At 51.3% G+C, this 573,903-nt stretch overlaps 2 protein-coding genes across 3 annotated transcripts; both read right to left on the bottom strand.

Moving 5' to 3' along the window:
* Positions 1-2,347: 2,347 nt before the first annotated feature.
* On the bottom strand, positions 2,348-382,893 carry cop1 (COP1 E3 ubiquitin ligase). 2 transcript variants are annotated; one of them, XM_072511804.1, is made up of 20 exons: positions 382,645-382,893; positions 247,415-247,474; positions 247,004-247,101; positions 209,680-209,744; positions 191,817-191,936; positions 165,798-165,866; positions 164,761-164,820; positions 135,315-135,427; positions 122,448-122,502; positions 114,854-114,968; positions 100,102-100,237; positions 91,761-91,904; positions 84,932-85,040; positions 74,374-74,455; positions 66,183-66,299; positions 43,180-43,297; positions 40,912-41,036; positions 37,595-37,755; positions 32,763-32,807; positions 2,348-3,006 (listed from the first exon to the last, which is right to left on the bottom strand). In XM_072511804.1, exons 1-20 carry the CDS (start codon positions 382,869-382,871, stop codon positions 2,989-2,991), a joined length of 2,037 nt encoding a protein of 678 aa, XP_072367905.1. In that variant the 5' UTR covers positions 382,872-382,893; the 3' UTR covers positions 2,348-2,988. The 2 variants fall into 2 exon arrangements, with proteins under 2 accessions (XP_072367905.1, XP_072367904.1); XM_072511803.1 differs by having other exon boundaries at positions 122,448-122,505.
* A 34,867-nt stretch (positions 382,894-417,760) lies between these two features.
* LOC140426714 (vesicle-trafficking protein SEC22b) lies at positions 417,761-531,306 on the bottom strand. Its single transcript, XM_072511806.1, has 5 exons — positions 530,341-531,306; positions 490,964-491,073; positions 466,718-466,878; positions 427,712-427,858; positions 417,761-418,442 (listed from the first exon to the last, which is right to left on the bottom strand). The coding sequence occupies exons 1-5, from the start codon at positions 530,413-530,415 to the stop codon at positions 418,288-418,290; spliced, it is 648 nt and encodes a 215-aa protein (XP_072367907.1). The 5' UTR covers positions 530,416-531,306; the 3' UTR covers positions 417,761-418,287.
* Between the last annotated feature and the right edge of the window lie 42,597 nt (positions 531,307-573,903).

The raw sequence follows: 573,903 nt of genomic DNA on the forward strand, positions 1-573,903 counted from the left end.
CCCCAAATTAGAGCCAGACCATTTAGCAGTAAAGGCAGGAAGCAGCGCTGCAGTTGGGGAAATTTGGAACTCTCACCCAGAATATTGAAAAATTCAAAGTAGACTTTTGCTCAGTAAAGACATTCAGGGATGATGAAGCAAGGCAGATACAGATCAGCCATCAGCTAACTATAGTGAGCATGGATTGACCCATGCTGTGCTGTTAACTAATTGGATGATACCGAATGTCAAGGCCATTGGGTGGTGAGGGAATATCAAGGCTTCCAGTTTCTGATGAGAAAGTTTTCCATCAACGATGTTCCAATTAACATTGCTGCCAACTGCGCTGAGGACCCGGGTTCGATCTGGCTCTGGATCACTGTCAGTGTGGATTTTGCACATTCTCTCCGTGAGTTTCACCCCCACAACCCAAAGGGTAGGTGGATTGGCCATGATAAATTGCCCCTTAATTTGAAAAAAATAATTAGGTACTCTAAATTAAAAAAAAAACAATGTTCTCATGACTTTGACTGTTGAATACTTGTCAATTTCGCTGCCAAGGTCATTTGGGGAAGGTGAGTGGAGATGGTGGAATGAGTCAAGTTATTGTACAAGTGGAAGAGGGGTTTTGTGCGGATGAAGCAGAGACGTTGAAGAGATAGCTCGAGTCTGCCAGCAGCAGCTTCACGAATGTACAACAAGTGAGCACTTGCTTAACTATGGTGTTAGTTTAAAAGCAGGAGATGATTATACGGATATTAGGAAAACCAATCACTAAACAAATAACTTGAAAAAACTTTTAATGATAGTCAGATGATTAGAAACAAAGTACGAGAGTGGAAAATGTACAAAAATGTGATTGAAATGTAGTGTTTGAATCGATAAATTAAGCTTCATCTTCAACACCACTAATCGAGAGAACTAAAATGAAACATTGGACTGTGTAAAGATTTAACCACAGGAAGCAGGTCCAACAAAGCTTGGTGACTGTGTTAAAAGGTCAGTATTTTACCCTGAACATCAGGATGCTGCTCCTGCCTCAGCCACGCTCCATCTAACCAAAAAACTGAGGGCAGATAAACAAAAAAGCAGTGCACTCTCGCAGCCAGGCCCTGCTCCTAACCCTGCAGCCAGGTTGGTGCTTGCCCCCACAGCCAGGGCGGTGTCCCACACCCATCCTCGCAGCCAAGACAGTGCCCTGCTCCCACCACCAACACCAAACTCTTGCCCCCGCCACCAGGCTGGTGCCCCACCCTCCACAACCAGACCCTCGCTGCCATCGCAGCAGCCAGGCTGGAGCCTGGCCCCATTGCCAGGCTGGTGCCCCTCCCACACCACCATAGCCAGGGCAGTGCCACATCCCCACCCAGCCAAACTCTTGCCAGGCTGGTGACCCCACCCCATGCTGCCACACTCTCGTCCCATCCCTGCAGCCAGTTTCATGTCACACTATCCCCCTCCAGTCATACCCATGGTCCGCCTCTCGCGTGCCCCCCTCCCCCCAAACCGTCACCGCCAGGCTGATGCCCGGCCCCCGTCCTCAGTCAGACCATGGCCCCCCCCCCCGCCCTCACAGTCAGATCCTATCCCCCGTCCTCACAGTCAGACCCTGCACACCCCCCCGTCCTCACAGTCAGACCCTGCCCCCCCACCCCATCCACAGTCAGATCCTCGCCCCCGCCCACAGTCAGACCCTGCCCCCCTCCCCCATCCTCAGTCAGACCCTCGCTCCCGTCCTCAGTCAGACCCTGCTCTCCCCCCCCCCCCGTCCACACAGTCAGACTCTCGCTCCCGTCCTGTCAGACCCTGCCTACCCCCGTCCTCTGTCAGACCCTCTCCCGACCTCACAGTCAGACCCTGCCCCCCCTCCCCAGTCAGACCCTCGCTCCTGTCCTCAGTCAGACCCTGCTCTCCCCCCCCCCATCCACACAGTCAGACCCTGCCCCCCCTCCCCGTCCTCACAGTCAGACTCTCGCTCCTGTCCTGTCAGACCCTGCCTCCCCCCGTCCTCAGTCAGACCCTCGCTCCCGACCTCAGTCAGACCCTGCCCCCCCTCTCCCCGTCAGACCCTCGCACCCCCCCCCCTCACAGTCAGACCCTGCCCCCCCCCCCCCCTCACAGTCAGACCCTCGCCCCCGTCCTCACAGTCAGACCCTTGCCCCTGCCCTCACAGTCAGACTGTGTCAATGGCACACCATATCTAGCCTTGTGTCACTGCAGGAATTGCGTTTCCCCTGTGACTGTGCAAACTGTTTCCCACCACAGCCTCTAGTGATCTATACAATGTTCTGTCATTTTATATTTACATCCATAGCTGTTACAGATCGAGATGATTAAAGCTCAGGGATTTCACAGACCCCAGTGTCACCACAGTTTGAAACACCTTTATTCTATCTGATTGCACAGAAGTTAGTGTCAATGAAGGACACATTCATCCAACACATGGTAGTTGAGGTATCTTGTTAAAAAATATACCCCTTCATGACAGTTCACCCTCAGTTACAAATCCAAACATAACTCAGGTTAAAAATAATGACTTCAAACCCAGTCACCATAAGACAGAGGCTCCGAAACTGAACTAGAGTCAGGTTACCTGGACAAGACTTTATGACCTGTCACAGAAAGGAATGGCCTGCGATCTTCTCTCTAGTCCAGCCCCTTGGTAATCCAATTGTACTGTTTATTGCAATCATCTCTGTGAAGTACAAGACAGACTTTATATCATTGCAATTACACCTGGCCCATGAGTCTATGGAAAATGCAAGTTTCTTATTCTTCAGAGAATTCAGTCTGTGAAAAGATTGTTCATGATTCAATCAACCTCATCATGTGTTGCTGACTCCACAAGGGGCTTTACCGGTTAGGACATCCTGGCACACGCCCCTACTGTAGCTGCTGAAGATCATGATGAACAGGAGGTTGGGAAATCTGCTATATGTTTTAATCAACTCCAATGAAGCAGTCTCCATAGCAACATGATGTGGGAGATATTAAGAGTGCTGGCTCCCCTCAGACTAGCTCCAGAACCTGAAAACAAAGGCAAAACATCGATGAGAAACTGCACTCTATCAGCCTGGCAATAAAATCATAGACAGGCCAAACACACCCCAGACCCAACAAATCAATCATACATCTCAGCAATAAACACTGCACATTCCAATTGTGTATTCACATTGTGAACGCTGTTTAATAACTGCGTATTGACACTGAACATAGAACATACAATGCAGAAGGAGGCCATTCGGCCCATTGAGTCTGCACCGACCCACTTAAGGCCTCACTTCCACCCTATCCCAGTAACCCAATAACCCCTCCTGACCTTTTTGGTCACTAAGGACAATTTATCATGGCCAATCCACCTAACCTGCACGTCTTTGGACTGTGGGAGGAAACCGGAGCACCCGGAGGAAACCCAGGCAGACACGGAGATTAACGTTCAGACTCCACACAGACAGTGACCTAGCGGGGAATCGAACCTGGGACCCTGGTGCTGTGAAGCCACAGTGCTATCCACTTGCTACTGTGCTGCCCACTGTGCGTATTCACATTGTGATCATGGTTTAATGCCTGTGTATTCAAACTGTGACCCTGGTGTGTTAATAACTGTGTATTCACACTGTGATCCCGGTGTGTAATGCCTATGTATTCAAACCGTGATCAGTTTAATAACTGCGCACTCACACTGGGATCCCATTGCGTAATAACAGTGTATTCACACTGTGATCCTGGTGTGTTAATAACGGTGTATTCACACTGTGATCCCAGTGTGTAATACCTATGTATTCAAACCGTGATCAGTTTAATAACTGTGTACTCACACTGTGATCCCAGTGTGTAATACCTATGTATTCAAACCGTGATCAGTTTAATAACTGTGTACTCACACTGTGGTCCAATTGTGTAATAACTATATTTACACTGATCCTGGTGTGTAATAACTCTGTATTCACACTTGGCTCCCTATGTGTTAGGTGGATTGGTCATGATAAATTGCCCTTCGTGTCCAAAATTGCCCTTGGTGTTGGGTGGGGTTATTGGGTTATGGGGATAGGGTGGAGGTGTTGACCTTCGGTAGGGTGCTTGTAGCCACATAAAATGGCTGATTCCCGATTAGAATGGCCAAACCCCGATTTAAAATGGCAAACGGAAGAGGCTGATGGGAAAATCAGCCAACAGGACTCAAACGGACAGCTGCAGGTAAAACAGTGTATTCACCTCTGGGGAAGTCAGTCCAGACCGATACCTGCAGCCATCAACATCACAACAACCCAGTCATCTGCATTTTAATCAGCCATCCCCGGGAACAATTGCTACAAATTAGCAACATAAAGCCGACCCAGATCTTTCGGCGCCAGCAGGGGCTGACACAAAGAAAGGTAAACGACCACCCCCCATTATTGGAGCATATCGAACCAAGTGATTGGGACCAAGTCCAATCACGTGGAACCAGGTACGAGGTCCGCCCCGAGAGGCGGGAGGCCCTTGGGGACTATAAGAATAGGGGCCAAGTTCAACTCGACCCTTCTTTTCCGGCTCTCATCCTTCAAGACCCTTCTACAAGAAAACTGTAAGTCTTACTCCAGCGATCGCTACCAGATAGGCGCTCCTGACTATCGACTTGTACCAGCTTTTGAATCCGCAGGCTCAGAACCAATTCGAAACACCATTCGTTTCCCTGACCTGGTGGGCCATTTCCAAAGTTAAGTATTGGCCTTTAGTGGTAGGTAGTAGTCTAGAAGTAGGATTATTGTGTAAGTATTAATTGCTGCATATAATAAATGAGCGTTGATTTAACTCTTACTAAGCGGTGTGTTGCATCATTAATCATTACTTGGACTTGAACCACGTGGCGGTATCAGAAAGATACCTGCCGACTCATGAGCAAAGGTGACAGAATAAGAATAAGTAAACCAAGGCTAAAACGAGCAACATGCTCTTTCCATGAGCCGGTGCAGACTCGATGGGCCGAATGGCCTCCTTCTGCACTGTAAATTCTATGATAATATATGTCAAATAACTCTGTATTCACATTGTGATCACTACTTAATAACTGTATTCAAACTGTGATCATTTTAAAAATTGCATTCACACTGTAATTCCGGTGTGTAATAACTCTGCATTCACATCGTGAATCCTGTGTATAATATACTATGTATTCACACTTTGAATCCTGTGTAATAACTGTGTATTCGCACTGTGATCCCGGTGTGTAATAACTGTGCATTCATACTGTGATCCCGGAGTGTAATATCTATGTATTCACACTGTGATCCCGATGTGCAATAATTATGTATTCACAATGTGATCCCGGTGTGTAATAACTGTGTATTCACACTGTGATCCCGGTGTGCAGTAATTGTGTATTCACACTGTGATCCCAGTGTGTAATAACAGTGTATTCACACTGATCCCGGTGTGTAATAACTGTGTATTCACACTGTGATCCCGGTGTGCAATAACTGTGTATTCACACTGTGATCCCAGTGTGTAATAACTGTGTATTCACACTGTGATCCCAGTGTGTAATAACTGTGTATTCACACTGTGATCCCGGTGTGCAATAACTGTGTATTCACACTGATCCCGGTGTGTAATAACTGTGTATTCACACTGATCCCAGTGTGTAATAACGGTGTAATCACACTGATCACGGTGTGTAATAACTGTCTATTCACACTGTGATCCCGGTGTGCATTAACTCTGCATTCACACTGTGATCCCGGTGTGCAATAACGGTGTATTCACATTGATCACGGTGTGTAATAACTGTGTATTCACAGTGATCCCGGTGTGCAATAACTGTGTATTCACACTGTGATCCCAGTGTGTATTAACTGTGTATTGACACTGATCCCGGTGTGTAATAACTGTGTTCACACTGATCCCGGTGTGTAATAACTGTGTATTCACACTGATCCCAGTGTGTAATAACTGTGTATTCACACTGTGATCCCAGTGTGTAATAACTGTGTATTCACACTGTGATCCCGGTATGTAATAACTGTCTATTCACACTGTGATCCCGGTGTGTAATAACTGTGTATTCGCACTGTGATCCCGGTGTGTAATAACTGTGCATTCATACTGTGATCCCGGAGTGTAATATCTATGTATTCACACTGTGATCCCGATGTGCAATAATTATGTATTCACAATGTGATCCCGGTGTGTAATAACTGTGTATTCACACTGTGATCCCGGTGTGCAATAACTGTGTATTCACACTGTGATCCCAGTGTGTAATAACTGTGTATTCACACTGTGATCCCAGTGTGTAATAACTGTGTATTCACACTGTGATCCCGGTGTGCAATAACTGTGTATTCACACTGATCCCGGTGTGTAATAACTGTGTATTCACACTGATCCCAGTGTGTAATAACGGTGTAATCACACTGATCACGGTGTGTAATAACTGTCTATTCACACTGTGATCCCGGTGTGCATTAACTCTGCATTCACACTGTGATCCCGGTGTGCAATAACGGTGTATTCACATTGATCACGGTGTGTAATAACTGTGTATTCACAGTGATCCCGGTGTGCAATAACTGTGTATTCACACTGTGATCCCAGTGTGTATTAACTGTGTATTGACACTGATCCCGGTGTGTAATAACTGTGTTCACACTGATCCCGGTGTGTAATAACTGTGTATTCACACTGATCCCAGTGTGTAATAACTGTGTATTCACACTGTGATCCCAGTGTGTAATAACTGTGTATTCACACTGTGATCCCGGTATGTAATAACTGTCTATTCACACTGTGATCCCGGTGTGTAATAACTGTGTATTCACACTGTGATCCCAGTGTGTAATAACTGTGTATTCACACTGTGATCCCGGTGTGCAATAACTGTGTATTCACACTGATCCCGGTGTGTAATAACTGTGTATTCACACTGATCCCAGTGTGTAATAACGGTGTAATCACACTGATCACGGTGTGTAATAACTGTCTATTCACACTGTGATCCCGGTGTGCATTAACTCTGCATTCACACTGTGATCCCGGTGTGCAATAACGGTGTATTCACATTGATCACGGTGTGTAATAACTGTGTATTCACAGTGATCCCGGTGTGCAATAACTGTGTATTCACACTGTGATCCCAGTGTGTATTAACTGTGTATTGACACTGATCCCGGTGTGTAATAACTGTGTTCACACTGATCCCGGTGTGTAATAACTGTGTATTCACACTGATCCCAGTGTGTAATAACTGTCTATTCACACTGTGATCCCGGTGTGTAATAACTGTGTATTCACACTGTGATCCCGGTGTGTAATAACTGTGTATTCACACTGTGATCCCAGTGTGTAATAACTGTGTATTCACACTGATCCTGGTGTGTAATAACTGTGTATTCACACTGATCCCAGTGTGTAATAACTGTGTATTCACACTGTGATTCCCGTGTGCATTAACTCTGCATTCACACTGTGATCCCGGAGTGTAATAACTGTGTATTCACACTGATCCCGGTGTGTAATAACTGTGTATTCACACTGTGATCCCGGTGTGCAATAACTGTATATTCACACTGTGATCCCAGTGTGTAATAACTGTGTATTCACACTGATCACGGTGTGTAATAACTGTGTATTCACACTGTGATCCCGGTGTGTAATAACTGTGTATTCACACTGTGATCCCAGTGTGTAATAACTGTGTATTCACACTGATCCCGGTGTGTAATAACTGTGTATTCACACTGATCCCGGTGTGTAATAACTGTGTATTCACACTGTGATCCCAGTGTGTAATAACTGTGTATTCACACTGTGATCCCAGTGTGTAATAACTGTGTATTCACACTGTGATCCCGGTGTGCAATAACTGTGTATTCACACTGATCCCGGTGTGTAATAACTGTGTATTCACACTGATCCCAGTGTGTAATAACGGTGTATTCACACTGATCACGGTGTGTAATAACTGTCTATTCACACTGTGATCCCGGTGTGCATTAACTCTGCATTCACACTGTGATCCCGGTGTGCAATAACGGTGTATTCACGCTGATCACGGTGTGTAATAACTGTGTATTCACAGTGATCCCGGTGTGCAATAACTGTGTATTCACACTGTGATCCCAGTGTGTATTAACTGTGTATTCACACTGATCCCGGTGTGTAATAACTGTGTTCACACTGATCCCGGTGTGTAATAACTGTGTATTCACACTGTGATCCCAGTGTGTAATAACTGTGTATTCACACTGTGATCCCGGTGTGTAATAACTGTCTATTCACACTGTGACCCCGGTGTGTAATAACTGTGTATTCACACTGTGATCCCAGTGTGTAATAACTGTGTATTCACACTGTGATCCCGGTGTGTAATAACTGTCTATTCACACTGTGATCCCGGTGTGTAATAACTGTGTATTCACACTGTGATCCCGGTGTGTAATAACTGTGTATTCACACTGTGATCCCAGTGTGTAATAACTGTGTATTCACACTGATCCCGGTGTGTAATAACTGTGTATTCACACTGATCCCAGTGTGTAATAACTGTGTATTCACATTGTGATTCCCGTGTGCATTAACTCTGCATTCACACTGTGATCCCGGTGTGTAATAACTGTGTATTCACACTGATCCCGGTGCGTAATAACTGTGTATTCACACTGTGATTCCAGTGTGTAATAACTGTGTATTCACACTGATCCCGGTGTGTAATAACTGTATTCACACTGTGATTCCCGTGTGCATTAACTCTGCATTCAAACATTGATCCCGGTGTGTAATAACTGTGTATTCACTCTGATCCCGGTGTGTAATAACTGTATTCACACTGATCCCGGTGTGTAATAACTGTGTATTCACACTGTGATTCCCGTGTGTAATAACTGCGTATTCACACTGATCCCGGTGTGTAATAACTGTGTATTCACACTGTGATCCCAGTGTGTAATAACTGTGTATTCACACTGTGATCCCGGTGTGTAATAACTGTGTATTCACACTGTGATCCCAGTGTGTAATAACTGTGTATTCACACTGATCCCGGTGTGTAATAACTGTGTATTCACACTGTGATCCCAGTGTGTAATAACTGTGTATTCACACTGATCCCGGTGCGTAATAACTGTGTATTCACACTGTGATTCCAGTGTGTAATAACTGTGTATTCACACTGATCCCGGTGTGTAATAACTGTGAATTCACACTGTGATCCCAGTGTGTAATAACTGTGTATTCACACTGTGATCCCGGTGTGCAATAACTGTGTATTCACACTAATCCCGGTGTGTAACAACTGTGTATTCACACTGATCCCAGTGTGTAATAACTGTGTATTCACACACTGATCCCGGTGTGTAATAACTGTGTATTCACACTGTGATCCCGGTGTGTGATGACTGTGTAGTCACACTGTGATCCCGGTGTGTAATAACTGTGTATTCACACTGATCCCTGTGTGTAATAACTGTGTATTCACACTGTGATTCCCGTGTGTAATAACTGTGTATTCACACTGATCCGTGTGTGTAATAACTGTATTCACACTGTGATCCCGGTGTGTAATAACTGTGTATTCACAATGTGATCCCGGTGTGTAATAACTGTGTATTCACACTGTGATCCCGGTGTGTAATAACTGTGTATTCACAGTGATCCCAGTGTGTAATAACTGTGTATTCACACTGATCACGGTGTGCAATAACTGTGTATTCACACTGTGATCCCGGTGTGTAATAACTGTGTATTCACACTGTGATCCCAGTGTGTAATAACTGTGTATTCACACTGATCCCGGTGTGTAATAACTGTGTATTCACACTGTGATCCCGGTGTGTAATAACTGTGTATTCACACTGTGATCCCGGTGTGTAATAACGGTGTATTCAAACTGATCCCGGTGTGCAATAACTGTGTATTCACACTGTGATCCCGGTGTGTAATAACTGTGTATTCACACTGATCCCGGTGTGTAATAACTGTGTATTCACACTGTGATCCCGGTGTGTAATAACTGTGTATTCATACTGTGATCCCGGTGTGCAATAACTGTGTATTCACACTGATCACGGTGTGTAATAACTGTGTATTCACACTGATCCCGGTGTGCAATAACTGTGTATTCACACTGTGATCCCGGTGTGCAATAACTGTGTATTCACACTGTGATCCCGGTGTGCAATAACTGTGTATTCACACTGTGATCCCGGTGTGCAATAACTGTGTATTCACACTGTGATCCCGGTGTGTAATAACTGTGTATTCACACTGATCCCGGTGTGTAATAACTGTGTATTCACACTGATCCCGGTGTGTAATAACTGTGTATTCACACTGATCCCGGTGTGTAATAACGGTGTATTCACACTGATCCCGGTGTGTAATAACTGTGTATTCACACTGTGATCCCGGTGTGTAATAACTGTGTATTCACACTGTGATCCCGGTGTGTAATAACTGTGTATTCACACTGATCCTGGTGTGCAATAACTGTGTATTCACACTGTGATCCCGGTGTGTAATAACTGTGTATTCACACTGTGATCCCAGTTGTTTAATAACTGTGTATTCACACTGATCCCGGTGAGTAATAACTGTGTATTCACACTGATCCCGGTGTGTAATAACTGTGTATTCACACTGTGATCCCGGTGTGTAATAACTGTGTATTCACACTGTTCCCGGTGTGCAATAACTGTGTACTCACACTGTGATCCCGGTGTGTAATAACTGTGTATTCACACTGATCCCGGTGTGTAATAACTGTGTATTCACACTGTGATCCCGGTGTGTAATAACTGTGTATTCACACTGTGATCCCAGTGTGTAATAACTGTGTATTCACACTGTTCCCGGTGTGCAGTAACTGTGTATTCACACTGTGATCCCGGTGTGCAATAACTGTGTATTCACACTGTGATCCCGGTGTGCAATAACTGTATTCACACTGTGATCCCGGTGTGCAATAACTGTGTATTCACACTGATTCTGGTGTGTAATAACTGTGTATTCACACTGATCCCGGTGTGTAATAACTTTGTATTCACACTGTGATTCCCGTGTGCATTAACTCTGCATTCACACTGTGATCCCGGTGTGCAATAACTGTGTATTCACACTGATCCCGGTGTGTAATAACTTTGTATTCACACTGTGATTCCCGTGTGCATTAACTCTGCATTCACACTGATCCCGGTGTGCAATAACTGTGTATTCGCACTGTGATCCCGGTGTGTAATAACTGTGTATTCACACTGATCCCGGTGTGCAATAACTGTGTATTCACACTGTGATCCCAGTGTGTAATAACTGTGTATTCACACTGATCCCGGTGTGTAATAACTGTGTATTCACACTGATCCCGGTGTGTAATAACTGTGTATTCGCACTGTGATCCCGGTGTGTAATAACTGTGTATTCACACTGATCCCGGTATGTAATAACTGTGTATTCACACTGATCCCGGTGTGTAATAACTGGGTATTCACACTGATCCCAGTGTGTAATAACTGTGTATTCACACTGTGATCCCGGTGTGCAATAACTGTGTATTCACAATGTGATCCCGGTGTGCAATAACTGTGTATTCACACTGTGATCCCGGTGTGCAATAACTGTGCATTCACACTGATCACGGTGTGTAATAACTGTGTATTCACACTGATCCCGGTGTATAATAACTGTGTATTCACACTGTGATCCCGGTGTGTAATAACTGTGTATTCACACTGATCACGGTGTGTAATAACTGTGTATTGACACTGTGATCCCGGTGTGCAATAACTGTGTATTCACACTGATCACGGTGTGTAATAACTGTGTATTCACACTGTGATTCCTGTGTGCATTAACTCTGCATTCACACTGTGATCCCGGTGTGCAATAACTGTGTATTCACACTGTGATCCCGGTGTGCAATAACTGTATTCACACTGTGATCCCGGTGTGCAATAACTGTGTATTCACACTGATTCTGGTGTGTAATAACGGTGTATACACACTGATCACGGTGTGTAATAACTCTGTATTCACACTGTGATCCCGGTGTGCAATAACTTTGTATTCACACTGTGATCCCAGTGTGTAATAACTGTGTATTCACACTGATCCCGGTGTGCAATAACTGTGTATTCACACTGATCCCGGTGTGCAATAACTGTGTATTCACACTGTGATTCCCGTGTGCATTAACTCTGCATTCACACTGTGATCCCGGTGTGCAATAACTGTGTATTCACACTGATCCCGGTGTGTAATAACTGTGTATTCACACTGTCATTCCCGTGTGCATTAACTCTGCATTCACACTGTGATCCCGGTGTGTAATAACTGTGTATTCACACTGATCCCGGTGTGCAATAAATGTGTATTCACACTGTGATCCCGGTGTGTAATAACTGTGTATTCACACTGTGATCCCAGTGTGTAATAACTGTGTATTCACACTGTGATCCCGGTGTGCAATAACTGTGTATTCACACTGTGATCCCAGTGTGTAATAACTGTGTATTCACACTGATCCCGGTGTGCAATAACTGTGTATTCACACTGATCCCGGTGTGCAATAACTGTGTATTCACACTGTGATTCCCGTGTGCATTAACTCTGCATTCACACTGTGATCCCGGTGTGCAATAACTGTGTATTCACACTGATTACGGTGTGTAATAACTGTGTATTCACACTGTGATCCCGGTGTGCAATAACTGTGTATTCACACTGATCATGGTGTGTAATAACTGTGTATTCACACTGATTCCCGTGTGCATTAACTCTGCATTCACACTGTGATCCCGGTGTGCAATAACTGTGCATTCACACTGTGATCCCGGTGTGTAATAACTCTGTATTCACACTGATCCCGGTGTGTAATAACTGTGTATTCACACTGTGATCCCGGTGTGCAATAACTGTGTATTCACACTGATCCCGGTGTGTAATAACTGTCTATTCACACTGTGATCCCGGTGTGCATTAACTCTGCATTCACACTGTGATCCCGGTGTGCAATAACTGTGTATTCACACTGATCACGGTATGTAATAACTGTGTATTCACAGTGATCCCGGTGTGCAATAACTGTGTATACACACTGTGATCCCAGTGTGTATTAACTGTGTATTCACACTGATCCCGGTGTGTAATAACTGTGTATTCACACTGATCACGGTGTGTAATAACTGTCTATTCACACTGTGATCCCGGTGTGCATTAACTCTGCATTCACACTGTGAACCCGGTGTGCAATAACTGTGTATTCACACTGATCACGGTGTCTAATAACTGTGTATTCACAGTGATCCCGGTGTGCAATAACTGTGTATTCACACTGTGATCCCAGTGTGTATTAACTGTGTATTCACACTGATCCCGGTGTGTAATAACTGTGTTCACACTGATCACGGTGTGAAATAACTGTGTATTCACACTGATCCCAGTGTGTAGTAACTGTGTATTCACACTGTGATTCCCGTGTGCATTAACTCTGCATTCACACTGTGATCCCGGTGTGCAATAACTGTGTATTCACACTGATCCCGGTGTGTAATAACTTTGTATTCACACTGTGATTCCCGTGTGCATTAACTCTGCATTCACACTGTGATCCCGGTGTGTAATAACTGTGTATTCACACTGATCCCGGTGTGCAATAACTGTGTATTCGCACTGTGATCCCGGTGTGTAATAACTGTGTATTCACACTGATCCCGGTGTGCAATAACTGTGTATTCACACTGTGATCCCGGTGTGTAATAACTGTGTATTCACACTGTGATCCCAGTGTGTAATACTGTGTATTCACACTGTTCCCGGTGTGAAATAACTGTGTATTCACACTGTGATCCCGGTGTGTAATAACTGTGTATTGACACTGTGATCCCGGTGTGCAATAACTGTGTATTCACACTGATCACGGTGTGTAATAACTGTGTATTCACACTGTGATTCCTGTGTGCATTAACTCTGCATTCACACTGTGATCCCGGTGTGCAATAACTGTGTATTCACACTGTGATCCCGGTGTGCAATAACTGTATTCACACTGTGATCCCGGTGTGCAATAACTGTGTATTCACACTGATTCTGGTGTGTAATAACGGTGTATACACACTGATCACGGTGTGTAATAACTCTGTATTCACACTGTGATCCCGGTGTGCAATAACTGTGTATTCACACTGTGATCCCAGTGTGTAATAACTGTGTATTCACACTGATCCCGGTGCGCAATAACTGTGTATTCACACTGATCCCGGTGTGCAATAACTGTGTATTCACACTGTGATTCCCGTGTGCATTAACTCTGCATTCACACTGTGATCCCGGTGTGCAATAACTGTGTATTCACACTGATCCCGGTGTGTAATAACTGTGTATTCACACTGTCATTCCCGTGTGCATTAACTCTGCATTCACACTGTGATCCCGGTGTGTAATAACTGTGTATTCACACTGATCCCGGTGTGAAATAAATGTGTATTCACACTGTGATCCCGGTGTGTAATAACTGTGTATTCACACTGTGATCCCAGTGTGTAATAACTGTGTATTCACACTGTGATCCCGGTGTGCAATAACTGTGTATTCACACTGTGATCCCAGTGTGTAATAACTGTGTATTCACACTGATCCCGGTGTGCAATAACTGTGTATTCACACTGATCCCGGTGTGCAATAACTGTGTATTCACACTGTGATTCCCGTGTGCATTAACTCTGCATTCACACTGTGATCCCGGTGTGCAATAACTGTGTATTCACACTGTGATCCCGGTGTGTTATAACTGTGTATTCACACTGATCCCGGTGTGTAATAACTGTGTATTCACACTGATCCCGATGTGTAATAACTGTGTATTCACACTGTGATCCCGGTGTGCAATAACTGTGTATTCACTCTGATCCCGGTGTGTAATAACTGTATTCACACTGATCCCGGTGTGTAATAACTGTGTATTCACACTGTGATTCCCGTGTGTAATAACTGCGTATTCACACTGATCCCGGTGTGTAATAACTGTGTATTCACACTGTGATCCCAGTGTGTAATAACTGTGTATTCACACTGTGATCCCGGTGTGTAATAACTGTGTATTCACACTGTGATCCCGGTGTGTAATAACTGTGTATTCACACTGTGATCCCAGTGTGTAATAACTGTGTATTCACACTGATCCCGGTGTGTAATAACTGTGTATTCACACTGTGATCCCAGTGTGTAATAACTGTGTATTCACACTGATCCCGGTGTGTAATAACTGTGAATTCACACTGTGATCCCAGTGTGTAATAACTGTGTATTCACACTGTGATCCCGGTGTGCAATAACTGTGTATTCACACTAATCCCGGTGTGTAACAACTGTGTATTCACACTGATCCCAGTGTGTAATAACTGTGTATTCACACACTGATCCCGGTGTGTAATAACTGTGTATTCACACTGTGATCCCGGTGTGTGATGACTGTGTAGTCACACTGTGATCCCGGTGTGTAATAACTGTGTATTCACACTGATCCCTGTGTGTAATAACTGTGTATTCACACTGTGATTCCCGTGTGTAATAACTGTGTATTCACACTGATCCGTGTGTGTAATAACTGTATTCACACTGTGATCCCGGTGTGTAATAACTGTGTATTCACAATGTGATCCCGGTGTGTAATAACTGTGTATTCACACTGTGATCCCGGTGTGTAATAACTGTGTATTCACACAGTGATCCCAGTGTGTAATAACTGTGTATTCACACTGATCACGGTGTGCAATAACTGTGTATTCACACTGTGATCCCGGTGTGTAATAACTGTGTATTCACACTGTGATCCCAGTGTGTAATAACTGTGTATTCACACTGATCCCGGTGTGTAATAACTGTGTATTCACACTGTGATCCCGGTGTGTAATAACTGTGTATTCACACTGTGATCCCGGTGTGTAATAACGGTGTATTCAAACTGATCCCGGTGTGCAATAACTGTGTATTCACACTGTGATCCCGGTGTGTAATAACTGTGTATTCACACTGATCCCGGTGTGTAATAACTGTGTATTCACACTGTGATCCCGGTGTGTAATAACTGTGTATTCATACTGTGATCCCGGTGTGCAATAACTGTGTATTCACACTGATCACGGTGTGTAATAACTGTGTATTCACACTGATCCCGGTGTGCAATAACTGTGTATTCACACTGTGATCCCGGTGTCCAATAACTGTGTATTCACACTGTGATCCCGGTGTGTAATAACTGTGTATTCACACTGATCCCGGTGTGTAATAACTGTGTATTCACACTGATCCCGGTGTGTAATAACTGTGTATTCACACTGTGATCCCGGTGTGTAATAACTGTGTATTCACACTGTGATCCCGGTGTGTAATAACTGTGTATTCACACTGATCCTGGTGTGCAATAACTGTGTATTCACACTGTGATCCCGGTGTGTAATAACTGTGTATTCACACTGTGATCCCAGTTGTTTAATAACTGTGTATTCACACTGATCCCGGTGAGTAATAACTGTGTATTCACACTGATCCCGGTGTGTAATAACTGTGTATTCACACTGTGATCCCGGTGTGTAATAACTGTGTATTCACACTGTTCCCGGTGTGCAATAACTGTGTACTCACACTGTGATCCCGGTGTGTAATAACTGTGTAATCACACTGATCCCGGTGTGTAATAACTGTGTATTCACACTGTGATCCCGGTGTGTAATAACTGTGTATTCACACTGTGATCCCAGTGTGTAATAACTGTGTATTCACACTGTTCCCGGTGTGCAGTAACTGTGTATTCACACTGTGATCCCGGTGTGCAATAACTGTGTATTCACACTGTGATCCCGGTGTGCAATAACTGTATTCACACTGTGATCCCGGTGTGCAATAACTGTGTATTCACACTGATTCTGGTGTGTAATAACTGTGTATTCACACTGATCACGGTGTGTAATAACTGTGTATTCACACTGTGATTCCCGTGTGCATTAACTCTGCATTCACATTGTGATCCCGGTGTGCAATAACTGTGTATTCACACTGATCCCGGTGTGTAATAACTTTGTATTCACACTGTGATTCCCGTGTGCATTAACTCTGCATTCACACTGTGATCCCGGTGTGTAATAACTGTGTATTCACACTGATCCCGTTGTGCAATAACTGTGTATTCGCACTGTGATCCCGGTGTGTAATAACTGTGTATTCACACTGATCCCGGTGTGCAATAACTGTGTATTCACAGTGATCCCGGTGTGCAATAACTGTGTATTCACACTGTGATCCCAGTGTGTGTTAACTGTGTATTCACACTGATCCCGGTGTGTAATAACTGTGTTCACACTGATCACGGTGTGTAATAACTGTGTATTCACACTGATCCCAGTGTGTAATAACTGTGTATTCACACTGTGATTCCCGTGTGCATTAACTCTGCATTCACACTGTGATCCCGGTGTGCAATAACTGTGTATTCACACTGATCCCGGTGTGTAATAACTTTGTATTCACACTGTGATTCCCGTGTGCATTAACTCTGCATTCACACTGTGATCCCGGTGTGTAATAACTGTGTATTCACACTGATCCCGGTGTGCAATAACTGTGTATTCACACTGTGATCCCAGTTGTTTAATAACTGTGTATTCACACTGATCCCGGTGAGTAATAACTGTGTATTCACACTGATCCCGGTGTGTAATAACTGTGTATTCACACTGTGATCCCGGTGTGTAATAACTGTGTATTCACACTGTTCCCGGTGTGCAATAACTGTGTACTCACACTGTGATCCCGGTGTGTAATAACTGTGTATTCACACTGATCCCGGTGTGTAATAACTGTGTATTCACACTGTGATCCCGGTGTGTAATAACTGTGTATTCACACTGTGATCCCAGTGTGTAATAACTGTGTATTCACACTGTTCCCGGTGTGCAGTAACTGTGTATTCACACTGTGATCCCGGTGTGCAATAACTGTGTATTCACACTGTGATCCCGGTGTGCAATAACTGTATTCACACTGTGATCCCGGTGTGCAATAACTGTGTATTCACACTGATTCTGGTGTGTAATAACTGTGTATTCACACTGATCCCGGTGTGTAATAACTTTGTATTCACACTGTGATTCCCGTGTGCATTAACTCTGCATTCACACTGTGATCCCGGTGTGCAATAACTGTGTATTCACACTGATCCCGGTGTGTAATAACTTTGTATTCACACTGTGATTCCCGTGTGCATTAACTCTGCATTCACACTGATCCCGGTGTGCAATAACTGTGTATTCGCACTGTGATCCCGGTGTGTAATAACTGTGTATTCACACTGATCCCGGTGTGCAATAACTGTGTATTCACACTGTGATCCCAGTGTGTAATAACTGTGTATTCACACTGATCCCGGTGTGTAATAACTGTGTATTCACACTGATCCCGGTGTGTAATAACTGTGTATTCGCACTGTGATCCCGGTGTGTAATAACTGTGTATTCACACTGATCCCGGTATGTAATAACTGTGTATTCACACTGATCCCGGTGTGTAATAACTGGGTATTCACACTGATCCCAGTGTGTAATAACTGTGTATTCACACTGTGATCCCGGTGTGCAATAACTGTGTATTCACAATGTGATCCCGGTGTGCAATAACTGTGTATTCACACTGTGATCCCGGTGTGCAATAACTGTGCATTCACACTGATCACGGTGTGTAATAACTGTGTATTCACACTGATCCCGGTGTATAATAACTGTGTATTCACACTGTGATCCCGGTGTGTAATAACTGTGTATTCACACTGATCACGGTGTGTAATAACTGTGTATTGACACTGTGATCCCGGTGTGCAATAACTGTGTATTCACACTGATCACGGTGTGTAATAACTGTGTATTCACACTGTGATTCCTGTGTGCATTAACTCTGCATTCACACTGTGATCCCGGTGTGCAATAACTGTGTATTCACACTGTGATCCCGGTGTGCAATAACTGTATTCACACTGTGATCCCGGTGTGCAATAACTGTGTATTCACACTGATTCTGGTGTGTAATAACGGTGTATACACACTGATCACGGTGTGTAATAACTCTGTATTCACACTGTGATCCCGGTGTGCAATAACTTTGTATTCACACTGTGATCCCAGTGTGTAATAACTGTGTATTCACACTGATCCCGGTGTGCAATAACTGTGTATTCACACTGATCCCGGTGTGCAATAACTGTGTATTCACACTGTGATTCCCGTGTGCATTAACTCTGCATTCACACTGTGATCCCGGTGTGCAATAACTGTGTATTCACACTGATCCCGGTGTGTAATAACTGTGTATTCACACTGTCATTCCCGTGTGCATTAACTCTGCATTCACACTGTGATCCCGGTGTGTAATAACTGTGTATTCACACTGATCCCGGTGTGCAATAAATGTGTATTCACACTGTGATCCCGGTGTGTAATAACTGTGTATTCTCACTGTGATCCCAGTGTGTAATAACTGTGTATTCACACTGTGATCCCGGTGTGCAATAACTGTGTATTCACACTGTGATCCCAGTGTGTAATAACTGTGTATTCACACTGATCCCGGTGTGCAATAACTGTGTATTCACACTGATCCCGGTGTGCAATAACTGTGTATTCACACTGTGATTCCCGTGTGCATTAACTCTGCATTCACACTGTGATCCCGGTGTGCAATAACTGTGTATTCACACTGATTACGGTGTGTAATAACTGTGTATTCACACTGTGATCCCGGTGTGCAATAACTGTGTATTCACACTGATCATGGTGTGTAATAACTGTGTATTCACACTGATTCCCGTGTGCATTAACTCTGCATTCACACTGTGATCCCGGTGTGCAATAACTGTGCATTCACACTGTGATCCCGGTGTGTAATAACTCTGTATTCACACTGATCCCGGTGTGTAATAACTGTGTATTCACACTGTGATCCCGGTGTGCAATAACTGTGTATTCACACTGATCCCGGTGTGTAATAACTGTCTATTCACACTGTGATCCCGGTGTGCATTAACTCTGCATTCACACTGTGATCCCGGTGTGCAATAACTGTGTATTCACACTGATCACGGTATGTAATAACTGTGTATTCACAGTGATCCCGGTGTGCAATAACTGTGTATACACACTGTGATCCCAGTGTGTATTAACTGTGTATTCACACTGATCCCGGTGTGTAATAACTGTGTATTCACACTGATCACGGTGTGTAATAACTGTCTATTCACACTGTGATCCCGGTGTGCATTAACTCTGCATTCACACTGTGAACCCGGTGTGCAATAACTGTGTATTCACACTGATCACGGTGTCTAATAACTGTGTATTCACAGTGATCCCGGTGTGCAATAACTGTGTATTCACACTGTGATCCCAGTGTGTATTAACTGTGTATTCACACTGATCCCGGTGTGTAATAACTGTGTTCACACTGATCACGGTGTGAAATAACTGTGTATTCACACTGATCCCAGTGTGTAGTAACTGTGTATTCACACTGTGATTCCCGTGTGCATTAACTCTGCATTCACACTGTGATCCCGGTGTGCAATAACTGTGTATTCACACTGATCCCGGTGTGTAATAACTTTGTATTCACACTGTGATTCCCGTGTGCATTAACTCTGCATTCACACTGTGATCCCGGTGTGTAATAACTGTGTATTCACACTGATCCCGGTGTGCAATAACTGTGTATTCGCACTGTGATCCCGGTGTGTAATAACTGTGTATTCACACTGATCCCGGTGTGCAATAACTGTGTATTCACACTGTGATCCCGGTGTGTAATAACTGTGTATTCACACTGTGATCCCAGTGTGTAATACTGTGTATTCACACTGTTCCCGGTGTGAAATAACTGTGTATTCACACTGTGATCCCGGTGTGTAATAACTGTGTATTGACACTGTGATCCCGGTGTGCAATAACTGTGTATTCACACTGATCACGGTGTGTAATAACTGTGTATTCACACTGTGATTCCTGTGTGCATTAACTCTGCATTCACACTGTGATCCCGGTGTGCAATAACTGTGTATTCACACTGTGATCCCGGTGTGCAATAACTGTATTCACACTGTGATCCCGGTGTGCAATAACTGTGTATTCACACTGATTCTGGTGTGTAATAACGGTGTATACACACTGATCACGGTGTGTAATAACTCTGTATTCACACTGTGATCCCGGTGTGCAATAACTGTGTATTCACACTGTGATCCCAGTGTGTAATAACTGTGTATTCACACTGATCCCGGTGCGCAATAACTGTGTATTCACACTGATCCCGGTGTGCAATAACTGTGTATTCACACTGTGATTCCCGTGTGCATTAACTCTGCATTCACACTGTGATCCCGGTGTGCAATAACTGTGTATTCACACTGATCCCGGTGTGTAATAACTGTGTATTCACACTGTCATTCCCGTGTGCATTAACTCTGCATTCACACTGTGATCCCGGTGTGTAATAACTGTGTATTCACACTGATCCCGGTGTGAAATAAATGTGTATTCACACTGTGATCCCGGTGTGTAATAACTGTGTATTCACACTGTGATCCCAGTGTGTAATAACTGTGTATTCACACTGTGATCCCGGTGTGCAATAACTGTGTATTCACACTGTGATCCCAGTGTGTAATAACTGTGTATTCACACTGATCCCGGTGTGCAATAACTGTGTATTCACACTGATCCCGGTGTGCAATAACTGTGTATTCACACTGTGATTCCCGTGTGCATTAACTCTGCATTCACACTGTGATCCCGGTGTGCAATAACTGTGTATTCACACTGTGATCCCGGTGTGTTATAACTGTGTATTCACACTGATCCCGGTGTGTAATAACTGTGTATTCACACTGATCCCGATGTGTAATAACTGTGTATTCACACTGTGATCCCGGTGTGCAATAACTGTGTATTCACTCTGATCCCGGTGTGTAATAACTGTATTCACACTGATCCCGGTGTGTAATAACTGTGTATTCACACTGTGATTCCCGTGTGTAATAACTGCGTATTCACACTGATCCCGGTGTGTAATAACTGTGTATTCACACTGTGATCCCAGTGTGTAATAACTGTGTATTCACACTGTGATCCCGGTGTGTAATAACTGTGTATTCACACTGTGATCCCGGTGTGTAATAACTGTGTATTCACACTGTGATCCCAGTGTGTAATAACTGTGTATTCACACTGATCCCGGTGTGTAATAACTGTGTATTCACACTGTGATCCCAGTGTGTAATAACTGTGTATTCACACTGATCCCGGTGTGTAATAACTGTGAATTCACACTGTGATCCCAGTGTGTAATAACTGTGTATTCACACTGTGATCCCGGTGTGCAATAACTGTGTATTCACACTAATCCCGGTGTGTAACAACTGTGTATTCACACTGATCCCAGTGTGTAATAACTGTGTATTCACACACTGATCCCGGTGTGTAATAACTGTGTATTCACACTGTGATCCCGGTGTGTGATGACTGTGTAGTCACACTGTGATCCCGGTGTGTAATAACTGTGTATTCACACTGATCCCTGTGTGTAATAACTGTGTATTCACACTGTGATTCCCGTGTGTAATAACTGTGTATTCACACTGATCCGTGTGTGTAATAACTGTATTCACACTGTGATCCCGGTGTGTAATAACTGTGTATTCACAATGTGATCCCGGTGTGTAATAACTGTGTATTCACACTGTGATCCCGGTGTGTAATAACTGTGTATTCACACAGTGATCCCAGTGTGTAATAACTGTGTATTCACACTGATCACGGTGTGCAATAACTGTGTATTCACACTGTGATCCCGGTGTGTAATAACTGTGTATTCACACTGTGATCCCAGTGTGTAATAACTGTGTATTCACACTGATCCCGGTGTGTAATAACTGTGTATTCACACTGTGATCCCGGTGTGTAATAACTGTGTATTCACACTGTGATCCCGGTGTGTAATAACGGTGTATTCAAACTGATCCCGGTGTGCAATAACTGTGTATTCACACTGTGATCCCGGTGTGTAATAACTGTGTATTCACACTGATCCCGGTGTGTAATAACTGTGTATTCACACTGTGATCCCGGTGTGTAATAACTGTGTATTCATACTGTGATCCCGGTGTGCAATAACTGTGTATTCACACTGATCACGGTGTGTAATAACTGTGTATTCACACTGATCCCGGTGTGCAATAACTGTGTATTCACACTGTGATCCCGGTGTCCAATAACTGTGTATTCACACTGTGATCCCGGTGTGTAATAACTGTGTATTCACACTGATCCCGGTGTGTAATAACTGTGTATTCACACTGATCCCGGTGTGTAATAACTGTGTATTCACACTGTGATCCCGGTGTGTAATAACTGTGTATTCACACTGTGATCCCGGTGTGTAATAACTGTGTATTCACACTGATCCTGGTGTGCAATAACTGTGTATTCACACTGTGATCCCGGTGTGTAATAACTGTGTATTCACACTGTGATCCCAGTTGTTTAATAACTGTGTATTCACACTGATCCCGGTGAGTAATAACTGTGTATTCACACTGATCCCGGTGTGTAATAACTGTGTATTCACACTGTGATCCCGGTGTGTAATAACTGTGTATTCACACTGTTCCCGGTGTGCAATAACTGTGTACTCACACTGTGATCCCGGTGTGTAATAACTGTGTAATCACACTGATCCCGGTGTGTAATAACTGTGTATTCACACTGTGATCCCGGTGTGTAATAACTGTGTATTCACACTGTGATCCCAGTGTGTAATAACTGTGTATTCACACTGTTCCCGGTGTGCAGTAACTGTGTATTCACACTGTGATCCCGGTGTGCAATAACTGTGTATTCACACTGTGATCCCGGTGTGCAATAACTGTATTCACACTGTGATCCCGGTGTGCAATAACTGTGTATTCACACTGATTCTGGTGTGTAATAACTGTGTATTCACACTGATCACGGTGTGTAATAACTGTGTATTCACACTGTGATTCCCGTGTGCATTAACTCTGCATTCACATTGTGATCCCGGTGTGCAATAACTGTGTATTCACACTGATCCCGGTGTGTAATAACTTTGTATTCACACTGTGATTCCCGTGTGCATTAACTCTGCATTCACACTGTGATCCCGGTGTGTAATAACTGTGTATTCACACTGATCCCGTTGTGCAATAACTGTGTATTCGCACTGTGATCCCGGTGTGTAATAACTGTGTATTCACACTGATCCCGGTGTGCAATAACTGTGTATTCACAGTGATCCCGGTGTGCAATAACTGTGTATTCACACTGTGATCCCAGTGTGTGTTAACTGTGTATTCACACTGATCCCGGTGTGTAATAACTGTGTTCACACTGATCACGGTGTGTAATAACTGTGTATTCACACTGATCCCAGTGTGTAATAACTGTGTATTCACACTGTGATTCCCGTGTGCATTAACTCTGCATTCACACTGTGATCCCGGTGTGCAATAACTGTGTATTCACACTGATCCCGGTGTGTAATAACTTTGTATTCACACTGTGATTCCCGTGTGCATTAACTCTGCATTCACACTGTGATCCCGGTGTGTAATAACTGTGTATTCACACTGATCCCGGTGTGCAATAACTGTGTATTCGCACTGTGATCTCGGTGTGTAATAACTGTGTATTCACACTGATCCCGGTGTGCAATAACTGTGTATTCACACTGTGATCCCGGTGTGTAATAACTGTGTATTCACACTGTGATCCCAGTGTGTAATACTGTGTATTCACACTGTTCCCGGTGTGAAATAACTGTGTATTCACACTGATCCCGGTGTGTAATAACTGTGTATTCACACTGATCCCGGTGTGTAATAACTGTGTATTCGCACTGATCCCGGTGTGTAATAACTGTCTATTCACACTGTGATCCCGGTGTGCATTAACTCTGCATTCACACTGTGATCCCGGTGTGCAATAACTGTGTATTCACACTGATCCCGGTGTGTAATAACTGTGTATTCACAGTGATCTCGGTGTGCAATAACTGTGTATACACACTGTGATCCCAGTGTGTATTAACTGTGTATTCACACTGATCCCGGTGTGCAATAACTGTGTATTCACACTGATCCCGGAGTGTAATAACTGTGTATTCACACTGATCCCGGTGTGTAATAACTGGGTATTCACACTGATCCCAGTGTGTAATAACTGTGTATTCACACTGTGATCCCGGTGTGCAATAACTGTGTATTCACAATGTGATCCCGGTGTGCAATAACTGTGTATTCACACTGTGATCCCGGTGTGCAATAACTGTGCATTCACACTGATCACGGTGTGTAATAACTGTGTATTCACACTGATCCCGGTGTATAATAACTGTGTATTGACACTGTGATCCCGGTGTGCAATAACTGTGTATTCACACTGATCACGGTGTGTAATAACTGTGTATTCACACTGTGATTCCTGTGTGCATTAACTCTGCATTCACACTGTGATCCCGGTGTGCAATAACTGTGTATTCACACTGTGATCCCGGTGTGCAATAACTGTATTCACACTGTGATCCCGGTGTGCAATAACTGTGTATTCACACTGATTCTGGTGTGTAATAACGGTGTATACACACTGATCACGGTGTGTAATAACTCTGTATTCACACTGTGATCCCGGTGTGCAATAACTGTGTATTCACACTGTGATCCCAGTGTGTAATAACTGTGTATTCACACTGATCCCGGTGTGCAATAACTGTGTATTCACACTGTGATTCCCGTGTGCATTAACTCTGCATTCACACTGTGATCCCGGTGTGCAATAACTGTGTATTCACACTGATCCCGGTGTGTAATAACTGTGTATTCACACTGTCATTCCCGTGTGCATTAACTCTGCATTCACACTGTGATCCCGGTGTGTAATAACTGTGTATTCACACTGATCCCGGTGTGCAATAAATGTGTATTCACACTGTGATCCCGGTGTGTAATAACTGTGTATTCACACTGTGATCCCAGTGTGTAATAACTGTGTATTCACACTGTGATCCCGGTGTGCAATAACTGTGTATTCACACTGTGATCCCAGTGTGTAATAACTGTGTATTCACACTGATCCCGGTGTGCAATAACTGTGTATTCACACTGATCCCGGTGTGCAATAACTGTGTATTCACACTGTGATTCCCGTGTGCATTAACTCTGCATTCACACTGTGATCCCGGTGTGCAATAACTGTGTATTCACACTGTGATCCCGGTGTGTTATAACTGTGTATTCACACTGATCCCGGTGTGTAATAACTGTGTATTCACACTGATCCCGATGCGTAATAACTGTGTATTCACACTGTGATCCCGGTGTGCAATAACTGTGTATTCACACTGATCCCGGTGTGTAATAACTGTCTATTCACACTGTGATCCCGGTGTGCATTAACTCTGCATTCACACTGTGATCCCGGTGTGCAATAACTGTATTCACACTGATCACGGTATGTAATAACTGTGTATTCACAGTGATCCCGGTGTGCAATAACTGTGTATACACACTGTGATCCCAGTGTGTATTAACTGTATATTCACACTGATCCCGGTGTGTAATAACTGTGTATTCACACTGATCACGGTGTGTAATAACTGTCTATTCACACTGTGATCCCGGTGTGCATTAACTCTGCATTCACACTGTGAAACCGGTGTGCAATAACTGTGTATTCACACTGATCACGGTGTGTAATAACTGTGTATTCACAGTGATCCCGGTGTGCAATAACTGTGTATTCACACTGTGATCCCAGTGTGTGTTAACTGTGTATTCACACTGATCCCGGTGTGTAATAACTGTGTTCACACTGATCACGGTGTGTAATAACTGTGTATTCACACTGATCCCAGTGTGTAATAACTGTGTATTCACACTGTGATTCCCGTGTGCATTAACTCTGCATTCACACTGTGATCCCGGTGTGCAATAACTGTGTATTCACACTGATCCCGGTGTGTAATAACTTTGTATTCACACTGTGATTCCCGTGTGCATTAACTCTGCATTCACACTGTGATCCCGGTGTGTAATAACTGTGTATTCACACTGATCCCGGTGTGCAATAACTGTGTATTCGCACTGTGATCTCGGTGTGTAATAACTGTGTATTCACACTGATCCCGGTGTGCAATAACTGTGTATTCACACTGTGATCCCGGTGTGTAATAACTGTGTATTCACACTGTGATCCCAGTGTGTAATACTGTGTATTCACACTGTTCCCGGTGTGAAATAACTGTGTATTCACACTGATCCCGGTGTGTAATAACTGTGTATTCACACTGATCCCGGTGTGTAATAACTGTGTATTCGCACTGATCCCGGTGTGTAATAACTGTCTATTCACACTGTGATCCCGGTGTGCATTAACTCTGCATTCACACTGTGATCCCGGTGTGCAATAACTGTGTATTCACACTGATCCCGGTGTGTAATAACTGTGTATTCACAGTGATCTCGGTGTGCAATAACTGTGTATACACACTGTGATCCCAGTGTGTATTAACTGTGTATTCACACTGATCCCGGTGTGCAATAACTGTGTATTCACACTGATCCCGGACTGTAATAACTGTGTATTCACACTGTCATTCCCGTGTGCATTAACTCTGCATTCACACTGTGATCCCGGTGTGTAATAACTGTGTATTCACACTGATCCCGGTGTGCAATAAATGTGGATTCACACTGTGATCCCGGTGTGTAATAACTGTGTATTCACACTGTGATCCCAGTGTGTAATAACTGTGTATTCACACTGTGATCCCGGTGTGTAATAACTGTGTATTCACACTGTGATCCCGGTGTGCAATAACTGTGTATTCACACTGATTACGGTGTGTAATAACTGTGTATTCACAATGTGATCGCGGTGTGCAATAACTGTGTATTCACACTGTGATCCCGGTGTGCAATAACTGTGTATTCACACTGATCATGGTGTGTAAAAACTGTGTATTCACACTGTGATTCCCGTGTGCATTAACTCTGCATTCACACTGTGATCCCGGTGTGCAATAACTGTGTATTCACACTGTGATCCCGGTGTGTAATAACTGTGTATTCACACTGATCCCGGTGTGTAATAACTGTGTATTCACACTGATCCCGGTGTGTAATAACTGTGTATTCACACTGTGATCCCGGTGTGCAATAACTGTGTATTCACACTGATCCCGGTGTGTAATAACTGTCTATTCACACTGTGATCCCGGTGTGCATTAACTCTGCATTCACACTGTGATCCCGGTGTGCAATAACTGTGTATTCACACTGATCACGGTATGTAATAACTGTGTATTCACAGTGATCCCGGTGTGCAATAACTGTGTATACACACTGTGATCCCAGTGTGTATTAACTGTGTATTCACACTGATCCTGGTGTGTAATAACTGTGTTCACACTGATCACGGTGTGTAATAACTGTGTATTCACACTGATCCCAGTGTGTAATAACTGTGTATTCACACTGTGATTCCCGTGTGCATTAACTCTGCATTCACACTGTGATCCCGGTGTGTAATAACTGTGTATTCACACTGATCCCGGTGTGCAATAACTGTGTATTCGCACTGTGATCCCGGTGTGTAATAACTGTGTATTCACACTGATCCCGGTGTGCAATAACTGTGTATTCACACTGTGATCCCGGTGTGTAATAACTGTGTATTCACACTGTGATCCCAGTGTGTAATACTGTGTATTCACACTGTTCCCGGTGTGAAATAACTGTGTATTCACACTGTGATCCCGGTGTGTAATAACTGTGTATTCACACTGTGATCCCAGTGTGTAATAACTGTGTATTCACACTGATCCCGGTGTGTAATAACTGTGTATTCACACTGATCCCGGTGTGTAATAACTGTGTATTCGCACTGTGATCCCGGTGTGTAATAACTGTGTATTCACACTGATCACGGTATGTAATAACTGTGTATTCACACTGATCCCGGTGTGTAATAACTTTGTATTCACACTGTGATTCCCGTGTGCATTAACTCTGCATTCACACTGTGATCCCGGTGTGTAATAACTGTGTATTCACACTGATCCCGGTGTGCAATAACTGTGTATTCGCACTGTGATCCCGGTGTGTAATAACTGTGTATTCACACTGATCCCGGTGTGCAATAACTGTGTATTCACACTGTGATCCCGGTGTGTAATAACTGTGTATTCACACTGTGATCCCAGTGTGTAATACTGTGTATTCACACTGTTCCCGGTGTGAAATAACTGTGTATTCACACTGTGATCCCGGTGTGCAATAACTATGTATTCACACTGATCCCGGTGTGTAATAACTTTGTATTCACACTGTGATTCCCGTGTGCATTAACTCTGCATTCACACTGTGATCCCGGTGTGTAATAACTGTGTATTCACACTGATCCCGGTGTGCAATAACTGTGTATTCGCACTGTGATCCCGGTGTGTAATAACTGTGTATTCACACTGATCCCGGTGTGCAATAACTGTGTATTCACACTGTGATCCCGGTGTGTAATAACTGTGTATTCACACTGTGATCCCAGTGTGTAATAACTGTGTATTCACACTGATCCCGGTGTGTAATAACTGTGTATTCACACTGATCCCGGTGTGTAATAACTGTGTATTCGCACTGTGATCCCGGTGTGTAATAACTGTGTATTCACACTGATCCCGGTATGTAATAACTGTGTATTCACACTGATCCCGGTGTGTAATAACTGGGTATTCACACTGATCCCAGTGTGTAATAACTGTGTATTCACACTGTGATCCCGGTGTGCAATAACTGTGTATTTACACTGTGATCCCGGTGTGCAATAACTGTGTATTCACACTGTGATCCCGGTGTGCAATAACTGTGTATTCACACTGTGATCCCGGTGTGCAATAACTGTGTATTCACACTGTGATCCCGGTGTGCAATAACTGTGTATTCACACTGATCACGGTGTGTAATAACTGTGTATTCACACTGATCCCGGTGTATAATAACTGTGTATTCACACTGTGATCCCGGTGTGCAATAACGGTGTATTCACACTGATCACGGTGTGTAATAACTGTGTATTCACACTGATCACGGTGTGTAATAACTGTGTATTCACACTGTGATCCCGGTGTGCAATAACTGTGTATTCACACTGATCCCGGTGTGTAATAACTGTGTATTCACACTGTGATTCCCGTGTGCATTACCTCTGCATTCACACTGTGATCCCGGTGTGTAATAACTGTGTATTCACACTGATCCCGGTGTGTAATAACTGTATTCACACTGATCCCGGTGTGTAATAACTGTGTATTCACACTGTGATTCCCGTGTGTAATAACTGTGTATTCACACTGATCCCGGTGTGTAATTACTGTATTCACACTGTGATCCCGGTGTGTAATAACTGTGTATTCACACTGTGATCCTGGTGTGTAATAACTGTGTATTCACACTGTGATCCCGGTGTGCAATAACTGTGTATTCACACTGTGATCCCGGTGTGTATTAACTGTGTATTCAGACTGTGATCCCAGTGTGTAATAACTGTGTATTCACACTGATCCCAGTGTGCAATAACTGTGTATTCACACTGTGATCCCGGCGTGCAATAACTGTGTATTCACACTGATCCCGGTGTGCAATAACTGTGTATTCACACTGTGATCCCGGTGTGTAATAACTGTGTATTCACACTGTGATCCCGGTGTGTAATAACTGTGTATTCACACTGTGATCCCAGTGTGTAATAACTGTGTGTTCACACTGTGATCCCGGTGTGCAATAAGTGTGTATTCACACTGTGATCCCGGTGTGTAATAACTGTGTATTCACACTGATCCCGGTGTCTAATAACTGTGTATTCACACTGTGATCCCGGTGTGTAATAACTGTGTATTCACACTGTGATCCCAGTGTGTAATAACTGTGTATTCACACTGTTCCCGGTGTGCAATAACTGTGTATTCACACTGCGATCCCGGTGTGTAATAACTGTGTATTCACACTGTGATCCCGGTGTGCAATAACTGTGTATTCACACTGTGATCCCGGTGTGCAATAACTGTGTATTCACACTGTGATCCCGGTGTGCAATAACTGTGTATTCACACTGATCACGGTGTGTAATAACTGTGTATTCACACTGATCCCGGTGTGTAATAACTGTGTATTCACACTGTGATCCCGGTGTGTAATAACTGTGTATTCACACTGATCACGGTGTGTAATAACTGTGTATTCACACTGATCACGGTGTGTAATAACTGTGTATTCACACTGTGATTCCCGTGTGCATTAACTCTGCATTCACACTGTGATCCCGGTGTGCAATAACTGTGTATTCACACTGATTCTGGTGTGTAATAACTGTGTATTCACACTGATCACGGTGTGTAATAACTCTGTATTCACACTGTGATCGCGGTGTGCAATAACTGTGTATTCACACTGTGATCCCGGTGTGCAATAACTGTGTATTCACACTGATCACGGTGTGTAACAACTGTGTATTCACACTGTGATTCCCGTGTGCATTAACTCTGCATTCACACTGTGAGCCCGGTGTGCAATAACTGTGTATTCACACTGTGATCCCGGTGTGTAATAACTGTGTATTCACACTGATCCCGGTGTGTAATAACGGTGTATTCACACTGTGATTCCCGTGTGTAATAACTGTGTATTCACACTGATCCCGGTGTGTAATAACTGTGTATTCACACTGTGATCCCGGTGTGTAATAACTGTGTATTCACACTGTGATCCCGGTGTGTAATAACTGTGTATTCACAGTTTGATCCCGGTGTGTAATAACTGTGTATTCACACTGTGATCCCAGTGCGTAATAACTGTGTATTCACACTGTGATCCCGGTGTGTAATAACTGTGTATTCACACTGTGATCCCGGTGTGCAATAACCGTGTATTCACACTGATCCCGGTGTGTAATAACTGTGTATTCACACTGATCACGGTGTGTAATAACTCTGCATTCACACTGTGATCCCGGTTTGCAATAACTGTGTATTCACACTGTGATCCCAGTGTGTAATAACTGTGTATTCACACTGATCCCGGTGTGCAATAACTGTGTATTCACACTGATCCCGGTGTGCAATAACTGTGTATTCACACTGTGATTCCCGTGTGCATTAACTCTGCATTCACACTGTGATCCCGGTGTGCAATAACTGTGTATTCTCACTGATCCCGGTGTGTAATAACTGTGTATTCACACTGTGATTCCCGTGTGCATTAACTCTGCATTCACACTGTGATCCCGGTGTGTAATAACTGTGCATTCACACTGATCCCGGTGTGCATTAACTCTGCATTCACACTGTGATCCCGGTGTGTAATAACTGTGTATTCACACTGATCCCGGTGTGCAATAACTGTGTATTCACACTGATCACGGTGTGTAATAACTGTGTATTCACACTGTGATCCCGGTGTGCAATAACTGTGCATTCACACTGTGATCCCGGTGTGTAATGACTGTGTATTCACACTGTGATCCCGGTGTGTAAGAACTGTGTATTCACACTGTGATCCCGGTGTGCAATAACTGTGTATTCACACTGATCACGCTGTGTAATAACTGTGTATTCACACTGTGATTCCCGTGTGCATGAACTCTGCATTCACACTAGCCCTTGTGTAATACATTCCTGTGAGGCCTATTTCTGGTGAATTGATGGTGTTTGCTCACCTTTATTGTGCCTTGGCTGTTCGCGGCGATTAGGACATTTGATTCCTGAGGAGGAAAGATAAAGTTTCAACCCAACAGCCACATCATACATATAAAAAAGTGATAACAGAAACAAGTATAGATACAAAAGAGAACAATCAAATGAAAAAATGCAACTTTGGCTTTTACTGAGTTCAGTTCACAGATCACACATTTAGGTGACCCTGTGATTGCCTTCATCCACCCTATCCTGAGGTAACTGGATTGAACAGCACAATGCATGCCAACATTGCACAAGCTGCCATGTAAGTAGCATCTGCTTCCCATGATTGGATGGAGTGTCCTACCATGTTATCATACAAATCAAATAGAATCCCCACAGTGCAGGAGGAGGCCCTTCGGCCCATCGAGTCTGCACCGGCCCTAGGAAAGAGCACACTACCTGAGCCCACGCCTCACCCTATCCCAGCAACCCTACCTAACCTTTTGGGCACTAAGGGGTAGCCTAGCATGGCCAATCCACCTAACCTGCACATCTTTGGATTGTGGGAAGAAGCTGGAGCACCCGGAGGAAACCCACGCTGACACAGGGAGAAAGTGCAAACTCCACAGTCTCCCAAGGCTGGAATTGAACCCTTGTCCCTGGAGCTGTGAGACAGCAGTGCTAATCACTATGACACCGTGCCGCCCCATCTGATGAACATCTGGGGCGGGATTTTCCGGTATCGGCGCAATGTCCGCCGACCGGCGCCAAAAACGGCGCGAATCAGTCCGGCATCGCGCCGCCCCAAAGGTGCGGAAGTCTCCGCATCTTGAGCGGCCGAGCCCTCACCTTGAAGGGCTAGGCCCGAGCCGGACAGATTTCCGCCTAGCCAGCTGGCGCGAAACTGACTTTGCCGGGCGGCGCATGCGCGGGAGCGTCAGCGGCTGCTCACGGCATCCCCGCGTATGCGCAGTGGAGGGTCTCTTCCGCCTCCGCCATGGTGGAAAGAGTGCCCCCGCGGCACAGGCCCGCCCGCGGATTGGTGGGCCCCGATCGCGGGCCAGGCCACCGTGGGGGCACCCCCCCGGAGCCAGATCGCCCTGCGCCCTGACCCAGGACCCCAGAGCCCGCCCGCGCCGCCGTGTCCCGCCGTCCCAAAGGTGGTTGGCGTGGGTTGACAGCGGCGGGACTTCGGCCCATCGCGGGCCGGAGAATCGCCGGGGGGTGGGGCCCGGCGTGGGGTCGGAGAATCCCGCCCCTGATATGTGGTCTCAACCATTGTGCTGTTTAAAACCTGCAAATCTTTGCTGGACAGAACCACTTGCTGATCGATGCAAGAGATGAAACGCTAACCATTTAGATAACCATCTGGGAGATACACCGACTCCACTCAAACACATTTGCCTCTTTTCCCTCAGTTAAAACCACTTGTCTCACTGATGTAATATTGGCTGTCATGCCACATGTATCACCGAGGGGGGACGCGACGCAGGACATGAGGGAGGGTGTGGCAGCGTGCGCCGTGGGGGAGAGGAGGCAGTGGCAGTCGTGGGGAGAGGTGAGGGAGGGGGGTGGAGGGGGAGAAGAGTGATGACGAGCAGGCTTGGCAGCACCGCGGGAGAGGTGGCGGGCTGCAGGGCGAGGCGGCAGGCTGTGGGCGAGGCTGTGGCACCGCGGGGGAGGAGGCCGGCGATGGGGGAGGAGGCGAGCTGTGGGGGCGGAGGCGGGCGGTGGCGGCACCGCGGTGGAGGCGGCGGGCTGCGGGGGAGGAGGCGAGCTGTGGGGGAGGAGGCGGGCGATGGGGAGGTGGCGGCACCGCGATGGAGGCGACGGGCTGCGGGGGAGGTGGGCTGTGGGGGAGGCGGCCGGCGGTGGGGGACGCAGCGGCGGGTGGGGGAGGTGGCGGCACCGCAGCGGAGGAGGCGGGCTGCGAGGGGCAGCGGGCTGAGGGGGAGGAGGCGGTCTGCGGGGCAGGTGGCGGGCTGCGGGGCGAAGCGGCGGGGCGAGGTGCCGGGCGGCAGACGTGGTGCCGGGAGGCGGCGGGCTGCGGGGGAGACGGCGGGCTGCGGGGGAGACGGCGGGCTGCGGGGGAGACGGCGGGCTGCGGGGGAGACGGCGGGCTGCGGGGGAGACGGCGGGCTGCGGGGGAGACGGCGGGCTGCGGGGGAGACGGCGGGCTGCGGGGGAGACGGCGGGCTGCGGGGGAGACGGCGGGCTGCGGGGGAGACGGCGGGCTGCGGGGGAGACGGCGGGCTGCGGGGGAGACGGCGGGCTGCGGGGGAGACGGCGGGCTGCGGGGGAGACGGCGGGCTGCGGGGGAGACGGCGGGCTGCGGGGGAGACGGCGGGCTGCGGGGGAGACGGCGGGCTGCGGGGGAGACGGCGGGCTGCGGGGGAGACGGCGGGCTGCGGGGGAGGAGGCGGGCTGCGGGGAGAGGTGGCGGGCTGCGGGGAGAGGTGGCGGGGTGCGGGGAGAGGTGGCGGGGTGCGGGGAGAGGTGGCGGGGTGCGGGGGAGGTGGCGGGCTGTGGGGGAGGTGGCGGGCTGTGGGGGAGGTGGCGGGGCTGTGGGGGAGGTGGCGGGGCTGTGAGGGAGGTGGCGGGGCTGTGGGGGAGGTGGCGGGGCTGTGGAGGAGGTGGCGGGGCTGTGGGGGAGGTGGCGGGGCTGTGGGGGAGGTGGCGGGCTGTGGCGGAGGTGGCGGGGCTGTGAGGGAGGCGGCGGGGCTGTGGGGGAGGTGGCGGGGCTGTGGGGGAGGTGGCGGGGCTGTGGGGGAGGCGGCGGGCTGTGGGGGAGGAGGCGAGGCTGTGGGGGAGGAGGCGGGGCTGTGGGGGAGGCGGCGGGGCTGTGGGGGAGGCGGCGGGCTGAGGGGGAGGCGGCGGGCTGCGGGGGAGGCGGCGGGCTGCGGGGGAGGCGGCGGGCTGCGGGGGAGGTGGCGGGCTGCGGGGGAGGTGGCGGGCTGCGGGGGAGGTGGCGGGCTGCGGGGGAGGTGGCGGGCTGCGGGGGAGGTGGCGGGCTGCGGGGGAGGTGGCGGGCTGCGGGGGAGGTGGCGGGCTGCGGGGGAGGTGGCGGGCTGCGGGGGAGGTGGCGGGCTGCGGGGGAGGTGGCGGGCTGCGGGGGAGGTGGCGGGCTGCGGGGGAGGTGGCGGGCTGCGGGGGAGGTGGCGGGCTGCGGGGGAGGTGGCGGGCTGCGGGGGAGGTGGCGGGCTGCGGGGGAGGTGGCGGGCTGCGGGGGAGGTGGCGGGCTGCGGGGGAGGTGGCGGGCTGCGGGGGAGGTGGCGGGCTGCGGGGGAGGTGGCGGGCTGCGGGGGAGGTGGCGGGCTGCGGGGGAGGTGGCGGGCTGCGGGGGAGGTGGCGGGCTGCGGGGGAGGTGGCGGGCTGCGGGGGAGGTGGCGGGCTGCGGGGGAGGTGGCGGGCTGCGGGGGAGGTGGCGGGCTGCGGGGGAGGTGGCGGGCTGCGGGGGAGGTGGCGGGCTGCGGGGGAGGTGGCGGGCTGCGGGGGAGGTGGCGGGCTGTGGGGGAGGTGGCGGGCTGTGGGGGAGGTGGCGGGCTGTGGGGGAGGTGGCGGGCTGTGGGGGAGGTGGCGGGCTGTGGGGGAGGTGGCGGGCTGTGGGGGAGGTGGCGGGCTGTGGGGGAGGTGGCGGGCTGTGGGGGAGGTGGCGGGCTGTGGGGGAGGTGGCGGGCTGTGGGGGAGGTGGCAGGCTGTGGGGCCAGTTTGAAGAGCTGTGGGGGAGGAGCTCACCATAAACAGAGTGGGACAAACAAAGAGTGATGTCATCGGAAAGGGGCTGGCAAGTGCCTGCTGATTTACATTACCTATTCTAATTTATTTTCAGTTTGAGGTAAAAAGAAGAAATATTTTGCAGGTTCGAAAGACTAAAAACCAACAGGAAAAAATAAAAAAAACTAATTAAAAAAAATAGAGATGCAGGGCCTGGCGCCAAGTTATATCTACATGATGTGATCACTGGTGGACCCATTGTTGTTCCGAGCCAACACATCTGTAGCAAGTGTTGGTTTTACAACTGAATAAGGGTAACTACAAAGATATGAAGGAGGAGCTGGCCAGAGTTGATTAGAAGTGGAGCCTAGCAGGGAAGACAGTGGAAAAGCAATGGCAGGAATCTTTGGGGTGTTATTCGGGAGGAACAGAAATTCATCCCAAGGAGCAGGAAACATGCTAAGGGGAGGACAAGGCAACCATGCTGATGAGGGAAGTCAAGGATGTGAGCAAGTAGTTGCAGACGTGGGGACATGCATTTTGATAGGAAGAATCGAAAAGCAGAATAATTTTAAATGATGAATTTTTTATGTTGTGCTCAGAAAGATTTGGGTGTCACTGTAAAAAGGACACAAAGTGAGCAAGCAGATACAACAAGCAATTCGGAAGACAAATGGCATGTTGATCTTCAAGGCAATGGAGACTGAAGTACAAGAATAAGGGAATTTAGATGCAACTGAACAAGGCTTTGATGAGAAGTAAACTTGCCTTGGAGCTGGTACAACAAAGGTTTACTGGGTTGGTCGTAGGATGAAAGGTTCAGTGAATTGGGTCTATATCCAATGAACTTTAGAAGAATAAGAGGAGATGACATGAAAATGTACAAGACTCTGAAAGGGGCTGGGCAGGGTGAACACAGAAATTGTTTCTGCTGGCTGGAGGGTCTAGACTCTGGGGTCACAATCTCAGGGGCCAACGGTTTTAAACTGTGACAGGGAGAAATTACTTAACTCAGAAGTTTGTGACTCTTTGGAATTCTCCACCCCAGAGAGAGGTGGAAGCTCAGTTGTTGAATATATTCAAGTTTGACTTGGGGCTCCTGCTGTTAGAATTGTTTCAGATTGTGATATCTGCTTAATGCACTCACAACACTTACCCCATCTGGTAATGCTCTCCAACACACAGCACTGACAAATTCATTGGTGTCATCCTCCTTCTTGTCCTTGTCCAAGACGCTTTTCACTGTGTCAAACTTAAAGGTAAGCAGCGTTTTTGAGAGCCCCTTGTAGTAGAGGTAGAGAGAATTGTTTTCGCTTCCTGGAACCAATAAAGCATCTGACATCAACAGCCAGACTTTGTCAATTCATTATTAGACAAAATGGCACCCGATATTAGAAATACGCTCCTGGATTGAACAGAGCGATGTAAATTCATGGCTGATCAACAGAAGGAAAAGCATCAGCATCATGGGAGTCTGAGGAACCTAGGAATCCCAGCTGACATTTTTTTGGTCTCTTTAAATGCTCCTTAAAAGCACCACTTTGACCAATATTTTGGTGATGCTAGGATGACTATTCTTGGCTGAGTTTTCAACATTTGTTCTCACTGCAGTCCTGTGAAGCTTTTGGGGATGTTACCCCACCTTAAAATGCAAGTGCTGTTTAGAATCCAAAAACATACTGCACAGAAGCCCATTCAGCCCATCAGCACTTATAGAACATAAGAACTAGGAGCAGAAGTAGGCCACCTGGCCCCTCGAGCCTGCTCCGCCATTCAATGGCTGATCTTTTGTGGACTCAGCTCCACTTTCTGACCCGAAAACCATAACCCTTAATCCCTTTATTCTTCATACTAAGTCCCACTCCTTCATTTGCCCAAGGCTTTGCAACTCATTTCTTCAAGTACTCAGGCATTCGCCATTTGGAAGCTCTGAGTGTTGGTGATCCAGACAGAGCATTCCCCATTACAACAATTAGATGCTGTTGTTTAAGGTCCCATAGAAGTGGTTTTTTTTTTCAAAACAGTTCAATTATTTTGACATGTCATGGTTGACAAAGATATGTAGGTACATAAGTCTGTATTACATACATGCAAAAATAAATAATATGAATTTATTAATCTGAGATAAGGATAGTTTCAATTCTGAACAAAAACAAGGGGCGTAGCAAATGGCTGCTGCTCAGCTATTGTTTAAATCCCAGTCGTAGGTCAATATTGCTGAGGCAATGTGGAGGGGTTGGAGCCTCAAAGGAAATTCAATCCCTCACCAACAGTTAATCCAGGCTCCTCTGTAAACCGGGACAAAAATCACAGATACACAGGACATGCAATGTAGCCACAGTTACTCACCACAGACAACGTAATCAGAGTTACTCACCACAGACAACATAACCACAGTTACTCACCACAGACAATGTAACCACAGTTACTCACCACAGACAACGTAATCAGAGTTACTCACTACAGACAATGTAACCACAGTTACTCGCCAGACAACATAATCAGAGTTACTCACCACAGACACCATAACCACAGTTACGCACCCCAGACAACACAACCACAGTTACTCACCACAGACAACGTAATCACAGTTACTCACCACAGACAACATAATCACAGTTACGCACCACAGACAACGCAACCACAGTTACTCACCACAGACAACGTAATCAGAGTTACTCACCACAGACAACATAACTACAGTTACTCACCACAGACAACGTAACTACAGTTACTCACCACAGACAATGTAATCAGAGTTACTCACCACAGACAACGTAACCACAGTTACTCACCAGACAACGTAATCACAGTTACTCACCACGGACAACGTAACTACAGTTACTCACCACAGACAACATAATCACAGTTACTCACCACAGACAACGTAACTAGTTACTCACCACAGACAACATAATCAGTTACTCACCAGACAACGCAATCACAGTTACTCACCACAGACAACATAATCAGTTACTCACCACAGACAACGTAATCACAGTTACTCACCACAGACAACATAATCAGTTACTCACCACAGACAACGTAATCAGTTACTCACCACAGACAACATAATCAGTTACTCACCACAGACAACGTAACTAGTTACTCACCAGAAAAAAAATCAATGACTCACCACAGACTTTGTAAGACAAAGTAATAGTGTCTCACCAGTCAATGCAATCACAGTGACATACCACAGACATCGTAATCAGTGTCTCACCACAAACAACGTAATCACAGTTACTCACCACAGACAACGTAACTACAGTTACTCACCACAGACAACATAATCACAGTTACTCACCACAGACAATGTAATCAGAGTTACTCACCACAGACAACGTAACCAGTTACCCACCAGACAACGTAATCACAGTTACTCACCACAGACAACGTAACTACAGTTACTCACCACAGACAACATAATCACAGTTACTCACCACAGACAACGTAACGAGTTACTCACCACAGACAACATAATCACAGTTACTCACCACAGACAACATAATCACAGTTACTCACCACAGACAACATAATCAGTTACTCACCAGACAACGCAATCACAGTTACTCACCACAGACAACATAATCAGTTACTCACCACAGACAACGTAATCACAGTTACTCACCACAGACAACATAATCAGTTACTCACCACAGACAACGTAACTAGTTACTCACCAGAAAAAAATCAATGACTCACCACAGACTTTGTAAGACAAAGTAATAGTGTCTCACCAGTCAATGCAATCACAGTGACACACCACAGACATCGTAATCAGTGTCTCACCACAGACATCGTAATCAGTTACTCACCACAGACAACATAATCAGTTACTCACCACAGACAACGTAATCACAGTTACTCACCACAGACAACATAATCAGTTACTCACCACAGACAACGTAACTAGTTACTCACCAGAAAAAAATCAATGACTCACCACAGACTTTGTAAGACAAAGTAATAGTGTCTCACCAGTCAATGCAATCACAGTGACACACACAGACATCGTAATCAGTGTCTCACCACAGACATCGTAATCACATTTACTCACCACAGACAACGTAACTACAGTTACTCACCACAGACAATGTAATCAGAGTTACTCACCACAAACAACATAATCACAGTTACTCACCACAGACAACGTAACTAGTTACTCACCACAGACAACATAATCACAGTTACTCACCACAGACAACATAATCACAGTTACTCACCACAGACAACGTAATCACAGTTACTCACCACAGACAACATAATCACAGTTACTCACCACAGACAACGTAACTAGTTACTCACCAGAGAAAAATCAATGACTCACCACAGACTTTGTAAGACAAAGTAATAGCGTCTCACCAGTCAATGCAATCACAGTGACACACCACAGACATCGTAATCAGTGTCTCACCACAAACAATGTAATCACAGTTACTCACCATAGACAATGTAATAACAGTTACTCACCACAGGCAATATAATCCCCATTCGATGCCAATCCCACAAAGTTTTTTTCATTGATGTGACCTTTAAACGATCGTAAGCAGTGTGGCCTGTTCACACTCCATAGCTTCAACTGGCTGTCTGTAGACCTACAAACAAACTCAGTGTCAATTGATGCAGTGGTGTGATGCCTTTCATCTCATTCTAAGGTCAAAGTCTATCAGCCCACTGCATACAAATCAAATGCAGAGTGGGTGGAGCTTTGGGGTAACTACCCTGATCAATATAGTGGTGGGCGTGTGGGACTGAAAAGCAGGGCATCGTGGGAAGGGCGGGTGAGTGTCTTGTGGGGCTGCATGGTGGAGGGATTGCTAAAGGTGGCAAAGGCGATCAGTAAAGGTTGGGGTTATGGGGGTATGGAATGAGGTGAGAGGGGATGGGTAGCAGTCGGAGAACAAATCCCAACAGCCAGATTGAGTTGGGAAGTGCACAGGGAGAACGCAGGGCGCAGGGCGAGCGCAGGGAGAACACAGGGCGAGCGCAGGGAGAACACAGGGCGAGCGCAGGGAGAACACAGGGCGAGCGCAGGGAGAACACAGGGCGAGCGCAGGGAGAACACAGGGCGAGCGCAGGGAGAACACAGGGCGAGCGCAGGGAGAACACAGGGCGAGCGCAGGGAGAACACAGGGCGAGCGCAGGGAGAACACAGGGCGAGCGCAGGGAGAACACAGGGCGAGCGCAGGGAGAACACAGGGCGAGCGCAGGGAGAACACAGGGCGAGCGCAGGGAGAACACAGGGCGAGCGCAGGGAGAACACAGGGCGAGCGCAGGGAGAACACAGGGCGAGCGCAGGGAGAACACAGGGCGAGCGCAGGGAGAACACAGGGCGAGCGCAGGGAGAACACAGGGCGAGCGCAGGGAGAACACAGGGCGAGCGCAGGGAGAACACAGGGCGAGCGCAGGGAGAACACAGGGCGAGCGCAGGGAGAACACAGGGCGAGCGCAGGGAGAACACAGGGCGAGCGCAGGGAGAACACAGGGCGAGCGCAGGGAGAACACAGGGCGAGCGCAGGGAGAACACAGGGCGCAGGGAGAACACAGGGCGCAGGGAGAACACAGGGCGCAGGGAGAACACAGGGCGCAGGGAGAACACAGGGCGCAGGGAGAACACAGGGCGCAGGGAGAACACAGGGCGCAGGGAGAACACAGGGCGCAGGGAGAACACTGGGCGCAGGGAGAACACAGGGCGCAGGGAGAACACAGGGCGCAGGGAGAACACAGGGCGCAGGGAGAACACAGGGCGCCGGGAGAACACAGGGCGCCGGGAGAACACAGGGCGCCGGGAGAACACAGGGCGTCGGGAGAACACAGGGCGCAGGGAGAACACAGGGCGCAGGGAGAACACAGGGCGCAGGGAGTGATACGTTTCAGGAATATCAAAGGGTTATCGTCCAGGCATCAATTGATGAGATCCTGTGCTGGATCAAGCTAGTGTCCAGTTGATCGTAGTAGTAAGGAGGGCCCTCTGCTACATCCATGGTCTCACTATGACTTCCTGCTGCCTGTGGATGTGCAGGCCCCACAATGGCTTTGTGGAAACATGGAAAATAGGAGTAGGCCATTTGGCTCTTCGAACCTGCTGTGCCATTCATATCATGGCTCATCCTCCTCTCTCAACATGATACTTCCGCACTCTCCCCACATCCTCTGACCACTGTAGCTTCCAGCAGACCCACATGGCTTTTTGTGGATTTGCGATGTGTCAAACCCAGAACTCACATGAATCATAAACCCCAGAGGTGAAACTTCTCTGTTCACTTCTCAGAACAGGTTATAATGGCTGCATCAGGAGCAGCTAAACTGGAATTCTTCATCCTTTATGGGATGTGCGCGTCACTGGCAAGGATGGCATCTGTTGCCCGTCCCAGATTGCCCTTGAACTGTGCGGCTTGCCAAACCATTTCAGAGTGCAGTTAAGAATCAACCACATTGATATGGTGTTAAAACACATACAGGTCAGCCCAGGTAACAACAGCAAACCAAATTGCTTTTTTACAGCAATGGACAAGGGCTTCTTGGCACCATTATTGAGACTAACTTGTCAATTTGAGATATTGTTGATTTAATTGAAATTTCTCCAGCTGCCGTGGTGGGATTTGAACCCATGTCCCCAGAGCATTAGCCTGGGCCTCCGGACTACGAGTGCAATGGCACTACCAGTACACCACCATCGCATCTCTCAGCACAACAAAGTATGATGCAAAAAGTATATGAATGTCAAAGCAAACTCACGCTGAAACTATTTCTTCTCCACATACAAACTTGGCGTATGACACAGCTTTGCGATGTCCTTTAAACACCATGATCGGTTGTTTAGTGTTCCGCAGGTCATAGTAGTGAACACAGTGATCTGAAAAAAGAACAAACATTTCACAGATTGAAAAATGAAATACGCTATGCAAATGACAATCAACAGACTCATTATAGCATCTAAAGGGAGCCATCAGAACAATCAGAATGGAAATATAGCAGAAACCATCTAGTCAGTGTGTAAAATTACAGATGACCATTTGCAGTCAGTGTGTAAAGATATGGAACTGTTTCCAGTGTGTGTATAGATATGGAGAACCGTTTGCAGTGTGTTAAGATACAGAGAACCGTTTCCAATCAGTGTGCAAAATTACAGCTAACCTTTTCCAGTCAGTGCATAAAGATACAGAGAACCGTTTAGTCAGTGTGTAAAGATACAGGGAAACGTTTACAGTCAGTGTGTAAAGATACAGAGAACCGTTTACAGTCAGTGTGTAAAGATACAGAGAACCGCTTACTGTCAGTGTGTAAAGATACAGAGAAACGTTTACAGTCAGTGTGTAAAGATACAGGGAAACGTTTACAGTCAGTGTGTAAAGATAGAGAACTGTTTACAGTCAGTGTGCAAAGATACAGAGAACCGTTTAGTGTGCAAAGGTACACAGAAACATTTAGTCAATGTGCAAAGATACAGAGAAACATTTACAGTCAGCGTGTAAAGATACAGAGAACCGCTTACAGTCAGTGTGTAAAGATACAGAGAACCGTTTAGTCAGTGTGTAAAGATACAGGGAACCGTTTACAGTCAGTGTGTAAAGATACATGGAGCCACTTACAGTCAGTCTGTAAAGATACAGAGAACTGTTTACAGTCAGTGTGTAAAGATAGAGAACCATTTCAGTATTCACTCAGGAAAAAGAGAATGTTGTGGAGGAGAATGCTGAGACCCAGGCTATTAGAATAGATGGCATTGAGGTACGTAGGGAAGAGGTGTTGGCAATTCTGGACAGGCTGAAAATAGATAAGTCCCTGGGGCCTGATGGAATTTATCCTAGGATTCTCTGGGAAGCCAGGGAAGAGTTTGCTGAGCCTTTGGCTTTGATTTTTATGTCATCATTGGCTACAGGAATAGTGCCAGAGGACTGGAGGATAGCAAACGTGGTCCCTTTGTTCAAGAAGGGGAGCAGAGACAACCCCGGCAACGAGAGACCGGTGAGCCTCACGTCTGTTGTGGGTAAAGTCTTGGAGGGGATTATAAGAGACAAGATTTATAATCATCTAGATGGGAATAATATGATCAGGGATAGTCAGCATGGCTTTGTGAAGGGTAGGTCATGCCTCACAAACCTTATCGAGTTCTTTGAGAAGGTGACTGAACAGGTAGATGAGGGTAGAGCAGTTGATGTGGTGTATATGGATTTCAGTAAAGCGTTTGATAAGGTTCCCCACGGTAGGCTATTGCAGAAAATACGGAGGCTGGGGATTGAGGGTGATTTAGAGATGTGGATCAGAAATTGGCTAGCTGAAAGAAGACAGAGGGTGGTGGTTGATGGGAAATGTTCAGAATGGAGTTCAGTTACAAGTGGCGAACCACAAGGATCTGTTCTGGGGCCGTTGCTGTTTGTCATTTTCATAAATGACCTAGAGGAGGGCGCAGAAGGGTGGGTGAGTAAATTTGCAGACGACACTAAAGTCGGTGGTGTTGTCGACAGTGCGGAAGGATGTTGCAGGTTACAGAGGGACATAGATAAGCTGCAGAGCTGGGCTGAGAGGTGGCAAATGGAGTTTAATGTAGAGAAGTGTGAGGTGATTCACTTTGGAAGGAATAACAGAAATGCGGAATATTTGGCTAATGGTAAAATTCTTGGAAGTGTAGATGAGCAGAGGGATCTCGGTGTCCATGTACATAGATCCCTGAAAGTAGCCCCCGAGGTTGATAGGGTTTTGAAGAAGGCCTATGGAGTGTTGGCCTTTATTGGTAGAGGGATTGAGTTCCGGAGTCATGAGGTCATGTTGCAGCTGCACAAAACTCTGGTACGGCCGCATTTGGAGTATTGCGTACAGTTCTGGTCACCTCATTATAGGAAGGACGTGGAAGCTTTGAAACGGGTGCAGAGGAGATTTACCAGGATGTTGCCTGTTATGGAGGGAAGATCTTATGAGGAAAGGCTGATGGACTTGAGGTTGGTTTCGTTAGAGAGAAGGTGGTTAAGAGGAGACTTAATAGAGGCATACAAAATGATTAGGGGGTTAGATAGGGTGGACAGTGAGAGCCTTCTCCTGCGGATGGAAATGACTAGCACGAGGGGACATAGCCTTAAACTGAGGGGTAATAGATATAGGACAGAGGTAGGTTTCTTTACGCAAAGAGTGGTGAGGCCGTGGAATGCCCTACCTGCAACAGCAGTGAACTCGCCAACATTGAGGGCATTTAAAAGTTTATTGGATAAGCATATGGATGATAATGGCATAGTGTAGGTTAGATGGCTTTTGTTTTTTGACTTCCCATGTCAGTGCAACGTCGTGGGCCGAAGGGCCTGTACTGCGCTGTATCGTTCTATGTTCTATTTACAGTTAGTGTGCAAGATAGAGAGAAACGTTTACAGTCTGTGTAAAGATACATGGAGCAATTTACAGTCAGTGTGTAAAGAAACAGAGAACCGTTTACAGTCAGTGTGTAAAGATACAGAGAACCGTTTACAGTCAGTGTGCAAAGATAGAGAACAGTTTACAGTCAGTGTGTAAAGATACAGAGAACCGCTTAAAGTCAGTGTGTAAAGATAGAGAAACGTTTACAGTCAGTGAGTAAAGATACAGAGAACCGCTTACAGTCAGTGTGTAAAGATACAGAGAACCGTTTCGTCAATGTGTAAAGATACAGAGAAACGTTTACAGTCAGCGTGTAAAGATAGAGAACCGTTTACAGTCAGTGTGTAAAGATAGAGAACCGTTTACAGTCAGTGTGTAAAGATACAGAGAACCGCCTACAGTCAGTGTGTAAAGATACAGAGAACCGTTTACAGTCAGTGTGTAAAAATACAGAGAACCGCTTACTGTCAGTGTGTAAAGATACAGAGAACCGCTTACCATCAGTGTGTAAAGATACAGAGAACCACTTACAGTCAATCTGTAAAGATACAGAGAACCGCTTACAGTCAGTGTGTAAAGATACAGGGAACCGTTTACAGTCAGTGTGTAAAGATAGAGAACCGTTTACAGTCAGTGTGTAAAGATACAGAGAACCGCTTACAGTCAGTGTGTAAAGATACAGAGAACCATTTACAGTCAGTGTGTAAAGATACAGAGAACCGCTTACTGTCAGTGTGTAAAGATACAGAGAACCGCTTACTGTCAGTGTGTAAAGATACAGAGAACCATTTACAGTCAGTGTGTAAAGATACAGAGAACCGCTTACTGTCAGTGTGTAAAGATACAGAGAACCGCTTACTGTCAGTGTGTAAAGATACAGACAACCGCTTAGTCAGTGTGTAAAGATACAGAGAACCGTTTAGTCAGTGTGTAAAGATACAGAGAACCGCTTACAGTCAGTGTGTAAAGATACAGAGAAACGTTTACAGTCAGTGTGTAAAGATACAGAGAACCGTTTAGTCAGTGTGTAAAGATACGAGAACTGCTTACAGTCAGTGTGTAAAGATACAGAGTACCGTTTACAGTCAGTGTGTAAAGATACAGAGAACCGTTTAGTCAGTGTGTAAATATACAGAGAAACGTTTACAGTCAGTGTGTAAAGATACAGAGAACCGCTTACAGTCAGTGTGTAAAGATACAGAGAACCGCTTGCAGTCAGTGTGTAAAGATACAGAGAACCACTTACAGTCAGTGTGTAAAGATACAGAGAAACATTTACTGTCAGTGTGTAAAGATACAGAGAACTGCTTACTGTCAGTGTGTAAAGATACAGAGAACCGCTTACTGTCAGTGTGTAAAGATACAGAGAACCGCTTACCATCAGTGTGTAAAGATACAGAGAACCACTTAAAGTCAGTCTGTAAAGATACAGAGAACCGCTAACAGTCAGTGTGTAAAGATACAGGGAACCGTTTACAGTCATTGTGTAAAGATAGAGAACCGTTTACAGTCAGTGTGTAAAGATACAGAGAACCGTTTGCAGTCAGTGTGTAAAGATAGAGAACCGTTTACAGTCAGTGTGTAAAGATACAGAGAACCGCTTACAGTCAGTGTGTAAAGATACAGAGAACCATTTACAGTCAGTGTGTAAAGTACAGAGAACCGTTTAGTCAGTGTGTAAAGATACAGAGAACCGTTTACAGTCAGTGTGTAAAGATACAGAGAACCGTTTACAGTCAGTGTGTAAAGATACAGAGGACCGTTTAGTCAGTGTGTAAAGATGCAGAGAAACGTTTACTGTCAGTGTGTAAAGATACAGAGAACCGCTTACTGTCAGTGTGTAAAGATACAGAGGACCGTTTAGTCAGTGTGTAAAGATACAGAGAAACGTTTACTGTCAGTGTGTAAAGATACAGAGAACCGCTTACAGTCAGTGTGTAAAGATACAGAGAACCACTTACAGTCAGTGTGTAAAGATACAGAGAAACATTTACTGTCAGTGTGTAAAGATACAGAGAACTGCTTACTGTCAGTGTGTAAAGATACAGAGAACCGCTTACTGTCAGTGTGTAAAGATACAGAGAACCGTTTACAGTCAGTGTGTAAAGATACAGAGGACCGTTTAGTCAGTGTGTAAAGATGCAGAGAAACGTTTACTGTCAGTGTGTAAAGATACAGAGAACCGCTTACTGTCAGTGTGTAAAGATACAGAGGACCGTTTAGTCAGTGTGTAAAGATACAGAGAAACGTTTACTGTCAGTGTGTAAAGATACAGAGAACCGCTTACAGTCAGTGTGTAAAGATACAGAGAACCACTTACAGTCAGTGTGTAAAGATACAGAGAAACATTTACTGTCAGTGTGTAAAGATACAGAGAACTGCTTACTGTCAGTGTGTAAAGATACAGAGAACCGCTTACTGTCAGTGTGTAAAGATACAGAGAACCGCTTACCATCAGTGTGTAAAGATACAGAGAACCACTTACAGTCAGTCTGTAAAGATACAGAGAACCGCTTACAGTCAGTGTGTAAAGATACAGGGAACCGTTTACAGTCAGTGTGTAAAGATAGAGAACCGTTTACAGTCAGTGTGTAAAGATACAGAGGACCGTTTAGTCAGTGTGTAAAGATGCAGAGAAACGTTTACTGTCAGTGTGTAAAGATACAGAGAACCGCTTACTGTCAGTGTGTAAAGATACAGAGAACCGCTTACAGTCAGTGTGTAAAGATACAGGGAACCGTTTACAATCAGTGTGTAAAGATAGAGAACCGTTTACAGTCAGTGTGTAAAGATACAGAGAAACATTTACTGTCAGTGTGTAAAGATACAGAGAACTGCTTACTGTCAGTGTGTAAAGATACAGAGAACTGCTTACAGTCAGTGTGTAAAGATACAGGGAAGCGTTTACAGTCAGTGTGTAAAGATGCAGAGAACCGCTTACTATCAGTGTGTAAAGATACAGAGAACCACTTACAGTCAGTCTGTAAAGATACAGAGAAACGTTTACAGTCAGTGTTTAAAGATACAGAGAACCGCTAATAGTCAGTGTGTAAAGATACAGGGAACCGTGAACAGTCAGTGTGTAAAGATAGAGAACCGTTTACAGTCAGTGTGTAAAGATACAGAGAACCGCTTACAGTCAGTGTGTAAAGATACAGAGAACCGTTTACAGTCAGTGTGTAAAGATACAGAGAACAGCTTACTGTCAGTGTGTAAAGATACAGAGAACCGCTTACTGTCAGTGTGTAAAGATACAGAGAACCACTTAGTCAGTCTGTAAAGATACAGAGAACCGTTTACAGTCAGTGTGTAAAGATACAGAGAACCGCTTACAGTCAGTGTGTAAAGATACAGAGAACCGTTGAGTCACTGTATAAAGACACAGAGAACCGCTTACAGTCAGTGTGTAAAGATACAGAGAACCACTTACAGTCAGTGTGTAAAGATACAGGGAACCGTTTACAGTCAGTGTGTAAAGATACAGAGAAGCGCTTATTCAGTGTGTAAAGATACAAAGAACCGTTTACAGTCAGTGTGTAAAGATACAGAGAACCGCTTACTGTCAGTGTGTAAAGATACAGAGAACCGCTTACAGTCAGTGTGTAAAGATACAGAGAACCGTTTACAGTCAGTGTGTAAAAATACAGGGAACCGTTTACAGTCAGTGTAAAGATAGAGAACCGTTTACAGTCATTGTGTAAAGATACAGAGAACCGCTTACAGTCAGTGTGTAAAGATACAGAGAACCGTTTACAGTCAGGGTGTAAAGATACAGAGAACCGCTTACAGTCAGTGTGTAAAGATACAGGGAACCGTTTACAGTCAGTGTGTAAAGATACAGAGAACCGTTTAGTCAGTGTGTAAAGATACAGGGAAACGTTTACAGTCAGGGTGTAAAGATACAGAGAACCGCTTACAGTCAGGGTGTAAAGATACAGAGAACCGCTTACTGTCAGTGTATAAAGATACAGAGAACTGCTTACAGTGAGTGTGCAAAGATACAGAGAAACGTTTACAGTCAGTGTGTAAAGATACAGAGAACCGCTTACAGTCAGTGTGTAAAGATACAGAGAAACGTTTACAGTCAGTTTGTAAAGATACAGAGAACCGTTGAGTCAGTGTATAAAGATACAGAGAACCGCTTACAGTCAGTGTGTAAAGATACAGAGAACCGTTTAGTCAGTGTGTAAAGATACAGAGAACCGTTTACAGTCAGTGTATAAAGATACAGAGAAACGTTTAGTCAGTGTATACAGATACAGAGAAACGTTTACAGTCAGTGTGTAAAGATACAGAGAACTGCATACAGTCAGTGTGTAAAGATACAGAGAAACATTTACTGTCAGTGTGTAAAGATACAGAAAACCGCTTACAGTCAGTGTGTAAAGATACAGGGAAACGTTTACAATCAGTGTGTAAAGATACAGAGAACCGCTTACAGTCAGTGTGTAAAGATACAGAGAACCGTTTAGTCAGTGTGTAAAGATACAGGGAAACGTTTACAGTCAGTGCGTAAAGATACAGAGAACCGCTTACTGTCAGTGTGTAAAGATACAGAGAAACGTTTACAGTCAGTGTGTAAAGATAGAGAATCGCTTACTGTCAGTGTGTAAAGATACAGAGAACCGCTTACAGTCAGTGTGTAAAGATACAGAGAACCGCTTTACAGTCAGTGTGTAAAGATACAGAGAACTGCTTACAGTCAGTGTGTAAAGATACAGGGAACCGTTTACAGTCAGTGTGTAAAGATACAGAGAACCGTTTAGTCAGTGTGTAAAGATACAGGGAAACCTTTACAGTCAGTGTGTAAAGATACAGAGGACCGTTTAGTCAGTGTGTAAAGATACAGGGAAATGTTTACAGTCAGTGTGTAAAGATACAGAGAACCGTTTTGTCAGTGTGTAAAGATACAGGGAACCGTTTACAGTCAGTGTGTAAAGATACAGAGAACCGTTTAGTCAGTGTGTAAAGATACAGGGAAACGTTTACAGTCAGTGTGTAAAGATACAGAGAACCGCTTACAGTCAGTGTGTAAAGATACAGGGAAACGTTTACAGTCAGTGTGTAAAGATACAGAGAACCGTTTTCTGTCAGTGTGTAAAGATACAGGGAACCGTTTACAGTCAGTGTGCAAAGATACAGAGAACCGTTTAGTCAGTGTGTAAAGAAACAGAGAACCGCTTACAGTCAGTGTGTAAAGATACAGAGAACCGCTTACAGTCAGTGTGTAATGATACAGAGAAACGTTTACAGTCAGTGTGTAAAAACACAGAGAACTGCTTACAGTCAGTGTGTAAAGATACAGAGAACCGTTTAGTCAGTGTGTAAAGATACAGAGAACCGTTTACAGTCAGTGTGTAAAGATGCAGAGAACCGTTTACAGTAAATGTGTAAAGATACAGAGAACCGTTTAGTCAGTGTGTAAAGATACAGAGAACCGCTTACAGTCAGTGTGTAAAGATACAGAGAACCGTTTAGTCAGTGTGTAAAGATACAGAGAACCGTTTAGTCAGTGTGTAAAGATACAGGGAAACGTTTACAGTCAGTGTGTAAAGATACAGAGAAACGTTTACAGTCAGTGTGTAAAGATACAGAGAACCGCTTACTGTCAGTGTGTAAAGATACAGAGAACCGCTTACTGTCAGTGTGGAAAGATACAGAGAAACGTTTAAAGTCAGTGTGTAAAGATAGAGAACCGCTTACTGTCAGTGTGTAAAGATACAGAGAACCGCTTACTGTCAGTGTGTAAAGATACAGAGAACCGCTTTACAGTCAGTGTGTAAAGATACAGAGAACTGCTTACAGTCATTGTGTAAAGATACAGAGAACCGCTTACAGTCAGTGTGTAAAGATACAGAGAAACGTTTACAGTCAGTGTGTAAAGATACGGGGAACCGCTTACAGTCAGTGTGTAAAGATTCAGATAACCGCTTACTGTCAGTGTGTAAAGATAGAGAAACATTTACAGTCAGTGTGTAAAGATACAGAGAACCGCTTACTGTCAGTGTGTAAAGATACAGAGAAACTTTTACAGTCAGTGTGCAAAGATACAGAAAGCCGCTTACAGTCAGTGTGTAAAGATACAGGGAACCGTTTACAGTTAGTGTGTAAAGATACAGAGAACCGCTTACTGTCAGTGTGTAAAGATACAGAGAACCGTTTAGTCAGTGTGTAAAGATACAAGGAACCGTTTACAGTCAGTGTGTAAAGATACAGAGAACCGCTTACAGTCAGTGTGTAAACATACAGAGAACCGTTTAGTCAGTGTGTAAAGATACAGAAAACCGCTTACAGTCAGTGTGTAAAGATACAGAGAACCGCTTACAGTCAGTGTGTAAAGATACAGAGAACCGCTTACAGTCAGTGTGTAAAGATACAGAGAACCGTTTAGTCAGTGTGTAAAGATACAGGGAACCGTTTACAGACAGTGTGTAAAGATGCAGAGAACCGTTTAGTCAGTGTGTAAAGATACAGGGAAACGTTTACAGTCAGTGTGTAAAGATACAGAGAACCGCTTACAGTCAGTGTGTAAAGATACAGAGAACCGTTTAGTCAGTGTGTAAAGATACAGGGAACCGTTTACAGACAGTGTGTAAAGATGCAGAGAACCGTTTAGTCAGTGTGTAAAGATACAGGGAAACGTTTACAGTCAGTGTGTAAAGATACAGAGAACCGCTTACAGTCAGTGTGTAAAGATACAGGGAACCGCTTACTGTCAGTGTGTAAAGATACAGAGAAACTTTTACAGTCAGTGTGCAAAGATACAGAAAGCCGCTTACAGTCAGTGTGTAAAGATACAGGGAACCGTTTACAGTTAGTGTGTAAAGATACAGAGAACCGCTTACTGTCAGTGTGTAAAGATACAGAGAACCGTTTAGTCAGTGTGGAAAGATACAAGGAACCGTTTACAGTCAGTGTGTAAAGATACAGAGAACGGCTTACTGTCAGTGTGTAAAGATAGAGAAAACCGCTTACAGTCAGTGTGTAAAGGTACTGGGAACCGTTTACAGTCAGTGTGTAAAGATACAGGGAACCGTTTACAGTCAGTGTGTAAAGATACAGAGAACTGCTTACAGTCAGTGTGTAAAGATACAGGGAACCGCTTACTGTCAGTGTGTAAAGATACAGAGAAACGTTTACAGTCAGTGTGTAAAGATAGAGAATCGCTTACTGTCAGTGTGTAAAGATACAGAGAACCGCTTACAGTCAGTGTGTAAAGATACAGATAACCGCTTTACAGTCAGTGTGTAAAGATACAGAGAACTGCTTACAGTCAGTGTGTAAAGATACAGGGAACCGTTTACAGTCAGTGTGGAAAGATACAGAGAACCGTTTAGTCAGTGTGTAAAGATACAGGGAACCGTTTACAGTCAGTGTGTAAAGATACAGAGAACCGTTTAGTCAGTGTGTAACGATACAGGGAACCGTTTACAGTCAGTGTGTAAAGATACAGAGAACCGTTTAGTCAGTGTGTAAAGATACAGGGAAACGTTTACAGTCAGTGTGTAAAGCTCCAGAGAACCGCTTACAGTCAGTGTGTAAAGATACAGGGAAACGTTTACAGTCAGTGTGTAAAGATACAGAGAACCATTTACAGTCAGTGTGTAAAGATACAGGGAACCGTTTACAGTCAGTGTGCAAAGATACAGAGAACCGTTTAGTCAGTGTGTAAAGAAACAGAGAACCGCTTACAGTCAGTGTGTAAAGATACAGAGAACCGCTTACAGTCAGTGTGTAAAGATACAGAGAAACGTTTACAGTCAGTGTGTAAAGACACAGAGAACTGCTTACAGTCAGTGTGTAAAGATACAGAGAACCGTTTAGTCAGTGTGTAAGGACACAGAGAACCGTTTACAGTCAGTGTGTAAAGATGCAGAGAACCGTTTACAGTAAGTGTGTAAAGATACAGAGAACCGTTTAGTCAGTGTGTAAAGATACAGAGAACCGCTTACAGTCAGTGTGTAAAGATACAGAGAACTGTTTAGTCAGTGTGTAAAGATACAGAGAACCGTTTAGTCAGTGTGTAAAGATACAGGGAAACGTTTACAGTCAGTGTGTAAAGATACAGAGAAACGTTTACAGTCAGTGTGTAAAGATAGAGAATCGCTTACTGTCAGTGTGTAAAGATACAGAGAACCGCTTACAGTCAGTGTGTAAAGATACAGAGAACCGTTTAGTCAGTGTGTAAAGATACAGAGAACCGCTTACAGTCAGTGTGTAAAGATACAGGGAACCGCTTACTGTCAGTGTGTAAAGATACAGAGAAACATTTACAGTCAGTGTGTAAAGATACAGAGAACCGCTTACTGTCAGTGTGTAAAGATATAGAGAAACTTTTACAGTCAGTGTGCAAAGATACAGAGAACCGCTTAGTCAGTGTGTAAAGATACAGGGAACCGTTTACAGTCATTGTGTAAAGATACAGAGAACTGTTTAGTCAGTTTGTAAAGATACAGGGAACCGTTTACAGTCAGTGGGTAAAGATACAGAGAACCGTTTAGTCAGTGTGTAAAGATACAGAGAACCGCTTACAGTCAGTGTGTAAAGGTACAGGGAACCGTTTACAGTCAGTGTGTAAAGATACAGCGGCATGTTTACAGTCAGTGTGTAAAGATACAGAGAAACATTTACAGTCAGTGTGTAAAGATACAGAGAAACGTTTACAGTCAGTGTGTAAAGATACAGAGAACCGCTTACAGTCAGTGTGTAAAGGTACAGAGAACCGCTTACAGTCAGTGTGTAAAGATAGAGAAACATTTACAGTCTGTGTGTAAAGATACAGAGAACCGCTTACTGTCAGTGTGTAAAGATACAGAGAAATGTTTACAGTCAGTGTGTAAAGATACAGAGAACCGTTTAGTCAGTGTGTAAAGATACAGAGAACCGCTTACAGTCAGTGTGTAAAGATACAGGGAACCGTTTACAGTCAGTGTGTAAAGATACAGAGAACCGTTTAGTCAGTGTAAAGATTCAGGGAAACGTTTACAGTCAGTGTGTAAAGATACAGAGAACCGTTTACAGTCAGTGTGTAAAGATACAGAGAACCGTTTAGTCAGTGTGTAAAGATACAGGGAACTGTTTACAGTCAGTGTGTAAAGATACAGAGAACCGTTTAGTCAGTGTGTAAAATACAGGGAAACGTTTACAGTCAGTGTGTAAAGATACAGAGAACCGCTTACAGTCAGTGTGTAAAGATACAGAGAACCGTTTAGTCAGTGTGTAAAGATACAGGGAACCGTTTACAGTCATTGTGTAAAGATACAGAGAACCGTTTAGTCAGTGTGTAAAGATACAGGGAAACGTTTACAGTCAGTGTGTAAAGATACAGAGAACCGTTTAGTCAGTGTGTAAAGATACAGGGAACCGTTTACAGTCAGTGTGTAAAGATACAGAGAACCGTTTACTCAGTTTGTAAAGATACAGGGAACCGTTTACAGTCAGTGTGTAAAGATACAGAGAACCGTTTAGTCAGTGTGTAAAGATACAGGGAAATGTTTACAGTCAGTGTGTAAAGATACAGAGAACCGTTTACAGTCAGTGTATAAAGATACAGAGAACCGTTTACTCAGTTTGTAAAGATACAGGGAACCGTTTACAGTCAGTGTGTAAAGATACAGAGAACCGTTTAGTCAGTGTGTAAAGATACAGAGAACCGTTTAGTCATTGTGTAAAGAAACAGAGAACCGCTTACAGTCAGTGTGTAAAGATACAGAGAACCGTTTAGTCAGTGTGTAAAGCTCCAGAGAACCGCTTACAGTCAGTGTGTAAAGATACAGGGAAACGTTTACAGTCAGTGTGTAAAGATACAGAGAACCGTTTAGTCAGTGTGTAAAGATACAGGGAAACGTTTACAGTCAGTGTGTAAAGATACAGAGAACCGCTTACAGTCAGTGTGTAAAGATACAGAGAACCGCTTCCAGTCAGTGTGTAAAGCTCCAGAGAACCGCTTACAGTCAGTGTGTAAAGATACAGGGAACCGTTTACAGTCAGTGTGTAAAGATACAGAGAACCGTTTACTCAGTGTGTAAAGACACAGGGAACCGTTTACAGTCAGTGTGTAAAGATACAGAGAACCGTTTAGTCAGTGTGTAAAGCTCCAGAGAACCGCTTACAGTCAGTGTGTAAAGATACAGAGAACCGCTTACAGTCAGTGTGAAGATACAGGGAACCGTTTACAGTCAGTGTGCAAAGATACAGAGAACCGCTTACAGTCAGTGTGTAAAGATACAGAGAACCGTTTAGTCAGTGTGTAAAGAAACAGAGAACCGCTTACAGTCAGTGTGTAAAGATACAGAGAACCGCTTACAGTCAGTGTGTAAAGATACAGAGAACCGTTTAGTCAGTGTGTAAAGAAACAGAGAACCGCTTACAGTCAGTGTGTAAAGATACAGAGAACCGCTTACAGTCAGTGTGTAAAATACAGGGAAACGTTTACAGTCAGTGTGTAAAGATACAGAGAACCGCTTAGTCAGTGTGTAAAGATACAGAGAACCGTTTAGTCAGTGTGCAAAGATACAGGGAACCGTTTACAGTCATTGTGTAAAGATTCAGAGAACTGTTTAGTCAGTGTGTAAAGATACAGAGAACCGCTTACAGTCAGTGTGTAAAGATACAGAGAACCGCTTACAGTCAGTGTGTAAAGATACAGGGAACCGTTTACAGTCAGTGGGTAAAGATACAGAGAACCGTTTAGTCAGTGTGTAAAGATACAGAGAACCGCTTACAGTCAGTGTGTAAAGGTACAGGGAACCGTTTACAGTCAGTGTGTAAAGATACAGAGGCATGTTTACAGTCAGTGTGTAAAGATACAGAGAAACGTTTAGAGTCAGTGTGTAAAGATACAGAGAAACGTTTACAGTCAGTGTGTAAAGATACAGAGAACCGCTTACAGTCAGTGTGTAAAGGTACAGAGAACCGCTTACAGTCAGTGTGTAAAGATAGAGAAACATTTACAGTCTGTGTGTAAAGATACAGAGAACCGCTTACTGTCAGTGTGTAAAGATACAGAGAAATGTTTACAGTCAGTGTGCAAAGATACAGAGAACCGCTTACAGTCAGTGTGTAAAGATACAGGGAACGGTTTACAGTCAGTGTGTAAAGATACAGAGAACCGCTTACTGTCAGTGTGTAAAGATACAGAGAACCGTTTAGTCAGTGTGTAAAGATACAGGGAACCGTTTACAGTCAGTGTGTAAAGATACAGAGAACCGCTTACAGTCAGTGTGTAAACATATAGAGAACCGTTTAGTCAGTGTGTAAAGATACAGGGAACCGTTTACAGTCAGTGTGTAAAGATACAGAGAACCGTTTAGTCAGTGTGTAAAGATACAGAGAACCGCTTACAGTCAGTGTGTAAAGATACAGGGAACCGTTTACAGTCAGTGTGCAAAGATACAGAGAACCGTTTAGTCAGTGTGTAAAGATACAGGGAAACGTTTACAGTCAGTGTGTAAAGATACAGAGAACCGTTTACAGTCAGTGTGTAAAGATACAGAGAACCGTTTAGTCAGTGTGTAAAGATACAGGGAACTGTTTACAGTCAGTGTGTAAAGATACAGAGAACCGTTTAGTCAGTGTGTAAAATACAGGGAAACGTTTACAGTCAGTGTGTAAAGATACAGAGAACCGCTTACAGTCAGTGTGTAAAGATACAGAGAACCGTTTAGTCAGTGTGTAAAGATACAGGGAAACGTTTACAGTCAGTGTGTAAAGATACAGAGAACCGCTTACAGTCAGTGTGTAAAGATACAGAGAACCGCTTCCAGTCAGTGTGTAAAGATACAGAGAACCGTTTAGTCAGTGTGTAAAGCTCCAGAGAACCGCTTACAGTCAGTGTGTAAAGATACAGGGAACCGTTTACAGTCAGTGTGTAAAGATACAGAGAACCGTTTAGTCAGTGTGTAAAGATACAGGGAAACGTTTACAGTCAGTGTGTAAAGATACAGAGAACCGCTTACAGTCAGTGTGTAAAGATACAGAGAACCGCTTACAGACAGTGTGTAAAGATACAGAGAACCGTTTACTCAGTGTGTAAAGACACAGGGAACCGTTTACAGTCAGTGTGTAAAGATACAGAGAACCGTTTAGTCAGTGTGTAAAGCTCCAGAGAACCGCTTACAGTCAGTGTGTAAAGATACAGAGAACCGCTTACAGTCAGTGTGTAAAGATACAGGGAACCGTTTACAGTCAGTGTGCAAAGATACAGAGAACCGCTTACAGTCAGTGTGTAAAGATACAGAGAACCGTTTAGTCAGTGTGTAAAGAAACAGAGAACCGCTTACAGTCAGTGTGTAAAGATACAGAGAACCGCTTACAGTCAGTGTGTAAAGATACAGAGAACCGTTTAGTCAGTGTGTAAAGAAACAGAGAACCGCTTACAGTCAGTGTGTAAAGATACAGAGAACCGCTTACAGTCAGTGTGTAAAATACAGGGAAACGTTTACAGTCAGTGTGTAAAGATACAGAGAACCGCTTAGTCAGTGTGTAAAGATACAGAGAACCGTTTAGTCAGTGTGTAAAGATACAGGGAACCGTTTACAGTCATTGTGTAAAGATTCAGAGAACTGTTTAGTCAGTGTGTAAAGATACAGAGAACCGCTTACAGTCAGTGTGTAAAGATACAGAGAACCGCTTACAGTCAGTGTGTAAAGGTACAGGGAACCGTTTACAGTCAGTGTGTAAAGATACAGAGGCATGTTTACAGTCAGTGTGTAAAGATACAGAGAAACGTTTACAGTCAGTGTGTAAAGATACAGAGAAACGTTTACAGTCAGTGTGTAAAGATACAGAGAACCGCTTACAGTCAGTGTGTAAAGGTACAGAGAACCGCTTACAGTCAGTGTGTAAAGATAGAGAAACATTTACAGTCTGTGTGTAAAGATACAGAGAACCGCTTACTGTCAGTGTGTAAAGATACAGAGAAATGTTTACAGTCAGTGTGTAAAGATACAGAGAACCGCTTACTGTCAGTGTGTAAAGATACAGAGAACCGTTTAGTCAGTGTGTAAAGATACAGGGAACCGTTTACAGTCAGTGTGTAAAGATACAGAGAACCGCTTACAGTCAGTGTGTAAACATATAGAGTACCGTTTAGTCAGTGTGTAAAGATACAGGGAACCGTTTACAGTCAGTGTGTAAAGATACAGAGAACCGTTTAGTCAGTGTGTAAAGATACAGAGAACCGCTTACAGTCAGTGTGTAAAGATACAGGGAACCGTTTACAGTCAGTGTGTAAAGATAGAGAGAACCGTTTAGTCAGTGTGTAAAGATACAGGGAAACGTTTACAGTCAGTGTGTAAAGATACAGAGAACCGTTTACAGTCAGTGTGTAAAGATACAGAGAACCGTTTAGTCAGTGTGTAAAGATACAGGGAACTGTTTACAGTCAGTGTGTAAAGATACAGAGAACCGTTTAGTCAGTGTGTAAAATACAGGGAAACGTTTACAGTCAGTGTGTAAAGACACAGAGAACCGTTTACAGTCAGTGTGTAAAGATACAGAGAACCGTTTAGTCAGTGTGTAAAGATACAGGGAACCGTTTACAGTCATTGTGTAAAGATACAGAGAACCGTTTAGTCAGTGTGTAAAGATACAGGTAAACGTTTACAGTCAGTGTGTAAAGATACAGAGAACCGCTTACAGTCAGTGTGTAAAAATACAGAGAACCGTTTAGTCAGTGTGTAAAGATACAGGGAACCGTTTACAGTCAGTGTGTAAAGATACAGAGAACCGTTTAGTCAGTGTGTAAAGATACAGGGAAATGTTTACAGTCAGTGTGTAAAGATACAGAGAACCGTTTACAGTCAGTGTATAAAGATACAGAGAACCGTTTACTCAGTTTGTAAAGATACAGGGAACCGTTTACAGTCAGTGTGTAAAGATACAGAGAACCGTTTAGTCAGTGTGTAAAGATACAGGGAAACGTTTACAGTCAGTGTGTAAAGCTCCAGAGAACCGCTTACAGTCAGTGTGTAAAGATACAGGGAAACGTTTACAGTCAGTGTGTAAAGATACAGAGAACCGTTTACAGTCAGTGTGTAAAGACACAGAGAACCGCTTACAGTCAGTGTGTAAAGATACAGGGAACCGTTTACAGTCAGTGTGCAAAGATACAGAGAACCGTTTAGTCAGTGTGTAAAGAAACAGAGAACCGCTTACAGTCAGTGTGTAAAGATACAGAGAACCGCTTACAGTCAGTGTGTAAAGATACAGAGAAACGTTTACAGTCAGTGTGTAAAGATACAGAGAACCGCTTACAGTCAGTGTGTAAAGATACAGAGAACCGTTTAGTCAGTGTGTAAAGATACAGGGAACCGTTTACAGTCAGTGTGTAAAGATACAGACAACCGCTTGCAGTCAGTGTGTAAACATACAGAGAACCGTTTAGTCAGTGTGTAAAGATACAGGGAACCGTTTACAGTTAGTGTGTAAAGATACAGAGAACCGCTTACAGTCAGTGTGTAAAGATACAGAGAACCGTTTACAGTCAGTGTGTAAAGATACAGAGAACCACTTACAGTCAGTGTGTAAAGATACAGAGAACCGTTTAGTCAGTGTGTAAAGATACAGAGAACCGTTTACAGTCAGTGTGTAAAGATACAGAGAACCACTTACAGTCAGTGTGTAAAGATAGAGAGAACCGTTTAGTCAGTGTGTAAAGATACAGAGAACTGATTACAGTCATTGTGTAAAGATACAGAGAACCGCTTACTGTCAGTGTGTAAAGATACAGAGAACCGCTTACAGTCAGTGTGTAAAGATACAGAGAAACGTTTACAGTCAGTGTGTAAAGATACAGAGAACCGCTTACAGTCAGTGTGTAAAGATACAGGGAAACGTTTACAGTCAGTGTGTAAAGATACAGAGAACCGCTTACAGTCAGTGTGTAAAGATACAGGGAACCGTTTACAGTCAGTGTGTAAAGATACAGAGAACCGCTTACTGTCAGTGTGTAAAGATACAGAGAACCGCTTACAGTCAGTGTGTAAAGATACAGAGAACCGCTTACAGTCAGTGTGTAAAGATACAGGGAACCGTTTACAGTCAGTGTGTAAAGATACAGAGAACCGTTTAGTCAGCGTGTAAAGATACAGGGAAACGTTTATAGTCAGTGTGTAAAGCTCCAGAGAACCGCTTACAGTGTGTAAAGATACAGGGAAACGTTTACAGTCAGTGTGTAAAGATACAGAGAACCGTTTACAGTCAGTGTGTAAAGATACAGAGAACCGCTTACAGTCAGTGTGTAAAGATACAAAGAACCGTTTAGTCAGTGTGTAAAGAAACAGAGAACCGCTTACAGTCAGTGTGTAAAGATACAGAGAACCGCTTACAGTCAGTGTGTAAAGATACAGAGAAACGTTTACAGACAGTGTGTAAAGACACAGAGAACCGCTTACAGTCAGTGTGTAAAGATACAGAGAACCGTTTAGTCAGTGTGTAAAGATACAGGGAAACGTTTACAGTCAGTGTGTAAAGATACAGAGAAACGTTTACAGTCAGTGTGTAAAGATACAGAGAACCGCTTACTGTCAGTGTGTAAAGATAGAGAACCGCTTTGCAGTCAGTGTGTAAAGATACAGAGAACTGCTTACAGTCATTGTGTAAAGATACAGAGAACCGCTTACAGTCAGTGTGTAAAGATACAGAGAAACGTTTACAGTCAGTGTGCAAAGATACGGGGAACCGCTTACAGTCAGTGTGTAAAGATACAGAGAACCGCTTACTGTCAGTGTGTAAAGATAGAGAAACATTTACAGTCAGTGTGTAAAGATACAGAGAACCGCTTACTGTCAGTGTGTAAAGATACAGAGAAACTTTTACAGTCAGTGTGCAAAGATACAGAGAACCGCTTACAGTCAGTGTGTAAAGATAGAGAGAACCGTTTAGTCAGTGTGTAAAGATACAGAGAACTGATTACAGTCATTGTGTAAAGATACAGAGAACCGCTTACTGTCAGTGTGCAAAGATACAGAGAACCGCTTACAGTCAGTGTGTAAAGATACAGAGAAACGTTTACAGTCAGTGTGTAAAGATACAGAGAACCGCTTACAGTCAGTGTGTAAAGATACAGGGAAACGTTTACAGTCAGTGTGTAAAGATACAGAGAACCGCTTACAGTCAGTGTGTAAAGATACAGGGAACCGTTTACAGTCAGTGTGTAAAGATACAGAGAACCGCTTACTGTCAGTGTGTAAAGATACAGAGAACCGCTTACAGTCAGTGTGTAAAGATACAGAGAACCGCTTACAGTCAGTGTGTAAAGATACAGGGAACCGTTTACAGTCAGTGTGTAAAGATACAGAGAACCGTTTAGTCAGCGTGTAAAGATACAGGGAAACGTTTACAGTCAGTGTGTAAAGATACAGAGAACCGTTTACAGTCAGTGTGTAAAGATACAGAGAACCGCTTACAGTCAGTGTGTAAAGATACAAAGAACCGTTTAGTCAGTGTGTAAAGAAACAGAGAACCGCTTACAGTCAGTGTGTAAAGATACAGAGAACCGCTTACAGTCAGTGTGTAAAGATACAGAGAAACGTTTACAGACAGTGTGTAAAGACACAGAGAACCGCTTACAGTCAGTGTGTAAAGATACAGAGAACCGTTTAGTCAGTGTGTAAAGATACAGGGAAACGTTTACAGTCAGTGTGTAAAGATACAGAGAAACGTTTACAGTCAGTGTGTAAAGATACAGAGAACCGCTTACTGTCAGTGTGTAAAGATAGAGAACCGCTTTACAGTCAGTGTGTAAAGATACAGAGAACTGCTTACAGTCATTGTGTAAAGATACAGAGAACCGCTTACAGTCAGTGTGTAAAGATACAGAGAAACGTTTACAGTCAGTGTGTAAAGATACGGGGAACCGCTTACAGTCAGTGTGTAAAGATACAGAGAACCGCTTACTGTCAGTGTGTAAAGATACAGTGAACCGTTTAGTCAGTGTGTAAAGATACAGAGAACCGCTTACAGTCAGTGTGTAAAGATACAGAGAACCGCTTACAGTCAGTGTGTAAAGATACAGGGAACCGTTTACAGTCAGTGTGTAAAGATACAGAGAACCGTTTAGTCAGCGTGTAAAGATACAGGGAAACGTTTACAGTCAGTGTGTAAAGCTCCAGAGAACCGCTTACAGTGTGTAAAGATACAGGGAAACGTTTACAGTCAGTGTGTAAAGATACAGAGAACCGTTTACAGTCAGTGTGTAAAGATACAGAGAACCGCTTACAGTCAGTGTGTAAAGATACAAAGAACCGTTTAGTCAGTGTGTAAAGAAACAGAGAACCGCTTACAGTCAGTGTGTAAAGATACAGAGAACCGCTTACAGTCAGTGTGTAAAGATACAGAGAAACGTTTACAGACAGTGTGTAAAGACACAGAGAACCGCTTACAGTCAGTGTGTAAAGATACAGAGAACCGTTTAGTCAGTGTGTAAAGATACAGGGAAACGTTTACAGTCAGTGTGTAAAGATACAGAGAAACGTTTACAGTCAGTGTGTAAAGATACAGAGAACCGCTTACTGTCAGTGTGTAAAGATAGAGAACCGCTTTACAGTCAGTGTGTAAAGATACAGAGAACTGCTTACAGTCATTGTGTAAAGATACAGAGAACCGCTTACAGTCAGTGTGTAAAGATACAGAGAAACGTTTACAGTCAGTGTGTAAAGATACGGGGAACCGCTTACAGTCAGTGTGTAAAGATACAGAGAACCGCTTACTGTCAGTGTGTAAAGATAGAGAAACATTTACAGTCAGTGTGTAAAGATACAGAGAACCGCTTACTGTCAGTGTGTAAAGATACAGAGAAACTTTTACAGTCAGTGTGCAAAGATACAGAGAACCGCTTACAGTCAGTGTGTAAAGATACAGGGAACCGTTTACAGTCAGTGTGTAAAGATACAGAGAACCGCTTACTGTCAGTGTGTAAAGATACAGTGAACCGTTTAGTCAGTGTGTAAAGATACAGGGAACCGTTTACAGTCAGTGTGTAAAGATACAGAGAACCGCTTACAGTCAGTGTGTAAACATACAGAGAACCGTTTAGTCAGTGTGTAAAGATACAGGGAACCGTTTACAGTCAGTGTGTAAAGATACAGAGAACCGCTTACTGTCAGTGTGTAAAGATACAGAGAACCGCTTACAGTCAGTGTGCAAAGATACAGAGAACTGATTACAGTCATTGTGTAAAGATACAGAGAACCGCTTACTGTCAGTGTGTAAAGATACAGAGAAACGTTTACATTCAGTGTGTAAAGATACAGAGAAACGTTTACAGTCAGTATGTAAAGATACAGAGAACCGCTTACAGTCAGTGTGTAAAGGTACAGAGAACCGCTTACAGTCAGTGTGTAAAGATACAGGGAACCGTTTACAGTCAGTGTGTAAAGATACAGAGAACCGCTTACTGTCAGTGTGTAAAGATACAGAGAACCGTTTAGTCAGTGTGTAAAGATACAGGGAACCGTTTACAGTCAGTGTGTAAAGATACAGACAACCGCTTGCAGTCAGTGTGTAAACATACAGAGAACCGTTTAGTCAGTGTGTAAAGATACAGGGAACCGTTTACAGTTAGTGTGTAAAGATACAGAGAACCGTTTAGTCAGTGTGTAAAGATACAGAGAACCGCTTACAGTCAGTGTGTAAAGATACAGGGAACCGTTTACAATCAGTGTGTAAAGATACAGAGAACCGTTTAGTCAGTGTGTAAAGATACAGGGAAACGTTTACAGTCAGTGTGTAAAGATACAGAGAACCGTTTACAGTCAGTGTGTAAAGATACAGAGAACCGTTTAGTCAGTGTGTAAAGATACAGGGAACCGTTTACAGTCAGTGTGTAAAGATACAGAGTACCGTTTAGTCAGTGTGTAAAATACAGGGAAACGTTTACAGTCAGTGTGTAAAGATACAGAGAACCGCTTACTGTCAGTGTGTAAAGATACAGAGAACCGCTTACAGTCAGTGTGTAAAGATACAGAGAAACGTTTACAGTCAGTGTGTAAAGATACAGAGAACCGCTTACAGTCAGTGTGTAAAGATACAGGGAACCGTTTACAGTCAGTGTGTAAAGATACAGAGAACCGCTTACAGTCAGTGTGCAAAGATACAGAGAAACGTTTACAGTCAGTGTGTAAAGATACAGAGAACCGCTTACAGTCAGTGTGTAAAGATACAGGGAACCGTTTACAGTCAGTGTGTAAAGATACAGAAAACCGCTTACAGTCAGCGTGTAAACATACAGAGAACCGCTTACAGTCAGTGTGTAAAGATACAGAGAACCGCTTACTGTCAGTGTGTAAAGATACAGAGAACCGCTTACAGTCAGTGTGTAAAGATACAGAGAAACGTTTACGGTCAGTGTGTAAAGATAGCTGTAGTCGTTTACAGTCAGTGTGCAAAGATATAGAGAAACATTTACAGTTAGTGTGTAAAGAGAAACAGAGTCTATGATACAGGGAACCGTTTACAGTCAGTGTGTAAAGATACAGGAAACGTTTACAGTCAGTGTCTGAAGACACACAGAACATTTACAATCTGTGATACAGGGAACTGTTTACAGTCGGTGTGTGAAGATAGCGAGAACCGTTTACAGACTCGGAATATATCATTGTTTTTTCGCTGCCGCTGGGTCAGAATTCAGATACTGCCTCCCCAACAGCATTGTGGGTGCACCTGCATCTCAATGACTGCGATGGTTCAAGTATGCAGCTCACCACCACCATCTCAAGGGCAATGAGGAATGGGCTGTAAATGTGGCGTAGCCAATGCCACCCATATCCCGCCAAGAAATAAAAAAATCCCTATTTTCCATTAAAGATGAGGTTAGTCTGCGATTGCCTGTAAATTGAATAGGTCAGTTCTGGACACTGCCACACCCTGAAAGATCAGAGGTAGACAACAACAGTATTAGCTGCTTCGCCCAGCTGCCACCCCGCGGTTGAAGCATCAGAAGATGGACTAGAGATCATCAAATGGACTGCAAACAGCTGAATCTCTCATCTGTATCTCTTTCCCCCTTCTCTCTATTGAGAGATGGATCAAGTTGTAATATCAGATGCAGTCGTCACAGTGCACCCATCTTCATCCCATTGCATTCTGGGCATTGGAGGAGGTCATGATTGTGTAACATGCAGAGGACTTGCCCCCTGGGGATTATTTATCTGATATCTTGAGTCTGACAGAAATCCGCAGCCACAATATGAGGAGGGAATCAGTTGGCGGAAGCAGAATGAGGTCCATTCTCGGATTCTAATCCTGAATTGAAGTGACCAGCTGCTGTGAATCTAGCTGCACATTTAAAACAAATGGTACTTTGCAGAACAATTCCAAATCCAAACATCCATCTCCACACCAAGAGAACACTACTGCCCAAGTGACATGCTCAGACGCACTTTAGAAAAGGTTACCTGCACAGCCAAAAGCCAGATGGTACCTGGAGGTGGGGCTGAATTTAACACAGCAAACGTTGGCTTTTGCTTCAATGCTTGCCACAGAGTTATCCAGGTTTGTCGACCACAACTTCACTGAAATTAAACAAAAAGGATTAATAAAAACCAACAAAAAAAGCCAAGTGAACACTAATGGGATAATTTCCCAGCTCTGGGATCAGGGATGATGTTAATGGAGACATTTCCCAGCAAACCCAGGAAGCCGACTTAATCCAGTGACTGTCGTATTCGACAGGCCTCAGCCGGCATTCGACAGGCTGCGGTAGTGTAAGTAAAGTGAATTCATTTTCCTTTGACACAAGCAGAGAGATTTCATACTTGCTTCCCTTCTGCTTGCCAGTGTTGAGGGTCTTTGGGTATCCAAACGTCTTCATACAAGTTTGGACTTTCCTCTTCCCTACCAGAAGATTTCTTTGTGGAAATGTCAAGGTATCTAGCTCCCTGATCAGAAATGAACATGTGGCACTTATTCCAATAGGTTTTAGGTTAAGGTACGCTGGAGCCATCCTTTCGAGCAGACCACACTAGGTGATCAGGAGCAGTAACCCAGTCTAGTTTCACCCAACCATCCTTCAACCAGAGAGGTGCTGATCCCAATTGGACCGGAGACTAATAATCATAATCTTTATTGTCACAAGTATGCTTACATTAACACTGCAATTAAGTTACTGTGAAAAGCCCCTAGTTGCCACACTCCGGTGTCTGTTCGGGTACACAGGAGAATTCAGAATGTCCAATTCACCTAACAAACACGTCTTTCGGTGGGAGGAAACTGGAGCACCCGGAGTAAGCCCACGCAAACACGGGGAGAACGTGCAGACTCCACACAGACAGTGACCCAAGCGGGAATCGAACCTGGGACCATGGCGCTGTAAAACAAAAGTGCTACCCACCGTGCAACTGTGTAGTTACTCAGAATCTCACAGGGAGAAATCCTGTGGGTGTGACGAACAGAACACACAAAATACTGGCTTTGCCAATCTGGCAAAAAAAAACAACTGACTTTACTTCATCACAATCTTCTTTAAATTTACTGCTTTTGATTTCTTCGAGGCTTAGTGCAGGGCTAATCGAGCCCTGTCTCGGAGTGCAGGTGAGATCAGCAAAATGAAGTAAGTGGCCGAAATCTGGTTGTGTAACTGCGAAATAGAAGAGTGATAGCGATTTACAAAATTATGAGTGACATGGACAGAGATGCTTTTCCAGGGTGGAAAAGTCTATTACTAGGGGACATAGGTTTAAGGTGCAAGGGGGGAAATTTAGAAGAGATGTGCAAGACAAGTATTTTTACACAGAGGGTGGTGAGTGCGTGAAACGTGCTGCCAGGGGAGGCGGTGGAAGCAGATACAATGAGAGGCATCTTCATGAATATATGAATAGTATGGGAATAAAGGGATATGGACCCCCGGAAGTGCAAAAATTTATCTTTTTAAAGATATTTTATTCCAAACACATTCAACAAAATAACACATCCAAAGTTTGTATATTTTTCCCCTTTTAAACCCCCCGTGACACACACCTCCTCAAATATAGCCACTAACAGCCTCCACCGTACCTCAAAGTCCTCCTCTGACCCCCTTAACGCAAATTTGATTTTCTCCAACCTGAGACATTTGTACAGATACCCCAGCCATGCCACGACCCCCAAGTGGCGAAGCCAACCTCCAATTCAAAAGTATCCGTCGCCAGGCAATCAGAGAGGCGAGGGCCATGACATCGGCCCCTTCCCTTCCGAAACCCCAAAGATCGCCACTTTAGGGCCTGGCTTCACCTCAATCCTTACAATCCTCGATAGGGTCCCGAACACCACCTCCCAAAGGTCCTCCAACTCCTCACATCCCCAGAACATATGAGCATGATTCGCCGGCCCCCTCCCATACTTCTCACACCTATCTGCTACCCCCAATAAAAACCCATTCATCCGAGCCTCAAGTATTGTGCACAACCTTAAATTATATCAAACGCACTGTTGCACAAGAGGAGGTCGAGTTTACTCGCCACATTACCTCACACCAAACTCCCCATCCTATCTCCCTAAACGAGTTTGTTTCGATGTCACTAGCTTTCGGAGCACTGCTCCTTCCTCAGGTGAATGAAGAGGTCTGTTCCAGAAACACATATATAGACAAATTCAAAGATGCCAAACAATGCTAGGAATGCGAGCATTAGCAGGTGATTAAATCTTTACAGATCCAGAGATGGGGTAACCCCAGGTTAAAGAGGTGTGAATTGTCTCAAGCCAGGACAGTTGGTAGGATTTCGCAGGCCAGATGGTGGGGGATGAATGTAACGTGACATGAATCCCAGGTCCCGGTTGAGGCTGCACTCATGTGTGCGGAACTTGGCTATAAGTTTCTGCTCGGCGATTCTGCGTTGTCGCGGGTCCTGAAGGCCGCCTTGGAGAACGCTTACCCGGAGATCAGAGGCTGAATGCCCTTGACTGCTGAAGTGTTCCCCGACTGGAAGGGAACATTCCTGCCTGGTGATTGTTGCGCGATGTCCGTTCATTCGTTGTCGCAGCGTCTGCATGGTCTCGCCAATGTACCACGCTTCGGGACATCCTTTCCTGCAGCGTATGAAGTAGACAACGTTGGCCGAGTCGCACGAGTATGTACCGCGTACCTGGTGGGTGGTGTTCTCACGTGTAATAGTGGTATCCATGTCGATGATCTGGCACGTCTTGCAGAGATTGCCATGACAGGGTTGTGTGGTGTCGTGGTCACTGTTCTGAAGACTGGGTAGTTTGCTGCAAACAATGGTTCGTTTGAGGTTGCGCGGTTGTTTGAAGGCAAGTAGTGGGGGGGTGGGGATGACCTTGGCAAGATGTTCATCGTCATCAATGACGTGTTGAAGGCTGTGAAGAAGATGACGTAGTTTCTCCGCTCCGGGGAAGTACTGGACGACGAAGGGTATTCTGTCGGTTGTGTCCCATGTTTGTCTTCTGAGGAGGTCGGTCCGGTTTTTCGCTGTGGCGCGTTGGAACTGTCGATCGATGAGTCGAGTGCCATATCCCATTCGTACGAGGGCATCTTTCAACGTCTGTAGATGTCTGTTACGCTCCTCCTCGTCTGAGCAGATCCTGTGTATACGGAGCGCTTGTCCATAGGGGATGGCTTCTTTAATGTGTTTAGGGTGGAAGCTGGAGAAGTGGAGCATCATGAGGTTATCCGTGGGTTTGCGATAAAGCGAAGTGCTGAGGTGACCGTCCTTGATGGAGACGAGTGTGTCCAAGAATGCAACTGATTTTGGAGAGTAGTCCATGGTGAGTCTGATGGTTGGATGGAACTTATTAATGTCATTGTGTAGTCGTTTCAGTGATCCTTCGCCGTGGGTCCAAAGGAAAAAAATGTCATCGATGTATCTGGTGTATAACATCGGTTGAAGTTCCTGTGCGGTGAGTAGGTCCTGTTCAAACTTGTGCATGAAGATGTTGGCGTATTGGGGTGCGAATTTGGTCCCCATGGCTGTTCCGTGCGTCTGAATGAAGAACTTGTTGTCGAAGGTGAAGACGTTGTGATCCAGAATGAAGCGGATGAGTTGCAGAATTGCGTCTGGAGATTGGCAGTTGTCGGTGTTGAGTACTGAGGCTGTTGCAGCAATGCCGTCGTCATGGGGGATGGTTAGAGTAGACAGTCAGAGACTTTTTCCCCGGGTGGAACAAACCATTACAAGGGGACATAAGTTTAAGGTGAATGGTGGAAGATATAGTGGGGATGTCAGAGGTAGGTTCTTTACCCAGAGAGTAGTGGGGGCATGGAATGCACTGCCTGTGGAAGTAGTTGAGTCGGAAACATTAGGGACCTTCAAGCAGCTATTGGATAGGTACATGGATTACGGTAAAATGATATAGTGTAGATTTATTTGTTCTTAAGGGCAGCACGGTAGCATTGTGGGTAGCATAATTGCTTCACAGCTCCAGGGTCCCAGGTTCAATTCCGGCTTGGGTCACTGTCTGTGCGGAGTCTGCACATCCTCCCCGTGTCTGCGTGGGTTTCCTCCGGGTGCTCCGGTTTCCTCCCACGGTCCAAAGATGTGCAGGTTAGGTGGATTGGCCATGATAAATTGCCCTTAGTGTCCAAAATTGCCCTTAGTGTTGGGTGGAGGTGTTGACTTTGGGTAGGGTGCTCTTTCCAAGAGCCGGTGCAGACTCAATGGGCCGAATGGCCTCCTTCTGCACTGTAAATTCAATGATAATCTATGATTAATCTAGGACAAAGGTTAACATCGTGGGCCGAAGGGCCTGTTCTGTGCTGTATTTTTCTATGCTCTATGTTCTATGTTTTGGGAGGCACTGAAGGCCGAAATCAGAAGAGAGATCATAGCCTACAAGGCAAGTAGAGATAGGGAAGAAGGGGTGGCCAGGCAACAGCTAGTGGACTCCATTCTGGAAGTTGATAGAAAATACTCCGAGGCCCCGACTGTAGAGCTGCTGGCGGAGAGGAAAAAGCTGCAAATGCTATCCACTAGGAAAGCAGTGTACCAACTCCGCCAGACACGGGGGACCTTTTACGAACACGGAGACAAGGCTGGGCGTCTATTGGCTCACCAGCTGAGAAAGCAGGCAGCCACAAGCAAATAGCGCAGGTAAAGGATAGCAGAGGCAGACTGGTAGCAGAGCCAAAGGAGGTCAATCGGGCATTTGAGACCTTCTACCGGGGACTGAACGCCTTGAGCCCCCAAACGGGAATGTGGGAATGAAACAGTTCCTAGATAGACTGGAACTACCAGTGGTGGGGGAAGACAGACGGGGGGGAGCTGGAAGCACCAATAGACCTGGGAGAAATCATGGAGAGCATCAGCGACATGCAGGCGGGGAAGGCACCGGGACTCATTGGGTTCCCAGCGGACTTTTACAAATAATTATCACCAGTCCTGGCCCCACACCTAAGGGACATGTTCGCGGACTCACTGGCAGGGGGCGCCCTAACCCCTACGCTAGTGCAGGCCACAATCTCACTGATACCCAAAAAAGATAAAGACCTAACGGAATGTGGATCATACAGACCCATTTCGCTGCTGAATGTTGATGCGTAAATACTCGCAAAGGTCCTGGCCAAAAGGCTGGAGGGCTGTGTACCAGAGGTGGTCGCAGAGGACCAAATGGGCGTTCGTCAAGGGTAGGCAGCTCACAGCGAACATCAGGCGGCTGCTGAATGTAATAATGACCCCCCTCGGGGAGGGAACACCAGAAGTGATGTCTCCCTGGACGCAGAAAAGGCCTTCGACAGAGTCGAATGGAACTACCTCAAAGAACAAAGAAATGGACAGCACAGGAACAAGCCCTTCGACCTTCCACGAGGTACTGGAATGATTTGGGCTAGGAGCGGGATTTACCGCCTGAGTGAGGCTCCTGTACAAGGCTCCCAAAGCGAGTGTCAGAACTAACACCACCAGCTCGGAATACTTCCAGCTACAGCGAGGAAGACAAGGCTGCCCCTTGTCCACACTCTTGTTCGCGCTAGCGTTCAAACCCCTGGCGCTAGCCCTGCGGGACTCAAAAAGCTGGAAGGGAATCCAGAGGAGACCGAGAGCACAGAGTCTCACTCTATGCAGATGACCTGCTCCTCTATGTCGAAGCCACAGGAGGGAGTGAAGGAAATACTGCAAATACTGAAAGTTTGGAACCTTCTCGGGCTACAAACTTAACCTGGGCAAAAGCGAGGCATTCCCAGTGAACCCAAAAGGGGGAGGGGCTCCAATTTAAAACGGCCCAGAACAGGCTCCGTTACCTGGGGATCTAAATAGCCAGAGACTTGACACAGTGGAACCTGACCAGCCTGGTGGAGGAAGTAAGAAAAGATCTTCAATGGTGGGGCTCTCTCCCACTCTCCCTGGTGGGGAGAGTGCAGACGATCAGGATGAACGTACTGCCAAGGTTCCTCTTCCTGTTTAGATCCATCCCGATCTTCGTCCCCAAGGCCTTTTCCCAAAATGTAGACAGTCTGATCATGGCGTTTGTGTGGCAATCTGCGGCAATCACAGATTCCCCCCCAGCCATGCTAGACACCACCTTCTAAAGATGGAGGCGGGACGGGGGCACACCGTCGCTCGGGGACTTCTACGTGGGGTGCAGACTGGCGACACTGGATGAACTGACGAGGAAGTGGAAACTAGCAAAAGGACAGGAATTGAGACACCTCCAAATAAAACACTTACTCTGCAAAGAGACAGTAGGGTACCCCGGGGCCCCAGAAAGCACACTACTAGAGGACCTGATAGGCACAAGCAGCGAGAAGGGAGGGCGATGAGGGAAAATATACGGACAGCTACTGGACAGAGCTCGAACACCACTGGACAAGACAAGACAAAAATGGGGGGACGAACTGGAGACCGAGGTATGGTGGGGGTTCTGGAGCGAAGCACTGAGCAGGGTGAACTCCACCTCCTCCTGCGCAAGGCTAAGCCTAATGCAGCTGAAGACCTGACCAGAACCCGAATGAGCAGGTTCTTCCTGGAGATGGAGGACAAATGTGAGCAGTGCCAGACGGGCCCAGCCAACCACACCCACATGTTTTGGGCTTGCCCCAAGCTTCTGGACAGCCTTCTCCGAGGCAATCTCCAAGGTTGTGGGGGAGAGGGTGAAGCCATGCCCAATAGTGGCAATCTTTGGGGTATCGGAGCAGCCAGAGTTACACATGGGGAAGGGGGCCAACGTCCTTGCTTTCGCTTCCCTAATCGCACGCCGGAGAATCCTGCTTGGCTGACGATCGGCAGCACCACCCAAAGCTGCAGACTGGCTCGCTGACCTCTCATAATTTCTCTGCCTGGAGAAGATTTAGTATGCCATCCGAGGGTCAGAGGAAGGCTTCCTGGATACTTGAGGGCAGTTCGTCGGCCTGTTCCAAACCCTGTTTGGACTGCGCAAACGGCAGGGGGACACGAAATGTACATAGTGTTAGTTGAATGAAGGACAAAATAAACCTCTCTGTAAAATGAAGTAAATTAGTGCGTGCAAGAAAAATGTAATGGGTATACACAACTGCTTATAAATATGAGAAAAGCCAATAATATTTAAAAAAAAAAATAATTGTCATTTCTGCCCTGGGAAAAAGCCTCCAACTGTTCACCCTATCTATACCCCTCATAATTTTATAAACTTCTATCAGGTCACCTCTCAGCCTCCGTTGTTCTAGGGAGAACAATCCCAGTTTATTCAATCTTCCTCATAGCTAATACCCTCCATACCAGGCAACATCCTGGTAAATCCTTTCTGTATTCTCTCCAAAGCCTCCACATCCTTCTGCATACGCTTACTTCACCACCATTTCCACCTACGCTGCCACTTTTAAGGATCCGTGGACCTGCACGCCCAGATCTCTGTGTCTCTATGCTCCTGATAGTTCTGCCATTTATTTTATAGCTCCCACCTGAATTGGATCTACCAAAATGCATCACCTCGCATTTGTCCGGGTTAAATTCCATCTGCCATTTCTCCACCCAATTTTGCAGTCGATCTATATCCTGCTGTATTCTCTAACAATCTTCATCACTATCCACAACTCCAGTGATCTTAGTATCATCCGCAAACTTTCTAATTAGATCAGTTACGTTTCCTTTCAAGGAATTTGTATATAATTATAAACCGCAGAGGTCCCAGTACTTATCCATGCGGAACACCACTAGTTACACACCTCCATTCGGGAAAACGCCCTTCCACTGTCTTCTATGGCCAAGCCAGTTCTGAATCCATTCAGCTAGTTCACTCCTGACCCTGTGTGATTTAATCTTTTGCACCAGCCTGCCATGAGGGACCTTGGTCAAGGGTTTTCCTGAAGCAAGAATGATCAACCCTGTAATCGTGATTACATTGTGAAGACTCCTCCCTGTTTAATCAATGCACTGCATGCTTGCTGTACAACACAGTTCCTGATTTACAATTGACAGGCTTCATGTTTTCGCTGTGAAGAGTCATATAGACTCAAAACGTTAACTCTGTCTCTATCGCTGCAGGTGCTGCCAGACCTGCCGAGTTTTTCCAGCATTTGCTGTTTTTATTTCATGTTTTGGTAACTGGATCATAAAGATTTATTGGGATTGCACGTTTGATGCAGCAAACTTGTATAGTAGCTTTAAGCAAAGTTTTGCGCAGTGCAGGAGACACTGTAGTTTAGAGTTTTCATCAAATCAAATCATCGGTCATGTTACATACCTTTAGCATCATCAGAACCGGAAGCTAGCAGTTTCGGATCCATCAGATTAAAATCCACACTCCAACATCGCTTTTCGTGCTCCTGTAGTGAAAATATACAACAGCTGATTAAAATTGAACTCTCAACAAGCAATGCTGCTCTTTCAGAGGAAATAGTGAGCAGGGAGGAAAACTGATTAAAATCACCTGACACTATGTCACCCCTCGGGGGAACTCCCAGAATCTGGCACAAAGGTTCTTTTGTTTATCTGCCTCTGTAGATAGTTCAGGCAGTGCCCGATTGGGCCCCCCCTTCACCAACACTCCGACTCCCCCCCTCCCGCGCCCCCCCCCCCCCCATCCATCCTTTCCCCTCTGTTGATACAGAGGGAGGGTATTTGGTTTCTCCAGCGCAAAGTTTAGTGCTTGTACCACTTGTTTTTTGTAGAAACGTGTTGTGAACTGTTTTATTAATCAGAGTATCCACCCCCCTCCCCGTACATTGGTACAAAGAGGAGGATATCCTGTTTCTCCAACACAAAATGAGTGTTTGTACCGTTTGGCCTTGTATATACTTCTTACTGTTTTAATAAAAAGAGATGGTCACCAGCCACATGCACAACAAATCAGTTCACCGAATGATCTGTGGGGTTGTTAACTGCTAGAGTTTAGGTGCAGGAAAAGAACTGAATGATGTGCAATAAATACACTGTAGCAGGAGTTGGATGAAGGCACAGAACTGAGGCACAGAGCAGAACCATACATCAGAATGCATACAGAGTTCTTTATAAAGCTGAGAATTTGATTGAGTAACAGAATTTGACAGTCAGAAGGAGTTGTTTTGAACACTTCTAGTGGCTTGTGTTATCTTCAGACTGGAAATTCAAAACTAGATCCCTAATACGTGATTGGATAAGCAGGTTAAATCAGTTAAAAACAAACCAAGTGAATTAATTACATAAAAATTAAATTTCACTAAACATGAACCCAGGCAACAGCATCCACAGAAAGTTGCAGCAACTCACAGAAGTTTAGACTCAAGAGTTGGAGTCAGATGTGCAGTCAGTGCAGTGCAATGCAATACTGAGCGACTTACCAGAGTTACATTTTGACCCAGAAGGTAGTTACACACCTTACATTAGGTAGTGTGTAGATTTAGTTTGTGGTCAGGGACAGGAGGGTGTGACTGTAACTCGAGGTGGTAAGGGGCCAACAGATGCAGCGGTCAAGGAACTTCAGCCTTTGCGCATGGTCAACAACTGATGCGGATGCAAATAAAAGGAGGAGGAAAAGTAAAAATAGGAGGAGGAAAGACAGCAAGTCGGCACCACCATTTAATAAGAGCATGGCTGATCACCTATATATTAGACAGTCTTTGGAAGACAGCCCACAAAACCAGAATATGGAATCAGCATTAGTGGGATGATACAGTAACAAGGGATGGAAAATACTGGTCGGAGTAGTTTGAGGCAGCAGTTATTGAGTTGGACAGGGTATAAATCAGATTTTAAAAAAAATTTTATTCTCCATTTTCACATTTTCTCCCACATTTACATCCATCAACAATAAACAATAATCAGCAAGATATGTCAGTCCCCATAATAACAACAACGATCCCATCTACCCACCAACCCCCAAACCTCAACCCGCATGTTTACATAAACAAATGACAAAAATAAATTACACAGCTCCCACCCCCCCCCACCCCAGGTCTCCAGCTCCTCCCGTCCACTGCCTCTTGTAAAACTCCTCCCCCTACCCTTGGTTCCTCCCCCCCCAACTTTCCACCCCGGCTAGACCACTCGGACCCTGTTCTGCCAGGCTCCGATGGCCGCAGCCCCTCCCCCCACCTCACTCCCGTTCACTGGCCGGCACAAACCGGCAAGCGTGGAGGCCCCCACCCGGGTCCCTTTCCCACTTGCCCGGCCCCAGGAAAGCCCAAAGATCCCCCTTTAGCACCCAAACCCCGCCTATCCACCTACACCCCAAAGAACTCTCATTTTGCGTGAAAGTCCCGTCCCTTCCCTTGTCCAAATATATACCACCTTGGCTCCTTTAATCTCTACACCCGCGCGCAGTGATACAAAAAAGAAGAAAATACAGTCATGAGGTTACATCGGCACATGGTCATTCCTCAATTTGTCAGTTCTGCCACAGTCCTTCTGCTTTCGCAAACTCCTCCGCAGCTTCCGCCGTTCCAAAATAAAAGTCCCTGAGCTTGTAAGTCACCCTCAGCTTCGCTGGATATACAATGCCGCACCGCACCTTGCTAATGTACAGTGCCCTCTTCACCCGGTTGAAGGCAGCCCGCCTCCTTGCCAGCTCCACCATAAAGTCCTGGTATACACGTATACCAGCTCCAGCCCACTGCACCACCCGCTTCTGCTTGGCCCAGCTCAGGACCTTCTCCTTCACCCTGTACCTGCGGAAGCACAGAGTCACTGCCCTTGGCGGCTCACTCGCCTTTGGTACAGGCCTCCACGACCGATGAGCCCGATCCAGTTCATATCGGGAGGGGTCCTCCCCCTCCCCCAGTAGTTTTGCCAGCATCGCGGCAAAATACTCAGTCGGCTTCGGACCTTCAACTCCTTCGGGCAGCCCCACAATCCTCAAGTTCTGTCGCCTGGATCTATTTTCCAGGTCTTCCATTTTTCCTCGCAGATCCTTGTTAGTATCCATCACCTTCCACATCTCTTTCCCCATCGAGGCAAGTTGATCACCGTGCTGCAATAACATCTCCTTCACTTCCTTCAGCGCCTCCCCTTGCTCTCGCACCTCCGCCACTGCGCTCACCACCTCCGTCCTCACCGGGGAAACCGCCTCCTCCACCAGCACACTCAAAATCTCCCTCATCTCCTTCCTCACCGTCTCCATGCATTTTGCAATCTGCGCCAACTGCTTTTCAAATTCCGCAGCCATCACCTTGGTTATTTCTTCAGCCGTAAGCAGTGCAGCCTTCCCTGGTGCTCCAGCCTCCATTTTTCCTGGTGACCCCACGTTGACCTTTCCACTCCCCGACGGACCTCCAGCTGGTCTTTTTTCGGCCGTTTTTTTGCTCACCCTCGACATTTTTCTTTGGGGTTTTTTTTCCCTCCTGTGTCTTCTCAGTGCCTCCTCCGTGCCTTCTCCCTTCTTCTGCCGCCTCCGCGGACCCTGGGACCGGGCTTAAAGCCCCGAAATTGCCGTTCCCGAGCGGGGGCTCTCCATTGTGCGGCCGCCTCCCGCCCGCCGTCACCGGAAGTCTCTAAATCAGAAAATTAGAGAAGCATGAAACCAGTGATGCAACATCACAGAAGTAGTTTGGGGAAGAGCTCATGGAAAGCAAACTAAATATCAATGAACCAACAGGTTTGGTAATGAAACAGGGTTCATAATTAATCTCAAAGTAAAGGGTTCCCTGGGGAAGAGCAATTTCTTCATTTTAAGTTTGAGCGTGATGTGGTTAAACAATAATATGAACATATTTACTGTGCAGGAGGCCATTCAACCCATCAAGTCTGCACCAACCTCCGAAAGACCACTCTACCTGGGCCCACTCCCCCACCCTATAAACACCTCACATTGATCATGGCCAATCCACCTAACCTGAAAATCTTTGGATACTAAGTGACAATTTAGCATGGCCAATCCACCCAACATGCACATTATTCCTGGGCATTATAACGGGCATTATAACGGGCAGCACGGTAGCATTGTGGATAGCACAATTGCTTCACAGCTCCAGGGTCCCAGGTTCGATTCTGGCTTGGGTCACTGTCTGTGCGGAGTCTGCACATCCTCCTCGTGTGTGCGTGGGTTTCCTCCGGGTGCTCCGGTTTCCTCCCACAGTCCAAAGATGTGCAGGTTAGGTGGATTGGCCATGATAAAATTGCCCTTAGTGTTGGGTGGAGTTACTGGGTTATGGGGATAGGGTGGAGGTGTTGACCTTGGGTAGGGTGCTCTTTCCAAGAGCCGGTGCAGACTCGATGGGCTGAATGGCCTCCTTCTACACTGTAAATTCTATGATTATTGGATTGTGGGAGGGAGGAAACCAGAGCACCCAGACAAAACCAATGCAAATACAGGGAGAACTTCGAAACTCCACACAGACCCATGGACGGAATCAAACACAGGTCCTTGGCACTGTGAGACAGCAGTGCTGACCACCATGTCATCAAGAAACTACTTAAATTAAAGAAAGTCAACTCCAAAGGTATGATAGTGAGTTGATTGAGGTAGATTATGAAATTCGATCAAAAGATATACTGGTAAATGGCGAATACATAAATAATTCAAAATTGTCAACAAATATGAATTCAAAACTCCACTGGAACAATGGTGTGCAACATTGGTCAATGAGACAAGTTAAAGGTACAAACAGATTAAACAAAGAGGCTTAATGTTCTCCATAAATATTGAAGGTTTTAATAATTAGTAAAGGATCGGCAAGCAGCTGATAAAGATGAGAAAATTGAGTAAACTCGCGAAAAACAGGCTTTTAAGAGCTGAATAAAGTAGATAAGGAAGAGATTAGTGCAAGCAAATACCGCCAACTTAGAGACAAGAAACAGCAGAAATCATAAAAAAGGAAATGGCAGAGACACGAGATAAATACTTCGTCTGTCTTCACAGTTGAAGATACAAAGAACGTACCAATTGTGGGGAAGGGTTGAATGAGTGTGAAGATCTGAAAATAATTAGTTATATTGCTGAAAAGAAATGCATGTCACAGAAGTTTTTCATCTCACACTCCTCCGGACAAACACAGGAACGTCAAATTTCAAACAATCACAACAATGTATACTACAGTAGAGGGTGCTTGCTGATTGGCAGAGGCTTTGCCATGGAGAAATGAATGGATAACGATTAACTCCCCAAGCACCCGGGTAATTCAAAAAGGCTCAAACATATTCCTTTTCCTTCCACAGGATGGGTCCCTGTGTCTGAATGTGTCAGTTTTAACGAGTGTAAATCAGTCATGTTGCAGTCAAAGTGTCTCCTTCGCCCGGACCCCATCGGATCCTGCCCGTGCCCGACCCCTTCGCCTGGACCTACCTATAATACCATAAGACAAAGGAGCAGAATTAAGCCATTTGGCCCTTCAAGTCTGTTCCGCCATTCGATCATGCCCGATATGTTTCTCATCCCCATTCTCGTGCCTTCGCTCCATAACCCCTGGTCCCCTTATTAATAAAGAACCTGGGTGGGATTCTCCCATTCGGCGGCAGAGTGTCCACGCCGTCGGAAACGCCGTCGCGTTTCACGACGGTGTGAACGGGCCACTGGGAGTACCGATTCTGGCCCCTACAGGGGGCCAGCATGGCGCTGGAGCAGTTCACGCCGCTCCAGCCTCCCATCCCGGCGCAAATTGTGCGCTGCGCCAACCCGCGCAACTCCCTCAACGTGCCATCCCCGACTCAACATGGGCGGGAGTTCAGGGACAGGCGCGCAAGAAAATAGGACCAGGGAGCAAGAGGCCGGCCAGCCGATTGGTGGGCCCCGATCGCCGGCCATGCCCCATCGGAGCCCCCCTCCCCCCCCGCCCCGGGTCCGGAGCACCCCCCCCCCCCCCGGACCCTGTGCGCAGAGTTCCCGCTGGCTGCGACCAGGTGTAGGCGCCGCCAGCGGGACTCTGCGTTTTTAGAGCGGCCGCTCGGCCCATTCGGGCTGGAGAATTGGTGGCTTGGCCGCGTAGACCGGCCCGCGACCGGCACCGCGCCAAATGTGCCTCCGCAGAGAATCGCGTGCCAGCGTAGCGCGGTTGCGGGGATTCTCCGGCCCGGCGTGGAGCTGGTAGAATCCCGCCCCCTATCTCTGTCTTAAAGACACTCAGTGATTTGGCCTCCACAGCCTTCTGTGGCAAAGAGTTCCACAGATTCACCACCCTCTGGCTGAAGAAATTCCTCCTCATCTCAGTTTTAAATGTCCCTTCAGTCTGAGGCTGTGCCCTTGGGTTCTAGTCTCTCCTGCTTGTGGAAACATCCTCTCCACGTCCACTCTATCTACGCCTCTCAGTTTTCTGTAAGTTTCAATATGAACCCCCTCAGCCTTCTAAACTCCATCGAGTGCAGACCCAGGGTCCTCAACCACTCCTCATGTGACAAGACCTTAATTTCGGGAATCATTCTTGTGAACCTCCTCTTGGCCCCCTCCAGCACATCCTTCCTTAGATATGGGGCCCAAAACTACTCATTATTCCAAATGGAGTCTGACCAGAGCAGTATACAGCCTCAGTAGTACATCACTGCTCTTGTATTCTAGCCCTCTCGAAATGAATGGCAACATTGCATTTGCCTTCCCAACTGCCAACTGAATCTGCATGTTAACCTTAAGCAAATCCTGAACTAGGACTCCCCAAGTCCCTTTGTGCTTCAGATTTCTGAAGCCTTTCCCCACTATAAAATAGTCTATGCCTCAATTCTTCTTACCAAAGTGCATAACCTCACACTTTGCCACACTGTATTCCATCTGCCACTTCTTTGTCCACTCTCCTAGCCTGTCATGGTCCATCTGCAGCCCCCCTTCCTCAACACTACCTATCCCTCTATATATCTGTGGCATCTGAAATCCGAGCAACAATCCCCTCAGTTTCTTCCTTCAGATCATTAATATATATTGTAAAAGTTGTGTCCCAACACTAACCCCTGTGGAATACCACTAGCCACCGGCTGCCATCTTGAAAAAGACCCCTTTATCCCCACTCTCTGCCCTCTGCCATTCAGTTAATCCTCTATCCATGCCAGTACCTTTCCTCTAACACCATGGGCTATTATCTTACTTTTGCAGCCACCAGTTTGGCACCTTGTCAAAGGCCTTATGGAAATCCAAACCGATCACATAGAGACATAGAAGACAGGAGCAGGAGAAAGCCTTTTGGCCCTTCGAGCTTGCTCTGCTATTTATCACGAACATGACTGATCATCCCACTCAATAGCCTGATCCTGCTTTCTCCCCTTAGCCTTTGATCCCATTCTCCCCAAATGCTACATCTAGCCGTCTCTTGAATAGATTCAATGTCTTAGCATCAACTATTTTTTGTGGTAATGAATTCCACAAGCTCAAATGTCTTCTCATCTCTGTCTGAAATGGTTTACCCTGAATCCTCAGGCTGTGACCCCTGGTTCTGGACACACCCATCATTGGTAACATATTCCCTGCATCTACCCTGTCTAGTCCTGTTAGAATTTTATAAGTCTCTATGAGATTCCCCCCCTTATTCTTCTGAACTCCAGCGAGAACAATCCCAATCTAGTCAATCTCTCCTCACATCCACTGGTTCTTCTTTGTCTAACTTCCTTGTTCCCTCCTCAAAGAATTATTACAGATTTGTCAGACATGATCACCCCTTGGTGAAGCCGTGTTGACTCTGGCCCTATTTTGCCAAGGACATCCAAGTAGTTTGTAATCTCATTCTTAATAACGGATTCTAAAATCTTACCAACAACTGAAGAGGTCAGGCTAACCGGTCTATAATTTCCCGTCTTCTGCCCCCTCCCTTTTCTAAACTATTTTCCAGTTCTCTGGGACCCTCCCTGGCTCCAGTGAAGCCTGAAAGATCACCACCAATGGGCAACACGGTAGCACAGTGGTTAGCACAGTTGCTTCACAGCACCAGGGTCCCAGGTTCGAGTCCCGGCTTGGGTCACTGTCTGTGCGGAGTCTGCACGTTCTGCCTGTGTCCAGGTGCTCCGGTTTCCTCCCACAAGTCACGAAAGATGTGTGTTAGGTAATTTGGACATTCTGAATTCTCTCTCTGTGACCTGAACAGGCGCCGGAATGTGGAGACTAAGGGCATTTCACAGTAACTTCATTGCAGTGTTAATGTAAACCTACTTGTGATAATAAAGATTATTATTATAATACCACATTCTCCTCAGCATTCTCCTTCAGAATCCAATCCAGGTGATTTATCGACCTTCAGCTTTGCCAAAATCTGCCCCTTCGTCTAGATCTGGCCCGGCCCTTCCCCCAGACCCGGCCCGGCCCCTTCGCCCAGACCCAGCCCGGCCCAGCCCCTTCGCCCAGACCCAGCCCAGCCCGGCCCCTTCGCCCAGATCTGGCCCAGCCCGGCCCTTTCGCCCAGACACGGCCTGGCCCAGCTCGGTCCCTTCGCCCAGACCCGGCCCGGCCCAGCTCGGCCCCTTTGCCCAGAACCGGCCCAGCCCAGCCCGGCCCCTTCGCCCAGACCCGGCCCTGCCCAGCCCGGCTCCTTCACCCAGATCCGGCCTGGCCCAGCCCCTTCGCACAGACCCAGCCCCTTCGCCCAGACCCGTCCCTGCCCAGCTCGGCCCTTCGCTCAGATCCAGTCTGGCCCTTTCACCCAGCCCGGCCCCTTCGCCCAGACCCGGCCCAGCCAACTCCTTCACTCAGACCCGCAATGCCTGGCCCCTTCGCCCAGACGCGGTCCGGCCCGACCCCTTCGCTCAGACCCGGCCCAGCCCAGCCCCTACGCCCAGGCCCAGCCCGTCCCCTTCTCTGCTCCTTCCTGGGAATGTGGCTGGACAGTGTTCTCCGTGTATCTGTGTGGACTTCCTCCGGGTGCTCCGGTTTCCTTCCACAAGTCCCGAAAGACGTGGGGCTGTTTCTCCCTTCTGGGGACTAAGTCCCCACGCCTGCCGGAAAACGGGCGGGAATCACTCCGCACTTTATCCAAGAGAGTCCAGAGTGATTCTCCGTCTTCAAGGGGGCTAGCAGGGCCACGGCGTGCGTCCCGCAGCTCCGGCTGCCGGCAGGGCCCTGCAGTTGCGCCAGCGCATGGCTGGCCGCGGGTCTGCGCATGCGTGCGCCGGCCGTCTTCGCGCCGGACCCCATGCAACATGGCGGCGCCCTACAGGGGCCTGGCGCATAGGAACATAGGCCCCCCCCGGAATGAACGCGCCTGCCGATTGGTAGCACCCGATCGCCAGCCTGGCCACCATGGAGGCCCCCCCGGAGTCGCATGCCCCCGCACCAGGACACCCCCGCAGCCAGAACAACAAGGTCCCGCCGGGTGTGAACCATGCCAGTGGGACTCAGCGGGCACTCGGTCTGTCGAGCACAGAGAATCGCCACGGGGGCCGCTTTCAACGGCCCCCAGTCAATCACGCACGCGACTGGCAGCGATTCTCCTGTCGCCGGAGAATCGCGTGCCGGCGTGGGAGCCTACTTTGGGTAACTCTCCGCGCCCATGCCGAGCGCGATTTCGGCACGGAGGGCCGGAGAATCCCGCCCGTGCTGTTAGGTGAATTGGACATTCTAAATTCTCCCTCTTGTGACCCGAATAGGCGCCGGAATGTGGCGACAAGGGCTTTTCACAGTAACTTCATTGCAGTGTTAATGTAAGCCTACTTGTGACAACAAAGATTATTATTATACCACATTCCCTTCCGTATTCTCCTTCAGAATCCAGTCCAGGTGATTTATCGACCTTCAGACCTTTCAGGTTTCCCAAGACCTTCATCTGGCCCGCCCCCTTTGGATGCATCCGGACCGTCCCCTTCACCCAGGCTGTTTAGCACAGGGCTAAATCGCTGGCTTTGAAAGCAGACCAAGGCAGGCCAGCAGCACGGTTCGATTCCTGTAACAGCCTCCCCGAACAGGCGGCGGAATGTGGCGACTAGGGTCTTTTCACAGTAACTTCATTTGAAGCCTACTTGAAGCCCAATAAGCGATTTTCATTCATTTCATTTCATTCATCCCCATCACCCAGGCTCGACCCGTCCCCTTCTCTCCTCCTTCCTGCGAGTGTGGTTTGATGTACAATGGACCTTTTCTGCAGTTTAGTAATATCAGGATCGGTCTCATTTGATTATGTTTACTTCGTCAAATATCAAATGTGCAACTCTTTCTGTTGAAATAATTTGATGTTTCAATTCAGTGAATGTCTCATGTTCTAAGAGGGTGATATTGTCCTCAAATGGAATTGATGACTAACCCAGTCAAAGCTCCATAGCCAGTCTCTCCATTGTATCAACCATGCTGAGTTAACATTGATGTGAAAGGTTTGTTAGTGCGCTGCCGTGTTAACATGCTCAGACACTTGTGTGGGGGTGACACAATGGTTAGCACAGCTGCCTCACAGCGCCAGGGACCCAGGTTTGATACCAACCTTGGATGACTGACTGTGTGGAGTTTGCACATTCCCACTGTGTCTGTGTGGGTTTGCTCCGATTTCCTCCCACAGTCCAAAGTTGCGCCTGTTAGGTGGATTGGCCATGCTAAATTGCCCCTTATGTTCCAGACGTTAGGTGGGGTTGCAGTGGAGCGGGTGCAGACTTGATGTACCAAATGGCCTCCTTCAGCACTGTAGGGATTCTTTGATTCAAATGATGTGGAGATGCCGGCGTTGGACTGGGGTGAACACAGTACGAAGTCTTACAACACCAGGTTAAAGTCCAACAGGTCTGTTTCGATGTCACTTGTTTTCGGAGCACTGCTCCTTCCTCAGGTGAATCTGAGCGCTGCTCCTTCACCTGAGGAAGGAGCAGCGCTCCGAAAGCTAGTGACATCGAAACAAACCTGTTGGACTTTAACCTGGTGTTGTAAGACTTCGTACTTGATTCAAATGGGAAGAGAACGGCCCTAGAATATTCTCATTAATATCTTGTAGAAATTACTGTACCTGGTAGACTTTTGATCTCTGTCCTGTGAATCCATCCCACAGAATGACTGTCCCTTCATAGTCACTACTTGCCAGCAGGTTCTTGTGGTAACTGCTCCAACTGATACAGCTGCAATCAAATCGTCAAGACACACCATTTACTGCTTCTCGCTCACAATATGTTTCAATGCTGCTATCTGACACATCCTAGGAACAGAAGGCCATTCAAGCCTTTGAAACTGTCCAATCCATTAGTTAAATCATGACTGACCTTCAGCTTAATTTTCCTGCCTTTGCTCCAGGACCCCGCGATAACTTTGCCCTACAAAAATCTACCAGTCTCGGTCTTGAAAATGCCAATTAACCCCCAGCATTGATAGGATTTGAGGGCAGAGAGTTCAGATTTCTCATACCCTTTTGTGAGGAAGCACCTGCTGCTATCACCACTGAATAGCCTAGTTAATTTTAAGGTCATGACCGTTTCTCTTGACTCTTCTTGGAAGGATGTAGCAGGTTACAGAGGGATATAGATAAGCTGCAGAGCTGGGCTGAGAGGTGGCAAATGGAGTTTAATGTAGAGAAGTGTGAGGTGATTCACTTTGGAAGGAATAACAGGAATGCGGAATATTTGGCTAATGGTAAAGTTCTTGAAAGTGTGGATGAGCAGAGGGATCTAGGTGTCCATGTACATAGATCCCTGAAAGTTGCCACCCAGGTTGATAGGGTTGTGAAGAAGGCCTATGGAGTGTTGGCCTTTATTGGTAGAGGGATTGAGTTCCGGAGTCGGGAGGTCATGTTGCAGCTGTACAGAACTCTGGTACGGCCGCATTTGGAGTATTGCGTACAGTTCTGGTCACCGCATTATAGGAAGGACGTGGAGGCTTTGGAGCGGGTGCAGAGGAGATTTACCAGGATGTTGCCTGGTATGGAGGGAAAATCTTATGAGGAAAGGCTGATGGACTTGAGGTTGTTTTCGTTGGAGAGAAGGTGGTTAAGAGGAGACTTAATAGAGGCATACAAAATGATCAGGGGGTTGGATAGGGTGGACAGTGAGAGCCTTCTCCCGCGGATGGATATGGCTGGCACGAGGGGACATAACTTTAAACTGAGGGGTAATAGATATAGGACAGAGGTCAGAGGTAGGTTCTTTATGCAAAGAGTAGTGAGGCCGTGGAATGCCCTACCTGCTACAGTAGTGAACTCGCCAACATTGAGGGCATTTAAAAGTTTATTGGATAAACATATGGATGATAATGGCATAGTGTAGGTTAGATGGCTTTTGTTTCGGTGCAACATCGTGGGCCGAAGGGCCTGTACTGCGCTGTATTGTTCTATGTTCTAAAATAGTTTTGCCCTATCTAGTTAGCCCACACCTGGAGTATGGTATGGTAATTTAAGACTCATATACTGTTAAAAACATTCCCACTCCTTGAGAAAACTTAATGCAAGGCAGCTAATTTTGTCCACAAACAATGACTCATTAGATATTAGTCCCTGCCAGATAATCATGTTACTAGACGGGAACAGTGTGCAGAACTGAAGAAAGGCCCACAGGTTGACATCCATCTTTAAAATGTTGAATAAGCAATTAATTTTTCTGAGCAGTACATCAAGTCCAGAGGCGACTGAGCTCAGAGCTCACAACCAACAACTCCAAATGCACACATCCTTTGTTCGAAGTGAGTCCTTTGCAAGCTCCCCCTCCCCTCCCATAAAGCTGAATGCTGGAACAATCTTCCACAAAACCTAACCCCAAAAGATTCATTTACGGGAAAATTGCTTTTTAATTGGCATATGCACCTCCTATGAAAATTCCTGAGTGGGGTGGCAAACCTTATCAAGAACCAATCAACCTCTTCACCTCAGTTACATCACCCTTTAATCTTCAAAGAATACAAATAACCTGCCCTCAGATTGTTATCGTTTACCCCATGTAACTTTCTGCTGAATTGGCACAGCCCCCTGTCCAATGAGAACCAGAATTTGCTGCATTGTAACATAACCTGCACCCTTTGTAGTTCAGCCCAGGACACAAAGAAAAAATTAAAATATTTACTTGAATTTCTTTTCCTGTTTTCTGTCTTTCGTGGTTACTCAAGGACTTTCCAAACCCGCAGATAAGGGGTTGGAATGACGAAACACAGGATGTGGTTGGTTTGCCTTTGAAAAAAGTTGCCAATTGACCCCTTTCCACATAAACCTGGAATTATGCTTCTTAAAAATATAGAAGCCCAGCCTCCCTCCAGTGAAAGTTGGATGGTGGATGACTTTCTGCTTTGTGGCACTGATGACCAGGGGTAAGCCATGGGGTATGGGCCTCTGGCACGGAGTCTGTCCCTGTTGCTCAGAAGGGAAGGGGGGAGAGGAGCAGAGCATTAGTAATTGGGGACTCGATAGTCAGGGGCACAGATAGGAGATTTTGTGGGAGCGTGAGAGACTCACGTTTGGTATGTTGCCTCCCAGGTGCAAGGGTACGTGATGTCTCGGATCGTGTTTTCCGGGTCCTTAGGGGGGAGGGGGAGCAGCCCCAAGTCGTGGTCCACATTGGCACTAACGACATAGGTAGGAAAGGGGACAAGGATGTCAGGCAGGCTTTCAGGGAGCTAGGATGGAAGCTCAGAACTAGAACAAACAGAGTTGTTATCTCTGGGTTGTTGCCCGTGCCACGTGATAGTGAGATGAGGAATAGGGAGAGAGAGCAATTAAACACGTGGCTACAGGGATGGTGCAGGCGGGAGGGATTCAGATTTCTGGATAACTGGGGCTCTTGCTGGGGAAGGTGGGACCTCTACAGACAGGATGGTCTACATCTGAACCTGAGGGGCACAAATATCCTGGGGGGGAGATTTGTTAGTGCTCCAAACTAATGCAGCAGGGGCATGGGAACCTGGATTGTAGTTTTAGGGTACGGGAGAATGAGAGTATAGAGGTCAGGAGCACAGATTTGACGTCGCAGGAGGGGGCCAGTGTTCAGGTAGGTGGTTTGAAGTGTGTCTACTTCAATGCCAGGAGTATACGAAATAAGGTAGGGGAACTGGCAGCATGGGTTGGCACCTGGGACTTCGATGTTGTGGCCATTTCGGAGACATGGATAGAGCAGGGACAGGAATGGATGTTGCAGGTTCCGGGGTTTAGGTGTTTTAGTAAGCTCAGAGAAGGAGGCAAAAGAGGGGGAGGTGTGGCGCTGCGAGTCAAGAGCAGTATTACAGTGGCGGAGAGGATGCTAGATGGGGACTCATCTTCCGAGGTAGTATGGGCTGAGGTTAGAAACAGGAAAGGAGAGGTCACACTGTTGGGAGTCTTCTATAGGCCTCCAAATAGTTCTAGGGATGTAGAGGAAAGGATGGCGAGGATGATCCTGGATAAGAGCGAAAGTAACAGGGTAGTTATTATGGGAGACTTTAACTTTCCAAATATTGACTGGAAAATATATAGTTCGAGTACATTAGATGGGTCGTTTTTTGTCCAGTGTGTGCAGGAGAGTTTCCTGACACAATATGTTGACAGGCCAACAAGAGGCGAGGCCATGTTGGATTTGGTTTTGGGTAATGAACCAGGCCAGGTGTTGGATTTGGAGGTAGGAGAGCACTTTGGGGACAGTGACCACAATTCAGTGACGTTTACGTTAATGATGGAAAGGGATAAGCATACACCGCAGGGCAAGTGTTATAGCTGGGGGAAGGGCAATTATGATGCCATTAGACGTGACTTGGGGGGGGATAAGGTGGAGAAGTAGGCTGCAAGTGTTGGGCACACTGGATAAGTGGAGCTTGTTCAAGGATCAGCTACTGCGTGTTCTTGATAAGGACGTACCGGTCAGGCAGGGAGGAAGGCGTAGAGCGAGGGAACCGTGGTTTACCAAAGAAGTGGAATCTCTTGTTAAGAGGAAGAAGGAGGCCTATGTGAAGATGAGGTGTGAAGTTTCAGTTGGGGCGATGGATAGTTACAGGGTAGCGAGGAAGGATCTAAAGAGAGAGCTAAGACGAGCAAGGAGGGGACATGAGAAGTATTTGGCAGGTAGGATCAAGGAAAACCCAAAAGCTTTCTATAGGTATGTCAGGAATAAGCGAATGACTAGGGAAAGAGTAGGACCAGTCAAGGACAGGGATGGGAAGTTGTATGTGGAGTCTGAAGAGATAGATGAGATACTAAATGAATATTTTTCGTCAGTATTCACTCAGGAAAAAGATAATGTTGTGGAGGAGAGTGCTGAGACCCAGGCTAATAGAATAGATGGCATTGAGGTACGTAGGGAAGAGGTGTTGGCAATTCTGGACAGGCTGAAAATAGATAAGTCCCCGGGGCCTGATGGGATTTATCCTAGGATTCTCTGGGAGGCCAGGGAAGAGATTGCTGGACCTTTGGCTTTGATTTTTATGTCATCATTGGCTACAGGAATAGTGCCAGAGGACTGGAGGATAGCAAATGTGGTCCCTTTGTTCAAAAAGGGGAGCAGAGACAACCCCGGCAACTATAGGCCGGTGAGCCTCACGTCTGTAGTGGGTAAAGTCTTGGAGGGGATTATAAGAGACAAGATTTATAATCATCTAGATAGGAATAATATGATCAGGGATAGTCAGCATGGCTTTGTGAAGGGTAGGTCATGCCTCACAAACCTTATCGAGTTCTTCGAGAAGGTGACTGAACAGGTAGACGAGGGTAGAGCAGTTGATGTGGTGTATATGGATTTCAGTAAAGCGTTTGATAAGGTTCCCCACGGCAGGCTATTGCAGAAAATACGGAGGCTGGGGATTGAGGGTGATTTAGAGATGTGGATCAGAAATTGGCTAGCTGAAAGAAGACAGAGGGTGTGGTTGATGGGAAATGTTCAGAATGGAGTTCAGTTACAAGTGTAGTACCACAAGGATCTGTTCTGGGGCCGTTGCTGTTTGTCATTTTTATCAATGACCTAGAGGAAGGCGCAGAAGGGTGGGTGAGTAAATTTGCAGACGATACTAAAGTCGGTGGTGTTGTCGATAGTGTGGAAGGATGTAGCAGGTTACAGAGGGATATAGATAAGCTGCAGAGCTGGGCTGAGAGGTGGCAAATGGAGTTTAATGTAGAGAAGTGTGAGGTGATTCACTTTGGAAGGAATAACAGGAATGCGGAATATTTGGCTAATGGTAAAGTTCTTGGAAGTGTGGATGAGCAGAAGGATCTAGGTGTCCATGTACATAGATCCCTGAAAGTTGCCACCCAGGTTGATAGGGTTGTGAAGAAGGCCTATGGAGCGTTGGCCTTTATTGGTAGAGGGATTGAGTTCCGGAGTCAGGAGGTCATGTTGCAGCTGTACAGAACTCTGGTACGGCCGCATTTGGAGTATTGCGTACAGTTCTGGTCACCGCATTATAGGAAGGACGTGGAGGCTTTGGAGCGGGTGCAGAGGAGATTTACCAGGATGTTGCCTGGTATGGAGGGAAAATCTTATGAGGAAAGGCTGATGGACTTGAGGTTGTTTTCGTTGGAGAGAAGAAGGTTAAGAGGAGACTTAATAGAGGCATACAAAATGATCAGGGGGTTGGATAGGGTGGACAGTGAGAACCTTCTCCCGCGGATGGAAATGGCTGGCACGAGGGGACATAGCTTTAAACTGAGGGGTAATAGATATAGGACAGAGGTAGGTTCTTTACGCAAAGAGTAGTGAGGCCGTGGAATGCTCTACCTGCTACAGTAGTGAACTCGGCAACATTGAGGGCATTTAAAAGTTTATTGGATAAACATATGGATGATAATGGCATAGTGTAGGTTAGATGGCTTTTGTTTCGGTGCAACATCGTGGGCCGAAGGGCCTGTACTGCGCTGTATCGTTCTATGACAGGACAGACAGCAATGGTACAGTTAATGGGCTAATGTCCTGAAGTACTCAGTGGGCAATGGGATCACGGAGCATTAGTAGAGTCTACAGGTTTCTGAAGAGTGTAGTGTAGAGGGAACAGTGTAGAGGGAACTTTACTCTGTATCTAACCCCATGCTGTACCTGTCCTAGGAGTGTTTGATGGGACAGTGTAGAGGGAGCTTTACTCTGTATCTAACCCCATGCTGTACCTGCCCTAGGAGTGTTTGATGGGACAGTGTTGAGGGAGCTTTATTCTGATCTTTCAGCCCTTGGCCTCTTACAGTGATCTAATGAAACACAATAATACCAGCTCAGGGAACAGTAGATTATTTTCCAATTGGACTCATCACGAAGTTCAAAAATCTTCGATCTTAAACACTGATCTTAATTTTCTGTTGTGCTTTGCTGGTTTTTTTTTCTAATATTTCTCTCAAATCCTTTACTCGGCAGCAATTAACCTGCCATTCACACCTCCTCCAGACACACCTTTCTTTATGTGACCTATTCCCACTCACTTTGGCTTTTCATCATGAAACCTTTAGTCATTTAATCTCTGCTGTCCTCCACTCCATCACTGATCTTCCCTTTTGCTCTTCTTCCCAGCCACCCCACACCCTCCTATTTAATTTATTCAAAACTGACTATATTTTTAAAAATATATTTCGAGTATCCAATTCATTTTTTCCAATTAAGGGGCAATTTAGCGTGGCCAATCCACCTACCTTGCATATCTTTGGGCTGTGGGGGCGAAACCCACACAAACACGGGGAGAATGTGCAAATTCCACACGGACAGTGACCCAGAACCGGATCGAACCTGGGACCTCAGTGCCATGAGGCAGCAGAGCTAACCACTGCACCACCTACTGCCCCAAAATTGATTACATTTTTAACCTCGAAAGGACACAGGCCTGACATGTTAAATCTGCTTATCCACAAATGCTGCTCAAACAATGCATTTCTGGAATTTATTTCAGGTGTTCAACAGCTGCAGTATTTTGCTGGATGCACTGACCTGATTTTGGAGTTGCAGGTCATTTCATTGACCGGATAGTGAATGTCCACAGCATCCTGGATCACGGTCCCGTACTCAAACACCTTGATCCGCTTCGTCACACCAGCAATGGCAAAGAAATCACAATCTCTGTCAAATTCAATGCTGCAAGGGAAAAGGCACCGTTTCATGAAGAACTTCTAGTGCATGAAGTGAAACAATCAGCAGTGATCAGGAAGGGTCAACATTGTATTTATAGATCAGCTTTTCTAATGTCTGAGGCTCAGAAGAATTGCACACAGAATTAGAAATGGAGAGAATGGGGCAGCTGGTTGGAGGGAGATTTTAACGAGGGCTTTCAACGAGGAAAATAAGTTGAGAGGTTCAGGGAGGGAATTTCAGAACATAGGGCCATGCCAACTGAAGGCATGCCCAGCATACAGAAATAAATTAAAACAGGAATGCTTACGAAGGAGATGGTAGTGTACTGGTTAATGCTCTGGGGACATGGGTTCAAATCCCACCACCAAACTGGTGGAATTCAATTAATAAATCTGGTCTCAGTAATGGCGACCAAGAAACTATTAGCAGTGATTTAAAAACCCATCTGCTTCATTAATGTATTTTGGGGAAGAAACTCCACTGTCCTTACCTGATCTGGCCTCCATGTGACTCCAGACACAGCAATGTGGCTGACTCAGTTCAAGGATAATAATAATAATAATAATAATAATAATAATAATAATAGCTTGTCACAAGTAGGCTTCAATGAAGTTACTGTGAAAAGCCCCTAGTCGCCACATTCCGGCGCCTGTTCGGGGAGGCCGGTACGGGAATTGAACCCGCGCTGCTGGCATTGTTCTTCATTACAAGCCAGCTGTTTAGCCCACTGTGCTAAGGGATGGGCAACAAATGCTGACCTTACCAACGATCACTCGCATTCCATGAAAGAACAATAAAATAAAGGCCCAAGAGAGAAGCACAGTGAGTGATAGTGCTGGGGAAGATCACAGCCACAACATAGGGTGAGACCCTGGAATGATATGAAAGGATGGAAATTTTCAACTTAAGGTAATGCTCAACCAGCAAGTCAGTGAGTACAGGAATGATGGACAAACAGGACTTGGTGCGAGTTGAGACATGGACACCAGAGTTTCAATGACAGCACGTTAACACGCATTAGAATAGGAGAAGCTGGCTGGGATTGCATTGGAACGGTCAAGTCTAGAGATAACAAAGGCATGAATGAAGGATTTCAACAGATGAGCTGAGCTGAGGCAGGGGCAGAGTTGGGTGATGTTGGACTTGAAAGCAAGTGGTCTTAGTGATGGACTGGGCATGTGGTCAGAAGCTGACAGAATTGTTATGGCGAAGGATGCAGCCATTTGGCCCATCATATCTGCACCGACTCTCGAAGCGAGCATCAAGACTAGTGCTATTCCCCTGCCTTTTCCCCATACCTCTGCACATCATTTCTATATCTCTGCACATCGTTTCTATTCAACTAATCATCCAATGTCCTCTTGAATGCCTCGATTGAACCTGCCTCCACCACACTTCCAGGCAGGGCATTCAAGGCCCCAACCACTCGCTGTCTGAAATTTTTTTTTCCTCACATCATATATTTTCTTCTTTTGAAAATCACTTTAAATTTTTGCCCTCTTGTTCTTTTTACAAAGGTGAACAGTTTCTCCCTATCTCCTCTGCCCAGCCCCCTCATGCTTTTGAACATCTCTATCAAATCTCCTCTTAACATTCTTCTCTTCAAGGAGAACAGTCCCAATCTCTCCAATCAATCCTCATAACTGAAGTTTCTCATCCATAGAACCATTCTTATGAACCTCTTCTACACTCTCTCCAATCTGTTCACATCCTTCTTATGGCGTGGCACCCACAACTGTACACAATAATCCAGCTGAAGTTGAACTAGTGTCTTGTGGAAGTTCAGCATAATCTCCTTGTGCCATGTCCCCTGGAGGATCCTGATTGATGTTTTGCAAAGAGTAGAGGTAAATCGCAGAGAATTCTTGTTTGACCGTGGCGATCGGAATGGGCAGAGGCGGGCTTGTGTGGCGTTGTTGCGAGTGAGCAGGCTTTCAAACAAAGAACAAAGAAATGTACAGCACAGGAACAGACCCTTCGGCCCTCCAAGCCCGTGCCGACCATGCTGCCCGACTAAACTACAATCTTCTACACTTCCTGGGTCCGTATCCCTCTATTCCCATCCTATTCATGTATTTGTCAAGATGCCCCTTAAATGTCACTATCGTCCCTGCTTCCACCACCTTCTCCAGTAGCGAGTTCCAGGCACCCACTACCCTCTGTGTAAAAGAATTGCCTCGTACATCGACTCTAAACCTTGCCCCTCTCACCTTAAACCTATGCCCCCTAGTAATTGACCCCTCTACCCTGGGTAAAAGCCTCTGACTATCCACTGTGTTTATGCCCCTTCATAATTTTGTAGACCTCTCTCAGGTCGCCCCTCAACCTCTGTCATTCCAGTGAGAACAAACCGAGTTTATTCAACCGCTTCGCATAGCTAATGCCCTCCATACCAGGCAACATTCTGGTAAATCTCTTTTGCACCCTCTCTAAAGCCTCCACATCCTTCTGGTAGTGTGGCGACCAGAATTGAACACTATACTCCAAGTGTGGCCTAACTGAGGTTCTATACAGCTGCAACATGACTTGACAATTCTTATACTCAATGCCCCGGCCAATGAAGGCAAGCATGCCGTATGCCTTCTTGACTACCTTTCACCTCGGCGGTGCAGTATGCATCGGGATGATGGCTGCCATTGAGGATACTGTTCTGGATGAGGATTTTGGCTCCGTGGTGCAGGTCTTTAGAGCTCACTTTGAGGATCTGTGAGGTATCCTTTGGAGAATGGTGGGGATGCAGGAGAGAATCCTTGTATTCAATAGAGCACTTCCCCTGGTAAGGGCCAGCCTTCGATTCGTTGAGATTCTGCTCCATGGTGAGTCATCTACCCCGACGGGTTTGTGGGGTAGGGACCGGATAAGGACTGTCCATGATCCTGATCTCTGGCGAGAAGTGGGGAGCGAATTCCCGACCGAGTTTGAAAATTGGCTGCCATACTTTAGTGATATATTATCCTGTTTTGATTGTATCGAGCCAGTTATAATGTTGTTCTCATGTTCCCCAGTGTATTCATGTACATTGAACCGTTTTTTCTTCCTTACAGTGATGTATTTACTTTTTGTAATTATGTTGCTCATTTACGAAATGTAAATCCTTAATAAACATACTTTTAAAAAGAACAAAATCCATGTTGGCTCTTCCGAATCGACCCATGTTTTTCTGTGTGACTACTAACACTACCCTGAATAATAGTTTCTGGAAGCAAGCCCACTTCTAATGTTACACTGACTGGCCTGTATTGCTGGGTTTATCCTTACAACTTTTTTTGAACAAGGAAGTAATGTTTACAATTCTCTAGTCTTCCAACACCTCTGGAGTCCAAAGAAGACTGGAAGATTAAGGCCAAGGCCCCTGAAATTTCCATTCTCACTTCCTTCAAGATCCTTGGATGCATCTTATCCGTTCCCTTGTCAACTTTCGGCACCAACAGTCTATGCAATATTTACTCCTGATCAATTTTGACCCCTTCTACAGACAGAGTTTCCTCATCTGTCACCATGTCCTGGGTAGCATCTAGCTCCTTTGTAAAGACAGATGCAATGTTTTATTATTTATATGCCATCGGAGGTAAAATATGACACCAAGTTAGTGAAGAATCTGCTTCAGGCTGGGGCAGTTGCCAGGGCGAGGAAAAGAATCTGGGGCGAGAGAATAGAACTCACAGAAGGGACTGAAAAGAATGAGTTTTACCATATTATTGTAAGAAATTTCTGCTGATGGAGCACTGGAATGTCAGAGAAGCAGTCTGATGAATACGTGGCTCGAGAGATGGTGCAAGAGGGAGGGATTCAAATTCTGGGACATTGGAACCGGTTCTGGGGGAGGTGGGACCAGTACAAACCGGACGGTCTGCACCTGGGCAGGACTGGAACCGATGTCCTGGGTGGGGGGGGGGGGGGGTTTGCTAGAGCTGTTGGGGAATGTTTAAACTAATGTGGCAGGGGGATGGGAACCGATGCAGGAAGTTGGAAGGTAGTAAAACAGGGACAGAAATAAAAGGCAGTAAGGGGAAAAGTGTAAGGCAGAGAAGCCATAGTCAAAAATCAAAAAGGGCGACAGTACAAGGTACAGTGACTGAGGGGAGCTCAGTGAATAGGACCAGGAATACTAAAAGAAATAAAACGGGAAGTGAAAACATTAATGGTAAGCGGCGCGGCAGGTTGTTACAGGAAGATATGGGTTCGACGACAAGGAAAATTAGGAGAAAGGTTAAGAGGAAATATAACTTAGGAGAGGTTACTGATCGAGGTGTTAAGATTCAGAACAGAGGTAAAAAAGCCAACATAAGTGTACTTTACCTGAATGCTCGTAGTATTCGGAATAAGGTAAATGAGTAGATGGCGCAAATCATCGTGAATGACTATGATTTAGTGGCCATTACTGAAACATGGTTAAAGGATGGTCACGACTGGGAGTTAAATATCCGAGGGTATCAAACCTTTCGGAAGGACAGAGTGGATGGTAAGGGAGGTGGTGTAGCTCTTGTTATTAAAGGATGACATCCGGGCAACAGTAAGGGATGACATCGGTGCTATGGAGGATAAGGTTGAATCCATTTGGGTGGAAATCAGGAATAGTAAGGCGAAAGAGTCACTGATGGGAGTAATCTATAGGCCACCAAATAGTAACATTATGGTGGGGCAGGCAATAAACAAAGAAATAACAGATGCATGTAGAAATGGTACAGCAGTTATCATGGGGTATTTTAATCTACATGTTGATTGGTTTAACCAGGTCGGTCAAGGCAGCCTTGAGGAGGAGTTTATAGAATGTATCCGCGATAGTTTCCTCGAACAGTATGTAATGGAACCTACGAGGGAACAAGCGGTCCTAGATCTGGTCCTGTGTAATGGGACAGGATTGATTCAGGATCTCATAGTTAGGGATCCTCTCGGAAGGAGCGATCACAATATGGTGGAATTTAAAATACAGATGGAGGGTGAGAAGGTAAAATCAAGCACTAGTGTTTTGTGCTTAAACAAAGGAGATTACAATGGGATGAGAGAAGAACTAGCTAAGGTAGACTGGGAGCAAAGACTTTATGGTGAAACAGTTGAGGAACAGTGGAGAACCTTCCAAGTGATTTTTCACAGTGCCCAGCAAAGGTTTATAGCAACAAAAAGGAAGGACGGTAAAAAGAGGGAAAATCGACCGTGGATATCTAAGGAAATCATAGAATTTACAATGCAGAAGGAGGCCATTTGGCCCATCGAGTCTGCACCGGCTCTTGGAAAGAGCACCCTACCCAAGGTCAACACCTCCACCCTATCCCCATAACCCAGTAACCCCACCCTACACTAAGGGCAATTTTGGACACTGAGGGCAATTTATCATGGCCAATCCACCTAACCTGCACATCTTTGGACTGTGGGAGGAAACCGGAGCACCCGGAGGAAACCCACGCACACACGGGGAGGATGTGCAGACTCCGCACAGACAGTGACCCAAGCCAGAATCGAACCTGGGACCCTGGGGCTGTGAAGCAATTGTGCTATCCACAATGCTACCGTGCTGCACTGAGCCCCATAAGGGAGTGTATCAAATTGAAATATTGAGTATAGTGAATAGTGAAAAATTGAGTATCAAAGAGAAATAAGGGAGAGTATCAAATTGAAGGAAAAAACATACAAAGTAGCAAAGATCAGTGGGAGAGTAGAGGACTGGGAAATCTTTAGGGGGCAACAGAAAGCTACTAAAAAAGCTATAAAGAAGAGTAAGATAGATTATGAGAGTAAACTTGCTCAGAATATAAAAACAGATAGTAAAAGTTTCTACAAATACATAAAACAAAAAAAGAGTGGCTAAGGTAAATATTGGTCCTTTAGAGGATGAGAAGGGAGATTTAATAATGGGAGATGAGGAAATGGCTGAGGAACTGAACAGGTTTTTTGGGTCGGTCTTCACAGTGGAAGACACAAATAACATGCCAGTGACTGATGGAAATGAGGCTTTGACAGGTGAGGACCTTGTAAGGATTGATATCACCAAGGAGGTAGTGATGGGCAAGCTAATTGGGCTAAAGGTAGACAAGTCTCCTGGCCCTGATGGAATGCATCCCAGAGTGCTAAAAGAGATGGCTAGGGAAATTGCAAATGCACTAGTGATAATTTACCAAAATTCACTAGACTCTGGGGTGGTCCCGGTGGATTGGAAATTAGCAAACGTGACACCACTGTTTAAAAAAGGAGGTAGGCAGAAAGCGGGTAATTATAGGCCAGTGAGCTTAACTTCGGTAGTAGGGAAGATGCTGGAATCTATCATCAAGGAAGAAATAGCGAGGCATCTGGATGGAAATTGTCCCATTGGACAGATGCAGCATGGGTTCATAAAGGGCAGGTCCTGCCTAACTAATTTAGTGGAATTTTTTGAGGACATTAACAGTGTGGTAGATAACGGGGAGCCAATGGATGTGGTATATCTGGATTTCCAGAAAGCCTTTGACAAGGTGCCACACAAAAGGTTGTTGCATAAGATAAAGATGCATGGCATTAAGGGGAAAGTAGTAGCATGGATAGAGGATTGGTTAATTAATAGAAAGCAAAGAGTGGGGATTAATGGGTGTTTCTCTGGTTGGCAATCAGTAGCTAGTGGTGTCCCTCAGGGGTCAGTGTTGGGCCCACAACTGTTCACAATTTACATAGATGATTTGGAGTTGGGGACCAAGGGCAATGTGTCCAAGTTTGCGGACGACACTTAAGATAAATGGTAAAGCAAAAAGTGCAGAGGATACTGGAAGTCTGCAGAGGGATTTGGATAGGCTAAGTGAATGGGCTAGGGTCTGGCAGATGGAATACAATGTTGACAAATGTGAGGTTATCCATTTTGGTAGGAATAACAGCAAAAGGGACTATTATTTAAATGATAAAATATTAAAACATGCTGCTGTGCAGAGAGACCTGGGTGTGCTAGTGCATGAGTCGCAGAAAGTTGGTTTTCAGGTGCAACAGGTGATTAAGGCGGCAAATGGAATTTTGTCCTTCATTGCTAGAGGGATGGAGTTTAAGACTAGGGAGGTTATGCTGCAATTGTATAAGGTGTTACTGAGGCCACACCTGGAATATTGTGTTCAGTTTTGGTCTCCTTACTTGAGAAAGGCGTACTGGCACTGGAGGGTGTGCAGAGAAGATTCACTAAATTAATCCCAGAGCTGAAGGGGTTGGATTACGAGGAGAGGTTGAGTAGACTGGGACTGTACTCGTTGGAATTTAGAAGGATGAGGGGGGATCTTATAGAAACATATAAGATTATGAAGGGAATAGATAGGATAGATGCGGGCAGGTTGTTTCCACTGGCGGGTGAAAGCAGAACTAGGGGGCATAGCCTCAAAATAAGGGGAAGTAGAATTAGGACTGAGTTTAGGAGGAACTTCTTCACGCAAAGGGTTGTGAATCTATGGAATTCCTTGCCCAGTGAAGCAGTAGAGGCTCCTTCATTAAATGTTTTTAAGATAAAGATAGATAGTTTTTTGAAGAATAAAGGGATTACGGGTTATGGTGTTCGGGCCGGAAAGTGGAGCTGAGTCCACAAAAGATCAGCCATGATCTCATTGAATGGTGGAGCAGGCTCGAGGGGCCAGATGGCCTACTCCTGCTCCTAGTTCTTATGTTCTTATGATTATTTAGAGATAGGAGAAAAATCAAGAGAGGTGACGGTGAGATGGAGCTCGGTTTCCTTAATGCACACATGAAAACGAATGCTGGACTTTCAGATAATGTTGCCCAGGAGCAATATGTAGATAAGGAATAGGAGGGGTCCATGGATTGATCCTTGAAACACACCAAAAGGGAACCATGCAGGAATAATATAATAACAACAATAATAATAATCGGTTATTGTCACAAGTAGGCTTCAATGAAGTTACTGTGAAAAGTCCCTAGGCAGAGAAGAGAAGCAATTGCAGCTGATGACTGGATAGATAATAAGGAACAAAGTAAAAGCAGTTCCATTCGTCAGGCTGAAAGTAGAGGAGGATGGTGGGCTTAAACTGTGAACACAACTGTTAACCATGTGGATCAATAAGCACGCAGGATCTGTATTGAACAGGAATCAGGCAGTGACCAAAACCTGCCATGTGTACACACTGAGAATGATAACTTTAGCGACGATGTCGACTCAGGATTCATCCAATCCCACATACAACAATGGCCATAGGGACAAATTCCCACTTCAAAAAAATCCCAAAGCTTTGCAATCTCTGACCTCGATACGATACTTGAACCGTTGTACAAGTCATTGGCGTAGGAGAGGGTGGCCAGGGGTCTCACAGAGCTGTATCTTGTAAACTTTGAAAGGCACTCCTGAAATTCTTCCAGCTGATTGACAGATCTTGTTTCATCTGCAAGGAGTAATCAAATGAGTCAGTCCGAACTCTTACATGGTGTGATGTAGTTATAAACCTACTCGGAAGAGAGACAATCGGGAGATTGAGAAAAGCGAAAATAGTGACACCACAGCAATAAACAATTTGATTTGCTGGAGAAGATGCTAGCTGTTTGTTTTTATGCAAGGGGAGAGGAGCCCAAGAGACAAAAGAGCGCAAATCAGAGAGAGCAGTGAGACGTCATAACGAGGCACGAGAGGGTGAGGAAGAGATGATTGTTGAGTGACAGCTGTATAACACTTCATAAACTTTAAGGTGTGTCAGTGCAGCTCGGTTATGTGGAATGTGCATCCTCTGGGGTGTGTTAGGTTGTGCAGGCACAAAGTGCCCTCCTGACTAGATCTGCAGAAGTTTGAGCCCTACCACTGTGGTATGGTTTTCAGAGAACCCAGGAAGGAACAGTAGGAGCTTGGGTGGGGTTGCGGAATTTTAACAGCGGCTGGAGTCACTATGGTGCATCTGCAAGGCTGAGAATAACATGGATTACATGTTTAGAGACATGGGGCGGGATTCTCCCCTACCCGGCGGGGCGGGAGGCTCCGGCATGAGGGAATGGCGGGAACCACTCCGGCGTCGGGCCGCCCCAAAGGTGCGGAAGTCTCTGCACCTTTATGGGCCAAGCCCTCACCTTGAGGGGCTAGGCCCGCGCCGGAGTGGTTTGCGCTCCACCGGCTGGCGGGAAAGGCCTTTGGCGCCACGCCAGCCGGGGCCGAAAGGTCTACGCTGGGCGACGCGGGTCGGCACATGCGCGGGAGCGTCAGCGGCTGCTGACGTCATCCCTGCGCATGCGCAGGGGAGGGGGTCTCTTCTGCCTCTGCCATAGTGAAGACCATGGCGAAGGCGGAAGAAAAAGAGTGCCCCCACGGCACAGGCCCGCCCGCGGATCGGTGTGGGGTCGGAAAATCCCGCCCCTGGTCTGTAAATGAAAATGGGAAAGAATGTAGTTTGGAACAAAATACACAGAATAAAAGAAACATATAGAAAATAGGTAAAGTAACATACAAGTGGGAATGTCAAGACACTTTTAAAAGCTTGAAACGAGAAAGCACAGAAGAGGTCAAAAGTTTGAGAAAAACAACAGGCATGAGAAAGGATCATTAAGAAAACTATGAGCGTTTGATTTAGACAGGATATCTATCGCTTTATTTTGGGAAGAGCAACGACTTTTGAAAAAAATAGCAGCGTTGAGAAAAAAGGAACCAATAGTTAAGGAGACATGGCAAGTTTGAGCAAGGTGCTACAAAATTTGGAAGCTAGCATGTACAGGAACAGATGTGTTAGAAAACTGCTAGTATTTTAAGTAGACAGGATATAGCTGTAGATTAGTTTACGAAGTGTAACAGTCGTAAAATTCTCTGAGAAAAGGGAACAAATGGGGTTTTGCAAATGTGGCAATCTTGAATATATTTTGGGAAAGAGGAGGCAGGTGCTTTTAAAATGTTCATCAGCCTTCAGCTAGGTGCAGGACAGCGAGGATTTTTGAAATGTGACATATCTTTAAGGGAATTTATGAGACAATGCTTTGTGGTTGAAATGTGCTCGAGAGACAAATTTAAGATTGTAAAAGTCTCGAATCGCCAGCAGAAAAACACTGAACTCAGAGAACTGACAACCTTAGAGCATTCGGTTCGAATTCCACTCAGCTTATCGGTCCATGGGAAACAGAAGAAACTGGAAGACCAAAGAATAAGAACAGCCACAAGCTATCAAGACAACAGAAGAATCGTTAAAGAGAGCTCTTGAAGTCTGATCAACTAAAAGAGATCCTTAAATACAAAGTCATTTGTTAGGATTTTGTAAAGGCAAATAAAAACAAGTTTTATTTGAACTCTAAACCTGAAATAGTGGTTTATTTCAAATCTGAACCCGAAACAGTGGTTTATTTTAAATTGGAACCTGAAATAGCGGTTCACCCAAAAGACTCACCTATACATTTTCAACAGATCCAGAACCTTAAGGGACATTGAGTGGTAAGTGAGTTAAAATTCTTCCTTGTAGATTTGGGATCCTATAATAACTTGAAATATAGTTTGAAACAGATTAGTTCCCATCTGGTATCAGCAAGGGAGTCTAAGGGGTAGAAGACCTTAGAGTAGCCAACAAGTTAAGAAGTTATAGGATATAGTAATTCAGAAAGAATTAATATCTTTAATCTTAACGAACGTTGAGCACAAGAATACAGGTCACACCATGGCTAAGAGGTACATAGGCAGCGAGGGAATAGTTGACCACCAGAGCAACTAAGAGAAACAGGCAGGTGGTGCAGGAATCCACCAAGGCTATCTCGATCTCTGACCGCTTTTCCAACTTGGATACTGGTGAGCGAGGTGGTTCCTCAGAGGACTGTAGCAAGAGCACATTCATGGCACCCCGGGTGGCTCAGCGGAAAGGGAGGGCAGGAGGAAGAGTGGAAGTGATACTGGTAGGGGATTCCATAGTTAGAGGAGCAAACAGGCATTTCAGCAGCTGGAGATGTGACTCCAGGTTGGTATGTTGCCTCCCTGGTACCGGAGTGAAGGATGTCAGGACATGGAGGAGGCAAACAGCAGAGGTCGTGGTCCATATTGGGACCAATAACCTAGGCATGAAAAGGGATGAGGTTCTGAAATCAGATTTTAATGAGTTAGGAAGGTGTCATGTGAGAGTACCTTTAAGACATGGATGTTTAAACAATGTACCTTGAAGAAAAAAGTGATGTCAGAGAGTGGGTGGAGCTGAGGTCAGGTCAGCCATTTTGCAATTTAGTTTTGCAGTTTGGAGGAAAAGAGCTGGGTGTGTGTCTGTGTTTTGCAGTGAGCTGGATATCTGCCATGAAAGACTATCTCTGGATCATTTGGGTGATTTAAACTTATAATAGTGAAGCCTTCAACCTGATGTGATTTTGTTTAAAGGTGTTAAGTCTCTTGGAAGTTTGAAGGAACATTTTAAGGAATTATTTACTGTTGCAATATTTTCTGAGTTATCTTTGAAGTAAAGGGTGTTAAGAGATCCAATGTTTATTTAAGATGTTAAGTTGAGTTCATGGCATAAACAGTGTTTTGTCTTTAAATACCCACGTGTCCATAATTGTAATCCCACACCTAGGGAAAAAGCCATGGGCTTGAAAAGCAACAAATCCATTAAAGGGAGAGGTTGATTGAACTCCATGATACATTTTGGGGTTCTGAAAACGCCTCGCCCATAACAATTTGGGGCTCGAGGGGGACAAAAGTCTATCTATTGGATTGGCTTTTGTGAACTTAAAGACAGTGAAGGATTGTTGCTTATCCAGTGTGGTATTTTAGTTTATGTGGGGAGAGTGTTGGGAACAATGGCTCTTTCAGAGGATCAGAAGTTTTTGGGGGTGGAGAATGTCACACGTAGTACCTTATGGACAGAAATGAAAAGCAGACTGTTAGATTTGGCAAGAACATTGCAGTAAACATTACCTGACAAAATGCGAAAAGGTGAGGTAATTATGGCGATGGTTAAGCATTTAAAGTTGCCTGAGATAGAGTTTGACTCATTGGAAATGGCAAAAATTCAGTTGCAAATTAAACAAATGGAAAATGAGAAAGAATTAAAGCGGCTTGAATACTCGAGTGAGAGAGAGGGAAAAGAAAGAGAAAGAGAGAGAGAAAAAGGAAAGAGAGAGAGAGGAAAGAGAAAGTGAGAGAGAGGAAAAACAAAAGGAGAGAGAAGAAAGGAGCAAAGAAAGAATAACTCGAGCAGAACAAAAAGAAAAAGGGAGATACAGGTCAGGGAAAAAGATAAAGCGAGGGAGTTTGAACTTCAGAAAATGGCCATGTAACATGACAATCAGTTAAAATTGGCAGACGTAAAGGGAAACGTACAGTTGGATGATAGTCATGAGAATAGTGAGAAAGAGCGTCATAGTTGAAGACTTGGTGGGAATCTATTTAAATATGTCCAAGCATTGTCAAGGTTTGACAAGAAGGAAGTGGAAGCCTTTTTCATTTCATTTGAGAAGGTAGCTGAACAAATGAAATGGCCACAGGACATGTGGGTGTTCCTGATTCAAACAAAGTTGGTAGGTAGAGCTAGTGAAGTGTTTGCATCACTACCGGAGGAGGTATCTGGAACGTATGAGGAGGTGAAGAAATCAATCTTAAGTGCATATGAGCTACTGCCTGAAGCTTAAAGACAAAGGTCTAGAAATTTAAGGAAAGAACTTGGTCAAAAACATGGAGTTTGAAAGACTCAAACAGAGTAATTTTGATAGGTGGAGCTTTGAAAATAGACCAAATCTATGAAGCTCTCAGAGAAATTATACTTTTGGAGGAGTTTGAAAATTCAATTCCTGATGTAGTGAGAACTCATGTGGAAGAACAGAGGGTTAAAACTGCGAGATTAGCAGCGGAAATGGCAGATGATTATGAATTAGTTCATAAATCAAAGATTGGTTTCCGACATCAGTTTCAGCCGGTGAGGGATAGAAACTGGGGACATGAGAAATACTCAAGTGGTAAAGGTAAAGGTAGAGGCGATCTGATGGGAGACAATAAAGAGTGTGTACCTCAGATTAAAAAAAGAAATCCAGGAGGCTGGAAAAGAAATGAAAAGTTTCAGATGTTTTCACTGTAATAAACTAGGCCATGTAAAGTCACAGTGTTGGTGGTTGAAGAAAAGCACTGTGAAGGCTGATATGGTAAAGCAGGATAGGACAGTGGGGTTTGTTAGCGTGGTAAAGGAAAGCCCAAGGGAAGTGAAGGAGGTGCAAACGATTGTACAGCTTGTTCAAGAAGTAATTGTTAAGAAGGTGCCAGATGTCTTTAAAGAATGTACTTGTGTGGGTAAAGTTTACTCATGTGTATCAGGAGGAGCAGGTAAAGTCGTCACAATTTTAAGAGATACAGGGGCTAGTCAATCTTTAATGGTAAGAGATGAGGAATTATGTAGTTTGGGAAGAATGTTGCCGGAAAAGGTGGTGATATATGGAATTCAGGGTGAGAGGAGTAGCGTTTCATTATATAAGGTAAGATTGGAAAGACCAGTGAAGAGGTAGTAAGATAAACTATCTTGTCCAGGAATACAGTTTATCTTGGGTAATGATATAGCTGGATCGCAGGTGGGAGTGATGCCTACTGTGGTTGATAAGCCAGTGGAAAATCAGTTAACTGAAGTGTTGAAGGACGAATATCCTGGGATTTTTCTGGTTTGTGTAGTAACAAGATCGCAAGGTCACAGGTTAAGACAAGAGGAGAAATCAAAGAGTGAAGATGAAATTGAAGTGCAATTATCAGAAACGATTTTTGATCAGATGGTTTAAAACGAACAAGAACAGGTGGAGGATGAGGCAGATATTTTTAGTTCAGGAAAACTGGCGGAGTTACAACAGAAATATGTAGAACTAAAACGGATGTATCAGAAAGCATACACTGAAGAGGAATCTGCGTGTATACCAGAGTGTTATTACCGTAAAAATTATGCCTTGATAAGAAAATGGAGACCTTTACATATGCAGGTGGATGAAAAGTGGGCAGAAGTTCATCAAGTAGTATTGCCGGTAGGGTATAGAAAGGAGGTGTTGCGAGTTGCACATGAGGTACCAGTGGGAGGTCATTTGGGAATAAGAAAAACTCAAGCTAAAATCCAGAAACATTTTTATTGGCCTGGACTACATAAAGATGTACTTAAATTTTGTCAATCATGTCACACATGTCAAGTGATAGGGAAACATCAAGCAGTGATAAAACCAGCGCCCTTAATACCCATTCCAGCATTTGAGGAACCTTTTACAAGGGTCCTAATCGATTGTGTCGGACCGCTTCCTAAAACAAAATGTGGGAATCAATATCTTTTGACTGTAATGGATGTGTCTACTAGGTTTCCAGAGGCCATTCCAGTACGTAATATTACAGCTGAAAGGATTGTGGAGGAGTTACTTCAATTCTTTACTAGATATGGACTACCCACAGGAATTCAATCGGATCAAGGAACGAATTTTACTTCAAAGTTATTCAAAGAAGTTATGGAGATCTTGGGAATAAAACAATTAAAATCAACTGCGTACCATCCAGAATCGCAGGGAGCGTTAGAAAGGTGGCATCAGACATTAAAGACAATGTTCAGGGCGTATTGTCAAGATTATCCAGAGGATTGGGATAAAGGAATCCCATTCGTATTGTTTGCAATTAGGGATGCACCTAATGAGTCTCCCAAATTTGGTCCTTTTGAACTAATTTTTGGTCATGAGGTAAGAGGACCACTTAAATTGATTAAGGAAAAATTGGTGGGTGAGAAATCGGAAATTACACTATTGGATTACATGTCAAATTTTAGGGAACAATTAAATAGAGCAGGTGAATTGGCTAGACAACATTTGAAAGTTGCACAAAATGTGATGAAACAGGTAGCGGACAAGAAATCCAAAGTTTGTAGTTTTGCCAGTGGAGATAAAGTTTTCGTGTTGCTCCCAGTGGTAGGTGAGCCTTTAAAAGCTAGGTTTTGTGGACTGTATCAGATTGAAAAGAAATTAAGTGAGTTGAATTATGTGATAAAAACACCAGATAGAAGGAAGACTCACCGAGTGTGTCATGTGAATATGCTTAAAAGGTACTTTGAAAGGGAAGGAGAGAAAAAGGAGGTTTTAATGATTCTAACTCACAGTGACGAACCAAATCCAGATGACTGTGAATTTGACATACCTCAAATTAAATTGGAAAATGAGGATGTTCTTCAAAATTGGGATGAATTGTTAAGTTACCTTCCAGAGGAAAAACAAACTGACCTGAAAGAGTTATTGATATCACATGGGCAAGTTTGTAGAGATAAATTGGGAAGTACAAAAATGTATATATATGATGTAGATGTGGGCAATGCTGTTCCTATCAAACAACATCTATATAGACTTAATCCTTTAAAATTGGCACAGGTTAACAAAGAGATTGAGAGTATGCTTAAAAATGGTGTAAGTGAAGTGGGTTGCAGCCAATGGAGCTCACCCATAGTGATGGTACCTAAACCAGACGGTACCCAACGGTTGTGTGTGGACTAGAAAGGTGAATGCGGTTACAAGAACGGACTCTTATCCTGTCCCACCATTGAAGGATTGCATTGAGAAAGTGGGCCAATCTGCTTTTATTTCCAACTTCCAGACATTGAAAGAACATTTAAAATATCGTATGGAGTTCTTCGGACGACTTCAGGAGGCAGGTTCGGTGATGAATTTGGAGAAGCTCGAATCACTTTCCTTGAGGAGTTTCCGATACCCTCAAGACGAAGGGAAATAATGCGATTTCTTAGCATGAGTGGATTTGATCGAACATTTGTGCAAAGGTTTGTGGCATGATTACTCCACTGATGGACTTGCGAAAGAAACCTAAAAAAATGTCAATGGACAGCGGACTTTCAACAGACATTTGACTGCCTGAAAGCTGTGATCACCAATGCTCCTGTATTGGAGAATTGCAAGGGACTCTGTGGTCAGATTGAACTAAAGTATCTGATTCTAAAGAGAAATGCCGAGGAGTAGAGGAATGGATGGATCGTGCAGAGACTTTGTTCAAAGACACCGTCAATCAAGAAGGATTTCGGTTGGAGGAAGAAGAACAAAGAAAAATGGACTATATTATTATACCTGTTTGCATGTGTTGTTTTTTTAAAAAACGAAAAGGTATATTTACTGTGTACATTTCTTAGTGGATGGTGCAAAAGTGAAAAATGAAACCATCTTGAAGATGATGGTTTATTTTTTTGGGGGGGGAGGGGGGGGGGTGTCATGTGAGAGTACCTTTAAGACATGGATGTTTAAGCAATGCACCTTTAAGAAAGCAGTGATGTCAGAGAGTGGGTGGAGCTGAGGTCAGGTCAGCCATTTTGCAGTTTAGTTTTGCAGTTTGGAGGAAAAGAGCTGGGTGTGTGTCTGTGTTTTGCAGTGAGCTTGATCTCTGCCATGAAAGACTATCTCTGGATCATTTGGGTGATTTAAACTTATAATAGCGACGCCTTTAACCTGATGTGATTTTGTCTAAAGGTTCTCTTGGAAGTTTGAAGGAACATTTTAAGGAATTATTTACTGTTGCAATATTTTCTTAATTATCTTTGAAGTAAAGGGTGTTAAGAGATCCAATGTTTATTTAAGATGTTAAGTTGAGTTCTGGAATAAACAGTGTTTTGTGTTTAAAAACCCACGTGTCCATAATTGTAATTTCACACCTCGGGATAACGCCGTGGGCTAGGGAAAGCAACAAATCCATTCAAGGGTTGGTTGAACTCCATGATACATTTTGGGGTTCTGACGCCTCGCCCATAACAAAGGAAATTGAAAATCTCTAGATTACTCCCAGTGCCACGTGCTGATGAGCATAGGAATAGGAAAATTGAGCATTCAATACATGACACAAGAAAGGGAGTAAGGGGAAGGATTTTAGATTTCTGAGGGATTGGGATCACTTCTGGGGCAGGTAGGACATGCACAAGGACTGGTTGCACCTCAAGAGGACTGGGACTAAAGTCCTCACAGCGTCATTTAGTAGTGCAGTTGGGGAAGGTTTCAACTAAATTGGCAGGAGATGGAAAGCTGAAGGGAAGTTCAGAGAGGAGAGGAAAATGACTGGCAGTGAGAAGTATTAACGGATAAGGCGGGTATAGCAGAGAGAAGCAGGAACGTAAATGGAGTATTTGAAGAGTATGACAGAACATTAGAAAGGGTCAGAGTAAGGTGGCAAGTTAAAAAGCCCAAATCAGGATTAATGTGCATGTATGTGAATGTATGGAGTGTGTTTAATAAGACTGGTGAACTACAGGCCCAGGTTGACAAATGGAATTCTGATATTATTGCTGTAACAGAGACTCTGCTCAAAGAAGGCCAGGTTAAATATTCCTGGGTACAAGGAATTTGAGAGAGAAGGAAGAAAAGGGATGGGGAGGCGGGGGTATTGATTGAAGATAGCTTTACAATACTGGTGAGAGAGGATGTTCCAAATGGGTTAAGGATAGAATCTCACTGGCTGAAGGTAAGGAATTAGAAAGGTCCCATGTGTCGGCTGCCCTTGTCCTTCGAGGTGGAAAGGTTTACATGTTTGAAAGGTGCTGTTGAAGGAGCCTTGGCAGGTAGATGATACTCGCGGCTCCCACTGTGCGTCAATGGTGGAAGGAATGAATGTTTGCGGTGGTGAAAGGGGGGGCCAATCAAGCGGGACTGCTTTAGAACATAGAACGATACAGCGCAGTACAGGCCCTTCGGCCCACGATGTTGCACCAAAACAAAAGCCATCTAACCTACACTATGCCATTATCATCCATATGTTTATCCAATAAACTTTTAAATGCCCTCAATGTTGGCGAATTCACTACTGTTGCAGGTAGGGCATTCCACGGCCTCACTACTCTTTGCGTAAAGAACCTACCTCTGACCTCTGTCCTATATCTATTACCCCTCAGCTTAAAGCTATGTCCCCTCGTGCCAGCCATTTCCATCCGCGGGAGAAGGCTCTCACTGTCCACCCTATCTAACCTCCTGATCATTTTGTATGCCTCTATTAAGTCTCCTCTTAACCTTCTTCTCTCCAACGAAAACAACCTCAAGTCCATCAGCCTTTCCTCATAAGATTTTCCCTCCATACCAGGCAACATCCTGGTAAATCTCCTCTGCACCCGCTCCTAAGCCTCCACGTCCTTCCTATAATGTGGTGACCAGAACTGTACGCAATACTCCAAATGCGGCCGAACCAGAGTTTTGTGCAGCTGCAACATGACCTCCTGACTCCGGAACTCAATCCCTCTACCAATAAAGGCCAACACTCCATAGGCCTTCTTCACAACCCTATCAACCTGGGTGGCAACTTTCATGGATCTATGTACATGGACACCTAGATCCCTCTGTTCATCCACACTTCCAAGAACTTTACCATTAGCGAAATATTCCGCATTCCTGTTATTCCTTCCAAAGTGATTCACCTCACACTTCTCTATATTGAACTCCATTTGCCACCTCTCAGCCCAGCTCTGCAGCTTATCTATATCCCTCTGTAACCTGCTACATCCTTCCACACTATCGACAACACCACCGACTTTAGTGTCGTCTGCAAATTTACTCACCCACCCTTCTGCGCCTTCCTCTAGGTCATTGATAAAAATGACAAACAGCAACGGCCCCAGAACAGATCCTTGCGGTACGCCACTTGTAACTGAACTCCATTCTGAACATTTCCCATCAACCACCACCCTCTGTCTTCTTTCAGCTAGCCAATTTCTGATCCACATCTCTAAATCACCCTCAATCCCCAGCCTCCGTATGTTCTGCAATAGACTACCGTGGGGAACCTTATAAAACGCTTTACTGAAATCCATATACACATCAACTGCTCTACCCTCGTCTACCTGTTCAGTCACCTTCTCAAAGAACTCGATAAGGTTTGTGAGGCATGACCTACCCTTCACAAAGCCATGCTGACTATCCCTGATCATATTATTCCTATCTAGATGATTATAAATCGTGTCTCTTATAATCCCCTCCAAGACTTTACCCACTACAGACGTGAGGCTCACCGGTCTATAGTTGCCGGGGTTGTCTCTGCTCCCCTTTTTGAACAAAGGGTCCACATTTGCTGTCCTCCAGTCCTCTGGCACTATTCCTGTAGCCAATGATGACATAAAAATCAAAGCCAAAAGTCCAGCAATCTCTTCCCTGGCCTCCCAGAGACTCCTAGGATAAATCCCATCAGGCCCTGGGGACTTATCTATTTTCAGCCTGTCCAGAATTGCCAACACCTCTTCCCTACGTACCTCAATGCCATCTATTCTAATGATGTGGAGATGCCGGCGTTGGACTGGGGTGAGCACAGTACGAAGTCTTACAACACCAGGTTAAAGTCCAACAGGTTTGTTTCGATGTCACTAGCTTTCGGAGCGCTGCTCCTTCCTCAAGTGAATGAAGAGGTCTGTTCCAGAAACACATATATAGACAAATTCAAAGATGCCAAACAATGCTAGGAATGCGAGCATTAGCAGGTGATTAAATCTTTACAGATCCAGAGATGGGGTAACCCCAGGTTAAAGAGGTGTGAATTGTCTCAAGCCAGGACAGTTGGTAGGATTTCGCAGGCCAGATGGTGGGGGATGAATGTAATGTGACATGAATCCCAGGTCCCGGTTGAGGCCGCACTCATGTGTGCGGAACTTGGCTATAAGTTTCTGCTCGGCGATTCTGCGTTGTCGCGGGTTCTCCAAGGCGGCCTTCAGGACCCGCGACAACGCAGAATCGCCGAGCAGAAACTTATAGCCAAGTTCCGCACACGAGTGCGGCCTCAACCGGGACCTGGGATTCATGTCACATTACATTCATCCCCCACCATCTGGCCTGCGAAATCCTACCAACTGTCCTGGCTTGAGACAATTCACACCTCTTTAACCTGGGGTTACCCCATCTCTGGATCTGTAAAGATTTAATCACCTGCTAATGCTCGCATTCCTAGCATTGTTTGGCATCTTTGAATTTGTCTATATATGTGTTTCTGGAACAGACCTCTTCATTCACTTGAGGAAGGAGCAGCGCTCCGAAAGCTAGTGACATCGAAACAAACCTGTTGGACTTTAACCTGGTGTTGTAAGACTTCGTACTGTAATCTATTCTAATAGCCTGGGTCTCAGCATTCTCCTCCACAACATCATCTTTTTCCTGAGTGAATATTGACGAAAACTATTAATTTAGTATCTCGCCTATCTCTTCAGACTCCACACACAACTTCCCATCCCTGTCCTTGACTGGTCCTACTCTTTCCCTAGTCATTTGCTTATTCCTGACATACCTATAGAAAGCTTTTGGGTTTTCCTTGATCCTTCCTGCCAAATACTTCTCATGTCCCCTCCTTGCTCGTCTTAGCTCTCTCTTTAGATCCTTCCTCGCTACCTTGTAACTATCCATCGCCCCAACTGAAACTTCACACCTCATCTTCACATAGGCCTCCTTCTTCCTCTTAACAAGAGATTCCACTTCTTTGGTAAACCACGGTTCCCTCGCTCGACACCTTCCTCCCTGCCTGACCGGTACATACTTATCAAGAACACGCAGTAGCTGATCCTTGAACAAGCTCCACTTATCCAGTGTGCCCAACACTAGCAGCCTACTTCTCCACCCTATACCCCCAAGTCACGTCTAATGGCATCATAATTGCCCTTCCCCCAGCTATAACTCTTGCCCTGCGGTGTATACTTATCCCTTTCAATCATTAACGTAAACGTCACCGAATTGTGGTCACTGTCCCCAAAGTGCTCTCCTACCTCCAAATCCAACACCTGGCCTGGTTCATTACCCAAAACCAAATCCAACGTAGCCTCGCCTATTGTTGGCCTGTCAACATATTGTGTCAGGAAACCCTCCTGCACACACTGTACAAAAAACGACCCATCTAATGTACTCGAACTATATCTTTTCCAGTCAATATTTGGAAAGTCAAAGTCTCCCATAATAACTACCCTGTTACTTTCGCTCTTATCCAGGATCATCCTCGCCATCCTTTCCTCTACATCCCTAGAACTATTTGGAGGCCTATAGAAAACTCCCAACAGGGTGACCTCTCCTTTCCTGTTTCTAACCTCAGCCCATACTACCTCGGAAGATGAGTCTCCATCTAGCATCCTCTCCGTCACCGTAATACTGCTCTTGACTAGCAGCGCCACACCTCCCCCTCTTTTGCCTCCTTCTCTGAGCTTACTAAAACACCTAAACCCCGGAACCTGCAACATCCATTCCTGTCCCTGCTCTATCCATGTCTCCGAAGTGGCCACAACATCAAAGTCCCAGGTACCAACCCATGCTGCCAGTTCCCCTACCTTAATTCGTATACTCCTGGCATTGAAGTAGACACACTTCAAACCACCTACCTGAACACTGGCCCCCTCCTGCAACGTCAAATCTGTGCTCCTGACATCTATACTCTCATTCTCCCTTACCCTAAAACTACAATCCAGGTTCCCATGCCCCTGCTGCATTAGTTTAAACCCCCCAAAAGAGCACTAACAAATCTCCCCCCCAGGATATTTGTGCCCCTCAGGTTCAGATGTAGACCATCCTGTCTGTAGAGGTCCCACCTTCCCCAGAAAGAGCCCCAGTTATCCAGAAATCTGAATCACTCCCGCCTGCACCATCTCTGTAGCCACGTGTTTAATTGCTCTCTTTCCCTATTCCTCATCTCACTATCACGTGGCACGGGCAACAACCCAGAGATAACAACTCTGTTTGTTCTAGTTCTGAGCTTCCATCCTAGCTCCCTGAAAGCCTGCCTGACATCCTTGTCCCCTTTCCTACCTATGTCGTTAGTGCCAATGTGGACCACGACTTGGGGCTGCTCCCCCTCCCCCTTAAGGACCCGGAAAACACGGTCCTGGACAGTGTCGAGCATCTCAAGTGTTGCTGGAGCTGCACTCATCCAGGCAAGTGGAGAACTTTCCATCACACTTGTGCCTTGTAGACAGGCTTTGTGAAGGCAGGAGATAAGTTACTCACTGCAGGATTCCCAGCTCTGACCCGCACTTGTGTTTATGTGGCTAGTCGGTTCAGTGCCTGGTCAATGGTAATCTTCAGGATGTGGAGATGCCGGTGTTGGACTGGGGTGAGCACAGTAAGAAGTCTTACAACACCAGGTTAAAGTCCAACAGGTTTGTTTCAAACACTAGCTTTCGGAGCACTGCTCCTTCCTCAGGTGAATGAAGAGGTATGTTCCAGAAACATATATATAGACAAATTCAAAGATGCAAGACAATGCTTAGAATGCGAGCATTTGCAGGTAATTAAGTCTTTACAGATCCAGAGATAGGGGTAACCCCAGGTTAAAGAGGTGTGAATTGTCTCAAGCCAGGACAGCTGGTAGGATTTCGCAAGCCCAGGCCAGATGGTGGGGGATGAATGTAATGCTATATGAATCCCAGGGCCCTGTTGAGGCCGCACTCGTGTGCGGAACTTGGCTATAAGTTTCTGCTCGGCAATTCTGCGTTGTCGCGCGGGGAACACTTCAGCAGTCAAGGGCATTCAGCCTCTGATCTCCTGGTAAGCGTTCTCCAAGGCGGCCTTCAGGACGCGCGACAAGGCAGAATCACAGAGCAGAAACTTACAGCCAAGTTCTGCACACGAGTACGGCCTCAACCGGGACCTGGGATTCATGTCGCATTACATTCATCCTCCACCATCTGGCCTGGGCTTGCGAAATCCTACCAACTGTCCTGGCCTGAGACAATTCACACCCCTTTAACCTGGGATTACCCCTATCTCTGGATCTGTAAAGACTTAATTACCTGCAAATGCTCGCATTCTAAGCATTGTCTTGCATCTTTGAATTTGTCTACATATATGTTTCTGGAACATACCTCTTCATTCACCTGAGGAAGGAGCAGTGCTCCGAAAGCTAGTGTTTGAAATAAACCTGTTGGACTTTAACCTGGTGATGTAAGACTTCTTACAATCCTCAGGATGTTGATAGTGGGGGATTCAGCGATGGTAATGACATTGAATGTTAAGGCGAGATGGTTAAATTCTCTTTTATTGGAGATGGTCACTGCCGGATGCAGCATTTCAACTTTATGATACACAGTTATGTGAAACTTATATTGTCAAAGAGAAGAAACAACCTTTACCTGACAAACGGGATAACCTGGTCGAGAAATAGCACTGCTCGAGATCCTCAAAGTGAGCAGTTAATCGCTTGCGTCGGGAGGCCAGTGTGTTATTGTACCATGTTTGTCTCTTTCCCTGCGCACACACACACACAAAGTAACTGTCAAACACTAGACATTTGGACAATAAAATGGCCCATCCAGCCACTGAGTTCTGTTTAGTCTGCATTTTCACCAACCTTCCTACTGGAGGCTGGTTTAGCACAGTGGGCTAAACAGCTGGCCTGCAATGCAGAAGAATGCCAGCAGTGCAGGTTCAATTCCCGTACCAGCCTTCCCGAACAGGCGCCGGAATGTGGTGACTAGGGGCTTTTCACAGTAACTTCATTGAAGCCTACTTGTGACAATAAGCAATTACTATATTATTATTGGAGTGAAGTAGGAAGTAATAACAACGATGTCCCAGTGCTTCACAGAAACATTGCCAAACAAAATTTGACACCAAATCACAAAAGATTAGGTCAGGTGACCAAACACTTGGTTCAAGTTTTGAAGTTTTAGGGTGAGACGGGCAAGAAACAAGGAGGCCATTTGGCTCAGTGTGTCCCTGGCAATCCTCTGAAAGAGCAACTCAGCTGGTCTCATTTCCCCACAGCCTTGCAAATTGTCTTACATAGGATTACATTGTGTTTCTCGCACAGAACCAGGCCATTCAGTCCAACCAGTCCATGCTGGTGTTTTTTCTCCACTTGAGCATCTGTTCTGATCTAAATTTACCATTGTAGCCCTCTATTCCCTTGTTGAGCTTTTACTTGAATGTGTTTATACTATTCACTTCAACTACTCTGTGTGGGAGCAACTTTCACATTCTCACCACCCTCTAGGTAAAGAAGATTTTCTCTTGTTCTGACACCCTGGGCTCGTAGTGCATGGTCAATTCTGGCCCCACAGCTCCCTAGTCCGAACATAAGTGAATTAACCAATAATTTGTACATATTTTGAGATCTTTGACCCTTAACTGTTTCAATGACAGACACCAAATTTGTAAGTAAACCTGAATAACTTTATTCATATCAAGAGAAGAGATAAAAATGTAATGGTGATAATTGAACGTCTGCTAATCCGTGTATACACACACACACACACACACACACACACACACACACACACAACACACAAACACACAAACACACAAAGACACAAAGACAGACACACAGTGGGAAGGGGAAGGGTCAAAATTGTGGGGATTAAAAGGGCGTGAGGTGAATATCTGTGCTACTGAAGTGATCTTTGTAGTCAGCTATCTCCTTGGGATGTGGAGTGTTGAAACCATCACCTATAACCTCCAGGCCGATTCTCAGGCTCTGGGATCCCCTCTTGTGTGCCACTTTAACTTGTGTTGATCTGAGCCTTACCATGGAAGATGCACTTCAGGACTGCTCAGTTGCTTACCTGTTTTCAGCTTCAGCAGGCTGGCCAACAGGCTGTCTCAATTAAACAGAGTATCAGAGGAGCAGCTTCCACAAGGCCTTAGATTGATCTGGTCACCTTCGAGGGAGAGGAATCTGGAAAGCTCACCCCCAGCTCTGTCTGCAGGCTTTAAAAACTCACTAGCTGGAGTGCTCTGTTTACCTGGAGTGCAGCACGGTAGCACAGTGGTTAGCACAATGGCTTCACAGCACCAGGGTCCCAGGTTAGATTCCCGACTTGGGTCACTGTCTGTGCGGAGTCTGCACATTCTCCCCGTGTCTGCGTGCGTTTCCTCCGGTTTCCTCCCACAGTCGAAAGATGTGCAGGGGTAGGTGGATTGTCTGTGCTAAATTGTCCTTAGTGTCCACAAAAGGTAAGGTAAGGTTACGGGGATAGGGTGGAGGTGTGGGCTTAGGTGGGGTGCTCTTTCCAAGGGCCGGTGCAGACATGACGGGCTGAATGGCCCCCTTCTGCACTGTAAATTTGTGACTCTGTGAGCCGCAGCCGAGATATCAGAGAGAGTGTTCCACCCTTTCTGGGAGAGATATTTAACAGAGTTCTCCCCAACTCCTGAGCTCAGATCAAACTGGAACCCAAACAGACAGAGTCACACAGCAAGAAGCCTTCCAGAACAATCTGCATCGAGAATCTACCAAGTCCCAGGATTTCAATGGAGCCGATTGGCTGCTGGCCAAGACCAAAAAAAACATTATCAGTGGACCAGGCTAAATAACCCATTGTTTAGGGGCTGTTCTTCGAACAGTCCAAATAGCACCTTATAATGAGGTTTGTTCTTGTTTAAAAATAAAGGTTGGGATACAAGAAAAAAGCGATACAGCAAAACAGAGAATAAAGGAATTACACAAGGAAAGCAAGATTTAAACAGGGAAAGCAAGGTTTAAACATGAGGATCCTTGCACACTGAATTCCCAATTTTATTTCTTGGGCACTATCTTATATTGATGTCCTCTAGCTCTGCTCTCCCCATACGAGGAAACCGCCCCTCTGTGTCCACTCTATCAAAATCAGAATTTTAAGGAGCTCATGAATGACGCGACACATTCAGGATATGATGAGAAGGAAAGAGAGCAAATCAACATTAGTGGAGAACAGAAAGTGAAAGATGGAGTTTAAGAAAACAATTAGGAGAGCAAAGAGGGAATATGATAAAGCTCTTGCTGGTATAAGTAGGGAAAATCCCAAGGTATTCTATAAGTATATCAATGGGAAGAGGATAACCAGGGAAAGAGCAAGGTCCATTCGGGACCGACAGGGAAATCTGAGTGTGGAGCCAGAGGACATTGGCAGGGTGTTGAACGGATACTTCATATCTGTCTTCATCTAAGAGAATGAGGAGGCAGATGCAGAACTCAGGGACAGAGACTGTGAGGTTCTTGCGAATTTGTCATCGGGAGTGACAAGGTATTGGGGGGTGTTGGCAAGCTTAAAGTGGACAAATCTCCATGTCCAGATGAATTGTGTCCCAGGATGATGTGGGAAGTGAGGGAGGAGATTGCAAGGGCTCTGACCTAAATTTTTAATTCATCTCTGACCTCGGGGGAGATGCCAAAGGACTGGAGAACAGCTAATGTGGTTCCACTATTTAAGAAATGTTGTAGAGATAAGCCAGAGAACTACGAAGCAGTGAGTCTCACATCAGTGGTAGGGAAACTAGGAGAGAATCTATCCCCACTTGGAGACGCAGGATTTGATCAGGAATAGCCAGCATGTCTTTGTCAGAGAGAGGTCATGCCTAACAAATTTGAGCATGTGACCAGGTGTGTAGATGAGGACAGTGCAATTGATGCAGTTTACATGGATTTCAGAAAAGCCTTTGACAAGGTCCCACATGGGAGACTTAAAAAAAGGCAAATGCACAGAGAATACAGGGTAACTTGATATGGTGGATTCAAAATTGTGTCATGAGAATGTTGCTTTAAGGAATGTTTGGCTGCTCATGTTACTGCAGTGATGTCAGAGTGTGGGTGGAGCTGAGCTCTGGTTCTGCTTTTTAGTTTCACTTTGAGAAAAGTGTGGGTGTGCCTGTCTTTTTGGTTTCGTTTTTCAGTGTGCTGCAGCTGAAGTCAGACAAAGCAGCTGTATTGTTGATCTGCCATCAAAAGACTATCATTTAATAATTTGGTGAATTCAGAATTATAAATGTTTTCAGTAGTGAATGTAAACCCTGATGTGCTTCTGTTTAAAGGTTTGTTAAGTCTTCTGAGTGCGAAAAGGACAGCATACAGGTTACTTAGTGTTGTATTCTTTGGGGGGTGTATTTGATTTACTGGTTGCTAAGATATTCACTGTATGTTTTAGAAAGGTTAACTTGAGTTCATAGAATAAACATTGTTTCGCTTCAAAAAATACTTTTCGATTTCTGCTGTACCACACCAGTAGAGTGGGCCGTGTGCTCCCCATACCACAATCTATTAAAAGTTGTGGGTCAGGTGAACTCCATGATACACTTTGGGGTTCTCTAAACCCTGGCCCATAACAATTGGCTTAGCTGCAGGAGACTGAGTGTGATAGAGGCGGTTCCCTCACATCCTTTAAAAAGTACCTGGATGAGCACTTGGCTCGTCATAATATTCATGGCTATAGGCTGAATGCTGGCAAATGGGATTCGGTAGGAAGGCCAGGTGCCTTTCATGCGTCGGTGCAGATTCGATGGGCCAAAGGATCTCTTCTGTGCTGTATTATTTTGTGATTCTATAACATCACCCTTTTAGTTGCCTTTATTCAAGAGAAGAGTCTCAGCTCGTTAATCCTTTCACCTTAGTTATTTAAGCAATTCCCTTTTGAAAGTTCAAATGTGTTCACTTCCAACAATTCTCAGGCAGTGCAATCGTGATCCTAGTCACATCCTTCATAAAAAATATTATCCGCATGTCACCTTTGTGGGGGGAGGGAGGAAGATTTGCATTTAAATTGTACCACTTTACACTTCTTCACATTAAATTTCATCTGTCCAAGTGTTCATTTATTCTACCAGCCTGTCTATGTCATAGAAGTTCTAGAATCCCTACAGTGCAGAGTAGGCCATTGGGCCCATCGCATCTGTGCCAATTCTCCTGAAAGTGCCTATCGCCCCTGCCTGACCCTGAAACCCCATCTAACCTGCACATCTTTGCACACGAAGGGGCAATTGATCAGTGGTGACTCCACCTAAACTGCACATCTTGCGGCTGTGTGAGGAAACACATGCAAATACAGGGAGAACGTGCAAACTTCACACAGACAGTCACCCAAGGCCGGAATCGAACCCAGGTACCTGGTGCTGTGAGGCAGCAGTGTTAACCACTGTGCCACCATGCCACCCTCTTGAAGTCTATCGCTATCCTCCTCACAGTTCACTATACTTCTGCACACCCAAGTCTATGTCAATACAGATCAAGAAAAGCTGTCGAACTGATACCGACCCCTGGAAAAACCCACGCTGTATCTCCCATCAATCTGAAAAAAATAAGCGTTCACTATTCCTGTTTCATGTCCCTCCACCAACTTTGTATACATGGTGCTACTGTCCCTGTTGTGCCATGGGCTTCCACTTTACTTACAAGCTTGTTATGCAGGACCTTATCAGACCACTTTTTCGGTCATCACAACTCATTTAGAGAGGGATTTCCAGAGTTTAAGACTTTGTCATCTGAAGGCACTGCCACCAAAGGCAATGTGATTAAAATTGAGAATGTACATGAGACCAGAACTGCAGGAGAGCAGATAATTCAAAGTGCTGCTAGGGCTGGGGAAGGTTCCCAAGATAGGGAAAGGCAAGGACATGAAGGGATTGAAAACCAGGATGAGAATGTTAAAGGATCCCAAAAGGGATAAACAGTATTTTAAAGGTGTCAACTGTGGTTCAAGTGTACTCACAACTGTGGGTTTGAGGCCAACCACAGAGATTTATGATAATCTCGGCCAACGTTCCAGAGCACTAAGCGAGGAAGAGCTACACTATCAGAGGCGTGTCTTTCGGATGAGGTCATAAACCAAGGTTCTATCTGTTTCAATGGAAAGTAAAGGTTTCCATGGCCCATAGATAACAAAATCAATTAAATATAACAAGCAGTCTATAATTCAGCCACATTGCTGCAACATCCCAAAAACTCAAAGTCTCAGTTCATTGGCCAACGTCCCAGAGATCACAGTGAAGTAACAAACCCAATGGTTCCAAACTCTGGCCCAGAGCAACAAGCCCAACAGATCCGAACCCTGGCCCAGAGCAACAAGCCCAAGGGATCCAAACCCTGGCCCAGAGCAACAAGCCCAACAGATCCAAACCCTGGCCCAGACCAACAAGCCCAATGGATCCAAACCCTGGTCCAGAGCAACAAGCACAACAGATCCAAACCCTGGCCCAGAGCAACAAGCCCATGGGGTCCAAACCCAGGCCCAGAGCAACAAGCCCAATGGATCCAAACCCTGGGCCAGAGCAACAAGCCCAACGGATCCAAACCCGGGCCCAGAGCAACAAGCCCAACGGATCCAAACCCTGGCCCTGGCCCAGAGCAACAAGCCCAACGGATCCAAACCCTGGCCCAGAGCAACAAGCCCAACAGATCCAAACCCAGGCCCAGAGCAACAAGCCCAACGGATCCAAACCCTGGCCCAGAGCAACAAGCCCAACGGATCCAAACCCTGGCCCAGAGCAACAAGCCCAACGGATCCAAACCCCGGCCCAGAGCAACAAGCCCAACGGATTCAAACCCTGGCCCAGAGCAACAAGCCCAACGGATCCAAACCCTGGCCCAGAGCAACAAGCCCAATGGATCCAAACCCTGGCCCAGAGCAACAAGCCCAACAGATCCAAACCCCGGGCCTAGAGCAACAAGCCCAAAGGATCCAAACCCTGGCCCAGAGCAACAAGCCCTACAGATCCAAACCCGGGCCCAGAGCAACAAGCCCAACGGATCCAAACCCTGGCCCAGAGCAACAAGCCCAATGGATCCAAACCCTGGCCAGAGCAACAAGCCCAATGGATCCAAACCCTGGCCCAGAGCAACAAGCCCAACGGATCCAAACCCTGGCCCAGAGCAACAAGCCCAACAGATCCAAACCCTGGCCCAGAGCAACAAGCCCAAGGGATCCAAACCCTGGCCCAGAGCAACAAGCCCAACGGATCCAAACCCGGGTCCAGAGCAACAAGCCCAAGGGATCCAAACCCTGGGCCAGAGCAACAAGCCCAACGGATCCAAACCCTGGCCCAGAGCAACAAGCCCAATGGATCCAAACCCTGGCCCAGAGCATCAAGCCCAACGGATCCAATCCCTGGCCCAGAGCAACAAGCCCAAGGGATCCAAACCCAGGCCCAGAGCAACAAGCCCAACGGATCCAAACCCTGGCCCAGAGCAACAAGCCCAATGGATCTAAACCCTGGCCCAGAGTAACAAGCCCAACAGATCCAGACCCTGGCCCACAGCAACAAGCCCAATGGATCCAAACCCTGGCCCAGAGCAACAAGCCCAAGGGATCCAAACCCAGGCCCAGAACAACAAGCCCAACGGATCCAAACCCTGGCCCAGGGCAACAAGCCCAACGGATCCAAACCCTGGCCCAGAGCAACAAGCCCAACGGTTCCAAACCCTGGCCAAGAGCAACAAGCCCAACGGATTCAAACCCGGATCCAGAGCAACAAGCCCAAGGGATCCAAACCCTGGCCCAGAGTAACAAGCCCAAGGGATCCAAACCCGGGTCCAGAGCAACAAGCCCAAGGGATCCAAACCCTGGCCCAGAGTAACAAGCCCAACGGATCTAAACCCTGCCCCAGAGCAACAAGCCCAACAGATCCAAACCCTGGCCCAGAGCAACAAGCCCAATGGATCCAAATCCTGGCCCAGAGCAACAAGCCCAAGGGATCCAAACCCAGGCCCAGAGCAACAAGCCCAATGGATCTAAACCCTGGCCCGAGCAACAAGCTCAACAGATCCAGACCCTGGCCCACAGCAACAAGCTCAATGGATCTAAACCCTGGCCCAGAGCAACAAGCCCAATGGATCTAAACCCTGGCCCACAGCACGCCTAGTGGATTCAACGAGGAAAAACATATCTTGCATCATTGACCAAATGTATTTTTAATTAATAGAAAGAAAGAAACTGTTGGGCACTCACAGTATGCAAACATATTATAACTTCACCAGTTTACCTGTGAGCTTCCACCAAAGCCAGGAGGCTGGGAATATTCTGTGGAGTCTATAATACTGCTGAAATAGACAGAACATGAACAATATTGTTAGGAGTAGGAACAATGACATGATATTTATATAATAGTGGACAGAAACAGAAAAGTGTGTTTCATCCTAAACACAGGCTATCAGAAAGCTCAGTAAAAAGAACGCCACAACCAAAAAACTAATTTTGCTGCTGGATCCTAAAAACGTCCTAGCCCTATGGTCTACCACCGTCCCTTGCTACTTTGTATACTCTGCTTTTCAATTGAACTTTGTACTTGATCTCCTTTGTTAATCATGGATTTTGCGTCTTTGTCATGGATTCCCTCTTTTTGATTGGGATAAACTCCTGCTGAGCATTATGGATCAGCTGTTTGAATATCTGCCATTGCTCATCTACTGACCTGTATCTTAGCTTGATAACCAGTTCATCTTAAGCGACTTCTCCCTCATACCATTATAATTACCCTTTTCAGTTGAAAACACATGGCATTCACCCGGAAACTTTATCTGGAATTCTATCATATTGTGGTCACTACCCTCTAGGGGATCCTTAACCACAAGATTCCTTACTAATCCTTCACTGCGCAAAACCAAATCTAAAATAGCCTGTTCCCCACGTAGGTTCCACAACATACTGTTCTAAAAAGCAATCCCTATTACACTCCACAAATTATTTTTCTACGCTTCCCGAAGATTATTTGGTAAGGATAGTTATAGAACAGGAATAGGTTTGAATGAATGTTGTGGTTCAAAGGATAAGATATGCAAATAGGGGAAAGAAAGGTGTCATATGTAAAAGGTGGATAAAGGGAGTTTATTTCTTTAAGTAAAGAGAGGAAGCTAATCAATTCTGGGAGAGAGCAGTTCTAAAGAAATGTGTGATTAAAAGGGAAGAACATCTGTAAGGAGATTCTGAAAACCTACGAATGTAGATGTTTTAAGAATAGCTGGTCAACTCCCAGTAAACAGTGTGAACAAAGCAAGATCTGAAAACCCAACTGCTGTGAAACCTCAGATGTCCCCCGAAGACAGAGTTACTGGAATTTAATAGACCTTCAAATATAGACAGTGTTGCTGAACAGACTGGGGAAGGTTAGCTCTGAAAGTAGTTAAAGCTCTGACGGTGGTTAAATTAAGATTGTTTGCAGCTAGTTAAAATATTGGTACCGTGTAAAGCCACTGTCTTATTTAAGTATACTTCTATTTTAGTTTACGTTGCTATAAGATAATCACACAAATAGTCGGAGACATCATTTCTGGATTTCAAAACTTCTCCTCATACCATACAAACTGCAAACTCTAACGTGAGGGCAGCTGCTTCAAATTTTCCTTCTGGGATTTGAACAGTTCAACATTTACAGCCATGCCCTCTGCAGTGGGATATCAATGGGTGTGGGGAGAGGGTGGGGCGGGGGGGGGGGGGGGGGGGGAGAGAGAGGGGGAAGAGTGGGATCAGACTGGATGGCACATTGAATAGTATGGGGAATGAGGAAAGTAGGATTAGACTGGGTGAGATAATAAAGGGGTTAAGCAGTAGTGTGGAGGTTGGGATTAGACTGGGTGGTTTATTGAATTGCATTGGGAATGAGGAGAGTGGGATTAGATTGGGGAGATATTAAAGGGGGTGGGCAGTACGAAAAGTGGGAACACGGTGGGATATCAAAGGGTGTGGGGAGAGTGGCATTAGACTGGGCAGGATATTAAAGGGGTGCGCAGTGCGGGGAGTGGAATTATACTGGGTGGGCTATTGAATTGTATGGGGAATAAAATGAGTAGGATTAGACTGGGTGGGATAATAAAGGATGCAGGGAGTGAGGCGAGTGGGATTAGACTGGGCAGGACATCAACAGGTGTAGCGAGTGAGGAGAGTGGGATTAGACTGGCTGGGGTATTAAAGGGGTGGAGAATGAGAGGGAGAGTGGGATTAGACTGGGGGAGATATTATAAAGTGTGGGGAGTGAGGAGAGTGAACATAGAACATAGAACAGTACAGCCTAGTACAGGCCCTTCGGCCCACGATGTTGTGCCAAACTAGTCTGAAACTAAGATCAAATCAACCTACTCCCAATCATTCTAGTGCACTCCATATGCCTCTCCAATAAACGCTTGAAAGTTGCTAAATGGTCCGACTCCACTAGCTGGGAGTGCATTCCACACCCCACGGAGGCGTGGGATTCAGGGTGATTTAGCAGTTTCGATCAGAAATTGGCTAGCTGGAAGAAGATAAAGGGTGGTGGTTGATGGGAAATGTTCAGCCTGGAGTCCAGTTACTAGTGGTGTACCACAAGGATTTGTTTTGGGGCCACTGCAGTTTGTCATTTTTATAAATGACCTGGACGAGGGTGTAGAAGGATGGGTGAGTAAATTTGCAGATGACACTAAAGTCGGTGGAGTTGTGGACAGTGCGGACGGATGTTACAGAGGGACATAGATAAGGTGCAGCGCTGGGCTGAGAGGTGGCAAATGGCGTTTAATGCAGAAAAGTGTGAGGTGATTCATTTTGGAAGGAATAACAGGAATGCGGAATATTTGGCTAATGGTAAGATTCTTGGCAGTGTGGATGAGCAGAGAGATCTCGGTGTCCACGTACATAGATCCCTGAAAGTTGCCACCAAGGTTGAGAGGGTTGTTAAGAAGGCGTACGGTGTGTTAGCTTTTATTGGTAGAGGGATTGAGTTTTTGAGCCATGAGGTCATGTTGCAGCTGTACAAAACTCTGGTGCGGCCGCATTTGGAGTAATGCGTGCAATTCTGGTCGCCGCATTACTGGATGGATGTGAAAGCATTGGAAAGGGTGCAGAGGAGATTTACCAGAATGTTGCCTGGTATGGAGGGAAGATCTTCTGAGGAAAGGCTGAGGGACTTGAGGCTGTTTTCGTTGGAGAGAAGAAGGTTAAGAGGTGACTTAATTGAGGCATACAAGATGATCAGAGGATTGGATAGGGTGGACAGTGAGAGCCTTCTTCCTCGGATGGTGATGTCTAGCACGAGGGGACATAGCTTTAAATTGAGGGGAGATAGATATAAGACAGATGTCAGAGGTAGGTTCTTTACTCAGAGAGTAGTAAGGGCATGGAATGCCCTGCCTGCAACAGTAGTGGACTCGCCAACACTAAGGGCATTCAAATGGTCATTGGATAGACATATGGACAATAAGGGAATAGTGTAGATGGGCTTTAGAGTGGTTTCACAGGTCGGCGTAACATCGAGGGCCGAAGGGCCTGTACTGCGCTGTTATGTTCTATGTCCTATGTTCAACCACTCTCTGAGTAAAGAATCCACCTCTGACATCCCTCCTATATCTTCCACCATGAACCTTATAGTTATGCCCCTTTGTAACATCTACATCCACCCGAGGAAAAAGTCGCTGAACGTCCACTCTATCTATCCCTCTCATCATCTTATACACCTCAATTAAGTCACCTCTCATCCTCCTTCGCTCCAATGAGAAAAGCCCTAGCTCCTTCAACCTTTCCTCATAAGACCCACCCTCCAATCCAGGCAGCATCCTGGTAAATCTCCTTTGCACCCTTTCCAATGCTTCCACATCCATCCTATAATGAGGTGACCAGAACTGCACACAATGCTCCAAATGTGGTCTAACTAAGGTCTTGTACAGTTGCAGCATAACCTCACGGCTCTTAAACTCAATCCCCCTGTTATGTGGGAGATGACTTGGTGGGGTACTAAAAGGTGTGAGGAGTGAGGAGAGTGGGATTAGATTGGGTGGGATATTAAAGAGTTCAGGGAATGAAGAGAGTGGGATTAGACTGCATGGGATATTAGTGCGGATGAGGAGTGAGTTGGAGTTTGAGAGACGACTGGGTGCGATATTAAAGAGTGTGGGGAGTGGGGAGGGGGAAGAGAGTGGGATTAGACTGGATGAGATATTAAAGATTTTGGGGCTTTGTTGAAAGAAGAATGTCAAATACCAGCACGCAACATATGAAACAAACATGGTTTATGTTTTCCTTTTTGCATTTGATAGATAATGAATTACAGTCTGTGTAAATTGCCTTGACTGTGCCTTCGCTGTCTGGAACAAAGTATGTCAATACAGCAATTGATAGATGCCTTATCTCATCCAGTATTTCAATCTACCTTCAGAGATATTGAATATGCGCAAACGACAGGAGCTGTGTATACCTTTGTATATGGCATGCGTGCAATTGGGCAGTATTCCCCATACAAGATGGGGTGAATCAATGGGATGTACCCAATAGGACAGAAACCACAGATCCAAAACAAAGAAAAGTAATGTTTTGAATGGAAATGATGGCTCATTGTGGGAACTGCAGACAGAGTAAGTCATTGGCACCACGGGTGGCTCATCTGTACAGGAGTGCGCAAAGAACACTGGAAGAGCGACAGTGATAGGAGAGTCAATATTTAGGGGAATAAACCGGTGTTTCTGCACCCACAGATGTGGCTCCAGGATGGTGCGTTGCCTCCTTGGTGCCGAGATCAATGTTGTCACGGTGTGAAGCAGCCAGCACACATGCTCCGTATTGGTACCGATAACATAAGCAGAAAGGAGAATGTAGTCCTGCAGTTAGAACTTTGGGAGCTAGGTCGGAAATGAGCCAGCAGAACCTCCAAATGAGCAATTTCTGGATTACTCAAGGTACCACATGCAAGTGAGTATAGAGATAGAAGGTTAAAGCAGACAAATTCATGGATGGAAAGATGGTGCAGGAGAGAGGGATTTAACTTAATGACATATTGGAACAAGTTCGAGGTGAGATGGGCACGCACCGGCCAGCGCCAAGACAACGCACAATGCCAGGATTCATGATGACGGTTACAGAAATGTCCATGTGTGTCGCTAACTATTGAATCTCCTGAAATGACTGCATTTCCACCTCTTGATGCTCCCCCCGTCGACTTCCTTATCCATTGGGGTCATGGTCTGGGCTGCACTGCACCAAACTGTTGTCACCTCCAATTGCTCAGTATGAAAGAGACCCCTGAACTTTCTTTCCCTACTCTTCTGCATGGTCACCTGTCTACTATCCTGAACTCTTACTACCATCCAGAAGGACAAGAGCAGCAGATACCTGGGAACACCACCACCTGGAGGTTCTCCTCCAAGTCACTCACCATCCTGACTTGGAAATATATCGCCGTTCCTTCACTGTTGCTGGGTCAAAATCCTGGAACTCCCTCCCTAACTGCACTGTGGGTGTACCTACATGGACTGCAGTGAACATATGAATTAGGAAGCCACTCAACTCCTTGAGTCTGTTCTGCCATTCAATAAAATCATGGCTGGTTCAAGGGATTCAAGGTGGCAGTTCACCACGAGCTTCTCAAGGGCAATTAGGGATGGGCAATGAATGCTATCCTAGCCAGTGACACCCACATCCTTGAATGAATTTTTTAAATGAATCATTATGTGCGAGCATGACTCACGTTGCAACAATATGATCCACAATTGCAAGGTTTGAATATAACAATTATAAGGTCCAAATATAACAATTGCATGCTTCTTGTAAGGTGGACTATTGAGGATCCCAGTGAGATGAAGGCACTTGCAAACCAAGAAATATTTCCTAACAAATGCACCCATGAACAGAATACGGTTTTTACAGAATTCAATCAAGGGCTAAGTTTAAACAACTGACTTATAATGGTTCCCACAGCATCAAATCAAAGATACTTGACCCTGAACAGAAAATCTGCCATTAATTGGAGAGAAAGCAAGACTGTTCTCTCTTCAAATGGCTTTCTTCTGCGCTGTAACAATTCTGTGAATTCCGAAAACCTGCTACAGATCTTCTCTTTCCAGAGAAAAGCAGCAAAAGAAAAGTTCAAACCCCAGGCTCTCTGAACTGAAATCAGATATCAAGCTGTTCATCAAATCTAACACATTGAATGAGGCACTTCTACTTAGTTATACCATCTATTCCCAATGAAATGAATCCAGCATTAATCCAGGATGTGGTGGAAGATCCCATTATTTCAAACTAGTCTGCTTTATGACAAGAACAATTTTGTTCATTTTAAGAAGTCTTACAATACCAGGGTTAAAACCCAACAGGTTTGTTTGGAGTCACTAGCTTTCGGAGCGCAGCTCCTTCATCAGGTGATGAAGGACTCACCTGAGGAAGGAGATGTGCTCCCAAAGCTAGTGACTCCAAACAAACCTGTTGGATTTTAACCTGGTGTTGTAAGACTTCTTACTGTGCCCACCCCAGCATCTTCACATCTTTGTTCATTTTGGTATTGACTGGTGGATCTAATTTACATCTCAGAAAGTTTTGTATTTCTAGCATCGGTCTCACTGTGACTCAAATTTGAGTTCATATCAGAATATAAATTAACTCAAAACTCTCACCAACAGGAACAAGTAGTTCTTTTAGAGAGTGAGGCTCAAATATTGATCAGCCTCCTTCTGTGCTGTCCAGTTGCATGGGCATATTTTCAAGATACAACAAAGCCAATTAATTGCAGAGGCATGCTCTCAGCAACAACATGTTTCAAAGGACCATCTTGCCTGGCCAATTGCTCGACTAAGAATGAGCTGCTCAAGTGAATGTCAGAAAGTAATGTAATGTACCTGAATTTGCAAGTAAATCATCAAGAAAGCTCAACATTACATCACACGGACAGCGCGGTGGTGCAGTGATTAGCACTGCTGACTCACAGCACGAGGACCCGGGTTCGATCCCGGTCCTAGGTCACTGTCTGTGTTGAGTTTGCACATTCTCCCTGTCTGTGTGCCCACACAATCCAAAAGATCTGCAGGTTAGAATAATTGGCCACGCTAAATTGCCCCTTAACTGGGGAAAAAACGAATTGGGTCCTTTAAATTTATATATTTTTAAAATTACATCACACAAGCTGAAAGCTCAAGTACAAACTGAAGCTCCTTTCCTAACAGCATTGTGTAGCTACACCAGATGGACTGCAGCAGCTCAGAAAGACTCAAGGGCAATTAGGGACGGACAATAAATGTCACCTTAGCCAGTGAGGCTTTCGCCCAATGCAACAATAAAAACATGGAAATGGTTGAAAGTAGTGTCAGTCAGGAAGGTGGCATTAGGTTTGGTAGTATGAGGGTTTATTTCTATTTATTTAAATAATCTGGGTTAAGAGGACAATGCAAATGATTAAATCATAAGCCTGGACTGGGGAAGCAGGGTGAGGCCGGGGAAACAAAGTGTGCACATCAGACCAATGACACAGTCAAATGAATTATTCAATTCAATAGGAAACATTTGCAAGGTCAGAATCATGCTAAATTAACACTCAATACAGATACATGCAATGGTTGGGGAATTAGGATTGTTGGGAGTGATAAGATTCTACATGGACCACATTGACTTATTGCATTGCAGCAATTATCTCAAGAAACCCTTGAGCAGATTATTTGCCAAAGAAGCACCATGTTTAGCTCACATTGAACTGGTCAAGCTTCCAGCAGTTTATCTGTATCTACTCTGTTCAGCCTCATTATTTTGAGCATCTCTATCAAATCCCCTCTTGGTCTTCGTCTCTCCAAAGAGAACAGTCTCAACCTCTTCAATCTATTCTTGTAACTGAAGTTGCCCATCCCTGGAACCATTCTTGTGAACCTCTTCTGCACTCTCTCCAATGCATTCCCATCCTTTCCTATAATGTGGCACCCAAAACTTGCACAACACTCCAGCTGAGGTCTAACTAGTGTCTTGTATAAGTTCAGCATAACCTTCTTGCTCTATGTCCCTATTAATAAAGCCCAGAATACTATTTTCTTTAATAACTGCTTTTTCCACCTGTCCTGTCACCTTCAATGATATCTGCACATATACACCCAGGTCGCTCTGCTCCTGTACCCCCTTTAGAATTGTTACCTTTATTTTATATTGCTTCTCCATGTTCTTCCAACCAAAATGCATCACCTCACACTTCTTAGCATTGAACTTCATCTGCCATCATTCTGCCTACTCCATCAACCTATCTATGCCCTTTAGAAGTTCTACACTGTCCTTTTCACAGTTTGCAATACTTCCAAGTTTTCTATCATCCACAAATTTTGGAATGTTCCCCGTGCCACCCTAAGACCATTGATATTTATATCAGGAAAAGCAAGGGTGCCAATACTGACTCCTTGGGAACACCACTATAAGCCCTCCTGCAACCTGAAAAATTATCATTGACCATTACTCTCTATTCCCTATTATTCAGCCAATTTTGTACCATGTTGCCAAGGTCCTTTTGATTCCATTCTATAACTTTTCTCACGTCTGTGTGGCACTGTATCAAATGTCTTCTGAAAGTCCATGTACACTACATCAACAGCATTATCCTCATCAACCCTTTCTGATATCTCCTCAAATAACTCCTGTAAGTTAATTTTACCTTTAGAAATCCATGCTGGCTCTTCCTAACCATTTTTCCATGCGAGTACTTATGTTATTTTCCTTGGAACATAGAAGTCTGATGGGTGACTTAATTGAGGTGTATAAAATTATGAGGGAAGAGGGAGCGTGGACAGGATAAAATTGTTTCCCTTGGTGGAGAATTCTAGAACCAGGGGACATAGATTCAAGGTAAGTGGCAGAAGGTGCAGAGGGGACATGAGGAAGAACTTTCTTACTCAGAGGGAAGTGAGAGTCTGGAATTTGCTGCCTGAGTTGATGGTGGAGGCAGAGATCCTAAACTCTTTTGAAAAGTACCTGGATCTGCACCTTAAGTGCTCCAAGCTACAGGGCAATAGACCAGGTGCAGGAAGGCAGGGTTAGAAAGGGGACTTGGGTATCCTTGAGCTGGCATGGACAAGATGGGCTAAATGGCCTCCTTCTATGCTGTAACTTTTCTATGATTCTATTCTATGATTCTAATTGTTTCTAGAAGCTTGCCCACTACCAAGATTACACTGGCCTGAATTTGCTAGGTTTATCCTTACAACCCTTCTGAACAAGGGCATAACATTTGCAATTCTCCAGTCCTGACACTAGTCTAGAAGACTGGAAGATTATGAGCAACGTCCCCGCAATTGCCATTCTTCACTTCCTTCAATGTCCTTCGATACATCTCATCTGGTCCCAAAACCATGTCGACTTTCAGTACCGTAAGAAGTCTTACAACACCAGGTTAAAGTCCAACAGGTTTGTTTCAAACACTAGCTTTTAGAGCGCTGCTCCTTCCTCAGGTGAATGAAGAGGTATGTTCCAGAAACATATATATAGAAAAATTCAAAGATGCAAGCCAATGCTTAGAATGCGAGCATTTGCAGTTAATTACGTGTTTACAGAACCCGAGATAGGGGTAATCCCAGGTTAAATAGGTGTGAATTGTCTCAAGCCAGGACAGTTGGTAGGATTTTGCAAGCCCAGGCCAGATGGTGGGGGGGTGAATGTAATGCGACATGAATCCCAGGTCCCAGTTGAGGGGTACTTTCAGTACCGACAGTCTATTCAACAACTTCTCATCAACTTTGACCCACTTCTCCAGGAAGAGTTTCCTCATCTGTCACCATGTCCTGTGTAGCTTCTACCTTCTTGGCAAAGACAGATGTAAAGTATGAATTTAATACCTCTGCCATTCCCCATGTCTCCATGTGTAAATCCCCTTGTAGGTCCCTAATATCCCCGACTCCTCCTTTTACCATTATTTTACTATTTATATTCCTATGGAAGACTCGAGATTTGACAGTCTTTTCTCATAATCGCTCCATTTTCTAATGTGCTTTTTCACCTTCCCTCTGAACCTTCTGTATTCCTCTTGGTTCTATCTAACACCTGTCATAAGTACACATGGGGCTGGTTTAGCACAGTGGGCTAAACAGCTGTGTTGCAATGCAGAACAAGGCCAGCAGCGTGGGTTCAATTCCCGTACCAGCCTCCCCGAACAGGCGCCGGAATGTGGCAACTAGGGGCTTTTCACGGTAACTTCATTGAAGCCTACTTGTGACAATAAGTGATTATTATTACTTTCGCTTCCTTATCTTAATTTTAATCTCCTTTTTCATCGAAGGAGCTCTGGATTTGTTTGCCCTACTTTCCTTTTTCAGATAACATACCTTGCCTGTGTCAGAACCATTTCTATTTTGAAGGAAGCCCATTGTTCAGCTACAGTTTTACCCACCAACCGCTTTGTTATAATGATTTTGACAAGGGCTCCAAATTTGCAGATGATACAGAGATGGGTGTGTTAGAGGTGAGGTTATCCACTTTGATAGCAAAAATAGGAAGGCAGATTATTTGAATGGGTGTAAATTGAGAGGTGGATACTCAGCGAGACCTTGGTATCCTCATGCATCAGTCACTGAAAGTAAGCGCACAGGTACAGCTGGCAGTAAAGCAGGCAAATGGTATGTTGGCCTTCATGGCAAGAGGATTTGAGTATAGGAATAGAGATGTTTTACTGCAATTGTATAGGGCATTGGTGATGCCACAGCTGGAATACTGTGTGCAGTTTTGGTGTCCTTCTCTGGACACCAAGTTACTTTACTATATAGTCCCTTATTTCCCATATTTCCCTTTTTTTATATTCATTCATGGGATATGGGCGTCACTGGCTGAACCAGCATTTATTGCCCATTGCCGAGGGCAACTAAGAGTCAACCAAATTGCTGTGGATCTGGAGTCACATGTAGGCTAGACCAAGTAAGGACATCAATGAACCAGATGTGTTTTTACAACAATCGGCAATAGCTTAATTCCAGATTTTTATTGAAATCAAATTTCACCTTCTGCTGTGGTGGGATTTGAACCCGGGTCCTCAATCATTACCCTGCGTCTCTGGGTTACTAATCCAGTGACAATGCCATTATGCCATTGAGTCCCCAGTGTCTCGTAATGTCTTGTATTCCCCTCATTTCTCTTACTTCTCGCATTACACTTCACGTTGTCTTACATAGTTAGCCATACAGCCATTTAGTCATCTCCTGTTCTCCATCACATCCCGCTACAGATGATTCATTAGTATTTGCTTACACAAATGTAGTAATGTATTTTCCTCATCTCTTCTCCATTGGCTCTGCGCGTTCCAATACACCGTTCATCTGCAACATTTTTCACTAGATTTGTTTACTGGAAATGTTCATGACGGTTTCCTGTAGACCTACAGTGTTTGTAGCATTTTCTGCTTTAGACCATTTCCTCTGCACCGAAAACATGATTCATATGGGACAGTGTTCCCAAAACAGGACATACATCAAATCCCCCCAGATCCAATTCAATGGGACAATGCCCAATCACACCAGGTTGGGTGGGTGCCAGGTTGAGGCTGGCCCATGCGACGCTGGGTGCCAGGATTTGGGGGGATGGGGGTGCCCATGCGACGTTGGATGCTAGGATTTTGTTTGGGGGTGTAGCCATTTAAAATGGCCACCTGCAAAGGACTATGGGAATTGTGGTCAATTTGGGACAGGTACACAGCCTCTGTGCATTGTGTAAAGAAACCAGACCTGGTAAGAAACTCCCAGCTCACTAAAGATCGATCACCATTTTCCCCAAGACAATAGCATTCGCATTAAGGACCATCAACAATAGCAGACTAACTGGCACCACCCCCCTTATTTGGAAAGGCCTACGTGCCTGGGACAATGATAGCGAGGATGCGCCCAGCCATTGAGGTATCCGCCCCCTAATTGGCTAAGATCGATGAGGGTGATCAAAACCCTATCGATCCATTGGACCTGAAGTAAGGACCGCCCAAAAGGGCGCGAAAGAGACTAAGGATAAAAAGCCCTGCGCACTAGGGATCGGCCCCTTTTGGGACTGGCCTGTGCGCGACCAACTGTAGCAGAACAACCAAGTTCAAGGACTCGCGACCATTTCCTGAAGGACGAGCCCAGCTGAGACGAATCCAACAACTTCCAACCGACCACGTGGACCCGGATAAAGGTGTTATTCCGCACAGTGCCGGTCACTTGAAGTTAAGTAAAGGTCATCTTAGTTATCAGGTGTAGCTTAGTATGGAGCCGCATGTATTATTGCATAGAGATACAAATCCTGTGTTATTAATAAACTGTGTTTTTGAGCTAACATACTGGTTGTGTGGTCATTTGGTCAATATAAGAAACAGCTTGTGGTTCACCTAAAGGGTAAAAAGGCAACGGGGGGGGGGAAAAGAGGCCTTTCGCGACGCTGGGTGCCGGAATTTGGGAGGGGGGCTCACGTGACACTGGGTGCCAGGTTTTGGGGGGGGGGGGGTGGCACACGTGATGCTGGGAGCCAGTTTGGGGGACTCGCACAATGCTGGGTGCCAGGTTGAGACGGGTATAAGACGCTGGGTGTCAGGACTGAATGGATGCAAGCATAGCTGTGTGCAAGTTTGAGAGGGGCACACGCGACACTGTGTGGCAGTTTGGGCGTGCACATGACGCTGTGCGGCAGGTTGGAGGAAACGCACAGTGGGGGGGGGTGCACGTAGCAGTGTGCGCCAGATGTGGGGGCACGCACTCGACGCTCGGTGCCAGACTGCAAGTGGAGGCGCACACGATACTGGATGCCAGGTTTGGGGAGGCGCACACGGCACTGTGTCAGGTTGGCGGGCCAATCTTTGGTATGAGGTTGTTGCAGATTCCGCTGGATGCGAGATTGATTGCATTTCATAGAATTTACAGTCCAGAAGGAGGCCATTTGCCCCATCAAGTCTGCACCGGCTCTTGGAAAGAGCACCCTACCTGAGCCCACACCTCCACCCTATCCAGACAGTGACCCAAGCCGGGAATCGAACCTGGGACCCTGGAGCTGTGAAGCAATTGTGCTAAACACCAAGCTACCGTGCAGCCCATTTATTGGCAAACATCTAAAAAAAAAAAGCAGTCTTCATATCTTTTTCAAGTCTAACTATCTTAAGCATCGGTTACAAACTGACATGTAAACTACGAAACTCTCAGAGTCCTACCTGTGTGAAGGGGACGGTGCTTCAAACTGCGGCACTGTGCTGTCCAGGTTCGGCACGTGAGTCGATTCACTGACAGGAGAATACATACCAGTCGTCTCGTTAAATATCAGCCCCTGTAAGACAATCTTGTATTAGTGCTCAACTCGACTGCTTTTTCCCATTTTGAATGACTGAATAATGATGTCATTTCACACAAACTAAATCCCCCGTTCAATATCGCAACTCACACAAGTGTTCCTTCAAACGCTAAAACTGCACAGGTGATCATGCAAAAAGATGAAGTGGTTCAGGTGTGAAAACAGTGCCTACACCATTACTTGTGGATTGTCAAACAATCTATCCTTGGCCTTCTGCCTACTTCTCATCTGTTCTGTCCCTAGGTGATACCATCCAAAAACATGGTGCAGAGCAGGTATGCATACAGACAATGCAACAAAGTCATACAAAAAGATTGATGTGGAGGCGATCCAAGACCGGTCAGTTCAGAAGGGATCGGGCCCAGCTGTGTGGAAAGAAGGCTTGGCAGGTAAAACATTCAATGAACAAGGAGACGGTTCTGGTAAAGTCAATAGGTTCCAGTGAGGGAAAAGGAAAGCCATCTGAAGCTGGAAATTAAATGCTAACAGAAAACAAAATGAGGCTTATGATAAATATCAGGTTCATGATAAACTGGAGAAACAAGTTGAATGTGGAAAGTAGAGGGGGGAACTGGAGAAAGGAAAAACAAGGGAGAGTGTGTCCGAGAATGGAGCAGCGGGCAAATGTAAAAGGGAACAAATTCTCTTAAATTGTAAAAGGATTGTCAGAGAATGGATGGGACCAAATGGAGACTAAAAATATATTTTTGGAGACATATGAACAAGGAACATGAGTAGGCCCTTAAGCCTTGCCGCCATTTAATATGGTCATAGCTGATCTGATGGTAACCTCAAATCTGCATCCTGCCTAACCCCCGATAATCTTTTGCCCTCTTGTTTACCAATAATGTATCCACATCTGCCTTAAAAATATTCACGGACTCTGTTTCTACTGCCTTTTCAGAGAATTCCAAAGACTCAATTCTCTGAAAGAATTACTCCTCATCTCCATTTTAAATGGGCGACCTCTTATTTTTAAAGAGTGATCCCTAGTTCTAGATTCTCCCACAAGAGGAAACATCCTCTCCACATCCACCCTGTCAAGACCCTTCATGATCTTATATGTTTTAATCAAGTCACCTCTTACTTTCTCTGAACTGTTCCTAATGTATTTACATCCTTTCTTAAATGATATCAATATCATTGTCGTGCGCGCCTCCCCCAACCTGACATCCAGTGTCGTGTGCGTCATCAACAAATTTGCAGCCATTCCTTCAGTCCCTCCATCTAAGTTTATATAAATTGTAAACAATTGAGGTCTCAGCACTGATCCCTATGTCACATCACGCGTTACATCCTGCCAACCTGAAGACCACCCATTTATGCTTCCTGTAATCCAGCCAATCCAAGCCAATATGTTACCCCCAATACAATGAGCTTTCATCTTCCACAATACCCTTTGATGTGGCACTTTATCAAATACCTTCTGGAAATCTAAGTACAATACACCCACTGGTTTTCTTATATCCGCTGCACAGGCTACTTCCTCAAAGAATTCCAGTAAGTTGGTTAAACAGGATTTGCCTTTCACAAAACCATGCTGATTCTGGCTGATTACTTTGAACTTATCCAAGTGTCCTGTTATAACATGATTATGGTTGTTGAGGTTCAGTCATCTCAATGCCAGGACATCACTGCAGGAGATCCTCTGGGTAGTGCCCTAGGCCCAACCATCTTCAGCTGCTTTATCAATGACCTTCATAGAACATACAGTGCAGAAGGAGGCCATTCGGCCCATCGAGTCTGCACCGACGCACTTAAGCCCTCACTCCCACCCTATCCTCGTAACCCAATAACCCCTCCTAACATCATAAGGTCAGAAGTGGGGATGTTCTCTTATGACTGCACAATGTTCGGCATCATTCGTGGCCCTCAGATAATGAGGCAGTCCATGTCCAAATGCAGCTAGATCTGGACAATATTCAGGCCTGGGCTGATAATTGGCAAGTAAAATTGGTGCCACACAAGTCCCAGGCAATGACCATCTCCAACAAGAGAGAATCTAACCATCACCCCATGACATTTAATGACATTACCACTGCTTAATCCCCCACTACCAACATCCTGCGGATTACCATTGATCAGAAATTGAACTGGGCTACCAATATAAATACAGTGGCTATGGGATCAGGTCAGGGGCTGGAAATCCTGCAGCAAGTATCTATCCACTTGACTCTCCAAAGCCTGTCCACCATCGACAAGGCAGAGGTCAGGGGTGTACTGGAATACTCTGCACTTACCTGGATGAGTGCAGCTTCAACAACTCTAAAGAAGCTCGACACCATCCAGGACAAAGCAACTTACTTGACTGACATCCCATCCACCACCTTAAACGTTCACGATCTCCACCACGGATGCACAGTAGGATTGTGCGTACATTTACAAGATACACTGCAGGAACTGACCAAGGCTGCTTCTGCGGCACCTTCAAAACTGATGATCGATACAACCTAGAAGGTTGGAGCACCATCACCTGGAAGTTCCCCTCCAAGTCATTCCCCATCTAGATTTGGAAATATATCAGCCTCTCCTTCACTGTCACTGGGTCAAAATCCTGCAATTCCCTCCCTAACAGCACTGTGAATGTTTTACTCCACGTGGACTGCAATGGTTCAAGTAGGCTGCTCACCCACCACCTTCCCGAGGGCAATTAGGAATGAACAATGTAAAGTGGTCTAGCCAGTGACATCCACATGCTGTAAAAGCATAAATAACAGAAAATTCATGTTGCTGTATTTTTATCCAAGCCGCGAATGGTCCTGAACAATGTGCAATCATAAGAGAACATTCCACTTCTGACCTTATGATGGAAGTAAGGTCATTGATGAAGCAATTAAAGATGGTTGGGCCTCAGACACTATCCTGAGAAACTCCTGCAGTGACGTCCTGGAGCGGAGATCTTTATTTCTTTTTGTATAAATTAAGAGTACCCAATTCATTTTTTCCAAATAAAGGGCAATTTAGCATGGTCAATCCACCTACCCTGCACATCTTTGGGTTGGGGGGGGGGGGGCGAAGCCAACACAAACATGGGGAGAATGTGCAAATACCACACGGACAGTGACCGAGAGCCGGGGTCGAACCTGCGACCTCGGCGCCGTGAGGCTAACCACTGCGCCACCGTACTGCCCTGTCCTGGAGCGGAGATGACTAAACATCAACAATCATAATCACCTTCTTTGTGCTAGGTATGACTCCTAGTGGAGAGTTTTCTCCCTGATTTCTACTGACTTCAGTTTAGCTAGGGCTTCTTGATGCCACTCGGTCAAATGCTGCCTTGATATCAAGGGCAGTCACTCTCACCTCTGCAGATCAGCATGTCCATGTTTGGAGCAAGGCTGTAATAAGCTCAAGGCTGTGGGTGCCTGGCAGAACCTAAACTGAGCATCAGCGAGCAGGTTATTGCTGAGTAAATGTTGTTTGATAGGGCTGCTGATGACCCCTTTCACCATTTTGCTAATGATTGAGTGTAGACTGATGGGGCAGGAATTGGATTTTTCTTAAAAGGCTTGCAGTCCTCAAAGTAGTCAAGTTAATTCAATCTGGATAGGGTGCATCCTAGGTGAATGAGGGAAGGATGGAAACTGTAGCGTCTGTGGTCAAACGCTTCCAATCGTCCTTAGATATTTGGACTGGCGACAGAGGACGGCAGGATTGCAAATGTTACATAAGAACATAAGAACTAGGGACAGGAGTAGGCCATCTGGCCCCTCGAGCTCCGCCATTTAATGAGATCATGGCTGATCTTTGTGGACTCAGCTCCACTCTCCGGCCCGTACACCATATCCCCGAATCCCTTTATTCTTTAGAAAGGCATCTATCTTTTTCTTAAAAACGTTTAAAGAAGGAGCCTCAACTGCTTCACTGGGCAAGGAATTCCAGAGATTCACAAACCTTAGGGTGAAGAAGCTCCTCCTACACTCTGTCCTAAATCTACCTCCCCTTATTTTGAGGCTATGCCCCCTAGTTCTGCTTTCCCCGACCAGTGGAAACAACCTGCCCGCATCTATCCTATCTATTCCCTTCATAATTTCATATGTCTCGATAAGATCCCCCCGCATCCTTCTAAACTCCAATGAATACAGTCACAGTCTACTCAACCTCTCGTCATAATCTAATCCCCTCAACTCTGGGATCAACCTAGTGAATCTCCTCTGCACTCCCTCCAGTGCCAATATGTCCTTTTTCAGGTAAGGAGACCAAAACTGAACACAATACTCCAGATGCGGCCACACCAACACCCTATACAATTGCAGCATAACCTCACTAGTCTTGAACTCCATCCCTCTAGCAATGAAAGACAAAACTCGATTAGCCTTCTTAATCACCTGTTGCACCTGCACACCAACGTTTTGCGACTCGTGCACCAGCACACCCAGGTCCCTCTGCACAGCAGCATGTTTTAACATCTTACCGTTTAAATAATAATCCATTCTGCTGTTATTCCTCCCAAAATGGATAGCCTCACACTTGGCAACATTGAATTCCATCTGCCAGACCCTAGCCCATTCACCTAACCTATCCAAATCCTTCTGCAGACTTCCGGTATCCTCTGCACTTTTTGCTTTACCACTCATCTTAGTGTCGTCTGCAAACTTTGACACATTGCACTTGGTCCCCAACTCCAAATCGTCTATGTAAATTGTGAACAACTGCGGGCCCAACACTGATCCTTGAGGGACCCCACTAGTTACAGGGTGCCAACCAGAGAAACACCCATTTATCCCCACTCTCTGCTTTCTGTTAGTTAACCAATCCTCTACCCATGCTACCACTTTACCCTCAATGCCATGCATCTTTAGTATATGCAGCAACCTTTTGTGTGGCACCTTGTCAAAAGCTTTCTGGAAATCCAGATATACCACATCCATTGGCTCTCCGTTATCTACTGCACTGGTAACAGCCTCAAAAAATTCTACCAAATTAGTCAGGCACGGCCTACCCTTTGTGAACCCATGCTGCGTCTGCCCAATGGGACAATTTCCCTCCAGGTGCCCCGCTATTTCCTCCTTAATGATAGATTCCAGCATTTTCCCTACGACCGAAGTTAAGCTTACCGGCCTATAATTACCCGCTTTCTGCCGACCTCCTTTTTTCAACAGTAGTGTCACGTTTGCTACTTTCCAATCCTCTGGGACCACCCCAGAGTCTAGTGAATTTTGATAAATTATCACTAGTGCGTTTACAATTTCCCTAGCCATCTCTTTTAACACTCTGGGATGCATCCCATCAGGGCCAGGAGACTTGTCTACCTTTAGCCCCATTAGCTTGCCCAATACTGCCTCCTTAGTGATTACAATAATCTCAAGGTCCTCACCTATCATATCCTTATTTTCATCAGTCACTGGCATGTTGTTTGTGTCCTCCACTGTGAAGACTGACCCAAAAAACCTGTTCAGCTCCTCAGCCATTTCCCAGTCTCCTATTATTAAATCTCCCTTCTCATCTTCCAAAGGACCAATATTTACCTTAGCCACTCTTTTTTGTCTTATATATTTGTAGAAGCTTTTACTATCTGCTTTTATGTTCTGAGCCAGTTTACTTTCATAGTCTACCTTACTCTTCTTTATGGCTTTTTTAGTAGCTTTCTGTTGTCCCCTAAAGATTTCCCAGTCCTCTAGTCTCCCACTAATTTTTGCCACTTTGTATGTTTTTTCCTTCAATTTGATACTCTCCCTCACCTCCTTAGATATCCACGGTCGATTTTTCCCCTTTCTACCGTCTTTCTTTTTTGTCGGTATGAACCTTTTCTGAACACTGTGAAAGATCGCTCGGAAGGTTCTCCACTGTTCCTCAACTGCTTCACCATGAAGTCTTTGCTCCCAGTCTACCGTAGCTAGTTCTTCTCTCATCCCATTGTAATCGCCTTTGTTTAAGCACAAAACACTAGTGTTTGATTTTACCTTGTCATCCTCCAACTGTATTTTAAATTCCACCATATTGTGGTCGCTCCTTCCAAGAGGATCCCGAACTATGAGATCATTAATCAATCCTGCCTCATTACACAGGACCAGATCTAGGACCGCTTGTTCCCTTGTAGGTTCCATTACATACTGTTCCAGGAAATTATCCCGGGCACATTCTATAAACTCCTCCTCAAGGCTGCCTTTACCAACCTGGTTAAACCAATCGATATGCAGATTAAAATCTCCCATGATAACCGCTGTACCATTTCTACATGCATCCGTTATTTCTTTGCTTATTGCCTGCCCTACCATCCTGTTACTATTTGGTGGCCTATAGACTACTCCTATCAGTGACCTTTTCGCCTTACTATTCCTGATTTCCACCCAAATTGATTCAACCTTGTCCTCCATAACACCAATATCATCCCTTACTATTGCCCGGATGCCATCCTTAAACAACAAAGCTACACCACAGCCCTTACCGTCCATTCTATCCTTTCGTATAGTCTGATACCCTTGGATATTTAACTCCCAGTCGTGACCATCTTTTAACCATGCTTCAGTAATGGCCACTAAATCATAGTCATTCACGATGATTTGCGCCATCAACTCATTTACCTTATTTCGTATACTACGAGCATTCAGGTAAAGTACACTTATGCTGTTTTTTATGTCTTTGTTATGAATCCTAACACCTTGATCAGTAACTTTTCGCAATTTATTTTTCCTCTTACCCTTTCTCCTAATTTTCCTAGTCTTTGAACCCATATCTCTACATAATAACCTGTCACGTAACCTGCTACCTTGATCTCCATTAACCATTATACTGTCCATAGCTTTACACTTCCCTTCCCCCCAACTTGCTAGTTTAAAGTCCTTGTGACCAACCTATTTATCCTATTCGCTAGAACACTGGTCCCAGAATGGTTCAGGTTCAGGTGAAGGGTTACACCACTGTTAACAAAAGGAGAGGGGGATGAAGCTAGTCATTACATGCCAGTCAGTCTAACGTTGGTTATGGAGAAAAATTATAAAAGCCAATAATCAGGTTCAAGTTAGTAGGTATTTTGTAGCAAGATTTTGGAGACAATATAGACACAGTGCACAGTGATTAGCACTGCTGCTTCACAGCGCCAGTCACCTGGGTTTGATACCGACCTTGGGTGACTGTGTGGAGTCTGCACATTCTCCTGGCGTTTGCGAGGGTTTCTGCCAGGTGCCTGGTTTCCTCTCTCAGTCCAGAGATGATGTGGAGATGCCGGCGTTGGACTGGGGTGAGCACATTAAGAAGTCTTACAACACCAGGTTAAAGTCCAACAGGTTTGTTTCGACGTCACTAGCTTTCGGAGCGCTGCTCCTTCCTCAGGTGAATGAAGAGGTATGTTCCAGAAACATATATACATAGACAGATTCAAAGATGCCAGACAATGCTTGGAATGCGCAGGCAGGCAGGAATGTTCCCTTCCAGTCGGGGAACACTTCAGCAGTCAAGGGCATTCAACCTCTGATCTCCGGGTAAGCGTTCTCCAAGGACGCTTCAGGACGCGCAACAACGCAGAATCGCCGAGCAGAAGCTTATAGCCAAGTTCCGCACACGAGTGCGGCCTCAACCGGGACCTGGGATTCATGTCGCATTACATTCATCCCCCACCATCTGGCCTGCAAAATCCTAACAACTGTCCTGGCTTGACCCAATTCACACCTCTTTAACCTGGGGTTACCCCCATCTCTGGATCTGTAAAGATTTAATCACCTGCTAATGCTCGCATTCCAAGCATTGTCTGGCATCTTTGAATCTGTCTATATATATATATATATATATATATATATGTTTCTGGAACATACCTCTTCATTCGCCTGAGGAAGGAGCAGTGCTCCGAAAGCTAGTGACATCGAAACAAACCTGTTGGACTTCAACATGGTGTTGTAAGACTTCTTACAGTCCAGAGATGTGCAAGTTAGGTGGATTGACCATGCAAAATTGCCTGGTGTCCAACGGTTAGGTGGGGATGGGCGGGGTAATGAACCTGGGTAGGATACTTTCACAGGGTCGGTGCAGACTTGATGAGCTTAATGGCTTCCTTCTGCACTATAGGTATTCTATATGGTACAATTTTGACGGAGCTGCAGAAATCGGGTTGCACGTATGCAAATCTTTGAAGTGACAGGGCAACTGAAGGCAAGTGTTAAAAAAGCAAATGGGATTCTTGCTTTTGTGTAGAGGAAGACAACAAAACAAGAAAGTTATGCTGAAGCTTCAGAAAACTCTCCGCAAACCTGTTACAATTATGAAGTTTATAACATGATATTTTGGGACAGTATCTTTAAATTTAGGACAGCAAGAAGTTTTACAACACCAGGTTAAAGTCCAACAGGTTTGTTTCAAATCACTAGCTTTCGGAGCACTGCTCCTTCCTCAGATTCGTCTGAGGAAGGAACAGTGCTCCGAAAGCTAGTGATTTGAAACAAACCTGTTGGACTTGAACCTGGTGTTGTAAGACTTCTTACTGTGCTCACCCGAGTCCAACACCGGCATCTCTACATCATGGCTACCGTTGACACCGCAAACATTAAATTTAGGGTAAATGAAGGAGGACATGTGAAGTCTGCCTGACAATAAGCATGGGTAGTTTTGTTATAGGCCAGGGTTTGGTGAACCCCAAAGTGTATCATGGAGTTCACCTGACCCACAACTTTTCATAGATTGTGGTATGGTGAACCCATGGTCCACTCTACAGGTGTTGTACAGCAGAAATCGAAAAGTATTTTTTAAAGCAAAACAATGTTTATTCTATTAACTCAAGTTAACCTTTCTAAAACAAACAGTGAACATCTTAGCAATCATTAATTCAAATACAACCCCCAAAGAATACAACACTAAGTAATCCGTAAGCTGTCCTTTTAACATCCAGAAGACTTAAAACAAACCTTTAAACAGAAGCACATCAGGTTAAAGTCACTACTGAGAGCAGTTATTAGTTTTAAATCACCAAAGGATCGATTTACAGTTTTTAGATTACAGCGAGAAATACTAATACCCCTTCTGGCTGTGACTGCAGCTATCCAGCTCTGAAAACGAAACTAAAAAACGCCCTGCAGCAAACAGCCTAAAACGAAAGTAAAAAGCTGACAGACAGCCCAGCTCCACCCACACTCTAACATCACTGATAAACACCCATTTCTTAAAGGTACATTTCTTAAACACCCATTTCTTAAAGGTACTCTCACATGACACCTCCCCCCAAGAAAAAAGAAAATCCATCAACTTCAAGATGGTTTCATTTTTCACCTTTTCACTATCCTTTAAGAAATACACACAGTAAATATACTTTTTTATTTAAAAAAAAAAAAGAACACACGCAAACAGGTATAATAATATAGTCCATTTTTTGATTTTCCTCCAACTGGAATCTTGTCGGCTGACAGTCTCTTTGAGTAAGAAGTTCTCTGCACGATCCATCCATTTCTCTACGCCTCGGCATTTCTCTTTAAAATCAGATACTTTAGTTCAATCTGATAAAGAGAGAGCTAAGACGAGCAAGGAGGGGACATGAGAAGTATTTGGCAGGAAGGATCAAGGAAAACCCAAAAGCTTTCTATAGGTATGTCAGGAATAAGCGAATGACTAGGGAAAGAGTAGGACCAGTCAAGGACAGGGATGGGAAATTGTGTGTGGAGTCTGAAGAGATAGGCGAGATACTAAATGAATATTTTTCGTCAGTATTCACTCAGGAAAAAGATAATGTTGTGGAGGAGAATGCTGAGCCCCAGGCTAATAGAATAGATGGCATTGAGGTACGTAGGGAAGAGGTGTTGGCAATTCTGGACAGGCTGAAAATAGATAAGTCCCCGGGACCTGATGGGATTTATCCTAGGATTCTCTGGGAGGCCAGGGAAGAGATTGCTGGACCTTTGGCTTTGATTTTTATGTCATCATTAGCTACAGGAATAGTGCCAGAGGACTGGAGGACAGCAAATGTGGTCCCTTTGTTCAAAAAGGGGAGCAGAGACAACCCCGGCAACTATAGACCGGTGAGCCTCACGTCTGTAGTGGGTAAAGTCTTGGAGGGGATTATAAGGGACAAGATTTATAATCATCTAGATAGGAATAATATGATCAGGGATAGTCAGCATGGCTTTGTGAAGGGTAGGTCATGCCTCACAAACCTTATTGAGTTCTTTGAGAAGGTGACTGAACAGGTAGACGAGGGTAGAGCAGTTGATGTGGTGTATATGGATTTCAGCAAAGCGTTTGATAAGGTTCCCCACGGTAGGCTATTGCAAAAAATACGGAGGCTGGGGATTGAGGGTGATTTAGAGATGTGGATCAGAAATTGGCTAGCTGAAAGAAGACAGAGGGTGGTGGTTGATGGGAAATGTTCAGAATGGAGTACAGTCACAAGTGGAGTACCAGAAGGATCTGTTCTGGGGCCGTTGCTGTTTGTCATTTTTATCAATGACCTAGAGGAAGGCGCAGAAGGGTGGGTGAGTAAATTTGCAGACGATACTAAAGTCGGTGGTGTTGTCGATAGTGTGGAAGGATGTAGCAGGTTACAGAGGGATATAGATAAGCTGCAGAGCTGGGCTGAGAGGTGGCAAATGGAGTTTAATGTAGAGAAGTGTGAGGTGATTCACTTTGGAAGGAATAACAGGAATGCGGAATATTTGGCTAATGGTAAAGTTCTTGAAAGTGTGGATGAGCAGAGGGATCTAGGTGTCCATGTACATAGATCCCTGAAAGTTGCCACCCAGGTTGATAGGGTTGTGAAGAAGGCCTATGGAGTGTTGGCCTTTATTGGTAGAGGGATTGAGTTCCGGAGTCGGGAGGTCATGTTGCAGCTGTACAGAACTCTGGTCCGGCCGCATTTGGAGTATTGCGTACAGTTCTGGTCACCGCATTATAGGAAGGACGTGGAGGCTTTGGAGCGGGTGCAGAGGAGATTTACCAGGATGTTGCCTGGTATGGAGGGAAAATCTTATGAGGAAAGGCTGACGGACTTGAGGTTGTTTTCGTTGGAGAGAAGAAGGTTAAGAGGAGACTTAATAGAGGCATACAAAATGATCAGGGGGTTGGATAGGGTGGACAGTGAGAGCCTTCTCCCGCGGATGGAAATGGCTGGCACGAGGGGACATAACTTTAAACTGAGGGGTAATAGATATAGGACAGAGGTCAGAGGTAGGTTCTTTACGCAAAGAGTAGTGAGGCCGTGGAATGCCCTACCTGCTACAGTAGTGAACTCGCCAACATTGAGGGCATTTAAAAGTTTATTGGATAAACATATGGATGATAATGGCATAGTGTAGGTTAGATGGCTTTTGTTTCGGTGCAACATCGTGGGCCGAAGGGCCTGTACTGCGCTGTATTGTTCTATGTTCTATGATCACAGAGTCCCTTGTAATTCTCCAACACAGGAGCATTGGTTATCACAGCTTTCAGGCAGTCAAGTGCCTGTTGAAAGCCCGTTGTCCACTGAAATTTTTGACGTTTCTTCAGCAAGTCCATCAGTGGAGCAATCACGCGACAGGTTTTTCCACAAATGTTCGATCAAATCCACTCATGCCAAGAAATCGCATTATTTCCCTTCGTTTTGAGGGTATCGGAAACTCCTCAAGGAATGTGACTTGGGCTTTTCCAAATTCATTTTTGGCTAGGTTTATCACCAAACCCGCCTCCTGAAGTCGATCGAATAACTCCATCAGATGTTTTAAATGTTCCTTCCGTGTCTGGCTGAAAATTACCAGATCGTCGATGTATACCGCACAATAGGGTAATTCCAAAACAACTTTGTTAGTTAACCGTTGAAATGTGGCTGGGGTGTTTTTCATGCCAAATGGCATAACTTTGAATTGGTATGTACCATCTGGAGTCACAAAGCGGAAATCTCCTTCACCCTTTCGGATAAAGGTACCTTTAAGTAAATCCAGTTTGGAAATAAAAGCGGATTGTCCCACTTTCTCAATGCAATCCTCCAAACGTGGGATAGAATAAGAGTCCGTTCTTGAAACTGCATTCACCTTTCTATAGTCCATACACAACCGTTGGGTACCATCTGGTTTAGGTACCATCATTATGGGTGAGCTCCATTGGCTGCAACCCACTTCAATTATGCCATTTTTAAGCATACTCTCAATCTCTTTGTTAACCTGTGCCAATTTTAAAGGGTTGTTTGATTGGAACAGCATTTCCCACATCTACATCATGTATAGCCATTTTAGTACTTCCCAATTTATCTCTACAAACTTGCCCATGTGATATCAATAACTCTTTCAGGTCAGTTTGTTTTCCCTCTGGAAGGTAACTCAACAATTTATCCCAATTTTTAAGAACATCCTCGTTTTCCAATTTAATTTGAGGTATGTCAAATTCACAGTCATCTGGATTTGGCTCGTCACTTTGAGTTAGAATTATTAAAACCTCCTCCTTTTTCTCTCCTTCCCTTTCAAAGTACCTTTTAACCATATTCACATGACGCACTCGGTGAGTCTTCCTTCTATCTGGTGTTTTTACCACATAATTCACCTCACTTAATTTCCTTTCAATCTGATAAGGTCCACAAAACCTAGTTTTTAAAGGTTCACCTGCCACTGGTAACAACATGAAAACTTTATCTCCACTGACAAAACTACGAACTTTGGATTTCTTGGCTGCGACCCGTTTCATCACATTTTGTGCAACTTTCAAATGTTGTCTTGCCAATTCACCTGCTCTATTTAATCGTTCCCTAAAATTTGACATAAAATCCAATAATGTAAATTCCGACAGCTCACTCACCAATCTTTCCTTAATCAATTTGAGTGGTCCTTTTACCTCATGATGAAAAATTAGTTCAAAAGGACTCAATTTTGTTGACTTGCAAACAGCACGAATGGAATTCCTTTATCCCAATCCTCTGGATAATCGTGACAATAAGCCCTCAACATTGTCTTTCATGTCTTATGCCACCTTTCTAATGCTCCCTGCGATTCTGGATGGTACGCAGTTGATTTAAATTGTTTTATTCTTAAGCTATCCATAACGTCTTTGAATAACCTTGAGGTAACATCTGATCCTTGATCCAATTGTATTTCTGTGGGTAGTCCATATCTAGTAATGAATTTAAGTAACTACTCCACAATCTTTTTAGCTGTAATATTACGTACTGGAATGGCCTCTGGAAATCTAGTAGACACATTCATTAAAGTCAAAAGATATTGATTCCCACTTTTTGTTTTAGGAAGCAGTCCTACGCAATCAATTAGGACCCTTGTAAAAGATTCCTCAAATGCTGGAATGGGTATTAAGGGTGCCAGTTTTATCACTGCTTGAGGTTCACATGTGTGACATGATTGACAAAATTTAACTACATCTTTATGTAGTCCAGGCCAATAAAAATGTTTTTGCATTTTAGCTTGAGTTTTCCTTATTCCCAATTGACCTCCCACTGGTACCTCATGTGCAACTTGCAACACCTCCTTTCTATACCACACCGGCATTACTACTTGATGAACTTCTGCCCACTTTTCATCCACCTGCATATGTAAAGGTCTCCATTTTCTCATCAAGACATCACTTTTACGGTAAGAACACTCTGGTATACACGCAGATTCCTCTTCAGTGTATGCTTTCTGATACATCCGTTTTAGTTCTACATATTTCTGTTGTAACTCCACCAATTATCCTGAACTAAAAATATCCGCCTCATCCTCCACCTGTTCTTGTTCTTTTTCAACCATCTGATCAAAAATCGTTTCTGATAAATGGACTTCAACTTCATCTTCACTCTTTGATTTCGCCTCTTGTCTTAACCTGTGACTTTGCAACCTTGTTCCTACACAATCTGGAAAAATCCCAGGATATTCGTCCTTCAACACTTTAGTTGTCTGATTTTCCACTGGCGTATCAACCACAGTAGGCATCACTCCCACCTGTGATCCAGCTGTATCATTACCCAAGATAAACTGTATTCCTGGACAAGATAGTTTCTCTATTACTCCTACTACCACTTCACCACTCTTCACTGGACTTTCCAACCTTACCTTATATAATGGAACATTACTCCTCTCACCCTGAATTCCACATATTACCACCTTTTCTGGCAACATTCTTCCCAAACTACATAATTCCTCATCTCTTACCATTAAAGATTGACTAGCCCCTGTATCTCTTAAAATTGTGACTTCTTTACCTGTTCCTTCTGATACACGAGTAAACTTTACCCACACAAGTAAATTCTTTAAAGACATCTGGCACCTTCCTAACAATTCCTTCTCGAACAGGCTGTACAATCGTTTGCACCTCCTTCGCTTCCCTTGGGCTTTCCTTGACCACTCTAACAAACCCCACTGTCTTATCCTGTTTTACCACATCAGCTTTCCCAGTGCTTTTCTTCAACCACCAACACTGTGACTTTACATGGCCTTGTTTATTACAGTGAAAACATTTGAAACTTTTCATTTCTTTTCCACCGTCCTGGATTTCTTTTTTAGTCTGAGGTACCCTCTCCTTATTATCTTCCATCAGATCACCTTTACCTTTACCACTTGAGTACTTCTCATGTCCCCAGTTTGTATCCCTCACAGGCTGAAACTGATATCGGAATCCAAACTTTGATTTATGAACTAATTCATCATCATCTGCCACTTCTGCTGCCAATCTCGCAGTTTTAACCCTCTGCTCTTCCACATGAGTTCTCACTACATCAGGAATTAAATTTTTAAACTCCTCCAAAAGTATAATTTCTCGGAGAGCTTCATACTTTTGGTCTATTTTCAAAGCCCTTATCTGTCTATCAAAATTACTCTGGTGGCTCCTTTCAAACTCCATGTATGTTTGACCAGTCTTTCCTTAAATTTCTAAACCTTTGTCTATAGGGTTCAGGCACTAGTTCATATGCACCTAAGATGGATTTCTTCACCTCCTCATACGTCCTAGATACCTCCTCTGCTAGTGATGCAAACACTTCACTAGCCCTACCTATCAGCTTTGTTTGAATCAGTAACAGTCACATGTCCTGTGGCCATTTCATCTGTTTAGCTACCTTCTCAAATGAAATGAAAAAGGCTTCTACCTCCTTCTCATCAAACCTTGGCAATGCTTGGACATATTTAAATAGATCCCCACCAAGCCTTCGACTATGACACTCTTTATCACTATCCTCATCACTATCATCCAACTGTACGTTTCCCTTTACGCCTGCCAAATTTTAACTGACTGTCATATTTCATGGCCATTATCTGAAGTTCAAACTCTCTCTCTTTATCTTTTTCCCTGATCTGTATCTTCATTTCTCTTTCTTTTTCCTCTCTATCTCTTTCGTATTCAAGCTGCTTTAATTCTCTCTCATGTTCCATTTGTTTAATTTGTAACTGAATTTTTGCCATTTCCAATGAGTCAAACTGTATCTCAGGCAATTTTAAATGCTTAACCACCGCCATAATTACCTCATCTTTTCGCATTTTGTCAGGTAATGTTAACTGCAATGTTTTGCTTTTAGTCTCTGTCCGGAAGGTACTGCGTGTGACCGTCTCCACCCCCAAAAACTTCTGAGCCTCTGAAAGAGCCATTGTCCACAACACACTCCCTACTTAAACTAGAATACGACGCCTGAAAAGCAACCACAATATGCTCACCCCTCAGGTGATCAAAAGATAGCTCAGATTGTTTTACTAAGAAGGTGGTGCGAGGTGTTTATACTCGGACAATGGCAGCAGTCTCTGAGTTTGCAACACCCAGAACTCCTAACTCCCAGAAAGGTGTTGAAGGTACTGGGTTGGAAACATTACAACATTTACAACACATGAAAATACTGACATTCCTACCCACATACAAGGTTAATATGTTTCACGTTGCCATGTGAAAGAGGGGAGAGGAAAATACTTTTTGAGATCAGGTTACAATCGGCTGCTTGACATTGCAAGCTGACACAATCAAATACTGGAGAAAGACAGTCCAAGTCAAAGGGCCAAATGGCCTCTCGTGCTCCTATTTTCTATGTTTCTGTGTTTTTATGAATAGGTTGAAGAGGTTGTTCAGGATTCAAAGAAAGAGATACAGAAGAAGAGGTGCACAAAATGAATTTGCTGTTCAACTCAAAGCTAGAATCAAGGAATTAAGGTAATTGAGTCAGGGGAAAAGCAGTTCTAGAGAATTTAGAACAGAAAAGGGAAAGATCAAAGAGAAAAAAAAAGTATTTAAGGAGATACTTAAATCTATATAGAGAGCTTATTAAGATTCAGCCAACAGCAGGAATAGCTGTTAAACTCTTAGCAATATGCGTCTGTGAAAGCCTGTTTTGACAAGCAAGCTGCTGGTCTATCTCAGAAGCAACACCAAGAGACAACTGCATTGTGTGGTAACGGTTACTGGATTTTACAGATTATATAATCTATAAAGTGTTAAGACCCCATAAGAAATAGGAGTAGGCATTCCACCCCTTATGCCTGCTCCCCCATTCAATAGGATCATGGCTGGCTCGACAGTCCTCACGTCCACATTCCTGCCCTTTCCCGGTAACCCTTGAATCCCTTACCGATTAGGAATCTATCTCAGCCTCCTGTGATTCTGTGAACTGCCCCCACAGTTCAGAGAATCAGAGAATAATACAGTGCAGAAGAGGTCCTTCGGCCCATCGGGTCTGCACCGACACATGAAAACCACCTGACCCGAATACCTAATCCCATTTGCCAGGATATGAGGCAACCCGCCTCCACTACCCTCCCAAGAAGTGCATTCCAGACCGTCACCTCCCTCTGGGTAAAAAAGTTTTCCACAAATCATCCTTAAACCACCATCCCCTTCAACTAGGGGAACAGCTGCTCCCGATCCACCCTGTCCAGGCCCCTAATAATCTTGTACACCTCAATCAGGTCGCCCCTCAGTCTTCTCTGCTTAAGCGCTCCAGCGATAACAACCCAAGCTTATCCAACCTCTTTTTAAATTCATTTACGGGATGTGGGTGTCGCTGGTTGGCCAGCATTTATTGCCTATTCTTAGCTGCCCTTCAGAAGGTGGTGATGAGTTGCCTTCTTGAACCACTGCAGTCCTCGAGGTGTAGATACACCCACTGTTTTGTTAAGGAGGGAGTTCTAAAATTTTGCCCCAGCGACAGTGAAGGAACGGGGATATAATCCAAGTCTGGATGGTGAGTGACTTGGAGGGGAACCTCCAGGTGGTGGGGTTCCCAGGTATCTGCGCTCTTGTCCTTCTAGGTGGTAGTGGTTGTAGGTTTGGAAGGTGCTGTCCAAGGAACCTTGGTGAGTTGCTGCAGTGTATCACACAGCTGCCACTGTTCGTCGGTGGTGGAGGGCTTGAATGTTTTTGTGGAAGGGGGAGCAATCAAGTGGGCTGCTTTGTCCTGGATGGTGTCAAGAGTGTTGTTGGAGCTGCACTCCTCCAGGCAAGTGGAGAATATTCCATTGCACTCCTGACTTGTGCCTTGTAAATGGTGGACAGGCTTTGGGGGGTCATAAGGTGAGTTGCTCACAGTAGGATTCCTAGCCTTTGACCTGCCCTGGTAGCCACAGTATTAATGTGGCTAGTCCAGTTCAGTTTCTGATCAATGGTAATCTCCAGGATACTGATTGTGGGGGATTCAGCGATGGTAACAATAGTCTTCATTGTCACAAGTAGGCTTACATTAACACTGCAATGAAGTTACTGTGAAAAACCCTTATTCGCCACATTCCACCGCCTGTTTAGGTTCACAGAGGGAGAATTCAGAATGTCCAAATTACCTAACAGCACATCTTTCGGGACTTGTGGGAGGAAACCAAAGCACCCAGAGCAAACCCACGCAGACAAGGGGAGAACGTGGCCTAAGCCGGGAATCGAACCTGGGACCCTGGCGCTGTGAAACAAAAGTGCTAACCACTGTGTTACCATGGTCGATGGTTAGATCCCCTCTTGTTGGAGATGTTCATTGTCTGGCACTTGCATGACACAAATGTAACTTGTCACCCCAAGCCTGGATATTGTCCAGGTCTTGCTGCATTTGGACGTGGACTGCTTCATTATCTGAGTCACGAACGGTCCTGAACATTGTGCAGTCATCCCCACTTCTGATCTTATGATGAAGCCATTGATGAAGCAGCTGAAGATGGTTGGGCCGAGGACACTATCCTGAGGAACTCCGGCAGTGATGTTCTGAAGCTAAGATGATTGACCTCCAACCACCACAATCATTTTCCTTTGTGCCAGGTATGACTCCAACCAGCGGAGAGCTTTCCTCCTGATTCCCATTGACTCCAGTTTAGCCAAGGCACCTTCATGCCATACTCGGTCAAATGCTGCCTTAATGCCAAGGGCAGTCACTCCCACCTCGCTTGTGGCATTCAGCTCTTTTGTCCATGTTTGAACTAAGGCTGTAGTGAAGCTGAGTGACCCTGGCAGAACTTAAATGTTCCATCCCAGGCTGCATCCTGGTCAATTAGCTCTGCACCCCTCCAGTGCAATCACATCCTTCCTATAATGTGGCAACCAGAATTGCACACAGTACTCCAGCTGTTGCCTGACCAAAGTTCTATACAGCTCCATCGTGACCTCCCTGCTTTTGTAATCTATGCCCCGATTGATAAAGGCAAATGTCCCATATGTCTTTTTCACCACCCTATTAACCTGTCCTTTTGCTTTCAGAGATCTATGGACAAACACTCCAGGGTCCCTTTGTTCCTCAGAACCTCCCAGTATCAGGCATTCATTGAATACTTCCCCGTCACATAACTCCTTCCAAAGTGTATCACCTCACACTTTTCAGGGTTAAATTCCATCTGCACTTTTCAGCCTGTCTATATCTTCCTGTTAGTCGTAGAAGTAGCTTAGACGTAGAATTTGTGCATGAGTAGTGATTACTGTGCATAATAAATGTGCTTTGATTTAAATCTTACTAATCGGTGTATCGAGTTATTGGTCATTACTCGAACTTGAACCTCGTGGCGGTATCATAAAGATACTTGGCGACTCGAAAGCAAAGGTTATAAAACAGAGCCAAGTGAACCAACCAAAAGTTAGCAACATATTACTGGCGACATTCTGACGGGACCCGAACTAGAAGTGGCTTAACCACTCCGGGAGAACCCAAAAATTTGAATTAGAGATCCAATTGGGAACAGAAAATCAAACGGGTTCAAGCAGTTCTGACCAATCCTCATAATTCAGAAATGTGTGTATGCATGCGTAACTAACAGGGCTATAAGGTACACTGATGGATTTTTTGTTGCGACAGAACTGTCAGGAGTTTGTATTTCGGAAATTAGCGAAAGCCGTACCCGTATTTACAACACCGCCTTAGTTCCAAATTTAAAGGAAGCATTCAGACAAGAAAGATGGCAATGCAGCGCCACATGAACCCAGAGGATTTTGCGGTCGCAGCGACCAGCAGCAGTAGAGTAGGACAGTGTCCCATTATGGGAGGAAGAAATTAGGAAGTATCTCAAAGGGAAAGGATGGCCCCTTTGGAGCGAATTCTGTAACATCGAGGCAACAGGTCCCGGGAGTATGGGACATACTTGGTGGGAGAACCTGAGCGAGATTCACAAGAGCTTAGGGAAAGCTTGCAAGCCGATGGCAATCGTGTCCTGCTTGGCACAGTTGCGAGGCACAGAGGAGGTCATTAGGACGCTCCGGAAAGAGGTAGAAGGCATACATCGAATGAGTAAGGTCGATGTTAGTGAGGTAGAAAGAGAGAATGTAGAGTTAAGGAGGAAGTTGGCAGCAAAAGACGGAGAGGTGGATGATGCCAAGCGGGCACACCAGTCTTGTCTGGCGCACCTAAGCAGCTTCCAGTCCCAGTATGAAAAGGCCTATCAGGACACGCAATGTGCAGTCCTGGTACGTGGAGAAACAGAAAAGCAGGTAGAAGCATTGCAGAGGCAGTGTAGTGACCTGAAGGCAGCGTTAAGAGCACTCCATGCTGCCACCACGGAGCAAAGACAAAGCGCTTTAGACCACGCAAAGTGCCCGAAGCAGATTGCAGAGCTGCAATCTCTGCTTTCAGTCCAAAAAGGATTCCAGGAAACCTTTGGAGCAAAATTAGATGAGGAAGACGGCCCTGATTGGGAAGAGTTAAATGAGACAGCGCAGAGATATGTTCAGGGAACATGTGCGCAGGGAAAGCGCCAAAAGAGAAAAGCGCCCCAACCCCCCACAGAGCAGATAGTTCAGGCTCCAATGAACCCTGTAACCACAGGGCACAGCCACATCGGACAACACGGAATTTTTGTATACCACCCCCTTAACAGTGACCCAATTACGGGACGCGTGGGAGAAAATCACACTGTTCCCCCCCACCTCAGACCCCCACCATTTATTTGCCAGAGTAAAGCAGCAGGCGACCATGTACGGCCTGCATGAGCGAGAGCATATAAAGCTCACAGTTTTAAGTTTAGACCCTTCAGTCGGAGCAGCCCTTCCCGACCCACAGAATGTAGGATGAGGCACCCTTGCAGAAATGCATACCGCGGTCCTAGATGCGATCGGGTATAACCAGGGTGACCCCGTAGATGGCCTCAATAAATGCAGGCAAAAGAAAACCGAGCACCCCACAGCGTTTGCTGGACGCCTGTGGATCCACTTTGCAGCAGTTTTTGGAGACTTAGACCGCGCCCATTTGTCCCCAGACAACATGGCCAAATGGACCCGCACCCTTATCTCCCATGCCACAGAAACAGGGCAAAAACCTTGTGCGAATTATGACCCCTCAGAGGAAGCCCACAATGAGAAATGGGTAGTAAAAAGATTGTCCCGCACCTGGGAGCAGTCTGTACAAAACAAACCCGCAGTTACGAAACCCGATGAAGAGCAGGCAGACATGCATCGAGTTAAAACGCACCAGAACCCCGCATGGGTAAACGAAGGAACAGCCTCCCACAGAAACCACCGGAATGTTACCATTGCGGACAATTAGGACATTACGCATGAAAATGTCAAGCCCCCCTGAAACAGCAACGGAATCAGCCCACAAATGCCCCCCGAACCAGCAAAGACACCAACAGCCCCGACCCCCCACCCAGGGAACAATGCACCAGAGAACCTGCTCCACCTTATGTGCCCCAGGGATCATGTTCCAACTGTGGCCAGTCAGGACACTTCGCCCGAGATTGCAGGAGACCCCCACCAGCTAGACTAGCCCCCAAATATGAAAGAGAACACTATCCACAGCAGCTACAAGGTCCCAGCTGCCCCATGCAAACTGTGAGTGCTGACCCACCACTTCTCAAGGCAGCGTTACCTCAGCAAGGCCACTTCATTTTTGTTTCGCTCCTCCTTCCTCTCTTCTTCCGTCACGCTGCACTCCCTCCATATGCTAGTTACACCCCAGTCCAAATGTGATTTCCGATGTTCTGTATTCTGATGGAACCTGCAGCATGTTTTATGTTGTTTGCAGTATATTGTTAAATGTTGTATCTTAGACCGGAAAAAAAAAATTTCCACGGCCCCACGCCACCACCCCTCTGACGCCCACTGGAACTAGTTTGTCCACAGAGACTTGTTAAGGTCCCAGACGCCAGTTCAGAGGAACTCGTCTGTCGACAGAAACACAGACCCTCGTTTATAACTGCCCTTCTGGTTCGAGGAAGGAACCAATACGGCAGCCCCCCACGATGACTACATTTCTTGCCCGTTCTTGTCGGTTGCTCAGGCAGTGGAGAAACGGTTAGGGGCCCGCCCTGCCTGCTCTAGTCAGCTACGCTCGGGTAGGGCACACACGGCATTGGTCGCCATCCTACCCGGGGACTACATCCAAATCGTACCCGTCGCAGCCCATATGCACCTCATTTTGGAAAATTTGGTTCAAAAGGTTTTGTTTTGTTTCAGGTAAACCTTAGGTTGCCAACCCTCTGCTATTTACATCCTGAAACATTGGGATGGTAAACTGCACAGTCTGCGAGACGGCTCGCACTGGTTCATCATCTGTATGTGTCTTGTCCTGAAATTCGGTTTCTCAACATAAAAAAAAAAAAGAGGGAGTCACACATAATATCACCAATTATAAAGGGAGTAATTGGCACTAAAGGACAGACAGACTATCGTACGAGATGTTAACACAAGGTAGTAACAGACACTATGCTTGATCACACAGAACTCCAGAAGCTTCAGGACCGGAGAAGAGAAGAGAAAGAAGAAGAACCATGAGGACATCCTCTGCGTGGCTCATCGTTATAATGGACATTTGGTTGCACGTGAATGCGAACCCCCTGACCTCACCTCCCCCAGCCATTAATGATTCACTTCCCCGCAGTACCCAGAGCCCAGTCACAAGAGACACCACACCAGCTTGGTGTGACAGGTTTATAACCCCGGTATATAGAATAAGATCCCCTATTTTCGGATACGAACAGGCCCCCGACCCCCGCGATCTATAATAAAGAGCATTCATTTGCGTTTTGTTGTAAATAAAGGAATGTCATGAGCAATTGGAAAATGTGTATAAAACTGCTATGATTTGTTTGTATGGTTTAGGAAGTTAGTGTGATGAAATGTTTGAGTGAGTGTAGTTTATTAAGGATAGTTAGAGGTTCCCATTTTCTTGTTTTGTAATGCATGTCCCTGTTTGAGATCGCTCCCCTCAGAATTGTTAGTTAAAAATTTTTGCGTAGTTATGGTCAGTGTAGAGGCCATCGAAGAGTGCTCGCCGGGTCAGGGAATGGAAAGCAACGCAGTTATGTGATCCTTCACGCTTCGCGTTAGGATCACAAGGAGAATGTGTAGCCACCTGAGTTGGCCAAGTCCGGATTTTAAAATGGCGAATGGCAAAGGCTGAGGGGAATTCTGCCAACACAGGCAGAAACCAGCAGGTGCAGGTTTGCTGTGTATTTAACTCTGCAAAAGCCCAGACAGCATTGATACAAGCAGCCATCTGCATAATAATGTAGCAGCCATCTACATACTAATGAGCAATCCCCGGGAACAAGAGCAACATTTGGGACAAACAAAACTAAGCCAGACTCCCCGGCGCCAGCAGGAGCCAACACAAAAGAGGTTAACGGACACCTCAAGACCGCCCATCGATCAGGGAACCGCTCCAGTATTGGAGAAATCTAACAAAGCGATTGGAACGAAGTCCAATCACCTAGAACCAGGTACAGGGTCCGCCCCGAAAGGCGGGAAGCCCCTGGGGACTCTTAAGTTAAGCCCCCAAGTTCAAATCGCCCCTCTTCTTCCTGACCGGGTCACCCAGCAACGCGAACCAACATTGACCCTGACCGGTCCAGTGGCCGCCAAGAGATCATAGGTCTCAAGTCAACGCTCGCTATGAGATAGGCGCTCCTAGCTATCAATCCGGACCAACTTCGAATCCCGCAGAATCAGAACCTGAACGAAAGGCCATTTTTTCCCCTGACCTGGTGGGCCAGTCTGCATCTAAGTACAGGCCTGTTAGTCGTAGAAGTAGCTCAGACGTAGAATTTGTGCATGAGTAGCGATTACTGTGTATAATAAATGTGCTTTGATTTAAATCTTACTAATCGGTGTATTGAGTTATTGGTCATCACTCGAACTTGAACCTCGTGGCGGTATCATAAAGATACCTGGCGACTCGAGAGCAAAGGTTATAAAACAGAGCCAAGTGAACCAACCAAAAGTTAGCAACACTTCCAGTCACTAAAGCAGCCATCTGTCATCACCCTCTGTCTCCTGCAGCTAAGACAATTTTGAATCCACCTTATCATGTTACCCTGTATCCGCTGTGCATTTGCCTTCTTTATAAGTCTCCTATGTGGGACCTTGTCAAAGGCTTTTTCAGAGGGTTGTGAGTCTTTGGAACTCCTTGCCACAGAGAGCTGTTGTTTACATGGATTTCAGCAAAGCCTTTGACATGTAAACAACAGCTCTCTGTGGCAAGGAGTTCCAAAGACTCACAACCCTCTGAAAGAAGAAATTCCTCCTGATCTCTGTCTTGAATGGAGATCCTTTATTCTGAGACACTGCCCTCTGGTCCTAGACTCTCCCATGAGGGGATACATCCACTCAGTATTTACCCTGTCAGGCTCTTTAAGAATTCTATATGTTTCAATGAGATCACCCTCATTCTTCTGAATTCTAATGAGTAGAGTTCCAGCCCGTTTAACCTTTGCTCATAAAATAATCCCTCTATACTGGGGATCATCCCAGTAAACCTTCTCTGAACTCCCTCCAATGAAATAATATCTTCTCTGAAATAAGGGGACAAAAACTGCTCTCAGTACTGCAGATGTGGTCTCACCAGTACCTTGTACAGTTTCAGCAAGACTTCCCTGCTCGTATACTCCAACCCCCTTGAAATAAGGGCCAACATTTCATTAGCCTTCCTGATTACCTGCTGCACCCGTGTGCTTGCTTTGTGTGTTTCGTGCACAAGTACCTCCAAGTCTCTTTGTTTTGCAGCTTTCTGCAGTTTTTCTCCATTTAAATAATACTGTTCTTTAGTTCTCGCTTCCATAATGAACAATTCACATTTTCCCACATTATACTCCATTTGCCAACTTTATTCTTACTTACTTAACCTATCGATATCTCTTTGCAAACTGTTTTTATTCCTTTCTCAACTTGCCTTTCTACCTACTTTTGTGTCGCCTGCAAATGAGGCTACAGTACATTTGCTTCCTTTCTCCAGGTCGTTAATTGTTTTACAATATTTTTTATTGGTGTTTTCCAGTTTTTACAGAGCAACAGCTCATGTGTATCTGGTATTTACAAACAAGTTTGTGTCTTATTTGCACTGCGTTTTACATGAGGTCCCGCCCTCCACCTCCCCCCACCCCACCCTTCCACCTTCCTCCTCTCCCCTTCCCATGTGGGTAGTTTAGTTCCCTTCTTAGTGTTGCTGTCTGCCCTTATGCTCCATTTCTTCCTTCTGGGGCGTTTAGTTCTTATTATTGGCGGGAGGGGGGGGGGGGGGGGGCTGCGTAGCCCTGCCCCTTCTCCCCTTGCTTCCCTTCCCTCCTCCCCGTCCCTTTCTCTTGTGGGTGTCTTTCCTCGTCTTCCTCCAACTCTTCCCCTTCCCCCTCTTCCTCGTTGCTGTTGGCCTCGAACAGTTCTTGGAACAGGCTAATAAATAGCCCCCACAGTTTGTGGAAGCCCTCATGCAACCCTTAGATGGTGTATTTGATCTTCTCCAGGTGGAGAAATTCTGTCAGGTCTGCCAGCCAGTCTGCAGCTGTGGGTGATGCTGCTGATCGCCAGCCGACCAAGATTCTCCGGCTTGCGATTAATGAAGCAAAAGTCAGGGCTTCAGCCCACTTCCCCAAATGAAGATCTGGCTGGTCCGATACCCCGAAGACAGTCAATCTCGGGCACGGTTCCATCCTCACCCCCACAACCTTGTATATCGCCTCGAAGAAGACTGTCCAGAACCAGACAAGTCTGGGGCAGGCCCAGAACATGTGGCCGTGATTGGCCGGGATCCCTGGCACCGTTCACATTTGTCCTCCACAAAAACCTGCTCATTCGGGTTCTAGTCAGGTGGGCTCTGTGCACCACTTTAAACTGCATAAGGCTTAGCCTAGCGCAGGAGGTGGTGAAGTTGGCCCTGCTCAGTGCTTCGCTCCAGAGTCCTCAACTCATCTTCCCATTTCCATCTAGCTTCATCCAGTGGTAGTCTTGCCCTGACCAGCAACTGTCCGTTAATGTTCCCAGAGTTCCCCCTCCCTCCTTATTGTCTGTGTTGATTAGTTCCTTTCGTAAAGTCTCTTGGGGCTCTAGGGAATTTTGCAGTCTCCTTGCAGAGAAAGTGTTTAATTTGAAGGTGCCTGAGCTCCTGTCCCATCGGCCGGTCCAGGTCCTCCGTGCGCTCGTCCAACCCTGCGAGTCTGTCCCCTATGTAAAGGTCCCAAATGGCTAGCATCCTCCCACCCTATCTCCAACTTTTAAAGGTAGCATGAAGCATGGCTGGCAGGAATTTGTGGTTACCGCAGATGAGGGCCATGGAGGGCATCTCGGTTAGACCAAAATGCTGCCTCACTTGGTTCCACATCTTCAGTGTGGCTACCACCACTGGGCTGGATGTGTACTTTAATGTGGGAAGGGATGGGAGCGCTGCCGTGCCAAGGGCTCGGAGCGTCATTCCACTGCAGCCTTTCCCCCCACCGCCACATACAAATGGCAATAGTCATTTTGTCCACTTTGTGGAAAAAGGCCTTGGGTAAGAAGATCGGTATGGATCTCAACAGGAAGAACCTCGGCAGTACGTTCATCTTGATCGTCTTCCTCGTGGGCGGCACGGTAGCACAGTTGCTTCACAGCTCCAGGGTCGATGGGCCTCCTTCAGCACTGTAAATTCTATGCTTTCACCTGTGGATCTGTGTCCAGTCATAGGCTATCTGGATACCCAGGTAGTGAAATTGGTTTAGGGCTGGTTTGAATGGTAGTCCCTCCAGCTCTGTCCCTCCCCCGTTCGGGTTCACCGTGAATGCCTCGTTCTTGCCCTGGTTGAGTTTCTAGCGCAAGAAGGTACCAAACTCTCTCAGAAGTTGCATGATTGCTTTCAGGCCATTGTGCAGGTCCGAGATTTAGAGGAACAGGTCATCTGCATAGAGTGACATTCTGTGCTCTCTGTCTCCTCTTTGGATAACCTTCCAGCATTTCACGTCTTGCAGAGCGATCGCCAGTGGTTCGATTGCCAGGGCGAACAAGAGCGGGGACAGTGGGCATCCCTGCCTTGTGCCTCGGTGCAGCTGGAAGTATTCAGAGCTGGTGGTGTTAGTCTGAACGCTCGCCTTGAGGGCGTTGTACAAGACCCGTTGTGGGCGGCACGGTAGCACAGTGGCTTCACCGCTCCAGGGTCCCAGGTTTGATTCCCAGATTGGGTCACAGTCTGTGCGGAGTCTGCACATTCTCCCCGTGCCTCGTGGGTTTCCTCTGGGTGCTCCGGTTTCATCCCCAAGTCCCGAAAGACATGCTGTTAGGTGAATTGAACATTCTGAATTATCCCCGTGTCCCCAAACAGGCGCCGGAATGTGGCGACTAGGGGCTTTTCACAATAACTTCATTGCAGTGTTCATGTAAGCCTACTTGTGACAATAAAGATTATATTTTAAAAAAGTTTCACCCACAAGGTGAAAGCGTGGCCAATCCACCTACCCTGCACATTCTTGGGTTGTGGGGGTGAAACCCATGCAGGCACGGGGAGAATGTGCAAACTCCACACAGACAGTGACCCAGGGCCGAGATCGAATCAGGGTCCTCGGCGCCGTGAAGCAGCAGTGCTAACCACTACACCACCGTGCTGCCTCTTCTTCGTGTCTACATTAACCAGCAAAATGGGTATGATCATCATTCCGTCGGATCCTTGACTTTTTTGGGTATCAGTGATATTGTGGCCTGTGTTACCATAGGAGACAGGGTGCCCCTCGCTCGTGAGTCTCAAACATGTTCCATAGGTGTGGGGCCAGGGCTGGTGTGAATTTCTTATAGAAGTCCACCGGGAACCCGTCAGATCCCGGCACCTTCCCCGCCTGCATGGAGCTGATGCTCTCCATGATCTCTCCCAGTCCTATTGGTGCTTCCAGCTCTCGCTGCCTATCGTCCCCCACAACTGGCATGCCCAGTCCATAGAGGAACTGTTTCATTTTGTCTTTCCCTTCAAGGGGTTCGGAGGTTTACAGCCCTCAGTAGAAGGTCTCAAACACTTAGTTGACCTCTTTTTGCGCGATTACCAGTTTGCCTCTGCTATCCTTCACCTGGGCTATCTCCCTCGTGGCTGCCTGCTTTCTCAGCTGGTGAGCCAGTAAGCGGCCAGCCTTTTCCCCATTTCTTAGAAGGTCCCCTGTGTCTGGCAGAGTTGGTGCACTGCTTTCCTGGTGGATAACAGGTTAAAGTCCATTTGCAGCTTTTTCTCTGCGCCAGCAGTGAGACTTCCCTGTTTCGGTTATTTGTAACATACTCGTCTATGGCTTGCGCTATTTTTTGGCCGAAGACCTTGTCAGCCAGGAGGTCCGTGTCTAACCTCCACTTGGTATGCTGGGCACAGCCCATCTCTAATCTTACATCCACATAATGTGGAGCGTGGTCGGAAATAACTATCGCGGAATATTCAGCTCTTACTATTCCTCACTGCAAAGACGTCTATCCTTGAGTATGCTTTGTGGACCGGTGGAAAGAACAAGAATTCCCTCTCACCGGGGTGTAGAAACCGCCACAGGTCCACCGCCCCCGTCTGCTCCATGAATGTTCCCAGTTCTCTTGCCACGCCCATCCTTTTTTCCGATTTGGGGTTTAATCAATCTGTCAGTGGGTCCTGTACACAGTTGAAGTGGCCCCGCCATGATTATTCGGTGCAAGTCAATGTCGGGGATTTCCGCCATGGTCTTTTTTATGAAGCCTGTGTCGTTCCAGTTGGGCACGTACACATTTACCAGGAGTACCAGTGGTCCGTCCCGGACACCGCTGACCATGACGTACCGTCCCCTTGGTCTGTAACTGTCCTGGTCTCCGTAAACCTCGTCCTCTTACTAATCGATATGCCTACTCTCCTAGCCTTCGTCCCGTAGCATGAATGGCATATCTGCCCCACCCAGCCCTTTCTTACCTGCAGTCGGTCCTTCTCTCTCAAGTGTGATCCTGCAGGAAGACTATGGTGGCTTTCAGGCTTCTTGGGTGGGCGAAGACACTGGATCTTTTCACCGGGCCATTATGGGCCCCTGACATTCCAGATGACCTCACGCTCATCTTAGCCAAAAGGCCGAGACGGTTTTACCATACCACACACATCCAATCATAAATTACCTCTAAGTACTCAGGAGACTGAATATGCAAATGAAACACTCGGGTGAGGTAGAATTTTTGGACCAGTTACTGCATTGTAAACAATGAAACCTGCTTTGTTTGAACTCATTGCTTTTCAATAAAGATGGGAGGCTCCTTGATAAATCAGACGATCATGTGAACGTACCAATTAGGAGCAGGAGGCCATTCAGCCCCTTGAGCCTGCTGCACCAGTCAATGAGATCATGGCCGATCTGATCGTGGCCTCAATTCCATATTCCAGATCGCCCAATAACATTTGGCTCCCCTGATATTCAACAATCTATCTCGCCTTAAAAATATTCATTGACATTGCCTCCACCACTCTCTGGGAAAAGAACATTCCAAAGATTCACAACCCTCAGAAAAGACTTCTTCTCATCTCCATCTTAAATGGGCAACCCCTTATTTCTGCATTGTGTCTCCTGGTTCTAATCTCCCAAAAGGGGAAACATCCTTTCAGCATCCACCCTGCATCCAACCCCTCAGAGTTGCGTTTCAATAGATCACCTCTCATTCTTCTGAACTCCAATGACGCAGACCCTGTCTGTTCAACCTTTCCTCATAAGATAACCCTCTTGTTGCAGGATTCAGCCAAGTGAATCTTCTCTGAACTGTTTCCGACACATTAAATCATTTCTTGAATAAGGAGACCAAAACTGTACACTGTATTCCCGATGTGGTCTCACCACTGAACCAATTCTACAAACCTCCACTCGTTTAATGTCCTCCTCAAGAACTTTCAGCTCCTTCTGTAACTGGTCCAATTGCTGAGAAAAGAAGTCAGAGGCAGTCAACTGGGCAATAACCTCAATGGATTTAAATTCCCATCAACAATGCTGCTTCTAGTACAGCCCTGCTCCGCGCCTCCTGATACAGCCCCCCTTCCAGTACTGCCACACAATCCCCCAGAGAGACAAACACAGAAAACCCAGCATCAGTACAGTGTTTTCCATCACCTCGTGACATCCAAAAGCACTTTGTAGCCAATGAAGTATTTCTGAAGTGCAGTCACTGTTGGAATGTAGCGAATGGTCACTTTGCACACTGCACGATCCCACAAACAGCACTGTGAATGATGAGGTTATTTTTAAATTGTTTTAATTGAGCAGTACAGTTTTGGTTTCCTGGCTGTGGGAACCTTTAAGCCCACCTGATGGGGTAGATACGGCCTCAGTTTAATCTCTCATCGAAAAGACTGTGCCTCTGGCATCAACAAATATTTTGTGCTCAAGTTTCTGGAGTGGGACTTGAACCATAGAATCATGGAATTTACAGTGTAGAAGGAGGCTATTTGGCCCATCCAGTCTGCCCCTGCCCTTGGAAAGAGCACCCCACGTAAGCCCACTCCTCCACCCCATCCCTGTAATCCAGTAACCCACCTAACCTTTTGGACACTAAGGGGCAATTTATCATGGCCAATCCACCTAACCTGCACATCTTTGGACTGTGGGAGGAAACCGGAGCACCCGGAGGAAACCCATGCAGACACGGAGAGAATGTGCAAACTCCACACAGTCACCCGAGGCCAGAATTGAACCCGGGTCCCTGGAACTGTGAGCAGCAGTGCTAACCACTGTGCCACCAAACCAGCAGCCTTTTCATTCAGAGGACAGAGTGCGAGCCGCTGAACCATGCTGACATGCGAGAGCTATCACCGTTTGCAGACTTTATCTCAACCTAACTCCAAACACGCAAGCTCGCAGGAAATAAAAAGTATAACATATAAAATATATATCAAACCAACCTCCTTCTTATTCCTTTTTGCCTCCTGAAGAAATTCCATTAGGATTTGCAGCTGGGCTGCCTGTGATTCCTAAATAATGAATATACAGATGTTACAAATGGCAACAACAGTTTACATGTCACTTTCCAATGCCTACTTGTCCAGTCGTAGTAGCTTATGGGGATCACATTCAGATTGAGGACATTGAAAGGCAGCACTCTGGAGGATCAATGCAGCACTGAGCAAACAGACAAGTTGGTCATAGAATTCTAACAATGCATGAGGCCATTCGGCACATCAATTCCTCACCGACCCTCTGAAAGAGCATCCTGCGTAGGACCACTCCCCCACCCCATTGCCGTAACCCCACCTAACCTGCACATCTTTGGACACTAAGGGGTAATTAATCATGGCCAATCCACCTAACCTGCACATTTTATTTTGGACTGTGGGAGTAGATCCATGCAGACACAAGGAGAAAGTGCAAACTCCACACAGTCACCCAAGGCCAGAATTATAACCTGGGTCCCTGGTACTGTGAGTCAGCAGTGCTAACCACTGTGTCACCGTGCTGTCATTGGGAACAGGAAGTCTCTCAAACCTATTCTGCCATCCCATTAGATCATGTATGATCAGTCATTCCATTTATAGTACTTCACAAAGTTAAATTCTACTGAAGCAGTAAATCAAATAAGATTAGGAAATGCATTCAGGTCAGAATCAACGGAGAGTTAACTTATCAGCTCGAAGACCTTTCATCAGACCTGAAACGTGAACTCTGCCTCTCCACAGACCTACTGACTATTTCCAGAATTTCTTTTACATTTCATCAACCTGCCTTTGCATCCCTTCACAACCAAAATCTATCCATGTCAGTTTTGAACATGTCAATTGGCCTTAATGAGATTTTGGTTAAAAAGTACTTCTTCCTTTCCCTCAGCAGCCTAATTCTAATTTTAAAGTTATAAACCTGTTTCTGGATTTCTCCAGCAGAGAAGAGTGTCTACCTTTATCAATCCTATCAAAAACTTTCATCATTTCAAACACCTTGATCACAGAACCCCTTTTCCGGTCTTGGAATGTTCCAGATTTGGAACATCATCAGAATTGTTCGTCAGAACTATGAGTTACAGTTTTTAACAACACAACAACTTGCACAAATATAACAACTTTAACGTACTAAAATAATCCAAAATGTTTCACACCAAGGTTATCAAACAATATATTAAACTGAACTTCAGAAGGAGAATAGGGCAGATGATCAAATACTTGGTTAGCGAGTAAGGGTTTAAGTGAGTGACTTTAGGTTTGAAGTGACTTCTTGAAGGAAGGTAGAGAAGTGGACTGGGTTATTGAGGGAGTTCCAATCTCTTGAAAGGCAATTGATGAGTGATGAGAATCCGGGATGTACAAGGTTCTTGAATTAGGGAAGCATATATATCTGAGGCACAGGAGGAGGTTAAAGGTGAGGAAGAGGATGCTAGCAAAATATGGGCAGAAGCGAGACAGTAGAAGTAATGGATAGAGTGAAAATTGAGGAGGAGATGGGATTGGAACGATTTGTGAAGTGGATAAGTTACCTTGTTCAGATGGTTTGCATCCCAGGTTGCCAAAATCTTCCCTAGATACAGGGAAGGAGTTAGAGGATTGGAGAGTAGTAAATGTTTGCATACTTATTTGAAAAAGGGGCAAGGGGAAAATAAATAGCAATAGGCACTTGGAGAGGTTTGAACTTAAGATCTCTCCAGCACCGGTTTGCAAAATATTACCAAAGCTTTTGGTGTCTCATTCATTGGGACAAATGCAAGAATGCCAAATTCCAAATAATCATAATTTATACAAAAGGAGAAAAGAATGCTGAGTGCTTGGGAAGTCGACTCTGATTGGCCATGTAGAAAGCAGGGAACTTTGAAAAAGGCAGATCGTGTTTGGCGAATCCAAGTGAATTGTTTAATACGGTAACAGAGAAAGGTGATGAAGGGAATGTGGTTCTGTAGCACAATCAATCACTCACGAGACGAGATGAGAAGGAGTCAAACGATGGCTTTATTATGCAGACTTGTTCCCCAGCAGCACACTTACAGAATGCGGCTGCTGGGAGAACCCGGGCTCTTATACTCCGCCTTACTGGGTGGAGCCAGTAGGCGGCTGATCCAATCGGGACCCAGCGTCTATCCACCAATAGCCTCTCGGCATCACAGGGTACCGTAGTGTAGCCACCTGGGTTGGCCACTTCCCGGCTTAAAATGGAGATCCGCAAAGAATGCAGGGAAATTCAGTCAAGCCAGGAAAAACTAGCAGGTGCAAAGTTTCCTGTGTATTAGAACTTGCAGAAACCCAGACAGCACTGAAACCAACAGCCATCTGCATATTAATGAGCGATCCCCGGGAACAATTGAAACATTTAAGGTGAATAAGGCCAAGCCAGACTCCTCAGCGCAAGCAGGAGCCGAGACAAAGGAAGGCCAACGGACACGAAGGGACCGCCCAGCGATCAGGGAACGGCTCCAGTATTGGAGAAATCAATCCCAAGTGATCGGAACCTAGTCCAATCACTTGGAACCAGACACGGGGTCCGCCCCCGAACGGCGCGAAGCTCCTGGGGACTATAAAGTAGAGTCCCCAAGTTCAATTCGTCCTTCTTGGCAGGGTCACTCAGCAGCTCAAAACAACCCTTGACAGTGACCTGCCTAGCTGCCGCATCAACCAAGTAAGTCTCCAGTCAACGCATGCTACGAGATAGGCGCTCCTAGCTACCAGTCTATACCAGCTTTGAATCCTGCAGACTCAGAATCGAACGAAAGGCCATTTGTTCCCCTGACCTGGTGGGCAAGTTCCGAAGCTAAGCATAGGCCTTTTAGTGATAGAGATAGTCTAGTAAGTAGAGTTTATGCATGAGTAGTGATTGACTGTGTATAATAAATGTGTTTTGATTTGAAACTTACTAACTGGTGTATTGAGTTATTGATCAGATCAGCACTTGAACTTGAACCTCGTGGCGGTATCATAAAGATACCTGGCGACTCTTGAGCAAAGGTTATAGAAACAGAGCAAATTAAGTAAAGACACAACGAGCAACGAATTAAGAGCCAACCAAAGTTAGCAACAGTACTACCCCTAATACATACCACCACATTCACCCCTTGTTAAAAAAGAACCCGGTGGGGTTAGTGGGCCGCATGGTGGTAGGGGCTTACAGAGTCGGTACTTAGGATGCCGCTAACATGGTGGCTATGCTCCGATATCAACTACTAGTACTATTTACAATGCCACTTTTTCTGGGCAGCTGAATTATTTACAGAGCCATTTCTTGCTTTGTTATACGGATTCGCTGAGTCGAATGGGTGCCCTGGTCGTCCCTGCCGATCGTCTCAGCACCGGTGGTGATGCAGGCGCTGGTTCGGGCACCGTCGTCTCTGGGAGCATAACGATGCCTCTTCCTGCTCCACTACCCCTAGGCGAGGCCGGGGGAAGGATCGATCCACCAGGGAAGGGGGCGGCTGTTAGGTGCGCCGGTGGGAGGGAGGGGGTGATTGGTGTTGGGGGATGTGTGGAGCTCTGGCGGGCGCCAGGTCCCGCAGGGAGACCGTGTCCTGTCGGCCGTCGGGGTACGCCACGTAGGCGTATTGAGGGTTCGCGTGGAGATGAACCCTCTCGACCAACGGGTCCGATTTGTGCGTCCGCACATGCTTTCGGAGCAGGATGGGTTCCGGGGCTGCCAGCCAGGTCGGAAGTGACGTTCCGGAGGAGGACTTCCTAGGGAAGACAAGGAGGCGTTCGTGAGGTGTTTGATTCGTTCTTGTACAGAGCAGCGACTGGATGGAGTGGAGTGTGTCCAGGAGGACTTCCTGCCAGCGGGAAACTGGGAGACTTCTGGACCGTAGGGCCAGCAGGACGGTCTTCCAGACCGTTCCGTTCTCCCTCTCTACCTGACCGTTCTCCCGGGGGTTGTAACTGGTCGCCCTGCTCGAGGCAATGCCTTTGCTGAGCATGAATTGACGCAGTTCGTCGCTCATTAAATGGAGGACCCCCTTTCGCGATGCAAGTAGGCAGGGAAACCGAACAGTGTAAAGATAGTGCCGAAGGCTCTAATGACCGTGACCGCGGTCATGTCGGGGCAGGGGATTGCGAAAGGGAACCAGGAGTATTCGTCAATCACGTTCAGGAAGTACGTGTTGTGGTCGGTGGAGGGGAGGGAGCCTTTGAAGTCCAGACTGAGGCGCTCAAAGGGACGGGAAGCCTTTATCAGTGCGCTTTTTCTGGTCTGTAGAAATGCTGCTTGCACTCTGCGCAGATTTGGCAGTTCCTGGTGGCTGTCCTGACCTCCTCGATGGAGTAGGGCAGGTTGCGGGTCTTTACGAAGTGATAGAACCGAGTGACCCCCGGATGGCAGAGGTTCTCGTGGAGGGTACTGTTGCTAACTTTGCCTTAGTTTAATTGCTGTTTTATTACCTTTTCTCTTGAGTCGCCAGGGACATTTATGATACCGCCACGTGGTTCAAGTCCAAGTAATGATCAATAATCCAATACACCGATTAGTAAGATTTAAATCAAAGCACATTTATTATACACTACTCATGCACAAATTCTACGTTTAAGCTACTTCTACAACTAACAGGCCTATCAGGCAGGGAGGAAGGCGTCGAGTGAGGGAACCGTGGTTTACCAAAGAAGTGGAATCTCTTGTTAAGAGGAAGAAGGAGGCCTATGTGAAGATGAGGTGTGAAGTTTCAGTTGGGGCGATGGATAGTTACAAGGCAGCGAGGAAGGCTCTAAAGAGAGAGCTAAGACGAGCAAGGAGGGGACATTAGAAGTATTTGGCAGGTAGGATCAAGGAAAACCCAAAAGCTTTCTATAGGTATGTCAGGAATAAAAGAATGACTAGGGTAAGAGTAGGGCCAGTCAAGGACAGGGATGGGAAGTTGTGTGTGGAGTCTGAAGAGATAGGCGTGATACTAAATGAATATTTTTCATCAGTATTCACTCAGGAAAAAGAGAATGTTGGGGAGGAGAATGCTGAGACCCAGGCTATTAGAATAGATGGCATTGAGGTACGTAGGGAAGAGGTGTTGGCAATTCTGGACAGGCTGAAAATAGATAAGTCCCCGGGGCCTGATGGGATTTATCCTAGGATTCTCTGGGAAGCCAGGGAAGAGATTGCTGGGCCTTTGGCTTTGATTTTTATGTCATCATAGTGAATAGGAATAGTGCCAGAGGACTGGAGGATAGCAAATGTGGTCCCTTTGTTCAAGAAGGGGAGTAGAGACAACCCCGGCAACTATAGACCGGTGAGCCTCACGTCTGTTGTGGGTAAAGTCTTGGAGGGGATTATAAGAGACAAGATTTATAATCATCTAGATAGGAATAATATGATCAGGGATAGTCAGCATGGCTTTGTGAAGGGTAGGTCATGCCTCACAAACCTTAGAGTTCTTTGAGAAGGTGACTGAACAGGTAGGTGAGGGTAGAGCAGTTGATGTGGTGTATATGGATTTCAGTAAAGCGTTTGATAAGGTTCCCCACGGTAGGCTATTGCAGAAAATACGAAGGCTGGGGATTGAGGGTGATTTAGAGATGTGGATCAGAAATTGGCTAGCTGAAAGACAGAGGGTGGTGGTTGATGGGAAATGTTCAGACTGGAGTTCAGTTACAAGTGGCGTACCACAAGGATCTGTTCTGGGGCCGTTGCTGTTTGTCATTTTTATCAATGACCTAGAGGAGGGCGCAGAAGGGTGGGTGAGTAAATCTGCAGACGACACTAAAGTCGGTGGTGTTGTCGACAGTGCGGAAGAATGTAGCAGGTTACAGAGGGACATAGATAAGCTGCAGAGCTGGGCTGAGAGGTGGCAAATGGAGTTTAATGTAGAGAAGTGTGAGGTGATTCACTTTGGAAGGAATAACAGGAATGCGGAATATTTCGCTAATGGTAAAGTTCTTGGAAGTGTGGATGAGCAGAGGGATCTAGGTGTCCATGTAAATAGATCCCTGAAAGTTGCCACCCAGGTTGATAGGGTTGTGAAGAAGACCTATGGAGTGTTGGCATTTATTGGTAGAGGGATTGAGTTCCGGAGTCATGAGGTCATGTTGCAGCTGTACAAAACTCTGGTACGGCCGCATTTGGAGTATTACGTACAGTTCTGGTCACCTCATTATAGGAAGGACGTGGAAGCTTTGGAGCGGGTGCAGAGGAGATTTACCAGGATGTTGCCTGGTATGGAGGGAAAATCTTACGAGGAAAGGCTGATGGACTTGAGGTTGTTTTTGTTAGAGAGAAGGTTAAGAGGAGACTTTAGAGGCATACAAAATGATCAGGGGGTTAGATAGGGTGGACAGTGAGAGCCTTCTCCCGCGGATGGAAATGGCTGGCACGAGGGGACATAGCTTTAAACTGAGGGATAATAGATATAGGACAGAGGTCAGAGGTAGGTTTGTTACGCAAAGAGTGGTGAGGCCGTGGAATGCCCTACCTGCAACAGTAGTGAACTCGCCAACATTGAGGGCATTTAAAAATTTATTGGATAAGCATATGGATGATAATGGCATAGTGTAGGTTAGATGGCTTTTGTTTCGGTGCAACATCGTGGGCCGAAGGGCCTGTACTGCGCTGTATCGTTCTATGTTCTATGCTCTATACTTAACTTGGAACTGGCCCATCAGGTCAGGGAAACAAATGGCCTTTCGTTCGGGTTCTGAGCCTGCGGGATTCCAAGTTGGTACAGATTGATAGCTAGGAGCGCCTATCTCGTAGCGAGCGTTGAATTAAGACTTACAGTTTCGACCAGCTGCTGAAGAGTGAAGAGCTGGAGAAGCGGTGGAGAAGAGAGCGACTTGAACTTGGGGCTCAATTCTGATAGTCCCCAGGGGCTTCCCGCCTTTTGGGGCGGACCCTGTACCCGGTCCCAAGTGATTGGACTTTGTCCCAATCGCTTGGTTCGATTTTCTCCAATGCTGGAGCGGTCCCCTGATTGATGGGCGGTCTTGAGGTGGTCGTTCACCTCCTTTTGTGTAGGCTTCTGCTGGCGCCGAAGAGTCTGGTTTTGCTTTGTGTGTCTAAATGTTGCTTATTGTTCCCGGGGATTGTTCATTAGTATGCAGATGGCTGGTGTTTTATGCTGATGGTTGCTGGTATCGATCTTGTCTGGCCTTTCCAGAGGTAAATACACAGCCAACCTGCAGCTGCTCGTTTGTGTCTTGTTGGCTGACTTTCCCATCAGCCTTTGCCGTTAGCCATTTTGAATCGGGAGTTGGCCATTTTAAGTGGCTATAGTACGGAGACAGTTTACTTGTGCGTTGGCACATGTGCCGCGGGATAGGGCATCGGAAGGCTCGTTCAGCTTTCCGGGACGATACAAGGTCTCATAGTTATAGGTGGAGAGTTCGATCCTCCACCGCAAGGTCTTGTCGTTCTTGATCTTTCCCCGCTGTGCATTATTGAACATGAAGGCAATCGACCGTTGGTCAGTGAGGAGAGTGAATCACCTACCGGCCAGGTAATGCCTCCAATGTCGCACAGCTTCCACTATGGCCTGGGTCTCCTTTTCCACTGAGGAGTGGCAGATTTCTGAAGCGTGGAGGGTGTGTGAAAAAAAGGCCACGGGTCTGCCCGCTTGGTTGAGGGTGGCCCCCAGAGCTACGTCGGACGCGTCGCTCTCGATTTGGAAGGGGAGGGACTCGTCAATCGCTTGCATCGTGGCTTTTGCGATATCCGCTTTGATGCGGTCGACAGGGGAAAGACCGTGGACAGAATTAGCGGACGGGCCTTGTCCGCGTAGTTGGGGACCCACTGGGCATAAGAGAAAAAGCCCAGGCAGTGTTTCAGGGCCTTGGAGCAGTGAGGGAGGGGGAACTCCATGAGGGGGCACATGCGTTCAGGGTCTGGGCCTAGAACTCCATTTCGCACTACGTAGCAGAGGATGGCTAGACGGTCGGTGCTAAACACGCATTTCTCCCTGTTGTATGTGAGATTCAGGGCGTTTGCGGTCTGGAGGAATTTGCGGAGGTTGGCGTCGTGGTCCTGCTGGTCGTGGCCGCAGATGGTGACGTTATCGAGGTATGGATACGTGGCCCGCAAACCGTACCGGTCAACCATTCGGTCCATCTCTCGTTGGAAGACAGAGACCCCGTTAATGACGCCGAATGGAACCCTTAAAAAGTGATAGAGCCACCCATCTGCTTCAAAAGCAGTGTATTTGCGGTCGCTCGGACAGGCGATAGGCGGACTTAAGGTCCACCGTGGAAAAGACCTTGTACTGTGCAATCCGATTGACCATGTCGGATATGCGGGGGAGAGGGTACGCATCCAGCTGCGTGTACCTATTGATGGTTTGACCATCCTCTGCTTCTCCCCGGTCTTTACAACTACCACCTGAGCTCTCCAGGGACTATTGCTGGCATGGATTATGCCGACCCTCAGCAGCCGCTGGACTTCTGACCGGATAAAGGTTCGGTCCTGGGTACTGTACCATCTACTCCTAGTGGCGACTGGTTTGCAATCTGGGCTGAGGTTCGCAAACAGGGAAGGCGGGTCGATCTTGAGGGTCGCAAGGCTGCAGATAGTGAGTGGGGGTATAGGACCGCCGAATTTAAACGTTAAACTCTGGAGGTTGCACTGAAAATCCAACCCCAGGAGTGTGGCAGCGTAGAGGTGGGGGAGGACGTAAAGCCGGTAGTTCTTGAACTCCCTCCCCTGCACTGTGAGGTTCGCGATGCAGAACCCATTGATCTCTACAGAATGGGACCCTGTCGCCAGAAATTATTTTTGATTACTCGGGTGGATCGGAAGGGAACAGCGTCTTACCGTATCGGGATGTATAAAATTCTCCATGCTCCCAGAGTCGATCAGGCAGGCGTCTCGTACCCGTTTATGAATACAGTCGTTGTTGCCGTTTGGACCATTCGGGGCCGCGACTGGTCCAGGGTCACCGAAGCCAGTCGCAGTTGCTGCACCGGGGCGTTTTCTTCAGGCCCCGTGGGGCCGTCCATCCCGGGGTCCTTAGCCGTCAGCCAAGATGGCGGCGTCCACGGGTCGCACACGGTCGGGGGTGGACAAGATGGCGCCGCCCATTGATCGCACGTGGCCGGAGCAGCACAAAATGGCGGCGCCCATCCCTCCCACATGGAGTCCGGGACCCAAGATGGCGGCGCCCGGTGGCCGCACATGGATCATTGGGGGGGGGGGTCGAGGTTGGGGTCCTGATTCTCCCCCGGAGATTGCGGCGACCCCCCGGGCCTGGCACACTGCTACCAAGTGCCCCTTTTTACCACACCCTTTACAGAGGGCTGAGCGGGCCGGGCAGCGCAGTCGGGGGTGTTTCGCTTGCCCACAAAAGTAGCAGTGGGGCCCACCCGGGTGATCTGGCACTCTGGCAGCACAGGCGAGCGGGGGGTGCCGGGGGTTCAGTCGCGGCGGGGGTCCAATGTGCCCAAGGGGCTGCCGCGCGGTCAGGGGCGTAGGCACGGGAGTTCTGCGATGCCACATCGAACGAGGCCGCGAGGGCCCGTGCCTCCTTGAGGCCTAGTGAGTCTCTTTCCGGCAATCGCTGGCGAATTTGGGACGAAAGCATACCTGCCACGGAAGCATCTCGAACCAGTAGCTCAGTGTGTTCGTTAGTCGAAACCGATGGGCAGATGCAGTTTCTCCCCAGTATTAACAGCGCACTGTAGAATTCGTCCAGCGATTCCCTGGGGATTTGCCGTCTCATCGTGAGCTGGTGGCGTGCGTAGACCTGGTTGACAGGCCGAACGTAGATTCATATCAGCATGGCGAGTGCCGCCTGGAAATCGTCCGCATCCTCTATGAGAGTGAAGATTTCCGGGCTCACCCTGGAATGCAGGACCTGCATTTTCTGGTCTTCTGTAGATACGCCGGGGACCGTTTGGAGGTATCCATGAAAACATGCTAACCAGTGTTTAAAAGTGGCCGCTGAGTTTGCCGTGTGGGGCTGATTCGCAGACACTCCGGAATGATTCGGAGCTCCATGTCCTTTAAAGTCTGCGTAATAAATTGTAGCACAATCAATCACTCAAGAGACGAGATGAGGAGGAGTCAAACGATGGCTTTATTACGCAGGCTTGTTCCCCAGCAGCACAGTTACAGAATGCGGCTGCTGGGAGAACCCGGGCTCTTATACTCCGCCTTACTGGGTGGAGCCAGTAGGCGGCTGATCCAATCGGGACCCAACATCTATCCACCAATAGCCTCTCGGCATCACAGGGTACCGTAATACCCCTAATACATACCACCATAGGTTTATAACGAGGCGGCACGGTAGAACAGTGTTTAGCACTGTTGCTTCACAGCGCCAGGGACCCAGGTTCGATTCCCAGCTTGGATCACTGTCTGTGCGGAGTCTGCACGTTCTCCGTGTCTACGTGAGCTTCCTCCGGGCGCTCTAGTTTCCTCCCACAAGTCCCGAAAGACATATTGCGAGGTGAATTGGACATTCTGAATTCTCTCTGTGTTCCCAAACAGGCGCCGGAATGTGGCGACCAGGGGATTTTCACAGTAACTTCATTGCAGTGTATGTAAGCCTACTTGTAACACTAATAAAGATTATTATAAGGGATTTAACAAAGTCTTTGACAAAAGAACCACATATCATAAAATATGTCATTCAGGCATTCTGGAGGCCATTCAGCCTATCGAGTCTGCACCGACACTGCGAAAGTGTGCACTACCTCGGTCCACGCCCCCACCCTATCCCCGTAACCAAACCTAATCTTTTGGACATGAAGAGGCAATTTGGCACGACCAATCCACCTAACCTGCACATCTTTGGACTGTGAGTGGAAACTGGAGCACCCGGAGGAAACCCACGCAGACGCGGGGTGTACCTACGAACTCCACACAGTCACCCAATGCCTGAACTGAACCCGGGTCCCTAGCGTTGTGAGGCAGCAGTGCTAACCGCTGTGCCAACGTTCCGCCCGTTAAAGGCTTAGTGAATAAAATTAAGGCTCCAGAGTAGCTTTGATAAATTACTAGCTTAAGGACAATAATGCAGAAAATTGTACGAAATGGCTTTTCCACTGGAGGATGGTGGAGTGGTGTTTATTGTTGTTTATCTGCTATATAAATACATGAATGTAAGAATATCGTGAAAATTTCAAACTTTGCCATGATGCCAAGCTTGGTAGAATAGCAAATAATGAGGTGATAAAAATCAACTGCAAAAGAACGTAGATAGTCGAACAGAGAGAACTGAAGTGGTTGTTTAATTGTACTAACATTTCCTTGTTCTCTTTTCCAAATTGTCTCAATTCAGACTGCAAGGGACGTTTGTTTGCCTTAGATCATAACACCACAAGACTTAGGAGCAAAATTATGCCACTCTGCCCATGGAGTCTGCTCCGCCATTCAATCATGATGCTTTTCTCATCCCCATTCTCCTGCCTTCTCCCCATAACCCCTGATTCCATTTTTAATCAGGAACATTTCTATCTCTGTCTTAGTGAATTGGCCTCCACAGCCTTCTGTGGCAAAGAGTGCCACAGATTCACCACTCTCTGGCTGAAAAAAATCCTCCTCATCTCTGTTTTAAAGGATTGTGCCTTTAGTCTGAGATTGTGTCCTCTGGTTCTAGTTTTTCCGACAAGTGGAAACATTCTCTCCACGTCCACTCTATCCAGGCCTCGCAGTATCTTGTACGTTTCAATAAGATCCCTCCTCCTCTAACCTCCAACGAATACAGACCCAAAGTCCTCAACCGTTCCTCATACGACAAGCTCTTCATTCCAAGGATCATTCTTGTGGACCTCCTCTGGACCCTTTCCAAGGCCAGCACATCCTTCCTTAGATACGGGGCCCAAAGCTGCTCACAATACTCCAAATGGGGTCTGACCAGAGCTTTAAAAAGTCTCAGAAATACATCCCTGGTCTTGTATTCTAGCCCTCTCGACATGAATGCTAACATTGCATTTGCCTTCCTAACTGCCGACTGAACAGAGGGTGGTGAATCTGTGGAACTCTTTGCCGCAGAAGGCTGTGGAGGCCAAATCACTGAGTATCTTTAAGACAGAGATAGATATGTTCCTGATAGACCAGAACACCAGTCTCTCTCTCCCTACCTGGACTCCCACAACCCAAAGATGTGCAGGGTAGGTAGATTGGCCAAGCTAAATTGCCCTTAATTGGAAAAATAGTAATTGGGTCCTCTTAATTTATAAAAAAAAGACAACATCCGTCTTGTCCTTCCCTATCAGCCCGGCACAGTCCTCAATTCGCGATGCTAGCTCCATCGCTAACAACTTTGCATCAACGTTCAGCAGCAATATCAGGCAGTACGACCCACACTCCTCCGGGTCCTTATCTTTCTTTAAGATCAGGGAGATGGACGCCTATGACAATGTAGGGTGGAGCTCCTCCCCTATCCCTCGCCTCATTTTACGTCCTCACCAACAGCGGCCCCAGCTCCTCACCAAACATTTTACAAAACATCACTGGGAACCCATCGGGCCCCGGGCCTTTGAGTCGATTTCGGTGGCGTGAGAGCAGCTGGTTAGTCAGTTTCAGCGGGAGCATTGCTGAAGGAGGGTGCTGGGAGGTAAGTCAACCTTTAAAAGCACTTCTCTTTGCAGGGGCAGGCCAGTCGATTTCGGTGGCGTGAGAGCAGCTGGTTAGTCAGTTTCAGCGGGAGCATTGCGGAAGGAGGGTGCTGGGAGGTAAGTCAACCTTTAAAAGCACTTCTCTTTGCAGGGGCAGGCCAGTCGATTTCGGTGGCGTGAGAGCAGCTGGTTAGTCAGTTTCAGCGGGAGCATTGCGGAAGGAGGGTGCTGGGAGGTAAGTCAACCTTTAAAAGCACTTCTCTTTGCAGGGGCAGGCCAGTCGATTTCGGTGGCGTGAGAGCAGCTGGTTAGTCAGTTTCAGCAGGAGCATTGCGGAAGGAGGGTGCTGGGAGGTAAGTCAACCTTTAAAAGCACTTCTCTTTGCAGGGGCAGGCCAGTCGATTTCGGTGGCGTGAGAGCAGCTGGTTAGTCAGTTTCAGCGGGAGCATTGCGGAAGGAGGGTGCTGGGAGGTAAGTCAACCTTTAAAAGCACTTCTCTTTGCAGGGGCAGGCCAGTCGATTTCGGTGGCGTGAGAGCAGCTGGTTAGTCAGTTTCAGCGGGAGCATTGCTGAAGGAGGGTGCTGGGAGGTAAGTCAACCTTTAAAAGCACTTCTCTTTGCAGGGGCAGGCCAGTCGATTTCGGTGGCGTGAGAGCAGCTGGTTAGTCAGTTTCAGCGGGAGCATTGCGGAAGGAGGGTGCTGGGAGGTAAGTCAACCTTTAAAAGCACTTCTCTTTGCAGGGGCAGGCCAGTCGATTTCAGTGGCGTGAGAGCAGCTGGTTAGTCAGTTTCAGCGGGAGCATTGCGGAAGGAGGGTGCTGGGAGGTAAGTCAACCTTTAAAAGCACTTCTCTTTGCAGGGGCAGGCCATTCGATTTCAGTGGCGTGAGAGCAGCTGGTTAGTCAGTTTCAGCGGGAGCATTGCGGAAGGAGGGTGCTGGGAGGTAAGTCAACCTTTAAAAGCACTTCTCTTTGCAGGGGCAGGCCAGTCGATTTCGGTGGCGTGAGAGCAGCTGGTTAGTCAGTTTCAGCGGGAGCATTGCTGAAGGAGGGTGCTGGGAGGTAAGTCAACCTTTAAAAGCACTTCTCTTTGCAGGGGCAGGCCAGTCGATTTCGGTGGCGTGAGAGCAGCTGGTTAGTCAGTTTCAGCGGGAGCATTGCGGAAGGAGGGTGCTGGGAGGTAAGTCAACCTTTAAAAGCACTTCTCTTTGCAGGGGCAGGCCAGTCGATTTCGGTGGCGTGAGAGCAGCTGGTTAGTCAGTTTCAGCGGGAGCATTGCGGAAGGAGGGTGCTGGGAGGTAAGTCAACCTTTAAAAGCACTTCTCTTTGCAGGGGCAGGCCAGTCGATTTCGGTGGCGTGAGAGCAGCTGGTTAGTCAGTTTCAGCGGGAGCATTGCGGAAGGAGGGTGCTGGGAGGTAAGTCAACCTTTAAAAGCACTTCTCTTTGCAGGGGCAGGCCAGTCGATTTCGGTGGCGTGAGAGCAGCTGGTTAGTCAGTTTCAGCGGGAGCATTGCGGAAGGAGGGTGCTGGGAGGTAAGTCAACCTTTAAAAGCACTTCTCTTTGCAGGGGCAGGCCAGTCGATTTCGGTGGCGTGAGAGCAGCTGGTTAGTCAGTTTCAGCGGGAGCATTGCGGAAGGAGGGTGCTGGGAGGTAAGTCAACCTTTAAAAGCACTTCTCTTTGCAGGGGCAGGCCAGTCGATTTCGGTGGCGTGAGAGCAGCTGGTTAGTCAGTTTCAGCGGGAGCATTGCTGAAGGAGGGTGCTGGGAGGTAAGTCAACCTTTAAAAGCACTTCTCTTTGCAGGGGCAGGCCAGTCGATTTCGGTGGCGTGAGAGCAGCTGGTTAGTCAGTTTCAGCGGGAGCATTGCGGAAGGAGGGTGCTGGGAGGTAAGTCAACCTTTAAAAGCACTTCTCTTTGCAGGGGCAGGCCAGTCGATTTCGGTGGCGTGAGAGCAGCTGGTTAGTCAGTTTCAGCGGGAGCATTGCGGAAGGAGGTTGCTGGGAGGTAAGTCAACCTTTAAAAGCACTTCTCTTTGCAGGGGCAGGCCAGTCGATTTCGGTGGCGTGTGAGCAGCTGGTTAGTCAGTTTCAGCGGGAGCATTGCGGAAGGAGGGTGCTGGGAGGTAAGTCAACCTTTAAAAGCACTTCTCTTTGCAGGGGCAGGCCAGTCGATTTCGGCGGCGTGAGAGCAGCTGGTGAGAGGTGAGTCAGTTTCAGCAGGAGCTGAGACTTTTTCTCTTTTCTTTAAATTAGTTTTTTAGGCGGGATCAGGAAGTCAACCCGCGGACGTCTGGGAAGACCCTCACCACCCGCCCTCCTCCTCTAACCTAATAATAAAACCCATTGGTCTGAGGTAAGTACCATATTTTTATTATATTATTATTATTTTTTATAAAAATTTAATTTAGTTGTTAGCTAGATCTTGGTAGAAAGTTAGAGGAATGGCAGGGAAGGGAGTACAATGTTCCTCCTGCAGGATGTTTGAGGTGAGGGATGCAGTTAGTGTCCCTGCTGATTTTACCTGCAGGAAGTGCTGCCATCTCCAGCTCCTCCAAGACCGAGTTAGGGAACTGGAGCTGGAGTTGGAAGAACTTCGGATCATTCGGGAGGCAGAAGGGGTCATAGATAGCAGCTTCAGGGAATTAGTTACATCAAAGATTGGAGATAGGTGGGTAACTGTAAGAGGGACTGGGAAAAAACAGTCAGTGCAGGGATCCCCTGCGGTCGTTCCCCTGAGAAACAAGTATACCGCTTTGGATACTTGTGGGGGGGGGGACTTACCAGGGGTAAGCCATGGGGTACGGGCCTCTGGCACGGAGTCTGTCCCTGTTGCTCAGAAGGGAAGGGGGGAGAGGAGCAGAGCATTAGTAATTGGGGACTCTATAGTCAGGGGCACAGATAGGAGATTTTGTGGGAGCGTGAGAGACTCACGTTTGGTATGTTGCCTCCCAGGTGCAAGGGTACGTGATGTCTCGGATCGTGTTTTCCGGGTCCTTAGGGGGGAGGGGGAGCAGCCCCAAGTCGTGGTCCACATTGGCACCAACGACATAGGTAGGAAAGGGGACAAGGATGTCAGGCAGGCTTTCAGGGAGCTAGGATGGAAGCTCAGAACTAGAACAAACAGAGTTGTTATCTCTGGGTTGTTGCCCGTGCCACGTGATAGTGAGATGAGGAATAGGGAGAGAGAGCATTTAAACACGTGGCTACAGGGATGGTGCAGGCGGGAGGGTTTCAGATTTTTGGATAACTGGGGCTCTTTCTGGGGAAGGTGGGACCTCTACAGACAGGATGGTCTACATCTGAACCTGAGGGGCACAAATATCCTGGGGGGGAGATTTGTTAGTGCTCTTTGGGGGGGTTTAAACTAATGCAGCAGGGGCATGGGAACCTGGATTGTAGTTTTAGGGTAAGGGAGAATGAGAGTATAGAGGTCAGGAGCACAGATTTGACGTCGCAGGAGGGGGCCAGCGTTCAGGTAGGTGGTTTGAAGTGTGTCTACTTCAATGCCAGGAGTATACGAAACAAGGTAGGGGAACTGGCAGCGTGGGTTGGTACCTGGGACTTCGATGTTGTGGCCATTTCGGAGACATGGATAGAGCAGGGACAGGAATGGATGTTGCAGGTTCCGGGGTTTAGGTGTTTTAGTAAGCTCAGAGAAGGAGGCAAAAGAGGGGGAGGTGTGGCGCTGCTAGTCAAGAGCAGTATTACGGTGGCGGAGAGGATGCTAGATGGGGACTCTTCTTCCGAGGTAGTATTGGCTGAAGTTAGAAACAGGAAAGGAGAGGTCACCCTGTTGGGAGTTTTTTATAGGCCTCCTAATAGTTCTAGGGATGTAGAGGAAAGGATGGCGAAGATGATTCTGGATATGAGCGAAAGTAACAGGGTAGTTATTATGGGAGACTTTAACTTTCCAAATATTGACTGGAAAAGATATAGTTCGAGTACAATAGATGGGTCGTTTTTTGTACAGTGTGTGCAGGAGGGTTTCCTGAAACAATATGTTGACAGGCCAACAAGAGGCGAGGCCACGTTGGATTTGGTTTTGGGTAATGAACCAGGCCAGGTGTTGGATTTGGAGGTAGGAGAGCACTTTGGGGACAGTGACCACAATTCGGTGACGTTTACGTTAATGATGGAAAGGGATAAGTATACACCGCAGGGCAAGAGTTATAGCTGGGGGAAGGGCAATTATGATGCCATTAGACGTGACTTGGGGGGGATAAGGTGGAGAAGTAGGCTGCAAGTGTTGGGCACACTGGATAAGTGGGGCTTGTTCAAGGATCAGCTACTGCGTGTTCTTGATAAGTATGTACCGGTCAGACAGGGAGGAAGGCGTCGAGTGAGGGAACCGTGGTTTACCAGGGAAGTGGAATCTCTTGTTAAGAGGAAGAAGGAGGCCTATGTGAAGATGAAGTGTGAAGTTTCGGTTGGGGCGATGGATAGTTACAAGGTAGCGAGGAAGGATCTAAAGAGAGAGCTAAGACGAGCAAGGAGGGGACATGAGAAGTATTTGGCAGGAAGGATCAAGGAAAACCCAAAAGCTTTCTATAGGTATGTCAGGAATAAGCGAATGACTAGGGAAAGAGTAGGACCAGTCAAGGACAGGGATGGGAAATTGTGTGTGGAGTCTGAAGAGATAGGCGAGATACTAAATGAATATTTTTCGTCAGTATTCACTCAGGAAAAAGATAATGTTGTGGAGGAGAATGCTGAGCCCCAGGCTAATAGAATAGATGGCATTGAGGTACGTAGGGAAGAGGTGTTGGCAATTCTGGACAGGCTGAAAATAGATAAGTCCCCGGGACCTGATGGGATTTATCCTAGGATTCTATGGGAGGCCAGGGAAGAGATTGCTGGACCTTTGGCTTTGATTTTTATGTCATCATTGGCTACAGGAATAGTGCCAGAGGACTGGAGGACAGCAAATGTGGTCCCTTTGTTCAAAAAGGGGAGCAGAGACAACCTCGGCAACTATAGACCGGTGAGCCTCACGTCTGTAGTGGGTAAAGTCTTGGAGGGGATTATAAGGGACAAGATTTATAATCATCTAGATAGGAATGATATGATCAGGGATAGTCAGCATGGCTTTGTGAAGGGTAGGTCATGCCTCACAAACCTTATTGAGTTCTTTGAGAAGGTGACTGAACAGGTAGACGAGGGTAGAGCAGTTGATGTGGTGTATATGGATTTCAGCAAAGCGTTTGATAAGGTTCCCCACGGTAGGCTATTGCAAAAAATACGGAGGCTGGGGATTAAGGGTGATTTAGAGATGTGGATCAGAAATTGGCTAGCTGAAAGAAGACAGAGGGTGGTGGTTGATGGGAAATGTTCAGAATGGAGTACAGTCACAAGTGGAGTACCACAAGGATCTGTTCTGGGGCCGTTGCTGTTTGTCATTTTTATCAATGACCTAGAGGAAGGCGCAGAAGGGTGGGTGAGTAAATTTGCAGACGATACTAAAGTCGGTGGTGTTGTCGATAGTGTGGAAGGATGTAGCAGGTTACAGAGGGATATAGATAAGCTGCAGAGCTGGGCTGAGAGGTGGCAAATGGAGTTTAATGTAGAGAAGTGTGAGGTGATTCACTTTGGAAGGAATAACAGGAATGCGGAATATTTGGCTAATGGTAAAGTTCTTGAAAGTGTGGCTGAGCAGAGGGATCTAGGTGTCCATGTACATAGATCCCTGAAAGTTGCCACCCAGGTTGATAGGGTTGTGAAGAAGGCCTATGGAGTGTTGGCCTTTATTGGTAGAGGGATTGAGTTCCGGAGTCGGGAGGTCATGTTGCAGCTGTACAGAACTCTGGTCCGGCCGCATTTGGAGTATTGCGTACAGTTCTGGTCACCGCATTATAGGAAGGACGTGGAGGCTTTGGAGCGGGTGCAGAGGAGATTTACCAGGATGTTGCCTGGTATGGAGGGAAAATCTTATGAGGAAAGGCTGACGGACTTGAGGTTGTTTTCGTTGGAGAGAAGAAGGTTAAGAGGAGACTTAATAGAGGCATACAAAATGATCAGGGGGTTGGATAGGGTGGACAGTGAGAGCCTTCTCCCGCGGATGGATATGGCTGGCACGAGGGGACATAACTTTAAACTGAGGGGTAATAGATATAGGACAGAGGTCAGAGGTAGGTTCTTTACGCAAAGAGTAGTGAGGCCGTGGAATGCCCTACCTGCTACAGTAGTGAACTCGCCAACATTGAGGGCATTTAAAAGTTTATTGGATAAACATATGGATGATAATGGCATAGTGTAGGTTAGATGGCTTTTGTTTCGGTGCAACATCGTGGGCCGAAGGGCCTGTACTGCGCTGTATTGTTCTATGTTCTATGTTCTATGTTCCCTGCCTCATTGCACCCATGTCATCCATCACCTCCCTTAACCCAATCGGGGCCCCCAGCCCCTGTACCCTCTCCCGATTCCACCTTCGGGAACGCAATCCAGGAACCTTCACATCCCCTCCTCCTCGATCGGGGGCTCCGACTCATACAGCCTCCTATAAAAGGCCTCAAATGCCCCCTTCACTCCCTCTGGACCCATCTCCCTGCCACTCTAGTTTAAACCATGCCGAACAGCACTAGCAAATACCCCTGCGAGGATATTGGTCGCAGTACTGGATGAGCTGAAGTTTTGTGGGTACAAGATGGGAGGACTGCCAAGATGGAGCATATAGCAGAGGCCACTCAGACCATCATGCCTGTGCTGGTTCTTTATTAAAGCTATTAGATTTCTCCCATTCACCTGCACTTGCTGTTAAGTACTTATCCATTTCCCTTTTGAATATTGCTGTCGAATTTGCTTTCACAAGCCTTTCAGGAAGTGCATTCCAGATCACTATAGAAAAGTTACAGCACAGAAGGAGGCCATTCGACCCATCTTGTCCATGCCAGCCCAAGGGCACCCTGGTGCCCTTTCTAATCCCATCTCCCTGCACATGGCCCATTGGCCTGCAGCTTAAAGCATTTGAGCAGATCCAGATGCTTTTTAGAAGGTTTTCGGGTCTCTGCCTCCACTACCAACTCAAGCAGTGAATCCCAGACACCCACTGCCCTCCGCATAAAAGATTTCTTCCTCATGTCCCCTCTAATCCTTCTGCCATTTACCTTGACTCTATGTCCCCAGGTTCTAGAATTTTCCACCAAGGGAAACAATTTTATTCGGACCACTCTATCTCTTCCCCTCATAATTTTGTACACCTCAATCAAGTCACCCCTCAACCTTCTTTTTCCAAGGAAAATAACCCCAACCTAACCAATTATGGTCCTTACTCTGTAAAAACATTTTCCTCAGTTTCTTTTGCCAATAATTTTAGATTTGGGCTGTCTGGAAGACAAGGAAAATATGATTTAGGCCATTCTGCTGTTGGAAAAGGCTTCTCCATCCCAAGTCTATCAAAACTCTTTATTATTCTGAACAGCTTGATTAACTCTCCTCTTAATCGATCAGCTGTCCTGCATTTGGTAGCACTCTTCCGGAAACTCAAGGTACACTCCAAAGACTTGACCTCAAAAAGCACTTTCAGAATGCTGCTTTTTCAGATGAAACATTAAAGACAATCCTCGTCTACTCACAAAATTTCCCATGACACTATTTTGAAGAAGGGGAACAACCCCAGAGTCCTGGCCAATATTTATGAACAATCAACATAGCTGAAAACAATAGATTTTATTGCTGTTTGTAGGACTTTCAGACAGATGTGGCAAGTACCATTCGTGCCACACAAGCGCCAGGCAATGATTAATGATTAATCATTACCATCTTCATGATTAATAGGGGATCAGGGGTTATGGGGAGAAGACAGGAGAATGGGAATGAAAATTATATCAGCCATGATTGAATGGCGGAGCAGACTGGATGGGCCGAATGGCCCAATTCTGCTCCGTGTCTTATGGTCTTATCTCCAATGAGAGGATCGAATCATCTCCCCATCACATGCAACGGTATCACCATCTACAGGGTTACCACTTGTGAGCTCAATCCTGGATATTGTCCCGGTCTTGCTGCATTTAGACATTAACTGCTTCAATACCCGAGAGTCGCTATCGGTGCTCAACACTGTACAATTGTAGCCATCAAAAATGGCCTCCCGCAAAGAGTGATGGGAAATGTGGTCAAACTTGGGACACAGACAAGCTGCAGTTTGTATGTTTGCAAACTGCAGCCCAGACTTTATGCAGAAACTCACACCTGCAAATGGGCCATTAAAAGGCAATTAAAGGAACAATGGGACAATCAGATCCATCACATCATTACCCAAACGAAGCTGCACCAGCCCTTGCTCGGAGCCCTCCCAGGATTGGCCAGTGTGTGTGCCCACCCCAAAAGTGATATGGCAGCCCCTGATTGGGTGTGACCGATCAGAGGGTGGACCCTGAGCAATTGATTTGACAGTGACCCAGAAACCGCCCACAAAAGGGGCAGGGGGAAACTCAAGCCGGTTAAAAGGCTGCGCAGCCATCATTTCTTTCTCTTTTGGACCGGCTCTTGCACCTGACATCCGAATGCAGCACCAGCCAAGATCAAGGGCCCGCGACATCCATTGAGGGACAACAATCAAGAACGGTGTTAGTTTATAGTCTTGGTGTGCATGAACGCATTTACTTAAGTAAATAACCTTGTGTCTAATAAATAAATTCTGATTGAACTAAAATACTTGTGTGATTATTTGTCCACCTTACGGGTTAAAACACACACTGTGGTTATAAAAGAGCAACAAGTCATCAGCAAACATCACCACCTCTGACATTATGTTGGAAGCCATGATGTCAAGATGCCGGCGTTGAACTGGGGTGAGCACAGTAAGAATTCTTACAACACCAGGTTAAAGTCCAAAGGTTTGTTTCAAATCACTAGCTTTCAGAGCACTGCTCCTTCACCTGAGGAAGGAGCAGTGCTCCGAAAGCTAGTGATTTGAAACAAACCTGTTGGACTTTAACCTGTTGTAAGACTTATGTTGGAAGGAAGATGAAGCAGCTGAAGATGGTTGGGACTAGGACACTACCCTGAGGAACTCATGCAGTGATGTCCTGGAGTTGAGATGATTTAACTGGGCTAGCCATATAAATACTGTGGCGACAAGAGAAGGTCAGAGGCTAGGAATCTTGCAGCAAGTAACTCACCTTCTGGCACCCCAAAGCCTGTCCACAAGGCATTTGGGGCAGCATGGTGGCACAGTGGTTAGCACTGCTGCATCACAGTGTCAGGGATCCGGGTTCAATTCCGGCCTCGAGTGACTGTGTGGAATTTGCGTTTCCTCCGGGTGCTCCGGTTTCCTCCTACAGACCAAAGATGTGTGGGTCAGGTGGACTGACCATGCTAAATGGCCCCTGTGTGTCCAGGGATGTGTAGGTTAGGTAAAGGGGTTGGTGGATAGGGCAGGGAAGTGGGCTTGGGTGGAGTATTCTTTCGGAGGATCGGCGCAGACTCCATGGGCTGAATAGCCTCCTGCTGCACCGTAGAGATTCCACGGTTCTAAGTCAGGAGTGTGATGGAAACTCTCCACTTGCCTGGATGAGTGCTGCTCCAACAACACTCAAGAAGCTCAATGTAATCCAGGACAAAAGAGCCCATTTGATTGGGACCACATCCACCACCTTCAACATTCACTCCCTCCACCACCGACATACAGTGGCAGCTGTGCAACAGCCGTGTGTACGACTACCATCCAGTGACCTTGACATCTATCATTATGAAGTGCTTTGAGAGGTAGGTCATGAGACACATCAACTCTAAACTCCCAGAATGCCTTGATCTACTGCAATTTACATACCACCACAATCGGTCCACGGAGGACGCTATCTCACTGGCTCTACACTCAATCCTGGAGCATCTCGACAACAAGAACTCATACGTCAGACTCCTATTAATTGACTACAGCTCCACTTCAACACCATAATCCCAGCCAAGCTCATATCCAAACTCCAAAATTTAGGATTTGGCTCCTCCCTCTGGAACTGGATCCTCGATTTTCTGACTCATAGACCATAATCAGTAAGAATAATCAATAACAGCTCCTCCATGATCGTCCTCAATACCGGGGCCCCACAAGGCTCCTTACTTGGCCCCCTACTATACTCCGTTTACACACACGACTGTGGGGCAAAATTTGGCTGCAACTCCAACTACAAGTTTGCTGATGACTCGACCATAGTGGGTCAGATCTCAAACAACAATGAGTCAGAGTACAGGAGGGAGACAGAGGACAGAGTGGTGTGGTGTAACAACAACAATCTCTCCCTCAACATCAGCAAAACTAAAGAGGTGGTCATTGACTTCAGGAAGCAAAGTATCGTACACACCCCTGTCTGCATCAATGGTGCTGAGATGGAGATGGTTGACAGCTTCAAATTCCTAGGTGTGCACATGACCAACAATCTGTCCTGGTCCACCCACGTTGACACCAGCACCAAGAAAGCACACCAGCGCCGAAACTTCCTCAGGAATCTACGGAAATTCAGCATGTCCACACTAACTCTTACCAGTTTTTACTGATGTACCAAGAAACAGTTATCTGGCTGCATCACAGGCTGGTATCGCACCTGCTCAGCCCAAGATTGTAAGAAACTAGAGAGAGCTGGGAACACAGCCCTGTCCATCACGTGAACCCGCCTCCCATCCTGAGTGATCCATTATTTCCATTACATGTTAATCTCTTCTGTTATAATAAACAGTTTTAACATTTTTTTACTTTCAAATCTGGTCATTGCAGCAGTCGAGGGCGAAAGATCTCAGGAAAATATACAAATTATTGGTTAATTCACTCATGTTGGACTCTGGAGTCTTTGGGGCTGGAATTGATTGTGCACTCGCCCAAGGTGTCATAAGATCTGGCTATAAATAAACAGTGATTGTGTTTAAAATTACAAATGTATACAGTAACAGAGAGCAAGGAAAATACGGGCGAAAGACAGGACGAACGGCCGAAGCGGAGGTGAACGCACGACGACAACGGCAGCGAAAAACACCCAGGAGAAGCAAGTAACACCAACACCAGATCCATTCCCATATCGTCCTCTCTGTATTGGACATAACTAATGTGATTGTTTCTCCGGCACCCAAATGTACAAGTACCTCCCCAGTTTCACCCCCTCCCCCACAAACAGGTGCCTACCTATTTGTTAAAAATAATATTGCTAACTGTACAGAGTTGTGTTGTTGAGCTAGTGAATATCACACCAGTGTTTTTTTCTCTTCTCTTCTTATATATTATTCTGTGTACATAACGGTAAATATATTTTGTTCAAAAACCCAATAAAAAACATTTCAAAAACACAAAAATTACAAATGTGTTGGCGGCACGCTAGTGCAGTAGTTAGCACTGCTGCCTCACGGCGCTGAAGACCCGGGTTCAATCCGGCCTGGGTCAATGTCCGTGTGGAGTTTGCACTTTCTCCCGGTGTCTGCGTGGGTCTCACCCCCATGACCCAAAGATTTGCGGCGTGGGTGGATTGGCCACGCTAAATTGGCCCTTAATTCAAAAAAAAATAAAAGAAAATAACAAATGTGAGACTATAATTATTGGGCAGCCAGGGACCAAAAAAGGTCCAAATACCAAAAACATTGGGTATTTTTCTAACAATTATTGGTTAATTCACTTGTGTTGCGACTGAGTCAAATGGAGTTGGAATTGACCATGCACTAGCCCAGAGTGTCGTAACAAGGTAGACTGTCCCGATAGTACCTAATAAAGATTATTATGGTACTTTCCCGACTTCCCTTTGTACTGGTGCCAGTGCCCCATGAACTGGAACCCAATTCTATCAGCCCAGTCTTTGTGCCATGCATTAATTTCTTTAGTTTTATTGTCCCATCCTAATTCGTACGTGTTTTAGGTAATCCAGAGGTTATTAGAAGCAGAACCGTTAAGGTTCATAAATTTGATGCCCTGCTCCCCATACTGACGATACAAAAACTATTTTCCCTCTCATGTTTAAGTCACTGTCTATGTGCACAACAATGACAGGATCCTCCTCCTCCCAAAGTTTGTCTCCAGCCCTGAGCAGATGTCCTGAAGCCAGGCACTGGGCCGACAACACAGTTGTCTGGACAAACCATGACCTCAGCCACCTAGAAGGACCAGCACAGCAGACACCACCACCTGCAAGTTCTCCTCCAAGCCACATGCCATCCAGACTTGGAACGGTATCACCATTCCTTCACTGTCACTTGGTCATGGTGCTGGAATTCCCTCCCCTACAGCACTTTGGATGTACCTAAACCACATGGACTGCAACAATTAAAAAAGGCAGCTCACCACCACCTTTTGGGCATCATAGTGGCACAGTGCTTAGCACTGCTGCCTCACAGCGCCAGGGACCAGGGTTCAATTCCAGCCTCGGGTGACTGTCTGTGCAGAGTCTGCACTTTCTCCGTGTCTGCGTGGGTTTCCTCCGGGTACTCCTTTTCTTCCCACAGTCCAAAGATGTACACGTTAGGTGGTTTGGCCATCTTTATGACCGATAAAAGAAAAACTTTAAGGTTGGTTAAACTAAAGGAAGACAAACGAGAGAGCCCAAAGGATATCTCCTTTGATTCCAAGGACAGAAACTGAAAAACTATCCTTGGAGATGCTGTTAAGTGGGGCAGCACAGTGGTTAGCACTGCTGCCTCACAGCGCCAGGGACTCAAGTTCAATTCCGGCCTCAGGACACTGTACGAAGTTTGCACTTGCTCCCTATGCCTGCATGGGTTTCTTCCACGTGCTCTGGTTTCCTCCCACAGTCCAAAGATGTGCATGGCCAATCCACCCCTTAGTGTCCAAAAGGTTAGATGGGGTTATGGGGTATAATAATAATCTTTATTGTCACACGTAGGCTTACATTAACATTGCAATGAATTTACTGTGAAATAGTGTGGGGAAGCCTAGGTAGGGTGCTCGTTCGGAGGGTGAGTGCAGACTTGATGGGCCAAATGCCTTTCTTCTGCACTGTAGGGATTCTATGATGTATTTTTTTTTTTAAATTTAGAGTACCCAATTCATTTCTTCCAATTAAGGGGCAATTTAGCTTGGCCAATCCACCTAACCTGCACATCTTTGGGTTATGGGGCGAAACCACACAAACACGGGAGAATGTGCAAACTCCACACGGATAGTGACCCAGAGTCGGGATCGAACCTGGGACCTCAGCGCCGTGAGGCAGCAGTGCTAACCACTGTGCCATCGTGCTGCCCCAGGATTCTATGATAATAATAATCTTTATTAGTGTCACAAGTAGGCTTAAATTAACATTGCAACAAAGTCACTGTGAAAATCGCCTAGGCATCACTGCCGGGTACACTGCGGGAGAATTCAGAATGTACAATTCACCTAACAAGCACATTTTTCGGGACTTGTGGGAGGAAACCGGAACACCCAGAGGAAAGCCATGCAGACACGTAGAGAACGTGCAGACTCTAAACTTTGCCACAAAACAGTTCATGCCCTCCCCCTCCTTGCTATTCCCTTCTGGCCTGCTTTTTCTCATACCACCTGTTGTCCTCAGGTAGAAACAGAGTACTCACTGCTTCCAGTTGTTGCTTCTTCTGTATAATAAGTTCCAGCATGAGGTTTACATTCGGAAGATCGAGACTATCCTGGTCCGTGATTAACACATCCTGTATCGCCTGCCATCGGTGTCCATTCTAGAACGGAAAGCAGATCAACTTAAAATTCAACAACATTCAAGTCTGCACACAGCATCCCCCACATTGCAGAATCCTCAAAATACTCCTTTCATCTGGTGAGTCAGAACACAATTAGGAACGGGTCATTAAAACCCTTGAGCCTGCTCTACCATTCATTCCATAAGTTTGCAGCCAATCTGACAACAGCCTCAACTCCATTTTCCTGCCTGTCCTCCTGTAATCCTCAACTCCCTTGTCGATCGAAAATCTGTCTAACTCGACTTCCGGTTGCGGCGATGGCCAGCTAAGCCGCACGTTTCGGCGGCTCCAGCTCGAACGGACCTTCGGGCTCTTTTAAGAGCCCCAACGGGGAATTTTTTCGGGACGAAACCCGGTGTGGGGTGAGACAACAGGGAGTCCCCCCCCAACGAAAAAGAAAAATATCGGCGGCGGCGGCCAGATCGCAAAGAATCCTCGAGGACAGGGGCAGAAGGAAAAAGGAGCAAGATGGCGGCGGAGGGAGCCCAGGCGACATGGGGGCCGGACCAAGACGAATTTTGAGACGGTGTGTGGAGCTGCTTAAGAAGGAGGTGCTGGCCCCGATGCTACAAGCAATTCAGGGGCTTAAGGAGACACAAAAGACCCAGGAGATGGAGCTCCGCGTGGTCGAGCAGAAGGTAACTGACAACGAGGACGAGATCCTGGGCCTGGCGGTAAAAATGCAGATGCACGAGGCGCTCCACAAAAAGTGCATTGAAAGGATTGAAGTCCCAGAAAACAGATCACGGAGAAAGAACCTTCGGATCCTGGGTCTCCCCGAGGGAGTGGAAGGAGCGGACGGCGGGGCTTACGTGAGCACGATGCTAAGTTCGCTGATGGGAGCTGAGGCCCCCTCGGGCCCCTTGGAAGTGGAAGGGGCCCATCGGGTCCCTGCAAGGAGACCAAAGGCGGGAGAACCACCTAGGGCGACGATCGTGCGATTTCATCGCTTCAATGACAGAGAGGTGGTTCTGAGATGGGCCAAAAAGGTACGAAGTAGTAGATGGGAGAATGCGGTGGTATGGGTGTACCAGGATTGGAGTACGGAGGTGGCGAGAAGGAGGGCGAGTTTTAATCGATCCAAGGAGGTGCCACACAAGAAGAAGGTGAAGTTCGGGATGTTGCAGCCGGCGCGACTGTGGGTCACGCACCAGGAGAGGCATCACTACTTCGAAACGGCGGAAGAAGCATGGACCTTTATTAAAAATGAGAAACTGGATCAGAACTGAGGGACTGATGTTGGAGGGGAAACGACAATGCTGATGTATATAGAGATGTAAATTGGGGAGGGGGGGACATTGAGAAATGTGGGCGCCGGTGGGGGGGAAAGAAGAGACATAGGCGGGGGATGGGGAATGGGAGTGGGGCGGCAGAGGGAGATGCGCCACGAGGGGCGGGACGGCTCTGGAGGACACGGGGCTTATTGTTCTTGTCCCCGCGCCAGAAAGATGATGGCGGGAAGATAGGCGCAAGGTAGATGGGAGTTCCCCACACGGGTGGGTCAAGGAGAGAGCGGGAGAAGCCGGGGTCAGTTGAAGTCAGCTGACTTTCGGAAGCAATATGGGGGGAGTAATCATGCTAGATGGGGATCTAGGGGGGAGGGGGGGATAACTGGGTTGCTGCTGCAGAGATCGAAGAGGAACTGGTAAAAGAAAAGGTGGTCGGGGCGGGAATGCGCCGCCTGGGGAACGGGTGGGTGCGCGGAACCGGGACGTGGGACTGGCCCAGAGAGGGTGATGGCTAGTCGACAGGGGAGGGGGGCAGGCAGCCCCCCAGTTCGGCTGATCACATGGAACGTGAGAGGCCTAAATGGGCTGATTAAGAGGGCCCGAGTGTTCGTGCACTTGAAAGGACTGAGGGCAGACGTGGCCATGCTTCAGGAGACGCACCTGAAGGTGGCGGACCAAGTTAGGTTAAGGAAAGGATGGGTGGGACAGGTGTTCCACTCAGGGCTGGATGCAAAGAACAGAGGGGTGGCCATACTGGTGGGGAAACGGGTGTCATTCGAGGCTAGGAACATTGTAGCAGACAGCGGAGGCAGATATGTGATGGTGAGTGGCAGACTAGAGGGAATGGAGGTCGTGTTGGTTAACGTATATGCCCCGAATTGGGATGACGCGGGATTTATGAAGCGGATGCTGGGACGTATGCCGGACCTGGAGGTAGGAAACCTGATAATGGGGGCGGGGGGGGACTTCAACACCGTGTTGGACCCAGGGTTAGATAGATCTAGATCTAGGACCGGAAGAAGGCCGGCAGCGGCCAAGGTGCTTAGGGGGTTTATGGACCAAATGGGGGGAGTGGATCCGTGGCGATTTGTTAGGCCGGTGGCCAGAGTTCTCCTTCTTCTCCCATGTTCACAAGGTGTACTCCCGGGTAGATTTCTTTGTTTTGGGAAGGTCACTGATCTCGAGGGTGGAAGGAACTGAGTACTCAGCTATAGCTGTTTCAGATCATGCCCCACACTGGGTGGACCTGGAATTAGGAGAGGAGAGGGAGCAGCGTCCACTCTGGCAACTGGATGTGGGATTATTGGTGGATGAGGGAGTCTGCGGAAGAGTGCGGGGATGTATCGAAAGGTACCTGGAGGCCAATGACGACGGGGAGGTCCGAGTGGGAGTAGTATGGGAAGCACTAAAGGCAGTGGTCAGAGGAGAGCTGATCTCCATCAGGGCCCACAAGGGGAAAATAGAGGCCAAGGAAAGGGAAAGACTACTGGGGGAGATTTTGAGGGTAGATAAAAAATATGCGGAGGCCCCGGATGAAGGACTATACAGGGAGAGGCGACAACTCCAGACGGAGTTCGACCTGTTGACCACAGGGAGGGCAGAGGCACAGTGGAGGAAGGCACAGGGGATGAGATATGAATATGGGGAAAAGGCGAGTCGCCTGTTGGCCCATCAGCTGCGAAAGAGGACAGCAGCGAGGGAGATAGGGGGAATTAGGGATGAAGTGGAAGGCCTGGGGGTGCCGATTGGGGTGGGCGAGGTTACCAAGGGGCTGGGGAACATGCAGGCAGGGAAGGCCCCGGGACCACATAGGTTCCCAGTGGAATTCTATATAAAATATGTGGACTTGTTGGCCCCGCTGCTGGTAAGGACCTTTAACGAGGCCAGAGAAGGGGGGACCCTACCCCCGACAATGTGGATGCCAAGTTGCTGGCAAAGGTGCTGGCAACGAGGATAGAGGATTGTGTCCCGGGGGTGGTGCACGAAGACCAGACAGGGTTCGTAAAGGGGAGACAATTAAATGTCAACGTGCGACGGCTATTAGGGGTGATAATGATGCCCCCAGCAGAGGGGGAGGCAGAGATAGTGGCGGCAATGGATGCAGAGAAGGCATTTGGTAGGGTGGAGTGGGAGTATCTATGGGAGGTGCTGAGGAGGTTCGGGTTCGGGGATGGGTTTGTCAGCTGGGTTAAACTCCTCTATGGGGGCCCAATGGCAAGTGTAGTCACAAATCGGCAGGTTGGCAAAGGTCGGAGTATTTTAACAGGGGAACAAGACAGGGATGCCCGTTGTCCCCATTACTGTTCGCGTTGGCAATTGAACCACTGGCCATAGCGCTGAGAGACTCCAGAAAATGGAGCGGGGTGATTAGAGGGGGGGAGGAACACCGAGTGTCACTCTACGCGGATGACCTACTGCTGTATGTGACGGACCCAGTGGGGGGATGACAGAGGTCATGCAGATATTGAGGGAGTTTGGAGATTTCTCGGGATATAGGCTTAACATGGGAAAGAGTGAGCTTTTCGTGATACACCCTGGGGACCAGAGTAGAGGGATAGATGGCCTACCGCTAAGGAGAGTGGAAAGAAACTTCCGATACCTGGGGATTCAGATAGCCAGGAGCTGGGGAACTTTACACAGACTCAATTTGACACGGCTGGTGGAACAAATGGATGAGGATTTCAAAAGGTGGGACATGCAGCCGCTGTCACTGGCGGGCAGAGTGCAGGCAATTAAGATGATGGTCCTCCCGAGGTTCCTATTTGTGTTCCAATGTCTCCCTATACTGATCACTAAGGCCTTCTTTAAAAAAATAGATAGGAGCATCATGAGCTTCGTGTGGGCAGGGAAGGCCCCGAGGGTAAGGAGGGGGTTCCTACAACGTAGCAGAGACAGAGGGGGACTGGCGTTGCTGAATTTGGGCGACTACTACTGGGCCGCCAACGTGGCGATGATTTGTAAATGGAAGAGAGAGGGAGCGGCGTGGAAAAGGTTGGAGATGAAGTCCTGCAAAGGGACGAGTTTAAAAGCGCTGGTGACGGCGCCACTACCGCTCTCCCCCAAAAAATTTACCACGAACCCAGTGGTGGCAGCAACATTAAGTATCTGGGGGCAATGGAGGCGACAGAGGGGTGTGTTAGGAGCCTTGGTGTGGTCCCCGATCAAGAACAACCATAGGTGTGCCCCAGGGAGGCTGGACGGAGGATTCCAGAGCTGGCACCGGGTAGGAATCAGGAGAGTGGGACATTTATTTATAGACGGGACGTTTGCGAGCTTGGGAGCGCTTGAGGAAAAGTATGAGCTGCCCCGGCGAAATTTCTTTAGATATATGCAGGTGAGAGAATTTCCACTGCTCCCGACACAAGGGATCCAGGACAGGGTGCTTTCGGGGATGTGGGTCGGGGAGGGCAAAGTGTTAAGAGATATACCGGGAGATGAGAGAAGAGGGGGAGGAGCTGGTGGGCGAACTGAAGGGAAAATGGGAAGAAGAGCTCGGGGAGGAGATTGAGGAGGGTTTGTGGGCTGATGCCCTAAGCAGGGTAAATTCCTCTTCCTCGTGTGCCAGGCTTAGCCTGATCCAATTTAAGGTGCTGCATAGAGCACACATAACGGGAGCAAGGTTGAGCAGGTTCTTCGGAGTGGAGGACAAGTGTGGGAGGTGCGGGGGAAGCCCGGCAAACCACACACATATGTTTTGGTTGTGTCCGGCACTGGAGGGGTATTGGAGGGGAGTGACGGGAGTGATCTCGAAGGTGGTGAAGGTCCGGGTCAAGCCAGGCTGGGGGTTAGCTATATTTGGAGCAGCGGATGAGCCGGGAGTGCAGGAGGCGAAAGAGTCCGATGTTGTGGCCTTTGCGTCCCTAGTAGCCTAGCGTAGGATTTTACTCATGTGGAAGGAAGCGAAACCCCCCGGACTGGAGGCCGGGATAAACGATATGGCGGAGTTCATAAAACTAGAGCGGATGAAGTTTGCGCTGAGAGGATCGGCTCAAGGGTTCACCAGACGGTGGCAACCGTTCTTCGACTATCTAGCGGAACGTTAGGGGGAAGATAGATGGCCAGCAGCAGCAACCCGGGGGGGGGGGGGGGGGAGGGGGGGGGGGGGGGGAGTAAATTGTTTGTGTTTTTGGAGAGGGAGAGGGGGTGGGGAGTATTACTTTGTGTTATTTGGTTAGTGTACTATGTTAGTTAAACAATGTTATATAGCAGTTATCATGTTACCATTTTTTTTTTTGATTTGTAAGGGAAAAAATTGTGTTTGAAAACTTTAATAAAATATATTTAAAAAAAGAAAATCTGTCTAACTCAGCCTTGAACATAATTAGTGACCCAGCCTGCACTGCTCCCCAGGAGAGAGAATTCCTCAGACTGGAATGGCACTGCTGTTTCACAGCACCAAGGACCCAGGTTCGTTTCTGGCCTTGGGTGACTGTGCGGAGTCTGCAGGTTCTCCCAGTGTCTGCGTGGGTTTCCTCCGGGTCCTGCGGTTTCCTCACACAATCCAAAGATGTACAGGTTAGGTGGAAAGGCCCTCTATAACACTTCCCTATTTCCATACTCTATCCCTTTTCAATGAACCCACCCAACATTTGTTTTGCCTTCCTAACCACTTGCTTTGCCTGCTTGCCAACATTTTATGATTCATTTACAAGAAACGCAGACTCTTCATGTTGCAGCATTCCACAGGCTCTCTCCATTGGAATAAAATGTTACCTTTCTATTCTTCCCAGCAAAGTGGACTTAAATAGGGACAACTCGTCTCATTTCCAACTGACTCTCACAACTGGCACTGCAACCTAACTCCCAAACCTTCATCATCATGCGTCGCTCCTGCTGGTCATTTGCACGCTGTCCCCTCGCTCATCCTACGGAGGAGCCACCATCATTCTGTCACCACCCCCAGCTCCACCATCTCCTCGCTGTGACCCGCAGTATTGCAGTCTCCCCACTGAGATCCACAGGGAGCCAGCACCACCACACCACGATCTCCAATACGACAAACACCCCATCATCAGCACCTAGTCATGACCCTCAACACTGCCACTGCCACCTCCACCCTATCCCCCAGCACTGGTGCCTCCACACTGCCACCCCAACGCTGTGACCGCTGTTACCCGCAGTGCTGACAATTCCAACGCCGTGACCCCCAGCACTGACACATCCAACAGAGTGAGCCCCAGTGTTAACCCTAGTGCTGAAAGCCTGCACACAGTGACCCCCATACCATGACCCCACGCCATGACCCCCCCCCCCCCCCCAGCTCTGCCACCTCCACGCCGTGACCTCCATGCTATGATCCCCAGGAGCCACCTTTATTGTGCTGCAACTCCCAGGCGAGCTGACACATCCTACAGCGGCCTCTCTCATCTAGAGAACCTTCACTGTCCCACTATCAATGCAAGTGCATCTTTCCTTAAATATGGATACCAAAATTTCTCACAGTTCAGGTTTGGTTTTACCAAAACCCTTTACAGAATCACAGAATTGTTATCGCACAGAGAGAGGCCATTCAGCCCATTGTGTCTGTGCTGGCTCTTTGACGGTACACTTACCTCGAGCCATTCCCCCACCTTCTCCCGATTCTTCCCTTTTAGATCAAAATCACGGATGGTACGAAAATTGGTGGGGTGCTAAATAGTGAAGAGGATAGCCTTAGATTACAGGAGGGTGTAGACGGGCAAGTCAGATGGGCTGATCAGTGGCAAATGGAATTCAATCCATTTCTTGAAAATGAATCATAAAATGTGGTCAAGTAGGCAAAGCAAGTGGTTAGGAAGGCAAAGCAAATGTTGGGTGGGTCCATTGCAAAGGGATAGAGTATGGAAATAGGGACGTGTTCTTTGGATTGTGTGAGGAAACCCACGCAGACACGGAGAGAACGTGCAGACTCCGCACAGTCACCCAAGGCCAGAAACGAACCTGGGTCCCTGGTGCTGTGAAACAGCAGTGCCATTCCAGTCTGAGGAATTCTCTCTCCTGGGAGCAGTGCTGGCTGGGTCACTAATTATGTTCACGGCTGAGCTAGACAGATTTTTGATCGACAAGGGATTTGAGGATTACAGGTGGTGACGACTTTGGGCAGGACAAACAAGGCAAGGGCATACATGATGAACAGAAGGACCATGGGAAGCAATGCCAATGCAAACAAGACTATAGGCCAAGTGCTGGAAAATGGGATTAAAATAGTTAGGTGGTTATTTTTGACCGGCGCAGATGCGATAGGCCGAAGGGCCTTTTCTTGTAGACCTCCATGACTCTCTAACTCTATAATCTAATTCCGTCATGAATGTCTCGATTGAACCTACCTCTACCGCACTCTCAAACAGTACATTCCAGATTCTAACCCTCGCTGTGTGAACCTGCCTCCACACTCTCTCAGACAGAACATACACACATGGAAGTTAGGAGCAGTAGGAGGCCTTTTGGCCCTTCGAGCCTGCTCCGCCATTCATCACGATCATGGCTGAGCATCCAACTCAATTGCCCTTAGTGTTGGGTGGGGTTACTGGGTTATGGGGATAGGGTGGAGGTGTTGACCTTGGGTAGGGTGCTCTTTCCAAGAGCCGGTGCAGACTTGATGGGCCAAATGGCTTCCTTCTGCACTGTAAATTCTATGATATAGCTTAATCGTGCTTTCTCCCCATAGCCTTTGATCCCATTCTCCTCAAGTGCTATATCTAGCTGCCTCTTGAATATATTCAAAGTTTTAGCATCAACTACTTCCTGTGGTAATGAATTCCACAGGCTCACCACTCTTTGTGTGAAGAAACGTCTCTTGATATCTGTCTGAAATGGTTTACCCTTAATCCTCAAACTGTGACCCCTGGTTCTGGACTCACCCATCATTGGTAACATCTTCCCCGCATCGACCCTGTCTAGTCCCGTTAAAATTTTATAAGCCTCTATGAGATCCCCCCTCATTCTTCTGAACTCCAGCGGGAACAATCCTAACCTAGTCAATCTCTCCTCATATGACAGTCCCGCCATCCCTGGAATCAGTTTGGTAAACCTTCGCTGCACTCCCTCGAGAGTAAGAACATCCTTGCTTCTATACACGAAACCTCTCGCAATGAACATAGAACATAGAACATAGAAAATACAGCACAGAACAGGCCCTTCGGCCCACGATGATGTGCCGAACCTTTGTCCTAGATTAATCATAGATTATCATTGAATTTACAGTGCAGAAGGAGGCCATTCGGCCCCCTGAGTCTGCACCGGCTCCTGGAAAGAGCACCCCACCCAAACCCAACACCTCCACCCAACACCAAGGGCAATTTTGGACATTAAGGGCAATTTACCATTGGCCAATTCACCTAACCTGCACATCTTTGGACTGTGGGAGGAAACCGGAGCACCCGGAGGAAACCCACGCAGACACGGGGAGGACGTGCAGACTCCGCACAGCAGTGACCCAAGCCGGAATCGAACCTGGGACCCTGGAGCTGTGAAGCATTGTGCTATCCACAATGCTACCGTGCTGCCCTTAAGAACAAATAAATCTACACTATATCATTTAACCGTAATCCATGTACCTATCCAATAGCTGCTTGAACGTCCCTAATGTTTCCGACTCAACTACTTCCACAGGCAGTGCATTCCATGCCCCCACTACTCTCTGGGTAAAGAACCTACCTCTGATATCCCTCCTATATCTTCCACCTTTCACCTTAAATTTATGTCCCCTTGTAATGGTTTGTTCCACCCGGGGAAAAAGTCTCTGACTGTCTACTCTATCTATTCCCCTGATCATCTTATAAACCTCTATCAAGTCGCCCCTCATCCTTCTCCGTTCTAATGAGAAAAGGCCGAGCACCCTCAACCTTTCCTCGTAAGACCTACTCTCCATTCCAGGCAACATCCTGGTAAATCTTCTTTGTACCTTTTCCAAAGCTTCCACATCCTTCCTAAAATGAGGCGACCAGAACTGTACACAGTACTCCAAATGTGGCCTTACCAAAGTTTTGTACAGCTGCATCATCACCTCACGGCTCTTAAATTCAATCCCTCTGTTAATGAACGCGAGCACACCATAGGCCTTCTTCACAGCTCTATCCACTTGAGTGGCAACTTTCAAAGATGTATGAACATAGACCCCAAGATCTCTCTGCTCCTCCACATTGCCAAGAACTGTACCGTTAACCCTGTATTCCGCATTCATATTTGTCCTTCCAAAATGGACAACCTCACACTTTTCAGGGTTAAACTCCATCTGCCACTTCTCAGCCCAGCTCTGCATCCTATCTATGTCTCTTTGCAGCCGACAACAGCCCTCCTCACTATCCACAACTCCACCAATCTTCGTATCGTCTGCAAATTTACTGACCCACCCTTCAACTCCCTCATCCAAGTCATTAATGAAAATCACAAACAGCAGAGGACCCAGAACTGATCCCTGCGGTACGCCACTGGTAACTGGGATCCAGGCTGAATATTTACCATCCACCACCACTCTCTGACTTTTATCGGTTAGCCAGTTCGTTATCCAACTGGCCAAATTTCCCACTATCCCATGCCTCCTTACTTTCTGCATAAGCCTACCATGGGGAACCTTATCAAATGCCTTACTAAAATGAAGGCCAACATACCATTAACCTTCTTTACCGCCCACTGCACCTGTATGCTAACCTTCAGCAACTGGTGCACAAGAACACCCAGGTCCCGCTGTACACTCCCCTCTCCCAATTTACAACCATTCAGGTGGGAATCTGCCTTCCTGTTTTTGCTTCCAAAGTGAATATCCTCACACTTATCCAAATTATACTGCATCTGTCATTGATTTGCCCACTCGCCCAGATCATGCTGTAGGATCCCTGCATCCTCGTCACAATTCACCCTCCCACCTAACTTGGTATCATCTCAAACTTTGAGATGGTACATTTTGTTCCCTCATCCAAATCATTAATATATATTGTGAATAGCTGGGTCCCAGCACCGATCCCCGTGGTACCCCACTAGTTACTGCCTGCCAATTTGAAAAAGACCCATTAATCCCGACTCTTTGTTTCCTCTCTGCTAACCAGTTTTCTATCCACCTCAATACATTTCCCCCAATCCCATGTGCTTTAACTTTGCACAATAATCTCTTATGCAGGACTTTGTCAAACACCTTCTGAAAGTCCAAATATACCACATCGACTGGCTCCCCCTTGTCAACTGTACTGGTTACCTCTTCAAAGAATTCCAACAGATTTGTCAAGCATGATTTTCCCTTCATAAATCCATGCTGACTGATTGATCCTGCCACTGCTGTCTTTTAAAAAATATATATTTTATTAAAGTTTTCAAACACAATTTTTCCCCCTTACAAATCAACAAAAACGATAACATGATAACTGATAGATAATATGGTTTAAATAAAACAGTGAACTAACAACATAACACAAAATAGTGCCCCTTCACCCCCTCTAGAACAAAAACAATTTACCCACCCCCCCTCTGGGCTGCTGCTGCTGGCTATCTATTTTCCCCCTAACGTTCCGCTAGATAGTCGAGGAACAGTTGCCACCGCCTGGAGAACCCCTGAGCCGATCCTCTCAGCGCAAACTTCATCCGCTCCAGTTTTATGAACCCTGCCATGTCGTTTATCCAGGCCTTCCACATGAGTAATATCCTTCGCCGGGCTACTAGGGACGCAAAGGCCACAATATCGGCCTCTTTCGCCTTCTGCACTCCCGGCTCATCCGCTACCCCAAATATAGCTAACCCCCAACTTGGCTTGACCCGGACCTTCACCACCTTCGCGATCACACCCGTCACTCCCCTCCAATACCCCTCCAGTGCCAGACACAACCAAAACGTGTGTGGTTCGCCGGGCTTCCCCCGCACCTCCCGCACTTGTCCTCCACTCCGAAGAACCTGCTCAACCTTGCTCCCGTTATGTGTGCTCTATGTAGCACCTTAAATTGGACCAGGCCAAGCCTGGCACACGAGGAAGAGGAATTTACCCTACTTAGGGCATCAGCCCACAAACCCTCCTCAATCTCCTCCCCGAGCTCTTCTTCCCATTTTCCCTTCAGTTCGCCCACCAGCTCCTCCCCCTCTTCTCTCATCTCCCGGTATATTTCGGACACTTTGCCCTCCCCGACCCACACCCCCGAAAGCACTCTATCCTGGATCCCCTGTGTCGGGAGCAGCGGAGATTCCCTCACCTGTTGTCTCGTGAACGCCCTCACCTGCATATACCTAAAGATATTCCCCGGAGGCAGCTCATACTTTTCCTCTAGCGCTACCAAGCTCGCAAACGTCCCATCTATAAATAAGTCTCCCACTCTCCTAATTCCTGCCCGGTGCCAGCTCTGGAACCCTCCGTCCAACCTCCCTGGGGCAAACCTATGGTTGTTCCTGATCGCGGACCACACCGAGGCTCCCAGCACACCTCTCTGTCGCCTCCATTGCCCCCAGATACTTAATGTTGCCGCCACTGGGTTTGTGGTAAACCTTTTCTGGGAGAGCGGTAGTGGCGCCGTCACCAGCGCTTTTAAGCTCGTTCCTTTACAGGACGCCATCTCAAGCCTTTTCCACGCCGCCCCCTCTCCCTCTATCATCCACTTACGGATCATCGCCACATTGGCAGCCCAGTAATAGTCGCCCAAATTCGGCAACGCCAGCCCCCCTCTGTCCCGCCTACGTTGCAGGAACTCCCTCCTTACCCTCGGGGCCTTCCTTGCCCACATGAAGCTCTTGAAAAAGGCCTTAGTGATCAATATAGGGAGACATTGAAACACAAATAGGAACCTCGGGAGGACCATCATCTTAATCGCCTGCACTCTGCCCGCCAGTGACAGCGGCTGCATATCCCACGTTTTGAAATCCTCTTCCATTTGCTCCACCAGCTGAGTCAGATTGAGTCTGTGTAAGGTTCCCCAGCTCCTGGCTATTTGAATCCCCAGGTATCGGAAGTTTCTTTCCACTCTCCTTAGCGGCAGGCCATCTATCCCTCTACTCTGGTCCCCAGGGTGTATCACGAAAAGCTCACTCTTTCCCATGTAAAGCCTATATCCCGCGAAATCTCCAAACTCCCTCAATATCTGCATGACCTCTGTTATCCCCCCCCCACTGGATCCGCCACATACAGCAGTAGGTCATCTGCGTAGAGTGACAATCGGTGTTCCTCTCCCCCTCTAACCACCCCTCTCCATTTCCTGGAGTCTCTCAGCGCTATGGCCAGTGGTTCAATTGCCAGCGCGAACAGTAATGGGGACAGAGGGCATCCCGGTCTTGTTCCCCTATGTAGTCAAAAATACTCCGATCTTTGCCGATTTGTGACTACACTTGCCATTGGGGCCCCATAGAGGAGTTTAACCCAGTTGACAAACCCCTCCCCGAACCCGAACCTCCTCAGCACCTCCCATAGATACTCCCACTCGACCCTATCAAATGCCTTCTCTTCATCCATCGCCACCACTATCTCTGCCTCCCCCTCTGATGGGGGCATCATTATCACCCCCAATAGCCGTCGCACGTTGACATTCAATTGTCTCCCCTTTACGAACCCTGTCTGATCTTCGTGCACCACCCCCGGGACACAATCCTCGATCCTCATTGCCAGCACTTTTGCCAACAACTTGGCGTCCACATTCAGAAGCGAGATAGGCCTATAAGACCCGCATTGCAGCGGGTCTTTATCTCGCTTCAGGATTAGTGATATCGTCGCCTCCGACATTGTCGGGGGTAGAGTCCCCCCTTCTCTGGCCTCGTTAAAGGTTCTTACCAGCAGCGGGGCCAACAAGTCCACGTATTTCCTGTAAAACTCCACCGGGAACCCGTCAGGTCCCGGGGCCTTCCCTGCCTGCATGTTCCCCAGCCCTTTGGTCACCTCGCCCACCCCAATTGGCGCCCCCAGGCCTGCCACCTCCTGCTCCTCCACCCTCGGGAACCTTAGTTGGTCCAGAAACTGCTACATCCCCTCTTTTCCCTCCGGGCGTTGGGACCTATATAACCTCTCATAAAAGGTCTTAAACACCTCACTCACCTTCCCTGCTCTCCGCACCGTAGTTCCCGTTTCATCCCCAACTCCCCCTATTTCCCTCGCCGCTGTCCTCTTACGAAGCTGGTGGGCCAACAGATGACTCGCCTTTTCCCCATATTCATATCTCATCCCCTGTGCCTTCCTCCACTGTGACTCTGCCTTCCCTGTGGTCAGCAGGTCAAACTCCGTCTGGAGTCTTCGCCTCTCCCTATGTAGTCCTTCGTCCGGGGCCTCCGCATATCTTTTATCCACACTCAAGATCTCCCCCAGTAATCTTTCCCTCTCTTTGGCCTCTGTTTTCCCCTTGTGAGCACTGATGGATATCAACCATCCCCTGACCACCGCCTTCAGTGCTTCCCATACTACCCCCACTCGGACCTCCCCATCATCATTGGCCTCCAGGTACCTTTCGATACATCCCCGCACCCTTCCGCAGACTCCCTCATCCGCCAATAATCCCACATCCAGTCACCAGTGTGGGCGCTGTTCCCTCTCCTCTCCTAGTTCCAGATCCACCCAATGTGGAGCATGGTCTGAAACAGCTATGGCCGAGTACTCCGTTCCTTCCACCCTCGAAATCTGTGACCTTCCCAGAACGAAAAAATCTATCCGGGAGTATACCTTATGGACATGGGAGAAAAAGGAGAACTCTTTGGCCAGTGGCCTGGCAAATCTCCACGGTTCCTGGGGCCTGTACTGCGCTGTATCGTTCTATGTTCTATGTTCTATCCCGCCCCCATGGCGCAGCTCCCCCTACAGCCCCGTTCCCATTCCCCATCCCCCGCCTGTGTCTCTTTCCCCCCCCCCCCCCCCGCCCCCACCGGCGCCCACATTTCTCAGTGTCACCCCCTCCCCAATTTACACCTCTATACATCAGCATTGTCGTTTCCCCTCCAACATTAGTCCCTCAGTTCTGGTCCAGTTTCTCTTTTTGAATGAAGGTCCATGCTTCTTCCGACGTTTCAAAATAGTAATGTCTATCCTGGTGCGTGACCCATAATCGCGCCGGCTGCAACATCCCAAACTTTACTTTCTTCTTATGCAGTACCTCCTTGGCTCGATTGAATCTCGCCCTCCTTCTCACCACCTCCGCACTCCAATCCTGATACACTCGTATCACCGCATTCTCCCATCTGCTACTTCGTACCTTCTTGGCCCATCTCAGAACCACCTCTCGGTCATTGAAGCGGTGAAATCACACGAGCATCGCCCTAGGTGGTTCTCCAGCCTTTGGTCTCCTCGCAGGGACCCGGTGGGCCCCTTCCACTTCCAAGGGGCCCAAGGGGGCCTCAGCTCCCATTAGCGAACGTAGCATCGTGCTCGCATAAGCCCCGCCGTCAGCTCCTTCCACTCCCTCGGGGAGACTCAGGATCCGGAGGTTCTTTCTCCTTGATCTATTTTCCAGGGCTTCAATTCTTTCGATGCACTTCTTATGAAGCGCCTCGTGCGTCTGCATTTTGACCGCTAGGCCCAGGATCTCGTCCTCGTTGTCAGTTACCTTCTGCTCCACCACACGGAGCTCTATCTCCTGGGCCTTTTGTGTCTCTTTAAGCCCCTCGATTGCCTGTAGCATCGGGGCCAGCACCTCCTTTTTTAGCAGCTCCACACACCGTCTTAAAAATTCATCCTGGTCCAGTCCCCATGTCGCCTGGGCTCCCTCCGATGCCATCTTGTTCCTTTCTTTCCTCTGCCGCTGCCCTCGAGGATCCTCCGTGATCTGGCCGCCGCCGCCGATCTTTTTCTTTCACACTGGGGGGGGACGGGGGGAGGGGGGGGACGGGACTCCCTGTTGCTTCACCCCACACCGGGTTTCGTCGCAAAACATTTCCCATTGGGGCTCTTCAAAGAGCCCGAAGGTCCGTCAAAGCTGAAGCCGCCGAAACGTGCGGCTTAGCTGGTCATCGCCGCAACCGGAAGTCCCTGCCACTGCTTTCTAAATGTTCCGCTATAAAGTGCTTGATAATGGATTCAAGCATTTTCCCCATTACCGATGTTAGGCTTACTGGTCTATAATTCCCTGCTTTCTCTCTACCTCCCTTTTTGAATATCGGAGTGATGTGAGCTACCTGCCAATCTGCAGGGACAGTTCCAGAGTCCACAGAATCCCGGAAGATGACCACCAATGCATCCACTATTTCCAGAGCCACCTCCTTAAGCACTCTGGGATGCAGATTCTCAGGCCCTGGGGATTTATCCACCTTCAATCCCATCAGTTTTCCCAGCACCATTTCTCTACTCAGTTGATCTTCCTCAGTTCTTCCCTCTCACTAAACCTTTCATTCTCCAACATTACTGGGAACTGATTCGTGCCTCATTTGTGAAGACAGAACCAAAGTATGTATTCAATTGCTCAGCCATTTCTCTGTCCCTTTTTTTGCATTCTCCTGTTTCTGTCTGTAGTGGGCCTACATTTCTCCTTACCAATCTCTTTCTCTTCACATATCTATAGAAATTCTTAGTGTCAGTCTTTATGTTCCCTGCAAGCTTCCTTTCATACTGTACTTTCCCCTTCTTAATCAATCCCTTCGTCCTTCTTTGCTGAATTCTAAACTGCTCCCAATCCTCAGACCTATTATTTTTCTTGCCCAATCTGTATGCTTCTTCCTTGTATCGGATACTATTTCTAATTTCCTTTGTAAGCCATGGATTGGCCCTCTTAGCCCCTTTGCTTTTGTGCCAGACAGGAATGAACAGTTGCTGTAGTTCCTCCATGCGTTCCTTGAATGTTTGCCACCGTCATCCCTTTAAGTAACTCTCCCCAATCTATCAAGGCCAACATTCCAGATCCTAACCACTCACTGTGTGAATCTGCCTCTGCACACTCTCAGACAGAACATTCCAGATCCTAACCACTCGCTGCGTGAATCTGCCTCTGCACACTCTCAGACAGAACATTCCAGATCCTAACCACTCACTGTGTGAATCTGCCTCCACACACTGACAGAACATTCCAGATCCTAACCACTCACTGTGTGTAAAGTTTCTCCTCACGCCTCCATTGCTTCTTTTGCCAATTACCTTAAATCAATCCCTCTACCAACAGAATAGTTTCTCCTGATCGATTCGATCCAGATTGCTCATGATTTTGAACATCTCGGTCAAGTCTCCTCTCAACCGGTTCTACCCAAATGTAAAGTCCTGTCTCTCCAATCTATCCATGAAACTGAAATTTCTCATACCTGGAACCATCCTCATAGAATTTAGTGCAGGAGACCATTCGGCCCATCGAGTCTGCACCGGCACCCTTGGAAAGAGCACCCTACTTCAAATTCCTCGGAGTGCACATCACCAAAAATCTGTCCTGGTCCACCCACGTCGACGCTACCACCAAGAAAGCACAACAGCGCCTATACTTCCTCAGGAAACTTTGCATGTCCACACTGACCCTTACCAACTTTTACAGATGCACCATAGAAAGCATCCTAACTGGCTGCATCACAGCCCGGTATGACAACTGCTCGGCCCAAGACCGCAAGAAACTTCAGAGAGTTGTGAACACAGCCCAGTCCATCACACAAACTTGCCCTCCCATCCACTGACTCCGTCTACAGCTCTCGCTGTCTGGAGAAGGCGGGCAGCATAATCAAAGACCCCCCCCCCCCGGCTTACTCACTCTTCCAACTTCTTCCATCAGGCAGGATACACAAAAGTCTGAGAACACGCACTAACAGATTCAAAAACAGCTTCTTCCCCCGCTGTCACCAGACTTCTAAACGACCCTCTTATGGACTGACCTGATTAATACTACACTCCTGTGTGCTCCACCCGATGCCTGTGTCTATGTATTTGCATTGTGGACCTCGTGTTACCCTTTCATGTATTTTCTTTTTCTTTTCATATACTGAATGATCTGTTTGAGCTGTTCGCAGAAAAATACTTTTCACTGCACCTTGGTACACGTGACAATAAACAAACCCAATCCAATTCAACTTAAGCCCACACCTCCACCCCGTAACCCCACCTACTTTTTTTGGACACTAGAGGCAATTTAGCATGACCTAACCGGCACATCTTCGGACTGTGGGAGGAAACCTGCGCACCTGGAGGAAACCCTCGCAGACATGGGGAGGAAGTGCAAACTCCACACACCCACCCTAGACCAGAATTAAACCTGGGACCTTGAAGTTGTGAGGCAGCAGTGCTAACCACTTTGCCACCGTGCCACCTCAGTACGACCATAACATACCAGTAACATTCACGCACCACAGGCTTCTTCATGTCTTCTTGTATTTTGGTGCACTCTTCTCTATTAACAATATCCCTAAAATTAATATCTGTAAATTTAAACACCATGCCCAAGCCCAAATAACTTTTGTATCTGGTGAAGAACAGCACTACTCTCCAATTCCTGACAATGTCAGCAACTTCACTTAACCCCTGCCCATGGGTTTCTGCTTTGTAGCTATCTTTCAATCCATTCTATGAAGTTAACACCGCACAACATGAGCCACTTTTTTGTCACCAGTGGGGTACATTAAGCACAAGTCAGTCACTTTGTCTAATATTGCCCATCAGTACTTACTGGGTGTTCAAGTTTAAGTCGTTTTTCTTCAGATCTTTGCTTTTGTTTCAGGATGAGCTCATTAACTACAAAAGAACAGGAAATAATTACCCAGGTTGCAACCAAACAACGAAACAAACTTGTTGTAAGTTTATCTTAAATTAATGATAATGGGCTTTTCCTTTTCTCATGGCACCAACTGAAAAGTGCACCAAAGATATTCAGACTGAAGACATTGAAGCAAGAGGTGGGGTCTAATAATAATAAATAATAATCTTTAATGTATCGCAAATAGTCTTACATTAACACTGCAATGAAGTTACGGTGAATATCCCCTAGTCGCCACATTCTGGCGTATGTTCGGGTACACAGAGGGAAAATTCAAAACGTCCAATTCACCTAACAAGCATAGAGAAAACCTCTATCTACTGTCATGTGAGAGTACCTTTAAGAAATGGGTGTTTGAGAAGTGTACCTTTAAGAAATGGGTGTTTATCAGTGATGTCAGAGTGTGGGTAGAGCTGGGCTGTCTGTCGACATTTATCATAGAATCATAGAAGTTTACAGCATGGAAACAGGCCCTTCGGCCCAACCAGTCCATGCCGCCCAGTTTTTACCATTAAGCTAGTCCCAGTTGCCCGCACTTGGCCCATAACCCTCTATACCCATCTTACCCATGTAACTATCTAAATGCTTTTTAAAAGACACAATTGTACCCGCCTCTACTACTACCTCTGGCAGCCCATTCCAGACACTCACTACCCTCTGAGTGAAGAAATTGCCCCTCTGGGCCCTTCTGAAACTCTCCCCTCTCACCTTAAACTTATGCCCTCTAGTTTTAGACTCCCCTACCTTTGGGAAAAGATGTTGACTGTCTACCTTATCTATGCCGCTCATTATTTTATAGACCTCTATAAGATCACCCCTAAGCCTCCTACGCTCCAGGGAAAAAAGTCCCAGTCTATCCAGCCTCTCCTTATAACTCAAACCATCAAGTCCCGGCAACATCCTAGTAAATCTTTTCTGCACTCTTTCTAGTTTAATGAGATCCTTTCTATAATAGGGTGACCAGAACTGCACACAGTATTCCAAGTGTGGCCGTACCAATGTCTTGTACAACTTCAACAAGACGTCCCAACTCCTGTATTCAATGTTCTGACCAATGAAACCAAGCATACCGAATGCCTTCTTCACCACCCTGTCCACCTGCAACGCCACCTTCAAGGAGCTATGAACCTGTACTCCTAGATCTCTTTGTTCTATGACTCTCCCCAACGCCATACCATTAACTGAGTAGGTCCTGGCCTGATTCGATCTGCCAAAATGCATCACCTCACATTTATCTAAATTAAACTCCATCTGCCATTCGTCGGCCCACTGGCCTAATTGATCAAGATCCCGTTGCAATCCTAGATAACCTTCTTCACTATCCACTGTGCCACCAATCTTGGTGTCATCTGCAAACTTACTAACCATGCCTCCTAAATTCTCATCCAAATCATTAATATAAATCACAAATAACAGTGGACCCAGCACCGATCCCTGAGGCACACCACTGGTCACAGGCCTCCAGTTTGAAAAACAACCCTCTACAACCATCCTCTGTCTTCTGTCGTCCAGCCAATTTTGAATCCAATTGGCAACCTCACCCTGGATCCCGTGAGCTTTAACCTTCTGCAACAAACTACCATGCGGTACCTTGTCAAAGGCTTTGCTAAAGTCCATGTAGACAACGTCTACTGCACTGCCCTCATCTACCTTCTTGGTCACCCCCTCAAAAAACTCAATCAAATTTGTGAGACATGATTTTCCACGCACAAAGCCATGCTGACTGCCCCGAATCAGTCCTCGTCTCTCTAAATGCTTGTAGATCCCGTCTCTCAGAATACCTTCTAGCAACTTACCTACTACAGACGTTAGGCTCACCGGTCTGTAGTTCCCAGGCTTTTCCCTGCTGCCCTTCTTAAACAAGGGCACAACATTCGCCACTCTCCAATCTTCAGGCACCTCACCTGTGGCTGCCGATGATTCAAATATCTCTGTTAGGGGACCCGCAATTTCCTCCCTAGCCTCCCACAACATCCTGGGATACATTTCATCAGGTCCCGGGGATTTATCTACCTTGATGCGCTTTAAGACTTCCAGCACCTCCTCCTCTGTAATATGCACACTTCTCAAGACATCACTATTTATTTCCCTTAGTTTCCTAACATCCATGCCTTTCTCCACCGTGAATACCGATGAGAAATATTCATTCAGGATCTCACCCAACTCTTGTGGCTCTGCACATAGATGTCCTTGTTGATCCTTAAGAGGCCCTACTCTGTCCCTAGTTACTCTTTTCCCCTTTATGTATCTGTAGAATCTCTTTGGATTCTCCTTTGCATTATTTGTCAAAGCAATTTCATGTCCCCTTTTTGCCCTCCTGATTTCCCTCTTAACTCTATTTCGACAATCTCTATACTCTTGAGGAGCAAATCTATATGTACGTCATATGCCTCCTTCTTCTTTTTGACCAGAGTCTCAATATCTCGAGTCATCCAGGGTTCCCTACTTCTACCAGCCTTGCCCTTCACTCTAAAGGGAAGGTGCTTACCCTGCACCCTGGTTAACACATTTTTAAAAGCCTCCCATTTACCAGCCGTCCCTTTGCCTGCCAACAGTCTCCCCCAATCTACCTCTGCAAGTTCCTGTCTGATACCATCAAAATTGGCCTTGCCCCAATTAAGAATGTTAACTCTTGGGCCAGACCTATCATTCTCCATAGCTATCTTAAAACTAATGGAGTTATGGTCACTTGTCCCAAAGTGATCCCTCACTAGCACTTCTGTCACTTGCCCTTCCTTATTTCCCAAGACGAGGTCAAGTTTTGCCCCCTCTCTAGTCGGTCCATCCACATACTGAATGAGAAATTCCTCCTGAATACACTCAACAAATTTCCCTCCATCCAAGCCCCTAATGCTATGGCTGTCCCAGTCAATGTTGGGAAAGTTAAAGTCCTCTACTATTACCACCCTATTTTTCTTGCAGCTATCTGTAATCTCCTTACATATTTGCTCCTCAATTTCCCGCTGACTATTTGGGGGCCTGTAGTACAGTCCTATCAAGGTGATCTCTCCCTTCTTATTTTTCAGTTCCACCCATATAGACTCAGTGGGCGAACCCTCGGATATATCCCCTCTAAGTACTGCCGTGATGTTCTCCCTAATCAAAAACGCCACTCCCCCTCCTCTCTTACCTCCTGTTCAAGCCTTTCTATAGCATCTGTACCCTGGAACATTGAGCTGCCAGTCCTGCCCCTCCCTTAGCCATGTTTCAGTCATAGCTATAATATCCCAGTCCCATGTGCCCATCCATGCCCTGAGTTCATCCGCTTTGCCCGTCAGGCCCCTTGCATTGAAATAAATGCAGTTTAATGTAGACTTTCCTTGCTCTCTGCCCTGCTTTCTCTGGTCATGCTTTACACACTCTCCCTTCCTGCCTTTTGTTTCCGTCCCCACTGACTTCCTACATCGGTTCCCATCCCCCTGCCACATTAGTTTAAACCCTCCCCAATTTGACTTTCGTTTTAGGCTGTTTGCTGCAGGGAGTGTTTTAGTTTTGTTTTCAGTGTTGGAGCTGAAGCCAGACAGAACAGGTGTACTGTTGATCTCTCTGCCATCAAAAGACTATCTCTTGATCATTTGGTGAATTCCGGATTATAAATGTTCCGAGTAGTGAATGTAAACCTGTTGAAAGGTGTTTCTTTTGTCTTCTGGATGTTATTTCGGAAGTTATTAAGCATTACTTAGTGTTGTATTCTTTGGGGGTTTTATTTGAATTAATGGTTGCCAAGATGTTCACTGTATATTTTTAAAAGGTTGATGGGTTGAATGGTCTCCTTCGGCCCTGGAGTGATTCTATGGAATATTACTGAAAGACAGACATAATAAAAGCCCTGATAGTAAAAGACAAGAGGAGATTGCTAAAAAAAAATGCAGTTTGTTGAAGCTTTTTGTCTTGCACTCATCAGGACAATCACAAGACTATCAACGTCATGGGACACAGCGAAACAGCTGAGGAGGTACTTTAAGTTGGAGGGAATATCGATGTTGACACCACTGTGCAGGAATCATACGTTTAACCTGGTGGAGATGAATGGGATGCATGAGAAGTGAAAGAGGTGGGACTGGAGTGGGTGAGGGACCTGTATCTGGAAGGGCAGTATGTGGGTCTGGATTACTTGCGGGAAAGGTTTGAGTTGCCCGGCGGGGGGGTGAATTCAGATATATGCAGGTTCCATAGAATCACTCCAGGGCCGAAGGAGACCATTCAACCGATCAAGTCTACACCAACCCTCTGAATGGGCACTCAACCTAGGCCCACTCCACTGCCCGATCCCCATAACTCTACCTAACCTGCAAATTTCTGGACACTAGGGGACATATGCAGGTGCAGAACTTTGCAAGAAAGGGCTGGAGGGTGTTGCCAAGGCATACCCTGTTGGAGCAGCTGCTACTCGTGTGGGAGCGAGGGGCGCTAGTGGTGAGGATTAAGAGCAAGCAGGAGAGGTTGGGGTGGGGGAATTGACTGGGGTCTTGGTGAGAGGCAGTGCATGGGATGAACTCAACCTCTTCTTGCGCAACAATGAGCTTGGTTCAGTTTAAGGTAGTGCATAGGGTACATATGACTCAGGCGAGGATCAGTGGATTCTTTGAAGGGGTGGCCAACGAGTTGCAAGAAATGTGAGCGAGGGCCGGCGAATCATCTGCACATGTACTGGGATTGTGAGAAGCTGACGAGGTACTGGGAAGCGGTTTTTGCAGCATTGTCGAAAATTGTGGGAGTTTAGGCCGGACGCGATGGCGGCGATCTTTGGAGTTTCGGAAATGCCAGAACTGGTGGAAGGGAAGGGGGCCATTGTTGTGGCCTTCGCCTCTCTAATTGCCCAGCGTAGGATCTTGCTGAATCAGAGGTCGGATACGCCGCCGGGGGTGGTGGCCTGGCTGGGCGTCCTGGCTGACTTTCTCTGGTTGGAAAAGATCAAATTTGAGTTCAGGGGATCGGAGGGCTTAGAGACACTGTGGGGGTTGTTTTTGACAATGTTTGAGGAACTATTCGTTGCAGGGGATGGGGAGGAGGTGGGGGAGGGGAGAGGGTAAGGTGTTAAAAAAGGGGGAAAATTGGACTTCCGGTTGCGGCGATGGGGAGCTAAGCCGCACGATTCGGCAGCTCCCGCGATTACGGACTTTCGGGCTCTCCAGAAGAGCCCCAACGGGAATTTTTTGAAGACGTCCCGTGTGGGAAGGTGAGAGCAAGGTCCCCCTTCACTGTTTATGGAACGGACAAGAAGTGAAACGGCTAAAAAAGCGGCGTTGGAGCAGCGAGGGAAGAAAAACAAGATGGCGGCGGCCAGAGATAAAGTGGAAGGTGGGCCGGAGCTGCAAGAGTTTATCAAGCGCTGTTTTGAGGAGCTGCGGAAAGAGATGCTGGCGCCTATGCTGTTGGCGATTGAAGGATTAGGGATGACCCAGAAGGCCCACGAGGTAAAGATCCAGGAGGTGCAGAAAAAAGTCAATGAGAACGAGGATGAGATCTTGGGCCTGGCGGTGAAGTTGGAGAGGCACGAGACGCTGCACAAAAGGTGGGCGGAAAGATTCGAAGACCTGGAGAACAGGTCGAGGAGAAAGAATCTTCGGATCCTGGGTCTCGCTGAAGGAGTGGAGGGGTCCGATGCCGGGGCATATGCGAGCACGATGCTCGAGTCGCTGTTGGGTGCGGAGGCCCCTCCGAGGCCTCTGGAGCTGGATGGGGCACATCGGGTGCTGGCGAGGAGGCCCAAGGCTAACGAGCCGCCAAGTGCGATTGTGGTGAGGTTTCACCGATTCACGGACAGAGAGAGGGTCTTGAAATGGGCCAAGAAAGAGCGGAGCAGCAGCTGGGAGAATGCGGAGATCCAAATCTACCCGGACTGGAGCACGGAGGTGGCAAAGAAGAGAGCGGGTTTCAACCGGGCCAAGGCGGTGCTGCATCGGAAGGGAGTGAGATTCGGAATGCTGCAGCCAGCGCGATTGTGGGTCACATTCAAGGATCGAGATCACTATTTTGAAACGCCTGAGGAGGCTTGGACCTTTATCCAAACTGAAAAGTTGGGCTCAAACTGAGGGTTTGGGAGGGTGTGGTTGGGGGGGGGGGGGGGGGGGGTGTGGTGATGATGATGATGGTGGGAATGTTCGATGTTTGTTGTACACAGGGTTTTAATCACGCGCAGGAAATGTTCCACGGGTTGGGTGATGGATGGGGATGGGGAAAGGGATCGGGTGAGAAGACTGTGGGAGAAGGTGGGCGCCGGTGCTGGAGGGAGGGGAGGCTTGGGGATGGGGGAAATGAGCTGCGCCAGAGGGGGCGGGGCAGGCTTAGGAAAGCGCGGGCTTTTTTGCACGCTAGGGAAGGACGGGGGAATGGAGGAGCGCACACTGATTGTTGGGAAGGGGAGATTTCCACACGGGGGGGGGGGGGGGGGGGTCAATGGGACGGCGGGGGAAGCCGGGGTCAGCTGACTTACGGGAGTGTTATGGGGGAGCAAAAGAGCTAGACATGGGTCTAGCGGGGGGGGGGGGTTGCTGCTGCACTGGCCGAGGGGGAATTGGACACAGAAGAGGTGGTCGGGGGTCCCCCGTCTGGGGGACTGGAGGGTGAGGGCGGCGCGGGCACAGGACTGGCCTAGAAAAGGTGATGGCTGGTCGGCAGGGTGGGGGGGAAAGAGGCCCCCCAATCCGGCTGATAAAGTGGAATGCGAGGGGCCTGAATGGGCCAGTAAAGGGGGCCCGAGTGTTCGCGCACTTTAAAGGGACTGAAGGCAGACGTGGTCATGCTCCAGGAGACATATTTGAAGGTGGCAGACCAGGTCAGGTTAAGAAAGGGATGGGTAGGACAGGTATTTCACTCGGGTCTGGATGCGAAGAACAGAGGGGTGGCAATATTGGTGGGGAAGCGGGTGTCATTTGAGGCCCAAGAATATTGTAGTGGACAATGGAGGTCGATACGTGATGGTGAGCGGTAAGTTGCAGGGGACGTGGGTGGTATTGGTAAATGTATACGCCCCGAACTGGGATGATGCTGGATTCATGAAGCGTATGTTGGGGCGCATTCCAGACCTGGAGGTAGGAAGCTTGATAATGGGTGGGGATTTAAACACGGTGTTGGACCCAGCACTGGATCGCTCCAGATCTAGGACCGGAAAGAGGCCGGCTGCGGCCAAGGTGCTTCGGGGGTTTATGGACCAGATGGGGGGAGTGGATCCGTGGAGGTTTGCCAGGCCGCAGGCCAGGGAATTTTCTTTCTTCTCCCACGTGCACAAAGCCTACTCCCGGATAGATTTTTTTGTTCTTGGCAGGGCATTGATCCCGAAAGTGGAGGGAACGGAGTATTCGGCCATAGCCATTTCAGATCACGCCCCGCATTGGGTGGAACTGGATTTGGGAGAGGAGAGGGACCAACGCCCGTTGTGGCGGTTGGATGTGGGACTGCTGGCAGATGAGGCAGTGTGCGGGAGGACGAGGGGGTGCATTGAAAGGTACTTGGAGGCCAACGACAACGGAGAGGTGCAGGTGGGGGTAGTATGGGAGGCGTTGAAGGCGGTGGTCAGGGGAGAGTTAATCTCCATCAGGGCTCATAGGGAGAAGATAGAGGGCAGGGAAAGGGAGAGGTTAGTGGGGGAGATTTTAAGAGTGGACAGGAGATACGCAGAGGCCCCTGAAGAGGGACTACTTAGGGAAAGGCGAAATCTCCAGATGGAGTTCGACCTGTTAACCACAGGGAAGGCAGAGGCACAGTGGAGGAAAGCGCAGGGGGCGACGTATGAGCATGGGGAGAAGGCGAACCGGATGCTGGCACACCAGCTCCGTAAGAGGATGGCAGCGAGGGAGATAGGTGGAGTCAAGGATCGAAGGGGAGCTACGGTGCGGAGTGCAATGAAAGTGAATGACGCATTCTATGAGGAGCTGTACAGATCTCAGCCCCCAGTGGGGGAAGAGGGGATGCGATGATTCTTGGACCAACTGAGGTTCCCGAGGGTGGAGGAGCAGGATGTGGCTGGTTTAGGGGCACCAACTGGGTTGGAGGAGCTGATCAAAGGTCTGGGGAGTATGCAGGCAGGGAAGGCCCCGGGACCGGATGGGTTCCCGGTTGAGTTCTATAGGAAATACGTAGACCTGTTAGCCCCGTTGCTAGTGAGGACTTTTAATGAGGCAAGGGAGGGAGGGACCCTGCCCCCGACAATGTCGGAGGCGACGATCTCTTTGATCCTGAAGCGGGACAAGGACCCACTGCAATTTTGGTCGTACAGGCCGATCTGGCTCCTCAACGTGGATGCTAAGTTGCTGGCAAAAGTGCTGGCTACGAGGATCGATGACGGTGTCCCAGGTGTGATTCACGAGGACCAGACGGGATTTGTAAAGGGCAGGCAGCTAAACACCAATGTGCGGCGGATCCTAAACGTGATAATGATGCCATCGGTGGAGGGAGAGGCGGAGATAGTGGCGGCTATCGACGCGGAGAAGGCCTTTGACCGAGTAGAGTGGGAGTACCTCTGGGAAGTGCTGCGGAAGTTTGGGTTCGGGGGAGGGTTTATTAGCTGGGTTAAGTTCCTATACAGAGCCCCGGTGGCGAGTGTGGTTACGAATCGGCGGAGGTCGGAGTATTTTCGGCTGTATCGTGGGACGAGGCAGGGGTGCCCCCTGTCCCCCCCTGTTGTTTGCATTAACAATTGAACCCTTGGCCATGTCATTAAGGGAGTCTAGGAAATGGAGGGGGGTGGTCGGGGGGGGGGGGGGGGGGGGGGGAGCATAGAGTGTCGCTTTATGCAGACGACCTGTTGTTGTATGTGGTGGATCCAGTGGAGGGGATGGTGGAGGTCATGCAGATTCTAAGGGAGTTTGGGGATTTTTCGGGCTATAAGCTTAATGTAGGGAAGAGTGTCCAATTCACCAAACCTGCAAGTCTTTCGGGATTTGTGGGAGGAAACCGGAGCATCCGGAGGAAACCCACGCAGACACGGGGTGAACGTGTAGACTCCACACAGACAGTGACCCAAGCTGGGAATTGAACAGGGACCCTGGCGCTTTGAGGCAACAGTGCTAATCACTGTGCTACCGTGCTGCCCTGTACCCTGCAGTGGGGTACTGTAGGGTTCAGTGCTGGGACTGATACTATTCACAATATGTATTAATGATTTAGGTGAGGGAACTAAATATAATATCTCCAAATTAGCAGATGACGCAAAGCTGGGTGAGAGGATGAGCTGTGAAAAGGATTCAGAGATTCTTCAATGCGATTTGGACAAGTTGAGTGAGTGGGCAAATGAATGGCAGGTGCAGTATTTGCATGAATCTGAGGTTATCCATTTGGTAGCAAAAACGGGAAAGCAGATTATCTGAATGGCCATGAATTAGAGAGGGGAATGTGCAACGAGATTTGGATGTCCTCGCACACCAGTTGCTGAAGCTAAGCATGCAGGTGCAGCAGGCAGCAAAGAAGGCAAATGGTATGTTCGCCTTCATAGCAAGTGGATTAGAGTACAGAGGAGAAATTTCTTCAACCAGAGAGTAGTAAGCCTGTTACCACCGAAAGTAGTTGAGGCCAAAACATTATGTTTTCAAAAAGCAATTAGATGTAGCACTTGGGGCGAAGGGGATCGAAGGATTGAGGGAGGTGAGGCAGAGAGGTCAGGAGCAGGCTTGAGTTGGATGATCAACCACAATAAAAATGAATGGCAGTGCAGGCTCGAAGGGCCGAATGACCTCCTGCTGCTCCTATTTTCTATGTTACCACCACAAAGCTACCACCAAGAAAGCACAACTTCCTCAGGAAACTAAGGAAATTCGGCATGTCCACATTAACCCGTACCAACTTTTACAGATGCACCATAGAAAGCATCCTATCGGGCTGCATCACAGCCTGGTATGGCAACTGCTCGGCCCAGGACCGCAAGAAACTTCAGAGAGTCGTCAACACTGCCCAGTCCATCACACGAACATGCCTCCCATCCATTGACTATATCGACATCTCCCACTGCCTGGGGAAAGCGGGCAGCATAATCAAAGATCCCTCCCATCGGGCAGGAGATACAGAAGTCTGAGAACACGCACGAACAGACTCAAAAACAGCTTCTTCCCCACTGTCACCAGACTCCTAAATGACCCTCTTATGGACTGACCTCATTAACACGACACCCCTGTATGCTTCATCCGATGCCAGTGCCTATGTAGTTACATTGTATATGTTGTGTTGCCCTATTATATATTTTCCTTTATTCCCTTTTCTTCCCATGTATTTAATGATCTGTTGAGCTGCTCGCAGAAAAATACTCGGTACACGTGACAATAAACAAATCCAATCCAATCCAATCCAATGTTCCTAATCCTCAGCGTGCTAAAAATGACGCTGACAGCCAATTTATGGTTGCCAATCGGGCTCATGTTTGACACATTTTCAAAATTTACAAAATTCTAAAAGGTCTAAACGGGTAGATTCAGAAAGAAGTGTTAGTCGTTGTGACTCAGGGAGAAGAGATAAATACAGATAATTTCTGAATTGACATTTCCCAAATTAAATTGGACAATGAGGAAGCATTCAAAAATTGGGATAAAATATTGAGTAACCTTCCGGAGGAAAATCAAAAAGACCTGACAGGTTTATTATAGTCATGGAGCAGTATGTGAGAATAACCTGGGGCATACGAAAGCAATTACACATGATATAGGAAATGCTGTTCGATTAAACAATACCCATAGAAGCTCAATCCACGAAAGACAGGTACAAAAGGAGATCGGCAACATGCTCAGAGGTGACATAGGGGACAACAGAAAGCTACTAAAAAAGCCATAAAGAAGAGTAAGGTAGACTATGAAAGTAAACTGGCTCAGGACATAAAAGCAGATAGTAAAAGCTTTTACAAATATATAAGACCATGTACATAGATCCCTGAAAGTTGCCACCCAGGTTGATAGGGTTGTGAAGAAGGCCTATGGAGTGTTGGCCTTTATTGGTAGAGGGATTGAGTTCCGGAGTCGAGAGGTCATGTTGCAGCTGTACAGAACTCTGGTCCGGCCGCATTTGGAGTATTGCGTACAGTTCTGGTCACCGCATTATAGGAAGGACGTGGAGGCTTTGGAGCGGGTGCAGAGGAGATTTACCAGGATGTTGCCTGGTATGGAGGGAAAATCTTATGAGGAAAGGCTGACGGACTTGAGGTTGTTTTCGTTGGAGAGAAGAAGGTTAAGAGGAGACTTAATAGAGGCATACAAAATGATCAGGGGGTTGGATAGGGTGGACAGTGAGAGCCTTCTCCCGCGGATGGATATGGCTGGCACGAGGGGACATAACTTTAAACTGAGGGGTAATAGATATAGGACAGAGGTCAGAGGTAGGTTCTTTACGCAAAGAGTAGTGAGGCCGTGGAATGCCCTACCTGCTACAGTAGTGAACTCGCCAACATTGAGGGCATTTAAAAGTTTATTGGATAAACATATGGATGATAATGGCATAGTGTAGGTTAGATGGCTTTTGTTTCGGTGCAACATCGTGGGCCGAAGGGCCTGTACTGCGCTGTATTGTTCTATGTTCTATGTTCTATGTTCTAAGACAAAAAAAGAGTGGCTAAGGTAAATATTGGTCCTTTGGAAGATGAGAAGGGAGATTTAATAATAGGAGACGGGAAAATGGCTGAGGAGCTGAACAGGTTTTTTGGGTCAGTCTTCACAGTGGAGGACAATAATAACATGCCAGTGGCTGATGGAAATAAGGATATGATAGGTGAGGACCTTGAGTTGAATGTAATTACTAAGGAGGCAGTATTGGGCAAGCTAATGGGGCTAAAGGTAGACAAGTCTCCTGGCCCTGATGGGATGCATCCCAGAATGTTAAAAGAGATGGCTAGGGAAATTGTAAACGCACTAGTGATAATTTATCAAAATTCACGAGACTCTGGGGTGGTCCCAGAGGATTGGAAAGTAGCAAATGTGACACCACTGTTTAAAAAAGGAGGTCGGCTGAAAGCGGGTAATTATAGGCTGGTAAGCTTAACTTCGGTTGTAGGGAAAATGCTGGAATCTATCATTCAGGAGGAAATAGCGGGGCACCTGGAGGGAAATTGTCCCATTGGGCAGACGCAGCATGGGTTTACAAAGGGTAGGTTGTGTCTGACTAATTTGGTAGAATTTTTTGAGGACGTTACCAGTGCAGTAGATAACGGGGAGCGAATGGATGTGGTATATCTGGATTTCCAGAAAGCTTTTGACAAGGTGCCACACAAAAGGTTGCTGCATAAACGAAAGATGCATGGCATTGAGGGTAAAGTGGTAGCATGGGTAGGGGATTGGTTAACTAACAGAAAGCAGAGAGTGGGGATAAATGGGTGTTTCTCTGGTTGGCAACCTGTAACTAGTGGGGTCCCTCAAGGATCAGTGTTGGGCCCGCAGTTGTTCACAATTTACATCGACGATTTGGAGTTGGGGACCAAGTGCAATGTGTCAAAGTTTGCAGACGACACTAAGATGAGTGGTAAAGCAAAAAGGGCAGAGGATACCGGAAGTCTGCAGAAGGATTTGATAGGTTAGGTGAATGGGCTAGGGTCTGGCAGATGGAATTCAATGTTGCCAAGTGTGAGGCTATCCATTTTGGGAGGAATAACAGCAGAATGGATTATTATTTAAACGGTAAGATGTTAAAACATGCTGCTGTGCAGAGGGACCTGGGTGTGCTGGTGCACGAGTCGCAAAAAGTTGGTGTGCAGGTGCAACAGGTGGTTAAGAAGGCTAATCGAGTTTTGTCTTTCATTGCTAGAGGGATGGAGTTCAAGACTAGTGAGGTTATGCTGCAATTGTATAGGGTGTTGGTGAGGCAGCATCTGGAGTAGTGTGTTCAGTTTTGGTCTCCTTACCTGAGAAAGGACATATTGGCACTGGAGGGAGTGCAGAGGAGATTCACTAGGTTGATCCCAGAGTTGAGGGGATTAGATTATGACGAGAGGTTGAGTAGACTGTGACTGTACTCATTGGAGTTTAGAAGGATGCGGGGGGGATCTTATTGAGACATATGAAATTATGAAGGGAATAGATAGGATAGATGCGGGCAGGTTGTTTCCACTGGTTGGGGAAAGCAGAACTAGGGGGCATAGCCTCAAAATAAGGGGAGGTAGATTTAGGACGGAGTGTAGGAGGAACTTCTTCACCCAAAGGGTTGTGAATCTCTGGAATTCCTTGCCCAGTGAAGCAGCTAAGGCTCCTTCTTTAAACGTTTTTAAGAAAAAGATAGATGCCTTTCGAAAGAATAAAGGGATTAAGGATATGGTGTACGGGCCGGAGAGTGGAGCTGAGTCCACAAAGATCAGCCATGATCTCATTGAATGGCGGAGCAGGTTCGAGGGGCCAGGTGGCCTACTCCTGTTCCTAGTTCTTATGTTCTTAAGTCCAAAGTGAATTGCAGCGATTGGAGTCCATCGATTGTCATGGTGCCAACATCGGATGAGACACAATTGTGTGGACTATAGAGAGATCAACACCATTACAAAGTCAAATTCGTACCCTATTCCGCACCTGGAGGACTGTGTTGAACAGGTGGGACAAGCATATTTTATTATAAAATTGGACTCACTGAAGGGAAAAAAATGAAAATTGCTTATTGTCACAAGTAGGCTTCAAATTAAGTTACTGTGAAAAGCCCCTAGTTGCCACATTCCGGCGCCTGTTCGGGGAGGCCAGTACGAGAATTGAACCGTGCTGCTGGCCTGCCTTGGTCTGCTTTAAAAGCCAGCGATTTAGCCCAGTGTGCTAAACCAGCACCTAAAATGAAAATCGCTTATTGTCACAAGTAGGCTTTAAATGAAGTTACTGTGAAAAGCCTCTAGTCGCCACATTCCGCCGCCTGTTCGGGGAGGCTGGTACGGGAATTGAACCATGCTGCTGGCCTGCCTTGGTCTGCTTTCAAAGCCAGCCATTTAGCCCTGTGCTAAACCAGGATATTGGCAAGTAACTGACCAGAAGGAAATTTGGGCTTTTGTGACAGCAAATGGTCTATATCAATTGAAGGTCATGTCGTTTGGAATAAAGAATGTGTCAACAACATTCCAAAGATTAACCAATACGGTGTTCTGCAGATAAAATAATTCGTGGAAGGAGCATCTGAAGCATTCGAGAAATTTGTTCAGTCGACTGGAGGGAGTTGGAATGGTGGTAAATCTGGCTAAGAGTGAGCTTTCAAAAGCTCAAGTCACTTTCTTAGGTCAGAACATTGGACAAGCCATGTGTAATGACGCAGACTTGGTTAGGGAACGTAAGGTTGAGGAGCCCTTAGGGCGCAGTGACCACAATATGTTAGAATTTACCCTGCAGTTTGAGGGAGAGCTGCAATCAGATGTAACGGTATTACAATTAAATAAGGGTAACTACAAAGACTAGAGCGGAGCTGCTGATTGGCTGTTGCGGGGAAAATTGCATACGTCCGTGTGCTCACCCTAACTTCAAGGTGGTTTGTGGAGGAGCTGTTGTCAAGTGACACTTATACCCAAAACACTTCTTCAGTGTTTCCCTCCCTACCCCTTCCTCTAACCAAAAAAATACAACCGCTGTAAAGATCAAGAGGAAGGCACGAGGGCAGGTAGAAGTAGAAAGAAGTTGAACCGTGACGTCACAGCCTGGAGGTAAGGGTGGTGACTGGTAAGTAGTTTTTCTTTTATTTTCCCTCAGGTGCTTTCGTGCGGGGCGCAGAGGTTGCTGAGTGCTTGCTGAGAAGGGGAGTGAACAACAGGTAAGCTCTTTCTTTTTCTTTTTTTATCTAGAAGGGATCGCAGGGAAGGTTCCTCCTGCAGAATGTTAGAGGTGAGGGACGCCGTCAGTGTCCCTGCTGATTTCATCTGTGGGAAGTGCACCCATCTCCAGCTCCTCAGAAACCGTGTTAGGGAACTGGAGCTGGAGCTGGATGAACTTCGGATCATTCGGGAGGCAGAGCTGGTCATAGATAGAAGCTTCAGGGACGTAGTTACTCCGAAGAATAAAGATAGATGGGTGATGGTGAGAGGGGCTGGGAGGAAACAGTCAGTACAGGGATCCCCTGTGGTCGTTCCCCTTAGTAACAAGTATACCGCTTTGGATATTGTTGGGAGAGACGACTTGCCAGGGGTAAGCCATGGGGGACAGGTCTCTGGCACAGAGTCTGTCCCTGTTGCTCAGAAGGGAAGGGGGGAGAGGAGTAGAGCATTAGTCATTGGAGACTCCATAGTTAGGGGGATAGATAGGAGATTCTGTGGGAACGAGAGAGACTTGCGGTTGGTGTGTTGCCTCCCAGGGTGCGTGATGTCTCGGATCGTGTTTTCGGGATACTTAAGGGGGAGGGGGAGCAGCCCCAAGTCGTGGTCCACATAGGTACCAACGACATAGGTAGAAGACGGTATAGGGATGTAAGGCAGGAATTCAGGGAGCTAGGGTGGAAACTTAGATCTAGTTATTATCTCTGGGTTGTTACCCGTGCCACATGATAGCGAGACGAGGAATAGGGAGAGCGAGAGGAGTTGAACACGTGGCTACAGGGATGGTGCAGGAGGGAGGGTTTCAGATTTCTGGATAATTGGGGCTCATTCTGGGGTCGGTGGGACCTCTACAAACGGGATGGTCTACACCTGGACCAGAGGGGTACCAATATCCTGGGGGGGGAAATTTGCTGATGGTCTTCGGGAGGGTTTAAACTAGTTCAGCAGGGGCTTGGGAACCTGAATTGTAGCTCCAGCATACAGGAGGTTGAGAGTAGTGAGGTCATGAGTAAGGTTTCAAAGTTGCAGAAATGCACCGGCAGGCAGGAAGGTGGTTTAAAGTGTGTCTTCTTCAATGCCAGGAGCATCCGGAATAAGGTGGGTGAACTTGCGGCATGGGTTGGTACCTGGGCCTTCGATGTTGTGGCCATTAATTACGGAGACATGGATAGAGCAGGGACAGGAATGGTTGTTGTAGATGCCGGGGTTTAGATATTTCAGTAAACTCAGGGAAGGTGGTAAAAGAGTGGGAGGGGTGGCATTGTTAGTCAGGAACAGTATTACCGTGGCAGAAAGGACGTTTGATGAGGACTCGCCTACTGAGGTAGTATGGGCTGAGGTTAGAAACAGGAAAGGAGAGGTCACCCTGTTAGGGGTTTTCTATAGGCCTCCGAAAAGTTCCAGAGATGTAGAGGAAAGGATTGCAAAGATGATTCTGGATAGGAGCGAAAGCAACATGGTAATTGTTATGGGGGACTTTAACTATCCTATGACTGGATACGCTATAGTTTGAGTACTTTAGATGGGTCCGTTTTTGTCCAATGTGTGCAGGAGGGTTTCCTGACACAGTATGTAGATAGGCCAACGAGAGGCGAGGCCATATTGGTTTTGGTACTGGGTAATGAACCAGGACAGGTGTTAGATTTGGAGGTAGGTGAGCACTTTGGTGATAGTGACCATATTTCGATTAAGTTTACTTTCGTGATGGAAAGGGATAGGTATATATCGCAGGGCAAGAGTTATATCTGGGGGAAAGGTAATTATGATGCGATGAGGCATGACTTAGGAAGCATCGGATGGAGAGGAAAACTGCAGGGGATGGGCACAATGGAAATGTGGAGCTTGTTCAAGGAACAGCTACTGCGTGTCCTTGATAAGTATGTACATGTCAGGCAGGGACGAAGTGGTCGAGCAAGGGAACCGTGGTTTACTAAAGCAGTCAAAACACTTGTCAAGAGGAAGAAGGAGGCTTATGTAAAGATGAGACATGATGGTTCAGTTAGGGCGCTCGAGAGTTACACGTTAGCTAGGAAGGACCTAAAGAGAGAGCTAAGAAGAGCCAGGAGGGGACATGAGAAGTCTTTGGCAGGTAGGATCAAGGATAACCCAAACGCTTTCTATACATATGTCAGGAATAAACAAATGACTAGGGTAAGAGTAGGGCCAGTCAAGGACAGTAGTGGGAAGTTGTGCTTGGAGTCCGAGGAGATAGGAGAGGTGCTAAATTAATATTTTTCATCAGTATTCACACAGGAAAAAGACAATGTTGTCGAGGGGAATACTGAGATTCAGGCTACTAGACTAGAAGGTCTTGAGGTTCATAAGGAGGAGGTGTTCGCAATTCTGGAAAGTGTGAAAATAGATAAGTCCCCTGGGCCGGATGGGATTTATCCTAGGATTCTCTGGGAAGCTAGGGAGGAGATTGCTAAGCCTTTGGCTTTGATCTTTAAGTCATCTCGCATACAAAATGATCAGGGGGTTGGATAGGGTGGACAGTGAGAGCCTTCTCCCGCGGATGGAAATGGCTGGCACGAGGGGACATAGCTTTAAACTGAGGGGTAATAGATATAGGACAGACGTCAGAGGTAGGTTCTTTACGCAAAGAGTAGTGAGGCCGTGGAATGCCCTACCTGCTACAGTAGTGAACTCGCCAACATTGAGGGCATTTAAAAGTTTATTGGATAAACATATGGATGATAATGGCATAGTGTAGGTTAGATGGCTTTTGTTTCGGTGCAACATCGTGGGCCGAAGGGCCTGTACTGCGCTGTATCGTTCTATGTTCTATCTTTGTCTACAGGAATAGTGCCAGAAGACTGGAGGATAGCAAATGTTGTCCCCTTGTTCAAGAAGAGGAGTAGATACAACCCCGGTAACTATAGACCAGTGAGCCTTACTTCTGTTGTGGGCAAAATATTGGAAAGGTTTATAAGAGATAGGATGTATAATCATCCGGAAAGGAATAATTTGATAAGAGATAGTCAACGCGGTTTTGTGAAGGGTCGGTCGTGCCTCACAAACCTTATTGTGTTTTTTGAGAAGGTGACCAAACAGGTGGATGAGGGTAAAACAGTTGATGTGGTGTATATGGGTTTCAGTAAAGCGTTTGATAAGGTTCCCCATGGTAGGCTACTGCAGAAAATACGGAGGCATGGGATTCAGGGTGATTTAGCAGTTTGGATCAGAAATTGGCTAGCTGGAAGAAGACAAAGGGTGGTGGTTGATGGGAAATGTTCAGACTGGAGTCCAGTTACTAGTGGTGTACCACAAGGATCTGTTTTGGGGCCACTGCTGTTTGTCATTTTTATAAATGACCTGGAGGAGGGTGTAGAAGGAAGGGCGAGTAAATTTGCAGATGAGACTAAAGTCGGTGGAGTTCTGGACAGTGCGGAAGGATGTTACAAGTTGCAGAGGGACATAGATAAGCTGCAGGGCTGGGTTGAGAGGTGGCAAATAGAGTTTAATGCAGAAAAGTGAGATTCATTTTGGAAGAAATAACAGGAAGACAGAGTACTGGGCTAATGGTAACATTCTTGGCAGTGTAGATGAGCAGAGAGATCTCGGTGTCCATGTACATAGATCCCTGAAAGTTGCCACCCAGGTTGAGAGGGTTGTTAAGAAGGCGTACGGTGTTAGCTTTTATTGGTAGATGGATTGAGTTTCGGAGCCATGAGGTTATGTTGCAGCTGTACAAAACTCTGGTGCGCATTTGGAGTATTGCGTGCAATTCTGGTCGCTGCATTATAGGAAGGATGTGGAAGCATTGGAAAGGGTGCAGAGGAGATTTACCAGAATGTTGCCTGGTTTGGAGGGAAGATCTTATGAGGAAAGGCTGAGGGACTTGAGGCTGTTTTCGTTAGTGAGAAGAAGGTTAAGAGATGACTTAATTGAGGCATACAAGATGATCAGAAGATTGAATAGGGTGGACAGTGAGAGCCTTTTTCCTCGGATGGTGATGTATAGCACGAGGGGACATAGCTTTAAATTGAGGGGAGATAGATATAAGACAGATGTCAGAGGTAGGTTCTTTACTCAGAGAGTAGGAAGGGCGTGGAATGCCCTGCCTGCAACAGTCGTGGACTCGCCAACACTAAGGGCATTCAAATGGTCATTGGATAGACATATGGACGATAAGGGAATAGTGTAGATGGGCTTGAGAGTGGTTTCACAGGTCGGCGCAACATCGAGGGCCGAAGGGCCTGTACTGCGCTGTAATGTTCTATGTTCTATGAGGGAGGAGCTGGCCAGAGTTGATTGGAAAAGGAGCCTTGCCGGGAAGATAGTGGAACAGCAATGGCAGGGGTTTTGGGGGGTTATTAGGGAGGCACAACAGAAATTCATCCCAAGGAGGAGGAAACATGCTAAGGAGAGGACAAGGCATCCATGGCTGACGAGGGAAGTCAAGGACAGCATAAAGGCTAAAGAAAAAGCATACAAAGTGGTGAGGATTAGTGGGAAACTGGAGGATTGGGAAGCCTTTAAAAGCTAGCAGAGGACAACTAAAAAAAGCAATAAGGGGGGAGAAGATGAAGTATGAGTGCAAGCTAGCTAGTAATATAAAGGAAGATAGGAAGAGGTTTTTTCGATATATAAAAGGTACGAGAGAGGCAAAAATAGACATTGGACCACTAGAAAATGTGACTGGAGAAGTAATAATAGGAAACAAAGAAATGGCAGACGAACTGAATAGTTACTTTGCATCAGTCTTCACGGTGGAAGACACCAGTGGGATGACAGAGCTCCAGGAGAACCAGGGGGCAGAGGTGAGTGCAGTGGCCATCACTAAGGAGAAGGTTCTGGGGAAAGTGAAAGGTCTGAAGGTGGATAAATCACCTGGACCGGATGGACTACACCCCAGGGTCCTAAAAGAGATAGCTGAGGAAATTGTGGAAGCATTAGTGATAATCTTTCCGGAATCATTGGAGGCAGGAAGGGTCCCAGAGGACTGGAAGGTGGCTAATGTAACACGACTGCTTAAGAAGGGAGGCAGAAGATGGGAAATGATAGGCCGGTTAGCCTCACTTCGGTCATTGGTAAGATTTTAGAGTCTACTATTAAAGATGAGATTGCGAAGCACTTGGAAGTGCATTGTAAAATAGGACTGAGTCAGCACGGCTTTGTCAAAGGGAGGTCGTGTCTGTCAAATCTGTTAGAGCTCTTTGAGGAGGTAACAAGCAAGTTAGACAAAGGAGAACCAGTGGACGTGATTTGTTTAGATTTCCAGAAGGCCTTTGACAAGGTGCTGCATAGGAGACTGTTCAATAAGTTAAGAGCTCATAGTGTTCAGGGTAAGATTCTGGCATGGATAGAAGAGGCTGACTGGCATAAGGCAGAGAGTGGGGATAAAGGGATCTTTTTCAGGATGGCAGCCGGTGACTAGTGGCGTGCCTCAGGGGTCTGTGTTGGGACCACAACCTTTCACAATATACATTATTGATCTGGAAGAAGATACTGAAGGCACTGTTGCTAAGTTTGCAGATGATACAAAGATCTGTAGAGGGACAGGTAGTATTGAGGAAGCAAGGAGGCTGCAGAAGGACTTGGACAAGCTAGGAGAGTGGACAATGAAGTGGCAAATAAAATACAATGTGGCAAAGTGTGAGGTTATGCACTTTGGAAGGAAGAATTTAGGCTGAGACTATTTTCTAAATGGGGAAATGCTTCGGAAAGCAGAAACACAAAGGGTCTGTCTGTAGTTTGCTCACAATTCTCTTAAGGTTAATGTGCAGGTTCAGTCGGCAGTTAAGAAGGCAAATGCAATGTTAGCATTCATGTCAAGAGGGCTAGAATACAAGACCAGGGATGTACTTCTGAGGCTGTATAAGGCTCTGGTCAGACCCCATTTGGAGTATTGTGAGCAGTTTTGGCCCCAGAAGGATGAGAGGGGATCTTATTGAAACTGACCAGATACTGCGAGGCCTGGATAAAGTGGACATGGAGATGATGTTTCCACTTGTAGGAAAAACGAGAACCAGAGGACACCATCTCAGACTAAAGGTCCTTTAAAACAGAGATGAGGAGGAATTTCTTCAGCCAGAGGGTGGTGAATCTGTGGAACACTTTGCCGTAGAAAGCTGTGGAGGCCAATTCACTGAGTGTCTTTAAGACAGAGATAGATAGGTTCTTGATTAATAAGGGGATCAGGTGTTATGGGGAGAATGCAGGAGAATGGGGATGAGAAAATATCAGCCATGATTGAATGGCGAAGCAGACTCGATGGGCCAAGTGGCCTAATTCTGCTCCTATGTCTTATGGTCATGGTCAGATGGCTCCCTAAGATGTAAGTTCGAAGGCTATCAGAGAATTTCCCATACCAGCCACGAGGAGAGAAGTACTGAGATTTCTGGGCATGAGTGGATTCTACAGGAAATCTGTGCCAAATTTCAGCAGCATGGTAGCTGCACTGACGGAACCTCTGAAAAAACATTTAAAATTCAGTGGACATTGGAGTGTCACGAGGCATTAAAGAATTTGAAGACTGCACTAACCATCACACCAGTGTTGATGACTCCTAATTATTTCAAGCTATTTAAGATGGTAATTGATGCAAGTAATATGGGGGTCAGTACGGTACTGCTACAGGAAGGCAATGAGGGAATTGAACGACCAATCGGGTATTTCTCCCGGAGACTCAACATTCACCAGAATACTCAACCATTAAAAGGAAACCTTAGGGGTCGGTTTAGCACAGGGCTAAATCGCTGGCTTTGAAAGCAGACCAAGGCAGGCCAGCAGCATGGTTCAATTCCCTTATCAGCCTCCCTGAACAGGCCCCGGAATGTGGTGACTGGGAGCTTTTCACAGTAACTTCATTTGAAGCTTACTTGTGACAATAAGCGATTTTCACTCATTTAGGTTTGGTATCAGCATTGCAACATTTTGACATTTATGCGAACAACAAAGTATCTCACACATATACGGACCATTCCTGTACAAATTAAAAACACAAAACGCGAGACTATTCAGATGGAGTTAATTATTACAACTGCTCAATTTATGAATTCCACATGTGCCCGCAAGAGAGAATGTGATTGCTGATGCACCATTAAGACTGTGATATGGGAAAAGAACAAAGAACAAAGAAATGTACAGCACAGGAACAGGCCCTTCAGCCCACCATGCTGCCCGACTAAACTACAATCTTCTACACTTCCTGGGTCCGTATCCCTCTATTCCCATCCTATTCATGTATTTGTCAAGATGCCCCTTAAATGTCACTATCGTCCCTGCTTCCACCACCTCCTCCGGTAGCGAGTTCCAGGCACCCACTACCCTCTGCGTAAAAAACTTGCCTCGTACATCGACTCTAAACCTTGCCCCTCTCACCTTAAACCTATGCCCCCTAGTAATTGACCCCTCTACCCTGGGGAAAAGCCTCTGACTATCCACTCTGTCTATGCCCCTCATAATTTTGTATACCTCTATCAGGTCTCCCCTCAACCTCCTTCGTTCCAGTGAGAACAAACCGAGTTTATTCAACCGCTCCTCATAGCTAATGCCCTCCATACCAGGCAACATTCTGGTAAATCTCTTCTGCACCCTCTCTAAAGCCTCCACATCCTTCTGGTAGTGTGGCGACCAGAATTGAACACTATACTCCAAGTGTGGCCTAACTGAGGTTCTATACAGCTGCAACATGACTTGCCAATTCTTCTCCTCAATGCCCCGGCCAATGAAGGCAAGCATGCCGTATGCCTTCTTGACTACCTTCTCCACCTGTGTTGCCCCTTTCAATGACCTGTGGACCTGTACTCCTAGATCTCTTTGACTTTCAATACTCTTGAGGGTTCTACCATTCACTGTATATTCCCTACCTGCATTAGACCTTCCAAAATGCATTACCTCACATTTGTCCGGATTAAACTCCATCTGCCATCTCTCCGCCCAAGTCTCCAAACAATCTAAATCCTGCTGTATCCTCCGACAGTCCTCATCGCTATCCACAATTCCACCAACCTTTGTGTCGTCTGCAAACTTACTAATCAGACCAGTTACATTTTCCTCCAAATCATTCATATATACTACAAAGAGCAAAGGTCCCAGCACTGATCCCTGTGGAACACCACTGGTCACAGCCCTCCAATTAGAAAAGCATCCTTCCATTGCTACTCTCTGCCTTCTATGGCCTAGCCAGTTCTGTATCCACCTTGCCAGCTCACCCCTGATCCCGTGTGACTTCACGTTTTGTACTAGTCTACCATGAGGGACCTTGTCAAAGGCCTTACTGAAATCCATATGGACAACATCCACTGCCCTACCTGCATCAATCATCTTAGTGACCTCCTCGAAAAACTCTATCAAGTTAGTGAGACACGACCTTCCCTTCACAAAACCGTGCTGCCTCTCACTAATACGTCCATTTGCTTCGAAATGGGAGTAGATCCTGTCTCGAAGAATTCTCTCCAGTAATTTCCCTACCACTGAAGTAAGGCTCACTGGCCTGTAGTTCCCGGGATTATCCTTGCTACCCTTCTTAAACAGAGGAACAACATTGGCTATTCTCCAGTCCTCCGGGACATACCCTGAAGACAGCGAGGATCCAAAGATTTCTGTCAAGGCCTCAGCAATTTACTCTCCAACCTCCTTCAGTATTCTGGGGTAGATCCCATCAGGCCCTGGGGACTTATCTACCTTAATATTTTTTAAGACACCCAACACCTCATCTTTTTGGATCTCAATGTGACCCAGGCTATCTACACACCCTTCTCCAGACTCAACATCTACCAATTTCTTCTCTTTGGTGAATACTGATGCAAAATATTCATTTAGTACCTCGCCCATTTCCTCTGGCTCCACACATAGATTCCCTTGCCTATCCTTCAGTGGGCCAACCCTTTCCCTGGCTACCCTCTTGCTTTTTATGTACGTGTAAAAAGCCTTGGGATTTTCCTTAACCCCATTTGCCAATGACTTTTCGTGACCCCTTCTAGCCCTCCTGACTCCTTGCTTAAGTTCCTTCCTACTTTCCTTATATTCCACGCAGGCTTCGTCTGTTCCCAGCCTTTTAGCCCTGACAAATGCCTCCTTTTTCTTTTTGACGATGCCTACAATATCTCTCGTCATCCAAGGTTCCCGAAAATTGCCGTATTTATCCTTCTTCCTCACAGGAACATGCCGGTCCTGAATTCCTTTCAACTGCCACTTGAAAGCCTCCCACGTCAGATGTTGATTTGCCCTCAAACATCCGCCCCCAATCTATGTTCTTCAGTTCCCGCCTAATATTGTTATAATTAGCCCTCCCCCAATTTAGCACATTCATCCTAGGACCACTCTTATTCTTGTCCACCAGTACTTTAAAACTTACTGAATTGTGGTCACTGTTACCGAAATGCTCCTCTACTGAAACATCTACCACCTGGCCAGGCTCATTCCCCAATACCAGGTCCAGTACCGCCCCTTCCCTCGTTGGACTGTCTACATATTGTTTTAAGAAGCCCTCCTGGATGCTCCTTACAAACTCCGCCCCGTCTAAGCCCCTGGCACTAAGTGAGTCCCAGTCAATATTGGGGAAGTTGAAGTCTCCCATCACCACAACCCTGTTGTTTTTACTCTTTCCAAAATCTGTCTACCTATCTGCTCCTCTATCGCCCGCTGGCTGTTGGGAGGCCTGTAGTAAACCCCCAACATTGTGACTGCACCCTTCTTATTCCTGATCTCTACCCATATCGCCTCACTGCCCTCTGAGGTGTCCTCCCGCAGTACAGCTGTGATATTCTCCCGAACCAGTAGCGCAACTCCGCCACCCCTTTTACATCCCCCTCTATCCCGCCTGAAACATCTAAATCCTGGAACGTTTAGCTGCCAATCCTGCCCTTCCCTCAACCAGGTCTCTGTAATGGCAACACCATCATAGTTCCAAGTACTAATCCAAGCTCTAAGTTCATCTGCCTTACCCGTAATACTTCTTGCATTAAAACATATGCACTTCAGGCCACCAGACCCGCTGTGTTCAGCAACTTCTCCCTGTCTGCTCTGCCTCAGAGCCACACTGTCCCTATTCACTAGTTCTCCCTCAATGCTCTCACCTTCTGACCTATTGCTCCCGTGCCCACCCCCCTGCCATACTAGTTTAAACCCTCCCGTGTGACACTAGCAAACCTCGCGGCCAGGATATTTATGCCTCTCCGGTTTAGATGCAACCCGTCCTTCTTATACAGGTCACACCTGCCCCGGAAGAGCTCCCAGTGGTCCAGATAACACAAACCCTCCCTCCTACACCAGCTGTTTAGCCACGTGTTTAGCTGCTCTATCTTCCTATTTCTAGCCTCACTGGCACGTGGCACAGGGAGTAATCCCGAGATTACAACCCTCGAGGTCCTGTCTTTTAACTTTCTGCCTAGCTCCCTGAACTCCTGCTGCAGGACCTCATGCCCCTTCCTGCCTATGTCGTTAGTACCAATATCTATATTCATATGATATTTGCTTATTTAGTGGGGGCAGGTTTCGCTCACTTGGCTATACAGCTGGCTCGTGATGCAGAGCCAGGCTAGCAAAGTGGAAAGCAGCCTATGGTCATCTGGGGCTGTGGTGACCTTACTTGCTTGTTTAAAAAGTAAAGAATAACAATGATATGCACCATATAGAATGTAAACTGTATGTAATCTCAATAAATGTTTGAATTTAGAAAAGGGTTCAGAAAATGAAGCCATCTGCGTTTCAATAACGGAGGTGTCATGATGGGGAAATATTAGGAACTTGAGGCAAGAACTGGGGTCCAATGTATAGCAGGCAATTTAGGGGTTAAACAGATTGAGGGAAAAAACTGCTCGCAGCAGTCATAGGGATACTCCAATAGCCTGAGTTACCTTGTCCCATTCAGACTTATCTTCGTTAGTGGGAATGCACAGGATGCTCCTGTTCAGCCAGAATGATCCACTCGAGATCCATTGTCATTCGGGACTTTGTTTGACCATTTGGTCATCACGAATCTGATGATCTATTTGCCCGTCAATGGAAGGTTAATTGCATATAAATAGCATAGCTCTATTCTTTTGCATAAACGGGAGTGGGCAATCGGCCAAGTTACGATAATAGGTTCAAGTCTGGAAACCCAAGAGAACCTTTGTTTGAGGGGCTGGGCAGAGCTTAGAGAGAGAGCGCGCGTGCAAGAGAGCGAGAGAGAGCAAGTATTGTCTTGGCCTGAGTGTGTAAGCGGCAGGAGAGCGACACGGTTATTTAAAGTGATGGTTAATGGGACTAGTATGTCAAGGTTAGGAAACCACACGTAAGCTGTTAGCTGAAGTAAAAGGTTAAATATTATTTTCCTTTCTTTTAATAAAGTTTATTTAAAAAATAATCAAGCCTAATTTCTTATATTATCACTCCTGGAACGAATCGATCCTTCCGCATTGCATTAAAACTTAACAAAGTTCTGGCATCTGGTCCAGTCTCTTAGCCACTGTTGAGAGCTGACCAGACATCTGTAACGTAAGAGTGAGGTAATCATTCATTCCAACCACTGACTTGGTTACAGATAAAGGGCAACTGGAATAGTGTGTTTTCGATGGTTCTCTATATATAAAATTTGAGGGATGCATTTAGTCCCAGCTAAGCAGGTCATGGGACATCTTGTTGGGCTACAGATGATGTACTTATTCGGAGGAGCCAGGTCTGTCTGTAGTTTGCAGTTAGGTTGAGCAGCAGGGTCTGACAAGACAGGAGTGTACTGGATCTTCTCTCTAAAGGGCCTCTCTCCAAAGGTCTCTACAGACTGCACGTAAACAGTTTTTGTTAACTTTATTTATAAGTGGCATTTGAACTGTATTGGGATTGCTTGGTTAGAATATTTTTAGGAAGGTTTAGGGCATAAGTTAAAGTGTTTCCTTTTATTTTAAGAACTGTTTAATTGTGAATTATAGAACTATTGCAGTGATATTAATGTGGTTAATACTGCGTTAAAAATAAAGTTTGATTTAACCCAAAAGATCCCTATTTGTCAGTGGAATCACTCCTGGGGTGAAGTATCCTTTCCTCAGTTTCACAAATTGCAAATTGTTCAGGTTGCTCATCCGGTATCCCAACGTCAATTGGGGGCTTGTCCGGTTTCTTAACAACTGCAATACCTTGGAGTTCCATGGAATTATAGTTGTGGACAGAAACACTGTCAAGTGAACACATCTACACATGATGTCTCCACCTCAACTTTCTCCAGTTCAAAATACACTGTGGTGCGAGTTGATGAGACTCTGAAACATCAGGGAGGGGCAGCGGTATCTGGAATGTTTTCTCCAGATTTCAGTCATACCTTGTAGAGAGATTGAACTTCAGAACTGGGTTGGTGTAACTGTTCATGACTGTCACAAAATAAGGGAACCCATATGAGACAGAGATTGAGGTTGTACAGAAATTTATTCTATCCAACAGCTACAATGTACTATCTATTTGGGAGGAGAGAGAGATGGAGACTGTCAAAAAACAGGTTAAATATGGATCATGGCCCCTTGGAACAGGAGGCTTACCAGATGGGGGTTGGGGAGAGCTGGCAGGGAAGAGGAAGGAGGTGGTAGAAGAGGGGTTGCATGGTTAGCACTGCAACCTCTCAGCTCCAGGGACGCAGGTTCGATTCTGGCCTTGGGTGATTGTGTGTGCGGAGTTTGCACATTCTCCCAGTGTCTGCGTTGGTTTCGTCCGGGTGCTCCAGTTTCCCCTCTCAGTTCAAAGATGTGGTTTCGTGGATTGGCCATGATCAATGCACAGGTTTATGGGGATAGGGCAGGTGAGTGGGCCTAGGTAAAGTGCTATTTTGGAGGGTCTGTGCAGACTTGATAAGCCAAATGGCCGACTACTGCACTTTAGGGATTCTATGGAAGAGGGGCTATATAGATATTTTCAATTCATCCACAGTATTTAATGCACATCCCTAGTTGCCCTTGAGACGATGATGGCAAGCTGCCTTCTTGAACTGCTGCAGTCCATGTGGTGCAGGTACATCCCCAGTGCTGTTAGGGAGGGAGTTCCAGGTCTTTGGCCCAACAACAGTGAAGCGACGACGATTTGTTTTTCATCTGCTGGCTGGACCAGCATGTTACCCATTCCTAATTGCCATTGAGTCAAACACATACCGGCTCCCGTACCAGCCTCCCCGAACAGGTGCCGGAATGTGGCGACTCGGGGCTTTTCACAGTAACTTCATTGAAGCCTACTTGTGACAATAAACAATTATTATTACATTATTGAAAGTCTTGAGTCACATGTAGGCCAGACCAGATAAGGAAGGCAGATTTCCTTCTTTAAAAAGGCATTAGTGAGCTAGATGGGGTTTTACAACAATCGGCAATGGTTTCATGGTCATTGTTAAGACTTTTAATTCCAGATTTTTATTGAACTCAAATTTCTGCCGGGGCATTACCTTGAGTTTCTGGATTACGAGTCCAGTGACATTCCAATACACAATTGCATCCCCTTAAAGCTTTTTGACTGTTGTTGGAACTGCACTCATCCAAATAAGTGGAGAGTATTCCAGCACACGCCTGACTTGTGCATTGCAGGTGGTGAATGGGCTTTGGGGAGTCAGGTGGTGAGTTACTCGCCTTAGGATTCCCAGTCTTTGACGTGCTCTTGCAGCCACAATATTTATATGGCTAGTCCAGTTCAGTTTCTGGTCAATGGTAACCTCCAGGATGTTGATAGTAGGGGATTCAGAAATGATAATGTCAATGAATGTCAAGGGGTGATGATCAGATTCTCTCTTATTGGAGGCAGTCATTAAGGGGTGCCCTGAAAGAGTTCTACAAGATTATGAGGGGCATGGATAGAGTGGATAGGCAAGCATTCTTTCCCAGGGTGGAGATGTCAGTCACTAGGGGGCATAAGTTTAAGGTCCTTGGGGCAAAGTTTAGAGGAGATGTGCGAGGCAGGTTTTTTTTTTTTTTTTTTTTTACACAAGAAGGTGGCGAGTACTTGGAACGCGCTGCCAGGGAAGGTTATGGAAGCAGATACATTAACGGTGTTCAAAAGGCATCTCGACAAATACATGGATAGGATAGGATAGAGGGATACAGCACGAGGGCGTGCTGAGGTTTTTGGCCAAGGGTGGTATCAGGACCGGTACAGGCTTGGAGTGCCGAAGGGCCTGTTCCTTCGCTGTATTGTTCTTTGTTCTAAGCGCCAATTTATTAGGAATTGTGGTATAGTCACAGCAACTCTTAACTGCCCTTTGAAATGGCCGAGCAAGCCGAATTCAAGGGCAATTAGGGATGGCCAGGAATTGCTGGCCCAGCAACATCCACATCCCATGAATGATTAAAAATAAATTGATGATCTATTTCGGCCTCCTCCTAGTCTGCAGTAGAACAGGAGTCAGTCTGTGATATCAAGAAGTGGCTGAAGGCACCGGATTCTGCAAAGGCTATGGGCCGGACAATAAACCAGCAATCGGAGTTCAGAATTAACAGCCGCCCTAGCCAAACTGTTCCAGTACAGCTGCAACACTGGTATCGACCTGGCACTATATAAACTTGTCTAGGTATTGTGCGATTCTGGATTCAAAATTGGCTTAGCTGGAGGAAACAGAGGGTGATGTCAGACTGCTTTAGTGACTGGAAGTCAGTATTCAGTGGTGTACCACAGGAATCTGTGCTGGGTCCCCTATTATTTGTCATTTATATAAACAACGTGGATGACACAAAGATTGACCGGATGGTTAACAGTGAGGTTGAATGTCTTGGGTTACAGGAACGTATAGACGGGATGGTCAAATGGGCAGAAAAGTGGCAGATGGAATTTAACCCTGAGAAGTGTGAGGTGATACACTTTGGAAGGAGTTATGTGACAAGGAATTATTCAATGAATGCCTGACACTGGGAAGTTCTGAGGAACAAAAGGACCCTGGAGTGTTTGTCCATAGATCTCTGAAAGCAGAAGGGCAGGTTAATAGGGTGGTGAAAAAAACATATGGGACACTTGCCTATTACCAATCGAGGCATAGATTACAAAAAGAGGGAGGTAATGTTGGTGTTGTATAGATATTTGGTGAGGCCATAGCTGGAGTAGTGTGCAATTCTGGTCGCCACATTATAAGGAGGATGTAATTGTACTGGAGGTGTGCAGAGGCGATTCACAGGTTATTGTCTGGGATGGAACATTTTAGTTATGAAGAGAGGTTGGATAGGTTTGGGTTGTTTTCGCCAGAGCAGAGAAGACTTGGGGTGACCTGATCGAGTTATACAAGATTTTACAGGGTATGGACAGGGTGGATAGGGAGCTGTTGTTCCCCTTGGTTGAAGGGTCAGTTACGAGGTGACACAAAGTTCAAGGATAGGGTCAGGAGGATGAACATAGAACTTACAGTGAAAGGAGGCCATTCGGCCCATCGACCCATGCAGACACAGGGAGAACGACACAGACAGTGACCCAAGCCGGGAATTGAACCTGGGACCCTGGAGCTGTGAAGCCACAGTGCTAACCACTGTGCTACCTTTAAAGGGATTTGAGGGGAAACCTTTTTATCCAGAGGGTGATGGCCGCCTGGAATGCACTGCCTGTGGTTGCCTCACATCCTTTAAAAAGTATCTGGATGAGCACTTGGCACGTCATAATTCAACGCTATGGGCAAAGTGCTGGCAGATGGGGTTAGGTAGACAGGCCAGGTTTGTTTCACGTGTCGGTGCAGACTCGATGAGCTGAAGTGCCTCTTCTGCACTATATTATTCTGTGATTCTGTGAGGTATGTCCTGCCTTCATTGCGAAGGTGGGTCTCGCACGCCGCTTCCTTCCATCTCGGCTGCATGGAGTCTTCGCTGCCGTGAGGTCCAGAGTGGGCTGCACGGTAACATAGTGGGTAGCACTGTTGCTTCACAGCTCCAGGGTCCGAGGTACCATTCCCGGCTTGGGTCACTGTCTGTCTGGAGTCTGCACGTTCTCTCTGTGCCTGCGTGGGTTTCATCCGGGTGCTCCGGTTTCCTCCCACAGTCACGAAAGACATGCTTTTCGGTGATTGGATATTCTGAATTCTCCCTCCGTGTACCCCGAACAGGTGCCGGAATGTGGCGACTCGGGGCTTTTCACAGTAACTTCATTGCAGTGTAAATGTAAGCCTGCTTGTGACAATAAAGATTCTAATAAAAAACCTTGGTTCAAACATGGACAAAAGGAGCTGAACTGCAGAGATGAGGTGTGAATGACTGTCCTCGACATCAAAGCAGCATTTGACTGAGCATGGCATCAAGAAGCCGAGCAAAATCAAGTCAATGGGAATTGGAAAAAAGTCTCCACTGGTTAGCACAAAGGAAGGCAGTTATGTTTGTTGGAAGCCAATCTTCTCAGTCGCTGGACATCATGACAGACAGGCAGAGGCATAATGATATTGTCACTGGACTAGTGAGCCAGAGAACCAGGATAATCATCTGCGTACCCAGATTCGAATCCCACCATGGCAGATGGTGAAATTAAAAGTCTAAGGATGACCATTGTCAATTGTGTAAAAACCCATCTGGTTCATGACTGTCCTTTCGGGAAGGAAATCTGCCATCCTTATCTGATCTGGCCTACATGTGACTCCAGATCCAACTTGAATGCCCTCTGAAATGGCCTAGCAAGCCACTCAGCTCATTTAGGGATGGGGCAATAAATGTCAGCAATGCCCACATCCCATTAGTTCCTCAGGATAGTGTCCTCAGCCCAATCATCTTCTTCTGCTTCATGACCTTCCCTGCATATGATCAGATGGTTCATTAACACCGATACTGCAGCCGTGTAAGCCAATAGGCAGCAAGGCTCATTCACGGCAAACAATGGCTAACAATGACAGAGCACGTCCCCATGGCATCACCATCACTGAAACCCCCACTCTCAATATCCTGGAGGGTTACCATTGACCAAAGCCTACCGGGACTAGCCATAAATAATAATAATAATCTTTTTATTGTCACAAGTAAGCTTACATTTACACTGCAATTAAGTTACTGTGAAAAGCCCCCAGTCACCACATTTCTGCACCTGTTCGGGTACACAGAAGGAGAATTCAGAATTCTCAGCTGGTACAGGAATTGAACCCGCGCTGCTGACTTTGTTCTGCATCATAAACCAGCTGTGTAGCCCACTGAGCTAAACCAGTCCTGATACTGTGGCTACAAGAGACTGGGAACTCTGAGGCAAGTAACTCATCTCCTGACTCCCCAAAGCCTGTCGACCATCTACAAGGCACAAGTCAGATTGCGAGTTGTGCTCCTGTGGGAATATGAAATGGCCTGGATTTTAGACCTGATAAAATTGGACACTTTAAATTAAAAATTGGACATTTTAAAATCGAGTCACCCCTACCAAACAGCCTGATGGGAATTCAAACTTGTCCAAGTTCGAATACACAAACTCAGCAAGCTGCCAGGACATGGCCCATCAACCACCAATCCAGAGACAATTGACACTATTCATGGATCGATTGTTTTGAGTAAACAAGGTTACATACAAACAATGCACCAGGAAATGTCCTGCTTGGTAGCCATTAGTAACTCCATTGGATGGTGCCACACCCACCCTGTGACCTCATCAGCTGGGGGTCAGAGAGCATTCAGAAAAAGCATGGGGAGAGATATAATAATAATAATAATATTTATTACTGTCACAAGCAGGATTACATTCACACTGCAATGAAGTTACTGTGAAAATCCCCTAGTTGGCACATTCCAGCACCTGTTCAGGTACATGAGGGAGAATTCAGAATGTTCAAATTACCTAACAGCACGTCTTTTGAAACTTGTGTGAGGAAACCAGAGCACCCGGAGGAAACCAACGCAGACACAGGGAGAACGTGTAGACTCCGCAGTGACCCAAGCAGGGAATTGAACCTGGGACCCTGATGCTGTGAAGCAACAGTACTAATCACTGTGCTACCGCGCTGCCCTCTCTGGGCCTCCCAGCAGCGAAGATTCCATGTAGCAGAGATGGAAGGAAGCGGCGTTCTTCGCAATGAAGAAAGATCCTTGCGTGCAGCCAGAGGAAATGGGTGAGATACTAAATGATTACTTTGATTCCATATTCACCAAAACGAAGGACTTGATGGATGATGAGTCCAGGGAAGGGTGTACAGATATTCTGGATCATGTAGATCTCAAAACGGAGGTAGAGTCGGGCGTCTTAAAAAGTATTAAGATGGATAAGTCCCCAGAGCCTGATGGGATCTCCCCCAGAGTACTGAGGGAGGCAAGGGAGTAAATTGCTGGGGCCTTGACAGTAATCTTTGTATCTTCATTGGCTACAGGTGAGGTCCCAAAGGACAGGAGAACAGCTAATGTTGTTTCATTGTTTAAGGGTAGAAGGAATAATCCAGGAAATCATAGGCCTTACGTCAGTGGTAGGAAAAGACTGTCAGGGACAGGATTTACTCACATTTGGAAACAAATGGACTTATTAGCGAGATGCAGCATGGTTTTGTGAAGGGGGGTCAGTATCTCACTAACTTGATCAAGTTTTTTGAGGAAGTGACAAAGATGATTGATGAAGGTCGGGCAGAGGATGTTATATATATGTACTTCAGTACAACCTTTGACAAGGTCCCTCATGGCAGACCAGTACAGAAAGTGCAGTCACAGGGTATCAGAGGTGAGCTGCTAAGATGGATAAAGAACTGTCTCAGTCATAGAAGAGAGGGTAGCAGTGGAAGGGTGCTTTTGGAGGGTTGTGACTAGTAGTGTTCCGCAGGAATCAGTGCTGGAACCTTTGTTGTTCATAGTATATATAAATAATTTGGAGGAAAACGTAGCTGGTCTGATTAGTAAGTTTGCGGACGACGCAAAGATTGGTGGAGTTGCGGACGGTGAAGAGGATTGTCACAGGAGACAACAGGATTTAGATCGGTTGGAGACTTGGGCGGAGAAATGGCAGATGCAGTTTAATCTGGACAAATGAGAAGTAATGCATTTTGGAAGGTCTAATACAGGTGGGAATTACACAGAACTCTTCGGAGTTTTACAGGCAGAGAGATCTGGGGTACAGGTCCACAGATGACAAGGTGGCAGGTGGAGAAGGTAGTCAATAAGGCAAACGGCATGCTTGCCTTCATCTGTCTGGGCATTGAGTATAAAAATTGGCAAGTCATGTTGCAGCTGTACAGAGCCTTGGTTGAGCCACATTTGGGATAGCGTGTACAATTTTGGTCACCACACTACTACAAGGACGTGGAGGCTTTGGAGAGAGTACAGAAGTTTACCAGGATGTTGCCTGGTATGGAGGGAATTAGCTATGAGGAGAGGCTGAATCAACTCTTTTGTTCTCACTGGAACGACGGAGGTTGAGGGGGGAACCTAATAAAAGTCTCCAAAATTATGAGTGGCAATAACAAGAGTGAATAGTCAGAAGATTTTTTCCAAAGTGGAAAAGTCAATAACAAGGGAACATATTAAGGTGCGAGGGGGCCTCTCTCCGGGCCCTCGCCTCGGCGGCGCTCCCAACCCTGCCCAAGAAACACACTAGCAGCCCAGTAGTGATAGCCACCCTCCAGACGTGAAACCAACTACGGCAGCAATTCGGACTGACCAAAATGTCCAACAAAGTCGGCAATATCCACAGGTTCACACAAGCACTCACCGACACCAGCTTCAAAATGTGGAGACAGGACAGGGGGACATTGACAGTCAGGGTCCTGACGGTAGGGTCACAACACTGGAAGAACTGACACAGAGATTCCAACTAGGTAAAGGCAACAAACTCAGATACCTGCAGCTTAAAAACCTCCTACGGAAGGAGACAAGGACATACCCACGACCACCACTACAGACACATAAGAGCTACTGGACGCAGACATCCTAGGCAGAGGGAACTGTAGTGACGTGTATGAACGATTGCTAGAGAGGGCCGACACAGAACTGTCGGGCAGTATGGTCGGCACGGGCTTGGAGGGCCGAAGGGCCTGTTCCTGTGCTGTACATTTCTTTGTTCTTTGTTTGACACAAGGAGGAAATGGGAGGAAGACCTGGGGTTCGAAATAGGGTGGGGATTCTGGAGCGAAGCACTGCACAGGGTCAATTCTATCTCCACATGCGCTAGGCTCAACCTAACGCAGCTGGAAGTGGTACATAGAGCCCACTTGACCAGAACCCGAATGAGCAGGTTCTTCCCGGAAGTGGAGGATAGATGTGAACAGTGCCAACCACGCCCACATGTTCTGGTTTTGCCCCAGACTTGTTGGGTGCTGGACAGCCTTCTTCGAGGCAATCTCCTGAGGTGGGATGAGGGTGGAGTCATGCCCGTAAGTGGCGGTCTTCAGGGTATCAGACCAGCCAGATCTCTTCATGGGGATGGTGGACGCCCTTGCCCATGCCTCCCTGATCGCCCGCTGTAGAATCCTGCTCGGTTGGCGATCAGCAGCACCACCTAAATCTGCAGACTGGCTGTCCGACCCATCAGAATTTCTCCAAATGGAGAAAATCAAATTCACCATCCGTGGGTCGGAAGAGGGATTCCACAAAACATGGGAGCCATTCACCCGACTGTTCCAAGACCTATTTGTGGCCAACACATGAATAAATAAATAGCCAGTAACCAGGGAGAAGTAGCCAGGACAAGATAAAAAGAGGAAGCAAGGGGGGACTGGGGAGGGAGGGGGGTTCAGGTAGATGGGAGCTGGGGGTAGGGAGGATTGTACGCTGAGCCAGACGGCGACAGACTGTAAATAGAGAAACCTAAGAAGAAACCTTTGTGACTGTACAATAAATGAAAATGAACGGCAATTTATATAATTTTGAAAATGCCGATAAAAAGATTTTTTTAAAAAGAAAGTGAAAGCCCATGGATAACAGGGCAATGTGGCAAACTGGATAAAGAGTTGGCTTAGTAACAGGGAAAAAAAGGATAATGGTCAATAGCTGCCCTTGCAATTGGAAAGTTGTTTCAAGTGGTGTCCCACAGGCTCCGTGTTGGGACCCTTACTGTTAGTGTTGTATATTAATGATTTGGACATGAACGTGGGGAACATGTTTGGAAATTTGCATGCAACACAAAGATTGACCGAGTGGTGGACAGTGTAGAGGATAGCTATAATCTCAAAAATAATAAAGATGGATTGGTGGAGGGGCTGGTAAATTGGCAGATGTAATTGAACACAGAGAAGTGTAAGGTCATGCATTTAGGGAGGTCAAACAGTTGAAGGGAGAATAAGTGGGAATATACTATACTATGGGAATATAATATACTATGAAGTGAGAGATCCTGCCGTACAGGTACACAGGTCCCTAAAGGCAGCAGTTCAGGTTGGCAAGGTTGTTGAAAGCAAATGAAATGCTCTCCTTCATTGGCAGAGATATAGAATATAAAAGTAAGGATATAATGTTGGAATTGTATAAAACACTGGTGAGGCTATAACTGGAGTAGTGTGTGCAGCTCTGGTCGCCACATTACAGGAAGGGTGTAATTACTCTGGAGAGAGTACAGAGGGTGTTTACAAGAATGTTGCCAGGACTAAAAAAGTGTGGCTACGAGGAGAGATTGGATAGGTTGGGTTTATTTTCCTTGGAACAAAGAAGGCTGTGGAGTGGCTTAAATTATGTACAAAATTAGGAGGAGAAGGGATAGGGTGGGCAGGATAAAATTGTTTCCCTTGATGGAGAATTCTAGAACCAGGGGACATAGATTCAAGACAAGTGGTAGAAGATGTAGAGGGGACATGAGGAAGATTTTTTTTTAATGAAGAGGGTAGTGAGTGGAAGTCTGGAGTTCGCTGCCCGAGTTAGTGGTAGAGGCAGAGACCCGAAACCCTTTTAACAGCTACCTGGATCTGCACATTAAGTGCTCTAAGCTAAAGGGCTATGGACCAGGTGCAGGAAGGTGGGATTAGAAAGGGCACCCGAGTGTCCTCGGGTTGTCATAGACAAGATGGGCCAAATGACCTCCTTCTGTGCCGTAACTTTTCTCTGATTCTATGATCAGCATGACACTCTGCTTCATATAAAGCCGAAGCCTTGATGTTGTAATTCCATTTTACTAACTACACAAACCATCTTCACTTGGAGCATGGAAGATTATTGTTCTGCACAGACTCTGGGGGCGAGATTATCCGACCCCGCGCCAGGTCGGAGAATCGGCGGTGGGCTGCGCGAATCACGCCACGCCGCCCCGACGCGATTCTCCGCAGAATCGGCGCCATTGGGGCCGGCGTGGCCGTTTGGGGGCTGCTCTATGCGGGCCTCCTGTGACTCTGTGGCCCGGATGGGCCGTAAAAAAAAAAAAAAAGAGTCCCGCCGGCACCGTTCGAACCTGCTCTGAGCTGGTGGGACCTCAGCGTTGAGGGGTCCGGGGGTGGCCTGTGGGGGGTGGGGGGGGGGGCTCTGATGTAGCCTGGCCCAGGATAGGGACCCACCGATTGGTGGGCTGGCCTCTCTGTCTCCCGGGGAGACACCGCACATGCGCGGAAATCACGCTGCTGGGACTGGGACGCATGCGCGCATCCCCCGGCACCCATTCCACGGCCGGATCAGCAGCTGGAGCGGCGTGAACTCCAGCGCCCTGCTGGCCCCCTCTAGAAGACCGAATTGCTGATCCTGGGGCCGTGTTAATGCCGTCGGGAAAGCTTACTTTACTGCTTTCTTTGTCCAGAATGTCTTATTACTGCCACTCTCACAACCAGAGACTTACCAAGAAAGTTTGGGTACAGTTGATCAACATTATCAATCACATAGTTGCACTTGGGGCACCGATTACTGACCTCCAGGCTCTGTCGAATACATTTATAGCTGGAGAAAAAACAGGCAATAAGTTAGAGGATTCAATCCCGTAACCATTAAACAAACACTGAACCCGGTGTTGCATCCCCCACATTCACTTTTATATGCTTGAATAAACAATCGTAACTTGCTGAGTCTCTACGTCAGCAATAACAGAATCACCAGCTATAACATTATTGATTAACTTTAATTAACTCAGCCATTATGGCGGCAATTTCTTACAATAACTTCCTCCCTTTTTAAGGCAAACAAAATCTGACAGTACTTCAGTTCTTAAATTACTGACAACCGACCGTATGATGAAGCAACAAGTGGCACATACCAAAAACTGTGACCACATTTTGTCATATGTGCCTCCTCAATCATCTCAAAACAGATAGGGCTGTGAAAAACAAGAGGAAAATGAGTCAGAGTCATTGCCCTGAATCAGAGCCTTGAAGAGACAATCACCCCCTAACTCTCTGCCCCCACCCTGGGACTCTGCCTCCCTCATAGAATCATAGAATTTACAGTGCACAAGGAAGCCATTCGGCCCATCGAGTCTGCACCGGCCCTTGGAAAAAAACACCCCACTTAAGTCCACACCTCCACCCCATCCCCATAACCCAGTAACCCCACCCAACCTTTTTGGACACCAAGGGCAATTTATCACAGCCAATCCACCTAACCTGCACATCTTTGGACTGTGGGAGAAAACTGCAGCACCCGGAGGAAACCCACGCACACACGGGGAGAACGTGCAGACTCCGCACAGACAGTGACCCAAGCCGGGAATCGAACCTGGGATCCTGGAGCTGTGCAGCAACAGTGCTAACCATCATGCTACCGTGCAGCACCGGATGTCTCACTCTTGCCAGCTCCCCTTCTCCAGCCTTTCACGTCCACCTGCGTCAACATCTTCACACCCGCCTGCCCAACCTCTCCCCCTTTGTCACCAGCCCGCCCTCGCAGCGCATCCAGTCTCACTCAACCCCCTCCAGCATCCCCCAGACCACTCCCAAACGACCCACAGCACGATCTCAGTATCTGTCCCCTGCCCAGTCCTTTCCCACATCCCAGGCGCCCTCCCCAGGTCCTCGGCCTACCGGACCCCCACCACACACCCAGCTTCTCTGTTGTGCTCACGTGCTCTGCTGGTGAATGTCTCTCCATTACAACCCAACGTGCCTCCCTACGCTGCGCCTCACTCCATCGCTGTCTCCCCAGTGGGCAAAAACATATCCATCTCCCAGGCAACTCCACATCCCCGGCGCACCCCACCCAACGTATCCCCCTGCACCTCCGCCCCCCCCCCCCCCCCCACCACCTCCCACCCCCCCACCACCTCCCACCCCCGGCACAGCCGCCCTCCACTCGCCCTGCTGTTTAACACCCACCCCTCGCCCTGGGGTTGGTCTCTCCCTTCCCGGTGCCTCGCACTCGTTTCTCCCCACTGCCTCTCTCTCGTTCGCCGGTGTCTCTCTCTCTCCCTCCCAGGTCTTTGCGTCTCTCCCTCCCTCCCCGCTGTGTGTCTCGCTCTCTCTCGCACTCTCCCTCCCCGGTGTGTGTGTGTGTGCGTCTCTCTCTCTCTCCCTCCCTCGTGTGTGTGTGTGCGCACGCGTGTCTCTCTCTCTCTCTCCCCAGTGTGTGTCTCTCTCTCTCTCCCTCCGCGGTGTGCGTTTCTCTCTCTCTCTCTCTCTCTCTCTCCCTCCCTCCCTCCCCGGTGTGTGTCTCTCTCTCTCTCCCCCTCCCCGGTGTGTGTGTGTGTGTGTGTGTGTGTGTGTGTGTGTGTCTCTCTCTCCCTCCCTGGTGTGCGCCTCGCTCTCTCTCTCTCTCCCTCCCTCCCCAGTGTGTCTCTCTCTCTCTCTCCCTCCCCAGTGTGTGTCACTCTCTCCCTCCCTCCCCGGTGTGTGTCTCTCTCTCTCTTTCCCTCCCTCCCCGGTGTGTGTGTGTGTCTCTCTCTCCCTCCCTGGTGTGTGCCTCGCTCTCGCTCTCTCTCTCCCTCCTTCCCTGGTGTGTGTGTCTCCCTCTCTCCCCGGTGTGTGTGTGTCTCTCCCTCCCCGGTGTGTGTCTGTCTGACTCTCTCTCCCACCCCGGTGTGTGTGTCTCTCTCTCTCCCTCCCCGGTGTCTCTCTCTCCCCCTCCCTCCCCGGTGTGTCTCTCTCTCTCTCTCCCACCCCGGTGTGTCTCTCTCTCCCTCCCTCCCCGATGTGTGTGTGCCTCTCTCTCCCTCCCTCCCCGGTGTGTCTCTCTCTCTCTCTCTCTCCCTCCCTCCCCGGTGTGTCTCTCTCTCTCTCCCTCCCTCCCCAGTGTGTCTCTCTCTCTCTCTCTCCCTCCCCAGTGTGTCTCTCTCTCTCTCTCTCCCTCCCTCCCCAGTGTGTCTCTCTCTCTCTCTCTCCCTCCCTCCCCAGTGTGTCTCTCTCTCTCTCCCCCTCCCTCCCCAGTGTGTCTCTCTCTCTCCCTCCCACCCCGGTGTGTGTGTGTCTCTCTCTCCCTCCCCGGTGTGTCTCTCTCTCCCTCCCTCCCCGGTGTGTGTGTGCGCCTCTCTCTCCCTCCCTCCCCAGTGTGTGTCTCTCTCTCTCTCCCTCCCTCCCCAGTGTGTGTCTCTCTCTCTCCCTCCCTCCCCAGTGTGTCTCTCTCTCTCTCCCTCCCTCCCCAGTGTGTCTCTCTCTCTCCCTCCCACCCCCGTGTGTGTGTCTCTCTCTCTCTCTCTCTCCCTCCCCGGTGTGTCTCTCTCTCTCTCTCTCCCTCCCCGGTGTGTGTCTCTCTCTCTCTCTCCCTCCCTCCCCAGTGTGTCTCTCTCTCTCTCCCTCCCTCCCCGGTGTGTCTCTCTCTCTCTCTCTCTCCCTCCCCGGTGTGTCTCTCTCTCTCTCCCTCCCTCCCCGGTGTGTGTGTCTCTCTCTCTCTCCCTCCCCGGTGTGTCTCTCTCTCTCTCTCTCCCTCCCCGGTGTGTCTCACTCTCCCCCTCCCTCCCCGGTGTGTCTCCCTCTCTCTCTCCCTCCCTCCCTCCCCGGTGTCTCCCTCTCTCTCTCCCTCCCTCCCCGGTGTCTCCCTCTCTCTCTCCCATCCCGGTGTCTCTCTCTCCCTCCCTCCCCAGTGTGTCTCTCTCTCTCTCCCTCCCTCCCCAGTGTCTCTCTCTCCCTCCCTCCCCAGTGTGTCTCTCTCTCTCTCCCTCCCTCCCCAGTGTCTCTCTCTCCCTCCCTCCCCAGTGTCTCTCTCTCCCTCCCTCCCCAGTGTCTCTCTCTCTCTCTCCCTCCCTCCCCGGTGTCTCTCTCTCCCTCCCTCCCCGGTGTCTCTCTCTCCCTCCCTCCCCAGTGTGTCTCTCTCTCTCTCCCTCCCACCCCGGTGTGTGTGTCTCTCTCTCTCTCCCTCCCCGGTGTGTCTCTCTCTCTCTCTCCCCCTCCCTCCCCAGTGTGTCTCTCTCTCTCTCCCTCCCTCCCCAGTGTGTGTCTCTCTCTCCCTCCCACCCCGGTGTGTGTGTGCCTCTCTCTCCCTCCCCGGTGTGTCTCTCTCTCTCCCTCCCTCCCCAGTGTGTCTCTCTCTCCCTCCCACCCCGGTGTGTGTGTCTCTCTCTCTCTCTCTCCCTCCCCGGTGTGTGTCTCTCTCTCTCTCCCTCCCTCCCCAGTGTGTCTCTCTCTCTCTCCCTCCCTCCCCGGTGTGTCTCTCTCTCTCCCTCCCATCCCGGTGTGTCTCACTCTCCCCCTCCCTCCCTGGTGTGTCTCTCTCTCTCTCTCTCTCCCTCCCTCCCCGGTGTCTCCCTCTCTCTCTCCCTCCCTCCCCGGTGTCTCCCTCTCTCTCTCCCTCCCTCCCCGGTGTCTCTCTCTCTCTCTCTCCCTCCCCGGTGTGTCTCTCTCTCCCTCCCTCCCCGGTGTCTCTCTCTCCCTCCCTCCCCGGTGTCTCTCTCTCCCCCTCCCTCCCCGGTGTGTCTCTCTCTCTCTCCCTCCCTCCCCAGTGTGTGCCTCCCTCCCTCGCAAGTGTGTCTCTCTCTCCCTCCCTCCCCGGTGTCTCTCTCTCTCTCTCCCCCTCCCTCCTCGGTGTCTCTCTCTCTCTCCCTCCCCGGTGTGTCTCTCTCTCTCTCTCTCTCCCTCCCCGGTGTGTCTCTCTCTCTCTCTCTCCCTCTCCCTCCCTCCCCAGTGTGTGTCTCTCTCTCTCTCCCTCCCTCCCCAGTGTGTCTCTCTCTCTCCCTCCCACCCCGGTGTGTGTGTGTCTCTCTCTCCCTCCCTCCCCGGTGTCTCTCTCTCTCCCTCCCATCCCGGTGTGTGTGTCTCTCTCTCTCCCTCCCTCCCCGGTGTGTCTCTCTCTCCCTCCCTCCCCGGTGTGTCTCTCTCCCCCTCTACCTCCCTCCCCAGTGTGTGTGTCTCTCTCTCTGTCTCCCTCCCTCGCAAGTGTCTCTCTCTCTCTCTCCCTCCCACCCCGGTGTGTGTGTCTCTCTCTCTCCCTCCCTCCCCGGTGTCTCTCTCTCCCCCTCCCTCCCCGGTGTGTCTCTCTCTCTCCCTCCCTCCCGGGTGTGTCTCTCTCTCTCCCTCCCCGGTGTGTCTCTCTCTCTCCCTCCCCGGTGTGTCTCTCTCTCTCCCTCCCCGGTGTCTCTCTCTCTCCCTCCCCGGTGTGTCTCTCTCTCTCTCTCCCTCCCCGGTGTGTCTCTCTCTCTCTCCCTCCCCGGTGTGTCTCTCTCTCTCTCCCTCACCGGTGTGTCTCTCTCTCTCTCTCCCCGGTGTGTGTGTCTCTCTCTCTCCCTCCCCGGTGTGTCTCGCACTCTCCCTCTCCCCCTCCCCGCTGTGTGTCTCTCTCTCCCTCACGATGTGTGTGTGTCTCTCTCTCTCCCTCCCTCCCCGGTGTGTCTCTCTCTCTCTCTCCCTCCCCGGTGTGTGTGTGTCTCTCTCTCTCTCTCCCTCCCTCCCCGCTGTCTCTCTCTCTCTCTCTCCCTCTCCCTCCCCGGTGTTTCTCGCACTCTCCCTCTCCCCCTCCCCGCTGTGTCTCTCTCTCTCCCTCCCCGGTGTGTGTGTGTCTCTCTCTCCCTCTACCTCCCCGGTGTGTCTTGCACTCTCCCTCTCCCCCTCCCCACTGTGTGTCTCTCTCTCCCTCACGATGTGTGTGTCTCCCTCTCTCCCTCCCCGGTGTGTCTCACTCTCGCTCTCTCCCTCCCCGATGTGTGTGTGTGTGTGTTTGTCTCTCTCTCTCTCTCCCTCCCCCGTGTGTGTCTCCCTCTCCCTCCCTCCCTGGTGCGCGTGTCTCCCTCTCTCTCCCCATTGTGTGTCTCTCTCCCTCTCTCTCGCCCTCCCCGGTGTGTGTGTGTGTGTGTGTGTGTGTGTGTGTGTGTGTCTCTCTCTCTCCCTCCCCCGTGTGTGTTTAGGGAGTTAGGCTGGAAGTTGAAAGCCAGGACAGACAGAGTTGTCATCTCTGGATTGTTGCCGGTGCCACGTGATAGCGAGGCTAGGAATAGGGAGAGAGTGCAGTTGAACATGTGGCTGCAGGAATGGTGTAGGAGGGAGGGCTTCAGGTATTTGGATAATTGGAGCGCATTCTGGGGAAGGTGGGACCTGTACAAGCAGGACGGGTTGCATCTGAACCAGAGGGGCACCAATATCCTGGGAGGGAGGTTTGCTAGTACTCTTCGGGAGGGTTTAAACTAATTTGGCAGGGGAATGGGAACCGGATTTGTAGTCCAGCAACTAAGGTAGCCGATATCCAGGACGCCAAAGCATGTAATGAGGCAGTGGGGAAGGGAACACTGACAAAGGAGAGTATTTGCAGGCACGGAGATGGGTTGAAGTGTGTATACTTCAACGCAAGAAGCATCAGGAATAAGGTGGGTGAACTTAAGGCATGGATCGGTACTTGGGACTACGATGTGGTGGCCATCACGGAAACTTGGATAGAAGAGGGGCAGAAATGGTTGTTGGAGGTCCCTGGTTATAGATGTTTCAATAAGATTAGGGAGGGTGGTAAAAGAGGTGGGGGGGTGGCATTATTAATTAGAGATAGTATAACAGCTGCAGAAAGGCAGTTCGAGGAGTATCACCCTATTGAGGTAGTATGGGTTGAAGTCAGAAACAGGAAAGGAGCAGTCACCTTGTTAGGAGTTTTCTATAGGCCCCCCAATAGTAGCAGAGATGTGGAGGAACAGATTGGGAAACAGATTTTGGAAAGGTGCAGAAGTCATAGGGTAGTAGTCATGGGCGACTTTAACTTCCCAAATATTGAGTGGAAACTCTTTAGATCAAATAGTTTGGATGGGGGTGGTGTTTGTGCAGTGTGTCCAGGAAGCTTTTCTAACACAGTATGTAGATTGTCCAACCAGAGGAGGGGCAATATTGGATTTAGTACTGGGTAATGAACCAGGGCAAGTGATAGATTTGTTAGTGAGGGAGCATTTTGGAGATAGTGACCACAATTCTGTGACTTTCACTTTAGTAATGGAGAGGGATAGGTACGTGCAACAGGGCAAGGTTTACAATTGGGGGAAGGGTAAATACGATGTTGTCAGACAAGAATTGAAGTGCATAAGTTGGGAACATAGGCTGGCAGGGAAGGACACAAGTGAAATGTGGAACTTGTTCAAGGAACAGGTGCTACGTGTCCTTGATATGTATGTCCCTGTCAGGCAGGGAAGAGATGGTCGAGTGAGGGAACCATGGTTGACAAGAGAGGTTGAATGTGTTGTTAAGAGGAAAAAGGTGACTTACGTAAGGCTGAGGAAACAAGGTTCAGACAGGGCATTGGAGGGATACAAGATAGCCAGGAGGGAACTGAAGAAAGGGATTAGGAGAGCTAAGAGAGGGCATGAACAATCTTTGGCGGGTAGGATCAAGGAAAACCCCAAGGCCTTTTACACATATGTGAGAAATATGAGAATGACTAGAGCGAGGGTAGGTCCAATCAAGGACAGTAGCGGGAGATTGTGTATTGAGTCTGAAGAGATAGGAGAGGTCTTGAATGAGTACTTTTCTTCTGTATTTACAAATGAGAGGGGCGATATTGTTGGAGAGGACAGTGTGAAACAGATTGGTAAGCTCGAGGAAATACTTGTTAGGAAGGAAGATGTGTTGGGCATTTTGAAAAACTTGAGGATAGACAAGTCCCCCGGGCCTGACGGGATATATCCAAGGATTCTATGGGAAGCAAGAGATGAAATTGCAGAGCCGTTGGCAATTATCTTTTCGTCCTCACTGTCAACAGGGGTGGTACCAGGGGATTGGAGAGTGGCGAATGTCGTGCCCCTGTTCAAAAAAGGAACTAGGGATAACCCTGGGAATTACAGGCCAGTTAGTCTTACTTCGGTGGTAGGCAAAGTAATGGAAAGGGTACTGAAGGATAGGATTTCTGAGCATCTGGAAAGACACTGCTTGATTAGGGATAGTCAGCACGGATTTGTGAGGGGTAGGTCTTGCCTTACAAATCTTATTGAATTCTTTGAGGTGACCACCAAGCATGTGGATGAAGGTAAAGCAGTGGATGTAGTGTACATGGATTTTAGTAAGGCATTTGATAAAGTTCCCCATGGTAGGCTTCTGCACAAAGTAAGGAGGCATGGGATAGTGGGAAATTTGGCCAGTTGGATAACGAACTGGCTAACCGATAGAAGTCAGAGAGTGGTGGTGGATGGCAAATATTCAGCCTGGATCCCAGTTACCAGTGGTGTACCGCAGGGATCAGTTCTGGGTCCTCTGCTGTTTGTGATTTTCATTAATGACTTGGATGAGGGAGTTGAAGGGTGGGTCAGTAAATTTGCAGACGATACGAAGATTGGTGGAGTTGTGGATAGTAAGGAGGGCTGCTGTCGGCTGCAAAGAGACATAGATAGGATGCAGAGCTGGGCTGAGAAGTGGCAGATGGAGTTTAACCCTGAAAAGTGTGAGGTTGTCCATTTTGGAAGGACAAATATGAATGCGGAATACAGGGTTAACGGTAGAGTTCTTGGCATTGTGGAGGAGCAGAGAGACCTTGGGGTCTATGTCCATACATCTTTGAAAGTTGCCACTCAAGTGGATAGAGCTGTGAAGAAGGCCTATGGTGTGCTCGCGTTCATGAACAGAGGGATTGAATTTAAGAGCCGTGAGGTAATGATGCAGCTGTACAAAACCTTGGTAAGGCCACATTTGGAGTACCGTGTACAGTTCTGGTCGCCTCATTTTAGGAAGGATGTGGAAGCTCTGGAAAAGGTGCAAAGAAGATTTACCAGGATGTTGCCTGGAATGGAGAGTAGGTCTTACGAGGAAAGGTTGAGGGTGCTAGGCCTTTTCTCATTAGAGCGGAGAAGGATGAGGGGCGACTTGATAGAGGTTTATAAGATGATCAGGGGAATAGATAGAGTAGACAGTCAGAGACTTTTTCCCCAGGTGGAACACACCATTACAAGGGGACATAAATTTAAGGTGAAAGGTGGAAGATATAGGAGGGATATCAGAGGTAGGTTCTTTACCCCGAGAGTAGTGGGGGCATGGAATGCACTGCCTGTGGAAGTAGTTGAGTCGGAAACATTAGGGACCTTCAAGCAGCTGTTGGATAGGTACATGGATTACGGGAAAATGATATAGTGTAGATTTATTTGTTCTTAAGGGCAGCACGGTAGCATTGTGGATAGCACAATTGCTTCACAGATCCATGGTCCCAGGTTCGATTCCAGCTTGGGTCATTGTCTGTGCGGAGTCTGCACGTCCTCCCCGTGTCTGCGTGGGTTTCCTCCGGGTGCTCCGGTTTCCTCCCACAGTCCAAAGATGTGCGTTAGGTGAATTGGCCAATGATAAATTGCCCTTAATGTCCAAATTGCCCTTGGTGTTGGGTGGAGGTGTTGAGTTTGGGTAGGGTGCTCTTTCCAAGAGCTGGTGCAGACTCAAAGGGCCGAATGGCCTCCTTCTGCACTGTAAATTCAATGATAATCTATGACAAAGGTTCGGCACAACATCGTGGGCCGAAGGGCCTGCTCTGTGCTGTATTTTCTATGTTCTATGTTCTATGTCCCTCTCCCTCCCTGGTGCGTGTGTCTCCCTCTCTCTCCCCATTGTGTGTGTCTCTCTCTCCCTCTCTCTCTCTCCCTCCCCGGTGTGTGTGTGTGTGTCTCTCTTTCTCTCTCTCCATCCCCGGTGTGTGTGTGTCTGACTCTCTCTCTCACCGGTGTGTGTGTCTCTCTCTCACCTTCCGCGGTGTGTCTCTCTCTCTCCCTCCCCGGTGTGTGTCTCTCTCGCTCTCCCTCCCCGGTGTGTCTCTCTCTCTCTCTCCCTCCCTCACCGGTGTGTCTCTCTCTCCATCCCCGGTGTGTGTGTCTCTCTCTCTCTCTCCCTCACCGGTGTGTCTCTCTCTCCATCCTCGGTGTGTGTGTGTCTCTCTCTCCCTCCCACCCTGGTGTGTCTCTCTCTCTCTCTCTCCCTCACCGGTATGTCTCTCTCTCCCTCACATCCCGGTGTGTCTCTCTCTCTCTCTCCCTCCCTCCCCGGTGTGTGTCTCTCTCTCTCCCTCCCCGGTGTGTCTCTCTCTCTCTCCCTTCCCGGTGTGTGTGTCTCTCTCTCTCCCTCACCGGTGTGTCTCTCTCTCCCTCCCATCCCGGTGTGTGTGTGTCTCCCTCACCGGTGTGTCTCTCTCTCCATCCCCGGTGTGTGTGTGTCTCTCTCTCTCCCTCCCCGGTGTCTCTCTCTCTCTCTCCGTCCCCCTCCCCAGTGTGTGTGTGTGTCTCTCTCTCTCTCCCTCCCACCCCGGTGTCTGTGTGTGTCTCTCTCTCTCCCTCCCCGGTGTGTGTGTCTCTCTCCCCCTCCCCGGTGTGTCTCTCTCTCTCTCTCCCTCACCGGTATGTCTCTCTCTCCCTCCCATCCCGGTGTGTGCGTGTCTCTCTCTCCCTCCCTCCCCGGTGTGTGTCTCTCTCTCTCTCCCTCCCTCCCCGGTGTGTCTCTCTCTCTCTCCCTCCCCGGTGTGTCTCTCTCTCCCTCCCTCCCCGGTGTGTCTCTCTCTCTCTCCCTCCCCGGTGTGTCTCTCTCTCTCTCTCTCCCTCCCCGGTGTGTCTCTCTCTCTCTCCCTTCCCGGTGTGTGTGTCTCTCTCTCTCCCTCACCGGTGTGTCTCTCTCTCCCTCCCATCCCGGTGTGTGTGTGTCTCCCTCACCGGTGTGTCTCTCTCTCCATCCCCGGTGTGTGTGTGTCTCTCTCTCTCTCTCTCCCTCCCCGGTGTCTCTCTCTCTCTCTCCGTCCCCCTCCCCGGTGTGTGTGTGTGTCTCTCTCTCTCTCCCTCCCCCTCCCCGATGTGTGTCTCTCTTTCTCTCCCTCCCCGGTGTGTCTCTCTCCCTCCCTCCTCCTCCCCGGTGTGTGTCTCTCTCTCTCTCACCGGTGTCTCTCTCTCTCCCTCACCGGTGTGTCTCTCTCTCCCTCCCCGGTGTGTGTGTGTCTCTCTCTCTCTCTCTCACCCTCTCCCTCCCCCTCCCCGGTGTGTCTCGCACTCTCCCCCTCCCCGGTGTGTGTCTCTCTCTCCCTCACGATGTGTGTCTCTCTCTCTCTCCCTCCCCGGTGTGTCTCTCTCTCTCCCTCCCCGGTGTGTGTGTCTCTCTCTCTCTCTCACCCTCTCCCTCCCCGGTGAGTCTCGCACTCTCCCCCTCCCCGGTGTGTGTCTCTCTCGCCATCACGATGTGTGTGTCACTCTCTCTCCCTCCCCGATGTGTGTGTGTCATTCTCTTTCTCTCTCCCTCCCACCCCGGTGTGTCTCTCTCCCTCCCCGGTGTGTGTGTCTCTCTCTCCCTCCCCGGTGTGTGACTCTCTCTCTCTCTCCCTCCCGGTGTCTCTCTCTCCCTCCCGGTGTGTCTGTCTCTCTCTCTCTCCCTCCCGGTGTGTCTCTCACTCCCTCCCCTCCCCGGTGTGTCTCTCTCTCTCCCTCCCCGGTGTGTGTGTGTGTCTCTCGCTCTCTCTCCCTCCCCCTCCCCAGTGTGTCTCTCTCTCTCCCTCCCCGGTGTGTGTCTCTCTCTCTCCCTCCCTCCCCGGTGTGCGTGTCTCTCTCTCTCTCTCTCTCTCCCTCCCTCCCCGGTGCGTCTCTCTCTCCCTCCCACTCCCCCTCCCCGGTGTGTCTCTCTCTCTCGCCCCGGTGCGTGTGTCTCACTCTCTCTCTCTCCCTCCCCGGGGCATGTCTCTCTCGCTCCCTCCCCGGTGTGTGTTTCTCTCTCTCTCCCTCCCCGGTGGAAATCTCTCCCCCGTGTCTCTCGCTCTCGCCCGTGCCTCTCGCTCTCGCCCGTGTCTCTCGCTCTCGCCCCCCCCGGCGTCTCGCGCCCTCGCCCCCCCCCCCCCCCCCCCGGCGTCTCGCGCCATCGCCCCCGCCCCCCCCCCCCCCCCCCCCCCGGCGTCTCTCGCCCTCTCTCTCCCCGGCGTCTCTCGCCCTCTCTCTCCCCGGCGTCTCTCGCTCTCTCTCTGCCCGGCGTCTCTCGCTCTCTCTCTCCCCGGCGTCTCTCGCTCTCTCTCTCCCCGGCGTCTCTCGCCCTCTCTCTCCCCGGCGTCTCTCGCCCTCTCTCTCCCCGGCGTCTCTCGCCCTCTCTCTCCCCGGCGTCTCTCGCTCTCTCTCTCCCTCCCTCCCTCTCCCCGGCGTCTCGCTCTCGCTCTCCCCGGCGTCTCTCTGCCCGGTGTCTCTCGCTCTCCCCGGCGTGTCTCGCCCTCTCTCTCCCCGGCGTCTCTCGCCCTCTCTCTCCCCGGCGTCTCTCGCCCTCTCTCTCCCCGGCGTCTCTCGCCCTCTCTCTCCCCGGCGTCTCTCGCCCTCTCTCTCCCCGGCGTCTCTCGCTCTCTCTCTCCCCGGCGTCTCTCGCTCTCTCTCTCCCCGGCGTCTCTCGCTCTCTCTCCCCGTTGTCGCTCGCTCTCTCTTCCCGGTGTCATTCGCTCGCTCTCTCTCCCCGGTGTCTCTCGTTCTCTCTCTCTCTCCCCGGTGTCACTCGCTCTCTCTCTCTCTCTCTCTCCCTGGTGTCACTCGCACTCTCTCTCTCTCCCTGGTGTCACTCTCTCTCTCTCTCTCTCTCTCTCTCTCCCCGGCGTCTCTCGCTCTCTCTCTCTCCCCGGCGTCTCTCGCTCTCCCCGGCGTCTCTCGCTCTCTCTCTCCCCGGTGCCTCTCGCACTCTCTCTTCCCGGTGTCTCTCGCACTCTCTTCCCGGTGTCTCTCGCTCTCTCTCTCCTCGGTGTCTCTCGCTCTCTCTCTCCCCGGTGTCTCTCGCTCACCGGTGTCTCTCGCTCTCTCTCTCTCACCGGTGTCTCTCGCTCTCTCTCTCCCTGGTGTCTCTCGCTCTCTCCCTCCCCGGCGTCTCTCGCTCTCTCTCTCTCCCCGGCGTCTCTCGCTCTCTCTCTCCCCGGTGTCTCTCGCTCTCTCTCTCACCGGTGTCTCTCGCTCTCTCTCTCACCGGTGTCTCTCGCTCTCTCTCTCACCGGTGTCTCTCGCTCTCTCTCTCCCCGGTGTCTCTCGCTCTCTCCCTCCCCGGTGTCTCTCGCTCGCTCTCTCCCCGGTGTCTCTCGCTCTTCCTCCCCGGTGTGTGTTTCTCTCCTTATCCCTTCACAGTATGTCTCTCACTCTCTCTCTTCCGGGTGTCTCTCGCTCTCTCTGTCCCCGGTGTCTCTCGCTCTCTCTCTCCCCGGTGTATCTCGCTCTCTCTCTCCCCGGTGTCTCTCACTCTCTCTCTCCCCGGTGTCTCTCACTCTCTCTCTCCCCGTTGTCGCTCGCTCTCTCTTCTCGGTGTCATTCGCTCGCTCTCTCTCCCCGGTGTCTCTCGTTCTCTCTCTCTCCCCGGTGTGACTCGCTCTCTCTCTCTCTCTCCCTGGTGTCACTCACTCTCTCTCTCTCCCCGGCGCCACTCGCTCTCTCTCTCTCCCCGGCGTCACTCGCTCTCTCTCTGTCCCCGGCGTCTCTCGCTCTCTCTCTGTCCCCGGCGTCTCTCGCTCTCTCTCTCTCCTCGGTGTCTCTCGCTCTCTCTCTCCCCGGTGTCTCTCGCTCTCTCTCTCCCTGGTGTCACTCGCTCTCTCTCTCTCTCCCTGGTGTCACTCGCTCTCTCTCTCTCTCCCCGGCGTCTCTCGCTCTCTCTGTCTCCCCGGCGTCTCTCGCTTTCTCTCTCCCCCCGGTGTCTCTCGCACTCTCTCTTCCCGGTGTCTCTCGCTCTCTCTCTCCTCGGTGTCTCTCGCTCTCTCTCTCCCCGGTGTCTCTCGCTCTCTCTCTCACCGGTGTCTCTCGCTCTCTCTCTCACCGGTGTCTCTCGCTCTCTTTCTCACCGGTGTCTCTCGCCCTCTCTCTCACCGGTGTCTCTCGCTCTCTCCCTCCCCGGTGTCTCTCGCTCGCTCTCTCCCCGGTGTCTCTCTCTCTTCCTCCCCGGTGTGTGTTTCTCTCCCTATCCCTTCCCAGTATGTCTCTCGCTCTCTCTCTTCCCGGTGTCTCTCGCTCTCTCTGTCCCCGGTGTCTCTCGCTCTCTCTCTCCCCGGTGTATCTCGCTCTCTCTCTCCCCGGTGTCTCTCTCTCTCCCCGGAGTCTCTCACTCTCTCTCTCTCCCCGGTGTCTCTCACTCTCTCTCTCCCCGGTGTCTCTCACTCTCTCTCTCCCCGTTGTCGCTCGCTCTCTCTTCTCGGTGTCATTCGCTCGCTCTCTCTCCCCGGTGTCTCTCGTTCTCTCACTCTCCCCGGTGTCACTCGCTCTCTCTCTCTCTCCCTGGTGTCACTCACTCTCTCTCTCTCCCCGGCGTCACTCGCTCTCTCTCTCTCCCCGGCGTCACTCGCTCTCTCTCTCTCCCCGGCGTCTCTCGCTCTCTCTCTGTCCCCGGCGTCTCTCGCTCTCTCTCTCTCCCCGGCGTCTCTCGCTCTCTCTCTCCTCGGTGTCTCTCGCTCTCTCTCTCCCCGGTGTCTCTCGCTCGCTCTCTCCCCGGTGTCTCTCGCTCGCTCTCTCACCGGTGTCTCTCGCTCGCTCTCTCACCGGTGTCTCTCGCTCTCTCTCTCCCCGGTGTCTCTCGCTCTCTCCCTCCCCGGTGTCTCTCGCTCGCTCTCTCCCCGGTGTCTCTCTCTCTTCCTCCCCGGTGTGTGTTTCTCTCCCTATCCCTTCCCAGTTTGTCTCTCGCTCTCTCTCTTCCGGGTGTCTCTCGCTCTCTCTGTCCCCGGTGTCTCTCGCTCTCTCTCTCCCCGGTGTATCTCGCTCTCTCTCTCCCCGGTGTCTCTCACTCTCTCTCTCTCCCCGGTGTCTCTCACTCTCTCTCTCTCTCCCCGGTGTCTCTCACTCTCTCCCCGGTGTCTCTCACTCTCTCTCTCTCCCCGGTGTCTCTCACTCTCTCCCCGGTGTCTCTCACTCTCTCTCTCCCCGGTGTCTCTCACTCTCTCTCTCCCCGTTGTCGCTCGCTCTCTCTTCCCGGTGTCATTCGCTCGCTCTCTCTCCCCGGTGTCTCTCGTTCTCTCTCTCTCCCCGGTGTGACTCGCTCTCTCTCTCTCTCCCTGGTGTCACTCACTCTCTCTCTCTCCCCGGCGTCACTCGCTCTCTCTCTCTCCCCGGCGTCACTCGCTCTCTCTCTCTCGCCGGCGTCTCTCGCTCTCTCTCTCTCCTCGGTGTCTCTCGCTCTCTCTCTCCCTGGTGTCACTCGCGCTCTCTCTCTCCCTGGTGTCACTCGCTCTCTCTCTCTCTCTCTCTCCCCGGCGTCTCTCGCTCTCTCTGTCTCCCCGGCGTCTCTCGCTCTCTCTGTCCCCGGTGTCTCTCGCACTCTCTCTTCCCGGTGTCTCTCGCACTCTCTCTTCCCGGTGTCTCTCGCTCTCTCTCTCCTCGGTGTCTCTCGCTCTCTCTCTCCCCGGTGTCTCTCGCTCTCTCTCTCACCGGTGTCTCTCGCTCTCTCTCTCACCGGTGTCTCTCGCTCTCTTTCTCACCGGTGTCTCTCGCCCTCTCTCTCACCGGTGTCTCTCGCTCTCTCCCTCCCCGGTGTCTCTCGCTCGCTCTCTCCCCGGTGTCTCTCTCTCTTCCTCCCCGGTGTGTGTTTCTCTCCCTATCCCTTCCCAGTATGTCTCTCGCTCTCTCTCTTCCCGGTGTCTCTCGCTCTCTCTGTCCCCTGTGTCTCTCGCTCTCTCTCTCCCCGGTGTATCTCGCTCTCTCTCTCCCCGGTGTCTCTCTCTCTCCCCGGAGTCTCTCACTCTCTCTCTCTCTCCCCGGTGTCTCTCACTCTCTCTCTCCCCGGTGTCTCTCACTCTCTCTCTCCCCGTTGTCGCTCGCTCTCTCTTCTCGGTGTCATTCGCTCGCTCTCTCTCCCCGGTGTCTCTCGTTCTTTCACTCTCCCCGGTGTCACTCGCTCTCTCTCTCTCTCCCTGGTGTCACTCACTCTCTCTCTCTCCCCGGCGTCACTCGCTCTCTCTCTCTCCCCGGCGTCTCTCGCTCTCTCTCTCTCCCCGGCGTCTCTCGCTCTCTCTCTGTCCCCGGCGTCTCTCGCTCTCTCTCTCTCCCCGGCGTCTCTCGCTCTCTCTCTCCTCGGTGTCTCTCGCTCTCTCTCTCCCCGGTGTCTCTCGCTCTCTCTCTCCCCGGTGTCTCTCGCTCGCTCTCTCACCGGTGTCTCTCGCTCTCTCCCTCCCCGGTGTCTCTCGCTCGCTCTCTCCCCGGTGTCTCTCTCTCTTCCTCCCCGGTGTGTGTTTCTCTCCCTATCCCTTCCCAGTTTGTCTCTCGCTCTCTCTCTTCCGGGTGTCTCTCGCTCTCTCTGTCCCCGGTGTCTCTCGCTCTCTCTCTCCCCGGTGTCTCTCACTCTCTCTCTCTCCCCGGTGTCTCTCACTCTCTCTCTCTCCCCGGTGTCTCTCACTCTCTCTCTCTCCCCGGTGTCTCTCACTCTCTCTCTCTCCCCGGTGTCTCTCACTCTCTCTCTCTCCCCGGTGTCTCTCACTCTCTCCCCGGTGTCTCTCACTCTCTCCCCGGTGTCTCTCACTCTCTCCCCGGTGTCTCTCACTCTCTCCCCGGTGTCTCTCACTCTCTCCCCGGTGTCTCTCACTCTCTCCCCGGTGTCTCTCACTCTCTCCCCGGTGTCTCTCACTCTCTCCCCGGTGTCTCTCACTCTCTCTCTCTCCCCGGTGTCTCTCACTCTCTCCCCGGTGTCTCTCACTCTCTCTCTCCCCGGTGTCTCTCACTCTCTCTCTCCCCGTTGTCGCTCGCTCTCTCTTCCCGGTGTCATTCGCTCGCTCTCTCTCCCCGGTGTCTCTCGTTCTCTCTCTCTCCCCGGTGTGACTCGCTCTCTCTCTCTCTCCCTGGTGTCACTCACTCTCTCTCTCTCCCCGGCGTCACTCGCTCTCTCTCTCTCCCCGGCGTCACTCGCTCTCTCTCTCTCCCCGGCGTCTCTCGCTCTCTCTCTCTCCCCGGCGTCTCTCGCTCTCTCTCTCTCCTCGGTGTCTCTCGCTCTCTCTCTCCCTGGTGTCACTCGCGCTCTCTCTCTCCCTGGTGTCACTCGCTCTCTCTCTCTCTCTCTCTCTCTCTCCCCGGCGTCTCTCGCTCTCTCTGTCTCCCCGGCGTCTCTCGCTCTCTCTGTCCCCGGTGTCTCTCGCGCTCTCTCTTCCCGGTGTCTCTCGCACTCTCTCTTCCCGGTGTCTCTCGCTCTCTCTCTCCTCGGTGTCTCTCGCGCTCTCTCTCCCCGGTGTCTCTCGCTCTCTCTCTCACCGGTGTCTCTCGCTCTCTCTCTCTCACCGGTGTCTCTCGCTCTCTCTCTCACCGGTGTCTCTCGCTCTCTCTCTCACCGGTGTCTCTCGCTCTCTCCCTCCCCGGTGTCTCTCGCTCGCTCTCTCCCCGGTGTCTCTCTCTCTTCCTCCCCGGTGTGCGTTTCTCTCCCTATCCCTTCCCAGTATGTCTCTCGCTCTCTCTCTTCCGGGTGTCTCTCACTCTCTCTGTCCCCGGTGTCTCTCGCTCTCTCTCTCCCCGGTGTATCTCGCTCTCTCTCTCCCCGGTGTCTCTCACTCTCTCTCTCTCCCCGGTGTCTCTCACTCTCTCTCTCTCCCCGGTGTCTCTCACTCTCTCTCTCCCCGGTGTGTCTCACTCTCTCTCTCCCCGGTGTCTCTCACTCTCTCTCTCCCCGTTGTCGCTCGCTCTCTCTTCTCGGTGTCATTCGCTCGCTCTCTCTCCCCGGTGTCTCTCGTTCTCTCTCTCTCCCCGGTGTCACTCGCTCTCTCTCTCTCTCCCTGGTGTCACTCACTCTCTCTCTCTCCCCGGCGTCTCTCGCTCTCTCTCTGTCCCCGGCGTCTCTCACTCTCTCTCTCTCCCCGGCGTCTCTCGCACTCGCTCTCTCCCCGGGGTCTCTCGCTCTCTCTCTCCTCGGTGTCTCTCGCTCTCTCTCTCCCCGGTGTCTCTCGCTCTCTCTCTCACCGGTGTCTCTCGCTCTCTCTCTCACCGGTGTCTCTCGCTCTCTCTCTCACCGGTGTCTCTCGCTCTCTCTCACCGGTGTCTCTCGCTCTCTCTCACCGGTGTCTCTCGCTCTCTCTCTCCCCGGTGTCTCTCGCTATCTCCCTCCCCGGTGTCTCTCGCTCGCTCTCTCCCCGGTGTCTCTCTCTCTTCCTCCCCGGTGTGTGTTTCTCTCCCTATCCCTTCACAGTATGTCTCTCGCTCTCTCTCTTCCGGGTGTCTCTCGCTCTCTCTGTCCCCGGTGTCTCTCGCTCTCTCTCTCCCCGGTGTATCTCGCTCTCTCTCTCCCCCCGGTGTGTCTCACTCTCTCTCCCTCCCCGGTGTCTCTCACTCTCTCTCTCTCCCCGGTGTCTCTCACTCTCTCTCTCCCCGGTGTCTCTCTCTCTCTCTCTCCACGGTGTCTCTCACTCTCTCTCTCTCCCCGGTGTCTCTCACTCTCTCTCTCTCCCCGGTGTCTCTCACTCTCTCTCTCTCCCCGGTGTCTCTCACTCTCTCTCTCTCCCCGGTGTCTCTCACTCTCTCTCTCTCCCCGGTGTCTCTCACTCTCTCCCCGGTGTCTCTCACTCCCTCCCCGGTGTCTCTCACTCCCTCCCCGGTGTCTCTCACTCTCTCCCCGGTGTCTCTCACTCTCTCCCCGGTGTCTCTCACTCTCTCCCCGGTGTCTCTCACTCTCTCCCCGGTGTCTCTCACTCTCTCCCCGGTGTCTCTCACTCTCTCTCTCCCCGGTGTCTCTCACTCTCTCTCCCCCCGTTGTCGCTCGCTCTCTCTTCTCGGTGTCATTCGCTCGCTCTCTCTCCCCGGTGTCTCTCGTTCTCTCTCTCTCTCCCCGGTGTGACTCGCTCTCTCTCTCTCTCCCTGGTGTCACTCACTCTCTCTCTCTCCCCGGCGCCACTCGCTCTCTCTCTCTCCCCGGCGTCACTCGCTCTCTCTCTCTCCCCGGCGTCTCTCGCTCTCTCTCTCTCCCCGGCGTCTCTCGCTCTCTCTCTCTCCTCGGTGTCTCTCGCTCTCTCTCTCCCCGGTGTCTCTCGCTCTCTCTCTCCCTGGTGTCACTCGCTCTCTCTCTCTCTCCCTGGTGTCACTCGATCTCTCTCTCTCTCTCTCCCCGGCGTCTCTCGCTCTCTCTGTCTCCCCGGCGTCTCTCGCTCTCTCTCTCCCCCCCGGTGTCTCTCGCACTCTCTCTTCCCGGTGTCTCTCGCACTCTCTCTTCCCGGTGTCTCTCGCTCTCTCTCTCCTCGGTGTCTCTCGCTCTCTCTCTCCCCGGTGTGTCTCGCTCTCTCTCTCACCGGTGTCTCTCGCTCTCTCTCTCACCGGTGTCTCTCGCCCTCTCTCTCACCGGTGTCTCTCGCTCTCTCCCTCCCCGGTGTCTCTCGCTCGCTCTCTCCCCGGTGTCTCTCTCTCTTCCTCCCCGGTGTGTGTTTCTCTCCCTATCCCTTCCCAGTATGTCTCTCGCTCTCTCTCTTCCCGGTGTCTCTCGCTCTCTCTGTCCCCGGTGTCTCTCGCTCTCTCTCTCCCCGGTGTATCTCGCTCTCTCTCTCCCCGGTGTATCTCGCTCTCTCTCTCCCCGGTGTCTCTCTCTCTCTCCCCGGAGTCTCTCACTCTCTCTCTCTCCCCAGTGTCTCTCACTCTCTCTCTCCCCAGTGTCTCTCACTCTCTCTCTCCCCAGTGTCTCTCACTCTCTCTCTCCCCGGTGTCTCTCACTCTCTCTCTCCCCGTTGTCGCTCGCTCTCTCTTCTCGGTGTCATTCGCTCGCTCTCTCTCCCCGGTGTCACTCGCTCTCTCTCTCTCTCTCCCCGGCGTCACTCGCTCTCTCTCTCTCCCCGGCGTCTCTCGCTCTCTCTCTGTCCCCGGCGTCGCTCGCTCTCTCTCTCTCTCCCCGGCGTCTCTCGCTCTCTCTCTCCTCGGTGTCTCTCGCTCTCTCCCTCCCCGGTGTCTCTCGCTCTCTCTCTCCCCGGAGTCTCTCGCTCTCTCCCTCCCCGGTGTCTCTCGCTCGCTCTCTCCCCGGTGTCTCTCTTCCTCCCCGGTGTGTGTTTCTCTCCCTATCCCTTCCCAGTTTGTCTCTCGCTCTCTCTCTTCCGGGTGTCTCTCGCTCTCTCTGTCCCCGGTGTCTCTCGCTCTCTCTCTCCCCGGTGTCTCTCGCTCTCCCTCTCCCCGGTGTCTCTCACTCTCTCTCTCTCCCCGGTGTCTCTCACTCTCTCTCTCTCCCCGGTGTCTCTCACTCTCTCTCTCTCCCCGGTGTCTCTCACTCTCTCTCTCTCCCCGGTGTCTCTCACTCTCTCCCCGTTGTCTCTCACTCTCTCTCTCCCCGGTGTCTCTCACTCTCTCTCTCCCCGGTGTCTCTCGTTCTCTCTCTCCCCGGTGTGACTTGCTCTCTCTCTCTCTCCCTGGTGTCACTCACTCTCTCTCTCTCCCCGGCGTCACTCACTCTCTCTCTCTCTCCCTCTCTCTCTCTCTCTCTCCCCGGCGTCTCTCGCTCTCTCTTGTCTCCCCGGCGTCTCTCGCTCTCTCTCTCCCCGGTGTCTCTCACTCTCTCTCTCTCCCCGGTGTCTCTCACTCTCTCCCCGGTGTCTCTCACTCTCTCCCCGGTGTCTCTCACTCTCTCCCCGGTGTCTCTCACTCTCTCCCCGGTGTCTCTCACTCTCTCCTCGGTGTCTCTCACTCTCTCCCCGGTGTCTCTCACTCTCTCCCCGGTGTCTCTCACTCTCTCCCCGGTGTCTCTCACTCTCTCCCCGGTGTCTCTCACTCTCTCTCTCCCCGGTGTCTCTCACTCTCTCTCCCCCGTTGTCGCTCGCTCTCTCTTCTCGGTGTCATTCGCTCGCTCTCTCTCCCCGGTGTCTCTCGTTCTCTCTCTCTCCCCGGTGTGACTCGCTCTCTCTCTCTCTCCCTGGTGTCACTCACTCTCTCTCTCTCCCCGGCGCCACTCGCTCTCTCTCTCTCCCCGGCGTCACTCGCTCTCCCCGGCGTCTCTCGCTCTCTCTCTCTCCTCGGTGTCTCGCGCTCTCTCTCTCCCCGGTGTCTCTCGCTCTCTCTCTCCCTGGTGTCACTCGCTCTCTCTCTCTCTCCCTGGTGTCACTCACTCTCTCTCTCTCTCTCTCCCCGGCGTCTCTCGCTCTCTCTGTCTCCCCGGCGTCTCTCGCTCTCTCTCTCCCCCCGGTGTCTCTCGCACTCTCTCTTCCCGGTGTCTCTCGCACTCTCTCTTCCCGGTGTCTCTCGCTCTCTCTCTCCTCGGTGTCTCTCGCTCTCTCTCTCCCCGGTGTCTCTCGCTCTCTCTCTCCCCGGTGTCTCTCGCTCTCTCTCTCACCGGTGTCTCTCGCCCTCTCTCTCACCGGTGTCTCTCGCTCTCTCCCTCCCCGGTGTCTCTCGCTCGCTCTCTCCCCGGTGTCTCTCTCTCTTCCTCCCCGGTGTGTGTTTCTCTCCCTATCCCTTCCCAGTTTGTCTCTCGCTCTCTCTCTTCCGGGTGTCTCTCGCTCTCTCTGTCCCCGGTGTCTCTCGCTCTCTCTCTCCCCGGTGTATCTCGCTCTCTCTCTCCCCGGTGTCTCTCACTCTCTCTCTCTCCCCGGTGTCTCTCACTCTCTCTCTCTCCCCGGTGTGTCTCACTCTCTCCCCGGTGTCTCTCACTCTCTCTCTCTCCCCGGTGTCTCTCACTCTCTCCCCGGTGTCTCTCACTCTCTCTCTCCCCGGTGTCTCTCACTCTCTCTCTCCCCGTTGTCGCTCGCTCTCTCTTCCCGGTGTCATTCGCTCGCTCTCTCTCCCCGGTGTCTCTCGTTCTCTCTCTCTCCCCGGTGTGACTCGCTCTCTCTCTCTCTCCCTGGTGTCACTCACTCTCTCTCTCCCCCCGGCGTCACTCGCTCTCTCTCTCTCCCCGGCGTCACTCACTCTCTCCCCGGTGTCTCTCACTCTCTCTCTCCCCGGTGTCTCTCACTCTCTCTCTCCCCGGTGTCTCTCACTCTCTCTCTCCCCGGTGTCTCTCGCTCTCTCTCTCCCCGGTGTCTCTCGCTCTCTCTCTCCCCGGTGTATCTCGCTCTCTCTCTCCCCGGTGTCTCTCTCTCTCTCCCCGGAGTCTCTCACTCTCTCTCTCTCCCCGGTGTCTCTCACTCTCTCTCTCCCCGGTGTCTCTCACTCTCTCTCTCCCCGTTGTCGCTCGCTCTCTCTTCTCGGTGTCATTCGCTCGCTCTCTCTCCCCGGTGTCTCTCGTTCTCTCTCTCTCCCCGGTGTCACTCGCTCTCTCTCTCTCTCTCCCTGGTGTCACTCACTCTCTCTCTCCCCGGCGTCACTCGCTCTCTCTCTCTCCCCGGCGTCTCTCGCTCTCTCTCTCTCCCCGGCGTCTCTCGCTCTCACTCTGTCCCCGGCGTCTCTCGCTCTCTCTCTCTCTCTCCCCGGCGTCTCTCGCTCTCTCTCTCTCCTCGGTGTCTCTCGCTCTCTCCCCGTGTCTCTCGCTCTCTCTCTCACCGGTGTCTCTCGCTCTCTCTCTCACCGGTGTCTCTCGCTCTCTCTCTCCCCGGAGTCTCTCGCTCTCTCCCTCCCCGGTGTCTCTCGCTCTCTCCCTCCCCGGAGTCTCTCGCTCTCTCCCTCCCCGGTGTCTCTCGCTCTCTCTCTCCCCGGAGTCTCTCGCTCTCTCCCTCCCCGGTGTCTCTCGCTCGCTCTCTCCCCGGTGTCTCTCTCTCTTCCTCCCCGGTGTGTGTTTCTCTCCCTATCCCTTCCCAGTTTGTCTCTCGCTCTCTCTCTTCCGGGTGTCTCTCGCTCTCTCTGTCCCCGGTGTCTCTCGCTCTCTCTCTCCCCGGTGTCTCTCGCTCTCTCTCTCCCCGGTGTCTCTCACTCTCTCTCTCTCCCCGGTGTCTCTCACTCTCTCTCTCTCCCCGGTGTCTCTCACTCTCTCTCGCTCCCCGGTGTCTCTCACTCTCTCTCTCTCCCCGGTGTCTCTCACTCTCTCCCCGGTGTCTCTCACTCTCTCTCTCCCCGGTGTCTCTCACTCTCTCTCTCCCCGTTGTCGCTCGCTCTCTCTTCCCGGTGTCATTCGCTCGCTCTCTCTCCCCGGTGTCTCTCGTTCTCTCTCTCTCTCCTCGGTGTGACTCGCTCTCTCTCGCTCTCCCTGGTGTCACTCACTCTCTCTCTCTCCCCGGCGTCACTCGCTCTCTCTCTCTCCCCGGCGTCACTCGCTCTCTCTCTCTCCCCGGCGTCTCTCGCTCTCTCTCTCTCCCCGGCGTCTCTCGCTCTCTCTCTGTCCGCGGCGTCTCTCGCTCTCTCTCTCTCCTCGGTGTCTCTCGCTCTCTCTCTCCCTGGTGTCACTCGCTCTCTCTCTCTCTCCCCGGCGTCACTCGCTCTCTCTCTCTCCGCGGCGTCTCTCGCTCTCTCTCTCTCCTCGGTCTCTCTCTCTCTCTCTCTCCCCGGCGTCTCTCGCTCTCTCTTGTCTCCCCGGCGTCTCTCGCTCTCTCTCTTCCCGGTGTCTCTCGCACTCTCTCTTCCCGGTGTCTCTCGCTCTCTCTCTCCTCGGTGTCTCTCGCGCTCTCTCTCCCCGGTGTCTCTCGCTCTCTCTCTCACCGGTGTCTCTCGCTCTCTCTCTCTCACCGGTGTCTCTCGCTCTCTCTCTCACCGGGCTCTCTCTCTCACCGGTGTCTCTCGCTCTCTCCCTCCCCGGTGTCTCTCGCTCGCTCTCTCCCCGGTGCCTCTCTCTCTTCCTCCCCGGTGTGTGTTTCTCTCCCTATCCCTTCCCAGTATGTCTCTCGCTCTCTCTCTTCCGGGTGTCTCTCACTCTCTCTGTCCCCGGTGTCTCTCGCTCTCTCTCTCCCCGGTGTCACTCGCTCTCTCTCTCTCTCCCTGGTGTCACTCACTCTCTCTCCCTCCCCGGCGTCACTCGCTCTCTCTCTCTCCCCGGCATCACTCGCTCTCTCTCTCTCCCCGGCGTCTCTCGCTCTCTCTCTCTCCCCGGCGTCTCTCGCTCTCTCGCTCTCCCCGGTGTCACTCGCTCTCTCTCTCTCTCCCTGGTGTCACTCACTCTCTCTCCCTCCCCGGCGTCACTCGCGCTCTCTCTCTCTCCCCGGCATCACTCGCTCTCTCTCTCTCCCCGGCGTCTCTCGCGCTCTCTCTCTCCCCGGCGTCTCTCGCTCTCTCTCTGTCCCCGGCGTCTCTCGCTCTCTCTCTCCTCGGCGTCTCTCGCTCTCTCTCTCTCTCCCCGGCGTCTCTCGCTCTCTCTCTCACCGGTGTCTCTCGCTCTCTCTCTCACCGGTGTCTCTCGCTCTCTCTCTCCCCGGAGTCTCTCGCTCTCTCCCTCCCCGGTGTCTCTCTCTCTCCCCGGAGTCTCTCACTCTCTCTCTCTCCCCGGTGTCTCTCACTCTCTCTCTCCCCGGTGTCTCTCACTCTCTCTCTCCCCGTTGTCGCTCGCTCTCTCTTCTCGGTGTCATTCGCTCGCTCTCTCTCCCCGGTGTCTCTCGTTCTTTCACTCTCCCCGGTGTCACTCGCTCTCTCTCTCTCTCCCTGGTGTCACTCACTCTCTCTCTCTCCCCGGCGTCACTCGCTCTCTCTCTCTCCCCGGCGTCACTCGCTCTCTCTCTCTCCCCGGCGTCACTCGCTCTCTCTCTCTCCCCGGCGTCTCTCGCTCTCTCTCTGTCCCCGGCGTCTCTCGCTCTCTCTCTCTCCCCGGCGTCTCTCGCTCTCTCTCTCCTCGGTGTCTCTCGCTCTCTCTCTCCCCGGTGTCTCTCGCTCTCTCTCTCCCCGGTGTCTCTCGCTCGCTCTCTCACCGGTGTCTCTCGCTCTCTCTCTCCCCGGTGTCTCTCGCTCTCTCCCTCCCCGGTGTCTCTCGCTCGCTCTCTCCCCGGTGTCTCTCTCTCTTCCTCCCCGGTGTGTGTTTCTCTCCCTATCCCTTCCCAGTTTGTCTCTCGCTCTCTCTCTTCCGGGTGTCTCTCGCTCTCTCTGTCCCCGGTGTCTCTCGCTCTCTCTCTCCCCGGTGTATCTCGCTCTCTCTCTCCCCGGTGTCTCTCACTCTCTCTCTCTCCCCGGTGTCTCTCACTCTCTCTCTCTCCCCGGTGTCTCTCACTCTCTCCCCGGTGTCTCTCACTCTCTCCCCGGTGTCTCTCACTCTCTCCCCGGTGTCTCTCACTCTCTCCCCGGTGTCTCTCACTCTCTCCCCGGTGTCTCTCACTCTCTCCCCGGTGTCTCTCACTCTCTCCCCGGTGTCTCTCACTCTCTCTCTCTCCCCGGTGTCTCTCACTCTCTCCCCGGTGTCTCTCACTCTCTCTCTCCCCGGTGTCTCTCACTCTCTCTCTCCCCGTTGTCGCTCGCTCTCTCTTCCCGGTGTCATTCGCTCGCTCTCTCTCCCCGGTGTCTCTCGTTCTCTCTCTCTCCCCGGTGTGACTCGCTCTCTCTCTCTCTCCCTGGTGTCACTCACTCTCTCTCTCTCCCCGGCGTCACTCGCTCTCTCTCTCTCCCCGGCGTCACTCGCTCTCTCTCTCTCCCCGGCGTCTCTCGCTCTCTCTCTCTCCCCGTCGTCTCTCGCTCTCTCTCTCTCCTCGGTGTCTCTCGCTCTCTCTCTCCCTGGTGTCACTCGCGCTCTCTCTCTCCCTGGTGTCACTCGCTCTCTCTCTCTCTCTCTCTCTCTCTCCCCGGCGTCTCTCGCTCTCTCTGTCTCCCCGGCGTCTCTCGCTCTCTCTGTCCCCGGTGTCTCTCGCGCTCTCTCTTCCCGGTGTCTCTCGCACTCTCTCTTCCCGGTGTCTCTCGCTCTCTCTCTCCTCGGTGTCTCTCGCGCTCTCTCTCCCCGGTGTCTCTCGCTCTCTCTCTCACCGGTGTCTCTCGCTCTCTCTCTCTCACCGGTGTCTCTCGCTCTCTCTCTCACCGGTGTCTCTCGCTCTCTCTCTCACCGGTGTCTCTCGCTCTCTCTCTCACCGGTGTCTCTCGCTCTCTCCCTCCCCGGTGTCTCTCGCTCGCTCTCTCCCCGGTGTCTCTCTCTCTTCCTCCCCGGTGTGCGTTTCTCTCCCTATCCCTTCCCAGTATGTCTCTCGCTCTCTCTCTTCCGGGTATCTCTCACTCTCTCTGTCCCCGGTGTCTCTCGCTCTCTCTCTCCCCGGTGTATCTCGCTCTCTCTCTCCCCGGTGTCTCTCACTCTCTCTCTCTCCCCGGTGTCTCTCACTCTCTCTCTCTCCCCCCGGTGTCTCTCACTCTCTCTCTCCCCGGTGTGTCTCACTCTCTCTCTCCCCGGTGTCTCTCACTCTCTCTCTCCCCGTTGTCGCTCGTTCTCTCTTCTCGGTGTCATTCGCTCGCTCTCTCTCCCCGGTGTCTCTCGTTCTCTCTCTCTCCCCGGTGTCACTCGCTCTCTCTCTCTCTCCCTGGTGTCACTCACTCTCTCTCTCTCCCCGGCGTCTCTCGCTCTCTCTCTGTCCCCGGCGTCTCTCACTCTCTCTCTCTCCCCGGCGTCTCTCGCACTCGCTCTCTCCCCGGCGTCTCTCGCACTCGCTCTCTCCCCGGGGTCTCTCGCTCTCTCTCTCCTCGGTGTCTCTCGCTCTCTCTCTCCCCGGTGTCTCTCGCTCTCTCTCTCACCGGTGTCTCTCGCTCTCTCTCTCACCGGTGTCTCTCGCTCTCTCTCTCACCGGTGTCTCTCGCTCTCTCTCTCCCCGGTGTCTCTCGCTCTCTCCCTCCCCGGTGTCTCTCGCTCGCTCTCTCCCCGGTGTCTCTCTCTCTTCCTCCCCGGTGTGTGTTTCTCTCCCTATCCCTTCACAGTATGTCTCTCGCTCTCTCTCTTCCGGGTGTCTCTCGCTCTCTCTGTCCCCGGTGTCTCTCGCTCTCTCTCTCCCCGGTGTATCTCGCTCTCTCTCTCCCCCCGGTGTGTCTCACTCTCTCTCCCTCCCCGGTGTCTCTCACTCTCTCTCTCTCCCCGGTGTCTCTCACTCTCTCTCTCCCCGGTGTCTCTCACTCTCTCTCTCTCCACGGTGTCTCTCACTCTCTCTCTCTCCCCGGTGTCTCTCACTCTCTCTCTCTCCCCGGTGTCTCTCACTCTCTCTCTCTCCCCGGTGTCTCTCACTCTCTCTCTCTCCCCGGTGTCTCTCACTCTCTCTCTCTCCCCGGTGTCTCTCACTCTCTCTCTCTCCCCGGTGTCTCTCACTCTCTCCCCGGTGTCTCTCACTCCCTCCCCGGTGTCTCTCACTCTCTCCCCGGTGTCTCTCACTCTCTCCCCGGTGTCTCTCACTCTCTCCCCGGTGTCTCTCACTCTCTCCCCGGTGTCTCTCCCTCTCTCCCCGGTGTCTCTCACTCTCTCCCCGGTGTCTCTCACTCTCTCCCCGGTGTCTCTCACTCTCTCCCCGGTGTCTCTCACTCTCTCTCTCCCCGGTGTCTCTCACTCTCTCTCCCCCCGTTGTCGCTCGCTCTCTCTTCTCGGTGTCATTCGCTCGCTCTCTCTCCCCGGTGTCTCTCGTTCTCTCTCTCTCTCCCCGGTGTGACTCGCTCTCTCTCTCTCTCCCTGGTGTCACTCACTCTCTCTCTCTCCCCGGCGCCACTCGCTCTCTCTCTCTCCCCGGCGTCACTCGCTCTCTCTCTCTCCCCGGCGTCTCTCGCTCTCTCTCTGTCCCCGGCGTCTCTCGCTCTCTCTCTCTCCTCGGTGTCTCTCGCTCTCTCTCTCCCCGGTGTCTCTCACTCTCTCCCCGGTGTCTCTCACTCTCTCCCCGGTGTCTCTCACTCTCTCTCTCCCCGGTGTCTCTCACTCTCTCTCTCCCCGGTGTCTCTCACTCTCTCTCCCCCCGTTGTCGCTCGCTCTCTCTTCTCGGTGTCATTCGCTCGCTCTCTCTCCCCGGTGTCTCTCGTTCTCTCTCTCTCCCCGGTGTGACTCGCTCTCTCTCTCTCTCCCTGGTGTCACTCACTCTCTCTCTCTCCCCGGCGCCACTCGCTCTCTCTCTCTCCCCGGCGTCACTCGCTCTCCCCGGCGTCTCTCGCTCTCTCTCTCTCCTCGGTGTCTCGCGCTCTCTCTCTCCCCGGTGTCTCTCGCTCTCTCTCTCCCTGGTGTCACTCGCTCTCTCTCTCTCTGGTGTCACTCGCTCTCTCTCTCTCTCTCTCCCCGGCGTCTCTCGCTCTCTCTGTCTCCCCGGCGTCTCTCGCTCTCTCTCTCCCCCCGGTGTCTCTCGCACTCTCTCTTCCCGGTGTCTCTCGCACTCTCTCTTCCCGGTGTCACTCGCTCTCTCTCTCCTCGGTGTCTCTCGCTCTCTCTCTCCCCGGTGTCTCTCGCTCTCTCTCTCACCGGTGTCTCTCGCTCTCTCTCTCACCGGTGTCTCTCGCTCTCTCTCTCACCGGTGTCTCTCGCCCTCTCTCTCACCGGTGTCTCTCGCTCTCTCCCTCCCCGGTGTCTCTCGCTCGCTCTCTCCCCGGTGTCTCTCTCTCTTCCTCCCCGGTGTGTGTTTCTCTCCCTATCCCTTCCCAGTTTGTCTCTCGCTCTCTCTCTTCCGGGTGTCTCTCGCTCTCTCTGTCCCCGGTGTCTCTCGCTCTCTCTCTCCCCGGTGTATCTCGCTCTCTCTCTCCCCGGTGTCTCTCACTCTCTCTCTCTCCCCGGTGTCTCTCACTCTCTCTCTCTCCCCGGTGTCTCTCACTCTCTCCCCGGTGTCTCTCACTCTCTCTCTCTCCCCGGTGTCTCTCACTCTCTCCCCGGTGTCTCTCACTCTCTCTCTCCCCGGTGTCTCTCACTCTCTCTCTCCCCGTTGTCGCTCGCTCTCTCTTCCCGGTGTCATTCGCTCGCTCTCTCTCCCCGGTGTCTCTCGTTCTCTCTCTCTCCCCGGTGTGACTCGCTCTCTCTCTCTCTCCCTGGTGTCACTCACTCTCTCTCTCCCCCCGGCGTCACTCGCTCTCTCTCTCTCCCCGGCGTCACTCACTCTCTCCCCGGTGTCTCTCACTCTCTCTCTCCCCGGTGTCTCTCACTCTCTCTCTCCCCGGTGTCTCTCACTCTCTCTCTCCCCGGTGTCTCTCGCTCTCTCTCCCCGGTGTATCTCGCTCTCTCTCTCCCCGGTGTCTCTCTCTCTCTCCCCGGAGTCTCTCACTCTCTCTCTCTCCCCGGTGTCTCTCACTCTCTCTCTCCCCGGTGTCTCTCACTCTCTCTCTCCCCGTTGTCGCTCGCTCTCTCTTCTCGGTGTCATTCGCTCGCTCTCTCTCCCCGGTGTCTCTCGTTCTCTCTCTCTCCCCGGTGTCACTCGCTCTCTCTCTCTCTCTCCCTGGTGTCACTCACTCTCTCTCTCTCTCCCCGGCGTCACTCGCTCTCTCTCTCTCCCCGGCGTCTCTCGCTCTCTCTCTGTCCCCGGCGTCTCTCGCTCTCTCTCTCCCCGGCGTCTCTCGCTCTCTCTCTCCTCGGTGTCTCTCGCTCTCTCCCCGTGTCTCTCGCTCTCTCTCTCACCGGTGTCTCTCGCTCTCTCTCTCACCGGTGTCTCTCGCTCTCTCTCTCCCCGGAGTCTCTCGCTCTCTCCCTCCCCGGTGTCTCTCGCTCTCTCCCTCCCCGGAGTCTCTCGCTCTCTCCCTCCCCGGTGTCTCTCGCTCTCTCTCTCCCCGGAGTCTCTCGCTCTCTCCCTCCCCGGTGTCTCTCGCTCGCTCTCTCCCCGGTGTCTCTCTCTCTTCCTCCCCGGTGTGTGTTTCTCTCCCTATCCCTTCCCAGTTTGTCTCTCGCTCTCTCTCTTCCGGGTGTCTCTCGCTCTCTCTGTCCCCGGTGTCTCTCGCTCTCTCTCTCCCCGGTGTCTCTCGCTCTCTCTCTCTCCCCGGTGTCTCTCACTCTCTCTCTCTCCCCGGTGTCTCTCACTCTCTCTCTCTCCCCGGTGTCTCTCACTCTCTCTCGCTCCCCGGTGTCTCTCACTCTCTCTCTCTCTCCCCGGTGTCTCTCACTCTCTCCCCGGTGTCTCTCACTCTCTCTCTCCCCGGTGTCTCTCACTCTCTCTCTCCCCGTTGTCGCTCGCTCTCTCTTCCCGGTGTCATTCGCTCGCTCTCTCTCCCCGGTGTCTCTCGTTCTCTCTCTCTCTCCTCGGTGTGACTCGCTCTCTCTCGCTCTCCCTGGTGTCACTCACTCTCTCTCTCTCCCCGGCGTCACTCGCTCTCTCTCTCTCCCCGGCGTCACTCGCTCTCTCTCTCTCCCCGGCGTCTCTCGCTCTCTCTCTGTCCGCGGCGTCTCTCGCTCTCTCTCTCTCCTCGGTGTCTCTCGCTCTCTCTCTCCCTGGTGTCACTCGCTCTCTCTCTCTCTCCCTGGTGTCACTCGCTCTCTCTCTCTCTCTCTCTCTCTCCCCGGCGTCTCTCGCTCTCTCTTGTCTCCCCGGCGTCTCTCGCTCTCTCTCTTCCCGGTGTCTCTCGCACTCTCTCTTCCCGGTGTCTCTCGCTCTCTCTCTCCTCGGTGTCTCTCGCGCTCTCTCTCACCGGTGTCTCTCGCTCTCTCTCTCTCACCGGTGTCTCTCGCTCTCTCTCTCACCGGGCTCTCTCTCTCACCGGTGTCTCTCGCTCTCTCCCTCCCCGGTGTCTCTCGCTCGCTCTCTCCCCGGTGTCTCTCTCTCTTCCTCCCCGGTGTGTGTTTCTCTCCCTATCCCTTCCCAGTATGTCTCTCGCGCTCTCTCTTCCGGGTGTCTCTCACTCTCTCTGTCCCCGGTGTCTCTCGCTCTCTCTCTCCCCGGTGTCACTCGCTCTCTCTCTCTCTCCCTGGTGTCACTCACTCTCTCTCCCTCCCCGGCGTCACTCGCTGTCTCTCTCTCCCCGGCATCACTCGCTCTCTCTCTCTCCCCGGCGTCTCTCGCTCTCTCTCTCTCCCCGGCGTCTCTCGCTCTCCCCGGTGTCACTCGCTCTCTCTCTCTCTCCCTGGTGTCACTCACTCTCTCTCCCTCCCCGGCGTCACTCGCTCTCTCTCTCTCCCCGGCATCACTCGCTCTCTCTCTCTCCCCGGCGTCTCTCGCGCTCTCTCTCTCCCCGGCGTCTCTCGCTCTCTCTCTCTCCCCGGCGTCTCTCGCTCTCTCTCTCCTCGGCGTCTCTCGCTCTCTCTCTCCTCGGCGTCTCTCGCTCTCTCTCTCTCTCCCCGGCGTCTCTCGCTCTCTCTCTCACCGGGGTCTCTCGCTCTCTCTCTCACCGGTGTCTCTCGCTCTCTCTCTTCCCGGAGTCTCTCGCTCTCTCCCTCCCCGGTGTCTCTCGCTCTCTCTCTCCCCGGTGTCTCTCACTCTCTCTCTCCCCGGTGTCTCTCACTCTCTCTCTCCCCGGTGTCGCTCGCTCTCTCTTCCCGGTGTCATTCGCTCGCTCTCTCTCCCCGGTGTCTCTCGTTCTCTCTCTCTCCCCGGTGTCACTCACTCTCTCTCTCTCCCCGGCGTCACTCGCTCTCTCTCTCTCCCCGGCGTCACTCGCTCTCTCTCTCTCCCCGGCGTCTCTCGCTCTCTCTCCGGCGTCTCTCGCTCTCTCTCTCTCCCCGGCGTCTCTCGCTCTCTCTCTCTCCCCGGCGTCTCTCGCTCTCTCTCTCTCCCCGGCGTCTCTCGCTCTCTCTCTCTCCCCGGCGTCACTCGCTCTCTCTCTCTCCCCGGCGTCACTCGCTCTCTCTCTGTCCCCGGCGTCTCTCGCTCTCTCTCTCTCCCCGGCGTCTCTCGCTCTCTCTCTCCTCGGTGTCTCTCGCTCTCTCTCTCCCCGATGTCGCTCGCTCTCTCTCTCCCCGGTGTCTCTCGCTCGCTCTCTCACCGGTGTCTCTCGCTCTCTCTCTCCCCGGTGTCTCTCGCTCTCTCTCTCCCTGGTGTCACTCGCTCTCTCTCTCTCTCTCTCCCCGGCGTCTCTCGCTCTCTCTTGTCTCCCCGGCGTCTCTCGCTCTCTCTCTTCCCGGTGTCTCTCGCACTCTCTCTTCCCGGTGTCTCTCGCTCTCTCTCTCCTCGGTGTCTCTCGCGCTCTCTCTCCCCGGTGTCTCTCGCTCTCTCTCTCACCGGTGTCTCTCGCTCTCTCTCTCTCACCGGTGTCTCTCGCTCTCTCTCTCACCGGGCTCTCTCTCTCACCGGTGTCTCTCGCTCTCTCCCTCCCCGGTGTCTCTCGCTCGCTCTCTCCCCGGTGTCTCTCTCTCTTCCTCCCCGGTGTGTGTTTCTCTCCCTATCCCTTCCCAGTATGTCTCTCGCTCTCTCTCTTCCGGGTGTCTCTCACTCTCTCTGTCCCCGGTGTCTCTCGCTCTCTCTCTCCCCGGTGTCACTCGCTCTCTCTCTCTCTCCCTGGTGTCACTCACTCTCTCTCCCTCCCCGGTGTCTCTCACTCTCTCCCCGGTGTCTCTCACTCCCTCCCCGGTGTCTCTCACTCTCTCCCCGGTGTCTCTCACTCTCTCCCCGGTGTCTCTCACTCTCTCCCCGGTGTCTCTCACTCTCTCCCCGGTGTCTCTCACTCTCTCCCCGGTGTCTCTCACTCTCTCCCCGGTGTCTCTCACTCTCTCTCTCCCCGGTGTCTCTCACTCTCTCTCCCCCCGTTGTCGCTCGCTCTCTCTTCTCGGTGTCATTCGCTCGCTCTCTCTCCCCGGTGTCTCTCGTTCTCTCTCTCTCTCCCCGGTGTGACTCGCTCTCTCTCGCTCTCCCTGGTGTCACTCACTCTCTCTCTCTCCCCGGCGCCACTCGCTCTCTCTCTCTCCCCGGCGTCACTCGCTCTCTCTCTCTCCCCGGCGTCTCTCGCTCTCTCTCTGTCCCCGGCGTCTCTCGCTCTCTCTCTGTCCCCGGCGTCTCTCGCTCTCTCTCTCTCCTCGGTGTCTCTCGCTCTCTCTCTCCCCGGTGTCTCTCACTCTCTCCCCGGTGTCTCTCACTCTCTCCCCGGTGTCTCTCACTCTCTCTCTCCCCGGTGTCTCTCACTCTCTCTCCCCCCGTTGTCGCTCGCTCTCTCTTCTCGGTGTCATTCGCTCGCTCTCTCTCCCCGGTGTCTCTCGTTCTCTCTCTCTCCCCGGTGTGACTCGCTCTCTCTCTCTCTCCCTGGTGTCACTCACTCTCTCTCTCTCCCCGGCGCCACTCGCTCTCTCTCTCTCCCCGGCGTCACTCGCTCTCCCCGGCGTCTCTCGCTCTCTCTCTCTCCTCGGTGTCTCGCGCTCTCTCTCTCCCCGGTGTCTCTCGCTCTCTCTCTCCCTGGTGTCACTCGCTCTCTCTCTCTCTCTCTCCCCGGCGTCTCTCGCTCTCTCTGTCTCCCCGGCGTCTCTCGCTCTCTCTCTCCCCCCGGTGTCTCTCGCACTCTCTCTTCCCGGTGTCTCTCGCACTCTCTCTTCCCGGTGTCTCTCGCTCTCTCTCTCCTCGGTGTCTCTCGCTCTCTCTCTCCCCGGTGTCTCTCGCTCTCTCTCTCACCGGTGTCTCTCGCTCTCTCTCTCACCGGTGTCTCTCGCTCTCTCTCTCACCGGTGTCTCTCGCCCTCTCTCTCACCGGTGTCTCTCGCTCTCTCCCTCCCCGGTGTCTCTCGCTCGCTCTCTCCCCGGTGTCTCTCTCTCTTCCTCCCCGGTGTGTGTTTCTCTCCCTATCCCTTCCCAGTTTGTCTCTCGCTCTCTCTTCCGGGTGTCTCTCGCTCTCTCTGTCCCCGGTGTCTCTCGCTCTCTCTCTCCCCGGTGTATCTCGCTCTCTCTCTCCCCGGTGTCTCTCACTCTCTCTCTCTCCCCGGTGTCTCTCACTCTCTCTCTCTCCCCGGTGTCTCTCACTCTCTCTCTCTCCCCGGTGTCTCTCACTCTCTCTCTCTCCCCGGTGTCTCTCACTCTCTCCCCGGTGTCTCTCACTCTCTCTCTCCCCGGTGTGTCGCACTCTCTCTCTCCCCGTTGTCGCTCGCTCTCTCTTCCCGGTGTCATTCGCTCGCTCTCTCTCCCCGGTGTCTCTCGTTCTCTCTCTCTCCCCGGTGTGACTCGCTCTCTCTCTCTCTCCCTGGTGTCACTCACTCTCTCTCTCCCCCCGGCGTCACTCGCTCTCTCTCTCTCCCCGGCGTCACTCACTCTCTCCCCGGTGTCTCTCACTCTCTCTCTCCCCGGTGTCTCTCACTCTCTCTCTCCCCGGTGTCTCTCACTCTCTCTCTCCCCGGTGTCTCTCGCTCTCTCTCCCCGGTGTATCTCGCTCTCTCTCTCCCCGGTGTCTCTCTCTCTCTCCCCGGAGTCTCTCACTCTCTCTCTCTCCCCGGAGTCTCTCACTCTCTCTCTCTCCCCGGTGTCTCTCACTCTCTCTCTCCCCGGTGTCTCTCACTCTCTCTCTCCCCGTTGTCGCTCGCTCTCTCTTCTCGGTGTCATTCGCTCGCTCTCTCTCCCCGGTGTCTCTCGTTCTCTCTCTCTCCCCGGTGTCACTCGCTCTCTCTCTCTCTCTCCCTGGTGTCACTCACTCTCTCTCTCCCCGGCGTCACTCGCTCTCTCTCTCTCCCCGGCGTCTCTCGCTCTCTCTCTGTCCCCGGCGTCTCTCGCTCTCTCTCTCCCCGGCGTCTCTCGCTCTCTCTCTCCCCGGCGTCTCTCGCTCTCTCTCTCCTCGGTGTCTCTCGCTCTCTCCCCGTGTCTCTCGCTCTCTCTCTCCCCGGAGTCTCTCACTCTCTCTCTCTCCCCGGTGTCTCTCACTCTCTCTCTCCCCGGTGTCTCTCACTCTCTCTCTCCCCGTTGTCGCTCGCTCTCTCTTCTCGGTGTCATTCGCTCGCTCTCTCTCCCCGGTGTCTCTCGTTCTCTCTCTCTCCCCGGTGTCACTCGCTCTCTCTCTCCCTGGTGTCACTCACTCTCTCTCTCCCCGGCGTCACTCGCTCTCTCTCTCTCCCCGGCGTCTCTCGCTCTCTCTCTGTCCCCGGCGTCTCTCGCTCTCTCTCTCCCCGGCGTCTCTCGCTCTCTCTCTCCTCGGTGTCTCTCGCTCTCTCTCTCACCGGTGTCTCTCGCTCTCTCTCTCACCGGTGTCTCTCGCTCTCTCTCTCCCCGGAGTCTCTCGCTCTCTCCCTCCCCGGTGTCTCTCGCTCTCTCCCTCCCCGGAGTCTCTCGCTCTCTCCCTCCCCGGTGTCTCTCGCTCTCTCTCTCCCCGGAGTCTCTCGCTCTCTCCCTCCCCGGTGTCTCTCGCTCGCTCTCTCCCCGGTGTCTCTCTCTCTTCCTCCCCGGTGTGTGTTTCTCTCCCAATCCCTTCCCAGTTTGTCTCTCGCTCTCTCTCTTCCGGGTGTCTCTCGCTCTCTCTGTCCCCGGTGTCTCTCGCTCTCTCTCTCCCCGGTGTCTCTCGCTCTCTCTCTCCCCGGTGTCTCTCACTCTCTCTCTCTCCCCGGTTTCTCTCACTCTCTCTCTCTCCCCGGTGTCTCTCACTCTCTCTCGCTCCCCGGTGTCTCTCACTCTCTCTCGCTCCCCGGTGTCTCTCACTCTCTCCCCGGTGTCTCTCACTCTCTCTCTCCCCGGTGTCTCTCACTCTCTCTCTCCCCGTTGTCGCTCGCTCTCTCTTCCCGGTGTCATTCGCTCGCTCTCTCTCCCCGGTGTCTCTCGTTCTCTCTCTCTCTCCTCGGTGTGACTCGCTCTCTCTCGCTCTCCCTGGTGTCACTCACTCTCTCTCTCTCCCCGGCGTCACTCGCTCTCTCTCTCTCCCCGGCGTCACTCGCTCTCTCTCTCTCCCCGGCGTCTCTCGCTCTCTCTCTGTCCGCGGGGTCTCTCGCTCTCTCTCTCTCCTCGGTGTCTCTCGCTCTCTCTCTCCCTGGTGTCACTCGCTCTCTCTCTCTCTCTCTCTCTCTCTCTCCCCGGCGTCTCTCGCTCTCTCTTGTCTCCCCGGCGTCTCTCGCTCTCTCTCTTCCCGGTGTCTCTCGCACTCTCTCTTCCCGGTGTCTCTCGCTCTCTCTCTCCTCGGTGTCTCTCGCGCTCTCTCTCCCCGGTGTCTCTCGCTCTCTCTCTCACCGGTGTCTCTCGCTCTCTCTCTCTCACCGGTGTCTCTCGCTCTCTCTCTCACCGGGCTCTCTCTCTCACCGGTGTCTCTCGCTCTCTCCCTCCCCGGTGTCTCTCGCTCGCTCTCTCCCCGGTGTCTCTCTCTCTTCCTCCCCGGTGTGTGTTTCTCTCCCTATCCCTTCCCAGTATGTCTCTCGCTCTCTCTCTTCCGGGTGTCTCTCACTCTCTCTGTCCCCGGTGTCTCTCGCTCTCTCTCTCCCCGGTGTCACTCGCTCTCTCTCTCTCTCCCTGGTGTCACTCACTCTCTCTCCCTCCCCGGCGTCACTCGCTGTCTCTCTCTCCCCGGCATCACTCGCTCTCTCTCTCTCCCCGGCGTCTCTCGCTCTCTCTCTCTCCCCGGCGTCTCTCGCTCTCTCGCTCTCCCCGGTGTCACTCGCTCTCTCTCTCTCTCCCTGGTGTCACTCACTCACTCTCCCTCCCCGGCGTCACTCGCTCTCTCTCTCTCCCCGGTGTCTCTCACTCTCTCCCCGGTGTCTCTCACTCTCTCCCCGGTGTCTCTCACTCTCTCCCCGGTGTCTCTCACTCTCTCCCCGGTGTCTCTCACTCTCTCCCCGGTGTCTCTCACTCTCTCCCCGGTGTCTCTCACTCTCTCCCCGGTGTCTCTCACTCTCTCCCCGGTGTCTCTCACTCTCTCCCCGGTGTCTCTCACTCTCTCCCCGGTGTCTCTCACTCTCTCCCCGGTGTCTCTCACTCTCTCCCCGGTGTCTCTCACTCTCTCCCCGGTGTCTCTCACTCTCTCCCCGGTGTCTCTCACTCTCTCCCCGGTGTCTCTCACTCTCTCCCCGGTGTCTCTCACTCTCTCCCCGGTGTCTCTCACTCTCTCCCCGGTGTCTCTCACTCTCTCCCCGGTGTCTCTCACTCTCTCCCCGGTGTCTCTCACTCTCTCCCCGGTGTCTCTCACTCTCTCCCCGGTGTGTCTCACTCTCTCCCCGGTGTGTCTCACTCTCTCCCCGGTGTGTCTCACTCTCTCCCCGGTGTGTCTCACTCTCTCCCCGGTGTGTCTCACTCTCTCCCCGGTGTGTCTCACTCTCTCCCCGGTGTCTCTCACTCTCTCCCCGGTGTCTCTCACTCTCTCCCCGGTGTCTCTCACTCTCTCCCCGGTGTCTCTCACTCTCTCCCCGGTGTCTCTCACTCTCTCTCTCCCCGGTGTCTCTCACTCTCTCTCTCCCCGTTGTCGCTCGCTCTCTCTTCCCGGTGTCATTCGGTCGCTCTCTCTCCCCGGTGTCTCTCGTTCTCTCTCTCTACCCGGTGTGACTCGCTCTCTCTCTCTCTCCCTGGTGTCACTCACTCTCTCTCTCTCCCCGGCGTCACTCGCTCTCTCTCTCTCCCCGGCGTCACTCGCTCTCTCTCTCTCCCCGGCGTCTCTCGCTCTCTCTCTGTCCCCGGCGTCTCTCGCTCTCTCTCTCTCCTCGGTGTCTCTCGCTCTCTCTCTCTCTCTCTCCCCGGCGTCTCTCGCTATCTCTGTCTCCCCGGCGTCTCTCGCTCTCTCTGTCCCCGGTGTCTCTCGCACTCTCTCTTCCCGGTGTCTCTCGCACTCTCTCTTCCCGGTGTCTCTCGCTCTCTCTCTCCTCGGTGTCTCTCGCTCTCTCTCTCACCGGTGTCTCTCGCTCTCTCTCTCTCACCGGTGTCTCTCGCTCTCTCTCACCGGTGTCTCTCGCTCTCTCTCTCACCGGTGTCTCTCGCTCTCTCCCTCCCCGGTGTCTCTCGCTCGCTCTCTCCCCGGTGTCTCTCTCTCTTCCTCCCCGGTGTGCGTTTCTCTCCCTATCCCTTCCCAGTATGTCTCTCGCTCTCTCTCTTCCGGGTGTCTCTCACTCTCTCTGTCCCCGGTGTCTCTCGCTCTCTCTCTCCCCGGTGTATCTCGCTCTCTCTCTCTCCCCGGTGTCACTCGCTCTCTCTCTCTCTCCCTGGTGTCACTCGCTCTCTCTCTCTCCCCGGCGTCTCTCGCTCTCTCTCTGTCCCCGGCGTCTCTCGCTCTCTCTCTCTCCCCGGCGTCTCTCGCACTCGCTCTCTCCCCGGGGTCTCTCGCTCTCTCTCTCCTCGGTGTCTCTCGCTCTCTCTCTCCCCGGTGTCTCTCGCTCTCTCTCTCACCGGTCTCACTCGCTCTCTCTCTCACCGGTGTCTCTCGCTCTCTCTCTCACCGGTGTCTCTCGCTCTCTCTCTCACCGGTGTCTCTCGCTCTCTCTCTCACCGGTGTCTCTCGCTCTCTCCCTCCCCGGTGTCTCTCGCTCGCTCTCTCCCCGGTGTCTCTCTCTCTTCCTCCCCGGTGTGTGTTTCTCTCCCTATCCCTTCACAGTATGTCTCTCGCTCTCTCTCTTCCGGGTGTCTCTCGCTCTCTCTGTCCCCGGTGTCTCTCGCTCTCTCTCTCCCCGGTGTATCTCGCTCTCTCTCTCCCCCCGGTGTCTCTCACTCTCTCTCTCTCCCCGGCGTCACTCGCTCTCTCTCTCCCCCCGGTGTCTCTCGCACTCTCTCTTCCCGGTGTCGCTCGCTCTCTCTCTTCCCGGTGTCGCTCGCTCTCTCTTCCCGGTGTCATTCGCTTGCTCTCCCACCCCGGTGTCTCTCGTTCTCTCTCTCTCCCCGGTGTCACTCGCTCTCTCTCTCCCTGGTGTCACTCGCTCTCTCTCTCTCCCCGGCATCACTCGCTCTCTCTCTCTCCCCGGCGTCACTCGCTCTCTCTCTCTCCCCGGCGTCTCTCGCTCTCTCTCTCTCCCCGGCGTCTCTCGCTCTCTCTTGTCTCCCCGGCGTCTCTCGCTCTCTCTCTCCCCGGTGTCTCTCACTCTCTCTCTCTCCCCGGTGTCTCTCACTCTCTCCCCGGTGTCTCTCACTCTCTCCCCGGTGTCTCTCACTCTCTCCCCGGTGTCTCTCACTCTCTCCCCGGTGTCTCTCACTCTCTCCCCGGTGTCTCTCACTCTCTCCCCGGTGTCTCTCACTCTCTCCCCGGTGTCTCTCACTCTCTCCCCGGTGTCTCTCACTCTCTCCCCGGTGTCTCTCACTCTCTCCCCGGTGTCTCTCACTCTCTCCCCGGTGTCTCTCACTCTCTCCCCGGTGTCTCTCACTCTCTCCCCGGTGTCTCTCACTCTCTCCCCGGTGTCTCTCACTCTCTCTCTCCCCGGTGTCTCTCACTCTCTCTCCCCCCGTTGTCGCTCGCTCTCTCTTCTCGGTGTCATTCGCTCGCTCTCTCTCCCCGGTGTCTCTCGTTCTCTCTCTCTCCCCGGTGTGACTCGCTCTCTCTCTCTCTCCCTGGTGTCACTCTCTCTCTCTCTCCCCGGCGCCACTCGCTCTCTCTCTCTCCCCGGCGTCACTCGCTCTCTCTCTCTCCCCGGCGTCTCTCGCTCTCTCTCTCTCCTCGGTGTCTCTCGCTCTCTCTCTCCCCGGTGTCTCTCGCTCTCTCTCTCCCTGGTGTCACTCGCTCTCTCTCTCTCTCCCTGGTGTCACTCGCTCTCTCTCTCTCTCTCTCTCTCCCCGGCGTCTCTCGCTCTCTCTGTCTCCCCGGCGTCTCTCGCTCTCTCTCTCCCCCCGGTGTCTCTCGCACTCTCTCTTCCCGGTGTCTCTCGCACTCTCTCTTCCCGGTGTCGCTCGCTCTCTCTTCCCGGTGTCATTCGCTTGCTCTCCCACCCCGGTGTCTCTCGTTCTCTCTCTCTCCCCGGTGTCACTCGCTCTCTCTCTCCCTGGTGTCACTCGCTCTCTCTCTCTCCCCGGCATCACTCGCTCTCTCTCTCTCCCCGGCGTCACTCGCTCTCTCTCTCTCCCCGGCGTCTCTCGCTCTCTCTCTCTCCCCGGCGTCTCTCGCTCTCTCTCTCTCCCCGGCGTCTCTCGCTCTCTCTCTCTCCCCGGCGTCTCTCGCTCTCTCTCTCCCCGGCGTCTCTCGCTCTCTCTCGCCCCGGCGTCTCTCGCTCTCTCTCGCCCCGGCGTCTCTCGCTCTCTCTCTCCCCGGCGTCTCTCGCTCTCTCTCTCCCCGGCGTCTCTCGCTCTCTCTCTCCCCGGCGTCTCTCGCTCTCTCTCTCCCCGGCGTCTCTCGCTCTCTCTCTCCCCGGCGTCTCTCGCTCTCTCTCTCCCCGGCGTCTCTCGCTCTCTCTCTCCCCGGCGTCTCTCGCTCTCTCTCTCCCCGGCGTCTCTCGCTCTCTCTCTCCCCGGCGTCTCTCGCTCTCTCTCTCCCCGGCGTCTCTCGCTCTCTCTCTCCCCGGCGTCTCTCGCTCTCTCTCTCCCCGGCGTCTCTCGCTCTCTCTCTCCCCGGCGTCTCTCGCTCTCTCTCTCCCCGGCGTCTCTCGCTCTCTCTCTCCCCGGCGTCTCTCGCTCTCTCTCTCCCCGGCGTCTCTCGCTCTCTCTCTCCCCGGCGTCTCTCGCTCTCTCTCTCCCCGTTGTCGCTCGCTCTCTCTTCTCGGTGTCATTCGCTCGCTCTCTCTCCCCGGTGTCTCTCGTTCTCTCTCTCTCCCCGGTGTCAGTCTCTCTCTCTCTCTCTCTCTCCCTGGTGTCTCTCGTTCTCTATCTCTCCCCGGTGTCACTCGCTCTCTCTCTCTCTCTCCCTGGTGTCACTCACTCTCTCTCTCACCGGTGTCTCTCACTCTCTCTCTCCCCGTTGTCGCTCGCTCTCCCTTCCCGGTGTCATTCGCTTGCTCTCTCTCCCCGGTGTCTCTCGTTCTCTCTCTCTCCCAGGTGTCACTCGCTCTCTCTCTCCCCGGTGTCACTCGCTCTCTCTCTCTCTCCCTGGTGTCACTCACTCTCTCTCTCTCTCCCCGGCGTCACTCGCTCTCTCTCTCTCCCCGGCATCACTCGCTCTCTCTCTCTCCCCGGTGTCTCTCGTTCTCTCTCTCCCCGGTGTCACTCGCTCTCTCTCTCTCTCCCTGGTGTCACTCACTCTCTCTCTCTCCCCGGCGTCACTCGCTCTCTCTCTCTCCCCGGCATCACTCGCTCTCTCTCTCTCCCCGGTGTCTCTCGTTCTCTCTCTCCCCGGTGTCACTCGCTCTCTCTCTCTCTCCCTGGTGTCACTCACTCTCTCTCTCTCCCCGGCGTCACTCACTCTCTCTCTCTCCCTGGCGTCACTCGCTCTCTCTCTCCCCCCGGTGTCTCTCGCACTCTCTCTTCCCGGTGTCGCTCGCTCTCTCTCTTCCCGGTGTCATTCGCTTGCTCTCCCACCCCGGTGTCTCTCGTTCTCTCTCTCTCCCCGGTGTCACTCGCTCTCTCTCTCCCTGGTGTCACTCGCTCTCTCTCTCTCCCCGGCATCACTCGCTCTCTCTCTCTCCCCGGCGTCACTCGCTCTCTCTCTCTCCCCGGCGTCTCTCGCTCTCTCTCTCTCCCCGGCGTCTCTCGCTCTCTCTTGTCTCCCCGGCGTCTCTCGCTCTCTCTCTCCCCGGTGTCTCTCACTCTCTCTCTCTCCCCGGTGTCTCTCACTCTCTCCCCGGTGTCTCTCACTCTCTCCCCGGTGTCTCTCACTCTCTCCCCGGTGTCTCTCACTCTCTCCCCGGTGTCTCTCACTCTCTCCCCGGTGTCTCTCACTCTCTCCCCGGTGTCTCTCACTCTCTCCCCGGTGTCTCTCACTCTCTCCCCGGTGTCTCTCACTCTCTCCCCGGTGTCTCTCACTCTCTCCCCGGTGTCTCTCACTCTCTCCCCGGTGTCTCTCACTCTCTCCCCGGTGTCTCTCACTCTCTCCCCGGTGTCTCTCACTCTCTCTCTCCCCGGTGTCTCTCACTCTCTCTCCCCCCGTTGTCGCTCGCTCTCTCTTCTCGGTGTCATTCGCTCGCTCTCTCTCCCCGGTGTGACTCGCTCTCTCTCTCTCTCCCTGGTGTCACTCTCTCTCTCTCTCCCCGGCGCCACTCGCTCTCTCTCTCTCCCCGGCGTCACTCGCTCTCTCTCTCTCCCCGGCGTCTCTCGCTCTCTCTCTCTCCTCGGTGTCTCTCGCTCTCTCTCTCCCCGGTGTCTCTCGCTCTCTCTCTCCCTGGTGTCACTCGCTCTCTCTCTCTCTCCCTGGTGTCACTCGCTCTCTCTCTCTCTCTCTCTCTCCCCGGCGTCTCTCGCTCTCTCTGTCTCCCCGGCGTCTCTCGCTCTCTCTCTCCCCCCGGTGTCTCTCGCACTCTCTCTCCCCGGCGTCTCTCGCACTCTCTCTCCCCGGTGTCTCTCGCACTCTCTCTCACCGGTGTCGCTCGCTCTCTCTCTTCCCGGTGTCGCTCGCTCTCTCTTCCCGGTGTCATTCGCTTGCTCTCCCACCCCGGTGTCTCTCGTTCTCTCTCTCTCCCCGGTGTCACTCGCTCTCTCTCTCCCTGGTGTCACTCGCTCTCTCTCTCTCCCCGGCATCACTCGCTCTCTCTCTCTCCCCGGCGTCACTCGCTCTCTCTCTCTCCCCGGCGCGTCTCGCTCTGCCCGGCGCGTCTCGCTCTGCCCGGCGCGTCTCGCTCTGCCCGGCGCGTCTCGCTCTGCCCGGCGCGTCTCGCTCTGCCCGGCGCGTCTCGCTCTGCCCGGCGCGTCTCGCTCTGCCCGGCGCGTCTCGCTCTGCCCGGCGCGTCTCGCTCTGCCCGGCGCGTCTCGCACTCTCTCTCCCCGGCGCCTCTCGCACTCTCTCTCCCCGGCGCCTCTCGCACTCTCTCTCCCCGGCGCGTCTCGCACTCTCTCTCCCCGGCGCGTCTCGCACTCTCTCTCCCCGGCGCGTCTCGCACTCTCTCTCCCCGGCGCGTCTCGCACTCTCTCTCCCCGGCGCGTCTCGCACTCTCTCTCCCCGGCGCCTCTCGCACTCTCTCTCCCCGGCGCCTCTCGCACTCTCTCTCCCCGGCGCCTCTCGCACTCTCTCTCCCCGGCGCCTCTCGCACTCTCTCTCCCCGGCGCCTCTCGCACTCTCTCTCCCCGGCGCCTCTCGCACTCTCTCTCCCCGGCGCCTCTCGCACTCTCTCTCCCCGGCGCCTCTCGCACTCTCTCTCCCCGGCGCCTCTCGCACTCTCTCTCCCCGGCGCCTCTCGCACTCTCTCTCCCCGGCGCCTCTCGCACTCTCTCTCCCCGGCGCCTCTCGCACTCTCTCTCCCCGGCGCCTCTCGCACTCTCTCTCCCCGGCGCCTCTCGCACTCTCTCTCCCCGGCGTCTCTCGCACTCTCTCTCCCCGGCGTCTCTCGCACTCTCTCTCCCCGGCGTCTCTCGCACTCTCTCTCCCCGGCGTCTCTCGCACTCTCTCTCCCCGGCGTCTCTCGCACTCTCTCTCCCCGGCGTCTCTCGCACTCTCTCTCCCCGGCGTCTCTCGCACTCTCTCTCCCCGGCGTCTCTCGCACTCTCTCTCCCCGGCGTCTCTCGCACTCTCTCTCCCCGGCGTCTCTCGCACTCTCTCTCCCCGGCGTCTCTCGCACTCTCTCTCCCCGGCGTCTCTCGCACTCTCTCTCCCCGGCGTCTCTCGCACTCTCTCTCCCCGGCGTCTCTCGCACTCTCTCTCCCCGGCGTCTCTCGCACTCTCTCTCCCCGGCGTCTCTCGCACTCTCTCTCCCCGGCGTCTCTCGCACTCTCTCTCCCCGGCGTCTCTCGCACTCTCTCTCCCCGGCGTCTCTCGCACTCTCTCTCCCCGGCGTCTCTCGCACTCTCTCTCCCCGGCGTCTCTCGCACTCTCTCTCCCCGGCGTCTCTCGCACTCTCTCTCCCCGGCGTCTCTCGCACTCTCTCTCCCCGGCGTCTCTCGCACTCTCTCTCCCCGGCGTCTCTCGCACTCTCTCTCCCCGGCGTCTCTCGCACTCTCTCTCCCCGGCGTCTCTCGCACTCTCTCTCCCCGGCGTCTCTCGCACTCTCTCTCCCCGGCGTCTCTCGCACTCTCTCTCCCCGGCGTCTCTCGCACTCTCTCTCCCCGGCGTCTCTCGCACTCTCTCTCCCCGGCGTCTCTCGCACTCTCTCTCCCCGGCGTCTCTCGCACTCTCTCTCCCCGGCGTCTCTCGCACTCTCTCTCCCCGGCGTCTCTCGCACTCTCTCTCCCCGGCGTCTCTCGCACTCTCTCTCCCCGGCGTCTCTCGCACTCTCTCTCCCCGGCGTCTCTCGCACTCTCTCTCCCCGGCGTCTCTCGCACTCTCTCTCCCCGGCGTCTCTCGCACTCTCTCTCCCCGGCGTCTCTCGCACTCTCTCTCCCCGGCGTCTCTCGCACTCTCTCTCCCCGGCGTCTCTCGCACTCTCTCTCCCCGGCGTCTCTCGCACTCTCTCTCCCCGGCGTCTCTCGCACTCTCTCTCCCCGGCGTCTCTCGCACTCTCTCTCCCCGGCGTCTCTCGCACTCTCTCTCCCCGGCGTCTCTCGCACTCTCTCTCCCCGGCGTCTCTCGCACTCTCTCTCCCCGGCGTCTCTCGCACTCTCTCTCCCCGGCGTCTCTCGCACTCTCTCTCCCCGGCGTCTCTCGCACTCTCTCTCCCCGGCGTCTCTCGCACTCTCTCTCCCCGGCGTCTCTCGCACTCTCTCTCCCCGGCGTCTCTCGCACTCTCTCTCCCCGGAGTCTCTCGCACTCTCTCTCCCCGGTGTCTCTCGCACTCTCTCTCCCCGGTGTCTCTCGCTCTCTCTCACCCCGGTGTCTCTCGCTCTCTCTCTCCCCGGTGTCTCTCGCTCTCTCTCTCTCCCCGGCGTCTCTCGCTCTCTCTCTCCTCGGCGTCTCTCGCTCTCTCTCTCCCCGGTGTCTCTCGCTCTCTCTCTCCCCGGTGTCTCTCGCTCTCTCTCTCACCGGTGTCTCTCGCTCTCTCTCTCACCGGTGTCTCTCGCTCTCTCCCTCCCCGGTGTCTCTCGCTCTCTCTCTCCCCGGTGTCTCTCGCTCTCTCCCTCCCCGGTGTCTCTCGCTCGCTCTCTCCCCGGTGTCTCTCTCTCTTCCTCCCCGGTGTGTGTTTCTCTCCCTATCCCTTCCCCGTTTGTCTCTCGCTCTCTCTCTTCCGGGTGTCTCTCGCTCTCTCTGTCCCCGGTGTCTCTCGCTCTCTCTCTCCCCGGTGTATCTCGCTCTCTCTCTCCACGGTGTCTCTCGCTCTCTCTCTCCCCGGTGTCTCTCGCTCTCTCCCTCCCCGGTGTCTCTCGCTCTCTCTCTCCCCGGTGTCTCTCGCTCTCTCTCTCCCCGGTGTCTCTCGCTCTCTCCCTCCCCGGTGTCTCTCGCTCGCTCTCTCCCCGGTGTCTCTCTCTCTTCCTCCCCGGTGTCTCTCACTCTCTACGGTGTCTCTCACTCTCTCCCCGGTGTCTCTCACTCTCTCTCTCCCCGTTGTCGCTCGCTCTCTCTTCCCGGTGTCATTCGCTTGCTCTCTCTCCCTGGTGTCTCTCGTTCTCTCTCTCTCCCCGGTGTCACTCGCTCTCTCTCTCTCTCCCTGGTGTCACTCGCTCTCTCTCTCTCCCCGGCGTCACTCGCTCTCTCTCTCTCCCCGGCGTCACTGGCACTCTCTCTCTCCCCGGCGGCTCTCGCTCTCTCTCTGTCCCCGGCGTCTCTCGCTCTCTCTCTCCCTCCCCGGTGTCTCTCGCTCTCTCTCTCCTCGGTGTCTCTCGCTCTCCCTCTCACCGGTGTCTCTCGCTCTCTCTCTCACCGGTGTCTCTCGCTCTCTCTCTCACCGGTGTCTCTCGCTCTCTCTCTCCCCGGTGTCTCTCGCTCTCTCCCTCCCCGGTGTCTCTCGCTCGCTCGCCCCCGGCGTCTCTCGCTCTCTCTCTCTCCCCTGCGTCTCTCGCTCTCTCTCTCTCCCCGGCGTCTCTCACTCTCTCTCTCTCCCCGGCGTCTCTCGCTCTCTCTCTCCTCGGTGTCTCTCGCTCGCTCTCTCCCCGGTGTCTCTCTCTCTTCCTCCCCGCTGTGTGTTTCTCTCCCTATCCCTTCCCCGTTTGTCTCTCGCTCTCTCTCTTCCGGGTGTCTCTCGCTCTCTCTGTCCCCGGTGTCTCTCGCTCTCTCTCTCCCCGGTGTCTCTCGCTCTCTCCCTCCCCGGTGTCTCTCGCTCGCTCTCTCCCCGGTGTCTCTCTCTCTTCCTCCCCGGTGTGTGTTTCTCTCCCTATCCCTTCCCCGTTTGTCTCTCGCTCTCTCTCTCTCACCGGTGTCTCTCGCTCTCTCTCTCCCCGGTGTCTCTCGCTCTCTCCCTCCCCGGTGTCTCTCGCTCGCTCTCTCCCCGGTGTCTCTCTCTCTTCCTCCCCGGTGTGTGTTTCTCTCCCTATCCCTTCCCAGTATGTCTCTCGCTCTCTCTCTTCCGGGTGTCTCTCGCTCTCTCTGTCCCCGGTGTCTCTCGCTCTCTCTCTCCCCGGTGTCTCTCACTCTCTCTCTCCCCGTTGTCGCTCGCTCTCTCTTCTCGGTGTCATTCGCTCGCTCTCTCTCCCCGGTGTCTCTCGTTCTCTCTCTCTCCCCGGTGTCAGTCTCTCTCTCTCTCTCCCTGGTGTCTCTCTCTCTCTCTCCCCGGAGTCTCTCGCACTCTCTCTCCCCGGAGTCTCTCGCACTCTCTCTCCCCGTTGTCGCTCGCTCTCTCTTCTCGGTGTCATTCGCTCTCTCTCTCTCCCCGGCGTCTCTCGCACTCTCTCTCCCCGGTGTCTCTCGCACTCTCTCTCCCCGGTGTCTCTCGCTCTCTCTCTCCCCGGTGTCTCTCGCTCTCTATCTCCCCGGTGTCTCTCGCTCTCTCCCTCCCCGGTGTCTCTCACTCTCTCTCTCTCTACGGTGTCTCTCACTCTCTCCCCGGTGTCTCTCGCTCGCTCTCTCCCCGGTGTCTCTCGCTCTTCCTCCCTGGTGTGTGTTTCTCTCCCTATCCCTTCCCAGTATGTCTCTCGCTCTCCCTCGTCCGGGTGTCTCTCGCTCTCTCTGTCCCCGGTGTCTCTCGCTCTCTCTGTCCCCGGTGTATCTCGCTCTCTCTCTCCCCGGTGTCTCTCACTCTCTCTCTCTCCCCGGTGTCTCTCACTCTCTCTCTCTCCCCGGTGTCTCTCACTCTCTCCCCGGTGTCTCTCACTCTCTCCCCGGTGTCTCTCACTCTCTCCCCGGTGTCTCTCACTCTCTCCCCGGTGTCTCTCACTCTCTCCCCGGTGTCTCTCACTCTCTCCCCGGTGTCTCTATCTCTCTCTCTCCCCGGTGTCTCTATCTCTCTCTCTCCCCGGTGTCTCTCACTCTCTCTCTCCCCGTTGTCGCTCGCTCTCTCTTCTCGGTGTCATTCGCTCGCTCTCTCTCCCCGGTGTCTCTCGTTCTCTCTCTCTCCCCCTGGTGTCACTCGCTGTCTCGCTCTGCCCGGCGCGTCTCGCTCTGCCCGGCGCGTCGCGCTCTGCCCGGCGCGTCTCGCTCTGCCCGGCGCGTCTCGCTCTGCCCGGCGCGTCTCGCTCTGCCCGGCGCGTCTCGCTCTGCCCGGCGCGTCTCGCTCTGCCCGGCGCGTCTCGCTCTGCCCGGCGCGTCTCGCTCTGCCCGGCGCGTCTCGCTCTGCCCGGCGCGTCTCGCTCTGCCCGGCGCGTCTCGCTCTGCCCGGCGCGTCTCGCTCTGCCCGGCGCGTCTCGCTCTGCCCGGCGCGTCTCGCTCTGCCCGGCGCGTCTCGCTCTGCCCGGCGCGTCTCGCTCTGCCCGGCGCGTCTCGCTCTGCCCGGCGCGTCTCGCTCTGCCCGGCGCGTCTCGCTCTGCCCGGCGCGTCTCGCTCTGCCCGGCGCGTCTCGCTCTGCCCGGCGCGTCTCGCACTCTCTCTCCCCGGCGCGTCTCGCACTCTCTCTCCCCGGCGCGTCTCGCACTCTCTCTCCCCGGCGCGTCTCGCACTCTCTCTCCCCGGCGCGTCTCGCACTCTCTCTCCCCGGAGCGTCTCGCACTCTCTCTCCCCGGCGCGTCTCGCACTCTCTCTCCCCGGCGCGTCTCGCACTCTCTCTCCCCGGCGCGTCTCGCACTCTCTCTCCCCGGCGCCTCTCGCACTCTCTCTCCCCGGCGCGTCTCGCACTCTCTCTCCCCGGCGCCTCTCGCACTCTCTCTCCCCGGCGCCTCTCGCACTCTCTCTCCCCGGCGCCTCTCGCACTCTCTCTCCCCGGCGCCTCTCGCACTCTCTCTCCCCGGCGCCTCTCGCACTCTCTCTCCCCGGCGCCTCTCGCACTCTCTCTCCCCGGCGCCTCTCGCACTCTCTCTCCCCGGCGCCTCTCGCACTCTCTCTCCCCGGCGTCTCTCGCACTCTCTCTCCCCGGCGTCTCTCGCACTCTCTCTCCCCGGCGTCTCTCGCACTCTCTCTCCCCGGCGTCTCTCGCACTCTCTCTCCCCGGCGTCTCTCGCACTCTCTCTCCCCGGCGTCTCTCGCACTCTCTCTCCCCGGCGTCTCTCGCACTCTCTCTCCCCGGCGTCTCTCGCACTCTCTCTCCCCGGCGTCTCTCGCACTCTCTCTCCCCGGCGTCTCTCGCACTCTCTCTCCCCGGCGTCTCTCGCACTCTCTCTCCCCGGCGTCTCTCGCACTCTCTCTCCCCGGCGTCTCTCGCACTCTCTCTCCCCGGCGTCTCTCGCACTCTCTCTCCCCGGCGTCTCTCGCACTCTCTCTCCCCGGCGTCTCTCGCACTCTCTCTCCCCGGCGTCTCTCGCACTCTCTCTCCCCGGCGTCTCTCGCACTCTCTCTCCCCGGCGTCTCTCGCACTCTCTCTCCCCGGCGTCTCTCGCACTCTCTCTCCCCGGCGTCTCTCGCACTCTCTCTCCCCGGCGTCTCTCGCACTCTCTCTCCCCGGCGTCTCTCGCACTCTCTCTCCCCGGCGTCTCTCGCACTCTCTCTCCCCGGCGTCTCTCGCACTCTCTCTCCCCGGCGTCTCTCGCACTCTCTCTCCCCGGCGTCTCTCGCACTCTCTCTCCCCGGCGTCTCTCGCACTCTCTCTCCCCGGCGTCTCTCGCACTCTCTCTCCCCGGCGTCTCTCGCACTCTCTCTCCCCGGCGTCTCTCGCACTCTCTCTCCCCGGCGTCTCTCGCACTCTCTCTCCCCGGCGTCTCTCGCACTCTCTCTCCCCGGCGTCTCTCGCACTCTCTCTCCCCGGCGTCTCTCGCACTCTCTCTCCCCGGCGTCTCTCGCACTCTCTCTCCCCGGCGTCTCTCGCACTCTCTCTCCCCGGCGTCTCTCGCACTCTCTCTCCCCGGCGTCTCTCGCACTCTCTCTCCCCGGCGTCTCTCGCACTCTCTCTCCCCGGCGTCTCTCGCACTCTCTCTCCCCGGCGTCTCTCGCACTCTCTCTCCCCGGCGTCTCTCGCACTCTCTCTCCCCGGCGTCTCTCGCACTCTCTCTCCCCGGCGTCTCTCGCACTCTCTCTCCCCGGCGTCTCTCGCACTCTCTCTCCCCGGCGTCTCTCGCACTCTCTCTCCCCGGCGTCTCTCGCACTCTCTCTCCCCGGCGTCTCTCGCACTCTCTCTCCCCGGCGTCTCTCGCACTCTCTCTCCCCGGCGTCTCTCGCACTCTCTCTCCCCGGCGTCTCTCGCACTCTCTCTCCCCGGAGTCTCTCGCACTCTCTCTCCCCGGTGTCTCTCGCACTCTCTCTCCCCGGTGTCTCTCGCTCTCTCTCACCCCGGTGTCTCTCGCTCTCTCTCTCCCCGGTGTCTCTCGCTCTCTCTCTCTCCCCGGCGTCTCTCGCTCTCTCTCTCCTCGGTGTCTCTCGCTCTCTCTCTCCCCGGTGTCTCTCGCTCTCTCTCTCCCCGGTGTCTCTCGCTCTCTCTCTCACCGGTGTCTCTCGCTCTCTCTCTCACCGGTGTCTCTCGCTCTCTCCCTCCCCGGTGTCTCTCGCTCTCTCTCTCCCCGGTGTCTCTCGCTCGCTCTCTCCCCGGTGTCTCTCTCTCTTCCTCCCCGGTGTGTGTTTCTCTCCCTATCCCTTCCCCGTTTGTCTCTCGCTCTCTCTCTTCCGGGTGTCTCTCGCTCTCTCTCTTCCGGGTGTCTCTCGCTCTCTCTGTCCCCGGTGTCTCTATCTCTCTCTCTCCCCGGTGTCGCTCGCTCTCTCTTCTCGGTGTCATTCGCTCGCTCTCTCTCCCCGGTGTCTCTCGTTCTCTCTCTCTCCCCGGTGTCACTCGCTCTCTCTCTCTCTCCCCGGCGTCTCTCGCTATCTCTCTCCCCGGCGTCTCTCGCTCTCTCTCTCCCCGGCGTCTCTCGCTCTCCCCGGTGTCTCTCACTCTCTCTCTCTCCCCGGTGTGTCTCACTCTCTCTCTCCCCGGTGTCTCTCACTCTCTCTCTCCCCGGTGTCTCTCGCTCTCTCTCTCTCCCCGGTGTCACTCGCTCTCTCTCTCTCCCCGGCGCGTCTCGCTCTGCCCGGCGCGTCTCGCTCTGCCCGGCGCGTCTCGCTCTGCCCGGCGCGTCTCGCTCTGCCCGGCGCGTCTCGCTCTGCCCGGCGCGTCTCGCTCTGCCCGGCGCGTCTCGCTCTGCCCGGCGCGTCTCGCTCTGCCCGGCGCGTCTCGCTCTGCCCGGCGCGTCTCGCTCTGCCCGGCGCGTCTCGCTCTGCCCGGCGCGTCTCGCTCTGCCCGGCGCGTCTCGCTCTGCCCGGCGCGTCTCGCTCTGCCCGGTGCGTCTCGCTCTGCCCGGCGCGTCTCGCTCTGCCCGGCGCGTCTCGCTCTGCCCGGCGCGTCTCGCTCTGCCCGGCGCGTCTCGCTCTGCCCGGCGCGTCTCGCTCTGCCCGGCGCGTCTCGCTCTGCCCGGCGCGTCTCGCTCTGCCCGGCGCGTCTCGCACTCTCTCTCCCCGGCGCGTCTCGCACTCTCTCTCCCCGGCGTCTCTCGCACTCTCTCTCCCCGGCGCGTCTCGCACTCTCTCTCCCCGGCGCGTCTCGCACTCTCTCTCCCCGGCGTCTCTCGCACTCTCTCTCCCCGGCGTCTCTCGCACTCTCTCTCCCCGGCGTCTCTCGCACTCTCTCTCCCCGGCGTCTCTCGCACTCTCTCTCCCCGGCGTCTCTCGCACTCTCTCTCCCCGGCGTCTCTCGCACTCTCTCTCCCCGGCGTCTCTCGCACTCTCTCTCCCCGGCGTCTCTCGCACTCTCTCTCCCCGGCGTCTCTCGCACTCTCTCTCCCCGGTGTCTCTCGCACTCTCTCTCCCCGGTGTCTCTCACTCTCTCTCTCCCCGTTGTCGCTCGCTCTCTCTTCTCGGTGTCATTCGCTCGCTCTCTCTCCCCGGTGTCTCTCGTTCTCTCTCTCTCCCCGGTGTCACTCGCTCTCTCTCTCTCTCTCGCTGGTGTCACTCACTCTCTCTCTCTCTCTCTCCCCGGCGTCACTCGCTCTCTCTCTCTCCCCGGCGTCACTCGCTCTCTCTCTCTCTCTCTCTCCCCGGCGTCATTCGCTCTCTCTCTCTCCCCGGCGTCTCTCGCTCTCTCTCTCCCCGGTGTCTCTCGCTCTCTCTCTCACCGGTGTCTCTCGCTCTCTCTCTCACCGGTGTCTCTCGCTCTCTCTCTCTCACCGGTGTCTCTCGCTCTCTCTCTCCCCGGTGTCTCTCGCTCTCTCTCTCCCCGGTATCTCTCGCTCGCTCTCTCCCCGGTGTCTCTCTCTCTTCCTCTCCGGTGTGTGTTTCTCTCCCTATCCCTTCCCCGTTTGTCTCTCGCTCTCTCTCTTCCGGGTGTCTCTCGCTCTCTCTGTCCCCGGTGTCTCTCGCTCTCTCTCTCCCCGGTGTATCTCGCTCTCTCTCTCCCCGGTGTCTCTCGCTCTGTCCCTCCCCGGTGTCTCTCGCTCTCTCTCTCCCCGGTGTCTCTCGCTCTCTCCCTCCCCGGTGTCTCTCGCTCGCTCTCTCCCCGGTGTCTCTCTCTCTTCCTCCCCGGTGTGTGTTTCTCTCCCTATCCCTTCCCCGTTTGTCTCTCGCTCTCTCTCTTCCGGGTGTCTATCGCTCTCTCTGTCCCCGGTGTCTCTCGCTCTCTCTCTCCACGGTGTATCTCGCTCTCTCTCTCCCCGGTGTATCTCGCTCTCTCTCTCCCCGGTGTCTCTCACTCTCTCTCTCTCCCCGGTGTCTCTCACTCTCTCTCTCTCCCCGGTGTCTCTCACTCTCTCTCTCTCTACGGTGTCTCTCACTCTCTCCCCGGTGTCTCTCACTCTCTCTCTCCCCGGTGTCTCTCACTCTTCCTCCCCGGTGTGTGTTTCTCTCCCTATCCCTTCCCCGTTTGTCTCTCGCTCTCTCTCTTCCGGGTGTCTCTCGCTCTCTCTGTCCCCGGTGTCTCTCGCTCTCTCTCTCCCCGGTGTATCTCGCTCTCTCTCTCCACGGTGTCTCTCGCTCTCTCTCTCCCCGGTGTCTCTCGCTCTCTCCCTCCCCGGTGTCTCTCGCTCTCTCTCTCCCCGGTGTCTCTCGCTCTCTCTCTCCCCGGTGTCTCTCGCTCTCTCCCTCCCCGGTGTCTCTCGCTCGCTCTCTCCCCGGTGTCTCTCTCTCTTCCTCCCCGGTGTCTCTCACTCTCTACGGTGTCTCTCACTCTCTCCCCGGTGTCTCTCACTCTCTCTCTCCCCGTTGTCGCTCGCTCTCTCTTCCCGGTGTCATTCGCTTGCTCTCTCTCCCTGGTGTCTCTCGTTCTCTCTCTCTCCCCGGTGTCACTCGCTCTCTCTCTCTCTCCCTGGTGTCACTCGCTCTCTCTCTCTCTCCCTGGTGTCACTCGCTCTCTCTCTCTCCCCGGCGTCACTCGCTCTCTCTCTCTCCCCGGTGTCACTCGCTCTCTCGCTCTGCCCGGCGCGTCTCGCTCTGCCCGGCGCGTCTCGCTCTGCCCGGCGCGTCTCGCTCTGCCCGGCGCGTCTCGCTCTGCCCGGCGCGTCTCGCTCTGCCCGGCGCGTCTCGCACTCTCTCTCCCCGGCGCGTCTCGCACTCTCTCTCCCCGGCGCGTCTCGCACTCTCTCTCCCCGGCGCGTCTCGCACTCTCTCTCCCCGGCGCGTCTCGCACTCTCTCTCCCCGGCGCGTCTCGCACTCTCTCTCCCCGGAGCGTCTCGCACTCTCTCTCCCCGGCGCGTCTCGCACTCTCTCTCCCCGGCGCGTCTCGCACTCTCTCTCCCCGGCGCCTCTCGCACTCTCTCTCCCCGGCGCCTCTCGCACTCTCTCTCCCCGGCGCGTCTCGCACTCTCTCTCCCCGGCGCCTCTCGCACTCTCTCTCCCCGGCGCCTCTCGCACTCTCTCTCCCCGGCGCCTCTCGCACTCTCTCTCCCCGGCGCCTCTCGCACTCTCTCTCCCCGGCGCCTCTCGCACTCTCTCTCCCCGGCGCCTCTCGCACTCTCTCTCCCCGGCGCCTCTCGCACTCTCTCTCCCCGGCGCCTCTCGCACTCTCTCTCCCCGGCGCCTCTCGCACTCTCTCTCCCCGGCGCCTCTCGCACTCTCTCTCCCCGGCGTCTCTCGCACTCTCTCTCCCCGGCGTCTCTCGCACTCTCTCTCCCCGGCGTCTCTCGCACTCTCTCTCCCCGGCGTCTCTCGCACTCTCTCTCCCCGGCGTCTCTCGCACTCTCTCTCCCCGGCGTCTCTCGCACTCTCTCTCCCCGGCGTCTCTCGCACTCTCTCTCCCCGGCGTCTCTCGCACTCTCTCTCCCCGGCGTCTCTCGCACTCTCTCTCCCCGGCGTCTCTCGCACTCTCTCTCCCCGGCGTCTCTCGCACTCTCTCTCCCCGGCGTCTCTCGCACTCTCTCTCCCCGGCGTCTCTCGCACTCTCTCTCCCCGGCGTCTCTCGCACTCTCTCTCCCCGGCGTCTCTCGCACTCTCTCTCCCCGGCGTCTCTCGCACTCTCTCTCCCCGGCGTCTCTCGCACTCTCTCTCCCCGGCGTCTCTCGCACTCTCTCTCCCCGGCGTCTCTCGCACTCTCTCTCCCCGGCGTCTCTCGCACTCTCTCTCCCCGGCGTCTCTCGCACTCTCTCTCCCCGGCGTCTCTCGCACTCTCTCTCCCCGGCGTCTCTCGCACTCTCTCTCCCCGGCGTCTCTCGCACTCTCTCTCCCCGGCGTCTCTCGCACTCTCTCTCCCCGGCGTCTCTCGCACTCTCTCTCCCCGGCGTCTCTCGCACTCTCTCTCCCCGGCGTCTCTCGCACTCTCTCTCCCCGGCGTCTCTCGCACTCTCTCTCCCCGGCGTCTCTCGCACTCTCTCTCCCCGGCGTCTCTCGCACTCTCTCTCCCCGGCGTCTCTCGCACTCTCTCTCCCCGGCGTCTCTCGCACTCTCTCTCCCCGGCGTCTCTCGCACTCTCTCTCCCCGGCGTCTCTCGCACTCTCTCTCCCCGGCGTCTCTCGCACTCTCTCTCCCCGGCGTCTCTCGCACTCTCTCTCCCCGGCGTCTCTCGCACTCTCTCTCCCCGGCGTCTCTCGCACTCTCTCTCCCCGGCGTCTCTCGCACTCTCTCTCCCCGGCGTCTCTCGCACTCTCTCTCCCCGGCGTCTCTCGCACTCTCTCTCCCCGGCGTCTCTCGCACTCTCTCTCCCCGGCGTCTCTCGCACTCTCTCTCCCCGGCGTCTCTCGCACTCTCTCTCCCCGGCGTCTCTCGCACTCTCTCTCCCCGGCGTCTCTCGCACTCTCTCTCCCCGGCGTCTCTCGCACTCTCTCTCCCCGGAGTCTCTCGCACTCTCTCTCCCCGGTGTCTCTCGCACTCTCTCTCCCCGGTGTCTCTCGCTCTCTCTCACCCCGGTGTCTCTCGCTCTCTCTCTCCCCGGTGTCTCTCGCTCTCTCTCTCTCCCCGGCGTCTCTCGCTCTCTCTCTCCTCGGTGTCTCTCGCTCTCTCTCTCCCCGGTGTCTCTCGCTCTCTCTCTCCCCGGTGTCTCTCGCTCTCTCTCTCACCGGTGTCTCTCGCTCTCTCTCTCACCGGTGTCTCTCGCTCTCTCCCTCCCCGGTGTCTCTCGCTCTCTCTCTCCCCGGTGTCTCTCGCTCGCTCTCTCCCCGGTGTCTCTCTCTCTTCCTCCCCGGTGTGTGTTTCTCTCCCTATCCCTTCCCCGTTTGTCTCTCGCTCTCTCTCTTCCGGGTGTCTCTCGCTCTCTCTGTCCCCGGTGTCTCTCGCTCTCTCTCTCCCCGGTGTATCTCGCTCTCTCTCTCCACGGTGTCTCTCGCTCTCTCACTCCCCGGTGTCTCTCGCTCTCTCCCTCCCCGGTGTCTCTCGCTCTCTCTCTCCCCGGTGTCTCTCGCTCTCTCTCTCCCCGGTGTCTCTCGCTCTCTCCCTCCCCGGTGTCTCTCGCTCGCTCTCTCCCCGGTGTCTCTCTCTCTTCCTCCCCGGTGTCTCTCACTCTCTACGGTGTCTCTCACTCTCTCCCCGGTGTCTCTCACTCTCTCTCTCCCCGTTGTCGCTCGCTCTCTCTTCCCGGTGTCATTCGCTTGCTCTCTCTCCCTGGTGTCTCTCGTTCTCTCTCTCTCCCCGGTGTCACTCGCTCTCTCTCTCTCTCCCTGGTGTCACTCGCTCTCTCTCTCTCCCCGGCGTCACTCGCTCTCTCTCTCTCCCCGGCGTCACTCGCTCTCTCTCTCCCCGGCGTCTCTCGCTCTCTCTCTCTCCCCGGCGTCTCTCGCTCTCTCTCTCCCTCCCCGGTGTCTCTCGCTCTCTCTCTCCCCGGTGTCTCTCACTCTCTCTCTCTCCCCGGTGTCTCTCACTCGCTCTCTCTCCCCGGTGTCTCTCACTCTCTCCCCGGTGTCTCTATCTCTCTCTCTCCCCGGTGTCGCTCGCTCTCTCTTCTCGGTGTCATTCGCTCGCTCTCTCTCCCCGGTGTCTCTCGTTCTCTCTCTCTCCCCGGTGTCACTCGCTCTCTCTCTCTCTCCCCGGCGTCTCTCGCTATCTCTCTCCCCGGCGTCTCTCGCTCTCTCTCTCCCCGGCGTCTCTCGCTCTCTCTCTCCCCGGCGTCTCTCGCTCTCCCCGGTGTCTCTCACTCTCTCTCTCTCCCCGGTGTGTCTCACTCTCTCTCTCCCCGGTGTCTCTCACTCTCTCTCTCCCCGGTGTCTCTCGCTCTCTCTCTCTCCCCGGTGTCACTCGCTCTCTCTCTCTCCCCGGCGCGTCTCGCTCTGCCCGGCGCGTCTCGCTCTGCCCGGCGCGTCTCGCTCTGCCCGGCGCGTCTCGCTCTGCCCGGCGCGTCTCGCTCTGCCCGGCGCGTCTCGCTCTGCCCGGCGCGTCTCGCTCTGCCCGGCGCGTCTCGCTCTGCCCGGCGCGTCTCGCTCTGCCCGGCGCGTCTCGCTCTGCCCGGCGCGTCTCGCTCTGCCCGGCGCGTCTCGCTCTGCCCGGCGCGTCTCGCTCTGCCCGGCGCGTCTCGCTCTGCCCGGCGCGTCTCGCACTCTCTCTCCCCGGCGCGTCTCGCACTCTCTCTCCCCGGCGTCTCTCGCACTCTCTCTCCCCGGCGTCTCTCGCACTCTCTCTCCCCGGCGCGTCTCGCACTCTCTCTCCCCGGCGTCTCTCGCACTCTCTCTCCCCGGCGTCTCTCGCACTCTCTCTCCCCGGCGTCTCTCGCACTCTCTCTCCCCGGCGTCTCTCGCACTCTCTCTCCCCGGCGTCTCTCGCACTCTCTCTCCCCGGCGTCTCTCGCACTCTCTCTCCCCGGCGTCTCTCGCACTCTCTCTCCCCGGCGTCTCTCGCACTCTCTCTCCCCGGCGTCTCTCGCACTCTCTCTCCCCGGCGTCTCTCGCACTCTCTCTCCCCGGTGTCTCTCGCACTCTCTCTCCCCGGTGTCTCTCACTCTCTCTCTCCCCGGCGTCTCTCGCACTCTCTCTCCCCGGTGTCTCTCGCACTCTCTCTCCCCGGCGTCTCTCGCACTCTCTCTCCCCGGCGCGTCTCGCACTCTCTCTCCCCGGCGTCTCTCGCACTCTCTCTCCCCGGCGTCTCTCGCACTCTCTCTCCCCGGCGTCTCTCGCACTCTCTCTCCCCGGCGTCTCTCGCACTCTCTCTCCCCGGCGTCTCTCGCACTCTCTCTCCCCGGCGTCTCTCGCACTCTCTCTCCCCGGTGTCTCTCGCACTCTCTCTCCCCGGTGTCTCTCACTCTCTCTCTCCCCGTTGTCGCTCGCTCTCTCTTCTCGGTGTCATTCGCTCGCTCTCTCTCCCCGGTGTCTCTCGTTCTCTCTCTCTCCCCGGTGTCACTCGCTCTCTCTCTCTCTCTCGCTGGTGTCACTCACTCTCTCTCTCTCTCTCTCCCCGGCGTCACTCGCTCTCTCTCTCTCCCCGGCGTCACTCGCTCTCTCTCTCTCTCTCTCTCCCCGGCGTCATTCGCTCTCTCTCTCTCCCCGGCGTCTCTCGCTCTCTCTCTCCCCGGTGTCTCTCGCTCTCTCTCTCACCGGTGTCTCTCGCTCTCTCTCTCACCGGTGTCTCTCGCTCTCTCTCTCTCACCGGTGTCTCTCGCTCTCTCTCTCCCCGGTGTCTCTCGCTCTCTCTCTCCCCGGTATCTCTCGCTCGCTCTCTCCCCGGTGTCTCTCTCTCTTCCTCTCCGGTGTGTGTTTCTCTCCCTATCCCTTCCCCGTTTGTCTCTCGCTCTCTCTCTTCCGGGTGTCTCTCGCTCTCTCTGTCCCCGGTGTCTCTCGCTCTCTCTCTCCCCGGTGTATCTCGCTCTCTCTCTCCCCGGTGTCTCTCGCTCTGTCCCTCCCCGGTGTCTCTCGCTCTCTCTCTCCCCGGTGTCTCTCGCTCTCTCCCTCCCCGGTGTCTCTCGCTCGCTCTCTCCCCGGTGTCTCTCTCTCTTCCTCCCCGGTGTGTGTTTCTCTCCCTATCCCTTCCCCGTTTGTCTCTCGCTCTCTCTCTTCCGGGTGTCTATCGCTCTCTCTGTCCCCGGTGTCTCTCGCTCTCTCTCTCCACGGTGTATCTCGCTCTCTCTCTCCCCGGTGTATCTCGCTCTCTCTCTCCCCGGTGTCTCTCACTCTCTCTCTCTCCCCGGTGTCTCTCACTCTCTCTCTCTCCCCGGTGTCTCTCACTCTCTCTCTCTCTACGGTGTCTCTCACTCTCTCCCCGGTGTCTCTCACTCTCTCTCTCCCCGGTGTCTCTCACTCTTCCTCCCCGGTGTGTGTTTCTCTCCCTATCCCTTCCCCGTTTGTCTCTCGCTCTCTCTCTTCCGGGTGTCTCTCGCTCTCTCTGTCCCCGGTGTCTCTCGCTCTCTCTCTCCCCGGTGTATCTCGCTCTCTCTCTCCACGGTGTCTCTCGCTCTCTCTCTCCCCGGTGTCTCTCGCTCTCTCCCTCCCCGGTGTCTCTCGCTCTCTCTCTCCCCGGTGTCTCTCGCTCTCTCTCTCCCCGGTGTCTCTCGCTCTCTCCCTCCCCGGTGTCTCTCGCTCGCTCTCTCCCCGGTGTCTCTCTCTCTTCCTCCCCGGTGTCTCTCACTCTCTACGGTGTCTCTCACTCTCTCCCCGGTGTCTCTCACTCTCTCTCTCCCCGTTGTCGCTCGCTCTCTCTTCCCGGTGTCATTCGCTTGCTCTCTCTCCCTGGTGTCTCTCGTTCTCTCTCTCTCCCCGGTGTCACTCGCTCTCTCTCTCTCTCCCTGGTGTCACTCGCTCTCTCTCTCTCCCCGGCGTCACTCGCTCTCTCTCTCTCCCCGGTGTCACTCGCTCTCTCGCTCTGCCCTCTCGCTCTGCCCGGCGCGTCTCGCTCTGCCCGGCGCGTCTCGCTCTGCCCGGCGCGTCTCGCTCTGCCCGGCGCGTCTCGCTCTGCCCGGCGCGTCTCGCTCTGCCCGGCGCGTCTCGCTCTGCCCGGCGCGTCTCGCTCTGCCCGGCGCGTCTCGCTCTGCCCGGCGCGTCTCGCTCTGCCCGGCGCGTCTCGCTCTGCCCGGCGCGTCTCGCTCTGCCCGGCGCGTCTCGCTCTGCCCGGCGCGTCTCGCTCTGCCCGGCGCGTCTCGCTCTGCCCGGCGCGTCTCGCTCTGCCCGGCGCGTCTCGCTCTGCCCGGCGCGTCTCGCTCTGCCCGGCGCGTCTCGCTCTGCCCGGCGCGTCTCGCTCTGCCCGGCGCGTCTCGCTCTGCCCGGCGCGTCTCGCTCTGCCCGGCGCGTCTCGCTCTGCCCGGCGCGTCTCGCTCTGCCCGGCGCGTCTCGCTCTGCCCGGCGCGTCTCGCTCTGCCCGGCGCGTCTCGCTCTGCCCGGCGCGTCTCGCTCTGCCCGGCGCGTCTCGCACTCTCTCTCCCCGGCGCGTCTCGCACTCTCTCTCCCCGGCGCGTCTCGCACTCTCTCTCCCCGGCGCGTCTCGCACTCTCTCTCCCCGGCGCGTCTCGCACTCTCTCTCCCCGGCGCGTCTCGCACTCTCTCTCCCCGGCGCGTCTCGCACTCTCTCTCCCCGGCGCCTCTCGCACTCTCTCTCCCCGGCGCCTCTCGCACTCTCTCTCCCCGGCGCCTCTCGCACTCTCTCTCCCCGGCGCCTCTCGCACTCTCTCTCCCCGGCGCCTCTCGCACTCTCTCTCCCCGGCGCCTCTCGCACTCTCTCTCCCCGGCGCCTCTCGCACTCTCTCTCCCCGGCGCCTCTCGCACTCTCTCTCCCCGGCGCCTCTCGCACTCTCTCTCCCCGGCGCCTCTCGCACTCTCTCTCCCCGGCGCCTCTCGCACTCTCTCTCCCCGGCGCCTCTCGCACTCTCTCTCCCCGGCGCCTCTCGCACTCTCTCTCCCCGGCGCCTCTCGCACTCTCTCTCCCCGGCGCCTCTCGCACTCTCTCTCCCCGGCGCCTCTCGCACTCTCTCTCCCCGGCGTCTCTCGCACTCTCTCTCCCCGGCGTCTCTCGCACTCTCTCTCCCCGGCGTCTCTCGCACTCTCTCTCCCCGGCGTCTCTCGCACTCTCTCTCCCCGGCGTCTCTCGCACTCTCTCTCCCCGGCGTCTCTCGCACTCTCTCTCCCCGGCGTCTCTCGCACTCTCTCTCCCCGGCGTCTCTCGCACTCTCTCTCCCCGGCGTCTCTCGCACTCTCTCTCCCCGGCGTCTCTCGCACTCTCTCTCCCCGGCGTCTCTCGCACTCTCTCTCCCCGGCGTCTCTCGCACTCTCTCTCCCCGGCGTCTCTCGCACTCTCTCTCCCCGGCGTCTCTCGCACTCTCTCTCCCCGGCGTCTCTCGCACTCTCTCTCCCCGGCGTCTCTCGCACTCTCTCTCCCCGGCGTCTCTCGCACTCTCTCTCCCCGGCGTCTCTCGCACTCTCTCTCCCCGGCGTCTCTCGCACTCTCTCTCCCCGGCGTCTCTCGCACTCTCTCTCCCCGGCGTCTCTCGCACTCTCTCTCCCCGGCGTCTCTCGCACTCTCTCTCCCCGGCGTCTCTCGCACTCTCTCTCCCCGGCGTCTCTCGCACTCTCTCTCCCCGGCGTCTCTCGCACTCTCTCTCCCCGGCGTCTCTCGCACTCTCTCTCCCCGGCGTCTCTCGCACTCTCTCTCCCCGGCGTCTCTCGCACTCTCTCTCCCCGGCGTCTCTCGCACTCTCTCTCCCCGGCGTCTCTCGCACTCTCTCTCCCCGGCGTCTCTCGCACTCTCTCTCCCCGGCGTCTCTCGCACTCTCTCTCCCCGGCGTCTCTCGCACTCTCTCTCCCCGGCGTCTCTCGCACTCTCTCTCCCCGGCGTCTCTCGCACTCTCTCTCCCCGGCGTCTCTCGCACTCTCTCTCCCCGGCGTCTCTCGCACTCTCTCTCCCCGGCGTCTCTCGCACTCTCTCTCCCCGGCGTCTCTCGCACTCTCTCTCCCCGGCGTCTCTCGCACTCTCTCTCCCCGGCGTCTCTCGCACTCTCTCTCCCCGGCGTCTCTCGCACTCTCTCTCCCCGGCGTCTCTCGCACTCTCTCTCCCCGGCGTCTCTCGCACTCTCTCTCCCCGGCGTCTCTCGCACTCTCTCTCCCCGGCGTCTCTCGCACTCTCTCTCCCCGGCGTCTCTCGCACTCTCTCTCCCCGGCGTCTCTCGCACTCTCTCTCCCCGGCGTCTCTCGCACTCTCTCTCCCCGGCGTCTCTCGCACTCTCTCTCCCCGGCGTCTCTCGCACTCTCTCTCCCCGGCGTCTCTCGCACTCTCTCTCCCCGGCGTCTCTCGCACTCTCTCTCCCCGGCGTCTCTCGCACTCTCTCTCCCCGGCGTCTCTCGCACTCTCTCTCCCCGGCGTCTCTCGCACTCTCTCTCCCCGGCGTCTCTCGCACTCTCTCTCCCCGGCGTCTCTCGCACTCTCTCTCCCCGGCGTCTCTCGCACTCTCTCTCCCCGGCGTCTCTCGCACTCTCTCTCCCCGGCGTCTCTCGCACTCTCTCTCCCCGGCGTCTCTCGCACTCTCTCTCCCCGGCGTCTCTCGCACTCTCTCTCCCCGGCGTCTCTCGCACTCTCTCTCCCCGGCGTCTCTCGCACTCTCTCTCCCCGGAGTCTCTCGCACTCTCTCTCCCCGGTGTCTCTCGCACTCTCTCTCCCCGGTGTGTCTCGCTCTCTCTCACCCCGGTGTCTCTCGCTCTCTCTCTCCCCGGCGTCTCTCGCTCTCTCTCTCTCCCCGGCGTCTCTCGCTCTCTCTCTCCTCGGTGTCTCTCGCTCTCTCTCTCCCCGGTGTCTCTCGCTCTCTCTCTCCCCGGTGTCTCTCGCTCTCTCTCTCACCGGTGTCTCTCGCTCTCTCTCTCACCGGTGTCTCTCGCTCTCTCCCTCCCCGGTGTCTCTCGCTCTCTCTCTCCCCGGTGTCTCTCGCTCTCTCCCTCCCCGGTGTCTCTCGCTCGCTCTCTCCCCGGTGTCTCTCTCTCTTCCTCCCCGGTGTGTGTTTCTCTCCCTATCCCTTCCCCGTTTGTCTCTCGCTCTCTCTCTTCCGGGTGTCTCTCGCTCTCTCTGTCCCCGGTGTCTCTCGCTCTCTCTCTCCCCGGTGTATCTCGCTCTCTCTCTCCACGGTGTCTCTCGCTCTCTCTCTCCCCGGTGTCTCTCGCTCTCTCCCTCCCCGGTGTCTCTCGCTCTCTCTCTCCCCGGTGTCTCTCGCTCTCTCTCTCCCCGGTGTCTCTCGCTCTCTCCCTCCCCGGTGTCTCTCGCTCGCTCTCTCCCCGGTGTCTCTCTCTCTTCCTCCCCGGTGTCTCTCACTCTCTACGGTGTCTCTCACTCTCTCCCCGGTGTCTCTCACTCTCTCTCTCCCCGTTGTCGCTCGCTCTCTCTTCCCGGTGTCATTCGCTTGCTCTCTCTCCCTGGTGTCTCTCGTTCTCTCTCTCTCCCCGGTGTCACTCGCTCTCTCTCTCTCTCCCTGGTGTCACTCGCTCTCTCTCTCTCCCCGGCGTCACTCGCTCTCTCTCTCTCCCCGGCGTCACTGGCACTCTCTCTCTCCCCGGCGGCTCTCGCTCTCTCTCTGTCCCCGGCGTCTCTCGCTCTCTCTCTCCCTCCCCGGTGTCTCTCGCTCTCTCTCTCCTCGGTGTCTCTCGCTCTCCCTCTCACCGGTGTCTCTCGCTCTCTCTCTCACCGGTGTCTCTCGCTCTCTCTCTCACCGGTGTCTCTCGCTCTCTCTCTCCCCGGTGTCTCTCGCTCTCTCCCTCCCCGGTGTCTCTCGCTCGCTCGCCCCCGGCGTCTCTCGCTCTCTCTCTCTCCCCTGCGTCTCTCGCTCTCTCTCTCTCCCCGGCGTCTCTCGCTCTCTCTCTCTCCCCGGCGTCTCTCGCTCTCTCTCTCCTCGGTGTCTCTCGCTCGCTCTCTCCCCGGTGTCTCTCTCTCTTCCTCCCCGCTGTGTGTTTCTCTCCCTATCCCTTCCCCGTTTGTCTCTCGCTCTCTCTCTTCCGGGTGTCTCTCGCTCTCTCTGTCCCCGGTGTCTCTCGCTCTCTCTCTCCCCGGTGTCTCTCGCTCTCTCCCTCCCCGGTGTCTCTCGCTCGCTCTCTCCCCGGTGTCTCTCTCTCTTCCTCCCCGGTGTGTGTTTCTCTCCCTATCCCTTCCCCGTTTGTCTCTCGCTCTCTCTCTCTCACCGGTGTCTCTCGCTCTCTCTCTCCCCGGTGTCTCTCGCTCTCTCCCTCCCCGGTGTCTCTCGCTCGCTCTCTCCCCGGTGTCTCTCTCTCTTCCTCCCCGGTGTGTGTTTCTCTCCCTATCCCTTCCCAGTATGTCTCTCGCTCTCTCTCTTCCGGGTGTCTCTCGCTCTCTCTGTCCCCGGTGTCTCTCGCTCTCTCTCTCCCCGGTGTCTCTCACTCTCTCTCTCCCCGTTGTCGCTCGCTCTCTCTTCTCGGTGTCATTCGCTCGCTCTCTCTCCCCGGTGTCTCTCGTTCTCTCTCTCTCCCCGGTGTCAGTCTCTCTCTCTCTCTCCCTGGTGTCTCTCTCTCTCTCTCCCCGGAGTCTCTCGCACTCTCTCTCCCCGGAGTCTCTCGCACTCTCTCTCCCCGTTGTCGCTCGCTCTCTCTTCTCGGTGTCATTCGCTCTCTCTCTCTCCCCGGCGTCTCTCGCACTCTCTCTCTCCCCGGTGTCTCTCGCACTCTCTCTCCCCGGTGTCTCTCGCTCTCTCTCTCCCCGGTGTCTCTCGCTCTCTATCTCCCCGGTGTCTCTCGCTCTCTCCCTCCCCGGTGTCTCTCGCTCTTCCTCCCTGGTGTGTGTTTCTCTCCCTATCCCTTCCCAGTATGTCTCTCGCTCTCCCTCGTCCGGGTGTCTCTCGCTCTCTCTGTCCCCGGTGTCTCTCGCTCTCTCTGTCCCCGGTGTATCTCGCTCTCTCTCTCCCCGGTGTCTCTCACTCTCTCTCTCTCCCCGGTGTCTCTCACTCTCTCCCCGGTGTCTCTCACTCTCTCCCCGGTGTCTCTCACTCTCTCCCCGGTGTCTCTATCTCTCTCTCTCCCCGGTGTCTCTATCTCTCTCTCTCCCCGGTGTCTCTCACTCTCTCTCTCCCCGTTGTCGCTCGCTCTCTCTTCTCGGTGTCATTCGCTCGCTCTCTCTCCCCGGTGTCTCTCGTTCTCTCTCTCTCCCCCTGGTGTCACTCGCTGTCTCGCTCTGCCCGGCGCGTCTCGCTCTGCCCGGCGCGTCTCGCTCTGCCCGGCGCGTCTCGCTCTGCCCGGCGCGTCTCGCTCTGCCCGGCGCGTCTCGCTCTGCCCGGCGCGTCTCGCTCTGCCCGGCGCGTCTCGCTCTGCCCGGCGCGTCTCGCTCTGCCCGGCGCGTCTCGCTCTGCCCGGCGCGTCTCGCTCTGCCCGGCGCGTCTCGCTCTGCCCGGCGCGTCTCGCTCTGCCCGGCGCGTCTCGCTCTGCCCGGCGCGTCTCGCTCTGCCCGGCGCGTCTCGCTCTGCCCGGCGCGTCTCGCTCTGCCCGGCGCGTCTCGCTCTGCCCGGCGCGTCTCGCTCTGCCCGGCGCGTCTCGCTCTGCCCGGCGCGTCTCGCTCTGCCCGGCGCGTCTCGCTCTGCCCGGCGCGTCTCGCTCTGCCCGGCGCGTCTCGCTCTGCCCGGCGCGTCTCGCTCTGCCCGGCGCGTCTCGCTCTGCCCGGCGCGTCTCGCTCTGCCCGGCGCGTCTCGCTCTGCCCGGCGCGTCTCGCTCTGCCCGGCGCGTCTCGCTCTGCCCGGCGCGTCTCGCTCTGCCCGGCGCGTCTCGCTCTGCCCGGCGCGTCTCGCTCTGCCCGGCGCGTCTCGCACTCTCTCTCCCCGGCGCGTCTCGCACTCTCTCTCCCCGGCGCGTCTCGCACTCTCTCTCCCCGGCGCGTCTCGCACTCTCTCTCCCCGGCGCGTCTCGCACTCTCTCTCCCCGGCGCGTCTCGCACTCTCTCTCCCCGGCGCGTCTCGCACTCTCTCTCCCCGGAGCGTCTCGCACTCTCTCTCCCCGGCGCGTCTCGCACTCTCTCTCCCCGGCGCGTCTCGCACTCTCTCTCCCCGGCGCGTCTCGCACTCTCTCTCCCCGGCGCGTCTCGCACTCTCTCTCCCCGGCGCGTCTCGCACTCTCTCTCCCCGGCGCGTCTCGCACTCTCTCTCCCCGGCGCCTCTCGCACTCTCTCTCCCCGGCGCCTCTCGCACTCTCTCTCCCCGGCGCCTCTCGCACTCTCTCTCCCCGGCGCCTCTCGCACTCTCTCTCCCCGGCGCCTCTCGCACTCTCTCTCCCCGGCGCCTCTCGCACTCTCTCTCCCCGGCGCCTCTCGCACTCTCTCTCCCCGGCGCCTCTCGCACTCTCTCTCCCCGGCGTCTCTCGCACTCTCTCTCCCCGGCGTCTCTCGCACTCTCTCTCCCCGGCGTCTCTCGCACTCTCTCTCCCCGGCGTCTCTCGCACTCTCTCTCCCCGGCGTCTCTCGCACTCTCTCTCCCCGGCGTCTCTCGCACTCTCTCTCCCCGGCGTCTCTCGCACTCTCTCTCCCCGGCGTCTCTCGCACTCTCTCTCCCCGGCGTCTCTCGCACTCTCTCTCCCCGGCGTCTCTCGCACTCTCTCTCCCCGGCGTCTCTCGCACTCTCTCTCCCCGGCGTCTCTCGCACTCTCTCTCCCCGGCGTCTCTCGCACTCTCTCTCCCCGGCGTCTCTCGCACTCTCTCTCCCCGGCGTCTCTCGCACTCTCTCTCCCCGGCGTCTCTCGCACTCTCTCTCCCCGGCGTCTCTCGCACTCTCTCTCCCCGGCGTCTCTCGCACTCTCTCTCCCCGGCGTCTCTCGCACTCTCTCTCCCCGGCGTCTCTCGCACTCTCTCTCCCCGGCGTCTCTCGCACTCTCTCTCCCCGGCGTCTCTCGCACTCTCTCTCCCCGGCGTCTCTCGCACTCTCTCTCCCCGGCGTCTCTCGCACTCTCTCTCCCCGGCGTCTCTCGCACTCTCTCTCCCCGGCGTCTCTCGCACTCTCTCTCCCCGGCGTCTCTCGCACTCTCTCTCCCCGGCGTCTCTCGCACTCTCTCTCCCCGGCGTCTCTCGCACTCTCTCTCCCCGGCGTCTCTCGCACTCTCTCTCCCCGGCGTCTCTCGCACTCTCTCTCCCCGGCGTCTCTCGCACTCTCTCTCCCCGGCGTCTCTCGCACTCTCTCTCCCCGGCGTCTCTCGCACTCTCTCTCCCCGGCGTCTCTCGCACTCTCTCTCCCCGGCGTCTCTCGCACTCTCTCTCCCCGGCGTCTCTCGCACTCTCTCTCCCCGGCGTCTCTCGCACTCTCTCTCCCCGGCGTCTCTCGCACTCTCTCTCCCCGGCGTCTCTCGCACTCTCTCTCCCCGGCGTCTCTCGCACTCTCTCTCCCCGGCGTCTCTCGCACTCTCTCTCCCCGGCGTCTCTCGCACTCTCTCTCCCCGGCGTCTCTCGCACTCTCTCTCCCCGGCGTCTCTCGCACTCTCTCTCCCCGGCGTCTCTCGCACTCTCTCTCCCCGGCGTCTCTCGCACTCTCTCTCCCCGGCGTCTCTCGCACTCTCTCTCCCCGGAGTCTCTCGCACTCTCTCTCCCCGGTGTCTCTCGCACTCTCTCTCCCCGGTGTCTCTCGCTCTCTCTCACCCCGGTGTCTCTCGCTCTCTCTCTCCCCGGTGTCTCTCGCTCTCTCTCTCTCCCCGGCGTCTCTCGCTCTCTCTCTCCTCGGTGTCTCTCGCTCTCTCTCTCCCCGGTGTCTCTCGCTCTCTCTCTCCCCGGTGTCTCTCGCTCTCTCTCTCACCGGTGTCTCTCGCTCTCTCTCTCACCGGTGTCTCTCGCTCTCTCCCTCCCCGGTGTCTCTCGCTCTCTCTCTCCCCGGTGTCTCTCGCTCGCTCTCTCCCCGGTGTCTCTCTCTCTTCCTCCCCGGTGTGTGTTTCTCTCCCTATCCCTTCCCCGTTTGTCTCTCGCTCTCTCTCTTCCGGGTGTCTCTCGCTCTCTCTGTCCCCGGTGTCTCTCGCTCTCTCTCTCCCCGGTGTATCTCGCTCTCTCTCTCCACGGTGTCTCTCGCTCTCTCTCTCCCCGGTGTCTCTCGCTCTCTCCCTCCCCGGTGTCTCTCGCTCTCTCTCTCCCCGGTGTCTCTCGCTCTCTCTCTCCCCGGTGTCTCTCGCTCTCTCCCTCCCCGGTGTCTCTCGCTCGCTCTCTCCCCGGTGTCTCTCTCTCTTCCTCCCCGGTGTCTCTCACTCTCTACGGTGTCTCTCACTCTCTCCCCGGTGTCTCTCACTCTCTCTCTCCCCGTTGTCGCTCGCTCTCTCTTCCCGGTGTCATTCGCTTGCTCTCTCTCCCTGGTGTCTCTCGTTCTCTCTCTCTCCCCGGTGTCACTCGCTCTCTCTCTCTCTCCCTGGTGTCACTCGCTCTCTCTCTCTCCCCGGCGTCACTCGCTCTCTCTCTCTCCCCGGCGTCACTCGCTCTCTCTCTCCCCGGCGTCTCTCGCTCTCTCTCTCTCCCCGGCGTCTCTCGCTCTCTCTCTCCCTCCCCGGTGTCTCTCGCTCTCTCTCTCCCCGGTGTCTCTCACTCTCTCTCTCTCCCCGGTGTCTCTCACTCGCTCTCTCTCCCCGGTGTCTCTCACTCTCTCCCCGGTGTCTCTATCTCTCTCTCTCCCCGGTGTCGCTCGCTCTCTCTTCTCGGTGTCATTCGCTCGCTCTCTCTCCCCGGTGTCTCTCGTTCTCTCTCTCTCCCCGGTGTCACTCGCTCTCTCTCTCTCTCCCCGGCGTCTCTCGCTATCTCTCTCCCCGGCGTCTCTCGCTCTCTCTCTCCCCGGCGTCTCTCGCTCTCTCTCTCCCCGGCGTCTCCCGCTCTCTCTCTCCCCGGCGTCTCTCGCTCTCCCCGGTGTCTCTCACTCTCTCTCTCTCCCCGGTGTGTCTCACTCTCTCTCTCCCCGGTGTCTCTCACTCTCTCTCTCCCCGGTGTCTCTCACTCTCTCTCTCCCCGGCGCGTCTCGCTCTGCCCGGCGCGTCTCGCTCTGCCCGGCGCGTCTCGCTCTGCCCGGCGCGTCTCGCTCTGCCCGGCGCGTCTCGCTCTGCCCGGCGCGTCTCGCTCTGCCCGGCGCGTCTCGCTCTGCCCGGCGCGTCTCGCTCTGCCCGGCGCATCTCGCTCTGCCCGGCGCGTCTCGCTCTGCCCGGCGCGTCTCGCACTCTCTCTCCCCGGCGCGTCTCGCACTCTCTCTCCCCGGCGCGTCTCGCACTCTCTCTCCCCGGCGTCTCTCGCACTCTCTCTCCCCGGCGTCTCTCGCACTCTCTCTCCCCGGCGTCTCTCGCACTCTCTCTCACCGGCGTCTCTCGCACTCTCTCTCCCCGGCGTCTCTCGCACTCTCTCTCCCCGGCGTCTCTCGCACTCTCTCTCCCCGGCGTCTCTCGCACTCTCTCTCCCCGGCGTCTCTCGCACTCTCTCTCCCCGGTGTCTCTCGCTCTCTCTCTCCCCGTTGTCGCTCGCTCTCTCTTCTCGGTGTCATTCGCTCGCTCTCTCTCCCCGGTGTCTCTCGTTCTCTCTCTCTCCCCGGTGTCACTCGCTCTCTCTCTCTCTCTCGCTGGTGTCACTCACTCTCTCTCTCTCTCTCTCCCCGGCGTCACTCGCTCTCTCTCTCTCCCCGGCGTCACTCGCTCTCTCTCTCTCTCTCTCTCCCCGGCGTCATTCGCTCTCTCTCTCTCCCCGGCGTCTCTCGCTCTCTCTCTCCCCGGTGTCTCTCGCTCTCTCTCTCACCGGTGTCTCTCGCTCTCTCTCTCACCGGTGTCTCTCGCTCTCTCTCTCTCACCGGTGTCTCTCGCTCTCTCTCTCCCCGGTGTCTCTCGCTCTCTCTCTCCCCGGTGTCTCTCGCTCTCTCCCTCCCCGGTATCTCTCGCTCGCTCTCTCCCCGGTGTCTCTCTCTCTTCCTCTCCGGTGTGTGTTTCTCTCCCTATCCCTTCCCCGTTTGTCTCTCGCTCTCTCTCTTCCGGGTGTCTCTCGCTCTCTCTGTCCCCGGTGTCTCTCGCTCTCTCTCTCCCCGGTGTCTCTCGCTCTCTCTCTCCCCGGTGTCTCTCGCTCTGTCCCTCCCCGGTGTCTCTCGCTCTCTCTGTCCCCGGTGTCTCTCGCTCTCTCTCTCCCCGGTGTATCTCGCTCTCTCTCTCCCCGGTGTCTCTCGCTCTGTCCCTCCCCGGTGTCTCTCGCTCTCTCTCTCCCCGGTGTCTCTCGCTCTCTCCCTCCCCGGTGTCTCTCGCTCGCTCTCTCCCCGGTGTCTCTCTCTCTTCCTCCCCGGTGTGTGTTTCTCTCCCTATCCCTTCCCCGTTTGTCTCTCGCTCTCTCTCTTCCGGGTGTCTATCGCTCTCTCTGTCCCCGGTGTCTCTCGCTCTCTCTCTCCACGGTGTATCTCGCTCTCTCTCTCCCCGGTGTATCTCGCTCTCTCTCTCCCCGGTGTCTCTCACTCTCTCTCTCTCCCCGGTGTCTCTCACTCTCTCTCTCTCCCCGGTGTCTCTCACTCTCTCTCTCTCTACGGTGTCTCTCACTCTCTCCCCGGTGTCTCTCACTCTCTCTCTCCCCGGTGTCTCTCACTCTTCCTCCCCGGTGTGTGTTTCTCTCCCTATCCCTTCCCCGTTTGTCTCTCGCTCTCTCTCTTCCGGGTGTCTCTCGCTCTCTCTGTCCCCGGTGTCTCTCGCTCTCTCTCTCCCCGGTGTCTCTCGCTCTCTCCCTCCCCGGTGTCTCTCGCTCTCTCTCTCCCCGGTGTCTCTCGCTCTCTCTCTCCCCGGTGTCTCTCGCTCTCTCCCTCCCCGGTGTCTCTCGCTCGCTCTCTCCCCGGTGTCTCTCTCTCTTCCTCCCCGGTGTCTCTCACTCTCTACGGTGTCTCTCACTCTCTCCCCGGTGTCTCTCACTCTCTCTCTCCCCGTTGTCGCTCGCTCTCTCTTCCCGGTGTCATTCGCTTGCTCTCTCTCCCTGGTGTCTCTCGTTCTCTCTCTCTCCCCGGTGTCACTCGCTCTCTCTCTCTCTCCCTGGTGTCACTCGCTCTCTCTCTCTCTCCCTGGTGTCACTCGCTCTCTCTCTCTCCCCGGCGTCACTCGCTCTCTCTCTCTCCCCGGTGTCACTCGCTCTCTCGCTCTGCCCGGCGCGTCTCGCTCTGCCCGGCGCGTCTCGCTCTGCCCGGCGCGTCTCGCTCTGCCCGGCGCGTCTCGCTCTGCCCGGCGCGTCTCGCTCTGCCCGGCGCGTCTCGCTCTGCCCGGCGCGTCTCGCTCTGCCCGGCGCGTCTCGCTCTGCCCGGCGCGTCTCGCACTCTCTCTCCCCGGTGCGTCTCGCACTCTCTCTCCCCGGCGTCTCTCGCACTCTCTCTCCCCGGCGTCTCTCGCACTCTCTCTCCCCGGCGTCTCTCGCACTCTCTCTCCCCGGCGTCTCTCGCACTCTCTCTCCCCGGCGTCTCTCGCACTCTCTCTCCCCGGCGTCTCTCGCACTCTCTCTCCCCGGTGTCTCTCGCACTCTCTCTCCCCGGTGTCTCTCACTCTCTCTCTCCCCGTTGTCGCTCGCTCTCTCTTCTCGGTGTCATTCGCTCGCTCTCTCTCCCCGGTGTCTCTCGTTCTCTCTCTCTCCCCGGTGTCACTCGCTCTCTCTCTCTCTCTCGCTGGTGTCACTCACTCTCTCTCTCTCTCTCTCCCCGGCGTCACTCGCTCTCTCTCTCTCTCTCCCCGGCGTCACTCGCTCTCTCTCTCTCTCTCTCTCTCCCCGGCGTCATTCGCTCTCTCTCTCTCCCCGGCGTCTCTCGCTCTCTCTCTCCCCGGTGTCTCTCGCTCTCTCTCTCACCGGTGTCTCTCGCTCTCTCTCTCACCGGTGTCTCTCGCTCTCTCTCTCTCACCGGTGTCTCTCGCTCTCTCTCTCCCCGGTGTCTCTCGCTCTCTCTCTCCCCGGTGTCTCTCGCTCTCTCCCTCCCCGGTATCTCTCGCTCGCTCTCTCCCCGGTGTCTCTCTCTCTTCCTCTCCGGTGTGTGTTTCTCTCCCTATCCCTTCCCCGTTTGTCTCTCGCTCTCTCTCTTCCGGGTGTCTCTCGCTCTCTCTGTCCCCGGTGTCTCTCGCTCTCTCTCTCCCCGGTGTATCTCGCTCTCTCTCTCCCCGGTGTCTCTCGCTCTGTCCCTCCCCGGTGTCTCTCGCTCTCTCTCTCCCCGGTGTCTCTCGCTCTCTCCCTCCCCGGTGTCTCTCGCTCGCTCTCTCCCCGGTGTCTCTCTCTCTTCCTCCCCGGTGTGTGTTTCTCTCCCTATCCCTTCCCCGTTTGTCTCTCGCTCTCTCTCTTCCGGGTGTCTCTCGCTCTCTCTGTCCCCGGTGTCTCTCGCTCTCTCTCTCCACGGTGTATCTCGCTCTCTCTCTCCCCGGTGTATCTCGCTCTCTCTCTCCCCGGTGTCTCTCACTCTCTCTCTCTCCCCGGTGTCTCTCACTCTCTCTCTCTCCCCGGTGTCTCTCACTCTCTCTCTCTCTACGGTGTCTCTCACTCTCTCCCCGGTGTCTCTCACTCTCTCTCTCCCCGGTGTCTCTCACTCTCTCTCTCCCCGTTGTCGCTCGCTCTCTCTTCCCGGTGTCATTCGCTTGCTCTCTCTCCCCGGTGTCTCTCGTTCTCTCTCTATCCCCGGCGTCACTCGCTCTCTCTCTCTCCCCGGCGTCACTCGCTCTCTCTCTCTCCCCGGCGTCTCTCGCTCTCTCTCTGTCCCCGGCGTCTCTCGCTCTCTCTCTCTCCCCGGCGTCTCTCGCTCTCTCTCTGTCCCCGGCGTCTCTCGCTCTCTCTCTCTCTCCCCGGCGTCTCTCGCTCTCTCTCTCCCCGGCGTCTCTCGCTCTCTCTCTCCCCGGCGTCTCTCGCTCTCTCTCTCCCCGGCGTCTCTCGCTCTCTCTCTCCCCGGCGTCTCTCTCTCTCTCTCTCCCCGGCGTCTCTCGCTCTCTCTCTGTCCCCGGCGTCTCTCGCTCTCTCTCTCTCTCCCCGGCGTCTCTCGCTCTCTCTCTGTCCCCGGCGTCTCTCGCTCTCTCTCTCTCTCCCCGGCGTCTCTCGCTCTCTCTCTCTCCCCGGCGTCTCTCGCTCTCTCTCTCCCCGGCGTCTCTCGCTCTCTCTCTCCCCGGCGTCTCTCGCTCTCTCTCTCCCCGGCTTCTCTCGCTCTCTCTCTCCCCGGCGTCTCTCGCTCTCTCTCTCCCCGGCGTCTCTCGCTCTCTCTCTCCCCGGCGTCTCTCGCTCTCTCTCTCCCCGGCGTCTCTCGCTCTCTCTCTCCCCGGCGTCTCTCGCTCTCTCTCTCCCCGGCGTCTCTCGCTCTCTCTCTCCCCGGCGTCTCTCGCTCTCTCTCTCCCCGGCGTCTCTCGCTCTCTCTCTCCCCGGCGTCTCTCGCTCTCTCTCTCCCCGGCGTCTCTCGCTCTCTCTCTCCCCGGCGTCACTCGCTCTCTCTCTCTCCCCGGCGTCACTCGCTCTCTCTCTCTCCCCGGCGTCTCTCGCTCTCTCTCTCCCCGGCGTCACTCGCTCTCTCTCTCTCCCCGGCGTCTCTCGCTCTCTCTCTCCCCGGCGTCTCTCGCTCTCTCTCTCCCCGGCGTCTCTCTCTCCCCGGCGTGTCTCGCTCTCTCTCTCCCCGGCGTCTCTCGCTCTCTCTCTCCCCGGCGTCTCTCGCTCTCTCTCTCCCCGGCGTCTCTCGCTCTCTCTCTCCCCGGCGTCTCTCGCTCTCTCTCTCCCCGGCGTCTCTCGCTCTCTCTCTCCCCGGCGTCTCTCGCTCTCTCTCTCCCCGGCGTCTCTCGCTCTCTCTCTCCCCGGCGTCTCTCGCTCTCTCTCTCCCCGGCGTCTCTCGCTCTCTCTCTCCCCGGCGTCTCTCGCTCTCTCTCTCCCCGGCGTCTCTCGCTCTCTCTCTCCCCGGCGTCTCTCGCTCTCTCTCTCTCCCCGGCGTCTCTCGCTCTCTCTCTCCCCAGCGTCTCTCGCTCTCTCTCTCCCCGGCGTCTCTCGCTCTCTCTCTCCCCGGCGTCTCTCGATCTCTCTCTCTCTCTCCCCGGCGTCTCTCGCTCTCTCTCTCTCCCCGGCGTCTCTCGCACTCTCTCTCCTCGGTGTCTCTCGCTCTCTCTCTCCCCGGTGTCTCTCGCTCTCTCTCTCACCGGTGTCTCTCGCTCTCTCTCTCACCGGTGTCTCTCGCTCTCTCCCTCCCCGGTGTCTCTCGCTCTCTCCCTCCCCGGTGTCTCTCGCTCTCTCTCTCCCCGGTGTCTCTCGCTCTCTCCCTCCCCGGTGTCTCTCGCTCGCTCTTTCCCCGGTGTCTCTCTCTCTTCCTCCCCGGTGTGTGTTTCTCTCCCTATCCCTTCCCCGTTTGTCTCTCGCTCTCTCTCTTCCGGGTGTCTCTCGCTCTCTCTGTCCCCGGTGTCTCTCGCTCCCTCTCTCCCCGGTGTATCTCGCTCTCTCTCTCCCCGGTGTATCTCGCTCTCTCTCTCCCCGGTGTCTCTCACTCTCTCTCTCTCCCCGGTGTCTCTCACTCTCTCCCCGGTGTCTCTCACTCTCTCTCTCCCCGGTGTCTCTCACTCTGTCTCTCCCCGGTGTCGCTCGCTCTCGCTTCCCGGTGTCATTCGCTTGCTCTCTCTCCCCGGTGTCTCTCGTTCTCTCTCTCTCCCCGGTGTCACTCTCTCTCTCTCTCTGTCCCCGGCGTCTCTCGCTCTCTCTCTGCCCGGCGTCTCTCGCTCTCTCTCTCCCCGGTGTCACTCGCTCTCTCTCTCTCTCTCGCTGGTGCCACTCACTCTCTCTCTCTCTCCCCGGCGTCACTCGCTCTCTCTCTCTCCCCGGCGTCACTCGCTCTCTCTCTCTCCCCGGCGTCTCTCGCTCTCTCTCTCTCCCCGGCGTCTCTCGCTCTCTCTCTCCCCGGCGTCTCTCGCTATCTCTCTCACCGGTGTCTCTCGCTCTCTCTCTCACCGGTGTCTCTCGCTCTCTCTCTCCCCGGAGACTCTCGCTCTCTCCCTCCCCGGTGTCTCTCGCTCTCTCCCTCCCCGGTGTCTCTCGCTCGCTCTCTCCCCGGTGTCTCTCTCTCTTCCTCCCCGGTGTGTGTTTCTCTCCCTATCCCTTCCCCGTTTGTCTCTCGCTCTCTCTCTTCCGGGTGTGTCTCGCTCTCTCTGTCCCCGGTGTCTCTCGCTCTCTCTCTCCCCGGTCTATCTCGCTCTCTCTCTCCCCGGAGACTCTCGCTCTCTCCCTCCCCGGTGTCTCTCGCTCTCTCTCTCCCCGGTGTCTCTCGCTCTCTCCCTCCCCGGTGTCTCTCGCTCTCTCCCTCCCCGGTGTCTCTCGCTCTCTCTCTCTCCCCGGTGTCTCTCACTCGCTCTCTCTCCCCGGTGTCTCTCGCTCTCTCTCTCCCCGGTGTCTCTCGCTCTCTCTCTCACCGGTGTCTCTCGCTCTCTCTCTCACCGGTGTCTCTCGCTCTCTCTCTCCCCGGAGTCTCTCGCTCTCTCCCTCCCCGGTGTCTCTCGCTCTCTCTCTCCCCGGTGTCTCTCGCTCTCTCCCTCCCCGGTGTCTCTCGCTCGCTCTTTCCCCGGTGTCTCTCTCTCTTCCTCCCCGGTGTGTGTTTCTCTCCCTATCCCTTCCCCGTTTGTCTCTCGCTCTCTCTCTTCCGGGTGTCTCTCGCTCTCTCTGTCCCCGGTGTCTCTCGCTCCCTCTCTCCCCGGTGTATCTCGCTCTCTCTCTCCCCGGTGTATCTCGCTCTCTCTCTCCCCGGTGTCTCTCACTCTCTCTCTCTCCCCGGTGTCTCTCACTCTCTCCCCGGTGTCTCTCACTCTCTCTCTCCCCGGTGTCTCTCACTCTGTCTCTCCCCGTTGTCGCTCGCTCTCGCTTCCCGGTGTCATTCGCTTGCTCTCTCTCCCCGGTGTCTCTCGTTCTCTCTCTCTCCCCGGTGTCACTCTCTCTCTCTCTCTGTCCCCGGCGTCTCTCGCTCTCTCTCTGCCCGGCGTCTCTCGCTCTCTCTCTCCCCGGTGTCACTCGCTCTCTCTCTCTCTCTCGCTGGTGCCACTCACTCTCTCTCTCTCTCCCCGGCGTCACTCGCTCTCTCTCTCTCCCCGGCGTCACTCGCTCTCTCTTTCTCCCCGGCGTCTCTCGCTCTCTCTCTCTCCCCGGCGTCTCTCGCTCTCCCCGGCGTCTCTCGCTATCTCTCTCACCGGTGTCTCTCGCTCTCTCTCTCCCCGGAGACTCTCGCTCTCTCCCTCCCCGGTGTCTCTCGCTCTTCCTCCCCGGTGTGTGTTTCTCTCCCTATCCCTTCCCCGTTTGTCTCTCGCTCTCTCTCTTCCGGGTGTCTCTCGCTCTCTCTGTCCCCGGTGTCTCTCGCTCTCTCTCTCCCCGGTCTATCTCGCTCTCTCTCTCCCCGGAGACTCTCGCTCTCTCCCTCCCCGGTGTCTCTCGCTCTCTCTCTCCCCGGTGTCTCTCGCTCTCTCCCTCCCCGGTGTCTCTCGCTCTCTCCCTCCCCGGTGTCTCTCACTCTCTCTCTCTCCCCGGTGTCTCTCACTCGCTCTCTCTCCCCGGTGTCTCTCACTCTCTCCCCGGCGTCTCTCGCACTCTCTCTCCCCGGCGTCTCTCGCACTCTCTCTCCCCGGCGTCTCTCGATCTCTCTCTCTCTCTCCCCGGCGTCTCTCGCTCTCTCTCTCTCCCCGGCGTCTCTCGCTCTCTCTCCCCGGCGTCTCTCGCACTCTCTCTCCTCGGTGTCTCTCGCTCTCTCTCTCCCCGGTGTCTCTCGCTCTCTCTCTCACCGGTGTCTCTCGCTCTCTCTCTCACCGGTGTCTCTCGCTCTCTCTCTCCCCGGAGTCTCTCGCTCTCTCCCTCCCCGGTGTCTCTCGCTCTCTCTCTCCCCGGTGTCTCTCGCTCTCTCCCTCCCCGGTGTCTCTCGCTCGCTCTTTCCCCGGTGTCTCTCTCTCTTCCTCCCCGGTGTGTGTTTCTCTCCCTATCCCTTCCCGTTTGTCTCTCGCTCTCTCTCTTCCGGGTGTCTCTCGCTCTCTCTGTCCCCGGTGTCTCTCGCTCCCTCTCTCCCCGGTGTATCTCGCACTCTCTCTCCCCGGTGTATCTCGCTCTCTCTCTCCCCGGTGTCTCTCACTCTCTCTCTCTCCCCGGTGTCTCTCACTCTCTCTCTCTCTCTACGGTGTCTCTCACTCTCTCCCCGGTGTCTCTCACTCTCTCTCTCCCCGGTGTCTCTCACTCTCTCTCTCCCCGGTGTCTCTCACTCTGTCTCTCCCCGTTGTCGCTCGCTCTCGCTTCCCGGTGTCATTCGCTTGCTCTCTCTCCCCGGTGTCTCTCGTTCTCTCTCTCTCCCCGGTGTCACTCGCTCTCTCTCTCTGTCCCCGGCGTCTCTCGCTCTCTCTCTGCCCGGCGTCTCTCGCTCTCTCTCTCCCCGGTGTCACTCGCTCTCTCTCTCTCTCTCGCTGGTGTCACTCACTCTCTCTCTCTCTCCCCGGCGTCACTCGCTCTCTCTCTCTCCCCGGCGTCACTCGCTCTCTCTCTCTCCCCGGCGTCTCTCGCTCTCTCTCCCCGGTGTCTCTCACTCTCTCTCTCTCCCCGGTGTCTCTCAATCGCTCTCTCTCCCCGGTGTCTCTCACTCTCTCCCCGGTGTCTCTCACTCTCTCTCTCCCCGGTGTCTCTCACTCTCTCTCTCCCCGGTGTCTCTCGCTCTCTCTCTCTCCGTTGTCGCTCGCTCTCTCTTCTCGGTGTCATTCGCTCGCTCTCTCTCCCCGGCGTCTCTCGCACTCTCTCTCCCCGGCGTCTCTCGCACTCTCTCTCCCCGGCGTCTCTCGCACTCTCTCTCCCCGGCGTCTCTCGCACTCTCTCTCCCCGGCGTCTCTCGCACTCTCTCTCCCCGGCGTCTCTCGCACTCTCTCTCCCCGGCGTCTCTCGCACTCTCTCTCCCCGGCGTCTCTCGCACTCTCTCTCCCCGGCGTCTCTCGCACTCTCTCTCCCCGGCGTCTCTCGCACTCTCTCTCCCCGGCGTCTCTCGCACTCTCTCTCCCCGGCGTCTCTCGCACTCTCTCTCCCCGGCGTCTCTCGCACTCTCTCTCCCCGGCGTCTCTCGCACTCTCTCTCCCCGGCGTCTCTCGCACTCTCTCTCCCCGGCGTCTCTCGCACTCTCTCTCCCCGGCGTCTCTCGCACTCTCTCTCCCCGGCGTCTCTCGCACTCTCTCTCCCCGGCGTCTCTCGCACTCTCTCTCCCCGGCGTCTCTCGCACTCTCTCTCCCCGGCGTCTCTCGCACTCTCTCTCCCCGGCGTCTCTCGCACTCTCTCTCCCCGGCGTCTCTCGCACTCTCTCTCCCCGGCGTCTCTCGCACTCTCTCTCCCCGGCGTCTCTCGCACTCTCTCTCCCCGGCGTCTCTCGCACTCTCTCTCCCCGGCGTCTCTCGCACTCTCTCTCCCCGGCGTCTCTCGCACTCTCTCTCCCCGGAGTCTCTCGCACTCTCTCTCCCCGGAGTCTCTCGCACTCTCTCTCCCCGGTGTCTCTCGCACTCTCTCTCCCCGGTGTCTCTCGCACTCTCTCTCCCCGGTGTCTCTCGCTCTCTCTCTCCCCGGTGTCTCTCACTCTCTCTCTCTCCCCGTTGTCGCTCGCTCTCTCTTCTCGGTGTCATTCGCTCGCTCTCTCTCCCCGGTGTCTCTCGTTCTCTCTCTCTCCCCGGTGTCACTCGCTCTCTCTCTCGCTGGTGTCACTCACTCTCTGTCTCCCCGGCGTCACTCGCTCTCTCTCTCTCCCCGGCGTCACTCGCTCTCTCTCTCTCCCCGGCGTCACTCGCTCTCTCTCTCTCTCCCCGGCGTCACTCGCTCTCTCTCTCTCCCCGGCGTCACTCGCTCTCTCTCTCTCCCCGGCGTCACTCGCTCTCTCTCTCTCCCCGGCGTCACTCGCTCTCTCTCTCTCCCCGGCGTCTCTCGCTCTCTCTCTCTCCCTGGCGTCTCTCGCTCTCTCTCTCCCCGGTGTCTCTCGCTCTCTCTCTCACCGGTGTCTCTCGCTCTCTCTCTCACCGGTGTCTCTCGCTCTCTCTCTCCCCGGAGTCTCTCGCTCTCTCCCTCCCCGGTGTCTCTCGCTCTCTCTCTCCCCGGTGTCTCTCGCTCTCTCCCTCCCCGGTGCCTCTCGCTCGCTCTCTCCCCGGTGTCTCTCTCTCTTCCTCCCCGGTGTGTGTTTCTCTCCCTATCCCTTCCCCGTTTGTCTCTCGCTCTCTCTCTTCCGGGTGTCTCTCGCTCTCTCTCTCCCCGGTGTCTCTCGCTCCCTCTCTCCCCGGTGTATCTCGCTCTCTCTCTCCCCGGTGTATCTCGCTCTCTCTCTCCCCGGTGTCTCTCACTCTCTCTCTCTCCCCGGTGTCTCTCACTCTCTCTCTCTCTCTACGGTGTCTCTCACTCTCTCCCCGGTGTCTCTCACTCTCTCTCTCCCCGGTGTCTCTCACTCTGTCTCTCCCCGTTGTCGCTCGCTCTCGCTTCCCGGTGTCATTCGCTTGCTCTCTCTCCCCGGTGTCTCTCGTTCTCTCTCTCTCCCCGGTGTCACTCTCTCTCTCTCTCTGTCCCCGGCGTCTCTCGCTCTCTCTCTGCCCGGCGTCTCTCGCTCTCTCTCTCCCCGGTGTCACTCGCTCTCTCTCTCTCTCTCGCTGGTGCCACTCACTCTCTCTCTCTCTCTCCCCGGCGTCACTCGCTCTCTCTCTCTCCCCGGCGTCACTCGCTCTCTCTCTCTCCCCGGCGTCTCTCGCTCTCTCTCTCTCCCCGGCGTCTCTCGCTCTCTCTCTCTCCCCGGCGTCTCTCGCTCTCTCTCTCTCCCCGGCGTCTCTCGCTCTCTCTCTCCCCGGCGTCTCTCGCTATCTCTCTCACCGGCGTCTCTCGCTCTCTCTCTCACCGGTGTCTCTCGCTCTCTCTCTCCCCGGAGACTCTCGCTCTCTCCCTCCCCGGTGTCTCGCTCTCTCCCTCCCCGGTGTCTCTCGCTCGCTCTCTCCCCGGTGTCTCTCTCTCTTCCTCCCCGGTGTGTGTTTCTCTCCCTATCCCTTCCCCGTTTGTCTCTCGCTCTCTCTCTTCCGGGTGTCTCTCTCTCTCTCTGTCCCCGGTGTCTCTCGCTCTCTCTCTCCCCGGTCTATCTCGCTCTCTCTCTCCCCGGAGACTCTCTCTCTCCCCGGTGTCTCTCACTCTCTCTCTCTCCCCGGTGTCTCTCACTCGCTCTCTCTCCCCGGTGTCTCTCACTCTCTCCCCGGCGTCTCTCGCACTCTCTCTCCCCGGCGTCTCTCGCACTCTCTCTCCCCGGCGTCTCTCGATCTCTCTCTCTCTCTCCCCGGCGTCTCTCGCTCTCTCTCTCTCCCCGGCGTCTCTCGCTCTCTCTCTCTCCCCGGCGTCTCTCGCACTCTCTCTCCTCGGTGTCTCTCGCTCTCTCTCTCCCCGGTGTCTCTCGCTCTCTCTCTCACCGGTGTCTCTCGCTCTCTCTCTCACCGGTGTCTCTCGCTCTCTCTCTCTCCCCGGAGTCTCTCGCTCTCTCCCTCCCCGGTGTCTCTCGCTCTCTCTCTCCCCGGTGTCTCTCGCTCTCTCCCTCCCCGGTGTCTCTCGCTCGCTCTTTCCCCGGTGTCTCTCGCTCTCTCTCTTCCGGGTGTCTCTCGCTCTCTCTGTCCCCGGTGTCTCTCGCTCCCTCTCTCCCCGGTGTATCTCGCTCTCTCTCTCCCCGGTGTATCTCGCTCTCTCTCTCCCCGGTGTCTCTCACTCTCTCTCTCTCCCCGGTGTCTCTCACTCTCTCTCTCTCTCTACGGTGTCTCTCACTCTCTCCCCGGTGTCTCTCACTCTCTCTCTCCCCGGTGTCTCTCACTCTGTCTCTCCCCGTTGTCGCTCGCTCTCGCTTCCCGGTGTCATTCGCTTGCTCTCTCTCTCTCGCTGGTGTCACTCACTCTCTCTCTCTCTCTCCCCGGCGTCACTCGCTCTCTCTCTCTCCCCGGCGTCACTCGCTCTCTCTCTCTCCCCGGCGTCTCTCGCTCTCTCTCTCTCCCCGGCGTCTCTCGCTCTCTCTCTCTCCCCGGCGTCTCTCGCTATCTCTCTCACCGGTGTCTCTCGCTCTCTCTCTCACCGGTGTCTCTCGCTCTCTCTCTCCCCGGAGTCTCTCGCTCTCTCCCTCCCCGGTGTCTCTCGCTCTCTCCCTCCCCGGTGTCTCTCGCTCGCTCTCTCCCCGGTGTCTCTCTCTCTTCCTCCCCGGTGTGTGTTTCTCTCCCTATCCCTTCCCCGTTTGTCTCTCGCTCTCTCTTCCGGGTGTCTCTCGCTCTCTCTGTCCCCGGTGTCTCTCGCTCTCTCTCTCCCCGGTCTATCTCGCTCTCTCTCTCCCCGGTCTATCTCGCTCTCTCTCTCCCCGGTCTATCTCGCTCTCTCTCTCCCCGGAGACTCTCGCTCTCTCCCTCCCCGGTGTCTCTCGCTCTCTCCCTCCCCGGTGTCTCTCGCTCTCTCCCTCCCCGGTGTCTCTCACTCTCTCTCTCTCCCCGGTGTCTCTCACTCGCTCTCTCTCCCCGGTGTCTCTCACTCTCTCCCCGGCGTCTCTCGCACTCTCTCTCCCCGGCGTCTCTCGCACTCTCTCTCCCCGGCGTCTCTCGATCTCTCTCTCTCTCTCCCCGGCGTCTCTCGCTCTCTCTCTCTCCCCGGCGTCTCTCGCTCTCTCTCCCCGGCGTCTCTCGCACTCTCTCTCCTCGGTGTCTCTCGCTCTCTCTCTCCCCGGTGTCTCTCGCTCTCTCTCTCACCGGTGTCTCTCGCTCTCTCTCTCACCGGTGTCTCTCGCTCTCTCTCTCCCCGGAGTCTCTCGCTCTCTCCCTCCCCGGTGTCTCTCGCTCTCTCTCTCCCCGGTGTCTCTCGCTCTCTCCCTCCCCGGTGTCTCTCGCTCGCTCTTTCCCCGGTGTCTCTCTCTCTTCCTCCCCGGTGTGTGTTTCTCTCCCTATCCCTTCCCGTTTGTCTCTCGCTCTCTCTCTTCCGGGTGTCTCTCGCTCTCTCTGTCCCCGGTGTCTCTCGCTCCCTCTCTCCCCGGTGTATCTCGCTCTCTCTCTCCCCGGTGTATCTCGCTCTCTCTCTCTCCCCGGTGTCTCTCACTCTCTCTCTCTCCCCGGTGTCTCTCACTCTCTCTCTCTCTCTACGGTGTCTCTCACTCTCTCCCCGGTGTCTCTCACTCTCTCTCTCCCCGGTGTCTCTCACTCTGTCTCTCCCCGTTGTCGCTCGCTCTCGCTTCCCGGTGTCATTCGCTTGCTCTCTCTCCCCGGTGTCTCTCGTTCTCTCTCTCTCCCCGGTGTCACTCGCTCTCTCTCTCTGTCCCCGGCGTCTCTCGCTCTCTCTCTGCCCGGCGTCTCTCGCTCTCTCTCTCCCCGGTGTCACTCGCTCTCTCTCTCTCTCTCGCTGGTGTCACTCACTCTCTCTCTCTCTCCCCGGTGTCTCTCAATCGCTCTCTCTCCCCGGTGTCTCTCACTCTCTCCCCGGTGTCTCTCACTCTCTCCCCGGTGTCTCTCACTCTCTCTCTCCCCGGTGTCTCTCACTCTCTCTCTCTCCGTTGTCGCTCGCTCTCTCTTCTCGGTGTCATTCGCTCGCTCTCTCTCCCCCGGCGTCTCTCGCACTCTCTCTCCCCGGCGTCTCTCGCACTCTCTCTCCCCGGCGTCTCTCGCACTCTCTCTCCCCGGCGTCTCTCGCACTCTCTCTCCCCGGCGTCTCTCGCACTCTCTCTCCCCGGCGTCTCTCGCACTCTCTCTCCCCGGCGTCTCTCGCACTCTCTCTCCCCGGCGTCTCTCGCACTCTCTCTCCCCGGCGTCTCTCGCACTCTCTCTCCCCGGCGTCTCTCGCACTCTCTCTCCCCGGCGTCTCTCGCACTCTCTCTCCCCGGCGTCTCTCGCACTCTCTCTCCCCGGCGTCTCTCGCACTCTCTCTCCCCGGCGTCTCTCGCACTCTCTCTCCCCGGCGTCTCTCGCACTCTCTCTCCCCGGCGTCTCTCGCACTCTCTCTCCCCGGCGTCTCTCGCACTCTCTCTCCCCGGCGTCTCTCGCACTCTCTCTCCCCGGCGTCTCTCGCACTCTCTCTCCCCGGCGTCTCTCGCACTCTCTCTCCCCGGCGTCTCTCGCACTCTCTCTCCCCGGCGTCTCTCGCACTCTCTCTCCCCGGCGTCTCTCGCACTCTCTCTCCCCGGCGTCTCTCGCACTCTCTCTCCCCGGCGTCTCTCGCACTCTCTCTCCCCGGCGTCTCTCGCACTCTCTCTCCCCGGCGTCTCTCGCACTCTCTCTCCCCGGCGTCTCTCGCACTCTCTCTCCCCGGCGTCTCTCGCACTCTCTCTCCCCGGCGTCTCTCGCACTCTCTCTCCCCGGCGTCTCTCGCACTCTCTCTCCCCGGCGTCTCTCGCACTCTCTCTCCCCGGCGTCTCTCGCACTCTCTCTCCCCGGCGTCTCTCGCACTCTCTCTCCCCGGCGTCTCTCGCACTCTCTCTCCCCGGCGTCTCTCGCACTCTCTCTCCCCGGCGTCTCTCGCACTCTCTCTCCCCGGCGTCTCTCGCACTCTCTCTCCCCGGCGTCTCTCGCACTCTCTCTCCCCGGCGTCTCTCGCACTCTCTCTCCCCGGCGTCTCTCGCACTCTCTCTCCCCGGCGTCTCTCGCACTCTCTCTCCCCGGCGTCTCTCGCACTCTCTCTCCCCGGCGTCTCTCGCACTCTCTCTCCCCGGCGTCTCTCGCACTCTCTCTCCCCGGCGTCTCTCGCACTCTCTCTCCCCGGCGTCTCTCGCACTCTCTCTCCCCGGCGTCTCTCGCACTCTCTCTCCCCGGCGTCTCTCGCACTCTCTCTCCCCGGCGTCCTCTCGCACTCTCTCTCCCGGAGTCTCTCGCACTCTCTCTCCCCGGAGTCTCTCGCACTCTCTCTCCCCGGTGTCTCTCGCACTCTCTCTCCCCGGTGTCTCTCGCACTCTCTCTCCCCGGTGTCTCTCGCTCTCTCTCTCCCCGGTGTCTCTCACTCTCTCTCCCCGTTGTCGCTCGCTCTCTCTTCTCGGTGTCATTCGCTCGCTCTCTCTCCCCGGTGTCTCTCGTTCTCTCTCTCTCCCCGGTGTCACTCGCTCTCTCTCTCGCTGGTGTCACTCACTCTCTGTCTCCCCGGCGTCACTCGCTCTCTCTCTCTCCCCGGCGTCACTCGCTCTCTCTCTCTCCCCGGCGTCACTCGCTCTCTCTCTCTCTCCCCGGCGTCACTCGCTCTCTCTCTCTCCCCGGCGTCACTCGCTCTCTCTCTCTCCCCGGCGTCACTCGCTCTCTCTCTCTCCCCGGCGTCACTCGCTCTCTCTCTCTCCCCGGCGTCACTCGCTCTCTCTCTCTCCCCGGCGTCTCTCGCTCTCTCTCTCTCCCTGGCGTCTCTCGCTCTCTCTCTCCCCGGTGTCTCTCGCTCTCTCTCTCACCGGTGTCTCTCGCTCTCTCTCTCACCGGTGTCTCTCGCTCTCTCTCTCCCCGGAGTCTCTCGCTCTCTCCCTCCCCGGTGTCTCTCGCTCTCTCTCTCCCCGGTGTCTCTCGCTCTCTCCCTCCCCAGTGCCTCTCGCTCGCTCTCTCCCCGGTGTCTCTCTCTCTTCCTCCCCGGTGTGTGTTTCTCTCCCTATCCCTTCCCCGTTTGTCTCTCGCTCTCTCTCTTCCGGGTGTCTCTCGCTCTCTCTCTCCCCGGTGTCTCTCGCTCCCTCTCTCCCCGGTGTATCTCGCTCTCTCTCTCCCCGGTGTATCTCGCTCTCTCTCTCCCCGGTGTCTCTCACTCTCTCTCTCTCCCCGGTGTCTCTCACTCTCTCTCTCTCTCTACGGTGTCTCTCACTCTCTCCCCGGTGTCTCTCACTCTCTCTCTCCCCGGTGTCTCTCACTCTGTCTCTCCCCGTTGTCGCTCGCTCTCGCTTCCCGGTGTCATTCGCTTGCTCTCTCTCCCCGGTGTCTCTCGTTCTCTCTCTCTCCCCGGTGTCACTCTCTCTCTCTCTCTGTCCCCGGCGTCTCTCGCTCTCTCTCTGCCCGGCGTCTCTCGCTCTCTCTCTCCCCGGTGTCACTCGCTCTCTCTCTCTCTCTCGCTGGTGCCACTCACTCTCTCTCTCTCTCTCCCCGGCGTCACTCGCTCTCTCTCTCTCCCCGGCGTCACTCGCTCTCTCTCTCTCCCCGGCGTCTCTCGCTCTCTCTCTCTCCCCGGCGTCTCTCGCTCTCTCTCTCTCCCCGGCGTCTCTCGCTCTCTCTCTCCCCGGCGTCTCTCGCTATCTCTCTCACCGGCGTCTCTCGCTCTCTCTCTCACCGGTGTCTCTCGCTCTCTCTCTCCCCGGAGACTCTCGCTCTCTCCCTCCCCGGTGTCTCGCTCTCTCCCTCCCCGGTGTCTCTCGCTCGCTCTCTCCCCGGTGTCTCTCTCTCTTCCTCCCCGGTGTGTGTTTCTCTCCCGATCCCTTCCCATTTTGTCTCTCGCTCTCTCTCTTCCGGGTGTCTCTCGCTCTCTCTGTCCCCGGTGTCTCTCGCTCTCTCTGTCCCCGGTGTCTCTCGCTCTCTCTCTCCCCGGTCTATCTCGCTCTCTCTCTCCCCGGAGACTCTCGCTCTCTCCCTCCCCGGTGTCTCTCGCTCTCTCTCTCCCCGGTGTCTCTCGCTCTCTCTCTCCCCGGTGTCTCTCGCTCTCTCTCTCTCCCCGGTGTCTCTCACTCGCTCTCTCTCCCCGGTGTCTCTCACTCTCTCCCCGGCGTCTCTCGCACTCTCTCTCCCCGGCGTCTCTCGCACTCTCTCTCCCCGGCGTCTCTCGATCTCTCTCTCTCTCTCCCCGGCGTCTCTCGCTCTCTCTCTCTCCCCGGCGTCTCTCGCTCTCTCTCTCTCCCCGGCGTCTCTCGCACTCTCTCTCCTCGGTGTCTCTCGCTCTCTCTCTCCCCGGTGTCTCTCGCTCTCTCTCTCACCGGTGTCTCTCGCTCTCTCTCTCTCCCCGGAGTCTCTCGCTCTCTCCCTCCCCGGTGTCTCTCGCTCTCTCTCTCCCCGGTGTCTCTCGCTCTCTCCCTCCCCGGTGTCTCTCGCTCGCTCTTTCCCCGGTGTCTCTCGCTCGCTCTTTCCCCGGTGTCTCTCGCTCTCTCTCTCCCCGGTCTATCTCGCTCTCTCTCTCCCCGGTCTATCTCGCTCTCTCTCTCCCCGGTGTCTCTCGCTCTCTCCCTCCCCGGTGTCTCTCGCTCTCTCTCTCCCCGGTGTCTCTCGCTCTCTCCCTCCCCGGTGTCTCTCGCTCTCTCTCTCCCCGGTGTCTCTCACTCTCTCTCTCTCCCCGGTGTCTCTCACTCTCTCCCCGGTGTCTCTCACTCTCTCCCCGGTGTCTCTCACTCTCTCCCCGGTGTCTCTCACTCTCTCCCCTGTGTCTCTCACTCTCTCTCTCCCCGGTGTCTCTCACTCTCTCTCTCTCCGTTGTCGCTCGCTCTCTCTTCTCGGTGTCATTCGCTCGCTCTCTCTCCCCGGCGTCTCTCGCACTCTCTCTCCCCGGCGTCTCTCGCACTCTCTCTCCCCGGCGTCTCTCGCACTCTCTCTCCCCGGCGTCTCTCGCACTCTCTCTCCCCGGCGTCTCTCGCACTCTCTCTCCCCGGCGTCTCTCGCACTCTCTCTCCCCGGCGTCTCTCGCACTCTCTCTCCCCGGCGTCTCTCGCACTCTCTCTCCCCGGCGTCTCTCGCACTCTCTCTCCCCGGCGTCTCTCGCACTCTCTCTCCCCGGCGTCTCTCGCACTCTCTCTCCCCGGCGTCTCTCGCACTCTCTCTCCCCGGCGTCTCTCGCACTCTCTCTCCCCGGCGTCTCTCGCACTCTCTCTCCCCGGCGTCTCTCGCACTCTCTCTCCCCGGCGTCTCTCGCACTCTCTCTCCCCGGCGTCTCTCGCACTCTCTCTCCCCGGCGTCTCTCGCACTCTCTCTCCCCGGCGTCTCTCGCACTCTCTCTCCCCGGCGTCTCTCGCACTCTCTCTCCCCGGCGTCTCTCGCACTCTCTCTCCCCGGCGTCTCTCGCACTCTCTCTCCCCGGCGTCTCTCGCACTCTCTCTCCCCGGCGTCTCTCGCACTCTCTCTCCCCGGCGTCTCTCGCACTCTCTCTCCCCGGCGTCTCTCGCACTCTCTCTCCCCGGCGTCTCTCGCACTCTCTCTCCCCGGCGTCTCTCGCACTCTCTCTCCCCGGCGTCTCTCGCACTCTCTCTCCCCGGCGTCTCTCGCACTCTCTCTCCCCGGCGTCTCTCGCACTCTCTCTCCCCGGCGTCTCTCGCACTCTCTCTCCCCGGCGTCTCTCGCACTCTCTCTCCCCGGCGTCTCTCGCACTCTCTCTCCCCGGCGTCTCTCGCACTCTCTCTCCCCGGCGTCTCTCGCACTCTCTCTCCCCGGCGTCTCTCGCACTCTCTCTCCCCGGCGTCTCTCGCACTCTCTCTCCCCGGCGTCTCTCGCACTCTCTCTCCCCGGCGTCTCTCGCACTCTCTCTCTCCCCGGTGTCTCTCACTCGCTCTCTCTCCCCGGTGTCTCTCACTCTCTCCCCGGCGTCTCTCGCACTCTCTCTCCCCGGCGTCTCTCGCACTCTCTCTCCCCGGCGTCTCTCGATCTCTCTCTCTCTCTCCCCGGCGTCTCTCGCTCTCTCTCTCTCCCCGGCGTCTCTCGCTCTCTCTCTCTCCCCGGCGTCTCTCGCTCTCTCTCTCTCCCCGGCGTCTCTCGCACTCTCTCTCCTCGGTGTCTCTCGCTCTCTCTCTCCCCGGTGTCTCTCGCTCTCTCTCTCACCGGTGTCTCTCGCTCTCTCTCTCACCGGTGTCTCTCGCTCTCTCTCTCTCCCCGGAGTCTCTCGCTCTCTCCCTCCCCGGTGTCTCTCGCTCTCTCTCTCCCCGGTGTCTCTCGCTCTCTCCCTCCCCGGTGTCTCTCGCTCGCTCTTTCCCCGGTGTCTCTCGCTCTCTCTCTTCCGGGTGTCTCTCGCTCTCTCTGTCCCCGGTGTCTCTCGCTCCCTCTCTCCCCGGTGTATCTCGCTCTCTCTCTCCCCGGTGTATCTCGCTCTCTCTCTCCCCGGTGTCTCTCACTCTCTCTCTCTCCCCGGTGTCTCTCACTCTCTCTCTCTCCCCGGTGTCTCTCACTCTCTCTCTCTCTCTACGGTGTCTCTCACTCTCTCCCCGGTGTCTCTCACTCTCTCTCTCCCCGGTGTCTCTCACTCTGTCTCTCCCCGTTGTCGCTCGCTCTCGCTTCCCGGTGTCATTCGCTTGCTCTCTCTCTCTCGCTGGTGTCACTCACTCTCTCTCTCTCTCTCCCCGGCGTCACTCGCTCTCTCTCTCTCCCCGGCGTCACTCGCTCTCTCTCTCTCCCCGGCGTCTCTCGCTCTCTCTCTCTCCCCGGCGTCTCTCGCTCTCTCTCTCTCCCCGGCGTCTCTCGCTATCTCTCTCACCGGTGTCTCTCGCTCTCTCTCTCACCGGTGTCTCTCGCTCTCTCTCTCCCCGGAGACTCTCGCTCTCTCCCTCCCCGGTGTCTCTCGCTCTCTCCCTCCCCGGTGTCTCTCGCTCGCTCTCTCCCCGGTGTCTCTCTCTCTTCCTCCCCGGTGTGTGTTTCTCTCCCTATCCCTTCCCCGTTTGTCTCTCGCTCTCTCTCTTCCGGGTGTCTCTCGCTCTCTCTGTCCCCGGTGTCTCTCGCTCTCTCTCTCCCCGGTCTATCTCGCTCTCTCTCTCCCCGGTCTATCTCGCTCTCTCTCTCCCCGGAGACTCTCGCTCTCTCCCTCCCCGGTGTCTCTCGCTCTCTCTCTCCCCGGTGTCTCTCGCTCTCTCTCTCCCCGGTGTCTCTCGCTCTCTCTGTCACCGGTGTCTCTCGCTCTCTCTGTCACCGGTGTCTCTCGCTCTCTCTCTCCCCGGAGTCTCTCGCTCTCTCCCTCCCCGGTGTCTCTCGCTCTCTCTCTCCCCGGTGTCTCTCGCTCTCTCCCTCCCCGGTGTCTCTCGCTCGCTCTTTCCCCGGTGTCTCTCTCTCTTCCTCCCCGGTGTGTGTTTCTCTCCCTATCCCTTCCCGTTTGTCTCTCGCTCTCTCTCTTCCGGGTGTCTCTCGCTCTCTCTGTCCCCGGTGTCTCTCGCTCCCTCTCTCCCCGGTGTATCTCGCTCTCTCTCTCCCCGGTGTATCTCGCTCTCTCTCTCCCCGGTGTCTCTCACTCTCTCTCTCTCCCCGGTGTCTCTCACTCTCTCTCTCTCTCTACGGTGTCTCTCACTCTCTCCCCGGTGTCTCTCACTCTCTCTCTCCCCGGTGTCTCTCACTCTGTCTCTCCCCGTTGTCGCTCGCTCTCGCTTCCCGGTGTCATTCGCTTGCTCTCTCTCCCCGGTGTCTCTCGTTCTCTCTCTCTCCCCGGTGTCACTCGCTCTCTCTCTCTGTCCCCGGCGTCTCTCGCTCTCTCTCTGCCCGGCGTCTCTCGCTCTCTCTCTCCCCGGTGTCACTCGCTCTCTCTCTCTCTCTCGCTGGTGTCACTCACTCTCTCTCTCTCTCCCCGGCGTCACTCGCTCTCTCTCTCTCCCCGGCGTCACTCGCTCTCTCTCTCTCCCCGGCGTCTCTCGCTCTCTCTCTCTCCCCGGCGTCTCTCGCTATCTCTCTCACCGGTGTCTCTCACTCTCTCTCTCTCCGTTGTCGCTCGCTCTCTCTTCTCGGTGTCATTCGCTCGCTCTCTCTCCCCGGCGTCTCTCGCACTCTCTCTCCCCGGCGTCTCTCGCACTCTCTCTCCCCGGCGTCTCTCGCACTCTCTCTCCCCGGCGTCTCTCGCACTCTCTCTCCCCGGCGTCTCTCGCACTCTCTCTCCCCGGCGTCTCTCGCACTCTCTCTCCCCGGCGTCTCTCGCACTCTCTCTCCCCGGCGTCTCTCGCACTCTCTCTCCCCGGCGTCTCTCGCACTCTCTCTCCCCGGCGTCTCTCGCACTCTCCCCGGCGTCTCTCGCACTCTCCCCGGCGTCTCTCGCACTCTCTCTCCCCGGCGTCTCTCGCACTCTCTCTCCCCGGCGTCTCTCGCACTCTCTCTCCCCGGCGTCTCTCGCACTCTCTCTCCCCGGCGTCTCTCGCACTCTCTCTCCCCGGCGTCTCTCGCACTCTCTCTCCCCGGCGTCTCTCGCACTCTCTCTCCCCGGCGTCTCTCGCACTCTCTCTCCCCGGCGTCTCTCGCACTCTCTCTCCCCGGCGTCTCTCGCACTCTCTCTCCCCGGCGTCTCTCGCACTCTCTCTCCCCGGCGTCTCTCGCACTCTCTCTCCCCGGCGTCTCTCGCACTCTCTCTCCCCGGCGTCTCTCGCACTCTCTCTCCCCGGCGTCTCTCGCACTCTCTCTCCCCGGCGTCTCTCGCACTCTCTCTCCCCGGCGTCTCTCGCACTCTCTCTCCCCGGCGTCTCTCGCACTCTCTCTCCCCGGAGTCTCTCGCACTCTCTCTCCCCGGAGTCTCTCGCACTCACTCTCCCCGGTGTCTCTCGCACTCTCTCTCCCCGGTGTCTCTCGCACTCTCTCTCCCCGGTGTCTCTCGCACTCTCTCTCCCCGGTGTCTCTCGCTCTCTCTCTCCCCGGTGTCTCTCACTCTCTCTCTCTCCCCGTTGTCGCTCGCTCTCTCTTCTCGGTGTCATTCGCTCGCTCTCTCTCCCCGGTGTCTCTCGTTCTCTCTCTCTCCCCGGTGTCACTCGCTCTCTCTCTCTCTCTCGCTGGTGTCACTCACTCTCTGTCTCCCCGGCGTCACTCGCTCTCTCTCTCTCCCCGGCGTCACTCGCTCTCTCTCTCTCCCCGGCGTCACTCGCTCTCTCTCTCTCCCCGGCGTCACTCGCTCTCTCTCTCTCCCCGGCGTCTCTCGCTCTCTCTCTCTCCCTGGCGTCTCTCGCTCTCTCTCTCCCCGGTGTCTCTCGCTCTCTCTCTCACCGGTGTCTCTCGCTCTCTCTCTCCCCGGTGTCTCTCGCTCTCTCCCTCCCCGGTGCCTCTCGCTCGCTCTCTCCCCGGTGTCTCTCTCTCTTCCTCCCCGGTGTGTGTTTCTCTCCCTATCCCTTCCCCGTTTGTCTCTCGCTCTCTCTCTTCCGGGTGTCTCTCGCTCTCTCTCTCCCCGGTGTCTCTCGCTCCCTCTCTCCCCGGTGTATCTCGCTCTCTCTCTCCCCGGTGTATCTCGCTCTCTCTCTCCCCGGTGTCTCTCACTCTCTCTCTCTCCCCGGTGTCTCTCACTCTCTCTCTCTCTCTACGGTGTCTCTCACTCTCTCCCCGGTGTCTCTCACTCTCTCTCTCCCCGGTGTCTCTCACTCTGTCTCTCCCCGTTGTCGCTCGCTCTCGCTTCCCGGTGTCATTCGCTTGCTCTCTCTCCCCGGTGTCTCTCGTTCTCTCTCTCTCCCCGGTGTCACTCTCTCTCTCTCTCTGTCCCCGGCGTCTCTCGCTCTCTCTCTGCCCGGCGTCTCTCGCTCTCTCTCTCCCCGGTGTCACTCGCTCTCTCTCTCTCTCTCGCTGGTGCCACTCACTCTCTCTCTCTCTCTCTCCCCGGCGTCACTCGCTCTCTCTCGCTCCCCGGCGTCACTCGCTCTCTCTCTCTCCCCGGCGTCTCTCGCTCTCTCTCTCTCCCCGGCGTCTCTCGCTCTATCTCTCTCCCCGGCGTCTCTCGCTATCTCTCTCACCGGTGTCTCTCGCTCTCTCTCTCACCGGTGTCTCTCGCTCTCTCTCTCACCGGAGACTCTCGCTCTCTCCCTCCCCGGTGTCTCTCGCTCTCTCCCTCCCCGGTGTCTCTCGCTCGCTCTCTCCCCGGTGTCTCTCTCTCTTCCTCCCCGGTGTGTGTTTCTCTCCCTATCCCTTCCCCGTTTGTCTCTCGCTCTCTCTCTTCCGGGTGTCTCTCGCTCTCTCTGTCCCCGGTGTCTCTCGCTCTCTCTCTCCCCGGTCTATCTCGCTCTCTCTCTCCCCGGTCTATCTCGCTCTCTCCCTCCCCGGTGTCTCTCGCTCTCTCTCTCCCCGGTGTCTCTCGCTCTCTCCCTCCCCGGTGTCTCTCGCTCTCTCTCTCCCCGGTGTCTCTCACTCTCTCTCTCTCCCCGGTGTCTCTCACTCTCTCCCCGGCGTCTCTCGCACTCTCTCTCCCCGGCGTCTCTCGCACTCTCTCTCCCCGGCGTCTCTCGATCTCTCTCACTCTCTCCCCGGCGTCTCTCGCTCTCTCTCTCTCCCCGGCGTCTCTCGCTCTCTCTCTCTCCCCGGCGTCTCTCGCACTCTCTCTCCTCGGTGTCTCTCGCTCTCTCTCTCCCCGGTGTCTCTCGCTCTCTCTCTCACCGGTGTCTCTCGCTCTCTCTCTCACCGGTGTCTCTCGCTCTCTCTCTCTCCCCGGAGTCTCTCGCTCTCTCCCTCCCCGGTGTCTCTCGCTCTCTCTCTCCCCGGTGTCTCTCGCTCTCTCCCTCCCCGGTGTCTCTCGCTCTCTCCCTCCCCGGTGTCTCTCGCTCGCTCTTTCCCCGGTGTCTCTCTCTCTTCCTCCCCGGTGTGTGTTTCTCTCCCTATCCCTTCCCGTTTGTCTCTCGCTCTCTCTCTTCCGGGTGTCTCTCGCTCTCTCTGTCCCCGGTGTCTCTCGCTCCCTCTCTCCCCGGTGTATCTCGCTCTCTCTCTCCCCGGTGTATCTCGCTCTCTCTCTCCCCGGTGTCTCTCACTCTCTCTCTCTCCCCGGTGTCTCTCACTCTCTCTCTCTCTCTACGGTGTCTCTCACTCTCTCCCCGGTGTCTCTCACTCTCTCTCTCCCCGGTGTCTCTCACTCTGTCTCTCCCCGTTGTCGCTCGCTCTCGCTTCCCGGTGTCATTCGCTTGCTCTCTCTCTCTCGCTGGTGTCACTCACTCTCTCTCTCTCTCTCCCCGGCGTCACTCGCTCTCTCTCTCTCCCCGGCGTCACTCGCTCTCTCTCTCTCCCCGGCGTCTCTCGCTCTCTCTCTCTCCCCGGCGTCTCTCGCTCTCTCTCTCTCCCCGGCGTCTCTCGCTATCTCTCTCACCGGTGTCTCTCGCTCTCTCTCTCACCGGTGTCTCTCGCTCTCTCTCTCCCCGGAGACTCTCGCTCTCTCCCTCCCCGGTGTCTCTCGCTCTCTCCCTCCCCGGTGTCTCTCGCTCGCTCTCTCCCCGGTGTCTCTCTCTCTTCCTCCCCGGTGTGTGTTTCTCTCCCTATCCCTTCCCCGTTTGTCTCTCGCTCTCTCTCTTCCGGGTGTCTCTCGCTCTCTCTGTCCCCGGTGTCTCTCGCTCTCTCTCCGGTCTATCTCGCTCTCTCTCTCCCCGGTCTATCTCGCTCTCTCTCTCCCCGGAGACTCTCGCTCTCTCCCTCCCCGGTGTCTCTCGCTCTCTCTCTCCCCGGTGTCTCTCGCTCTCTCCCTCCCCGGTGTCTCTCGCTCTCTCTCTCCCCGGTGTCTCTCACTCTCTCTCTCTCCCCGGTGTCTCTCAATCGCTCTCTCTCCCCGGTGTCTCTCACTCTCTCCCCGGTGTCTCTCACTCTCTCCCCGGTGTCTCTCACTCTCTCTCTCCCCGGTGTCTCTCACTCTCTCTCTCTCCGTTGTCGCTCGCTCTCTCTTCTCGGTGTCATTCGCTCGCTCTCTCTCCCCGGCGTCTCTCGCACTCTCTCTCCCCGGCGTCTCTCGCACTCTCTCTCCCCGGCGTCTCTCGCTCTCTCTCTCCCCGGTGTCTCTCACTCTCTCTCTCTCTACGGTGTCTCTCACTCTCTCCCCGGTGTCTCTCACTCTCTCTCTCCCCGGTGTCTCTCACTCGCTCTCTCCCCGTTGTCGCTCGCTCTCTCTTCCCGGTGTCATTCGCTCTCTCTCCCCGGTGTCTCTCGTTCTCTCTCTCTCCCCGGTGTCACTCGCTCTGTCTCTCTCTCCCCGGCGTCACTCGCTCTCTCTCTCTCCCCGGCGTCACTCGCTCTCTCTCTCTCCCCGGCGTCACTCGCTCTCTCTCTCTCCCCGGCGTCACTCGCTCTCTCTCTCTCCCCGGCGTCTCTCGCTCTCTCTCTGTCCCCGGCGTCTCTCGCTCTCTCCCCGGCGTCTCTCGCTCTCTCTCTCCCCGGCGTCTCTCGCTCTCTCTCTCCCCGGCGTCTCTCGCTCTCTCTCTCCCCGGCGTCTCTCGCTCTCTCTCTCCCCGGCGTCTCTCGCTCTCTCTCTCCCCGGCGTCTCTCGCTCTCTCTCTCCCCGGCGTCTCTCGCTCTCTCTCTCCCCGGCGTCTCTCGCTCTCTCTCTCCCCGGCGTCTCTCGCTCTCTCTCTCCCCGGCGTCTCTCGCTCTCTCTCTCCCCGGCGTCTCTCGCTCTCTCTCTCCCCGGCGTCTCTCGCTCTCTCTCTCCCCGGCGTCTCTCGCTCTCTCTCTCCCCGGCGTCTCTCGCTCTCTCTCTCCCCGGCGTCTCTCGCTCTCTCTCTCCCCGGCGTCTCTCGCTCTCTCTCTCCCCGGCGTCTCTCGCTCTCTCTCTCCCCGGCGTCTCTCGCTCTCTCTCTCCCCGGCGTCTCTCGCTCTCTCTCTCCCCGGCGTCTCTCGCTCTCTCTCTCCCCGGCGTCTCTCGCTCTCTCTCTCCCCGGCGTCTCTCGCTCTCTCTCTCACCGGCGTCTCTCGCTCTCTCTCTCACCGGTGTCTCTCGCTCTCTCTCTCCCCGGAGTCTCTCGCTCTCTCCCTCCCCGGTGTCTCTCGCTCTCTCTCTCCCCGGTGTCTCTCGCTCTCTCCCTCCCCGGTGTCTCTCGCTCGCTCTCTCCCCGGTGTCTCTCTCTCTTCCTCCCCGGTGTGTGTTTCTCTCCCTATCCCATCCCCGTTTGTCTCTCGCTCTCTCTCTTCCGGGTGTCTCTCGCTCTCTCTCTCCCCGGTGTCTCTCGCTCTCTCTCTCTCCCCGGTGTATCTCGCTCTCTCTCTCCCCGGTGTCTCTCGCTCTCTCTCTCTCCCCGGCGTCTCTCGCTCTCTCTCTCCCCGGTGTCTCTCGCTCTCTCTCTCACCGGTGTCTCTCGCTCTCTCTCTCCCCGGAGTCTCTCGCTCCCTCTCTCCCCGGAGTCTCTCGCTCTCTCCCTCCCCGGTGTCTCTCGCTCTCTCTCTCCCCGGTGTCTCTCGCTCTCTCCCTCCCCGGTGTCTCTCGCTCGCTCTCTCCCCGGTGTCTCTCTCTCTTCCTCCCCGGTGTGTGTTTCTCTCCCTATCCCTTCCCCGTTTGTCTCTCGCTCTCTCTCTTCCGGGTGTCTCTCGCTCTCTCTCTCCCCGGTGTCTCTCGCTCTTTCTCTCCCCGGTGTATCTCGCTCTCTCTCTCCCCGGTGTGTCTCACTCTCTCTCTCTCCCCGGTGTCTCTCACTCTCTCTCTCTCTCCCCGGTGTCTCTCACTCTCTCTCTCTCTACGGTGTCTCTCACTCTCTCCCCGGTGTCTCTCACTCTCTCTCTCCCCGGTGTCTCTCACTCTCTCTCTCCCCGTTGTCGCTCGCTCTCTCTTCCCGGTGTCATTCGCTTGCTCTCTCTCCCCTGTGTCTCTCGTTCTCTCTCTCTCCCCGGTGTCACTCGCTCTCTCTCTCTCTCCCTGGTGTCACTCGCTCTCTCTCTCTCCCCGGCGTCACTCGCTCTCTCTCTCTCCCCGGCGTCACTCGCTCTCTCTCTCTCCCCGGCGTCTCTCGCTCTCTCTCTCCCCGGCGTCTCTCGCTCTCTCTCTCCCCGGCGTCTCTCGCTCTCTCTCTCCCCGGCGTCTCTCGCTCTCTCTCTCCACGGCGTCTCTCGCTCTCTCTCTCCCCGGCGTCTCTCGCTCTCTCTCTCCCCGGCGTCTCTCGCTCTCTCTCTCTCCCCGGCGTCTCTCGCTCTCTCTCTCCCCGGCGTCTCTCGCTCTCTCTCTCTCCCCGGCGTCTCTCGCTCTCTCTCTCCCCGGCGTCTCTCGCTCTCTCTCTCCCCGGCGTCTCTCGCTCTCTCTCTCCCCGGCGTCTCTCGCTCTCTCTCTCCCCGGCGTCTCTCGCTCTCTCTCTCCCCGGCGTCTCTCGCACTCTCTCTCCCCGGCGTCTCTCGCACTCTCTCTCCCCGGCGTCTCTCGCTCTCTCTCTCTCTCTCCCCGGCGTCTCTCGCTCTCTCTCTCTCCCCGGCGTCTCTCGCACACTCTCTCCTCGGTGTCTCTCGCTCTCTCTCTCCCCGGTGTCTCTCGCTCTCTCTCTCACCGGTGTCTCTCGCGCTCTCTCTCTCCCCGGAGTCTCTCGCTCTCTCCCTCCCCGGTGTCTCTCGCTCTCTCTCTCCCCGGTGTCTCTCGCTCTCTCCCTCCCCGGTGTGTGTTTCTCTCCCTATCCCTTCCCCGTTTGTCTCTCGCTCTCTCTCTTCCGGGTGTCTCTCGCTCTCTCTGTCCCCGGTGTCTCTCGCTCTCTCTCTCCCCGGTGTATCTCGCTCTCTCTCTCCCCGGTGTATCTCGCTCTCTCTCTCCCCGGTGTATCTCGCTCTCTCTCTCCCCGGTGTCTCTCACTCTCTCTCTCTCCCCGGTGTCTCTCACTCTCTCTCTCTCTCTACGGTGTCTCTTACTCTCTCCCCGGTGTCTCTCACTCTCTCTCTCCCCGGTGTCTCTCACTCTGTCTCTCCCCGTTGTCGCTCGCTCTCGCTTCCCGGTGTCATTCGCTTGCTCTCTCTCCCCGGTGTCTCTCGTTCTCTCTCTCTCCCCGGTGTCACTCGCTCTCTCTCTCTGTCCCCGGCGTCTCTCGCTCTCTCTCTGCCCGGCGTCTCTCGCTCTCTCTCTCCCCGGTGTCACTCGCTCTCTCTCTCTCTCTCTCGCTGGTGTCACTCACTCTCTCTCTCTCTCCCCGGCGTCACTCTCTCTCTCTCTCCCCGGCGTCACTCGCTCTCTCTCTCTCCCCGGCGTCACTCGCTCTCTCTCTCTCCCCGGCGTCTCTCGCTCTCTCTCTCTCCCCGGCGTCTCTCGCTCTCTCTCTCCCCGGCGTCTCTCGCTATCTCTCTCACCGGCGTCTCTCGCTCTCTCTCTCACCGGTGTCTCTCGCTCTCTCTCTCCCCGGAGACTCTCGCTCTCTCCCTCCCCGGTGTCTCTCGCTCTCTCTCTCCCCGGTGTCTCTCGCTCGCTCTCTCCCCGGTGTCTCTCTCTCTTCCTCCCCGATGTGTGTTTCTCTCCCTATCCCTTCCCCGTTTGTCTCTCGCTCTCTCTCTTCCGGGTGTCTCTCGCTCTCTCTGTCCCCGGTGTCTCTCGCTCTCTCTCTCCCCGGTCTATCTCGCTCTCTCTCTCCCCGGAGACTCTCGCTCTCTCCCTCCCCGGTGTCTCTCGCTCTCTCTCTCCCCGGTGTCTCTCGCTCTCTCCCTCCCTGGTGTCTCTCGCTCTCTCTCTCCCCGGTGTCTCTCACTCTCTCTCTCTCCCCGGTGTCTCTCACTCGCTCTCTCTCCCCGGTGTCTCTCACTCGCTCCCCGGTGTCTCTCTCTCTCTCCCCGGTGTCTCTCACTCTCTCTCTCCCCGGTGTCTCTCACTCTCTCTCTCTCCGTTGTCGCTCGCTCTCTCTTCTCGGTGTCATTCGCTCGCTCTCTCTCCCCGGCGTCTCTCGCACTCTCTCTCCCCGGCGTCTCTCGCACTCTCTCTCCCCGGCGTCTCTCGCACTCTCTCTCCCCGGCGTCTCTCGCACTCTCTCTCCCCGGCGTCTCTCGCACTCTCTCTCCCCGGCGTCTCTCGCACTCTCTCTCCCCGGCGTCTCTCGCACTCTCTCTCCCCGGCGTCTCTCGCACTCTCTCTCCCCGGCGTCTCTCGCACTCTCTCTCCCCGGCGTCTCTCGCACTCTCTCTCCCCGGCGTCTCTCGCACTCTCTCTCCCCGGCGTCTCTCGCACTCTCTCTCCCCGGCGTCTCTCGCACTCTCTCTCCCCGGCGTCTCTCGCACTCTCTCTCCCCGGCGTCTCTCGCACTCTCTCTCCCCGGCGTCTCTCGCACTCTCTCTCCCCGGCGTCTCTCGCACTCTCTCTCCCCGGCGTCTCTCGCTCTCTCTCTCCCCGGCGTCTCTCACTCTCTCTCTCCCCGTTGTCGCTCGCTCTCTCTTCTCGGTGTCATTCGCTCGCTCTCTCTCCCCGGTGTCTCTCGTTCTCTCTCTCTCCCCGGTGTCACTCGCTCTCTCTCTCTCTCTCGCTGGTGTCACTCTCTCTCTCTCTCCCCGGCGTCACTCGCTCTCTCTCTCTCCCCGGCGTCACTCGCTCTCTCTCTCTCCCCGGCGTCACTCGCTCTCTCTCTCTCCCCGGCGTCACTCGCTCTCTCTCTCTCCCCGGCGTCACTCGCTCTCTCTCTCTCCCCGGCGTCACTCGCTCTCTCTCTCTGTCTGTCCCCGGCGTCGCGCTCTCTCTCTCTCCCTGGCGTCTCTCGCTCTCTCTCTCCCCGGTGTCTCTCGCTCTCTCTCTCACCGGTGTCTCTCGCTCTCTCTCTCACCGGTGTCTCTCGCTCTCTCTCTCCCCGGAGTCTCTCGCTCTCTCCCTCCCCGGTGTCTCTCGCTCTCTCTCTCCCCGGTGTCTCTCGCTCTCTCCCTCCCCGGTGTCTCTCGCTCGCTCTCTCCCCGGTGTCTCTCTCTCTTCCTCCCCGGTGTGTGTTTCTCTCCCTATCCCTTCCCCGTTTGTCTCTCGCTCTCTCTCTTCCGGGTGTCTCTCGCTCTCTCTCTCCCCGGTGTCTCTCGCTCTCTCTCTCCCCGGTGTATCTCGCTCTCTCTCTCCCCGGTGTCTCTCGCTCTCTCTCTCTCCCCGGCGTCTCTCGCTCTCTCTCTCCCCGGCGTCTCTCGCTCTCTCTCTCACCGGTGTCTCTCGCTCTCTCTCTCCCCGGAGTCTCTCGCTCTCTCTCTCCCCGGAGTCTCTCGCTCTCTCCCTCCCCGGTGTCTCTCGCTCTCTCTCTCCCCGGTGTCTCTCGCTCTCTCCCTCACCGGAGTCTCTCGCTCTCTCTCTCCCCGGTGTCTCTCACTCTCTCTCTCTCCCCGGTGTCTCTCACTCGCTCTCTCTCCCCGGTGTCTCTCACTCTCTCCCCGGTGTCTCTCACTCTCTCCCCGGTGTCTCTCACTCTCTCCCCGGTGTCTCTCACTCTCTCCCCGGTGTCTCTCACTCTCTCCCCGGTGTCTCTCACTCTCTCCCCGGTGTCTCTCACTCTCTCCCCGGTGTCTCTCACTCTCTCCCCGGTGTCTCTCACTCTCTCTCTCCCCGGTGTCTCTCACTCTCTCTCTCTCCGTTGTCGCTCGCTCTCTCTTCTCGGTGTCATTCGCTCGCTCTCTCCCCGGCGTCTCTCGCACTCTCTCTCCCCGGCGTCTCTCGCACTCTCTCTCCCCGGCGTCTCTCGCACTCTCTCTCCCCGGCGTCTCTCGCACTCTCTCTCCCCGGCGTCTCTCGCACTCTCTCTCCCCGGCGTCTCTCGCACTCTCTCTCCCCGGCGTCTCTCGCACTCTCTCTCCCCGGCGTCTCTCGCACTCTCTCTCCCCGGCGTCTCTCGCACTCTCTCTCCCCGGTGTCTCTCGCTCTCTCTCTCCCCGGTGTCTCTCACTCTCTCTCTCCCCGTTGTCGCTCGCTCTCTCTTCTCGGTGTCATTCGCTCGCTCTCTCTCCCCGGTGTCTCTCGTTCTCTCTCTCTCCCCGGTGTCACTCGCTCTCTCTCTCTCTCTCGCTGGTGTCACTCACTCTCTGTCTCCCCGGCGTCACTCGCTCTCTCTCTCTCCCCGGCGTCACTCGCCCTCTCTCTCTCCCCGGCGTCACTCGCTCTCTCTCTCTCCCCGGCGTCACTCGCTCTCTCTCTCTCCCCGGCGTCTCTCGCTCTCTCTCTCTCCCTGGCGTCTCTCGCTCTCTCTCTCCCCGGTGTCTCTCGCTCTCTCTCTCACCGGTGTCTCTCGCTCTCTCTCTCACCGGTGTCTCTCGCTCTCTCTCTCACCGGAGCCTCTCGCTCTCTCCCTCCCCGGTGTCTCTCGCTCTCTCTCTCCCCGGTGTCTCTCGCTCTCTCCCTCCCGGTGTCTCTCGCTCGCTCTCTCCCCGGTGTCTCTCTCTCTTCCTCCCCGGTGTGTGTTTCTCTCCCTATCCCTTCCCCGTTTGTCTCTCGCTCTCTCTCTTCCGGGTGTCTCTCGCTCTCTCTCTCCCCGGTGTCTCTCGCTCTCTCTCTCCCCGGTGTATCTCGCTCTCTCTCTCCCCGGTGTCTCTCGCTCTCTCTCTCTCCCCGGCGTCTCTCGCTCTCTCTCTCACCGGTGTCTCTCGCTCTCTCTCTCCCCGGAGTCTCTCGCTCTCTCTCTCCCCGGAGTCTCTCGCTCTCTCCCTCCCCGGTGTCTCTCGCTCTCTCTCTCCCCGGTGTCTCTCGCTCTCTCCCTCCCCGGTGTCTCTCGCTCGCTCGCTCTCTCCCCGGTGTCTCTCTCTCTTCCTCCCCGGTGTGTGTTTCTCTCCCTATCCCTTCCCCGTTTGTCTCTCGCTCTCTCTCTTCCGGGTGTCTCTCGCTCTCTCTGTCCCCGGTGTCTCTCGCTCTCTCTCTCCCCGGTGTCTCTCGCTCTCTCTCTCCCCGGTGTCTCTCACTCTCTCTCTCTCCCCGGTGTCTCTCACTCTCTCCCCGGTGTCTCTCACTCTCTCCCCGGTGTCTCTCACTCTCTCCCCGGTGTCTCTCACTCTCTGTCTCCCCGGTGTCTCTCACTCTCTCTCTCTCCGTTGTCGCTCGCTCTCTCTTCTCGGTGTCATTCGCTCGCTCTCTCTCCCCGGCGTCTCTCGCACTCTCTCCCCGGCGTCTCTCGCACTCTCTCTCCCCGGCGTCTCTCACACTCTCTCTCCCCGGCGTCTCTCGCACTCTCTCTCCCCGGCGTCTCTCGCACTCTCTCTCCCCGGCGTCTCTCGCACTCTCTCTCCCCGGAGTCTCTCGCACTCTCTCTCCCCGGTGTCTCTCGCACTCTCTCTCCCCGGTGTCTCTCGCACTCTCTCTCCCCGGTGTCTCTCGCTCTCTCTCTCCCCGGTGTCTCTCACTCTCTCTCTCTCCCCGGTGTCTCTCACTCTCTCTCTCTCCCCGGTGTCTCTCACTCTCTCTCTCTCTCTCTACGGTGTCTCTCACTCTCTCTCTCTCTACGGTGTCTCTCACTCTCTCCCCGGTATCTCTCACTCTCTCTCTCCCCGGTGTCTCTCACTCGCTCTCTCCCCGTTGTCGCTCGCTCTCTCTTCCCGGTGTCATTCGCTTGCTCTCTCTCCCCGGTGTCTCTCGTTCTCTCTCTCTCCCCGGTGTCACTCGCTCTCTCTCTCTCTCCCTGGTGTCACTCGCTCTCTCTCTCTCCCCGGCGTCACTCGCTCTCTCTCTCTCCCCGGCGTCACTCGCTCTCTCTCTCTCCCCGGCGTCTCTCGCTCTCTCTCTCCCCGGTGTCTCTCACTCTCTCTCTCCCCGTTGTCGCTCGCTCTCTCTTCCCGGTGTCATTCGCTTGCTCTCTCTCCCCGGTGTCTCTCGTTCTCTCTCTCTCCCCGGTGTCACTCGCTCTCTCTCTCTCCCCGGCGTCACTCGCTCTCTCTCTCTCCCCGGCGTCACTCGCTCTCTCTCTCTCTCCCCGGCGTCTCTCGCTCTCTCTCTGTCCCCGGCGTCTCTCGCTCTCTCCCCGGCGTCTCTCGCTCTCTCTCTCTCCCCGGCGTCTCTCGCTCTCTCTCTCCCCGGCGTCTCTCGCTCTCTCTCTCTCCCCGGCGTCTCTCGCTCTCTCTCTCCCCGGCGTCTCTCGCTCTCTCTCTCCCCGGCGTCTCTCGCTCTCTCTCTCCCCGGCGTCTCTCGCTCTCTCTCTCCCCGGCGTCTCTCGCTCTCTCCCTCCCCGGTGTCTCTCGCTCTCTCTCTCCCCGGTGTCTCTCGCTCTCTCCCTCCCCGGTGTCTCTCGCTCGCTCTCTCCCCGGTGTCTCTCTCTCTTCCTCCCCGGTGTCTCTCTCTCTTCCTCCCCGGTGTGTGTTTCTCTCCCTATCCCTTCCCCGTTTGTCTCTCGCTCTCTCTCTTCCGGGTGTCTCTCGCTCTCTCTCTCCCCGGTGTCTCTCGCTCTCTCTCTCCCCGGTGTCTCTCGCTCTCTCTCTCCCCGGTGTATCTCGCTCTCTCTCTCCCCGGTGTCTCTCGCTCTCTCTCTCTCCCCGGCGTCTCTCGCTCTCTCTCTCCCCGGTGTCTCTCGCTCTCTCTCTCCCCGGAGTCTCTCGCTCTCTCTCTCCCCGGAGTCTCTCGCTCTCTCCCTCCCCGGTGTCTCTCGCTCTCTCTCTCCCCGGTGTCTCTCGCTCTCTCCCTCCCCGGTGTCTCTCGCTCGCTCTCTCCCCGGTGTCTCTCTCTCTTCCTCCCCGGTGTGTTTTTCTCTCCCTATCCCTTCCCCGTTTGTCTCTCGCTCTCTCTCTTCCGGGTGTCTCTCGCTCTCTCTGTCCCCGGTGTCTCTCGCTCTCTCTCTCCCCGGTGTCTCTCGCTCTCTCTCTCCCCGGTGTATCTCGCTCTCTCTCTCCCCGGTGTCTCTCGCTCTCTCTCTCTCCCCGGTGTCTCTCACTCTCTCTCTCTACCCGGTGTCTCTCACTCTCTCTCTCTCTACGGTGTCTCTCACTCTCTCCCCGGTGTCTCTCACTCTCTCTCTCTCCCCGGTGTCTCTCACTCTCTCTCTCCCCGTTGTCGCTCGCTCTCTCTTCCCGGTGTCATTCGCTTGCTCTCTCTCCCCGGTGTCTCTCGTTCTCTCTCTCTCCCCGGTGTCACTCGCTCTCTCTCTCTCTCTCCCTGGTGTCACTCGCTCTCTCTCTCTCCCCGGCGTCACTCGCTCTCTCTCTCTCCCCGGCGTCACTCGCTCTCTCTCTCTCCCCGGCGTCTCTCGCTCTCTCTCTCCCCGGTGTCTCTCACTCTCTCTCTCCCCGTTGTCGCTCGCTCTCTCTTCCCGGTGTCATTCGCTTGCTCTCTCTCCCCGGTGTCTCTCGTTCTCTCTCTCTCCCCGGTGTCACTCGCTCTCTCTCTCTCTCCCTGGTGTCACTCGCTCTCTCTCTCTCCCCGGCGTCACTCGCTCTCTCTCTCTCTCCCCGGCGTCACTCGCTCTCTCTCTCTCCCCGGCGTCTCTCGCTCTCTCTCTGTCCCCGGCGTCTCTCGCTCTCTCTCTCTCTCCCCGGCGTCTCTCGCTCTCTCTCTCTCCCCGGCGTCTCTCGCTCTCTCTCTCCCCGGCGTCTCTCGCTCTCTCTCTCCCCGGCGTCTCTCGCTCTCTCTCTCCCCGGCGACTCTCGCTCTCTCTCTCCCCGGCGTCTCGCGCTCTCTCTCTCCCCGGCGTCTCTCGCTCTCTCTCTCCCCGGCGTCTCTCGCTCTCTCTCTCCCCGGCGTCTCTCGCTCTCTCTCTCCCCGGCGTCTCTCGCTCTCTCTCTCCCCGGCGTCTCTCACTCTCTCTCTCCCCCCGGTGTCTCTCGCACTCTCTCTCCCCGGTGTCTCTCGCACTCTCTCTCCCCGGCGTCTCTCGCTCTCTCTCTCCCCGGCGTCTCTCGCTCTCTCTCTCCCCGGTGTCTCTCGCTCTCTCTCTCACCGGTGTCTCTCGCTCTCTCTCTCCCCGGCGTCTCTCGCTCTCTCTCTCTCCCCGGTGTCTCTCGCACTCTCTCTCCCCGGTGTCTCTCGCACTCTCTCTCCCCGGTGTCTCTCGCTCTCTCTCTCCCCGGTGTCTCTCACTCTCTCCCCGTTGTCGCTCGCTCTCTCTTCCCGGTGTCATTCGCTCGCTCTCTCTCCCCGGTGTCTCGCGTTCTCTCTCTCTCTCCCCGGTGTCACTCGCTCTCTCTCTCTCTCTCCCTGGTGTCACTCGCTCTCTCTCTCTCTCTCTCCCTCGTGTCACTCGCTCTCTCTCGCTCTCTCTCCCCGGCGTCTCTCGCTCTCTCTCTCTCCCCGGCGCCTCTCGCTCTCTTTCTCCCCGGTGTCTCTCGCACTCTCTCTTCCCGGTGTCTCTCGCTCTCTCTCTCCCCGGTGTCTCTCGCTCTCTCCCTCCCCGGTGTCTCTCGCTCGCTCTCTCCCCGGTGTCTCTCTCTCTTCCTCCCCGGTGTGTGTTTCTCTCCCTATCCCTTCCCAGTATGTCTCTCGCTCTCTCTCTTCCGGGTGTCTCTCGCTCTCTCTGTCCCCGGTGTCTCTTGCTCTCTCTCTCCCCGGTGTATCTCGCTCTCTCTCTCCCCGGTGTATCTCGCTCTCTCCCCGGTGTCTCTCACTCTCTCTCTCTCCCCGGTGTCTCTCACTCTCTCTCTCTCCCCGTTGTCTCTCACTCTCTCTCTCCCCGGTGTCTCTCACTCTCTATCTCCCCGTTGTCGCTCGCTCTCACTTCTCGGTGTCATTCGCTCGCTCTCTCTCCCCGGTGTCTCTCGTTCTCTCTCTCTCCTCGGTGTCACTCGCTCTCTCTCTCTCTCCCTGGTGTCACTCACTCTCTCTCTCTCTCTCCCCGGCGTCACTTGCTCTCTCCCCGGCGTCACTGGCTCTCTCTCTCTCCCCGGCGTCACTGGCACTCTCTCTCTCCCCGGCGTCTCTCGCTCTCTCTCTGTCCCCGGCGTCTCTCGCTCTCTCCCCGGCGTCTCTCGCTCTCTCTCTCTCCCCGGCGTCTCTCGCTCTCTCTCTCCTCGGCGTCTCTCGCTCTCTCTCTCCTCGGCGTCTCTCGCTCTCTCTCTCCCCGGTGTCTCTCGCTCTCTCTCTCACCGGTGTCTCTCGCTCTCTCTCTCACCGGTGTCGCTCGCTCTCTCTCTCACCGGTGTCTCTCGCTCTCTCCCTCCCCGGTGTCTCTCGCTCTCTCTCTCCCCGGTGTCTCTCGCTCTCTCCCTCCCCGGTGTCTCTCGCTCGCTCTCTCCCCGGTGTCTCTCTCTCTTCCTCCCCGGTGTGTGTTTCTCTCCCTATCCCTTCCCCGTTTGTCTCTCGCTCTCTCTCTTCCGGGTGTCTTTCGCTCTCTCTGTCCCCGGTGTCGCTCGCTCTCTCTCTCCCCGGTGTATCTCGCTCTCTCTCTCCCCGGTGTCTCTCACTCTCTCTCTCTCCCCTGTGTCTCTCACTCTCTCTCTCTCTACGGTGTCTCTCACTCTCTCCCCGGTGTCTCTCACTCTCTCTCTCCCCGGTGTCTCTCACTCTCTCTCTCCCCGGTGTCTCTCACTCTCTCTCTCCCCGGTGTCTCTCTCTCTTCCTCCCCGGTGTGTGTTTCTCTCCCTATCCCTTCCCCGTTTGTCTCTCGCTCTCTCTCTTCCGGGTGTCTCTCGCTCTCTCTGTCCCCGGCGTCTCTCGCTCTCTCTCTACCCGGCGTCTCTCGCTCTCTCTCTCCCCGGCGTCTCTCGCTCTCTCTCACCCCGGCGTCTCTCGCTCTCTCTCTCCCCGGCGTCTCTCGCTCTCTCTCTCCCCGGCGTCTCTCGCTCTCTCTCACCCCGGCGTCTCTCGCTCTCTCTCTCCCCGGCGTCTCTCGCTCTCTCTCTCCCCGGCGTCTCTCGCTCTCTCTCTCCCCGGCGTCTCTCGCTCTCTCTCTCCCCGGCGTCTCTCGCTCTCTCTCTCCCCGGCGTCTCTCGCTCTCTCTCTCCCCGGCGTCTCTCGCTCTCTCTCTCCCCGGCGTCTCTCGCTCTCTCTCTCCCCGGCGTCTCTCGCTCTCTCTCTCCCCGGCGTCTCTCGCTCTCTCTCTCCCCGGCGTCTCTCGCTCTCTCTCTCCCCGGCGTCTCTCGCTCTCTCTCTCCCCGGCGTCTCTCGCTCTCTCTCTCCCCGGCGTCTCTCGCTCTCTCTCTCCCCGGCGTCTCTCGCTCTCTCTCTCCCCGGCGTCTCTCGCTCTCTCTCTCCCCGGCGTCTCTCGCTCTCTCTCTCCCCGGCGTCTCTCGCTCTCTCTCTCCCCGGCGTCTCTCGCGCTCTCTCTCTCCCCGGCGTCTCTCGTTCTCTCTCCCCGCCGGCTCTCGCTCTCTCTCTCCCCGGCGTCTCTCGCTCTCTCTCTCCCCGGCGTCTCTCGCTCTCTCTCTCCCCGGCGTCTCTCGCTCTCTCTCTCCCCGGCGTCTCTCGCTCTCTCTCTCCCCGGCGTCTCTCGCTCTCTCTCTCCCCGGCGTCTCTCGCTCTCTCTCTCCCCGGCGTCTCTCGCTCTCTCTCTCCCCGGCGTCTCTCGCTCTCTCTCTCCCCGGCGTCTCTCGCTCTCTCTCTCCCCGGCGTCTCTCGCTCTCTCTCTCCCCGGCGTCTCTCGCTCTCTCTCTCCCCGGCGTCTCTCGCTCTCTCTCTCCCCGGCGTCTCTCGCTCTCTCTCTCCCCGGCGTCTCTCGCTCTCTCTCTCCCCGGCGTCTCTCGCTCTCTCTCTCCCCGGCGTCTCTCGCTCTCTCTCCCCGGCGTCTCTCGCTCTCTCTCTCCCCGGCGTCTCTCGCTCTCTCTCTCCCCGGCGTCTCTCGCTCTCTCTCTCTCCCCGGCGTCTCTCGCTCTCTCTCTCTCCCCGGTGTCTCTCGCACTCTCTCTCCCCGGTGTCTCTCGCACTCTCTCTCCCCGGTGTCTCTCGCTCTCTCTCTCCCCGGTGTCTCTCACTCTCTCCCCGTTGTCACTCGCTCTCTCTTCTCGATGTCATTCGCTCGCTCTCTCTCCCCGGTGTCTCTCGTTCTCTCTCTCTCCCCGGTGTCAGTCTCTCTCTCTCTCTCTCTCCCTGGTGTCTCTCGTTCTCTCTCTCTCCCCGGTGTCACTCACTCTCTCTCTCACCGGTGTCCCTCGCTCTCTCTCTCCCCGGAGTCTCTCGCTCTCTCCCTCCCCGGTGTCTCTCGCTCTCTCTCTCCCCGGTGTCTCTCGCTCTCTCTCTCCCCGGTCTCTCGCTCTCTCTCCCCGGTGTCTCTCACTCTCTCTCTCCCCGTTGTCGCTCGCTCTCTCTTCACGGTGTCATTTGCTCGCTCTCTCTCCCCGGTGTCTCGCGTTCTCTCTCTCTCTCCCCGGTGTCACTCGCTCTCTCTCTCTCTCTCCCTGGTGTCACTCGCTCTCTCTCTCTCTCTCTCCCTCGTGTCACTCGCTCTCTCTCGCTCTCTCTCCCCGGCGTCTCTCGCTCTCTCTCTCTCCCCGGCGCCTCTCGCTCTCTTTCTCCCCGGTGTCTCTCGCACTCTCTCTTCCCGGTGTCTCTCGCTCTCTCTCTCCCCGGTGTCTCTCGCTCTCTCTCTCCCCGGTGTCTCTCGCTCTCTCCCTCCCCGGTTTCTCTCGCTCGCTCTCTCCCCGGTGTCTCTCTCTCTTCCTCCCCGGTGTGTGTTTCTCTCCCTATCCCTTCCCAGTATGTCTCTCGCTCTCTCTCTTCCGGGTGTCTCTCGCTCTCTCTGTCCCCGGTGTCTCTTGCTCTCTCTCTCCCCGGTGTATCTCGCTCTCTCTCTCCCCGGTGTATCTCGCTCTCTCCCCGGTGTCTCTCACTCTCTCTCTCTCCCCGGTGTCTCTCACTCTCTCTCTCTCCCCGTTGTCTCTCACTCTCTCTCTCCCCGGTGTCTCTCACTCTCTCTCTCCCCGTTGTCGCTCGCTCTCACTTCTCGGTGTCATTCGCTCGCTCTCTCTCCCCGGTGTCTCTCGTTCTCTCTCTCTCCTCGGTGTCACTCGCTCTCTCTCTCTCCCTGGTGTCACTCACTCTCTCTCTCTCTCTCCCCGGCGTCACTTGCTCTCTCCCCGGCGTCACTGGCTCTCTCTCTCTCCCCGGCGTCACTGGCACTCTCTCTCTCCCCGGCGTCTCTCGCTCTCTCCCCGGCGTCTCTCGCTCTCTCACTCTCCCCGGCGTCTCTCGCTCTCTCTCTCCTCGGCGTCTCTCGCTCTCTCTCTCCTCGGCGTCTCTCGCTCTCTCTCTCCCCGGTGTCTCTCGCTCTCTCTCTCACCGGTGTCTCTCGCTCTCTCTCTCACCGGTGTCGCTCGCTCTCTCTCTCACCGGTGTCTCTCGCTCTCTCCCTCCCCGGTGTCTCTCGCTCTCTCTCTCCCCGGTGTCTCTCGCTCTCTCCCTCCCCGGTGTCTCTCTCTCTTCCTCCCCGGTGTGTGTTTCTCTCCCTATCCCTTCCCCGTTTGTCTCTCGCTCTCTCTCTTCCGGGTGTCTTTCGCTCTCTCTGTCCCCGGTGTCTCTCGCTCTCTCTCTCCCCGGTGTATCTCGCTCTCTCTCTCCCCGGTGTCTCTCACTCTCTCTCTCTCCCCTGTGTCTCTCACTCTCTCTCTCTCTACGGTGTCTCTCACTCTCTCCCCGGTGTCTCTCACTCTCTCTCTCCCCGGTGTCTCTCACTCTCTCTCTCCCCGGTGTCTCTCACTCTCTCTCTCCCCGGTGTCTCTCTCTCTTCCTCCCCGGTGTGTGTTTCTCTCCCTATCCCTTCCCCGTTTGTCTCTCGCTCTCTCTCTTCCGGGTGTCTCTCGCTCTCTCTGTCCCCGGCGTCTCTCGCTCTCTCTCTCCCCGGCGTCTCTCGCTCTCTCTCTACCCGGCGTCTCTAGCTCTCTCTCTCCCCGGCGTCTCTCGCTCTCTCTCACCCCGGCGTCTCTAGCTCTCTCTCTCCCCGGCGTCTCTCGCTCTCTCTCTCCCCGGCGTCTCTCGCTCTCTCTCACCCCGGCGTCTCTCGCTCTCTCTCACCCCGGCGTCTCTCGCTCTCTCTCCCTGGTGTCATTCGCTCGCTCTCTCCCCGTTGTCGCTCGCTCTCTCTTCTCGGTGTCATTCGCTCGCTCTCTCTCACCGGTGTTTCTCGTTCTCTCTCTCTCCCCGGTGTCACTCGCTCTCTCTCTCCCTGTTGTCACTCACTTTCTCTCTCCCCGTTGTCGCTCGCTCTCTCTCCCTGGTGTCATTCGCTCGCTCTCTCCCCGTTGTCGCTCGCTCTCTCTTCTCGGTGTCATTCGCTCGCTCTCTCTCACCGGTGTCTCTCGTTCTCTCTCTCTCCCCGGTGTCACTCGCTCTCTCTCTCCCTGTTGTCACTCACTCTCTCTCTCTCCCCGGCGTCACTCGCTCTCTCTCTCTCCCCGGCGTCACTGGCTCTCTCTCTCTCCCCGGCGTCTCTCGCTCTCTCTCTCTCCCCGGCGTCTCTCGCTCTCTCTCCTCGGTGTCTCTCGCTCTCTCTCTCCCCGGTGTCTCTCACTCCCTCTCTCACCGGTGTCTCTCGCTCTCTCTCTCACCGGTGTCTCTCGCTCTCTCTCTCCCCGGAGTCTCTCGCTCTCTCCCTCCCCAGTGTCTCTCGCTCTCTCTCTCCCCGGTGTCTCTCGCTCTCTCCCTCCCCGGTGTCTCTCGCTCTCTCTCTCCCCGGTGTCGCTCTCTCTTCCTCCCCGGTGTGTGTTTCTCACCCTATCCCTTCCCCGTTTGTCTCTCGCTCTCTCTCTTCCGGGTGTCTCTCGCTCTCTCTGTCCCCGGTGTCTCTCGCACTCTCTCTCCCCGGTGTATCTCGCTCTCTCTCTCCCCGGCGTCTCTCGCTCTCTCTCTGTCCCCGGCGTCTCTCGCTCTCTCTCTCTCCGGCGTCTCTCGCTCTCTCTCTCCCCGGCGTCTCTCGCTCTCTCTCTCCCCGGCCTCTCTCGCTCTCTCTCTCCCCGGCCTCTCTCGCTCTCTCTCTCCCCGGCGTCTCTCGCTCTCTCTCTCCCCGGCGTCGCTCGCTCTCTCTCTCCCCGGCGTCTCTCGCTCTCTCTCTCCCAGGCGTCCCTCGCTCTCTCTCTCCCAGGCGTCTCTCGCTCTCTCTCTCCCCGGCGTCTCTCGCTCTCTCTCTCCCCGGCGTCTCTCGCTCTCTCTCTCCCCAGCGTCTCTCGCTCTCTCTCTCCCCGGCGTCTCTCGCTCTCTCTCTCCCCGGCGTCTCTCGCTCTCTCTCTCTCCCCGGCGTCTCTCGCTCTCTCTCTCTCCCCGGCGTCTCTCGCTCTCTCTCTCTCCCCGGCGTCTCTCGCTCTCTCTCCCTCCCCGGTGTCTCTCGCACTCTCTCTCCCCGGTGTCTCTCGCACTCTCTCTCCCCGGTGTCTCTCGCTCTCTCTCTCCCCGGTGTCAGTCTCTCTCTCTCTCTCTCTCCCTGGTGTCTCTCGTTCTCTCTCTCTCCCCGGTGTCACTCTCTCTCTCTCTCTCTCCCTGGTGTCACTCTCTCTCTCTCTCACCGGTGTCTCTCGCTCTCTCTCTCCCCGGAGTCTCTCGCTCTCTCCCTCCCCGGTGTCTCTCGCTCTCTCTCTCCCCGGTGTCTCTCGCTCTCTCTCTCCCCGGTCTCTCGCTCTCTCTCCCCGGTGTCTCTCACTCTCTCTCTCCCCGTTGTCGCTCGCTCTCTCTTCCCGGTGTCATTCGCTCGCTCTCTCTCCCCGGTGTCTCTCGTTCTCTCTCTCTCTCCCCGGTGTCACTCGCTCTCTCTCTCTCTCTCTCCCTGGTGTCACTCGCTCTCTCTCTCCCTCTCTCCCTCGTGTCACTCGCTCTCTCTCGCTCTCTCTCCCCGGCGTCTCTCGCTCTCTCTCTCTCCCCGGCGTCTCTCGCTCTCTTTCTCCCCGGTGTCTCTCGCACTCTCTCTTCCCGGTGTCTCTCGCTCTCTCTCTCCCCGGTGTCTCTCGCACTCTCCCTCCCCGGTGTCTCTCGCTCGCTCTCTCCCCGGTGTCTCTCTCTCTTCCTCCCCGGTGTGTGTTTCTCTCCCTATCCCTTCCCAGTATGTCTCTCGCTCTCTCTCTTCCGGGTGTCTCTCGCTCTCTCTGTCCCCGGTGTCTCTTGCTCTCTCTCTCCCCGGTGTATCTCTCACTCTCTCCCCGGTGTCTCTCACTCTCTCTCTCTCCCCCCGGTGTCTCTCACTCTCTCTCTCTCCCCGGTGTCTCTCACTCTCTCTCTCTCCCCGTTGTCTCTCACTCTCTCTCTCCCCGGTGTCTCTCACTCTCTCTCTCCCCGTTGTCGCTCGCTCTCACTTCTCGGTGTCATTCGCTCGCTCTCTCTCCCCGGTGTCTCTCGTTCTCGCTCTCTCCTCGGTGTCACTCGCTCTCTCTCTCTCTCCCTGGTGTCACTCACTCTCGCTCTCTCTCTCCCCGGCGTCACTCGCTCTCTCTCTCCCCGGTGTCTCTCACTCTCTCTCTCCCCGGTGTCTCTCTCTCTTCCTCCCCGGTGTCTCTCGCTCGCTCTCTCCCCGGTGTCTCTCTCTCTTCCTCCCCGGTGTGTGTTTCTCTCCCTATCCCTTCCCAGTATGTCTCTCGCTCTCTCTCTTCCGGGTGTCTCTCGCTCTCTCTGTCCCCGGTGTCTCTTGCTCTCTCTCTCCCCGGTGTATCTCGCTCTCTCTCTCCCCGGTGTCTCTCACTCTCTCCCCGGTGTCTCTCACTCTCTCTCTCTCCCCGGTGTCTCTCACTCTCTCTCTCTCCCCGGTGTCTCTCACTCTCTCTCTCCCCGTTGTCGCTCGCTCTCACTTCTCGGTGTCATTCGCTCGCTCTCTCTCCCCGGTGTCTCTCGTTCTCTCTCTCTCCTCGGTGTCACTCGCTCTCTCTCTCTCTCCCTGGTGTCACTCACTCTCGCTCTCTCTCTCCCCGGCGTCACTCGCTCTCTCTCTCCCCGGTGTCTCTCGCTCTCTCTCTCCCCGGTGTCTCTCACTCTCTCTCTCCCCGGTGTCTCTCTCTCTTCCTCCCCGGTGTGTGTCTCTCTCCCTATCCCTTCCCCGTTTGTCTCTCGCTCTCTCTCTTCCGGGCGTCTCTCGCTCTCTCTGTCCCCGGCGTCTCTCGCTCTCTCTGTCCCCGGCGTCTCTCGCTCTCTCTCTCCCCGGCGTCTCTCGCTCTCTCTCTCCCCGGCGTCTCTCGCTCTCTCTCTCCCCGGCGTCTCTCGCTCTCTCTCTCCCCGGCGTCTCTCGCTCTCTCTCTCCCCGGCGTCTCTCGCTCTCTCTCTCCCCGGCGTCTCTCGCTCTCTCTCTCCCCGGCGTCTCTCGCTCTCTCTCTCCCCGGCGTCTCTCGCTCTCTCTCTCCCCGGCGTCTCTCGCTCTCTCTCTCCCCGGCGTCTCTCGCTCTCTCTCTCCCCGGCGTCTCTCGCTCTCTCTCTCCCCGGCGTCTCTCGCTCTCTCTCTCCCCGGCGTCTCTCGCTCTCTCTCTCCCCGGCGTCTCTCGCTCTCTCTCTCCCCGGCGTCTCTCGCTCTCCACGGCATCTCTCGCTCTCCCCAGCGTCTCTCGCTCTCCCCAGCGTCTCTCGCTCTCTTTTTCCCCGGCGTCTCTCGCTCTCTCTCTCCCCGGCGTCACTCGCTCTCTCTCTCCCCGGCGTCTCTCGCTCTCTCTCTCCCCGGCATCTCTCGCTCTCCACGGCGTCTCTCGCTCTCCCCGGCGTCTCTCGCTCTCCCCGGCGTCTCTCGCTCTCTTTCTCCCCGGCGTCTCTCGCTCTCTCTCTCCCCGGCGTCTCTCGCTCTCTCTCTCCCCGGCGTCTCTCGCTCTCTCTCTCCCCGGCGTCTCTCGCACTCTCTCTCCCCGGTGTCTCTCGCACTCTCTCTCCCCGGTGTCTCTCGCACTCTCTCTCCCCGGTGTCTCTCGCTCTCTCTCTCCCCGGTGTCTCTCACTCTCTCTCTCTCCCCGGTGTCTCTCACTCTCTCTCTCTCCCCGGTGTCTCTCACTCTCTCTCTCTCTCTCTACGGTGTCTCTCACTCTCTCTCTCTCTACGGTGTCTCTCACTCTCTCCCCGGTATCTCTCACTCTCTCTCTCCCCGGTGTCTCTCACTCGCTCTCTCCCCGTTGTCGCTCGCTCTCTCTTCCCGGTGTCATTCGCTTGCTCTCTCTCCCCGGTGTCTCTCGTTCTCTCTCTCTCCCCGGTGTCACTCGCTCTCTCTCTCTCTCCCTGGTGTCACTCGCTCTCTCTCTCTCCCCGGCGTCACTCGCTCTCTCTCTCTCCCCGGCGTCACTCGCTCTCTCTCTCTCCCCGGCGTCTCTCGCTCTCTCTCTCCCCGGTGTCTCTCACTCTCTCTCTCCCCGTTGTCGCTCGCTCTCTCTTCCCGGTGTCATTCGCTTGCTCTCTCTCCCCGGTGTCTCTCGTTCTCTCTCTCTCCCCGGTGTCACTCGCTCTCTCTCTCTCCCCGGCGTCACTCGCTCTCTCTCTCTCCCCGGCGTCACTCGCTCTCTCTCTCTCCCCGGCGTCACTCGCTCTCTCTCTCTCTCCCCGGCGTCTCTCGCTCTCTCTCTGTCCCCGGCGTCTCTCGCTCTCTCCCCGGCGTCTCTCGCTCTCTCTCTCTCCCCGGCGTCTCTCGCTCTCTCTCTCCCCGGCGTCTCTCGCTCTCTCTCTCTCCCCGGCGTCTCTCGCTCTCTCTCTCCCCGGCGTCTCTCGCTCTCTCTCTCCCCGGCGTCTCTCGCTCTCTCTCTCCCCGGCGTCTCTCGCTCTCTCTCTCCCCGGCGTCTCTCGCTCTCTCCCTCCCCGGTGTCTCTCGCTCTCTCTCTCCCCGGTGTCTCTCGCTCTCTCCCTCCCCGGTGTCTCTCGCTCGCTCTCTCCCCGGTGTCTCTCTCTCTTCCTCCCCGGTGTCTCTCTCTCTTCCTCCCCGGTGTGTGTTTCTCTCCCTATCCCTTCCCCGTTTGTCTCTCGCTCTCTCTCTTCCGGGTGTCTCTCGCTCTCTCTCTCCCCGGTGTCTCTCGCTCTCTCTCTCCCCGGTGTCTCTCGCTCTCTCTCTCCCCGGTGTATCTCGCTCTCTCTCTCCCCGGTGTCTCTCGCTCTCTCTCTCTCCCCGGCGTCTCTCGCTCTCTCTCTCCCCGGTGTCTCTCGCTCTCTCTCTCCCCGGAGTCTCTCGCTCTCTCTCTCCCCGGAGTCTCTCGCTCTCTCCCTCCCCGGTGTCTCTCGCTCTCTCTCTCCCCGGTGTCTCTCGCTCTCTCCCTCCCCGGTGTCTCTCGCTCGCTCGCTCCCCGGTGTCTCTCTCTCTTCCTCCCCGGTGTGTTTTTCTCTCCCTATCCCTTCCCCGTTTGTCTCTCGCTCTCTCTCTTCCGGGTGTCTCTCGCTCTCTCTCTCCCCGGTGTCTCTCGCTCTCTCTCTCCCCGGTGTATCTCGCTCTCTCTCTCCCCGGTGTCTCTCGCTCTCTCTCTCTCCCCGGTGTCTCTCACTCTCTCTCTCTACCCGGTGTCTCTCACTCTCTCTCTCTCTACGGTGTCTCTCACTCTCTCCCCGGTGTCTCTCACTCTCTCTCTCTCCCCGGTGTCTCTCACTCTCTCTCTCCCCGTTGTCGCTCGCTCTCTCTTCCCGGTGTCATTCGCTTGCTCTCTCTCCCCGGTGTCTCTCGTTCTCTCTCTCTCCCCGGTGTCACTCGCTCTCTCTCTCTCTCTCCCTGGTGTCACTCGCTCTCTCTCTCTCCCCGGCGTCACTCGCTCTCTCTCTCTCCCCGGCGTCACTCGCTCTCTCTCTCTCCCCGGCGTCTCTCGCTCTCTCTCTCTCCCCGGTGTCTCTCACTCTCTCTCTCCCCGTTGTCGCTCGCTCTCTCTTCCCGGTGTCATTCGCTTGCTCTCTCTCCCCGGTGTCTCTCGTTCTCTCTCTCTCCCCGGTGTCACTCGCTCTCTCTCTCTCTCCCTGGTGTCACTCGCTCTCTCTCTCTCCCCGGCGTCACTCGCTCTCTCTCTCTCTCCCCGGCGTCACTCGCTCTCTCTCTCTCCCCGGCGTCTCTCGCTCTCTCTCTGTCCCCGGCGTCTCTCGCTCTCTCTCTCTCTCCCCGGCGTCTCTCGCTCTCTCTCTCTCCCCGGCGTCTCTCGCTCTCTCTCTCCCCGGCGTCTCTCGCTCTCTCTCTCCCCGGCGTCTCTCGCTCTCTCTCTCCCCGGCGACTCTCGCGCTCTCTCTCTCCCCGGCGTCTCGCGCTCTCTCTCTCCCCGGCGTCTCTCGCTCTCTCTCTCCCCGGCGTCTCTCGCTCTCTCTCTCCCCGGCGTCTCTCGCTCTCTCTCTCCCCGGCGTCTCTCGCTCTCTCTCTCCCCGGCGTCTCTCACTCTCTCTCTCCCCCCGGTGTCTCTCGCACTCTCTCTCCCCGGTGTCTCTCGCACTCTCTCTCCCCGGCGTCTCTCGCTCTCTCTCTCCCCGGCGTCTCTCGCTCTCTCTCTCCCCGGTGTCTCTCGCTCTCTCTCTCACCGGTGTCTCTCGCTCTCTCTCTCCCCGGCGTCTCTCGCTCTCTCTCTCTCCCCGGTGTCTCTCGCACTCTCTCTCCCCGGTGTCTCTCGCACTCTCTCTCCCCGGTGTCTCTCGCTCTCTCTCTCCCCGGTGTCTCTCACTCTCTCCCCGTTGTCGCTCGCTCTCTCTTCCCGGTGTCATTCGCTCGCTCTCTCTCCCCGGTGTCTCGCGTTCTCTCTCTCTCTCCCCGGTGTCACTCGCTCTCTCTCTCTCTCTCCCTGGTGTCACTCGCTCTCTCTCTCTCTCTCTCCCTCGTGTCACTCGCTCTCTCTCCCCGGCGTCTCTCGCTCTCTCTCTCTCCCCGGCGCCTCTCGCTCTCTTTCTCCCCGGTGTCTCTCGCACTCTCTCTTCCCGGTGTCTCTCGCTCTCTCTCTCCCCGGTGTCTCTCGCTCTCTCCCTCCCCGGTGTCTCTCGCTCGCTCTCTCCCCGGTGTCTCTCGCTCTCTCTGTCCCCGGTGTCTCTTGCTCTCTCTCTCCCCGGTGTATCTCGCTCTCTCTCTCCCCGGTGTATCTCGCTCTCTCCCCGGTGTCTCTCACTCTCTCTCTCTCCCCGGTGTCTCTCACTCTCTCTCTCTCCCCGTTGTCTCTCACTCTCTCTCTCCCCGGTGTCTCTCACTCTCTATCTCCCCGTTGTCGCTCGCTCTCACTTCTCGGTGTCATTCGCTCGCTCTCTCTCCCCGGTGTCTCTCGTTCTCTCTCTCTCCTCGGTGTCACTCGCTCTCTCTCTCTCTCCCTGGTGTCACTCACTCTCTCTCTCTCTCTCCCCGGCGTCACTTGCTCTCTCCCCGGCGTCACTGGCTCTCTCTCTCTCCCCGGCGTCACTGGCACTCTCTCTCTCCCCGGCGTCTCTCGCTCTCTCTCTGTCCCCGGCGTCTCTCGCTCTCTCCCCGGCGTCTCTCGCTCTCTCTCTCTCCCCGGCGTCTCTCGCTCTCTCTCTCCTCGGCGTCTCTCGCTCTCTCTCTCCTCGGCGTCTCTCGCTCTCTCTCTCCCCGGTGTCTCTCGCTCTCTCTCTCACCGGTGTCTCTCGCTCTCTCTCTCACCGGTGTCGCTCGCTCTCTCTCTCACCGGTGTCTCTCGCTCTCTCCCTCCCCGGTGTCTCTCGCTCTCTCTCTCCCCGGTGTCTCTCGCTCTCTCCCTCCCCGGTGTCTCTCGCTCGCTCTCTCCCCGGTGTCTCTCTCTCTTCCTCCCCGGTGTGTGTTTCTCTCCCTATCCCTTCCCCGTTTGTCTCTCGCTCTCTCTCTTCCGGGTGTCTTTCGCTCTCTCTGTCCCCGGTGTCGCTCGCTCTCTCTCTCCCCGGTGTATCTCGCTCTCTCTCTCCCCGGTGTCTCTCACTCTCTCTCTCTCCCCTGTGTCTCTCACTCTCTCTCTCTCTACGGTGTCTCTCACTCTCTCCCCGGTGTCTCTCACTCTCTCTCTCCCCGGTGTCTCTCACTCTCTCTCTCCCCGGTGTCTCTCACTCTCTCTCTCCCCGGTGTCTCTCTCTCTTCCTCCCCGGTGTGTGTTTCTCTCCCTATCCCTTCCCCGTTTGTCTCTCGCTCTCTCTCTTCCGGGTGTCTCTCGCTCTCTCTGTCCCCGGCGTCTCTCGCTCTCTCTCTACCCGGCGTCTCTCGCTCTCTCTCTCCCCGGCGTCTCTCGCTCTCTCTCACCCCGGCGTCTCTCGCTCTCTCTCTCCCCGGCGTCTCTCGCTCTCTCTCTCCCCGGCGTCTCTCGCTCTCTCTCACCCCGGCGTCTCTCGCTCTCTCTCTCCCCGGCGTCTCTCGCTCTCTCTCTCCCCGGCGTCTCTCGCTCTCTCTCTCCCCGGCGTCTCTCGCTCTCTCTCTCCCCGGCGTCTCTCGCTCTCTCTCTCCCCGGCGTCTCTCGCTCTCTCTCTCCCCGGCGTCTCTCGCTCTCTCTCTCCCCGGCGTCTCTCGCTCTCTCTCTCCCCGGCGTCTCTCGCTCTCTCTCTCCCCGGCGTCTCTCGCTCTCTCTCTCCCCGGCGTCTCTCGCTCTCTCTCTCCCCGGCGTCTCTCGCTCTCTCTCTCCCCGGCGTCTCTCGCTCTCTCTCTCCCCGGCGTCTCTCGCGCTCTCTCTCTCCCCGGCGTCTCTCGTTCTCTCTCCCCGCCGGCTCTCGCTCTCTCTCTCCCCGGCGTCTCTCGCTCTCTCTCTCCCCGGCGTCTCTCGCTCTCTCTCTCCCCGGCGTCTCTCGCTCTCTCTCTCCCCGGCGTCTCTCGCTCTCTCTCTCCCCGGCGTCTCTCGCTCTCTCTCTCCCCGGCGTCTCTCGCTCTCTCTCTCCCCGGCGTCTCTCGCTCTCTCTCTCCCCGGCGTCTCTCGCTCTCTCTCTCCCCGGCGTCTCTCGCTCTCTCTCTCCCCGGCGTCTCTCGCTCTCTCTCTCCCCGGCGTCTCTCGCTCTCTCTCCCCGGCGTCTCTCGCTCTCTCTCTCCCCGGCGTCTCTCGCTCTCTCTCTCCCCGGCGTCTCTCGCTCTCTCTCTCCCCGGCGTCTCTCGCTCTCTCTCTCCCCGGCGTCTCTCGCTCTCTCTCTCCCCGGCGTCTCTCGCTCTCTCTCTCCCCGGCGTCTCTCGCTCTCTCTCTCCCCGGCGTCTCTCGCTCTCTCTCTCCCCGGCGTCTCTCGCTCTCTCTCTCTCCCCGGCGTCTCTCGCTCTCTCTCTCTCCCCGGTGTCTCTCGCACTCTCTCTCCCCGGTGTCTCTCGCACTCTCTCTCCCCGGTGTCTCTCGCTCTCTCTCTCCCCGGTGTCTCTCACTCTCTCCCCGTTGTCGCTCGCTCTCTCTTCTCGATGTCATTCGCTCGCTCTCTCTCCCCGGTGTCTCTCGTTCTCTCTCTCTCCCCGGTGTCAGTCTCTCTCTCTCTCTCTCTCCCTGGTGTCTCTCGTTCTCTCTCTCTCCCCGGTGTCACTCACTCTCTCTCTCACCGGTGTCCCTCGCTCTCTCTCTCCCCGGAGTCTCTCGCTCTCTCCCTCCCCGGTGTCTCTCGCTCTCTCTCTCCCCGGTGTCTCTCGCTCTCTCTCTCCCCGGTCTCTCGCTCTCTCTCCCCGGTGTCTCTCACTCTCTCTCTCCCCGTTGTCGCTCGCTCTCTCTTCCCGGTGTCATTTGCTCGCTCTCTCTCCCCGGTGTCTCGCGTTCTCTCTCTCTCTCCCCGGTGTCACTCGCTCTCTCTCTCTCTCTCCCTGGTGTCACTCGCTCTCTCTCTCTCTCTCTCCCTCGTGTCACTCGCTCTCTCTCGCTCTCTCTCCCCGGCGTCTCTCGCTCTCTCTCTCTCCCCGGCGCCTCTCGCTCTCTTTCTCCCCGGTGTCTCTCGCACTCTCTCTTCCCGGTGTCTCTCGCTCTCTCTCTCCCCGGCGTCTCTCGCTCTCTCTCTCCCCGGCGTCTCTCGCTCTCTCTCTCCCCGGCGTCTCTCGCTCTCTCTCTCCCCGGCGTCTCTCGCTCTCTCTCACCCCGGCGTCTCTCGCTCTCTCTCCCTGGTGTCATTCGCTCGCTCTCTCCCCGTTGTCGCTCGCTCTCTCTTCTCGGTGTCATTCGCTCGCTCTCTCTCACCGGTGTTTCTCGTTCTCTCTCTCTCCCCGGTGTCACTCGCTCTCTCTCTCCCTGTTGTCACTCACTTTCTCTCTCCCCGTTGTCGCTCGCTCTCTCTCCCTGGTGTCATTCGCTCGCTCTCTCCCCGTTGTCGCTCGCTCTCTCTTCTCGGTGTCATTCGCTCGCTCTCTCTCACCGGTGTCTCTCGTTCTCTCTCTCTCCCCGGTGTCACTCGCTCTCTCTCTCCCTGTTGTCACTCACTCTCTCTCTCTCCCCGGCGTCACTCGCTCTCTCTCTCTCCCCGGCGTCACTGGCTCTCTCTCTCTCCCCGGCGTCTCTCGCTCTCTCTCTCTCCCCGGCGTCTCTCGCTCTCTCTCCTCGGTGTCTCTCGCTCTCTCTCTCCCCGGTGTCTCTCGCTCTCTCTCTCACCGGTGTCTCTCGCTCTCTCTCTCACCGGTGTCTCTCGCTCTCTCTCTCCCCGGAGTCTCTCGCTCTCTCCCTCCCCAGTGTCTCTCGCTCTCTCTCTCCCCGGTGTCTCTCGCTCTCTCCCTCCCCGGTGTCTCTCGCTCTCTCTCTCCCCGGTGTCGCTCTCTCTTCCTCCCCGGTGTGTGTTTCTCACCCTATCCCTTCCCCGTTTGTCTCTCGCTCTCTCTCTTCCGGGTGTCTCTCGCTCTCTCTGTCCCCGGTGTCTCTCGCACTCTCTCTCCCCGGTGTATCTCGCTCTCTCTCTCCCCGGCGTCTCTCGCTCTCTCTCTGTCCCCGGCGTCTCTCGCTCTCTCTCTCTCCGGCGTCTCTTGCTCTCTCTCTCCCCGGCGTCTCTCGCTCTCTCTCTCCCCGGCCTCTCTCGCTCTCTCTCTCCCCGGCCTCTCTCGCTCTCTCTCTCCCCGGCGTCTCTCGCTCTCTCTCTCCCCGGCGTCGCTCGCTCTCTCTCTCCCCGGCGTCTCTCGCTCTCTCTCTCCCAGGCGTCCCTCGCTCTCTCTCTCCCAGGCGTCTCTCGCTCTCTCTCTCCCCGGCGTCTCTCGCTCTCTCTCTCCCCGGCGTCTCTCGCTCTCTCTCTCCCCGGCGTCTCTCGCTCTCTCTCTCCCCGGCGTCTCTCGCTCTCTCTCTCCCCGGCGTCTCTCGCTCTCTCTCTCTCCCCGGCGTCTCTCGCTCTCTCTCTCTCCCCGGCGTCTCTCGCTCTCTCTCTCTCCCCGGCGTCTCTCGCTCTCTCTCCCTCCCCGGTGTCTCTCGCACTCTCTCTCCCCGGTGTCTCTCGCACTCTCTCTCCCCGGTGTCTCTCGCTCTCTCTCTCCCCGGTGTCAGTCTCTCTCTCTCTCTCTCTCCCTGGTGTCTCTCGTTCTCTCTCTCTCCCCGGTGTCACTCTCTCTCTCTCTCTCTCCCTGGTGTCACTCTCTCTCTCTCTCACCGGTGTCTCTCGCTCTCTCTCTCCCCGGAGTCTCTCGCTCTCTCCCTCCCCGGTGTCTCTCGCTCTCTCTCTCCCCGGTGTCTCTCGCTCTCTCTCTCCCCGGTCTCTCGCTCTCTCTCCCCGGTGTCTCTCACTCTCTCTCTCCCCGTTGTCGCTCGCTCTCTCTTCCCGGTGTCATTCGCTCGCTCTCTCTCCCCGGTGTCTCTCGTTCTCTCTCTCTCTCCCCGGTGTCACTCGCCCTCTCTCTCTCTCTCTCCCTGGTGTCACTCGCTCTCTCTCTCCCTCTCTCCCTCGTGTCACTCGCTCTCTCTCGCTCTCTCTCCCCGGCGTCTCTCGCTCTCTCTCTCTCCCCGGCGTCTCTCGCTCTCTTTCTCCCCGGTGTCTCTCGCACTCTCTCTTCCCGGTGTCTCTCGCTCTCTCTCTCCCCGGTGTCTCTCGCACTCTCCCTCCCCGGTGTCTCTCGCTCGCTCTCTCCCCGGTGTCTCTCTCTCTTCCTCCCCGGTGTGTGTTTCTCTCCCTATCCCTTCCCAGTATGTCTCTCGCTCTCTCTCTTCCGGGTGTCTCTCGCTCTCTCTGTCCCCGGTGTCTCTTGCTCTCTCTCTCCCCGGTGTATCTCGCTCTCTCTCTCCCCGGTGTCTCTCACTCTCTCCCCGGTGTCTCTCACTCTCTCTCTCTCCCCGGTGTCTCTCACTCTCTCTCTCTCCCCGGTGTCTCTCACTCTCTCTCTCTCCCCGTTGTCTCTCACTCTCTCTCTCCCCGGTGTCTCTCACTCTCTCTCTCCCCGTTGTCGCTCGCTCTCACTTCTCGGTGTCATTCGCTCGCTCTCTCTCCCCGGTGTCTCTCGTTCTCGCTCTCTCCTCGGTGTCACTCGCTCTCTCTCTCTCTCCCTGGTGTCACTCACTCTCGCTCTCTCTCTCCCCGGCGTCACTCGCTCTCTCTCTCCCCGGTGTCTCTCACTCTCTCTCTCCCCGGTGTCTCTCTCTCTTCCTCCCCGGTGTGTGTTTCTCTCCCTATCCCTTCCCCGTTTGTCTCTCGCTCTCTCTCTTCCCGGTGTCTCTCGCTCTCTCTCTCCCCGGTGTCTCTCGCACTCTCCCTCCCCGGTGTCTCTCGCTCGCTCTCTCCCCGGTGTCTCTCTCTCTTCCTCCCCGGTGTGTGTTTCTCTCCCTATCCCTTCCCAGTATGTCTCTCGCTCTCTCTCTTCCGGGTGTCTCTCGCTCTCTCTGTCCCCGGTGTCTCTTGCTCTCTCTCTCCCCGGTGTATCTCGCTCTCTCTCTCCCCGGTGTCTCTCACTCTCTCCCCGGTGTCTCTCACTCTCTCTCTCTCCCCGGTGTCTCTCACTCTCTCTCTCTCCCCGGTGTCTCTCACTCTCTCTCTCCCCGTTGTCGCTCGCTCTCACTTCTCGGTGTCATTCGCTCGCTCTCTCTCCCCGGTGTCTCTCGTTCTCTCTCTCTCCTCGGTGTCACTCGCTCTCTCTCTCTCTCCCTGGTGTCACTCACTCTCGCTCTCTCTCTCCCCGGCGTCACTCGCTCTCTCTCTCCCCGGTGTCTCTCGCTCTCTCTCTCCCCGGTGTCTCTCACTCTCTCTCTCCCCGGTGTCTCTCTCTCTTCCTCCCCGGTGTGTGTCTCTCTCCCTATCCCTTCCCCGTTTGTCTCTCGCTCTCTCTCTTCCGGGCGTCTCTCGCTCTCTCTGTCCCCGGCGTCTCTCGCTCTCTCTCTCCCCGGCGTCTCTCGCTCTCTCTCTCCCCGGCGTCTCTCGCTCTCTCTCTCCCCGGCGTCTCTCGCTCTCTCTCTCCCCGGCGTCTCTCGCTCTCTCTCTCCCCGGCGTCTCTCGCTCTCTCTCTCCCCGGCGTCTCTCGCTCTCTCTCTCTCCCCGGCGTCTCTCGCTCTCTCTCTCCCCGGCGTCTCTCGCTCTCTCTCTCCCCGGCGTCTCTCGCTCTCTCTCTCCCCGGCGTCTCTCGCTCTCTCTCTCCCCGGCGTCTCTCGCTCTCTCTCTCCCCGGCGTCTCTCGCTCTCTCTCTCCCCGGCGTCTCTCGCTCTCTCTCTCCCCGGCGTCTCTCGCTCTCCACGGCATCTCTCGCTCTCCCCAGCGTCTCTCGCTCTCCCCAGCGTCTCTCGCTCTCTTTTTCCCCGGCGTCTCTCGCTCTCTCTCTCCCCGGCGTCACTCGCTCTCTCTCTCCCCGGCGTCTCTCTCTCTCCCCGGCGTCTCTCGCTCTCCACGGCGTCTCTCGCTCTCCCCGGCGTCTCTCGCTCTCCCCGGCGTCTCTCGCTCTCCCCGGCGTCTCTCGCTCTCTTTCTCCCCGGCGTCTCTCGCTCTCTCTCTCCCCGGCGTCTCTCGCTCTCTCTCTCCCCGGCGTCTCTCGCTCTCTCTCTCCCCGGCGTCTCTCGCTCTCTCTCTCCCCGGCGTCTCTCGCTCTCTCTCTCCCCGGCGTCTCACGCTCTCTCTCTCCCCGGCGTCTCACGCTCTCTCTCTCTCCCCGGCGTCTCACGCTCTCTCTCTCTCCCCGGCGTATCTCGCTCTCTCTCTCTCCCCGGCGTCTCTCGCTCTCTCTCTCTCCCCGGCGTCTCTCGCTCTCTCTCTCTCCCCGGCGTCTCTCGCGCTCTCTCTCCCCGGCGTCTCTCGCGCTCTCTCTCCCCGGCGTCTCTCGCGCTCTCTCTCCCCGTGCGTCTCTCGCGCTCTCTCTCCCCGGTGTCACTCGCTCTCTCTCTCCCTGTTGTCACTCACTCTCTCTCTCTCCCCGGCGTCACTCGCTCTCTCTCTCTCCCCGGCGTCACTGGCTCTCTCTCTCTCCCCGGCGTCTCTCGCTCTCTCTCTCTCCCCGGCGTCTCTCGCTCTCTCTCCTCGGTGTCTCTCGCTCTCTCTCTCCCCGGTGTCTCTCGCTCTCTCTCTCACCGGTGTCTCTCGCTCTCTCTCTCACCGGTGTCTCTCGCTCTCTCTCTCCCCGGAGTCTCTCGCTCTCTCCCTCCCCAGTGTCTCTCGCTCTCTCTCTCCCCGGTGTCTCTCGCTCTCTCCCTCCCCGGTGTCTCTCGCTCTCTCTCTCCCCGGTGTCGCTCTCTCTTCCTCCCCGGTGTGTGTTTCTCACCCTATCCCTTCCCCGTTTGTCTCTCGCTCTCTCTCTTCCGGGTGTCTCTCGCTCTCTCTGTCCCCGGTGTCTCTCGCACTCTCTCTCCCCGGTGTATCTCGCTCTCTCTCTCCCCGGCGTCTCTCGCTCTCTCTCTGTCCCCGGCGTCTCTCGCTCTCTCTCTCTCCGGCGTCTCTTGCTCTCTCTCTCCCCGGCGTCTCTCGCTCTCTCTCTCCCCGGCCTCTCTCGCTCTCTCTCTCCCCGGCCTCTCTCGCTCTCTCTCTCCCCGGCGTCTCTCGCTCTCTCTCTCCCCGGCGTCGCTCGCTCTCTCTCTCCCCGGCGTCTCTCGCTCTCTCTCTCCCAGGCGTCCCTCGCTCTCTCTCTCCCAGGCGTCTCTCGCTCTCTCTCTCCCCGGCGTCTCTCGCTCTCTCTCTCCCCGGCGTCTCTCGCTCTCTCTCTCCCCGGCGTCTCTCGCTCTCTCTCTCCCCGGCGTCTCTCGCTCTCTCTCTCCCCGGCGTCTCTCGCTCTCTCTCTCTCCCCGGCGTCTCTCGCTCTCTCTCTCTCCCCGGCGTCTCTCGCTCTCTCTCTCTCCCCGGCGTCTCTCGCTCTCTCTCCCTCCCCGGTGTCTCTCGCACTCTCTCTCCCCGGTGTCTCTCGCACTCTCTCTCCCCGGTGTCTCTCGCTCTCTCTCTCCCCGGTGTCAGTCTCTCTCTCTCTCTCTCTCCCTGGTGTCTCTCGTTCTCTCTCTCTCCCCGGTGTCACTCTCTCTCTCTCTCTCTCCCTGGTGTCACTCTCTCTCTCTCTCACCGGTGTCTCTCGCTCTCTCTCTCCCCGGAGTCTCTCGCTCTCTCCCTCCCCGGTGTCTCTCGCTCTCTCTCTCCCCGGTGTCTCTCGCTCTCTCTCTCCCCGGTCTCTCGCTCTCTCTCCCCGGTGTCTCTCACTCTCTCTCTCCCCGTTGTCGCTCGCTCTCTCTTCCCGGTGTCATTCGCTCGCTCTCTCTCCCCGGTGTCTCTCGTTCTCTCTCTCTCTCCCCGGTGTCACTCGCTCTCTCTCTCTCTCTCTCCCTGGTGTCACTCGCTCTCTCTCTCCCTCTCTCCCTCGTGTCACTCGCTCTCTCTCGCTCTCTCTCCCCGGCGTCTCTCGCTCTCTCTCTCTCCCCGGCGTCTCTCGCTCTCTTTCTCCCCGGTGTCTCTCGCACTCTCTCTTCCCGGTGTCTCTCGCTCTCTCTCTCCCCGGTGTCTCTCGCACTCTCCCTCCCCGGTGTCTCTCGCTCGCTCTCTCCCCGGTGTCTCTCTCTCTTCCTCCCCGGTGTGTGTTTCTCTCCCTATCCCTTCCCAGTATGTCTCTCGCTCTCTCTCTTCCGGGTGTCTCTCGCTCTCTCTGTCCCCGGTGTCTCTTGCTCTCTCTCTCCCCGGTGTATCTCGCTCTCTCTCTCCCCGGTGTCTCTCACTCTCTCCCCGGTGTCTCTCACTCTCTCTCTCTCCCCGGTGTCTCTCACTCTCTCTCTCTCCCCGGTGTCTCTCACTCTCTCTCTCTCCCCGTTGTCTCTCACTCTCTCTCTCCCCGGTGTCTCTCACTCTCTCTCTCCCCGTTGTCGCTCGCTCTCACTTCTCGGTGTCATTCGCTCGCTCTCTCTCCCCGGTGTCTCTCGTTCTCGCTCTCTCCTCGGTGTCACTCGCTCTCTCTCTCTCTCCCTGGTGTCACTCACTCTCGCTCTCTCTCTCCCCGGCGTCACTCGCTCTCTCTCTCCCCGGTGTCTCTCACTCTCTCTCTCCCCGGTGTCTCTCTCTCTTCCTCCCCGGTGTGTGTTTCTCTCCCTATCCCTTCCCCGTTTGTCTCTCGCTCTCTCTCTTCCCGGTGTCTCTCGCTCTCTCTCTCCCCGGTGTCTCTCGCACTCTCCCTCCCCGGTGTCTCTCGCTCGCTCTCTCCCCGGTGTCTCTCTCTCTTCCTCCCCGGTGTGTGTTTCTCTCCCTATCCCTTCCCAGTATGTCTCTCGCTCTCTCTCTTCCGGGTGTCTCTCGCTCTCTCTGTCCCCGGTGTCTCTTGCTCTCTCTCTCCCCGGTGTATCTCGCTCTCTCTCTCCCCGGTGTCTCTCACTCTCTCCCCGGTGTCTCTCACTCTCTCTCTCTCCCCGGTGTCTCTCACTCTCTCTCTCTCCCCGGTGTCTCTCACTCTCTCTCTCCCCGTTGTCGCTCGCTCTCACTTCTCGGTGTCATTCGCTCGCTCTCTCTCCCCGGTGTCTCTCGTTCTCTCTCTCTCCTCGGTGTCACTCGCTCTCTCTCTCTCTCCCTGGTGTCACTCACTCTCGCTCTCTCTCTCCCCGGCGTCACTCGCTCTCTCTCTCCCCGGTGTCTCTCGCTCTCTCTCTCCCCGGTGTCTCTCACTCTCTCTCTCCCCGGTGTCTCTCTCTCTTCCTCCCCGGTGTGTGTCTCTCTCCCTATCCCTTCCCCGTTTGTCTCTCGCTCTCTCTCTTCCGGGCGTCTCTCGCTCTCTCTGTCCCCGGCGTCTCTCGCTCTCTCTCTCCCCGGCGTCTCTCGCTCTCTCTCTCCCCGGCGTCTCTCGCTCTCTCTCTCCCCGGCGTCTCTCGCTCTCTCTCTCCCCGGCGTCTCTCGCTCTCTCTCTCCCCGGCGTCTCTCGCTCTCTCTCTCCCCGGCGTCTCTCGCTCTCTCTCTCTCCCCGGCGTCTCTCGCTCTCTCTCTCTCCCCGGCGTCTCTCGCTCTCTCTCTCCCCGGCGTCTCTCGCTCTCTCTCTCCCCGGCGTCTCTCGCTCTCTCTCTCCCCGGCGTCTCTCGCTCTCTCTCTCCCCGGCGTCTCTCGCTCTCTCTCTCCCCGGCGTCTCTCGCTCTCTCTCTCCCCGGCGTCTCTCGCTCTCCACGGCATCTCTCGCTCTCCCCAGCGTCTCTCGCTCTCCCCAGCGTCTCTCGCTCTCTTTTTCCCCGGCGTCTCTCGCTCTCTCTCTCCCCGGCGTCACTCGCTCTCTCTCTCCCCGGCGTCTCTCTCTCTCCCCGGCGTCTCTCGCTCTCCACGGCGTCTCTCGCTCTCCCCGGCGTCTCTCGCTCTCCCCGGCGTCTCTCGCTCTCTTTCTCCCCGGCGTCTCTCGCTCTCTCTCTCCCCGGCGTCTCTCGCTCTCTCTCTCCCCGGCGTCTCTCGCTCTCTCTCTCCCCGGCGTCTCTCGCTCTCTCTCTCCCCGGCGTCTCTCGCTCTCTCTCTCCCCGGCGTCTCACGCTCTCTCTCTCCCCGGCGTCTCTCGCTCTCTCTCTCCCCGGCGTCTCTCGCTCTCCACGGCATCTCTCGCTCTCCCCAGCGTCTCTCGCTCTCCCCAGCGTCTCTCGCTCTCTTTTTCCCCGGCGTCTCTCGCTCTCTCTCTCCCCGGCGTCACTCGCTCTCTCTCTCCCCGGCGTCTCTCTCTCTCCCCGGCGTCTCTCGCTCTCCACGGCGTCTCTCGCTCTCCCCGGCGTCTCTCGCTCTCCCCGGCGTCTCTCGCTCTCTTTCTCCCCGGCGTCTCTCGCTCTCTCTCTCCCCGGCGTCTCTCGCTCTCTCTCTCCCCGGCGTCTCTCGCTCTCTCTCTCCCCGGCGTCTCTCGCTCTCTCTCTCCCCGGCGTCTCTCGCTCTCTCTCTCTCCCCGGCGTCTCTCGCTCTCTCTCTCTCCCCGGCGTCTCTCGCTCTCTCTCTCTCCCCGGCGTCTCTCGCGCTCTCTCTCCCCGGCGTCTCTCGCGCTCTCTCTCCCCGTGCGTCTCTCGCGCTCTCTCTCCCCGGCGTCTCTCGCGCTCTCTCTCCCCGGCGTCTCTCGCGCTCTCTCTCCCCGGCGTCTCTCGCGCTCTCTCTCCCCGGCGTCTCTCGCGCTCTCTCTCCCCGGCGTCTCTCGCGCTCTCTCTCCCCGGCGTCTCTCGCGATCTCTCTCCCCGGCGTCTCTCGCACTCTCTCTCCCCGGCGTCTCTCGCACTCTCTCTCCCCGGCGTCTCTCGCACTCTCTCTCCCCGGCGTCTCTCGCACTCTCTCTCCCCGGCGTCTCTCGCACTCTCTCTCCCCGGCGTCTCTCGCACTCTCTCTCCCCGGCGTCTCTCGCACTCTCTCTCCCCGGCGTCTCTCGCACTCTCTCTCCCCGGCGTCTCTCGCACTCTCTCTCCCCGGCGTCTCTCGCACTCTCTCTCCCCGGCGTCTCTCGCACTCTCTCTCCCCGGCGTCTCTCGCACTCTCTCTCCCCGGCGTCTCTCGCACTCTCTCTGCCCCGGCGTCTCTCGCACTCTCTCTCCCCGGCGTCTCTCGCACTCTCTCTCCCCGGCGTCTCTCGCACTCTCTCTCCCCGGCGTCTCTCGCACTCTCTCTCCCCGGCGTCTCTCGCACTCTCTCTCCCCGGCGTCTCTCGCACTCTCTCTCCCCGGCGTCTCTCGCACTCTCTCTCCCCGGCGTCTCTCGCACTCTCTCTCCCCGGCGTCTCTCGCACTCTCTCTCCCCGGCGTCTCTCGCACTCTCTCTCCCCGGCGTCTCTCGCACTCTCTCTCCCCGGCGTCTCTCGCACTCTCTCTCCCCGGCGTCTCTCGCACTCTCTCTCCCCGGCGTCTCTCGCACTCTCTCTCCCCGGCGTCTCTCGCACTCTCTCTCCCCGGCGTCTCTCGCACTCTCTCTCCCCGGCGTCTCTCGCACTCTCTCTCCCCGGCGTCTCTCGCACTCTCTCTCCCCGGCGTCTCTCGCACTCTCTCTCCCCGGCGTCTCTCGCACTCTCTCTCCCCGGCGTCTCTCGCACTCTCTCTCCCCGGCGTCTCTCGCACTCTCTCTCCCCGGCGTCTCTCGCACTCTCTCTCCCCGGCGTCTCTCGCACTCTCTCTCCCCGGCGTCTCTCGCACTCTCTCTCCCCGGCGTCTCTCGCACTCTCTCTCCCCGGCGTCTCTCGCACTCTCTCTCCCCGGCGTCTCTCGCACTCTCTCTCCCCGGCGTCTCTCGCACTCTCTCTCCCCGGCGTCTCTCGCACTCTCTCTCCCCGGCGTCTCTCGCACTCTCTCTCCCCGGCGTCTCTCGCACTCTCTCTCCCCGGCGTCTCTCGCACTCCCTCTCCCCGGCGTCTCTCGCACTCCCTCTCCCCGGCGTCTCTCGCACTCCCTCTCCCCGGCGTCTCTCGCACTCCCTCTCCCCGGCGTCTCTCGCACTCCCTCTCCCCGGCGTCTCTCGCACTCCCTCTCCCCGGCGTCTCTCGCACTCCCTCTCCCCGGCGTCTCTCGCACTCCCTCTCCCCGGCGTCTCTCGCACTCCCTCTCCCCGGCGTCTCTCGCACTCCCTCTCCCCGGCGTCTCTCGCACTCCCTCTCCCCGGCGTCTCTCGCACTCCCTCTCCCCGGCGTCTCTCGCACTCCCTCTCCCCGGCGTCTCTCGCACTCCCTCTCCCCGGCGTCTCTCGCACTCCCTCTCCCCGGCGTCTCTCGCACTCCCTCTCCCCGGCGTCTCTCGCACTCCCTCTCCCCGGCGTCTCTCGCACTCCCTCTCCCCGGCGTCTCTCGCACTCCCTCTCCCCGGCGTCTCTCGCACTCCCTCTCCCCGGCGTCTCTCGCACTCCCTCTCCCCGGCGTCTCTCGCACTCCCTCTCCCCGGCGTCTCTCGCACTCCCTCTCCCCGGCGTCTCTCGCACTCCCTCTCCCCGGCGTCTCTCGCACTCCCTCTCCCCGGCGTCTCTCGCACTCCCTCTCCCCGGCGTCTCTCGCACTCCCTCTCCCCGGCGTCTCTCGCACTCCCTCTCCCCGGCGTCTCTCGCACTCCCTCTCCCCGGCGTCTCTCGCACTCCCTCTCCCCGGCGTCTCTCGCACTCCCTCTCCCCGGCGTCTCTCGCACTCCCTCTCCCCGGCGTCTCTCGCACTCCCTCTCCCCGGCGTCTCTCGCACTCCCTCTCCCCGGCGTCTCTCGCACTCCCTCTCCCCGGCGTCTCTCGCACTCCCTCTCCCCGGCGTCTCTCGCACTCCCTCTCCCCGGCGTCTCTCGCACTCCCTCTCCCCGGCGTCTCTCGCACTCCCTCTCCCCGGCGTCTCTCGCACTCCCTCTCCCCGGCGTCTCTCGCACTCCCTCTCCCCGGCGTCTCTCGCACTCCCTCTCCCCGGCGTCTCTCGCACTCCCTCTCCCCGGCGTCTCTCGCACTCCCTCTCCCCGGCGTCTCTCGCACTCCCTCTCCCCGGCGTCTCTCGCACTCCCTCTCCCCGGCGTCTCTCGCACTCCCTCTCCCCGGCGTCTCTCGCACTCCCTCTCCCCGGCGTCTCTCGCACTCCCCCTCCCCGGCGTCTCTCGCACTCCCCCTCCCCGGCGTCTCTCGCACTCCCCCTCCCCGGCGTCTCTCGCACTCTCCCTCCCCGGCGTCTCTCGCACTCTCCCTCCCCGGCGTCTCTCGCACTCTCCCTCCCCGGCGTCTCTCGCACTCTCCCTCCCCGGCGTCTCTCGCACTCTCCCTCCCCGGCGTCTCTCGCACTCTCCCTCCCCGGCGTCTCTCGCACTCTCCCTCCCCGGCGTCTCTCGCACTCTCCCTCCCCGGCGTCTCTCGCACTCTCCCTCCCCGGCGTCTCTCGCACTCTCCCTCCCCGGCGTCTCTCGCACTCTCCCTCCCCGGCGTCTCTCGCACTCTCCCTCCCCGGCGTCTCTCGCACTCTCCCTCCCCGGCGTCTCTCGCACTCTCCCTCCCCGGCGTCTCTCGCACTCTCCCTCCCCGGCGTCTCTCGCACTCTCCCTCCCCGGCGTCTCTCGCACTCTCCCTCCCCGGCGTCTCTCGCACTCTCCCTCCCCGGCGTCTCTCGCACTCTCCCTCCCCGGCGTCTCTCGCACTCTCCCTCCCCGGCGTCTCTCGCACTCTCCCTCCCCGGCGTCTCTCGCACTCTCCCTCCCCGGCGTCTCTCGCACTCTCCCTCCCCGGCGTCTCTCGCACTCTCCCTCCCCGGCGTCTCTCGCACTCTCCCTCCCCGGCGTCTCTCGCACTCTCCCTCCCCGGCGTCTCTCGCACTCTCCCTCCCCGGCGTCTCTCGCACTCTCCCTCCCCGGCGTCTCTCGCACTCTCCCTCCCCGGCGTCTCTCGCACTCTCCCTCCCCGGCGTCTCTCGCACTCTCCCTCCCCGGCGTCTCTCGCACTCTCCCTCCCCGGCGTCTCTCGCACTCTCCCTCCCCGGCGTCTCTCGCACTCTCCCTCCCCGGCGTCTCTCGCACTCTCCCTCCCCGGCGTCTCTCGCACTCTCCCTCCCCGGCGTCTCTCGCACTCTCCCTCCCCGGCGTCTCTCGCACTCTCCCTCCCCGGCGTCTCTCGCACTCTCCCTCCCCGGCGTCTCTCGCACTCTCCCTCCCCGGCGTCTCTCGCACTCTCCCTCCCCGGCGTCTCTCGCACTCTCCCTCCCCGGCGTCTCTCGCACTCTCCCTCCCCGGCGTCTCTCGCACTCTCCCTCCCCGGCGTCTCTCGCACTCTCCCTCCCCGGCGTCTCTCGCACTCTCCCTCCCCGGCGTCTCTCGCACTCTCCCTCCCCGGCGTCTCTCGCACTCTCCCTCCCCGGCGTCTCTCGCACTCTCCCTCCCCGGCGTCTCTCGCACTCTCCCTCCCCGGCGTCTCTCGCACTCTCCCTCCCCGGCGTCTCTCGCACTCTCCCTCCCCGGCGTCTCTCGCACTCTCCCTCCCCGGCGTCTCTCGCACTCTCCCTCCCCGGCGTCTCTCGCACTCTCCCTCCCCGGCGTCTCTCGCACTCTCCCTCCCCGGCGTCTCTCGCACTCTCCCTCCCCGGCGTCTCTCGCACTCTCCCTCCCCGGCGTCTCTCGCACTCTCCCTCCCCGGCGTCTCTCGCACTCTCCCTCCCCGGCGTCTCTCGCACTCTCCCTCCCCGGCGTCTCTCGCACTCTCCCTCCCCGGCGTCTCTCGCACTCTCCCTCCCCGGCGTCTCTCGCACTCTCCCTCCCCGGCGTCTCTCGCACTCTCCCTCCCCGGCGTCTCTCGCACTCTCCCTCCCCGGCGTCTCTCGCACTCTCCCTCCCCGGCGTCTCTCGCACTCTCCCTCCCCGGCGTCTCTCGCACTCTCCCTCCCCGGCGTCTCTCGCACTCTCCCTCCCCGGCGTCTCTCGCACTCTCCCTCCCCGGCGTCTCTCGCACTCTCCCTCCCCGGCGTCTCTCGCACTCTCCCTCCCCGGCGTCTCTCGCACTCTCCCTCCCCGGCGTCTCTCGCACTCTCCCTCCCCGGCGTCTCTCGCACTCTCCCTCCCCGGCGTCTCTCGCACTCTCCCTCCCCGGCGTCTCTCGCACTCTCCCTCCCCGGCGTCTCTCGCACTCTCCCTCCCCGGCGTCTCTCGCACTCTCCCTCCCCGGCGTCTCTCGCACTCTCCCTCCCCGGCGTCTCTCGCACTCTCCCTCCCCGGCGTCTCTCGCACTCTCCCTCCCCGGCGTCTCTCGCACTCTCCCTCCCCGGCGTCTCTCGCACTCTCCCTCCCCGGCGTCTCTCGCACTCTCCCTCCCCGGCGTCTCTCGCACTCTCCCTCCCCGGCGTCTCTCGCACTCTCCCTCCCCGGCGTCTCTCGCACTCTCCCTCCCCGGCGTCTCTCGCACTCTCCCTCCCCGGCGTCTCTCGCACTCTCCCTCCCCGGCGTCTCTCGCACTCTCCCTCCCCGGCGTCTCTCGCACTCTCCCTCCCCGGCGTCTCTCGCACTCTCCCTCCCCGGCGTCTCTCGCACTCTCCCTCCCCGGCGTCTCTCGCACTCTCCCTCCCCGGCGTCTCTCGCACTCTCCCTCCCCGGCGTCTCTCGCACTCTCCCTCCCCGGCGTCTCTCGCACTCTCCTCCCCGGCGTCTCTCGCACTCTCCCTCCCCGGCGTCTCTCGCACTCTCCCTCCCCGGCGTCTCTCGCACTCTCCCTCCCCGGCGTCTCTCGCACTCTCCCTCCCCGGCGTCTCTCGCACTCTCCCTCCCCGGCGTCTCTCGCACTCTCCCTCCCCGGCGTCTCTCGCACTCTCCCTCCCCGGCGTCTCTCGCACTCTCCCTCCCCGGCGTCTCTCGCACTCTCCCTCCCCGGCGTCTCTCGCACTCTCCCTCCCCGGCGTCTCTCGCACTCTCCCTCCCCGGCGTCTCTCGCACTCTCCCTCCCCGGCGTCTCTCGCACTCTCCCTCCCCGGCGTCTCTCGCACTCTCCCTCCCCGGCGTCTCTCGCACTCTCCCTCCCGGCGTCTCTCGCACTCTCCCTCCCCGGCGTCTCTCGCACTCTCCCTCCCCGGCGTCTCTCGCACTCTCCCTCCCCGGCGTCTCTCGCACTCTCCCTCCCCGGCGTCTCTCGCACTCTCCCTCCCCGGCGTCTCTCGCACTCTCCCTCCCCGGCGTCTCTCGCACTCTCCCTCCCCGGCGTCTCTCGCACTCTCCCTCCCCGGCGTCTCTCGCACTCTCCCTCCCCGGCGTCTCTCGCACTCTCCCTCCCCGGCGTCTCTCGCACTCTCCCTCCCCGGCGTCTCTCGCACTCTCCCTCCCCGGCGTCTCTCGCACTCTCCCTCCCCGGCGTCTCTCGCACTCTCCCTCCCCGGCGTCTCTCGCACTCTCCCTCCCCGGCGTCTCTCGCACTCTCCCTCCCCGGCGTCTCTCGCACTCTCCCTCCCCGGCGTCTCTCGCACTCTCCCTCCCCGGCGTCTCTCGCACTCTCCCTCCCCGGCGTCTCTCGCACTCTCCCTCCCCGGCGTCTCTCGCACTCTCCCTCCCCGGCGTCTCTCGCACTCTCCCTCCCCGGCGTCTCTCGCACTCTCCCTCCCCGGCGTCTCTCGCACTCTCCCTCCCCGGCGTCTCTCGCACTCTCCCTCCCCGGCGTCTCTCGCACTCTCCCTCCCCGGCGTCTCTCGCACTCTCCCTCCCCGGCGTCTCTCGCACTCTCCCTCCCCGGCGTCTCTCGCACTCTCCCTCCCCGGCGTCTCTCGCACTCTCCCTCCCCGGCGTCTCTCGCACTCTCCCTCCCCGGCGTCTCTCGCACTCTCCCTCCCCGGCGTCTCTCGCACTCTCCCTCCCCGGCGTCTCTCGCACTCTCCCTCCCCGGCGTCTCTCGCACTCTCCCTCCCCGGCGTCTCTCGCACTCTCCCTCCCCGGCGTCTCTCGCACTCTCCCTCCCCGGCGTCTCTCGCACTCTCCCTCCCCGGCGTCTCTCGCACTCTCCCTCCCCGGCGTCTCTCGCACTCTCCCTCCCCGGCGTCTCTCGCACTCTCCCTCCCCGGCGTCTCTCGCACTCTCCCTCCCCGGCGTCTCTCGCACTCTCCCTCCCCGGCGTCTCTCGCACTCTCCCTCCCCGGCGTCTCTCGCACTCTCCCTCCCCGGCGTCTCTCGCACTCTCCCTCCCCGGCGTCTCTCGCACTCTCCCTCCCCGGCGTCTCTCGCACTCTCCCTCCCCGGCGTCTCTCGCACTCTCCCTCCCCGGCGTCTCTCGCACTCTCCCTCCCCGGCGTCTCTCGCACTCTCCCTCCCCGGCGTCTCTCGCACTCTCCCTCCCCGGCGTCTCTCGCACTCTCCCTCCCCGGCGTCTCTCGCACTCTCCCTCCCCGGCGTCTCTCGCACTCTCCCTCCCCGGCGTCTCTCGCACTCTCCCTCCCCGGCGTCTCTCGCACTCTCCCTCCCCGGCGTCTCTCGCACTCTCCCTCCCCGGCGTCTCTCGCACTCTCCCTCCCCGGCGTCTCTCGCACTCTCCCTCCCCGGCGTCTCTCGCACTCTCCCTCCCCGGCGTCTCTCGCACTCTCCCTCCCCGGCGTCTCTCGCACTCTCCCTCCCCGGCGTCTCTCGCACTCTCCCTCCCCGGCGTCTCTCGCACTCTCCCTCCCCGGCGTCTCTCGCACTCTCCCTCCCCGGCGTCTCTCGCACTCTCCCTCCCCGGCGTCTCTCGCACTCTCCCTCCCCGGCGTCTCTCGCACTCTCCCTCCCCGGCGTCTCTCGCACTCTCCCTCCCCGGCGTCTCTCGCACTCTCCCTCCCCGGCGTCTCTCGCACTCTCCCTCCCCGGCGTCTCTCGCACTCTCCCTCCCCGGCGTCTCTCGCACTCTCCCTCCCCGGCGTCTCTCGCACTCTCCCTCCCCGGCGTCTCTCGCACTCTCCCTCCCCGGCGTCTCTCGCACTCTCCCTCCCCGGCGTCTCTCGCACTCTCCCTCCCCGGCGTCTCTCGCACTCTCCCTCCCCGGCGTCTCTCGCACTCTCCCTCCCCGGCGTCTCTCGCACTCTCCCTCCCCGGCGTCTCTCGCACTCTCCCTCCCCGGCGTCTCTCGCACTCTCCCTCCCCGGCGTCTCTCGCACTCTCCCTCCCCGGCGTCTCTCGCACTCTCCCTCCCCGGCGTCTCTCGCACTCTCCCTCCCCGGCGTCTCTCGCACTCTCCCTCCCCGGCGTCTCTCGCACTCTCCCTCCCCGGCGTCTCTCGCACTCTCCCTCCCCGGCGTCTCTCGCACTCTCCCTCCCCGGCGTCTCTCGCACTCTCCCTCCCCGGCGTCTCTCGCACTCTCCCTCCCCGGCGTCTCTCGCACTCTCCCTCCCCGGCGTCTCTCGCACTCTCCCTCCCCGGCGTCTCTCGCACTCTCCCTCCCCGGCGTCTCTCGCACTCTCCCTCCCCGGCGTCTCTCGCACTCTCCCTCCCCGGCGTCTCTCGCACTCTCCCTCCCCGGCGTCTCTCGCACTCTCCCTCCCCGGCGTCTCTCGCACTCTCTCTCCCCGGCGTCTCTCGCACTCTCTCTCCCCGGCGTCTCTCGCACTCTCTCTCCCCGGCGTCTCTCGCACTCTCTCTCCCCGGCGTCTCTCGCACTCTCTCTCCCCGGCGTCTCTCGCACTCTCTCTCCCCGGCGTCTCTCGCACTCTCTCTCCCCGGCGTCTCTCGCACTCTCTCTCCCCGGCGTCTCTCGCACTCTCTCTCCCCGGCGTCTCTCGCACTCTCTCTCCCCGTTGTGTGTTTCTCTCCCTATCCCTCCCCAGTGTGTCTCTCGCTCTCTCTCTTCCGGGTATCTCTCGTTCTCTCTGTCCCCGTTGTCTCTCGCTCTCTCTCCAGTGTCACTCGCCCGCTCTCTCTTCCCGGTGTCATTCGCTCTCTCTCTCTCCCCGGTGCCTCGCGCTCTCTCTGCCCGGAGTCTCGCTCTCTCTTTGCCCGGAGTCTCGCTCTCTCTCCCCGGTGTTTCTCGCTCTCTCTCCCCGGTGTTTCTCGCTCTCTCTCCCCGGGGTCTCTCGCTCTCTCTCCCCGGGGTCTCTCGCTCTCTCTCCCCGGCGTCTCTCGCTCTCTCTCTCCCCGGCGTCTCTCGCTCTCTCTCTCCCCGGCGTCTCTCGCTCTCTCTGCCCGGAGTCTCGCTCTCTCTCTGCCCGATGTTTCTCGCTCTGCTCTCCCCGGCGTCTCTCTCTCTCTCTCTCTCCCCGGCGTCTCTCGCTCTCTCTCTCCCCGGCGTCTCTCGCGCTCTCTCTCTCCCCGGCGTCTCTCGCTCTCTCTCTGTCCGGCGTCTCTCGCTCTCTCTCTCTGCCCGGCGTCTCTCGCTCTCTCTCTGCCCGGCGTCTCTCGCTCTCTCTCTGCCCGGCGTCTCTCGCTCTCTCTCTCCCCGGCGTCTCTCGCTCTCTCTCTCCCCGGCGTCTCTCGCTCTCTCTCTCCCCGGCGTCTCTCGCTCTCTCTCTCCCCGGCGTCTCTCGCTCTCTCTCTCCCCGGCGTCTCTCGCTCTCTCTCTCCCCGGCGTCTCTCGCTCTCTCTCTGCCCGATGTTTCTCGCTCTGCTCTCCCCGGCGTCTCTCTCTCTCTCTCTCCCCGGCGTCTCTCGCTCTCTCCCTCCCTGGCGTCTCTCGCTCTCTCTCTCCCCGGCGTCTCTCGCTCTCTCTCTCCCCGGCGTCTCTCGCTCTCTCTCTCCCCGGCGTCTCTCGCTCTCTCTCCCCGGCGTCTCTCGCTCTCTCTCTCCCCGGCGTCTCTCGCTCTCTCTCTCCCCGGCGTCTCTCGCTCTCTCTCTCCCCGGCGTCTCTCTCTCTCTCTCCCTCTCCCCGGCGTCTCTCGCTCTCTCTCTCTCTCTCCCCGGCGTCTCTCGCTCGCTCTCTCCCCGGCGTCTCGCGCTCTCTCTCTCCCCGGCGTCTCGCACACTCTCTCTCCCCGGCGTCTCGCGCTCTCTCTCCCCAGCGTCTCTCTCCCCGGCGTCTCTCGCTCTCTCTCCCCAGCGTCTCTCTCCCCGGCGTCTCTCGCTCTCTCTCCCCGGCGTCTCTCGCTCTCTCTCTCCCCGGCGTCTCTCGCTCTCTCCCCGGCGTCAATCGCTCTCTCTCTCTCCCCGGTGTGTCTCGCACTCTCTCTCCCCAGTGTCACTCGCTCTCTCTCTCCCCGGTGTCACTCGCTCTCTCTCTCCCCGGTGTCACTCGCTCTCTCTCTCCCTGGTGTCACTCTCTCTCTCCCTGGTGTCACTCTCTCTCTCTCTCTCCCTGGTGTCACTCGCACTCTCTACCTGGTGTCACTCGCACTCTCTACCTGGTGTCACTCGCACTCTCTACCTGGTGTCACTCGCACTCTCTACCTGGTGTCACTCGCACTCTCTACCTGGTGTCACTCGCACTCTCTACCTGGTGTCACTCGCACTCTCTACCTGGTGTCACTCGCACTCTCTACCTGGTGTCACTCGCACTCTCTACCTGGTGTCACTCGCACTCTCTACCTGGTGTCACTCGCACTCTCTACCTGGTGTCACTCGCACTCTCTACCTGGTGTCACTCGCACTCTCTACCTGGTGTCACTCGCACTCTCTACCTGGTGTCACTCGCACTCTCTACCTGGTGTCACTCGCACTCTCTACCTGGTGTCACTCGCACTCTCTACCTGGTGTCACTCGCACTCTCTACCTGGTGTCACTCGCACTCTCTACCTGGTGTCACTCGCACTCTCTACCTGGTGTCACTCGCACTCTCTACCTGGTGTCACTCGCACTCTCTACCTGGTGTCACTCGCACTCTCTACCTGGTGTCACTCGCACTCTCTACCTGGTGTCACTCGCACTCTCTACCTGGTGTCACTCGCACTCACTCTCTCCCCCCCCGGGTGTCTCTTTCACTCCCCCCACCCCCCGGGTGTCTCTCTCCCTCCCCCACCCCCCGGGTGTCTCTCTCCCCTCCCCCCCCACCCCTAGTGTATCTCTCCACCCCCTCCCAGTGTCTCCCCCCCCCCACCCCGTGTCTCCCTCCCTCCCCCGGTGTCTCTCTCTCTCTCTCCCTCCCCCCACCCCCCCGGGTGTCTCTCTCCCTCCCCCCACCCCCCGGTTGTCTCTCTCCCTCCCCCCACTCCCCCGGGTGTCTCTCTCCCTCCCCCAACCCCCCTACCCCCCCGGGTGTCTCTCTCCCTCCCCCACCCCCAGGGTGTCTCTCTCCCTCCCCCCCACCCCCACCCCCCGGGTGTCTTTCTCCCTCCCCCCACCCCCCCCCCGGGTGTCTCTCCCCCTCCCCCACCCCCCCGGGTGTCTTACTCCCCCCCCCCCCCACGGGTGTCTCTCTCCACCCCCCCCCCCGGGATGTCTCTCTCCCTCCCCCCACCCACCCACCCGGGTGTCTCTCTCCCTCCCCACACCCCCGGGTGTCTCTCTCCGTCCCCCCACCCCCCGGGTGTCTCTCTCCCTCTCTACACCCCCCACCCCCGGGTGTCTCTCTCCCTCTCCCCACCCCCCCCCCACCCCCCGGGTGTCTCTTTCCCTCTCCCCACCCTCCGGGTGTCTCTTTCCCTCTCCCCACCCCCAACCCCCCGGGTCGGTCTCTCCCTCTCCCCACCCCCCCAATCCCCGGGTGTCTCTCTCCCTCTCCCCACCCCCCCAATCCCCGGGTGTCTCCTTCCCTCCCCCACCCCCCGGGTGTCCCTCTTCCTCCCCCCACCCCCCAGGTGTCTCTCTCCCTCCCCCCACCCCCCCGGGTATCTCTCTCCCTCCCCCCACCCCACCCCCCACCCCCCGGGTGTGTCTCTCCCTCCCCCCGGGTATCTCTCTCCCTCCCCCCCACCCCACCCCCCACCCCCCGGGTGTCTCTCTCCCTCCCCCGGGTGTCTCTCTCCCTCCTCCCCCCACCCCCCGGGTGTCTCTCCCCCCTCCCCCCCACCCCCCCGAGTGTCTCTCTCCCTCCCCCCCACCCCCCGAGTGTCTCTCTCCCTCCCCCCCACCCCCCGAGTGTCTCTCTCCCTCCCCCCACCCCCCGGGTGTCTCTCTCCCTCCCCCCACCCCCCGGGTGTCTCTCTCCCTCCCCGCACCCCCCCGGGTGTCTCTCTCCCTCCCCCCACCCCCCGGGTGTCTCTCTCCCTCCCCCCACCCCCCGGGTATCTCTCTCTCTCTCTCCCTCCCCCCACCCCCCCGGGTGTCTCTCTCTCTCCCTCCCCCCCACGTCTCTCCCCTCTCTCTCCGGGATCTATCCCCGGTTTTCTCACCAGACGAAGTCGCTGCTTTTATCTTCATACGAGTTGACCAGTCCATTGAGAAGAGACCGTTTTCTTCCTGCTGTCACAGTCGCGGACCCTCTGGCTGGGCCACGGCTGCCGCCCGGGGCGGGTGTGGAGGAGGCGGCGGCTCCGGGCCCGGGCTGGGGGCTGGGACTCTCCCGGTTACTCGCCATAATCCACAACCAGGCAGACAGCGGGACTAGGCCGCAGCGCATGCGCGCCCCATCCGGCAGTGACGTCGTCAGGTCCCATTGCATCTTGGGACGCTGAACCGGTAGCTGTCAAGAGGGCGGTGTTCGTGTTACAGTGGGCGGGGTTAGTGTTACAGTGGGCGGGGTTGGTGTTGCAGTGGGCGAGGCCGGTACCGCAGTGGGCGGGGCGCTGTCACCCGGGGCTGGGTCACTGCCTGGAGTGGAGTCAGTGTTCCAGCAGGCTGGGAAAGTGACAGGACTGGAGTGATGTACCGTCAATTACCACGAGACCAGAATGGTGAAACAATCGAGGCTTTATTGCACAAGATATTGTGCCTCCTGCAGCTGGAACCAGAATGCGAGCAGCGCAGGAGAGCTTACACTGGGATTTACTGTGGTACCTGTAATACAGTGGCAGTACCGTGATACATGCAATGTGTTACTAGTGGTGTTTACCAGATGGAGTCAGTGTTACAGGTGACTGGGGCAGTGTCAGGAGTGGAGTCAGTGTTACAGGAGCCTAGGACCATGTCGAGTGGAGTCAGTGTTACAGGTGACTGGGACAGTGTCAGGAGTGGAGTCAGTGTTACAGGAGACTGGGACCGTGTCTGGAATGGAGTCAGTGTCACAGGAGACTGGGACAGTGTCCGGAGAGAAGTCAGTGTTACAGGAGACTGGGACCGTGTCTGGAATGGAGTCAGTGTTACAGGAGACTGGGACAGTGTCCGGAGTGGAGTCAGTGTCACAGGAGACTGGGACACTGTCTGGAGTGGAGTCAGTGTCACAGGAGACTGGGACCGTGTCTGGAATGGAGTCAGTGTTACATGAGACTGGGACAGTGTCCGGAGAGAAGTCAGTGTTACAGGAGACTGGGACCGTGTCTGGAGAGGAGTCAGTGTTACAGGAGACTGGGACAGTGTCCGGAGTGGAGTCAGTGTCACAGGAGACTGGGACCGTGTCTGGAATGGAGTCAGTGTCACAAGAGACTGGGACCGTGTCTGGAATGGAGTCAGTGTTACAGGAGACTGGGACCGTGTCTGGAGTGGAGTCAGTGTCACAGGAGACTGGGACAGTGTCCGGAGTGGAGTCAGTGTCACAGGAGACTGGGACAGTGACTGGAGTGGAGTCAGTGTCACAAGAGACTGGGACCGTGTCTGGAATGGAGTCAGTGTTACAGGAGACTGGGACCGTGTCTGGAGTGGAGTCAGTGTCACAGGAGACTGGGACCGTGTCTGGAGTGGAGTCAGTGTCACAGGAGACTGGGACAGTGTCCGGAGTGGAGTCAGTGTCACAGGAGACTGGGACCGTGTCTGGAGTGGAGTCAGTGTTACAGGAGACTGGGACAGTGTCCGGAGAGAAGTCAGTGTTACAGGAGACTGGGACCGTGTCTGGAATGGAGTCAGTGTTGCAGGAGACTGGGACAGTGTCCGGAGAGAAGTCAGTGTTACAGGAGACTGGGACCGTGTCTGGAATGGAGTCAGTGTCACAAGAGACTGGGACCGTGTCTGGAATGGAGTCAGTGTCACAAGAGACTGGGACCGTGTCTGGAATGGAGTCAGTGTTACAGGAGACTGGGACCGTGTCTGGAGTGGAGTCAGTGTCACAGGAGACTGGGACAGTGTCCGGAGTGGAGTCAGTGTCACAGGAGACTGGGACAGTGACTGGAGTGGAGTCAGTGTCACAAGAGACTGGGACCGTGTCTGGAATGGAGTCAGTGTTACAGGAGACTGGGACCGTGTCTGGAGTGGAGTCAGTGTCACAGGAGACTGGGACCGTGTCTGGAGTGGAGTCAGTGTCACAGGAGACTGGGACAGTGTCCGGAGTGGAGTCAGTGTCACAGGAGACTGGGACTGTGTCTGGAGTGGAGTCAGTGTTACAGGAGACTGGGACAGTGTCCGGAGAGAAGTCAGTGTTACAGGAGACTGGGACCGTGTCTGGAATGGAGTAAATGTTGCAGGAGACTGGGACAGTGTCCGGAGAGAAGTCAGTGTTACAAGAGACTGGTACAGTGTCCGGAGAGTAGTCATTGTTACAGGAGACTGGGACCGTGTCTGGAATGGAGTCAGTGTTACAGAAGACTGGGACAGTGCCCGGAGAGAAGTCAGTGTTACAGGAGACTGGGACAGTGTCCGGAGAGAAGTCAGTGTTACAGGAGACTGGGACAGTGTCCGGAGTGGAGTCAGTGTCACAGGAGACTGGGACACTGTCTGGAGTGGAGTCAGTGTCACAGGAGACTGGGACCGTGTCTGGAATGGAGTCAGTGTTACATGAGACTGGGACAGTGTCCGGAGAGAAGTCAGTGTTACAGGAGACTGGGACCGTGTCTGGAGAGGAGTCAGTGTTACAGGAGACTGGGACAGTGTCCGGAGTGGAGTCAGTGTCACAGGAGACTGGGACCGTGTCTGGAATGGAGTCAGTGTCACAAAAGACTGGGACCGTGTCTGGAATGGAGTCAGTGTTACAGGAGACTGGGACAGTGTCTGGAGTGGAGTCAGTGTCACAGGAGACTGGGACAGTGTCCGGAGTGGAGTCAGTGTCACAGGAGACTGGGACAGTGACTGGAGTGGAGTCAGTGTCACAAGAGACTGGGACCGTGTCTGGAATGGAGTCAGTGTTACAGGAGACTGGGACCGTGTCTGGAGTGGAGTCAGTGTCACAGGAGACTGGGACCGTGTCTGGAGTGGAGTCAGTGTCACAGGAGACTGGGACAGTGTCCGGAGTGGAGTCAGTGTCACAGGAGACTGGGACCGTGTCTGGAGTGGAGTCAGTGTTACAGGAGACTGGGACAGTGTCCGGAGAGTAGTCATTGTTACAGGAGACTGGGACCGTGTCTGGAATGGAGTCAGTGTTACAGGAGACTGGGACAGTGCCCGGAGAGAAGTCAGTGTTACAGGAGACTGGGACAGTGTCCGGAGAGAAGTCAGTGTTACAGGAGACTGGGACTGTGTCTGGAATGGAGTCGGTGTTACAGGAGACTGGGACAGTGTCCGGAGTGGAGTCAGTGTCACAGGAGACTCGGACAGAGTCCGGAGTGGAGTCAGTGTTACAGGAGACAGGGGCAGTGCCTGTGGAGTCAGTGTTACAGGACATCCAGCAGAGGACAGTAGAGCGGAGATGCTGATTGGCTGTTGCGGGGGAAATGCGCATACGTTCGTTGTGCTCACCCTAACTTGAAGGTGTACCTGAGCAGGAGACCCCAGCTGTTCAAGGGAAGACAAGCATTCAGCAGAGGGCAGTAGAGTGGAGCTGCTGATTGGCTGTTGCGGGGGAAATTAGCATACATCCATTGTGCTCACCCTAACTTGAAGGTGTACCTGAGCAAGAGACCCCAGCTGTTCAAGTGAAACATAGAAAAATACAGCACAGAATAGGCCCTTCGGCCCACGATGTTGTGCCGAACCTTTGTCCTAGATTAATCATAGATTATCATAGAATCTACAGTGCAGTAGGAGGCCACCCGGCTCGTCAAGTCTGCACCGGCTCCCGGAAAGAGTACCCGACCCAAGGTCAACAACTCCACCCTATCCCCACAACCCAGCAACCCCACCCAATACTAAGGGCAATTTTGGACACTAAAGGCAATTTATCACGGCCAATCCACCTAACCTGCACATCTTTGGACTGTGGGAGGAAAGCGGAGCACCCGGAGGAAACCCACGCACACACGGGGAGGACGTGCAGACTCCGCACAGACAGTGACCCAAGCCGGAATCGAACCTGGGACCGTGGAGCTGTGAAGCAATTGTGCTATCCACAATGCTACCGTGCTGCCCTTAAGAACAAATTAATCTACACTATATCATTCTACCGTAATCCATGTACCTATCCAACAGCTGCTTGAAGGTCCCTAATGTTTCCGACTCAACTACTACCACAGGCAGTGCATTCCATGCCCCCACTACTCTCTGGGTAAAGAACCTACCTCTGACATCCCCCCTATATCTTCCAGCATTCACCTTACATTTATGTCCCCTTGTAATGGTTTGTTCCACCCGGGGAAAATGTCTCTGACTGTCTACTCTATCTGTTCCCCTGATCATCTTATAAACCTCTATCAAGTCGCCCCTCATCCTTCTCCGTTCTAATGAGAAAAGTAGATTCACCTGAGGAAGGAGCAGCGCTCCAAAAGCTAGTGACATCGAAACAAACCTTTTGGACTTTAACCTGGTGTTGTAAGACTTCGTACTGTGCTCACCCCAGTCCAACGCCGGCATCTCCACATCATGGCTAATGAGAAAAGGACTAGCACCCTCAACCTTTCCTCGTAAGACCTACTCTCCATTCCAGGCAACATCCTGGTAAATCTCCTTTGCACCTTTTCCAAAGCTTCCACATCCTTCCTAAAATGAGGCGACCAGAACTGTACACAGTACCCCAAATGTAGCCGTACCAAAGTTTTGTACAGCTGCATCATCACCTCACGGCTCTTAAATTCAATCCCTCTGTTAATGAACGCTAGCACACCATAGGCCTTCTTCACAGCTCTATCCACTTGAGTGGCAACTTTCAAAGATGTATGAACATAGACCCCAAGATCTCTCTGCTCCTCCACGTTGCCAAGAACTCGACCGTTAACCCTGTATTCCGCATTCATATTTGTCCTTCCAAAATGGACCTCACACTTTTCAGGGTTAAACTCCATCTGCCACTTCTCAGCCCAGCTCTGCATCCTATGTCTCTTTGCAGCCGACAACAGCCCGCCTCACTATCCACAACTCCATCAATCTTCGTATCGTCTGCAAATTTACTGACCCATTCTTCAACTCCCTCATCCAAGTCATTAATGAAAATCACAAACAGAGAGGACCCAGAACTGATCCCTGCGGTATGCCACTGGTAACTGGGCTCCAGGCTGAATATTTGCCATCCACCACCACTCTCTGACTTCTATCGGTTAGCCAGTTCGTTATCCAACTGGCCAAATTTCCCACTATCCCATGCCTCCTTACTTTCTGCATAAGCCTACCATGGGGAACCTTATCAAATGCCTTACTAAAATCAATGTACACTACATCCACTGCTTTACCTTCATCCACATGCTTGGTCACCTCCTCAAAGAATTCAATAAGACTTGTAAGGCAAGACCTACCCCTCACAAATCCGTGCTGACTATCCCTAATCAAGCAGTGTCTTTCCAGATGCTCAGAAATCCTATCCCTTTCCATTACTTTGCCTACCACCGAAGTAAGACTAACTGGCCTGTAATTCCCAGGGTTATCCCTAGCCCCTTTTTTGAACAGGGGCACGACATTTGCCACTCTCCAATCACCTGGTACCACCCCTGTTGACAGTGAGGACGAAAAGATCATTGCCAACGGCTCTGCAATTTCATCCCTTGCTTCCCAAAGAATCCTTGGATATATCCCGTCAGGCCCGGGCGACTTGTCTATCCTCAAGTTTTTCAAAATGCCCAACACATCTTCCTTCCTAACAAGTATTTCCTTGAGCTTACCAGTCTGTTTCACACTGTCCTCTCCAACAATATGGCCCCTCTCATTTGTAAATAAAGAAAAGTACTCGTTCAAGACCTCTCCTATCTCTTCAGACTCAATACACAATCTCCCACTACTGTCCTTGATGGGACCTACCCTCGCTCTAGTCATTCTCATATTTCTCACATATGTGTAAAAGGTCTTGGGGTTTTCCTTGATCCTACCTGCCAAAGATTTTTCATGCCCTCTCTTACTTCTCCTAATCCCTTTCTTCAGTTCCCTCCTGGCTATCTTGTATCCCTCCAGCGCCCTGTCTGAACCTTGTTTCCTCAGCCTTACATAAGTCTCCTTCTTCCTCTTAACAAGACATTCAACCTCTCTTGTCAACCATGGTTCCCTCACTCGACCATCTCTTCCCTGCCTGACAGGGACATACAGGTGGTTTGAAGTGTGTCTACTTCAATGCCAGGAGTATACGAAATAAGGTAGGGGAACTGGCAGCATGGGTTGGTACCTGGGACTTCGATGTTGGGGCCATTTCGGAGACATGGATAGAGCAGGGACAGGAATGGTTGTTGCAGGTTCCGGGGTTTAGGTGTTTTAGTAAGCTCAGAGAAGGAGGCAAAAGAGGGGGAGGTGTGGCGCTGCTAGTCAAGAACAGTATTAACGGTGGCGGAGAGGATGCTAGATGGTGACTCTTCTTCCGAGGTAGTATGGGCTGAGGTTAGAAACAGGAAAGGAGAGGTCACCCTGTTGGGAGTTTTCTATAGGCCTCCTAATAGTTCTAGGGATGTAGAGGAAAGGATGGCGAAGATGATTCTGGATAAGAGTGAAAGTAACAGGGTAGTTATTATGGGAGACTTTAACTTTCCAAATATTGACTGGAAAAGATATAGTTCGAGTACATTTGATGGGTCGTTTTTTGTACAATGTGTGCAGGAGGGTTTCCTGGCACAATATGTTGACAGGCCAACAAGAGGCGAGGCCACATTGGACCTCTTCATTCACCTGAGGAAGGAGCAGCGCTCCGAAAGCTAGTGACATCGAAACAAACCTGTTGGACTTTAACCTGGTGTTGTAAGACTTCGTACATTGGATTTGGTTTTGGGTAATGAACCAGGCCAGGTGTTAAATTTGGAGGTAGGTGAGCACTTTGGGAACAGTGACCACAATTCGGTGACGTTTACGTTAGTGATGGAAAGGGATAAGTATACACCGCAGGGCAAGAGTTATAGCTGGGGGAAGGGCAATTATGATGCCATTAGACATGACTTGGGAGGGGTAGGTTGGAGAAGTAGGCTGCAAGTGTTGGGCACACTGGATAAGTGGAGCTTGTTCAAGGAACAGCTACTGCGTGTTCTTGATAAGTACGTACCGGTCAGGCAGGGAGGAAGGTGTCGAGCGAGGGAACCATGGTTTACCAAAGAAGTGGAATCTCTTGTTAAGAGGAAGAAGGAGGCATATGTGAAGATGAGGTGTGAAGTTTCAGTTGGGGCGCTTGATAGTTACAAGGTAGCGAGGAAGGATCTAAAGAGAGAGCTAAGACGAGCAAGGAGGGGACATGAGAAGTATTTGGCAGGTAGGATCAAGGAAAACCCAAAAGCTTTCTATAGGTATGTCAGGAATAAAAGAATGACGAGGGTAAGAGTAGGGCCAGTCAAGGACAGGGATGGGAAGTTGTGTGTGGAGTCTGAAGAGATAGGCGAGATACTAAATGAATATTTTTCGTCAGTATTCACTCAGGAAAAAGAGAATGTTGTGGAGGAGAATGCTGAGACCCAGGCTATTAGAATAGATGGCATTGAGGTACGTAGGGAAGAGGTGTTGGCAATTCTGGACAGGCTGAAAATAGATAAGTCCCCGGGGCCTGATGGGATTTATCCTAGGATTCTCTGGGAAGCCAGGGAAGAGATTGCTGAGCCTTTGGCTTTGATTTGTATGTCATCATTGGCTACAGGAATAGTGCCAGAGGACTGGAGGACAGCAAATGTGGTCCCTTTGTTCAAGAAGGGGAGTAGAGACAACCCCAGCAACTATAGATCGGTGAGCCTCATGTCTGTTGTGGGTAAAGTCTTGGTGGGGATTATAAGAGACAAGATTTATAATCATCTAGATAGGAATAATATGATTTGGGATAGTCAGCATGGCTTTGTGAAGGGGAGGTCATGCCTCACAAACCTTATCGAGTTCTTTGAGAAGGTGACTGAACAGGTAGACGAGGGTAGAGCAGTTGATGTGGTGTATATGGATTTCAGTAAAGCGTTTGATAAGGTTCCCCACGGTAGGCTATTGCAGAAAATACGGAGGCTGTGGATTGAGGGTGATTTAGAAATGTGGATCAGAAATTGGCGAGCTGAAAGAAGACAGAGGGTGGTGGTTGATGGGAAATGTTCAGAATGGAGTTCAGTTACAAGTGGCGTACCACAAGGATCTGTTCTGGGGCCGTTGCTGTTTGTCATTTTTATAAATGACCTAGAGGAGGGCGCAGAAGGGTGGGTGAGTAAATTTGCAGACGACACTAAAGTCGGTGGTGTTGTCGACAGTGCGGAAGGATGTTGCAGGTTACAGATAAGCTGCAGAGCTGGGCTGAGAGGTGGCAAATGGAGTTTAATGTAGAGAAGTGTGAGGTTATTCACTTTGGAAGGAATAACAGGAATGCGGAATATTTGGCTAATGGTAAAATTCTTGGAAGTGTGGATGAGCAGAGGGATCTCGGTGTCCAGGTACAGAGATCCCTGAAAGTTGCCACCCAGGTTGATAGGGTTGTGAAGAAGGCCTATGGTGTGTTGGCCTTTATTGGTAGAGGGATTGAGTTCCGGAGTCATGAGGTCATGTTGCAGCTGTACAAAACTCTGGTACGGCTGCATTTGGAGTATTGCGTACAGTTCTGGTCACCTCATTATAGGAAGGACGTGGAAGCTTTGGAACGGGTGCAGAGGAGATTTACCAGGATGTTGCCTGGTATGGAGGGAAAATCTTATGAGGAAAGGCTGATGGACTTGAGGTTGTTTTCGTTGGAGAGAAGAAGGTTAAGAGGAGACTTAATAGAGGCATACAAAATGATCAGGGGGTTGGATGGAGTGGACAGTGAGAGCCTTCTCCCGCGGATGGAAATGGCTGGCACGAGGGGACATAGCCTTAAACTGAGGGGTAATAGATATAGGACAGAGGTCAGAGGTAGGTTCTTTACGCAAAGAGTGGTGAGGCCGTGGAATGCCCTACCTGCAATAGTAGTGAACTCGCCAACATTGAGGGCATTTAAAAGTTTATTGGATTCGCATATGGATGATAATGGCATAGTGTAGGTTAGATGGCTTTTGTTTTTTGACTTCCCATGTCGGTGCAACATCGTGGGCCGAAGGGCCTGTACTGCGCTGTATCGTTCTATGTTCTATATCAAGGACACGTAGTACCTGTTCCTTGAACAAGTTCCACATTTCACTTGTGTCCTTCCCTGACAGCCTATGTTCCCAATTTATGCACTTCAATTCTTGTCTGACAACATCGTATTTACCCTTCCCCCAATTGTAATCTTTGCCCTGTTGCACACACCTATCCCTCTCCATTACTCAAGTGAAAGTCACAGCATTGTGGTCACTATCTCCAAAATGCTCCCCCACTAACAAATCTATCACTTGCCCTGGTTCATTACCAAGTACCAAATCCAATATTGCCTCCCCCCTGGTCTGACAATCTACATATTGTGTTAGAAAAGCTTCCTGGACACACTGCACAAACACCACCCCATCCAAACTATTTGATCTAAAGAGTTTCCACTCGATGTTTGGGAAGTTGAAGTCACCCATGACTACTACCCTGTGACTTCTGCATCTTTCCAAAATCTGTTTCCCAATCTGTTCCTCCACATCTCTGCTACTATTGGAAGGCCTATAGAAAACTCCTAACAAGGTGACTGCTCCTTTCCTATTTCTGACTTCAACCCATACTACCTCAGTAGGCAGATATTCCTCGAACTGCCTTTCTGCAGCTGTTATACTATCTCTAATTAACAATGCCAGCCCCCCACCTCTTTTACCACCCGCCCTCCCTCATCATATTGAAACATCTATAACCAGGGACCTCCAACAGCCATTTCTGCCCCTCTTCTATCCAAGTTTCCGTGATGGCCACCACATCGTAGTCCCAAGTACCAATCCATGCCTTAAGTTCACCCACCTTATTCCTGATGCTTCTTGCGTTGAAGTATACACACTTCAACCCGTCTCCGTGCCTGCAAGTACTATCCTTTGTCAGTGTTCCCTTCCCCACTGCCTCATTACACGCTTTGGCGTCCTGAATATCGGCTACCTTAGTTGCTGGACTACAAATTCGGTTCCCATTCCCCTGCCAAATTAGTTTAAACCCTCCCGAAGAGTACTAGAAAACCTTCCTCCCAGGATATTGGTGCCCCTCTGGTTCAGGTGCAACCTGTCCTGCTTGTACAGGTCCCACCTTCCCCAGAATGTGCTCCAATTATCCAAATACCTGAAGCCCTCCCTCCTACACCATTCCTGCAGCCACATGTTCAACTGCACTCTCTCCCTATTCTAGCCTCGCTATCACGTGGCACCAGCAACAAACCAGAGATGACAACTCTGTCTGTCCTGGCTTTTAACTTCCAGCCTAGCTCCCTAAACTCGTTTATTAGCTACACACCCCTTTTCCTACCTATGTCGTTGGTACCAATGTGCACCACGACTTCTGGCTGCTCCCCCTCCCCCTTAAGGATCCCGAAGACACGATCCGAGACATCCCTGGCCCTGGCACCCGGGAGGCAACATACCTTCCGGGAATCTCGCTAGCGACCACAGAATCTCCTATCTATTCCCCTAACCATTGAATCTCCTACTACTATTGCTTTTCTATTCTTCCCCCTTCCCTTCTGAGCCCCAGAGCCAGACTCAGTGCCAAAGACCTGGCCGCTAGGGCCTTCCCCCGGTAGGTCATCCCCCCCAACAGCATCCAAAACGGTATACTGGATTTGAAGATGATCGGCCACGAGGGGATCCCTGCACTGTCTGCCTGTTTGTTTTCTTTTCCCTGACTGTAACCCAGCTATTCTTGTCCTGTACCTTGGGTGTGGTTCCCTCCCTGTAACTCCTCTCTATCACCCCCTCTGCCTCCCGGATGATCCGAAGTTCATCCAGCTCCAGCTCCAGTTCCCTAACACGGTCTCTGAGGAGCTGGAATTGGGTGCACTTCCCGCAGGTATAGTCAGCGGGGACACCGGTGGTATCCCTCACCACCCACATCCTACAGGAGGAGCATGTAATTGGCCTAGCCTCCATCCCCTCTTACATTACAGAATATAACTGCCCTGTGGACCAACTGGACCTCCGCCCTCCGTCTCTGCTCCCAGTCAGCTGCACTCTCTGTAAACTCCTGGTTCCCTTATCGCTCTTTGCGGAAATGTAGGAAACGAAATGAAAGGAGCACCTTACTCCCTCCTCACCTAACTCCCTCAGTCACCAAACTCTCACTATAGCACTCAAATGCACCAAATTCAACACTCAGTGCAAAACCGCATTCCAGCAGAGGGCAGTAGAGCGGAGCTGCTGATTGGCTGTTGTGGGGGAAATTTGTATCCGTCCGATGTGCTCACCCTAACTTGAAGGTGTACCTGAGCAAGAGACCCTAGCTGTTCAAGTGAAGACAAGCATCCAGCAGAGGGCAGTATAGCGGAGATGCTGATTGGCTGTTGCGGGGGAAATTTGCACACATCCGTTGTGCTCACCCGAACCTGAAGGTGTACCTGAGCAAGAGAAACTAGCTGTTCAAGTGAAGACAAGCATCCAGCAGAGGGCAGTAGAGCAGAGCTGCTGATTGGCTGTTGCGGGGGAAATTTGCATATGTCTGTTGTGCTCACCCTAACTTGAAGGTGTACCTCAGCAAGAGATCCTAGCTGTTCAAGTGAAGACAAGCATCCAGCAGAGGGCAGTAGAGCAGAGCTGCTGATTAGCTGTTGCGGGGGAAATTTGCACACGTCCGTTGTGCTCACCCTAACTTGAAGGTGTACCTGAGCAAGAGACCCTAGCTGTTCAAGTGAAGACAAGCATCCAGCAGAGGGCAGTATAGCGGAGCTGCTGATTGGCTGTTGCGGGGGAAATTTGCACACATCCGTTGTGCTCACCCGAACCTGAAGGTGTACCTGAGCAAGAGAAACTAGCTGTTCAAGTGAAGACAAGCATCCAGCAGAGGGCAGTAGAGCAGAGCTGCTGATTGGCTGTTGCGGGGGAAATTGGCATATGTCTGTTGTGCTCACCCTAACTTGAAGGTGTACCTCAGCAAGAGATCCTAGCTGTTCAAGTGAAGACAAGCATCCAGCAGAGGGCAGTAGAGCAGAGCTGCTGATTAGCTGTTGCGGGGGAAATTTGCACACGTCCGTTGTGCTCACCCTAACTTGAAGGTGTACCTGAGCAAGAGACCCTAGCTGTTCAAGTGAAGACAAGCATCCAGCAGAGGACAGTAGTGCGGAGCTGCTGATTGGCAGTTGCAGGGGAAATTTGCATATGTCCATTGTGCTCACCCTAACTTGAAGGTGGTTTGTGGAGGAGCTGTTGTCAAGTGACACTTAAACCCGAAACACTTCTTCAGTGTTTCCCTTCCTACCCCCTCCTCTAACCAAAAAAAAAACCAACCGCTGTAAAGATCAAGAGGAAGGCTCGAGGGCAGACAGAAGTAAAAATAAGTTGAACCATGACGTCACTGCCTGCAGGTGAGGGATTGGCTGGTGACTGGTAAGTAGTTTTTCTTTTATTTTCTCTCAGGTGTTACCGTGCGGGGCGCAGAGGTTGCTGAGTGAGTGCTTGCTGAGAAGGGGAGTGAATAACAGGTAAGCTCTTTCTTTCTTTTTCTTCTTTATCTAGAGGGGATGGCAGGGAAGGTAGTGCAATGTTCCTCCTGCAGAATGTTTGAGGTGAGGGACGCCATCAGTGTCCCTGCTGATTTCATCTGTGGGAAGTGCACCCATCTCCAGCTCCTCAGAAACCGTGTTAGGGACCTGGAGCTGGATGAACTGCGGATCATTCGGGAGGCAGAGGTGGTCATAGATAGAAGCTTCAGTGATGTAGTTGCTCCGAAGAATAAAGATGGATGGGTGACGGTGAGAGGGGCTGGGAGGAAGCAGTTAGTACAGGGATCCCCTGTGGTCGTTCCCCTTAGTAACTAGTATACCGCTTTGGATATTATTGCGGGGGGGGGGGGGGGGACTTACAAGGGGTAAGCCATGGGGTACAGGTCTCTGGCACAGACCTCTACAAACGGGATGGTCTACACCTGGACCAGAGGGGTACCAATATCCTGGGGGGGAAATTTGCTAATGCTCTTCGGGAGGGTTTAAGCTAGTTCAGCAGGGGCTTGGGAACCTGAATTGTACTTCCAGTATACAGGAGGTTGAGAGTAGCGAGGGCATGAGTAAGGTTTCAAAGTTGCAGGAGTGTACCAGCAGGCAGGAAGGTGGTTTAAAGTGTGTCTTCTTCAATGCCAGGAGCATCCGGAATAAGGTGGGTGAACTTGCGGCATGGGTTGGCACCTGGGACTTCGATGTTGTGGCCATTTCGGAGACATGGATAGAGCAGGGACAGGAATGGTTGTTGTAGGTGCCGGAGTTTAGATATTTCAGTAAACTCAGGGAAGGTGGTAAAAAAGGGGGAGGGGTGGCATTGTTAGTCAAGGACAGTATTACCGTGGCAGAAAGGACGTTTGATGAGGACTCGTCTACTGAGGTAGTATAGGCTGAGGTTAGAAACAGGAAAGGAGATGTCACCCTGTTCGGGGTTTTCTATAGGCCTCCGAAAAGTTCCAGAGATGTAGAGGAAAGGATTGCAAAGATGATTCTGGATAGAAGCGAAAGCAACAGGGTAGTTGTTATAGGGGACTTTAACTTTCCAAATATTGACTGGAAACGCTCTAGTTCGAGTACTTTAGATGGGTCCGTTTTTGTCCAATGTGTGCAGGAGGGTTTCCTGACACAGTATGTAGATAGGCCAACGAGAGGCGAGGCCATATTGGATTTGGTACTGGGTAATGAACCAGGACAGGTGTTAGATTTGGAGGTGGTGAGCACTTTGGTGATAGTGACCATAATTTGATTATGTTTACTTCAGTGATGGAAATGGATAGGTATTTACCGCAGGGCAAGAGTTATATCTGGGGGAAAGGCAATTATGATGCGATGAGGCAAAACTTAGGATGCACCGGATGGAGAGGAAAACTGCAGGGGATGGGCACAATGGAAATGTGGAGCTTGTTCAAGGAACAGCTACTGCATGTCCTTGATAAGGATGTACCTGTCAGGCAGGGAGGAAGTGGTCGAGCAAGGGAACCGTGGTTTACTAAAGCAGTCGAAACACTTGTCAAGAGGAAGGAGGCTTCTGTAAAGATGAGACATGAAGGTTCAGTTAGGGCGCTCAAGAGTTACAAGTTAGCTGGGAAGGACCTAAAGAGAGAGCTAAGAAGAGCCAGGAGGGGATATGAGACATCTTAGGCAGGTAGGATCAAGGATAACTCTAAAGCTTTCTATAGATATGTCAGGAATAAACAAATGACTAGGGTAAGAGTAGGGCCAGTCAAGGACAGTAGTGGGAAGCTGTGTTTGGAGTCCGAGGAGATAGGAGAGGTGCTAAATGAATATTTTTCGTCAGTATTCACACAGGAAAAAGACAATGTTGCCGATGAGAATACTGAGATTCAGGCTACTAGACTAGAAGGGCTTGAGGTTCATAAGGAGGAGGTGTTAGCAATTCTGGAAAGTGTGAAAATAGATAAGTCCCCTGGGCCGGATGGGATTTATCCTAGGATTCTCTGGGAAGCTAGGGAGGAGATTGCTGAGCCTTTGGCTTTGATCTTTAAGTCATCTTTGTCTACAGGAATCGTGACAGAAGACTGGAGGATAGCAAATGTTGTCCCCTTGTTCAAGAAGGGGAGTAGAGACAATCCCGGCAACTATAGACCAGTGAGCCTTACTTCGGTTGTTGGCAAAATCTTGGAAAGGTTTTAAGAGATAGGACGTATAATCATCTGGAAAGGAATAATTTGATTAGAAATAGACAACACGGTTTTGTGAAGGGTAGGTCATGCCTCACAAACCTTAGTGAGTTCTTTGAGAATGTGACCAAACAGGTGGATGAGGGTAAAGCAGTTGGTGTGGTGTATATGGATTTCAGTAAAGCGTTTGATAAGGTTCCCCACGGTAGGCTACTGCAGAAAATACGGAGGCATGGGATTCAGGGTGATTTGGATCAGAAATTGGCTAACGTGGTTGATGGGAAATGTTCAGACTGGAGTCCAGTTACTAGTGGTGTACCACAAGGATCTGTTTTGGGGCTGTTTATCATTTTTATAAATGAGCTGGAGGAGGGCGTAGAAGGATGGGTGAGTAAATTTGCAGATGACACTAAAGTCGGTGGAGTTGTGGACAGTGCAGAAGGATGTTACAAGTTACAGAGGGACAAAGATAAGCTGCAGCGCTGGGCTGAGAGGTGGCAACTGGAGTTTAATGCAGAAAAGTGTGAGGTGATTCATTTTGGAAGGAATAACATGAAGACAGAGTACTGGGCTAACGGTAAGATTCTTGGCATTGTGGATGAGCAGAGAGATCTCGGTGTAAGGGCGGCACGGTAGCACAAGTGGTTAGCACTGTGGCTTCACAGCGCCAGGGTCCCAGGTTCGATTCCCCGCTGGGTCACTGTCTGTGCGGAGTCTGCACGTTCTCCCCGTGTCTGCGTGGGTTTCCTCCGGGTGCTCCGGTTTCCTCCCACAGTCCAAAGACGTGCAGGTTAGGTGGATTGGCCATGCTAAATTGCCCTTAGTGCCAAAAAGGTTAGGAGGGGTTATTGGGTTACGGGGATGGGGTGGAAGTGAGGGCTTGTGTGGGTCGGTGCAGACTCGATGGACCGGGTGGTCTCCTTCTGCACTGTATGTTCTATGTCCATGTACATAGATCCCTGAAAGTTGCCTCCCAGGTTGAGAGGGTTGTTAAGAAGGCGTACGGTGTGTTAGCTTTTATTGGTAGAGGGATGAGTTTCGGAGCCATGAGGTCATGTTGCAGCTGTACAAAACTCTGGTGCGGCTGCATTTGGAGTATTGTGTGCAATTCTGGTCGTCGCTTTATAGGAATGATGTGGCAGCAATGTAAAGCGTGCAGAGGAGATTTACAGACTGTTGCCCGGTATGGAGGGAAGATCTTATGAGGAAAGGCTGAGGGACTTGAGGCTGTTTTCGTTAGAACAGAACATTACAGTTCAATTACATCTATGAGACTGGAACAGTGTCCGGTGTGGAGTCACTGCTACAGGAGACAGGGTCAGTGTCTGGAGTGGAGTCAGTTTTACAGGGGACTGGGACCGTGTCCGGAGTGGAGTCAGTGTCACAGGAGACTGGGACAGTGTCCGGAGAGGAGTCAGTGTCACAGGAGACTGGGGCAGTGTCCGGAGAGAAGTCAGTGTCACAGGAGACTGGGACAGTGTCCATAGTGGAGACAGTGACACAGGAGACTGGGACAGTGTCTGGAGAGGATTCAGTGTCACAGGAGACTGGGGCAGTGTCCGGAGAGGAGTCAGTGTCACAGGAGACTGGGACAGTGTCTGGAGAGGAGTCAGTGTTATAGGAGACTGGGGCAGTGTCCGGAGAGGAGTCAGTGTCACAGGAGACTGGGACAGTGTCCGGAGAGGAGTCTGAGATAGTGTCCAGAGTGGAGTCGGAGTTACAGGAAACTGGAGCAGTGTCCAGAATGGAGTCAGTGTTACAGGAGACTGGGACAGTGTCTGGAGTGGAGTCGGTGTTACAGGAGACTGGGGCAGTGTCCGGGGAGAAGTCAGTGTTATAGGAGACTGGGACAGTGTCCGGAGAGGAGTCTGAGACAGTGTCCAGAGTGGAGTCGGAGTTACAGGAAACTGCAGCAGTGTCCAGAATGGAGTCAGTGTTACAGGAGACTGGGACAGTGACTGGAGTGGAGTCAGTGTTACAGGAGACTGGGACACTGTCTGGAGTGGAGTCAGTGTTACAGGAGACTGGGACAGTGTCTGGAGAGGAGTCAGTGTCACAGGAGACTGGGACAGTGTCTGGAGTGGAGTCAGTGTCACAGGAGACTGGGACAGTGACTGGAGTGGAGTCGGTGTAACAGGAGTCTGTGAAAGTGTCCGGAGTGGAGTCAGTGTTACAGGAGACTGGGACCGTGTCTGGAGTGGAGTTGGTGTTACAGGACACTGGGACAGTGTCTGGAGTGGAGTCAGTGTTACAGGAGACAGGGACAGTGACTGGAGTTGAGCCAGTGTCACAGGAGACTGGGACTGTGTCTGGAGTGGAGTCAGTGTCATAGGACACTGGGACAGAGTGGAGTCTGTGTCACAGGAGACAGGGGCAGTGTCTGAAGAGGAGTCAGTGTTACAGGAGACTGGGACAGTGTCCGGAGTGAAGTTAGTGTTACAGGAGACTGGGACCGTGTCTGGAGTGGAGTCGGTGTTACAGGAGACTGGGACAGTGACTGGAGTGGAGTCAGTGTTATAGGAGACTGGGACAGTGTCCGGAGTGGAGTCAGTGTTACAGGAGACTGGGACAGTGTCCGGAGTGGAGTCAGTGTTACAGGAAACTGGAGCAGTGTCCAGAATGGAGTCGGTGTTACAGGAGACTGGGACAGTGTCTGGAGTGGAGTCAGTGTCACAGGAGACTGGGACAGTGTCCGGAGTGGAGTCAGTGTTACAGGAGACTGGGACCGTGTCTGGAGTGGAGTCGGTGTTACAGGAGACTGGGACAGTGACTGGAGTGGAGTCAGTGTTACAGGAGACTGGGACAGTGACTGGAGTGGAGTCAGTGTTACAGGAGACTGGGACAGTGTCTGGAGTTGAGCCAGTGTCACAGGAGACTGGGACAGTGACTGGAGTGGAGTCAGTGTTACAGGAGACTGGGACAGTGACTGGAGTGGAGTCAGTGTTACAGGAGACTGGGACAGTGTCTGGAGTTGAGCCAGTGTCACAGGAGACTGGGACAGTGACTGGAGTGGAGTCAGTGTTACAGGAGACTGGGACAGTGACTGGAGTGGAGTCAGTGTCACACTGGGCTGGGACAGTGTCCGGACTGGGGCCAGTGTCACAGTGGGCTGGGACAGTGTCCGGACTGGGGCCAGTGTCACAGGAGTCTGGGACAATGTAGGGGTGGGGCCAATGTCGGATTTGGAGCCAGTGTGTGAGGTGGAGCTCGTGTCGGAAATTGGGGTCAGTGTCACAGGAGGCTGTGGCCAGCATCACAGTTCACTGGGACAGTGTCCGGGGTGATTCAATTTCGGTCGTCACACCACCAGAAAGATGTGGAAACATTCGAGAGGGTACAGAAGAGGTTTACTAGGATGTTGACCGTTGCTGTTTGTAGTGAATTGGAGGCAAATGTAACTGGTCTGATTAGTAAGTTTCGGGTGACACAAAAGTTGGTGGAATAGCAGATAGTGATCAGGACTGTCAGAGGTTACAACAGGATAGAGATCGTTTGGAGACTTGGGCTGAAAGATGGCAGATGGAGTTTAATCTGGATAAGTGTGAGGTAATGCATTTTGGAAGGTCTAATACAGGTGGAAAATATACAGTTGATGGCAAAACCCTTAAGAGTATTGACAGGCAGAGGGATCTGGGTGTCCAGGTCCATAGGTCACTGAAAGTGGCAACAGGTGGAGAAGGTAGTCAAGATGCCATAGGCATGTCTGCCTTCATCGGCCAGGGCATTGAATATAAAAGTTAGAAAGTCATGCTGCAGCTGTATAGAACCTTAATTAGGCCACACTTGGAATATAGTGTTCAATTTTGGTCGCCGCATTACCAGAAGGACGTCGAGGCTTTGGAGAGGGTCTAGAGGAGGGTTACAAGGATGTTGCCTGGTATGGAGGGCATTAGCTATGAGAAGAGGTTGGATGGACTTGGTTTGATCTCACTGGAGCGATGGAGGTTGGGGGGCGACTGGATAGAAGTCTACAAATTATGAGAGGCAGGGACAAAGCTTTTTCCCAGGGTGGAAGAGACAATTACTCAGGGACATAGGTGTCATGTTCTGTAGTCTGGCCGAAGGGAATGATGAGCTACAGAACATCTAGTTTAAATAATTTATTATGGAACAACTGCGTGGTGAGATAACTAGGATAAATAAAATAACAAACTACTAACACTAATTAACTATTGTTGAACGACTGCAAAATAAGTCTATCCTCCAGCACGACCTACTCCTAACTCCCCGGTCATGTGGTGGGTTTGCACTGCCACCTAGTGGTCAGAGGTCGTACATAACATTATCTACAAACTTGCTTTATGCATATCATCACATTCCCTTTCCTTTGGAAAATGAAATTATTTACATACTGTTGTATTGAAATTGTGTTTCTCTTAATTTGGCTCTGAAGATGGCGGCCAATATGGTCGCCTTCCTTAATTCTAATTACGTTTGCTCTAGAGTCGCCAGGTATCTTTCGATACCGCCACAAGGTTCAAAACCGAATACTGATCAAAGACTCGATACACCAGTTAGTAAGTTCAAACTCAATGCTCATTTATTTACGCACAGTCAAATATACTCATGCATAAAACTCTACAAACTAAACTATCACTACTGCTAAAGCCTATACTTAGCTTTGGGCGCCCACTCAGTCAGAGGAACAATGGCCGTTGTTCGGTTCTGAGGCTGCTGGGGTCGAACTGGTACGGAATTACAGCTCGGAGCGTCTGTCTCGTAGCGTGCGTTGACCTTGGACTTACCTGTTCTGATGTTGCTGTTGGGCAGGTCTCTCCTCGGTGAGAGCCGGAGCCACAAGAGAGCGATTCTCTCTTGGGGGATTCTTCTTATACCCAAAAGGGGCTTTGCGCGCTTTTGGGCAGGGCTTGAACTTGGCCCCAATTAATTGGGCCGTATCCCAATCGTTCCTATCAATTTCCTCCAATAAAGGGGTGGGTGCCCTGATTGCTGGGCATGTCCTAGGTGGCCGTTGGCCTGCTTTGTTCTGGTCTCCTCTGGCGCCGGGGTGTCTGTCTTGGTTTTGTTGACTTAAATGTTACCTTTTTGTCCCCGGGGATGGCTCATTAGTATGGTAATGGTTTTGCAGTATCGGGCTTGTCTGGGAGCTACGGCACCAATCAACAGACAAACATAAGAACTAGGAGCAGGAGTAGGCCATCTGGCCCCTCGAGCCTGCTCCACCATTCAATGAGATCATGGCTGATCTTTTGTGGATTCAGCTCCACTTTCCGGCCCGAACACCATAACCCTTAATCCCTTTATTCTTCAAAAAACGATCTATCTTTATCTTAAAAACATTTAATGAAGGAGCCTCTACTGCTTCACTGGGCAAGGAATTCCATAGATTCACAACTCTTTGGGTGAAGCCTCCTAAACTCAGTCCTAAATCTACATCCCCTTACTTTGAGGTGCCAGTGGAAACAACCTGCCCGCATATATCCTATCTATTCCCTTCATAATTTTATATGTTTCTATAAGATCCCCCCTCATCCTTCTAAATTCCAACGAGTACAGTCCCAGTCTACTCAACCTCTCCTCATAATCTAACCCCTTCAGCTCTGGGATTAACCTAGTGAATCGCCTCTGCACACCCTCCAGTGCCAGTACGTCCTTTCTCAAGTAAGGAGACCAAAACTGAACACAATACTCCAGGTGTGGCCTCACTAACACCTTATGCAATTGCAACATAGCCTCCCTAGTCTTAAACTCCATCCCTCTAGCAATGAAGGACAAAATTCCATTTGCCTTCTTAATCACCTGTTGCACCTGTAAAACAACTTTTTGTGACTCATGCACTAGCACACCCAGGTCTCTCTGCACAGCAGCATGTTTTAATATTTTATCATTTAAATAATAATCCCTTTTGCTGTTATTCCTACCAAAATGGATAACCTCACATTTGTCAACATTGTATTCCATCTGCCAGACCCTAGCCCATTCACTTAGCCTATCCAAATCCCTCTGCAGACTTCCAGTATCCTCTGCACTTTTTGCTTTACCATTCATCTTAGTGTCGTCTGCAAACTTGGATACATTGCCCTTGGTCCCCAACTCCAAATCATCTATTTAAATTGTGAACAATTGTGGCCCAACACTGATCTCTGAGTGACACCACTACCTTCCGATTGCCAACCAGAGAAACACCCATTAATCTCCACTCTTTGCTTTCTATTAATTAACCAATCCTCTATCCATTCTACTACTTTCCCCTTAACGCCATGCATCTTTATCTTATGCAGCAACCTTTTGTGTGGCACCTTGTCAAAGGATTTCTGGAAATCCATTCCATCAGGGCCAGGAGACGTGTCTACCTTTAGCCCCATTAGCTTGCCCATCACTCCCTCCTTAGTGATAACAATCCTCTCAAGGTCCTCACCTGTCATAGCCTAATTTCCATCAGTCACTGGCATGTTATTTGTGTCTTCCACTGTGAAGACCGACCCAAAAAACCTGTTCAGTTCCTCAGCCATTTCCTCATCCCCCATTATTAAATCTCCCTTCTCATCCTCCAAAGGACCAATATTTACCTTAGCCACTCTTTTTTGTTTTATATATTTGTAGAAACTTTTACTATCTGTTTTTATATTCTGAGCAAGTTTACTCTCATAATCTATCTTACTCTTCTTTATAGGTTTTTTAGTAGCTTTCTGTTGCCCCCTAAAGATTTCCCAGTCCTCTCGTCTCCCACTAATCCTTGCTACTTTGTATGTTTTTTCCTTCAATTTGATACTCTCCCTTAATTCCTTAGATATCCATGGTCGATTTTCCCTCCTTCTACCGTCCTTCCTTTTTGTTGGTATAAACCTTTGCTGAGCACTGTGAAAAATCGCTTGGAAGGTTCTCCACTGTTCCTCAACTGTTTCACCATAAAGTCTTTGCTCCCAGTCTACCTTGGCTAGTTCTTCTCTCATCCCATTGTAATCTCCTTTGTTTAAGCACAAAACACTAGTGTTTAATTTTACCTTCTCACCCTCCATCTGTATTTTAAATTCCACCATATTGTGATCGCTCCTTCCGAGAGGATCCCTAACTATGAGATCCTGTATCAATCCTGTCTCATTACACAGGACCAGATCTAGGACCGCTTGTTCCCTCGTAGGTTCCATTACATACTATTCCAGGAAAAATCGCGGATACATTCTATAAACTCCTCCTCAAGGCTGCCTTGACCGACATGTAGATTAAAATCCCCCATGATAACTGCTGTACCATTTCTACATGCATCAGTTGTTTCTTTGTTTATTGCCTGCCCCACCATAATGTTACTATTTGGTGGCCTACAGACTACGACTATCAGTGACTTTTTCGCCTTTCTCTTCCTGATTTCCACCCAAATGGATTCAACCTTCCACCCAAATGGATTCCTCCATAGCACCGATGTCATCCCTTACTATTGCCCGGATGTCATCCTTAAATAACAGAGCTCCACCACCTCCCTTACCATCCACTCTGTCCTTCCGAATAGTTTGATACCCTTGAATATTTAACTCAAAGTCCTGTGATCTGGTCCTGTGTAATGAGACAGGATTGATACAGGATCTCATAGTTAGGGATCCTCTCGGAAGGAGCGATCACAATATGGTGGAATTTAAAATACAGATGGAGGGTGAGAAGGTAAAATTAACTCTCAGTCGTGACCATCCTTTAACCATGTTTCAGTTATGGCCACAAAATCATAGTCATTCACGATGATTTGCGCCATCAACTCATTTACCTTATTCCGAATACTATGAGCATTCAGGTAAAGTATACTTAGGCTGGATTTTATACCTGTTTTGAATCTCAACACCTCGATCAGTAACCTCTCCCACGTTATATTTCCTCTTAACCTTTCTCCTAATTTTCCTTGTCGTTGAACCCATATCTTCACGGAACAAGCCGTGTCGATTACCATTTATGTTTTTACTTGCCGTTTTATTCCTTTTAGTATTCCTGGGCCTATTCACTGAGCTTCCCTCAGTCACTGTACCTGTACTGTCGCCCTTTTTTATTTGTGACTATGGCTTCTCTGCCTTGCACTTTCCCCCTTCCTGCCTTTTGTTTCTGTCCCTGTTTTACTACCTTCTGACTTCCTGCATCGGGTCCCATCCCCCTGCCACATTAGTTTAAACCCTCCCCAACAGCTCTAGCAAACCCCCCCCCCCCCAAGGACATTGGTTCCAGTCCTGCCAAGGTGCAGACCGTCCGGTTTGTACTGGCCCCACCTCCCCCAGAACCGGTTCCAATGCCCCAGGAATTTGAATCCCTCCCTCTTGCACTATCTCTCGAGCCACGCATTCATCGCATCTATCCTGACATTCCTACTCTGACTAGCTCGTGGCACTGGTAGCAATCCTGAGATTACTACCTTTGAGGTCCTACTTTTTAGTTTAACTCCTAACTCCCTGAATTCTGCTTGTCGGACCTCGACCCATTTTTTACCTATATCGTTGGTGCCTATGTGCACCACGACAGCTGGCTGTTCACCCTCCCCCCAGAATGTCCTGCAGCCGCTCCGAGATATCCTTGATCATTGCATCAGGGATGCAACATACCATCCTGGAGTCTCGATTGCGTCCGCAGAACCGCCTGTCTATTCCCTTTACGATTGAGTCCCCTATCACTATAGCCCTGCCATTCTTCTTCCTGCCCTGCTGCGCAGCAGAGCCAGCCACGGTGCCATGAACCTGGCTGTTGCTGCATTCCCCTGGTGAGCCATGTCCCTCAACAGTATCCAAAGCGGTATATCTGTTTTGCAGGGAGATGAACGCAGGGGACACCTGCACTGCCTTCCTACTCTTGCTCTGTCTTTTGGTCACCCATTTTCAAACTCCCTCAGTAACTAAACGTGCTATCCACGACGTCCTCAGCATCGCTGATGCGCCAAAGTGAGTCCATCCGCAGCTCCAGAGCAGTCAACCGGTCTAACAGGAGCTGCAACTGGACACACTTCTTGCACGTGAAGGAGCCAGGAACAGTGGAAGTGTCCCTGAGCTCCCACATCGCACAAGAGGAGCATGACACGAGTCTGGGGTCTCCTGCCATGTCTTAAACCTTAGGTTAACTTATACAACTACAATTCCAAAAAACGAACGAACAAATAAATAAATAAATTAGACAATGAAAAGAAAAACTACTTACCAGTCACTTACCAGGGTTAAAAAGCACCTCTTCCCCACCCAGCTTCGAATTCCCACCTAGCTTCAAATTCCCAAACTCATTCTTTGCTGTCTCACTCTGGCTGTGTCTTCTCTGGCTCACTGGGAGAACTTATAACTGCTTTCAGAGACTCCCAAACCACCACTGCTGATACCTCACCCGTATCGTTTGTATCCAAGTAATTCTGAATGGACTTATTCACCCGTCTCCAAACCGCTTCATCCGCTAACAACCCCACATCCAGCCTCCACAGCGGGCACTGCCCTCTCTCAACCGCAAATCCACCCAATGCGGGGCATGATCAGAGACTGCAATCGGCGAATATTCCGTCCCTGCCACCTTCGGAATTAGCCCCCTGCTTAGAACAAAAAAAATCAATGCAGGAGTAAACTTTATGGACATGAGAAAAAAAACGAAAACTCCTTCGCCCTCGGCTGTTCGAATCTCCACGGGTCTACCTCCCCATCTGCTCCATAAATCCCCTCAACTCCTTTGCCGCGGCTGGCCTTCTTCCAGTCCTGGATTTTGACCGGACCAGATCGGGATCAATGACTGTGTTAAAGTCTCCTCCTATGATCAAGCCATGAGACTCTATGTCCAGTATCTTGCCTAACACCCGTCTCATAAATCCCACATCGTCCCAGTTCGGAGCGTATACGTTTACAAGCACCAGCCGTACACACTCCAGCTTCCCACTCACCATAATATATCTACCCCCCTTGTCAGCCACAATTCTTCCAGCCTCAAACGCCACCCGCTTGCTGATCAATATTGGTACCCCCTGGTCTTTGAGTCCAGCCCAGAGTGAAACACCTGACCACCCCACCCCTTTCGCAATCTCGTCTGATCAATAATCTTTAGATGGGTCTCCTGAAGCATTGCTACGTCTGCCTTCAGCCCCTTTAAATGCGCGGAAACGCGAGCCCGTTTGACCGGCCCATTCAAACCCCTCACATTCCACCCCCACCCCCCACCCACCGACTAGCCATAATCTTTTTTTTGGCCAGCCCAGAGCCCGCCCCCTCGCTTCCCCAAGCTCCCCCACCAGCAGGCACCGCCCTCAACCTCCCTTTTGTTCCCCGATAATAGTTCCTCCCATCAGCGAAGCAGCCTCCCCCTCCCCCCCCCAAACAGCACCCAAAACCTAATCCCCCAGGTCAAGCACCCCCACCACGCTTCCGAGAGTCAGCTGAACATGCTGACCCCGACAGCCCCGCCCTTGGTGCCAAACAGTCTGGCTCCCTATTGTTCGAACCCCTCTCCCAACATGCATAAACCATTTAAAAAACATTGCAGTCCCCAGTAAGTAAACAACCTCATGTAAAAGAAATTAACATTAACCAGTGAAGAAACAATCGCTTGAAACCAGACCCAACCTCCCACAGAATAGCACCAACCTCAGGGCTCCCCTCCCCCCTCCGCATCCAATCTCTGCAAAAACAAAGCACCCTCAGACCACCACCCCAGCCCAATACTTAACCCAGCACCCCATACAATATTATTTGAACCAATATAAGAATTACAAAAATTACAAACCGCCGCCATATAACTCCTTCAAGACTTGAGTGTCCTTTAAGACGCTTCCAACTTCTTTTCTTTGATAAGAGACCATACATCGTCCGGTGCCTCAAAGTAAAAGTGCCGGTCTTCGTGTGTAACCCACAACCGCACTGGATACAGCATCCCGAATTTCACCCCCTTCTTGGGGGTTAAACTCAGCACATCGCTTGGCCAGCCCTGCTCCCAGGTCCTGGTAGATGTGCACCTCGCTGTTCTCCCATCTGCTACTCCGCTCCTTCTTGGCCCATCGCAAGATGAGTTCTTTGTCCGAAAAGCGGTGGAAACGCACCACCATGGCCTTCGGCGGGTCATTCGCCTTAGGCTTCCTTGCGAGGGCTTGATACGCTCTGTCCACTTCCAGGGGCCGAGAAAATGCCCCGGGCCCCATCAGCGTCTCCAGCATGCTCGCCACATATGCTCCCGCATTCGACCACTCAATTCCTTCGGGGAGGCCAACGGTCCTTAAGTTCCACCTCCTGGACCTGTTCTCCAGGTTCTCCAGCTTCTCCTGCATTCTCTTGTGGCGCTCATCCAATACCTCCACCTTGTGCTCCAGCACGGTTAAATAGTCCTCCTGGCTAGACAACTTCAGCTCAATTTCTTGTATCGCTTTCCCTTGGGCCGCCTGATTCAAAACCACTTGATCGATCCCAGCGTTTCCTTTTTCAGCTCAGCGAAACAGTCCTTAAAGAACTTCATCTGCTGCTCCTTAGACCACTGAGCCACCGCTCCCTGGTCCTGACCCTCCGCCATGCTGCGCCGGGATACCAGCTCCGACTGCTTCACTCCATCCGGGCTTTTCACACGGCCACTTCTAGTCCAATTAGCCATACATCGGAGGGGGAAGCCTTCTGAATATCGTCCACTACACCGATCTATCCCTTAAAGTCCGAGAAAAGTCGGGAAAAAAGGTCCGAAAGTCCGTTTCAGGCAGGAGCTGTCGAATGTGCGACCTACTCTTCCATGGTCGCCACCGGAAGTCTCGGCTAGAGGATTTTCACAGTAACTTCATTGCAGTGTTGGTGTCTGCCTACTTGTGACACTAATAAAGATTATTATTATATTCTCCATTACTCCAAAGTAGCAGCACCCCCGTCTCCCCCAGTTTATGCTCCTCCACCCTTGCTCTCAACGTCTTGCAATGGTTTCCGAAGAGCCCCACCTCCGCCTCCAGTTCCACCACTCTATCGCTGTGTTCCAAGATCATCCTCTCAATCTCTCGGATCTGCGACCCCTGTGCCTCCAAACATTTTTCCACCCTCTCCATTGATCCCTTCAGGGATGCCACACTCCTTCAATCAATCCTCCTGCATCTCCTTCCTCTGTTGGCGGAACTCTTCTTTGATCGAGGCCATCAACTGTTCCATCTGGAGCTTGCCAACTTGCACTGACTCTTCCCCACTCTGCCATATTGAGGTTGAGGGAGGTTGAGGGGGGGACCTCATTGAGATCTACAAAATCATGAGAGGTGTAGACAGGGTGGATAGCAAGAAGCTTTTTCCCAGAATGGGGGACTCAATTACTAGGGGTCAGGAGTTCAAGGTGAAAGGGGAAAAGTTTAAGGGAGATATGCGTGGAAAGTTCTTTACGCAGAGGGTGGTGGGTGCCTGGAACGCATTGCCAGTGGAGGTGGTAGAGGCGGGCACGATAGCATCATTTAAGATGTATCTAGACAGATACATGAATGGGCAGGGAGCAGAGGGATACAGATCCTTAGAAAATAGGCAACGGTTTTAGATAGAGGATCTGGATCGGCGCAGGCTTGGAGGGCCGAAGGGCCTGTTCCTGTGCTGTAATTTTTCTTTGTTCTTTGTATTTCCACTAGCTGCTGTGCCACTCCTTGGCCAAGTCCTTCACCTTCTTCTGCCAGGTCTGGTAATCAGCAGACATGCCACTCCGGGGTAACTTCTGCTCTGATCTTCAGTTGCACTTTTTCGTTGAAGTTACACCCGATTTCAGGTAGAAAGAGCTCTTTTCTATGCCTTAACATGGGAGCTGCCCTGTGTCCGACCACTCACACCATGGCCACCACCAGAAGTCCAGGGGGGTGGGTTTCTTTTCTTTTTCTTTCTTCTCTTTGTTGGGGGAGGGAGAGGGGAGAGGGCCAAGTTGGAAAAAGGGAGGGAGATAGGAAGGTCTGGGTAAAATGGGCATTGGATATGTTATTCTATTGTTGATGGTTGTGTTTTTTGTTCTGTACTACATTTGAAAATACCTCCAATAAAATATTTTAGAAATAAAAATTCTGGTGAATCTCCTCTGCACCCTTTGTTGTGCAGTCACAGCCTTTCTATAGTGTGGCGACCAGAAATGAACACAGCTCCAGCCTTTGAACAGGTCGATGGCAACATGGCGCAAGCCCCAGTCTGTGAGGACTTTCCTCTGTGTGCACATAGTTTGTGCCATTTTAGAAGCAGCTCCTGCTCTCCAGACACAAAAAACTCAAACTCATGGGTGATGAATTTATTTTAAGGTTGCTCGTCTCTTGAACGGCAGTCAGAACATTAGGAAGTATTGATCGTAGATGGTTGATTTCTACAGAATTGTGGAAGGTAGACAATTAGCTATATTCCCCGTGGAATGCCCTACCTGCAACAGTAGTGAACTCGCCAACATTGAGGGCATTTAAAAGTTTATTGGATAAGCATATGGATGATAATGGCATAGTGTAGGTTAGATGGCTTTTGTTTCGGTGCAACATCGTGGGCCGAAGGGCCTGTACTGCGCTGTATCGTTCTATGTTCTATGTTCTAAAGGTCGGCAGGATCAAGATTAATGCAAATCTCTGGGGGAGCTTGAGTAGTCTGCTCGAAGTATTGAACAATCCTCCTTACAGATGGTAATTTTTGGGTGGAATTTCTTAAATGTCCCACATCACTCCAGCTAATTTGTCCTGATATTTTACACAATACCTGTGCCTTGTTGCACATGCTGGGTGGGGTTTTCCTCCCCGCCTGCTGCTGAATGCACCCCTCGCTGCCGCAAGACCCCGGGGGGGGGGGGGGGGGGGGGGGCGGAGAGAATGCCGTTGGCAGGACCATAAGATCCCACCAGCACAAACAGGCAGAACACCCCACCTGCTGTTTGCATAGTTTTTTGAAAAAGTACACTGCAAATTGCGAGCACTCTGTTCCAAGTAAACCACGGACACTGCAAACACGAGAAGTCGATTCGAAATGTCACATTTTTAATGGAAAACGGACTGTTTATTGTGGCAGTGAAAGGTAAACCCATGTGCCTGGTTTGTGGAGAATCAATTATGTCATGAAAAAAGCCAATATAGAAGGCCACTACAGCACAAAGCACATCATATATGAATTTTGAGGACAAGTATGAACAGACAAAATTGAAGCACTTAAAATTGAAGTGGCGCAGGGGTTGGCATTGCTGCCTCACCTCACTGAGGACCCGATTTCAATCCTGGGTCACTGTCCATGTGGAGTTCACACATTCTCCCTGTGTCTGCGTGAGACCCACCCCCACAACCCAAAGAAGACATGCAGTATAGATAGATTGGCCACACTAAATTGGCCCCTTAATTGGGAAAAGAAATAACATGAGCATGCAGCAAACCTTTTTCTCGAGGCCAAGAAAGGGATGGGACAGTGCTACACATGCCAGTTATGTGATGAGTGAATATATCACAAAACGCTTTGGCCTCATTCAGCAGGAGCGTTTATGGAGGATGGCCTCATTGCAACCATAGCTTTACTGGCTTCAGAGAAAATCTAATTATTTCTGAATGCATTTTCCTAGCCTTTAGAAATAAAAAATCTGCAACAACAGGAGTATGCCAGTGAATATGCACATTTCCTACAGAAATTGAGAGTGATTTCAAGGCCTGAAAGGGAAGGAACTGGAATAATAAACATTTTTGCCACACTGTTCAATATTGAAGCAGTCAATGTACCTGAAAACCATCAACATAAAGTTATAGAACTGCAGAGCAGCATTGAACTGAAGGGCAAATACAATAACCTGCCTCTGCTGGAATTCTACATACTCATGTCAGCACCGATGAATTTCCAAACAGGAGGAGACACGTGCTGAAAATCACAACACTGTTTTGAACATAGAACATAGAAAAATACAGCACAGAACTAGGTACTGCTGTGAGCAGTTTTTTTTCAAAACTTTTCCCCGTAAAGCAGCATCTGCGTTTCAGATTAACAGGCTTGAAAAGGAAAACCAGCTGCGAGTAGCAATATCGTCAGTGGCAGCAGATATAAGAATCTTATTGAAGAAAAATAGACATTGGACGAGTTGAACATTTCCATATTCTCTGCAAAAAATTAATGAATTCTTTGTGTGTGTGCGGCCCTGACTGGAGTTGTCAGTGTGTGATTGCCTGTCTGATCCTCCCCTATCACCCCAGGGATAAGAAAAAAGGTTCCCCATCCTTGTGCTAGGGCAAGTCATAGAGTCATAGAGGTTCACTGCACAAAAAAGGTCCTTCAGCCCATTGCGTCTGTGCTGGTCAAAAACAACCACCTAATTATTCTAATCCCATTTCCCAGCACTTGGCTGATAGCCTTGGCACAGCAAGTGCACATCTAAATACTTTTAAATGTTATGACGGTCACTGCCTCCACCACCCTTTGAGGCAGGGAGTTCCAACTTCCCACCACCCTTTGGGAGAAAAAGTTTCCCCTCACATCCCCTCTGAACCTCCTGTCACTTACCTTAACTCTATTCCCCCTGGTCTTGATCTCTCCACTAAGGGGAAAAAATTCTTCCTGTCTACTCTATCTATGCCCTTCATAATTTTATACACCTGAATCATGTCCCTTCAATCTTCTCTGCTCCAAGGAAAACAACCCCATAACTAAAACTCTCTAGCCCAGGCAACATCCTGGTAAATCTACTCTGCACCCTTTCCTGTGCTATCACATCCCTCCTGTGTGGATTCCAGAATTGCACACAATACTTTGGTTGTGGCCTAACCATGTACCTTACGTAATGAGACAGAGGCCTGACTCCAGTAATTACTCGGGCTTATTTACACTACGTACAATATATACAAGGTGTGTTACTGAGTAAACACACTCCTCGACCTTTCTGCTGTACAAAGTCTCAAGCACTTAAATGCCAATGCCACAGATGCATCATAATCTACATCACTAGTTCGCATACCTATTCTATTAACCCATTACAATACACTTCGCTCCAATTATGCTGCCTTTCAAAAATTACAGTGTGAACTGTTTCCAAACGATTTACATTGCCTTTACTTTAAGCTACTTACATTGCATTGGCTCTGCCACCACCTCCACCCCAGAATCCCCCAGTCAGAGGTTATGTTTCTGCAGTGTCTTCACCACTCTTCTGGGCTGCGTTGCTTTCACCGGTTGTCTGAAAATGGGTCCTGTGATTGATCAGCACCATAGAAGACATTCAAAAGTATGCTTGGGGTCTCCATCTCACATTGTGTGGTCATCAAAGACTTACTCAGCAATAATCTTCGCTAATACTCAGTTTGGGTTCAGCCAGGGCCACTGATCTCAAACTTGAAGTCAATGGGAATCAGGGGAAAATTCTCTACTTGTTGGGAGTCACATTTGGCACAAAGGAAGATGGTTGTTGGAGGGCAGCACAGTGGTTATCGCTGCTACCCCACAGCGCCAGGGACTGTTCAATTCTGGCCTCAGGTGACTGTCTGTGTGGAGGTTGCACTTTCTCCTGTGTCTGGGTGGGTTTCCTCCGGGTACTCTGGTTTCCTCCCATAGTCCAAAGATGTGGTTAGGTTGATTGACCATGCTAAATTGCCCCTTATGGTGCAAAGGTTAGGTGGGGTTATGGGACTACAGGGGGGTGGGTCTAGAGTGCACTTTCAGAGGGTCGGTGCAGACCCGCCGGGCCAAATGGCACCGTCTGCACTGTAGGGATTTTATGATCTCAGTCCCGGGACATCACTGCGGGAATTCCTCAGTGTTGACGCCAAACTGCTGGCCAAGATCTTAGCTGCTAGGATTGAGGACTGTGTCCCTGGGGTGATAGGGGAGGATCAGACAGGCTTCGTCAAGGGCAGGTAATTGAACTCCAAAGTACGGAGGCTCCAAAACATCATCATGATGCCCTCAGAGGGAGGGGAGGCAGAAGTGGTGGCGACGATGGACGCGGAGAAAGCCTTTGACCGGGTGGAATGGGAGTACCTGTGGGAAGCGCTAAGAAGGTTCGGATTCAGTGAGGGGTTCATAGGTTGGGTCCAGCTACTCTACCAGGCCCCCGTGGCAAGTGTGTGCATGAACAGGGTGATGTTGGAATACTTTAGGCTCCACCTAAAGATGGAGGGGGTCGAGGCAGGGATGCCCCCTCTCCCCGTTATTATTCGCACTTGCGAGAGCCGCTGGCTATAGCGCTGCGGACTTCAAAGAACTGGCAGGGGTTGGATCGGGGTGGGGGGGAGGAACATCGGGTCTCGCTTTATGCGGATGATGTGCTCCTGTACATTTCGGACCCACTAGAGGGGATGGGGGAGGTCATGCAGATTCTGAGGGACTTTGGCAATTTTTCGGGGTACAAACTAAACGAGAAGAAAAGCGAGATGTACGTGATCCAAGCTAAGGGGCAGGAGAAGGGACTGGGAGAGCTTCCGCTGAAGTTGGTCGAGAAGAGCTTTCGGTACCTAGGGATACAGGTGGCTCGAAAGTGGGATGCCCTCCACAAGCTTAATCTATCTCGGTTGGTACAGCAGATGGAGGGGGACTTCAAAAGGTGGGACATATCTCTCGCGGGGAGGGTGCAGACCGTTAAGATGACGGTCCTCCCCAGATTTCTGTTTGTCTTCCAGTGCCTTCCCATCTTCATCCCTGAGTCCTTCTTTAAGAGGGTGAACAAGATCATCTCGGGATTCGTATTGGCAAAGAAGACCCCGCGAGTAACTGCCGAACCTTTGCAGCTACTACTGGGCGGCTCGCATAGCCATGATTAGGAAATGAGTATTGGGGGAGGGGTCGACGTGGGAGTGGTTAGAGGTGGCCTCATGCAAAGGTACCAGCCTAGGGACACTTGTAACGTCTGTCGGTCTCGTCGGCCCGTTACTCCTCTAGTCCAGTGGTGATGGCGGCATTAAAGATCTGGGGTCAGTGAAGGCACAGGGGGGTGGAGGGAGCCTCAGTCTGAAATGTAACAATCACAGATTTGTCCCAGGCAAGAGAGACGTAGGGTTTAAAAGCTGGCATAGGGCAGGCATTAAAAGGATTGGGGACCTGTTCATAGGCGGGACCTTTCCCAGCCTGAAAACGCTGGAGGAGAAATTCAGTTTGCCCGCTGGAAACGCTTTCAGATACCTTCAGGTACGCGCCTTTCTGAAAAAACAGGTGGTATCATTCCCGCTGCTACCCCCACGCAGGATACAGGATAGGGTGGTCTCCGGCACCTGGGTAGGGGAGGGGAAGGTTTCGGACATCCGGGAACTTTAGGAGGCGGAGGAAGCCCCAGTAGAGGAGCTTAAGGGCAAATGGGAGGAGCTAGATGGGGAGCTGGATGCGGGCCTGTGGGCAGACGCCCTAAACAGGGTCAATTCCTCTTCATCATGTGCCAGGCTTAGCTTAATCCAGTTTAAGGTGGTCCACCGGGCACACATGACAGCAACCAGGATGAGCAAGCTCTTTGGTGTTGAGGATAAATGTGCGAGGTGTGCGGGAAGCCCTGCAGATCATGTTCTGGGCATGCCCGGCTCTTAAGGGATTCTGGCAGGGTTTTGCTAAGTCAATGTCCAAGATCTTAGACACGCGGGTGGTGCTGAGTCCAGAGATAGTGATCTTTGGTGTGTCAGACGATCCGGGAGTTCAGGAAGCGAAAGAGGCCGACGTATTGGCCTTTGCCTCTGTAGCCACGTAAAATGGCTGCTTCCCGATTAATTTGGCCAAAACCCGATTTAAAATGGGTAACCGGAAAGGCTGCTGGGGAAAAGCAGGTAACAAGGCAGAAACGGACAGCTGCAGACAGAATAGCATATTCGGCTCTGGGGAAGTTGGCCCAGATCGATACTCAGGGCTATTAACAGCCCATCCACCCAGACATCTGCAGTTTAATCAGCTATCCCCGGGAACAATTGCAACATATTAGCAATTGAATACCGGGCCAGACCTGTCGCCGCCTGCAGTGGCCGAAACAAAGGCAGGTGAACGACCACCCCCCGATCGGGGAATCGCCTCGCAATTGGACATATCGAACCCAGTGATTGGGAACAAGTCCAATCACTTGGGACTCAGGGTCAAGGGCCGCCCCGAGAGGCGGGAAGCCCCTGGGCCCTATAAAGTGAGGGGCCAAGTTCAGATCGCTCTCTCTCTCCCTTCTTCGCTTGCTCGAGACCTCCGCAAGAACAGCAACCGGCAACCGTAAGTTTTGAGTCCAGCAATCGCTATCTGATAAAGACTCCTAGCCATCGACCTGTAGCAGCCTATTGAATCCCACGGGCCAGATCCGATTGGATAAGCCATTCGTTTCCCTGACCTGGTGGGCTCTTCCTAAAGTTAAGTATTGGCCAGTAGTGATAGGTTTATTATATAGATAGTAGGATTATTGTGTAAACATTACTTGTTGTATATAATAAATGACCGTTGATTTCAATCTTACTAAGCGGTGTGCTGACTTATTAATCATAACTTGAACTTGAACCACGTGGCGGTATCAGAACGATACCTGGCGACTCGTGAGCAAAGGTGACGTAATCAGAGCTAATAAACTAAGGCTAAAAAGAGCAACACCTCCCTGGTAGCCCTGGGGGGTGGGGGGGGCCCTCATTCCGTTGTATTGTCCTTTTCTTTGTATATATGGTTAACATTTATTTTGTTCTGTTAATTGTTGCGCATGGTTATGCAAAAAATTATGTTTTTTTGACAAAAATTTGAATAAAAATAATTTTTTTTAAAAGGAATTCCTCAGTGTTGTGTCCTAGGCCCAACCATCTTCAGCTGCTTAATCAATGATCTTCCATCTATCTTAAGGTCAGAAGTGGGGATGCATCTGGTTCTGTTCATTGCTGTGCTCACTGATCTACATTGGTTCCCAGTCCAGTAATGCACCGATTTTAAAATTCTTCCTTTTTTCAAATCAAACCTTGTACCTTCCTATCTCTCCAATTTGCTCGAGTCATTTCCAATCTTCGATTTTAATAACTCCAAGCGCTGGAATCGCCTTCCTCAATCTTTTATCCTCTTTACCTCTCTCCTTATTTAAGATGCTCCTTCAACCCTCTCTCTTTCACCATGCTTTCCCTATATCTACTTCATTGGCTCAATATAAAATTTAGCTCCATAGTCATCCCCAAAAAGAGCGCTGAAGTACATTTAAGCATTAGATAAATTCAAGCTATTGCAAATTCTTTACTGGGCTTATTGTTGGCTATTTTATATTCATGATCACTAGTTTTATATTCCCCAAAAGTGGAAACACCTTTACACCCATCCTTTCATGATTTTAAATACTTTGACCTTTTCTTTTCAAATAAAAACCCTGCCCATTGAAGCTTCTCAATTCTTCCTTTTTGTACTTGCTCCAGTGTTTACTGACAGAATAACTCTGTTTCTGTCCTACAGCTCAGGCCAAAACCTCCTCCCACTGCAGTTTAGAAATCAATCCACCATGGCAGTGTACGTCAAATCTGACAGCATCTCCCCGTGGAATCCAGTCACTTTGTTGAGACATATCCTTCACTGAATTCCAATGGATAGAGTTGTTCCAGCAACCATTGATGTGCACGAGTGCTGGGATTGCACGTTACCTTCCTGTGTCTCATGCAAGAAGCTGGCACTGTTCAGAAGCATTCTCCATTCCTTTAACTGCCAGACATTTTTAACATAAGTGATTTTATTCAATGAATATACGAGTACTGTTAATATCTACACAGTCACAGCACAAATTATATCTTTTAGGCAGTAATCTGGCCCTCCTCAGCTACTTTACAAGATTTGTATGTAAAGTGCAATGGACAGAGAGAGGAGGAGCAATCAGCATCTACAGAGCATTTGAAGATATCTTTCACCATTTTAACCCTTGATAATGATTGAGCAAAATTATCATTGTTCTGGCTACAATTTGAAATGTTAGAATGTGCAATCCAATGGGGTCAAAGAACAGATTCTTTGTTCAGCATGACAGAGTTAATTGTAACCTTACAAGTGTAGGATATGAAAGGCCCCACCCCCCATCACACCCCCTAACTACAACAAAAAGGAGCTATAGATTTGACTGACTGGGCATCAAACGATAGGCTCTAGGAAGAGAATGTGTGCGCTCACAGATACAGCACTCCATTATCAGGGCAACTCATGTACGGCGAGAGAAAATCAACATTAATTCATCACCCTCTGCCAATCTCAGAGCCACCAGAACCGCACGTACACTATCAGCATGATTGAGAAGACTGCGACAGCTGCCAGCTTGGCGTATGTTGAACGCATGTTCAAGTACTTTGCATCTTGCCGATATTTCTTCGACAGGCTGGACAGGCTACTGGCCTTACTGTCCAAAGCTGCAAAGAGAAAATAAAAGAATTTGTTCAAACGTGAACTGCTAATACTACCAAACACATCGACTGGTTTCAGCCTCTCTGTTCCCAATCTGAGAAGCAGCAATCACCAAGCTGTGGAGACAGTCAGGAGAAGCTGCGCGTGCTTCAGAGAGTCCATCGTAAGAAATAAAGCTAAATTCCAGAAAACTGAACCCTAAAGATGATGATTCATTGCTGTTGAGTTATTCTGAACTGTTATCCTTTTCATGGTGTCAGTAAATACAGGAGGCCCTCTGTCATGTGGAACTTTACCGGCAGCAGGGTAGCACAGTGGTTAGCAGTTGCTTCACAGCTCCAAGGTCCCAGGTTCGATTCCCGGCTTGGATCACTGTCTGTGCGGAGTCTGCATGTTCTCCCTATGTCTGCGTGGGTTTCCTCCGGGTGCTCCGCTTTCCTCCCACAGTACAAAGATGTGTAGGTTAGGTGGATTGGCCATGTTAAATTGCCCTTAGTGTCCAAACAAAAGGTTATGTAGGTGGGGTTACTGGGTTACGTCGATAGGTTGGAAGTAAATGGGAAGCTCTGTCCATGGGCTGGTGCAGACTCGATGGGCTGAATGGCCTCCTTCTGCATGGTAAATTCTATGATCTATGATAATAATAATCTATACCTCTATAGAACCCTTGGGTTCGATATGGGTGGAAATAAAAACCAAGGGGAAAACTCCTTGGTCGGAGTAATTTACAGGCCCCCAAGCAATACTTTCAAAGTGGGGCATAGTAGAAACCAAGAAATAATGAGGGTTTGTGAGAAGGACACAATGGTAATCATAGGTGATTTCAATATGCATATTGGCTGGATTAATCAAATTGTCAAGGGTAGCCTCAAGGGAGATTTCATAGAGTGCATGAGGGATCGTTTCTTAGAGCAATATGTTATGTAACCAACCAGGGAGCAGGCCATTTTAGATTTAGTATTATGCACTGAAGGGGTGATAAATAGTCTTGTCATTCAGGATCCTCTTGGAAGGAGTGATCACATGCTAGAATTTCAATTTCAGATAGAGCGAGAGAAAAGAGTGCCATAGCGTTGGGTATAGGTAGTTATACAGGCCTGAGGAAAGAGTTGGCCCAAGTAGACTGGGCACACATAATTGACGGTAGGACAGTTGAGGAACAATGGCAGACGTTCAGGGTGATATTAAACACCTCTCAATTAAAGTATATTTCTGAGAGGAAGAAGAATTGTAAAAGCGAGAAAAAAACCATGGCTAAACAAGGAAATCAAGGAGGACATAAAGACATCAATCGGAAAAGCAAGTGGCAAGCTGGAGGATTGGGAGAACTTTAGGGGTCAGCACAAAGCTACTATCAATAGAATCAAAAAACCTAAGATAATCTACTAAAGGAAACTAGCAGAAAACATAAACACTGATACCAAGAGCTTCTATAAGTATATAAAGTGAAAGAGAATAGCTAAAGTAAATGTTGGCCCTTTAGAGGATGATATTGTGAGGTAATAATGGGAAACACGGAGATGGCGGAAGCACTGAACCAATATTTTGCCTCTGTCTTCGCAGCAGAGGATAATAACATTTTTCAAAGAACTGCAGTAAATGCAGAGGAACAGTGCAATAACCATTATTAGGGTAAAGGTATTGAATAAACTAATGGGATTAAACTCAAATAAGTCTCGGGGACCTAATGGCCTGCACCCGAGGGTAATAAAGGAGGTGGCAGCAGAAATAATGGATGCATTGGTTATATTTCATAATTCCCTGGATTCTGGAAAGGTCTTGGTGGATTGGAAACGCTAATGTGACGCCCCTATTCAAAAAGGGAGAGAGGCAAAAGGTAGGAAACTATAGACCGGTTAGCTTGACATCTGTGGTGGGGAAGTTCCTGGAAACAATCATTAAGAAGATGACTGAATATTTGGAAAGACAAAGCTCAATCAACCAGCATGGTTTTATGAAGTGTAAGTCATGCTTGACAAACTTGCTTGAGTTCTTTGGGGACGTAACCAGCAAGGGAAACCTGTGGATGTGCTTTATCTAGACTTCCAGAAGACGTTTCATAAGGTGTCGCATAAAAGGCTGATCCAGATGGTGAGATTGCAGGGGATTGGGATAGAGTACTAGATTGGATTGAGGATTGGCATTTTGACAGAAAGCAGAGGGTCGGGACAAATCCTTCTCTGGCTGGCGAACTGGAACTACCAGAGTGCTGCAAGGATCAGTCCTCGGACCTCAATTATTAACAATCTTTTTAAATGGGTGCAACTTAGCTAAATTTGCAGATGATATTAAAATAGTTTTTTTTTTTTTTTTTTTTTTTTTAATTTATTTTATTTTTTGTGTTTATTTTTTTTCGGGGGCAGCAAGCTATCATTCTTTCATTTCGCAGAATCACCAATTTTCATGGGTTCACTTGGGAGAGTAGCAACAGTATAAGGGCCTAACGGGTGTTAAATCTTTTTTTTTCCCCCTTTAAATCTCTTTGTGAATTCAGATCAGAGGGGATGGAGGCTAGGGCAGTTTGCATGCTCCTCCTGTAGGATGTGGGTAGTGAGGGATACCACCGGTGTCCCCGCTGACTTTACCTGCGGGAAGTGCATCCAACTCCAGCTCCTCGGAGACCGCGTTAGGGAGCTGGAGCTAGATGAACTTCGGATCATCCGGGAGGCGGAAGGGGTGATAGAGAGGAGTTACAGGGAGGTAGCCATACCCAAGGTACAGGACAAGAGTAGCTGGGTTACAGTCAGGGAAGGAAACCAAACAGGCAGACAGTGCAGGGATCCCTTATGGCCGTTCCCCCTCAAAACAAGTATATCGTTTTGGATGCTGTTGGGGGAGGAGGGGGGAGGGGGGGGGGAATGACCTACCGGGGAAAGGCTCTAGCCGGCAGGTCTCTGGCACTGAGTCTGACTCTGTGGCTCAGAAGGGAAGGGAAGAAAAGCAATAGTGATAGGCGGCTCAATGGTTAGGCGAATGCATAGGAGATTCTGTGGTGCGAGCGAGACTCCCGGAAGGTATATTGCCTCCCGGGTGCCAGGACCAGGGATGTCTCGGATCGAGTCTTCAGGATTCTTAAGGGCTCCCCCTTAAGAGCTCCCCCTTGTCGTTGGTTAACATAGGCACCAACGACATAGCTAAGAAAAGGGATGAGGATCTAAAAAGTGATTTTAAGGAGTTAGGTTGGAAGCTAAAGAGCATGACAAGCAGAGTAGTAATCTCAGGATTGCTACCGGTGCCACGTGCAGTGAGCAAGGAACAGAGAGCAAGTGCAGCTGAACACATAGCTCCAGGGCTGGTGCAGGAGGGAAGGGTTCAGATATGTCGATCATTGGGATATCTTCTGGGGAAGGTGGGACCTGTACATGAAGGGCGGATTGCACCTAAACTGGAGGGGCACCAATATCTTGGGTGGGAGGTTTGCTAGAGCTCTTTGGGAGGGTTTAAACTAGTTTGGCAGGGGGATGGGAACCAGAGATATGGATAGGGTAGCTGTTGAACAGGCAGAAATAGTATGCAGCGAGTCTGTGAGGAAGGATAGGCAGTTGATAGGGCAAAGTTGCACTCAGTGGAATGGGTTAAAGTGTGTCTGTTTCAATGCAAGGAGTGTCAGGAATAAGGGAGATGAACTTAGAGAATGGATCAGTATTTGGAACTACGATGTTGTGGCCATTAAGGGGACATGGATTTCACAGGGGCAGGAATGGTTGTTAGATGTTCCGGGGTTTAGATGTTTTCAGAAGAATAGGGAGGGAGGTAAAAGAGCAGGGGGAGTGGCACTGTTAATTAGGGAGTGCACCACAGCTGCAGAAAAGGAGGTAGTTGAGGAGGGTTTGTCTACTGAGTCAGTATGGGTGGAAGTTAGAAACAAGAAAGGAGCAGTCACTTTATTGGGAGTTTTCTATAGACCCCCCAATAGCAGCAGAGAGATAGAGGAACAGATTGGGCGTCAGATCTTGAAAAAGTGCAGAAGTAACAGACTTGTTGTCATGGGTGATTTCAACTTCCCTAATATTGACTGGAACCTCCTTAGTGCAAATGGTTTGGATGGAGCAGATTTTGTCACGTGTGTACAGGAAGGTTTCCTGACTCAATATGTAGATAGGCCGACTAGGGGATAGGCCATATTGTACTTGGTGCTCGGCAACGAACCAGGCCAGGTGTCAGATATCTCGGTGGGAGAGCATTTCGGTGACAGTGACCACAACTCCTTGACCTTTACCATAGTCATGGAGAGGGATAGGAACACAGTATGGGAAGGCATTTAATTGGGGAGGGGAAATTATACTGCTATTAGACAGGAGCTGAGGAGCATATAGTGGGAACAATTGTTCTTGGGGAAATGCACAACAGTAACGTGGGGATTGTTTAAGGAGCACTTGCTGCGAGTGCTGAATTGTTTTGCCCCACTGAGATGAGGAAGGAATGGTAAGGTGAAGGAGCCTTGGATGACAAGAAAAGTGGAGCTTTTAGTCAAGAGGAAGAAGGAAGCTTACGTAAGGTTGAGGAAGCAAGGATCTGATTCGGCTCTAGAGGGTTACAAGGTAGCCAGGAAGGAACTCAAAAATGGACTGAGGAGAGCTAGAAGGGGGCATGAAAAAGCCCTGGTGGGAAGGATTAGGGAAAACCCCAAGGCGTTCTACATGTATGTGAGAAATAAGAGGATGATCAGAGTGAGAGTAGGGCCGATCAGGGATAGTGGAGGGAACTTGTGTCTAGAGTCTGAGATGGGGGAGACCCTAAATGAATGCTTTGCTTCAGTATTCACTAGAGAGAGGGACCTTGTTGCTCATGAGAACAGTGTGAACCAGGTTAATAGACTCCAACAGGTTGATATTAAGAAGGAGGATGTGCTGGAAATTTTAAAAAGCATCAGGATAGATAAGTCCCCTGGGCCTGACGGGATATATCCAAGGTTACTACGGGAAGCGAGGGAGGAGATTGCTGCGCCGTTGGCGATGATCTTTGCGTCCTTACTCTCCACTGGAGTAGAACCGGATGATTGGAGGGAGGCGAATGTTGTTTCCCTGTTCAAGAAAGGGAATAGGGAAATCCTTGGGAATTAGAGACCCATCAGTCTTACGTCTGTGGTGAGCAAAATATTGGAAAGGATTCTGAGAGATAGGTTTTGATTATTTAGAAAATAATCTATTTAAATGATTAAAGGTAGTCAGCATGGCTTTGTGAGGGGCAGGTCATGCCTCACAAGCCTCATTGAATTCTTTGAGGATGTGACGAGACACATTGATGAAGGTCGGGCAGTGGATGTGGTGTACATGGATTGCAGTAAGGCATTTGATAAGGTTCATTCAGAAAGTTAGGGGGCATGGGATACAGGGAAATTTGGTTGTCTGGATACAAAATTGGCTGGCCCAAAGAAGACAGCAAGTGGTAGTGGATTGAAAGTATGAAATCTGGAGGTCGGCGACCAGTGGTGTCCAGCAAGGATCTGTTCTGGGACCTCTGCTCTTTGTGGTTTTTAGAAATGACTTGGATGAGGAAGTGGAAGGGTGGGTTAGTAAGTTTGCCGATGACACGAAGATTGGGGGAGTTGTAGATAGTGTTGCGGGTTGTTGCAGGTTACAACAGGACATTGACAGGATGCAGAGCTGGGCTGAGAAGTGGCAGATTGAGTTCAACCTAGATAAATGTGGTGATTCATTGTGGAAGGTCGAATTTGAATGCTGAATCCAGGGTAAAAGGCAGGATTCTTGGAAGTGTGGAGGAATAGAGGGATCTTGGGGTCCACGTACATAGATCCCTCAAAGTTGCCACCCAGGTTGATAGGGTTGTTAAGAAGGCGTATGGTGTGTTGGCTTTCATTAACAGGGGGATTGAGTTCAAGAGCCGCGAGGTTTTGCTGCAGCTTTATAAAACTCTAGTTAGACCACATTTGGAATATTGTGTCCAGTTCTGGTTGCCTCATTACATGAAGGATGTGGATGCTATGGAGAGGGTACAGAGGAGATTTACCAGGATGCTGCCTGGATTGGAGGGCATGTCTTATGAAGAATGGTTGAGGGAGTTGGGGCTTTTCTCACTGGAACGGAGAAGGCAGAGAGGTGGCTTGATAGAGATGTACAAGGTGATGAGAGGCATGGATAGAGTGGATAGCCAGAGACTTTTCCCCAGGGTGGAAATGGCTGTCACGAGGGGACATCATTTTAAGGTGATTGGAGGAAGGTACAGGGGAGCTGTCAGAGGTCGGTTCTTTACACAGAGAGTGGTGTGTGTGTAATGCACTGCCAGCAGAGGTGGTGGAGTCAGAGTCATTAGGGACATTTAAGCGACTCTTAGACAGACACATGGACAGCTGTAAATTGAAGGGGTGTAGGTTAGGTTGATCTTAGATTAGGATAAACGGTCGGCAGAACATCGTGGGCTGAAGGGCCTGTCCTGTGCTGTACTGTTCTATGTTCTAGGTGGGAAAGCAGGCAGTGAAGAGGAGGTAAGAGTTTATGGATAGGTTAGGGGAATGGGCCAAACGTTTAATGTAGATAAGTGTGAGGATTTTGGCCGAAAACTAGAAAGGCAAATTATCTAAATGGAAAGCAGATTCAAAATACATCTGGGCAGAGGGATCTGGGTGTCTTTGTTCATGAATCACGGACAGTCTGTGTGCAGGTACAGCATGTAATAAAAAATTGAATTTTAGCATTTATTACAAAAGGACCAGAGTATAAAAGTAGAGAAGTGTTGTTGCAATTGTATAGGATGTTGGTGAGACTACATCTGGAGTATTGTGTCCAGTTTTGGTCTCATTATTTGAGGAAGGATGTGGTGGCATTGGAGGCAGTTCAGAGGAGTTTCACCAGATTGATTCTGGGGACGAAAGGGTTGGTGTATGAAGAGAGATTGAACAGTTTGGGCTTATACTGGCTGGAGTTTAGAAGAATGAGAGAGAATCTGATCGAGGTGTATAAAATACTAAAAGGGCGATTGATAAAATAAATGTAGACCAAATGTCCCCCCTTGTGTAGCATTCTATAACGAGATATGGTAGATTTAAAACTGACATGAGCAGGAACTACTTTTCGCAGAGGGTGGTGATAATGGTGTCATTTCGGCCTTATAGTACGGTGGAATCTGAATCATTCAATGTCTTGAAGGAGAAAGATACATTTCTGATTAAAAACGAGTTAAAGGGATATGGGGACAGGCAGGAAGGTGGATTTGAGACCAGGAACAGATCAGCCAAGATCTGATTGAATAGCGGAGCAGGTTCAAAGGGCTGAATTACCTACTTCTGCTCCTAATTCCTTTGTTCCTATGTTGACCCAATCTCGATCAACCTTGATCAATCTCTCTCCACTGATAAATACACAGAGATATGGAGTATGGTTCCATAATCATACAAGGCAGTAATATAAAGTTTGTTACCTGATTAATAATCCAGAGACCCTGAATTTATCACAATGGCAGTTTAAGAAGATGACTCCAGTTTCTAAATAAAAGCTGGTATCAGTAAAAGTAATCATGAATCTATTGGATTGTTCTGAATAAGCCAACTGGTTCATGAACATTCTCCCTGTTCTTACCCAGTCTGGGCCTAATGTGACTGTGTTCTCTCACCCCAAGATCAACGTCATCACAGCCAAACCTAATCATATCATTTATTCATGATACATGCTTTCTAGAAAGGGCCATCTCATGGTGATCAGAATTAAAATTGGAGGCTGATGTGCTCGGAGGTCACTGCGTGTGGGCAGCACAGTAGCACAATGGTTAGCACAGTTGCTTCACAGCTCCAGGGTCCCAGGTTCGATTCCAGCTTGGGTCACAGTCTGTGCGGAGTCTGCACATTCTCCCCATGTCTGCGTGGGTTTCCTCCGGGTGCTCCGGTTTTCCACAGTCCAAAGATGTGCAGGTTAGGTGGATTGGCCATGATAAATTGCCCTTAAGTGTCCAAAAAGGTTGGGTATGGTTACTGGACTATGGGGATAGAGTGGAGGTCTTAAGTGGGGTGCTCTTTCCAAGGGCTGGCGCAGACTTGATGTGCCAAATGGCCTCCTTCTGCACTGTTGATTCTATGATCTTCTCTGCTCCAATCTACTGTCAGTTATCTGAAAACATTCTGAGAGACAGACTTAAACTCCACTTGGGGAGGCAAGGATTAATCAGGGATAGTCAGCAGAGCTTTGTCAAGGGGCAATCATGTCTTACAAATTTGATTGAATTTTTCAAGCAGGTATGTAGATGAGGACAGTGCAGTTGATGTAGTCTACATGGACTTCAGTACGGCTTTGACAAGGTCCCACATGAGGACTGAGCAAGTAGGTAAGAGCCCACAGGATCCAGGACCATTTGGATCCAAAATGAGATAAGTGGCAGGAGGCAGAGGCCAATGATTGTTTTGTGACTGGAAGCCTGTGTCCAGTGGTGCACTGCAAGGATCGGTGCTGGATCTCTTGCGGTTTGTAGTGTACATGAATGTAGGAGGTACCAGTAAGTTCATAAAAATTGGTGGTGTGGTAAATCGCGAGGACGAAAGCCTTAGATAACAGAGCGATATAAACCGGCTGGTCAGATGGGCAAAACAGGGGCAAATGGAATTTAACCCTGAAAAGTGTGAGGTAAGGCATTTCGGAGGACTAACATGGCAAGGGAATTCACAATAAATGGGAGGACATTAGGAAGTACAAAGGATAGAAGGATTTTGTGGGACATGTCCATAGGTCCTTGGAAACAGCAGGGCAGGTAGATAAGGTGGTTTCAGCTTTGAAGAGAGGCTGGATAGGGTGGGGTTATTTTCCTTCAAGCAGAGAAGGCTGAGGGGGGCCAATATTGAGGTGTAGAAAATTATAAAGGACATAGGGTGGATAGGAAAAGGGTAAGGAAAAAACCTTAGTTGAGGGGGTCAATAACCAGGGGACATAGATTTACGGTAATGGGCAGGAAATGTAGAAGGGATTTGAGGGAAAACGTTTTCACCCAGAGGGTGATGAAAATCTGGAACTCACTGACTGAAAGGCTGGTTGAGGCAGGAACCCTGACAACTTTTAAAAAGCATTAAGACGAGCACTTGAAATGCCATAGCATACAAGGCTACGGACCAGGTGCTGGAAAATGGGATTACAATAGATAGGTGCTTGATGGCCGGCACTGACACGATGGGTGAAGGGCAGAAGTTGAACTGCACACAGGCGCAAGTTCCTCTGAACGACCAGGCTCAGCTCTGCAATGGGTAGGTCATTTACAGAATAAGTCAATAGAAAAACTTGACTGCAGGCTAATTTGAAGGAGCTACTTGGCGCAGTTCAAGCTGCTGGTGCTTTACCTGAGAGAGCCTCTCCTCGCTGTAAAACTTCTTCAATGTTTGCCACCATTATTCTCTGCACATCTTGCAGCTCTGTATTTATGGAGCCAAGGTTCCTGCGTGCTCTACTGTCAATGTAAGATTTCTTTGTTTTTTGAATGTATGTGTCTGAAACAAAAAGAAAGCAGCATGTTAACACTTCATACTCCACCTAAAAATTCCCAATGGTATAAGAATTTAATCCCACACAGACGTATTGATTTGTCTGTGTTGGAGAGGGCCGAACAGAAAGGGGGAGGTATGGAGGTGAGGCAGAGGAGGGAGAGGGTTGGGTGGGACAGAGGAGAAAGAGGGATGGGGATGGGGAGAGGAGTGATGGGGTGGGACAGAGGAGGGAGAGGGATGGAAATGGAGCAGTGGAGGGAGAGGGATTGGGGGTGAGGCAGAGGAGGGAGAGGGATTGGGGTGGGTCAGAGGAGGGAGAGGGATTGGGGTGGGGCAGAGGAGGGAGAGGGATTGGGGTGGGTCAGAGGAGGGAGAGGGATTGGGGTGGGTCAGAGGAGGGAGAGGGATTGGGGTGGGTCAGAGGAGGGAGAGGGATTGGGGTGGGGCAGAGGAGGGAGCGGGATTGGGGGTGAGGCAACGGAGAGGGATGGGACAGAGGTGGGAGAAGGATGGGACAGAGGAGGGAGAGGGATGGGGGTGAGGCAGAGGAGGGAGAGGGATGGGGGTGAGGCTGAGGAGGGAGAGGGTTGAGGCTGAGGAGGGAGAGGGTTGGGACAGAGGAGGGAGAGGGATGAGACAGAGGAGGGAGAGGGATCGGACAGAGGAGGGAGAGGGATTGGGGGTGGGGCAGAGGAGGGAGAGGGATTGGGGGTGGGACAGAGGAGGGAGCGGGATGGGACAGAGGAGGGAGAGGGATTGGGGGTGAGTCAACGGAGGGAGAGGGATGGGACAGAGGAGGGAGATGGATTGGGGTGGGGCAGCAGAGGGAGAGGGATTGGCGGTGGGGCAGAGGAGGGAGAGGGATTGGGGGTGGGGCAGAGGAGGGAGAGGGATTGGGGTGGGACAGAGGAGGGAGAGGGGTGGGGCAGAGGAGGGAGAGGGATTGGGGTGGGACAGAGGAGGGAGAGAGATTGGGGTGGGACAGAGGAGGGAGAGGGATGGGGGTGAGGCAGAGGAGGGAGAGGGATGGGACAGAGGAGGAAGAGGGATGGGACAGAGGAGGGAGAGGGATTGGGGGTGGGGCAGAGGAGGGAGAGGGATTGGGGCAGAGGAGAGAGAGGGATTGAGGCAGAGGTAGGAGAGGGATTGGGGTGGGGCAGAGGAGGGAGAGGGATTGGGGTGGGGCAGAGGAGGGAGAGGGGTGGGACAGAGCAGGGAGAGGGATGAGACAGAGGAGGGAGAGGGATGGGACAGAGGAGGGAGAGGGATGGGACAGAGGAGGGAGAGGGATTGGGGGTGGGACAGAGGAGGGAGAGGGATATTGGGGTGGGGCAGAGGAAGGAGCGGGATGTGGGGTGGGGCAGAGGGACTGGACAGAGGAGGGAAGAGGGAGGGCGGTGGGATGGAGGAGTTAAAGGGATGGCAGGTGTGACAAAGCAGGGAGATGGATGGTGGTGGGTCAGAGAAGAGAGAGGGATGAGGGAGGGGACAGAGGGAGAGGGATGGGACTGAGGAGGGACATGGTTGGGATTTGGGTCAGAGGTGGGAGAGCGTTGAGGCAGGAAATCAAGTTAATCAAGGATATGGGTGGCACAGTGGTTAGCACTACTGTCGCACAGCACCAGGGACCCGGGTTCGATTCTGACCTTGGTTGATGTGTGGAGTTTGCATGTTCTCCCAGTGTCTGCATGGGTTTCCTCCGAGTGCTCCGGTTTCCTCCCGCAGTGCTAACATGTGCAGGCCAGGTGAATTGGCCATGCTAAATAGCCCCTTAGTGTCTATGGATCATTGAATCATAGAATCTCCACAATGCAGATGGAAGCCATTCAGCCCATAAAGGTTGCGCCAACCCTCTGAAAGAGCACCCTATCTAGGCCCATTCCCCCACCCTATCCCCGTAACCCCACCTAACCTGCACATCCCTGGACACTAAACTAAGGGACACTAACCGGCAAGATCTGCAGGTTAGGTGGGGTTATGGGTTAACGGGGATAGGGTAGAAGAGTGGGCCTAGGTAGGGTGCTCTTTCAGAGGGTCGGTTCAGAGACAATGGGCTGAATGGCCTCATTTCTGCATTGTATGGAGATTATGGTTCTAAGAATCGTAAATTCATAAAGGCAAATTATACTTGACTAATCTTACTGAATTTTTGATGATGTAAGGTGTGCATTGAATTTTAAGAAGTTGTTGTACCACATAATAGGCTGCTTAATAAAAGTGAGGCTCATGGAATAGGAGGATATGTGTCAACTTGGACAAAAAATAACTTCAAATGAGACAGGGACCGGGATTCTCCATTTGGGAGACTAAATGTTGCCGCCAGGACTGAATACCAAGTGATTCGCGTTGCCGTTGGGGGTTCTATTTGTTCCGCAATTCAGAGCCAGCACTCTGATGGCGTGAATTGAAAGTAATTCCCGGCCCAGTGAGCAGTGTAACTGCTGGGGCTGGAATTCGCGCTGAAGAGCCTGACAGCTGAAGCTGCTTTTAAGCACTCCACTCACCACACACTCCTTGCAGCCACGAAGATGGCTCAGAGAAGACCTGTCTCCTCCGCCGCCCCCCCCCCCCCCCCCCCCCCCCCCCCCCCCCCGGAGCTGGGAGTCAGAGGTGGACCCATTGCTCGATGCCAGGGCAGACCACAACTTAAGCCTGCCCTACTGAACAGCACCAAGGGGAAGGTGGCAGAGGTAGTCAGCGCTTACAGCCTCACCAGGAGACAGCTTGTTATCCTGAGGGGTGGGGCTCATTGGTGAGGCCTCTGCCCTGAGAGGGGCAAAGAACCAGGGAAGGCTCCAAAGGCCACAGTGCAGGTGTCCTCTGGTGGCGAATCTGGGTCCCTCCTCTTCCCATCTGGGTAGCGCAGCGATTCTGAGGAGTGCCAACACTTGGCGGGCCCGATTGAGCTTGGCCACGCCCAACTCCTTGATGATACCACTGGGGCATGAGGGTTTCCCGAGCGGCGGCCTGGGTGAGCCCCCAAATGACCAGAGGCTCTCTGAACATTTACAGAGCATACGTGAGCAGTCAGCAGTGAGAGCAGCCAGGAGCCTGTAAGTAGCACCAAAGGGATCCCGAAGGGGGATACCCATGTTCACAGACTTTCCGCCAAATCATTCTCCACTACTGCCCCCAGCAAGTCTGAAAATTTTTGAGGGTTTTTGAGATTATCATGAGCCGCCCTCTCCCCCTCCACAGCCATGGTGCCCAGGCCCCATTTGTAAATACTTGCACCAATTCACGTCAGCGAAGTTTCCGCCTAAGGTGTGGAGCATGAAGTGGCCAACTCGCGAATGATGACAAACTTCAATTTCGCCATCGGCGATTTTTCCATTGCGTGCGATTCTCCGACCGATCGCTATTCTCACTGCTGGTGGCGTGGAGCAGAGAATACAGCCCAGAGAATGGTGATAAATGGCATTTTTTAGGCAGGAGGATGGGAGATAGTGGTGCGCCCAAGGTTCAGTTCACCACTTTTTTGATATACATTAAATATTTGAATATTGTGTTTCAGAGTAAAATTTCTAAATTTGCCAAAGATCCCAAACTTGGAGGAATTGCAGATACCGATCATCTGCATGGCATAGATGGGCAAGTACAATAATAATAATCTTTATTAGTGTCGCAAGTAGGCTTACATTAACAAAGAAGAATCCAGCACAGGAACAGGCCCTTCGGCCCTCCAAGCCTGCACCGATCACACATCCTATCTCGACCAACCACATGTATCCTTCTATACCCCGTCTGTTCATTCTCCAGATAAGTCTTAAAGGTCGCTAACTTATCTGCCTCAACCACCTCACTTGGCAGTGAATTCCAGGCCACCACCACCCATTGTGTAAAAAACTTTCCCCGCACATCTCCACTGAACCCTCCCCCCCTCACCTTGAACTTGTGCCCCCTTGTAATTGTCATTTCTGCCCTGGGAAAAAGCCTCCAGCTGTTCACCCTATCTATACCCCTCATAATTTTATAAACTTCTATCTGGTCGCCCTCAGCCACCGTCTCTCTAGGGAGAACAATCCCAGTTTATTCAACCGACAAACTGCCCCCAAGTATCCAGGAAGCCTTCTTCTGACCCTTGGTGGAGTACTTAATCTTCTCCAGGTGGAGAAATACCGAAAGGTCAGCGAGCCAGTCTGCAGCTGTGGGTGGTGCTGTTGATCGTCAGCCGAGCAGGATTCTCCGGCGTGCGATTAGGGAAGTGAATGCAAGGGCGTTGGCCCCCTTCCCCATGTGTAACTCTGGCTGCTCCGATACCCCGAAGATTGCCACTATTGGGCATGGCTTCACCCTCTCCCCCACAACCTTGGAGATTGCCTCGGAGAAGGCTGTCCAGAACCCAGCAAGCTTGGGGCAAGCCCAAAACATGTGGGTGTGGTTGGCTGGGCCAGTCTGGCACTGCTCACATTTGTCCTCCATCTCCAGGAAGAACCTGCTCATTCGGGTTCTGGTCAGGTCTTCAGCTGCATTAGGCTTAGCCTTGCGCAGGAGGAGGTGGAGTTCACCCTGCTCAGTGCTTCGCTCCAGAGTCCCCATTCTTCCTCTGTCCCCAGTTTGTCCTCCCATTTTTATCTGGTCTCGTCCAGTAGCTGTCCATATAGTTTCCCACATAGCCCCTCTTTCTCATTGCTTGTGTCTATCAGGTCCTCTAGTAGTTTGGTTCCTGGGGCCCCGGGGTACCCTACTGTCTCTTTGCGGAGGAAGTGTTTTATTTGGAGGTGTTTCATTTCCTGTCCTTTTGCTAGCCTCCACTTCCTCGTCAGTGCGTCTAGTGTCGCCAGTCTGTGCCCTCCGTAGAAGTCCCCGACTGTCAATGTGTCACCAACCCGCCTCCATCTTTTGAAGGTGGTATCCAGCATGGCTGGGGGAATCTGTGATTGCCGCATATGAAATGAAAATCGCTTGTCACAAGTCGGCTTCAATGAAGTTACTGTGAATAGCCCCTAGTCGCCCCATTCCGGCGCCTGTTCGGGGAGGCTGGTACGGGAATTGAACCGTGCTGCTGGCCTGCCTGGGTCTGCTTTCAAAGCCAGTGATTTAGCCCAGTCTGCTAAACCATATAGGAGCCATGAGGGACATTTTTGCTATCCCGAAGTGTTGTCTCAGCTGGGTCCACATTCTCAGCATGGCCGCTACCACTGGACCCGTTGTGTATCTTGTTGAGGGGGACAGGAGTGCTGCTGTGGCCAGGGCCCAGAGGGTTGTTTCTTTACAGGATGCCTCCTCCATTTGTACCCAATCTGTGTCGGGTTCTTGTACCGATCCCCTCACTCTTTCTGCCGTTGCTGCCCAGTGGTAGTATTGTAGGTTTGGTAAGGCCAAGCCCCCTTTGATTTTCCTTCTTTGCAGCGTCTGTTTGGGAATTCTCGGGTTCTTAAACCCCCCCCACACACACACAACACACTACACACACACACACACACACAAATGCCATGATTAGACGGTCTACATCTTGGAAAAAGGCCTTGGGGATGAAGAATGGAATGGGTCTAAACAGGAAGAGGAACCTTGGCAGTACGTTCATCTTGATCGTCTGCACTCTCCCCGCCAGGGAGAGTGGGAGTGAGCCCCACCTTTGAAGGTCTCTTCTTACTTCCTCCACCAGGCTGGTCAGGTTCCACTTGTGGATCTGGATCCCCAGGTAACAGAAACTGTTCTGGGCTGTTTTGAACGGGAGCCCCTCCAGCTCTCTTCCTCCCCCGTTTGGGTTCACTGGGAATGCCTCGCTTTTGCCCAGGTCAGTTTGTAGCCCGAGAAGGTTCCAAACTCTTTCAGTATTTGCAGTATTGCCTTCAGTCCCTCCTGTGGCTTCGAGACATAGAGGAGCAGGTCATCAGCATAGAGTGAGACTCTGTGCTCTCTGTTTCCTCTCCGGATTCCCTTCCAGCTTCATGCCAGGGGTTCGATCACTAGCGCGAACAAGAGTGGGGACAGGAGGCAGCCCTGCCTTGTTCCACTCTGTAGCTGGAACTATTCAGAGATCGGACGCTCGCTTTGGGAATGTTGTACAGGAGCTTCGCCCAGGCGGTGAATCCCGCTCCTAGCCCAAACCGTTCCAGTACCTCGAGGAGGTATTTCCATCCGATTCTGTCGAAGGCCTTTTCTGCGTCCAGGGAGACGATCACCTCTGGTGTTCTCTCTCCGGGGGGCGGGGGGTGTCATTATTACATTCAGCAGCCGCCTGATGTTCGCTGTGAGCTCTGCCTACCCTGGTGTTCTCTCTCCGGGGGGGTGGGGGGGGAAGAGGGTCTCTCTCCCGGGGTGGGGGGGGGGGGGGTCATTATTACATTCAGCAGCCGCCTGATGTTCGCTGTGAGCTGCCTACCCTTGACAAAGCCCGTTTGGTCCTTTACGATCACCTCTGGTACACAGCCCTCCAGCCTTTTGGCCAGGACCGTTGCGAGTATTTTCGCATCCACGTTCAGCAGTATCAGTATGATCCACATTCTGTCAGGTCTTTATCTTTTTTGGGTATCAGTGAGATTGTGGCCTGCGCTAGCGTGGGGGGCAGAGTGCCCTTGCCAGTGAGTTCGCGAACATGTCCCTTAAGTGTGGGGCCAGGACTGGTGCAAATTATTTGTTGAAGTCCGCCGGGAACCCGTCGGGTCCCGGTGTCTTCCCCGCCTGCATGGAGCTGATGCTCTCCATGATTTCTCCCAGATCTATTGGTGCTTCCAGCTCCCCCTCGTCTATATCTTCCCCCACAGCTGGTAGTTCCAGTCCGTCTAGGAACTGTTTCATCCCCGTGTCGCAGGCGTACACTCCCCAGTAGAAGGTCTCAAATGCCCGATTGACCTCCTTTGGTTCTGTTACCAGTCTGTCTCTGCCATCCTTTACCTGCATTATGCTAAGAAAAAACCCCCAAGGGTGGACCTGCGGGTGCCTCTTTGCTGCGGCTGCTCCGTTCGCGCACGCCACCGGAAGTTCCCTCGCCCGCTTACATTCACCACCCGCCCACTCTTACCCTTGCTCACACACTCCCCCCGGGGCCCTGAAGCCTCGATCCCACCATCAGCCAATCTTACCCTCTTCCCGGGCCCCCGAAGCCTCGATCCCACCCTCACCCACCCTCCTCATGGGCCCCTGAAGCGTCAATCCCATCCTCGGCCAATTCCACCCTCTTCCCGGGACCCCACACCCGTGGCTCCATGCGCAATGTGTATATTCATTTCAATTGCCATGAATTAAAGAGCAGTATTGTTTCTGTCTTCCACAATTTCAAAATAGCTTGTTTTGCTGTCACCATCCCGAGGTTTTGTTCATCAGAATATCAGAGTCCCTAATACAGTGATCTCAGGGTCAAGGGGAAAATCCCATTCATATTCATCAGGATATATCGGAGTAAAATCTGTAAAGCTTCAGGCATGTCCACAAAAGGACAAAGGTGCCCTCATCAGATTTACATTTATCACAAACGGGGGGAGACTGTCTGATATATTTTATAAGAACATAAGAACTAGGAACAGGAGTAGGCCATCTGGCCCCTCGAGCCTGCTCCGCCATTCAATGAGATCATGGCTGATCTTTGTGGACTCAGCTCCACTCTCCGGCCCGTACACCATATCCCCGAATCCCTTTATTCTTTAGAAAGGTATCTATCTTTTTCTAAAAAACGTTTAAAGAAGGAGCCTCAACTGCTTCACTGGGCAAGGAATTCCAGAGATTCACAACCCTTTGGGTGAAGACGTTCCTCCTAAACTCGGTCCTAAATCTACTTCCCCTTATTTTGAGGCTATGCCCCCTAGTTCTGCTTTCCCCGACCAGTGGAAACAACCTGCCCGCATCTATCCTATCTATTCCCTTCATAATTTTATATGTTTCAATAAGATCCCCCCCGCATCCTTCTAAACTCCAATGAGTACAGTCCCAGTCTACTCAACCTCTCATCATAATCTAATCCCCTCAACTCTGGGATCAACCTACTGAATCTCCTCTGCACTCCCTCCAGTGCCAATATGTCCTTTCTCAGGTAAGGAGACCAAAACTGAACACAATACTCCAGATGTGGCCTCACCAACACCTTATACAACTGCAGCATAACCTCCCTAGTCTTGAACTCCATCCCTCTAGCAATGAAAGACAAAACTCGATTAGCCTTCTTAATCACCTGTTGCACCTGCACACCAACTTTTTGCGACTCGTGCACCAGCACACCCAGGTCCCTCTGCACAGCAGCATGTTTTAACATCTTACCGTTTCAATAATAATCCATTTTGCTGTTATTCCTCCCAAAATGGATAGCCTCACACTTGGCAACATTGAATTCCATCTGCCAGACCCTAGCCCATTCACCTAACCGATCCAAATCCTTCTGCAGACTTCCGGTATCCTCTGCACTTTTATGCAACTTTATTTTTGAATAATGGAGTCTAATTACTTTATATTTAATTAGTTGGTGTCTGGCGATTACAGAGGTATGTATTCTTCTCAGAACTCCTCCAAACTTTGTCTGAGATCTGCAACCCCATCTCTTCATTCCTAAGTTAATGGAATCGTTAATTTGATTAGAAGATTATATAACAAACCAAGAAATGAATTTCTTGAACCCAGATGGGCTTAGTAAAAGTCCACATTTCCAATTCCTTTGGGAGAGTTTCAAAGTGAGGTATGTTTTAATGTACATCATTTCTTATTTGAAAATATTGAAAAAATGCATTGAAGGTACTTCAAATTTATTATTTTCTCATTTGAACAATTAGAGATGAAGTCTAAAACTGAAACAAAATGAGGAAATGCTGGAAAATCTCAGCAGGTCTGACAGCATCTGTGGAGAGAGAACAGAACTAACGTTTCAAGTCTGCTTCCTCATCGTCAGAGCTGGCCCCAATGAGGTGCTGGTCCAAATGAGGTCTGCATGTATATGAATGCACAGAAAGTGGCAGATAAGATTTGTGAGTTACAGATGCAGATTGCCATTTGGAAATACAAATGTGGCAAGAACAGAGACCTGGTCCAAAGAAGCACAGGACTGAGTGCTAAATGTTCCTTGATACAAGGAAAAGAAGGGAAGGAGGAGGGGTGGTAGTTGATTAAGGAGAATATTGTAGAGCTGGAGAAAGAGGAAGCCCCAGAGAGGCCAAGGACAGAATCTATTTGGCCGAGCTATGGAACAAAAAAGATACGTTTAAAACAATTTAGAGTACCCAATTTTTTTTTCCAATTAAGGGGCAATTTATCATGGCCAATTCACCTATCTGCACATCTTTTGGGTTGTGGGGGTGAGACTCACACAGACATGGGGAGAATGTGCAAACTCCACATGGACAATGACCAAGGGCCGGGATCGTACCCGGGTCCTCGGTGCTGTGAGGCAGCAGTGCTAACCACTGGGGTACCGTGTGTAGCCACTTAAAATGGCCAACTCCCGGTTCAAAATGGCGAACGGCAAAGGCTGATGGGAAAGTCAGCCAACAAGACACAAATGAGCAGCTGCAGGTTGGCTGTTTATTTACCTCTGGAAAGGCCAGACACTATCGATACCAGCAACTATCAGCATAACTCAGTTTGCACTGAGTGCTGAATTTGGTGCATTTGAGTGCTATAGTAAGAGTTTGGTGACCGAGGGAGTATAAAGCTTCATTTTTATCGAAAATTTAGTCTTTGTTTTATTTAGTTAATTAACTTAAAAGTTGCTGTTTGGTTTAGAAGAAGGTGAATTTTCAATCAGCTTTAAACAAGCTTCTACTTGTAGGCACTTGCAGCTGGAGCTGGTTAATTAGTTAATTGGATTAGGCCAGTTTTCAGAGGCTAGATTCACAGTATAAAGGTGATCCCCTACAGTGCAGACTTTGTTTGCACTGAGTGCTGAATTTGGTGCATTTGAGTGCTATAGTAAGAGTTTGGCGACCGAGGGAGTGCTGAATTTGGTGCATTTGAGTGCTATAGTAAGAGTTTGGTGACCGAGGGAGTGCTGAATTTGGTGCATTTGAGTGCTATGGTAAGAGTTTGGTGACCGAGGGAGTGCTGAATTTGGTGCATTTGAGTGCTATAGTAAGAGTTTGGTGACCGAGGGAGTTAGGGGAGGAGGGAGTAAGGTGCTCCTTTCATTTTGTTTCCGACATTTCCGCAAAGAGTGAGAAGAGAGCTAGGAGTTTACAGAAAGTATAGCTGACTGGGAGCAGAGTCGGAGGGCGGAGGTCTAGTTAGTTCACAGGGCAGCTATATTCTGTCAGGTAAGAGGGGATGGAGGCTAGGCCAGTTGCATGCTCCTCCTGTAGGATGTGGGTGGTGAGGGATACCACCGGTGTCCCCGCTGACTATACCTGCGGGAAGTGCACCCAACTTCAGCTCCTCAAAGACCGTGTTAGGGAACTGGAGCTGAAGATGGATGAACTTCGGATCATCCGGGAGGCAGAGGGGGTGATTGAGAAGAGTTACAGGGAGGTAACCACACCCAAGGTACAGGACAAGAATAGCTGGGTTAAAGTCAGGGGAAAAAAAACAAACAGGCAGACAGTGCAGGGATCCCTCGTGGCTGTTCCCCTTCAAAACAAGTATACCGTTTTGGATGCTGTTGGAGGGGGGTGACCTACCGGGGGAAGGCCCTAGCGGCCAGGTCTCTGGCACTGAGTCTGGCTCTGGGGCTCAGAAGGGAAGGGGGGAGAATAGAAAAGCAATAGTTGTAGGAGATTCAATGGTTAGGGGAATAGATAGGAGATTCTGTGGTCGCGAGCGAGACTCCCGGAAGGTATGTTGCCTCCCGGGTGCCAGGGCCAGGGATGTCTTGGATCGTGTCTTCAGGATCCTTAAGGGGGAGGGGGAGCAGCCAGAAGTTGTGGTTCACATTGGTACCAACGACATAGGTAGGAAAAGGGGTGTTGAGGTAATAAGCAAGTTTAGGGAGTTAGGCTGGAAGTTAAAAGCCTCGACAGACAGAGTTGTCATCTCTGGTTTGTTGCCGGTGCCACGTGATAGCGAGGCTAGGAATAGGGAGAGAGGACAGCTGAACACGTGGCTGCAGGAATGGTGTAGGAGGGAGAGCTTCAAATATTTGGATAATTGGAGCGCATTCTGGGAAGGTGGGACCTGTACAAGCAGGACGGGTTGCATCTGAACCAGAGGGGCACTAATATCCTGGCACGGAGATGGGTTGAAGTGTGTACTGTAGGGGATCACTTTTATACTGTGAATCTAGCCTCTGAAAACTATTTGATCTAAAGAGTTTCCACTCAATATTTGGGAAGTTAAAGTCACCCATGACTACTACCCTGTGACTTCTGCACCTTTCCAAAATCTGTTTCCCAATCTGTTCCTCCACATCTCTGCTACTATTGGGGGGTCTATAGAAAACTCCTAACAAGGTGACTGCTCCTTTCCTATTTCTGACTTCAACCCAGACTACCTCATTAGGGTGATACTCCTCGAACTGCCTTTCTGCAGCTGTTATGCTATCTCTAATTAACAATGCCACCCCCCCCCCCCCACCTCTTTTACCACCCTCCCTAATCTTATTGAAACGTCTATAACCAGGGACCTCCAACAACCATTTCTGCCCCTCTTCTATCCAAGTTTCCGTGATGGCCACCACATAGTAGTCCCAAGTACCGATCCATGCCTTAAGTTCACCCACCTTATTCCTGATGCTTCTTGCGTTGAAGTATACACTTCAACCCATCTCCGTGCCTGCAAGTACTCTCCTTTGTCAGTGTTCCCTTCCCCACTGCCTCATTACACACTTTGGCGTCCTGAATATCGGCTACCTTAGTTGCTGGACTACAAATCCGGTTCCCATTCCCCTGCCAAATTAGTTTAAACCCTCCCGAAGAGTACTAGAAAACCTCCCTCCCAGGATATTGGTGCCCCTCTGGTTCAGATGCAACCCGTCCTGCTTGTACAGGTCCCACCTTCCCCAGAATGCGCTCCAATTAGCCACGTGTTCAATTGCACTCTCTCCCTATTCCTAGCCTCGCTATCACGTGGCACCGGCAACAAACCAGAGATGACAACTCTGTCTGTCCTGGCTTTTAACTTCCAGCCTAACTCCCTAAATTTGTTTATTACCTCCACACCCCTTTTCCTACCTATGTCGTTGGTACCAATGTGCACCACGATTTCTGGCTGCTCCCCCTCCCCCTTAAAGATCCTGAAGACACGATCCGAGACATCCCTGACCCTGGCACCCGGGAGGCAACATACCTTCCGGGAGTCTCGCTCGCGACCACAGAATCTCCTATCTATTCCCCTAACCATTGAATCTCCTACAACTATTGCTTTTCTATTCTCCCCCCTTCCCTTCTGAGCCCCAGAGCCAGACTCAGTGCCAGAGACCTGGCCGCTAGGGCCTTCCCCCGGTAGGTCATTCCCCCCCAACAGCATCCAAAACTGTATACTTGTTTTGAAGGGGAACGGCCACGAGGGATCCCTGCACTGTCTGCCTGTTTGTTTTTTTCCCCCTGACTGTAACCCAGCTATTCTTGTCCTGTACCTTGGGTGTGGTTACCTCCCTGTAACTCTTCTCTATCACCCCCTCTGCCTCCCGGATGATCCGAAGTTCATCCATCTTCAGCTCCAGTTCCCTAACACGGTCTTTGAGGAGCTGAAGTTGGGTGCACTTCCCGCAGGTATAGTCAGCGGGGACACCGGTGGTATACCTCACCATCCACATCCTACAGGAAGAGCATGCAACTGGCCTAGCCTCCATCCCCTCTTACCTTACAGAATATAGCTGCCCTGTGGACCAAATGGAACTCCGCCCTCCGACTCTGCTCCCAGTCAGCTACACTTTCTGTAAACACCTGGCTCTCTTCTCACTCTTTGCGGAAATGTCGGAAACAAAATGAAAGGAGCACCTTACTCCCTCCTCACCTAACTCCCTCGGTCACCAAACTCTTATTATAGCACTCAAAATTCACCAAATTCAGCACTCCCTCGGTCACCAAACTCTTACTATAGCACTCAAAATGTACCAAATTCAGCACTCAGTGCAAACAAAGTCTGCACTGTAGGGGATCACTTTTATACTGTGAATCTAGCCTCTGAAAACTGGCCTAATCCAATTAACTAATTAACAAGCTCCAGCTGAGGGGCAATATTGGATTTAGTACTTGGTAATGAACCAGGGCAAGTGATAGATTTGTTAGTGGGGGAGCATTTTGGAGATAGTGACCACAATTCTGTGACTTTCACTTTAGTAATGGAGAGGGATAGAGGTGCGTGCAACAGGACAAGGTTTACAATTGGGGGAAGGGTAAATACGATGTTGTCAGACAAGAATTGAAGTGCATAAGTTGGGAACATAGGCTGTCAGGGAAGGACACAAGTGAAATATGGAACTTGTTCAGGGAACAGGTACTATGTGTCCTTGATATGTATGTCCCTGTCAGGCAGGGAAGAGATGGTCGAGTGAGGGAACCATGGTTGCCAAGAGAGGTTGAATGTCTTTTTAAGAGGAAAAAGGAGACTTATGTAAGGCTGAGGAAACAAGGTTCAGACAGGGCATTGGAGGGATACGAGATAGCCAGGAGGGAACTGAAGAAAGGGATTCGAGAGCTAAGAGAGGGCATGAACAATCTTTGGCGGGTAGGATCAAGGAAAACCCCCAAGGCCTTTTACACATATGTGAGAAATATGAGAATGACTAGAGCGAGGGTAGGTCCGATCAAGGACAGTAGCGGGAGATTGTGTATCGAGTCTAAAGACATAGGAGAGGTCTTGAACAAGTTCTTTTCTTCTGTATTTACAAATGAGAGGGGCAATATTGTTGGAGAGGACAGTGTGAAACAGATTGGTAAGCTCGAGGAAATACTTGTTAGGAAGGAAGATGTGTTGGGCATTTTGAAAAACTTGAGGATAGACAAGTCCCCCGGGCCTGACGGGATATATCCAAGGATTCTATGGGAAGCAAGAGATGAAATTACAGAGCCGTTGGATATGATCTTTTCGTCCTGTCAACAGGGGTGGTACCAGGGGATTGGAGAGTGGCGAATGTCGTGCCCCTGTTCAAAAAAGGGACTAGGGATAACCCTGGGAATTACAGGCCAGTTAGTCTTACTTCGGTGGTAGGCAAAGTCATGGAAAGGGTACTGAAGGATAGGATTTCTGAGCATCTGGAAAGACACTGCTTGATTAGGGATAGTCAGCACGGATTTGTGAGGGGTAGGTCTTGCCTTACAAGTCTTATTGAATTCTTTGAGGAGGTGACCAAGCATGTGGATGAAGGTAAAGCAGTGGATGTGGTGTACATGGATTTTAGTAAGGCATTTGATAAGGTTCCCCATGGTAGGCTTATGCAGAAAGTAAGGAGGCATGGGATAGTGGGAAATTTGGCCAGTTGGATAACAAACTGGCTAACCGATAGAAGTCAGAGAGTGGTGGTGGATGGCAAATATTCAGCCTGGATCCCAGTTACCAGTGGCGTACCGCAGGGATCAGTTCTGGGTCCTCTGCTGTTTGTGATTTTCATTAATGACTTGGATGAGGGAGTTGAAGGGTGGGTCAGTAAATTTGCAGACGATACGAAGATTGGTGGAGTTGTGGATAGTAAGGAGGGCTGTTGTCGGCTGGAAAGAGACATAGATAGGATGCAGAGCTGCGCTGAGAAGTGGCAGATGGAGTTTAACCCTGAAAAGTGTGAGGTTGTCCATTTTGGAAGGACAAATCTGAATGCGGAATACAGGGTTAATGGTAGAGTTCTTGGCAATGCGGAGGAGCAGAGAGATCTTGGGGTCTATGTTCATACATCTTTGAAAGTTGCCACTCAAGTGGATAAAGCTGTGAAGAAGGCCTATGGTGTGCTCGCGTTCATTAACAGAGGGATTAAATTTAAGAACCGTGAGGTGATGATGCAGCTGTATAAAACTTTGGTACGGCCACATTTGGAGTACTGTGTACAGTTCTGGTCGCCTCATTTTAGGAAGGATGTGGAAGCTTTGGAAAAGGTGCAAAGGAGATTTACCAGGATGTTGCCTGGAATGGAGAGTAGGTCTTACGAGGAAAGGTTGAGCGTACTAGGCCTTTTCTCATTAGAACGGAGAAGGATGAGGGGCGACTTGATAGAGGTTTATAAGATGATCAGGGGAATAGATAGAGTAGACAGTCAGAGACTTTTCCCCGGGTGGAACAAACCATTACAAGGGGACATGAATTTAAGGTGAAAGGTGGAAGATATAGGAGGGATATCAGAGGTAGGTTCTTTACCCAGAGAGTAGTGGGGGCATGGAATGCACTGCCTGTGGAAGTAGTTGAGTCGGAAACATTAGGGACCTTCAAGCAGCTATTGGATAGGTACATGGATTACGGGAAAATTATATAGTGTAGATTTATTTGTTCTTAAGGGCAGCACGGTAGCATTGTGGATAGCACAATTGCTTCACAGCTGCAGGGTCCCAGGTTCGATTCCGGCTTTGTTCACTGTCTGTGCGGAGTCTGCACGTCCTCCCCGTGTCTGCGTGGGTTTCCTCCGGGTGCTCCGGTTTCCTCTCACAGTCCAAAGATGTGCAGGTTAGGTGGATTGGCCATGATAAATTGCCCTTGGTGTCCAAAATTGCCCTTGGTGTTGGGTGGAGGTGTTGAGTTTGGGTAGGGTGCTCTTTCCAAGAGCCGGTGCAGACTCAAAGGGCCGAATGGCCTCCTTCTGCACTGTAAATTCAATGATAATCTATGATTAATCTAGGACAAAGGTTCGGCACAACATCGTGGGCCGAAGGGCCTGTTCTATGCTGTATTTTCTATGTTCTATGTTCTAACAAAACACCAGCCATCTGCATACTAATGAGCAATCCCCGGGAACAATAAGCAACATTTAGACACACAAAGCAAAACCAGACTCTTCGGCGCCAGCAGAAGCCTACACAAAAGGAGGTGAACGACCACCTCAAGACCACCCATCGATCAGGAAAACGCTCCAGCATTGGAGAAAATCGAACCAGGCGATTGGGACAAAGTCCAATCACTTGGGACCAGGTACAGGGTCCGCCCCGAAAGGCGGGAAGCCCCTGGGGTCTGTTAGAATTGAGCCCCAAGTTCAAATCGCTCTCTTCTCCACCGCTTCCCCAGCTCTTCACTCTTCAGCAGCTGGTCGAATCTGTAAGTCTTACTTCAATGCTCGGCGCTCCTAGCTATCAATCTGTACCAACTTGGAATCACGCAGGCTCAGAACCCGAACAAAAGGCCATTTGTTTCCCTGACCTGGTGGACCAGTTCCAAATTAAGTGTAGGCCTGTTAGTTGTAGAAGTAGCTTAAACGTAGAATTTGTGCATGAGTAGTGATTACTGTGTATAATAAATGTGCTTTGATTTAAATCTTACTAATCGGTGTTTTGGATTATTAATCATTACTCGGACTTGAACCACGTGGCGGTATCATAAAGATACCTGGTGACTCAAGAGCAAAGGTAATAAAACAGAGCAATTAAACTAAGGCAAAGTTAGCAACACGTGCATCCTGACAAAAAAGATACATTTGCATTGTTCAGTGCAGTTATCAACTAGTGGGAAAGATGTATAGGATCAAATTACAGAGGTGCAAAAAATATATAGTTATAATGGGGACTTTAATTATCTGAATATAGATTGGGATAATAGTATTGCTTGGGCAAAGATTTCCCACAATGTGTTGAGGAGAGTTTTTTACAGCAATATGTGTCACTACTATATCTGGTTCTTGGGAACAAGATGCGTCAAGTGAATCAAGAGTCTGGAGGAAAGCACTTAGGGAACAGTGATGATTGAATCATAAAAGGTTTAGGCTGACAATGGAAAAAGACAAAGGAAAGTCCAGACTAAAAATTATTAACTGGGGGAAAACCAACTTTAATTAGGTCAAAATGAATCTTGTGCAATTAAATTGGAATCAAAGATTGGTGGGTGAAACTGTAGCTGGACAACACTGCCTTTAAAGAAGAGATAGTTTGGACACAATCAAGGTATATTCCCTCGAGAGGGAAAGGGAGTGCAAAATATTCCAGAGCTCCCTGGGTGACAGAGGTAGAAAAGAAGATGAAGCAGGAAAAAGGTACTGAAAGCATGTCAGGTGGAAGCAGAGTCTTGTTCTGAAGAGTCAGATTTCACTTGAAATGCCAACTCGGTTTCTTGCTCCACATATGGCAGCACTTTCTGTTTTTATTTCCGATTCCCAGCATCTGCAGTATTTTGCTTTGGTTTCAGTGAATATTTTGAATGTCTTAGGAAGGAGGTCACAGTGAAAGAGGAGACAGTTCAGGCAATTGATTGGTTTAAAACCGATAAGGGGAAAGTATTAGATAGGCTGACTGGACTCAGAAGTTGACAAGGTACCAGGACCGGATGGACGTTACAGCGCCCTACCGGAGTGGGAAGTGTGATGAATGCAGGATTTTAGATATACTAGATTATAAACATTTGAAAATTTAAGGATTAAAAACTGGGTTAGAGTGTGTTTGACTGCAGTAGTCATGTTTTTAAAAGAATTTTGTTTTGCAAGACAAGAAAGCTTTTAGCAGCTAGATGTGAAATTGACCATCCTAAAAGCCTGAGCTAATGCACTGTTGTTTGACTAGGGGAAGTCCCTGGGAAGTTAGTGCTTTCAGCCTGGGGAGTTAATCTGTTGTTAGCTTGGGGAGATGATATCATTGCTGGGTGGAGCTAAATCTTTGAGAAAGATGTTGAGTTGAGTTCTGATCTGGCCAATGGTAATGTATTTTGCTCTCACATCAGGACAGTTAAAAAAATCAATAGTATTTAAAGCAGTGCAGACATGTCTGAGGACAAGGAGGCTAAGCTGAAACAAACCAGTGGAAACAACTTTTTGAAGACATCCAGCTAGAGACTGCAGTGGTTCTAACAAGAGCCAAACCTATTCTGGAAAGCAAGTATTAGAATCATAGAAGAATGACTAGGGTAAGAGTAGGGCCAGTCAAGGACAGTAGTGGGAAGTTGTGCTTGGAGTCCGAGGAGATAGGAGAGGTGCTAAATGAATATGTTTCGTCAGTATTCACACAGGAAAAAGACAATGTTGTCGAGGAGAATACTGAGATTCTGGCTACTAGACTAGAAGAGCTTGAGGTTCATAAGGAGGAGGTGTTAGCAATTCTGGAAAGTGTGAAAATAGGTAAATCACCTGGGCCGGGTGGGATTTATCCTAGGATTCTCTGGGAAGCTAGGGAGGAGATTGCTGAGCCTTTGGCCTTGATCTTTAAGTCATCTTTGTCTACAGGAATAGTGCCAGAAGACTGGAGGACAGCAAATGTTGTCCCCTTGTTCAAGAAGGGGAGTAGAGATAACCCCGGTAACTATAGACCAGTGAGCCTTACTTCTGTTGTGGGAAAAATCTTGGAAAGGTTTATAAGAGACAGGATGTATCATCATCTAGAAAGGAATAATTTGATTAGAGATAGACAACACGGTTTTGTGAAGGGTAGGTCGTGCCTCACAAACCTTATAGAGTTATTTGAGAAGGTGACCAAACAGGTGGATGAGGGTAAAGCAGTTGATGTGGTGTATATGGATTTCAGTAAAGCGGTTGATAAGGTTCCCCATGGTAGGCTACTGCAGAAAATACGGAGGCATAGGGTTCAGGGTGATTTAGCAGTTTGGATCAGAAATTGGCTAGCTGTAAGAAGACAAAGGGTGGTGGTTGATGGGAAATGTTCCGACTGGAGTCCAGTTACTAGTGGATCCACAAGGATCTGTTTTGGGGCCAATGCTGTTTATCATTTTTATAAATGACCTGGAGGAGGGCGTAGAAGGATGGGTGAGTAAATTTGCAGATGACACTAAAGTCGGTGGAGTTGTGGACAGTGCGGAAGGATGTTACAAGTTACAGAGGGACATAGATAAGCTGCAGCGCGGGGCTGAGAGGTGGCAAATGGAGCTTGATGCATAAAAGTGTGAGGTGATTCATTTTGGAAGGAATAACAGGAAGACTGAGTACTGGGCTAATGGTAAGATTCTTGGCAGTGTGGATGAGCAGAGAGATCTCGGTGTCCATGTACATAGATCCCTGAAAGTTGCCACTCAGGTTGAGAGGGTTGTTAAGAAGGCGTACGGTGTGTTAGCTTTTATTGGTAGAGGGATTGAGTTTAGGAGCCATGAGGTCATGTTGCAGCTATACAACACTCTGGTGCGGCCGCATTTGGAGTATTGCGTGCAATTCTGGTCGCCGCATTATAGGAAGGATGTGGAAGCATTGGAAAGGGTGCAGAGGAGATTTACCAAAATGTTGCCTGGTATGGAGGGAAGATCTTATGAGGAAAGGCTGAGGGACTTGAGGCTGTTTTCGTTAGAGAGAAGAAGGTTAAGAGGTGACTTAATTGAGGCATACAAGATGATCAGAGGATTGGATAGGGTGGACCGTGAGAGCCTTTTTCCTCGGATGGTGATGTCTAGCACAAGGGGACATACCTTTAAATTGAGGGGAGATAGATATAAGACAGATGTCAGAGGTAGGTTCTTTACTCAGAGAGTAGTAATGGCGTGGAATGCCCTGCCTGCAACAGTAGTGGACTCGCCAACACTAAGGACATTCAAATGGTCATTGGATAGACATATGGACAATAAGGGAATAGTGTAGACGGGCTTTAGAGTGGTTTTACAGGTCGGCGCAACATCGAGGGCCGAAGGGCCTGTACTGCGCTGTAATGTTCTATGTTCTATGTAGGACAGAGAATGCCCTTCGACCCATCGCATTTGCGCCGGTCAAAAAAAATCCTAACCATTCTAATCCCATTTTCCAGCACTTGGCTCATAGCCTTGTATACTCCGGGATCGCAAGTGCTCATCTAAATACTTTTAAATGTTCCATCACCCTTTCAGGCAGCTAGTTCCAAACTCCTACCACCCTCCGGGTAAAAAAGTTTTTCCTCACATCCCCTCTAAACCTACTTTCTCTTATCTTAAATCTATGCCACCTGGTCATTGGCCCTTCCAGCAAGGGGAGAAGTTTGTTCCTGTCTATTCTATCTATGCCCATCATAATTTTATACATCTCAATCATGTCCCCCCTCAGTCTCCTCTGCCCCAAGGAAAACAATCCAAATCTATCCAATCGCTCTTCATAACTAACACTTTCCACCCAGGCAAGATCCTGGTAAATCTCCTATACACCCTTTCCTGTGCTATCTTTGGATATAATGTGGATTACAGAACTGCACACAATACTCTAGCTGTGGCCTAACCAACATTTTATACAGCTCCAGCATAACCACCCGCCTCCTAAACACTATGCCTCGGCTAATAAAGGCAAGCATACCAAATGCCTTCTTAACCACTGTATCCACCTGCTCTGCTACCTTATGGGGCGGGTGTACATGCGCACCAAGATCCCTCTGATACTCGGTGATTCCCAGGGTCCTGCTCTTTATCATGTATTCCCTTGCCTTGTTTGCCCTGTCCAAGTACATCACCTCACACGTAGCTGGATTGAATTCCATTTGCCATTAATCAGCCCATCTGACCAGCCCGTCTACATCCTCCTATAATCAAAGGCTATCCGCCTCACTATTTACCACCTCAACAATTTTCTGATCATCCGTAAACTTGCAGGTCAACCCTCCTACATTCAGGTCTAAATCATTTATATAAAGTACAAATAGCAAGGGTGCCAAAACTGATCCCTGCGGGACCCCACTGGACGCAGGTTTCCAGTCAGAAAAACACCCCTCGACCATCATTCTCTGCTTCCTGCCACTCAGGCAATTTTGGATCTAATTTGCCAAATTTCCTTGGATGTGCAGGTTAGGTGGATTGGCCATGCTAAATTGCCCCTTAAGTGTCCAAAAGGTCAGGTTCGGGTTACTGGGTTTACGGGGACATGGTGGAGGCGTGGGCTTAAGTAGGGTGGTCTTTCCAAGGTCCGGTGCAACTCGATGGGCCAAATGGCCTCCTTCTGCACTGTAAATTTTATGATTCTTACCTTCGCTATCAGTCTCCCATGTGGGACCTTATCAAAAGCCTTGCTGAAGTCCAAATGCATTTCCCTCATCTACACAACTGGTCTTCTCTTTGAAAAACTCAATCAAGTTGGTGAGACATGATCTCCCCTTAACAAAACCATGCTGATTGTTCTTGATTAATCCCTGCCTCTCCAAATGCAGATTAATTCTGACTCTCGGAATTGCTTCCAATAGTTACCCGACCACCGAGGTTTGACTGACTGGCCTGCAGTTTCCTGGTTTATCCCTTCCTCCCTTCTTGAGTACTGGTACCACAATGGCTAACCTCCAGCACTCTCCTGTGGCCAGTAAGAAATTGAAAATTATTGCCAGTACCCCTGCTATTTCCTCCCTTGCCTCACTCAGCAACCTGGGATACATTTAATAATCTTTATTAGTGTCACAGGTAGGCTTACATTAACACTGCAATGAAGTTTCTGTGAAAATTCTCCAGTCGCCAAACTACGCCGACTGTTCGGGTACACAGAGGGAGAATTCAGAATGTCCAATTCACCCAACAGCACGTCTTTCGGGACTTGTGGGAGGAAACTGCAGCACCCGGAGGAAACCCACGGAGACACGGGGAGAACGTGCAGACTCCGCAGACAGTGACCCAAGCCAGGAATTGAACCCGGGTCCCTGGCGCTGTGAAGCAACAGTGCTAAACACTGTGCTACCATGCTGCCCATCTGGCCCTTGATATTTGTCCACCTAAAAGCCTCCTAGACCATTCAGAACCTCTTCTCTGTCTAACCACTCAGAATCTTCTCTCTGTCTATATTAATCTATTTAATTTTATTACAGTCCTTCTCCCTGATTTCTATACCCACACTAACCCTCTCACGGGTGAACACTGACACAAAAGTATTCACTCAGAACGCTACCTACATCCTCCAGCTCCAGACACAAATTACCACTGTGGTCTTTAATCTTTCCCTACTCTTTCCTACTCTTTCCCTAGTTTTCTTTCTGTACCTCTAATATATTTGTAAAACAACTTAAGATTTTCCTTTATTTTACCTGGCAGTATCCTTTTCTGTCCCCTTTTTGCTCCCCTAATTTCCTTTTTATGTTATCAATGTTCCTCATCTGTTACCTACAATGCTACAGACTAAGAACTGGATTGCAAAATCAACCAGAGCATCTACTCCCTACAACACATGATCTGGGAGCAGGAGTAGGCAATTTAGCCCCCCCGAGTCTAAACACCTTCACGGCTGATCCCATCCTGGTCTCAACTCCACCGTCCTGCCCATTCTCCATAACCCTTCTTCCCATTACCAATTAAAAATCTGTCTAACTCCTCCTTAAATTTACTCACTGTCGCTGCATCTGAGAGTTTGGCTGATGATCGATAAATGAGAATATGGCTCAAGCAGGCTCAAGCTATAAAATGACGTAGTCTGGCGCTAGAATCAAACTTTAGGGGAAAAACTAAATGTTAGATTAAGCTTTGTGTGAAGGAATGCCAAGACAGGCTGAGGTCACTTGTTTTTGAACCAGACAAATTGCATTAACGGCCTTGGGAATGGGTGCACTAGGCTTAAAGATAATTATAATTGAGGGGGACTGAATTATAACTGAGCTGAGAGCACAGATAGGAATGCGAGGCAGCTGCCCTCAGAAATGAGCCAAAAACTGTATAAGAACTGCTGTTAGATGTATTGACTTGGGCTTGCTATTGTGACTCTTGAGAGACACAATGGTCCTAGCCCCAGCGCCGAGGAATAAACAGCTGTTAAAGTTACGAGGTGTTCGACTGATCATTTCATCCGGACTGGCTGCAAAAGAATCCTCATTTGGTGTCAGAAGTGGGATTTCACAGGAGCCTTCCTGGAACCTGACGGCGTAACAGACTGATCGCATTCGGACGCTGAGGAGGGAATTGCGCACCAAACGTGAGTACCCTTGTCACCACTTTGGTTTCCCCCTCTGCTGTCCAGAGTGTGGCCACGCCCTGCTGTTCGGTTTCGGTGGAGACTCTTGACAAAATCAAAGCAGTCCGGCGAACCCGTTACGAAGACGGGTTGGTGTTAGAGTTCCCTGGAAAGGAATCAGGGAAGAGAAAAAGAGAAACAAAGAAGAGAATAAGAGAATAAAGTTCCCTGGAAAGGAATCAGGGAAGAGAATAAGAGAATCTTCCTCAACAGTCCGGGTTGGAGTCCCTGGGAGGTTAAAATCCTTCCTAAAGAACCGGGTTGGAAACCTTGGGTGGTTAGAGTCCTTCCCCTAAATAGTCCGAGTTGGAGTACCAGGGCTCCTTAAATCTCTGGGTAGGTAAATGAGTGATGATGATCCTTAGGGTTGCCTAATACCTTCGCGATAAAAGGTGATTTTCGATAAATAAGTATATCAACCGGTGTCCAGACTTATCATAGAATTTACCGTGCAGAAGGAGGCCATTCAGCCCATCGAGTCTGCACTGGCCCTTGGAAAGAGCACCCTACCCAAGGTCAACACCTCCACCCTATCCCCATAACCCAGTAACCCCATCCAACACGAAGGGCAAATTTGGACACTAAGGGCAATTTATCATGGCCAATCCACCTAACCGGCACATCTTTGGACTGTGGGAGGAAACCGGAGCACCCGGAGGAAACCCACGCAGACACGGGGAGGATGTGCAGACTCCGCACAGACAGTGACCCAAGCCGGAATCGAACCTGGGACCCTGGAGCTGTGAAGCAATTGTGCTATCCACAATGCTACCGTGCTGCCCGTAAAGTGCCTGTTCGACACTTCGGGTTGATCAGATTGAATATTACGGAGAACGGATAACTCTGTCCAAATTATATATTATAAAATTTAAATGAGGGTGCGGATAACACCTAAAGGAAACATAATAAACAGGGCTTGACCGTTGCGTGTCCTGTCGGAACACTCGAACAATTTCTTAAATCTGTTAGTTCTGCCTTTAATTCTCCGAGTCTGTCTGTCTGTTAGTTCTGTCTTTGATTCCCTGTCAGACTGTTTAAATCAGTCCTCTCTCTCTCTCTCCTTTCATGTTTCATTTCCAGACTTTGACCGTCTAAAAATCACTTTCGAACAGTTTGATTTAGCCTTTTGATTGGGCAATGGGGCAGGATAACCCCGTTTAAAATCTTGATTGAACAGGCGATTTAGGATCGCTACCAAAATTAAATAGGAAACCACAAGGATCATCCGAGGATAGGAGACAATGGGTAATACTTTAGATAGCACAGCTGATAGTGGAAGCGCTTCAAACTCTTTGTGAACAGTATCTGGAACATTCTAAACAATTGCGACAGCTGTCGGGAGAATTGCATAAAAACCTAGGGAAAGAACAGTGGCCTCTAGGAGGACCGAAAGATCTGCCTACTGTTCTAGGGGCACAGCAACTTATTTGGCAACATAATCGAAGTTCGACGGCAAAAAAGCTGATTGTCCTGTGGCGTGAATATTGCCAAAAACTAAAAGATGCATCTCTATTAGCCAGTTGGCAGGCAAATGCTTTAAAATTGGGGGTAGAATTAACCGAGGGCGGAATTGTTAAAACTGCGGAAGTCCTAAAAAAGGAGTGCGCCCATAGAGAACGGGCACGATCTCCTGGGTCCAAGCCGCCGCAATTGCAACCTAGTCCGTACAGACAAATGGCCGGCCTTGCCTTGACCGAGGGAGACGATGAGAGTGACTTAAAAGATTGTCTAATTGGAAGGACTGATGTGGAGATGCCGGCGTTGGACTGGGGTGAGCACAGTACGAAGTCTTACAACACCAGGTTAAAGTCCAACAGGTTTGTTTCGATGTCACTAGCTTTCGGAGCACTGCTCCTTCCTCAGGTGAATTGGAAGGAGACAGCCAACTGAGCCTCCCCCACATCCACCACCTCCACCTTATTATGCCCCTGTAGCCATGGGACCGGTTCTGATCCCAGCTAACCCGATTCCTGTTGTACTTGGGCCTGCTGTTGCGCCCATACCGCTAGCTGCTACTCCAATGATGGAACTTCCACCTACACCTGCTCCTATTGGTCCTGTAGCACCTGTATTGCCGCTGCCTTCAGCACCACCTATAGCTCCCGTGATAGCGCCAATCTTACCGCCACCCCCCCTCCCCCTTCCACAGGTACTGGCCCCTGAAGTAGTGGAAGCTCCCTTTCCCCTGCCTCCCCCACCGGTAGATGGAGGGCGAGCCTCTCGCACTAGGTCCCGAACGGCAAGGACCCAATATCCCCAGCTAGCCCAACAAAAGGGACCATGGAACAAAGAACCGATAGAGCCGGAATATCCGGATTTTGATGAGGAGGAGGAACAGACGGACTGGGACTGGGCATGGCTGAAACCCCGCAAGCACCCATTAAGATAATATCCAGTCCGGCAAGTCCCTAACCCCGCTTATAACCCTAACAATCCAGTCGCCCCCGCTAATCAGCCAGAAATGGGTTTCTACCAACCTTGGAAACCTAGTGAAATAATAGCAATTTTAACAAGAATCTCCGATCGTAAACAGTCACCAACTGCCTTTGTTGATTTCCTTCGAACAACCGTGCAAGTTTACAGCGCGGAGGCTAGAGATTTATGGGCATTAGTGCGACAGGTACTACGTCCGGAGGAACACACCCGATTCCTCAACCACCTGGTACTACAGACGGGAGCACTAGCCCCCACTTGGGACGCACTAGCGGCAGCCCGTGCTCTGGATCAGGATCGACAGGTGGCAGTTTTTACTGCTCTCTCCGCAACATTGCAAAAACCCATTGACTTTACCAAGGTTATGGATACCAAGCCCAAGAAGGGTGAAGGGGCAGAAGACTTTTTAGAACGATTCAGAGAGGTTTATAGAAACCAGGGAGGGGACCAAAATTATCAAGCGGGAGCCAATTCTCCCCAATATTGTGCCATGCTCCTTAGCTGCCTGCCAACACAGGTCTCGGATGCAATAAAGACAAATAGAACATAGAACATAGAACGATACAGCGCAGTACAGGCCCTTCGGCCCACGATGTTGCACCGAAACAAAAGCCATCTAACCTACACTACGCCATTATCATCCATATGTTTATCCAATAAACTTTTAAATGCCCTCAATGTTGGCGAGTTCACTACTGTTGCAGGTAGGGCATTCCACGGCCTCACTACTCTTTGCGTAAAGAACCTACCTCTGACCTCTGTCCTATATCTATTACCCCTCAGTTTAAAGCTATGTCCCCTCGTGCCAGCCATTTCCATCCGCGGGAGAAGGCTCTCACTGTCCACCCTATCTAACCCTCTGAAATAATATGGATTGGTCGGACAATACCCCAACCCAAATGGCCCGGGCAGTAAAATATTATTGGCAGGATGGGTCAGCCCCAGATGCACCCAAACCATCGAAAATAAAAACTGAGTACGTAACACAAAAAACGCCTGACACACCGACAACAGCGCCACTTGTTTCCACAGCGCAACCTAATGTACAGCCGTGGGGGCAATATCCCATGAGACCTCTAGCGCCAGTTCCACAACCCCAGTGCGCCGTCACCGGTGCATATGGACCGTCACAGCCACCGCCAGATCCAGTAGGTGTGGGATATCAGATGGAACCACAGTTTTGTATACCAGGGTGGGCGACAGCAAAAGGGGAAGGATGTGTGACGCACCCTAACGGACCAACGGCTCAGTCTTATGGACCCTCCTATGCCCCATTCCCCGGCCAGCAAAATCAACAACAGATGAGCTATCCACAGCAAGGGGGACAACAGCCTGGCCAAACAGTTGGTTGCTTTATTTGTGGGCGTCAAGGACATTGGGCTCGTGATTGTTTTTATAACCCAAGGAATAGCCCAGGAGGATATGGACAACAAGGATTCCGGGGAAGGGGAGAGGGTGAGGAAGTGGCTGACTTTACCCAAAACAACCCCTTCCAATACTGACCCAAGATGTTGGTGTGCCGTGAACCGGCTTCGGAAAAAGAGCCTCTACTCTCTCTAACAATCCACGGCACGACAGTACCCTTTTTGGTGGATACCGGAGCGACAATGTCCTCAGTACAAGCCTCTCTCCTATTACCACTCTCAGATCAAACACAAACACTATCGGGATTCCAGGGCCAAGTTTGCCAATACCCAATTTCACAACCTGTTTCAGTAGCCCTAAAAGGGGAGGAGGTACAACACCAATTTGTTGTCACCACAGCGCTTGAATGTAATCTAATGGCCAGGGATCTCCTTTGTGCATTCGGACTACAGGTTGAATGTGGTGACGATGGGTTAATTATTCGGCCACCCAAGGCTAGATGCCAAGACTATACTACAACTAGCCCCCAATGGTGGGCACTACATCTGGAGGAGGAACGGCTTATGCATGTGACTCTCGCCTACGATCAAACTGGACATGATAAATGGTTGGAGGCTTTCTATGAGCCACTAGTGGGAGCCACTTTTGTGATTAGACTGACAGCTTTAGTTACAGGACCCGAAGGCGAAGCAGAAGCTGCAGAAGTACCAGAGCATCTCTGGCAACAGGCTGGTTATACGACCCCACATGTAATGAGACGAGTCAATTTCCCATATCATGCTAAAGACCTAGGACCCATGGTCCGCCTAGCCCTAGACTCTGCGGACCCCGAGATTACAGATGTACAAGTCCTACCAGGGCGCCTCCAACTTCAATTTTATTCAGTTCCTTGTATTAAATCCTTGGGGATTGAGGGTGATTTAGAGATGTGGATCAGAAATTGGCTAGCTGAAAGAAGACAGAGGGTGGTGGTTGATGGGAAATGTTCAGAATGGAGTACAGTCACAAGTGGAGTACCACAAGGATCTGTTCTGGGGCCGTTGCTGTTTGTCATTTTTATCAATGACCTAGAGGAAGGCACAGAAGGGTGGGTGAGTAAATTTGCAGATGATACTAAAGTCGGTGGTGTTGTCGATAGTGTGGAAGGATGTAGCAGGTTACAGAGGGATATAGATAAGCTGCAGAGCTGGGCTGAGAGGTGGCAAATGGAGTTTAATGTAGAGAAGTGTGAGGTGATTCACTTTGGAAGGAATAACAGGAATGCGGAATATTTGGCTAATGGTAAAGTTCTTGAAAGTGTGGATGAGCAGAGGGATCCTCTGACCTCTGTCCTATATCTATTACCCCTCAGTTTAAAGTTATGTCCCCTCGTGTCAGCCATATCCATCCGCGGGAGAAGGCTCTCACTGTCCACCCTATCCAACCCCCTGATCATTTTGTATGCCTCTATTAAGTCTCCTCTTCACCTTCTTCTCTCCAACGAAAACAACCTCAAGTCCATCAGCCTTTCCTCATAAGATTTTCCCTCCATACCAGGCAACATCCTGGTAAATCTCCTCTGCACCCGCTCCAAAGCCTCCACGTCCTTCCTATAATGCGGTGAACAGAACTGTACGCAATACTCCAAATGCGGCTGTACCAGAGTTCTGTACAGCTGCAACATGACCTCCCGACTCCGGAACTCAACCCCTCTACCAATAAAGGCCAACACTCCATAGGCCTTCTTCACAACCCTATCAACCTGGGTGGCAACTTTCAGGGATCTATGTACATGGACACCTAGATCCCTCTGCTCATCCACACTTTCAAGAACTTTGGCTAATGGTAAAGTTCTTGAAAGTGTGGCTGAGCAGAGGGATCTAGGTGTCCATGTACATAGATCCCTGAAAGTAGTCCACCCAGGTTGATAGGGTTGTGAAGAAGGCCTATGGAGTGTTGGCCTTTATTGATAGAGGGATTGAGTTCCGGAGTCGGGAGGTCATGTTGCAGCTGTACAGAACTCTGGTCCGGCCGCATTTGGAGTATTGCGTACAGTTCTGGTCACCGCATTATAGGAAGGACGTGGAGGCTTTGGAGCGGGTGCAGAGGAGATTTACCAGGATGTTGCCTGGTATGGAGGGAAAATCTTATGAGGAAAGGCTGACGGACTTGAGGTTGTTTTCATTGGAGAGAAGAAGGTTAAGAGGAGACTTAATAGAGGCATACAAAATGATCAGGGGGTTGGATAGGGTGGACAGTGAGAGCCTTCTCCCGCGGATGGATATGGCTGGCACGAGGGGACATAACTTTAAACTGAGGGGTAATAGATATAGGACAGAGGTCAGAGGTAGGTTCTTTACGCAAAGAGTAGTGAGGCCGTGGAATGCCCTACCTGCTACAGTAGTGAACTCGCCAACATTGAGGGCATTTAAAAGTTTATTGGATAAACATATGGATGATAATGGCATAGTGTAGGTTAGATGGCTTTTGTTTCGGTGCAACATCGTGGGCCGAAGGGCCTGTACTGCGCTGTATTGTTCTATGTAAAGATACCACACTTCGCCACCACCATTCCCGACCATTAGATACTACAAGTTTACGATTGTGGGCTGAGGATCAATACCAAGTTCACGGATCGTGAACATTGAGCCAATACGAGTTATGTTGCGACCAGGTGTCCAGTTGCCCTCTATTTGCCAATATCCTCTTAAACCTCAACTCGACTTCACTAGAGGCACTTATACAGAATCTTATTCGGCAACAAGTTTTGGTTCCGTGTCACTCTCCTTGTAATACTCCAATACTAGCAGTCCCGAAGCCCGGTAAGCCAGATCAATATCGCCTCGTCCAAGAACTGCGCTCAATTAATGCCATTGTGCAACCCCTTCACGCATTGGTCCCAAATCCAGCCCACACTTTAGCCCAAGTCCCAGCGGACGCTACAACATTTTCCCTGGTGGATCTCCAGCATGCCTTTTTCGCCCTCCCCTTGCACCCGGATTCACAGTATCTCTTTGCCTTTACATATCAAAATCAACAATACACATGGACTAGGTTGCCTCAAGGATTTATACATTCGCCTGCCCTTTTCTCCCGCTGTCTCCAACAACAATTACAGCCCCTGGAATTAAAAGAGGGATCCACCCTCGTACAATATGTTGACGATTTGCTGATCGCAAGCCTGTCAGAACAAAGTTGTAAAGAAGATACGGCTCAATTATTAAATTACCTTTCAATTTTAGGATACGTTGTGTCACCCGCCAAAGTAGTAGTAGCCCAACCAACAGTCCGGTTTCTGGGTATCCTTTTATCCGCCGATACACGCGCGCTATCACCAAGTCGAGTTCAGCCCATTTGTCAGTACCCTGAACCAACAACGGTCAAGGATGTCCGTAAATGGCTCGGGATGGTTAATTATTGTCGGCAATGGATTCCGAATATCGCCCTAGATACCCGGCTATTGACCCCATACACCAATAACGCTGGAGAGTTCCAGTTAAGTACGGAAGCCAAAGAGGCCTTCCATCGGCTACAAGACGCCTTTAATGAGGGCGCCAGCACTAGGACGCCCCCTTTATGATCGACCTTTCCAACTTTATTGTACTGTTTTAGCCGGTTGTGCCACCGCGGTACTTACCCAGAAATATGGGGATCGCCACCGTCCTATAGCTTATTACTCGTCTAAACTTGATCCAGTTGCACTCGGCTATCCTGGATGTACTCAGATTTTAGCCTCTATTTACAACAGTCTCCAGTCAGCGGCTAATCTCACTCTTCAGCAGGATATTGTTATTTATAGTTCACATTCAGTCACGGCCCTGCTCGGTCAACTTCAGACTCAGCACCTAACTATGGCGCGTCAAAATAAATATGAGATTTATCTCCTCAATAACCCGAAACTTCAGTTCCGGCACTGCACTATTAACCCCGCTAGTTTCCTTTCCAACCCGCCTAACGCCACTGAGTCCCCGTCTCATGACTGTCTTTCTCTCTTACAAGATGATGCGTCACTACGCAATGATCTCACCGATTCTCCAATACCAAATGCTGATCTGAACCTATTCACCGATGGTAGTTCATCCATCGGTGAAAGGGGGGATAGATTATCAGGGTATGCAATTGTTAACCAACAAGGAGAAATGCTTGAAGTAGCAGCATTCAAAATTCCCTTTTCCGCCCAACAGGCTGAACCTTTTGCACTCATTCGAGCCTGTGTATTAGGGAAAGATAAAATTGTAAATATCTACACTGATTCCCGATATGCCTTTGGGTCACACACGATTTTGGCCAATTATGGAAAAACAGGGGATTTCTGACGTCAGCAGGTACTCAGATATCTCATAAACAATTAGTTACACAATTATTACAAGCTCTAATGCTTCCAAAACAGATTGCGGTTATAAAATGTGCAGCACATACAAATGGAAAAACTTTAGTGGATGTGGGCAATAGGCAGGCGGACCATCAGGCAAAAGAGGCTTCTCGCTTAAAAGACATGGTGGTCCCCAAAATGATGAGCCAGACTAAAAACTTAAATAGTAAGTCTCCCTCTGAAAAGTCAATGCCGACCATCACTGAAGTCATTCAATTACAGGAGGACGCTCCTGGCTGTGTAAAAAGACTATGGGAAGAATTGGGATGTTGTTATGATTCTGCAAACAAATTGTGGGTCACCCCGGCAGGGCAGACTTGTATGCCCGATGCATTGGCAGCCTGGGTTACCGAATGTGTTCACTTTGCAACTCATTGTGGTGCGCGAGCTACGGTGATGTATTGCTCAAAACATGGTGGCATCCAAGACTGCAAGATATAGCGCAAAACATTAGCAGTCGTTGCCTAGTATGTCAGCAGTATAATCCTGGTAAAGCAATACCCTGTGAAATGGGTAAAACCCCGCTACCGGAAGGTCCCTTTGAGACACTCCAGATGGATTACATTGAGTTGGAAAGATGCCAATGTTATAAACATGTGTTAGTTATTGTTGATGTATTTAGTAAGTGGATAGAAGCTTATCCCACTGTAGATAACAAAGCTTCCACGGTAGTAAAAGTTTTGATGCAAGAAATTGTCCCTAGATTTGGGATTCCATATCGATTAAGCTCTGATAATGGACCTCATTTTGTGGGACAGATTAACAAAGAATTTTGTGCTCAGCTGGGCATAAAACAACAGTTGCACTGTGCATATAGGCCACAAGCAGCAGGAATGGTGGAGCGCGCCAACCAGACATTGAAAACCAAACTAGCCAAATTACAGGCTGAGACATGCACTACCTGGCTCAAACAATTACCCATTGCCCTTTTTCAAATTCGCGCTACACCCGCAGGAAAAACTCGATTAAGCCCTGCTGAGATATTGTACCCATGATGTGGAGATCCTTCACCTGAGGAAGGAGCAGCGCTCCGAAAGCTAGTCACATCGAAACAAACCTGTTGGACTTTAACCTGGTGTTGTAAGACTTCGTACTGAGATATTGTACGGAAGGCCTTTTCACACTCCATGGGATCAGGACAAACCAAAAGATGTCAACTTTCACCACATGACCACGGAAATGGCCAATTACGTTATAGCTCTAACAAAGGCTTTAAAGGGTCTCCACTCGCGGGTCCGAGCAGCCCGTGGGGAAGTACCCCCTTTATCCAGTACTGTCACCATTCACCCAGGCGAGTACATTATGATCCGGAACTGGGTTCGGAAAGGGCTGGAGCCGCGATGGGAAGGACCGTTTCAGGTTCTCCTAACTACCCCCACAGCCGTGAAAGTGGAAGGCCGAAATGCTTGGATTCACATTCACCATTGTAAGAGTGTAGCAATGCAATAGAGACTAACTCTTTTTCTTATGTTCTTGGGGGACGATAAAGTTGAATTGTGGTCATGAATATCGTTCTTGTCGCTCTGACCTTGGTCATCTCATAATCCTGGAAGGAGAAACTATACGAAAGGTCTGCCAGCCCCAGCGAAGGAGCCTTCACCATCTTTGCCAAGGGGACACCCTGCATTGCGCTAATCGAAACCTGCAAAGGATATCATGGACCATGTTGCCCGTTGACCGATGTGCAGCTCAGTTCCTGAGGAAGGGCCAAAACGGGCCCTGGGATACGACACACCGGCATCGCCTATCCTGCGACCAGCATGCCTGCAAATGGGATTATGGATGCAGGCACAAAGACAGAACAATGCCGCTACAATGTGACTTACCGAAGCAACATTCTCGGGCTAAACGAGAACTGCATGTGAACACTTATTTGTATATGTCTTATGTGTACGCAAAGGATATGAATGTTTCTAGCTGCTGGGTTTGTACCCATGTTCCGACACATGCAAAAGGGGGAATCCCCCTCCGACCAATCCCTTTTAATCTGAACGAATCAATAGAGTGGTGGATCTATCAAAACCTTTCTCGTAACACCCCTAACGTAATAAATGCTGCCCACTTGAGATCCTTTGTTATGACCGATCTCGTTCACCCCCATTTCTGACCCTCACTAATTCCTCAACAAGTAGGCTCGAGGGAACTTTTTGCATATACAGAAACTTGAAAGCGGGGACCTTTGTAGGCAACAGCCAATGTAACCGACCATGGCAAGTCAGGCATTCACCTAGTATCAAAACCATGACCCCGTACAATGGGAAGTATTTTATTTGTGGCCACAAGGCTGACCCCTGGTTACCAGAGAATTGGACGGGATCCTGTTATTTGGGATACGTTGTTCCCTACATGCACCATCTCACTAGTTTAAGGAATCACCCTCACCTGAAGCGGCAAAAGAGAGCAATAACCGAAACGCAGCGATTCTTTGGGATCCTGCTTCCCCCTATCGGGGTAGCTCTTGCAATAAAGGAAATAAGGAAGATAGCAAAAATCCTGGAAGAGGTAGTAAACGACACCACTGAAGCATTGACTGAGATAAATAATGAAATGGTGGCAATAAGAACCGTAGCCCTACAAAACCGAATGGCCCTCGATTACCTCCTTGCAAACAAAGGTGGGACTTGTGCCATGATAGGTTCGGAATGTTGCACCTACATCCCCGATAGTTCGGAGAACATCAGCCACCTCGTGGATCATATCCGCAAAGAGGTTAAGAAGCTGCATGAAATATCAAGAGATGGGTGGTTAGATTGGATGTTTGCCGGATCATGGGGGTCTTACCTAGTGCATGGATTGATAATCCTGGTAGTTGTAATACTTGTAATAATGATGCTTAGCTTCCTGATGAAATGCTTGTGTAAAAATGTCAGTGCAGCAGTGATTCCTCAACAATTAATGCAGCAACATGAAGTGCGCCTTGAAGAGTTAATGGATGTGGAAGAAAGTGCAGAGAAATATAGAAAAATGATAGCGGTGCAGATCGAATGGGAAAGACTGAGACAAGTGGCTATTGATTAGAAGTTATCATGAAATGATAAAAGGGGGGAAATGAGAGTTTGGCTGATCGATAAATGAGAATATGGCTCAAGCAGGCTCAAGCTATAAAATGACGTAGTCTGGCGCTAGAATCAAACTTTAGGGGAAAAACTAAATGTTAGATTAAGCTTTGTGTGAAGGAATGCCAAGACAGGCTGAGGTCACTTGTTTTTGAACCAGACAAATTGCAGTAACGGCCTTGGGAATGGGTGCACTAGGCTTAAAGATAATTATAATTGAGGGGGGCTGAATTATAATTGAGCTGAGAGCACAGATAGGAATGCGAGGCAGCTGCCCTCAGAAATGAGCCAAAAGCTGTATAAGAACTGCTGTTAGATGGATTGACTTGGGCTTGCTATTGTGACTCTTGAGAGACACAGTGGTCCTAGCCCCGGCGCCGAGGAATAAACAGCTGTTAAAGTTACGAGGTGTTCGACTGATCATTTCATCCGGACTGGCTGCAAAAGAATCCTCACATCCACCGCACTCTGGGTAGCGAATTCCACAGATTCACAACCCTCTGGGAGAAATAGTTTCTCCTCAAATCTGTTTTAAATTTTCTTATTCTAAGATTATGGCCTCTCGTTTTAGAATGCCCCACAACGGGAAGCATCTGCTCCACGCCTACTTTATCCATACCTTTTAGCATTTTGTATATCTCGATTTCATCTCCCCTCATTCTTCTAACCTCTAGAGAGTATAATTTGATTTGATTTATTATTGTCACATGTATTAGTACACAGTGAAAAGTATTATTTTTTGCATGCTATATAGACAACGCATACCGCACATAGGGAAGGAAGGAGAGATTGCAGAATGTAATGTTACAGTCATAACTAGGGTGTAGAGAAAAGATCAACTTAATACGAGGTAGATCCATTCAAAAGTCTGATGGCAGCAGGGAAGAAGCTGTCCTTGAGTCGGTTGGTACATGACCTCAAACTTTTATATCTCTTTGCTGACGGAAGAAGGTGGAAGGGGGTGCTTAATTATGTTGGTTGCCTTTCCGAGGCAGCGGGAATTATAGACAGAGTCAACGGATGGGAGGCTGGTTTGCGTGATGGACTGGGCTACATTCACGACCTTTTGTAGTTTCCTACGGTCTTGGGCAGAGCTGGAACCATACCAAGCTGTAATACAACCAGAAAGAATGCTTTCAATGGTGCACCTGTAAAGATTGGTGAGAGTTGTAGCTGACATGCCAAATTTCCTTAGTCTTCTGAGAAAGTAGAGTAGTTGGTGGGCTTTCTTAACTATCGTGTCGGCATGGGGGGACCAGGACAGGTTGTTTGTAATTTGGACACCTAAAAACTTGAAGCTCTCGACCCTTTCTACTTTGTTCCCATTGATGTAGACAGGGGCATGTGCTCCTCTGTGCTTCCTGAAGTCGATGACAATTTCCTTTGTTTTGTTGACATTGAGGGAGAGATTATTGTCTTCGCACCAGTTCACCAGATTCTCTATCTCATTCCTGCACTCTGTCTCGTCATTGTTTGAAATCCAACCTTCTACGGTGGTGTCATCAGCAAATTTGAAAATCGAGTTGGAGGGAAATTTAGCCAAACAGTCATAGGTGTATAAGGAGTGCAGTAGGGGGCTGAGGACACAGCCTTGTGGGGCACCGGTGTTGAGGATGATCGTGGAGGAGGTGTTGTTGCCTATCCTTACTGATTGTGGTCTGTGGGTTAGGAAGTTCAGGATCTAGTCGCAGAGGGAGGAGCCAAGGCGCAGGCCACGGAGTTTGGAGATGAGTTTCGTAGGAATAATGGTGTTGAAGGCTGAGCTGCATTGGATTGGATTGGATTGTTTGTCACGTGTACTGATGTACAGTGAAAAGCATTTTTCTGCGAGCAGCTCAACAAATCATTAAGTACATGAAAAGAAAAGGAAATAAAAGTAAATACATAATAGGGCAACACAGGGTACACTATGTAATTACATAACACCGGTATCGGGTGAACCACACAGGGGTGTAGTGTTAATGAAGTCAGTCCATAAGAGGGTCATTTAGGAATCTGGTAACAGCGTGGAAGAAGTTGTATTTGAAGCTATAGTCAATAAATAGGAGTCTGTCATAGGTGTCGTTGTTATCTAGGTGTTCCAGTGTTGAGTGCAGGGCCAGGGATATGGCATCTGCTGTGGACCTGTTGCAGCGGTAGGCGAACTGTAGTGGATCAAGGCAATCCGGGAGGCTGGAGTTGATTTGTGCTATGACTAACCTTTCGAAGCACTTCATAATGATGGATGTCAGAGCCACCGGACGATAATCATTAAGGATGCTGCTTGGCTTTTCTTTGGTCCAGGGATGATGGTCGCCTTCTTGAAGCAGATAGGGACCTCAGATTGACGTAAAGAGAGGTTGAAGATGTCTGCGAGTACCCCCGCCAGCTGATCCGCGCACGACCTGAGTGCTCATCTAGGTACCCATCCGGGCCAGTGGCTTTCCGTGGGTTGACCTCGAGAAGGCAGCTCTGACATCTGCAATGGTGACCTCAGATACAAGTTCATCCGAAGCTTCCAGGGTGGAGGGCGTGCTCTCGCTGAACTCTTGCTCAAAGCGGGCATAGAATGCGTTGAGCTCATCAGGGAGGGGTGTATTGAGCCGCTGATTTTACATGCCTTCATCTTGTAGCCCGTTATGTCTTGCAGACCTTGCCATAGTCGGCGAGGGTCCGTGTGGCTAGCCTGGGACTAGCTTGATCCAGTACTGTCTTTTGGCATCTTTGATGGATCTCCTTAGATCATATCTGGCTTTTTGTATAGGTTAGGGTCGCCTGACTTGAAATCCTCAGACCTAGACTTCAGCAAGCAGTGGATATACCTGTTCATCGAGGGTTTCCTGTTGGGAAACACACGGATTTGCTTCTTTGGCGCACAGTCTTCTACACACTTACTAATGAAGTCAGTTACTGTAGTATGTACTTGTTCAGGCTGGTCGCAGAGTTTTTAAATACTGACCAATCCAGTGACTCTAAGCAGTCCCGTAGGAGATCATCCGATTCCTCAGACCAACATTGCACAACTTCCTTTGACGGATTCTCCCGCTTCAGTTATTTGCCAAATTGTGGGCGGGCGATAGAGCGGTACACATGTTTGATCTTTGTGTAGCAGTGGTCCAGGATGTTTGGGCTTCTGGTGGAACAGGTGACGCGTTGGTGGTAACTTGGTAGTACGCTTTTGAGCTTGGTCTGATTGAAGTCCCCAGCCACGATGAACAGGCCTAAACTGTTCAATCTCTCCTCATACAACAAACCCTTATCTCTGGAATCAATCTAGTGAACCTCCTCTGAACTGCCTTCAATGCCACTCCATCTTTCCTCAAATAACGGGACCAAAACTGTGCACAATACTCCAGGTGCGGTCTTACCAATGCCTTGTATAGTTGCAACAACACTTTCTTAACTTTATATGCAATTCCTTTTTCTATAAATGCCAACATTCCATTTGCTTTCCTTATTATCTGCTGCACTTGCATGTTCGTTTTGTGTGACTCATGCACAAGAACACCCAGATGAAAAACGAAAATGAAATGAAATGAAAATCGCTTATTGTCACAAGTAGGCTTCAAATGAAGTTAGTGAGAAAAGCCCCTAGTCGCCACATTCTGGCGCCTGTTCGGGGAGGCTGGTACGGGAATTGAACCGTGCTGCTGGCCTGCCTTGGTCTGCTTTAAAAGCCAGCGATTTCGCCCAGTGTGCTAAACCAGCCCCTGCAGATCCTTCTGCATCGGAGTTACCCAAAGTCTCTCCCTATTTACATAATAATTGCTTCTTCATTTTTTTTAACCATAATGCATGACCTCACACTTATCCACATTAAACTCCATCTGTCACATTTGGTCCCACTCTCCTAACCTTTCTATATCCATTTGTACGGTTTTCATTTCCTCATTGCAACTTACTGTCTCACCTATTTTGTGTCATCTGCAAATTTGGCTATACAACCTTCTATTCCTTTATCCAAGTCGTTAATATAGATTGTAAATAGCTGGGGCCCAAGGACTGATCTCTATGGCACCCCACTAGTTACATCTTGCCATCCAGAAAAAGACCGATATATCCCGACTCTCTGTCTTCTATCCAAGCTAATAAATTACCCCTAATCCCATGTGATCTCACCTTGTAAATTAACCTTCAGTGTGGCACATTATATTATTAGTTTTAAAAAAGTAGTACTGGAGAAATTAACGGGACTGAAAGTTGATAAATCCCAGTGGGTGATCTATATCCCAAAGTGTTGAAAGCATTGGCTGTTGAGATAGTTTGGATGCTTCGGTGATCACCTTTAATATTCTGCAGATTTTGGAATGAAGCTTGCAGACTGAAGGGTAGAAAATGTAACCGTACTATTAAAGAAATGAGGAATTGCAGACCTGTTAGCCTGACATCACTGTAGGGAAGATACCAGAATCCATTATAACTGGACACTGATTGGGCAGATTCTGAAAGGGAAATTATGTTTTGATAAACCTGTTTCTTTAAAAGATGTGAATAGGATAAAGGGAAAACCAACAGATGTGTTTTCTGAAGGCTTCCTCCCCCCATATCCTTTGATCCCTTTCACCCCCAGTTATATCTAGCTCCTTCTTGAAAACATATAATATTTTGGCCTCAACTACTTGGAGGTAGTGAATTCCATAGGCCGCCCTCTCTCTGGGTGAAGAGATTTCTCCTCATCTCACTCCTAAACGGTTTACCCAGTATCCTCAGACTGTGGAGTTTGCACGTTCTCCCCAAGAGTTGATGTTTTGAATCAAAACCTGACTCTTCTTCAGAACACAAGGAGTTCACTGAGATAGCTTTAGTTTTCATCATCTGCCCCTTCAGGTGAGAAGAAACAATTGTAGGGTGTTCGAGAGGCAATACAAAAAGACATGTGATCGTACACTCACCAAATTCAATAAAAGAGTAAGGACGAGAGACTGTCGGGACCTTCCTCCCATGCTGTTCATCAAACTCTGCCTGCAGGTCCTCCAAATAAGCAAAAGCCAACTTCTTTGGGTACGCTGCCTCGCACAGGACCAGATAGCAAACTCCCTTCTCTATGACATAGCTGCAAAACAGAGACATTCTGCTGAGGGATAGGTTTGTCAAAAGTGAAATTGCAACTCCTATTACAGGAACTCTTTGAACACACCAAAAATATACCAGGAAATCTGCAACAGAGGAAGCTATTCTGGCCCATCATACAGGCAGTTCTGGCACTTGTGTTGAATGTTATATTTTTAAATATATATATTGTATTGTACATCTGTTGCAGAAATGCTATTAAAAGCCCAAGTTCAGGTACATATATTTTTTTAAAATTCTGCATTAACATATCAGCAGCCTCGGTCTGCAACAGGTGCAATTAAGATGTCATAAAAGTGAGATAATTCTTTCTAACCATGTATGTGTTTACCAATATACGGCCTAATGGAATTTTGTTATGGTCCTGGAGATTCCCTGGAGGGTGGATAATTTGAGACATTGTGCCTAGGTTTAGGTAGCAAGTTAGGGGATAAGAGTTGTATAAAGATGGTGTAATTAATGGGAGGAGCCAGGTCTGCAGCAGAGAGTTTAGTTTTAGTCTCCAAAAGACAGCAAGATTGGTGTACAGGCAGTGTCTGACACTGTGCCAATACTCCCTGATCTACAGGCAGTGTCTGAAACAATATAAACACTCGCTGATGTACAGGCAGTGACTTACACAGGCGAGGGGACCAAGACCTCACTCTGGATATTTCTCATTAAATATATGTAAATACCCTCATAGCTATATGTAAAATGTTCGAATCTAGGCATGGGCTTTTATAATGGGCTGAATCTATGTCTGTGAACTGAAGAAAAGTTCGCCTAAGTTCTGCTAATGATACACTGAGGCTGCAGAGACAAAGGTCAGAGTGAGTTACACAAAGGCAACCTGCATTTTATTCCCTAGGCTGACCAGCGCAAGTCTACCCATCTGCTCAGACTAAGGACACCGCATCCTTCCTTTCAATTCTTAATGATTTGGACACTTAACAATCTCAGGGTCCAGATGAGGAACTCAGCTCCTTTGACAAAGGTGGGGAACTGGAAGTCATCAGATGTGGAGCTCTAGTTTGTGAAATCAGGTATATTGTCTTGTTGTACAGCAAAGTCAATCTGCCATTTTACCATCCTTAAAGCAGCCTCACAGAAAAGGACCTATGCCTGGATTGAATATCTGGCCCCATCTACCTGGTTTCTACTGGAGCCTCTATACCATCACCTATAAGACGGATTTATCTCTGCAAGCCTACGTCAGTGCGTGAAGTCAACATCACCGGAAAAGTGAATTATACAGCACCGATTTTCAAACTACTGCTCTCTGTGAAGGATAAGCTCTTTGATTCACGACTGCATAACCCATGTAAAACAATAATTCTTTCTCTGTGATCTTTGCCCCCTATGTCTTTCTTTTCTCTGTCTCTCTTTCATGGTATGTGTGCACAGGAACCATTGTCGCAACCCTCCTCTTGCATAGAATATTACAGCGCAATACATGCCCTTCGGCCCTCGATATTGCGCCGACCTGTGAAACCACTCTAAAGCCCATCTACACAATTCCCTTGTCGTCCACATGTCTACCCAATGACCATTTGAATGCCCTTAGTGTTGGCAAGTCCATGACTGTTGCAGGCAGAGCATTCCACGCCCTTACTACTCTCTGAGTAAAGAACCTACCTCTGACATCCATCTTCCCTCAATTTAAAGGCCCCTCGTGCTAGACATCACCATCCGAGGAAAAAGGCTCTCACTGTCCACCCTAACCAATCCTCTGATCATCTTGTAGGCCTCAATTAAGTCACCTCTTAACCTTCTTCTCTCTAACGAAAACAGCCTCAAGTCCCTCAACCTTTCCTCATAAGATCTTCCCTCCATACCAGGCAACATTCTGGTAAATCTCCTCTGCACCCTTTCCAATGCTTCCACATCCTTCCTATAATGCGGCGACCAGAATTGCACGCAATATTCCAAATGCGGCCGCACCAGAGATTTGTACAGCTGCAATATGACCTCATGGCTCCGAAACTCAATCCCTCTACCAATAAAAGCCAACACACCGTACGCCTTCTTAACAACCCTCTCAACCTGGGTGGCAACTTTCAGGGATCTATGTACATGGACACCGAGATCTCTCTGCTCATCCACACTGCCAAGAATCTTACCATTAGCCCAGTACTATCTCTTCCTGTTATTCCTTCCAAAATGAATCACCTCACACTTTTCTGCATTAAACTCCATTTGCCACCTCTCAGCCCAGCGCTGCAGCTTATCTATGTCCCTCTGTAACTTGTAACATCCTTCCGCACTGTCCACAACTCCGCCGACTTTAGTGTCATCTGCAAATTTACTCACCCATCCTTCTACGCCCTCCTCCAGGTCATTTATAAAAATGACAAACAGCAGTGGCCCCAAAACAGATCCTTGTGGTACACCTCTAGTAACTGGACTCCAGTCTGAACATTTCCCACCAACCACCAACCTTTGTCTTCTTCCAGCTAGCCAATTTCTGATCCAAACTGCTAAATCACCCTGAATCCCATGTCTCCGCATTTTCTGTAGTAGCTTACCGTGGGGAACCTTATCAAACGCTTTACTGAAATCCATTTACCCCACATCAACTGCTTTACCTTCATCCACCTGTTTGGTCACCTTCTCAAAGAACTCTATAAGGTTTGTGAGGCACGACCTACCCTTCACAAAACCGTGTTGACTATCTCTAATCAAATTATTCCTTTCCAGATGATTATACATCCTATCTCTTATAAACCTTTCCAAGATTTTGCCCACAACAGAAGTAAGGCTCACTGGTCTATAGTTACCTGGGTTGTCTCTACTTCCCTTCTTGAACAAGGGGACAACATTTGCTATCCTTCAGTCTTTTGGCACTATTCCTGTAGACAAAGATGACTTAAAGATCAAAGCCAAAGGCTCAGCAATCTCCTCCCGAGCTTCCCAGAGAATCCTAGGATAAATCCCATCCTGTTAAGTAATGGGTTAAGAGACATTGCAATTAGTTGTCTCATTTATGTTAAGTATCCACTAATTGACACTGATATGTAAAGGGACTTCAGGTGGCCTCTGGCAGGTGGTGTGTTGTTAAGAGTTTTGTGCAGAGGCTGTGGAAGTGAAATAAATGGTGTTTGGTGAAAAGGAACAAGGACTTTAGACTCTTCATTTCACAGCAACTAAAACGTATAACACATCCGGCCCAGGGGATTTATCTATTTTCACACTTTCCAGAATTGCTAACACCTCCTCCTTATGAACCTCAAGCCCTTCTAGTCTAGTAGCCTGAATCTCAATATTCTCCTCGACAACATTGTCTTTTTCCTGTGTGAATACTGACGAAAAATATTCATATCTCCTCGGACTCCAAGCACAACTTCCCACTACTGTCCTTGACTGGCCCTCCTCTTACCCCAGTCATTCGTTTATTCCTGACATATCTATAGAAAGCTTTAGGGTTATCCTTGATCCTACCTGCCAAAGGCTTCTCATGTCACTCCTGGCTCTTCTTAGCTCTCTCTTTAGGTCCTTCCTAGCTAACTTGTAACTCTCGAACGGCCTAACTGAACCTTCATGTCTCATCTTTACATAAGCCTCCTTCTTCGTCTTGACAAGTGTTTCGACTGCTTTAGTAAACCACGGTTCCCTTACTCGACCACTTCCTCCCTGACAGGTAGATACTTATCAAGGACACGCAGTAGCTGTTCCTTGAACAAGCTCCACATTTCCATTGTGCCCATCCCCTGCAGTTTTCCTCTCCATCCGATGCATCCTAAGTCTTCCCTCATCGCATCATAATTGCCTTTCCCCCAGATATAACTCTTGCCCTGCTGTATCCCTATCCCTATCCCTTTCCATCACTAAAGTAAACGTAATCGAGTTGTGGTCACTATCACCAAAGTGCTCATCTACCTCCAAATCTAACACCTGTCCTGGTTCATTACCCAGTACCAAATCCAATAGGGCCTCGCCTCTCGTTGGCCTATCTACATACTGTGTCAGGAAACCCTCCTGCACATATTGGACAAAAACGGACCCATCTAAAGTACTCGAACTATAGCGTTTCCAGTCAATATTTGGAAAGTTAAAGTCCCCCATAACAACTACCCTGTTGCTTTCGCTCCTATCCCGAATCATCTTTGCAATCCTTTCCTCTACATCTCTGGAACTTTTCGGAGGCCTATAGAAAACCCCTGACAGGGTGACCTCTCCTTTCCTGTTTCTAACCTCAGCCCATACAACCTCAGTAGACGAGTCCTCATCAAACGTCCTTTCTGCCACCGTAATACTGTCCTTGACTGACAATGCCACCCCTACCCCTCTTTTACCACCTTCCCTGCGCTTACTGAAATATCTAAACCCCGGCACCTGCAACAACATGGGCAGCATGGACTGGTTGGGCCGAAGGGCCTGTTTCCATGCTGTAAACTTCTATGATTCTAACCATTCCTGTTCCTGCTCTATCCATGTCTCCGAAATGGCCACAACATCGAAGTCCCAGGTACCAACCCATGCCGCAAGTTCACCCACCTTATTCCGGATGCTCCTGGCATTGAAGAAGACACACTTTAAACCACCTTCCTACCTGCCGGTACACTCCTGCAACTTTGAAACCTTACTCATGACCTCACTACTCTCAGCCTCCTGTATACTTGAGCTACAATTCAGGTTCCCAAGCCCCTGCTGAACTAGTTTAAACCCTCCCGAAGAGCATTAGCAAATTCCCCCCCCCAGGATATTGGTACCCCTCTGGTCCAGGTGTAGACCATCCCGTTTGTAGGTCCCACCGACCCCAGAATGAGCCCCAATTATCCAGAAATCTGAAACCCTCCCTCCTGCACCATCCCCCGCCACGTGTTCAACTCCTCTCTCTCCCTATTCCTCGTCTCGCTCTCACATGGCACGGGTAACAACCCAAAGATAATAACTCTTTGTCCTAGATCTAAGTTTTCACTCTAGCTCCCTGAATTCCTGCCTTACATCCCTATCCCTTTTCCTACCTATGTCGTTGGTACCTATGTGGACCACGACTTGGGGCTGCTCCCCCTCCCCCTTAAGGATCCCGAAAACACGATCAGAGACATCACGCACCCTGGCACCTGGGAGGCAACACACCAACTGCGAGTCTCTCTCGTTCCCACAGAATCTCCTATCTATCCCCCTAACTATGGAGTCTCCAATGACTAATGCGTTTTGAGAATGTGAAAATAAACTAACCCATTGACTTCCTCCTATCTTTAGCTTTCTGAGGGGTACTTAACGTGTGTCAGGTCTGGGAAATTGAAAGGTGAGGCTTTAGCAGCCCTCAGCACAGAGAAACTGAAAACTACAGCTAGGGAGGCAGTTAAAATTACCTGGTAAAGTGAAGAGCAATGAATTGATCCAGTTGTTGGTAGAATGTTTGGATCTCACATTACCACTAGAGTAGTTGGATGCAAAACTGAATAATGACGCCAAATCCTCATCTCCAGCAAAATCTGAGCTCACGAAGCTCAGAATGTAGCTAGATTTTAAGGAGAGGGAAAGAAAGTGACAGCTCCGAAAATTGGAAATCGAGTTGGAAGCTCAAAGATAACATATAGCTGAAAGCTGCAAGAAAAAATATTTCTATCTGCTCGCAGTCCCTATCTCTCTAACACTAAATCACACGGAGGCCCTCAAACATGCTGGATTAATTCCCAAATTCGCTGGAAGTGATGTGAAGTCATATTTTGCAACTTCTGAGAAAGTCGCAGGACAGCTCAAATGGCCATCAGTTAGTTGGACATTTTTAATTGAAGGGCAGATGCTGGCAGAGCCCTAGGGGTCTACTCAATGATGACCCCCAATGTGTCCATGAATTATGAGCAGACCAAGGTTATCATCCCAAGTGCCCATGGATTAGACATAACGGGACATCGGCAGCAATTCTGGAATGCTCGCAAGAAGCTCACACATACCTATGTAGAGTTCAAGATGTGTACAACCGAAAGGTCCTTAAAAATCCTGATGGAGGGGTGCATGAGATGGTATTGTTGGGGGAATTGGAAAGTTGCTTATCCTCCAACCTGCGGAGCCTCCTCTCAAGAGGAGCAGAGAATCCTCGAAACCCAGGATGCAGCAGTCGCAGCTAGCAGTTACGATCTCACCCAAAGGCCTGGAAATTCAGGCAGACCCTTTCCAAACTATTCCCATGAGTATTGGAAAGATGAGCAGACTATATAGATAGGGAAAGTCCCCCCCTCAGAAAAGAAAGCATAAAGGAAGGTACGAGAAGCCCTCTTGTGGCTATAAAGGAAAACCTCTGGAGACCAGTGTCTTCTCATTGCAATGAAATAGGTCATCCTATACCTGAGCACTGGAGATTGTGAGGGAAGCCTGCAGGTATAATATGGATCCATATGAGTAGTCCCCTGAAGGATGCCACCAATGGGTAATGAAGAAGAGCAGGAGAGATTCTGGCTCCGACATCTACTCCATAAAAGGGCAGAACACTAATTGTGTCTGAGCCAGAAAAACTCCCTGAGAGCTTTTGGAGTTTGTCCTTACAGGAACAGTGTCCCCTACCTGTCCAAAATGTGAGCCTTGGGTGACTTGTCTGTGTGGAGTTTCCACATTCTCCCAGTGTCTGCGTGGGTTTCCTCCAGGTGCTCCAGTTTCCTCCCACAGTCTAAAGACGTGCAGGTTAGGTGCATTGGCCATGCTAAAATTGCCCCCTTGTGTCCAAATGTTTGATGGGGGTTAGATAGGGCGGGGGAGTGGTCCTAGGTCGAGTGCTCTTTCAGAAGGTCGGTGCAGACTCAATGGGCTCCTTCTGCATTGTAGGGATTCTACGATTCGACTGCTCCGGGACATGACCACTCAGTCTTCAACGTTGGAGAAAAACTAAACCTACCCGGAGTCCTCCCTGAAGGCTAAAGCCTTGATCAATAGAGTGGGAGGAGGATATGAATTTGCACACCTCCATAAGATCCACCTATAGTGTGACCTTATTTCAGGCCCTGTCATGGTAGGAATTGTCCCTGTACTACTAGTGGCAGGAATCGATTTCCTCCTTGTGAATGATTTGGCTGGCATCAAGGGGCCAGTGTCAACCAGCAGAAATCTTCAGATAAGCAGAATGCTGCAGAGGGTCCAGAGGCCCAAAAGAGTGAAATAACACCCTTGAACATTGAGTGAGGCTGCACAAATGTAGCAAACCAAAACCCGGCCAGTAAAGTTAAAAAAGGAAACATACTCACAGAATATCCCCAAGTTAACAAGGACCACAAAGGTCCTCAAGCAGGGAAAGAGATTGTGCGCATGATATCAGTGTCAGACACTGCCTGTGTATCAATGATTACAGCATCAGATACTGTCTGTATATCAGTGTCAAGACACTGCCTGTGTGTCAGTGATTACAGCGTCAGATACTGGGGCCATCTGGATTCGAAATGTTAGCTCTTTTCTCTCTCTACAGATGCTGCCAGACCTGCTGAGATTTTCCAGCATTTTCTGTGTATCAATGGTTCGGAGGAGGAGGAGCAGTCTCTGTCAGGGAGAGAACCTGAGAACATCTAAGACCCTCAGAAGGTAAGAAGGTAAGTAAGTGATTTTTACTCATTTTTACTTTTATACCTTTTTCAAATTGTGTGTGTCGGGGGGAAACTGAAGTGACATCACAGAAAAGCTGTGGCCTGAGTGGCTGGTTGGGAATCTACACTAAATTTTAAAAAATTAAGCATTGGTAACTAATTAAACATAATTACTTAATTATTATTTAGAGGGGTATCTAAGCCAGAGATTGGAGAGTACTATATTTAGCTTTTGCATTTATATTAGAAATCTAGTGCTAGGAAACAGATAGTTAACAGTAACTTTAAAAAATATATATATATATATTTTTTTTTAATTTTAAACTTTTAATTTTAATTAATTGACGCAATGTCAGTTAGAGGGGTGCAGTGCTCTGACTGTGAGATGTGGCAGGTCCGGGAGGCTTCCAGCATCCCGGGTGGCTTCATCTGCAGAAAGTGCACCCAACTGGAGCTCCTCACAGACCGCATAGGTCGGTTGGAGCAGCAATGGGATGCACTTAGGAGCATGCAGGTGGCGGAAAGCGTCATAGATCGCAGTTATATAAATGTGGTCACACCCAAGGTGCAGGCAGAGAAATGGGTGACCACCAGAAAGGGCAGGCAGTCAGTGCAGGAATCCCCTGTGGTTGTCCCCCTCTCGAACAGGTAGACCCCTTTGGATACTGTCGGGGGGGGATAGCCTATCAGGGGAAAACAGCAGCAGCCAGAGCAGTAGCACCACGGCTGGCTCTGATGGTCAGAAGGGAGGGTCAAAGCGCAGAAGAGCAATAGTCATAGGGGACTCTATAGTCAGGGGCATAGATAAGCGCTTCTGTGGACGTGAAAGAGACTCCAGGATGGTATGTTGCCTCCCTGGTGGATTGTAATCTCGGGATTACTCCCTGTGCCACGTGCCAGTGAGGCTAGAAAAAGGCAACACCTTCTTAACTGTTTCAACTTGCCTGGCCACCTTCAGAGAATTATGCACTTGAACGTTGATGTCCCTCTGCTCCTATACTCCCCTCAAAGTTGTACTATTGAGCCTCTATTGTCTCTCCATGTTTCTTCCCCAAAATGAATTATCTCACATTTTGCTGCACTGAAGTTCATCTGCCAGGTGTATGCCCATTTGGCTAACTTGTCAATGTCCCTCTGAAGTCGCTCAGCAGCATCCTCACAATTTACTATTCTCCCTAGCTTAATATCATCTGCAAATTTAGAGATTAACACCCACTTCTAAATTATTTATATCAATCAGAAAAAGCAAGGGCCCCAACACTGAGCCCCGAGGAACACCACTTGCAATTCATCTCCAGTCTGAGAAATGCCCATCCAAACCTACCCTGTTTCCGATCTCTTCGAATCCATGCTTTCAAGGGCGTTTATTACCAAGGCATAGAGTTTAAGAGCAAGGAGGTTATGCAGGAACTGTATAAAATGTTAGTTAGGCCGCAGCTGGAGTATTTTGTGCAGTTCTGGAATCCACATTACAGGAGGGATATGATTGCACTGGAAAGAGTGCAGAGGAGATTTAACAGGATGTTGTCTGGGTTGGAGAGTGTTAGTTATGAAGAGAGATTGGCTAGACTTGGATTGTTTTCCTTGGAGCAGAGGAGACTGAAAGGGGGAACATGATTGAGATGTATAAAATTATGAGGGGCATAGATACAGTAGATAGGAACAAACCTTTCCTCTTGTTGGAGGGGTCAATGCTCAGGGGGCTTATATTTAAGGTATGGGACAAGAGGTTTTTAGATGGGATGCAAGGAAAAACAATTTTACTCTGAGGGTGGTGGGAGTTTCGAATTCACTGCCTAAAGGGTATCGGAGGCAGGGGCCCTCATAACACTTATGAAGTATTTAGATCGGCACTTGTGATCCCAGGGCATATAAGGCTATGGGCCAAGTACCGGAAAATGGGATTAGAATGGTTAGGTGGCTGTTTTTGGCCGGTGCAGACACGATGGGCCGAAGGGCATTTTCTGTGCTATATGACTCTATCACCCATCAATCCCAAATGTTTTTAATTGCTCATCAACCTGCTTTCTGAAAGTCCAAATATACAACATCCAAATATACAACTTCACTGCCTTCATCCACTACCTGTGTCACCTGAACTCAATTCAATCTGTCAGACATGACCTGCTTTTGACAAAGCAATGCTGACTGTCCAGTGTTAACTTATTTTTCTTTAAGTGTATATTTATCTCATCCCGTATTATGGCCTCCATCAGTTTTCCCACTATTGATAACAAGCGGACTGATCTGTAGTTTCCCGGGTTATCCTTTGCTCCTTTCTTAAACATTATATGTACACACAGTATATAAATATATTACATATACACACACACAGTGCCAGATCCAACAGTATTCAGTAATTTGTTCTACGTATAATTATACCTATATATACACACACACACACAATGTCAGATACTACCTGCATATCAGTGATTTTTTTGTACACATTTATAAGATATAGTGTCATATATTGCCTGTGTCAGATACTGCTTGTGTATCAGTAATTACAGTGTTAGATACTCCCTGTGTATAAGGGTCAGATCTCCCTGTGTATCAGTGTTATATACTGCCTGTACATCAGGGAGTGTTTATACAGTGTCAGTCACTGCCTGTACATCAGGGAGTATTTATACGCGTGAGACACTGGCCTGTACATCAGGGAATATTTATACAGTGTCAGACACTGCCTGTATATCAGGGCGTATTTATACAGTGTGAGACACTGCCCGTATATCAGGGAGTATTTATACAGTGTGAGACACTGCCCGTATATCAGGGAGTATTTATACAGTGTGAGACACTGCCCGTATATCAGGGAGTATTTATACAGTGTGAGACACTGCTCGTATATCAGGGAGTATTTATACAGTATGAGACATTGCCCGTATATCAGGGAGTATTTATACAGTGTGAGACACTGCTCGTATATCAGGGAGTATTTATACAGGTTGAGACACTGCCCATATATCAGGGAGTATTTATACAGTGTGAGACACTGCTCGTATATCAGGGAGTATTTATACAGTCTGAGACACTGCCCGTATATCAGGGAGTATTTATACAGTGTGAGACACTGCCCGTATATCAGGGAGTATTTATACAGTGTGAGACACTGCCCGTATATCAGGGAGTATTTATACAGGTTGAGACACTGCCCGTATATCAGGGAGTATTTATACAGTGTGAGACACTGCCCGTATATGAGGGAGTATTTATACAGTGTGAAACACTGCCCGTATATCAGGGAGTATTTATACAGTGTGAGACACTGCCCGTATATCAGGGAGTATTTATACAGTGTCAGTCACTGCCTGCACATCAGGGAGTATTTATACGCGTGAGACACTGGCCTGTACATCAGGGAATATTTATACAGTGTCAGACACTGCCTGTACATCAGGGCGTATTTATACAGTGTGAGACACTGCCCGTATATCAGGGAGTATTTATACAGTGTGAGACACTGCCCGTATATCAGGGAGTATTTATACAGGTTGAGACACTGCCCGTATATCAGGGAGTATTTATACAGTGTGAGACACTGCTCGTATATCAGGGAGTATTTATACAGTATGAGACACTGCTCGTATATCAGGGAGTATTTATACAGGTTGAGACACTGCCCATCTATCAGGGAGTATTTATACAGTGTGAGACACTGCTCGTATATCAGGGAGTATTTATACAGTGTGAGACACTGCCCGTATATCTGGGAGTATTTATACAGTGTGAGACACTGCCCGTATATCAGGGAGTATTTATACAGTGTGAGACACTGCCCGTATATCAGGGAGTATTTATACAATGTGAGACACTGCCCGTATATCAGGGAGTATTTATACAGGTTGAGACACTGCCCATATATCAAGGAGTATTCATACAGTGTGAGACACTGCCCTATATCAGGGAGTATTTATACAGTGTGAGACACTGCCCGTATATCAGGGCGTATTTATATAGTGTGAGACACTGCCCATATATCAGGGAGTATTCATACAGTGTGAGACACTGCCCGTATATCAGGGAGTATTTATACAGGTTGAGACACTGCCCATATATCAGGGAGTATTTATACAGTGTGAGACACTGCCCGTATATCAGGGAGTATTTATACAGTGTGAGACACTGCCCGTATATCAGGGAGTATTTATACAGTGTCAGACACTGCCCATATATCAGGGAGTATTTATACAGTGTGAGACTCTGCCCGTATATCAGGGAGTATTTATACAGTGTCAGACACTGCCCATATATCAGGGAGTATTCATACAGTGTGAGACACTGCCCATATATCAGGGAGTATTTATACAGTGTGAGACACTGCCCATATATCAGGGAGTATTTATACAGTGTCAGACACTGCCCGTATATCAGGGAGTATTTATACAGTGTGAGACACTGCCCATATATCAGGGAGTTTTTATACAGTGTCAGACACTGCCCATATATCAGGGAGTATTTATACAGTGTGAGACACTGCTCGTATATCAGGGAGTATTTATACAGTGTGAGACTCTGCCCGTATATCAGGGAGTATTTATACAGTGTGAGACACTGCCCGTATATCAGGGAGTATTCATACAGTGTCAGACACTGCCCGTATATCGGGAAGTATTTTTTGCAGTGTCAGACACTGCTCGTATATCAGGGAGTATTTATACAGGTTGAGACACTGCCCATATATCAGGGAGTATTTATACAGTTTGAGACACTGCCCGTATATCAGGGAGTATTTATACAGTGTGAGACACTGCCCATATATCAGGGAGTTTTTATACAGTGTCAGACACTGCCCATATATCAGGGAGTATTTATACAGTGTGAGACACTGCTCGTATATCAGGGAGTATTTATACAGTGTGAGACTCTGCCCGTATATCAGGGAGTATTTATACAGTGTGAGACACTGCCCGTATATCAGGGAGTATTCATACAGTGTCAGACACTGCCCGTATATCAGGAAGTATTTTTTGCAGTGTCAGACACTGCTCGTATATCAGGGAGTATTTATACAGGTTGAGACACTGCCCATATATCAGGGAGTATTTATACAGGTTGAGACACTGCCCATATATCAGGGAGTATTTATACAGTGTGAGACACTGCCCATATATCAGGGAGTATTTATACAGTGTGAGACACTGCCCATATATCAGGGAGTATTTATACAGGGTGAGACACTGCCCGTATATCAGGGAGTATTTATACAGGTTGAGACACTGCCAGTATATCAGGGAGTATTTATACAGGTTGAGACACTGCTCGTATATCAGGGAGTATTTATGAAGTGTGAGACACTGCCCATATATCAGGGAGTATTTATACAGTGTGAGACACTGCCCGTATATCAGGGAGTATTCATACAGTGTCAGACACTGCTCGTATATCAGGGAGTATTTATACAGTGTCAGACACTGCCCGTATATCAGGGAGTATTTATATAGTGTGAGACACTGCTCGTATATCAGGGAGTATTTATAGAGTGTGAGACACTGCTCGTATATCAGGGAGTAGTTATACAGGTTGAGACACTGCCCATATATCAGGGAATATTTATACAGGTTGAGACACTGCCCATATATCAGGGAGTACTTATACAGTGTGAGACACTGCCCGTATATCAGGGAGTATTTATACAGGTTGAGACACTGCCCAGATATCAGGGAGTATTTATACAGGTTGAGACACTGCCCATAGATCAGGGAGTATTTATACAGTGTGAGACACTGCCCGTATATCAGGGAGTATTTATACAGGTTGAGATACTGCCCATATATCAGGGAGTATTTATACAGTGTGAGACTCTGCCCGTATATCAGGGAGTATTTATACAGTGTGAGACACTGCCCGTATATCAGGGAGTATTCATACAGTGTCAGACACTGCTCGTATATCAGGGAGTATTTATACAGTGTGAGACACTGCTCGTATATCAGGGAGTAGTTATACAGGTTGAGACACTGCCCATATATCAGGGAGTATTTATACAGGTTGAGACACTGCTCGTATATCAGGGAGTAGTTATACAGGTTGAGACACTGCCCATATATCAGGGAGTATTTATACAGGTTGAGACACTGCCCATATATCAGGGAGTATTTATACAGGTTGAGACACTGCCCGTATATCAGGGTGTATTTATACAGTGTGAGACACTGCTCGTATATCAGGGAGTATTTATACAGTGTCTGACACTGCCCGTATATCAGGGAGTATTTATACAGTGTCAGACACTGCCCATATATCAGGGAGTATTTATACAGTGTGAGACACTGCCCATATATCAGGGAGTATTCATACAGTGTGAGACACTGCCCGTATATCAGGGAGTATTTATACAGTGTGAGACACTGCCCGTATATCAGGGAGTATTGATACAGTGTGAGACACTGCTCGTATATCAGGGAGTATTTATACAGTGTGAGACACTGCTCGTATATCAGGGAGTATTTATACAGTGTGAGACACTGCTCGTATATCAGGGAGTATTTATACAGGTTGAGACACTGCTCGTATATCAGGGAGTATTTATACAGTGTGAGACAATGCCCGTATATCAGGGAGTATTTATACAGTGTGAGACACTGCCCATATATCAGGGAGTATTTATACAGTGTGAGACACTGCCCGTATATCAGGGAGTATTTATACAGTGTGAGACACTGCCCGTATATCAGGGAGTATTTATACAATGTGAGACACTGCCCGTATATCAGGGAGTATTTATACAGGTTGAGACACTGCCCATATATCAAGGAGTATTCATACAGTGTGAGACACTGCCCTATATCAGGGAGTATTTATACAGTGTGAGACACTGCCCGTATATCAGGGCGTATTTATATAGTGTGAGACACTGCCCATATATCAGGGAGTATTCATACAGTGTGAGACACTGCCCGTATATCAGGGAGTATTTATACAGTGTGAGACACTGCCCGTATATCAGGGAGTATTTATACAGTGTCAGACACTGCCCATATATCAGGGAGTATTTATACAGTGTGAGACTCTGCCCGTATATCAGGGAGTATTTATACAGTGTCAGACACTGCCCATATATCAGGGAGTATTCATACAGTGTGAGACACTGCCCGTATATCAGGAAGTATTTATACAGTGTGAGACACTGCCCATATATCAGGGAGTATTTATACAGTGTCAGACACTGCCCGTATATCAGGGAGTATTTATACAGTGTGAGACACTGCCCATATATCAGGGAGTTTTTATACAGTGTCAGACACTGCCCACATATCAGGGAGTATTTATACAGTGTGAGACACTGCTCGTATATCAGGGAGTATTTATACAGTGTGAGACTCTGCCCGTATATCAGGGAGTATTTATACAGTGTGAGACACTGCCCGTATATCAGGGAGTATTCATACAGTGTCAGACACTGCCCGTATATCAGGGAGTATTTTTTGCAGTGTCAGACACTGCTCGTATATCAGGGAGTATTTATACAGGTTGAGACACTGCCCATATATCAGGGAGTATTTATACAGGTTGAGACACTGCCCATATATCAGGGAGTATTTATACAGTGTGAGACACTGCCCATATATCAGGGAGTATTTATACAGTGTGAGACACTGCCCATATATCAGGGAGTATTTATACAGGGTGAGACACTGCCCGTATATCAGGGAGTATTTATACAGGTTGAGACACTGCCCGTATATCAGGGAGTATTTATACAGTGTGAGACACTGCTCGTATATCAGGGAGTATTTATGAAGTGTGAGACACTGCCCGTATATCAGGGAGTATTCATACAGTGTCAGACACTGCTCGTATATCAGGGAGTATTTATACAGTGTCAGACACTGCCCGTATATCAGGGAGTATTTATATAGTGTGAGACACTGCTCGTATATCAGGGAGTATTTATAGAGTGTGAGACCCTGCTCGTATATCAGGGAGTAGTTATACAGGTTGAGACACTGCCCATATATCAGGGAATATTTATACAGGTTGAGACACTGCCCATATATCAGGGAGTACTTATACAGTGTGAGACACTGCCCGTATATCAGGGAGTATTTATACAGGTTGAGACACTGCCCAGATATCAGGGAGTATTTATACAGGTTGAGACACTGCCCATAGATCAGGGAGTATTTATACAGTGTGAGACACTGCCCGTATATCAGGGAGTATTTATACAGGTTGAGACACTGCCCATATACCAGGGAGTATTTATACAGTGTGAGACTCTGCCCGTATATCAGGGAGTATTTATACAGTGTGAGACACTGCCCGTATATCAGGGAGTATTCATACAGTGTCAGACACTGCTCGTATATCAGGGAGTATTTATACAGTGTGAGACACTGCTCGTATATCAGGGAGTAGTTATACAGGTTGAGACACTGCCCATATATCAGGGAGTATTTATACAGGTTGAGACACTGCTCGTATATCAGGGAGTAGTTATACAGGTTGAGACACTGCCCATATATCAGGGAGTAGTTATACAGGTTGAGACACTGCCCGTATATCAGGGTGTATTTATACAGTGTGAGACACTGCTCGTATATCAGGGAGTATTTATACAGTGTCTGACACTGCCCGTATATCAGGGAGTATTTATACAGTGTCAGACACTGCCCATATATCAGGGAGTATTTATACAGTGTGAGACACTGCCCATATATCAGGGAGTATTCATACAGTGTGAGACACTGCCCGTATATTAGGGAGTATTTATACAGTGTGAGACACTGCCCGTATATCAGGGAGTATTGATACAGTGTGAGACACTGCTCGTATATCAGGGAGTATTTATACAGTGTGAGACACTGCTCGTATATCAGGGAGTATTTATACAGTGTGAGACACTGCTCGTATATCAGGGAGTATTTATACAGGTTGAGACACTGCCCATATATCAGGGAGTATTTATACAGGTTGAGACACTACCCATATATCAGGGAGTATTTATACAGTGTGAGACACTGCCCGTATATCAGGGAGTATTTATACAGGTTGAGACACTGCCCATATATCAGGGAGTATTTATACAGGTTGAGACACTGCCCATATATCAGGGAGTATTTATGCAGTGTGAGACACTGCCCGTATATCAGGGAGTATTTATACAGGTTGAGACACTGCCCGTATATCAGGGAGTATTTATACAGTGTGAGACACTGCCCATATATCAGGGAGTATTTATACAGGTTGAGACACTGCCCGTATATCAGGGAGTATTTATACAGTGTGAGACACTGCTCGTATATCAGGGAGTATTTATACAGGTTGAGACACTGCCCATATATCAGGGAGTATTTATACAGGTTGAGACACTGCCGGTATATCAGGGAGTATTTATACAGTGTGAGACACTGCTCGTATATCAGGGAGTATTTATACAGGTTGAGACACAGCCCGTATATCAGGGAGTATTTATACAGTGTGAGACACTGCTCGTATATCAGGGAGTATTTATACAGTGTGAGACACTGCTCGTATATCAGGGAGTATTTATACAGGTTGAGACACTGCCCATATATCAGGGAGTATTTATACAGGTTGAGACACTGCCCGTATATCAGGGAGTATTTATACAGTGTGAGACACTGCTCGTATATCAGGGAGTATTTATACAGTGTGAGACACTGCTCGTATATCAGGGAGTATTTATACAGGTTGAGACACTGCCCGTATATCAGGGAGTATTTATACAGTGTGAGACACTGCTCGTATATCAGGGAGTATTTATACAGGTTGAGACACTGCCCATAGATCAGGGAGTGTTTATACAGTGTGAGACACTGCTCGTATATCAGGGAGTATTTATACAGTGTGAGACACTGCTCGTATATCAGGGAGTATTTATACAGGTTGAGACACTGCCCGTATATCAGGGAGTATTTATACAGTGTCAGACACTGCTCGTATATCAGGGAGTATTTATACAGGTTGAGACACTGCGCGTATATCAGGGAGTATTTATACAGTGTGAGACACTGCCCATATATCAGGGAGAATTTATACAGGTTGAGACACTGCCCATATATCAGGGAGTGTTTATACAGTGTCAGACACTGCTCGTATATCAGGGAGTATTCATACAGTGTGAGACACTGCCCGTATATCAGGGAGTATTTATACAGTGTGAGACACTGCCCATATATCAGAGAGTATTTATACAGGTTGAGACACTGCTCGTATATCAGGGAGTATTTATACAGGTTGAGACACTGCCCGTATATCAGGGAGTATTCATACAGTGTCAGACACTGCTCGTATATCAGGGAGTATTTATACAGGTTGAGACACTGCCCGTATATCAGGTAGTATTCATACAGTGTCAGAAACTGCTCGTATATCAGGGAGTATTTATACAGGTTGAGACACTGCCCGTATATCAGGGAGTATTCATACAGTGTCAGACACTGCTCGTATATCAGGGAGTATTTATACAGGTTGAGACACTGCCCGTATATCAGGGAGTATTTATACAGGTTGAGACACTGCCCGTATATCAGGGAGTATTTATACAGGTTGAGACACTGCCCGTATATCAGGGAGTATTCATACAGTGTCAGACACTGCCCGTACATCAAGGACACTGTGCTGGATTCTCCCATTTTTAGACTAAGTGCTGACGCCGGCGTGGGAACAGTGGCGTTTTATGCCCGAAAAAACGGAGCAAAACCTCCACCAATCCTCCGCCTGGTGGGGGGCAAGCAGGTACGCAGCGTAAAGCCCCCGGCTTTCGCTGTGGATACGGCCGGAGAATTGCCGAGTCCGTGGCCTGCAGCGGCCGCACCGTGCAACATGGCACCGGCGACGCACGGACCCCGCCTGCCAAATAGTGCGCAGCTTTGGCCAGGTTCGCCATCCCCGGGCCTCCCCCCACCAGTGCCCCCAGCCCCTGGCAAAGCCCCCCTGCTGCCACACTGGATTCCTGAAACGAAATAGCATGTGTGACCCATGCCATCAGGAACGCAGCCCATCGGGGGCGGAGCATCGGGGGAAGGCCTCAGGTGATGTCCTGAGGCCGTCCATACGGCGTGCGGCGTCGAGTATGCTGATTTGGAGGGGGTGGAGAATCGCAAAAGTGCCCCCCCCCCCCCACCGATTTCAGTGCCAACAGGGATCTCCGGCCGATCGCCAAACACGATTTCGGTGTCGGAGAATCCCGCCACCCCCCCCCGCCTCACGGCACAAAAGGGAAACCATTCAGCTCACTGTGTCTGTGCTGTACTCTGAAGAATCAATTCGCTAGGTGCAATCCCTCCCCACCGTACCTTTCCCCTGTGGCAACGAAATTGATTCCTTTTCAGATAATGATCTAATGCCCTCCTGAAATGCTCGATTGAACCGATCTCAATCACACTCTCAGACAGTGCATTCAGATATGAACCATTCACTGCATGAAAAACATTTTCCTCATGTTGCCTTTGCTTCTTTTGCCAATTACCTTAAATCTCTGATGTCTGGTTCTCAATACTTAGAACATAGAACGATACAGCACAGTACAGGCCCTTCGGCCCACGATGTTGCACCGAAACAAAAGCCATCTAACCTACACTATGCCATTATCATCCATATGCTTATCCAATAAACTTTTAAATGCCCTCAATGTTGGCGAGTTCACTACTGTTGCAGGTAGGGCATTCCACGGCCTCACTACGCTTTGCGGAAAGAACCTACCTCTGACCTCTGTCCTATATCTATTACCCCTCAGTTTAAAGCGATGTCCCCTCGTGCCAGCCATTTCCATCCGCGGGAGAAGCTCTCACTGTCCACCCTATCTAACCCCCTGATCATTTTGTATGCCTCTATTAAGTCTCCTCTTAACCTTCTTCTCTCCAACGAAAACAACCTCAAGTCCATCAGCCTTTCCTCATAAGATTTTCCCTCCATACCAGGCAACATCCTGGTAAATCTCCTCTGCACCCGCTCCAAAGCCTCCACGTCCTTCCTCTCATGCGGTGACCAGAACTGTACGCAATACTCCAAATGCGGCCGTACCAAAGTTTTGTACAGCTGCAACATGACCTCCTGACTCCGGAACTCAATCCCTCTACCAATAAAGGCCAACACTCCATAGGCCTTCTTCACAACCCTATCAACCTGGGTGGCAACTTTCAGGGATCTATGTACATGGACGCCTAGATCCCTCTGCTCATCCACACTTCCAAGAACTTTACCATTAGCCAAATATTCCGCATTCCTGTTATTCCTTCCAAAGTGAATCACCTCACACTTCTCTACATTAAACTCCATTTGCCACCTCTCAGCCCAGCTCTATGTCCCTCTGTAACCTGCTACATCCTTCCACACTGTCGACAACACCACCGACTTTAGTGTCGTCTGCAAATTTACTCACCCACCCTTCTTCGCCTTCCTCTAGGTCATTGATAAAAATGACAAACAGCAACGGCCCCAGAACAGATCCTTGTGGTACGCCACTTGTAACTGAACTCCATTCTGAACATTTCCCAGCAACCACCACCCTCGGTCTTCTTTCAGCTAGCCAATTTCTGATCCACATCTCTAAATCACCCTCAATCCCCAGCCTCCGTATTTTCTGCAATAGCCTACCGTGGGGAACCTTATCAAACGCTTTACTGAAATCCATATACACCACATCAACTGCTCTACCCTCGTCTACCTGCTCAGTCACCTTCTCAAAGAACTCAATAAAGTTTGTGAGGCATGGCCTACCCTTCACAAAGCCATGCTGACTATCCCTGATCGTATTATTCCTATCTAGATGATTATAAATCTTGTCTCTTATAATCCCCTCCAAGACTTTACCCACTACAGACGTGAGGCTCACCGGTCTATAGTTGCCGGGGTTGTCTCTGCTCCCCTTTTTGAACAAAGGGACCACATTTGCTATCCTCCAGTCCTCTGGCAATATTCCTGTAGCCAATGATGACATAAAAATCAAAGCCAAAGGTCCAGCAATCTCTTCCCTGGCCTCCCAGAGAATTCTAGGATAAATCCCGTCAGGCCCCGGGGACTTATCTATTTTCAGCCTGTCCAGAATTGCCAACACCTCTTCCCTACATACCTCAATGCCATCTATTCTAATAGCCTGGGTCTCAGCATTCTGCTCCACAACATTATCTTTTTCCTGAGTGAATACTGACGAAAAATATTCATTTAGTATCTCGCCTATCTCTTCAGACTCCACACACAACTTCCCATCCCTGTCCTTGACTGGTCCTACTCTTACCCTAGTCATTCGCTTATTCCTGACATACCTATAGAAAGCTTTTGGGTTTTCCTTGATCCTACCTGCCAAATACTTCTCATGTCCCCTCCTTGCTCGTCTTAGCTCTCTCTTTATATCCTTCCTCGCTACCTTGTAACTATCCATCGCCCCAACTGAAACTTCACACCTCATCTTCACATAGGCCTCCTTCTTCCTCTTAACAAGAGATTCCACTTCTTTGGTAAACCACGGTTCCCTCGCTCTACGCCTTCCTCCCTGCCTGACCGGTACATACTTATCAAGAACACGCAGTAGCTGATCCTTAAACAAGCTCCACTTATCCAGTGTGCCACACACATGCAGCCTACTTCTCCAACCTATCCCCCCCAAGTCACGTCTAATGGCATCATAATTGCCCTTCCCCCAGCTATAACTCTTGCCCTGCGGTGTATACTTATCCCTTTCCATCATTAACGTAAACGTCACCGAATTGTGGTCACTGTCCCCAAAGTGCTCTCCTATCTCCAAATCCAACACCTGGCCTGGTTCATTACCCAAAACCAGATCCAACGTGGCCTCGCCTCTTGTTGACCTGTCAACATATTGTGTCAGGAAACCCTCCTGCACACACTGTACAAAAACTGACCCATCTAATGTACTGGAACTATATCTTTTCCAGTCAATATTTGGAAAGTTAAAGTCTCCCATAATAACTACCCTGTTACTTTCGCTCTTATCCAGGCTCATCCTCGCCATCCTTTCCTCTACATCCCTAGAACTATTTGGAGGCCTATAGAAAACTCCCAACAGGGTGACCTCTCCTTTACTGCTTCTAACCTCAGCCCATACTACCTTGGAAGATGAGTCCCCATCTAGCATCCTCTCCGCCACCTTACTGCTCTTGACTAGCAGCGCCACACCTCCCCCTCTTTTGCCTCCTTCTCTGAGCTTACTAAAACACCTAAACCCCGGAACCTGCAACATCCATTCCTGTCCCTGCTCTATCCATGTCTCCGAAATGGCCACAACATCGAAGTCCCAGGTACGAACCCATGCTGCCAGTTCCCCTACCTTATTTTGTATACTCCTGGCATTGAAGTAGACACACTTCAAACCACCTACCTGAACACTGGCCCCCTCCTGCGATGTCAAATCTGTGCTCCTGACCTCTATACTCTCATTCTCCCGTACCCTAAAACTACAATCCAGGTTCCCATGCCCCTGCTGCATTAGTTTAAACCCCCCCCCCCCAAAGAGAACTAACAAATCTCCCCCCCCGGGATATTTGTGCCCCTCAGGTTCAGATGTAGACCATCCGGTCTGTAGAGGTCCCACCTTCCCCAGAAAGAGCCCCAGTTATCCAGAAATCTGAATCCCTCCCGCCTGCGCCATCCCTGCAGCCACGTGTTTAATTGCTCTCTCTCCCTATTCCTCATCTCATTATCACGTGGCACGGGCAACAACCCAGAGATAACAACTTTGTTTGTTCTAGTTCTGAGCTTCCATCCTAGCTCCCTGAAAGCCTGCCTGACATCCTTGTCCCCTTTCCTACCTATGTCGTTAGTGCCAATGTGGACCACGACTTGGGGCTGCTCCCCCTCCCCCTTAAGGACCCGGAAAACACGATCCGAGACATCACGTACCCTTGCACCTGGGAGGCAACATACCAAACGTGAGTCTCTCACGCTCCCACAAAATCTCCCATCTGTGCCCCTGACTATCGAGTCCCCAATTACTAATGCTCTGCTCCTCTCCCCGTTTCCCTTCTGAGCAACAGGGACAGACTCCTTGCCAGAGGCCCGTACCCCATGGCTTACCCCTGGTAAGTCGTCCCCCCCACAAGTATCCAAAGCGGTATACTTGTTTCTCAGGGGAACGACCGCAGGGGATCCCTGCACTGACTGCTTCTTCCCAGTCCCTCTTACAGTTACCCATCTATCTCCAATCTTTGGTGTAACTAATTCCCTAAAGCTGCTATCTATGACCCCCTCTGCCTCCCGAATGATCCGAAGTTCTTCCAACTCCAGCTCCAGTTCCCTAACTCGGTCTTGGAGGAGCTGGAGACGGCAGCACTTCCTGCAGGTAAAATCAGCAGGGACACTAACGGCATCCCTCACCTCAAACATCCTGCAGGAGGAACATTGCACTCCCTTCCCTGCCATCCCTCTAACCTTCTACCAAGATCTGGCTAACAACTAAATTTAAAAAAATAAAATAATAATAATACAATATGGTACTTACCTCACACCAATGGGTTTTATTATTAGGTTAGAGGAGGAGGGCGGGTGGGAGACACTACACGTTTAGTGTCTCGGGTTTCCTCTCCACCAGAATTTATTGGTGAGGGGAATTTACTTGTGATGGGAACAGTTCAGTTTCTCCCTATCTGCTCTTTCCCGATCCATCATCATTTTGAACCCCTCCATAAACCTCCTATCACTCCAAAGAAAAGTCAGAAGTTCTCCAACCTCTATACCTAACCAAAGTTCCTCATTGCTGGATCCAATCTTATGAATCTTTTCTGCACCTTCACATCCTTCCTTAAAGTATGGGTGCACAGAACTGACCGCAATAGTCCAATTGAACCAGTGTTTTATATGCTAGTTTATCATAAGTTCCTCACCCTTCTACTTTATGTCCCTATCACTCTGTGGACTCAGTCTGCAGCCGCCATGCCGGGTTCCTGAAAAAAAATAGCATATGTGACCCACGCCATTGGGAACACAGCCCATCGGGGGCGGAGCATCAGGGGAAGGCCTCAGGTGACGTCCTGAGGCCGTCTATACGGCGTGCGGTGTAGAGTATGCCGATTTGGGGGGGGTCTCGGATACTGTTTGCATTATTAACCACTCTCAGCATGTCCTGCCACCTTCAGGGGCTGTTTAGCACAGGGCTAAATCGCTGGCTTTGAAAGCAGACCAAGGCAGGCCAGCAGCACGGTTCAATTCCCGTAACAGCCTCCCCAAACAGGCGCCGGAATGTGGCGACTAGGGGCTTTTCACAGTAACTTCCTTTGAAGCCTACTTGTGACAATAAGCGATTTTCATTTTTTTTTTCATTTTCAATGACTTATGTACATATACATCCAGTGTCCTCTGCTCCACCACCCCCTTTAAAATTGTACCTTTTATTTTACATTCACTCTGAATTCTTTCAACAAAATGAATCACTTCATACTTCTCTGCACTGAACTTCATCTGACTTTTGTGGTTGTAGCTGGCAGATAATTTCAAGTGTGACACCTTCCAAAGGCGAATAGCTAGCTGACATGTTACCAACATTTATTCCGTGCCTGGATTTGAAAAATTTGGAATTATATTTCAGAAAGAGTGAATTTCAGGAGAGGGTACACAGCTCACTGAACATCACAAAAGTGTAACACTTACTGGAAGGTCATGGCTCCTGCCTGCAGGGTGCAGCGTGTGGGAGACTGCTCGTTCAGTTTGCGGAACAACTGTTTGGCCTGGCTCTGGTAATGCTGCAGGTCACGTCCAGACTAAAAGAAGCAAAATACGTGTTGAGCGATGACGGACACAGGAGATGTGATTTGAAGATGACTATGTTCATCTCTTCGGATTAGTTGTTTGAAGCACCATTCTTCCAACACACTACATTTTCCAATGTGCGAGCGCACAAATAAACGGAGCAAGAGAATTACCTGGTGTGTGACATCTTCATATTCTTTCCCCTTTCATAGTATGAGATTTTTGGCAATGTCTGGACAGCTATACACGAGTGAAGTATAGGTAGGTGGAGCTCCATCACTGCGGCAAACATTGGTGGAAGGTCACCATTTCATTGAAGAGCATAGGCGGATGAGGTAGAGGAGAAGGAGAAAGTGAAGTCGTTGATGGAGACTGGGGAGGAGTGAAGGAAATGGAAAAGATGAGGATGGAGTGAAGTGGAAGGAGGAAAGAGATAAAAGCAAGAATAGGAAAGAAGGGAAAAGGTAATTCAAGGAGAATGAGAGACTGGAGAGAGCTGGAGTTAAGGGTTGGAGAGGGGGACAATCACAGATTGAAAAGGGAAGGGAAGAATGAAGATAATAAAGGGCGAAGGGAGGGGGATGGGGTGAGGATGAAAGTGTAGACTCTATTGGTCAAATACTTCCCTCTGATACACTATTAATTATATATGTTCCTCTGATTCACTATTGATCATATATATTTCTCTGATTCATTGTTGACTGAAAGACAAAGTAGGCACTTGGATAAGAAATTGGCTTAGTTACAGGAAACTGAGAGTAGTGACCAAAGGTTGATTTTCAAATTGGAGGAAGATTTGTAGTAGAGTTCCCCAGGGGTCAGTGTTGGCACCCTTGCTCTTCCTGATATATATTAATGATCTAGACAGTGGTAAGCAGGGCATAATTTCAAAAATTGCAAATGATACAAAGATTGGAAGCATTGTCAAATGTGATGAGGTTAGTCTTGAACTTCAAAAGGATACAGACATATTGGTGGATTGGGCAGGCAAATGGAAGATGAAGTTCAATGCAGGTGATTTATTTTGGAAGGAAGAATGTGAAGAGACATTATAAAATCAAGGGAGAAACGCTAAAGGAGGTGCAGGAACAAAGGGACCTCAGTTTACATGTACATAATTCAGCAACGATGGCAGGACATATTGAGAGGGCAGTTAATAGAACACATGGTATCCTCGGTTTTATTATTAGACGTATTAAGGACAAGATGTTGAACACTAGTTGGGCCTCATCTGGAGACTGCATCCAGTTCTGGGCACCATATTTTAGGAAGAATGTGAAGGCATTGGAGAGAATGCAGACGAGATTCACAAGTATTATTCCAGCGATAAAGGGATATAACTATGAGGATAGATTAGAGAAGTTGGTCTGTTTTCCTCAGACAAAAGGAGGCTGAGAGGAGATTTGATAAAGGGATTCAAGATCCTGAGGGGTATGGACAGGGTAAAGTGAGAAACTGTTCCCACTCAAGAGAGCATCAAAAACTAGAGGGCACAGATTCAAAATAATGGGCAAAAAGGAGAAGTGATGCGAGGAGAAATGTTTTCACCCAGAGGGTGTTTGAAGTCTGTAACGAACATCCTGAGAGGATGGTGGAGATAGGTTAGATTGAGGTATTCAAAAGGAAATTAGATTTCCATCTGAAATGAAAGAGTGTGCAAGGTCACGGGGAGAAGGCAAGGGGAGTGGGACTGGATAGAATGCTCTTGCAGAGAGCTGGTAAAGACTTGGTGGGCTGAATGGCCTCCTTCTGCACTGTAAAAAGCCTGATTCGATCATACAAATTTCTCGAATTCACGATTGGATATACATCTTCCTGATTTTGTATTGATTAGATGTTTTTCTCTTTTCACTAATGATCAAATAGGTTTCTGATTCAGTATTGATTGTATATGTTCCTCTCTGAATCACTAATGATTATGTGCGCAATTCTCCAGAAAAATTTCTAAGTTCATTTTCAGGGCATGCTTTTCAGGGTGTTTCCTACCGACTCTGCTGACGAGTTCTCCACTGCTATTCAATGATACTTAGTCATTTTTTTGGGCCTTTGGGAGTTTCTCACTGGTGTAGCCCACACGTAGAATTTTTTTCAGCACTGGAAAGCTGAAGGCAGGGATCGGGCCGCCATTTTGAAAGGGAGTCCCGATCTGTAAGTGAGCTTGTGGGTCCCACATACCCCCCACCCTTGGGAAATGTAGGCACCCACACACCTGGGCACGACCCCACACCCCTAAGTGAGGGCATCCCGCTGTGGGATCCCTGGGGGCCCCCCGACTACAGCCCCCCCTCTCCCCCACCCGAAGCCCGCTTACAGCACCTTCTCCCTCCAGGACCCTCACCCGTCACCTCGCAGAAGGCCCTATGTACCTGCCTTGCATGCCTTTACCTTTCAAAGCCCCCCCCACCCTCCTTTCATGGGCAAAAGTTCACAAGATGTAGGAGCAGGATGAGGCCATGAGGCCCATTGGGTCTGCTCCGCCATTCTATCATGGCTGATATGTTCCTTATCTGTTACCTACAATGCTGCAGACCGAGAGCTGGGTTTCAAAACAGCCAGAGCATCTCTTCTCTAGACCACATGACCTTGGAGGGAGAGTAGGCAATTTAGCCTCCCGAGACTAAACACCTTCAATGTAATAATAAATAAATAAATAATCGTTATTGTCACAAGTAGGCTTACATTAACACTGCAATGAAGTTACTGTGAAAAGCCCCTAGTCGCCACATTCCGGCGCCTGTTCGGGATATAATCATGGCTGATCCCATCCTGGCCTCAGCTCTACTGTCCTGCCCGTTCTCTATAACCCTTCAACACATTACCAATTAGAAAACTGTCTAACTCCTCAAATTTACTCACTGTCCCTGCATTCACCGCACTCTGGGGTAGCGAATTCCAGATTCACAACTCTTTGGGAGAAGTAGTTTCTCCTCAAATCTGTTTTAAATTTACTACCTCTTATTCGAAGATTATGACCTCCGTTTTAGAATGCCCCACAAGAGGAAGCATCTGCTCCACACCTACTTTATCCATACCTTTTAGCATCTTGTATATCTCGATTTGATCTCCCCTCATTTTTTTAACCTCTAGAGAGTATAGGCCTAAACTGTTCAATCTCTCCTCATACAACAAACCCCTCATCTCCGGAATCAATCTAGTGAACCTCCTCTGAACTGCCCCCAAAGCCACTACATTTTTCCTCAAATAAGGGGACCAAAACTGTGCACAATACTCCAGGTGCGGTCTTACCAATGCCTTGTATAGTTGCAACAACACTTCTTTACCTTTATACTCAATTCCTTTTGCTATAGATGACAACATCCCTGGTTCGATTCCGACTTGGGTCACTGTCTGTGCGGAGTCTGCACGTTCTCCCCGTGTCTGCGTGGGTTTCCTCCGGGTGCTCCGGTTTCCTCCCACAGTCCAAAGATGTGCAGGTTAGGTGGATTGGCCATGATAAATTGCCCTTAGTGTCCAAAATTGCCCTTAGTGTTGGGTGGGGTTGCTGGGTTGTGGGGATAGGGTGGAGGTGTTGACCTTGGGTAGGGTGCTCTTTCCAAGAGTCGATGCAGACTCGATGGGCCGGGTGGCCTCCTTCTGCACTGTAAATTCTATGATAATCTACGATTAATCTAGGACAGAGGTTCGGCACAACATCGTGGGCCGAAGGGCCTGTTCTGTGCTGTATTTTTCTATGTCTATGTTTAAATATTCCATTTACATGGTCCCCCTCGGCCCCTGACCCTTGGCACTGTCACCCTTTCACCCAGGCAGTGCTCCTGCCAGCTTGGCAGTACCACCAGGCACCTTGGCCGTGCCACCCTGCACTGACACTGACCGGCCAGGGGTTTCCGTTGGCCCAAGAGACCTTGCCCGGGTGCCGTTCCGCCTGGTCCACATTTGTGGGTCAGCTTTGATCAGCGCCCGCTGCAACCTCCCTGAGGAGGCCGGAGAATGGATGGAAGCAGGAGTATCCCGGGTAAGTAGGTCTTAGTTGGTTTCCGACCTACTTTTATGAGCACTATTTGGACCCGTCCCTTTTAGGAAGAGTTCCGATTCCGCCACCTCATGGGACTTGGGTGAATCCCGCGAGGCACGGAGGCTGCCAGGAAGCCCGCAGGCGGCCTGTCCCGGGATTCTCCGGCTGCCTGGTGCTCTCGCTCAAACGCAACACAGCAAGAGAATCGCGCACTATAGATGTTTCTCTCTGATTCACTATCGATTATATGTTTCTCTCTGAATCGTTAATGATGATTATATGTGTTTCTCTCTGAATCACTGATACTTGTTCCTCTCTGAATCACTAACGATTATATAGGTTTCTGAATCACGAACGATTATATATGCTTCTCTCTGAATCACTAATGATTATGTTTCTGAATCACTAATAACTGTATATGTAAAGGCATTTGATACAATGTCACAACAGACGTGTGAGAAAAATTATAGCTTATGGAATAAAAAGGACAATAGCAATGGATACAAAATTGGTTGACTAAGGGGATGCAGTGAGTAATAGTCAATGGATATTTTCAGGCCAGAAGAACGTTTGTAGTGGTGTTGGAATGGGTCCCTTGCTTTTCCTGATGTTGAGTCCCTTTCTTTTCCTGATGTATTTTAATGGCTCCCCCGCAGGTCCCAGTATTTAGAGCATTTTGCCCTTTTTTCTGAGGAATGTCCTGGCTTTAACCTAACAGTCCGACAGGGTAAGCAGAGTCTAATCGGGGATCATAGAATTTACAGTGCAGAAGGAGGCCATTCGGCCCATCGAGTCTGCACCAGCCCCTGAACATGCATCCTGCCTAAGCCCATACCTCCACCCTATTCCTGTAACTCAGCAACCCCACCTAATCTTTGGACACTAAGGGGCATTTTAGTTTGACCAATCCACCCAACCTGTACATCATTGGACTGTGGGAGGAAACCGGAACACCCAGAGGAAACCCACGCAGACACGGGGAAAACGTGCAGACTCCGCACAGACAGACAGACGGACAAGCTGGGTATCGAACCCGCGTCCCTGGCGCTGTGAAGCAACGGTGCTAACCACTGTGCTACCGTATGTCGAGGCCGGCGTTGAAAAAAGGCGGAGGGAAATCTACAGATTCGGCAAAGATGGCGGGGGAAGCGGCCACGCCAATCACCCTGTGGGGAAATGGACAAGCGATTCAAGGGTCATGACCAAGAAATGAGGGTGTCATTTAAAGCTATGGCGGAAAAGGCTTTGGAACTGATTGGGGAACAGTTTGGCAGGTGACCAAGATGGCGAAGTTGAAAGGCATGGAGGAGGCCTTGTCTCAGCACGAGGACTGACTTGCATAGTTGGAAGTTGAAATGGTGCTTGTCGGCGATAGAAATAAGGGCCTCAAGGCAAAACTAGATGACATGGAGAACAGGCCCAGGCATGAACCCGAGACTGGTAGGTCCGTCGGAGTCGAGGGCTCAAGGCCAACCGAGTACTCTGTGAAGTTTTCTCAGCTTGTGGGCGGAGATGAGGTGTTTACTGCGCCAGAGCTGGATAGGGCACACCGGCCATGATACGGAAGCCGAGACCAAATGAGCCATTTGTGCAGTGATCATTCAGTTCCGCAGTTTCCAAAGGAAGAAGCGGGCCTGTAGTGGGCCAAGAAATGCCGGAGTATTGATTGGGATAGTAACATCGTCAGACTTTATCAGGACATCGGCACTGAGCTAGCAAGGCGACAGGTGGCCTTTAATAAGGTGAAGACAGTCCTGTACAACCAGGAGTGCGGTTTGGGGTAGTGTACCCAGCAAAGCTGAGAGTCACGTTTGACTCAAATGATTTTTACTTCGAAACTCCGGAGCAGGCGGAAATCTTCATCAGAGATCATGGACTTGGCACAGTTTGAGGGGTGTAGGTGGGCTGTTTGGTGTTTTATTATTTATGTTCATTTGATACAAGTTGGGTTGGGGTAATGGTAGAGATAGTTAGATGGGGGGGTATATCCACTGTTCTGTTTTCATGTTTATTCTCTTTTTTGGGCTCAGTAGTTGTCGGGACAGTGGGGGATGTTTTTTTCTTCTCCACATGGGGTAGGCTTTTGATTAATATGGTTGGGGTTAAGGACCATGGGGGAGGGGTGAGCTGGGGCAGGAGCAAAGGCGTTGGTTAAGGAATAGGTGGGACCTTGGTGGTGGTGGTGGGGGGGGCCTTGCTTGCATTTGGAAGTAGGCTAGTCAACAGAAGTTAAAGTGGGGGATGGAGCTTGTTGGGTTAAGTTAGGCCTGATGGGTCTTGCTGAAGTTGTACGAGACATTAGTAAGGCCACACTTGGAATACTGTGTACAGTTCTGGACACCCGATTATAGAAAGGATATTATTAAACAAGAAAGAGTGCAGAAAAGATTTACTAGGATGCTACCGACCTTGATGGTTTGAGATATAAGGAGAGGCTGGATAGACTGGGACTTTTTTCCCTGGAGCGTAGAAGGCTTAGGGATGATCTTACAGAGGTTTATAAAATTATATGGGGTGTAGATAAGGTCAACATCTTTTGCCAAAGGAGGGGAAGTCTAAAACTAGAGGGCATAGGTTTAAGGTGAGAGATACAAAAGGATACAAAAGGATCCAGAGGGGCAACTGTTTCACACAGAGGGTGGTGAGTGTCTGGAACGAGGAACGAGCTGCCAGATGCAGTAGTCGAGGCGGGTACAATTTTGTCTTTTAAAAGGCACTTAGACAGTTATATGGGTGAGATGGGTTTAAAGGGATAGGGCCAAATGCGGGCAATTAGGACTGGCCTAGTGATTAAAAACTGGGCGGCATGACCAAGTAATGCCGGTGGGCCTGTTTTCATGCTGTAAATGTCGATGACTCGATGACTCTAAGATTTGGGGGGGCGGTGGAGTGATTGGTGGAGGCAGCAGGCTGTCTGCCAACTGGGGGGGAAGGGACGGGGGGGGGGGGGGGAAACTAACAGTGACCAGGAACATTTCTTTGTTCCACCATTTGGGTGGGGCAGGTTGCCATCTTAGGTGGGCCTGTGGCCTGAGAATCATCGGTGAAGCTATGGTCTATCGTAGTGGTAATAGCTGACAAGAGGTTGATGGAGGGGGTGGGAGACCCCCGACAAGGGTGGACTGTGCAGGGCCTGGGGGGGCCCAGTTAAAAGAACACAGGTTTTTGCTCATTTAGAGTCTGGGGGCTGACATGATGCTTCTCCAGGAGACCCACGTGCACGAACGGGATCAGGTGCGTCATCGGAAGGCTTGGATGAGCCAAGTTGTCCACTATGGGTTCGACAGCAGGGCCACGAGGGATGGCGATTCTCATTAATAAAAGGTTCCGGTTTTGTTGTTCAGAGAAGGTAACAGCAGATGCGGGCGGGCGCTATGTTATAGTAATGGGGATATTAGAAGAGAAACAGGTGGTGTTGGTGAATGTATATGCCCCAAACTGGGATGATACAATATTCATGAAGCAGTTGTTGGCAACGATGCCAGATGGAGACACCCATCAACTTATTATGGGTGGGGATATGAACTGTGTGCTAGACCTGAGGGTGTGCTCCTCTAAGCCAAGGTTGTTTGTCCCACGGAGTATGGCTAAGGTTTTAATTGCATTTTTGTAGAAAATGGGGGGGGGGGGGGGGGGGGGAGCATCTGGGGGAGAAAGAGTTTTTGTTTTTCTCCTCAGTACATGTGTTCTCCAGGATTGACTACTTTGTCGTGAGCCAGGTGCTGTTAGCAAGGGTAAAGAAGTTGGTGTACTCGATGGTTATTTCTGACCATGCCCCACATTGGGTGGATCTGGAGTTGGAGTTAGGCGGGGGCGTCACGAGGGGTGGCGCTTAGGTGTAGGTCTACTAGCGGACCTGGGGTCCTGTGTAAGGATCTCCAGGGCTATCCAGGATTATAGCTTGAATAATAATAATGGGGAGGTCTAAACCTCAATACAATGGGAGGTGCTGAAGGTTGTAATCGGGGAGATATTATATCTTTTAAGGCACATGTTTACGCGGAGGCAAGGAGGGAGCGGGAAAAACTGGTGGATGATATCATAGAGGTAGATCGCAGATAATATGCAAGCAGTCCATCCCCAGAATTACTAGTGGATAGGAAAAAACTGCAAATGCAATTCGATTTAATCTCCACAGATGGGGCGGTGCAAGAGTTGAGGGGGCAATTTACGAATATGGAGAGAAGGCAAGTCGGCTCCTGGCATTTCAACTGAGAAAAGGGGAGGCTGAGAGAGAGTTTGTCCAGATTAGAGCGCTGGTTTCGGCTCAGATGGTGAATGGGGCTTTTAGAGCCTTTTATGAGGAGTTATACGAGTCGAACTGCCTCGGGATGAGAGGGGTATGGTGGAAATTATGGGGGCGTTTTCCAAAGTGGGGGAGGAGTTGTAGGTGAATTAGACGCTCCATTGGAGTTGGAGGAACTCAAGGAGGCGCTGAAGTTGGTGCAGTCGGGGAAGGCACCGACTCCCGATGCAGTTTTATAAATAATTTGTAGATCAGCTGGACCCTCTGTTGTTGGGGATGTTCAGGGATTCCTTTAAGAGAGGTGCCTTGCCACAGTCGCTAGGGCAGGTGTCGATTTCTCTGCTCCTGAAGGAAGACAAAACCCCCACAGACTGCAGGTCAAATCGTCCGAGCTCCCTGTTAAATGTGAATGAAGCTTCGAGCTAAGGTGTTGGCGTTGAGACCGGAGTCTTGTCTCCTGGAGGTGGTGGGAAAAGACCAAACGGGATTTGCAAAGTGGATGGGGAGGGGGTGGGGTTTGATGGCAAATGTGAGACAATTGTTGAATGTGGTTCTTACTCCTGGGGAGGGTCTGGTTCTGGGACCATTGGTTTTGCTTGATGCAGAAAATACGATTGACCGAGTAGAGTGGGACTACCTGTTCGCGATACTAGAGAAATTTGGGTTTGGACCTAGCTTCATACCGTGGGTGCGGCTGTTGTATGCGGCCCCATTTGCCAGTTTTTGCACAAACAAAGTGACTTCTGAGCCCTTCTGTCTATGCCAGAGTACTGGGTAGGGATGTCCGATGTCTCCTTTGTTATTATGTTGGCAATAGTAACTGGCCATGGTGCTGAGGGCTTTGAAAGCTTGGGGAGGAATAGTTAGAAGAGGGGTGGAGCATAAGAGTCTCGGGATCTCGCTGTATGCCGATGATTTGCTATTGTATGTTAGGGATCCGGAGGTGTCAGTGGGAAATATTATGGGGATATTGCAGCACTTTGGGGTCTTTTCTGGCTGTAAGCTAAATATAGAAAAGAGCGAGTACTTTGTGGTGGGGGCACCGGGCCCACTTTTCCCAACCAGCTGAACTTCGGACCTACGCCAGCTGACCTTGGCAACCCATGCTGGCCAACCTTCATACCCCACGCCGGCCGAACTTGGCAACCTATGCTAGCCAACCTTCATACCCCACGCCGGCCGACCATCGCAACCCACGCAGGCTGATCTTCGCATCCCACGCGGCTGACCTTCGCAACCCATGCCGTCCGACCTTCGCAACCCACGCCGGCCAACCTTTGCAACCCATGCCGTCTGACCTTCGCAACCTACGCCGGCCGACCATCGCAACCCACGCAGGCTGATCTTCGAATCCCACGCCGGCTGACCATCGCAACCCATGCCAGCCGACCTTCGCAACCCATGCCAACCGACTTTCGCAACCCACGCCGGCGAGCATTTGTCCTCGAACGCGCCATGCTTAGTCTCAAATGCCTTTGAAGTTTTGAGGGTTTAAAACTTTAATTTGCCAGTATCTCCCTGCACATAACACACATGGGCTTTGCATTCTGATTTGCATTGGCAGAATTAATAAAGCTATACTTCAAGAAATCATCTTTATACTAATTTCTTCCTGATATAAATTTCTTCTTAATGGGATGTTCACCAGAGACCCTGGAGCTCACACCACCATTGCTTTGTCTGCTGTAGATTCTCCTGCACAGCTCTCTCCAGTAGATTTAGTTGTGAGATCCTGGGCTGTTTGTGTCCTGGCCCTCACTTCCTTATTACGAAACGGTCCATTTTAAATTCTTCAGTCTTGTTGCTTACTTGCTGCTAACAAAATGGAGGAATCTCTCATCAGTGATTTCGCACCCTGAGCACATGACATCAGTCTACAGGGCGTGTGTCCTGCTCTCTGCCGCCGCTTCTGACGGGAAGACTCCATCGATTCTTTAAAAATCTGCTCCTGGGGCAGCGTGTTGACATCCGGAGGAGATGTGCCCCGCTGGGCTCCGGGCCCGCGCACTGCTACATCTGACTGAGGGGCATGCATCCGCGGGACGGCCAGCATACTTGAAAGCCGGTTGTGGCCCACATTTTTTAAAGCCGATCGCGGTCATTGGGCACTTCTTCCCACGATTGGGAACGCCGCAACCAATCGCTCCACGACCCAGGTCGCGATCCTGAGTTTGAAAATGACATGCTTAGGGGGTTACCTTTCCGGTTAGCAGTTAATTTTCAGCATCTGAAGGTCCAGATTGCAAGGGACTGGGAGAATCTCAGTCTATATACAAATCTGATGGGAAAGGTCAAGGTGGACCTGCAAAGATGGGTCGGTCTCCCACTATCCCTGGTGGGCTGAATACAATAGGCTATGATAATACCTTGCCGAGATTTTAATTTTTATTTCAGTGCCTGCCAGTGTTCCTGCCCAAGGCGTTGTTAGAGAGAATGACTGACTTATGACTAGCTTTATATACCAGCGGATGGTGGGGGAGGAGGCGTGCTCTGCTGAGGGAGTGAAGGCAAAGTGGGTAGAACTAGTGCCAATTTTGGAGGAGGAGGATTGGAGTGAGATGTTGAGGAGGATAAATGTGACTTTGTCCTGTGCTAGGCTGAGTCTCATTCTGCTAAAAATAGTGCTTTGAGCACACCTGACGAAGGCTAGAATGAGCCGGTCTTTCGATGTGGCGGTGGATAAAGCAGTCGATGTTCAAGGGGGCCGGCATACCATGCGCACATGTTCCGATCGTGCTCAAAACTGGTGGGATTCTGGAGGTCCTTTTTGATGCCATGTCAGCAGTCTTAAACATTGGTTTGGAGCCTTGTCCACTGGTGGTGATTTTTGGGGTTTCGGATGTGCTGGAGCTCCAGGTGGAGGTGGGGGCAGACGTTCTGGCCTTTGCCTCGCTTGTGGCAAGGAGGTGGATCCTCTTAGGCTGGAGGTCAACTGCACCGCCAAGCGCCTCGCTGTGGCTGGGTGACCCTATGGAGCTTTTGCACCTTGACAAGGTCATGTTCACCGTGAGAGGGTTGGTGGATGTAATTTAGAGTAGATGGCAACCGTTTATAACGTACTTTAAAGATGTGGTCACTGTTAGCTGTTGGGGATAGGGTGGGTGGAAGGGGTTTAGTTTATATCGTTGCGGGGAGGGGGGGGGGGGTTATTACTGTCATTGTGTTATTGCTTAGTTTTAGTAAACTTTGTATAAAAATTGTTAAATTCTCAATAAAAATATTTCCCCCCAAAATATTAATGATCTAGATCACGGTTTTCAAACTGCGGGTCACGGGCGGGTGGTGGAGCGATTGTCGCGGCGTCCCGATCACAGAAGCACCCAAAATCTGCAACTGGCTTTTAAATTGAGAAGGCCAGCTACGGCCAGCTGTTAAACTCAAACAATGCAGTATTCCAGCCATAAGCAGCGGCAGAGAGCAGGGCACGCGCCTGGCAGGTACACTGGTGTCATGCAGCCTGTACTTCCGTGTCTTTGGTGCGAAATCACGGAGGAGAGATTTCTCCATTTTCGAGCTGCCAGCAAGCATGACAACAAAGACAGAAGATGGATCGTTTTAAACGGATAAAAAACTGAAATCGGGAACAAATATAATAATAATAGCTTACTGACACAAGTAGGCTTCAATGAAGTTACTGTGAAAAGCCCCAAAGTAGTGTAACGGTGATTTTTTGAGGTATGACTTTGTTAATTGTGCCAATGCAAATCATGATGCAAAGCTCATGTGTGTTATATGCAGGGACATACTGGCAATTCCAGCCTCGGGTGATTGTCTGTGTGGAGTTTGCACTTCCTCCCCGTGACTGCGTGGGTTTCCTCCGGGTGCTCCGGTTCTTCCCACAGTCCAAAGATGTGCAGCTTAGGTGGACTGGCCACACTAAATTGCCCCTTAGTGTCCAAAAAGGTTAGGTGGGGTTACTGAGTTATGGGGATAGGGTGGAGGCGTGGACTTAAGTGGGGTGCTTTTTCCAAAGGGCAGTGCGTACTCGATGGGCCGAATGGCCTCCTTCTGCACTGTAAATTCTATGATAAAAGGAAGTTTAAAACCCTCAAAACCTCAAAGGCATTTGAAGATTAAGCATGATGAGTTTGAGAACAACCCTCTTGATGTTTTTTCAAAGGATGCAGCAAGAACTTACATCATCAGCTGAAGTCCTTAGCAGAAATGTAACACAGAATGACAAAGCAAGTGAGATTGTGAGGACCAAGCAGGTTCACTTGCCACATTAAAGTCAGCCCCGGTGTGGGGTGCAACGGTCGGGTCCCGGCACAGGGCGCAAAGATTAGCCCCGGCACGGGGCGCAAATGGTTGATTCCTGGTGCAGGACGCAAAGGTCGGTCCCCGGTGCAGGGCGCAAAGGTCGGTCCCCGGTGCGGGGCGCAAAGGTCGGTCCCCGGTGCGGGGCGTAAAGGTCGGTCCCCAGTGCGGGGTGCAAAGATCGGCCGTTTGGTAAAAGTGAGTCCCGGGGAAAGAAAATTGTAAAAGTTTGATCTGGGGACAATTTCAAAGTTTTTGCAGATGATACAAAACTGTGAAGAGACAATGTAGGACTTCAAAAGGACTACCAAGTTGATGGAGAGGGCAGGTAGGTGGCAGCTGAAGTTCAAGTGTGAGGTAATGCACTTTGGTAGGAAGAATATGATAAGACAATATAAAACAAGGGGTAAAATTCTTAAAGGGGTGCATGAGCAGAGAGTCCTGGGTGTGTGTGTGTATACAGATCATTGAAGGTGGCACGACAGGTGGAGGGAGCAGTTAATAATCCAGATGGTATTCTGGACTTTATTACTAGGGGCACAGAGTACAAGAGCAAGGAGGTTATGCTGAACTTATACAGGACACTAGTTAGACTTCAGAGGAATGGCAGGGAAGGGAGTGCAATGTTCCTCCTGCAGGATGTTTGAGGTGAGGGATGCAGTTAGTGTCCCTGCTGATTTTACCTGCAGGAAGTGCTGCCATCTCCAGCTCCTCCAAGACCGAGTTAGGGAACTGGAGCTGGAGTTGGAAGAACTTTGGATCATTCGGGAGGCAGAAGGGGTCATAGATAGCAGCTTCAGGGAATTAGTTACACCAAAGATTGGAGATAGGTGGGTAACTGGAAGAGGGACTGGGAAAAAGCAATCAGTGCAGGGATCCCCTGCGGTCGTTCCCCTGAGAAACAAGTATACCGCTTTGGATACTTGTGGGGGGGGATGACTTACCAGGGGTAAGCCATGGGGTACGGGCCTCTGGCACGGAGTCTGTCCCTGTTGCTCAGAAGGGAAGGGGGGAGAGGAGCAGAGCATTAGTAATTGGGGACTCTATAGTCAGGGGCACAGATAGGAGATTTTGTGGGAGCGTGAGAGACTCACGTTTGGTATGTTGCCTCCCAGGTGCAAGGGTACGTGATGTCTCGGATCGTGTTTTCCGGGTCCTTAGGGGGGAGGGGGAGCAGCCCCAAGTCGTGGTCCACATTGGCACTAACGACATAGGTAGAAAAGGGGACAAGGATGTCAGGCAGGCTTTCAGGGAGCTAGGATGGAAGCTCAGAACTAGAACAAACAGAGTTGTTATCTCTGGGTTGTTGCCCGTGCCACGTGAGAGTGAGATGAGGAATAGGGAGAGAGAGCATTTAAACACGTGGCTACAGGGATGGTGCAGGCGGGAGGGATTCAGATTTCTGGATAACTGGGGCTCTTTCTGGGGAAGGTGGGACCTCTACAGACAGGATGGTCTACATCTGAACCTGAGGGGCACAAATATCCTGGGGGGGGGAGATTTGTTAGTGCTCTTTGGGGGGGTTTAAACTAATGCAGCAGGGGCATGGGAACCTGGATTGTAGTTTTAGGGTAAGGGAGAATGAGAGTACAGAGGTCAGGAGCACAGATTTGACGTCGCAGGAGGGGGCCAGTGTTCAGGTAGATGGTTTGAAGTGTGTCTACTTCAATGCCAGGAGTATACGAAACAAGGTAGGGGAACTGGCAGCATGGGTTGGTACCTGGGACTTCGATGTTGTGGCCATTTCGGAGACATGAATAGAGCAGGGACAGGAATGGATGTTGCAGGTTCCGGGGTTTAGGTGTTTTAGTAAGCTCAGAGAAGGAGGCAAAAGAGGGGGAGGTGTGGCGCTGCTAGTCAAGAGCAGTATTACGGTGGCGGAGAGGATGCTAGATGGGGACTCTTCTTCCGAGGTAGTATGGGCTGAAGTTAGAAACAGGAAAGGAGAGGTCACCCTGTTGGGAGTTTTTTTATAGGCCTCCTAATAGTTCTAGGGATGTAGAGGAAAGGATGGCAAAGATGATTCTGGATAAGAGCGAAAGTAACAGGGTAGTTATTATGGGAGACTTTAACTTTCCAAATATTGACTGGAAAAGATATAGTTCGAGTACAATAGACGGGTTGTTTTTTGTACAGTGTGTGCAGGAGGGTTTCCTGAAACAATATGTTGACAGGCCAACAAGAGGCGAGGCCACATTGGATTTGGTTTTGGGTAATGAACCAGGCCAGGAGTTGGATTTGGAGGTAGGAGAGCACTTTGGGGACAGTGACCACAATTCGGTGACGTTTACGTTAATGATGGAAAGGGATAAGTATACACCACAGGGCAAGAGTTATAGCTGGGGGAAGGGCAATTATGATGCCATTAGACGTGACTTGGGGGGGATAAGGTGGAGAAGTAGGCTGCAAGTGTTAGGCACACTGGATAAGTGGGGCTTGTTCAAGGATCAGCTACTGCGTGTTCTTGATAAGTATGTACCGGTCAGGCAGGGAGGAAGGCGTCGAGCGAGGGAACCGTGGTTTACCAAGGAAGTGGAATCTCTTGTTAAGAGGAAGAAGGAGGCCTATGTGAAGATGAGGTGTGAAGTTTCGGTTGGGGCGATGGATAGTTACAAGGTAGCGAGGAAGGATCTAAAGAGAGAGCTAAGACGAGCAAGGAGGGGACATGAGAAGTATTTGGCAGGAAGGATCAAGGAAAACCCTAAAGCTTTCTATAGGTATGTCAGGAATAAGCGAATGCCTAGGGAAAGAGTAGGACCAGTCAAGGACAGGGATGGGAAATTGTGTGTGGAGTCTGAAGAGATAGGCGAGATACTAAATGAATATTTTTCGTCAGTATTCACTCAGGAAAAAGAGAATGTTGTGGAGGAGAATGCTGAGCCCCAGGCTAATAGAATAGATGGCATTGAGGTACGTAGGGAAGAGGTGTTGGCAATTCTGGACAGGCTGAAAATAGATAAGTCCCCAGGAGCTGATAAATCCTATCCTAGGATTCTCTGGGAGGCCAGGGAAGAGATTGCTGGACCTTTGGCTTTGATTTTTATGTCATCATTGGCTACAGGAATAGTGCCAGAGGACTGGAGGACAGCAAATGTGGTCCCTTTGTTCAAAAAGGGGAGCAGAGACAACCCCGGCAACTATAGACCGGTGAGCCTCACGTCTGTAGTGGGTAAAGTCTTGGAGGGGATTATAAGAGACAAGATTTATAATCATCTAGATAGGAATAATATGATCAGGGATAGTCAGCATGGCTTTGTGAAGGGTAGGTCATGCCTCACAAACCTTATTGAGTTCTTTGAGAAGGTGACTGAACAGGTAGACGAGGGTAGAGCAGTTGATGTGGTGGATATGGATTTCAGCAAAGCGTTTGATAAGGTTCCCCACGGTAGGCTATTGCAGAAAATAGAGGCTGGGGATTGAGGGTGATTTAGAGATATGGATCAGAAATTGGCTAGCTGAAAGAAGACAGAGGGTGGTGGTTGATGGGAAATGTTCAGAATGGAGTACATTCACAAGTGGAGTACCACAAGGATCTGTTCTGGGGCCGTTGCTGTTTGTCATTTTTATCAATGACCGAGAGGAAGGCGCAGAAGGGTGGGTGAGTAAATTTGCAGACGATACTAAAGTCGGTGGTGTTGTTGATAGTGTGGAAGGATGTAGCAGGTTACAGAGGGATATAGATAAGCTGCAGAGCTGGGCTGAGAGGTGGCAAATGGAGTTTAATGTAGAGAAGTGTGAGGTGATTCACTTTGGAAGGAATAACAGGAATGCGGAATATTTGGCTAATGGTAAAGTTCTTGAAAGTGTGGATGAGCAGAGGGATCTAGGTGTCCATGTACATAGATCCCTGAAAGTTGCCACCCAGGTTGATAGGGTTGTGAAGAAGGCCTATGGAGTGTTGGCCTTTATTGGTAGAGGGGTTGAGTTCCGGAGTCGGGAGGTCATGTTGCAGCTGTACAGAACTCTGGTACAGCCGCATTTGGAGTATTGCGTACAGTTCTGTTCACCGCATTATAGGAAGGACGTGGAGGCTTTGGAGCGGGTGCAGAGGAGATTTACCAGGATGTTGCCTGGTATGGAGGGAAAATCTTATGAGGAAAGGCTGATGGACTTGAGGTTGTTTTCGTTGGAGAGAAGAAGGTGAAGAGGAGACTTAATAGAGGCATACAAAATGATCAGGGGGTTGGATAGGGTGGACAGTGAGAGCCTTCTCCCGCGGATGGATATGGCTGACACGAGGGGACATAACTTTAAACTGAGGGGTAATAGATATAGGACAGAGGTCAGAGGATCCCTCTGCTCATCCACACTTTCAAGAACTTTACCATTAGCCAAATATTCCGCATTCCTGTTATTCCTTCCAAAGTGAATCACCTCACACTTCTCTACATTAAACTCCATTTGCCACCTCTCAGCCCAGCTCTGCAGCTTATCTATATCCCTCTGTAACCTGCTACATCCTTCCACACTATCAACAACACCACCGACTTTAGTATCGTCTGCAAATTTACTCACCCACCCTTCTGCGCCTTCCTCTAGGTCATTGATAAAAATGACAAACAGCAACAGCCCCAGAACAGATCCTTGTGGTACTCCACTTGTGACTGTACTCCATTCTGAACATTTCCCATCAACCACCACCCTCTGTCTTCTTTCAGCTAGCCAATTTCTGATCCACATCTCTAAATCACCCTCAATCCCCAGCCTCTGTATTTTCTGCAATAGCATACCATGGGGAACCTTATCAAACGCTTTGCTGAAATCCATATCCACTGCATCAACTGCTCTACCCTCGTCCACCTGTTCAGTCACCTTCTCAAAGAACTCAATAAGGTTTGTGAGGCATGATCTACCCTTCACAAAGCCATGCTGACTATCCCTGATAATATTATTCCTATCTAGATGATTATAAATCTTGTCTCTTATAATCCCCTCCAAGACTTTACCCACTACAGACGTGAGGCTCACCGGTCTATAGTTGCCGGGGTTGTCTCTGCTCCCCTTTTTGAACAAAGGGACCACATTTGCTGTCCTCCAGTCCTCTGGCACTATTCCTGTAGCCAATGATGACATAAAAATCAAAGCCAAAGGTCCAGCAATCTCTTCCCTGGCCTCCCAGAGAATCCTAGGATAGGATTTATCAGCTCCTGGGGACTTATCTATTTTCAGCCTGTCCAGAATTGCCAACACCTCTTCCCTACGTACCTCAATGCCATCTATTCTATTAGCCTGGGGCTCAGCATTCTCCTCCACAACATTCTCTTTTTCCTGAGTGAATACTGACGAAAAATATTCATTTAGTATCTCGCCTATCTCTTCAGACTCCACACACAATTTCCCATCCCTGTCCTTGACTGGTCCTACTCTTTCCCTAGTCATTCGCTTATTCCTGACATACCTATAGAAAGCTTTTGGGTTTTCCTTGATCCTTCCTACCAAATACTTCTCATGTCCCCTCCTTGCTCGTCTTAGCTCTCTCTTTAGATCCTTCCTCGCTACCTTGTAACTATCCATCGCCCCAACCGAAACTTCACACCTCATCTTCACATAGGCCTCCTTCTTCCTCTTAACAAGAGATTCCACTTCCTTGGTAAACCACGGTTCCCTCGCTCGACGCCTTCCTCCCTGCCTGACCGGTACATACTTATCAAGAACACGCAGTAGCTGATCCTTGAACAAGCCCCACTTATCCAGTGTGCCCAACACTTGCAGCCTACTTCTCCACCTTATCCCCCCCAAGTCACGTCTAATGGCATCATAATCGCCCTTCCCCCAGCTATAACTCTTGCCCTGTGGTGTATACTTATCCCTTTCCATCATTAACGTAAACGTCACCGAATTGTGGTCACTGTCCCCAAAGTGCTCTCCTACCTCCAAATCCAACACCTGGCCTGGTTCATTACCCAAAACCAAATCCAATGTGGCCTCGCCTCTTGTTGGCCTGTCAACATATTGTTTCAGGAAACCCTCCTGCACACACTGTACAAAAAACGACCCGTCTATTGTACTCGAACTATATCTTTTCCAGTCAATATTTGGAAAGTTAAAGTCTCCCATAATAACTACCCTGTTACTTTCGCTCTTATCCAGAATCATCTTTGCCATCCTTTACTATCTTTGCCAATTACTAATGCTCTGCTCCTCTCCCCCCTTCCCTTCTGAGCAACAGGGACAGACTCCGTGCCAGAGGCCCTTACCCCATGGCTTACCCCTGGTAAGTCCCCCCCCCCACAAGTATCCAAAGCGGTATACTTGTTTCTCAGGGGAACGGCCGGTTCAGACCCATTATACAGTGGGTCTCCTGTTCCATTATACAGTGGGTCTCCGGTTCACTATCCATTATACACTGGCTCTCTGATTCACTATCGATTATATACTGGGTCTCCGATTCACTATCGATTATATACTGGCTCCCCGGGTCACTATCCATTATACACTGGGTCTCCGATTCATTATCAATTATATACTGGCTCTCCAATTCACTATCGATTATATACTGGCACTCCGATTCACTATCGATTGCACTGGCACTCCGATCCACTATCGATTATGCACTGGCTCTCCGGTTCACTATCCAGTATACACTGGCTCTCCGGTTCACTATCGATTATATACTGGCTCTCCGGTTCACTATCGATTAGACACCGGCTCTCCGGTTCACCATCGATTATACACTGGTTCTCCGATTATTATACACTGGCTCTCCGATTCACTATTGATTATACACTGGATCTCCGGTTCATTATGAATTATACACTTGATCTCCGGTTCATTGTGAATTATACACTGGCTCTCCGGTTCACGGTCTATTATACACTGGCCCTCCTGTTCACTATTGGTTATTTACTGGCGCCAGTTCACCACTGATTTTGCACTGGCACTCCCATTCACTGCCGACTGCACTGGCACTCCCATTCACTGCCGACTGCACTGGCACTCCCATTCACTGCCGACTGCACTGGCACTCCCATTCACTGCCGACTGCACTGGCACTCCCATTCACTGCCGACTGCACTGGCACTCCCATTCACTGCCGACTGCACTGGCACTCCCATTCACTGCCGACTGCACTGGCACTCCCATTCACTGCCGACTGCACTGGCACTCCCATTCACTGCCGACTGCACTGGCACTCCCATTCACTGCCGACTGCACTGGCACTCCCATTCACTGCCGACTGCACTGGCACTCCCATTCACTGCCGACTGCACTGGCACTCCCATTCACTGCCGACTGCACTGGCACTCCCATTCACTGCCGACTGCACTGGCACTCCCATTCACTGCCGACTGCACTGGCACTCCCATTCACTGCCGACTGCACTGGCACTCCCATTCACTGCCGACTGCACTGGCACTCCCATTCACTGCCGACTGCACTGGCACTCCCATTCACTGCCGACTGCACTGGCACTCCCATTCACTGCCGACTGCACTGGCACTCCCATTCACTGCCGACTGCACTGGCACTCCCATTCACTGCCGACTGCACTGGCACTCCCATTCACTGCCGACTGCACTGGCACTCCCATTCACTGCCGACTGCACTGGCACTCCCATTCACTGCCGACTGCACTGGCACTCCCATTCACTGCCGACTGCACTGGCACTCCCATTCACTGCCGACTGCACTGGCACTCCCATTCACTGCCGACTGCACTGGCACTCCCATTCACTGCCGACTGCACTGGCACTCCCATTCACTGCCGACTGCACTGGCACTCCCATTCACTGCCGACTGCACTGGCACTCCCATTCACTGCCGACTGCACTGGCACTCCCATTCACTGCCGACTGCACTGGCACTCCCATTCACTGCCGACTGCACTGGCACTCCCATTCACTGCCGACTGCACTGGCACTCCCATTCACTGCCGACTGCACTGGCACTCCCATTCACTGCCGACTGCACTGGCACTCCCATTCACTGCCGACTGCACTGGCACTCCCATTCACTGCCGACTGCACTGGCACTCCCATTCACTGCCGACTGCACTGGCACTCCCATTCACTGCCGACTGCACTGGCACTCCCATTCACTGCCGACTGCACTGGCACTCCCATTCACTGCCGACTGCACTGGCACTCCCATTCACTGCCGACTGCACTGGCACTCCCATTCACTGCCGACTGCACTGGCACTCCCATTCACTGCCGACTGCACTGGCACTCCCATTCACTGCCGACTGCACTGGCACTCCCATTCACTGCCGACTGCACTGGCACTCCCATTCACTGCCGACTGCACTGGCACTCCCATTCACTGCCGACTGCACTGGCACTCCCATTCACTGCCGACTGCACTGGCACTCCCATTCACTGCCGACTGCACTGGCACTCCCATTCACTGCCGACTGCACTGGCACTCCCATTCACTGCCGACTGCACTGGCACTCCCATTCACTGCCGACTGCACTGGCACTCCCATTCACTGCCGACTGCACTGGCACTCCCATTCACTGCCGACTGCACTGGCACTCCCATTCACTGCCGACTGCACTGGCACTCCCATTCACTGCCGACTGCACTGGCACTCCCATTCACTGCCGACTGCACTGGCACTCCCATTCACTGCCGACTGCACTGGCACTCCCATTCACTGCCGACTGCACTGGCACTCCCATTCACCATGGATTATACACTGGCTCTGATTCACGATCCATTATGCACTGACTCTCCGGTTCACCATGGATTATACACTGGCTCCCCAATTCATTATCCATTATTCACTTGGCTCTCCAGTTCACTTTGAATTATACATTGGCTCTCCGATTCACCATCGATTATACACTGGCACTCCGGTTCACTATCGATTACACACTGGCTCTCCGGTTCACCATCGATTATTCACTGGCTCTCCGGTTCACTATCGATTACACACTGGCTCTCCGGTACACCATCGATTATACACTGGCACTCCGGTTCACTACCGATTACACACTGGCTCTCAGGTTCACTCTCGATTAGACACTGGCACTCCGATTTATTATCGATTATACACTGGCACGTTCATCATCGATTATACACTGGCTCTCCGGTTCACCATCGATTATACACTGGCTCGCCGGTTCACTGTCGACTGTACACTGGCTCTCCGGTTCACCATCGTTTATACACTGGCACGTTCATCAGCGATTATACACTGGCTCGCCGGTTCACCGTCGATTCTACACTGGCTCTCCTATTCACCATCAATTATACACTGGCTCTCCTGTTCACTATCCATTATACACTCACTTTCCGGTTCACTATCGATTATACACTGGCACACCGGTTCACTATCAATTGTGCACTGGCTCTCCGGTCAATTATCCATTATACACTGGCTCTCTGGATCACTATCCATTGCACACTGGCTATTCGGTTCGCTATCGATTGTACACTGGACTCTGATTCACTATTAATTACACACTGGCTATTCGGTTCACTATTGATTATATACTGGCTCTCCGATTCACTATCGACTATACACTGGCTCTCCGATTCACTATGAATTATACACTGGCTCTCCGGTTCACTGTCCGTTACACACAGGCTACCCAGTTCACTAGCGATTATACCCTGGCTCTTCGATTCACTATCCTTTATACACCGGCACTCTGGTTCACCATCGATTATATACTGGCACTCCAATTCACTATCATTTATGCATTGGCTCTCCGGTTCACTGTCCATTTTACACTGGCTCTGCTGTTCACTATCATTTATGCACTGACTCTCCGGTTCACTATCTATTATACACTGGCTCTCCTCTTCACTATCCATTATACACTCACTTTGCAGTTCACCATCGATTATACGCTGGCACTCCAGTTCACCATCGATTATACATTGGCACACCATCCATTATACACTGGCTCTCCGGTTCACCATCGATTATACATTGGCTCTCCGGTTCACCATTCATTATACACTGGCACTCCAATTCACTATCAATTATGCACTGGCTCTCCGGTTCACTATCCATTATGCACTGGCTCTCCGGTTCACTATCCATTATACACCGGCACACCTATTCACTATCAATTGTACACTGGCTCTTCGGTTCACTATCCATTATACACTGGCTGTCCTGTTCACTATCCATTATACACTGGCTCAGTGGTTCACTATCCATTATACACAGGCTAATCAGTTCATTATCGATTATAACTGGCACTCCGGTTCACCATCGATTATACACTGGCTCTCTGGTTCACCATCAAGATTATACACTGGCTCCCCGATTCACTATCAATTCGACACTGGCTCTCCTATTCACTGTCGATTATACACTGGCTCTCCGGTTCGCCGTCGATTATACACTGGCTCTCCTATTCACTGTCGATTATACACTGGCTCTCCGGTTCACTGTCGATTCTACACTGGCTCTCCGGTTCACTGTCGATTATACACTGGCTCTCCGGTTCACTATCCATTATACACTCACTTTGCGGTTCACCGTCGAATATACACTGGCACTCCGGTTCACTATCGATTAAACATTGGCACGCCAGTTCACTATCAATTGTGCACTGGCTCTCCGGTTCACCATCGATTATACACTGGCTCTCAGGTTCACTATGAATTATACACTGGCTCCCCTATTCACTATCCATTATACACTGGCTCTCTGGATCACTATCCATTGCACACTGGCTATTCGGTTCACTATTGATTATACACTGGCTCTCCGATTCTCTATCGACTATACACTGGCTCTCCTGTTCACTACCCATTATACACCCGATCTGCGGTTCACCATCGATTATACACTGGCACTCCAGTTCACCATCGATGACACACTGGCTCTCCGGTTCACCATCGGTTATACATTGGCTCTCCGGTTCACTATTGATTATACACTGGCTCTCCGGTTCACTATGAATTATACCCTGGCTCTTCGTTTTACTATCCTGTATACACTGGCACTCCGATTCACTGTCCATTATACACTGGCTCTCTGATTCACCATCAATTATACACTGATTCCTGTTTACCATCGATTATACACTGGCTCTCCGGTTCGCTATCCATTATACACTGGCTAGTCAGTTCACTATCGATTATACACTGACACTCCGGTTCACGATCCATTATACACTGGCTGTTCGGGTCACTATCGATTATACACTGGCTCTCCGATTCACCATTGATTATACATGGGCTCTACTGTTCACTATCCATTATACACTCACTTTGCGGTTCACTATCAATTATGCACTGGCTCTCCTGTTCACTATCCATTGTACACTGGCTATTCGGTTCACTATCAATTGTACACTGGCTCTCTGATTCACCATTGATTATACACTGGCTCTCCGATTATTATACACTGGCTCTCCGATTCACGATTGATTATACACTGGATCTCCGGTTCATTGTACACTGGCTCTCCGATTCACTATCGGTTATACACTGGCACTCCGATTTACTATCGATTACACTGGTACTTGTAGCCACCTAAAATGGCTGATTCCCTATTAATTTGGCCAAAACCCGATTTAAAATGGCTAACCGAAAAGGCTGATGGGAAAAGCAGCCAACAGGACACAAACGGACAGCTGCAGACAGAATAGCGTATTTGGCTCTGGGGAAGTCGGCCCAGATCGATACTCAAGACTATTAGCAGCGACTTCCGGGTGCGGCGATGACCAGCTAAGTCGCACGTTTCGGCAGCTCCCGGTGGAAAGGACTTTTGGGCTCTTGATAGGAGCCCCAACGGCAATTTTAACGGCTAAAAACACTGTGCGGTAACCCAGAAGGGAATCCCCCCTGGACACGGATGGAAAAAGGAGACGAAAGTGGCCGGATTGCGGTGGATCCTCTAGAGCAGCGGCCAGGAAGGCAAGCACAAAGCAAGATGGCGACGGAAGGAGGCAGTTTAATATGGGGCCCTGAACCAACAAGTGTTCCTGCGGCGTTGCGTGGAAGAACTTAAAAAGGAGATGAAGAAGGAGCTGTTGGCCCCGATATTACAGGCGATTGAAGGGCTAAAGGAGGAGCAAAAGACCCAGGAGCAGGAGCTTCGGGTCGTGAAGGCAAAGGCTGCGGAGAATGAGGATGAAATACAGGGCCTGGTGGTAAGGACAGAGATGCACGAGGCACAACACAAAAGGTGTGTGGAAAGGCTGGAGGTGCTGGAGAATAATGCGGGGAGGAAGAATTTAAGGATTCTTGGTCTTCCCGAAGGTGCAGAAGGGGCGGACGTCGGGGCATATGTGAGCACGATGCTGCACTTGTTAATGGGATCGGAGGCCCAGATGGGCCCGTTGGAGGTGGAGGGAGCCTATCGAGTTATGGCGCGAAGACCGAGGGCTGGAGAAATTCCTCGAGCCATAGTGGTGAGATTTCTCCGATATAAGGACAGAGAGATGGTCCTCAGATGGGCAAAGAAAACTTGGAGCAGTAGGTGGGAGAACGCGGTGATCCGCGTATATCAAGATTGGAGTGCGGAGGTGGCGAGAAGGAGGGCAAGCTTTAATCGGGCCAAGGCGGTGCTGCACAAAAGGAAGGTTAAATTTGGAATGCTGCAGCCGGCAAGACTGTGGGTCACACATCAAGGGAAACACCACTACTTTGAAACGGCAGAAGAGGCGTGGACATTTATTGTCGAGGAGAAACTGGAATAAGCGGGCTAGAAAAAGAACGTTTGGGACAAAGTGGTGGGGCGAATATGTGGGGTGAAGAGGGGGAAAAGGGGGAAGAGATGATTTCCCAAGTTGTTAATCCTGCGACCCTGTAACTTTTCTCTCTTCCCCATGTCGTGGGGGAGGGAGGATGAGGAGCTGGGGGCGCCAGCCATTGGGGGCGGGGCCAAATGGGAAGCGCGAGCTTTGTTCCCGCACTATGGTAATCATGGCGGGAACAGGGAAGCAGGAAGGAGGGGGCCTCGCACAGTGGGAGCCGAGGTCACGGGGGGAAGCCGAGGTCGGCCAGAGTTTGCTGACTTCTGGGAGCAACATGGGGGGTGCAATTATGCTAGTGAGGGATCTAGCGGGGGGGGGGGTTAACTGGGTTGCTGCTGCTGGGGAGAAGGGGGAGCTGGTATGGGGTGGGGTGGTTGGGGCGGGAGGGCGCCGTTGGGGGGAGATACGGCTACGTGGGAACCGGGTGAGGAGCTGGATTGAAAAAGGAGATGGCTAGTCGACAAAGGGGGGGGGGGGTAAAGAGCCCCCCAACCCGGCTGATCACGTGGAATGGGAGAGGGCTGAACGGGCCGATGAAGAGGGCACGGGTACTCGCACACCTAAAGAAACTTAAGGCAGATGTGGTTATGCTGCAGGAGACGCATCTGAAACTGATAGACTAGGTCAGACTACGCAAAGGATGGGTGGGGCAGGTGTTTCATTCGGGGCTAGACGCAAAAAACAGGGGGGTGGCTATACTAGTGGGGAAGCGGGTAATGTTTGAGGCAAAGACCATAGTGGCGGATAGTGGGGGCAGATACGTGTTGGTGAGTGGCAAATTGCAAGGGGAAGCGGTGGTCTTAGTGAATGTATATGCCCCAAACTGGGATGATGCCGGACCTAGAGGTGGGGAAGTTGGTAATGGGTGGAGATTTTAATACGGTGCTGGACCCAGGGCTGGACAGATCGAGGTCCAGGACCGGAAGGAGGCCGGCTGCAGCTAGGGTGCTTAAGGACTTTATCATAGAATTTACAGAGCAGAAGGAGGCCATTCAGCCCATCGAGTCTGCACCGGCTCTTGGAAAGAGCACCCTACCCAAGGTCAACACCGCCACCCTATCCCCATAACCCAGTAACCCCACCCAACACTAAGGGCAATTTTGGACACTAAGGGCAATTTATCATGGCCAATCCACCTAACCCGCACATCTTTGGACTGTGGGAGGAAACCGGAGCACCCGGAGGAAACCCACGCACACACGGGGAGGATGTGCAGACTCCGCACAGACAGTGACCCAAGCCAGAATCGAACCTGGGACCCTGGAGCTGTGAAGCAATTGTGCTATCCACAAGGCTACCGTGCTGCTTTATGGAACAGATGGGAGGAGTCGACCCCTGGAGATTTAGTAGACCTAGGAGTAAGGAGTAAGGAGTTTTCGTTTTTCTCCGATGTCCACAAAGTCTATTCACGGATAGACTTTTTTGTTTTAGGAAGGGCACTGATCCCGAAGGTGACGGGGACGGAGTACACAGCTATAGCTATTTCGGATCACGCTCCACATTGGGTGGACCTGGAGATAGGGGAGGAAAAAGAACAGCGTCCACCCTGGAGAATGGACATGGGATTATTGCCAGATGAGGGGGTGTGTTTAAGGGTGAGGGGGTGTATTGAAAGGTACTTGGAACTCAATGATAATGGGGAGGTTCAGGTGGGAGTGTTCTGGGAGGCGCTGAAGGCAGTGGTTAGAGTGGAGCTGATATCTATTAGGGCACATAAAGGAAAGCAGGAAGGTAGGGAAAGGGAGCGGTTGTTGAAAGAACTTCTGAGGGTGGACAGACAATATGCGGAGGCACCGGAGGAGGGACTGTACAGAGAAAGGCAAAGGCTACATGTAGAATTTGACTTGTTGACTACGGGAAATGCAGAGGCACAATGGAGGAAGGCACAGTGTGTACAGTACGAATATGGGGAGAAGGCGAGCAGGTTGCTGGCCCACAAACTGAGGAAAAGGGGAGCAGCGAGGGAGATAGGGGGGGTGAGAGATGAGGAGGGAGAGATGGAGCGGGGAGCGAAGAGAGTGAATGGAGTGTTCAAGGCAGTTTATGAAAGATTATATGAAGCTCAGCCCCCGGATGGGAAGGAGAGAATGATGTGCTTTCTGGATCAGCTGGAATTTCCTAAGGTGGAGGAGCAGGAGAGGGCGGGACTGGGAGCACAGATTGAGACGGAGGAAGTGGTGAAAGGGATTGGGAGTATGCAGGCGGGGAAGGCCCCGGGACCAGACGGATTCCCAGTTGAATTCTATAGGAAATATATGGACTTGCTGGCCCCGCTACTGATGAGAACCTTTAATGAGGCGAGGGAAAGGGGGCAGCTGCCCCCGACTATGTCAGAGGCAACGATATCGCTCCTCCTAAAGAAGGAAAAAGACCCGCTGCAATGCGGGTCCTATAGGCCTATTTCCCTCCTGAATGTGGACGCTAAGATTCTGACCAAGGTAATGGCAACGAGGATAGAGGATAGTGTCCCGGGGGTGGTTCATGAGGACCAAACTGGGTTTGTGAAGGAGAGACAGCTGAATACAAATATACGGAGGCTGCTAGGGGTAATGATGATGCCCCCACCAGAGGGGGAAGCGGAGATAGTGGTGGCGATGGATGCCGAGAAAGCATTTGATAGAGTGGAGTGGGATTATTTGTGGGAGATGCTGAGGAGATTTGGCTTTGGAGATGGGTATATCAGATGGGTACAGTTGCTGGAAAGGGCCCCGATGGTGAGCGTGGTCACGAATGGACGGGGGTCTGATTATTTTCTGCTCCATAGAGGGACGAGGCAGGGATGTCCTCTGTCCCCGTTATTGTTTGCACTGGCGATTGAGCCCCTGGCCATAGCATTGAGGGGTTCCAGGAAGTGGAGGGGTGTACTCAGGGGAGGAGAAGAACACCGGGTATCTCTGTATGCGGATGATTTGTTGCTATATGTGGCGGACCCGGCGGAGGGGATGCCAGAGATAATGCGGATACTTGGGGAGTTTGGGGATTTTTCAGGGTATAAATTGAACATGGGGAAAAGTGAGTTGTTTGTGGTGCATCCAGGGGAGCAGAGCAGAAAAATAGAGGATTTACCGTTGAGGAAGGTAACAAGGGACTTTCGGTACTTGGGGATCCAGATAGCCAAGAATTGGGGTACATTACATAGGCTTAATTTAACGCGGTTGGTGGAACAGATGGAGGAGGACTTTAAGAGATGGGACATGGTGTCCCTGTCACTGGCAGGTAGGGTGCAGGCGGTTAAAATGGTGGTCCTCCCGAGATTCCTTTTTGTGTTTCAGTGCCTCCTGGTGGTGGTCGCGAAGGCTTTTTTCAAAAGAATCGAGAAGAGTATTATGAGTTTTATGTGGGCTGGGAAGACCCCGAGAGTGAGAAGGGGATTTTTGCAGCGTAGTAGGGACAGGGGGAGGCTGGCACTACCGAGCCTAAGTGTGTACAACTGGGCCGCCAATATTTCAATGGTGTGTAAGTGGATGGGAGAAGAGGAGGGAGCGGCGTGGAAGAGATTGGAGAGGGCATCCTGCAGGGGGACTAGCCTACAAGCTATGGTGACGGCACCGTTGCCATTCTCACCGAAGAAATACACCACAAGCCCGGTGGTGGTGGCTACATTGAAAATTTGGGGGCAGTGGAGACGGCATAGGGGAAAGATGGGAGCCTCGGTGCGGTCCCCGATAAGAAATAACCATAGGTTTGTTCCGGGGAGAATGGATGGGGGATTTGGAGCATGGCAAAGAGCAGGGGTAGCACAATTGAGAGATCTGTTCGTAGATGGGACGTTTGCGAGTCTGGGAGCGCTGACGGAAAAATATGGGTTGCCCCAAGGGAATGCATTTCGGTATATGCAACTGAGGGCTTTTGCGAGGCAACAGGTGAGGGAATTCCCGCAGCTCGCGACGCAGGAGGTGCAGGATAGAGTGATCTCAGAGACATGGGTGGGGGATGGTAAGGTGTCGGACATATATAGGGAAATGAGGGACGAGGGGGAGATCATGGTAGATGAGCTGAAAGGGAAATGGGAAGAAGAGCTGGGGGAGGAGATTGAGGAGGGGCTGTGGGCTGATGCCCTACGTAGGGTAAACTCATCGTCCTCGTGTGCCAGGCTAAGCCTGATACAATTTAAGGTGTTACACAGGGCGCATATGACTGGAGCACGGCTCAGTAAATTTTTGGGGGTAGAGGATAGGTGTGCGAGATGCTCGAGAAGCCCAGCGAATCACACTCACATGTTCTGGTCATGCCCGGCACTACAGGGGTTTTGGGTGGGGGTGGCAAAGGTGCTTTCGAAGGTGGTGGGGGTCCAGGTCGAACCAAGCTGGGGGTTGGCTATATTTGGGGTTGCAGAAGAGCCGGGAGTGCAGGAGGTGAGAGAGGCTGATGTTTTGGCCTTTGCGTCCCTAGTAGCCCGGCGCAGGATATTGTTAATGTGGAAGGAAGCCAAACCACCGGGTGTGGAGACCTGGATAAACGACATGGCAGGGTTTATAAAGTTAGAACGGATTAAGTTCATACTAAGGGGTTCAGCTCAAGGGTTCACCAGGCGGTGGCAACCATTCGTCGACTACCTCACAGAAAGATAGAGGGAATGGAAAAGAAGAAGACAACAGCAGCAACCCCGGGGGGGGGGGGGGGAAATCGGACGGACTCTCAGGGATGTTATTGTATATGTATAGGCACTTGTTTTAGGTAATGTATATTGGACTGTTGGATTGTATCTTTGGAGAGTATTTATTTTTGACAAGGCAGTTGCCATTTAGTTTGTTTTTTGTTTCTGTTCATATATTATTTATTTATTTGTTTAAAACTGGCCACTGTTATTTATATTGCTTTATTGTTGTTGAAAAGAAACACTACGTACTGTTATGTTTGGCCAAGAAATCTTGAATAAAATATATATATTTTTTAAAAAGACTATTAGCAGCACATCAACCCAGACATCTGCAGTTTAATCGGCTAGCCCCGGGAACAATTGCAACATATTAGCAATTGAATGCCGGGCCAGACCTGTCGGCGCCTGCAGTGGCCGAAACAAAGACAGGTGAACGACCACCCCCCGATCGAGGAATCGCCCCGTTATCGAACCCAGTGACTGGGAACAAGTCCAATCACTTGGGACTCAGGGTCAAGGGCCGCCCCGAGAGGCGGGAAGCCCCTGGGCCCTATAAAGTGAGGGGCCAAGTTCAGATCTCTCTCTCTCTCCCTTCTTTGCCTGCTCGAGACCTTCGCAAGTACAGCAACCAGCAACTGTAAGTTTGAATCCAGCGATCACTATCCGATAAAGACTCCTCGCCATCGACCTGTATCAGCCTTTTGAATCCCGTGGGCCAGATCCGATTGGATAAGCCATTCATTTCCCTGACCTGGTGGGCCCTTCCTAAAGTTAAGTATTGGCCAGTAGTGGTAGGTTTCGATATCGATAGTAGGATTATTGTGTAAGCATTAAATGTTGTATATAATAAATGACCGTTGATTTCAATCTTACTAAGCGATGTGCTGACTTATTAATCATAACTCGAGCTTGAACCACGTGGCGGTATCAGAAAGATACCTGGCGACTCGTGAGCGAAGGTGACATAATCAGAGCTAATAAACTAAGGCTAAAAAGAGCAACATAATTGGCAACTCCGCCGGGACCCGACATAGAAGTGGAAAACCATTCCGGGAGAACCCCAACAATTTGAATAGAATCCAATCGGAAACAAAAACAAAAAAAAACCACAAGTGTTCAAGCGGTTCTGGTTAATAATTCACAATTCGGAAGTGTGTGTATGTATGCGTAACTAACAGGGTTATAAGGTAAAACTGATAGATTTGTGTTGCGTCAAAACTGTCGGAAGTTGGTATTTTCGGAAATTAGCGCAAGCCGTACCCGCATCTACGACACCACCTTAGCCCCCTGTTCCAAATTTGAACGTAACGAGCAGATAAGAGAGATGGCCATGCAGGCAATACAACGCCTCATGAACCCCGAAGAATTTGCGGTCGCACCGATCAGCAGCATTAAAGTGAGACAGTGTCCCATTTGGGAAGTGGAAATTCGCAAATTTCTGCAGGGCAAAGGATGGCCCGTGTGGAGCGGTTTCTGTAATAATGACTCAGGTCCCGGAAGTATAGGGCATACTTGGTGGGAGAACATGAGTGAAATCCACAAGAAAAGCTTAGCGAAAGCGCGCAAGCCGATGGCAATCGTGTCCTGCATGGCACAATTGCGAGGCACAGAGGAGGTCGTCAGGACGCTCCGAAAAGAAATAGAGGGCATACATCAAAGAACAAAGAACAAAGAAATGTACAGCACAGGAACAGGCCCTTCGGCCCTCCAAGCCCGTGCCGACCATACTGCCCGACTAAACTACAATCTTAAAGAACATCGTATGAGTAAAATCGATGTATGCGAGATGGAGAAGGAAAACGTGGAATTGAAAAGGCAGTTAGAAGCCAAGGACAAAGAGGTGGCTGACGCCAAACGGGGTCACCAGTCTTGTCTGGCGCATTTAAGCAGTTTTCAATCCCAGTATGAGAAGGCTTATCAGGACACGCAGCGTGCCGTCCTGGTTAAGAAAGAGACGGAGAAGCAGGTGGAGACGCTACAGAAGCAATGTAGTGATCTCAAGGCAGCCTTGAGAGCACTCCACGCTGCAACCATGGAACAAAGGCAGAGTACCTTAGACCATGCGAAGTGCCGAAAGCAAATTGCAGACCTGCAAACAATGCTTTCTGTCCAAAAAGGATTCCAAGACACCTTTGGGGAAAGTTTAGACCAGGAAGACGGCCCTGATTGGGAAGAACTGCAAGAGACAGCGCAGAGATATGTTCAGGGAACATGTGCGCAGGGAAAACCCCAAAGGAGGAGAGCACCCCCACACAGCAGGTAATACAGGCGCCCATGAACCCTGTAACAACCCACCGCACCGCCACAGCAGACGAGGCGGAAGTCTTATATTCCACCCTCCTCACAGTGACCCAATTACAGGACGCGTGTGCTAAAATCAGACCGTTCCTCCCCGCTTCAGACCCACACCATTTCTTTGCCACCATCAAACACCAGGCGACCATGTATGGCCTGGATGAGAAAGAGCAGGTAAAGCTCACGGTCCTCAGCTTAGACCCATCGGTCGCAGCAGCCCTTCCCGACCCACAGAATGTAGGAGGAGGCACCCTTGCAGAAATGCATACCGCAATCCTGGATGCGATCGGGTATAGCCGGGGCGACCCCGTAGACGGTCTAAATAAGTGCAGACAGAAGAAGTCTGAACACCCCACAGTGTTCGCAGGACGCTTGTGGATTCACTTTGAGGCCGTTTTCGGAAATGTAGACCGTGCCCATTTGTCCGCAGACAATATGGCCAAATGGACCCGCACCCTTATCTCCCATGCCACGGAAGCAGGACAGAATGCCTGTAGTAATTATGACCCCTCGGAAGAGGCTCATAATGAGAAGTGGGTGGTCAAAAGATTGTCCCGCGTTTGGGAACAAGCGGCTCACAGTAAACCCGCAGCTAGAACCCCTGAGGAAAAGCAAGCCGCCGCAGACGTGCAGGCAGTAAGAACCACGCTTCACAACCCCGCCTGGGTAAACGAGGGAAAGAGCAGCCCCCCAGCAAAACCGCAAGAATGCTACAATTTCGGACAGTTGGGGCATTTTGCCAAAGAATGCAAGGTCCCTAAAAAACCACAGAGAGCCCAACAGACAGGCACTCTCAATAAGAAAAAGGCCGAGCCCATACATAGAGTTAGCGCCCAGTCCGACCAGACAGACTTGACCGGAACGGACTGACGGTGTACAGGCTCCCCCAGCTGGGTCTGCGATACCCTTTGGGATAGGTCAGGACGACCCGTAGTCGCAGCAAAGGTTAGGGGACAGCCGATCGAGCTTCTCTGGGACACAGGAGGGTCCTGCACAACCTTAAATTCCTCCACCCTTGGTAAGGACACGTGGCCCACCACAGCCACTATCACCCTCAGCGGCTTCACAGGCCACTCACAACAGGGACATATCACAACCCCTGTACCCATCCAAATCGGCACCATTAATACAAAACACCCCGTAGTGTTAGTCGACCTGCCCCCAACAGCAGAGCACATTTTGGGGATCGACTTCATGAATTCTCACCACCTCTCTTTCGATCCAGTCAACCAGTGTGTCTGGAAGATGGCGAAATCCGCTAGAGCCCCCGCAACGCTCAATATAGGGGATTATATGAACAAAATTAGCGCAGTAGGCGGGTTTTGGTTCAACCCCACCACACTCAGCACGGACCGACAGGTTAGGGCAGTCCTGCAAAAGAACAGGGCAGCATTCGCAACCCACAAACACGACTGTGGACGGATGACCGGTTCCGTACAAATAACAGGACCGTACCCTAGACCCCAAAAGCAGTACGGATTCCCCCTAGAAGCAGAGGGAGAAATCCTCAAGGTTATACAAAGTTTATTAGAGCAGGATGTCCTAAGATCGGTAACCTCAACTAATAATGCCCCGATTTGGCCAGTAAGGAAACCCGACGAATCATGGCGCTTGACCATTGATTATCGGGAACTCAATAAAGTCACCCCTGTAGCAGCCCCCACCGTTGCAACAAGTCCCGAGACCATGCTCAAACAGGGACTCCATGCCCGATATTTCACGGTTTTGGACGTCAGTAATGGGTTCTGGTCCATTCCATTGGCAAAGGCGTGCCAGTATAAATTTGCCTTCACTTTCAAAGCACAGCAGTACACGTGGACATGCCTGCCACAAGGCTTCCACAACCCCCCTCCATGTTCCACCGACAGCTGGCAAATGGACTAGCAAAATTTTCTCGCCCCGAATGTCTGGTACAGTATGTAGACGATCTACTACTGCAGACAGACACGAAGGAAGAGCACATTGAGCTTCTGTCCGAACTCCTGGAATTACTACATTCCATTGGCTGTCCAGTAAATCCCAAAAAGGCCCAGATATTGGAAGAGAAAGTGGTATATTTGGGTACAATTATCACACACGGCAAACGCGAGATCGAGCACAAAAGAATTGACTCGATCGCTAAATTGCCCCTTCCCCAACACGTTTCAGCCCTCCGGTCATTTTTAGGACTGGTTGGCTACTGCCTAAACCACATTGACGGTTTCGCCAGCAAGGCAGCGCCCCTCTCAGACCTCCTAAAGGAGCCTCCTGGCTCCGCAGCATACGGATGCTGTGGAATCATTAAAACAGGCGCTCATAGCCGCCCCCGCACTACAAGTTCCCGACCCGCTTTCCCCTTACGCCATAGAGGTAGCGACCACAGACCGCACCCTTTCAGCCGCGCTCCTGCAGGAACGGAACGACCAGCTAAGACCCGTGGCTTATGCCTCCCGAATTTTAGATGCTGTGGAGCAGGGATTCTCAGCCTGTGAGAGGCACATGCTCGCAGTTTTCTGGGCAGTCCAGTACTTTTCATTCATTACCGGACTGAACCCCATCACCACTTTGACCGAGCACACCCCCACCCAACTTTTACTGGACGGACGACTTAAAGACGGTACCGTCAGCCAAATCCCCGCTGCTCGGTGGACCCTTCTCTTACAAGGACGGGACATCACAGTAAAACGGACAAAGACTCACACATACTTAGCGGACAATCTACAGTACCCCGGAACCCCCCATGAGTGTGAAATCATCTCGCCCCACCATAATACAGGCAGGCCCCTTTATAGCTAAAACACCCCCCAGAAAACTAGCCACTCCATCTCAGAACCCCCCTCACCTGGACACGTGTGACCCCATTAGGATCTATGTGGATGGATCTTCCACGGTCCTGGATGGGCAACGCATAACAGGTTGTGGGATTTATGTGGAGGATGCGCAGGGACGCGCCCTCGAGGAAATCGCATTAAAATTACCCGGACACTTAGGTGCACAGGCAGCAGAGCTTGCGGCCATCGCTTACATTGTAGAGCACCCAGATTCCTTCCCCAGCCCAGCAGACATATATTCAGACAGTCTATACGTGTGCAACAGCCTCACTGAATTTCTGCCCCTCTGGGAAACGAGAGGATTTGTTTCCGTGGATGGGAAACCCCTCCCCTCAGCCCCATTACTCCGCCATATTCTGAAAAAAGCCAAGAACAGGACTTTTGGCATTATAAAAGTCCGCAGCCACCATCGTTCCTCCTCCCCTGGAAATGTAAAAGCCGACGCACTGGCTAGGGCAGGATCCAGGCATGGTTATTTTTGGAAGCCCCCCGAGAGCGCCCCAGTGAGTGCAGTTCAGGTCGCGCAGACTAGGACCGAAGATCTAGTAGAGGCCCAGAAGCAGGATAGCGCTCTCACTGAAATCGTGAAAGGGAAGTTTCCAGCCTCAAACGAGAGGTACAGAAATACAATAACCACACATGACGGCGTGGTGCTAAAGGACACCCTTTATGTAGTTCCTGAGCAGGATAGGAACCAAATAATCTGTTTATTCCATGATGGTCATGGACACCAGGGAATCGAACCCACCGCAGCCCACCTCAAACAGCTTTGTTGGTGGCCTAATCTCAAAGAGGATGTATCCCATTACATTGAGAATTGCCTCATCTGCGCTCAGAACAACCCAGACATCTGCAGTTTAATCGGCTATCCCCGGGAACAATTGCAACATATTAGCAATTGAATGCCGGGCCAGACCTGTCGGCGCCTGCAGTGGCCGAAACAAAGACAGGTGAACGACCACCCCCCGATCGAGGAATCGCCCCATTATTGGAGCATATCGAACCCAGTGATTGGGAACAAGTCCAATCACTTGGGACTCAGGGTCAAGGGCCACCCCGAGAGGCGGGAAGCCCCTGGGCCCTATAAAGTGAGGGGCCAAGTTCAGATCTCTCTCTCTCTCCCTTCTTCTCCTGCTCGAGACCTTCGCAAGAACATCGACCAGAAACTGTAAGTTTGACTCCAGCGATCGCTACCCGATAAAGACTCCTAGCCATCGACCCGTATCAGCCTTTTGAATCCCGCGGGCCAGATCCGATTCGATAAGCCATTCGTTTCCCTGACCTGGTGGGCCCTTCCTAAAGTTAAGTATTGACCAGTAGTGGTACGTTTCGATATAGATAGTAGGATTATTGTGTAAGCATTAATTGTTGTATATAATAAATGACCGTTGATTTCAATCTTACTAAGCGGTGTGCTGACTTATTAATCATAACTTGAACTTGAACCACGTGGCGGTATCAGAAAGATACCTGGCGACTCGTGAGCAAAGGTGACATAATCAGAGCTAATAAACTAAGGCTAAAAAGAGCAACATACTCCGATTCACTATTGATTACACTGGCACTCCGATTCACTATCGATTACACTGGCACACCGATTCACTATCCATTATACACTGGCTAGTTAGTTCACTATCGATTATACACTGGCACTCTGATTCACTATCCATTATACACAAAGAACACAGGAACAGGCCCTTCGGCCCTCCAAGCCTGCGCCGACCAAAGTAAAACTGTAAGCACTTACGGAGTCCGTATCCTTCCATTCCCACCCTATTCATGTATTTATCTAGATTCCCATTAATGCCGCTATCGTACCTGCTCCCACAGGACACGCCTTCCATATAATTACCATGCACTATGTAAAAATCCTGCCTCGCACATCTGTTCTAAACTTTTCACCACGCACCTTAAACCTATGTCCGCTAGTACTTCACTCTCCTACCCGAGGAAAGAGCATCTGACTATCCACTCTGTCCATACCACTCACCATTTTGTATCAGGTAGCTTCTCAGCCTCCATCGTTCCAGTGAGAACAGACCGAGTTTATCTAACCTCTCCTCATGGCTAATGCCCTCCATACCAGGCAACATTCTAGTAAACCGCTTCTGTACCCTCTCCAAAGCATCCACATCCTTCTGGTAGTGTGGCGACAAGAATGGTACACAATATTCCAAATGAGGCCTAACTAAGGTCCTGTACAGCTGCAACATGACTTGCCAATTTTTATATTCAATGCCCTGACCGATGAAGGCCAGCATGCCGTATGCCTTTGTGACCACCTTATCCACATGCATTACTCCTTAAGGAGCAGCGCTCCGAAAGCTAGTGACATCGAAACAAACCTGTTGGTTGTAAGACTTCGTACTGTGCTCACCCCAGTCCAACGCCGGCATCTCCACATCATGAGGTACCTTGTCAAAGGCTTTACTTAAGTCCATGTATACAACATCTACTGTATTTGCCTCATCTAGTACCTTTGTCACTTCCTTGAAAAACTCGATCAAATTAGTGAGACACGACCTGCCCTTCACAAAACCATGCTGTCCATCACTAATAAATCCATTTGTTGCCAAATGTGAGTAAATCCTATCTCTAAGAATCTTTTCTAATAATTTTCCTACCACTGATGTACGGCTTATAATTTCCTGGATTATCTCTGCTGCCCTTCTTAAACAATGGAAAAACATTGGCTACTCTCCATTCTTCTGGAACTTCACCTGTAGCCAATGAGGATACAAAGATTACTGTCAAGGCCCCAGCAATTTCTTCCCTTGCCTCCCTCAGTATTCTGGGGTAAATCCCATCAGACCTTGGGGACTTATCAACTTTAATGCTTTTTAAGATGCCTAACACCTCCTCTTTATTAATATCAACATGACTCAGAATATCTACACACTCTACCCTATACTCCTCATCCACCAAGTCCTTTGGTGAATACTGAGGCAAAGTATTCATTTAGTATCTCTCCCATTTCATCTGGTTCCTCCAAAATCCTTGAATGGACCAACCCTTTCTCTGGCTACCCTCTTCCTCTTTACATTTGTATAAAACGCCTTCGGATTTTCCTTAATCCTGTTTGCCAATGACATTTCATGACCCCTTTTAGCTTTCCTAACTCCTACCTTAAGTTCCTTCCTACTTGCCTTATATTTACGGGCTTCATTGTAGCCACTTAAAATGGCCAACTCCCGATTCAAAATGGCGAATGGCAAAGGCTGATGGGAAAGTCAGCCAACAGGACAAAAACGAGCAGCTGCAGGTTGGCTGTGTATTTACCTCTGGAAAGGCGAGACACGATCGATACCAGCATAACAAACACCAGCCATCTGCATACTAATGAGCAATCCCCGGGAACAATAAGCAACATTTAGACACACAAAGCAAAACCAGACTCTTCGGCGCCAGCAGAAGCCTACACAAAAAGAGGTGAACGACCACCTCAAGACCGTCCATCGATCAGGGAACCGCTCCAGCAGTGGAGAAAATCAAACCAAGTGATTGGGCCAAAGTCCAATCACTTGGGACCAGGTACAGGGTCCACCCCGAAAGGCGGGAAGCCCCTGGGGACTATAAGAATTGAGCCCCAAGTTCAAGTCGCGCTCTTCTTCTTCGGCTCGCTTCCAGCTCTCGTCACTCTTCAGCAGCCGATCGCACCTGTAAGTCTTACTTCAACGCTCGCTACGAGATGGGCGCTCCTAGTTATCAATCTGTACCAACTTCGAATCCCGCAGGCTCAGAACCCGAACAAAAGGCCATTTGTTTCCCTGACCTGGTGGGCCAGTTCCAAGTTAAGTATAGGCCTGTTAGTTGTAGAAGTAGCTTAGACGTAGAATTTATGCATGAGTAGCGATTACTGTGTATAATAAATGTGCTTTGATTTAAATCTTACTAATCGGTGTATTGGATTATTGATCAATACTCGGACTTGAACCACGTGGCGGTATCATAAAGATACTTGGCGACTCAAGAGCAAAGGTGATAAAACAGAGCAATTAAACTAAGGCAAAATCAGCAACATCATCTATCCTAAGTCTTTTAGAGCTTACGAATGCTTCCTTTTTATTTTGACAAGGTTCATAATATCCCTCGTTATCCAGGGTTCCTTATACTTGTCACCTTATCTTTCGTCCTCACAGGTACATGCCGGTCCTGAATTCTAATCAACTGACATTTGAAAGTCTCCCACATGCTGGATGTTGATTTTCCATCAAGCAGCCTCGCCCAGTCAACACTCTCCAGATCCTGCCTAATGCTGTTGGAATTCGCCATCCCCCAGTCCAACACTGGCACCGGCTCTCCGGTTCACTATTGATAACACACTAGCTCTCCGGGTTCACTATCGATTATACCTGTAGCCCAGATTGACGATTATTAATATCTCTTGGTATCAATGAGATTTTTGTGAATAATTCAGGATTTCTCACCTGTTCATCCTCCTGCATCGAGGCGGCCAGCGGGAGCCCATCAGCCACCCGGGCAATCATCGTTAGCAGAACCATCCTCACCGACAGGCCTCTCTCTCCCTGGGACCGCGCAAAGGCCTCTCTCTCCCCGGGATCGCGCACAGATCCCTCTTTCCCCGGGACCGTGCACAGGCTTCTCTCCCTCGGGACCGCACACAAGCCTCTCTCTCCCCGGGATCGCGCACAGACCTCTCTCTCCCCAGGACCGCGCACAGATCTCTCTCTCCCCAGGACCGCGCACAGACCTCTCTCCCTCGGGACCGTGCGCAAGCCTCTCTATCCTTCGGGGCCGCGCACAGGCCTCTCCCCCACGGGACCGCGCACAGGCCTCTCTCACCCTCGGGACCGCGCACAGGCCTCTCTCTCCCTCGGGACCGCTCACAGGCCTCTCCCCCTCAGGACCGCGCACAAGCCTCTCTCTCCCTCGGGACCGCGCAAAAGCCTCTCCCCCTCGGGACCGCGCACAGGCCTCTCTCTCCCTCGGGACCGCGCACAGGCCTCTCTCTCCCCGGGACCGCGCACAAGCCTCTCTCTCCCCGGGACCGCGCACAAGCCTCTCTCTCCCCGGGACCGCGCACAAGCCTCTCTCTCCCCGGGACCGCGCACAAGCCTCTCTCTCCCTCGGGACCGCGCACAGGCCTCTCTCTCCCCGGGACCGCGCACAAGCCTCTCTCTCCCCGGGACCGCGCACAAGCCTCTCTCTCCCCGGGACCGCGCACAGGCCTCTCTCTCCCCGGGACCGCGCACAGGCCTCTCTCTCCCCGGGACCGCGCACAGGCCTCTCTCTCCCCGGGACCGCGCACAGGCCTCTCTCTCCCCGGGACCGCGCACAGGCCTCTCTCTCCCCGGGACCGCGCACAAGCCTCTCTCTCCCGGGACCGCGCACAGGCCTCTCTCTCCCCGGGACCGCGCACAAGCCTCTCTCTCCCGGGACCGCGCACAGGCCTCTCTCTCCCCGGGACCGCGCACAAGCCTCTCTTTCCGGGACCGCGCACAGGCCTCTCTCTCCCCGGGACCGCGCACAGGCCTCTCTCTCCCCGGGACCGCGCACAGGCCTCTCTCTCCCCGGGACCGCGCACAAGCCTCTCTCTCCCGGGACCGCGCACAGGCCTCTCTCTCCCCGGGACCGCGCACAGGCCTCTCTCTCCCCGGGACCGCGCACAGGCCTCTCTCTCCCGGGACCGCGCACACGCCTCTCTCTCCCCGGGACCGCGCACAGGCCTCTCTCTCCCCGGGACCGCGCACACGCCTCTCTCTCCCCGGGACCGCGCACACGCCTCTCTCTCCCGGGACCGCGCACACGCCTCTCTCTCCCGGGACCGCGCACACGCCTCTCTTCGCCTTGCCCCGCCCGGCCGCTTCCTACTTCCTCTCCCAGGTCCCTCACTCCGGGCCCCGGTGTTTCTCTGAATAATTTCCGGGTTCTAGTTTCCGGATGGGGACAGTTTCACCTCGAGCGCCACTCGCTGTCTCTCAATCTCGGACTCAACAGCACCGACTGCCGCTCACTAGGAGCAATGTCCACACAAAAGAGACCAGTCAGCCCATCAAGTATAGACTGTCTCCCACAATCACCAACTACCCCCTTTTAATCACCAACACCAGGGCAGCACGGCGGCACAGTTGCCTCGCGCGTCGAGGACCCGGGTTCGGTCCCAGCTCTGGGTCACTGTCCGTGTGGAGTTTGCACATTCTCCCCGTGTTTTTTTAAAAATACCTTTATTCTTTTTAACATTTTCTCCCAAATTTGCACCCACAGACAATAAACAATGAGCAGTAATCAATATAATGTCAATCCCCGTATCTACATCCTCCCATCGACCCCCAAACAACTGCCTGCATGTTAACATAAACAAATAACAAAAAGGAATCGGGAATCACCCTTAGTCACCATTAACTCACACAGTCCCCCTCCCCCCAACCCTTCCCCCCCCCCCCAATGTTCGATGTTATCCAATTCTTGAAAGTGCATAATGAATAACGCCCATGAATTGTAGAACCACTCCATCCTTCCCCTCAGTTCAAACCTAACCTCAAGACTGAAGAATTCCAACAGATGCCCCCGCCACGCCAGGGCACAGGGTGGAGGAGTTGCTCTCCATCCCAACAGGATCCGCCTTCGGGCGATCAACAAGGCGAAGACTACAACATCTGCCTCCGCACCCGCTCCCCGTGTTTGCGTGGGTTGCGCCCCCACAACCCAAAAATGGTGGATTGGCCACGCTAAATTGCCCTTAGTGTCCAAAATTGCCCTCAGTGTTGGGTGGGGTTACTGGGTTATGGGGATAGGGTGGGGGTGTTGACCTTGGGTAGGGTGCTCTTTCAAGAGCCGGTGGAAACTCGATGGGCCGAATGGCCTCCTTCTGCACTGTAAATTCTATGATCTAAATTACCCCATAATTGGAAAAAAATGAATTGGGTACCCTAAATTTAGAAAATAAATAACTAAATAATCACCAACAACTCCAATACCTCTTTACAATCACCAATTCCCCCTTATAATCACCAACACCTCATGGGCAACACGGTAGCACAGTGGTTAGCACAGTTGCTTCATAGCTCCAGGGTCCCGGGTTCGATTCCAGGCTTGGGTCACTCTGTGCGAAGTCTGCACGTTCTCCCAAGCTCTCAATTATAATCAGTAATCAGTAGAAACAATAAAAGATTTCATTTCGCACCCGTGACGTGTAGCTTAAATTTCTACTGAGTTAAAACAGGTGCCGGCCTTTCTGCTGCTGCTGCCACGGGGGATACAGGATAGAGTAGTTTCCAGTACCTGGGTGGGAGAGGAGAAGTTATCAGATATTTACCAGGAGCTTTTGGAGGCGGAGGAAACCCCGGTGGAGGAGTTTAAGGGCAAGTGGGAGGACGAGCTAGGAGGAGAGAAAGGGGCGGGGCTATGGGCGGATGCCCTAAGCAGGGTTAATACCTCATCATGCGCCAGGCTTAGCCTGATACAATTTAAGGTAGTTCACCGGGCACACATGACAGCGGCTAGGATGAGTAAGTTCTTCGGGGTTGAGGATAGGTGTGCGAGGTGCTCGGGAAGCCAAGAAAATCATGCCCACATGTTTTGGGCATGCCCAAAGCTTAGAGGGCTTTGGCAAGATTTTGCTAAGGCAATGTCCACGGTACTAAAAACACGGATGGCGCCGAGTCCGGAGGTACTGATCTTTGGAATGCCGGACGATCCGGGAGTTCAGGGGGTGAAAGAGGCCGACGTCTTGGCCGTTGCCTCCCTGGTAGCCCAGAGACATAACTTGTTAATGTGGAGGGACCCGAAGCCCTCGAGTGTAGAGGACTGGGTTAGTGACATGGCTGGGTTTCTCAGTCTCAAGAAAATAAGGTTCGCCTTAAGAGGGCCAATGTTAGGGTTCACCCGGAGGTGGCAGGCGTTCGTCGACTTTCTCGGGGAAAATTAAAATGTTAGCAGATGCAGTATTCCAAGGGGTGGGGGGGGGGTGCTGTTGCTCTTTTTAGCCTTAGTTTATTAGCTCTGATTACGTCACCTTTGCTCACGAGTCACCAGGTATCTTTCTGATTCCGCCACGTGGTTCAAGTTCAAGTTATGATTAATAAGTCAGCACACCGCTTAGTAAGAGTAAAATCAACGGTCATTTATTATATACAACAAGTAATGTTTACACAATAATCCTACTATCTATATAATAAACCTATCACTACTGGCCAATATTTAACTTTAGGAAGAGCCCACCAGGTCAGGGAAACAAATGGCTTATCCAATCGGATCTGGCCCACGGGATTCAAAAGGCTGATACAGGTCGATGGCTAGGAGTCTTTATCGGATAGTGATCGCTGGATTCAAACTTACAGTTGCCGGTTGCTGTTCTTGCGAAGGTCTCGAGCAGGCAAAGAAGGGAGAGAGAGAGAGATCTGAACTTGGCCCCTCACTTTTTAGGGCCCAGGGGCTTCCCGCCTCTCGGGGCGGCCCTTGACCCTGAGTCCCAAGTGATTGGACTTGTTCCCAATCACTGGGTTCGATACGTCCAATTGCGAGGCGATTCCCCGATTGGGGGGTGGTCGTTCACCTGCCTTTGTTTCGGCCACTGCAGGCGCCGACAGGTCTGGCCCGGTATTCAATTGCTTATATGTTGCAACTGTTCCCGGGGATAGCCGATTAAACTGCAGATGTCTGGGTTGATGGGCTGTTAATAGTCCTGAGTATAACTGCAGATGTCTGGGTTGATGGGCTGTTAATAGTCCTGAGTATCGATCTGGGCCGACTTCCCCAGAGCCGAATATGATATTCTGCCTGCAGCTGTCCGTTGTGCTTTTCCAATCAGCCTTTCCGGTTAGCCATTTTAAATCGGGTTTTGGCCAAATTAATCGGGACGCAGCCATTTTACGTGGCGACATACCCGCCTTGTGATCCTAACGCGAATCGTGAAGGATCACATAAATTTTGTCCTTTTCGTTCCCTGACCGGGGGGGGGGCACCTCCTACATGGCCACTACTCTGACCCTAGCTAGGCACAAAAATTTACCTAAACAATTCTTGAGGGTGCTATGTCAGGCAGGGGCATGTATCTAAAAAAATAAAACTGGGAACCTCTAATTTTACCTCAATACTCTATACTCACTAAACATTGCATTATCCTAGCTTCCTAAAACATACAACAACAATCACAACATTTAATATACTCTTTCCTGGCTTGGCAGTCAAGTTAATGAAACGTTTTGTACATCTCTTTATTTACAGTAATAACGCAACTGAATACTCTTTAGTCTTTATAGGTCGCGGGGCTCTGGGGTCTGGTCATAGCCGAATGTCGGGGATCAGATCCGATATACCGGGGTTCGAGCGCAGTACGCTCTCCCTTTCCACTTGCGGAGGTGCATGGTCTGTACTGCACAGCAGAGTATGGCCAATGCTAACAGTGCCTCAATGACGTACGATAAGGAGTACCAAGTTATGAACTTGGCACACCAGGATAATGCAGCGTGGCTGGTGACTGGGCCCTCGGTACTGCGGGGCAGTGAAACATTAACGGCAGGGCGGTTTGGAGTAATGGGGTCCGCGTTCCCACGCAACCAAATGTCCAAAAAGATGTTGAGCACGATGACCGAAGTCCTCATGGTTGTCCTCTTTCTTTTCTTTCTCTGTGTTCGCTGTTTTTCTCCGGTCCTGGAGCTTCTGAAGTTCTGTAGGACAAGCATAGTATCTGTAACTACCTTGGTTTAATATCCGGTGTGTTAGTGTGTCTGTCCTTTTTGGGGCCAATTAAACCCTTATAATTGGTCACAAAATGTGACTTCTCCCCCATTTTTTTTTTCAAAACAAATGTTAGGACACGGCAGACTTCCCAATGGTGGACCAGTGCTAAGTTTAGCATCCAAATGTTCTAGGATGTAAATAGCATTTGGCGGCAACCCAAAGGTTGCCTAAATAAATAAAACTGTTTTTGAAAGGAAAAGGTCGAATGAGGTGCGTATGGACCGCGACGGGTAAGATTTGGATGGAGTCCCCGGGTAGGACGGCTACCAATACCATATGTCCCCTACCCGAGCGTTTTTGACCAACGGGGGGGTCCCCAGGAAGGGCGGGTCTCACACCGTTTCTCCACTGCCTGAGCAACCGACAAGAACGGACAAAATTGTAGTCATCATGGTGGGGTTGCTGTTCTGAATCTCCCATCAAATCAGAAGAGCAGTTACAATCGGGCGTCTGATACCCGAACAAGTATCAGCTGAAAAGTTAGTTCCGCTGAACCAGCGTCTGGTGGCGTTGGGTGTCTGAGGCAAGTCCTCAGAGGTTTCAGCAGAATGGGCATGTGGCCGCAGTGGGTGTCAGTGGGAAAAAGTTAAAAAGTTCAGGTGAATGGGTGTGTGGCGGTGAGAACATTCTCCTGTTGGACGAACAACATTAAACAAACATACAAACAACGGAAACATTCTGCAGGTTCCATCAGGAAGGAAAAACACTTTTCACCAAGTGTCTCCTTTAAATCATCATGCGGACACCTCAGTTGTCTGTTGCGAACAGGGTCGCAAAGGGGTTGGCGGCTTGGGAGTCAGACCCGAGGTCGTCACCTTCTCCCGGGTGCCAAACTCTGGAGTGAATTAGGGCGGAAAGGGCTGCGTGGTGTGAGTTGGGGTCGTCTTCGTTGCGGACGAGTCTGCAGGAGTTGTCGCGGTGCCAATGAGTAGGGTCGAGTTGGGTGGGGACAAAGTCGGGGTCGTCCGTGTGGTTCGGTGGTGTGGTTTATTTAAGTAAATGATGAGGAAGGGGTCACTGGAGTCGAAGTCGGAGTTGCTGGGTGTGGGACCAGGATAGTAGGGAGGCGTGCTGTGGCTGTCGTCAAGAGTCACAGTCGCTGTCTGTGCTGCTGCAGTCTGTGGGCGTTCCGGGGCGGAGCGTAAAGTTCGTGGGTGGAGTCGGGGGCGCGTCCGTGTCTGGGCTGGACGTGGAAGGGGTGGGTGTGGTTACGTTGGCTGTGGGCGGGGTTTGGTCTGCTGCGTCAAGCATGACGTGGTGGGAGTGGTTTGACTGCACCATAAACCTTCAGCTGGTTTATGTGAAACCATGCAGTCTTACCATTTTGGTATTTGATTTTATATACCGACGGGCTTATTTTATCCGTAATGGAGTACGGACCCGAGTATTTCGGAGACAGAAATGTGCTGGGGTTATACACGGACAACATCACTTGTTGTCCTATATTGTACTCCGTTGCATGTACTGCCTTAGCAAAACAGGCCTTGCTCTGTTTTCTTTTAGTGCCCAGTTTAACAGCCGCTGCTAACTGAGCCGTTTTTACATTTATAAGTAATTGTTCAACGGCTTTCTCGTGGGTGAGGGCCGTAACTTCAGGGCTGGTCAGGTCTAAACCCAACAAGTACTCTGTCCCTTTCCTGGGGCGTCCGGTCATGAGGGTGTGTGGGGTGAAACCTGTGGAGGTGTGTTATAACCTGCCTACTTACCATTGGCTGGGGACTAATGACTATCCCACAATCCTGTGGGGGTATGAGCTTCCCCAATGAGGGGGGCGGAGAAACCACTGGTAATCTCCGAGTATAAATAAGCTGGGGAGTTCAGGAACCAGCAGGAAGGAGTATGTAGCAAGGGAAGTTACTGCTACTGTTATGTATATATGTTATAGTAAAGAAATGTTATTACTTTGTATCCTTAAAACTCGTGCTGGATTCTTCGTGGCCCGTACAAAACTGGCGACAAAGGTTAAAGTGAATAGCCGTCTACACTGCTGAAGCCACCTCCCTGCATTTTTGTTGGATACAGGTTGGAAGTTGTTTTCTATTATACCATGCCTCTGTACGGACGTTTGGATGTTTTTGATGCTGCGCTGGAAAGCTGGAACCAGTACACACAAAGGATGCGTTACTATTTCCGGGCAAACAATATCACTGAAAACGAGCGCCAGGTGGTCATATTGCTCACCGCCTGCGGCCCGCATACGTTTGGGGTGATTAGGAGCCTTACGTACCCAGCTGCGCCGGACACCAAAACGTTTGATGAACTTGTGAATATAGTGGGGCAACATTTTAACCCAACCCCGTCCACGATAGTCCAGCGTTACCGGTTTAATACCGCTGAGAGGACCCCTGGAGAATCCCTTGCCGATTTTCTATCCAGGCTACGCAGGATTGCGGAGTACTGTGACTATGGTGAGACCTTGTCAGAAATGTTACACGACCGTTTGGTTTGCGGTATTAACAATGCGGCCACCCAGAGAAAGTTGTTAGCGGAGCCAACATTGACTTTTCAACAGGCAATACAAATAGTCTTGTCCCGAGAGAGCGCAGAGCGAGGAGTATAGTAGCTACAGGGAATGGAAGTGCATGCCTTGGGGCGCAACCCCTTCCGTCCGTAAACGTCCCCCCGCACTCCTGCGGTACCTTGGGCGAGGCAACGTCCGGACCGACGCCAATGGCCGTCGGACATTCCTCCCCGAAGGGAGCCTTCTCCAGAGCCAATGGATGAGGAGCCATGTCCGTGTCAAACTTGTAGGCACCGATCCCGTCGCGGACGGCGGTCCTGGGGGCGCCAGAGGCGCCGTTGTTCCGACCGAAACTGGGACCAGCCCAAGGGCCGTAACTGGGACCAGCCCAGAGGCCGTACCTTCCATGTGGATGAACCTGCGGCGACTGCTCCTGAGGACGTGGAGCTGGAGGACGACTGCCTGCAGCTGCATTGTGTGGCAGCTCCCTGTGTGGCGCCCATTAAGGTGACAGTACGGGTCAATGGTCTCCCGCTTGAGATGGAGTTGGACACTGGCGCAGCGGTCTCCGTGATGGCCCAGAGGACATTCGACCGCATCAAGCAGGGTATACAGACCCTTACATTTAACCGACTCACAGGGCAGGTTGGCCACCTACACGGGGGAACCACTGGACATTGCAGGAACTACGATGACCCCTGTTGTTTATGGACGCCAGGAGGGGCGTTTCCCACTTATCGTGATGCGCGGCAATGGGCCCAGCCTGTTGGGTCGGGACTGGTTGCGCCATTTGCGGTTGCAATGGCAGCAATCCTCCAAACAGTTTCTGAAGGGTTGACTGAGGTGCTAGGACGATACCCAGATGTATTCCAGCCTGGTTTGGTGAAAATAAAAGGGGCCGTAGCCCGTATCCAAGTTGAACCAGGAGCCACGCCGCGCTATTTCCGGGCGCGCCCAGTGCCTTACGCCTTGCTCGAGAAGGTAGAAGGGGAGCTCACTCGTTTGGGTATTATCAGGCCCGTCCGTTTTGCTGACTGGGCAGCACCAATTGTACCTGTAATGAAAACAGATGCCACAGTTCTCTTGTGTGGCGACTATAAACTTACAGTGAATACAGTTTCCCGACTTGACCGATATCCAATGCCTCGCATAGAGGATCTCTACGCAAAACTTGCAGGTGGACCCTCGTTCACAAAATTAGATATGAGTCACGCCTACCTGCAGTTGGAGCTGGACCCTGCCTCCCGACCATATGTAACGATTAATACACACCGGGGCCTGTATGAATATACACGGTTGCCCTTTGGAGTATCCTCTGCCTGCGCAATTTTTCAACGTGTTATGGAGGGCATTTTGAGAGGTTTACCACATGTGGCTGTCTACCTAGATGGCGTTTTGATTACAGGGACGTCGGAGCAGGAAGATTTGGAAAATCTGGAGGCTGTCCTTAGACGCCTTTCGGAGGCTGGAGTCCGTTTACGTCATACAAAGTGCGTATTTCAAGCAAAGGAAGTAGTCTACCTAGGTTATCGGGTGGACCGCGAAGGTCTGCACCCCGTCGCAGAGAAGGTGCGTGCAATTCAACATGCCCCCGCCCCGATTGACACTTCGCATCTTCGTTCTTTTCTCGGTCTCGTAAACTATTACGGGAAGTTCCTCCCCAACCTGGCAACTACGCTGGCCCCATTGCACCTTCTGCTAAAGAAAAATCACACCTGGGTTTGGGGTCAGCCGCAAGAAACCGCTTTCCGGCGGGTAAAGCAACAATTGTCGTTGTCTGGGTTACTAACCCACTATGATCCTGGAAAGCCTTTGCTCGTCACATGTGATGCATCCCCGTATGGTATTGGGGCCTCCCGCACATTGACTGCAGCGGAGAAAAAGTACGCGCAGATCGAGAAGGAGGGCCTGGCAGTGGTTTTTGCGGTGAAACGCTTCCACCAGTACGTGTACGGCCGCCATTTCAATATCGTGACTGATCATAAGCCCCTGCTGGGACTTTTCAGAGAGGATAAGCCAATACCGCCCATTGCTTCTGCACGGATCCAGCGCTGGGCTTTGTTGCTTGCTGCATACGAGTATTCTCTGGAGCACAAACCAGGTACGCAGATAGCAAATGCCGACGCACTGAGCCGATTGCCTTTATCGACCGGCCCCATGTCGACCCCCACGACCGGTGAGGTGGTTGCAACCCTAAATTTTATGGACACCTTGCCTGTCACGGCATCACAGATCCGTGAGTGGACCCAGACGGAGCCAGTCCTGTCAAGGGTTCGGCACATAGTCCTGTATGGTGGGCTGCATAGACAGCTCCCAGGCGAGTTGCGGGCATTTTCCTCCAAGCTGTCAGAATTCAGCGTGGAAGACGGCATCCTCTTGTGGGGGACGCGTGTGATTATCCCGGAAAAAGGCCAGGAGCTGATACTATCAGACTTGCACAATGGGCATCCAGGCGTGACCAAAATGAAAATGTTGGCCCGCAGTTATGTCTGGTGGCCAGGCCTCGACACCGACATTGAGAAGGTGGCCCAAAACTGCTCCATTTGCCAGGCGCATCAGAAGCTTCTGCCGGCCGCGCCCCTACATCACTGGGAATGGCCAGGGTGGCCTTGGGCACGCTTGCATGCAGATTTTGCAGGCCCTTTTCAAGGATCCATGTTCCTTCTACTAATTGACGCCCAGTCCAAATGGCTAGAGGTGCATAAAATGCAGGGGACAACGTCCTGCGCAACAATTGAAAAGATGCGTTTGACTTTTAGTACGCATGGCCTCCCCGAGGTGCTGGTCACGGATAACGGCACTCCATTCACAAGTGAGGAGTTTGCTAGGTTCACAAAGATGAACGGCATCCGCCATATCCGCACTGCCCCTTACCACCCGGCTTCAAATGGGTTGGCAGAGCGCGCAGTGCAGACATTCAAAAGAGGCCTAAAGAAGCAGTCTTCCGGATCAATGGACACGAGACTGACTCGCTTTTTGTTTACGTACAGGACCACCCCCCATGCAGTGACTGGGGTAGCTCCCGCAGAACTCCTAATGGGCCGGAGACTTTGCACCCGCCTTAGTATGGTCTTCCCGGACATTGGCGCAAAAGTACGCCGCACACAAGAACGGCAGGGACAGGGATTTTCTCGGCATCGGCCAATTCGGCAGTTTGCGCCCGGTGACCCAGTGTTCGTTTGGAAATTTGCTGGTGGTGCCCAATGGGTTCCTGGTGTAATCTTTCGCCAAACGGGCCCTATATCTTACCAGGTGCAAGCCCAGGGTCGTCTCCAGCGAAAACATGTAGACCACGTTCGGTCCAGAAGACCATCTCCTCAAACGATTCCCCGCCCCCGGAGCTCATTTCAACAGCCGCAGGGACCAGAGACAAGGGAAGGTAGTCCTCACAATCTTCCACTGGTGCCTCACTCGAAGCCTGCGCAGGTCGTTACGGGACCGAATGGAGATAGAGACGCTGACATGACGGAGGCAGCAGACTCTGACATGGAGACACCGGATGCATCAGAGGGGGCATCCTCGGGTCCACAGGCCGTGGATGTAGAACCGCGCCGTTCATCACGGAAGCACCGGTCTCCGTCTTGTTACACGCCGCCTGATCCAGCGCCGCGTGCAAATGGTGTCCGGCCTGCGGCCAAACGAGTCCGACGCCCTCCTTCGCCAGGGTCTTCGGTGGACTTTGAGGGGGAGGGATGTTATAACCTGCCTACTTACCATTGGCTGGGGACTAATGACTATCCCACAATCCTGTGGGAGTATGAGCTTCCCCAAAGAGGGGGGCGGAGAAACCACTAGTAAATTCCTAGTATAAATAAGCTGGCCAGTTCAGGAACCAGCAGGAAGGAGTATGTAGCAAGGGAAGTTACTGCTACTGTTATGTATATATGTTATAGTAAATAAATGTTATTACTTTGTATTCTTAAAACTCGTGCTGGATTCTTCGTGGCCCTTACAAAAAGGTGGAAACAGTGTTACGCAAAAACATCAGCGCAAAGGGAGGACCGAATCCCAAGTGGTGTTGTTCTGCTGGACCATTTTTCTAAGGGTGGTTTTTAGGGTCCGATTCATGCGCTCCACTATACCACTCGACTGAGGGTGGTACGCAATGTGAAATTTTTGGGTTATGCCAAATATCGTGAGGACGTTCTGCATGACCCGATTCCCTGGTGTCCATGACCATCATGGAATAAACCGATCAATTGATTCCTATCCTGCTCAGGACTCCATAAAGGGTGTCCTTTAGCACCACACCGTCATGTGTGGTGATTGTATTTCTGTACCTCTCGTATGAGGCTGGAAACTTCCCTTTCACGGTTTCAGTGAGAGCGCTATCCTGCTTCTGGGCCTCTACTGGATCTTCGATCCTAGTCTGCGCGACCTGAACGGCACTCACTGGCGCACTCACTGGGGCGCTCTCGGGGGGCTTCCAAAAATACCCATGCCTGGATCCTGCCTTAGCCAGCACGCCGGCTTTTACATTTCCAGGGGGGGAGGAACGATGGTGGCTGCGGACTTTTATAATGCCAAAAGTCCTGTTCTTCGCCTTTTCCAGAATATGGCGGAGTAATGGGGCTGAGGGGAGGGGTTTCCCATCCGCGGAAACAAATCCTCTCGTTTCCCAGAGGGGCAGAAATTCAGTGAGGCTGTTGCACACGTATAGACTGTCTGAATATATGTCTGCTGGGCTGGGGAAGGAATCTGGGTGCTCTACAATGTAAGCGATGGCCGCAAGCTCTGCTGCCTGTGCACCTAAGTGTCCGGGTAATTTTAATGCGATTTCCTCGAGGGCGCGTCCCTGCGCGTCCTCCACATAAATCCCACAACCTGTTATGCGTTGCCCATCCAGGACCGTGGAAGATCCATCCACATAGATCCTAATGGGGTCACACGTGTCCGGGTGAGGGGGGTTCTGAGATGGAGTGGCTAGTTTTCTGGGGGGTGTTTTAGCTATAAAGGGGCCTGTGTTGTGGTGAGGGGAGATGATTTCACACTCATGGGGGGTTCCGGGGTACTGTAGATTGTCCGCTAAGTATGTGTGAGTCTTTGTCCGTTTTACTGTGATGTCCCGTCCTTGTAAGAGAAGGGTCCACCGAGCAGCGCGGATTTGGCTGACGGTACCGTCTTTAAGTCGTCCGTCCAGTAAAAGTGGGGTGGGGGTGTGCTCGGTCAAAGTGGTGATGGGGTTCAGTCCGGTAATGAATGAAAAGTACTGGACTGCCCAGAAAACTGCGAGCATGTGCCTCTCACAGGCTGAGAATCCCTGCTCCACAGCATCTAAAATCCGGGAGGCATAAGCCACGGGTCTTAGCTGGTGGTGCCGTTCCTGGAGGAGCGCGGCTGAAAGGTTGCGGTCTGTGGTCGCTACCTCTATGGCGTAAGGGGAAAGCGGGTCGGGAACTTGTAGTGCGGGGGCGGCTATGAGCGCCTGTTTTAATGATTCCACAGCATCCGTATGCTGCGGAGCCAGGAGGCTCCTTTAGGAGGTCTGAGAGGGGCGCTGCCTTGCTGGCGAAACCGTCAATGTGGTTTTGGCAGTAGCCAACCAATCCTAAAAATGACCGGAGGGCTGAAACGTGTTGGGGAAGGGGCAATTTAGCGATCGAGTCAATTCTTTTGTGCTCGATCTCGCGTTTGCCGTGTGTGATAATTGTACCCAAATATACCACTTTTTCTTCCAATATCTGGGCCTTTTTGGGATTTACTGGACAGCCAATGGAATGTAGTAATTCCAGGAGTTCGGACAGAAGCTCAATGTGCTCTTCCTTGGTGTCTGTCTGCAGTAGTAGATCGTCTACAGACTGTACCAGACATTCGGGGTGAGAAAAGTTTGCTAGTCCATTTGCCAGCTGTCGGTGGAAAATGGAGGGGGAGTTGTGGAAGCCTTGTGGCAGGCATGCCCACATGTACTGCTGCGCTCGGAAAGTGAAGGCAAATTTGTACTGGCACGCCTTTGCCAATGGAATGGACCAGAACCCATTACTGACGTCCAAAACCGTGAAATATCGGGCATGGAGTCCCTGTTTGAGCATGGTCTCGGGACTTGTTGCAATGGTGTGGGCTGCTGCGGGGGTGACTTTATTGAGTTCCCGATAATCAATGGTCAAGCGCCATGATCCGTCGGGTTTCCTTACTGGCCAAATCGGGGCATTATTAGTAGAGGCTACCGATCTTAGGACGCCCTGCTCTAACAAGCTTTCTATGACCTTTAGGATTTCTCCCACTGCTTCTAGGGGAAATCCGTACTGTTTTTGGGGTCTTGGGTCCGGTCCGGTTATCTATACGGAACCGGTCATCCGTCCACAGTCGTGTTTGTGGGTTGCAAATGCTGCCCTGGTCTTTTGCAGGACTACCCTAACTTGTTGGTCCGTGCTGAGTGTGGTGGGGTTGAACCAAAACTCGCCTACTGCGCTAATTTTGTTCATATAATCCCCTATATTGAGTGTTGCGGGGGCTCTCGCGGATTTCGCCATCTTCCAAACACACTGGTTGACTGGATCGAAAGAGAGGTGGTGAGAGTTCATAAAGTCGATCCCTAAAATGTGCTCTGCTGTTGGGGGCAGGTCGACTAACACTACGGGGTGTTTTGTATTAATAGTTCCGATCTGGATGGGTACAGGGGTTGTGAAATGTCCCTGCTGTGAGTGGCCTGTGAAGCCGCTGAGGGTGATAGAGGCTGTGGTGGGCCACGTGTCCTTACCAAGGGTGGAGGAATTTAAGGTTGTGCGGGGCCCTCCTGTTTCCTAGAGAAGCTCGATCGGCTGTCCCCTAACCTTTGCTGCGACTACGGGTCGTCCTGACCTATCCCAAAGGGTATCGCAGACCCAGCTGGGGGAGCCTGTACACCGTCAGTCCGTTCCGGTCAAGTCTGTCTGATCGGACTGGGCGCTATCGCTATGTATGGGCTCTGCCTTTTTCTTATTGAGAGTGCCTGTCTGTTGGGCTCTCTGTGGCTTTTTAGGGGCCTTGCATTCTTTGGCAAAATGTCCCAACTGCCCGCAATTGTAGCATTCTTGCGGTTTTGCTGGGGGGGCTGCTCTTTCCCTCGTTTACCCAGGCGGGGTTGTGGAGAGTGGTTCTTACTGCCTGCACGTCTGCGGCGGCTTGGTTTTCCTCCGGGGTTCTAGCTGCGGATTTACCGTGAGCCGCTTGTTCCCAAACGCGGGACAATCTTTTGACCACCCACTTCTCATTAGGAGTCTCCTCCGAGGGGTCATAATTACTGCAGGTATTCTGTCCTGCTTTCGTGGCATGGGAGATAAGGGTGCGGGTCCATTTGGCCATCTTGTCTGCGGACAAATGGGCACGGTCTACGTTGCCGAAAACGGCTTCAAAGTGAATCCACAAGCGTCCTGCGAACGTTGTGGGGTGTTCAGACTTTTCTGTCTGCATTTATTTAGACCGTCTACGAGGTCGCCCCGGTTGTACCCGATCGCATCCAGCATCGCGGTATGCATTTCTGCAAGGGTGCCTCGTCCTACATTCTGTGGGTCGGGAAGGGCTGCTGCGACCGATGGGTCTAAGCTGAGGACCATGAACTTTACCTGCTCTTTCTCATCCAGGCCGTACATGGTCGCCTGGTGTTTGACGGTGGCAAAGAAATGGTGTGGGTCTGAAGCGGGGAGGAACGGTGCGATTTTAGCACACGCGACCCGTAATTGGGTCACTGTGAGGGGGGTGGAATATAAGACTTCCGCCTCGTCTGCTGTGGCGGTGCGGTGGGTTGTTACAGGGTTCATGGGAGCCTGTATTACCTGCTGTGTGGGGGGTGGGGGTGCTCTCCTCCTTTGGGGTTTTCCCTGCGCACATGCTCCCTGAACATATCTCTGCGCTGTCTCCTGCAATTCTTCCCAATCAGGGCCGTCTTCCTGGTCTAAACTTTCCCCAAAGGTGTCTTGGAATCCCTTTTGGACAGAAAGCATTGCTTGCAGGTCTGCAATTTGCTTTCTGCACTTTGCATGGTCCAAGGTACTCTGCCTTTGTTCCATGGTTGCAGCGTGGAGCGCTCTCAAGGCTGCCTTGAGATCACTACATTGCTTCTGTAGTGTCTCCACCTGCTTCTCCGTCTCTTTCTTCACCAGGATGGCACGCTGCGTGTCCTGATAAGCCTTCTCATACTGGGATTGAAAACTGCTTAAATGCGCCAGACAAGACTGGTGACCCCGTTTGGCGTCAGCCACCTCATCGTCCTTGGCTTCTAACTGCCTTTTCAATTCCACGTTTTCCTTTTCCATCTCGCATACATCGATTTTACTCATACGATGTATGCCCTCTATTTCCTTTCGGAGCGTCCTGACGACCTCCTCTGAACCTCGCAATTGTGCCATGCAGGACACGATTGCCATCGGCTTGCGCGCTTTTGCTAAGCTCTTTTTATGGATCTCACTCATGTTCTCCCACCAAGTATGCCCTATACTTCCGGGACCTGAGTCATTATTACAGAAGCCGCTCCACACGGGCCATCCTTTGCCCTGCAGAAATTTGCGAATTTTCACTTCCCAAATGGGACACTGTCCCACTCTAACGCTGCTGATCGATGCAACCGCAAATTTTTCGGGGTTCATGAGGCGCTGCATTGCCTGCATGGCTATCTCTCTTATCTGCTCGTTACGTTCAAATTTGGAACAGGGGGCTAAGGTGGTGTCGTAGATGCGGGTACGGCTTGCGCTAATTTCCAAAAATACAGACTTCCGACAGTTTTGACGCAACAAAAATCTATCAGTTTTACCTTATAACCCTGTTAGTTACGCATGCACACTTCCGAATTGTGAATTATTAACCAGAACCGCTTGAACACTTGTGGTTTCTTTTTGTTGTTTCCGATTGGATTCTAATTCAAATTGTTGGGGTTCTCCCGGAGTGGTTTTCCACTTCTATGTCGGGTCCCGGCGGAGTCGCCAATTATGTTGCTCTTTTTAGCCTTAGTTTATTAGCTCTGATTGCGTCACCTTTGCTCACGAGTCACCAGGTATCTTTCTGATACCGCCACGTGGTTCAAGTTCAAGTTATGATTAATAAGTCAGCACACCGCTGAGTAAGATTGAAATCAACAGTCATTTATTATATACAACAAGTAATGTTTATACAATAATCCTACTATCTATATAATAAACCTATCACTACTGGCCAATACTTAACTTTAGGAAGAGCCCACCAGGTCAGGGAAACGAATGGCTTATCCAATCGGATCTGGCCCGCGGGATTCAAAAGGCTGATACAGGTCGATGGCTAGGAGTCTTTATCGGATAGCGATCGCTGGATTCAAACTTACAGTTGCCGGTTGCTGTTCTTGCGAAGGTCTCTAGCAGGTGAAGAAGGGAGAGAGAGAGAGATCTGAACTTGGCCCCTCACCTTTTAGGGCCCAGGGACTTCCCGCCACTCGGGGCGGCCCTTGACCCTGAGTCCCAAGTGATTGGACTTGTTCCCAATCACTGGGTTCGATACGTCCAATTGCGAGGCGATTCCCCGATCGGGGGGTGGTTGTTCACCTGCCTTTTTTTCGGCCACTGCAGGCGCCGACAGGTCTGGCCCAGTATTCAATTGTTGATATGTTGCAATTGTTCCCGGGGATAGCCGATTAAACTGCAGATGTCTGGGTTGATGGGCTGTTAATAGTCCTGAGTATAACTGCAGATGTCTGGGTTGATGGGCTGTTAATAGTCCTGAGTATCGATCTGGGCCGACTTCCCCAGAGCCGAATATGATATTCTGCCTGCAGCTGTCCGTTTGTGTCTTGTTACCTGCTTTTCCCATCAGCCTTTCCGGTTAGCCATTTAAAATCGGGTTTTGGCCAAATTAATCGGGACGCAGCCATTTTACGTGGCTACAGGGCGGATTGTTGTTGTATGGTTGAAGTGTGTGAAGATTGGGCTGGGGGGGAAATGTTTATTTTACCATGTTGATGTCATTGATTATGTTACTGTTATAAAAAATTTCAAATATCTCAATAAAATATTAATTTTTAAAAAAAAATTCTACTGAGTTCAAAGTGTATACGAGACTACACTGAAACCACATGGTATATTTGAACAATCACCTTCTACGTCCTGAAAATCACCAGAGGAGTGTGGAGCGAGTCCCTTCGTCGGGTGAATGCTACGTCATCCTGCACGAGGTTGAGCTTGATACAGCTAAAGGTGGTGTTTTGGACGCACCTCACCAGGATGATTCGATTTTGAGGGGTTTGAGTATAATTGTTAGCGGTGATCAGGATAGCCTGCTTACCACCCGCACATCTTGTGGTCCTGACCCAAATTAGTGGGTATTTAGGGGTCCTTTTTCAGCACCATATCGGTAATCCTGAATGTTGACTTGGAGCCCTGTCCATTAGTTGCCATAATTGGGGTCCTGGATCAACCGGAGTTGAGGACGGGGTGTTAGGAGTATATAGCTGAGCTGGAGGCAGGCGATGCCAACCAGTGCACAAGCACGGCTGGGTGATTTGACAGAATTCTTGTATCTCGATGTGGTGGTATGTATTAGGTGTATTAAGGTACCCTGTGATGCCGAGAGACGCTGGGTCCCGATTGGATCAGCCGCCTGCTGGCTCCACCCAGTAAGGCGGAGTATAAGAGCCCAGGTTCTCCCAGCAGCCGCATTCTGCAACTGTGCTGCTGGGGAACAAGTCTGCGTAATAATCGTTCGACTCCTTCTCATCATGAGTGATTGATTGTGCTGCAATTTATTACGCAAACTTTAAAGGCCATGGAGCTCCGAATCATTCCGGAGTGTCTGCGAATCAGCCCCCACGCGGCAAACTCAGCGGCCACTTTTAAACATTGGTGAGCGTGTTTTCATGGATACCTCCGAACGGCCCCCGGCGTATCTACAGAAGACCAGAAAATGCAGGTCCTGCATGCCATGGTGAGCCCGGAAAGCTACACTCTCATAGAGGATGTGGATGATTTCCAGGCAGCGCTCGCCATGCTGATAGGAATCTACGTTCGGCCTGTCAACCAGGTCTACGCACGCCACCAGCTCGCGACGAGATGACAAATCCCTGGGGAATCGCTGGACGAATTCTACAGTGCGCTGTTGCTACTGGGGAGAAACTACAACTGCCCATCGGTTTCGGCTAACAAACACACAGAGCTACTGGTCCGAGATGCGTTCGTGGCAGGTATGCTTTCATCCGAAATTCGCCAGCGATTGCTGGAAAGAGATGCACTAGGCCTCAAAGAGGCACGGGCCCTCGCGGCCTCGTTCGATGTGGCATCGCAGAACACCCGTGCCTATGCCCCCGACCGTGGGCAGCCCCCTGGGCACCGTGGACCCCCGCCGCGACCGGACCCCCGGGACCCCCCGCACCTCCGCAGGCCTGCACTGTCAGAGCGGCAGATCACCCGGGGCGGGGGGGGCCCGCTGCTACTTTTGTGGGCAAGGGAAACATTCCCGAATGCGCTGCCAGGCCCGCTCGGCCCTCTGTAAAGGTTGCGGCAAAAAGGGGCACTTTTTAGCAGTGTGCCAGGCCCGGGGGGTAGCCGCAATCTCCGGAGGAGAGCCCCAAACTCAACCCCCCCAGCGATCCATGTGCGGCCAACGGGCGCCGCCATCTTGGGCCTCAGACTCCATGCGGGAGGGATGGGCACCACCATTTTATGCTCCTCTGGCAACGTGCGATCCATGGGCGGCGCCATCTTGTCCACCCCCGACCGTGTGCGACCTGTGGACGCCGCCATCTTGGCTGACGGCTAAGGATCCCGGGATGGACGGCCCCACGGGGCCTGAAGAAAACGTCCAGATGCAGCAACTAAGACTGGCTTCTGTGACCCTGAACCAGTCGCGGCCCCGAACGCTCCAAACAGCAACAACGACAGTATTTATAAACGGGTACAAGACGCCCTGCCTGATCGACTCTGGGAGCACGGAGAGTTTTATACATCCCGATACGGTAAGACGCTGTTCCCTTCCGATCCACCCGAGTAATCAAAAACATTTTCTGGCGGCAGGGTCCCATTCTGTAGAGATAAAAGGGTTCTGCATCGCGAACCTCACGGTGCAGGGGAGGGAGTTCAAGAACTACCGGCTTTACATCCTTCCCCACCTCTGCGCCGCCACACTCCTGGGATTGGATTTTCAGTGTAACCTCCAGAGTTTAACGTTTAAATTCGGCGGCCCTATACCCCCACTCACTATCTGCAGCCTCACGACCCCCAAGGTCGATCTGCCTTCCCTGTTCACGAACCTCACCCCGTATTGCAAACCAATCGCCACTCTGAGCAGACGGTACAGCGCCCAGGACCGATCTTTTATCCAGTCAGAAGTCCAACGGCTGCTGAGGGAAGGCATAATCCAGGCCAGCAATAGTCCCTGGAGAGCTCAGGTGGTAGTTGTAAAGACCGGAGAGAAGCAGATGATGGTCGTAGACTATAGTCAAACCATCAATAGGTACACGCAGCTGGATGCGTACCCTCTCCCTGCATATCCAACATGGTCAATCGGATTGCACAGTACAAGGTCTTTTCCACGGTGGAACTTAAGTCCGCCTATCACCAGCTCCCCATCCACCCGAGCGACCGAAAATACACTGCTTTTGAAGCAGATGAAGCTCTATCACTTTTTAAGGGTTCCATTCGGCGTCACTAACGGGGTCTCGGTCTTCCAACGGGAGATGGACCGAATGGTTGACGGGTACGGTTTGCGGGCCACGTTTCCGTACCTCGACAACGTCACCATCTGTGGCCATGACCAGCAGGACCATGACGCCAACCTCTGCAAATTCCTCCAGACCGCGGACGCCCTGAACCTCACATACAACAGGGAGAAATGCGTGTTTAGCACCGACCGTCTAGCCATCCTCGGCTACGTAGTGCGAAATGGAGATATAGGCCCAGACCCCGAACGCATGCGCCCCATCATGGAGTTTCCCCTCCCCCACTGTCCCAAGGCCCTGAAACGCTGCCTGGGCTTTTTTTCTTATTACGCCCAGTGAGTCCCCAACTACGCGGACAAGGCCCGTCTGCTAATCCAGTCCACGTTTTTTCCCCGTCGACAGAGGCTTGCCAGGCCTTCAGCCGCATCAAAGCGGATATCACAAAGGCCATGATGCACGCCATCGACGAGTCCCTCCCCTTCCAAGTCGAGAGTGACGCGTCCGACGTAGCTCAGGCAGCCACCCTCAACCAAGCGGGCAGACCCGTGGCCTTCTTCTCACGCATCCTCCATGCTTCAGAAATCCGCCATTCCTCAGTTGAAAAGGAGACCCAGGCCATAGTCGAAGCTGTGCGACATTGGAGGCATTACCTGGCCGGTAGGAGATTCACTCTCCTCACTGACCAACGGTCGGTTGCCTTTATGTTCGATAATGCACAGCGGGGCAAGATCAAGAACGACAAGATCTTGCGGTGGAGGATCGAACACTCCACCTATAACTATGAGATCTTGTAACGTCCCGGAAAGCTGAACGAGCCTTCCGATGCCCTATCCCGCGGCACATGTGCCAACGCACAAGTGGACCGTCTCCGAACCCTCTATGAGGACCTCTGCCACCCGGGGTCACTCGGTTCTATCACTTCGTAAAGACCCGCAACCTGCCCTACTCCATCGAGGAGGTCAGGACCACCACCAGGAACTGCCAAATCTGCACAGAGTGCAAGCAGCATTTCTACCGGCCAGATAAAGCGCACTGATAAAGGCTTCCCGTCCCTTTGAGCGCCTCAGTCTGGACTTCAAAGGCCCCCTCCCCTCCACCGTCGCAACACGTATTTCCTGAACGTGATTGACGAATACTCCCGGTTCCCTTTCGCCATCCCCTGTCCCGACATGACCGCGGCCACGGTCATTAGAGCCCTCAGCACCATCTTTACACTGTTCGGTTTCCCCGCCTACATACATAGCGATAGGGGGTCCTCCTTCATGAGCGACGAACTGCGTCAATTCCTGCTCGGCAAGGGCATCGCCTCGAGCAGGATGACCAGTTACAACCCTCGGAGGAACGGTCAGGTAGAGAGGGAGAACGGCACGGTCTGGAAGACCGTCCTGCTGGCCCTACGGTCCAGAAGTCTCCCAGTTTCCCGCTGGCAGGAAGTCCTCCCGGACGCCCTCTACTCCATCCGGTCGCTGCTGTGTACAACAACTAATCAAACACGTCACGAACGCCTCCTTGTCTTCCCTAGGAAGGCCTCCTCCGGAACGTCACTTCCGACCTGGCTGGCAGCCCCGGGACCCATCCTGCTCCGAAAGTAAGTGCGGACGCACAAATCGGAACCGTTGGTTGAGAGGGTTCATCTCCTCTACGTGAACCCTCAATACGCCTACATGGCGTACCCCGACGGCCAACAGGACACGGTCTCCCTGCGGGACCTGGCACCCGCCGGAGCTCCACACACATCCCCAACACCAGTCACCCCCTCTGGAGCTCCACACACCCCCCCCCCCCCAACACCAATCACCCCCTCCCTCCCACCGGCGCACCCCACAGCCGCCCCCTTCCCGGGTGGATCGGTCCTTCCCCCGGCCCTGAATGGGGGTATTGGAGCGGGAAGAGGCATCGCGACGCTCCCAGAGACGACGGGGCCCGAACCAGTGCCTGCATCACCACTGGGGCTAAGACAATCGGCGAGGATGACCAGGGCACCCATTCAACTCATCGAATCAGTATAGTAAAGCAAAAAATGCCTCTGTGTATAATTTTTTTGTTGCCCAGTAAAAGCGGCATTGTAATTAGTACTAGTAGTTGATATCGGAGCATAGCCGCCGTGTTAGCGGCATCCTAGGTACCGACTCTGTAAACCCCTACCACCATACGGCCCTCTACCCCGCCGGGTTCTTTTTTAACAAGGGGTGAATGTGGTGGTATGTATTAGGGGTATTAAGGTACCCTGTGATGCCGAGAGGCTATTGGTGGATAGACGCTGGGTCCCGATTGGATCAGCCACCTTACCCAGTAAGGCGGAGTATAAGAGCCCGGGTTCTCCCAGCAGCCGCATTCTGTAACTGTGCTGCTGGGGAACAAGTCTGCGTAATAAATCCATCGTTCGACTCCTTCTCATCTCGTCTCATAGAACATAGAACATAGAACGATACAGCGCAGTACAGGCCCTTCGGCCCACGATGTTGCACCGAAACAAAAGCCATCTAAACTACACTATGCCATTATCATCCATATGTTTATCCAATAAACTTTTAAATGCCCTCAATGTTGGCGAGTTCACTACTGTAGCAGGTAGGGCATTCCACGGCCTCACTACTCTTTGCGTAAAGAACCTACCTCTGACCTCTGTCCTATATCTATTACCCCTCAGTTTAAAGTTATGTCCCCTCGTGCCAGCCATTTCCATCCGCGGGAGAAGGCTCTCACTGTCCACCCTATCCAACCCCCTGATCATTTTGTATGCCTCTATTAAGTCTCCTCTTAACCTTCTTCTCTCCAACGAAAACAACCTCAAGTCCATCAGCCTTTCCTCATAAGATTTTCCCTCCATACCAGGCAACATCCTGGTAAATCTCCTCTGCACCCGCTCCAAAGCCTCCACGTCCTTCCTATAATGCGGTGACCAGAACTGTACGCAATACTCCAAATGCGGCCGTACCAGAGTTCTGTACAGCTGCAACATGACCTCCCGACTCCGGAACTCAATCCCTCTACCAATAAAGGCCAACACTCCATAGGCCTTCTTCACAACCCTATCAACCTGGGTGGCAACTTTCAGGGATCTATGTACATGGACACCTAGATCCCTCTGCTCATCCACACTTTCAAGAACTTTACCATTAGCCAAATATTCCGCATTCCTGTTATTCCTTCCAAAGTGAATCACCTCACACTTCTCTACATTAAACTCCATTTGCCACCTCTCAGCCCAGCTCTGCAGCTTATCTATATCCCTCTGTAACCTGCTACATCCTTCCACACTATCGACAACACCACCGACTTTAGTATCGTCTGCAAATTTACTCACCCACCCTTCTGCGCCTTCCTCTAGGTCATTGATAAAAATGACAAACAGCAACGGCCCCAGAACAGATCCTTGTGGTACTCCACTTGTGACTGTACTCCATTCTGAACATTTCCCATCAACCACCACCCTCTGTCTTCTTTCAGCTAGCCAATTTCTGATCCACATCTCTAAATCGCCCTCAATCCCCAGCCTCCGTATTTTTTGCAATAGCCTACCGTGGGGAACCTTATCAAACGCTTTGCTGAAATCCATATACACCACATCAACTGCTCTACCCTCGTCTACCTGTTCAGTCACCTTCTCAAAGAACTCAATAAGGTTTGTGAGGCATGACCTACCCTTCACGAAGCCATGCTGACTATCCCTGATCATATTATTCCTATCTAGATGATTGTAAATCTTGTCCCTTATAATCCCCTCCAAGACTTTACCCACTACAGACGTGAGGCTCACCGGTCTATAGTTGCCGGGGTTGTCTCTGCTCCCCTTTTTGAACAAAGGGACCACATTTGCTGTCCTCCAGTCCTCTGGCACTATTCCTGTAGCCAATGATGACATAAAAATCAAAGCCAAAGGTCCAGCAATCTCTTCCCTGGCCTCCCATAGAATCCTAGGATAAATCCCATCAGGTCCCGGGGACTTATCTATTTTCAGCCTGTCCAGAATTGCCAACACCTCTTCCCTACGTACCTCAGTGCCATCTATTCTATTAGCCTGGGGCTCAGCATTCTCCTCCACAACATTATCTTTTTCCTGAGTGAATACTGACGAAAAATATTCATTTAGTATCTCGCCTATCTCTTCAGACTCCACACACAATTTCCCATCCCTGTCCTTGACTGGTCCTACTCTTTCCCTAGTCATTCGCTTATTCCTGACATACCTATAGAAAGCTTTTGGGTTTTCCTTGATCCTTCCTGCCAAATACTTCTCATGTCCCCTCCTTGCTCGTCTTAGCTCTCTCTTTAGATCCTTCCTCGCTACCTTGTAACTATCCATCGCCCCAACCGAAACTTCACACTTCATCTTCACATAGGCCTTCTTCTTCCTCTTAACAAGAGATTCCACTTCCTTGGTAAACCACGGTTCCCTCGCTCGACGCCTTCCTCCCTGTCTGACCGGTACATACTTATCAAGAACACGCAGTAGCTGATCCTTGAACAAGCCCCACTTATCCAGTGTGCCCAACACTTGCAGCCTACTTCTCCACCTTATCCCCCCCAAGTCACGTCTAATGGCATCATAATTGCCCTTCCCCCAGCTATAACTCTTGCCCTGCGGTGTATACTTATCCCTTTCCATCATTAACGTAAACGTCACCGAATTGTGGTCACTGTCCCCAAAGTGCTCTCCTACCTCCAAATCCAACACCTGGCCTGGTTCATTACCCAAAACCAAATCCAACGTGGCCTCGCCTCTTGTTGGCCTGTCAACATATTGTTTCAGGAAACCCTCCTGCACACACTGTACAAAAAACGACCCATCTATTGTACTCGAACTATATATTTTCCAGTCAATATTTGGAAAGTTAAAGTCTCCCATAATAACTACCCTGTTACTTTCGTTCATATCCAGAATCATCTTCGCCATCCTTTCCTCTACATCCCTAGAACTATTAGGAGGCCTATAAAAAACTCCCAACAGGGTGACCTCTCCTTTCCTGTTTCTAACTTCAGCCAATACTACCTCGGAAGAGTCCCCATCTAGCATCCTCTCCGCCACCGTAATACTGCTCTTGACTAGCAGCGCCACACCTCCCCCTCTTTTGCCTCCTTCTCTGAGCTTACTAAAACACCTAAACCCCGGAACCTGCAACATCCATTCCTGTCCCTGCTCTATCCATGTCTCCGAAATGGCCACAACATCGAAGTCCCAGGTACCAACCCATGCTGCCAGTTCCCCTACTTTCTTTCGTATACTCCTGGCATTGAAGTAGACACACTTCAAACCACCTACCTGAACGCTGGCCCCCTCCTGCGACGTCAAATCTGTGCTCCTGACCTCTATACTCTCATTCTCCCTTACCCTAAAACTACAATCCAGGTTCCCATGCCCCTGCTGCATTAGTTTAAACCCCCCAAAGAGCACTAACAAATCTCCCCCCCAGGATATTTGTGCCCCTCAGGTTCAGATGTAGACCATCCTGTCTGTAGAGGTCCCACCTTCCCCAGAAAGAGCCCCAGTTATCCAAAAATCTGAAACCCTCCCGCCTGCACCATCCCTGTAGCCACGTGTTTAAATGCTCTCTCTCCCTATTCCTCATCTCACTATCACGTGGCACGGGCAACAACCCAGAGATAACAACTCTGTTTGTTCTAGTTCTGAGCTTCCATCCTAGCTCCCTGAAAGCCTGCCTGACATCCTTGTCCCCTTTCCTACCTATGTCGTTGGTGCCAATGTGGACCACGACTTGGGGCTGCTCCCCCTCCCCCCTAAGGACCCGGAAAACACGATCCGAGACATCACGTACCCTTGCACCTGGGAGGCAACATACCAAACGTGAGTCTCTCACGCTCCCACAAAATCTCCTATCTGTGCCCCTGACTATAGAGTCCCCAATTACTAATGCTCTGCTCCTCTCCCCCCTTCCCTTCTGAGCAACAGGGACAGACTCCGTGCCAGAGGCCCGTACCCCATGGCTTACCCCTGGTAAGTCCCCCCCCCCACAAGTATCCAAAGCGGTATACTTGTTTCTCAGGGGAACGACCGCAGGGGATCCCTGCACTGACTGTTTTTTCCCAGTCCCTCTTACAGTTACCCACCTATCTCCAATCTTTGGTGTAACTAATTCCCTGAAGCTGCTATCTATGACCCCTTCTGCCTCCCGAATGATCCGAAGTTCTTCCAACTCCAGCTCCAGTTCCCTAACTCGGTCTTGGAGGAGCTGGAGATGGCAGCACTTCCTGCAGGTAAAATCAGCAGGGACACTAACTGCATCCCTCACCTCAAACATCCTGCAGGAGGAACATTGCACTCCCTTCCCTGCCATTCCTCTAACTTTCTACCAAGATCTGGCTAACAACTAAATTAAATTTTTATAAAAAATAATAATAATATAATAAAAATATGGTACTTACCTCAGACCAAAGGGTTTTATTATTAGGTTAGAGGAGGAGGGCGGGTGGGAGACACTACACGTGTAGTGTCTCGGGTTTCCTCTCCACCAGAATTTATTGGTGAGGGTCTTCCCAGACGTCCGCGGGTCGACTTCCTGTTCCCGCCTAAAAAACTAATTTAAAAAAAAAAGAAAAATTCTCAGCTCCTGCTGAAATTGACTAACCAGCCAGCTCCACTCCCGCCGAAATCGACTGGCCTGCCCCTGCAAAGAGAAGTGCTTTTAAAGGTTGACTTACCTCCCAGCAACCTCCTTCCGCAATGCTCCCGCTGAAACTGACTAACCAGCTGCTCTCACGCCGCCGAAATCGACTGGCCTGCCCCTGCAAAGAGAAGTGCGTTTAAAGGTTGACTTACCTCCCAGCAACCTCCTTCCGCAATGCTCCCGCTGAAACTGACTAACCAGCTGCTCTCACGCCGCCGAAATCGACTCGTGAGAGATTGATTGTGCTACACTCGAGAAGGTCAAATTAACGGTGAGGGATTCAATCAATGGGTTGGATTGTAGATGGCAGCCATTTATCTTGCATTTTCAAGATCTGGGGCAGTATTCTCTCTCGGCTGACGCCGCAATTGCGACACGCGATTGGACAGAGAATCAGTTTTGATGCCGAAATCTTGGCAGGCGCTGGGTTCACACCAAATCACAATGTTTCCAGTGCCTCGTTAGGACCGTCCTTAAATCCCACCCCTTTGACCAGATGTTTTGGTGATACTCTCCTAATACCTCCGATTGTCCCCCAACGTAACACCTTTTGTAAACACTTTGAAGCAGATAGAAGCAGTTTGAGAAAGATAGTGTTATGGGCCAGGGTTCAGAGAGAACCCCAAAGTCTATCATGGAGTTCACCTGACCCACAACTTTTAATAGATTGTGGTCATGGGGAAACACACAGCCCAAATACTCTGCAGGTGTGATGCACCAGAAATCTACAGTACTTTTAAATTAAAACAATGTTTATTTATGAAACCAGTTAACACTTTATAAACCCACAGTAAACATCTTAACAACTATCAACACCAATCCTCCCACAGATACAATCTTCTAGAAGTAACCCTTAAACTTTCCTTGTAACATCCATAAGACAAAAGGCCCTTTTTAACACAGAGATCAGGTTTAAATTCACTACTGTGAGCAGTCAGCACTTTGAAATCACCCAATTGATCTGTAGACTGTCTTCAGTTTGCAGAGAGAGATCATAATACAGCTCCTTGTTTTGCCTGCAGCTATCCAGCTCTCAAAAATGAAACTAAACACACCCTGTAGCAAACAGCCTAAAACGAAAGTAAAGCAGAGAGACAGCCCAGCTCCACCCATACTCTGACATCACTGATAAACACCCATTTCTTAAAGGTACATCCACTACAGATATTTTTATAAACACCCATTTCTTAAAGGTACTCTCACATGACACCTCCCCCCCCCAAAAAAAAAACCATCAACTTCAAGATGGTTTCATTTTTCACCTTTTCACTTTCATTTAAGAAATATGGACAATGAACATACATTTTTTTTAACAAAACAAAACACGCAAACATTTAATAATAACATAGTCCAATTTTGTTCTTCTTCCTCCATCTGGAATCCTTCTCGATTGACAGTCTCTTTGAACAAAAGGTCTTTGCACGATCCATCCATTTCTCTACGCCTCGGCATTTCTCTTTAAAATCAGATACTTTAGTTCAATCTGATCACAGAGTCCCTTGTAATTCTCCAACACAGGAGCATTGGTTATCACAGCTTTTAAGTCGTCAAATGCCTGTTGGCACTCCGCTGTCCACTTAAATTTGCTACATTTCTTTAGCAAGTCCATCAGTGCAGCAACCACGCTACAAAAATGTGACACAAATGTTCGATCAAATCCACTCATGCAAAGAAATCGCATTATTTCCCTTGGTCTCGAGGGTATTGGAAACTCCCAATAACTTTTTGTTTTCACATCCCGTGTAACATTCAACCCCTTCCGATTGTATGGTCAAGGAAAGTGACTTGGGCTTTTCCAAATTCACTTTTGGCTAGGTTTACCACCAAACCCGCCTCCTGAAGTCGATCGAATAACTCCATCAGATGTTTTAAATGTTCTTTCCATGTCTGGCTGAAAATTACCAGATCGTCGATGTATACCGCATAATCGGTTAATCCTGAAAAGACTTTGTTAGTTAACCGTTGAAATGTGGCTGGAGCGTTTCTCATGCCAAATGGCATAACTTTGAATTGGTATATACCATCTGGAGTCACTAAAGCTGAAATCTCCTTCGCCCTTTCAGATAAAGGTACCTGCCAGTAACCTTTAAGTACATCCAGTTTGGAAATAAAAGCTGATTGTCCCACTTTCTCAATGCAATCCTCCAAACGTGGAATAGGATAAGAGTCCGTTCTTATAACTGCATTAACCTTTCTATAGTCCACACACAACCGTTGGGTACCGTCTGGTTTTGGTACCATCACTATGGGTGAGCTCCATTGGCTGCAACCCACTTCACTTATGCCATTTTTAAGCATACTCTCAATCTCTTTGTTAACTTGTGCCAATTTCAAATGGTTAAGTCTATATGGATGTTGCTGAATTGGAACAGCATTTCCCACATCTACATCATGTATAGCCATTTTAGTGCTTCCCAACTTATCTCCACACACTTGCCAATGTGATATCAATAACTCTTTCAGGTCAGTCCATTTTTCCTCTGGAAGGTAACTCAACAATGTATCCCAATTTTTAAAAACATCCTCGTTTCCCAATTTAATTTGAGGTATGTCAAATTCAAAGTCATCTGGATTTGGTTCATCACTTTGAGTTAGAATCATTGAAGGCTCCTCCTTTTTCTCTCCTTCCCTTTCAAAGTACCTTTTAAGCATATTCACATTACACACTCGATGAGTTTTCCTTATATTTGGCGTTTTTAACCACATAATTCACCTAACTTAATATCCTTTCAATTTGATAAGGTCCACAAAACCTTGCTTTTAAAGGTTCACCTACCACTGATAACAATACTAAAACTTTATCTCCACTGGCAAAACTACGAACTTTGGATTTCTTGGCCGCAACCCGTTTCATCGCATTTTGTGCAATTTTTAAATGCTGTCTAGTCAATTCACCTGCTCTATTTAATTGTTCCCTAAAATTTGACACATAATCCAATAATGTAAGTTCCGATTTCTCACTCACCAATTTTTCCTTAATCAATTTAAGTGGTCCTCTTACCTCATGACCAAAAATTAGTTCAAAAGGACTGAATTTGGTAGATTCATTAGGTACATCCGAATTGCAAACAGTACGACTGTAATTCCTTTTTCCCAATCCTCTGGATAATCTTGACAATAAGCCCTCAACATTGTCTTTAATGTCTGATGCCACCTTTCTAACGCTCCCAGCAATTCTGGATGGTATATAGTTGATTTCAATTGTTTTATTCCTAAGCTATCCATAACTTCTTTGAATAACCTTGAGGTAAAAATTGATCGTTGATCCGATTGTATTTCTGTGGGTGGTACATATCTAGTAAAGAATTTAAGTAACTCCTCTACAACCTTTTTAGCTGTAATATTACGTACAGGAATGGCCTCTGGAAACCTAGTACACCACATCCATTGTAGTCAAAAGATATTGATTCCCACTTTTCGTTTTAGGAAGCGGTCCTATGCAATCAATTAAGACCCTTGTAAAAGGTTCCTCAAATGCTGGAATGGGTATTAAGGGCGCTGGTTTTATCACTGCTTGAGGTTTCCCTATCACTTGACATGTGTGACGTGATCAACAAAATTTAACTACATCTTTATGTAGTCCAGGCCAATAAAAATGTTTTTGTATTTTAGCTTGAGTTTTCCTTATTCCCAAATGACCTCCCACTGGTACCTCATGTGCAACTTGTAACACTTCCTTTCTATACCCTATCGGCAATACTACTTGATGAACGTTTGCCCACTTTTCATCCGCCTGCATATGTAAAGGTCTCCATTTTCTCATCAAGACATGACTTTTACGGTAATAACACTCTGGTATACACGCAGATTATTCTTCAGTGTATGCTTTCTGATATATCGGTTTTATTTCTATGTCTTTCTGTTGTAACTCCGCCAATTTTCCTGAACTAAAAATATCCGCCTCATCCTCCACCTGTTCTTGTTCCTTTCCAACCACCTGATCAAAAATCGTTTCTGATAATTGAACTTCAACTTTATCTTCACTCTTTGATTTCTCCTCTTGTCTTAACCTGTGACTTTGCGACCTTGTTACTACACAATTCGGAAAATTCCCAAGATATTCGTCCTTCAACACTTCAGTTGTCTGATTTTCCACTGGCTTATCAACCACAGTAGGCATCACTCCCACCTGCGATCCAGGTATACCATTACCCAGCACGGTAGACTTGTGGATAGCACAATTGCTTCACAGCTCCAGGGTCCCAGGTTCGATTCCGGCTTGGGTCACTGTCTGTGCAGAGTCTGCACATCCTCCCCGTGTGTGCGTGGGTTTCCTCCGGGTGCTCCGGTTTCCTCCCACAGTTCAAAGATGTGCAAGTTAGGTGGATTGGCCATGATAAATTGCCCTTAGTGTCCAAAATTGCCCTTAGTGTTGGGTGGGGTTACTGGGTTATGGGGATAGGGTGGCGGTGTTGACCTTGGGTAGGGTGTTCTTTCCAAGAGCCGGTGCAGACTCGATGGGCCGAATAGCCTCCTTCTGCACTGTAACTTCTATGATCCTATGATCTATGATCCTACCCAAGATAAACTGTATTCCTGGACAAGATAGTTTCTCTATTACTCCTACTACCACTTCACCACTCTTCACTGGACTTTCCAACTTTAACTTATATAATGGAACACTACTCTTCTCACCCTGAATTCCACATATTACCATCTTTTCTGGCAACATTCTTCCCAAACTACGTAACTCCTCATCTCTTACCATTAAAGTCCAACAGGTTTGTTTCGATGTCACTAGCTTTCGGAGCGCTGCTCCTTCCTCAGGTGAATGAAGAGGTCTTCATTCACCTGAGGAAGGAGCAGCGCTCCGAAAGCTAGTGACATCGAAACAAACCTGTTGGACTTTAACCTGGTGTTGTAAGACTTCGTACTGTGCTCACCCCAGTCCAACGCCGGCATCTCCACATCATGGCTTACCATTAAAGATTGACTAGCTCCCGTATCTCTTAAAATTGTGATTTCTTTACCTGCTCCTCCTGATACACATGGGTAAACTTTACCCACACAAGTAAATTCTTTAAAGATGTCTGGCACCTTCTTATTCACCTCTTGATCAGGCTGTACAACCTTTTGCATCTCCTTCGCTTCACTTGGGCTTTCCTTTACCACTTTAACAAACCCCACTGTCTTATCCTTTTTTACCACATCAGCCTTCCCAGTGCTTTTGTTCAACCACCAACACTGTGACTTTACCTGACCTAGTTTATTACAGTGAAAACATTTGAAACTTTTCATTTCTCTTCCACCCTCCTGGATTTTTTTTAAAATCTGAGGTACCCTCTCCTTATTATCTCCCATCAGACCTCCTTTACGTCTACCACTTGAGTACCATCAGAGTAGGGCAGGTTGCGGGCCTTGATGTAGTGGAGAAGCCAGGTGACCCCCGGGTGGCAGAGGTCATTGTGGATGGCCCGGAGTCGGTCATCTTGCGCGCTGGCGCATGTGCCGCGGGACAGGGCATCTGGGGGCTCATTCAGCTTCCCAGGATGATACACGATATTGTAATTATAGGTGGAGAGTTCGATCCTCCACCTCAAGATTTTATCGTTCTTGATCTTGCCCCGCTGTGTGTTGTCGAACATGAAGGCTACCGACACAGGTGGAGAAGGTAGTCAAGAAGGCATACGGCATGCTTGCCTTCATTGGACGGGGCATTGAGTATAAGAATTGGCAAGTCATGTTGCAGCTGTATAGGACCTTAGTTAGGCCACACTTGGAGTATAGTGTTCAATTCTGGTCGCCACACTACCAGAAGGATGTGGAGGCTTTAGAGAGGGTGCAGAAGAGATTTACCAGAATGTTGCCTGGTATGGAGGGCATAAGCTATGAGGAGCGATTGAATAAACTCGGTTTGTTCTCTCTGGAACGAAGGAGGTTGAGGGGCGACCTGATAGAGGTCTACAAAATTATGAGGGGCATAGACAGAGTGGATAGTCAGAGGCTTTTCCCCAGGGTAGAGGGGTCAATTACTAGGGGGCATAGGTTTAAGGTGATAGGGGCAAGGTTTAGAGTAGATGTACGAGGCAAGTTTTTTACGCAGAGGGTAGTGGGTGCCTGGAACTCGCTACCGGAGGAGGTAGTGGAAGCAGGGACGATAGGGACATTTAAGGAGCATCTTGACAAATATATGAATAGGATGGGAATAGAAGGATACGGACCCAGGAAGTGTAGAAGATTGTAGTTTAGTCGGGCAGTATGGTCGGCGCGGGCTTGGAGGGCCGAAGGGCCTGTTCCTGTGCTGTACATTTCTTTGTTCTTTGTTTGTTCTTTGACCGTTGGTCGGTGACGAGGGTGAACCTCCCACCAGCGAGGTAGTGCCTCCAATGCCGTACAGCTTCCACTGAGGAGTGTTGAATCTTGGAGTCGTTGAGGGTACGGGAGAAAAAAGCTATGGGCCTGCCCGCCTGATTAAGGGTAGCGGCGAGGGAGACCTCTGACATGCCGCTCTCCATCTGGAAGGGGGTGGACTCGTCCACCGCGTGCATCACGGCTTTGGCAATATCTGCCTTGATGTGGCTGAAGGCCTGGCGGGCCTCAGCCGCCAGTGGGAAGATGGCAGCTTTGATCAGTGGGCGGGCTTTGTCCGCATAGTTGGGGACCCACTGGGCGTAATAGGAAAAGAACCCAAGGCATCTTTTCAGGGCCTTGGGGCAGTGGGGGAGGGGGAGTTGCAGGACGGGGTGCATACGGTCGGGGTGGGGCCCTAGGACTCCGTTTTCCACGACATAGCCGAGGATGGCTAGTCGGGTTGTGCGGAAAACTCATTTCTCCTTGTTATAAGTGATGTTGATGGCTTGGGCGGTTTGGAGAAACTTCTAAAGGTTGGCGTCGTGGTCCTGCTGGTCGTGGCCGCAGATGTAGCCAAGATGTTGTCCAAGTACGGAAATGTGGCCTGCAGCCCGTACTGGTCCACCATTCGGTCCATCGTTCTTTGGAAGACCGAGACCCCGTTGGTGAGGCCGAAGGGGACCCAGAGGAAGTGGAAGAGGCGGTCGTCTGCCTCAAAGGCCGTGTAGCGGCGGTCCTCCGGGTGGATTGGGAGCTGGTGGTATGCGGACTTCAGATCTACCGTGGCGAACACCCGGTAGTGTGCAATCTGATTCACCATGTCTGCTATCCGGGGGAGGGGTTACGCATCGAGGTGCGTGTACCGATTTATGGTCTGGCTGTAGTCTACAACCATCCGGTTCTTTTCCCCGGTCCTGACGACCACCACCTGGGCTCTCCAGGGGCTACTACTGGCCTCGATGGTCCCCTCCCTCAAGAGTCGCTGGACCTCGGACTTGATAAAAGTCCTGTCCTGGAAACTGTACCTCCTGCTCCTGGTGGCGACGGGTTTACAGTCGGCGGTGAGGTTCGCTAAGAGCGAGGGAGGGGTGACCTTAAGGATCGCGAGGCTACATACGGTGAGGAGGGGTAGGGGCCCGCCGAACTTCAGGGTTAGGCTCCTGAGGTAGCACTGGAAGTCCTGTCCCAACAGGAGAGGGGTGCAGAGATCGGGGAGGACATATAGTTCTAAATTTGCGTACTCGGCGCCCTGTATCGCGAGGTTCGCGGCACAGCACCCCCGGATCTGCACTGAATGCGATCTGGAAGCGAGGGAGATTGTTTGAGATGCGGGGGAGATTTGGAAAGAACGGCGCCTTACTGTGTCTGGGTGTACGAAGCTCTCCGTGCTCCCGGAGTCAAACAGGCAGGCCGTTTCGTGCCCATTGACCCGGACGGTCATCATAAGAACATAAGAACATAAGAACTAGGAGCAGGATTAGGCCATCTGGCCCCTCGAGCCTGCTCCGCCATTCAATGAGATCATGGCTGATCTTTTGTGGATTCAGCTCCACTTTCCGGCCCGAACACCATAACCCTTAATCCCTTTATTCTTCAAAAAACTATCTATCTTTATCTTAAAAACATTTAATGAAGGAGCCTCTACTGCTTCACTGGGCAGGGAATTCCATAGATTCACAACCCTTTGGGTGAGGAAGTTCCTCCTAAACTCAGTCCTAAATCTACTTCCCCTTATTTTGAGGCTATGCCCCCTAGTTCTGCTTTCACCCGCCAGTGGAAACAACCTGCCCGCATCTATCCTATCGATTCCCTTCAATAATTTTATATGTTTCTATAAGATCCCCCCTCATCCTTCTAAATTCCAACAAGTACAGTCCCAGTCTACTCAACCTCTCCTCGTAATCCAATCCCTTCAGCTCTGGGATTAACCTAGTGAATCTCCTCTGCAGTCGATTTCGGCAGCATGAGAACAGCTGGTGAGTCAGTTTCAGCGGGAGCACTGCGGAAGGAGGTTGCTGGGAGGTAAGTCAACCTTTAAAAGCACTTGTCTTTGCAGGGGCAGGCCAGTCGATTTCGGCGTGAGAACAGCTGGTGAGTCAGTTTCAGCGGGAGCATTGCGGAAGGAGGTTGCTGGGAGGTAAGTCAACCTTTAAAAGCACTTGTCTTTGCAGGGGCAGGCCAGTCGATTTCGGCGGCGTGAGAAGAGCTGGTGAGTCAGTTTCAGCGGGAGCATTGCGGAAGGAGGTTGCTGGGAGGTAAGTCAACCTTTAGAAGCACTTGTCTTTGCAGGGACAGGCCAGTCGATTTCGGCGGCGTGAGAACAGCTGGTGAGTCAGTTTCAGCGGGAGCATTGCGGAAGGAGGTTGCTGGGAGGTAAGTCAACCTTTAAAAGCACTTGTCTTTGCAGGGGCAGGCCAGTCGATTTTGGCTGGTTAGTCAATTTCAGCAGGAGCTGAGAATTTTTCTTTTTTTTTTTAATTAGTTTTTTAGGCGGGAACAGGAAGTCGACCCGCGGACGTCTGGGAAGACCCTCACCAATAAATTCTGGTGGAGAGGAAACCCGAGACACTACACGTGTAGTGTCTCCCACCCGCCCTCCTCCACTAACCTAATAATAAAACCCATTGGTCTGAGGTAAGTACCATATTTTATTATATTATTTTTATTTTTTATAAAAAATTTAATTTAGTTGTTAGCCAGATCTTGGTAGAAAGTTAGAGGAATGGCAGGGAAGGGAGTGCAATGTTCCTCCTGCAGGATGTTTGAGGTGAGGGATGCAGTTAGTGTCCCTGCTGATTTTACCTGCAGGAAGTGCTGCCATCTCCAGCTCCTCCAAGACCGAGTTAGGGAACTGGAGCTGGAGTTGGAAGAACTTCGGATCATTCGGGAGGCAGAAGGGGTCATAGATAGCAGCTTCAGGGAATTAGTTACACCAAAGATTGGAGATAGGTGGGTAACTGTAAGAGGGACTGGGAAAAAGCAGTCAGTGCAGGGATCCCCTGCGGTCGTTCCCCTGAGAAACAAGTATACCGCTTTGGATACTTGTGGCGGGGACGATTTACCAGGGGTAAGCCATGGGATACGGGCCTCTGGCACGGAGTCTGTCCCTGTTGCTCAGAAGGGAAGGGGGGAGAGGAGCAGAGCATTAGTAATTGGGGACTCTATAGTCAGGGGCACAGATAGGAGATTTTGTGGGAGCGTGAGAGACTCACATTTGGTATGTTGCCTCCCAGGTGCAAGGGTACGTGATGTCTCGGATCGTGTTTTCCGGGTCCTTAGGGGGAGGGGGAGCAGCCCCAAGTCGTGGTCCACATTGGCACCAACGACATAGGTAGGAAAGGGGACAAGGATGTCAGGCAGGCTTTCAGGGAGCTAGGATGGAAGCTCAGAACTAGAACAAACAGAGTTGTTATCTCTGGGTTGTTGCCCGTGCCACGTGATAGTGAGATGAGGAATAGGGAGAGAGAGCATTTAAACACGTGGCTACAGGGATGGTGCAGGCAGGAGGGATTCAGATTTTTGGATAACTGGGGCTCTTTCTGGGGAAGGTGGGACCTCTACAGACAGGATGGTCTACATCTGAACCTGAGGGGCACAAATATCCTGGGGGGGAGATTTGTTAGTGCTCTTTGGGGGGGTTTAAACTAATGCAGCAGGGGCATGGGAACCTGGATTGTAGTTTTAGGGTAAGGGAGAATGAGAGTATAGAGGTCAGGAGCACAGATTTGACGTCGCAGGAGGGGGCCAGTGTTCAGGTAGGTGGTTTGAAGTGTGTCTACTTCAATGCCAGGAGTATACGAAATAAAGTAGGGGAACTGGCAGCATGGGTTGGTACCTGGGACTTCGATGTTGTGGCCATTTCGGAGACATGGATAGAGCAGGGACAGGAATGGATGTTGCAGGTTCCGGGGTTTAGGTGTTTTAGTAAGCTCAGAGAAGGAGGCAAAAGAGGGGGAGGTGTGGCGCTGCTAGTCAAGAGCAGTATTACGGTGGCGGAGAGGATGCTAGATGGGGACTCTTCTTCCGAGGTAGTATGGGCTGAAGTTAGAAACAGGAAAGGAGAGGTCACCCTGTTGGGAGTTTTTTATAGGCCTCCTAATAGTTCTAGGGATGTAGAGGAAAGGATGGCGAAGATGATTCTGAATATGAGCGAAAGTAACAGGGTAGTTATTATGGGAGACTTTAACTTTCCAAATATTGACTGGAAAGGATATAGTTCGAGTACAATAGATGGGTCGTTTTTTGTACAGTGTGTGCAGGAGGGTTTCCTGAAACAATATGTTGACAGGCCAACAAGAGGCGAGGCCACGTTGGATTTGGTTTTGGGTAATGAACCAGGCCAGGTGTTGGATTTGGAGGTAGGAGAGCACTTTGGGGACAGTGACCACAATTCGGTGACGTTTACGTTAATGATGGAAAGGGATAAGTATACACCGCAGGGCAAGAGTTATAGCTGGGGGAAGGGCAATTATGATGCCATTAGACGTGACTTGGGGGGGATAAGGTGGAGAAGTAGGCTGCAAGTGTTGGGCACACTGGATAAGTGGGGCTTGTTCAAGGATCAGCTACTGCGTGTTCTTGATAAGTATGTACCGGTCAGACAGGGAGGAAGGCGTCGAGCGAGGGAACCGTGGTTTACCATGGAAGTGGAATCTCTTGTTAAGAGGAAGAAGGAGGCCTATGTGAAGATGAAGTGTGAAGTTTCGGTTGGGTCGATGGATAGTTACAAGGTAGCGAGGAAGGATCTAAAGAGAGAGCTAAGACGAGCAAGGAGGGGACATGAGAAGTATTTGGCAGGAAGGATCAAGGAAAACCCAAAAGCTTTCTATAGGTATGTCAGGAATAAGCGAATGACTAGGGAAAGAGTAGGACCAGTGAAGGACAGGGATGGGAAATTGTGTGTGGAGTCTGAAGAGATAGGCGAGATACTAAATGAATATTTTTCATCAGTATTCACTCAGGAAAAAGATAATGTTGTGGAAGAGAATGCTGAGACCCAGGCTAATAGAATAGATGGCATTGAGGTACGTAGGGAAGAGGTGTTGGCAATTCTGGACAGGCTGAAAATAGATAAGTCCCCGGGACCTGATGGGATTTATCCTAGGATTCTATGGGAGGCCAGGGAAGAGATTGCTGGACCTTTGGCTTTGATTTTTATGTCATCATTGGCGACAGGAATAGTGCCAGAGGACTGGAGGACAGCAAATGTGGTCCCTCTGTTCAAAAAGGGGAGCAGAGACAACCCCGGCAACTATAGACCGGTGAGCCTCACGTCTGTAGTGGGTAAAGTCTTGGAGGGGATTATAAGAGACAAGATTTATACTCATCTAGATAGGAATAATATGATCAGGGATAGTCAGCATGGCTTTGTGAAGGGTAGGTCATGCCTCACAAACCTTATTGAGTTCTTTGAGAAGGTGACTGAACAGGTAGACGAGGGTAGAGCAGTTGATGTGGTGTATATGGATTTCAGCAAAGCGTTTGATAAGGTTCCCCACGGTAGGCTATTGCAAAAAATACGGAGGCTGGGGATTGAGGGCGATTTAGAGATGTGGATCAGAAATTGGCTAGCTGAAAGAAGACAGAGGGTGGTGGTTGATGGGAAATGTTCAGAATGGAGTACAGTCACAAGTGGAGTACCACAAGGATCTGTTCTGGGGCCGTTGCTGTTTGTCATTTTTATCAATGACCTAGAGGAAGGCGCAGAAGGGTGGGTGAGTAAATTTGCAGACGATACTAAAGTCGGTGGTGTTGTCGATAGTGTGGAAGGATGTAGCAGGTTACAGAGGGATATAGATAAGCAGAAGAGCTGGGCTGAGAGGTGGCAAATGGAGTTTAATGTAGAGAAGTGTGAGGTGATTCACTTTGGAAGGAATAACAGGAATGCGGAATATTTGGCTAATGGTAAAGTTCTTGAAAGTGTGGATGAGCAGAGGGATCGAGGTGTCCATGTACATAGATCCCTGAAAGTTGCCACCCAGGTTGATAGGGTTGTGAAGAAGGCCTATGGAGTGTTGGCCTTTATTGGTAGAGGGATTGAGTTCCGGAGTCGGGAGGTCATGTTGCAGCTGTACAGAACTCTGGTACGGCCGCATTTGGAGTATTGCGTACAGTTCTGGTCATCGCATTATAGGAAGGACGTGGAGGCTTTGGAGCGGGTGCAGAGGAGATTTACCAGGATGTTGCCTGGTATGGAGGGAAAATCTTATGAGGAAAGGCTGATGGACTTGAGGTTGTTTTCGTTGGAGAGAAGAAGGTTAAGAGGAGACTTAATAGAGGCATACAAAATGATCAGGGGGTTGGATAGGGTGGACAGTGAGAGCCTTCTCCCGCGGATGGATATGGCTGGCACGAGGGGACATAACTTTAAACTGAGGGGTAATAGATATAGGACAGAGGTCAGAGGTAGGTTCTTTACGCAAAGAGTAGTGAGGCCGTGGAATGCCCTACCTGCAACAGTAGTGAATTCGCCAACATTGAGGGCATTTAAAAGTTTATTGGATAAACATATGGATGATAATGGCATAGTGTAGGTTAGATGGCTTTTGTTTCGGTGCAACATCGTGGGCCGAAGGGCCTGTACTGCGCTGTATTGTTCTATGTTCTATGTTCTATGCACACCCTCCAGTGCCAGTACGTCCTTTCTCAAGTAAGGAGACCAAAATTGAACACAATACTCCAGGTGTGGCCTCACTAACACCTTATACAATTGCAGCATAACCTCCCTAGTCTTAAACTCCATCCCTCTAGCAATGAAGGACAAAATTCCATTTGCCTTCTTAATCACCTGTTGCACCTGAAAATCAACTTTCTGCGACTCATGCACGAGCACACCCAGGTCTCTCTGCACAGCAGCATGTTTTAATATTTTATCATTTAAATAATAATCCCTTTTGCCGTTATTCTTACCAAAATGGATAATCATCGAGTTCCTGAGGTGCTTTCGGCGTGACTGGTCGAGGGTGACCGCGCTGAGTTGCGGGTAGCCGGTGTGGTCGGAGGGTGGGGCGGTCCTAAGGTGGCGGCCCCCGTTGGTCGCACGTGTAGGGCGACGTTGAAGATAGCGACCAAGTTGGCGGCCCCCGTCGGTTACATGTGTCGGGCAGCGATGAAGGTGGCGGCCAAGATGGCGGACCCCTTGAGTCGCACATGGCTGGCCGCGTGGGGGACGGCGGCCAAGATGGCGGCCCCCGTGAGTTGCACGTGTGGGGTAGAATCAAAGATGGCTGCCCCCTCGGACAGCACGAGGCAGATGACGTGTCCGAAGGGGGCGGAGGTGGCAGGCACGCAGCCACGCTGCGGGGTCTGCGGGCTTGTGAGTCTGACAGTCGGGCCTGTGATTTGGAGGCCTTGGACCTAGCCAGAGAAGCTTTGGCAAAGTGTCCTTTCTTGCCGCAGTCGCTACAGGTCGCGTTCTGAGACAGGCAACGCTGCCTGAGGTACTGGTGCTGGCCGCAGAAATAGCAGGGTAGCCCCCCGGGTTGGGCGGGCAGCCGCGCGGCACAGGCCTGGGGTACTCTCTGGTCGGGTGTCCACGAGGGGGTTGCGTGGTCGGAGGGGAAAGCGTTGAGTCTCTGGAACGCTACTTCTAGGGAGTTGGATAGTTTTACCGTCTCTTCTCGGTCGAGGGCGCCCTTCTCGAGCAGGCGCTGTCTGACGTAGTTGGACCGGACTCCAGCCACATAGACGTCCCGGACGGCGAGTTCCATATGCTGCGAGGCCGTGACGTCCTTGTAGTTGCAGTTTCGCGCTCCTACCTTCAGATCGCGCATACTTCCAGCGATTCCCCGGGGCGTTGACGACGAGTGGTGAGGAGATGCTGCGCGAACACTTCGTTCACCAGCCTCACGTATTGCCGCTTCAGGATCGCGACTGTATCTGCGTATGTGGTCGCTTTCTCGATTTGCATGGAGATTCGATGGCTCCCTGGGCGTGGAGGAGGCTCAGCTTCTGTTCGTCGGTGATGGAGGGCGAGGAGGAGGCGGCGAGGTAGGCCTCAAAACAGCAGAGCCAGTGCGAAAAAAATCCCTTTGGCTTTAGCGGCCTGTGGGTCGAGTTCCAGTCGGTCACGTTTGAGGGCTGCTTCCATCGCGATGTTGCAGCTGATTAAATTGACATGAGATGGAGAGTTGAAGTGAACAGTGGCTTCAATCAGCTAGAACTGTGCATGCCTGCGACTGCTCTGTACTGAGAGCTGCCTGCAGGGCAGCAGCTCTATATACCTCCCACAAGGGGCGGAGCCAGGGGTGGAGCCCACAAGGGCACCAACATGATACAATGCGGTGTAATACAATACAATGGTCCATAGATGGAGCCCACAAGGGCAACAACATTGTACAATGCATTACAGTGGTAAATGGCTGCCATAATACATTCACCACACCACCTCACACTTGAACACCCTCTCACTAGGAGGAATGAGTCAGTGGTTCATGAGGATCAGTGAATGATTGCCGCTCTCACCACACTTGGGAGTCCATTCTTCCCAGCCACACCCTGATTGATCACCCACAGGCGAACCTTTGGAAAGGTTGGCTCTGATGGAAGGTTCCACACCATTGACCAGTAGCAGATCTGATGATATGTCAAAGCTTCACTGACCCGATTGATTTCCAGATGATGGTTTCACTGCCCAGCCTTCTCTGTGTTGAGCAATGCTATGAAGGGACTGGATGTCTTCCCACAGTTATGTAGTTGTTCCTTCGGTGATGGAGTCTATCTCCTTTCTCTATTCTTCGGTGTACCCTCGGCAGATCCAGGGATGTGATTGAATGCCGTATCACAAACATCATACATGAAGAGTTTCTGTTGTGTTTAATTCCTCTGGTGTGCCAGGAGTCAATGACGTTACACATGCTTGATCTCAAAACTCATATTTGAAAGGTTGATCCTCTGTGTGGATCCTCTGATGCAGCAAGAGGTTCCATGAGTCTTCCTTCTGTAAAACAGGAAAAGGAAACATGATTACTTTCAATTCTCTTTCCCCCTTTGCTGAAGGGGCTGACCCCTCCGTTAGTGACTGTTCCACGGTGAGTTCCAGTCTGATGCCCATGTGTAGAGGATCAGATACAAGTCCTTTCCTTTTCCTTACTTGACTGTCACACACTCTCTGTTTCCAGCAGGGACACTGGATAGTGACCAGGCAATATGTCTAATTTATTTCCTCCATTTTCCCAGGCACCATGAGGGCAATGGAAAAGTCAGCCAGACAAAGTGTGACAGTATAAATAGTGGGCACGATCTACCCAAATGGGGACAGAGTCCCGGTGTTCGGAGCTCCGAGGAACACCCCGCTATCTAACGCCCTTCCAGGTCGATCGGGGGCCTCAGTGGGGAACTTCCCAACGAGGCCGCTCTTACCCCATTTCTGCACTGAGGAACTCTGCTCACCTGAACTCCTCAGTGCAGTGAGAGATCTGGTAACCTTATCTCTCAAGGCCCCGACATGACCCCTGAACACCACCCCCCCAAACCCCACCTCACTATAAGGAACCCCCATGCCAGCCCCGCATCTCCCTACACCCACACTGGGCACACCCCGGCCTGAACACTGATGCACAAAAAGTGCCAGCTTGGCCCCTTGGCAGTGCCAGCCTGCACCCTGGCAGTGCCCCTGCCAGCTGGCAGGACCATCTGACACCTTGGTAGTGCAATGCTGGCACCCAGAATGCCCAGGTGGCAAAGTGCCTGGGTGCCACCCTGGATAGAGGGCATGCACCTGGGGGCCTCTGATCTCATGGGAGACCCCCAGTGTCATTCACGTTGCGACATCTCGCAAGATCACATTTGATCTCGCAAGGTGTGGCGAACCAGGTAGATCTCCCAGCATCTACCGGTCGTGTTGTGACACACTGCTTTCTGGGTGCAACATGACCGTCAGATCCCGCCCAGAGTGTTTAACATAAAAACACTCTTAGAAAATGTGAATTCAATGAAAATTTTCAAATTTCTCCTCTTGTTTTACCAAAATTATTGGAAGAACACACATTGGGCAGGAAGTACTAGAAGCGAAGGGAAATATTGCTTAAGTGGAGCTGAAGGGCTCTGTTTATCCTGGTGTGAAAGTGTACAAACTCAGCAATAGCATGATGGGAAAAATAGCCAACTTATGTAACCAAGTGTGAGACAGCTGTGTCAGCTAAGTGCCAAGATCAGACCCTGACAAACTAGACAAAGCTAAGAATCCACATAATTGTATCATACAAGGCCAGAAGAGGGAAGATAGTGCCTGACCTTATTAAAACCTGATAACAAAGCCACGATCTAGGAATGTCCTAATAACACAACTTCCTCATGACCTAGGTCCATCTGCGTCAAGGCA

Source organism: Scyliorhinus torazame, chromosome 7 (assembly GCF_047496885.1).
Source record: "Scyliorhinus torazame isolate Kashiwa2021f chromosome 7, sScyTor2.1, whole genome shotgun sequence".
In the NCBI taxonomy this organism is placed as follows: domain Eukaryota; kingdom Metazoa; phylum Chordata; class Chondrichthyes; order Carcharhiniformes; family Scyliorhinidae; genus Scyliorhinus; species Scyliorhinus torazame.

Bases quoted from the DNA above. Each gene is read 5' to 3' on its own strand.
- LOC140426714 (XM_072511806.1), bottom strand. From the start codon at position 530,415: ATGGTTCTGCTAACGATGATTGCCCGGGTGGCTGATGGGCTCCCGCTG. The intron at 491,074-530,340 runs GTGAGAAATCCT...TGCTTCTTTTAG, and splicing joins CGATGCAGGAGGATGAACAG to TCTGGACGTGACCTGCAGCA. The intron at 466,879-490,963 runs GTAAGTGTTACA...TCTGTTTTGCAG, and splicing joins GCAGGAGCCATGACCTTCCA to CTATGTCATAGAGAAGGGAG.
- cop1 (XM_072511803.1), bottom strand. From the start codon at position 382,871: ATGCGCTGCGGCCTAGTCCCGCTGTCTGCCTGGTTGTGGATTATGGCG. The intron at 247,475-382,644 runs GTGAGAAAACCG...TGTTTTTCACAG, and splicing joins AAAAGCAGCGACTTCGTCTG to CCCTATCTGTTTTGAGATGA. The intron at 85,041-91,760 runs GTCAGTGCATCC...ATTTGATTGCAG, and splicing joins ACCTGCAACTCCAAAATCAG to CTGTATCAGTTGGAGCAGTT.